A 576,716-nucleotide genomic window follows, 5' to 3' on the forward strand; every position below is an offset into this window, starting at 1 on the left:
GCTTCAGACATTCAGGGAGACCTGAGGATTTGGTGACCCAACTCTGGATGGAGCATGGGGACTGTAGTTACAACATCTGAGTGTGTAACATGAACTCCAAGTGGAGCAGAGGCTGCAGAGAGGGGAAGCTCTGAAACCATGCAGTGAGTGCGTGTGGTGAAAGGGATCTGCTGTATCCACATCAGGTTTTCCAGGAACAGCTTCCCAAGCTTCACTTAATCCAGGAGCAGAGTGTGAGGGGACCCTGACTGAACAAGGAGCTGGTCACAGAACGGTGTCACCACCTTCAACACGACCTGCAGTTTCACACGAGAGGGAGGATGGTGCTGTCAGTTGCTGTTAGCGTCACTGTTTCATTCAGTTTCTATGATCCAGAACTTTCCAGGCAGGACTAGGTGACATATCCATCATCTCCCAGTATCTCAACATCAATGTCACCATTCAGTGATGGAGGATATATATGGTGGATGAGGCAAATATATTGTTTCTCCCTCAGCAGGAAGCTGCCGGGTGTATCCAGTATAATGGGATTCCTGATGGCGTACATGGCATCTGCAGAGTACCCATGTCAATGGGGAGAAGTAGAGGAACTGAAGGAGCTCTCTCTCTTTTAATGTTACAGTGTGCCCATGCACAGTACAACATGTTGGTGAATACCCACTGTCCTGGCAGCAGTCACGGCCTCTTCATTCAGAAGCAGTCAGCCATTCCCATCGTCATAGGGTCTCCACGTCGAAAGAAATGAATATATCTTGGATAAAGGCCGTACCCTTGATGCATGTGTCACAACACCATCCCCACCACCAATCAACCACATCAAAGTATTCCATGTGTACGGATAGCAATAAGGTCACTTGGAGTGTCTGGGAGCTGACGATCAGGGATGGAGCAAAACCTCCCATTTCTGAACGGATATGAGTGAAACCCCCAGTACACAGTATCTTTAAGTCCTTTAATCCCTCTCCATTTCAGTAACATACTGCATTCCATTATTCCTGTAAATGGAATGACAGGATATATCATGTTTAATTACACCTGCCAAACTATTATCTATTGTCTTTACCTCTCTGAATCTATTTGCAGACTCTCCACCCTCTCTTGATAACTTAATCTCTTGCTTATCACAGCGACATAACAATTATTTGAAGAGGTGACAAGTAGTTTAGACCAGGAAAACCCAGTGGATGTGGTCTATCTAGACTTCCAAAAGGCCTTTGATAAGGTGAGGGCCCATGGTGTTCGAGGTGAACTACTGGTATGGATTGAGGATTGGCTGTCTGACAGAAGGCAGAGAGTTGGGATAAAAGGTTCTTTTTCGGAATGGCAGCCGGTGACAAGTGGTGTCCTGCAGGGTTCAGTTTTGGGGCCGCAGCTGTTCACGTTATATTAATGATCTGGATGAAGGGACTGGGGGCATTCTAGCGAAGTTTGCCGATGATACAAAGTTAGGTGGACAGGCAGGTAGTACTGAGGTGGGGAGGCTGTAGAAGGATCTAGACAGTTTGGGAGAGTGGTCCAGGAAATGGCTGATGGAATTCAATGTGAGCAAATGCGGGGTCCTGCACTTTGGAAAAATGAATAAAAGTATGGACTACTTTCTAAATGGCGAGAAAATTCATAAAGCCAAAGTACAAAGGGATCTGGGAGTGCTAGTCGAGGATTCTCCAAAGGTAAACATGCAGGTTGAGTTCGTGAATAAGAAAGCGAATGCAATGTTGTCATTTATCTCAAAAGGGTTGGAATATAAAAGCAGTGATGTGCTACTGAGACTTTATAAAGCTCTGGTTAGGCCCCATTTGGAGCACTTGTCCAGTTTTGGGCCCCAAACCTCAGGAAGGACATACTGGCACTGGCGCGTGTCCAGCGGAGATTCACACGGATGATCCCTGGATTGGTAGGTCTAACATACGAGGAATGGCTGAGGATCCTGGGGTTGTATTCATTAGAGTTTAGAAGGTTAAGGGGAGATCGAATAGAAATTTACAAGATAATACATGGCTTGGAAAGGGTGGACGCTAGGAACTTGTTTCTGTTCGGCGAGGAGATTAGGACCCGTGGGCACAGCCTTAACAGTAGAGGGGGTCAATTCAGAACAGAATTGCGGAGACATTTCTTCAGCCAGAGGGTGGTGGGCCTGTGGAATTCATTGCCGCGGAGTGCAGGAGAGGCCGGGACGCTAAATGTCTTCAAGGCAGAGATTGATAAACACTTGATGTCACAAGGAATTAAGGGCTGCGGGGAGAATGCGGGTAAGTGGAGTTGAAATGCCCACCAGTCATGATTAAATGGCGGAATGGACTCGATGGGCCGAATGGCCTTACTTCCACCCCTATGTCTTATGCTCTTATGGACATCACCAAACTCAGCATCTGTGTATCTGTTCCATCCTCCTGATCATTAATATAGACTGTAGATAGTTGAGAACCCAGCGGTGGTCACTGTGTTACCCTACTGGCTACGTTCTCTCTAAACGATTTATCCTGATTGTCTGCTTCCTGTATGATACCCAGTCCTCCACCATTCCTGGGCAACACAGTCGAAGAGTTGAATAAGAACAAGGAGCATCTGTGAGGTATCCAACCCCTTGATGAGGCTGTTGTTAACGTCGCCTCTGTTCCACTTTCCTGCCATCTCTCCATCATAAAATTCTCGTCTCTTGTTGTAGATTGCGCCTCATGAAAAAAAATCCACTTCATATCTATACTTTCAATTACTTTTAGCATTTTACAGACCTCAATGAGATCTCCTTTCATTCTTATAAACTCGAGAGTATAGGCCTGAAATGCTCAGTTACTCTTCATAAGACAAATACTTCAAATATGGAATCAATCTAATGAAGCTCTTTTGAATTGCCTCCAATGGAAATACCTCATTCTGCAGGACACCCAAATGTATTCCAGTTGCAGCCTCACTAATGCCTTGCATAGCTACACCAACACTCCCTAACTTTCTACTCTGTCCTTTTATAAATAAACACTGAAATTATGCTTGCATTTCTCATTACTTGCAGTACCCACAGGCAGGTTTTCTGTGATATGCAAGCAGACACCCTCTGCACCTAAGCACTTTGAACTTTCTCTCCATTTAGATCATAATTTGTCTTTCTATTATACTGGCTAACTTGAATAGCCGCATATTTATTCACTTTAATTTTCCTTGCTAAATGTTGGCCCATTCACTCAACCTATCCATATGTTTTAAAATCTCTTGCATCATCATTGCGAAGTAATTTCCCACCGATGTTAGTGTCATATGAAAATGTGTCATTGTATTTTCTATCCCATCAACCGAGTACAGTAATATCATCAATCGCAAATGGTTGAGGCATGAGTACTGAAATCAATGGTAAAAACTGCATTTGCCAAAAGAAAATGACATACTTATTCCACCTGACTATATTTTGTTGGATAACCAATCCTCCATCCAAGCTAATAAATTACTCCTAAACCCACGTTGTCTGATCTTACCATTTACTCTTTGGAGGAGCGACATATCCGATGCCTTCAGGAAGACCAGATATGTTCCATCTCCAGGATTCCCACTAACCACCTTGTTTGTGACATCTTCAAATAACTCAAGCAAACAACTCAAACACGGTTTAGTCTTTGTAAAACCATGTTGATTCTGACGAATTGTGGTTTGAGTTTGCAAATGTCCTGAACAATGGACTCTAACAATTTGCCTTAAATTACGATAGTTTATTGTTACACTTTACTCCCTAATGTATACTATTATTACAAGCTCTTCCCTTTTGCAAACCTTCACGTTTTCTTTGAATTCCTGTTTAATGGGAACAAGGCTTTAAGAGATCTGCTCCAATTGCTGAATAAGAGCCACGTGTGGCTGAATGGACGCATCATCCTGCTGGTGTACAATATCGATGGGCTGATGTCTTTCTGGTGTTCCCATGTTGCCATCTCCAAGGCCAGAATAGCCTCCTCCTGTTGATGCTTTAGAGGATTGGGAGATTATGGAATCTTCCTGTTGCTGTGTAACATTTTGAGGGGCTGATGGATCTTCTCATACTTCTCCATAACAGGTGGAAATACTGAACGGTCTCCTCATGTATCCCGGAGATGGGACCGAGGGATTGATTGGTCTTCTCTTGTTCCCATACAACAGACACGTGTCTAAATTACCTCTTCCTTCCCTTGCAATAGCCTCGGTGGGTCTGAATGGCCTCCTGTTATCCCAGTGTAACAATCTCCGGTCACTGTGTGACCTCTTCCAGTTCCTATGTTACAGACTTGAGGAGGCTGAATGGACTGATCCTGTTGCTGTTTAACAGGATATCGGTGCAGCATGGCCTACTGTTATAGGCTCGAGTGGCTGATTGGCCTCCTTCTGTAAATGTGTAGGGGTTGAATAGCCTCATTCTGTTTTGTTGTAACAGGTTCGAAGGCCTGAATATCCTCATGTTGTTCCTGTGTAACAGGCTGGAGAACGGAATAGATTCCTCCATTATCTGTGTAATTCACTTCACTTGTTAACTCCTTCTGTCATCTATGTTAAAATAAGATCATCTTTAATTTTTGTAAACTCCAATGGCTACTGGTTCAACCTGATCATCCTTTCGTTATAAGCTAATACCTTCATTGCAGGAATCAGTTGAGGGGACCATCTCTGAGCTGCTTCCAATGTAACAACATCCTATCTTCATTGAAGACATTAAATCTGTACACACTACTCCAGATGTGATCTCACTAAGACCCTGTACAGCAGCAGCAACGCTTTACCAGCCTGCTGTAAAGTTCTCACCCAGGTTAGAGCTGTCTCAGCTCTCTGGGCGAATACAGAGCATTGTTGGAATATCATTGTCCTTCTCTACTCCATCAGTATAACGGGAGATCTGGAGAAGATAAAGTTGGAGAAGATTATAAATGATGTGGCGAGATGATATCCACCATTAATCTCCCAAGAGCCCACGTTGCTCAGATTCCACAGAATCTAGTAAGGAGGAGCGCAAATACAGCAAGGAGGAGCAAACATTGATGGAAGTTATATATTAAAGTGAAAGCTGCAATAGAAATGTTGGACATTTTATAAAACAGGAAATTAGATATACACATTTGTGGGTACTTCAGTAATAATGTACTGTTTAAATTATATCTAAACTGTGTTAACCCAATTGAATGCTAATGCTGGGAAAAATGGATTTTATGACCACGTGTGAGATGGTTTACATTAATATTACGTCGAGCACTGAGCTCAAGATCAGGTTATTTAGGAATTGGTGTTGAGTGATCAGAAGAGCTAATTGAAAACTTTGATGTAAAGGACCTTTTGGGAACAGTGACCACAATGTATTGGTTTTCTTTTATGCTGTTTGAGTACAAGACAATTTTTGTTTTATTTGCAGTAACCGTTATAAATCTAAGTCATGCAAGCCATGAAGGTGTGAGGAGAAAGTGGGGACTACAGATGCTGGAGATCAGAGTCGAAGAGTGTGGTGCTGAAAAAGCACAGTCAGGCAGCATACTAAGAGTAGATAAATCGATGTTTCGGGCATAAGCCCTTCATCAGGAATGAATCTTCTGGGCCAAGGGGGCTGAGAGATAAATGGGAAGGGGGTGCAGCAGGAGGGAGTTAGCTGGGATTACGATAGGTAGATGAAGGTGGGGTTGAAAGTGATAGGCGACGAAGGGAGACAGAATGCCTCATCAACTACATCCATTAAACTCAATGTGGTTTTCTCTACATTGACGAACCAGGAGGTCAACTTGTGGATCATTTCAGAGAACACCTCTGGGACAACCACATTTAACAAATCCATCACCTTGTGGCTGAGCACTTCAATTCCTCTTCCCACTCTGCCAAGGACATGAAGGTCCTGGGCCTGCTCCATCGCCAAACCCAAGCCAGCAGAAGCCTGGAGGAAGAAAGCCTCCTCTTCTGCCTTGGGACACTCCAACCACAGGGGATCATACTGGATTTCCCCATTTACCCTAATCCCACCTTATCCTACTCCAAACTTCCAAATCAGCACCGCCCTTTTGAACGTTCCTATGTGTCCACCTTCATCCCTATAAATCTGGCCCACCCTCCTTCCTCTCTGACTATCACTTTCAACCCCACCTTCATCTTCCTATTTGATGAAAGGAGGCAGCTTAGAAAAATGCCAAGTGTTGCAGTAAGCCAGTAGATTCAGAGAAATGTAGGACCCAGCAAAGGATGACCAAGAAACTGAGAAGAAAATCAGAAAGAAAAAAAGCGTGCAAACGAAAGAAAAACATAAAGACTGCTAAAAAGCGTCTATCAATGTATGAAAAAAAAACTAAAAACAAGGTCAAATGTGGAACAGTTGGTGTGTGTTCAGGATAATTTATTGCAGAAAACAGAGAAATCACAGGGAAAATAAACAGTTTCTTTGTGTCTATCTTCATGGAAGAATGTCCAGAAATTCTTCCACAAACACCAAGTGACCATGGGACTTGTGCAAGTAAAGTCTAAGATCATTGTTATCAATGTTGAGGTCATCTTTGAAAAGAAAGCTGGATTGAGTATTTATAAATCTGACAGACTAGATGCACATCATACAAGAATTTCAGGGGAAGCAGCAATAGACATGTTGACTGCATCGCGGATTTTCACTTTATTTTCCGACACATTCCCGAAAGGCATTTAGCCAATCTGGATAAAGCAAAGGTTATAAATATTATCCAATAGTAATAGATGAATTTGGAGAATGGTGAACTACAGACCAGTTATCTTGTCTTCCGCAGTCATGTGTCTGTTGGACTCGATTATAAAGAACATGCTACTAGACATTTAGAAGGTAATAACATAACTGGGGAGTGTGAGAATGTACCGATGAAAGGAAAACCAGAAGTGGCAAACATAGTTTTGGAATGGTTTGAAGATGATTTTTGTGGACATAGGCAATGATGAACCATTGGATAACGTATAGTTGGATATTCCTGAGCTTTTTTTAAAGAACTCACACAACAAGTCCATAAGAAAAATTAAATCGTGAGGTATTGGGAAGAACATATGCAAATGGGAAAGTAAAAATTAGGTTTACATTCATGAGAATGGAATTGGAAGATAGAGGATGTCGTGCACCAGTTGCATCGAGCATTGGTGAGACTAAACTTAGAATATTGTGTATCGTTCGGAGTCCCAATCTAAGAAAGAATATATTGAGTACAGAGGAACTTTAAAAGGTATTATCCAGATTAATCTGTAAAATGGCAAGATTGTCTGATGGGGAACCTCAGCATGTAATCTCGAGTTTCAAAACATGAGAGTTGATTGTAGTGAATCTTAGAAACATCGAAAGGACTGAATAACAGATGGACATGAAAAAGTACAAATAGGTGAGATAAGGGAGAATCCCACGATATTCTACACGGACAAGTAGAACATAATAATCAGCAAGCAGCTAATGTCCATTAGAAACCAAAGGGGCAATCTGTGTGTCAAGCTGGAGAACATTGATGGATTGTTACAGGAGACCCTGACATCTATTTTACTTGGGGGAAGGAGGAGTCAGGTACAGAATTCAAGAAGATGGACTAGGAAGCTCTTGAACAGATTGATGTAAAATACGAGCAGGGATTTGAGGTTTTGTTCTATACAAATTTGGACCAATCTTCATGTCTGAATGAGTTGTATCACAGGCAGCTGTTGGGGTGAAAGGAGGAAAGACCCTGACTGAATATATTAATTTGAATCTGGCCATAGGCGAGGTGCCGGAGAACTGGAGAACTGCTAATACGATTCCACTTCACAGTAAGGGTGGGAGCGATAGACCAGGGAACTATAGACGAGCGAGTATTAGATCACAGTTAAGGAAACTACTGGATAAAATAGGGAAGGAGAAAATCGAACTCCAATCAGAGTTGCAAGGTTTGATCAGGGATAATCATCATGACTTTATCAGGAGGAAGTCACATCCAATGGATTTGATTGAGTTACTTTGAGGAGGTCGATTATTTAGTTTTGTAGGAAGGCCTTTGACAAATTTCCACCTGGGAAACTGAAAAATAAAGTAAAATCTCACAATATGATGGATAGCTTAACAAGTTACAACAAAAATTATCTTAGTAGCAGGAGACAGAGTGTGGTGGGAGAAGGAGACCAGTTTGTGTGACTGGAGACCAGTGTCCCCTGGTGTACCACAGAGATCAGTGTTGTGTCCCTTATTGTTTGTGTTATTCATAACAAAATATAGATCTGAATGTGGAGAGGGCTAGGTGGAGAATGGGGAAGGTGTGATAAGTAAGTGTATGTTTGACATAAAGATTGACTGGGTGGTTCACAGTGAGAAGGAAGGCCTTAAGTTACAGGAAGATGGAGATAGAATGGTAAGATGGGTACATCAATGCCAGATGGAATGTAACCCTGATCAATATGAGGTGATGCATTTTGGGAGATGGAACCAGGCAGGGGAGGACTCAATGAATGGCAGCACACTGGGAAACTCAGATTGTGCTTCTCCACACATCCCTGAATGTGACTGGACAGGTTAATGCTTAAAAATGTGTTGCTGGAAAAGCGCAGCAGGTCAGGCAACATCAAAGGAGCAGGGGAATCGATGTTTCGGGCAGATTACTGAAGAAGGCTTATGCCCAAAACGTTGATTCTGTTGCTCCTTTGATGCTGCCTGACCTGCTGCTCTTTTCCAGCAACACATTTTTTAAGTTCTGATCTCCAGAATCTGTATTCCTCACTTTCTCCTGGATAAGGTAATGGACTAGTTAAGAATTAGACCTTGGGTGCAGCGTTTCCTAATCAGTGCGTAGATTATAAGAGCAATACAGGGCTTTGGTTCGGCCAAAATGGAGTACTGTATGTAGCTCCGGGAACCACATTCCAGGAAGGATGTGATTGTACTGGAGAGGGTGCAGAGGTGATTCTCCAGGATGTTCCCTGGGATGGAGCATATCGGCTATGCGGAGAGGCTGGATAAGCTAGGGTTGTTTACTTTGGAGCAGAGAAAGCCGAGGAGTCAGTGATTCAGAAGGATAAGATTATAAGCAACACGGACAGGGGGGATTGACAGCAGCTGATCCTTTTAGTCAGAGGGTCAAGAACAAAGGAGCACACTTTTAAAGTGAGGAGTTTGAGGTTCAGAGATGATTTGAACATTTTTCTCACCTCGAGGTGTGGGGTTCTGGGATTACTTACTGAGAGGGGAATGATCACCTCACAATCATTAAAAAGCACATGGACGAGCAATTGGAAGTGTCATAACATTTCAGGCTATGGGCCTGGTGTAGGAAAGTGGGACTAGTATAGATCGTACTGTATTTCTATTGGCACAGAGTCTATGCCCCTGTGAGTGTATGGTGTGGAAGGTCAATTATTGAGCAGTTTAAGGCAGGAATTGATGGATTTCTGAAGAGTTATATTTATAAGGGTTATAAGAGTGAACTGTAATAGCTTGTTAAATTATGTCAATATGAGAAATATGAGAAAACAAGTGCAGTTTCTTTACAGTTTGAGACCAGAGAATGGGGAATGGGGAACAGGGAAATGGCAGAACTTGGAAGCCACTACTTCAGTTCTGTCTTCACAAAACTTTCAAACAATACAAGGAAAACCGAGTCTGGTGTGGGAAAATTATAGAGTACATGGAATAATAAACATAGTAAGTAAATGGTTTAGCAGGAATTATTGTGGCTGAAAGTAATGGTCATAGACAACACTAACATGAATTTTTGAAATGGGAATTATGTTTGAGAAACAAACTGGGAGACAAATGAAAGAGAAGCAATGCTTGCAAAACATTGTGACTTTTAGAAAAATGTTGGTAAAGCTCCAAGCCCAATTGGCAAAATCAAATCTGAGTGGATTGGGGCTAATATATAGGCATGTTTCTAGAATGGGACAGCTGGCAGGAAACAGTGAATAGAAATAAACAGACTCGTCAAGTAATAGCCTGACATTTTCTGAAAGGTATGATTTTGTGAGTATGATTATGTCCCAGACTCCCCATTACCTTCCCCAGATATCTCCTGTCTCATCAGCAGGACGGACACAGAAGAAGTGGCGGTACAGTGGGATACAGTTGGAAGGGAATTGCTCTTGGAGTCTCAACAGTGACTCCGTATCCCATGAAGTCTCATGGAATTAGTTTGCACTTGGGAAAGCAAACCTCCTGCTGATTACAATGTACCAGCCTCTCTCAACTGATGAATCAGTACTCCTCCATGCTGACCAACACTTGGAGGAAGCACTGAGGGTAGCACGTACGCAAGATGCACTCTGGGTGGGGGATTTCAATGTTCACCACCAACAGTATCTCAGCTACAGCATTACTGATCGACCTGGCCAGGTCCTAAAGGATATAACTGGCGGCGGGTGGTGAAGGAACCAACAAGAGGAAAATACGTACTTGACCATAGCCTTACTAATCTGCCAGTTGCAGTAGTATCTGTCCATGACAGTATCGGTAAGAGTAACCATTGCATAGTCATTGTGGAGACGAAATCACACCTGCATATTGAGAATAACCTCCACCATTTTGGGTGGTACTATCACGGTGCTTAATAGGGCAGACTTCAAACAGATCAAGCAGCTCAAATCTGGATGTCCATAAGGTGTTGTGGGTCATCAATAGCAGTGGAATTGTACTCCCGCATAAACTCATGGCCTGACATATCCCCCTCGCAACAATTGCCATCAATCCAGAGGATCAACATTGGTTCAATGGAGTGTGCAGGATGGCAGGAGCAGCAGCAGGCATATCTGAAAATGAGTTGTCAGCCTGTTGAAGCCATCAAAGAGGACTGCTTGTGTGCCAAACAGCATAAGCAGCAAGTGATAGACAGAGCGAAGTAATCCCATAAGCAACGGTTCAGATCTAAGCTCTGCAGTCCTTCCACATCTAGTCAAGAAACGTTGGAGACAATTAAACAATTCACTGCAGGAAGAGATTCCACAAATAACCCCTTCCTCCATGATGGAAGACCCCAGCACTTCAGTGAATAAGATAAGGCTGATGCATTCGCAACCACCTTCAGTCAGAAGTGCTGAGTGGATGATCCATTTCAGCCTCCTCCAGTGGTCTTCAGCAATTCAGTTACCAGTCATCAACAAATTTAAATCAGTCCACGCGATATCCAGAAACGATTGGAGATAATGGATACTTCATAGGGTCCATAATCTGACAACATTCTGGCAATAGTACTGAAAACTTGTGCTCCATAACTTGCCACTCCCCTAGCCAAACTGTTTCAATACAGTTACAACAATGGCTTTTCCTCATTCGGTTTAAATTTACTCCAAGTATCTCCTGTATATAAAAAGCACAACAAATCCAATCCGGCCAAATACCACTCCATCAGTCTATTCTCGATCATCAGTAAAGTGGTGGAAGGTCTCAGTGCTTTTAAGCAGCACCTGCTCAGAAATACCCTGGTCAATGACGCCCAGTTTGGGCTCCACCAGGGTCACTCAACTCCTGACTTCATTACCGTGGTTCAAACATGGACAAAAGAGCTGAAATCCAGAGGTAGGGTGAGAGTGACAGCCCTTCAAGTCAAGGCTGAATTCGACCCTGTGTGGTATCAAGGGGCCTTAGCAACACTGGAATCAATGGGCATCAGGGGCAAACACTCTGCTGGTTAGATTCATACCTGACACGTAGGAAGGTGGTCATGGTTGTTGAAGGTCAGTCAACTCAACTCCAAATCTGTAGGATCCCTCGAGCAGTCACCGAAAACTTCTTCAGGGCTGCTTCATCAATGACCTTCCTTCTATTTTAAGGTCAGAAGTGGCGATGTTCGCCAATGATTTTACAATGTTCTGCAACATTTGTGGCTCCTCAGAAACTGAATTAGTCCATGTTCAAACGCTACAAGATCTGGAGAGTATCCAGGCTGACAAGTGGCAAGTAATATTCAGCCCACACGAATGCCAGACCATGACCATCACCAATGAAATACAATCTAACCTGCCCCTTGGTATTCAATGGTGTTACGATCACTGAATCCCCCAGTATCAGATTCCTGGTGGGTAATCATTGCTCAGAAACTCACTGGTCTCACCACACGAACACAGTAACTATAAGAGCAGGACCGAAGCTAGGAATACTGCGGCGAGTAACTCACATCCTGACTTCCAAAAGTCTGTCCATCGTCTATAATGCATAAGTCAGAAGTGTCATAGGAGACTCCCAATTTGCCTGGATGAGTACAACCCCAACAACACTCAAGAAGCATTATACCATCCAGGACAAAGCAGCCAGTTTGACTGTCTCTTCATCCACAATGCTTCACCATCAACGCTCAGCAGCAGCAGCAACAGCAGTGTTTTACTATCTACATGCTGCAATGAAATGATTCACCAAAGATCCTCAGATACCATCTTCCCAACTCACGACCATGTCTATCTAGAAGGACAAGGGCTACATATGTATGGGAATACCATCATCTTGAGGTTCCCTCCAAGCCACTCACTATCCTGACTTGTAATTTATCACCGCTCCTTCACAGTCACTGGGTCAGAATCCTGGGATTCCCTTCCTAATGGCATTGGAGGTCAACCACAGCAGGTGGACTGTAGCGTTCAACAAGGCAGCTCACCACCACCTTCTCAAGGGCAACTAGGGACAGGCAATAAATGCTGGCCCAGCAGTGACTCCGAGGTTCACGAAATAACTAAATACAAATTAACAGAGGATGGTTGCTGAGGTGTCACAGGGATCGGTGCTTGGGGCCCAGCTGTTCACAATGCCCTTTAAATCCCATGGAATCAGATACAATATATCCCAGCCTGCTGACAGCACTAATGGGTGTGGGATTGTGAGTGGGTGAGGAGGATGTAAAAAAGCACCGAGAAGACTAAGACAAGTGGAGTGAATGGGTAAATACGTGACAGATGGAGAACAATGTGGATAGAGGTGACGGTGTGCCCTTTGATGGAAATGATTACTTACAGTGTGGAAACAGGCCCTTCGGCCCAACAAGTCCACACCGACCCACCGAAGCGCAACCCACCCATTCCCCAACATTTACCCCTTTACCTAACACTATGGGCAATTTAGCATGACCAACTCACCTAACCTGCACATCTTTGGACTGTGGAAGGAAACCGGACCACCCGGAGGAAACCCACGCAGACACGGGGAGAATGTGCAAACTCCACACAGTCAGTCGCCTGAGTTGGGAATTGAACCCAGGTCTCTGGCACTGTGAGGCAGCAGTGCTAACCACTGTGCCACCGTGCCGCCCCATGATAAATTGGCAGCCTACCATTTGAAAGGGATTGGTTGAAACATGTTGATCTACAAAGGTACGTATGCTCCTTTTTGTTGTTTCCTTCTTCATAAACCTCTGAGGCCCCTGCAGCGCAATGAGTTCTGCAATCAGAAGTCAATACTGGGCATGGCATTGGCACGCTGCCCAGTGTACACAGACCCACCAAGTGGGGAGCTGCAACACTGAAAAGGATCTGCATCTCCTTGTACACCAGTCGCTGAAAGAAATATTGCAGAAACAGAAAGCAGTGAGGAAGATAAATGGTGTGTTGACCTTCATTTCAGGGGGATTTGAGTCCAGGAGAAAAGATGACTTACTGCAGCTGTACAGGGCCTTGATGAGATATCATCTTGAACATGGTGCAGTATTGTGTGCAGTTTTGGTCTCCTTACCTAATAAAGGACAAACCTGACATTGATGGAGAGCAGTGAATGATGACCAGACTGATCTCTAGGATGACGGGTTTGTTGTGGGAGCAGAGTTTGGGGTGACTGGGCCAGCATTCCATGGGGTTTAGGAAAATGAGTGGAGATTTCAGTGAAATGTACAAAACTCTGACAGGCTGAGACAGATTGGAAGCAGGGATGATAATTCCCCAGGCTGGGACTTCTAAAACAAGGGGCCACAGTATTAGGTACAGGCAGTCATTCTGCATTGAGATGATAATAAATGTCTGCTCCCACTGACTGGGGAAGCTGGGGAATTCGCTCGGAGCTGGAAACCGAGACACTGATTATCAATAAGAATTTAGAACAGTAAAGGGATGGTGGGAGAGCAGGAGTACGATATGGAAATGAAGGGCCAACGATCATTATATTGAATTGGTTAGCAAACTCGATGGACCAAATGTACTACTGCACCACCTATTTTATGACTTCCCAAAGTTACTCACATTAACGGGAATTTATATCGTGTGGGGTAAGTGCATTGAGGAGATTTTTTCCATGAATTAGAATGGGGAGGCTAAATGCGTTTTCCATTCCCGATGTTTCTGAACAGTCTGTGGGAAAGCACTGTAAATTATGTCACAAGCTCTCAGATGTTAGAAAGGAGGTTTATACAGGGTCAACAGGACTGTGTTCCCAATCCCTTTTCTGACATTGATGCTGAGGCCGGGTGTTCTGTCCGGTTTCATCCTTTCAGAGTAGTTTGATACAAATGAGTGCCCTTGCTTGGTAATTTCAGAGACATTTGAAATGTTTATCACATGTCAGTGTCTTTGGAGTCACTTTTAGGCCAGCCCAGGAAATCACGGGAGATTCACTTCCTAAAAGTACATTGGAGAAGAAAATTCTGTTTACAATTGATATTGGCTTCAAGGTCACTATTACTGACCCCAGATTTTAGATCTCGATATTTTATTAATAGTCTTTAACTTCCACCCGCTGCCAGATCATTAGCCTGGTCTGGATTAGTAATCCAGTGACAATTCCACAACAGCACCATCTCCACATGGGGACCTGTCAAAAACCATACTGAACAGATTATTTCTGTGCTGCTTGACAGCTCTGTCAAAAAGAACTCCCACCCATTTGACTGTCATGATGGGACTGAGGAGGTGGTAATTGGTCAGATTGTAATTATTCCCGTTTTAGGGGACGGGACTTAGCTGAGTAATTTTCCACATTGCCAGGTAGATGTCAGAGTTGGAGCTGGAATGAAACAACTTCCCCAGTGACACGGCTTGTTGTGCAGCACAAGTCTTCAGTCCTATTGCAGGAATGGAGTCAGGACCCATTTCCTTTGTCGTATCTACTGTGTTCAACTGTTTCTTCATGTCACGGGCAGTGAATCGAATCTGTTAAAGACTGGCATCTGTGATTTTGTGGGCATCATGATGAGGGTGAGGTGTATCATCGATTCAACACTTCTGGCAGAAGATGGTGCAGATAAAACATCCTTCTCTTTTACACTGATGTGCAGGTCTGTTCCATTAGTTAGGAAGGGAATGTTTGTGGAGCCCTCTCCTCCAGTCAATTGTTTAATCGTCCATCATCATTTATGACTGAATGTGACAGGACTGCAGGGCTTCGTTCAGATCTGTTGGTCAAGTGTTATAGCTTTAATGAGTTAGCATCAGATTAAAGTTCATGTGATTCTGACTCTGACATGTTCACCCACACTCGTCACTGAGCCATAAATGGTGTTGATGGTAATGACAGACTGAGGTGTTACCCTGGCAAAAAGTTAAAGGTTGTGGTTGAATGCAGATCTGCTTCTCCTTCTGCTGTCGTCTACAGCACGACATGAATACGCAGTTTCAAGCTGCAATATCTGCAATGCAATTCTGCTGCCTGTTCCCCAATTATCACTGAGACCCATTCACCCATCAGCCCTACACTCAGTGACCGACCTGGTTTCTGATGTGGAAATATTTCCATTTTCGTACTCTCATTCTGCTGAGGGTCTCTCTCCCCGGGTCTTGCTTCCAATCTGATACATTCCGCAAAAGCATTTAACTGATCTTAATGCAAATGTTTAATTCACCTGAATCTTTTTCCTTAAGAAATAGCATCTTCTGTGTTTCAAGTGAATGTTTTTCCTCTGTTTCTTTCCCTGACCATGATACAGAGCTCTGAAGTGTCAGTGATGCCAGCGTTATATAGTTGCAGAGCCAATGAATTCTCTGGATCCCCAATCACCTTCACTACATTGTATATTTTCTCTTTTGGTTTGATGCCTTATCACTCATGGCTGACTTGGACTCCCATGAGTAGGTTTCAAGTTCTTAGGGTTGCATTTCTGGTATTATCTTCTGAATTATCCCCACAGAATCCTCCCATTGCTGCTCCATGGTCTTTCCTGCTCAGCTCCCCTTCCAATTAACTCTGGCCAGCGAAGCCCGCATGTCTTTGTAGTTACATTGCTTAATTATAACCACATTACATCTTGTAGAGAGCGTTAGATATAAAGTGAAAGAAGGGGTTTTGGGAGATGGGACACTAAGAATAATTAGTGGATTTCTTAACTAGATGCAAAGGGAGAACGAGAGAGAGGATATAGATATGGAGATGTGTAAAATGAGAAAACTACATTATCGAAAGAAGTAGATGAACATCCTCCAATGTTTTGGCAATGCCTATGTGCTGTGGTCCTTTGTACAGTGCATGTACAACAGAGTAATATGTTCAAATGCTGAGTATGATGCCAGAATATTTATCTCCAATAACGTGACTGACACTAGCTTTGGAAAGAACCCAGCAGGCCAACATATTGAAGTCCCGGTAGAAAGGGGATTAAGTGAAATATGTTGGGACACCAGAATCAAGATTTTGGAGCACACATCCTGGTAAGAATAAGAGATAAGAGTTGGGAATCCCAGAAATGGAGGGAACGTTGAGAGGATCAAATCATGTTTTAATGTTTTATCAATTTTATACATCATATGCATCATTTTTCGTTAACTGTGTCTCTGTTGTTCATTTACAATGTATTGTGCACATATGAAAAATGCGACTTATCTGCACACACACATTGATTAAACAGTATATATAAAATCATTTTTCCACCATTGAAACTGTCCTGTTGTCGTGTTACGAGGATACATGAACACCAACTAGCCACCATAAGACATGACGCACTATCACTATGTTCCATACATACATACAGACAAAGAAAGGCACCACTTTGACTGGGACAAAGCACACACACATACTAAGACACGCAAGGACCTTCTTAGAGTATTGGTATTCTAACCAGCAGTCCATCAATAAATGCATCAATTTAGATTCTGTCTACATTCTCTTGTTTAAATAACCGGAAATGACATTACTAACTTTAAGAAACCACGACCTATAAATATAGAGGTGGGACATACCACCAGCACTTCAGCAGATACTCTCACTGATGATGTCATCTAGTCATGGTGACGAAACTTCTGAAAACATACCCTCAAGCTCAGCGAGCTAACTTGCACACATATAAATTGTTATTTTTTTGTTTATTAGTGGAATTTAGGAGTTCTCTGTCGCTCACGTTTTGCAGATTATGAAGTGAGGTGAGCTTTTCTAGGTGTGTGGTTTTAATTAACAGAGGGGTTCGACATTGATGTCATAACAGTTTGGGGCCTTGCCGTGTGGCACTTGGACCGACTTGAACAGATTTGAGATATAACAGGTCCCAGCAAATTCCAACTCATTGCAATTAGTGAATTTGATCTTCAAATAAAACTAGTGGGAAAATTCGTTTAATTTTGTTACTTGTGGTTGGTTAAATGAAAAGTGAGGGAAATGGCTTTTAACATTACTAAAGAGGTTCCCAAATTTTCCAAGAAATTTTAGAAAGACAGAAGGAGGACATTTTTTAGAATTAGCAAGTAGGTTGGAATTGGGTTTAACCAGGGCGAAAAGAGAAGTTGAAATTGTAATGGAGTTGGTCAAGCACTTTGATGTATCAGAGAAATAGGCAACTGCAGTAGAGTTATAAAATCTTAAATTGCAAATGTGGCAACTGGATTTAGAAGATAAATAAAGGGACTGAAACAGAGAGAGACGAAAGAGAGGAAAAAGAAAGAGAGAGGGGATTTGAAATGCAGAAGTTGGAATATAGACAAGAAAGTTAAATTAACAGGATGGAGATGAATGGAGAACGTATGGATGTATACAACTAGGTTAGTAACTTGCCATATTTCAGTGAGTAAAATGTCAAAACCTTTTTTATTTCATTTGAAAAAAATTCTAGGCAGATGACTTGTGCAGTGAACTTGTGGGTAATGCTAGTTCAGACTAAGCTGATGGCACAGCTGGTGAGGTATGTGCAGTGCTGTCAGATGAGGGAACAGGAGATTATCAAGATGTCAAATTGGCTATTTTGATTGGTTATGAATTGGTACTAGAAGCATATAGACAGAAATTCTGAAAAATAGAGACGGAACCAGGTCAGACTTATATTGAGTTTGAAAGAATTAGCCACAGTCATTTTGATAGATGTGTGCTGGCCTTAAAAATGGATAAGACCTGTGAGGCTTGAAGGGAGATTAGTCTGCTGGAGAAGTTAAAAGACTTACTTCCAGAGTTAGTAAGAATTCATGTGAATGAATAGAACGTTCAAGAAGTGAGAAGCGCAGCAGAAATGGCAGGTAGATATGAATTGTGGCATGTGATGAAATTTAGCTTCTGGCAGGAATTTCATCCTGTGAGGGATAGAAATTGGGAGAAGGGACGATCACACATTACAAAGCGAAAAGTAGCTCACAATAGTTTTCCACAGGTGAAGGAAGACGCCCAAGGGGGTTGAAAGGTGGTGAAAGGCCTCAGGTGCTCTCACTACAAGGGAGTGGAATACATAAAATTACAGTGCTGGTGGCTTAAGAAGGGCACAGGGAAAAAGTTGTTTTCACTGCAGTAAGCTGGGATACACCGTACTGGGCGTTAAAGGAAGTCACTTTAGGGAAAGATGTGGTAGAAGACGCTAAGCCCAGAGGCATTAGTGAAACTGGTAACGTAGACCCCAAGTGGATCTGAGGAGCTGCAGGAAATTGCACAGCCTAGGCAAGGGCTGGGTATGGAGACAGTGCCTGATCTCTCCAAAGAAATCACCTCTGTAGATAAAGTTTACTCAGAAAGAACAGGGGGAGAAGGACAAGAAGCTATAATTTTGTGAGATACGGGATTTGCTCAGTCTCTAATAGTTGAGAAGTGAGGCGCCAAAAAAGCACAACAGATCAGGCAGCATCCGCAAAGCAGGACAATCGAATATCAGGCAGAAACCCATCGTCAGGAACGTGGTGGGGGACAAGGGGGCTGAAAGAATAATACGAGGGTAGTAGCTGAGCTGGTGGGAGGGTCACTGCAAGGCAATAAGAAGTTGTAGGTGGGAGTGATAGGGTGATATGTCGGAGGGTAGGGTGGAGTCGATAGGTGGAAAGGAAGATGGCTAGTTAGGGTACTCCAAGAGGGCAGTGCGAGGTTGAACCGTTGGATCTGGGAGAGGTTGTTGGATGGGAGATTTGGAATTTGGTGAAGTCAACGTTGATGCTATACAGTTTGAGGGTTCCAGGTGTCCTACCACCGATAGGAGTCCTATCACCCTCCTGTCCGACCTATCACCATCACACCCTCCCTGCATCTACCTATCGCCTTCAAAGCTCCCTTCCACCCAGCTCCACCCCCACCCTCCCATTTATTTCTCAACCTCCTTCCCCCTCCCTTACCTCCCACTTTCCTGATGAACCATTTTTGCCTGAAACGTCAACGCTCCTGCCCCTCGGATGCTGCCGACGTGCTGTGCTTTTCCAGCCCCACACTTTTCAACTCTCATCTCCAGCATCTGCAGACCTCACTTTCTCTCACCCTCTAATAGTAAGAGATGCAAGTTTTTTTTTCACTCTTTCTGGCATGTTAATCAAGAGCATGTTAATTTGTGGAATGGGGACAGAAATTAAGCATTCCCTTGTGTAACATCAGGATGGAATGCCAAATCAAGATTAGGGAAGTAACAGTGACAGTGAGTAACAGAGTGTCAGTTCCAGGAATACAGTTTGTTCTTGGGAACGATTTAGCAAGAGGCGAGGTGGGCTAGGCACCCCTTGTTGTGGAGAAGCGAAAGAAAGGCTAGGGAATTGGTGAGTTAAAAGAAAATTACCCAGGAACTTTTTCAGACTGTGTAGTAACAAGATCTCACTGCCATAAGTTACAGCAGGAAGCAAAAACGAACGAAAAAGACAAATGGGTGGATGCTCAGTGAACTGACCCCTGTTTGATGTAATGGTGCAGGAAAAACTTGAACAGGCAGAGGGTCAGGTAGAGGTGTTTAATCCAGAATGGCTAATGGGCTTACAACAGATATATACAAACACATTTACACACATATACACAAGCACACACACAGAAAAGGGTTCAGAATATATTGTTGAACGATATTAACTTAAAGATAGAATCATAAAATTAAAATGGAGACACCGATAGGTTACTGCAGAAGGGAAATGGTCCAAAGTGCACCAGATTGTGTTAGCAGTAACGTACTGTGTTATGGGTAGATCATAAACTGTTTGTCATTTTTATAAATGACCTGGAGGAAGGGTTAGAAGGTTGGGTGAGCAAGTTTGCGGATGATACGAAAGTCGGAGGAGTTGTAGACAGTGAGGAAGGATGTGGCAGGTTACAGCGGGATATAGAGAAGCTGTAGAGCTGGGCAGAAAGGTGGCAAATGGAGTTCAATGTAGCTAAGTGTGAGGTGATTCACTTTGGTAAGAGTAATAAAAAGATGGGGTACTGGGCTAATGGTCGGATACTTGGTAGTGTGGAAGAGCAGAGGGATCTTGGTGTCCATGTACACAGATCTCTGAAAGTTGCCACCCAGGTAAATAGTGCAGTGAAGAAGGCATATGGCGTACTGGCTTTTATTGGTAGAGGAATTGAGTTCCGGAGTCCTGAGGTCATGCTGCAGTTGTATAAGACTCTGGTGCGGCCGCATCTGGAATATTGTGTGCAGTCTTGGTCGCCATACTATAGGAAGGATGTGGAGGCACTGGAACGGGTGCAGAGGAAGTTTACCAGGATGTTGCCTGGTATGGTAGGAAGATCCTATGAGGAAAGGCTGAGGCACTTGGGGTTGTTTTCATTGGAGAAAAGAAGGTTTAGGGGTGACTTGATAGAGGTGTACAAGATGATTAGGGGGTTAGATAGGGTTGACAGTGAGAACCTTTTTCCACGTATGGAGTCAGCTATTACAAGGGGGCATAGCTTTAAATTAAGGGGGGGTAGATATAGGACTGATGTTAGGGGTAGGTTCTTCACTCAGCGAGTCGTAAGTTCATGGAATGCCCTGCCAGTAGCAGTAGTGGACTCTCCCTCTTTATGGGTATTTAAGCGGGCATTGGATAGGTATATGGAGGATAGTGGGTTAGTGTAGGTTAGGTGGGCTTTGATCGGCGCAACATTGAGGGCCGAAGGGCCTGTACTGCGCTGTATTCTTCTATGTTCTATGTTCTATGTAAACTAACTGCAGACGGTCACTTAAGTGTACAGAAGACTCAGGCTAAGGTACAGAAGCATTTCTAGTGGCCTGGAATGCACAAGGACGCTGTCAATTTTTGTTGTACGTGACATACATATCAAATGGTAGGTGAGTAACAGGCAGTAATAAAACCAGCACCTTTCCTGCCAATTCCTGCATTCGAAGAACCTTGCACGTGGGTTATGATTGATTGTGTAGCTCCCCTTTCTAAAGTAAAAGTGGAAACCAATATTTGCTGATCATAATGGATGTGTCTACTTGATTTCCAGAGGCAATTCCATTATTGGAGTGTCAAGGTAAAAAGGGAGGTGGAGGAGTTGGTAGCTTTCTTTACTCGCTGTGGACTGCCCAGAGAGATTCAGTCAGAGCAAGGGTCTCATTTTACCGCTCAACTGTTTAAGAAAGTCATGGATGGCTTAGGCATACAGCACTTCAAACCAAGGGCATCCCATCCTGAATCGCAGGGAGCCTTGGAAAGTTAGCATCAGACGCTGAAGACTATGTTAACAGTGTACAGTCAGGGTTGGCCAAATGATTGGGGTAAAGGTGCCCCATTAAATTAGATTAGATTCGATTACTTAGATTACTTACAGTGTGGAAACAGGCACTTCGCCCCAACAAGTCCACACCAACCAGCTGAAGCGCAACCAACCCAGGCCCATTCCCCTACATTTATCCTTCACCTCACACTACGGGCAATTTAGCATGGCCAGTTCACCTAACCTGCACATTTTTGGTCTGTGGGAGGAAACTGGAGCACCCGGAGGAAACCCACGCAGACACGGGGAGAATGTGCAAACTCTACACAGTCAGTCGCCTGAGGCGGGAATTGAACCCGGGTCTCTGGTGCCATTGTTTGCCATTAGAGATGCCCCAAATAAATCTACTCACTTTACTTCCTTTCAGTTAATATTCGTTTATGAAGTGAGAGGTCTTTTGAAATTAATTAAATATTAATTGACAGGTCCGAAGTCGGAAATGTCACATCTGGATTATGTGTATGAGGTGAAGGAGAGAGTAAATGGAGTAGGTGAGTTTGCCAAACAGTATCTGAAGAGCATAGCAGGTGTCAGATAAAAATACTGAAACTTTGAAAATTTCCAGTGGGGATGACGGATTAGTATTGCCACCAGTGGTAAGAAATCTCTTCAAAGCCAGGTTTAGTGGCCCCTTTCAAATTAAAAAAAAATGTGGAGTCTGTTAAACTATCCAGTAAAGATACCAGAGATGACAAAAAAACTTTATCGAGTATTTCATATGGATGAATAATGCACCAGCCACATTTAAGACTCAGGAACAGAGTTGTGGCCATATGAACAGATGGTGCATTTTATCTGTATGATGTAGTGATCTTTAGCAAGTGATTGAAAGCTCACATGTTACAGTTGACAGAGCGTGTTGAACAATTACAAGAAGCAAACTTGGTAATAAACTTAAAGAAAACAGAATTCGCGAAGGCAGAGGTGACGTTGTTGGGACATTATATTGGACATGGAAGGTTGACCCCATGGAACACAAAGACGAAAGGCTTTGAGGAATTCCCACGATCATCCTCGAAGAAAGACATGCTTCGATTTTTGGAACTGAGTGGATTCTATCGGAAGTTTGTTCCAAACTTCAGCAACGTATTAGCACCACTGATGGATTTATCAGAAAAAGGAAACAGAATTGTGGTGGACAGAACAATGCCAGGAGGCATTTGAGAATTTTAAAGCAGGATTAATCACCACACCAGCTTTAGCTACACCAAATATTCTGAAACCTTTGAAAATTGTCTTTGATGCGCGGGCTATAGGGGTCGGAGATGCATTGATACAGAAATAGGATGATGGAATAGAATGGCTAATTGGCTCGTTGTTGAAAAAACTCAATATCCACAATACAAAATCTCAATTATTGAACAAGAATGATTAAGTTTCACACTGGCCTGACAATATTTTAATGTGTATATGACAAACAAATTGTCGGAGATGTTTGTGGACAACAACAAATCTCTCGCATTTTTTGGAATATTTAAAAACCAGAATATGAGACTATTTAATTGGAGTCTTACCTTATCGACTTTAAACTCACAAAATGTACGTGATGTGGCTCCTACAATGTGATAGCAGATGTGTTTTCACGGATTTAAAGGAAAGCAGTGTAGATAAGATTTGACTTATTCCAGTGTTGTATTGGTGTGCAGAATTAATATGAATAATATAACTGAGATTAATACTTTAGTATTTCATATAATTGGGATTAAGAATTAGAGGAAAACAAATATAGCCATCTTTTCATTCTGCTGGTTCATTTTATTTTCTGAAGCGGGAAGATGTTATGAAGCCAAAAACAAGTATGGGCACTTTAAGACAGATCGGGTTTTGTTGAATAGAAATTTAAACCACAGATGCCAGCTAAAGGTCACACTGTTCCACATGTCAACATTAGCTGAGAAATGGATACCTGAGTTTTGGTTGCTGTTTTGACAGCCATTCAAATGCAACCAAAGAGTTTAAATAACGCTCAGGATACCAGTAACCAACAGAATTTGAATATTATTGTTTGGACACCTGGACAGCAATCAATTTATGAGAATTATTATATCATGGGGATTATATAATACGAGCATTTTGAACACTGGAGGGAGTGCTGCTGTTATCCAACAGTTGAGTAACTGTTGTAGAGCAGGAGTGCTAACTGGCTATCTCAAACACTCTCTTTAAGACACATGTTCATATAAACTATTTGTAATAAAAATAAAGCCCCAGGGAGATCAGCAGCTGAAAGAGTGAACACAGCAGAGAAGATAGAGACTGTATGATCTTGAGATTTTAATGTTTCATATATGAGGTGTTGGAACAGCATATTTTTACAGAGTTGGAGTCAGATAGTAAGTAGCTAAAAAAAGGGGCTTGTATTTGTGAATAGTTGTTGTTTAGTGTTCTCTATTAATGTTAAGTAATTAACTTGATAATTTTGTTTAAACAGTAGAACGTAGGAGATCTGTGTCGCTTATATTTTAACAGATTACAAGGTGAGGCGAGCTTTTCTGGGTGTTTGGGTTTAATTAACAGAGGGGTTCGAATCCACCTTGTAAATGTCCATCCACGCTAACCCCAATTCCCTGCAGTTGGCACATATGCTTCCAGTCCTTTCCTATCCTCATATTTATCCAAATGTTTTTGAAATGTTGTTAATGTACTCCCCTCAACCACATCTGCTGGCAGGTCATCCACGTACCAGCCCTCTGTGCAAAGAAATGGCGCCACAGGTTCCCTTTTATTCCTTCCCCATTAACCTTAAACTGATCCCGTCTAATCCTCAATTCTCTACACCTTGGAAAAAGACTGAGAGCATTAACCCTATCCATACCCTCGTGATTTTATACAGCTTTATAAGGACTCCCTCAGTCTCTTACACGCGAAAGAAAAGGTCCTAGCTTGTCCAACCTCTCCCTATAACTCAGACCATTGGGTCCTGGCAACGTCTTTGTAAATTTCTTCTGCACTCTTTCTGATTTAATAACATCCTCCCCATAACAAGGTGACAAAACTGAACACAATACTCCAAGTGCGGCCTTACCAAAGTCCTGTGTAACTGCAACATAAGGTCCTAACTTCTATACTCAATATCCTGCCTGATGAAGGTCAATGTGCAAAAAGCCTTCTTCACTGCCCTGTCTACCTGTGACTCCACTCTCAGCGAACCGTGCACCTGAACACCAAGGTCCTTCTGCCCACTGCACCCCTGAAGACCCTCCCATTTACCATGAAACTCCTACCTTGATTTGAGTTTCCAAAATGCAAGACCTTACGCTTCTATATTATTTCCATTTGCCATTTCTTGGCCTATTTCCCACCTGATTAAGGTCCTGCTGCAATTTCTGATAAACTTCCTCACTGATCATGCTCCCAATTACTTTATTGTCATCTACAAACTTACTAATCATACCTTGTACATTCTCAACTAAATCATAGATAACAAACAGCTATGGACCCAGCCTCCAGTCTGACAAACATCCTTACACTCAACCCTCTGCTTCCTACCATCAAGCCAACTGTGTATCCAATTGGCCAGTTTCCCCCGCATTCTACGAGATGTAAACTTCCTGAGCAGCCTGCTATGTGGAACCTTATCAAAGTCCTTACTGAAATCCATAGACACTATGTCTATTACTCTGCCCTCATCAAACGTCCTGGTAACTTCAACAAAGGACTCTAAGAAATTTGGGAAGCATGATCACCCACTCACATGTCTATGCTGACTGCTCCGAATCAAACCCTGTGTACGTAATGGTTGCAGTCAGTGGTATGCTGTCCTTCATTGTAAGATGATTCGAGGACATAAGTAAAGGCTGTTGTAGAGCATTGCTGAGAGAGCATTTGGGGCACTCTGTACCGATTTGATCACCTTTGTAAGGAATGATCTCCTTCCCACAGACATTGATGATGGTATCATGAGAATAAAGTGAAGAAGCTGAATGTTTAATCTGTAGAGCTGTGAGAGATGAAGAAATGGTGATGCTGAAACACGAGGAGTGGCAGCGATCACTTATTTCCAAAAGGGACATTGACAGGGAGAGAAATTCCATACTTTACCGAGGATTGATTGGTTTGATTTATTGTCACGTGCACCTCAGTACATATAAACATTTTATTTATAAGCAGTGGAGGCAGATCATAGTTAGCATGGCCAGACAGATCATAGTGTGGAAATAGACTTGGACAGAGTAAGGCATACAGCTTATACTGAACAGGATGTGCACTTGACAAGGTCAACATGAATAAGATCAGCATTATTTGAACTTAGAGAGTCCATTCATCAGTCTAACGTGACTTTCCTAATAGTTTATATGCCTTAATTAACTCTCCCCACGTTATTGTGCAGTCGGCGAGTGAACCCTGTACTGAACGTCAGGTTGCTCGCAATGCCCAACAGCAGCCACAATACCTTCCGCCTGAAACAGGTAGCCATTCCCACCAGCTTCTGCCCTACATAGAGAACACCAGGCTGGCTTCTCGGAGATGAAAGATGCCTTCTTGAGACTTCAAACAAGACATATGGCTTCCCTGCTCAACACTAGAAAACCATGTTAAAGTCCCACATGTGTATCATAAGCAACAGAGCCAAGAGGAAAAATGTGGAACAGTCTGTCTGTGCAGCCTCTGCCCCACTTGTTCATCGTGTTAGAGCATCAATTAGGAGACACTTAAGACTGCCGATGCTGGAGATCAGAGTCGAGCATCAATTGCTGGAAAAGCACAACGGGTCAGGCAGCATCCGAGGACCAGGAGAATCGACGTTTTGGGCATAAGACATTCATCAGGAATCAGCATCAATTACCACATTCTGCCCCTGTGTAAGTGCATTGAGGTGGGAATGGCATCCTACTGTTCCTGTGTAAGTGACTCAAGGGAGTGATTGGCTTCAATCTCGTCCGATTGGACAGGGCCAAGGGCCTGACTGGTTACCCCTGGTTCCTGTTTGACAGTTCATTGTACTGACTAGTGTGACAATGCTGCAGCTTTAAGAGGTTATTTTGTCCTGGTTTCTTTTAAGAGACAGATTGAACGAGCTGGCTAGTTAAGACCACCTGGGTAAGAGCTAGGGAGGCCTTAGGTTTTTTTTTAATGCAGCCTGAATGGGTGTGGCCAGCTCTCACAGATTAGGATCTCTGGGTTTTGGTTTCTCGGCAACATCAGAAACTATTGGGGTTTCCACAGAGTTGGAAGCTTCAGTGTATATCTCCTGACTGCTACCCTCTCGGAAATTTCTCTTGATGCTGTTTTTAATTCCTGGATTGGAGAAATGTTTGTGACAATCTGTGTCTAAATATTTCTTTTTGCCAAGGACTGTGTTTATGGGATTTTCCTATAGTGGAACAGTTCATTCGTAATAGTTCCTAGCTCTACTATTCTGTTAACTTGTCAAATAGAATTATGTTATTCTAAATTCCTCTTTCTTTGGTTTCATTTTCTCTTTCGTGCTTAAGTAGATGGTGTTTTGCTTCACACTGAGTAGTTTGACCAGTCACATTGCATGTGGAACAGACACTTTACATTTCCTTTAAAATAAGAAAACATTAGAATCTACGCAACCGCCTTCAAATATTTTCGAGGGCCTCTGGTGTGGCCCATCACACTAGACTCCCTCTCTTCCTGAGTGATAGGCTGGAGGCACTGAATGGGCTGTCCCTGTTCTTCTCCAATAGTGTCAATGGGCTGAACGACTTCCTCATATTCCTGTGAAACCAACATGAGGTGCTGAATGAACCCTTGTTTTACTGTGGCTATGTGCAGTGCCCGCCAGTGCTGTTACATAAATGTTACAGACACTTTAACAGCACAAGTCTCAATGGAGTCTGGATCCTGCTACACACGGTCAAAGACCAGTTCAGGAGCTGACGGGGGACAAAATGTTCTGAACATTGTGGAATCTTCAGCGACCATCCCCACTTCTGATCTTATGGTGTGGAGGGTGAGGGTGGGGAGACATTGATGAATCAGCTGAAGATGTTTGTGAAGAGGAAGCTACCCTGAGGATCTCCCAGAGAGGTGACCCAGGACTGAGATGATAAACATCTTCCTTTGTGCTATGTTTGACTCCAAACACTGGAGAGGTTACTCTGATTCCCATTAAGTCCAGTTTTGCTAAGCTCCTTGATGTCAACAGAAGTCAACCACTGCCTTGATATCAGAGCCAGTCATTTTTATCTGAACCCTTGTTACAACCTCTTTTGTTCACATCAATAGGAGCAGCACGTGTTGTCTTCAAACAGGTAGGATTGAATGTCAGGGTTTCTCTCCTCAAGGGTGTTTGGGGAGCTAGATGACTAAAAGTATTTGAAGAGGAAAAAGGTGGATATTGACCTGTCAGAGAGTTGAGGGCTATGAAGAATTGGGTATGAATGAGGATTTTAGGCCAGGAGCAGATCAGTCATGATCTTAGTGAAGGGCAAGGCAGGTTTGGGGAGTGAACGACATGCCCCTGTATCTGATGTTCTCACATTCTGTTATTGGAAAGTTAGTGGGTGTTATTTTTATGAATGTTCTGGTATTGCAGATTGCAGTCAGGGAGACCAGATGACTTTGTGAGCCATCTCTGGGTGAGGTATGTTGGCTGTATTCACAGGGAATCTGGGTCTATAACATGACCAACAAATGGAGCACAAGCTGCAGATAGGGGAAGCTTTCTAAACAGAGATGAGGGGCCTCTTTCATACCCAGCCTGGGTTTTCCAATTACATTTCCCAACTCACCTCAAAGCGTGTGGGACAGTCTTGAGGGACTGATTGGTCTCCTCTGTTTCTGTGCACCAGGTTACAGGAGTAAGTGGCCTCCAACTGTTCCTGTCTAGCAGATATGAGGGGCTGAATGGAATACAGGAACATGGGACTGAGGAGCAGGAGTGGGTCATTAGATACTTTGAGCCTTCTCCACCAGGCAGTAAGATTGTGGCTGATCAGGTTGGGGTCTCAGCCCCACTTTCCTATCTGTATCCCATTATCCATGACTCACTTCTTTGTCAAATATTTAACTAATGCAGCTTTCAATCAATGTGAACATAGAGTCATGATAAACTTCCAGAGAAGAGAAGTACAACTTGAAAGGACCTTACAGAATTTTTCATCATCCCTCTTATAGAACCAGAGCGTCATGCAGAACGGAAACAGACCCGTTAGTCTAATCTGTTCACACCGATCAGATATCAAATCTGATCCAGCCCCATTTGCCAGTATTTGGTAAATATCCCTCCTCTTTCAGATACTTTTTAAATGTGCGATTGTAACCTTCACCACTTCCTTTGACAGCACTTTCAACACATACCACTCTCTGTGTGAAACATTTACCTTCAGGTCACGGTGGCACGGTGGCACAGTAGTTAGCACTGCTGCCTCACAGCGCCAGAGATCCGGGTTCAATTCCCACCTCAGGCGACTAACTGTGTGGAGTTTGTACGTTCTCCCCGTGTCTGCGTGGGTTTCCTCCGGGTGCTCCGGTTTCCTCCCACAGTCCAAAGATGTGCAGGTTAGGTGAATTGGCCATGCTAAATTGCCCGTAGTGTTAGGTAAGGGGTAAAGGTAGGGGTATGGGTGGGTTGCGCTTCGGCAGGGCGGTGTGGACTTGTTGGGCCGAAGGGCCTGTTTCCACACTGTAAGTAATCTAATCTAAAAAAACCTTCTAAATCAATCCCCCTCATCTTCAACCTATGCTCTCTTGTTCTGGACTCCCCTGTCCTGGGGAGCAGAGCGTGGCTGTTCAGAATATCCATGCCACTGATGGTTTTATAAACCTCTATAATGTCACCCTTCAGCCTCTGACACTCCAGGGGGAAACACCTCAACCTAATCAACCTCTCCCTAGAGCTCAAACCCTCCAGTCCTGGAACATCCGTGTCAGTCATTTCTGCAGAAAACCGAGTTGTACGCAGATTTTAAAAGTGGCCTCACTAACGTCCTGTACAGACACAACATACTATCACAACTCCTATACTCAATGCTCTGACAGATTAAGGCAAATGTGCCAAATGTGTCCAGCATCACTCTGTCTACCTGCGACTCCACTTTCAAGGAACAATGCACCTGCAGTCCCATGCCCCTTTGTTTCACAACATGCCCCAGGAACTGACCATGAAGTATCTCATGTCTGCCCTGATTTGCCTTCCCAAAATGCAAAGCTTCATATTTATCTAAATTAAACTTCATCTGTACCTCCTTGCCTCTTTGTCCCATATAATTGTGATCTTGTTGTACTCTGAGATAATCTACTACACCACCTTTCTGATGTCATCTGTAAACTTACTAACTATTGCCCCTATATTCACATCTAAATCCTTTACATAATGGATGAAATGCAGTGAACTCAGTACTGATTCTTGCAGCACACTGCTGCTCCCAAGCCTCCAGGTTGAAAAATATCCCTCTTCCTTCAAGCCATTTGTGACTAGCTTCTTCAATGTCTTATGTGACTGAAACTTACTAATCTGTCTACCAATCAGAATGAAATACTAGCTATGAAGAGAGGCTGAGTAGGTTAGGTTTATTTTCACTAGATAAAAGAAGATTGAGGGGGGGACCTGATCAGGGTTTGCAAAATCACGAAGGGTATAGACAGGGTCGATAGAGACAAGCTTTTTCCCAAGTTGAAGGATTCAATAACAAGAGGTTGTGCTTTTAAAGTGAGAGGTGGAATGTTTAAAGGGGATACATGCGGTAAGTACTTCACACAGAGGGTGGTGGGCGTTTGGAACGCATTGCTAGCAGAGGTGGTAGAGGCAGGCACGGGCGATTCATTTAAGATGCGTCTGGACAGATGCATGAGTAGATGGGGAGCAGCGGAAGACAGATGCTTAGGAATTGAGCTACAGATTTAGACAGTACATTTGGATTGGCTCAGGTTTGGAGGGCGAAGGACCTGTTCCTGGGCTGTAAATTTTCTTTGGTCTTTTTTCTTTAAAAGAACACCTTGCTGAAGTCCATATAGACAATGCCTACCAAACTGCCTTTATCAATCTTCTTTGTCATCTCTTCAAACAACTCAACCAAATTAATGAGACATGATTTCCCATGCAGAAAACCACGTTGTCTACCCCGATCAGCCCTTGCATTCCCAAATGTATGTAAATCGTGTCCCTCAGAATCCCCTCCAACAACTTGCCAACCACTGACATCAGGCTCACCCGTCTATTGTTCCCCGGCTTTTTTGGTCACTGTTCCCTTTTCTAGTCCCACTCCTCCACTGCTCACAACAAATGTTAAATGTAACCAGTTTGGTGATGTGGCCGATGATATCAGTCTCAGACTGGGTCAGGGTCAGTTTTAGGAACAAGTCAGGCGAGTTTCTTTAATCTGCTAAAACAACATGTTTATGACCCAGAGCAATGTTACTCAAACTATAATGTTTGGGTATTGCAAATATATAAGCAATATTTCCCTTTCTAAAAACACTGACAGACACACACACACACACACACACACACACACACGCACACACACAAACACAATCTCTGCAATTTTAACTTGAAAGAACTTGGTCCAAATATTATTGGAACTCATGACAAAGGCAAAATTGTGAGAAAGTCCAAAACGTTATTCTGCTTCTGAAGATATTGTACTCACACAAGCTGCTAGCAATGGAATTTCAACCTGGGAGAGTTTGGATTTGGCTGACTTCTCTTTGCTTTACGCAGTGTGTAGATTCCAGTGAATTCTGGTTAGAGATCACCCAAAGGGTAGCACGTTGGTTAGCACTGCTGCCTCACAGCACCAGGGACTTGGGTTCGATTCCAGCCTTGGGTGGCTATCTGTGTGGAGTTTGTACATTTTCCCCTTGTCTGTGTGGGTGTCTAATGGGTGATGCAGTTTCCTACCACAAACTGTGTAGGTTCTGTGGATTGGTCATGCTAAATTGTCCGTAGTGTTCGGGGATTTCCAGGTTATGTGCAATAGTCAGGGGTAAATATAGGGAAATGGGTTGGGAAGGTTGGTGTGGACTTGTTGGGTCGAAGGGCATGTTTCCACACTGCAGGGATTCCATAAAAATAAGAATGGTAACGATGACTGCAGAGTTGTTTCTTTTTAGCTCGCACACATTGCTGTGATGAGGAACAATGAAGAAGAGAGAGTGCAACAGGCCATTCCTTCTCAGGCAGATTACATTTTCTGCTTCTCTGAGTTGAATCACACAGTAATGTCATCCTCTCCCAAACTGGACCATGTGAGGTCTCCTTGTACATTGTCCAAACTATGTCTCCATCACATTCCCTGTTCCATGTAGGTGCATCATTGCTGCTGTCATACACAGAGCCATACCCTTCGCAGAAAATGATCTAGGTCAATTTGAAGATATGTTTATATGTCCCTGCGTCATTAAAAAATAAAAATGTTTAATTTATTCAGTATACCTGTGTTGAACTGAATGCACTTTTTAAAGAAATACAGAAATTGCAGGAAAAGCTCGCCAGGTCTCTCAGTACCCCAATGATGTAGTTGTACCAGCCTCCACCACTTCCTCTGGCAGCTCATTCCATACGCACACCACCCTCTGTGTGAAATGGTGCCCTTTAGGCCTCCTCAAAACCTTTCCCTTCTCACTTTCCACCAACGCCCTCTCGTTTTGGATGCCCCTAAACTGGGGAAAAACCCCTGACTACTCACCCTATCTATGGCCATTTTGATCTTATAAACTTTTACTGCTGCAAAATGTAACCCCAATCAACACGAATGGCTGTACTTTCAGTCATCCTGGGCCTAAATTCTGAAAAGCAACACTGACACCTCTTCCTTCTCCATCAAGTCACAATTCTAAATCCATTTCAATCAATTTGTTCAGATGTATCCTGAGACACTTCTGTGGGCTTTACGCCTGGACACTTGTGCCTGGAGGTAGGGATAACCCATAAAGCTGTAAAAGTATTCTCCTGTGTGTTTGTCCATCAGCCTGTTCTGACATGATGTGACATACCTCTGCAACAGGCAGGACTTGAATCCTGGCCTTCTAGTTCAGAGCTAGGAGCACACAAATTGGAATCAAATCCTGAGTTCTGGCTCAGAGACAGGGACACTACGCAACAAACTACCATACCCAGATTTTGAGTCATATTTTAGTACCTACTTTCGGCTAGGTGTGGATTTATTATAATCAGGTTACCACTACTGAATTACAAACAACACTTTGTATTATTAAACAAATGCAAGATAGTTGTCTCAACAGTAGGATATTGAGTGTACGTGCTGTGCCATCGAAATTAACTATAAACATCTTTAAATGCTATTATCTGTAGTTTGCAATATTAAGGAAAGAAATCCTGCAGACACACTCTGCCCAATGAAGGGTCTCAAATAGATATTTATTACTGAACACCAGAGACGAAGGAAGAGATTAATTTCTGATCCCAAAACACCGATCACTCTTACCCAACTCTTACGTGCGACTCCCCTTTTCCTAAAACCATGAAATGACAGGAGTCCGCTGATGACTGTCCAGCCTCTCCTCCCCACTGACTGTGTCTGCAATCTGTCCCTCCTCCCCCTAACCATACAAGGCAACCCAAGCTCAGGATCTTTGTGAAAATCAAGGCCGGAGTGTGTAGGCATCCTGGAGACGGATGGGCATTTTAAAATTGAAGGGGGAGGGTGAGGTGACAGTAATATCACTCACTGGGCTGAGGGGTGGCTGATGGAGTTTAGTTTGGATTAATGCGAGGTATTGGGTTTGGTCAATCAAACAACAGCAGGACTTATACAATTAAAAGTAGAGCCTTTGGCAGTGCTGTAGTACAGAACCCTCGGCCGTCAGGTTTAATTCTTTAAAATTTGCATCTCATATAGATAGTGTGATTAAGAAGGTGTTTAACACACATGTCTTCATAGGACAGACCTTTGAGTATCGAAATTGGGATGTCATGTTGTGGTTGTACAGGACATTGGTGAGACCTCTTCTGGAATACTGTGTCCAGTCTGGTCATCCTGCCCGCTCATTCCATAGGCACACCACCCTCTGGGTGAAAAAGCTGCCCCTTAGGTCACTTTTAAATGTTTCCTCTCTCACCTTAAGCCTATGTCCTCTAGTTTTGGACTCCCCGTACTCTTAGAAAGTACCTTGACTATTCACTTTGATATTACTGACGTTTATATTATTAAGCTTTTGAGGATTGAGGAGAGATTAACTTGGATATTGCTGGGAAAGGAGGGAGTGAGCTATAAGGAGAGGCTGGATAGGCTGGGACGTTTTTCACTGAAGAATATGAGATTAAGCAGTAACTTTACAGAGGTTTATAAAATAATGAAGGTTACAGAGAAGCTGAAGGGCTGATGTCTTTTCTCTAGAGTTGAGGATTCAAAACTGAGGGATTTTTAAGGTGCGAGGAAAAACGATTTACGCAAGTCATGAGAGGTAATTATGTTAGACAGAAGCTGGCTTGTGTGTGGAATGAACTTCCAGAGGAAGTGGTGAAAGCTGGGACAGTTATAACGGTTAAAGGACATTTAGATAAGTCCATGGATAAGACATCAGCTTGGATGGTGCTGTGAGCAACTGCCCTCTCCCTCCCCATCTCTGAATGAATCCCAGTTGATTTTCACCCTCTGCAAATGCCTGTGCAGTGGCGTGTGGAGGCCAGCAGAGGGTGGCATTGCATCACTTTAAGCACCACAGAGACTGCCAGACCTGCCCCACACAGAGACACACAGATACATACACGGGGATGGTGAGGACACGACGTGAAGCTTATCTGGTAATTTAAACGAAACATAAAGAAATGCTTAATTCGCCTCGTAAACTGTTAAAATATGAGGGACAGATCTGCCAAATTCCACTGTTTAAATAAAAACATCAATTTATTTTTTCACTCTGAAAGTGAACATTTTACATCAACTATGCACAACTCTGGGACCCTCTTTCTCTTAACTGCTTATTAACCGACTCCAGCTCTATAGCAATATATTGTTTCTGGGTCTTCTATCCTCTTGTATCACAGGAGCTTGTAAGTCCTCAGTTCAGAACAGCATTCCCTCTCTTAAAGGCACAGTACACGCTTTCAACTTCATCACATTATACTCTGATGGATATCGATAAGTGGATCATATCCGGATTCCACTTGCTATGTGGTTTGTCAATATTTCATTTGCTCCGTCTGATGTGTGTCAGGACATTTGTTGCTCCATTGACAGTATGTCATTATTCGACTTTGTCCGTGGGAATGTAGCAGTATTTCACTTGCTCACACTCGTGTATGTGGGGCAGGATTTCAGTTGTTTCATGGGGACTGTGATGCTAGAAAAATCTCAGTGTTTGTAGATGGCACCGAACCTGGATGAATTCTGAAGTCTATGGAGGAGAGTGTGGAACTCTAACAGGGCAATCACACGTTGATGTAGTGTTCAGGTTTATGGCAGATGGGGATCAATGCAGAGCAGTTTCAGGTGAAACACTTTGGTAGGAAAGACAATGAAAGACAGTTTAAAACAGGCTGTGCCATTATAAAGGGGCTGCAGAAGCAGAGAGAACTGGGTGTATATGAGCACAGATTGTCAGGACAAGTGGGGAGAGCAGTAACTCTCACAGATTAGTTTCAGTATCTGAGCTGTTTATAGGGGGAGGTGTAGGAGGGAGCCTCGTTGCTCTCTTCCTGGGAGGTGGTGGTGACGATGTGTTGTGAATCCACCCTCCTGCCCACCGAGACCGTGGGGATTCCATTTGTACCAGCTCGACACAAAAGGGAGATGGCATCAGGGTCACGGCTTCTAAGTTGTGCCGGGGGGAAACGGAGCTGCCAGTGGGTTTAAAGTGAGAATTGCCCTTCACTGAACATTGCTCCTTACTCGGTCGGTGGAACGTGGATGTTTCAGAATCTCCACACGAGGCGTCCTGGTCCTCTCCGGCTCGTACCAGCGTCCTCCCCAAATAGCGGGGCGAGGGGGGAGGGAACGGATATCGGACTCTCCACCACACGGCTTGGCCCTTTCTGTCTTATTCCAGGCTGTTTATTCTGGAATGGGAGGGAGGGAGGGAGTGAGGGTGGGAGTGGGTGGCCCTACTGTTAGTGCTAGTGTAGGTGGGGAGGGGGTCATGGTGAGGTGTCCAGAGGGAGTCAGTCCACAGTGTTGTATCCATGCAGTGTTATTAGTGTGGGGGTGAAGTGGAGGGAAGGGGGGAGAGAGAGAGGGAGAGAGACAGAGAGAGACAGAGAGACAGAGACAGAGAGAGAAGGTGCAGCATGCGACAGTGAGAGTGGTGGACCATGAGCCTTGTTCGGGTTCGGTACTATAACAGATATACAGTGAGTGTTTGGGAGCAAAGAGAAAATGGTGACCCTTATCCTGACAGAGCGAGGAACATTATTGATGCTTGTCCTGTATTGCTGGGCATTTCTTCAGACTGCAGATACTGCATTGAGCTGGGTGGAGAGCTCAGACCATGCTCGGTGGGTCTGGTGGTGTTGCCCCATCTGGGAAGAGAATAGTCCCCCTCTGTACTAGCCCATCCACCAGGAACTCCGTGCCCCTGTTGACAAACCGTGGTGTAATTGTCCCTTATCTGCCATGCTCGGGGTAAACTGTGCAGGGCAGCTCCAAGCTGAGAAAGCTCAATCGTGTGCCCATTGGGCTTTTAAAGATGACACCAGTGTCAGGGATCACGGAATATCCAGGGCATTTGGGTGATGGTGTGTACCTCCAGACGTGAAGGACTCCATTTACAAAGCTGTAGAACAAATGCTCATCCAAAACTTTCCATCGTCTGACCTCTCACCAATCTCCCTTTTTCCCATTTTCCTGGGAAGACAGGCTAATGTTACAGGATGCTATCGAAGTGTCCACATTTCAGCATTCTGAAACCTGGGAACACATCCTTCCATGACACTGTCTCTCAGTCTCCCCCTCTCTGTTTATACCCCAAACTCCTCCCATGTGGTGGCATTCAAACTGATTCCCCCGCCATCTCTCTCTGGCAGTGATGTTCACACCCACAGCACCCCCTTGTCAGGGCAACAATGGAGATATGGAGATATAAATGGATGGGACCTGTACATCCTGTCACTTCCAGCCCGGGCTGCAAGTTTCCCCACGCTAGGCAGTGATCTAACACAGTGTTACTGAGCATTGCACTGGGGCAGTGTACACAGTCCTATATTCTGGGAGGGTAACTGCTCCTGGTTTACAGCTCAATGCACTGGGGTGGGGTACACAGTCCAATATGCTGGGAGGGTAACTGCTCCTGGTTTACAGAACAATGCACTGGGGTGGTGTACACAGTCCTACATGCTGGGAGGGTAACTGCTCCTGGTTTGAAAATTAATTCACGGTTGATCACTGCACAGATCGCTGAGCTGGTCAGTCATTCTGGTTGAGGTTTATAGTTACTGCAATGATGTGGTCTGTGCAGCTCTCGGTGCTGGACAGATATCTAGTCCGGGTTTATAGATCAATGCACTGCTGTGGTCTGCACAGCTCTCGGTGCTGGACAGATATCTAGTCCAGGATTAGAGATCAATGCACTGCTGTGGGCTGCACTGCTCTCGGTGCTGGACAGATATCTAACCGGGTTTTCTTGATCAATGCACTGCTGTGGTCTGGACAGCTCCCCGTGCTGGACAGATATCTAGTCCGCGATTATAGATCAATGCACTGCTGTGGGCTGCACTGCTCTCGGTGCTGGACAGATATCTCATCCGGGTTTATAGATCAATGCACTGCTGTGGTCTGCACAGCTCTCGGTGCTGGATAGATATATGGTCTGGGTTTACAGATCAATGCACTGCTGTGGTCTGTGCAGTGCTCCACTCTGGACAGATTGCTGGGTTGTATTGACCAGTGCAGTGGATGAATCTGGACAGATTGCTGGGTTGTACTGAGCAGTACACTGGCCTGGTCTACACTGTGTTCCCCAGTGAACAGATATCTCCTCTGGGTTTATGGTGTCTGGGCTGGTTCTGTGAGGTGGATTGAGAATGTGGTATATCTAACCCTTTCATCTGATCTGGAAATGCCTTTAGTTCCCATTCCTGTGGTTGGACCCTCCGTCCCTCACCCCATTAATGCTACAGTGTACCCAGGCACAGTACATCATGTTGGTGGGGTGGGTAGGGAGGAAAGGTGATGGACAGGTCAAGGAGCTCCCCGGAATGTTCGGTTCCCGACAATCTATAACTGCCATTCCCTGGAACGTTCTGTCCCTGACTTTGTTTGTGAACGGCCAGACGTCAGTGAATTGAACAAACGATAAGATCCCGAGGGAAGAGATACCATTCCAGGGAGAAGGAGACACTGTTCCGAAGGCCCCTCAGGCAGTCAAAGGGGTGAATATGTTTTTCCTGCGTTTACATTTCTCCACGACACAGGATCGACCACAATTTAGACCAAAATACAGGAATTCCCAAAATTCCATTTGTCTTCAGGAAACTGGGAGATAATCCTTCAGGACAGCAGCGTTTCCACCCTCCGTATTAGGAACTGGGAAGGTGTGACCTGTGTCTGCTCTTGAGTGATCGAGTATGTGGGAATGTTCTAGAAACCATCTGTCCTTATGGATGTGTCTCTGTGTGTTTGGGGAGGGAGGATTTCTTGTGGTTTATGTCACATTTTCGTCAATAATTCAGACCTTCCCATTTGTTATTTCAGCTCCAATTATTTTAATAAATCCCTGAATACAGGGACACATTTGAAAATCTCACTGGGTCTCCGATCAAACGGGTCCCTTTGCCTCCAGGCTGATGGATAATGGGTTTGTTTTCCTTCTTCACAGTTAACGTAGTGACCATCTACGTCCTGCTTTATAAAGATTGTGGATTATCTCCATGTGTCAGACGTTACCTGGGGGCCATGGCAGCGGCGGATCTCCTGGTCATTATCCTCGACCTGATACTGAGACACATTCCCATTGTTTATGTGGAACACTTTTATTTCCTGTACTCCGTCCACGTGTGTAATATCCACGCCATCCTGCTTTATGCAGCCACTGACTGCTCTGTCTGGTTCACCGTCACTTTCACCTTTGATCGGTGTGTGGCCATTTGTTGCCAGAAGCTGAAAAGTAAATATTGCAGTGAGAAAACGGCAGCTGTGGTTCTGGGAGCAGTGACTGTGCTGAGCTGTTTAAAGAACATTTTCTGGTATTTTATGCTCACGGCTCGGTATTTCCTGATAAACGAGCCCTGGTTTTGTGATGTAACACTCGCTGTTTATTACTCCAGTGTCTGGGTCACAATCGAGTTCCTCCACCACATTCTAACCCCATGTGTCCCATTTCTCCTGATTCTGCTGCTCAATGTTCTCACCGTCAGACACATTTTAGTGACCAGCAGAACCCGCAGGAGACTCCGCCCTCACACCAATGGGGAATCTCAGACTGACACAGAAATGAGAAACCGAAAAAAATCCATCATTTTACTGTTTGTGATCTCGGCCAATTTTATCCTGTTATGGTCAACGTTTATGCTGTATTCTATATGGGCCCGGATGTATGAGTTTGGCTATCAGTCTGTGTATCTCTATCCCTTTGTGCGGGAATTGGGCTTCATGCTGCAGCTCCTCAGTTGCTGCACAAACACCGCGATTTATGCAGTGACCCAGACTAAGTTCAGGCAGCAGCTGAAGAATGTGCTGAAATATCCCTTCACCCAAATCCATCTATCCATCAAATTCCCTCATTAATCCATCCATCCGGGATTTTCTCATTTCAGTTCAGTGTTTCAGCGATGGAGCAGCCTGTCGCTATGGTAACAGACTGAGTGTAGCGCTGGTTTGTCCATCCTTATCCCACAGGGGTGTTACAGGAAAACATTTCAATGATTCTCATAACTCAGGGGCCGGTGAGAAAAGGCACCATCCCACCGACTGCATCCATCACATCCATTTGTAAACAATAAAAATGTTCATTAAAGCGTGTCGAGCTGCAGAGTGACCAATGTTGTTGTGTGCCTTTGTGTTGGAGAATCTGAGCTGGAGAGAGACAAACTCAGCCCCAAGTCCTGGTCCTCAGAGAAGGGGAGGGCACCGCGCCCTGAGTTCAGGAGCTGGGTTTAACTGTATCTGTCCTTACTTTCCCTTCTGGGTCTCCTACTCCAACTTGGCTCTCAGCAGAATTCGCCTTGCTCCCTTTGTCCCTCTCCCACCATATATCCCTCCCACTCTCACACTGCACTGCTATTTCTCTCTCCTTTCACATTGACACACTCAATTCCACTGTCCTTGCCTTCCCCAATCTCATTCACTCTCTCTCCATCTTGCGATCATAACCTCCCAATGTTACTGTCTTCCTCGAATCCTTCGGTGCTGGGGGAACAGAGATTGGGATGGCATATCAGGCCATTTCCAGGGCAACAGTATGGAGCTTGGGCCAAACGCCATTGCTCGGGGACATAGTGGATGTGAGAACACGAGCTGTTACTAGGGGGTAACAGGTGGAGTGGCACCGTCAGCTGTGACTGAGACTGGAACAACAGGATATCACAAACAGAACACATTGTGTGGGACATACTGTCTGTTACTCAATGAATAGAATGGGGATGGGGTTAAAGACCATTTAGAGGGGATCAACTGGGTCGGTGTTCACAGGCAGGTGCTCAGTTTAAGGTGTGTGAGGACTGTGATGGTGGGAGACTGCGTTGGCGTGTGAGTGTGATGCTGGGGGAGTGTGCGAGGGAGTGAGCATGATGGTGGGGGAATGTGTGGGGGAGTGAGTGTGATGCTGGGCGACTGTGCAGGAGAGTGAACATGACGTTAGGGGAGTGTGTGGGAGAATGGGGGTTTTGTGGGGGTGAGCATGAAGGTGAGGGTGGTATGGTGCAGTGTGTGGGGGTGAGCGTGATGGTGGGGATTGTGTGGGGCAGTGTGTGTGAGAGTGGTGGAGTGTGTGGAGATGAGCGTGGCAGTGGGGGTGGTGTGGGGCAGTGAGTGTGATGGTGTTGGAGTGTGTGGGGGCGAGCGTGACGGTGGGGGTGATGTGAGGCTGCGTGTGTGATAGTGGTGGGGGGTGTGGAGGTGAGCGTGACGGAGAGGGTGCTGTGGAGCAGTGTGTGTGTGTGATGTTGGTGGAGTATGTGTGTGTGAGCGTAATGGTGGTGGTCATGTGGTGCAGTGTGTGTGAAGGTGGTGGAGTGTGTGGTTGTGAGCGTGATGGGGTGGTGTGGGGCAGTGTGTGTCATGGTTGTGGAATGTGTGGGAGTGAGCGTGACGGTGGCGATGGTGTGGGGCAGTGTGTCTGATGGTGGTGGAATGTGTGAGGTGAGTATGACGGTGAGGGTGGTGTGGGGCAGTGTATGTGATGGTGGTGGAGTGTGTGGGGGTGAGTGTGACGGTGAGGTGATGTGTGGCAGTGTGTCTGACATTGGTGGAGTGTGATCGGGTGAGCATGACGGTGGGTGTGGTGTGGGGCAGTGTGTGTGATGGTGGTGGAGAGTGTTGGGGTGAGCGTGATGGTGAGGGTGGTGGGGGCAGTGTGTGTGATGGTGGTGGAGTGTGTGGGGGTGAGAGTGACGAAAGGGGGGTGGTGTGGGGCAATGTGTGTGAGGGTGGCTGAGTGTGTGGGGGTGAGCGTGACGGTGGGGGTGGTGTGGGGCAGTATATGTGAGTTTGGTGGAGTGTGTAGTGGTGAGCATGACGGTGGGGGTGTTGTGGGGCTGTGTGTCTGATGGTGGTGGTGTGTATGGGAGTGAGCGTGACGGTGAGGGTGTGTAGGGCAGTGTGTCTGATGGTGGTGGAGTGTGTCGGTGTGAGCGTGACGATGGGGGAGGTGTGGGGCAGTGTGTGTGATGGTGGTGGAGTGTGTGGGGTGAGCATGATGGTGGAAGTCGTGCAGGGCATTGTGTGATGTAGTGAGTGTGAGGGGGTCAGGGTGTTGGTGATGGAGTGAGTGTTATGGGGTCAGGGTGACGGTGATGGAGTGAGTGTGAGGGGATCAGGGTGACGGTGATGGAGTGAATGTGAGGGGTTAAGGATGTCTGTGATGGAATGAGTGTGAGGGGGTCAGGGCGGTAGGGATGGAGTGAGTGTGGGGAGATGACTGTGATGGTGATGGAGTGAGGATGAGGGGATCAGGGTGACGGTGATGGGGTGAATGTGAGGGGGTCAGTGTGACGGTGATAGAGTGAGTGTGAGGGGGACAGGGTGAGGATGATGGAGTGAGTGTGAGGGGGTCAGGGTGAGGATGATGGAGTGAGTGTGAGGGGGTCAGTGTGACGTTGATGGAGTGAGTATGAAGTGGTCTGGGTGATGGTGAGAGAGTGTGTGTGAGGGGGACAGGGTAGGATGATGGAGTGAGTGTGAGGGGGTCAGGATGAGGATGATGGAGTGAGTCTGGGGGGTCAGGGTGACGGTGATCGAGTGAGTATGAGGCGGTCTGGGTGACGGTGCGCGAGTGTGTGTGAGGGGGTCAGAGTGACGGTGAAGGAGTGAGAGTGAGGGGACCAAGGTGACGGTGATGGAGTGATTGTGAGGGGTCAGTGTCACAGTGATGGAGTGCGTGTGAGGGGGTCAAGGTGATGGTGATGGAGTGAGTGTGAGAGGACAGAGTCACAGTGATGGACTGTGTGTGAAGGGGTCAGGGTGACAGTGATGGAGTCAGTATGAGGGGGTCAGGGTGACGTTGATGGAGTGAGTGTGAGCGGGTCAGGGTGATGGTGATGCAGTGATTGTGAGGGGATAACTATGACAGTGATGGAGTAAGTGTGAAGGGGACAGTGTGACTGTGATCACGTGAGTGTGTGGTGGTCAGGTTGACGGTGATGGTGTGAGGGTTTCATGGTGATAGTGATGGAGCGAGTGTGAGGGGGTCAGGGTGACTGTTATGAAGTGGGTGTGAGGTGGGTGTGTGGATATCAGTGTGACGATGAAGGAGTGAGTGTGAGGGGTTCACAGTGACAGTGATGGAGCGAGTGCAATAGGGTCAAGGTGATGGTGATAGAGTAAGTGTGAGGGTGTTTGGCTGATGGTGATGGAGTGAGTATGAGGCGTTCAGGGTGACTGTGATGGAGTGAGTGTGACAGGTTCATGGTGACGGTGACGGGAGGAGTGTGAGGGGTTCATGGTGACGGTGATGGAGCGAGTGTGAGGTGTAAGGGTGACGGAGATGGAGTGTGTGTGAGGGGGGTAGGGGGTGGTGATGGAGTGAGTGTGGTGGGTATCAGGGTGACGGTGATGGAGTGAGAGTGAGGAGGTCAGGGTGACAGTGATGGAGTGAGTGTGATGGGATCACTGTGACAGTGATGGAGTGAGTGTGAGGGTTTCAGGGTGACGGTGAGAGAGTGAGTCTGAGGGGATCAGGGTGACGGTGAAGGAGTGAGTGTGAGGGGGTCAGTGTGACAGTGATGGAGTGAGTGTGAGGAAGTCAGTGTGACAGTGATGGAGTGAGTGTGAGAGGTCAGCGTGACAGTGATGGAGTGAGTGTGAGGGTGTCAGGGTGACAGTGATAGAGTGTGTGTGATGTGGTAAGTGTGACTCTGATCGCGTGAGTGTCAGGGGGTCAGGGTGATGGTGATGAGTGAGTGTGAATGGGTCAGGGTGATGGTGATGGAACGAATATGAGGGGGTCACAGTGACGGTGATGGAGTGAGTATGAGGCAGTCAGGGTGAGTGTGATGGAGTGAGTGTGACGGGGTCAGGGGGATGGTGATGGAATGAGTGAGGGGGATGCCAGATGACGGTGCTCGATTGAGTGTGAGGGCGTCAGGGTGACGGAGATGGAGTGAGTGTGAGGGGATGAGTGGGACGGTGATGGAGTGAGGGTGATGGTATCAGTGTGATGGTGATGGAGTGAGTGTGAAGGGATCATGGTGACTGTGATGGAGTGAGTGTGGGGGGTTGGTGTGAAGGTGATGGAGTGAGTGTGAGGGGGACAGGGTGAGGATGTTGGAGTGAGTGTAAGAGGGCAAGGGTGTCAGAGATGGAGTGAGTGTGAGGGGGTCAGGGTGATGGAGATGGAGATAGTGTGAGATTGTCAGTGTGACGGATATGGAGTGAGTATGAGGAGGTCAGGGTGACGGTGATGGATTGAGTGTGAGGGGATGAGTGTGACGGTGATGGAGTGAGTGTGAGGGGGTCAGGGTGATGGTGATGGAGCGAGTGTGAGGGGGTCAGGGTAACGGTGATGTAGTGAGTGTGAGGGGGTCCATGTGACAGTGATGGAGTGAGTGTGACGGCGATGGAGTAAGTGTGAAGGGGAGGTGAAACTGTGATAGCGTGAGTGTGAGGGGGTCAGGGTGACACTGATGGATTGAGTGTGAGGGGATTAGTGTGAAGTTGATGGAGTGAGTGCGAGTGGGACAGGATGATGGTGATGGAGTGAGTGTGAGGCGATCATGGTGACGGTGATGGAGTGAGCGTGAAGGGGTCAGTATGATGGAGATGCAGTGAGTGTGTGATGGTCAGGGTGACTGTGATGGAGTGAGTGTGAGGCGTCATGGTGACAGTGATGGAGTGAGTGTGAAGGGATCAGTGTGACAGTGATGGAGTGAGTGTGAGGTGTTCAGGGTGGTGAGGATGGAGTCAGTGTGAGGGGATGAGTGTGACGGTGATGGAGTGAGTGTGAGAGGATCAGGGTGAGAATGATGGAGTGAGTGTGAGCGGGTCAGGGTGAGGATGTTGGAGTGAGTGTCAGGGGATGAGTGTGAGGTTGATGGAGTGATTGTGAGGTGATCAGTGTGACGGTGATGGAGTGAGTGTGAGGTGGTCAGTGTAAAGGTGATGGAGTGATTGTGAGTGTGTCAGGGTGACAGTGACAGAGTGAGTGTGAGGGGGCCATGGTGAAGGTGATGGAGGGAGTGTGAGGGGGTTATGGTGAAGGTGATGGAGCGAGTGTGAGGGGTCAGGGTGACGGTGATGGAGTGATGTGAGGGAATCAGTGTGACAGTGCTGGAGCGAATGTGAGAGGATCAGAGTGACGGTGATAGAGGGAGTCTGATTGAGTCAGGGTGAGGGTGATAGAGTGAGTGTGAGGTTGTCAGGGTGACGGTGATGGAGCGAGTGTGACGGGGTCAGTTTGATGGTGATGGAGTGAGTGTGAGCGGGCCAGGGTGATGGTGAAAGAGTGAGTGTGAGGGTATTAGTGTGACGGTGAAGGAGTGAGTGTGAGGGCGTCAGGGTAATGGTGATGGAACTAGTGTGAGGGTATCAGAGTAACGATGAAGGAGTGAGTGTGAGGGGGTCACAGGACGGTGATGGAGTGAGAGTGAGGGGGCCAGAGTGACATTGATGGAGTGAGTGAGCGGGGATCAGCATTAGAGTGATAGAGTGAGTGGGAGGGAGTCAAAAGGGTTGGTGATGGAGTGAGTGTGAGGGTGTCAGGATGAGGGAGATGGAGTGAGATTGAGGGGATGAGTGTGATGGTGAAAGAGTGAGTGTGAGGGTATCAGAGTAACGATGAAGGAGTGAGTGTGAGGGGGTCAGGGTGACGTTCATGGAGTGAGAGTGAGGGTGTCAAGGTGACGGTGATGGAGTGAGTGTGAGAGGGTCAGGGTGACTGTCATGAAGTGATGTGTGAAGGGTTCAGGGTGACATTGATGGAGTGAGTGTGAGGGGGTCAGGATGATGGTGATGGAGTGATTGTATGAGGGTCAGTTTGACGATAATGGAGGGAATGCGAGGGGGTCAGGGTGACAGTGATAGAGTGGATATGAGGAGGTCAGTGGGACTGTGATGGAGTGAGTGTGAAGGGTTCAGGGTGACGGTGATGGAATGGGTGTGAGGGGATCAGTGTGACTGTGATGGAGTGAGTGTGAGGGGATTACTTGACGTTGATGCAGCAAGTTTGAAGCAGTCAGTGTCATTGTGATCGTGTGAGTGTGAGGGGGTCAGGCTGACGTTGATGGAGTGAGTGTGGGGGGTCAGGGTGACACTGATGGAGTGATTGTGAGTTTATCAGGGTGACAGTGATGGGGTGAATGTGATGGGATCAGTGTGAAGTTGATGGAGTGAGTGCGAGAGGGTCAGGATGATGGTGATGGAGTGAGTGTGAGGGGGGTCATGATGACGATGATGGAGTGAGTGTGAGATTGTCTGGTTGACGGTGATGGAGTGAGTGTGTGGCAGTCAGGAAGACAGTGAGGGAGTGAGTGTGAATGGGTCAGTGTGACGGTGATGTAGTGAGTGTGATGAGGTCAGGGTGACAGTGATGGAGTGAGTGCGACTGGGTCAGGGTGACGGTGATGTAGTGAGTGTGAAGTGGTCAGGGTGAGGGTGAGGGAGTGAGTGTGAGGGGTTCAGTGAGATGGAAATAGAGTGAGTTTGAGAGGGTCAGGCTGACCATGATGATGTGAGTGTGAGGAGATAAGTGTGACGGTAATGGAGTGACTGTGAGGGGATCAGGGTGAATGTGATGGAGTGAGTGTGAGGGGGCAGTTCACAGTGATGGAGTGAATGTGAGAGAATCAGGGTGAAGGTGACTGAGTGAGTGTGAGGGTGTCAGGGAAACGGTGATCGAGTGAGTGTGAGGGATTCAGTGTGACTGTAATCACGTGAGTGTGAGGGGGTCAGGGAGACGGTGATGGAGTGAGTGTGTGGGGGTCAGTGTGACAATGATGTAGTGAGTGTAAGGGGTCAGTTTGATGGTGATAGAGTGAGTGTGAGGGGGTCAGGGTGACAGTGATGGAGTGAGTGTGAGTGCATCAGGATGATGGTAATCACGTGAGTGTGACCGGGTCAGGGTGACAGCGATGTAGTGAATGTGAAGTACTCAGGGTGAGGGTGATGGAGTGAGTGTGTGGGGGTCAGTGTGACGGTGATGGAGTGAGTGTGCAGGGGTCAATGTGGCAGTGATGTATTGCATCTGAGGGGGTCAGTGTGAGGGTGTTGGATTGAGTGTGAGGATGTGACTGTGACGCTGATGGGGTGAGTTTCTTGGAGTCATTGTGACGGAGATGGAGTGAGTGTGAAGGTGTCAGGGTGCTGGTGATGGAGTGACTGTGAGGGGATCAGGGTGACGTTGATGGATAGGGTGTGAACGGGTCAGGGTGACGGTGATGGAGTGATCCTGAGAGGGTCGGGGTGAAAGTGATAGAGTGAATGTGAAGCGGTCACTTTGACGATGACGGAATGAATGTGAGGGGGTCAGTTGGACGGTGATGTAGTGAGTGTGAGGGTGTCAGTGTGACGCAGACCTGATGAGTTTAATGGGGTCAGTTTGACGGAGATGGAGTGAGTGTGAAGGAGTCAGTGTGACAGTGATGGAGGGAGTGTGAGGGGGTCTGATTGACGGTGATGAAGTGAGTGTGAGGGGGTCAGGGTGACGATGAAGGAGTGAGTGTGAGCGGGTCCGGGTGATGGTGATGACGTGAGTGTTTGGGGGTCAGTGTGACAGTGATGGAGTGAGTGTGAGGAGGTCAGGTTGACAGTGATGGAAAGATTGTGAGGGGGTCAGGAGGGTGGTGATGTCGTGAGTGTTGGGGTTGTCAGGGTGACGGTGATGGAGTGAGTTAGAGGGCGTCAGGGTGATGGTGATGGTGATGGAGTGACTGTGATTGTGTCAGGTTGACAGTGATAGAGTGAGTGTGAGGGGGTCAAGATGACGGTGATAGAATGAGTGTGAGCGGGTCAGGGTGTGGGTGATGGTGTCAGTGTGTGGGAGTCAGTGTGACGGTGATGGAGTGAATGTGAGGTGGTCAATGTGACAGTGATGTAGTGTATCTGAGGGGGTCTGTTTGAGGATAATGGAGTGAGTGTGAGTGTGTCAGTGTGATGCTGATGGAGTGAGTTTAATGGAGTCAGTGTGACGGAGATGGAGTGAGTGTGAAGGTGTCAGGGTGAAGGTAAAGGAGTGAGTATGAGGGTGTCAAAGTGACGGAGAAGGTGTGAGTGTGTCGGGCCTGGGTGACGGTGATGGAGTGAGTGTGAGGTTGTCAGGGTGTGGGTGACGGAGTGGGTGTGAAGGTGTCAGTATGACTCTGATGGAGTGAGTTTAATGGAGTCAGTGTGACGGAGAAGGAGTGAGTGTGAAGGTGTCATGATGAAGGTGAAGGAGCGAGTGCGAGGGTGTCAAAGTGATGGAGAAGGAGTGAGTGTGTCGGAGTCAGGGTGAGGGTGATGGAATGAGTGTGTTGGGGTCAGGGTGAGGATGATGGAGTGAGTGTGCGGGGGTTAGTGTGACGGTGATGGATTGAGTGTGAGAAGGTCCAGGTGACGTTGATAGCGTGAGTTTAATGGAGTCAGTGTGACAGAGATGGAGTGAGTGTCAGGAGGTCGGGTTGACAGTGATGGAAAGATTGTGAGGGGGTCAGGAGGGTGGTGATGGAGTGAGTGTTGGGGTTGTCAGGGTGACGGTGATTGGAGTGAGTGTGAGGGGGTCAGGGTGATGGTGATGGTGATAGAGTGATTGTGATTGTGTCAGGTTGACAGTGATAGAGTGAGTGTGAGTGGGTCAAGATGACGGTGATGGAATGAGTGTGAGCGGGTCAGGGTGAGGGTGATGGTGTCGGTGTGTGGGAGTCAGTGTGACGTTGATGGAGTGAATGTGAGGTGGTCAATGTGACAGTGATGTAGTGTATCTGAGGGGGCCTGTGTGAGGGTAATGAAGTGAGTGTGAGTGTGTCAGTGTGATGCTGATGGAGTGAGTTTAATGGAGTCAGTGTGATGGAGATGGAGTGAGTGTGAAGGTGTCAGGGTGAAGGTAAAGGAGTGAGTGTGAGGGGGTCAAAGTGACGGAGAAGGAGTGAGTGTGTCGGTGTCAGGGTGACAGTGATGAAATGAGTGTGAGGGGATGAGTGTGACGGTGATGGAGTGAGTATGAGGTTGTCTGGGTGATGGTGACGGAGTGAGTGTGAAGGTGTCAGTATGACGCTGATGGAGTGAGTTTAATGGAGTCAGTGTGACAGAGATGGAGTGAGTGTGTTGGGGTCAGGGTGACGGTGAAGGAGTGAGTGTGCGAGCGTCAAAGTGATGGAGATGGAGTCAGTGTGAGCGGGTCAGGGTGATGGTCATGACGTGAGTGTTTGGGGGTCAGGGTGACAGTGCTGGAGTGAGTGTGAGGAGGTCAGGTTGACAGTGATAGAAATATTGTGAGGGGGTCAGGAGGATGGTGATGTCGTGAGTGTTGGGGTTGTCAGGGTGACGGTGATGGAGTGAGTGTGAGGGGGTCAGGGTGATGGTGATGGTGATGGAGTGACTGTGATTGTGCCAGGTTGACAGTGATAGAGCGAGTGTGAGGGGGTCAAGATGACGGTGATGGAATGAGTGTGAGCGGGTCAGGGTGTGGGTGATGGTGTCAGTGTGTGGGAGTCAGTGTGACGGTGATGGAGTGAATGTGAGGTGGTCAATGTGACAGTGATGTAGTGTATCTGAGGGGGTCAGTATGAGGATAATGGAGTGAGTGTGAGTGTGTCAGTGTGACGCTGATGGAGTGAGTTTAATGGAGTCAGTGTGACAGAGATGGAGTGAGTGTGAAGGTAAAGGAGTGAATGTGAGGGGGTCAAAGTGACGGAGAAGGAGTGAGTATGTTGGCGTCAGGGTGATGGTGATGGAGTGTGAGGAGATGAGTGTAACAGTGATGGAGTGAATGTGAGTGTGTCAGTGTGATGCTGACGGAGTGAGTTTAATGTGACGGAGGTGGAGTGAGTGTGAAGTTGTCATGGTGAAGATGAAGGAGTGAGTGTGAGTGGGTCAAAGTGATGGAGAAGGAGTGAGTGTGTCGGGGTCAGGGTGAGGGTGATGGAATGAGTGTGTCGGGGTCAGGGCTAGGATGATGGAGTGAGTGTGTGGGGGTCCAGGTGACATTGATGGCGTGAGTGTGATGGGGTCAGAGTGAGGGTGATGGAGTGAGTGCGAGCAGGTCAGGGTAACGGTGATGTAGTGAGTGTGAAGGGGTCAGGGTGATGGTGATGGAGTGAGTGTGAGTGGGTCAGTGTGATGAAGATATGGTGAGTGTGAGGGGGTCAGTTTGACGGTGATGGAGTGAGTGTGAGGGGGAAATGTGACAGTGATATAGTCAGTTTGATGCTGACAGAGTGAGTTTAATGGAGTCAGTGAGATGGAGATGGACTGAGTGTGAAGGTGTCAGGGAGAAGGGGAAGGAGTGATTGTGAGGGTGTCAAAGTGACGGAGAAGGAGTGAGTAGTCGAGGTCAGGGTGACGGTGATGGAGTGAGTGTGTCGGGGTCAGTTTGACGGTGATGGAGTGAGTGTGAGGGGGTCAGGGAGATGGTGATGGAGTGACTGAGAGGGGATCAGGGAGACAGTGATAGAGTGAGTGAGGGATTCAGGGTGACAGCGACCAAGTGAGTGTGAGGGGTTCAGTGTGACTGTAATCACTTGAGTGTGAGGGGGTCAGGGAGACGGTGATGAAGTGAGTTTGCAGGGGTCACGGTGACTTTGATGGAGCGAGTGTGAGGGGGTCAGTGTGAGGGTGATAGAGTGAGTGTGAGGGTGTCAGTGTGACGCTGATGGAGTGAGTTTAATGGAGTTAGTGAAACGGAGATGGAGTGAGTGTGAAGGTGTCAGGCTGAAGGTGAAGGAGTGCGTGTGAGGGGGTCAAAGTGACGGAGAAGGCGTGAGTGTGTCGGGTCAGGGTGACGGTGATGGAGTGAGTTTGGGATTGTCAGTGTGATGGTGATGGAGTGAGTGTGAGAGGTTCAGGGTGATGGTGATGGAGTGAATGTGAGGGGGTCAGTTTGACGGTGATGGAGTGAGTGTGAGAGGGGTCAGCATGACGGTGATGGAGTCAGTGTGAGGGGGGTCAGTGTGAGGGCGATGGAGTGAGTGCGAGGGGTTAAGTGAGATGGAGATAGAGTGAGTGTGAGGGGGACAGGGTGACGGTGATGGAGTGAGTCTGGGATTGTCAGTGTGATGGTGATGGAGTGAGTGTGAGGGTTTAAGGGTGAAGGTGACTGAGTGAGAGTGAGAGGGTCAAAGTGAGGGAGAATGAGTGAGTGTGTCGGGGTCAGGGTGACGGCGATGGAATGAGTGTGAGCGGGTCAAGGTGACGGTGATGGAGTTAGTGTGAGGGGTCAGTGTCATGGTGATGGAGTGGGTGTGAGGGAATCGGTGATGGTGACCGATTGAGTGTGAGGGTGTCATGGAGACGGTGATGGAATGAGTGAGGGATTCAGGGTGACGACGACCGAGTGTGAGGGGGTCAGTGTGACTGTCATCACGTGAGTGGGAGGGGGTCAGGGAGACAGTGATGGAGCGAGTGTGAGGGAGACAGGTTGATGGTAATGCAGTGAGTGTGAGGTTGTCAAGGTGATGGTGATGGAGTGAGTGTGTGGGAGTCAGTGTCACGGTGATGGAGTGTGTGTGGGGGGGTCAATGTGACAGTGATATAGTGCATCTGAGGGGCCAGTGTGAGGGTGATGGAGTGAGTGTGAGGGTGTCACTGTGACGCTGACAGAGTGGGTTTAATGGAGTCAGTGAGACCGAGATGGACTGAGTGTGAAGGTGTCAGGGAGAAGGTGAAGGAGTGAATGTGAGGGGGTCAAAGTGACAGAGAAGGAGCGAGTGGGAGGGGGTCAGGGTGACAGGGATGGAGTGAGTGTAAGGGGGCCAGAATAACGGTGATGGAGTGAGTGTGAGGGTGTCTCTTTGACGGTGATGGAGTGAGCGTGAGGGGGTCAGGGTGACGGTGAAGGAGTGAATGTGAGGGAATCAGTGTGATGGAAATGGAGTGTGTGTGAGGGAGTCAGGGTGATGGTGATGGAGTCAGTGTGAGGGGGTCAGGGTGAGCGTGATGGAGTGTGTGTGTGGGAGTCAGTGTGACGGTGATAGAGTGAGTGGGAGGAGATGAGGGGGACAGTGATGGAGTGAGTGAGGGATACAGGGTGACGGCGACTGAGTGAGTGTGAGGGATTCAGTATGACTGTAATCACGTGATTGTGAGGGGGACAGTGAGATGGTGATAGAGTAAGTGTGCAGGGGTCATGGTGACGGTGATGGAGTGAGTGTGTGGGAGTCAGTGTGACGGTGATGGAGTGAGTGAGAGGGTGTCAGTACGACACTGACGGAATGAGTTTAATGGAATAAGTGAGACGGAGATGGAGTTATTGTGAAAGTGTCAGGCTGAAGGTGAAGGAGTGAGTGTGAGGGTGTCAAAGTGACGGAGAAGGAATGAGTGTGTCGGGGTCAGGGTGACGGTGATGGAGAGAGTGTGAGAGGGTCAGAGTGACGGTGATGGAGTGAGGGTGAGAAGGTCAGTGTGACGGTGATGGCGTGCATGTGGGATTGTCAGTGTGAGGGTGATGGAGTGAGTGCGAGGGGTTAAGTGAGATGGAGATAGAGTGAGTGTGAGGGGGTCAGTGTGACACTGATGGAGTGAGTGTGAGGGGCCAGGGTGACGCTGATTGAGTGATTGTGAAGTGGTCAATTTGACGGTGATGGAGTGAGTGAGAGGGGTTCAGGGTGACAGTGATGAATTGAGTGTGAGGGGGTCAGGGAGACGGTGATGGAGTGAGTGTGAGGCGGTCAGGGTGACGTTGATGTAGTGAGTGTGAGGGGGTCAGGGTGACAGAGATCAAGTGAGCGTGAGGGGTTCAGGATGACGGTGATGGAGTGAGTGTGAGGGGTTCAGTGTGACAGAGATGAAGTGAGTTTGAGGGCATCAGGGTGACGGTGATGTAGTGAATATGAGGGCGTCCGGGTAACGGTGATGGAGTGAGTGTGAGGGGGACAGCATGACAATGATGGAGTGAGTGTGAGGGGATCAGGGTGATGGAGAATGAGTGAGTGTGAGGGGTTCAGTGTGAGGATGATGGTGTGAGTGTGAGGGGGTCAGGGTGATGAAGAAGGAATGAGTGTGAGGGGGGAAAGTGTGTCGGCGACGGAGTGAGATTGAGAGAATCAGTTTGACGGTGATGGAGTAAGTGTGAGGGGGTTAGGGTGACAGTGATGGAGTGAGTGTGAAGGGGTCAGGGTGACGGTGATGGAATGAGTGTGAGGCGTTCAGGCTGACGGTGATGGAGTGAGTGTGAGGGGTTCAGGGTGATGGTGGTTGAGCGAGAGTGAGGGGTTCAGTGTGATAGTGATGGAGTGAGTGTGTTTGTCAGGGTGTCGGTGATGGAGTGAGTGTGAGATGGTCCGGGTGCATGTGATGGGTTCAGGGTGTCGGTGATGGAGTGGGTGTGAAGTGGTCAATTTGACGGTGATGGAGTGAGTGAGACGGGTTCAGTGTGCCGGTGATGGAGTGAGTGTGGGGGGCTCAGGGTGACAGTGATGAATTGAGTGTGAGGGGGTCAGGGAGATGGTGATGCAGTGAGTGTGAGGTGGTCAGGGTGACGTTGATGGAGTGAGTGTGAGGGGGTCAGGGTGACAGAGATCAAGTGAGCGTGAGGGGTTCAGGATGACGGTGATGGAGTGAGTGTGAGGGGGTTAGGGTGACGGTGATGGAGTGAGTGTGAGGGGGTAGGGTGACAGTGATGGAGTGAGTGTGAAAGGGTCAGGGTGACGGTGATGGAATGAGTGTGAGGCGTTCAGGCTGACGGTAATGGAGTGAGTGTGAGGGGTTCAGGGTGATGGTGGTTGAGCGAGAGTGAGGGGATCAGTGTGATAGTGATGGAGTGAGTTGTTTGTCAGGGTGTCGGTGATGGAGTGAGTGTGAGATGGTCCGGGTGTATGTGATGGGTTCAGGGTTTCGGTGATGGAGTGAGTGTGAGGTGTTCAGTGTGACGGTGATGGAGTGAGTGTGAGGTTGTCAGGGTGACGGTGATGGAGTGAGTGTGAGGTGTTCAGTGTGATGGTGATGGAGTGAGTGTGAGGTTGTCAGGGTGACGGTGATGGAGTGAGTGTGAGGGGGTCAGGGTGACGGTGATGGAGTGAGTGTGAGGGGTTCAGGGTGATGGTGATGGAGTGAATGTGAGGGGGTCTTTGCAACTGTGATGGAGTGCGTTTGAGGTTGTCAGGTTGACTGTGATGGAGTGGGTGTGAGGGGGTCTGAGTGACGCTGATGGAGTGAGTGTGAGGGGTTCAGGGTGAAGGTGATTGAGCAAGTGTGAGGGGGCCAGTGTGACGGTGATGGAGTGAGTGTTTGGGGGTCAGTGTGATGGCGATGCAGTGAGTGTGAGAGAGTCAGCGTGACTGTGAGGGAGTGAGTGTGAGTGGCTCAGCTTGGCAGTGATGCAGTGAGTGTTAGGGGGTCAGGGTGACGATGATGGAGTGAGGGTGAGAGGGTCAGGGTGACGGTGATGGAGAGAGTGTGAGGGGGTCAGGGTGACGGTGATGGAGTGAGTGTGAGGGGTTCAGGGTGATGGTGATGGAGTGAATGTGAGGGGGTCTTTGCAACTGTGATGGAGTGCGTTTGAGGTTGTCAGGTTGACTGGGATGGAGTGGGTGTGAGGGGGTCAGTGTGACGGTGATGGAGTGAGTGTGAGGGGGTCTGGGCCACAGTGATGGAGTGAGTGTGAGGGGGTCTGGGTGACGCTGATGGAGTGAGTGTGAGGGGTTCAGGGTGAAGGTGATTGAGCAAGTGTGAGGGGGCCAGTGTGACGGTGATGGAGTGAGTGTTTGGGGGTCAGTGTGATGGCGATGCAGTGAGTGTGAGAGAGTCAGCGTGACTGTGAGGGAGTGAGTGTGAGTGGCTCAGCTTGGCAGTGATGCAGTGAGTGTTAGGGGGTCAGGGTGACGGTGATGGAGTGAGGGTGAGAGGGTCAGGGTGACGGTGATGGAGAGAGTGTGAGGCAGGCAGGTTGTCAGTGATGGAGTGAGTGTGAGGGGGTCAGAGTGAGGGTGATGGGGTGATTGTGAGGGGATTAGTGAAACGGTGATGCAGTGACTGTGAGGGTACCAGGGTTACAATGCTGGAGTGTGTGTGAGGCGGTCAGCGTGATGGTGCTGGAGTGAGTGTGAGGCAGTCAGGGCGACGGTGATGGATTGAGTGTGAGGGTTTATGGTGACAGTGACTTAATGAGTGTGAGGGGGTCACGGTGACGGTGATGGTGTCAGTGTGAGGGTCAGTGTGACGATGATGGAGTCAGTGTGAGGGGTCAGCGTGACGGTGATGGAGTGAGTGTGAGGGGGTCAGGGTGACAGAGATCAAGTTAGCGTGAGGGGGTCAGGATGACAGTGATGGAGTGAGGGTGAGGGGTTCAGTGTGACAGAGATGAATTGAGTTCGAGGGCATCAGGGTGACAGTGATGTAGTGAGTGTGAGGGCGTCCGGGTAATGGTGATGGAGTGAGTGTGAGGGGGACTGCATGACAATGATGGAGTGAGTGTGTGAGGGGATCAGGGTGATGGAGATGGAGTGAGTGTGAGGGGCTCAGTGTGAGGATGATGGTGTGAGTGTGAGGGGGTCAGGATGATGAAGAAGGAATGAGTGTGAGGGGGAAAGTGTGTCGGCGATGGAGTGAGATTGAGAGAATCAGTTTGACGGTGATGGAGTGAGTGTGAGGGGGTTAGGGTGAACGTGATGGAGTAAGTGTGAAGGGGTCAGGGTGACAGTGATGTAGTGTGTGCGATATGGTCTGTGTGATGGTGATGGAGTGAGTGTGAGGGGGTCAGGGTGACAGAGATGGAGTGAGTGTGAGGGGGTCAGGTTGACGGTGATGAGTGAGTGTGAGGGGGTCCGGGTGACAGTGATGGAGTGAGTGTGAGGGGCCAGTGTGACAATGATGGAGTGAGTGTGAGAGGGTCATGGTGACGGTGATGAAGTGTGTGCGAGGGAGTCAGGGTGACAGAGATGCAGTAAGCGTAATGGGGTCAGGGTGACAGTGACACAGTAAGTGTGAGGGAACCAGGGATTCTGTGATGCTGTACATGTGAGGGGGTCAGGGAGACAGTGGCACAGTTAGCGTGAGGGGGTCAGGGTGTCAGTGACGCAGTAAGTGAGAACGGGTCAAGATGACAGTGACACAGTAAGTGTTAGGGGGTCTGGGTGACAGTGACACAGGAAGCGTGAGGTGGTCAGGGTGACAGTGACGCTGTAAGTGTGAGGGGAAGAGGCTGGTAGTGACGCAGTAAGTGTGATTTTGTCAGGGTGATAATGATGCAGTAAGTGTCAGGAGCTCAGTGTGATAGTGACGCAGTGAATGTGAGGGGGTCAGGGTGACAGTGACACAGTAAGCGTGAGGGGGTTAGGGTGTCAGTGATGCAGTAAGTGTGAGTGGGTCAGGATGGCAGTGACACAGTAAGTGTGAGGGGTTCAGGATTACAGTGATGCAGTGAATGCGAGGTGATCAAGGTGACAGTGACACAGTAAGCGTGAGGGGGTGAGGGTGACAGCGGCACAATAATGGTGAGGGGGTCAGGGTGACAGTGACGCAGCGTGAGTAGAAGAGGCTGATAGTGACACAGTAAGTGTGACTATGCCAGGAGATAGTGATGCAGTAAGTGTAATGGGGTCATGGTCATAATGACTCAGTAAGTGTGAGGTGCAGAGGCTGGTAGTGATGCAGTAACTGTGAGGGGCTTAGTCTGATCATGATGCAGTAAGTGTGATTGTGTCCAGCTCATAGTGAAGCTGTATGTGTGAGGGGTTAGTATGATAGTGACACAGTAACTCTGAGGGATCAGGCTAATAATTATGCAATAATTGAGTGTCAGTCAGGACGTTAGTGATGCAGCAAGTGTGAGGAGCTCAGGGTGGTCGTGACGATGTGAATGTGAGGTGTTCATGGTGACAGGGCCTCAGTAAGCATGATGGGGTCAGCGTGACAGTGACACAGTTAGTGGGGTGAGTCAGGGTTACAGTGATGTAGTAAGTGTGAGCGTGTCAGGTGACAGTGACGTGGTAAATATGAGGGTGTCAGGGTGACAGTGACACAGTGAGCATGAGGGTGTCAGGGTGACAGTGATGCAGTAAGTGTGAGAGGAAGAGTCTGGTAGTGACGCAATAAGAGTGATTATGCCAGGGTGATAGTGATGCAGTACGTGTGTGGGGCTCAGGGTGATATGGACGCTGTGAGTGTGAGGGGGTCAGGGTGACAGTGACGCAGTAAGCGTGAGAGGGTAAGGCTGACGGTGACACAGTAAGTGTGAAGGGGACAGGGTTACAGTGACACAGTAAGTGTGAAAAGTTCAGGGTGACAGTGACACAGTCAGCGTGAGGGGTTCAGGTTTACAGTGACGTGTAAATGTGAGCAGGTCAGGGTGACAGTGACACAGTAAACGTGAGGGTGTTAGGATTACAGTGATGCAGTGAATGTGAGGGGGTCAGGGTGACAGTGACACAGGAAGCGTGAGGGGTCAGGGTGACAGTGACGCTGTAAGTGTAAGGGGAAGAGGCTAGTCGTGACGCAGTAAGTGTGAGATGTATAGATGCAGTAAGTGTGATTTTGTCAGGGTGATAATGGTGCAGTAAGTGTGAGGAGCTCAGGGTGGTAGTGACGCAGTGAATGTGAGGAGGTTACGGTGACAGTGACACAGTCAGCGTGAGGGGGTCAGGATGACAGTGACACAGTAAGTGTGAGGGGGTCAGTGACGCAGTGAATGCAAGGGGGTCAGGGTGACAGTGACACAATAATTGTGAGGGGGTCAGGGTGACAGTGATGCAGTGTGAGTAGAAGAGGCTGATAGTGACACAGTAAGTGTGATTACGCCAGGTGATAGAGATGCAGTATGTGTAAGGAGGTCAGGGTGATAGTGATGCAGTAAGTGTGATGGGTTCAGGGTGGTATTGACGCAGAAATTGTAATGGGGTTATGGTGATAATGACGCAAAAAGTGTGAGGGGGAGAGGCTGGTAGTGATGCAGTAAGTGTGAGGGGCTCAGTCTGATAGAGATGCAGTAAGTGTGAGTGTGTCCAGCTCATAGTGAAGCTGTATGTGTGAGGGGTCAGGATGATAGTGACGCTGTAACTCTGAAGGATCAGGCTAATAATTATGCAATAATTGAGTGTCAGTCAGGATGTTAGTGATGCAGCAAGTGTGAGGAGCTCAGGGTGATAGTGACCCAATGAATGTGAGTGGTTCAGGGTGCCAGTGACTCAGTAAGCATGAGGGGGTCCGCGTGACAGGGTCACAGTTAGTGGGGTGAGTCAGGGTTACGGTGACGTAGTAAGTGTGAGCGTGTCAGGTGACAGTGACGCGGTGAATATGAGGGTGTCAGTGTGACAGTGACACAGTAAGTGTGAAGGGAAAAGTCTGGTAGCGACACAATAAGTGTGATTATGCCAGGATGATAGTGATGCAATAAGTGTGAGGGGCTCAGGGTGATAGGGATGCAGTGAATGTGAGGGGGTTAGGGTGACAGTGATGCAGTAAGCAGGAGGAAGTCAGGCTGACAGTGACACAGTAACTGTGAGGGCGCCAGGGTTACAGTGACACAGTAAGTGTGAGAGGGTCAGGGTGACAGTGACACAGTCAGCGTGAGGGGGTCAGGTTTACAGTGACGCAGTAAGTGTGCGGGGGTCAGGGTGAAAGTGACACAGTAAGCGTGAGGGGGTCAGTGTGACAGTGACACAATAAGTGTGAGGGGGTCAGCGTGTCAGTGACGCAGTAGGTGTGAGGGGAAGAGACCGGTAGTGATGCAGTAAGTGTGAGGGGTAAAGACTGGTAGTGACGCAGTAAATGTGATAATGCCACGGTGATAATGATGTAATAAGTGTGAGGAGCTCAGGGTGATAATGACGCAGTGAATGTGAGGGGGTCAGGGTGTCAGTGACGCAGTGAAAGTGAGAGTGTCAGGGTGACAGTGACGCAGTATGTGTGAGTAGAAGAGGCTGGTAGTGATGAAGTAAGTGTGACTATGCCAGGGCGATAGTGATGCAGCATGTGTGAGGGGCTCAGGATGACAGGTACGCAGTAAGTGTGATGGTGCCAGGGTGATAGTGATGCAATAAGTGTGAAGGGGTCAGTATGACAGTGATGCAGTGAGTGTGAGGGAGTTAGGCTGGTAGCAACGCAGTAGATGTGAGGTGTAGAGGCTGGTAGAGATGCAGTAAGTGTGATTGTGCCAGGGTGATAGGGATGCAGTTAGTTTGATGGGGTCAGGGTGGTATTGACGCAGTAAGTGTAATGGGGTCAGGGTGATAATGACTCAGTAAGTGTGTTGGGGAGAGGCTGGTAGTAATGCAGTAAGTGTGAGTGTGTCCAACTCATAGTGAAGCTGTAAGTGCGAGGGGTCAGGATGATAGTGACGCAGTAACTCTAAGGGAGCAGGAGATAATTGTGCAATAATTGAGTGTCAGTCAGGATGTTAGTGACGCAGTCATTGTGAGGGGATCAGGGTGATAGTGACGCAGGAACTGTGAGGGGATGAGGGTGATAGTGAAGTAGGAAGTGTGAGGGGGTCAGGGTGATAGTAACGCAGTGTGTGTGAGGGGGTCAGGGGACAGTGACGCAGTAAGTGTGAGGGGGTCAGGGTGACAGTGGCTCACTAAGTGGGAGGGATAGAGGCTGGTAGCAACGCTGTAAGTGTAATTGTGCCAGGGCGATATTGATGCAGTAAGTGTGTGTGGGAGTGGCTGATAGTGATGCAGTAAGTGTGAGGGTCTCAGTCTGATATTGATGCAGTAGGTGTGGGGGGTCAGGGTGACAGTGATGCTGTCAGTGTGAAGGGGTCAGGGTGACACTGACACAGTAAGCGTGAGGGGGTCAAGGTGACAGTGACACAGTAACTACGAGCGAGTCAGGTTGACAATGATGCAGTAAGTGTGAGGGGAAGAGGCTACTAGTGATGCAGTAAGTGTGATTATGCCAGGGTGATAGTGATGCAGTATGTGTGAGGGGCTCAGAGTGATAGGGACGCAGTAAGTGTGATGGGGCCAGGATGATAGTGACGCAATAAGTGTGGGGGGTCAGGGTGACAGTGATGCAGTGAGTGCGAGGGAGTCAGGCTGGTAGCAATGCAATAAGTGGAGGAGTAGGGACTGGTAGTGACGCAGTAAGTGTGATTGTGCCAGGTTGATAGTGATGCAATAATTGTGTGTGGGAGAGGCTAGTAGTGACGCAATAATTGTGAGGAGGTCAGGGTGATAGAGACGCTGTAAGTGTGAGGGGCTCAGGATGATAGTGACACAGTCAGTGTGAGGGGGTCAGTGTGACAGTGACGCAGTAATTGTGAGGAGGTCAGGGCGATTGTAACGCAATAAGTGTGAGGGGGCAGTATGATATTGGTGCAGTAAGTGTGTGGGGGTCAGAGTGATAGTGACGCAGTAAGTGTGAGTGGGTCAGGGTGACAGTGACACAGTAAGTGTGAGGGAGCCAGGGTGATAATGACGCAGTACGTGTGTGGGGGAAAGGCTGGTAGTGATGCAGTAGGTGTGAGGGGCTCAGTCTGATAGTGACGCACTAGGTGTGCATATGTCCAGCTCGTAGTGAAGCTGTAAGTGTGAGGCAATCAGGGTGATAGTGATGCAGTAAGTGTGACGGGGTCAGGGTGACAGTGACACAGTAAGTGTGAGGGGGTCAGGGTGACAGTGACGCAGTAAGTGTGAGGGGTTCAGGGTGATAGTGACACAGTAAGTGTGAGAGGTTCAGGATTACATTGATGCAGTAATTGTGAAGGGGTCAGGATGATAGTGACACAATAAGTGTGAGGGGGTCAGGGTGGTAGTTACGCAGTGAGTGTGAGGGGGTCTCAGTGCCATTCTCCATATGTAATGCTCACGGCATCAGTGTAATTTCCCATTTTGTCTATTTCTCCATCTCCTGCAGGTACTCAGGAATTTCCCAACTCAGTAGACTTCCCAACTGCTGGTGTCTCGTCCATCATCACATTGAAGTTGGTTGGTCAGCCAGAAAGACAAATAAAGGGGGATCTGGAACCTTCAATAAATCCTGCAGTGAGGTAAGATCACTCAGTGTACAGACCAGAGAGCAATGAGAGGGGTCCAAACATCGGCCAACAAGACATGACATCGATAAAATGCTGGAGGGGGAGCACATTACAGGCAAACCCCAGGCTCAATCACCACGTTTACTTTAACTTACGTTGTACTGAGACAGCATCGGGTGTTCTCAGTTATCAATCCAGGCCTGTGCTGTCTTAGTGAGCATCAGTACGGCAGAAGGAAAAGCAGGCCCCTCAGTAGAAGGTGGGAATGCTACCTGGGATCTTTCTGTTCTGTGTTCCCTCTCCAACACTGTAGCAATGGCATGTCTCAAGGATCAGTGTCTTCAATAATTTGTAACTCATATAACAAATCCCGTCCTGTAACCTCCTCCCTTTCCAATAGTCCCTCCACATATTTGAAACGCACTGCATTCCAGGCCAACATCCCTATTGCTCTAACACACTTCAGTGTCTACAACATGCTTTATCTTGGTTGTCCCCTCCTCCAATAACTGGCGACAGAGTCATGCAGCACGGAAACAGGCTCTGGCCCGACGAGTCCATGCCAACCAGTTTTCCCAAACTGATCGAGTCACGTTTGTGTGCGTTTGGCCCATATCTGTTCAAACCTTCTCCTCTCCATGTACCTGCTCTATTTCGTTTCCATGTTGTAACTGTTCTTGTTTCTCCCATGTGCACCTGGAATTTCATTCCATCTATGCACCATCCTCTGTGGACAACATTGCCCCTCAGCTCCCTCTTTAAATCCTTGCTCTCAGACCTCACGTTTATGCCTCTAATTTTGGACCCACCTACCCTTGTCTATTCACCTTACACTGGGCCTGCATGACTTTATGAAGGTCAACGTGTAGCCTCCCCTGCCCAAGGGAACTGTGGAGGACAATGTTACAAATATGGTAAAAACAATGGCTGCAGATGCTGGAAACCAGATTCTGGATTAGTGGTGCTGGATGCTGCCTGAACTGCTGTGCTCTTCCAGCACCACTATTCCAGAAAATGTTACAAATATCTCCAACTCTTGTACTCAACGCTCTGACCAATGAGGACAAGTGTGCCAAATGCCGCATTCCCCACCCTGTCTCCCTGTGATGCCACTTCCAAGAAACAATGTAACTGCACCCCTTGCTCTCGCTCTGTTTGACAACACTGCCCAGGGCCCTAACATTAACTGTGTTCATCCTCCCTGGTTTGTCTTAACAAAATCCAATACTTGATCCAACATCTTTCATTCCGTTGTCCACTGGCCCAGTTGTTCCAGATCCCCTTTAATAGCCATATTCACTGTCCACTACAAAATTATTTTGATCATCGACAAAATTAGGAACAATGACTCCTATATTCTCAACCAAATAGTTTTTGCCGATAGTGCACATCAGAGGACACAGTCCCGATCCTTATAGCACACTGCTGGTCACAGGTCTCCAGTCTGAACAACAACCCTCTCCCATCACCCTCTGTATCCTACTGTCAAGCCAATTTTGTGTACAGACGGCTGGGTCTCCCTGATTCCATGTAATCTAACTTTACAACCTGTATATCATGCTAAATCCTGTCAAAGGCCTTGCTGACGTTAGTGCAGACAATGTATAGTCACCACTGCAACAAAAGCAATCACGTTAATGAGGCCTGCCTTTGTCTGCATAAAGCCATGCTGACTAGCTTTCATCAATCCTTGCCTTTCCAAACGCATGTAACTCCTGTTTGGAGAATCACTTTCACAACTTACCCACCACTCACATCAGGATATTGGTGTTTAGTTCCATGGCTTTCCATTGCAGACTTTCTTAATTAATGGAACAAAACCATAGTCTTGTCAGAATCGTACGGCACGGAAACTGACCCTTTGGTTGATACCAACAATAATCTCAAGCTAAACTCAACCCAGCAGCATGTTGCTGGCCCATATTCCTCCAAACCATTCCTATTCATGGACTTACCCAAATGTTTTTTAAACGTTGTAATTGTACCCCTTCCTCAGGAAGTTCACTCCACACTCAAACTACCCTCTGTGTAACAATTTGCAACGCATGTCTTTGTTTTTGGATAAAATCCCTCCTCTAACCTAAAAACGTGCCCCTTCCACTTGAGACTCCCCCATCCTGGGGAAAAGGCAACTGCCATTAACTCTATCCATATCCCTCATTTTTTTTCACAAACTTCCATAATATCATTTCTCATCCTCCCGCATGCAGTGAAAAAAGACTCAGCCTATCCAGCCATTTTTCAGAACTCACGCCTTCCATACCTAGCAACGTCCTGGTAAATCTCTTTTGAACCGCCTGCAGATTTATAATATCCTTCCTATAACAGGGCAACCAGAATTGGACAGAGTGCAAGAGAAGAGGTCTCACCAATGTCTGTAAAATCTCAACACGACGTCCCAGATCCTCCACTCAATGGACTGAGCAATAGTCAAACATGCCAAGCACTGTCTTATCCATCCTGTGATGCCAACTTCAATAATTATGTACCTGAACCCGGAGGTCCCTCTGCTCTAAAACACTAACCGAGGCCCGAACATTAATTGTAAAAGGTCTACCTTTGTTTTGCCAAATGTATTACTCGCATTTATTTAGATTGAATTTAATCCACAGGTTTTCAGCCCATTCACCCATACCATCAAGATCCCTTTGTAATCTTAGCAAACCTCCTTCACTGTCCACTATGTCACCATCCAGCTTTCCAGCACATCACACATGGCTGTCAATGGTACAAATACCTTTGCTAGGGTCTCCACAATTTCTTCCCGAACATCGCACAATGTTCTGTCATACACTTAATCAAGTATTGGGGCTTTCCATGCCTTTGTGTTTTCAATCCTCCAGCACCACCTCTTCTTTAAGATGCACTCTTTTCAAGTCATGGTGATGTACAACATGGAAACAGACCTTTCGCTCCAAATCATCCATGCTGTCTAGAAGAACTAAATAAATCGTCTAGATTTACCAGAACGTGGCTCATGTACCTCTAAACCATTACAATTCATATACCCATCCACATACCTTTTCAATGTTTTCATAGTATAATTCTCCGTTACTTTCTCTCTCAGCTCATTCCATACACGCATCACCGTGTGCGTGAAAAAGTTGTCCCATCAGTCGTTTTTTCAAATGTTTGGCTTCAAACCTTAAACCTATGCACTCCAGTTTTGGCTCCCCAACACCTGGGAAAAGACCTTGAATGTTTACCCAATCCATGCCTCTCACATTTATATAAAGCTCAGCCGGGTCACCTCTCAGTTTCCGACACTCCAGGGAAAATAACTCCAGCTTATTCAGCAACAACCATGGCAACATCTTGTTAATCTTTTCTGAGCACTTTCAAGTTTCACAATATCGTTCCTATAGCAGGGAGACTGGAATTGCAGAGAACTACAATCATGGCATAACGTATTACTTCTGTTCCCTGAGTTCAATAGACTTGGACTGTAGTAAGCTCTGGAGTGAAAACACTGTTTAGGGTCTGAGCAAATATCTTGCAGTTCCACACATCAATGGCCTTATTGATCTTTTAGGCAACCTATTTTGTCACAAGTTACTCGTTTACTCTTAATATACTTATACAATCACTTTTGGATTCTCCTTCTCCTTCTCTGCCGAGGCTATTTCATGTACCCATTCTGCATTCCTGCTTTCCACCCAAAGTGTATTCCTACAGCCCCTGTGATTCTCCAGCGATTCCCTTGTTCCTGCTGGCTATACCTGACATGTGCCCCCTTTTCCTTGACCAGACTCTCACTACACAGCCATTATTTCCGAATGCTGTCAGCATTGACCTGCACGTAAGCAGAAACATGCTGGCGCTGACAGTTCAATTTATTTCACTTTTAAGATATTCTCACTTGCCAGACTGACTTCCCTTTCCCTGCAAATAGACTCCCCAGTCACCTTTTGAAAGTTCCTGGCTAAGACTATCAAGATTGCTCTGGCCCCATTTCATACCTTGAACCTGTGGACCAGGTCAGTCCTTTTCCAGAGCTATTTTCAAACCAATAGAACTGTGGTCACCTTGGCAAAATGCTTTCCCCCTAACACCTCAGTCACTTTCCCGACCTTGTTTCCCATGGGGTGGTCAGGTTTTGCCACGTTCTCTTTGCCAAATTTCCAAATTCCTCCCTTGAAATCGCTGAACACTGGTCTAGGTTTTGAAAGTTAAAAAACCCCGACCATAACAGCCCTATTATTATGACTGATATTTCAGATCTGCCGACATATTTGTTCCTCAATCTCCCGCTGATTATTCGGGGTCAGTAGGACAATCATATCAGAGTGATGACCCATTCTTATTTCACAATTCCACTGACATAGCTTCACTGGGCGACCCCACAGGAATATATTCTCTAAGTACTGCTGTGATCATTCATGCAATCAAAACCCACCACCACGCATCCTGTCTCGCCTCCCCTTCGATATTTCAAGGTAGAGATGCTACAGGAAGAAATCAGGTGCCAGTCCAGCCCCTCCCTAAGCTTAGTATCTGTAATAGCTATAATATCCCAGTCCCATGTTCCGATCTATGCCTTGAGTTCATCTTCCTTGCATTGAAATAAATGCAGTTTAATCATCAGTTTTCCCCCATTCCCTTTTCTATTCTTGCCTTCCTTTTCTGATCAAATTGTTCTCTTTAACTTGTGCACCAGCCTCAATCTTCTTTCTAACCGGACGACTGTTTAAGGTGCAACACACTGCCAGACTAGTTTATATCCTCTCGAGCAGCTCCAGCAACTCTCCCCACCAGGATATGGGTCCCCCTCTGGCTCCCAGTTCAGTTTCTCCCCACCCTGTGCTGACACCTTCAGGGATCTATGGACTTAGAACAGAGAACATAGAACAAAACAGCACAGAACAGGCTCTTCGGCCCACGATGTTGTGCCGAACTTCTAACCTAGATTAAGCACCCATCCATGTACCTATCCAAATGCCACTTAAAGGTCGCCAATGATTCTGACTCTACCACTCCCACGGGCAGCGCATTCCATGCCCCCACCACTCTCTGGGTAAAGAACCCACCCCTGACATCTCCCCTACACCTTCCACCCTTCACCTTAAATTCATGTCCCCTTGTAACACACTGTTGTACCCGGGGAAAAAGTTTCTGACTGTCTACTCTATCTATTCCTCTGATCATCTTATAAACCTCTATCAAGTCACCCCTCATCCTTCGCCGTTCCAACGAGAAAAGGCTGAGAACTCTCAACCTATCCTCGTACGACCTACTCTCCATTCCAGGCAACATCCTGGTAAATCTTCTCTGCACCCTCTCCAAAGCTTCCACATCTTTCCTAAAGTGAGGCGACCAGAACTGCACACAGTAATCCAACTGTGGCCTAACCAAAGTCCTGTACAGCTGCAACATCACCTCACGACTCTTGAATTCAATCCCTCTGCTAATGAACGATAATACTCCATAGGCCTTCTTACAAACTCTATCCACCTGAGTGGCAACCTTCAAAGATCTATGTACATAGACCCCAAGATCCCTCTGTTCCTCCACCTGACTAAGAACCCTACCATTAACCCTGTATTCCGCATTCTTATTTGTTCTTCCAAAATGGACAACCACACACTTGGCAGGGTTGAACTCCATCTGCCACTCCTCAGCCCAGCTCTGCATCATATCTAAGTCCCTCTGCAGCCGACTACAGCCCTCCTCACTGTCCACAACTCCACCTATCTTCGTATCATCTGCAAATTTACTGACCCACCCTTCGACTCCCTCATCTAAGTCATTAATAAAAATTACAAACAGCAGAGGACCCAGAACTGATCCCTGCGGAGCTCCACTTGTAACTGGGCTCCAGGCTGAATATTTACCATCTACCACCACTCTCTGCCTTCGACCGGTTAGCCAGTTTTCTATCCAATTGGCCAAATTTCCTTCTATCCCATGCCCCCTGACTTTCTGCATAAGCCTACCATGGGGAACCTTATCAAATACCTTACTAAAATCCATGTACACTACATCCACTGCTCTACCCTCATCCACATGCTTGGTCACCTCCTCGAAGAATTCAATAAGACTTATAAGGCAAGACCTACCCTTCACAAATCCGTGCTGGCTGTCCCTAATCAAGCAGTGTCTTTCCAGATACTCGTAAATCCTATCCCTCAGTACCCTTTCCATTACTTTGCCTACCACAGAAGTAAGACTAACTGGCCTGTAATTCCCGGGGTTATCCCTATTCCCTTTTTTGAACAGGGGCACAACATTCACTACTCTCCAGTCCCCTGGTACCACCCCCGTTGCCAGTGAAGACGAGAAGATCATTGCCAACGGTACTGCAATTTCCTCTCTTGCTTCCCACATAATCCTAGGATATATCCCGTCAGGCCCGGGGGTCTGGAGAGTAGTGAATGTTGTGCCCCGGTTCAAAAAAGGGAATAGGGATAACACTGGGAAGTTGTTCAAAATGTCCAACAGATCTTCCTTCCTAACAGGTATCTCTTCTCGCTTAACAGTCCGTTTCACACTCTCCTCTTCAACAATACGGTCCCTCTCGTTCGTAAATACTGAAGAGAAGTACTTGTTCAAGACCTCTCCTATCTCTTCCGACTCAATACACAGTCTCCCACTACTGTCCTTGATCGGACCTACCCTCGTTCTCGTCATTCTCAGGTTTCTCACATACGCATAAAATGCCTTGGGGTTATCCTTGATCCTATCCGCCAAGGATTTTTCATGCCCTCTCTTAGCTCTCCTAATCCCTTTCTTCAGGTCCCTTCTGCCTATCCTGTATCCCTCCACTGCTCTGTCTGAACCCTGTTTCCTCAACCTTATTTAACCAAGGTCCCTGTGTTCCTCAATACTCCCCAAGGACCGATTATTCATTGTGTCTGTCCTTCGCTTATCATTCCCATAGGATATTACCTCACATTTCCTGTCATCTGCAAACCTACTAATGATATCTTCTGCTTTCACCTCGGAGTTATTATTCGAGAGAATAACCGGCGAAGGTTCCTGCACAGATCCCTGTGGTACACCCGCTAGTGAAAGATTTTCAAACACAAATAAGTCATCCAACAATTTTGTATCCAATTTATTAACTTGCTTCGGATAGTAATAGCTCTTCTCTTTTGGTCCAGCCTTCCATGTGGGACCTTGTTAAAAGCCTTAATGAACTCGATGTAACTCACATAATCTGCACTGCCCTCATCAATATTTTTAGACGCCATTTCAAATAACTGAAGTGAATTCCTCAGACATCTTCCTGTACCAAATCTTTGATGACTAAGCCGACTTGATCCCCACCTTTTCAAGTGTTGCTTCATCCTCAGAATTGTTCCCAATAATTTCCCTCCCCCTGTTGTCAGACTACCTGCTCTGTAATTACCTGGCCTATCCCTGCTGCTCTTCTTGAATAAAGGAACCACATTAGCTATCCTCCAGTCATTTACCTGTGGCCAGCAAAGTATTAAATATATCCACCAGGGCCCCACCAATCTCCTACCTTACTTCCCATTGTAGCCTGAGATACATTTTATTATGGGGATTTCTCCACCTTTACGCCTGTCAAACAATTTAATACCTCTCCTCCTTATTGGTCTTAACATGTTCTCGAACATCACCATCCCGACTGAAATCCCCGGCTACAATGCCTTTCTCCTGTGTGAATACAGATGAGACATAATCATTGACGACATCACCTACTTCCTCTGGCTCCATGTACAGATTGTCCGTTTGGTTTCCAACAGGCCACACTCTTTACTTTGGCATCCTCTTCCTCTAACTACACTCATAAAATACCTTGTGGCATTTCCTTCACAGTATCTGCCAAGGGTATTTCATGACCATTCTTTGCCTGTCATTTTTAAGGACCCCCTTGCAATCTCTATACTATTGAAGAGCTTCAATTGTTTTCAATGCACTGTACTTTCTTTATCAAGCTCACAATATTGCTTCACCAGTATTCGCTGGAGTTACAGCATTTGACATTCACTCTTCAGGGAACACACAGGGCCTGAATTCTCACTGTATCACTTTAAAATACCTCCTCTTGCTGAATGTGAACCCAATTGCAAACAGCTCCTCCCAGTCTGTGTTTGCTAGATCCTTTCTCATGATTGTGATAATGCCCAGTGATGGTGATATTCTAACGATGAGTGGGCTTCCCCAAATTTGGCCTCTTCACTTCTGCACTATCCTTATCTTTTTTCCAAAATGACTTTGAAACCTCGTGTTATGAGTACTATCGCCAAAAACTACAAAAATCATTATGTCTGTCATCTTGTCCAGCACCTAAAGCCCACTGTGTCTGTAACATCCAGCCCTTACTGATCTGCCCATCTGTGTAACTTCCTCCAGACTCTCCAGCACATGATGTCACTCTTCCATCCTGTCTTCCAGCGCCTCATTACTTCTAACGTTCTACCATCCATTTCACCTCCCTGTCTTTACAGAGTCCTTCAGGTCCTCCAGCGTTTCCTGTCAACCCTCCCTTTGTGTAACGTTCTGAAGCCACTTGAACCCTCCCGAGATCTATAACCTTGCCCTCTCTCTCGACAATCTTCTCTATCTCTGTGACTTCCTCTCATCACTACAATATTCGTTACCTAGATTAGATTACTTACAATGTGGAAACAGGCCCTTCGGTCCAACAAGTCCACACCGTCCCGCCAAAGCGCAACCCACCCGTACCCCTATGTTTACCCCTTACCTAACACTATGGGCAATTTAGCATGGCCAATTCACCTGACCTGCACATCTTTGGACTGTGGGAGGAAACCGGAGCACACGGAGGAAACCCACCCACGCAAACTCCACACATTTAGTCGCCTGAGGCGGGAATTGAACCCGGGTGCCTGGCGCTGTGAGGCAGCAGTGCTAACCACTGTGCCACCTTGCCGCCCATAAACCAGCTCCACCTCCCTCTGACCACCTCCAGTCAGAACTAACCTTCCCAGCTCTCGAACATCCTGCAGCCACTAAAACCATCCATGTGTCTGATAAGTCCTCTCAATTGTTATAACAACTTTCATTTCCTTCAACTGTCCCTGTCTATAACCTTAGCTAGTTCATAGATTCGTTGCTAACTCGGTAACCTCATCGAGCGTGTTCAAGTCTGAGTAATACCAACTTCATCCAGTGTCCCCAACCGTACCTACCTCTAATTGTCTTGGGACTGCACAGACCTCCCTATTGCGTTAACCTCCTCCAGTATCTCTCATGGATACCATCTATGTAACCTTTTCCTGTTCCTGACTATATTCTCTTCCTGTTTCAATAACCGCTGTCAAATTCGTGACCTGGTCCAATCTCTGCAAGGCTGTGTATAATCAGACACAGGGGTGGTACGGTGGCTCAGTCGTTAACACTGCACCCTCACAGCGTCAGGGACCTGGCTTCAATTCCAGCCTTGGGCGACTGACTGTGTGAAATTTGTATGTTCTCCCCTGCCCCCCCCCCCACCCCCCCACCCCCCCCCCCCTGCACTATGTGGGTTTCTTCCGGGTTCTCTGGTATTCTGTCACAGTTCAAAATTTGCGTGATCGGTGTATTGACTATCGTAAATTGACTATAGTATTCAGGAATTTGTGGTTTATGTGAGTTCACCATAAGAAATGCAGGATTTACTGGATAGGTAGAGGGATGGGTCTGAGCAGGATGCTCTTCAGAGGGTTGATGTGGACTTGTTGGGCTGAATGGAGATTCTATTCAGATCTTCATCCAGTCCTATCAACCATCCATGTGACTTGAACCTTTCCTCACCCCAATACTCTCCTTATCACTGTAATCCCCTCGGGTCGCTAAAACACTTCCTGCCGATGCAAGCTTCTCCAGACCGTATAAAGATCGATATGACTGTCACCTCTTCCTGCTCTTAGAACCCTCCCTGTAACTATTGCCATTTATTACAGCACTCACAATCACTGTTCCCTCTTGAAACTCCCATAAACGTTTATATCTCTGTAAACTAATCTGGACTGTCCCAACTTCACTTTAACAGTTACGTAGTGAGACTTTCTCTATATCAGTGAAGTAATTAAGTCTTGGCAACTGTCACTATTATAACTTCCCTCCAGCCTTACAGCACTGAGGATCTGTAGAAGCTGTTTTCAAACAGACAGCCATATCTGTGTCTGTAATCTCCCCCACTCCTCAGAATTCATTGTCTCTGAGCTCCTCTATAGTCCAGTGTAACCTTCTCCAAAAACACAACCTTCCCTAACTGTGTCAATTCCGACACCAGTCCCTATCCCTCTAAGCGCTGTCTAACAATACAATCCTCCATGTCTATGTATTCACTTTCAGTCCCTATATTCCTCCCTATCTGTGTAATCTTCTCCGTGAAGTTTTGCTTCTGTTTTGTCATACGTCCCAATCATTTTTTTTCTAAATCTGAAAGCTCTGTGTCTCTTTAACTTGCTCAGGACACATAGCCCTCTCTCTCTGTAACTTATTTCTATCTGAGAAACCTCCCTCTTTAAACTGCTCCAAATCTTCAACGCTCCATAAGCTCCTGCAGCCTTAAAGCTCTCCCTATCTACATAACCTCTTCCAGTCTCTAAAATGTCTTCAGTCTGTGGAGACCCTACCACCATCCGTATCTGTGTTATCCTCTCAGGTCCCTGCAAAACTCCCGATCTGTAGAATCCACTCCAAAGCTTATGCTTCTCCCGATCCAGATCCTACAAGCCCCATTTAACACCACCCCCGCCCCCGTTCACTGTGTTCCACCCTGTCAATGTAAGCTCCTCTAGTCCCTCCATTCATCTACCCATCTCCATAACCTTCTCCGGCTCTTACACCCCTATCTGTGTAAACATCACCCTCGTCTACAACCCTCCCTACCGCAGGAATTCATCCTGTATGCGCTCTGCTCTCTTATCTGTGAAACTGTCTCCAACCAAAATGTCTATCCCTACTTCTGAATAAAAATCCAGATGTCACACCCTCCATATCTAAATAGCTCCCAGACCTAAACTTTCCTATATATATAAATATCTACAGACACGACTACCCGTCATATCTCTGTTATTCTCGATACAAACAACTTTATCTCTGTAATCTGCTCAGTGCCCTAAAACACTCGCTGTCTGTGTTATACAGACCTGTCCTATAAACATTCTTATCCCTGTAAACTGCTCCATTCCCCCAAACTCACCAGCTCCCTGAAGCCCTCTAGGCTCTATGGTCCTCTCTCCCGGTGAAACCACATCCAGTCCCCGCAACCCTCTCAATATGGGTCATCTGCTCAACTCAGTAACCTCCTGCAGTCCTAACAAAACACTCAAACTGTGCAACCTCTCATGTCCCTACAATCCTCTCTCCCGCCATCCTCAAACTTCTTCATCACCATGAATTCGCACAATTACTGAAGCCTCTTTTTGGCACTGCAATCCTACTAATGACTGCAAAATCCTCTCCTCCTGATATCCCTCCCTATCTCTGAAAACCCCACCCTCCAGTGCCTTTCTGGGGAACATTGTAGCGGAAAGAAGAGTTATAGAGTCCAGGCCATGTTACGGAGGTAGGAAGGGTTGCATAACTTGGAGGATGGTATAAATGTAGGAAGAAATGGGGATCCTGCAGGAGGTTAGATATACCGGGATTCGTAGAACCTGCAGGATGAGAGTGAGAAGAGTTGTGGATCCTGAAGCATGTTATAATTTGAATCATGGATTTTTCTGATTGGGCCAAGGATTTCTTTCTTTCCATAAACAGAATGTTGTTCAATGTTTTATTGCGTTTGAAATTGATTTAGATTAGATTAGATTAGATTAGATTACTTACAGTGTGGAAACAGGCCCTTCGGCCCAACAGGTCCACACCGCCCCGCCGAAGCGCAACCCACCCATACCCCTACATCTACCCCTTACCTAACACTACGGGCAATTTAGCATGGCCAATTCACCTGACCTGCACATCTTTGGAGTGTGGGAGGAAACCGGAGCACCCGGAGGAAATCCACGCAGACACGGGGAGAATGTGCAAACTCCACACAGATTTCGTGAGGACCATGCAATACGCAACCGGTATTAGGCTATTTCGCCCATCGAGTATATTCCACCGTTCAATTAGATCATTACTGATCCAATAATCCACAACACTACTTTCCCGCATTTTCCACGTGACCCTTGTTTCCCTGATTGATTAAAATCTGATCATCTCAGCTGTAAATGCACTCACTGACCCAGCCTTGACAGCACCCCAGTAAGGAATTGCAGAAAGAGAAGTTTTCTGAAAACTTGCAAGTGCGTGTTAAAAAAAGGGCAAAGTCAGCATAGGGGAAGCTATACCTGACATTTCTGTTGGAATTCTTTGAGAAGTTAATGGGCAGGTCAGACCAAGAACACCAGTGGATGTTTTCAATCTGGACTTCCATAAAGCATTTGACAAGTTGCCTCACAGGAAGCTGCTGAGTGAGATAAGGGCACATAGTGTTATAGGCCAGATCCTACCATGGATAGAAACTTGGTTGTCTGGCAGGAGGCAGAGCGTAGAGATAAAGGACTCCTTTTCAGGGTGGAAGTTGTTGACCAGTGGTGGTTGCAAGAGTCAGTGTTGGGACAACAGCGGTTCACCTTAGATGTGGATGAAGGAACTGAGGGCAATATTGCGACCTTTGCAGATGATACAACGATAAGAGGAGGGGCAGGTAGAAGTAAGGAAGCATAAAAGCTGCAGAAAGACTTAGACAGCTTAGGAGAGTGTGCAAAGATGTAGCAGGTGGAATACAACGCGTTAAATTGTGAGGTCATGTACTTTCGTTGGTTTAATAGAGATGTGAGTTATTTTCTAAATGGGAAGAAAATTCAGAAATCTGAAGTGCAAAGGGAGTCCAGTCCAGGATTCCCTTAAGTTAAACTTGCAGATTGAGTCAATAATTAGGAAGGCAAATGCAATGTTCTCCTTCATCTTGAGAAGACTAGAATATTATCGTAGGAATGTATTTCTGAGACTTTAAACAGACGTTTGAGGACTCTCGGTCTATACGCAATGGAATTTACGAGGATGAGGTGGGATGTAATTGAATATACAGAATACTGCACGGTTTCGACAGAGTGAATTGCATTGATTGGAATGGAATGTCCCGTGTCCCAAGGCGCAGTGAAAAGCTTTGTCTTGCGAGCAAGACTGAGTTAAGTAGCATAGGAAAGTAAATAATAGGTAAACAGCGGCATAAAACAAAAACACAGCTAGAGCAGAATGTTGAGAGGTGTGAGTCCATTCAGTATCCTAGCAACAATCGGGTAGAAGTCGTTACAAAACCAGCTGGTGTATGTGTGCAGGCTTCTGTGCCTTCTCCCCGATGTAGAAAAACATTGCCAGAGTGGGATGTCTCTTTGAGAATGATGGCGGCCTTTTCTTGACAGTGGGCCTGGTAGATGGATTTTACAGATGGGAGGTTGTTCTTTGTGATTTTCCGGGCTGAGTTCACCAGTCTCTGTCACAGTCTGCGATCTTGAATGGTACATTTGCCATAACAGGTCGTGACACGTGCAAACAGAATGCTCTCGATGGCACACCAATAAAATTTGGCAAGGGTATTCACCGTCATGCCAAATTTCGTCAGCTGCCTGAGGAAGAAACAAAACGTTGGGACTTTGTGCATCCACATAAAAAGTCCAAGAAAACTTGTTGTGTATGACCACTCCCAGGAGCTTGACACTCTCCACTCATTCATTTGTGCTTTTAATGAGTAGGGGGGCAGGAGTAACATCCCGCATGAAGCCAATAATGAGTTCCTTGGTTTTGCCAGCATTGAGAGCTCGGTTGTTCTCAGTGTACCATTTTTCCACATCTTCCACATCCATCGTTCGACTGGTAATGGTGATGTCATCAGCAAACTTGTAAATGACATTCGTCTAGTATTTTTAGATGCAGTCATGGGTACACAGTGAGTACAATAGCGGCTTGAGTATGCACCCCTGGGTGGTGGGGGAGCTCCAGTGTTGAGTGTTAGTGAGGATGACATATTGTTCCCAATTTCACTGATTGTGGCCTGTGGGTCAGGAAACTGAGGATCCACTTGCAGAGAAGAAGGGCTTAGTCCGGGATCATTACATTGAGTAATCTATCGCGAGGTGATTATAGTTTTGAAGGCTGAAATGTAGTCAAAGATTAGGATTCTTATGTTGCTGTTCTTTGTGTCAAGGTGTTCTAGGGAGCAGTGAAGGGCAGGTGATATGGCATCTGACGTGAATCTGTTGGTCCGATAGGCAACTTGGAGTGAATCAAGAGTAGTGGCCAGGCTAGAGTTGATTAATGCCATGACCTGCCTTTCAAAGCAATTTTTGACCACCGACTATAGGGCCACTTGGTGGTAGTCATTGAGACATGCTACATGAGCCTTCCTAGGCACAGGGATGATGTTGGCCCTCTTAAAGCAGGCATGGACAGTGGCCTTCTGCAGGGCGAGGTTAGATGTCCGAGAAAACCTCTGCCGGTTGATCTGCGCATGCTGTGAATGCACTGTCTGGTTCTCTGTCTGGTCCCAATGTTTTCCTTGGATTAACACGAAGGAAAGCCGATCTAACCTCTGGTGAAGTGACTGTTGGCATATATTCATCAGGCTTATCGGAATAGGTGTTACCTCGCCACTGAAAGTCTACTCAAAGCGAGCAGAGGCACTGAGACAATCTGTGTCAGTTTAAAGAACTCTGCATAATTCTGGACATATGATTGACCAGGGCACTGGTCCCACCACTGTATCATCCTAGTAAAATAGCTGACTGAGTACTGGTAGCAGTGCCCACTGCATCAGACCCACATCTTCTGACGACATGGTTTGATTCTGAAAACTTGCGGCCCTCTGGTGATATCACTCTGTATCTCTCATGTGGTATCCCTCACTGTCTGGGTCTAATTGCTGCCGCTGTCAGTGCCTCTCGCCTTGCATCTACTCCAGATCCTGAGCCAACAGAATTGTCCGTTCAAGAAAGACGCAGCAGGACATGCTAGGGATTGAGACTTGTATTTTCCAGATCTCTGTGGGGCTCAGTGCGACTCTACTTGAGTTATCATCAGTCTGCATCCGTCTAATTGCCCATTCTGTCTACTTATTTGTATCATGCTTGTAATCAGGATATTCCTAACTCCTGTCTCATCCATCACCTCATTGAAGATGCTTGATCAACCAGAGAGAGATGGAGAGGGAGATCTGGAGCCTTCAGCAAATCCTACAGCCGGTAAAATCACTCACAATAAACAGCACGCGGAGGAGTTAGTGGCGTTGTATATTCAGACCCTGAAGACAGGACACAGATACACTGCAGGGCAAGGATCAGCAACATTCTAGGCTTCATTCCCACCATCTTGTGAGGGTCCTGCTCTCACCACTGCTGTACTGGTTCTCACTGAGACAGCACAGGAGGTTCCAGGCATCACTCCAGGCCCATGCTGTACTAGTGATCTCTATAACATCCTCCAGTCACAATAATTCATCTGTTTGGAATCTCCTATAGTCCACACAATGCTCCCTGTCTCTGTCAGGTTCTCCAATCCCGAACACACGAATCGCTAAACGTCTTCAGTAGATACTAAATTCCTTCATCCCAGTAAACCCCGACAGTCCTGTCTATCCCTGTAAGCTTCTCCTACCAATATCACCCTCCATGTCAATGTTTTTGCCTTTCACCTCCACATCCGTCCCTATCTGGGTAAACATCTCCAGCTCCTACAACTCTTCAGTCCATTGAGCTGCCCAGATCTGTGTAATCCCTTCCAGACCTGAAATACCTCCCTGTCTTTGTAACTATGTCAGTCTCCGACCTGAGAATTTCACTATCTGTGTAATCTCCCAAGAAACTCCAGACCTTAGGAAACCCCTCCACCAGTTAGCATCCTTCATGTCTGTGGATACCATCCAGTTCTACTGTCGCTATCATGTAATTTAGTCTCTACAATCCGAAAGATGGTGATAAATGCTTCCTCTCTAAAAGAGACTCAATCTCTGTAAACTCTGCTGGTCCCTTCTACCCTCCCTATGCATGTACTCTCCTTCAGTCACTCCAAATATTTATACCTTTGACGTGCTCCCCATATGACGACACTATTTAATTTGTTACCTTCATGAGCTGCCATAAGTTTAACTGTGAATCTCACCATTTCCCCTCCCTGCATACTTCAGTTTCTTTGAAAAGTCCTTCTTAATCTTAAAACCCTTCTTCGCACTGTCACCTGTTCCAGCCTCCACAACTCTCCTTATCTCTGTAGAAACGATACAGTCAAAGCTGCTCCAATAACCCCAAATCCTCCTGATCTTTCTAACTCCCTTTAGTTGTGAAAAACTTCGCATCTCTGTAGCGTAATATCGTCCAGTTACGAAAGCTCTCCCAATATTTGTATGCTCCTCCAATCCCAACAACTGTCCCTGTCTTTGTAACATTGTCCTGCATCTGGAAACTTCTTGATTGCTGAACCCTCTTCAGGCACTGCACTTTCTCTATTTCTGTTACTTTCCCCTGCTCTTAGAAACCTCCCTGTATGTATGATCCCCTGCAGACTCTGCAGCCATCCGTATCTCTCACCCTCACCAGCTTTCACAACCATCCCGACATCTTTTACCACTTCTAGTCCATTCAGCACCTTCTATAACTGCAAACTCCCCATTTGCCACGGCGCCTCCATTTCCTGCAATATCCGTCAGAATCTGAAGCCCACACTCTCTCCAGTCTGCAATTCTGCGTTAACATCTGCAGCTACCACTACTCTCTGTTCCTTTCTTCAGTCCTCCAGTACCAGTTAGCTTCCTATCTTGCATTAACTAAAGCCTGCATATCTTAATACTGTCCTAAAAACGTTCATGTTTCTGTAAACTGCTCCAAACCCTCCATTATCTCCATAAACTTCTGAAGCCCCTGAAGCCTGCCCTTTCTGTGTTACCTCTTCCAATACTGATCCCACCCCCAATCGATGGAACCTCTTTAATCTTCCCTTGTTGGGCAATACTTTGAAGTTCCTGGCGATTTCCTTATCTTAGCACCAACCCCAAGCTTTGTAATTCTCCTGTTCCTCTAAGACTCAGTTTCAATGCCAGCTCATCCAGTCTTGATTCCATCTGTAATTGCCTTATCCTCTCCAATTTTTCGAACATGATCGATTTAAATTTGACCCTCGTTTCCGAACCCCCCCCCCCCTCCCCACACACACACACTCCCCAACGCACTGTACATATTCTTAATGAACCAGCCTGGACAGCCCCTGCAGTCAGGAATTCCCACAGAGTCACTGCCTTGAGGGACATTGATACACAGTGCATCTTGGTGCAAGTCAGTAACTCCCTGAAAATGGCAACAGAAGTGTTTCAGATGGGAAAGGAACTAAATAGAACACTGACCTTCATCGGTCACAACGTTGAGTATAGTGGTTTGCATCTGATGTGACAAGTCTATAAAACTTCTGTTTTGTCACATTTGGAGATCTGTGTTTGATTCCTTTGCGAGAATATCAGAGGCTGACAGGCGACTGGTTACAGGTATATAACATTAGGACAGGGACAGATAATGTGGATAGTCCGAATTGCTTTGCCAATGTGTGAGTTTCAAGTACAAAAGCGCAAAGATTTAAGGTGGGAAAGAGAAAGTTTAAATGAGATGTGTGAGGCAATGTTTTTTTACAGAGAGAGTGAGGGTTACCGAGTGAGGTCCTAGAAGCAGAAATGTGAGCAAATTATTGAAGTGTCATTCAGACAGAATTATGAACAGGCAGAGAGTAGAGGGGTGTGGACCATGTACGTGCAGATGGTATTGGTTGAGAATAGCATCATGGACAGCACAGCCATGGTGGGCCGAAGGGCCTATTGCTGTGCTGTACTTTCTAATTTCTAATTTCCCAGCATCTACCTGATCAAAGCACTTCAGAGTCTTGGATATTTCATTCCATTTTGCTCTAATTTTTCGAAACATCAACTTTAATCTATCCACCTCTTCTCATCAGAAAATCCCTCCATTCCAAGATCAGCTGAGCGATCCTTCTCTTGCTTGGGACCAATATAAGAATACTTTTCCTTAGAGCACTCATACTAATTCATAGTATTCAGGGCGAGGTCTGACTCGTACGTTGTATAGTTTTAGCAAGACCTCTCTATTTTTAGACTCCATTCCCTTTGTAATAAATGACAGCATTTGATTTGTCTTCTCTATTACCTTCTGACCCTGTAAGCTACCTTTTCCAGATTGATAAACAAGAACTCCAACAACCCTTTCTGCTGCCAGTCTGAAACTAAATAGTATTAGCCTGACATTAAGTCGGAAGCATGCTGAAATATGTTAGAAAGGATATGTCAATATACAATAACTGGATCCTCAGAAACACATTTTATAAAAGAGAATGTGTTTTTGAGACTATTGGATTTTATTTGTTTGTGTGATTATAAACGGCAGAGTAGATAAGGGTGTGGGAGAAGGTGGTGTTAAAGTGGACATGGTATATTTGAATTTTCAGAAGCCTTTATGCAAGTTTTAATAAGGGCTAAAGAGTAACTTGGTAGAGAATAGGGCCCCTTAAATATCAATAAGGTCGCCTATGTGTGGAACCAGAGGAGGTGGGTGAGATATTTAATTAAAAATAACTTGTCAGTATTTACTGTCAAGAAAGACATAGAAGCTCGGGAAATTAGTGAAATAAATATCGATGCCTTGGGAAGAATACTCAACAGAGAAGAGGAAGTGCTGGGATCTTAAAACAAATAAAGGTAGATCAATCCTCAGTAGCTCATTAGTCTATCCTAGAATATTGTAGGAAGCTAGGGAAGCGATTGCTGTATCCCTAACAGAGATATTTATATTATCAACAGGCTCGGTGATGTGCTGGAAGACGGGAGGGAGTATAATGCTGGTCCATCACTTCAGGGCCACAGGGAAAAACCAGGAAATTACAGCCCAGTGAGCCCAGTGATGGGTAAGTTGTTGGAGGAGATTCTGGGAGTACGGAGTTACATATATGTGGAAAGACAAGGGCTGATTAAAGATAATCAGCATGGCTTTGTGAGTGGAAAATCATGTTCCACAAATAGGTTTGACTCTTCTAGGAGGTGGCCAAGAGAGCGAGATGAAGACAGAGCAGTCAATGTTGTCTACATGGAATTCAGCAAAACATTTGGCAAGTTTCAAAGGCATATAGAACATCAAGTCAAGAGGAAGAAGGAAACTTCCTTAAGGTTGAGGAAACATGGATCAGATAGACCTCGAGAGGGTTATATGGGATGGCACGTTGACTCAGTGGTTTGCATTGCTGCTACATAGCATCAGGGACCCGAACTCGATTCCAGCCCCAGAGGACTGTCTGTGTGGTGTTTGCACATTCTCCCCATATCTGCATGGCGTTCCTCCAGGTGCTCCGGTTTCCACCCACAGTCCAAGGGTGTGCATTTTAGGTGGCTCAACCATGCTAAATTAATCATAGTGTTCTGTGATCTGTAGGTTTGGTGCATTATTCAGGGTAGATAGGGTGGGGGTGGTGGTCCTGATGGGAATAGTCTTTGGAGGGTTAGTATGGAGTTAGTGAGCCAAATCGCCTGTTTCCACACTCTGAGATTTTCTGAAGGTAGCCAAGAAGGAACTGAAGAATGGAATTAGGACTGTTATAAGGGGGCATGAAAAAGCATTGTTGGGAAGGAATAAGGAAAACACTGAGGCATTCTCCACTATGTGAGGAAAAACAGAATGGCCAGAGTGAGGGTAGGGCCGGGCAGGGAAAGTGGAGGGAACTTGTGCCCGGAATCAGAGGAGGTAGGAGAGGTCCTTAATGAATACTATGCTTCAGTATTCACTAATGAAAGGGGCATTGTCATTTGTCAGGCTAGCGTGAAACAGGCTGATTTATGTGAACAGGTTGATGTTAAGTAGGAACATGTGCTGAAGAATTTGTTAAACATAAGCGTAGATACGTCTGCTGGACTGGACGAGATGTACCCAAAGTGACGACAGGTAACAAGTAAAGAGAGTGTTGAGACTTTAGCGATGACCTTTGCACACTCACCGTCTACTGGAGTAGTACCAGATTATTGGAGGGTGTCAAATGTTATTGCCTTGTCCAAGAAAGGGAATAGATATTCCTGGGAGTTACAGACCTGTCAGTCTTATGTCTGTGATGTGCAGATCTTTGGAGAGGACTCTGAGAGACAGGATTTATGACTCCTTGGAAAACCATCGTTTGATTACACTTCGCATGGCTTTGAATGGGGCAGGTCAGGCCTCGCAAATCTGACTGAATCCTTTGAGAATCTGACAAAAAATGTGCATAGCTCATTCAGAAAGTACAGAGGAATGGGATACAGAGAAACATGTCTGTCTGGATACAGAATTCCTCGCTCTCTCCCTCCTCTCTCTCTCTCTCCCTCCCTCCCCTCTTTTTCTCTCGCCGCTCTCTCGCACTCATCTCTCTCTCCCCCTCCCCTCCCCTCTCTCTCGCCCTCCCCTCTCCCTCGCCAGATCCTCTCTCACGCCCTTCCCTCTTTCGCCCTCCACTCTCTCGCCATCTCCTCTCTCGCCCTCCCATCTCTCTCGCCCTCCCCACTCTCTCACCCTCCCCTCACTCTCGCCCTCCCCTCTTTCTCGCCCTCCCTACTCTCTCGCCCTCCCATCTCTCTCACCCCCCTCTCTTGCTCTCCGCTCTCTCGATCTACCCTCTCTCCATTCCCTTCTCTCTCTCTCCGCCTCCTCTCTCGCCCTCCCCTGTCTCTCGCCCTCCCGTCCCTCTTTCTGCAAACACCTCCGGCTGCAGCAATTCGTAGTGGCTTTGTAACACCGTCCATACCCTGACCACTCTCTGTATAACATTCTCACCACATCCATCACCTTAGCTATTCGTATTGTGACATTAAACCCTGATAATGATTTCACTTCCTCCTGCTAGCAGACAGTTCGCAATCCATTCAAAACATACGCCTAAAAACTCTCTCACTTCATACTTTTAAGTATTTTTGGTGATCTTCTAACCCTGATAATCTAATAAGATCCATCTTGTCCTGACTGAGGGACAAATGGGAATTTCTTTCTGAGGTTTTGTCTGGTTCAATGGAATGTCGTTTTCTTGAGTGTTTTACACTGTTCCTTCAAATGCTTTCCACTGTTCATTTACAGGCACGTATTTCAGTTCGTTTAGCCTGTTTAGCTTGGTCAGTTCTCGTCTCAAACTCAGGGAATTGGCTGTTTTTGTTTCTCATTGTGACTTGTCCTTTCTGTGATTCACTTTAAAACTTTATATTTCTTTAAACTGCACTTTGTCACAGTTTTCCAGAGGATCTCTCCAGGTGACATTACTCATTCACTAAGTTTCATCACAGAACAGTTGTCCTGAGATAGTTACATCGCTAGCTAGTTGCACAAAGTGTTATTCAAACAAACACTGAAAAAAATTCTCCGAACTCCTCTTCCAGTATCCCTCTTGTCAGTGTGATTATCCCAGATTATAAAAATATTGAAGTTTCACTAAATTATAACAATGCCTTTATTAAAATTTCAATGACCTCTTGTTTAATGCTGTAATGAACAACGAAATGCTGTCACATGTCCGAAAACTGTTCTTCTGATTTTGCCGTTGGCAAGCAGAAGCCAGAATTTACATTCAAACTGACTCTACCTCATGATCTGAGGCCAAATGCTTTCTCTGTAATTCCTTTGTTATCCATTATTGTTAGCGTTGTCCATTTTGCCTATGTTTCCACAAGGTTGTGAATCATTGAATATTTACGTTCCACCATTTTTTTGCCCTGTAACCACGTCTCCCTGGTGTCTAAATCTCTTTCTATATCTGTGTTCCAAATCCACCTACCGTATTGAAGAGATTTTGTTCATTTAAAAAAATATATAATTTACTCTTTCCCACAATTTCCTGTCAAAAACTGTTTCACTGATATATTAGTAAAACTCTGTCCCTTCCTGTTTCTTTCTGCTTGTCTTCAGCCACACTCCCCAAGCTGTTCCGGTGCTTCAATATTTCCCTTTGGATTTGGAAAGCTCCTTCACCTGAACCCTGTCCCTGCATCCTTTCTCTGTCATTTAAAAGGCCTGTCCATAAACCTACTGACATGATTGGCCAGGACACTGGTCCCAGTATAGTTCCAGTGGAACCATCCCAACCGATTACATTTAAAATCAGGTATGGGTTGTGCATGTCTCTGGCTGACCAGACTTTTTTACCCAGCCATAGCTGCCCTTGAACTGAGTAACTTGCTCGGTTATTTCAGAGGGTAACTGAGAGGCAAAAACTTTGCTGTGGGTATGTCATGCAGACCATGTCTCGAAAGGAAAAGTGTTTGGGTTGTTTGTTCATTAGTAATGGTTTCATACTGGATTCATGGGGATTGCTAATTACATGTTTTAAAATTGTTGATTTCAAATTCCTCCATTTCTGATGGTGGGATTCCAACCTGTCTCTCCGGAACATTAGCTGAGGTTTCGGGTAGATGCTCTAGCAATAATACCACTGGGCCATCACTTCGCCTGCTCACTGGTTTCTCATCCCTGACCGGTTATACCAGTGCATCATGAAGCAAAACCAGTTGTTCTGTTACTATAGTGTGATCCTGAAATCATCCTGCACCCTGGTAGTATCCCTCATTTTGTAGGTCTAATTGCTGCCTCTGTCAGTGCCTCTCACTCTTAGAACTACTCCAGATCCTGAGCCAACAGAATTCTCCACTCCAGAGAGACGCAACCGCACAGGCCAGGGATGGAGACTGGGTTTTTCCGCACCTCTGTAGGACACAGTATCATTCAACATGTGTAATTCTCACTGCATAAGTACAATTACGCATGCTGTCTATTTCCCTGTGTCCTGTAGGTAGTAACGACTCTATAGACTTCCCAAGTGCTCGGTGTCTCGTCCATCAACTCACTGAAGATGGTTGGTCAGCCAGAGAGTCAAAGGGAAGGGAGATCTGGCACCTTCAATAAATTCTGCATTAAGCAAAATCACTCACAGTGAACAGAACAGAGAGCAATGAGAGGACTCCAAACATTGCGTAATAAGACATGACATAGTTACAGTGTTGGAGCAGGAGCACTGTACAGACACACCCAAGGATAAATCACCAGCTCTACTTTCTGTTATACTAAGACAGCACAGGGAGAGTCACAGATATCAATCCAGGTATGTGCTATCTTCGTGAGCATCATTACAACAGAGGGGAAAGTAGGCCTCTCATGCGAGGGTGGGAATGCTGCCTGGATCGTTCTGAACTGTTCTGTTCGTGCAACACTGTACCTACGTCATATCTTTGGGACTAGTGTCTTCGATTATTTGTAACTCCTATAACAGTTCCTACCTCTCTAACCTCCTTCCTACCGTATAGTCCCTCCACATATTTGAAATGTGCTGCATTCCAGACTACCAGCACTATCTCTGTAACTTGCTTCAGTCTCTTCACATGCCTTATCACAGTAGTCTACTCCTCCAATGACAGAGTTGTGCAGCACGGAAACAGAACCTTTGGTCCAACTACTCCATGCTGACAACGATTCCTGAACAAATCGACTTGCATGTCTTTGACCCATATTCCTTCAAACCTTCTCCTCTCCATGTACCCGCCCAAATGTCTTTTTCATGTTGTAATTGTACTTTTCTCTCCCACTTCTCTGTCAGCTCATTCAATACTAGCACCATCCTCTGTGTGAGAAATGTTATCTTCTGGTCCCTTTTAAGTATTTACTGTCACTTCATATTTGTGCTTTCTAGTTATGGACTCATCTATCCTGGGGTAGAGACCTTGGCTATTTACCTTGCGTCCACACCTCATGGTTTTATAAACCTTTATAAGGTCACCCCTCAGCGACGGACAATATATAAATATTTGTGCTCGTGTCCCTGCCACTGTTTTGACGCAATTTGCTGCGATTCACTCGTTCAAGACCGAGGGCATTCTCTATCTTTGTGTTTTAAGATCTCCAGCACCACCTCTACTGTAATGAGAACTCTTTTCAAGACAGCACTCTTTCTTTCCCTTTCTGTCTTAATGTTTGTTCACAAAAAGTTCTGACATGAAATATTCAGTTCGACATTTGCCCATCTCCTTTGGTTCGACACATGGATGGCCTTATTGATCTTTGAGGGGCTCTATTGTCTCTCCAGTTGCTTTTTTGTACTTGCATGCTGCAGAATCTCTTTAGTTTGTCCTTCACCTTACTGCCGAATCTATCTAATTTCCCCGGTTTTGCTTTCCAACTTATCCAGGTTGAGATAATTTCCTTGTGAGTCAAACCCTCCAGTATCAGTAACATTTTGTCAATCTTTGCTCCATTTCCAGTTTCAGAAAATGCCTCCTAAATCGGGATGATTAGAATTCTACGCAGTACTCCAACTGGAGACCCGGCAATGTCTTGTACAGCCATATCATGATGTACCAACTTATGTACTCAATGCTCTAACCCATGAGGGTAAGTGTGCCAAATGCTGCTTTCACCATCCTGTCCACCTGTGACGCAACGTCCAAGGAACAATGTCACTGCACCCCTTGGGCTCTTTTTGTTCGACAACACTGCCCAGGGCCCTAGCATTAACTGTGTTAGTCCTCCCAGGTTTGTCTTAATAAAATACATCACCTAATTAAAATCCATCTTTCATTCTTTGACCCTTTGGCCCACAGTTGATCAAGATCTCCTTCAATAACTGTATTCACCGCCCACTATAACACAATTTTGTTATCTACAAACTTACTAAAAATGATTCATATATCTAAATAGTGCACATGTGGACACAGCACCAATCCTTAGGGCACACTGCTGTTCAGAGACCTCTAATCTGCACAACAATCCTCTACCACATACCGCACCCTCTGCCTCCTACTGTCAAGCCAATTTTGTATTCGTTTGGCTCACTCACCCTGATCCCATGTGACCTAACCTTACCTACCAGTGCACCACGCTAAACACTGTCAAAGACCTTGATGGAAGTCAGGGTAGAGAACATCAACTGCTCTGGCTTTATCTATCTTCTTTTCACCTCTTTGACGAACTCAGTCAAGTTTGAGAGACACAAAGCTGAGCTGACTATCTCTAATCTATTCTTGCCTTTCCAAATGCATATTACTCCTGTTCCGTGGAATCGCTTCTAACAACATTCACACCAATGACATAGAACATAGAATATTACAGCGCAGAACAGGCCCTTCGGCCCTCGATGTTGCACCGACCTATGAACTAATCTAAGCCCGACCTCCCCCCCCCCCCCCCCCCCACACACACACACTATCCCATCATCATCCATGTGCTAATACAAGTATTGTTTACATCTCCCTAATGTGGCTGAGTTAACTACTTTGGCAGGCAGGACATTCCATGCCGTTACCACTCTCTGAGTAAAGAACCTGCCTCTGGTATCTATCTTAAATCTATCATCCCTCAATTTGTACTTATGCCCCCTCGTACAAGCTGACAAGCTTTCTAGGAGAAAGACTTTCATTGTCTACCCTATCTAATCCTCTGATCATCTTGTATGCCTCTATCAAATCCCCTCCCCCCCCCACCCAGCCTTCTTCTTTCCAATTAGAACAGACCCAAATCTTTCAGCCTTTCCTCATTATACCTTCCCTCCAGATCAAGCAACATCCTGGTTACTCTCCTCTGCACCTTTTCCAATGCTTCCACATCCTTCCTGTAATGGGACGACCAGAACTTTTCACAGTATTCCAAATGTCGCTCCACTAGCATTTTGTCTCGTTGCAGCACAACATTAGAGCACCGGAATTCAATCCCTGTGCCAATAAAACCTAACGTACCGGATGCCTTCTTCACAGCCCTATCGACCTGGGTGGCAACTTTCACGAATCTATGCACATGGACTCCTAGATTCCTCTGCTCATCCACCTTACCAAGAATCTTTCCATTGACACAGCATTCTGCCTTCCTGTTATTCTTCCCAAAGAAAATCACCTCACATTTAGCTGCATTGAACATCCATTTGCCACCTCTCAGCCCAGTTCTGCAGTTTACCTAAGTCCTCGTGCAACCTGCAACATTTTTCCACACAGTTCACAACTCCACTGACTTTAATGTCATCTGCAAGTGACATCAAGCTAAGTGGTCTTTAGGTCCTGGCTTTCCTTCGCAGCCTTTCCTAAATACCGGCACAACATTAGCCACCCTCCAGCTCATCGCCCATAGCTCTCAGTGATAGAAATATCTCTTTAAGGGGCCCCGCAATTTCTTCCATAACTTCCCACAATGTCCTGGGGTATACGTGATTAGTTCCCAGGGAGTTCTATAAATTTTATGTGTTTAAAAACCTCTAGCTCCTCCTGTTCTCCAATGTGGACTCTTTTGAGGACATCACTGTTCATTTCACTGACTTCCCTATTGTTTCTCCACAGTAGGTTCTGACGTAAAAATTTTGTTTACGATATCACCCATCTCCTGTGGTTCAACATATGAACGGCTTCATTGATCTTTAAGGCGTCACATTCTGTCCCGAGTTAATCTTCTGTTGTTAATATACTTGTAGAATCTCTTTGGATTTTCGTGAGCCTTATCTGCCAAAGGTCTCTCAGGCCTTTCTGATTTCCCTCTCAAGTGTATTACTCCACCCACAATATTCTTCAAGAGATTTACTTTATCCAGCTGGCTATATCTGACATGTGTCCCCTTCTGTTTTGGCCAGAACCTCAATAACTCCAGCCATCCAGTGTTTCCTATTAGGAAACTAACAGGAATATGCTGGCCCTGAACTCTAATTTTATGTCTCTTTCAAAATCTTCCCACCTGCCTAACGTCCCTTTACCGGCAAATAGCGTCCACATTTGATTGTTAAAATCTCTTGACTAATACCTTCTGGATTAAAGCAAGGCCTATTTTGATCTTTAACTTGTGGACCAGGACTGTCCTTTTCCACAGCTTTTTTTTTCAAACTAATGGAATTGTAGTCACTTTGCCAAAGTTTTGCCCCACGAACACCTTAATCCCTTTCCCTACCTTGTTTCCCAAAGGGAGGTCAGCTTTAATGCCTTCCTGTAGTTAGGCCATTTCCATATTGACTGAGACAGTTTTCTTGAACATACTGAATAAATTCCTTCCATCCAAGCTGTGAGCATTACGGAGGTCCCAGTCTCAGTTTGGAGAGTTAAAATCGCCATCCATTACAACGCTATCATTCTTACAGATATCTGAGATCAAGTTCCCTCTGACCATTGGGGGCCTGTCATACAGTCATATCAAAGTGATGACTCATTCTCATTTCTCTGTTCCACTAACGTAGTTACACTGGGTTTTCACCAGGAATATCCTCTCTCAGTCGTGCAGTAATGATTTCACTGATCAAAAGCTCCACTCCCCTTCCTCTCTTGACTCACTTCTATCCTTCCTGCAGCATCTGTCCTGGGACCTTTGAACTGCCTGTCCTGTCCCTCCCTCAGCTGTGTTTCTGTAATTGCCGTGATTTCCCAGTCCCATGTTCCCGTTCATGCCACGCGTTCATCTGCCTTACCTGTCAGGCCTTTTACATCAAAGTTCATTCAGCTTAATTAATTAGTTTTCCCTTATTGCCTGCTGTGCTCTTGCCTAGCTTATCCATCGAAATGACTCTGTTGAAATTCTGTTCTAGCCTCAACCTACAGACTGCAGCCTGATACCATCCGCCTCACTTTCATGTCATGTGTAACCTGACTGATGATATTGCCTGCTTTCACATCCGAGTTATTAATGTACATAATAAACAACGATGGTTCCTGTGCAGATTATTGTGTTGCCACCGCTGGGCAAAGGTTTTTAATCACAAAACCAACCCTTCACCAATTATGGATCCGATTTCCCAACTTGCCTTGGAACCCATGGGCTCTTCCCTTTTGGACCAGCCTTCCATGTCGGACCTTGTCAAAGGCCTTACTGAACTCCATGTAACCCATACCATGTGCCCGGCCATCATTAATATTTTTAATCATAATTTCAAAGAAAACTTCACTGAATTCATCGGACAGGATCTTCCTTTGCCAAATCCGTGATGAGTATCACTAATCAATCTCTGCCTTTCCAATTATTAATTGAAACTCTCCCTCAGAATTGTTTCCTATCATTTCCCTCACCCTGCTGTCAGATTATCTGCTCTGTAATTACCTGGCCTATCCCTGCTGCCCTTTTTGAACAAAGGAACCACATTAGCATTCTTGCAGTCATTCGGCACTTCACCTGTGGCCAGCAAAGTATTAAATATATCCACCAGTGCCCCAGTAATCTCTTCCTTTCCCTTCTATAGCAGTCTGGGATACATTTCATTGCACTGGGGATTCTCCATCTTTATGTTGGTGAAAACATTTAATATGTCCTCCTTATTGATCTTACAGTGTTCTCGAACCTTACCTTCCCAACTGAAGTCCCTGGTTACAATGTCTTTCTCCTGTGTGAATACAGATGGGAAGTATTCATTGAAGATCTCACCGACTTCCTCTGGCTCCATGCTCAGATTGTCCCTTTGGTTTCTAACAGGCACCACACTTGCCCAAGTAATCCTCTGACTCTAACTGAACTGGTAAAATTCCTTGTGGTTTTTCCTTAACAGTATCTGCCAAGGATATTTTGTGAACTCTGTTTGACCCTCATTTTAACGAATCCTTTGTCCACTCTATATTTGTGAATGTCGCCGGCTGTGTTTCTTGCACTGTGTTTTCGTTATCAAATTTCGCGATATCACATGATCAATAATCGCTAGACTTACTGTATTGGCCATTCCCTCATCATGGATTCTCATTCTATCACTTAAAAATACTCCACATTGCAATTATTGCCCCAACTGCAGGTCGTTCCTCCCAGTCTATATGTGTCACATCCTGTCTAAAGTTAGCAGTAATGATAGGAGGCTGTCTTGTGAGGTGGACAGACAGGAAACTGTGTGGATGCAGAAAGGACCCCAGGTTGGTGTGCTGCCTCCCGGGTGCCAGGGTCAAGGATGTCTTTGAGCAGTTGTAGAAAATTCTAAAAGGGAGTGTGAAAAGCCAGATGTTATTGTGCACATCCGGAAGATTTGGTAGTCTTAACCTCGAAGGTTTAAACTAGTTTGGCAGGGACTCTGAATGAGAGAGGGACCATTGAATGGTCAGGGAACAATACATCAGCCATTGAGAGCAGGTTTACTATTCAGGATATCCAGGGGCACAGTCAAGGGAGTGAAAAGACTTCTGGTTCAAATGGCATTTATTTCCACACACAAGGCCTGACTGGTAAGGCAGTCGAGTTCAGAACATGGATTTGCTTTGGGGACTGGGATATTATAGCAGGAACATGGCTGAGAGAAGTGCAGGACTGGCAGCTCAGTGTTCCAGGACACAGAAGCTCCAGGCAGGACAGAAGGACAAGTAATTGAAGAGGGGGAGTTGTCCTTTTGATAAGGGAGGACATAATAACCGAGCTTCAAGAGGATACTCTTAAGTGATCATTAAATAAGGCCACGTGTTTTGAACTTAGAAACAAATAGGGTGTGGGCACTCTTTTGCTACTGTATTATACACTCCCAAATAGCCAGCGGGCAGTAAAGGAGCAGATGTGGAGAGAGATTGGGGATAACAGTCGGAATAATAGAGTAGTATTGGTTAGAGTTTTTAATGTTTCTGTATTGACTGGGCCTCCCAGAGAGTAGGCCCTTACAGAATGCAGTTTGTCAAATATGTTCAATGAAGTTTCCTAAATTAAGATGTTGACGGTCCCCACTCTACTCCGGTGGGTGCAACACTGGGCTTCCCCTCAGAAAACGAGGTCAGGCAAGTGACTAAAGTGTCAGTTGGAGAGCACTTTGGGTACAGTGACCACAACTGTCTTTGTTTTAAAATAGCTATGGGAAAAGATCAGACAGGTTCACAGATTAAGGTGTGAAACTGGAGCAGGGCCAGGTTTTGGACTATTGGTTAGGATCGAGCAGAGGTCAATTAGCTGAATTAAAAATCACACAACATCAGGTTATTGTCCAACAAGTTTATTTCGAAACACAGGTGATCATCCTAAAAGATGAAGGGCTGAAATTAAACTTATTTGATATTATATTCGCTGTTTCTATAAATTCCGTGTCTTATGATTGTGCTGCACAACCGCCTGGTGAAGAAGCACTGCTCTGAAAGCTAGTGCCTCCAGATAAGATAAAACTGCTGGACTGTCAGCTGGTGTTGTGTGATTTTTAACATTGCCCACCCCAGTCCAACACCAGCTCCTCCAATTCATGCTACCATCAAATGGGTGAGTCTGTTTGAAAGAAAAGGAATTACTAGAAAATGGGAGGCTTTGAAAAGTGTTATCTCAAGAATCCAGGGCCAGTTTGTCCCTGTTAGAGTGAAGGGAAAAGCTGGCAGGTTTAGGGATCCCAGGCTGATGAGGGATATTGAGGCTTTGGTCTGACGATGGTATACATTGGGTTTAAGATTTCCATATCTACCTAACCTCTTCGAGCCATAAAGACACAATCAATCTGTCACGACACTAAATTCTTCTCAGTTCTCTGCCCCACTGTCGATCTGTAGAACCCACTCCAATCTCTGTGACTCTCCCGATTCAGTTCCTATAAGACTCACTATCTGTGTAACATCCTCCCGTCGCTAGCACAACCTCTGTCAATGTAAGCTCCTCCAGTCTCTCCATCCATCTACCGATCTCTATAACCTTCTCCAGCTCTTACAGTCCTGTCTGTGTAAACTGCACCCTCCCCTCCAAACCTTCCCACTTTGACCAAACTGGAGGAGGTTACTAAAGCTCCCTTATCTGTGAAAATGTCTCCGAACAAAATTGCTATCCTTATCTCCAGAACCATCTGGTCAACTCCACACCCTCCATGTCTAAATATGTCCATACCCTCCAGAACCTAAGCCTTCCTGTACCTACCAACATCTTCAGTCATGACTACCATCCGTAAATCTGTTTGTTCTTCTAGTCTATACAACTGTATTTATCTGTCATCTGCTAGGTTCCCTAAACAATCCCTGTCTGTGTAAAGCATCCCAACCTAATAACATCCTTATCCCTGTAAACTGCTCCATCCCCCCAACCTCCTATTCTCCATGAACTCCTCTATGTTGTACAGCTCTCCACATTTCTGTAAACTCCTGTGGCGCCATGGTCCTCCCTCCTTTGAAACCACCTCCAGTCCCCACAACCTTCCCAATCTGGTTCAGCTGCTCCAGACCAGACCATCGCTCTATACATTACCTCCGACACTCCTTGCAACCCTTCCTATTTGTGTCTCTTTATTCAGATCCCATCCTCTCTAGCTTTCCGAAACCTCTTCCTGCCATTGTATCCGTCCCTATTTAGAACATGGAACAGTACAGCATAGTGCAGGCCCTTCAGCCCTCGATGTTGTGCTGACCTTTTATCCTACTCTAACCTGTGAAGGTTTCCTGCAGAATCCTCCAGTCATAGACCTTCACTCTTTGGTAAATTCCTCCAGTCCCTTCAACATTCAATTGCTTACAAGTCCCTTCTTCAAGTCCCTACAATCCTCCTTGGCTCTGTGACCTCCTTTATATACATCAACTCTCAAAGCCTCTTTTTGCCACAGCTGATTGTGATGTCCTAATTCTGGAGATCTTTATCAGAATTGATGAGCACAGCTACAGATTCCCAGGCTGGGAGATGTGAACTCAGATGTGAATCTATTGGCCCATTCTGTCTGTGTGCCTGACACTGACCTGGTGCTGCTCAGATAGAAAGCACTCTCCGTGCATCTGGTAGCCTCCAGATCTACAGGACTGACTAGAGCACACCTCATAAATGCCTTCGTTTGGAATGCTCTTTGCTTTAATATTTTTAAGTGGCAGGAATTGGGGAGTTTCCAGTTTGAGAGAATGAAACTTTTATCTTTGATGCTGATCCATGCATGGAGTTTCGTGGATTCTGTTGTTAGACCATTAGACATAGGAGCGGAAGTAAGGCCATTCGGCCCATCGAGTCCACTCCGCAAACTGTCACTCAGAGAAAATCAGAGTGCAGATGGTCTTTGCTTGGAAGAGTGTGTATTTACCAGTTTAGGTCGGCTAGGACACAAAGTTTCTGGAGAATGTTTAACAGTGTAAATACCTCACTGACTGGTAAAGGAGTGAGTACACGGGCGGCCCTGAGCACCAGGACCTGGGAAACCTCATGCTGTTTGTATGTGGGGCTTGGCATCAGGCCGAGTGAGAACAGCTCCCTGAGTAAATGGCAGGTGTGGAGCTTGAGATCGTCCTGCCGTGTTTGACCTTGTGCCACATCGTTATCTCCCTCTCATAAGCAAGCGTGTCATGTTTCCCAGTCCTGACAGTGTCCACTCCCTGGAATCCCTTCTCTCTCACTCCCTCCAGTCCCTCCAATCTGGCCTTTATCTCTCCTGTAGTCCCAACTGACCTTTCTCTTTGTTATCGCATTGCATTCCTTTGAGCTCTATGGGAAATCGAAAGTAGATTTGGGCCAGTGAAAGAAATAGACAACTCCCCCTTCCTCATCTTTGTCAAACAGAGTTTCCTTGTTTGTCTCTATCCCATAAGGGGAAGGAAGCATCCTTTCAGTATCCACCCTCCCCATTCCCCTGAGGATCTGTACATTTTGATGTGGACAACTGTCCTCCTGATGACCCTCAGTGGAACAATACCGAAGTGACATGTTTATGTTCCTATATTTTTGCGACCACTACCTTTTGCTCTGTCCCTCCCTCATTCTGAAACCTCCCCCAGTCTGGACAGTGCTCCAAACTACTAATTACTAAGAATGCTCCAACCTCCCTATCTCTGTAAACTCCTCATCTCTTACAATCCTCTTTGACTGTGTGAGCCCCTCCAGCTTCTACAATCCTTCCAAATTATTGAATCTTCTACAGCACTCACCATCTCTGTATGCTCCAGTCACTACATTTCTCTATGCCTCTGTAAACCAGCCCCTTCACATCTGCCTATCTCTGCAAGATCCTGCAGTTCCACAAAACAGCCATCGACGTGGAACTTCTACCAGAAACCACTACCCACCATATCTCTGTAATCCCGTGCTGTTCTCTCTATCTCTGTTCCCAGCTTCAGTCCCGACAATCGTATTTACATGTACACATTCATCAAGCCCCTGCAATCCTCCCAAACTATGGAACCTCCATTTGAAATTACAACACTGGCATGATCTCCGACTGCCTGCAGTAATTTCAAACTTCTGTAATTCTATAACATCTGATTTCTCCATGCCCCTCCCTATCGTGATGAGCTGCTCCAAACCTTACAAACGTTCCTGCCTGTGTACACCATTAGAAGAGTTGTTACAACTCTTCTAATTTCTGTAGTGTCCTGCAGACCCTACAATCCTCGCCGTTTTTGTGAATTCTGTATATCACTGGTACTCTCTTTATCTGTGGAAATGCCTGCAATCACTACAACCCCCTATACTGTGGCGTCCGCACCAGACCTGAAAGCCATGCTAACTGCCTAACCTCCTTCAGGTCTATATGTTCCAACTTGCTGAAACCTGTTCCACTGTTGCAACCCCTTTTCTTTTACATTGTTTAGTCTCTGAAGCCATCCTTCTCCAATGATCTCCTCCAACGTGTACAACCTTACCGGTCTGTGTCATCTCTTCAAATACTTTATTTTCATTATACCTATGTCTTGGTTTCACTGCTTTGAGGCCATTATATCCTCCTTTCTATCTGTAAGCAGCTCCACTCACTGTAGCCCATTCAATGCTCATAAATTACTCAAATCTCTCACAACCCTCTCCTCCAGTTTCAACATGCCTCCTGATCCCTGTCATATCTTCGTGCATGTACAACGCTCACTCTTTCTGAAATATCTTCCAGCGCTTAAAATCAGCTCTGCCTCTAACTTACTCCAGTCCATAACTTCCTCACTATCCCTGTAATATTCTTCAATCCATACCACCACCCTGCAAACGTCTCCGGTCCATACAGTCCACCCTATCCCTGTAACATTCTCCAGTGCATACCATCCTACCTATCTGTTTAATATTCTATAGTCCATACCACGCTCCCTATCACTGTAATATTCTTTAGTCCATACTATCCTCTCTATGCCTGTAATATTATCCAGATACTACTTTGTTGTTAAATGTACCACATCCTCAAATCCTCCAAATGTATCTACACCCTGCTCAATATAATCCCTGTAAGGAGCCACAACCCAACACATATCCCTTTGTGGAATCTAATCAAAGCGGCGCTGTCTCTGTAATTTCTTCCAAAGAATAAATCTTTTGCCCTGCGAACATTCTCTAGCACCTGTAACTATCCTTAACCCTGTCGAGCCCGCAAACGTCTCTCTAACTCTGTGACCTCGATCAACCCCTCAAAGACCCAGTGAAACGAGACCTGCATTTGCAGCAAGACAGGTATATAGCATTAGGAGAGGCATGAATAGTGTGGATAGTTGGAATCCTTCTTCCAATGTGGAAATATGAAATACTCAGGCGTCTCAATTTAATTTGAGATTGTAAAATTTTAAATGAGACGAATGAGGCCAGATTTCTGTACAGAGAGGATGGAAGCTGCTCAGGAGGTGGGAGAAGTGGCAACGAGAGCAAAGTTTTGAAGTGGATTTTAGACAGCAACATGACAGGCAGAGAATAGAGGAATATAAACCATGTGCAGGCAGATGGGATTAATTTAGAAAAGCATCATGGTCAACACAGCCATGGGGGCCGAAGGGCCTATTACTGTTCTGTACTGTTCTATATTCTAACTTCACGGCATCTACCCTGTCAAAGCCCCTCAGAATGCTGGATGTATCATTCAATTTCTCTCCCATTCTTCAAAACCCCAATGGATTCAAGGTCAATATAGTCTCCCTCTTCTCATTGGAAAACCCCGCCATCTCCAGGATCAGCCGAGTGAACCTTCCCTGGCCTGCCTCCAACACAAGAATGTCTTTCCTTAAGGCACGCACACTGTTCATTATAATCTAGGTGAGGTCTGACTTGTACCTTGCATCCTTTTCGCAAGACCTCCATATTTTTAGACTCCATTCCCTCTGTAATGAATGCCAGCATTGATTTCCCTTCTCAATTACCTGCTGACTCAGTAAGCTACCTTTTTTTTCAGATTGATCCACAAGAATTCCCAAAACCGTTTGTGCAGTCAGTCTGAAACCAAACAGTGTTAGCTTGACAGTAAGTTGGAAAGGTGCAGGAGAGTAATGTAAATTATATAGCAATAAACAATATGTGGATTTTTAGAAACAATGGGCAACACATGATTTTACAAAAGGAAAATATTTTTAAACTGTTGGATTCCATATTTTGGTGTGACCATAAGTGGCAGAATAGATAACGAATGGGGGATGGGAGAGAAGGTCGGGCGATACTTGAAATTTCAGAAGCGTTTTGACATGTTTCAACAAGGGCTAAAAAATAACTAGGGAGAGAATAGGGCCCCTGAAATGTCAATGAGGCTGTCTATGTGGAATCACTGTTGATGGGGGAGATACGGTACAAATACCTTGCGTTAGAATTTAATGTAGAGAAAGACATTGAAGCTCGGGAAGTTGATAAACTAAATAGTGATGTCTTGAATAGAGTTCTCATTGGAGAACAGGAATTGCTGGATGTCTTAAAATGCTAACAAAGTTCATAAAGCCTTGGGACACGATCAGATGTATCCCAGCGCCTTGTGAGAATCGAGGGAGGAAATTGTAGTGCCATTCGCAGAGATATTTGTACCAAACTAGTGAGACTGATGGCAGAGGTGGGTAAGTTGTTGGAGAAGATTCTGAGAGAAAGGATCAGCATGCATTTTGAAAGGCAAGGAATGATTAGCGATAAACATCATGGATTTGTGCGTGGAAAATCATGTCTCACATACCTGACTGAGTGTTCGTGGCGGTAGACAAGTGACAGATCAAAGCAGAGCAGCACACGATGTCCAAATTAACTGTAGCAATGTCTTTGACAAGGTTCTGCATGGCAGACTGGTTAATAAGTTTAGATTACAGATAACCAACGAACGCTCACCAATTGGATATAAAATTGGATTAACAATAGGAGACAGAGCGTGTTCATGGAGGGTTGCTGCTCAAACAGCGGGCCTGTGACCAACGAGTGCCATGGGGTTCGATGCTGGATCACTGTTGTGCGTCATTTATATAAAAGTTTTGGATGATAATGCAGGAGTCATGGTTAGCAAATTTGTGAGTGACACTGAAATTGTTGGTAAAGTGGGCAGCGAAGAGGGTTATCCTAGAGTACAATGGAGTCGACTGCTGGGCCAGTGAGGTTAGGAATAGCAGGTGAAGAAATGCACCGTGTTGCATTCTGGTAAACAAGACAAGGACGAGACTTGACCAATTGTATGGGCCCTGGGTAGTGTTGTCAGTCAGTGACCCGGGGTGCGGGTACACTGTTCTTTGAATGTAGCGTCACAGATAGAAGGCTGGTGAAGCAGGCGTTTGGGATGGTCAACTTCATTCGGATGTCAGGTTGGACCTGTAGAGGACATTAGTGAGGGCACCGTTTAAGCATTGTTGTTTATCAAAAAAAAACTCAACTAGTTCATGTATGTCCTTTAGGGAGGGACATCTGACATTCTTCCCTGGTCTTGCTCACATGTGACTCCAGACACACAGCAATATGTCTGACTCTGAGCTGCCCTCTGGGCAATCAGCAGTGGGGTAATGTACGCTGGTCCAACCGGTGGCATCCTAAGGCCATGACTGAATAAATAAAAATACACATGCCCCTCCTTACCAATGCAAACACCTCCAGATGCAGCAATTTGTACTGGCTTTGTAACATCGTTCAGGTCCTGAGCACTCTCTGTAACACTCTCACCACCTCCAAAACCTTCACCTCTCGCTGTTCCTATCATCTGATTAAACGCTGACAATGTTTCTTCTTCCTACTGCAAACTGATTATTTTAAAATCAGGTATGGAATGTGGGTGTCTCTGGCTGACCAGCCTTTCTTGCCCAGCCCTAGCTGCCCTTGAGCTGAGTAACTTTCTTACCATTTCAGAGTGTCATTGAGGGGCAAACACTTTGCTGTGGGATGTCGTGCAGACCACGTGAGGATGGGCAGATGTCCTTCTCGAAAGGACAAGTGTTTGGGATTTTTGTACATCAGTAATTTTTGTGGATTATTAATAACATTTATTTTAAATGATTGCTTTCAAATTCCACCATATCTGATGGTGGGATTCAAACCTGTCTCCACCGAACATCAGCTCGAGTTTTGGATACATGCTCTAGCAATAATGCCACTCGGCCATCACATAGCTCCATCTCTCGACCCCCTCTCTCACCCACCATCCCCTCTTGCTCCCCCTCTCTCTCGACCCCCTCTCTCTCATCCACTCTATCTCGATGCCTCTCTCTCTCGACCCCCTCTCTCTCGCCAACCTCTCTCACGCCCCCTCTCTCGACCCCATATCTCGCCCGCCTACCCCACTCGCCCCCTCTCTCTCAACCCCTCTCTCCATCACTCTCTCACCCATTCTCTCTCGACCCCTATCTCACTCGCCCAACTCTGTCTCAACCCCTCTTTCGACCCCTCTCTCTCCCGCCACCTCCTCTCGCCCCCTCCCGCCCGGCCACCTCTCTCTCAAGACCCCCCTCTCTCTCGCCCATCTCTCTCGCTCCACTCTCTCAACCCCTGTCTCTCACCCAGTCTCATTCCATCCTCTCACCCTCTCTCTCAGCCCTCTCACTATCCCTCTTTCGCACACTTCTCTCACCCCATCTCAGTCGCCCCACCCTCTTGATAATCACCCTCTCGCTCCCTCTCTCACCCTCCACACCTTTGCTTGCCCCTGCTGTCGCCTCACTCTCTCTCTCGGCCCACGCTGTCGCCCTCCTCTCTCGCCCCACTCTCTCACAACCCTCTCTTGGCTCCCTTCTCTCATCCCGTTATCTCTCAACCCACTCTCAGTCGACCATCTCTCTCACACACATCTCTCTCGCCCCTTCTCAAAGCACCTGCAAGTCCCATTTCAAGGAACCTCTCAAGCCCCCACTCAAGCCCCTCTCTCCCTTTCTCTCGCCTCCCTCTCTTGCCCCATCTCTCACGCACGTTCTTGCTCCCCTCTCTCGCACCCCAGTCTCTCTCCACCACACTCTCCGCCACACTCTCTCCCTCACTCTCTCTCAAAACACTCTCTTGCCCCACTTTTTCTCGCCCTCTCTCGCCCATTTTTCTTCCCCAAACTCTCAAAGCCCCTCTCAACGCCGCTGTCAAGCCGCCTCTCAAGCCCCCTCACTCGCCCCTCTCTCCCCCAATCTCTCTCCCCCTCTCTCACCCCATCTCTCAGGCCCTTTCTCGCAACCCTCTCTTACACCCCTCTCTCTCCCCACACTCTCTTGACCCCTCTCTGTTTCACCCCACTCTCTCTTTTCCCCTCTCCTCACCCCACTATCTCTCACGCCATGTTCATTCACCCCCTCTCTCGCCCCCCTCACTCGCCCACTTCGCTCTCCCCCTCTCTCGCCTCTTTCTCAAGACCCTTCTCTCTCGTCCCTCTCCCACCTCCCTCTTTCTCTCACACCCTCTCTCTCACTCTCCTCTCTCTCGCCCCAAATCACTTACCCCCTCTCTCTCACCCCACTCTCTTGCCCCGCAATCCCTCTCTCGCTACCCTCCCAATCGCTCCCTCCCACTCGCACCCCCGTCTCTCGCCCCCTCTCTCTCGCCCCCTCTTTCTCGCCCCACTTCTCTCCCCTTTATCTCGCCAAGTCTCTCTCTCCACCTCTCTCCCCAACCCTCTCTCCCCCTCCGCTGTCGCCCACCTCTCTCTCGCCCACCTCTCTCTCGTTCCCCTCTCTCTCGTTCCCCTCTCTCGTCCCCCTCTCTCTCGTCCCCGCTCGCTCGTCCCCCTCTCCCTCGTCCCCCTCTCTCTTGCCCCCTCTCTCTCGCCCCCTCTCTCTCACCCCCCTCTCTCATCCCACCTCTCTCTCACCCCACCTCTCTCCCGTCTCTTGCTCTCCGTCTCTCTCTTGCCCCCCCGACCACTCTCTCTCATCTCTCTCACCCACCTCTCTCCCGCCCACCTCTCTCTAACCCCCACACTCACTCCCTTGCCCCCTCTCTCACCCACTTCACTCTCGCCCCCTGCCTCGCCAACCCTATCTCCCCCTTCTGTCTTGCCCCCTCTCTCTAGGGCCCCCCAGCCTCCCTTTCGGCCCCACTCCAGACCCACTGCCTTGCCCAACTGTCGCCCCCACCTTTGCGCCCTCTCTCGCACCCTCTCTCCCCTCTTTCACCACCCTCTCTCACACGCCTCCCTTGCCTCATCTCTCTGGCCCACCTCTCTCTCGCCCACCCCGCTCTCACCTCCCTCTCTCTCGCCCACTTTCACTTGCCCCACCTCTGTCTCACCCCACCTCTCTCTCTCTACTGTCTCTCTCCTCTCTCATTACCCTCGCTCTTGCAATAGTCTCCCTCTCCCACTCTCTCTCTCTCAGCTCTCTCTCACCCCCTCTCTCGCTCAACTCTGTCTCACTCACCTCTCTCTCACTCCCTCTCCCTCATCCACCCTCACTCGCCTGCCTCTCTCGGACCCCATCTCTCGCCTCACCTTCTCGTGCCTCCCCTAGCCCCTTCTCTCTCGCCTCCCTCTGTCTCGAACCCCCTATCTCCACATCCGTCACCACCTCTCTTGCCCCTTCTCTCGCTGCCCCTCTTTCGCACTGTCTCGTACCCCCTCACTCATCCCTTCTCTCGCCCCACCTTTCTCCCCATCTCTCTTTCTCTCCCTATCTCTCTCCCTCTTTCTCCCTCTCTCGCTTTCCCCCCTCACTGAATTTCTCTCACCTCTCTCTCCCGCCACCTCCCTCACCCGACTTTCGACTCCCATCTCACCCCACTATCTCGACCTCTCTCTCAACCCCTCTCTCTCCCCCTCTCTTGATCCCCTCTTTCGCCCCTCTCTTGCCCCCTCTCTCGCCCCATTCTCATTCGCGCCCCTCTCACTCGCCAACTGTCTGTCTCGCTCCCCTCTCGACCCTCTCTCTCATTCCACTCTCTGGACCCTACTCTCTCACCCCACTCTCTCTCGCCCCCTCACTCTCGCTACCCTCTCTCTTCCCCTCCCTCTCGGCCCCCCTCTGTCGCACTCTTCAAAGCCACTCTCATGGGCCCTTCTCAAGCATTCTTTCACCCCTCTCTCCCCCTCACATTTCCCCCTCTCTCGCTGCATCGCTCATGCCCTCTCTTGCTTCCTTGTCTCGCACCCCACCTCTCCCCGACTCACCCTCACCACTCTCCCTCTCCACTCCCCCCCCGCCCACTGTCTCTTTCCTAACCTCCTTCTCGCCTCACATCTCTCTCACCCAACCTCTCTCTCCCCGTGTCGCCCTGCACTCTCTCGCTCCCCCTCTCTCTTGCCCCCTCTCTCATGCCCACTCGGTCTCTCACCCCTCTCTCTCTCCAACGCCCACTTGCCCCTCTTTCGCCCCCCTCTCTCAACCCCTTCTTTCTCTCCCAACTCTCACTCACCCCACTCTCTCCACCTCTCTCGCCCCTCTCTCTTGCCTCCTCACTCTCGCCCACTCTCTCTCTTTCCTCTCTCTCGTCCCACATCTCTCTCACCCCAACTCTCTCCTTCCCCTATCTCTCTCGTCCCCCACTCTCTTGCCAACTCTCTCTTTCCCAACTCTCACTAGCCCCCTCTCTCTCACCCCTCTCTCTTGCAGACCTGTCTCTCATCCACACTCTCTTACCTCTCTCACATACCCTCTCTCGCCCACATGTCACTCGCCTCCTCTCTCTCACGCATTCTCACCCCTCTCTAATCACTTTGTTGGCCCAATCTCACCCCCTTTTCTCTCGCTTCCTACCTCGCCCCTCACTCGCCCCTCTCTCTCCCCCATCTAGCCCCCTCTCTCGCCTCCATTTCACCCCACTACTGTCCCCTCCCTTGCCCAACACTCGCCCACTCTCTCGCCCCACTATCTCGACTCCTCTGTCAACACATCTCTTGCCCTCTCTCTTGCTCCCTTTGCTCGCACCCTCTCTCGCCCCCCTCCTCATTCCCCTCTCTCTCACCCCCCTCTCTTGGCTGCCCTCTCCTGGCCCCTGTCTATCAGCCCCGTCTCTGTCGGCCCCCAGTCCTTGCCCCCTCTCTTGCCCCCTCTCGCCGCGCCACTCGCACACCCAAGCTTGCCCCTCGCTCGCACCCATGCTCGCCCCTCTCTCTCGCCCCCCACAGACCCCCTCTTGTCCAACTTTTTCTTGCCCCACTATCTGGAACCCTCACACCCCCATTCTCTTTCTCCCCCCCAAGCCTCTCTTTAGCCCTCTTCTCTAGAGCCTCTTTCGCACCCTCTCTCACCGCCTCCCTTGCCCGCCTCTCACCCCTCCTCACTCTCACTCCTCTCTCTCGACCCCTCTATCTCTTTCCACCTGTCTCAGTCTCCCCCTTTCTCGATCCTCTCTCTTGTCCCTCTCTCCGTCGCCTGTCTCTCTTGGACTCACCTTCTTTTGCCCCCTTCTCTCAGCCCCCATCTCATCCCCTTTCTATCACAGCCCTCTCCCTCGACCCCTCCCTCGCCCCCTCACACTCTCCTCTCTCACCCCCCTCTCTCACCCCTCTCTCTCACCCCCCTCTCTCACTCCTCTCTCTCACCCCGTCTCACTTGTCTCATCTCTCTCAGCCACTCTCTCCCACCTCTCTCGCCCACTTTCTCGTCCACTCTTTCTCTGCCACCTCTCTCTCGCCCACTCTCTGCCACCCGCTCTTGCCCCGTCTCTCTCCGCCTCTCACGCACACATGCTTGCCCCTCTCTTGCACCCTCGCTCGCCCTCTTGCTCTACCCTCTCTCTCACCCCTCTCTCTAGCTCCTCTCTCTCGTCCAACTTTCTATCGGCCCCCCACTCTCTCGCCCCTCTCACACCTCCCACCCTTCCCCCCCAAGCTTCTCTCTAGACCTCTTCTCTACAGCCTCTTTCCCCCCTCTCGCGCTGCCACGCTCACCTGCCTCTCACCCCGTCACACCCACATCCCTCTCTCTCGCCTCCCTCTCTCTCGCCACCTGTCTCTCTCACCCCTCTCTCATTCGCCCTCTCTCACCTGCTTCTCTCGGACCCCCTTCCCTCCCCCCAATTCTCTCGGCTGCCTTTTTCTCAACCCCTCTCTATAACCTCCCTCTCTCTTTAACCATCTGTCCCCGTCACACGACCCCTGTTGCCCCCCTTCTCTCGCCCCCCTCTCGCACCCCATCTAGCCCCTTCCCCAGCCCTACCTCTCTCTCACCCCACCTCTTTCTCCCCATCTCTCTGCCCTCTCTCTCTCCCCCTCTCCCTTGCCCCCTCTGTACCCACTCTCTCTCCCGTCTCTCTAGCCCTCTTTCATGTATAGTCTCTCTCTGCTACCTCTCTCTCGCCCCCTCACCATCATCCACTCTAATCCCCTCACTCGCACCCTCTCTCACCCCTTCTCTCTCAATCCCTCTCCTCACCCACCTCAATCTCTCGCCCCTTCTCTCGCACCTCTCTCTCGCACCACTCTCTCACACCCCTGTCTTGCACTCCTCTCTCGCATTCCTCTTTCTCACCCCCATATCGCCCCCTCTCTCTCATCCCTCCTCTCTCGCGCACTCTCTCACTCCCCTCCCTCTCGCCAACTCTCTCTCACCTCTCTCTCACCCTGCTCTCTCATCCCCCTCTCTCTTATGCCCTCTCTCTCGCCCACTCTCTCTTCCACCTCCCTCGCCATCTTTCTCGTCCACTCTCTCTCTGCCACGTCTGTCTCGTCCCCCTCACTGTCACCCACTCTCATCCCCTAACTCGCACCCTCTCTTGCCCCTCTCTCACTCCCTCCAGTCGCCCACCTCTATCTCTCTCCTCTCCCTCTCTCTTGCCCACTCCCATGCTCCCTCTCTCGAACCCCTTTCTCTCCCCACTCTCTGGCGCTCCTCTCTCTCGTTCCCACTCTCTCGCCACCACTCTCTCTCACCCCACCTCTCTCCCTCCCTCCCCGCGCCCTCTCTTCTCTTGCCCAGTCTCCTCGCCCCTCTTTCTCTCCCCGTCTCTCCTGACCCTCCCATGCTCTGTCTCTCACACCTTTCTCTCACCCCCATCTCACCGACTCTCCCGTCTCCCTCTCTTGCACCACTCTCTTGCACTCCTGTCTCTCGCCCCCTCTCTCTCGCCCCCTGTCTCTTGCCCTCTTTCGCGTCCACTCTCTCTGTGCCACCTCTCTCTCGCCCCGTCTCTCACCCATTCTCATCCCCTCACTCACAAACTCTCTCGCCCCCTCTCTCTCAATCCCTCCCCTCTCCCAACTCCATCTCACGACCCTCTCTCTCTTGCCCCTCCCACGATCCCTCTCTCACACCCTTCTCTCGTACCCCTCTCTCACCCACTCTCTCAGCTCCTTCTCTCACTGCCCTCTCTCGCACCACTCTCTCGCACTCCTCTCTCTCGCCCTCTCTTTTTCGCCCCCTCTCTCTCGCCCTCTCTTTTTCGCCCCCTCTCTCTAGGCCCCTCTCTCTCGCCCCTCTCTCTCTCTCCCCCTCCCTCGCCCCCTCTCTCACGTCCCTCTCTCGCCCCACTCTCACGCTCCAGTCTCGTCCCCTCTTGCCCAACTCTCTCGCCCTCTATCTTTCGCCCTCTCTCTCTAGACCCCTCTCTGTCGCCCCCTCTCTCTCTCCCCCTTCCTTGCCCCCTCTCTCACGTCCCTCTTTCGCCCCACTCTCACTCTCCCGTCTCGTCCCCTCTTGCCCACCTCTCTCGCCCTCTCTCTTGCCCCCGTCTCTAGCCCCCTCTTTCTCGCCCCCTTCCTCACCCCCCTCTCTCAACTCCATTCTCTCGGCCCCTTTATTCTGCCCCCTCTCTCACCCCAAGTCCCTTTCGACCCCATCTCCCTCGTCCCCTCTCTTGCGACCTCCCCTCAAACCTCTCTCTCGCACCATTCTCTCTCGCCTCCCTCTGTTGCCCCTTCTCTCTCGCACCTTTCCTAATGCCCCCATTATTGCCCCGTGTCTCGCACCCTCTCTCTGGCCCCCTTCTCTTGTCCTCCCTCTCTTGAACTCCTCGCTCACCTCCTCCTTCACCCTCTCCCATGCCCCCTCTCAAGACCATTGTCTCACCCCTCTCCCCTCTCTACCTCCTCTCTCGCCCCCTCTCCCCCCCACTCTCACATGGTTTTTCGCTCCCCTCCATTGTTGCCTACTTTCTCATCCCCTCTCTCTCGCCCCCACTCTCTTTGCCCCTCTCTCACACATCTGTCACCCGTCTGTTGTCCCCTTCTGTAGCCCCCCTCTCGCACCTCACTCTTTCGCCCCCTTCCCTCAACTCTCTCTCTAGACGACACTCTCCCTCACACACCTCTCTCGAAACCTCTCTCTCACCCCTTCCCTCTCACCCCATTTTCACCCCCTGTCTCGCCTCGCTCTCTCTTGCCCCCTCTCTCGTCCTCCTCTCTTGGTTCCCTCTCTTGCCGACATCCCTCACCCCCCAAGCCTCTCTCAAGCCCCTTTGCTCACTTCCCTCTCCAACTCTCTTTACTCTCTCGCACCCTCTCTTACCCCATCTCTCACGCCCTCTCTCGCTCCCTTCTCCCGTCCCCATTCTCTCTTCCCCTATCTCTCTTGCCTAGTTCTCGTACCACTCTCTCACCCCTTGTCTCGCCCCCTCACTCTCGCCCTCTCCCTCGTCCCCTCTCTCGCCCACCTCTCGCTCCCCTCTCTCGCACACCATCTGTCGCTCCGTCTGTTGCCCGCCTCTGTCGCTCCCCCTCTCTCTTGCCCATCTCTGGACACCCTATTTCTCGTACACCTCTCTCGTCCTCTCTCTCACCCCTTGTCTCGCCCCCTCTCTCTCGACCTCTCCCTCGTCCCCTCCCTCGTCTACCTCTCGCTTTCCTGTCTTGCACCCCATCTATCGCCCCGTGTGTTGCCCCCTCTGCCGTCTCCTCTCTTGCGCTTCACTCTCTCGCCCACTTCCCTCACCTCTCTCGCTAAAACACATTCTCTCTCTCACACACCTCTCTTGATCCCTCTCTGTCAACCCTTCCCACTCGCCCTCATTATCGCCCCCTGTCTCGACTCGCACTCTCTTGCCCCCCTCTCTCTTGTCCCCCTCTCTTGGTCCCCTCCCTCGCCCACCTCCCTCACCCCAAGCCTTCTCTCAAGTCCCTTCGCTCGCCTCCCTCTCCACCTCTCTTTCCTCTCTCGCACCCTCTCTTACCTCATTTCTGACGCCCTCTCTCTGTCCCCTCTCTCGCCCCCTACTCTCTCTTCCCCTCTCTCTTTTGCTCCCTCTCTGGACGTCCTATTTCTCGTACCCCTCTCTCATCCCCTCTGTCTCGCCCCTCTCTCTCGCCCCTTCTATCTTGTCCACGTCTATCGACACCTCTCTCTCACTCCCCCCTTTCTCACTCTCTCTCTCATCCCCTGTCTCTCCACCTCTCTCGCTCCATCTCACTCGACCCCTCTCTCTCTCGCTCTTCTCTCTTGCCCCGTCTCTAGTCCCCTCCCTCGCCTGCCTCTCGCCCCCACCTGTTGCCCAACTCTCTCTCCTGTCTCTCTTGTCCCCTCTCGCTTGTCCCCATTCTCATCTCCTCTCTCGTTCCCTCTCTTACCACCTCACTCGCCCCCTCTCTCTCATGCCCCTCTCCATTGAACCCTCTCTTGCCCCCTCCATCGCCTGCCTCTCGCCCCGCTCTCTCGCCCCAACCTGTTGTACACCTGTCTCGTTCCCATCTCATTTCTTCTCTCGCACCCTCTCCCACCCACCACTCTCTCATTCACTCCCCTCGCCCCCTCTATATCCACCCCCGCGCTCTTGTCCCTTCCCCGGACCCCACTATCACTCACCCATCTCTAGCACCGCTCCCTCTACCCCTTTCTCACCCACTGTCCCGCCCCCCACCCCTCTCTTGCACTCCTCTCTCTCATGCCCTCTCACTCGAGCACCCTGTATCTCACCCCCCTCTCTCTTACTACCTACCCTCGAACCCCCTCTATCTCGGTCCCTTCCCTCTCTCTTGCCCCGTCTTCTCGCCCCTCTATCTCTCATCCTTGTCTCACTCGCCCCACTCTCCCTCACCCCCTCCCTCTCGCCCCATTCTCTCTCGAACGACTCTCTCTTGCCCCACTCTCTCTCGCCCCACTCTCTCTCGCACTGTCTCTCGACCCTCTCTTTGCCCCCCTCTCTCGCCCCTCTCTCTCTCCCCCTCTCTCCACCCATTCTATCTCCCACATTCTCTCTCACACTGCCTGTCTCACACTGTCTCTCTCTCTCACACTCTCTCTCTTACACTCTCACACACTATCTTTCTCTCACACACTCTCTCTCACACGCTCTCTCTCGCCTATCTCTCTCGCCCCCTCTCTCTTGCCCCGTCTCTCCCGACCCCTCTCTCTCCCCTCTCTCTCTGGTCTCCCTCACTCCCTCTGTCTCCCCCCTCTCGCCCCACTCTCTCACCCACTCTCTCTTGCCCCCTCTCTCTCACCCCCTCGTTCGCCCTCTCTTACCCCACCCCCTCTCACTCCCTTTCTCTCGCCCCCTTCTCTCGCCCCACCGACTCGACCCCCCACCTCCCCCTCGCTCTTGTTCCCCTTTTTCTCGTCCCTCTCTCTCGCCCCCTCTCTTCACCGAACCACTCTTAACGCATTCCCCTAGCCCGACTTCTCTCTTATCCCATCTCTCATCACCTCCCTCGTTCGCCTCTCTCATCCCCTACTCTCTCATACTCTCTCTCGCCTCCCACTCTCTCTCGCCTCTCTCTTACTCACTCTCTCGCAACTTCTCTCACGCCCCACTCTCTCTGTACCTCTCTCTCTACACCCTCTCTCTCAAGCTTCTCTCTAGCACCCTCTCTAGACCCCCTTTCACCCCCTTTCCCACCCCTCTCTCCCCTTTCTCGTTCCCCTCTCTAGCCTGGCGATCTCGCCCCACCACAACCCTTCGCTTGTCCACTCTGTCGCCCCCTCTCTCGACTCTCTCTCTTATCCCTCTCTCTCGCCCCCATCTCTCGACTCCCCTCGCACTCCTCTCTCAGGCCCCCTCTCTCTCGGGCCCTCTCTTAACCCCCTCTCTCCCCCCACTCCCACATCCCCATCTGGCCCCCCTCACTCGCTGCAATCTCTATAGGCCGTTTAAGCTCATCCCCCTCTATCACCTCCTCTCTCATGGCCTCTCTATCGCGTCCCCTCTCTTGCCCCACTCCATCTCGACCCCACCTCCCTTTACCCCTCTCTCGCTCCCTCCCCTCACCCCTCTCTCTAGCCCTCCCTCTCCTACCCCTATCTCTCGTCCGCGCTCTCTCGGCTCTTCTCCATCGCGACATGTCCAGCCCTCTCTCTATCTAGACCCCCCTCTCTCGACTCAACCTCCCTTGAAACCCTCCCCTCACCCCTCTCTCTTGCCTCCCCTCTCTCGTCTCTCTCTCTCGCCCCCTCTCTCCACCCAAAGTCTCTCGGGCCAATCCCCTCGCCCGTCTCTCTAGCCCCACTCTCTCTCACCCCCTGTCTTGCCCCCTCTCTCTCACCCTTTTCCCTCTCACCCTATTCTCGCCCCCGTCTCTCCCCCTCTTTTTCAGCCCCTCTCCCTTGATCCCCTTCTCTCGACTCCCTCTCTCGACTCCTCCCTCGCCTGCTCTCAAGCTCCCTCTCTCGCTCCCTCTCTTATCCCATCTCTCATGCCCTACCTCGCGCCCCTCTCTCGCCCTCCTCTCTCTCGCCACTCTGGTGACCCCCACCGCTCGCACCTCTCTCTAGCCCCCTCTGTCTCGCTGCTTCCCTCTTGCCCCATTTTCACATCCAGTCTCGCCCCTCTTTCTCGCCCCCCTCAAGCCCCCTCTCGCGTCCCTCTCTAACCCCTCTCTCTACCCCCTCTCTCTACCCCCTCTCTAACAACTCTCTTACGCCCTCGCTCTAACCCCTCCCTCGTCCCCTGTATCGCTCCTCTCTCGCCCCCTCTTTCTCGCCTCCTCTCTATTGCGCCCCTCTCTCATTCCCTCCCTCGCCTGCCTGTCACACTAATCATTCTCTTGCCCCCTCTCTCTCGACCCCTTCCTCTCGCCCTGTCTCTCCCCCCTCTCTTTCTCCACTCTCTACCAAGCCTCTCTCTAGCCCACCTCCTTCTCTGACTCCTATCCCCTCCCTCACCCGCCCCTCACCCCCCTCTCGCCCCCCTTTGTCGTAATCCTCTCTCGCCCCCACTCTCTCCCCTCCCTCGCCCCCTCTCTCTTTTCACCTCCCTCGTCTCTTCACTCACACCCTTTCTCTTGCTCCCTCTCTCTCGCTCCCACTGTCTTCACCCTCTCTCTCGCCTCCTTTCTCGGCCCCCCCTCTCTGCGCTCTTTCTCTCGCCCCCTATCGCGCCCCCTATCTCTCCCAATCTCTCTACCCCTCTCTCGCCCCCTCTCTCACCCCCTCTCTCTCCGCCTCTCTTGCCTCCCTCTCTCGCCTCCCTCTTTCACCCTCTCTCGGGACCCATCCCTCTCCCCCTCTCTCGCCCCACCTCGAGCCCTTCCTCGTCTCTTCTCTCTCCCTCACACATTCTAACTCTCTCTCGCCCTCACACTCTCTGTCTCACCTCTCTGGCTCACCCCCTCACTCTTGTCCCCATCTCTTTCTCACACTTCTCACTCTTGCCTCTCTCTCTCTTTATCTCTCTCATCCCCGCTCTCTCTCACCGTTTCCTTTTCCCCCTCTTTCTCACTCCTCACTCTCTCTCGACCCCTTTCTCTCGACCTCCCACTTTATCCCCCTCTCTCTCATCCATCTATCTCTCCGCTCTCGCTCTCTCTCGACCCTCTCTCTCTCTCTGGACCTTCATTCTCTTGCCTCCTCTAACTCTCTCTCGCCATTCCGCCCTTTCTTGCCCCCTCTATATCTCTTAACCCATGTATATCTCTCGCCCCCTCACTCTCTCTCCTCCCTCTCTTTTTTATCTCTCTCCTCCCCTATCTATCTAGCCCCCTTCCTCTCTCTCCTCCACCCCAACTCTCTAAGTCTTGTCCCATTTCTCTCTCTCTCACTTGCTTTCTGACCACCTCTCTCTTTCTCTCTCGCCCCTCCCTCCCCATTCTCTCAATCTCACTCTTTGTCTTGCCCACTCTCACTCTCGCCCCTCTCTCTCATTATCTTCTCCAGTCTCTCACTGCTCCCTCGTCCTATCCCTCCCTTTCACCATTTCCCTCTGCCTGTTCCTTCATTCTATCTCCAACTTCTCTCACTCCCAATCCCCCTCCCTCGGTGTCTCTCTCTTTTATCTCCTCCCTCCTTTACCTCCTCCCTCCGTTGCTCTTTGACTGAATCTCTCTCGCTCCTGTCCCTCCCTCCCTCTCTCTCTGACACACTGTCTCCCTGGTTCTTCCCTCTGTGTGTGTGTGTGTGTGTGTGTGTGTGTGTGTGTGTGTGTGTGTGTGTGTGTGTGTTTGTATGTGTGTGTGTGTGTTGGGGGGGCGTGGGTGGTGGTGAGAATGCATGTGCAGGGGGGTGCGAGATGAAAAGATAGCGATAGGTGGGAGGAGGAAGGAGGGGGGAAATGTTATTGAGACGAAATTACGGGAGGGAGACAGAGATGGCTGGAGAGAGAGAGATTGGCGGAGGGTGAGAGAGAAGAATGGAGACAGTTCGGGAAACCGAGTTGGGGATGTCTGTGTGTGAGAAAGGGGTGAGGGAGAGTGAATGGTAGAGGTGGTGAGAAAGAGAGAGAGGGGGAGAAAATCGACGAGAAAATGTGGGGAAGAGGAGATGGGAGGCCAGGTTGGAATTGGCGGACAGAGGGAGTTAAACCCAGCTCCTGAGCTCAGGGCGCAGTGCCGTCACCTTCCCTGAAGACCAGGACTTGGGGCTGAGTCTGTCTCTCTCCAGCTCAGCTTCTCCAACACAAAGACACACAACAACATCGGTCACTACATTACTTGGCATGCTTTAATCAACATTTTTATTGTTTACAAACGGAGGTGATGGATACAGTCAGTGGGATGGTGCCTTTTCTCACTGGCCCCTGAGTTGTGAGAAACATTGAAATGTTGCCCTGTAACCCCCCTGTGTGATAAGGATGGACAAACCAGCGCTACCCTCAGTCTGTTACCATAGCGACAGGCTGCTCCATCGCTGAAACACTGAACTGAAATGAGAAAATCCTGGATGGATGGATTAATAAGGGAATTTGATGGATGGATGGATTTGGGTGAAGGGATATTTCAGCACATTCTTCAGCTGCTGCCTGAACTTAGTCTGGGTCACTGCATAAATCGCTGTGTTTGTGCAGCAACTGGTGAGCTGCAGCATGAAGCCCAATTCCCGCACAAAGTCATCGAGATTCACAGGGATATACACAATATGCCACATCCGGTACCATATAGAATACAGCATTAACGTTGACCATAACAGGATGAAATTGGCCGAGATCACAAACAGTAAAATGATGGACATTTTTCGGTTTCTCATTTCAGTGTCAGACTGAGCGTCCCCATTGGTGTGAGCGCGGAGTCTCCTGCGGGCTCTGCTGGTCACTAAAATGTGTCTGACGGTGAGAACATTGAGCAGCAGAATCAGGAGAAATGGGACACATGGGGTTAGAATGTGGTGGAGGAACTCGATTGTGACCCAGACACTGGAGAATAGAACAGCGCCTGTTACATCACAAAGCCAGGGGCGGTTCCCCAGCCAATACCGAGCCGTGAGTAGAAAATACCAGGAAATGTTCTTTAAACAGCTCAGCACAGTCACTGCTCCCAGAACCACAGCCGCCGTTTCCTTACTGCAATATTTACTTTTCAGCTTCTGGCAACATATGGCCACAAACCGATCAAAGGTGAAAGTGACAGTGAACCAGACAGAGCAGTCAGTGGCTGCATAAAGCAGGACGGCGTGGATATTACACACGGGGACGGAGTCCCTCAGGAAATAAAACTGTTCCCGATAAACAATGGGAATGTGTCTCAGTATCAGGTCGAGGATAATGACCAGGAGATCCGCCGCTGCCATGGCCCCCAGGTAACGTCTGACACATGGAGCCAATCCACAATCTTTATAAAGCAGGACGTAGATGGTCACTATGTTAACTGTGAGGAAGGAAAACAAACATATTATCCATCAGCCTGGAGGTAAAAGGACACGTTTGATCGGGGACCCAGTGAGATTTTCAAATGTGTTTCTGCATTCAGTGATTCATTAAAATAATTGGAGCTGGAATAACAAATGGGAAGGTCTGAATTATTGACAAAAATGGACAAAAACCACAAGAAACCCTCCCTCCCCAAACACACAGAGACACATCCATAAGGACAGATGGTTTCTAGAACATTCCCACACACTCGATCACTCGAGAGCAGATACAGGTCATTCCTTCTCAGTTCCTAATACGGAGAGTGGAAACGTTGCGGCCCTGAAGGATTATCGCCCAGTTTCCTGAAGACATACGGAGTTTGGAATTTCTGTATTTAGGTCTAAATTGTGGTTGATTCTGTGTCGTGGAGAAATGTATATGCAGGGAAAACGTATTCGCACCTTTTAATGCCTGAGGGGCCTTCGGAACTGTGTTTCCTTCTCCCTAGAAAGTGATCTCTTCCCTCGGGATCTTATCGTTTTTTCAATTCACTGACGTCGGCCGTTCACAAAAAATGTCCGGGACAGAACGTTCTGGGGAATGTCAATTATAGAATGTTGGGGAAGATCGTTCCGGGGAATGTCAGTTATAGAATGTCGGGGACAGAATGTTCCAGGGAACCCCTTGACCTGTCCATCATCTTTCCACACGATCCACCCCACCATCATGATGTACTATGCCTTTACACAATGTAACATTAATGGGGTGAGAGACGGAGCATCCAATCACAGGAATGGGAACTAAAGGCATTGCCAGATCAGCTGATATGGTTAGTTATACCACAGTCTCAATCCACCTCACAGCACCAGCCCCTGCACCATCAACACAGAGGAGATATCTGTTCACCGTGGAACACTGTTCAGACCAGGCCAGTGTACTGCTCAGTACAACCCAGCAATCTGTCCAGATTCATCCATTGCACTGGTCAATACAACCCAGCAATCTGTCCAGAGTGGAGCACTGCACAGATCAGATCAGGGCATTGATCTACAAACCCAGACCATATATCTGTCCTGCACAGGGTGCTGTGCAGTCCACAGCTGTGCATTGACCTATGAATCCGGACTAGATATCTCTCCAGCACCAGGAGAATTGCAGACCACAGCAGTGCATTCATCTATAAACCCGGACTAGATATCTGTCCAGCACGGGGAGCTGTGCAGACCACAGCAGTGCATTGACCTCCAAACCCGGACTAGATATCTGTCCAGCACGGGGAGCTGTGCAGACTACAGCAGGGCACTAATGTGTAAACGTGAAACAAATATACATCCAGCATATGGAGCTACATGAACCACATCATTGCATTATCTATAAACCTCAACTAGATAGTCTGACCAGCACAGCAACCCGTGCCGTGATCACCCATGAATTAATCTGTAAACCAGGAGCAGTTCCCCTCCCAACATGTAGGACTGTACACACCACCCCAGTGCATTGATCTATAAACCTAGACAGGGGACGAAAGGTCTGCAACACAAATTTCCAGCTCGGCGCACAGAAGCACAACAACAAGCACCCGAGCTACAAATCTTCTCACAAACTTTGAATAAATTGACGTTTTTATTTAAACAATGAAATTTGGTAGTTCTCTGTCACTCAGATATTAACAGTTTATGAGGCAAATTGAGCTTTTCTTGGTGTTTATGTTAAAGTACCAGATGAGCTTCACGCCGTGTCCTAACAATTGCTGTGTGTGTATCTGTCTGTCTCCGTGAGGGGCAGACCTGGCAGTCACTGTGGTGTTTAAAGTGATGCAATATCACCCTCTGCTGGCCTCCCCACGCCACTGCACAGGCATTGGCAGAGGGTGAAAACCAACAGGATTCATTCAGAGAGCGGGAGGGAGAGGGAGAGGGCAGCTGCTCACAGCACCATCCAAAATGATGCCTTATCCACATACTGATCTAAATGTCCTTTAAACGTTGTAACTGTCCCTGCTTTCACCACTTCCTCTGGAAGTTCATTCCATGCACAAGCCAGCTTCTGTCTAAAATAATTACCTCTCATGACTTTTGTAAATCTTTTTTCCTCGCATCTTAAAATGTCACTCAGTTTTGAATCCCCAACTCTAGGGAAAAGATATCAGCACTTCAGCATATCTGTAACCCTCATGATTTCACAAATCTCTGTAAAGTTACCCCTTAATCTCATCATCTCCAGTGAAAAAAAGTCCCAGCCTATCCAGCCTCTTCTTACAGCTCACTCCCTCCATTCCCAGCAACATCCAAGTTAATCTCTTCTGAACCTTCTCCAGCTTAATAATATCAAGGTCAATAATATCAAAGTGAATAGTTAAGGTGTTTTCTAAGGGTACGGGGAGTCCAAAACTAGAAGACATAGGTTTAAAGTAAGAGGGGAAAAATTTAAAAGTGACCTAAGAGGCAGCTTTTTCACCCAGAAGGTGGTGCCTCTATGGAATGAGCGGGCAGGATGATCAGACTGGACACAGTATTCCAGAAGAGGTCTCACCAATGTCCTGTACAACCTCAACATGACGTCCCAATTCCGATACTGAAAGGTCTGATCAATGAAGACAAGAGTGCTATACATGTTGTTAACCACACTATATATATGAGATGCAAATTTTAAGAATTGTACCTGGCTGCCTAGGTCTCTGTTCTACTACACTGCCAAAGGCCCTACTTTTAATTATACAGGTCCTGCGCTTGGTTGATTTACCATATCCAACACCTCGCATGAATTCAAACTAAACTCCATCTGCCACTCCTCAGCCCAGTGAGTCATATTACTACCACTTCACCTTCCCCATTTAATTTTGCAATTCCTTCTCCCTCTCCAGGATGCCTGCACACCTCGGCCTTGATTTTCACAAAGACCATGAGCTTGGTTTGCGTTGTGTGGTTAGGGGGAGGAGGGACAGATTGCAGAGACAGTCAGTGGGGAAGAGCGGCTGGACAATAATGAGCAGCCTGGTGTTATTCCTTGGTTTTAGGAAGAGGGTAGTCACACTTTAGAGGTGGTTAATCGTGATCGGTGTTTTCGGACCATAAATTATCATCTTTCTTTGTCTCTGGTGTTCAGTAATAAATATCTATTCGAGACCCATCATTGTGCAGAGTGTGTCTGCATGATTTATGTCCTTAATACTGCAGACTACAGATAATAGCGATTTAAAATAGAAATCACAGCCTAGCAATGAAGGATGTTCATGATTTATCTTGATGGCACAGCACATGCACTCAGCATGTTACAGTTGAGACAAATATCTTGCATTTGTTTAACAATGAAAAGTATTTTGTGTAGTACAATAATATTAAACAGGTTTTAATAAATCCACACCGAGTGAAAACTGGTAGTTAAAATGTGACCCAAAATCTGGGCATGGATTAGATTTTGCATCGTGGGTAATGCCGCTGCCTCTGAGCCAGAATTCTGGATTTGATTTCATTTGCTGAACATGTGTGATATTCTCCCTAGCTGTAGACCAGACAGTCTGGATTCAAGTCATACTTGTTGTGGAGGTATGTCACAGCATGTCAGAACAGACTGATGAACAAACACACAAGAGAATAATATTGCAGCTTTGGGGCTATTGCCCTATCTCTGGGCACAAAGTTCTCATTTCAAATCCCACAGAGGTGTTTCATGATATGTTTAATCAGACTGATAGAGAAGGAAGAAGTGTCAATATTGAATTTCAGAATTTCGGCCTAGGGTGACTGAAAGTACAGCCATTCATGTTGATTGGAGTCACATTTCCCAGCAGTCGAGGTTTATAAAATCTTAACGGTCATGTATAGGGTGAGCAGTCAGGGTTTTTTTTCCCCCCAAGGTAGGGGCATCCAAAACTATAAGTCATTGGTAAAAAGTGAGGGGGCAAAGATTTTGAAGAGGACCTCAGGGGCACCTTTTAAGGCAGAATGTAGAGCATTATGGAATTAGCTATCAGAGGAAGTGATGAAGACTGGTTTAACTACAATATTTGAAAGGCATCTGGATGCTACAGATCTGCTGAACTTTTCCAGCAATTTCTGTTTGTGTTAATAATCAGATACATTCATTTAACTCATGTATTCTGAATACATTAAACATTTTATTTTTAAATCACGCAGTGACATATGAACACATCTCCAACTCAACTTGGCCCATTTTGTGTTCAGGGTATGGCTCTGTGTCTGATAGTAGAAATGCTACACCTACATGGAACAGAGAATGTGACAGAGTCATAGTTCGGACAATGTGCAAGGAGAACTCACATGGTACAATTTGGGAAAGGATGACATTGCTGTGTATTCAACGCAGAGAGGAAGAAAATGTAATCTGCCTAAGGAGGAACGGCATGTTGAACTCTCTCGCACTCATTGATGCTCATCAGAGCAATGTTAGAATAAAAACACCTCAGTCATCTTTGCCACTCTATTTTTTAATAAAATCCCCATAGTGTGAAAATAAGGCTTTAGCCTCCCCAGACCCATTCTCCTACACTATTTATACCCCTGACAAATGCACATAAACTAGAAATCCCTGAATATTATGGGTAATTTAACATGACCAATCCACATAATCGACATATCTTTGGACTGCCCGAGGAACCTGGAGCACCCTATACAATCCCACGCAGACATGGGGAGAAGGTACAAAGTGCAATTCACACACAAAGTCACCCGAGGCTGGAACAGAACCGAACTCCCTGGCATTGTGAGGCAGCAGTGTTAACCACTGAGCCACCTTCATGTAGGACTCCTGACCAGAAATGGTTGGAATCTCCTGACTGCCTAAAAAAAGGGAATTCAGTCAAATCGAACACTTACAGAATGAAATCCCATCACAAGTACTTTGTGTGAGCAGAATCACCTGAGAAGAAGAATAACATTTTGGACATTTTCTCAACTTTTCCTTTTGTCATGAGTTACAGTGTGTGTGTAAGTGTTTTTAGAAAGAGAAATATCGAATTATATATTTGCAATATCCAAACTGTTTGCCACTCACCATTTCATCATATATTGACTAACATTGCTCTGGATTATAAACATATTGTTTTCGCAGATTAAATGGAACCAGCCTGACTTGTTCCTAAAACTGACCCTGACCCAGTCTGAGACGTATACCGTTGGCAATATCACTAATCTGGTTACATTTATCATTTATTGTGAGCCCTCGAGGAGTAGGATGGGAAAAGGAAACAGTGACCCAAAAAGTTGGGGAACTATTAACAGGTGAGCCTGACTTCTGTCATGCTTAAGTTGTTGGAAGGAATTCTAAGGGATAGGATTTAAGTACATTTGGGAAGGCAAGGGCTAATCAGAGGTAGGCAACATGGCTTTTTGCATGGGCAATCATGGGTCATTAATTTGAATGAGTTTTATTAAGAGGTGATAAAAGAGATTGTTGAAGGTGGTTTGACAGACATTGTTTATATGGACTTCAGCAAAGTGTGCATAACATTCCGATTCGTAGACACATTAGTAAGGTTCGGTCACATGGGATACAGCGGAAGCTGGTCGATTGAATTCAAAATTAGCTTCAAGGGCGAGCGTTGTTTTTCCGACTAGAAGCTTGTGACCAGCAGTGAGCTGCGAGAATCAGTACTTCGTCCACTGAATTGCGGCACTTATATAAAGTATTTGGATATGAATATGGGAGGCATTGTTAATACGTTTACAGATGACGGTTGTGTAGTGAATTATCTCAGAGAACAGCGAGACCACAATTTAATGGACCAAAGGGGCAAGGAGTGACAGATGAAGTTCAGTTTAGATAAATATGAGGTTTTGCATTTTGGGAAGGCAAATCAGGGCAGGAATTATATGCTTAATAGTAAGGTCCTGGGGAGTGTTCCGGAACAAACAGACCTAGGGCTGTGGGGGCAGAGTTCCTTGAAAGTGGAGTCGCAGGTAGAGAGTGTGGTGCAGAACCCATTTGGCACATTTGCCTTCAGCAGTCAGAGCATTGAGTATAGGAGTTGGGGTGGCATGTTGCATCTATACAGGATGTTGGCGACGCCACTTTAAGAATACTGCATACAATTGAGTTGGCAGCAGAAAAGGTTGACAGGGATGTTCCAGGACTGCAGGGTTTCAGCTTTATGGAGAGGCTGAATAAATTGAGATGTTTCCCCCGGAGTGTCACTGGCTGGCGGGTGACATTGTAGAGGTTTAAAAAACCATCAGGGGCACGGATATTCTGAATATCCACCGTCTGTTTCCCAGGATAGGGGAGTCCAAACCAAAAGGTCATAGGTTGAAGGCGAGGGGTAATGACTTAGAGGGGACCTGAGGGTAAATGTTTCACACAGAGAGTGGTGTGTGTACAGAAAGTGCTGTCAGAGGAAGGGGTGAAGGCGGTTACAACCGCACATTTAAAATGGATCTGAAAGAGGAAGGACATTGACCAAATGCTGGCAAATGGGACTAGATCAGATTTAGTTATCTGGTTAGAGTGAGCAGATTGGACAAAAGGGTCTGTTTCCATGTTGCATGACTCTCCAATTCTATACGAGGGACGAAGATGAATTCTGAAAGGACGTTTGGAGAGGCAATTCTCTTCACTCGAAGTTTATCGTACCTCTATGTTTGCATTGATTGAAAGCTAAGTTAGTTAAATATTTGACAGAGAAGTGAGTCACGGATAATGGGATACAGACAGGAAAGTGGGGCTGATACCACAAGCAGATCAGCCAAAATCTTAGTGCCTGGTGGAGAAGGGTCAAAGTGTCTAATGACTCACTCCTGTTCTTCAGTCCAATGTTTCTGTATTCCATTCAGCCCCTCAAACCTGCTAGACAGGAGCAGTTGGAGGCTACTTACTGCTATAATCTGGTGCACAGGAACAGAGGAGACCATTCAGCCTCTCAAGTCTGTCACACAGGTTTGGGGTAGTTTGGGAAATGTAATTGGAAAAACACAGGCTGAGTACGAAAGATGCCCCTCCTTTCTCTTTCCAGAGCTCCACTTCTCTCTAACTTGTGCTTCATTTGTTGGTCATGTTATAGACCCAGATTCACTGTGAATACAACCCCCATACCTCACCCAGAGATGGCTCACAAAACTCTGTGGTCTCCCTGGCTACAACATTCAATAAAAGACCTTCAAGGAAAATAACAGCCACTAATTTTCCAATAACAGATTGGGAGAACATGAGAAACAGGAGCAGGTCGTTCATCACCACCTCACCACCCCTGCCTTGGCCTTCACTAAAATCATGACGGATCTGCTCTTGGTCTCTAATCCTCATTCATATCCAATTTTTCACAGTCCTCAACTCTCTGATAGGTCAAAAGCCATTTTCTTCCTCTTTAAGTATTTAGCTCCCTTACCACTGTGGAAAAGACCATTGCCAACATTCAGAACTCTCTGTTCTACCTGTTGCTACGAATAAAAGAGGTGAACACAAGATCTCAGAAAAGAATGACTGGCCCTGATATCAAAGCAGTTTTTGACTGAGGTGACCATCAAGGAGCGAAACAAATCTGGATTAATTTGGGAATCAGTGTAACTCCCCTACTGGTTGGAGTCAATCTTAGGAAAAGAGTAGATATGTGTGGTGCGTGGATGTCCATCATCTCAATCCCGGAACGCCTCTGCAGGAGATCCTCAGGGTAGCTTGCTCAGCACAAACATCTTCAGCAGCTTCATTATTGTCATTCCTCAAAACAAGATCAGAAGTTGGGATATTTGTTGAAGATTACACAATGTTCAGAACAATGTGTCACTCCTCAGCTCCTGAACCCGTCTGTGTCCATATGCAGCAAGACCTGGACAATATTCAGCCTTGTGCCTTTAAAGTGTTTGTAGCATTCATGTGACATTACTGTGAGACGCTGCTTAATTTCACAGGGGAATGAGGAACTCATTCAGCAGCTCAACTTCACTTGACAGGAGTAGGAGGAAGCCATTCAACCCATTGAAACTACCGAACAAGAAGAGGAATGGCACATTCAGACTCAGCTGCCTATTACACAGGAAGACAAGGATCCAGTGTTACGGACCAGGCTAGAGACCCTTAAAAATATTTTGACGTGCTAGTTTAAATCCAACAATTTTGTTATTCTAAAGGCAAATGTAGCATAACTGGTTCAGATGCAATGTGATTGGTGAAACTAATCGATGTTAAGCACAACGCAGTTTATTTAAACGCTGTCATTAAAATACAATCAATGAAAGAGGAACTTAGAATAACTTAAGACGATTGGAAAACTTCACAGAATAATAGATAAAGTACATTTTACTAACTAACTGTACTGATATAGGAAGATCCCGTAATGAAAACCACTTGGCAAAAAGGCAATTTCAGACGCAAATTCAAACATACATTCTCCAGGAGAAAATCTTTTTAAAAATCCAGAAAAATTCATAGAGTAGCAGCCACGAGCCACTCACTGGACCTTCCAACTCTGTTGAGACCCCAATAGCCTCTGATGGTACTGAGAAAACAAAACTCAGAAATTCTAATCTGTGAGAGCTGGTCACACCCATTCAGACTGCATTAAAATAAACCCCACATTTCCAGAGCTGTTTACTTTCGTGTCGTAACTAGCCAGCTTGGTTTCTATTGTTCAATTTATCTCTTAAAAGAAATCAGGAGAAAATAACGAGTTACAGCATCATCACACCCGTCAACACATCGAGCTGTTCGACTGGAACCGGGGTTAACCTAATCAGGCTCTTGAACTTGTCCAATCGGACGAGGAAGAAGCCATTCAGTAATTTCGGTCACTTACACAGAAATAGAAGAAGTCAATTCCACTCCTCGAGTCACTTACACAGAGACAGAAGGAGGTAGTTGATATTCCAATATGACAAGCAAATGGAGCAGACATTGCAAGACAGACTGCACCATGGTGTTCCTTGTGCCTCCATTGCTCTTGGTACACACGTGGAACTTTAACGTGGTTTTCTAGCATTGAGGGGGAAGGCAAATGTAATGTATGAAATTTCAAGGAGGCACTTTCCATCTCCGAGAAGGCAGCCTGGAGTTCTCTATGGAGGGCAGAGGCTGGTGGGAATGGCTGGCTGTGTCAGAAGGAAGGTGTTGTGGCTGGTGTCGGGGATTGTGAACAACATGATGTCCAGTACACGGTCACACACCGACTTCACATTAATGTGGGGAGAGCTCATTGTGGCATATAAATTATTCGGAAGCCCAATTAGAATTATGAATGGACTGTCTAACATCAAATGATGCTGATCTTGCTTATGTTGATCTTGTCTCGTGCATGTTTTGCGCAGTGTAATCTGGATGCATTACTCTATCTATGTTTATTTTCACACTCTGATCTGTACGCCTTTGCTTACTATGATCTGCTTTTACCAATCACAAACAAACATTTTCACTGTCCTGAGGTAAACGTGACAATTAATCATATCAATCAATGCTGCGTGAAATATGGAATGTGTTACCCTATAAATGTCTCTCTTGGAAATAAGTGATCATCGCTAACCCTCAAGTTTCAACGCAAACATCTCTTCGTCTCTCACTGCTCTACTGACTAAATACTCAGTTTCTTCACTCTCTTCTCATGGTAACATCATCTGTGAATGTGGTAAGGGCATTATTCTTTATAAAGGAGATCAAGCCTGTGCAAAGTGCAACAAATACTTTGTCATCAAGGCTCTATAATTACAGAAAGCTGGCTTTATTTAGGACCTTCAATAATCTTACAACATCATTTTCTGCCCTCGTAACTTAGTTAGAGTTTGATTAAAACGAGACAGTGTGTTGCTGGGAAAGCACAGCAGGTCAGACAGCATCCGAGGAGCAGGAGAATCGATGTTTCAGACAGAAGCCCTTCATCAGGGTTGATTAGGAGTACTCAGCATGGCGTTGTGAGTGGAAGATCATGCCTTGCAAATTTGTTAACATTCCTTCATAACGTGACCAGGAAGGTTGACGATGGCAGGTTGGTAGATGTAATTGATCTAGATTTTAGTGAGGCCTGTGATAAGGTTCAACATGGTCAGCTGCTTTGGAAGTTTTATCTCATGGAATCCAGGACAAGCTGACAAATCGTATACACAATTGGCTTGGTGGTAGCAAGCAGAGTGTAGTAGCGGAAAGATGCTTGTTCGACTGGAGGCCTGTGATTAGTAGAGTGCCTCAGGGCTCAGTAATGGTCTCATTATTGTTTGTTATCTATATCAATGATGTGGATGAGAATGTATAAGTCACGATTTGTGAGTTTGCAAATGACACGAAATTAGGTGGTATCGTGGACAGTGAGGAAGGTTATTAGAAATTGCAGTAAGACTTTGATCAGCTGGGGAAATGGGCTGAGAAATGAAAAATGGAGGTTAATATAGGTATGTGTGAGGTCTTGAATTTTGGAACATCAAATCAGGGCGAACGATAGGACCTCAAAGAGAATAGTGGAACAGAAGTACCTTGGATATCAGATGCATGGTTCTCTGAAAGTGGAGTCACAGGTAGAAAGTAGATAGAAGGCTTTTGGCACACTGACCTTCATCAGTCAGGGCTTTGCATATAGAAATTGTGAAGTTATGTTCCGGTTGTACAAGTCTTTGGCGAGGCCATACTTGCAGAATTATGTTCATTTTTGGTCACCTTGTTAGCGGAAGGATGTTGTTAAACTGGAAAGAGCGCAGAAGGAATTTGCAAGGATGTTGCCAAGACTCAATGGTCTTAGATATATGGAGAGTTTGGACAAGCTAGGACATTTTTTTTATGAGCAACGGAGACTGAGCGGGGCGTTATGGAAGTGTATAAGAACATAAGAGGCATGGATAAGGTGAATGCCCTCATTCCTTTTCCAAGGGTTGGAGAATCGAGGGCTAAAGGGGAAGGAATAAAAGGGTACCTTAGAGGCAAGTTTTTTTTTACACAGAGGGTGGTACGCATATGGAACAAGCTAACAGCGGAAGTCGTTGAGGTGAGTACATTGTCAATATTTAAAGGGAATTTAGTTGAATATTTAGACAGGGAAGGATGGGAAGGGCATGGACCAAGCGCAAGGAAACAGGGTTAGAGTGGATGGACATTTATGATGAGCAGTCGAACAACCTGTTAATTACCTTCTGTTAATTAACCCTCTGTTAATTGAACCAAGCACCCAGAACGCATCGCCTCATCTCGTAATCTGTCAAAATATGAGCGACAAAGATTCCTAAATTCCATTATTTAAAGTAAATTAACAATTTATTTTCTTAAATCTAACTTTGAATACGAAACAACAACTGTTCATAAAATTCCAGTCCCTTTTTAACAACGTACTATCTGATTTCACTTCTATAAAATTATTCTGTTCCACTTATTAAACATTACATTGCATTACATTAACATAATCTCATAATCAAAGAAGGTCTCTGTCTTCTCTGCTGTCTTCAATCGTCCATCTGCTAATCTCCCTGGGTTGTCTTTCTTTTTGTTTTAACTGCGAGTAGCCCTTACATGAAAATATACCTTTGATTGACAGTGTTTTCTAATGTGTTTGAGACCAAGATATTGATGGGTCGTCAGCTCTCGGGCTCAACAGCAGTTGCTCTGCTGTTCGAAGGCAGTTCCTCTCCCTCTAATTTTGAAAATAACGGGTTTATTTACCCCCATGCCACACTAAGATCTTAAATACTTAATTAGTTTCCAGGTGACAAAATAATATCATTCAAATTCCATTGGCTTTTGATCTCCTGGTCATAATTTAAACTAACTGATTCCATTCCACTCCATGTCAAAGTAGCACCAAAAACTCAGGTAGCTATTTAACAGCTAATTGTTACATTTGGAACAGCCTGACCTTTAGGTGGCAGATGTGGCTGTACATTAATTCCAGAAAAAAACACTTCCTATCTTAAAGTGACCGGATATACATTCGACCTTGTAACTGGCCGGTATGAAACAGGCCAAACGGCCTGTCTCTGTGCTTGAAGATCCCATGGCTCTGTGACCACAGGATGAACTGTTATTGGTGACTCATAATGAAGGACATGCACATTCCTTCGGACAACGTCACTCCCCAACCTCACACCATTTAATGAATTAAAAATGAGATCTGAGCTATATGTTGCCAACATTCAAACCTGCCTTGTAAATTGTTGTGGTCCAAACACTAATCCATGTGATACCCTGTGACTAATGCACTTCAGTCCAGAAGTGGGTGCAGCTCTCTGTATTGTCTCCACTAACAAATTCTCAATTCACGATTTATGTCTCCCCATTACACATGGACTTTTGCTTACCTGTCAATAACCATGCCTGCAAATTCAAATACACAGCTCCCACCGGTTCTCATTTGTGAATGTCACAGTTAACACAAACTCCACAGGTTTCTCAAAGATAATTTCCCTTTCCTGGAGTTATGTTCACTCTGTAAATTCCTATCACGACTCCCCAAGTGTCTAGAAATCACATTCCTGAAAAATATTTGGATATTTTCTGTGACACTGAAACCAAATTGGCCAATATTTGGATTTTATTTGATTTCCGTCCCAGTTCCGTTTTAAATATTTAGGAATATTAAAGTGACTTTCCAGTCGGCAGAAAACAGCATTTTCAATCTCAACAATTTTGAAGAATATTCAATAGTTAATTTTTGCAGTTACAACATTTCAAAGATGCGAATAGGGAAGGTTTGGAGGGTTATGGTCCAATCACGGGCAAGGACTACTAGGTTAGTTTAGGACTATGGTAATCATAGACTGTTTTGACCACAGGGTCTGTTCTTGTGCTGTGTGACTCTATAACTCTTTCAGTAGCTCAATTGCCACCTCCCTGAATTCTCTGGAATGGGGCTCATTTTATGCAGTAACTTACCAACCTCCAATTTAAATAGTTTTTTGAGTAATCACGGTTTATTTATTCTAATATACCACAGTCTCTAACTTTTCAAATGTCACTTGGTCCATAGTGTTTCTGGATGGTTATCCGAACCTTCCTTTGTGGAGCAGACATTGCCTGTGTCAAAAAGTGAGTCCATCGGAGCAGTGCACTCAGGAGATGATGAACATGGCCCCGTCTCCTGCTCGGAAAGTTCTAGAATGAAAACAGTTCAGTGGTCACAGTCCTCTCCCTGTGTGAGGTCACAGGTTATGCTGAAAGAAGTGACACAAAACTGTGGCCGCCTGCGTTTAGAATGAAACTGGCTTCACATGTTGCACTGTTTGTGATCTTTGGTAGTCATGAATTGCTTAGAAAGGCTGGTCATTGCATTAATTAACTCCAGCCTCCCCACTAGTCTTGACCCACTCCAACGTTTTTATCGGACCAACAGATCAACATCAGATGCCCTATCACTTTCTCTTCACTCCTCCCTAGAATATCTTAACACCAAGAACAGCTATGGAAGAATCCTACTCATTGACTACAGTTCAGCCTCTAACACTATTATCCCCTCGAGAATGTTTACTAAACGTATTGATGCCGGACTAAGCCCCACTCTCTGCAACTGGACCCATAGGCCACAATCAGCGAAGATTGGGGACAATATTTCATCCTCACTAACACTCAAAACTAGAGCTGTACAGGGGTGCGTAGACAGCCCCTTCTGTACTCACTGTTTAACCATGACTGCATCGCCAAATACTAGTCCAATGCTACTTACAAGTTTGCTGATGACACCACCATAGCCGGTTGAAGCTCAGATGGTGACAAAACAGACTACAGACGGGAGGTGGAAAACTTGGAGAAATGGTGCACTTAGAACAACCCAACCCTCAATGCCAGCAAAACCAAGGATCTCAATATTAACTTTCAGCGGGATATTACTCATGCCCCCTTACACATTAACAGCACAGAGGTGGACTGAGGGGAGAGTGTCGAACTCCTGGAGTGGCCATTCACAACAATCTTTCTTGAACTCTTCATGCGGATGCACTCTTTACAAAGGTGCAACAACATCTCTTCTTCCTCAAAGCTGAGGAAATTTGGCAAGAGTGTGAATATACTCGCCAACTTTTATAGGTGCACCACTGAGAGCATTCTGTCTGGATGTATCACTACCTGTTATGGCAGCTGCACCATTCAAGATCGGAGACGGTTATAGAGTGTGGTGAACTCAGCCTTAACAAAGGTCAGCATCCCATCTTCAGCATCCATGTCCCAGGTCCGCTGTCAAGGAAAGGCCGCTCGCATTCTCAAATATCCATCCCACCCCGGCAATGCATTTCTACAACTCTACCATCGAGGAGAGGGTACAGAAGGCTGAACGAACACGCCAGCCTTTTCTACTGTTTCTACCTTACTGTTGTTAGAATACTGAATGGACTCACAAAATCTGAACATTCACCTGTGCCTATGTTTTGCATTTTGCTGCTGTTGACCCATCATTTACTTATTTATGTTACTTAAGCATGTGATCTGCCTGTATTGTTCACAAGATAAAGCTTTTCACTGTGCCTCGGTACTCGTGACAATAAACTAAACTAAATTCAATTCAATTCAATTCAAAATAGTAATTACTGGAAGAGTGACCAGAAGAGAAGTGCAACTGGAAAAGTATAGATGATGGTTTATTCAGAAACAGCACTGAGACCAAAGTGAAGACTGAGGATATTGTGGAGGGGGTTGTGCTCAGGTTTAGTGATAAATACAATATTTAGATTTCAATAAGCACTAGGGGAAATACGGCAATCGTGGTGAGGACCACGTTTATTCTTCTCCAGTTATTTGGAACTAAAGTGTAAGGAATTCCTAGAACACCAATGGAGTTTGTGTTTGAAAGTGAATACAAAAGTTGGCATCTTTCCCAAATATAGTCAACAGAAATAGCGATGGTGTTAACAATGGCTTACATATTAAATCAGTGGACAGAGATAGACTCAACAGGAACACCAACAATAGCGAGGATGGGATAGTATCCTTTTTAAATAATCATCAGTCCAGATTCCATCCGCATTGTTAACGATGCCCATTTCAGAGAAAGCCAGTAAAGACCATCGGATAGACTCCTGTCCATTGTTGTAACATTGCAAAATATTGTTCTCAGATTTTGATCCTTTGTTGGAACATTCCAGTCGAATGTTCTCAGATTCTGGTCCATTGTTGGAACATTTCAGTCTAAAGTTATGAAATTCTGATCCATTGTTGGAACATTCCAGTCTAATGTTCTCAGATTATGATCTCTTCCCTCTCTCAGGAGCTGCTGATTCGAATGATGTCGAGGATGCTGCTGCCTCTGAAACTATGTGATAACACATCGAAATAATCCCCTAATTAATAGAAGAGGGAAGCCATCCACTGACACAATTAGGATCCATGGAGACTGACATCGGTCACAGTCACTGTGTTAACTCCCTGTCTCTACAACCCTTTTAATGCAACCGCAATACCTTGTTTGGATGGGATGCTGACATCGCCTGCTATTGGTCTTATTGTCCACCTCAGATCACTCCAACAATGTTCGAGGTAAAGGAGAAAGATGATGCTTTCTGTTCACTGTCGTGATGACTCTGTTGCATTAATCTCATGTAATGCTCTATGTAACGGTATTCCTTGGAGCTAATCGAGTGGTTGTTACTACACTGAAGTCTACTCCACTTCAACAAGTATCAGTCTGAAAACTGCCTCTGGGGACATCTGCTCTGAACACAGGAAATACAGATTTCTCTGGTTATTCCTCTCTGGTCATTCATAAACCAACAGATCATCTTTAACCAATGCACTTCAATAATTAATTCTAAAGATGCAAACATATTATTACACCGTTTATATGCCTCTTCTTTTTCAGAATTTTGGCCTTAGTCCAAAAGTAACTGTTATGTTTACAATAGTTTTTTTATTGGGATTAAAGCTTCAGAGAAATTTAGATGTGCCCTTGGTTAAGAAACAGAAAAGAATAGGAGACATTGGCTGTAGAACCTGGAGAGGAGTAAGGTGATATTCCCTCCCCCCCCCCGCCAAGTCACCAATATCTTTTTTTGTAGATGGAATAAAATAGAATAGAGTAAGAAGGAGAATATATTAGGGGATAGCGAGTGACAGTGTAAACGCAACAGGATAATTTGAAATGGAAGAAAATGATGTTATGTACACTCTTTAATCAGTGTGTTTTCAGATAGATAAGATTGTTCATATTTGCAAAGCACCTTCATAATGAACAACGGAGAAAATGTTATCAGAATATGATGCAAATGATGTCGAAAATATAAAGAACATTAAAACATTATTTGATCCTCATCTGAGATGTCATGTTCCCCTTCTCTCAACGTCCCCTCCCTTTCTGGGATTCCGTCCTCAAGTCTCTCGCACATGCCAGGATGTGTGTTCTAAATTCCTGCTTCTGATCTCCCGACTTATTTCAGTTAATCCATTTTCTACCAGGAAATAAATATGTGGTCCTGCTGGGTTCTGTCAACAGCTGGTATCTGTAATATTGTTGGAGATAAATGTTCTGGCATAGACCAAGCATCTGAGCACATTACTGTGTTGTACATACACAGTACAGAGGACCACAGCCCACGGGAAATACCAAAACAAATAGGGAAGAACATCTACGGCTATCGGTAATGTAGTTTTTTCTATTTGCACATCTCATCATATATATTCTCCCTCCCTTACTCTCTTTGTATCCCGTTAATAATTCCTCCAATTATTCCCCATGTCCCATCTCTCATTTCCTTTTCTTGATATGATATGATTATAATTGAGTAACGTAACTGCAAAGACATGAGGGAGGAGCTGGCCAGAGTTAATTGGAACGGGAGATGAGCAGGGAACATGGCACATCAATGGCAACAGATTCTGGGGATAATTCGGAGGCACATCAGAAATTCATCCCAAAGAACAAGAAACGTACACGGGAATGGACAAGACAGCCGTAAGTGATAGGAGAATTTAGAGACAGCATCAAACGAAAAGTGAAAGCATACAATGTGGTGACGCGTATTGAGAATCCGAAGGATTGACAGACCTTTAATTACCAGCAGAAGATAACTACTAAAAGCAATAAGGAGATGAAGATGAAATAGGATGGTAAACATGTAAATGATATAACAGAAGATTGTAAGAGTTTTTCGATATGTCACAGTGAAGGGATGGAGGGAAGAGCAAACATTAGACTGCTAGAAAATGTGGCTGTGATAGTTTGTGGGAAAGAAAGAAATAACAGAGGAGTTGAATAGATACTTTTCATCATTCGTCAAAGTGGAAGACACCAGCAGCCTACCAGAATTTCAAGAGAGTCAGGGGCAGATGTAATGATAGTGACCACCACTAAGGAGAAGGTGCTGGAGAAGCTGAAAGCTCTGAAGAGATAAATCACCCAGGCATGATGGACCGCATCTCATTCTTCTAAGGAGATAGCGGAGGTGGTTTCAGAGGTCTTGTTGGTGATACTTCAGGAATTTCCAGGAATCAGTGGAGTTAGGGAGGGTACAAGCGGACTGGCAAATATAACCCCTGTTTAAGGAGAGAGGGATGCAGAAGACAGGAAATTACAGGTGGCCAGGAAAGTTGAAATTATTGTTAAGAAGGCTTAGTGCATCCTTGGGTTTGTGGATTATTGTATTGAATTTAAAGCACAAGGAAGGCACAGAGTTCTGTGTTTAATCTATAGCATTGCAAGAGTTGAATTTAGAAACGCTGTTGCAAAGAGCAGACTTGCACGTACGTTAGAAACAAAGCAAATTAGTTCGAAACCGACAGGAGCATATGTGGCAAACAGACTGTGATCTAGACACTGTTATTAAGATGTGAGGAACAGCTTGTGATTAATCAGACTGAAAAAAAAAACTGTCAAAAAAGCACGATTAAAGCTGTTGCTGAGGGAGTCCCAATGATGTAGTCAATTTCTCCAAATATTTGGAAAGTTGGCTGACACATGTCTCATTCCTGAGCAACCCAACATATACCTTCCAGATGAAGCAACATTTCTCTTGTACTCTTTAAACCCAGTCTCTTGTCATTGCTGCTCACAATGGTGTCTCCCTTACATTGGGAAGACCAAACAGAGATTGCACTGAGGAACATTGTCACTCTGCCTGTAGGAATAAACCTGATTTTCTCATTTTTTCCTATTCCAATAAGCTACTTTGCTGGCATCTTAACTTTTCGTTCTGGGCTACTGCAATGTTCGAAGGAAGGACAACCTAAGATCGAGTAACACCTCACTTTACACTTTGGTGCGTTCAAGCCTATAGGTGTTAATATTCAATTCCATAACTTCACAACCCAACCCTATTATGACTGTTAAAAAAATTGCATACATTCTTCCTTCAAGTCTCCCTGTGACTGTGTCTTGTTTTTATTGCACTCAAAACAGGGAGCCCATTTTTCCCATTAGCACATTAATTTACAACTATTTTAGATCTATTTCTCTTGCACCGTCATTAAAAGCACACTTACCTTTTGCACTGCATCTCCACATCCTTTGATTTCTGTCACCTCAACATTCACCTCTGCAGGGGATGGAAAAGCTCATTTCCAATCCTTATAGTTGTGAAGAAATAGCACCCTTGACTGGTAAGGTTAACTCTATTTCTCTGTCTTCGCAGATGCTGCCAGACTTGCTGAGTTTCTCCAGCACTTCAAATTTTCAATAAAAGAAGAACTATGGATAATGGAAATCTGACACAAAAACAAAAGTTGGTGAAGAAACTAGAAAATTTGAAAGGTTACTGAAATTTAAAAAAAAAACTCTGCATTGACTCCAGAGATACTGCCAGGCCTGCTTAGTTTCTTCAGCAATTTCTGTTTGTGAAAAAGTTCCACAGACGTGTATCAAAGCTGCTCAAACGCCGTGTCCAACACGGAGTGCCACATAGCGGGAAAATAATGATAACGCAAGCTGCACAAATTCCTTGGCTCTGAAACTTCGTAAGGCTGGCATCACTGACACTACAGAGCTCTTAATGATGTTCAGGGAGAGAAAAAGCGGGAAACACATTCACTTCAAACACAGGATGGCACAACTGGAAAGAAAAAGAATTCAGATGAATTGGTTTAAGGGTTTTTGAAGGATGTGACGAATTGGATCTGTGACACCATGGAGGGACCCTCAACAGAATGAGAACATTAAAATGGAAGCGATACCTCATCAGAAAGCAGAGTACCGGCATGATAAGTGAATGGGTGTCGGTGTGAATTTGGAGCAGGCAACAGAATTGCATTGCAGATTTTGAAGCTAAAAAGAGGACATTCATGTGGTGCTGCAGACCACAGCAGCAGAAGACGCTGAATTACATGCAACCACAATCTGTAATTAATGCCCGAGATAATCCCTTAGTCTGCCATTACCATGAAGCCGATCTATGTTTCAGTGACAGTGTGGGTGAACATGACAGGGTCGGAACCACGTGTACCTGAACCTGATGGTAACCCATTAAAGCAAACACACTTGACTGGTTACATTCTAAAGAGCAGAACTAACATCTGATCAAGAGGGGCCAATGACCCTCACACAAATAGATCACATCAAAGTTCTGTAGCCCTGCCACATTGAGTCATGAATAGTAATGGATGATTAGGCAATTCACTGGAAGAAGGGTTCGACAAATATTGGCATCTTAAATAACAGAACAGCCTTGTAAATTATTTTAAAAGGCAAATGTGGAGTATCTCCACCATCCTCAGCCAGAAGCGTTGAGTCTATGACCCACCACACCCTTCTCATGATCCCCACAGAATCACCGATGCCAGACTTCAACCAATTCGGTTGGCTGCACGTGACATGAAGAAAGAGCTGAACACAGTAAATACGACAAAGGCAATGGGCCCCGACAGCATTCCTGCAATAGGACTGAATACTTATGCTGCACAACAAGCCGTGTCCTGGGGAAACTGTTTAATTCCAGTTTCAAATCTGACATCTTCCTGGCAATGTGGAAAATTACTCAGCTATGTTCAGTCCACTAAGAAGCGAAAAATTACAATCTGACCAATGACCACCCCTTCAGTCCCATCACGACAGTCAAATTGGTGGGAGTTATTTTTGACAGAGCTGTCAAGCAGCAAACATATAACCTGCTCAGCGTGGTTTCTGATAGGTCCCCATGTGGAGATGGTGCTGTTATGGAAATTGTCACTGGATTACTAATCCAGACCAGGCTACTGCACTGGCAGCTGGTGGAAATTAAAAACAATTAATAAAATATCGAGATGTAAAATCTGCCGTATGTAATAATGACCTTGAAGCCAATGGCGATTGTAAATATCTATTGCCTTCCTCAATGGACTTTAAGGAAGTAAATCTCCCGTGCTATCCTGGTCTGGCCTAAACGTAACTCCAGACGCACAGACATGTGATAAACTCTTCAATGGTCTCTGAAACAGCCAAGCAAGGCACTCAATTGTATGAAACTGCACTGAGGTCTTCAAGGATAAAACCGATCAGAACACCCAGCCACAGCCTTGGTATCGGAAAAGGGAACGTGAAGCACAGTTCTGTTGACCATGCAGAGACCTGCTTCCTAACATCTGAGAGCATGTGACAACATTTGCAGAGCTTTCCTACAGACTGCACAGAAACATCGGGAAAGGAGTATGTCATACAAAACATTGAGCCCTCCCACATTCTCGTTCATGGAGAAATTCTCCTCAATGCACTTATGCCACACAATGTACACATCCCTTAATGCGATGAAACGCTGTAGTTTCTTCGGTCCATAGAGCTTTCTAACCCATCCATTATAATGATGGATGATCCTGTGTCTCCCCAGCATATGCCTGCCCTCTTCATTCTTTTAGTAGCTAGAAATCCTCATTTTGTTTTCAGTACCTTTGCTTCCACAGCCTTATGTGGGAGAGAATTCCCCAGGTTCCCAAGTCTCTGAGTGCAGACATTTATTCTCATCTCAATGCAATGTGACCTGCCTGTACCTAATACTGAGGCAACCTGTTTTAGAAGTCCCAGCCAGGGGAATTATCATTCTGCTTCCCATCTGTCTCACCTTGTCAGGGTTTTAGATATTCCACTGAGATCTCTACGTATTTTCCAAAACCCCACGGAATACAAGCCCAGTCCCCAAACTCTGCTCCCACAACAAGCCTGTCATTCCAGTTATCAGTCTGGTTATCCTTCGCTGCTGTCCCTCAATGTCAGGGTTGTTTTTATTAGGTAAGGAGACTAAAACTGCACACAATATTGCACCATATTCGAGATGGGGTCTCACCAAGGCCCTGTACAGCTGTAGTAAGACACCCTTACTCCTGGACTCAAATCCCCTTGAAATGAAGGTCAACACACCATTTATCTTCTGACCTGCTTTATTTTCCTGCAATATTACTTAAGTGACTGGTGTACAGGGAGACCATATCCTTTTCAATGTTACAGCTACCCACGTGGTGGGTCTGTGTATACTGGTCAGTGTGCCAATGCCAATCCCAGTATTGACTTCTGGATTCAGAATTCACTGATCTGCATCGGCCTCGGAGGGCTGCGCAGAAGGAAACAACAAAAGGGAGCACAATTCCCTTTGTAGATCAATATGTTTCAACTAATCCCTCTTCAATTGTTAGGCTGCCAAACTATTATTCCCACCAAAGGGCATAGCTTCATCTCTACTTAGTTTGGTCTCCATCTGCCACATATGTGCCTATTCACCCCATTGTGTCAGTCACCTTGGAGACTTTTTACAATCTCCTCACCCATTTACAATCCCACATCCTTTTGTGCTGTCAGCAGGCTGGGGTATATTGTATTTAACATCCTCAACCGAATGTTTAATTGGTATTGTGAACAGCTAGGGCCCAAGCACCGCTCCCTGCGATACCTCAGCAACCACCCTCTGTTTAAAAAATAACTGTTTTTTTAAATTTATATTTTTTTTGGATTTGGGTATCACCAGCATTTATTGCCTGTCCCTAGTTGCCATTGAGAAGGTGGTGCTGAGCTACCTTGTTGAACTGCTGCAGTCGTGAGTTGGGAAGATGGTGCCTGAGAATCTTTGGTGTATCTTTTCAGTGAAGCTTGTCGATAGTGCATATTGCTGCTGCTGAGCGTTGATTGTGCAACATTGTGGATGAAGTTACAGTCTAACTGGCTGCTTTGTCCTGGATGGTATCACGCGTCTTGAGTGTTGTTGAGGCTGCACTCATCTAGGCAAATGGGGAGTATTCGATCACACTTCTGACTTATGCATTGTAGATAATGGACAGACTTTTGGAAGTCAAGAGGTGAGTTACTCGCCGCAGAATTCCTAGCTTCTGACCTGCTTTTGTGTTTATGTAGCAAGTGCAGTGAGTTTCTGAACAATGATTACACCCCCCCCCCCCCCCGCCCCAGGATTTTGATATTGGGGGATTCACTGGTTGAATGTCAAGGGACAGTGGTTAAATTTTATTTTAGTGGGGATGTTCACGGTCTGGCATTTGTGTTGTGTGAATATTACTTGCCACTTGTCAGCCTGGATACTGTCCAGATCTTGTCACATTTGGACTCTTCAGTATCTGAAGAGCCACAAATGTTGCTGAACATTGTGCAATCATTGGCGAACATTCCCACTTCTGACCTTTTAATAGAGGGAAAGTCATTGATGGAGCAGCGCTGAAGATGTTTGGGCCTAGACCACTGCCCGAGGAACACCTACAGACTATTCCTGGAGCTGAGTTGACTGATCTTTATCAACCATGACCATCTTTCTACGTGCCAGGTATTATTATAATCAGTGGTGAGTTTGCCCCGGATACACATTGATTCCCGTTTTGCTAACACCCCTTGATGCTACACTTGGTCGAAGGCAGCGTTGTTTTAAAGGGCTGTCACTCTTACCCCACCTCTGCAATTCAGCTCTTTTGTCCATGTTTGAACCAAGGTAATAAGATCAGGAGCTGAGTGACCCTGGGGCAGCCCAACCTGGGCGGCACTGAGCAGGTTGTTGCTGAGCAGGTTGTTGCTCAGCAGTTGCTTCTTAAAAGCACTGACACCTTCCATCACTTTATGGATGGGTTGGTAATTGGCTGGATTGCATTTGTTCTGCTTTTTATGTATCGGAGATACATGGGAATTTTCCATGAAATCGGGGAATTGTCGTTGTTGTAACGGTATTGGAACAGCTTGGCTCGGGCAGTGACAAGTTCTGGAGCACATGTTTTCAGTACTATTGCCAGACTGATGTCAGCATGTGTCCCGTTTGGAGTATCCAGTGTCTCCAACCGTTTCTGGATATCACGTGGACTGAATCGAATTGGTTGATGGCTGGTTAGTGAATTGCTGAAGACCACTAGAGGAGGCTAAGATGGATCATCCACTCAGCATTTCTGACTGAAGATTGTTGCGAAGGTAAGGTAAGGCTGAATGCATCAGCCTTACCTTATGCACTGAAGTGTAGGGCTTTTCCATCATGGAGGAAGGGGTTATTTGTGGAATCTCTTCCTCCAGTGAATTGTTTAATTTTCTCCACCGTTTCTCGACTAGATGTGGAAGGATTGCAGAGCTTAGATCTGATCTGTTGCTGGTGGGATCACTTAGCTCTGTCTATCACTTATTGCTTATGCTGTTTGGTGCACAAGTAGTCATGTTTGGTGGCTTCGCCAGGCTTACACCTCATTTTCAGGTATGCCCAGTGCTGCTCCTGCCATCCTGCACACTCCATTGAACCAAGGTTGATCCTCTGGCTTGATGGCAACTGGTTCGAGGGGGATATGCCAGGCCATGAAGTTGTGCGGGAGTACAATTCTGCTGCTATTGATGACCCAATACACCTTATGTACACCCATACTTGAGCTGCTAGACCTGTTCGACGTCTGTCCTATTTAGCACCGTATTTGTACCACCCGAAATGGTGGAGGTTATTCTCAATGAGCTGGTGTGACTTTGTCTTCACAATGACTATGCGGTGGTCACTCTTACCGATACTGTCATGGACAGATATTTCTGCAACTGGCAGATTAGTTAGGATGAGGTCAGGGATGTTTGTTTTCTCTCTTGTTGGTTCCTGCACCATTTGCTGCAGACCCAGTTTAGCTGTTATATCCTTTAGTACCCGAGCAGCTCGATCAGTAATGCTGCGGCTGAGCTACTCTTGGTGGTGGACATTGAAACCCTTCACCCAGAGTACATCTTCGTCCTTGCCACCCTCAGTGCTTCCTCCAAGTGTTGTTCAGCATGGAGGCGTACTGCTTCATCAGTTGAGAGAGGTTGGTACATGGTAATCAGGAGGAGGTTTCCTTTCCCATGTGTAAACTAACGCCATGAGACTTCATGGGATTCTGAGTCACTGTTGAGGACTGCCAGAGCAATTTCGTTCCAACTATATCCCATTGTGCCGCCACTTCTGCTATGTCTGTCCTGTTCGTGAGATAGGAGACATCCGGGAAGGTGATGGGTGACTGGAACATAGTCACACTCACAGAATCATACCTCACAGACAATGTCAGGCTGTTGCTTGTCGAGTCTGTTTATTTCAATTAAATGTTTCCTGCCAGCTGTCCCATTCTAGAAACATGTCCATACATTAGCCCCAATACACTCAGATATAAGTTTGCAATCTGGGCTTGGTGCTTTATCAAAATGTTTCTAAAAATCCAAATTTTAAAATCCATTGCTTCTCTTTCATTTGTTTCTCAGTCTGTTTCTCAAACATAATTCCCATTTCATAAATCTATTTTCGTGTTGTCGATGACCTTTACTTCCTTTTCCAATAATTTCCCGTAAACGATTTACTTACTATGTGCTATGGTCCATGTACTCTATCATTTTTCCACACCGGACTTGATTTTTCTACTATTGTTAGAAACTTCCGTGAAGACAGAACTGAAGTAGTGGCTTCATAGTTCTGCCATTTCTCTTGTCCCCATTCTCTATTCTCTGGTCTCAAACTGTAAGGAAGCTGCACGTGTTTTCTCATATTTCTCGCATTGACATAATTTGACAAGCTATTACAGTTCACTCTTATAACCCTTGTGAATATAACTCTTCAGAAACCCATCAATTCCTGCTTTAAGCTGCTCAATGATTGACCTTCCACACCATACACTCACAGGAGCATAGAATCTGTGCCAACAGAAATAGAACACGATCTATATTAGTCCCACTTTCCTACACTCGCTTGTCTATAGTTCCCTTACTGTGAAGTGGAATCACATTAGCTGTTCTCCAGTACGCTGGCACCTCGCCTATGGTCATATTCCAATTAAAATTTCCAGTCAGGGTCTTTCCTCCCTTGTTTCCAACAGCAGCCTGTAATACAACTCATTTAGGCAATCAGTCCAATTTTCTACCAGCTAAAGCCTCAAATTCCTGCTAGCATTTTACATCAATGTGTTCAAGAGCTTCCCCATCCATCTTCTCGAATTCTGTCCCTGCATTCTCCTTCTGCTTAGTAAGGCAGTTGTGAGGCTCTCATGTCACAATCTTTCAATGTTCTCGAGCTTCATATACAGATTTCCCCCTTGGTTCCTGATAGACACTAAGTGTTCACTGAATATTCTGTTCTACTTGCTGACCGTGAAGATCATGGGATTCTCCCTAATTATGCCTGCGTGCACTTCTCCATGTCCCTCTGTTATTCAGTCCCCTCTATGTTTCTAAGTTTCTAAGATTCACTTACGATCACGTCTCATTATTTGAAATTCGAGATCACAGGCTCGGTTTCCCTGTCATACAATCTAGCCATCCTAGGGAATAATCTGGAGTATGCCTTTTTGCAGTTTCTCTGTACTCAGTATATTATTTCTTAGATGGGGACTCCAAAGCAGTATACAATACTCTCAGCATTGTCTCAGCAACACACTATGCAAAGGGTGCATGACATCTTCTATATTCCAATTACATTCACAAGAAATTAAACCTAATTTTTACTTTTCCATTTGCATATGCTCTTCCCAATGCCTTTTGCTTTAACTTTTCTTACGATATTAGTGCGTGAGTTCTTAAAAAAAAATCCACCGGAATATCCAACTATACGTTATCCATTGGTTCCTCATTGCGTGATGTCTACAAGAACCATCTTCAACCCATTCCAAAAAAAAATGTTTGCCACTTATGGTTTTCCTTTCATCGATGCATTATCGTACTCCAGTTAGCCATTAGCCATTAGCTTCTATATATCTAGTAGCATGTTCTTTGTAATCGGAGTCCAACAAACACCCGACTGCAGATGACAAGTTACCTAGTCTGTAGTTCACCATTCCCCATCTTCATCCGTACTTAAACTGGCGGATTTGACCTTGTTTTTATTGTTGTTACATACATTTATAGAAGCTTTTTAGCAGTCTTTACGTTGTATTTTTTGTTGGCATGCTTTTTCTCTTTTTGATTTTTTTCTCAGTTTCTTTGTCCTCCTTTGCTGGGTCCTACATTACTCTGAATCCATTGGCTTACTACAATATTTGGCATTTTTATAAGCTGCTTCCTTTGATCTAATAAGTAAATTGGGGGGGAGGGGGGATTGTGAAAGTGATAGGTTGGAGGGTCGAGTGGATAGTTGGAAAGGAAAATGAACATACAGGAATTTTCAAGAGGGCTGTGCCGAGTTGGAAGTTTGGACTGGGATATGGTGGGAGACGAGGGAATGGGAAATATGGCGAAATCCACATTGTTCCCCTTTGGTTGGAGGGTCCCATGGCGGCCGATGAGGCGTACTTCCTCCATGCATCAGTTGGTTAGGATTTGGTGATGGAGGAGGCCCAGGACCTGCATGTCCTTGGTGGTTTGGTAGGGGGAGTTAACGTGTTCAGCCACAAGGTGGTGAAGTTGGTCAGTGTGACTGTACCAGAGTGTGTCTCTGGAACGCTCCACAAGTTGATGTCCTGTCTCGTCGATGTTGAGGAGACCACATCGGGTTGAATGGATGCAGTAGATGAAGCGTTCTGTCTCCCTTCATCACCTATCACTTTCAACCCCTCCTTCACCAAACTATCACATTCCTGGTTACGTGCCCCCGACACACACCCCCACCCATTTATCTCTCAACTCCCTTGTCTCAAAAGCCTCATTACTGGTGAAGGGTTTCTGCCCAAAACGTCGATTCTCATGGTACTAATATGCTGGCTGACCGGCTGCGTTTTTCCAGCACCACATTCTTCGTATCTGATCCCCAGCATCTGCAGTCCCCACTTTCTCCTCACGCCTTCATGGTTTGCATGGCTCAGATTTATAACCGTTACTTCAAATAAAACAAAAAATGTCGTGGTTCATTGTCTAGCACTACTGCCTAACAACAACAGGGACCCCTGTTTGATTCCAGTCACGGGCGACTGTCTAGGTGGAGTTTGCACATTCTCCCCGTGTCTGCGTGGATTTCCTCCGGGTGTTCTGTAATCCTCCCACAGTCCAAAGATGTGCAGGCCAGGTGAATTGGCCGTTATAAACTGCCCACAGCGGTAGGTGCATTAATCAGAGGGAAACCGATCTGGGTGGGTATTCTTTGGAGAGTTGATGTGGACGTTTTGGCCCGAAGGGCCTGTTTCCATACTGTGGGAATCAAATCTCAAATAAAAAGTTGTGGACATGGTTCCCAAAACGTCATTTACAGCAAAGTTTTCAATTAGCTCTTCTGATCATCCAACACAAATTCCTAAATAACCTGATCTCGATCTCGGTGCTAGATATAATGTTAATTCAAACCATCTCACACGTGCTCATGAAATCCATTTTTCCCAGCATTGACATTCAGTTGGGTTAGCACAGCTTAGATATAATTTAAATAGCACATTTTTACTGCAGTACGCAGAAATGTATATATCCCATTTCCTGTTTTATAACATGCCCAACATATGTATTGCAGCTTTCACTTTGGTATATAATTCCCATGAATGTTTGCTCCTCCTTGCTGTTTCTGAACTCCACCTTACATGATTCAGTGAAATCTCAGTGAAGTAGGTTCTGGGGAGATTAATGGTAGAAACCATCTCGCCCCATCACTTCTGCTGTTCTCAAGCTTTATTGTGAGATTTTCTCCAGACCTCCCGTTATGCTGATGGAATAGAGAAAGACAGTGATCTTTCAAAAATGCTGTCTATTCCCTCCATTTTGATCAGAGTGGTGCTTGAAAAGCACAGCATGTCAGTCAGCATCCGGAGAGCAGGAAAATCGACGTTTCGGGCAAAAGCCATTCATCATCAATTCATGATGAAGGGCCTTTGCCTAAAACATCGATTTTCTTGCTTCTCTGATGCTGCCTGACCTGCTCTACTTTTCCAGCACCACTATGATCTAAAATCTGGATTCGAGCATCTGCAGTCCTCACTTTTGCCCTGCATATCCCTGCGACAGCTGAGCCTGCTATAACCTCGGGAGGAACCTTACAACAGGCTGATGAAGTATTGCTGCTCCTGTACAGGATCTTAGTGAGATCACATCTGGAGTATTGTGTACAGATTTAATCGCCTCACTGACGAAATGATATTGTTACATTGGAAGCAACTCAGAGACGGTTCCCTCAACTGATTCGTGTAATGAAGGTGCTGGCTTCTTAGGAAAGGATGATCAGGTTGATCCAATACACATTGGACTTTACAAGAATGAAACACGATTTTATTTCAACATAGATGACCAGAAGGAGTCAGCCACAGAAGCAAATTACACACATAATGGAGAAATCCATGTCATTCTGCAGCCTATTACACAGGAATACCAGAAGGATATTCAGGCCTTCAACACTGTTACTCCTGAACAGGACGAGGCTGTTTAGCCCCTGGGGCCTGATATACAGTTACAAGAGGAGATCAATCAACCCCTCGAGCTTAAAACCCTGGACCCAGAGTACGCCATAATGGACCAGTATCCTATTACACAGCAACAGGATCAGTCCATTCACGCGACGTCCATTAATACGACGCCTGGAGAAAGTGTGCCTCATCTTCCGCCCAGGATACCTCCAACCACAAGGGATGAATTCAGATTTCTCCTGCTTTCTCATTTCCCTACCTCCCCCCACCTCATCTCAATTCCAATACTTGGACGACTCCCTCATCAGGTCCCCGCCCCTGACCAACCCAACCTCCACTCCCAGCACCTTCCCCTGCAACCGCAAGAAATGCAAAACTTGCACCCACACCTCCCCTCTCACTTCCCTCCAAGGCCCCAAAGAATCCTTCCATATCCGTCACAAATTCACCTGCACCTCCACAAACATCATTTACTGCATCCGCTACACCCGATGTGGCCTCCTATGCATTGGGGAGACAACCTGTCTACTTGTGGAACGTTTCAGAGACCACCTCTGGGACACCCGCACAAATCAACCCAATCGCCCCATGGCTGAACACTTTAACTCCCCCTCCCACTCCGCCAAGGACATGCAGGTCCTTGGCCTCCTCCATCGCCAGACCATTGCAACAATACACCTGGAGGAAGACCGCCTCATCTTCCACCTAGGAACCCTCCAACCACAAGGGATGAATTCAGATTTCTCCAGCTTTCTCGTTTTCACCCCCTCCCCCGACCTCATCTCAGTCCCAACCCTCGAAATCAGCACCGCCTTCTTGACCTGCAATCATCTTCCTGACCTCTCCGCCCCCACCGCCTCTCCGGCCAAACACCCTCTCCTTAACCTCAACCTTCTTCCACCTATCGCATTCCCAACGCCTCTCCCCCTAGTCCCTCCTCCCTACCTCTTATCTTAGCCTGCTTGGCACACCCTCCTCATTCCTGAAGAAGGGCTTATGCCCGAAACGTCGATTCTCCTGCTCCTTTGATGCTGCCTGACCTGCTGCGATTTTCCAGCAACACATCTTTCAGCTCTGATCTCCAGCATCGGCAGTCCTCACTTTCTCCCAGTCCATTCAGTCCCGTCATGTCTGTTGCACGGGAACCAGAAGAGGCCACACAGTGACTGGAGATTGTTATGCTGGATAACAGGAGGCCATTCAGTCCCACTGAGCCAATTGCAAGTGAATTGGAGAAGGATATAAACGATCTGAGCCTTTTTTTTTCATGAGAAAGGAGGAGGTAATTCAGACACGTGTCTGTTGTAAGGGATAATAAAGAGACCAATCACTCCCTCGGTCCCATCTCAGGGATGCATGGGGAGACTGTTCAGTAACTCCAGCCTGTCATGGAGGATTATGAGAAGGCCCATCAGCCCCTCGAGCTGTTACACAGCAACAATCAGATTCCATAATCCCCAACCCTCTAACACATCAACAGGAGGAGGTCATTCGGTTCTTGGAGATGACAACATTGGATCACCAGAAAGACGTCAGCCCATCGAGTTTGTACACCAGCAGGATGAAAAGTCCACTTAGCCACACTTGTTTCTTACACAGATCTCTTAAAAACGTGTGCCCGTTAAACAGGAATTCAAAGAAAATATCAAGGTTTTCGAAAGGGAAGAACTTATAATAATGGTATACATTTGGGACTAAAGTGTAACAATAAACTATTGTAATTTAAGGTAAATTGTTAGAGTCCATTGTTCAGTACACTTGCAAAGTTAAACCACAAATCGTCAAAGTCAACATGGTTTTGCAAAGGTTAAATCATGATTGAATTGTTTGCTTGAGTTATTTAAAGATGTCACAAACAAGGTGGATCGTGGGAATCTTGGAAATGGAATATATCTGCTCTTCGAGAAGGGATTGGTTATGTTGCTTTTCCAAACAGTAAGTGTTGAGATTAGAAAACATGGGTTTAGGAAGAATTTATTAGCTTGGTGGAGGATTAATAAACCAACAAAATGCAGCCAGTTGAAAGAAATGTGTCATTTTCTTCTGGCAAATGTACCTTCTGGGGTGCTGCAGATTTCAGTTCTCATGCCTTAACTTTCTTTCATCAATATTATTACTCGGTTGACAGGATAGAAAATATTATAACCAATTTTTAAGATGACACTAACATCGGTGGGAAATTACTTCGGAATGAAGATGTAAGTGGTTTAAAAATCAGTATGGTTAGGTTGGGTGAATGAGTTAACACTTGGCAATGAAAAGTAAAATGGATAACTCTGAGATTATTCAATTTGGCCATCGAAATAGAAAGGCAAATTATTATCTAAAATGGAGAGACACTTCAAAGTGCTCGGGTGCAGAGGAGTCTATGTGTTCACGTGCATTTCACAGAAAACCTGCATGCAGCTACAGCAAGTAATAGAACAGAGAACAGAGAAGAATACAGCGCAGTACAGGCCCTTCGGCCCTCGATGTTGCGCTGATCAAAGCCCACCTAACCTACACTAACCCACTATCCTCCATATGCCTATCCAATGCCCGCTTAAATACCCATAAAGAGGGAGAGTCCACCACTGCTACTGGCAGGGCATTCCATGAACTTACGACTCGCTGAGTGAAGAACCTACCCCTAACATCAGACCTATATCTACCCCCCCTTAATTTAAAGCTATGCCCCCTTGTAATAGCTGACTCCATACGTGGAAAAAGGTTCTCACTGTCAACCCTATCTAACCCTCTAATCATCTTGTACACCTCTATCAAGTCACCCCTAAACCTTCCTTTCTCCAATGAAAACAACCCAAAGTGCCTCAGCCTTTCCTCGTAGGATCTTCCTACCATACCAGGCAACATTCTGGTAAACTTCCTCTGCACCCGTTCCAGTGCCTCCACATCCTTCCTATAGTATGGCGACCAAAACTGCACACAATATTCCAGATGCGGCCGCACCAGAGTCTTATACAACTGCAGCATGACCTCAGGACTTCGGAACTCAATTCCTCTACCAATAAAAGCCAGTACGCCATATGCCTTCTTCACTGCACTATTTACCTGGGTGGCAACTTTCAGAGATCTGTGTACATGGACACCAAGATCCCTCTGCTCTTCCACACTACCAAGTATCCGACCATTAGTCCAGTATTCCATCTTTTTGTTACTCTTACCAAAGTGAATCACCTCACACTTAGCTACATTGAACTCCATTTGCCACCTTTCTGCCCAGCTCTGCAGCTTCTCTATATCCCGCTGTAACCTGCCACATCCTTCCTCACTGTCTACAACTCCTCCGACTTTCGTATCATCCGCAAACTTGCTCACCCAACCTTCTAACCCTTCCTCCAGGTCATTTATAAAAATGACAAACAGCAATGGTCCCAAAACAGATCCTTGCGGAACACCGCTAGTGACGGCACTCCAAGATGAACCTTTGCCATCAACTACTACCCTCTGTCTTCTTCCAGCCAGCCAATTCCTAATCCAAACCTACAACTCACCCTCAATGCCATATCTCTGTATTTTCTGCAGTAGCCTACCATGAGGGACCTTATCAAACGCCTTTCTAAAGTCCATATATACCACATCTACCGCTTTCCCCTCATCTACCTCCTTAGTCACCTTCTCAAAGAATTCAATAAGGTTAGTGAGGCACGACCTGCCCTTCACAAAACCATGCTGACTATCCTTGATCACATTATTCTTATCCAGATTTGCATAAATCCTATCCCTTACAATTCTCTCTAAGACCTTACCCACAACAGAAGTGAGACTTACTGGCCTATCGTTACTAGGATTCTCCCTACTCCCCTTCTTGAACAAGGGAACCACGTTTGCTAGCCTCCAGTCCTCTGGCACCACTCCTTTAGACAAAGAGGACACAAAAATCAAGGCCAATAGCCCTGCAATCTCCTCCCTTGCTTGCCAGAGAATCCTAGGATAAAAGCCATCAGGCCCAGGGGACTTATCTGTTTTCACCCATGCCAGAATTTCCAACACCTCTTCTCTACATATCTCAAAGCCATCCATTCTACTTATTCGTGCCTCAGTATTCATATCGACAACAATGTCCTGTTCCTGAGTGAATACTGACGAAAAGTATTCATTCAGTGCCTCCCCAATCTCTTCAGCCTCCACACGCAACTTCCCATTACTATCCTTGATTGGACCTATTCCTACCCTAGTTATTCTTTTATTCCTAATATACCTATAGAAAGCCTTAGGGTTTTCCCTAATCCTACCAACTAAGGACCTTTCATGTCCCCTCCTTGCTGCTCTTAGCTCTCTCTTCATGTCCTTCCGGGCTACCTTATAACTCTCAATCGCCCCTATTGAACCTTCACGCCTCATCTTTACAAAGGCCGCCCTCTTCCATTTAACAAGGGATTCCAATTCCTTATTAAACCACGGCTCCCTCACACGACCCTTTCCTCCCTGCCTGATAGGTACGTACTTATCAAGGACACTCAATAGTTGCTCCTTGAACAAGTTCCACATATCAATTACGCTCTTGCCTTGGAATCTACTTTTCCAATCCACACATCCTAAGTCATGCCTCACCGCATCATAATTTCCCTGCCCTCAGCTATAACTCTTGCCCTGTAGTACACACTTATCCCTCTCCATCACTAGAGTAAAAATCACCGAATTGTGGTCACTGTCCCCAAAGTGCTCACCTACCTCTATTTCTAATACCTGGCCTGGTTCGTTACCCAGAAAAAAATCCAGTATGGCCTCACCTCTTGTTGGCTTATCTACATATTGTGTCAGGAAACTCTCCTGCACACATTGGACAAACACTGACCCATCTAACGAACTTGAGCTATAGCTTTCCCAATCAATATCAGGAAAGTTAAAGTCCCCCATAACAACCACCCTATTACTGTCACTCTTCTCCTGAATCATCTTCGCAATCCTTTCTTCAACGATTCTAGGACTATTAGGAGGCCTGTAAAAGACTCCTAACAGGGTGACCTCACCTCGCCTATTCCTAACCTCAACCCAAACTACCTCAGATGGCAAATCATCGTCCATCGTCCTTTCCATCGCTGTAATACTATTTTGACAAGCAAAGCCACACACCCCCCTTTTACTCCCACCTCTGACCCTACTAAAACATTTAAACCCTGGAACCTGCAATAGCCAATCCTGTCCCTGATCAATCCTGTCCCTGATCTAGCCACAACATCGAATTCCCAGGTACCAACCCACGCTGCAAGTTCACCTACCTTATTTCGTATACTTCTGGCATTAAAGTAAACACACTTCAAGCCACTCTTGTGTTTACAGGCACCCTCCTTTAAGATTGATGCCATATTCCTCACCTCCCTACACTCCAGGTCCTGCACCCTAAAGTTACAGTCTGTGCTCCCATGTCCCTGCAGAGTTAGTTTAAACCCCCCCCCACCCCCCCAAGAGCACGAGCAAACCTCCCCCCAAGGATATTGGTGCCCCTCAGGTTCAGGTGCAGACCATCCTGGTTATAGAGGTCCCACCTTCCCCAGAAAGAACCCCAGTTATCCAAATACTGGAATCCCTCCCTCCTGCACCATCCCTGTAGCCACGCATTTAACTGTTCTCTCTCCCTATTCCTCGACTCTCTATCACGTGGCACGGGTAACAAACCAGAGACAACATCTCTGTTCGTTCTAACTCTGAGCTTCCAACCTAGCTCCCTAAAAGCCTGTCTGACATCCTCAGCACTCCTCCTACCTATGTCATTGGTGCCAATATGGACCACGAGTTCAGGCTGCTCCCCCTCCCCCTTAAGGACCCGGAAAACACGATCAGAGACATCACGTACCCCTGCACCTGGGAGGCAACATACCAAACGTGAGTCTCTCTCGTTCCTACAAAACCGCCTATCTGTGCGATGATGAAAGAATGGGGAAGGCAAGCGTAGTTTCAATTTTATTTGTAAAAGGATAGAATAGAAAGGTAGGGAGTGTTGATGTAGCTATCCAAGACATTAGTGTGGCTGCAACTGGAGTACAGTTTGGGTGCCCTGATTTGCGGAAGGATGCATTTGCATTGGAGGTAATTCTGAAGAGGTTCATTAGATTTATTCCAGAGATGGGGGGGTTGTCTTTTGAAGAGAGATTGAACAGTTAAGGTCTATAGTCTCAAGTTTATTATAATGAAAGGAGATGTCATTGACGTCTGTAAAATGCTGAAAGTAATTGACAGTGTAGATGTGGAGTGGATATGTTATCATATGCGGCAATCTACTACAACAGACCAGAGTTTCAGGGTGCAGAGATGGCAGGCAATTTGAACAGAAGCCACGATTAGATCAGCCATGATTATATTCAGTGGCGGAGCAGGCTGGAGCGGCTGAATTACTGACTGATGTTCCTTGTTCTTATTTAGCCCTTCGAATGTGTTACACAGGAATGGGGGAGGACTGGTTATCAAACAAGAAGCAGGCACTCCGGATAGGTCAGTTTGACAGAACGTCACCAGTGGAGTCACACAATGACCAGTGCTTGATCCTGAACTATTTGCAATCTATATCAGGAAGATGGAACAGATGTACTGTAATTACGTTTGGTTATGACTCTGTGATAAGCAAGACATTATCAAGCGAGGCAGTGGACTATAACATGATATAACCTGTCATTTTATTTACCAGAAGAATGGAAGGGAGTATGTCACTGAAATGGAGAGAGAATACCGGCCTTAGTAATATTGTGTACTGGGGAGTTCATTCAGACACGTTCAGCCGTGAGAGGTTTTGCTCCATCTCTCTGATGGTCTGCTCCGTGACATTCCCAGTAGCCCAATGTTGTTGGTTGGTTGTGCGAACATGTTTTGAAACGTGGAGCAAGGGGACGGCCTTTAAGATACATTCATTTCTTGCTACATGGAGACCGATGATGAAAGAATGGTATGACTGCGTCTGAATGAAGAAGCTGTGTCTGCTGCGAGGACCGTGAATATTCACCAACATTATGTACTGTGCATGGGCGCACTGTAACATTAATGGAATGAGATTTCCTGCAGTTCCCCTCCATCTCTTCAATGACATCGGTACCCGCAGAGCTGTGTACATCATTGGGAAAATCACTGGGAAAACACTTCGCAGATGCCTGCTGTGGGAGAAAACATTTTGTTCACCTAATCCACTATATATATCCTACGTTTCTGAATAGTGACATTGAAGTTGACATACTGGGAAATGATGGATATGTCACCAGTCCTGCCTGGAAAGATCATAGAAGTCACAACTTCCCACTTGAAAAAACATGAACAATCAATATGCAAAGGTGACATCATTTTAAACTCCTTATGCTTACTGTTTCAGTAGTCTACAATACATATATATTACATTGGCACTAAGCATGCAAACATTCTCAACTCCATTTTGTTTCAGTCAGTATACTCCAGCCACAGAATGCCTCTGTCTTTCTTCATCCAAGTCTCGACAACTTGGCAGCAAGTATGGTTTCTCGTCCTGTCACCTGTATAACTTCCAAACTGAATGTCAACAGTAATGTACATCATGTCAATCTGAATAGCCCGGAAGTTTTCTCCCTAAATTTCTCAAAAAACGTTTAGGAGTTATGATCGTATGTAGATTTGTCTCGGTCACGTCAGTTACAAGTTAAATTCTGAAATGTTGGAACAACAACACCAAGTTCAAGGCCTCCTTCCCCATTGTGAATTATTTCTGTTGACGGATTAACCGGACACTCCAACCACACATAACATAATGGAGCAAATCTCATCTCTCTCATAGTCCTTCTGAATGACATGTCTCCTTATATTTGAGCTTACAAGATTTGCATGCTTCTGTACTGCTCAATGCTGAAACCTCTTTACCTGTTACCCCTGGTCTATGCCAGTAAACCTTACTTTCACAGGTATATATTTTAAGATCTCGCACATTCTTCTCTATCTCTCACAGAAGCCAAACTTTGATTTATGGACCACCTGCTAATCATTAGCAATTTCAGCTTCTAGGCTTGCCATTTTAACTCTCTGCTCTTCCACTGGGGTTCTCACGACTGCAGAAAGTGAATTTTTGAACTCCTCCCAAGTAAGAATCTCTCTAAGAGTGTTATAGGTTGCTTCGTTTTTAATACCCTTATCCACCATTCAAAATTACTTTGTTTGATTCTTTCAAACTCAATGTACATTTAACCAGGGACGCCCTTTTTCAGATTCCTAAAAGACTGTCTGTAGACTTCTGGCACAACTCATGTGCACTCCAGATGGCTTTCTTCACCCCCTCATACTGGTCAGATACCTCCTCCGAGAGGGAGGAAAATACCAGACTCCTTATACCGACCCGCTTTGTTTGGATCAACTGAATCCATATGGTCAGTGACCACTGCATCCGCTTAGCCACTTTCTCAAATAAAGTTAAAAAGGCTTCTGCATTCTTCTCATCAAATGTAGACAATTCCTGGATGTATTTAAACAGATCCCCATTAGAACTTTGGTTACTATAGAATTGCTCATCTTCACTCTCCGCCTCATCCAACCTACCGTCTGCCTTCATCTCCACCCTGCTAAGTCGAATTTCCTGTCTAATTGCTAACTTTTGAAGTTGAAACTCTCTCTTTCTGCTTTTCTTCTTTCTTTTTCAGTCTTTCTTCTTCCTCTCCTTTTCTTTTAATTATACTTTTAATAGTATTTCAAACTGTTTCATTTCATTTTTGTGTTCAATCTGCCTCTTCTGCAATTGATTTCCAGACATTTCCAAAGATGCTGATGGTGTTTCCACGAAAATGTAAATGCCAAGCTATAGCTATAATTATCTCTCATTTTCTCACAGACAAACACAAACCCAACTACAGCTTGTCTGCCAATTCTTAAAACTTTGCCTTACTCACCTTTTTTAAAATTTCTAACATCACTTCTTCCACACCCAGAGAACTCTTAGAAACAGAAAGAACCATTACTACACAAAGCACTGTTCAAACTAACTGAATTCAACACGCAGAACAGAAGACACCAACAACTATCAAACGCCGCCTTTGAGCCCAACAATCTCCCTGTGCACATTCTCCACCTCCCCAAGTGGGTTTCTTCTGGGTGCTCAGTTTTCCTCCCACAGCCCAAATATGTGCAGTTTATGTGAATTGGCCATGTTAAATTGGTCAGGGATGTGCAAGTTAGGTGCTTTAGTCAGGGGTAAATATGGAATATTAGGATAGGGGAATGGGTCTTGGTGGGTTACTCTTCGGTGGATTGGTATGGACTTTTTGGGCCAATTGGCCTGTTTCCACACTGTAGGGATTCTGAAACTGAACCCAATTTGGAATTATCGATTTCGAAACGGACAAGAGTCCCCACTTTGCTCTGGACCAAAACAGACTGCCTTAAAATGTTTTAAAATGGCAGCCTGGACGTCAATTTTGTTTTATAGTAAAAGTAGATGTGAAATGGGTGTTCCAGATGTGATGTAGCTGTTCAAACCACTCAACTTAAAGCAAAACACAATTTATTTAAACACTCTAATAAAAATACATGAAAAAAGAAGACGAATGTAGACTAACTTAACTTCTGGAAATCTTAACTGAATAATAGACATAGTAAATTCCACTAATGAACTGTTCCAATATACGATCATCGCAGAATCTCGTCCCTTGACAAAAAGACACACCCAAGGCCAGTCAGTCATGCATGCAGTTCTCCAATTCAGGAGGAAACAGCATCAGGACAGATCTCAGAGAGAATAGCAGCTCGGTATCATTTACTGAAGTATCCAACCCTACTCCCACCCCAGGCACCTGGTGATTGTTACAGCTCAGAAAAAATGTAAAGTCTGGTCTGTGCGAATTGACCATTGTTATCACTATTTGTAAAAATAAACCCTAAACGCCTCCTAAGTTATTTACTTCAACCGTTTTCAGTCGGCATTTCGGCCTTCAAGATCTCTCTTTAAAGAAAAGCAGCAAATAACCTTTATTTAAAGTGACAGCATTGTCAGAGATGTTAGATACCTGGTCCTTTACAATAATACACAAGTGGCTTCCTCGTATTACTGACCACACGATCAGCTCAAAGAGACAAACACAGAAGTCAGACATTCAGTGGACGGGCACAGATCAAGTTTCAAAGACGTGAGCCAAAGCTGCTGAAACCCCTATCCAACATGAAACACCACATGGGATACACCGGGAAGTGAACAACAGCTCAATACACACACCCCTTTCCAACATGGAACACCACATGGGATACACCAGGAAGTGAAGAACACCCCGACACACCTCCCCCTTTCCAAAATGGAGCACCACATAGGATAGTCTGGGAAGTGAACTGCAGCCTGACACACACCACCCTCCCCCGTCCATGGAGCAGCACATGGGACACACTGGGAAGTGAACAGCTGCCTGACATGCACCAATTCATTGTTTCTGAGCTTCACATTGCCAACACTCGATATACGAGGGAGCCAAAAACCAAGGTCAGGGAAAGACACAAGGGGACAGAACGATTCACATTAAAGACAGAAACAGGCAGTTAATGAACTTACATCGTGTTGTGGAAATATATCGAAAAAGACTGTGTAGTGAGATTAACTGTTGGATTGAACACTTGGAGAGCAAAATTACAAACATGTGAACATGAAAGAAAGGTATTGTCAGATCAGCTAAAGTGGTTTGTTTCATCAAATTTTGAATCGGCTTCACAGAACACTTCAAGCAACATAAACTGGGACAAGGTGATGGACTAACACGGTGAGCTCTGCAGACCATGTTAGTGTATTGCTCAGTAATCTGGATTATCTGACCAGCATGACGAGTATTACTAACATTACTATCATATGGGAACGATGCACATGTCAAATTCACACAGAAGGGGAAGATTTCTATCTCCATTGGACCTGCATAAGCGGTGTGTGTGTGTGTGTGTGTGTGTGTGTGTGTGTGTGTGGTGGGGGGGGGGGGGGAGGTGTGCAACTGGGGTGGTTGAATATGAAAGTCATTGCTTGAGAGAAAACGCACTTGAAGGAAACCAGGTTAAATATGAATTATTGACTGGGATTTGGATAGTCGAAACAGAGAGATTGAGGGAAGTTTCATGGACAGATGAGTTATAGTGCTTAAGAATATTAAAATGAAGGCATTGCCAGACACAATAGCGATATCGATCAGCGTGCACAGGAATGTCAGACGGATGGGATTTTGGGATGAATTCGAATCAGATTTGTTTCTGCAGGTTTGACCCCAAGAGTGTCAGCAGCAGATTGTTGACAGCATTAAGTCTGTATTTTACAGCTCAAAGTTCAAACAGCAGATGGTTTAAGTCAGTGACGTATGTTCTGGAGCAGTGAGTAGTTAAACTTAATAATGGGCAGGGCATGGTGTCACGAATCAGCTCATGGCCAAAGGGATCAACAAAGTTGTGATTCATCTGTGTCAAACCACACCTGCATGTTTCACCTCCCACCGCCACCACACCCCCTACACCGCCCCAGGCCACTCACCATGCGGATTTGGAAATATACTGCTCTTCCTTCACAGTCGTAGGGTCAAAATACTGGAATTCCCTCACTACTGGCATTGTGGATCAACCAACAACAAGTGGACTGCAGCGTTTGAAGAGGGCAGCTCACCCTCACCTTCTCAAATAGAAATGGGCTTTCAATGTTGGCCAGCCAGCAACATCCAAGTCCCACAAATGAATGAAAAAAAAGATGTTGGCTAGAGATGGGATGGAATCCCTGTGAGGAAATTGAATTTGTAAATACAATAGAGGACAATGACCTCCACAATCCTAATATTTAAATAACAAGGGCAGTGAGACGATGGTTCACATCTGAAAGTGAGTAGGTCAACGTAGAGACTCATGAGTAATACAGCCAGATGCAAGGAGGGAGACAGGAATTGAACTGGATTCAAAGTATCACCCGGAACACTATTGATGGCAAGAAGTGTAGACTGTATGAACGAACAGAAAAGCAGCCGTAACTGGTTTATAGAAAAAAAATATCTGGACAGTGAGACTTACGAGGGACACCAACGATAGACAGGAGAGGATAATAAATATATTGAATAATGCGAAGAGCATAATTGATCTCCCATGATAACGACAACCGATCATAATGTGTAGAAAGATGCCAAACAGAATTGTATAAAACCCTGCCCATTGTTGGAACATTCCAATCTAATTCTCTCAGGTCCTGATCTCTCTTGCCCCTCTCTCTGGAGCCACTGAATCACGGTTAGTGCTGTCGGTGAAGATCCCATTCAAACTGTGGAATAACATATTGACTCAGCCCATTTATCAGTAAAAGGTGGAAACCCTCCACTGGATTAATTACAATCCAAGGAGACTGACATTAATCATAGTCACTGAACAAACAGGTTCAGTTAACCCCTTCCTTACATCGCATTTCATATCATAATAAAAGGGAATATTTCCTCAGTCTGGATGGAATGGATGAGGGTTACTGCCGGACCGACTATAACACTTTCAATCTTTCTTTTTACCATTTCCTTGTATCTGGGATAATTTCAAGAGCTGTGCAGGTCTGTATAAGTTCCACTCTATTTATAATAGGAGACTGGGATAAAATAACTGACCAGCTGCAGAAAATGTCTGGTGGGGAAATTTCTGGATATACTAAGTCAAGGGAGAACGTGAGGATGGCAGATGCTGCAGGTCAGAGTCGAGAATGTGGTGCTGGAAAAGCACAGCCCTTCAGGCAGCATCCGAAGAGCAGAAGAATCCACATTTCATGTGTCAGCTCTTCAACAGGAATGGGGCTTGTCGCCCAAAGGTGCTGAGAAATAAATGGGAAGAGGATGGGAATGGGGAAGGGAGCTGAGAATGTCATAGGTAGATTAAGTTGGGGGAGGAGACGATATGTCGGAGAGGAGGGTGAAACAGAATGGTGGGAAGGAAGATGGGCAGGTAGGACAGGTCACAGGGGCTATGCAGAGTTGGAAGGTAAACGTGTGGGAAAGGAAAGTGAGGAAACTAGTGAAATCCACATTGATCCCATGTGGCTGCAGGGTCCCAAGGTGGAAGATGAGGCTTTCTCCCTCCAGGCATCAGGTGGTTAGGGAGTGGTGGTGGAGAAGGCCCAGGACCTTGGTGGAGTGGGAGGGTGTGCTGAAATCTTCAGCCATGGGGCAGTGGGGTTGGTTGGTGCGGGTGTCCTGGAGATGTTCTCTGAAGTGTGTTGCAAGATACTGTCCTGTCTCCCTAGTGTGGAGGAGACAACATCGGGAGCAACGGATACATTAGGTGCTGTGTCTGGAAATGCAGGTAAAATTCCAATGGATATGGAAGGATCCTGTGGAGCCTTGGGCGGATGTGAGGGGGGAGGTGAGGATGCAGGTTTTGCAATTCCTGCTTGGCAGGGAAAGGAGCTGCGATGGGAGAATGTTTTGGTGTGGTGTGTTGACCTGATGACGTAGTCACGGAGGGAACGGTCTTTATTTAACTTAGGTAGGGGTGGGGAGGGAAATATATCTCTGGTGGTGGGATCTGTTTGTAGGTGGCGCAAATGGGGGGAGAAAAGTATATTGTATCTGGAGGTTTGGTGGAGTGGAACGTGAGGAACAGTGATGTTTTTTTCCTGTTGCTTTAAGAGGGCTGGGATTCGAAGGCAGAGGTGTGGGAAGTGGAGAAGATGCGCTACAGGCATTGTCGACCATGTGGGAGGGGAAATTGCGATTTTTGAAGAAGAGGGCCATCTGAGATATACACTGGATTCAGAGTCTGGTGCTGGAAAAGCCGGCTAGATCAGACAACATCCGAGGAGCAGGAAAATCAATGTTGTGAGCTAAAGCCCTTCAGCAGGAAAAGGACTTTTGCCCGAAACATCAACTTTCCTACTCATCGGATGCTGCCTGACATGCTGTGCTTTTCCACACCACACTCTCGACTCTACTCTCCAGCATCTGCAGTGTTCACTTTTGCCTATTCACTAGGTTCAGCCACTTCTGTAATACTGCCTTGAATTTTGTTCTCCCTGCTATAGAAAAGGTGTTGTTAAACTTGAAAGGTTGCAGTAAAGATTTACAAGTATGTTGCTGATGTTGAGGTAGCGAATGATGCTGAGCTACACGGAGAATGTGAATGGGCTGCGGCTGTGTTTCCTGGAGCGTTGAGTTTGAGGAGTGACATTACTGAGGTCTATCGTGGTGAATCTCGATGCTCCAGGGTGAGCAACGTCAAAGACCAGGGCAAGAGACAGGATAGTCATTCACATTATAACTAGACAATTACTCATGGGACAAGTTCCCAAAAAAATGCAAGTAGACTGAAGAATGGGACTGGCTGGAGGATTCAGGATTTGGAGGATCCAATCACAAAAATGAGAACAAAAATAAATTCATTGCCATATCGACAGGAATGATTAGTTATATCACATTCCGAATCCACCTCAAAGAAACAGCCCTGACACCATAAATCCGGAGGAGATATCTGTTCAGCATGATGCACTGGGCAGACCAGGCTCGTGGACTGCTGAACACAACCCTGCAATCGTTGCAGCGTGGAACACTGGACAGACCATAGCAGTGTATTGATCTAAAAACCCAGATAAGAAATGTTTTCAGGAGGGAGCACTGTGCAGACCGGGCTGATGTACTGTACAATGAAAGCCACAATCTACACAGAGTGGAAAGGTATGCAGACCACAGCAGAGAATTGACCTATAAACCCAGATAAAGTATGTGACCAGGGTGTGGAACTGTGTCCACCACCCCAGTACATTGGTCAGAAACACTGTTTTAGATCACTGGCCAGAGTGGGGAAGCTTGCAGCACATGCTGGAAGTGACAGAATGTGCAGCCTCCATCCATATATAGCTCCATATCAACATCGTACCATGATAAGGGGTGCTGTGGGTGTGAACATGACTGCCAGAGAGCGATCGGTTTAAATGCCAACAAATAGGAGAAGTTTCGGGTATAGACAGAGAGGGCGAAATTGATAGACAATGCCATGGTTGGATGTGTTCCCAGGTTCCAGAATGCTGAAATGTAAGCTTTTCAACAGTATCCTGCAACATAAACTAGTGTTTCCAGGAATGATGTTTGAACGGGATATTGCTGTGAGGTCAGATGATGGAGAATATTGGATGAGCATTTGCTCTGCAGCTTTGTAACTTGGAGAAGGGTCAGCACAGACTTCGATTCATTGGGCTGAACCTAATAACTTGTCTCGGTGACATTTTCATTGAGTGTGACAGAGGGATTGTCTGCACGAGGTCGTGTTAGTTTCCTGGTGCTATCTTATTGAAATCACCTCATTAAGTACCCACCCCACTCCATGGTGTCCATATCATTCAATGCCAGCCCGATTCTCTCACACATTAGGGCTGGAGGTAATCACCATCATCCGGATATCCCTGGATAATACGTGACCCTTGACTCTGGTGCCATCTTTAAAAGGCCAATGGGCACACGGTTGAGGTTTCTCAGATCAGAGCTGACCTGCACAGTTTGCCCCGAGCATGGCAGATGAAGGGCAAATATACAACGGTTTGTCGACAGGGGCAAGGAGGCCCTGGTGAATGGGCTAGTACAGAGGAGGACCATTCTTTTTCCAGAGGGGGGGGCACACCACCAGACCCACCGAACACGGCTTGAGCTCACCACCCAGCTTACTGCAGTATCTGCGGTCTGAAGAAATATCCAGAAATACAGGACAAGCATCAATAACCTTCCCCACTCTTTCAGGATAACGATCACCGTATTCTCTCTGCTCCATTACACTCACTGTATATCTGTTATAGTACCACGTCCCGAACAAGGCTCATGCTCCACCACTCACTGCATCACCTTCTCTGTCCACCCCCCACCCAACCTCTCTATCTATCTCTCCCTCCACTACATCCCCTACACTAACAGCATTGCATGGACACAACACTGTAGACTGTCTCCGTCCGGTCACCTCACCAAGTCCACCCTCCCCACCAGCACAAGCACTAACAGCAGGGCCACCCACTCCCCCCTCACTCCCGCCCTCCCTTACCCCCATTCCAGGAGAAACAGGTTGGAATGGGACAGAAAAGGGCCTAGCCGGGTCGTGGAGTGCTCGATATCCGTTCCCTCACCTCCCCCCCCCCCCCGCCATGTGGGGAGGACCCTAATACGAACCAGAGAGGACAGGGAAGCCTCGTGTGGAGATTCTGAAACATCCACGTCCCACCGACAGAGTAAGGAGCAATGTTCAGTGAAGGGCAATTCTCACTTTAAACCCACTGGCAGTTTCGTTTTCCCCCGGCACAACTTAGAAGCCATGGCCCTGATGCCATCTCCTTTTTGTGTTAAGCTGGTACAAATGTAAGCGCCACGGTCTCGGTGGGCAGGAGGGTGGGCTCACAACACATCGTCACCACCACCTCCCCGGAAGGGAGCATGGAGACACCCTCCTACACCTCCTCCTGAAGACAACACAGATGCTGAACCTAATCTGTGATAGTTACTGCTCTCCCCACTTGTCCTAACATCTTCAATGATCTGTGTTCATACACACCCAGAAACTTCTGTTCCAGCCCCCCTTTTATAACGGTACAGCCAGTTTTATATTTTCTTACATTGTTCTTCCTACCGAAGTGCATCACCTCACACTGCTCTGCATTGATCCTCATCTGCCATAAACCTGAAAACTACACCAACGTGTGATTGTCCTGTTGGAGTTCCACACTGTCTATCACAAACTTTACAATTCTTCCCGGTTTGCTATCTGCAAACATTGAAATTGTCCTTCAGTCTCACGCCACACAGAAATACCGACTCAAGCACTATTGTGAGCAAGTGCAATACTAACAAACTCACTGAGGACAGACTTAAATACTGACACACACCAGACAGAGTAAGTATTGACAAGAAAAACATGGAGCAAGAGAATTACTGGCAGACACCCCATGTCTGTATTAGTTTCCGTGTATTAGTGAGTGTCTCTATGTCTCTGTATTAGTGTTTGTGTGTATCTGTGTGTATCAGTGTGGGGCGAGTCTGGCAGTGTGTATGGTGCTTAAAGTGATTTAATATCCCCCCGACACGAGTCCTGAGGAAGGGTCACTCTACCTGAAACGTTAACTTTCATTTGTGTCCACAGATGCTGTCAGGCTTAGAACATAGAACATAGAACATAGAACAATACAGCGCAGTACAGGCCCTTCGGCCCTCGATGTTGCGCCGATCAAAGCCCACCTAAGCTACACTAACCCACTATCCTCCATATACCTATCCAATGCCCGCTTAAATACCCATAAAGAGGGAGAGTCCACTACTGCTACTGGCAGGGCATTCCATGATCTTACGACTCGCTGAGTGAAGAACCTACCCCTAACATCAGTCCTATATCTACCCCCCCTTAATTTAAAGCTATGCCCCCTTGTAATAGCTGACTCCATACGTGGAAAAAGGTTCTCACTGTCAACCCTATCTAACCCCCTAATCATCTTGTACACCTCTATCAAATCACCCCTAAACCTTCTTTTCTCCAAAGAAAACAACCCCAAGTGCCTCAGCCTTTCCTCATAGGATCTTCCTACCATACCAGGCAACATCCTGGTAAACTTCCTCTGCACCCGTTCCAGTGCCTCCACATCCTTCCTATAGTATGGCGACCAAAACTGCACACAATATTCCAGATGCGGCCGCACCAGAGTCTTATACAACCGCAGCATGACCTCAGGACTCCGGAACTCAATTCCTCTACCAATAAAAGCCAGTACGCCATATGCCTTCTTCACTGCACTATTTACCTGGGTGGCAACTTTCAGAGATCTGTGTACATGGACACCAAGATCCCTCTGCTCTTCCACACTACCAAGTAGTCTACCATTAGCCCAGTAATCCATCTTTTTATTACTCTTACCAAAGTGAATCACTTCACACTTAGCTACATTGAACTCCATTTGCCACCTTTCTGCCCAGCTCTGCAGCTTCTCTATATCCCGCTGTAACCTGCCATATCCTTCCTCACTGTCTACAACTCCTCCGACTTTCGTATCATCCGCAAACTTGCTCACCCACCCTTCTAACCCTTCCTCCAGGTCATTTATAAAAATGACAAACAGCAATGGTCCCAAAACAGATCCTTGCGGAACACCACTAGTGACAGCACTCCAAGATGAACCTTTGCCATCAACTACTACCCTCTGTCTTCTTCCAGAGAGCCAATTCCTAATCCAAACCTCCAACTCACCCTCAATGCCATATCTCTGTATTTTCTGCAGTAGCCTACCATGGGGGACCTTATCAAACGCCTTACTAAAATCCATATATACCACATCTACCGCTTTCCCCTCATCTACCTCCTTCGTCACCTTCTCAAAGAATTCAATAAGGTTTGTGAGGCACGACCTGCCCTTCACAAAACCATGCTGACTATCCTTGATCACATCATTCTTATCCAGATGTGCATAAATCCTATCCCTTACAATTCTCTCTAAGACTTTGCCCACAACAGAAGTGAGACTCACTGGCCTATAGTTACTAGGATTATCCCTACTCCCCTTCTTGAACAACGAACCACGTTTGCTGGCCTCCAGTTCTCTGGCACTACTCCTGTAGACAAAGAGGACACAAAAATCAAGGCCAATGGCTCTGCAATCTCCTCCCTTGCTTCCCAGAGAATCCTAGGATAAATGCAATCAGGCCCAGGGGACTTATCTATTTTCACCCTTGCCAGAATTTCCAACACCTCTTCTCTACATATCTCAAAGCCATCCATTCTACTTATTCGTGCCTCAGTATTCATATCGACAACAATGTCCTGTTCCTGAGTGAATACTGACGAAAAGTATTCATTCAGCGCCTCCCCAATCTCTTCAGCCTCCACACGCAACTTCCCATTACTATCCTTGATTGGACCTATTCCTTCCCTCGTCATTCTTTTATTCCTAACATACCGATAGAAAGCCTTAGGGTTTTCCCTAATCCTACCAACTAAGGACTTTTCATGTCCCCTCCTTGCTGCTCTTAGCTCTCTCTTCATGTCCTTCCGGGCTACCTTATAACTCTCAATCGCCCCTATTGAACCTTCACGCCTCATCTTTACAAAGGCCGCCCTCTTCCATTTAACAAGGGATTCCAACTCATTATTAAACCACGGCTCCCTCACACGACCCTTTCCTCCCTGCCTGATAGGTACGTACTTATCAAGGACACTCAATAGTTGCTCCTTGTACAAGTTCCACATATCAATTACGCTCTTGCCTTGGAATCTACTTTTCCAATCCACACATCCTAAGTCATGCCTCAACGCATCATAATTTCCCTGCCCCCAGCTATAACTCTTGCCCTGTAGTACACACTTATCCCTCTCCATCACTAGACTAAAAATCACCGAATTGTGGTCACTGTCCCCAAAGTGCTCACCTACCTTTAGTTCTAATACCTGGCCTGGTTCGTTACCCAGAACCAAATCCAGTATGGCCTCACCTCTTGTTGGCTTATCTACATATTGTGTCAGGAAACTCTCCTGCACACATTGCACAAACACTGACCCATCTAAGCTTGTTGAGCTTTCTGTTGGTTTTCAGTCTGCTTCCCTCTCCACACCACTGTACAGGTGGGAGTGGAGGGTGAAAATCATCACGGATTCAGGTCAGGAGGGACACATGGAGGATGGCAGCTTACAGCACCATCAACTCACACACACAGACACAAAGACAGACTCTCTCTCTCACACACAGAAACAGACATATAACATGCACAGAGAGAGAAATACACACATGAAGCACACAGAGACGCATATAGACACACATAAAAGACATGCGTGGAAAGAAATATGCTGATACATGCTTGGACACACAAACGCACATGGTGTCATAGAGTTACACTGGGTGTTTGGAAACAGACCTGTCGGCTCATACAGTCCATGCTGATGACAATCTCAAACTAAACCAGTCCTACCTGCATGCGCTTGACACAAACCTTCTAAAATACTTGTAATTAATCAAATGTCTTTTAAACATTCTAACTTTACCCACATCCATCACTTCTCAGGTCGTTCATTCCATACACGAACCAAATGATGTGTAATCAAAATGCACTTTATGGGTCCTGATCAGGTATAAATGAGAACTCTGTGGGAAGCTCGGGAAATGAGTGCTGGGAATCTTAATGACAAGTTCTTCTCATCAATAGCCAAAGATAATGTGCGGGAAGACATGGGGCTGACTAACGTGCTGCCATCATTAAACAAACTGGGAAAGAAAAGCCAGAAAACTATAGACAATGAGCCTGACATCGGTGGTGGACAAGTTATTGGAGAGAATCCTGAGGGACAGGACGTACATGTATTTGGAAAGGCAAGGACCGATTAGAGATAGTCAACATGGCTTTGTGCATGGGAAATCATGTCTCACAAACACGATTATTTTTGTTTGAAGAAGTAGTGAAAATGATTGATGAGGGCAGAGCAGTGCATGTGATCTATATGGACTTCAGTAAGGCGTTCAACAAAGTTCCTCATGGTAGACTGGTTCGCAAGGTTAGAGCTCATGGAATACAAGGAGAACTAACCATTTGTAAACAGAACTGGCTCAAAGGTATAAGACAGGGAGTGGTGGCGGTGGGTTGTTTTTCATACTGGAATCCTGTGACCAGTGGAGTGCCACAAAGTTCGGTGCTGGGTCCACTGCTATTTGTCATTTATATAAATGATTTGGATATGAACATAGGAGGCATGATTCGTACGTTTATAGATGACACCAAAGTTGGAGGTGCAGTGGACAGAGAAAAAAGGTTACCTGAGAGAATAACGGGACCTTAATCAAATGGACTAATGGGCTGAAGAGTGGCAGTTGGAGTGTAATTTAGATAAGTGTGAGTTACTGCAATTTGGAAAGGAAAATCAAGGCTTGGCTTACACATTTGTAAGTTAAGTTCCTGGGGAGTGTTGCTCAACACAGAAATCTTGGGATGCAGGTTCATTGTATTCGGAAAGAGGAATCGTAGGTATATAGGATAATGAAGAAGGCGTTTGATATGTTTACCGTTGTTGGTCAGTGCATTGAATATAAGAGTTTGGAGGTCATATTGCGGCTGAACAGAACATTGGTGAGGCCATTTTTGAATACTTCGTGCGATGACGCTTCGATCATGGAGGAAGGATGGGTGAAGCCTGAAAGGATTCAGAAAAGATTTACAAAGACATTGCCAAGTTTGCGGGTTCTGAGGTATATGGAGAGGCTAAGTTGGCCGGGGTTATTTTCCCTGGAGCACCAGCGATTGAGAGATGATCTTAAACGTTCCAAAGTCATAAGTGAAATGGACAGCGTGAATTTCCAAGGTCTTTTTCCCAAGGCAGAACGTTCCAACGCTAGAGGGCATAGGCTGAAGGTTAGGGGTTAAAGACTTAAAACGAATCTAAGGGGCAACGGTTTGTAATAGAGGGTGCTGTGTATGCAACAAGCTGCCAGAGGAAGGTTTGGTGGCTGGTACAAATACAACATTTAAAAGGCATATGCATGGTCACATGAATAGGACGTTTTAGGGGTCATGGGCCAAATGCTAGTAAATGGAACTACATTAATTAAGGACATCTGGTCAGCAGGGACGAGTTGGACGAAAATGTCTGTTTCCATGCTGGACAGCTCTGTGACACTATGTCTTCTGTTGAACTTTCTCCTGTCATTTTAAAATTACCCCCAGTCTTGAAATCCACTACCCTAAGGAAAGGACACTTGCCATTCAACATTATGTATACCCCTCGTTGATTTATAAACCTCTATAAAGTTTGATAAGGTCTCAACCTTCTACGCTGCAGTGGAAGAGGTCCCAGTCTATCGAGCCTGTTCTTATAACCTTAACACTTCATTCCCGGCAACAGCCTGGTAAATCTTTTCTGAACTGTCTCCAGTTTAATAATATCCTCAATAAGCCTGGGTGACGGGAATTGCACACTGTACTTCAGGAGAGTCCTCACGAATGTCAAGCACAACCTCAAGATAATGTTCCACGTCCTGTACTCAAAGGTCTGAGCAATAAAGGCCAGCAAGTCAAACACCTTCATAACCACCCTGCCTACACATGATGCAAACTTCAAATGAGTATACCAGAACCCCTAGATCTCACTGTTTTACAACACTACCAATGTCATGACATTGAATTGCATATGTCCTCTCGCTGTTTGTTTTATCAAATTCTGATACCTTGCATTTATTGAAACTAAACTCCACCCGCCACTCCTCAGCCAAGTGAGTGATAGAACTAGGGAAGAAAAGCTGGAAAGTAGTACGCTGCCTTGGATCATTTCGTGGTTTTAAGAAGAGGGCAGACGCACTTTGCAGATGAAAATGTGTTGCTGGAAAAGCGCAGCAGGTCGGGCAGCATCCAAGGAACAGGAGAATCGACGTTTCGGGCATAAGCCCTTCTTCATATTCCTCTGAATCGTTCCTTTCCATATACCAAGTTGGAATACGTTAAATATTGTAACCACACCAGCCTCTATCACATACTCAGGCTGCTCATTCCATGTATCATACTTTGTGTGAACAAGTTAGCCGTTAGGTCCCTTTGATATCTTTACCCTCTCACCTTAAACATGTGCCCCCGAGTTCTGGACTCCCTTGCCCAAGGAAAAAGACCTTCTTATTTATCCTGTCCATGTCCCTCGTGATTTTATAAACATCTATCAGGTCAGCTCTCAAAGACAATACTTTATTTTAATGTGCAGTGACTGCGACAACTTTTCAACACAGCACCAACAGCCAAAAATGAAATTAATGATTAAGATTATTGGTTCTGTTGTTAAGGGGACACATGTTAATCAGGCTAATAGGAAATATCCCCTCTTCCCCAGTGTCTGGTGAAAACTGAGCACATGACTGATATTACAGAATGGTTCTATCGCTGCATCTGAAAGACCACAATTCTGACCACATTTCTGACCGGGTAGCGATCCCCCCATATCATAGTCTATATTCTGTGCTCATTTTTAAACTCTCAGGGATCAGGATCATTGACGGTACGAACTATACCTGATCATCTGACAACAAATGGCCGGAAGGAGGATCACTCAGATCAGAAACAAATCGACACTCAGCTACACAGTATAGCAGGAGGCCATGCAACCTTTCTGAGCAGGTACACAGCAACAGGGGAGCCCTGGCTAGCTACCAGGAAATGCAGAGTAGAGATAATTATTATTTTTCATGTTGGATGCTGTCACTAGCGGAATTCCTCAGGGATCAGAGTGGAGTCATCAACAGATTGCAATCTAAATTATTGATTAGGATTAAGGGACTGAATGAACTGGAGCTCAATATGCTCAGACACCAGCATAGTCATTCAATATAATGTTGAGTGGTGACATGGTGTCTCCAATGGGATATAGACAGGGAAGTCGTGAGCAAAACTTCAGCAACAAAAAATGCACAAAGTCAGTGATGGGATGTTTGTGTTTTGGAGGAAGCATAAACCCACAAACAGTCTCAAAAAAAACTGACAAACTTAAAAAAAACAGGACATCCCATGGACAAAACCAATGTCGTCGACAAAATTCCATGCAAGGACGGCCTGAAATACTACGTAGGACAAACAGGAAGAAAGTTCGCCACCAGCATTCACGAACACCAACTAGCCAGAAAAAAACACGACACTCTCACCCTCGCAGCCCTACACATGGAGCAAAAAAAAAACCATTTCGACTGGGACAACACATCTATACTGGGACAGGCTAAGCAAAGACATGCCAGAGAACTCCAAGAGGCCTTGCACTCCATCCACAACGCCTTAAACAAACACACAGATCTAGATATCATCGATCAACCCCTCAGAAAACGAACAGGAAATTACATCACCACAAGCCTCAGGAACCCCCATCCAGGACAAATATATAAATAGAAAGCAGGAGACAACAGCTTCGCGTCACTTGGAGGTCGCCACTGATGATGTTACCTAGCCAGGTAATGAAACGTCTGGACATCAAACCTACAGCTCAGCGAGCAAACTTACACCCATAAAACAACAATAAAGTATGTAACTGGAGGCAGAATGCAGAACTCGGTGGTATAAAGGGATTCCTGTGTCCTGGTACATAAATTGCATCATGCTAGTCTGCAGATGCAGCATGTGATTTTGAAAACAAATGCAATGATACTTTTTATCTTGCAAAGAGTATTGGGCCTGATCGTAAGGATGTTTTACGACATCTGTACAGGCCGTTGCTGAGACGATAACTGATGTACTGTGTGTGGTTGTAATTCCACTGAAGTGAAAAACTAAGTATTTTTGAAACTTTTCAAAGGTATCTGTCTTTACTCATTCTTGAGATGAAGGCGTTTTGTTATGTACGACCAGATGTTTAGGCCTGAGAATGAGAAATGTTTTATTGACCATATAAAATTTTAAGCTCGTGAAAACCTGATGAATATTTCATCTCGTATGGGAGAATAGACTGGGGAAGTAATTTAAGACGAAGATGTATTCATTTAAATACCGATATTATGAAGATATCAAAAGTTGTGTTTTAAGAGTATACCGGAACATGTGAACACATCTTCAAATCTAATGGGGCTAATTGTAACGAAAGTATTGTCTCTGCATACAACAGCAGCAATGATGTACCTACATGGAGAAGGGAATGCAATGGACTGTACAGTTCCAACATTGTCCAAAGAGACTTCATTTGTTCCAGCTTGGGGCTGGATAATGTTATTATGTTAATCAACACAGAGAGGCAGGAAACGTACCCTTCCTGACAAGGAACAGCCTGTTGCTCCCTCCCTCTCCGTGTTCCTCTTCGGAGCAATGTGTGTGAGATGAAAACTCCTCAGTCACCTTTGCCACTCATGGAGGATTCCTGTTGAGGATTCACTGGAATCGCCCCAGTGCCTGAAGTAGAGGGAATTCAGCAAAATCACCTATTCCAGGAAGTGATCCTATTACCAGTAACATGTAAGAACAGAATAGCTCCATAAGCTGATTGGTATTTGGAACAATCACTAATGTTTCCTTTCATCATGAGTTCAATTAATATTTTGGCACAGTTCTTTCATATTAACACGCTGCTGAGATTTTGTTGTTCTGTTGGTCCCCAAATGTGTACATGTGTCAGTACTTTTAGAAAGAGAAACAGTGGTGCTCAGATTTGTAATATCCAAACTGCTGTCAACGTAATTTGAGTAACTTTGTTTGGGTGATAAAGTTGTTGATTTTAGCTCATTAAAGAATCCTGCCTAATTTGTTCCTAAACCTGACCTAGTTTGCGACCTATATTAATTCTTCCAGGTTTGTTATCTGCAAACATTGAAATTGTTCTACAGTCACGTGCCACACAGACATACCGACTCACTCACTATTGTGAGCAAGTGCAATACTACCAAACTCCCTGAGGACAGACTTAAATACTGACACACACCAGACAGAGTAAGTATTGACAAGAAAAACATGGAGCACGAGAATTACTGACAGACACTCCATGTCTGTATTAGTTTCCGTGTATTAGTGAGTGTCTCTATATCTCTGTATTATTGTTGTGTGTACCTGTGTGTATCAGTGTGGGGCGAGTCTAGCAGTCTCTATGGTGCTTAAAGTGATGCAATATCCACTTGACAGGAGTTCTGAATAAGGGTCACTCAACCTGAAACTTTAACTTTAATTTCTGTCCACAAATGCTGTCGGACTCGCTGAGCTTTCCGTTGCTGTCAGTCTCTGCTTCCCTCTCCACACCACTTAACAGGCACTTAGTTTAGGGGGGACAAAGGGAAGGCAGCATCTCACAGCACCCTCAACACACACACACACACACACACACACACACACACACACACACACACACACACACACAGAACCATAACATGCAATGAGAGATAGATACACTCGGGGGCACACTGAGACACATATACACACATAAAAATAGACAAGCGTGGAAAGAAATATGCAAATACATGCTTGGACATCCACATACACATGGAGTCATAGAGTTACACTAGGTGTTTGGAAACAGACCTGTTGGCTCATACAGTCCAAGCCGATGATGATCTCAAACTAAACCAATCCCACCTGCATGCACTCGGACCATATTTTCCCAAACCTTCTCTTATACTTGTACTTAATCAACTGTTTTTTTAAAGGTTGTAACTTTACCCACATCCATCACTCCTCAGGAGTGATTCCATACACGAACCAAATGGTGTGTAATCAAAATGTACTTCATGTGTTCTGATCAGTTGTGCATTAGTACTCTGCAGGAAGCTCTGGAAATGAGTGCTGGGAATCTTAATGACAGGTTCGTCTCATCAATAGCCAAAGGTGAGGTGCTGGAAGACATGAGGCTGACTAACGTGGTGCTATCATTAAACAATCTGGGAAGGAAAAGCCAGTGAACAATAGCCCGATGATCCCGACATCGGTGGTGGACAAATTATTGGAAAAAATCCTGAGAGACAGGACGTACATGTATTTGGAAAGGCAAGGAACGATTAGGGATAGTCAACAAGGCTTTGTGCATGGGAAATGATGTCTCACAAACACGATTATTTTTGTTTGAAGAAGTAATGAAAAGGATTGATGAGGGCAGGACAGTGCACGTGATCTATATGGACTTCAGTAAGCCGTTTAACAAAGTTCCTCATTGTAGACGGGTTAGCAAGGTTAGAGCTCATTGAATACAGGGAGAACTAGCCATTTTGGATACAGAACTGGCTAAAGGTATAAGGCAGAGGATTGTGGTGGTGGGTTGCTTTTCATACTGGAGGACTGTGACCAGTGGAGTGCCACAAAGTTCGGTGCTGGGTCCACTGCTATTTGTCATTTATATAAATGATTTGGATATGAACATAGGAGGCATGATTAGTACATTTATAGATGACAACAATGATGGAGGTGCAGTGGACAGAGAAAAAAGTTTAACTCAGATTATAACGGGACCTTAATCAGATGAACCAATGCGCTGAGGAGTGCCAGATGCAGTTTAATTTAGATAAATGTGAAATACTGCATTTTTGAAAGAAAATCAAGGCTTGGCTTATACATTTAAAGTTAAGTTCCTGGGGAGTGTTGCTCAACACAGAAATCTTGGGATGCAGGATCATAGTATTTGGAAAGTGGAATCGTAGGTATATAGGATAGTGAAGAAGGTGTTTGATATGCTTGCCGTTGTTGGTCAGTGCATTGAATATAAGAGTTGGGAGGTCATATTGCGTCGGGACAGAACATTGGTGAGGCAACTTTTGAATACTTCGCGCAATTACGGTTGCGATCATGGAGGAAGGATGGGTGAAACCTGAAAGGATTCAGAAAAGATTTACAAAGATCCTTCTAGGGTTGCGGGTTCTGAGATTTATGGAAAGGCTAAGTAGGCCGGGTTTATTTCACCTGGAGCACTAGCGATTGAGAGGTGATCTTAGAGGTTCCAAAGTCATAAGTGGAATGTATAGCGTGAATAGCCAAGGACTTTTCCCCAAGGTAGCACGTTCCAAAGCTAAAGGGCAGAGGGTGAAGGTGATAGGGGAAAGACCTAAAACCTATCTAAGGAGCAAGGGTCTCAATTAGAGGGTGTTGTGTATGTAACGAGCTACCAGAGGAAGTTGTGGAGGCTGATACAATTATAACATTTCAAACGCATCTCATGGGCACAAGAAAAGGAAGAGTTCAGTGAATATGGGCCAAATGCTGGCAAATGGAACGACATTATTTAAGGATATCTGGTCAGTAGGGATGAGTTGGATGGAAAGGGATGTTTCCATGCTGGACAGCTCTATGACACTATGTCTTCTGTTAAACTTTCTCCTGTCATCTTAAAATTACCCCAGTCTTGAAATCCACCACCCTAAGAATAGGACACCTACCATTCAACATTATCTATACCCCTCATTGTTTTATAAATCTCTATACGTTTGATAAGGTCTACACCTTCTACGCTGCATTGGAAAAGGTCCCAGTCTATCGAGGCTGTCCTCATAACTTAAACACTCCATTCCCAGCAATGTCTTGGTAAATCATTTCTGAACTGTCTTCAGTTTAATAATATCCTCAATGTGACTGGCCGACTAGAACTGCACACAGAACTTCAGTAGAGACCCCACGAATGTCCAGCACAACCTGAAGATAATGTTCCAGCTCCTGTAATCAAAGATCTCAACAATGAAGGCCAGCCAGTAAAACGCCTTCATACCCACCCTGCCCACACATGGTGCAAACTTCAAAGAAATATACCAGAACCCCTAGATCTCTCTGTTCTACAACATGACCAATGGCCTGACATTGAATTATATATGTATTCTTGTTGTTTGTCTTACCAAATTCTGATACCTTGTATTTATCTTGGAATACTGCATCCAGTTCTGGTCGCCCTATTATTAGAAAGAAGAGGTTGCTTTGGAGAAGTTTCAGAGGAGGTTTAACAGGATGCTGCGTGGATTGGAGGGCTTATCTTATGACGAGAGGTTGACTGAGCATAGACTTTTTTCATTGGAGAAAAGGAGGAGATGAGGGGACCTAATTGAGGTATACAAGATAATGAGAGGCATAGATAGAGTCGACAGCCAGAGACTATTTCCCAGGGCAGAAATGACTACCATGAGGGGTCATAGTTTTAAGCTAGTTGGAGGAAAGTATAGAAGGGATGTCAGAGGCGGGTTCTTTACACAGAAAGTTGTGAGAGCATGGAATGCGTTGCCAACAGCAGTTGTGGAGGCAGGGTCATTGGGGACATTTAAGAGACTCCTGGATATGCATCTGACATAGAAATTTAAGGGTGCATCCATGAGGATCAGTGGTCAGCACAACACCGTGGGCTGAAGGGCCTGTTCTGTGCTGTACTGTTCTATTTCGATGTTCTGTCTAACCTAAACTCCAGCTGCCACTCCTCAGCCCAGTGAGTGATAGTACCGGGGTAGAAAGGCTGGCAAATAGTTCTCTGTTTTGGATCATTTCGTGGTTTTAAGAAGAGGGCAGTCAAATGTTACAGGCCGGAAAGAGTGATTGGTGTTTTCAATCCAGAAAGTATGCGCTTTCTATATCTCTGGTGTTCAGTGATGAGTATCTATTCCAGATCCTTTATAGTGCAGAGTGTGTCTACAGGATTTCTTTCCCTCATATTGCAGATGTCAGACAATAGCAACTTATGGTGGAAATCATAGCGAAACAATTAATGATATTCATAGTTTATCTCGAAGGCAGAGCATATAAACTCAACATCCTATATTTAAGGTGAGTACCTTTCATCTGTCAAACACTGTAACTGTGTAATTCAGTAAAAGTGAACCAAATTTTAATGAAACCACAACGAGCTGAAAGCTGACATTTAAAATTTGACCCAAAATCTGGGCATGTTTTAAGTCTTGTGTAGTGGGTAACGCCCATGCCTCTGAGCCAGAGCTCTGGGTTAGATTCCATTACCTGAACTTGCATGCCTCTCACTCTGGACCAAAAGTGTAGATTCAGGTCCTGCCTGTCAAGCAGGTATGTCACAGTATTTAACAACATTCGGATGAACAAACATACAGGAGACTAATGTTGCAGCTTTAGGGATTGCTGCCAAGTGGTTGTGGTGTCCCTACCTCTGAGCCCAAAAGTCTAGATTCAAATCCAACAGAGTTGTTTCAAAATGTGACTGAACAAGTTGATTAAAATGGTTTTAGAACAGTGACTTGATGCAGAAGGAAGAGGTGTCAGTGTTGAATTTCAAAATTTAGGCCCAGGATGACTGAAAACAAAGCCATTCGTGTTGATTGGAGTCACATTTAAACATTCTAGTGGTTTATAAAGCCATGAAGACCATGGATAGTGTGAATAGTCAGGGTCTTTATCCCAAGGTAGGAAGTCCACAACTAGAGGACGTAGATTTCAAGTGAGATGGACAGAGGGTGCTGCATGAATGCAATGAGATGCAAGAAGAAGTGGTGGAGGCTGGCGCAATTACAACATTTAAAAGTCATCTGGACAGGGACATGAATTAGAAGGGTTTCGAGCAATTAGAAGGAATTGGAGGGTTATGAAACGAATGCTGGAAAATGAAACGAAGTTAATTTACGACATCTGGTTGGCACGAATGAGTTGGACCAAACGGTATGCTGTACAACTCTTTGATTCATTGATGCAATTAATTATGATCTCTTTATAATCTAATGTGAACTTCTTCACCTTTCACGATATAACTAATCTTGGTGTCATCTATAAACGTGCTCACGATACCTTCTATTATTTACATCTAAATTACTGATATAAATGACAACCAAAATTGGATCCAGCACCAATCCCTGTGGAGCGCCGCTGGTCACAAGCTTCCAGTCCAAAAGACAATCCTCCTCCATTACCCTCTGTCACCTGCCAATAAGCAGAAACACACACACAGACATACAATGACATAGACACAGTTCTGTCTTTAAGGCAGAGATAGATATATTTCGATTGATAAGGGGATCAAGCATTACAGTGTGAAGACGGGAGAATTCCGTTGTGAAACAAGTTAGCCATGATCGAACAGCTGATTAGACTTGATGGACCAAACACTCTAGTTCTGCTTTGTGGTTTATGCTATCTGAAACGTCTGCTTAAGAGAGCAGTGAGGCTGAGCTTTATATATACTTTACTGAACAGAGTCAATGGGAATGTGGGATAGTTTTGAGGGGCTGAATGGTCCATTTCTTTCCTATTCGTTGTGCCCTCATATCTAAAAAAAGAGGTGACTTGTTTGAAATTTCATACACTTTTAAATTTAGAGGTTTCCCCATTTAAGATTGAGATATGGATGTTTCTATCTGCTGAGGGTCGTGCTGTCTGTGACATTCTCATCCCTAGGGAACAGTGAAGACTGGGTCATTGAAAATATTCAAGGCTGACCTTGACTGACCTTTGCTGAACGGGGAGTCCGTGTTACTTGGGCATAGACAGAAAAAGAGTTTTCAGCCGCAAACGGACCAGCCATGATCTTCATAAACTGAGCAGCCGGCTGGAGCTCCTATCTCATATGTTGTTCACTCACTGCACCCCTGCCTGTTACAGAGTGAGAGGAATACCTCATTCAGCCAGTCACTATCACTGCGAAGAGGTGGGGGCCATTCTGCAATTCTGAGGAGATACACAGGAATAGAATGAAGGATTCAGTCATTGTGTATTAGAGATATACATCGGGGAAACAGATTCTTTAGTCCAACTCGTCCGTGTCACCCTGATATCTTGCAATAATTTAGTATCATTTGCCAGCATTTCGCCCATATCCCTCTGAATCATTCCTTTCCATGTACCCATGTGGATGATGTTAAATATTGTAACCTCACCATCCTCCATCACTCTCTCTGGTAGCTCATTCCATACACACACCATACTCTGTGCGAACAATTTGCCCATTAGGTCGCTTTGATATCATGCCCCTCTCACCTTAAACCTATGCCCACTAGTCCTGCACTCCCTTGCCCCAGGAAAACTACATTGCCTAATTACCCTTTCCATAGCCGTCATGATTCTGAAAACATGTGTAAAGTCAGATCTCAAATACAATGCTTGATTTTAATGTGCAGTGACTGCGACAATTTTTCAACACATCACCAACAGCCAAAAATGAAATTAATGATTAAGATTATTAGTTGCGTTGTTAAGGGGACGCATGTTAATCAGGCTAATAGGAAATTTCCTCTCTTCCTCAGTGTCTGGTGAAAACTGAGCACGTGACAGATATTGCAGAACGGTTCCATTGCTGCATCTGAAAGACCACAATTCTGACCACATTTCTGACCGGGTAGTGATCCCCCCATATCTTAGTCTATATTCTGTGCTCATTTTTAAACTGTCAGGGATCAGGATCATTGATGGTACGAACTATACCTGATCATCTGGCAACAAATGGCCGGAAGGAGGATCACTCAGATCAGAAATAAATCGACACTCAGCTGCACAGCATAGCAGGAGGCCATGTAACCTTTCTGAGCAGGTACAGAGGAACAGGGGAGCCCTGGACAGCTACCAGGAAATACAGAATAGAGATAATAATTATTTTTCATGTTGAAAAGCTGTCACTAGCGGAATTCCTCAGGGATCAATGTGGGGTCATCAATAGTTTACAATCTAGATCATTGATTTGGATGAAGGAGCTGAATGGACTGGAGTTCAATTTGCTAAGACACCAGCATAGTCATTCAATGAGGTGTCAAGTGGTGACATGCTGTCTGCAATGGGATACAGACAGGGGAGGGTCATGAGCAAACCTTCAGCAAAAAACAAAATGCGCAAAGTCGGTGACGGGAAGTTTGTGTTTTGGAGGAAGCATAAACCCACCAACAGTCTCAAATAAAAACTAACAAACTTAAATCACCCAGTACATGCCATGGACAAAACCAACGTCGTCTACAAAATTCCATGCAAGGACTGCCACAAACACTACGTACGTCAAACAGGGAGAAAGTTAGCCACCAGCATACACGAACACCAGCTAGCCACAAAAAGACACGACACTCTCACCCTCGTAGCCCTACACATGGAGCAACAAATCACCATTTCGACAGGGACAATACATCTATCCTGTTACAGGCTAAGCAAAGACATGCCAGAGAACTCCTAGAGGCCTGGCACTCCAACGACAATGCCTAAAACAAACACATAGATCTAGATATCTGCGATCAACCCCGCAGAAAACGAAAAGGAAATGACATCACCACAAGCCCCAGGAACCCCCATCAAGGACAAACATAGAAATCGAAAGCAGGAGACAACAGCTTCGCGTCACTTGGAGGTCGCCACTGATGATATTACGTAGTCAGGTAATGAAACGCCTGGATATCAAACTGCAGCTCAGCGCGCAAACTTACACCCCATAAAACAACAATAAACTATGTAGCTGGAGGCAGAATGCAGAACTCAGTAGAACAAAGGGATTCCTGTGTCCTGGTACGTAAATCACATCATGTTAGTCTGTAGATGCAGCACGTGATTTGGAAAATAAATGCAATGATACTTTTTTTTCTTGCAAAGAGTATCGGATCTGATCTAAAGGATGTTTTACTGCATCTGTACAGGCCGTTGCTGAGACCATATCTGATGTACTGTGTGTGGTTGTAATTCCACTGAAGTGAAAAACAAAGTATTTTTGAAACTTTTCAAAGTCGTTTCTCTTTACTCATTCTTGGGATGAAGGCATTATGTAATGTACGATTAGATGTTTAGGCCTGAGAATGAGAAATGTCCTTATTGACCATATGAGATTTTAAGCTAGTGCATATCTAATGAATATTTCATGTTGTATGGGAGAAAAGACTGGGGAAGTACTTTAACACGAAGATGTATTCATTTAAATACAGACATTCTGAAGATATCAAAAGTTATATTTTAAAAGTATACTGGAACATGTAAACACATCTTCCAATCTAATGGGGCTATTTGTTTCGAAAGTATTGTCTCTGCATACAACAGCAGCAATGATGTACCTACATGGAGAAGGGAATGCAATGGAGTCCTACAGTTCAAATACTGACCAAAGTGACCTCATTTGGTCCAATTTGGGGCAGGATAATGGTATTGTGTGATTCAATACAGAGAGGCAGGAAATGCATCCTTCCTGAGAAGGCACAGCCTGTTGCTCCCTCCCTCTCCGTGTTCCTCTTCCCAGCAAAGTGTGTCAGCTGAAACCTCCTCAGTCATCTTTGCCACTCATGGAGGATTCCTGTTGAGCATTCACTGCAATCGCTCCACTGACCGACGTAAAGGGAATTCAGCAAAATCACCTATTCCAGGAAGTGATCCCATTGCCAGTAGCATGTAAAAACAGAATAGCTACATAAGCTGATTGGTATTTGGAACAATCACTAATGTTTCCTTTCATCATGAGTTCAATTAATATTTTGGCACAGTTCTTTCATATTAACACGCTGCTGAGAATTTGTTGTTCTGTTGGTCATCAAACGTGTGCATGTGTCAGTACTTTTAGAAAGAGAAACATTGGTGCTCAGATTTGTAATATCCAAACTGCTGTCAACGTAATTTGAGTAACTTTGTTTGTTTGAGAAATTTGTTGATTTTAGCTGATTAAAGAATCCTGCCTAATTTGGTCCGAACCCTGACCCAGTTTGCGACCTATATTGTTGGTCAAATCACCAACCAGGTTGCATTAGCATTTGTAGTGAACAGTGGAAGCATGGAACGAGGAAAGGGAATAAAGACCTGAACTACAGATCGGTGAGCCGGATGTAATTAGTGGGCACGTTGTTGGAAAGGATTGTGAGGGATAGGATTTACATGCAATTGCAGATGCAACTACTGATTAGGGATAGTCAGCATGGTGTTTTGCACGGGAAATCATTTCTAACAAAATAGATTGCGTTTTTTGAAGAGATGACAAACAAGTTTAATGAAGGCAGTGTGGTAGACGCCATCCATGCAATCTTCAGCAAGGTATTCGACAGGATTCCACATAACAGACAAGTTAGGAAGTTCGGATCATAAATGGATCGCCACTCCACTACAAAATTAGCGTGAAGGTAGGAGACAGAGGGTGGTAGACGACTGCTTTTCAGACTGGAACCCTGTGACCAATGGTGTAACACAAGGTGCTGAGTCCACTGCTTTTGTCATTTATATAAATGAATTGGATGTGAATATTTGTTTGTTTATTTTGTTTACAGACGACATCAATATTGGAGGTGCAGTGGCCAGCAAGATTTATCTTGGAGTACAATGCGACCTTGATCAGATCGGGCAATGGGCCAAGGAGTGACAGATGGAGTTAAATTTAGATAACTGTGAAGTGCTGCATTTTGGAAAGCTAAAATACGGCAGGACATATACAATTAATGGTGAGGTCCTGGGGAGTGTTGTTGAACAAAAGGATTCAGGATCATTGTTCCTTAAAAGTGGAGGCGCAGAGCGACATATATGGTGAAGGAGGGGCTTGGTATGCTTGCCTTTATTGGTCAGTATATTGAGTATGTAAGTTGGGAGACCATGTTGCAACTGGGCAGGGTGTTGGTGAGGTGACGTTTAGAATATTGTTTCTAATTTGGTTCTCATTGCTACAGGAAAAATGTTGTTAAACCTGAGAGGGTGCAGAAAAGATTTACAAGGATATTGCCGAGCATTGGAGGGATTGAGCTACAGGGAGAGGCTGGAAAGACTGGGGATTGTTTACTCTTGAGCATCAGTGGCTGAGGCGTAACGTTATAGAGGTTTATTAGATCATGAGGAACATGGATAAGCTGAATACCCAAGGTCTTTTTCCCAGGATCGCTGAGTCCAAAACTATCGCACAAAGGCTTAAGGTGAGAGGAGAAATACATTAATGGGACAGCATTTTCATGCAGATTGTGGTGTGTATATGGATTGAGCTGTCAGAGAAAGTGATGCAAGCTGCTAAAGTTACAACATTTCAAATGTATCTGGATGCGCATATTAATAGGAAGGATTTAGAAGGATATGGGCCTAATGTTGGCAAATGAGTTGAGATCGGATTGGGGTCTCTGGTTTATGTGGACAAGATTCCCTGCTGTATGACACTGTAAGAGAGATTACACATAATTCTACAACGTCCATTTGAGTGGGAATTCTCTTCCAGAGAGGTATGTGTTGCCTCTTTGTTCACATTTATTAAAACTGATTTCATTAAATATTTTACAGAGATTGTGTCATGGATAATGGGATACAGACAGGAAAATGGGGCTGAGACCACATCCTGATCAGCCGCAACCTTAGTGCCTGGTGGAGAAGGTTCATAATGTGGAACGACCTAACCATGCCCCTGAGCGTGATGCTCCATTATTCCATTCAGCCGCTCTAACCTGCTAGACACGAGCAGTTGGAGGCCACTTACTGTATCACCTGGAGCACAGAAACAGTGAAGACCATTCAGAGATCTTTCAGTGATCTAGCTCCCCTGCCTCTCCTGAATACAGAATTCCTGACATTCTTTACCCTCTGTTTGAAGAAACCATTGTCTGCTCTTAAACCATGATATATTGATATGAGCGATAGAGGTGAATATAAGGGATTAGCTAAGAGTGACTGGCCATGATATCAATGCAGTATTTAACTGAGGATGACATCAAGGAGCCAGAGCAAAATCGCACTTCACAAGAATCCATTGCAAACTCTCCCTTGCTTGGAGTCATCCACAGCACAAGGGAAGATGTTTATCATCAGTGAGCATTAATAATCTCAGCTGTGGGACATCACTGCGGGAGATGCTCAGTGGAGCTCCCCCAGTTCAGGCATCTCTAGTTTGTCAGCGGGGAATCCATGCAGTGTGAAAGCAGGCCATTCAGCCCATTGAGGTCTCATCAAACAGAAGTGGGGATAGTTACTGTAGGTTACACAATATTCAGAACACTTCCCCCAGGTCCTAAAGTAGTCTGTGTCCATGCGCAACATTTCCTGGACAGCATTCAAGTTAACGTGTCGGCAACATTCATGAAACAGCGCTGCCAGACACTGCACATTTCCACAGTAAACGAAGGAGTTCATTATGTACCTCAATCTGGCTTCACAAGAGCGTGTAAAAGTAATTCATCCCATCAAAACTATTGTGCAAAGGAGGGACAGCCCATTCAGTCCCTTTTGCCTGTCACACAGGAAGACCAACACCACATGTCACTTACACAGGATCAGAAAGAGACCATTTCACAGTTGGAGTCATTAAAAAGGAACAGGAGGATATCATTCACATTCTCAAGTCACTAACTAGGCACAGGAAGATGTCAGAGATGCTCCAAGATCACAAACAAATGCAGCAGATTCTGCAGAGATAAGACTTCTCCACCTTACTCATAGTACATAGGTGTTAATTTAACATGATATCCTGGGAGTAGGAATGAAGCCAATTATTAACCAGTTTCAAAGGCATCTTCCATCGTTGAGAAAGCAGACCCATGTTTTCTCTGGAAGTAAGCAGTCATGTTCTTTCTCGAAGTAAGCAGTGGTGGGGAATGGCTAAATGTTTCAGAATGATGGTATTATGGCATCTGACAGGATTGTGTAAAATCTAACATTGAGTGCCGGTTCACACTGTAAGTGTGCATAAAACTGTCCAGAATTCATTCAGAACCTGCGCCTCTCTGTCAATCGGAATGAGGTCTAAGCACAGGCATGTAAACTATCAGGAAACGAACATCCTATGGAAAATATGGAATTTCTCACCTTATCAATGGCTGCTTGAGGTATAATAAGGGCCCATCCATAACCATCAAATTTCAACTTGTTATTCTCTCACAAAGCTGCAGAGTAAACACGTAGTTACTGTACTCTCTCCTTATGTGAACACCATGCCAGGGTTCAGTCTGGTGAAACTACTTTGCACTGTCTCGGTGACATGGAGATTATTATTTATAAAGCAGACTCTGTCTGTACACAATACCCTAAATACTGGCTCAACAAAACACTACCATTGAGTAAGATATATTTACTCTGGTACTTCAATAACTTTCCATGATGGACCACATATCCTTACAGTTAGAATTACTTCCTGTCCCATATGAATTCTGTTAGTAACTTATAACCAAGGGCATCCAAGTCCGTTTCAACAACAGCCCTTCCCAACCTCTCACCATTTAATAAACTTAACTGTGAATGATGGCATTTGGTGTTCACATCTGAAACATTTTTTTGTCTTGTGCACAACTATTGCGCAAGAGCTGATCCTTCTGAGACCCCACAAGCCTTCCATCCATAGAGAAAAAAAAAGCTAATCTGTTCATTTTGCCCATTATCCAATTTTTAATCCATTTGGTGTATTCCACACTTACCCACCCATGGACTCTAACATTCTCCACTCACCTGCATTCAACAATGTCAAACTTCGTCCGAAAACTCAAATACGTCACTCCCGCTGATTCTCAGTTGTCATTGATACGATGGACAGAGTCCACAAACTCCAGCAGGTTTAGCAAAGATCATTTCCCTTTCCTGAATCTCGGCCAAATCCATCAAATTATATTATTGCTCTCCAGGTGTCTAGTTGTCACATTTATTATAAAAGACTGCAATGATTTTTTTCTCACAGCTGACATCAAGTTATTTAGTTTTCTGTTTTCACTCTCTGTCCTGTTTTAAATACTTAGGTTGACAATATTTATGTTTTCCAGGCTACAGGATCCTTTCCAGCCTCAAACCAGCTCTGAAGAATAATTAGTAATTGTTTCACTGGTTCTGTTGCCACCTCCTCAATACTCAGGGATGGAACTCATCAGACGTAGCACCTTACCAACCTTTAATTCGAATGGATTTTCAAAAACATACTCTTCATTAATTCTAGTTGAACGCAGTTCCGCACATTCACCAGTCGCCCTGTTCCCTTGTGTATCTGGGAGTTTGCTTCTGTACCTTCCTCAAGGAGAGGTACTCAATATCTTCCTCTTAGCTGGCAGATAGCTTCTGACAGCCAGTGAATATTTCGGAGGACTGCACTTCGGAGATGATAAATATGTTAACAACTCCTGCCTGGAAAGTTCCAGAATTAATACAGTTCATTTCATGGTGAGGGGCAGCACAGTCCTGTTTCTGGTGTGAGTTTATAGGTTATACTGATGGAGGGGACACAGCTCAGTGACCACTCATTTTTGAAATGTTCACATCTTACGTTTGGGATTGGTTCAGCTAAGAAAAATATTCCTGGAAATCCCAGGGAGGATAGTACAGTTCCCATCCCTTCCCCATGTACAGAGCTTCCCTTCTGTACAATCGCGGGTCTATTTGTTTCCCAAACACCCTATAAATGCAGAGTCCAGAGTGGGGTCACCAGACCCTCAGGTCTCTCTGAATACATGCAGCAACTGATAAGGGAGGGAAGCACCCACTGAACCTTCCCTTACTGTCTAATGACAGGCGCAAGTCAAAACCTCTCACACACACAGTGCACCCATTCCGTGTTGAAAATGCTTCTCTTCCTGGCAGAGAAAGCCGTTACATCTCTGCACAGTCCTACACTAACAGTCCCTTTTTTCTGAAGAAGTAGTTGACAATGTCACATTACGTTTCTCTGTATCCCACCAACTATAAGGACAACATCAGTATTGCCAATGGAGTTGATCATCACACTCAGTGAATATAACTCACTTTAAACAGGGGCTTATCTAGATTGACGTGATGTTCAGGAATAAGGGAAAATGGAGTTATGTTAGAAGAAGCTCTGTTTTTACTTCCTTCTACTTCATCATCAGCACCCTTTTTTGCTTTTCATTTCTTTCCCTGTGGCTCTCTCTCTCTCGTTTTCTCTCTCTTGCTGGACTTTTCTCCATTCATTTAACTAACCTCCCTTTCACTCATCCAGCCATCCCTGATAGAAATAATATTATTTCTCATTTGCTTTCAGTATTGATGTAGGGTCATTAAACTTGCAACGTTATCTGTCTTTCTCCTGATAGAGGCTGCCATACTTGCTGAGATTCTCCAATATTTTCAGACGCTGGAGAATTTTATTTCAAATCTCCAGCATCCATAGTTCCTTGGTTTATTTCACCTTTAATGTTGTTGTTTCACAGAATGTCAGCATCACCAGCAATGGCATCATTTGTTGTTCATCACGAACTGTCCTTGACTGTGAGGCCATTTGACAAGACAATATGGAGCCACCATGTGGTCGTAGTTCTGAAGTCACGCTGAGGTTTCTTTACCAAAGGCTATAAGTGAAATAATGAAAGAAATCCTGATGGTTTATGGTTGCCGTTAGTAAAATGAGATTTCATTCAAATTTTTGTCATTCGAATTTAAGTTCTGTCATTGGCTGTGATAGGATTTGAAACAATCCATTTAAGGGTTAACCTGTGCCTCTCAATTACCCGTCCAGTGACATGATTACTCTGATATGGGGTCCCTATTATGAAATAGCTGGAGAGACAAGAATAAGCATGCATTCAAAATATTTGCAATTGGAGGAGAAGGTCAGAAGAGTACTGGAGCCGTAAATCTGAAGTTAAGAAGGGGACAGATGATGGCTAATTCAACAACAGCACTGAGTCAGAGCTGGAGACTGGGGATATTACAGAGGTGGGTGTGGGCAGGTTTGATGGCAGAGAAAATATAGAGAAACTGTTGAGGGTGAAACGAAGACTAAACAGTCTAAACAATTTTGTTCCTTCTTAGATATTTATGAGTGAGGAGTCTGAGATTGGTGGAAATGAATTGGAGCTTGTGACTGAACTGAAGATAACAGTTTATGCATTTGTTAAATATTAATAACTGAATTAGCAATAACCATCACCACAGTTTATAGAAATGACAAAGGTAGGCTTACCAGGAACACCAGTAATAGCGAGGATGGGATAGTAACCTGCTTGAATAATCATCAGTACGCCTTGTATCCGCAACGCTAACCATGCCCAATCCAGTGAAAGCAAGAAAAGACCATCCGATAAACTCCTGTCCATTGTTGGAACATTCCAGTCTATTGTTCGCAGATTCTGATCCATTATTGGAGCATATCAGTCTAATGTTCTCAGATTATGCTCCATTGTTGGAACATTCCAGTCTATTGTTCTAAGACTCTCTTCCTCGCCCTCTCTCTGTAGCTGCCGATCTCAATCATCTTCAGGATGACAGTGCTGCTGATACTATGAGATAACAGGTTGAAGGAATTCCATTTTTAATAGAAGAGGAAACCCTCCAGTGACACAGTTAGGATCCATGGAGACTGATGTCAATCACAGTCACTGTACAAACAGCTCCAGTTAACCCCTTTCACAACAACTCTGACATATGACAATAATACTTGGTCTTCCTGAGATGTTGACATCGCTGACTATTGGGCTAATGGCACATCTCCAATTGTTAAGTTAGAGGTGAGGCAGAGAGATGATGCTTTCTCTTCACAAGCTCGATGATTCTCCTGCGTTTTGGCAGGGTCGGAATTGCTGTGCTCCAAAGGCCATCTGTGTCTGATCACCAGGCCTGCTGCATCCTTTGGTTTTATTTATTTATGTTTATCTTTCACATTTATCTTATCAACATTGGACGTCTCAACTGGGGTTAGGCATTTTTGAGAGGCTCTTATAGTGGCATAAGCGGTGTAAATACCGTCCATTCCTTGTGGTCCTTCCAGCCGCAGCCTGGTCCAGTGGAGTAACGGACAAAATCTCCCAGAACAAGGATTTTCAAGTTTCCCTTTCGCCAGTTTTTGCTGGGGTATCAGCAGAGTTGGAAGACTGTAAACCTATCTTTGCTGCTACACACTCTGAGATTTCTCTCAGAATTGGCTTCTGATGTTCATTCCTCCTAGATTGGAGAATTGCTTACGAACCAATATGTTTCCTGAATTTGTTTTGTGACAAGTGTGTGTTTCAAGGATGTTACCATGTTGAAGCATTTACTGTTTAGTAGTTAAATAACCGTTACGTTTTCCAATAAATTAATTATTCCAAATTCCTCTTATTTTTATTGTATTTTGTCTACAATGTTTGAATAAATTGTATTTTGCTTAATGTTGAATATTTTGACCAAACGAATTGCATCTGAAACACGTCACCTGACAATTACCTTTACAATAAACAAAGGTTCGGGTCGAGACGACCTTCTGCATATATTTGGAGGAGCGTTTGCTCGGCTCCATAGCAAGAAGGACAGGTATTCATGTTGTAATTAGATAATTATTTAATGGACAATAAGTTACAGAAACACGGGGTTTGACAACTGAATGCGCCGAGCTGGACCAGTGATACCTCTGTCAGGAATTATATCAGATACACAATCCACCTCACAGATCCAGCCCAGACAAGTAAGGGACCAGATGAGATATCTGTTCAGCACGGAGCACTGTGCAGACCAGGCTCAGTACAACTCAGCAATCTGTCCAGAATGGAATACTATGCAGCTCTCACTAATCCATCTGTCCAATATGGGGAACAGTACAGTCCACACCAGCGCATTGATTCAGAAACCTGGACAAAACGGTCTGTCCAGCATGGGGTGATATGCAGCCCACACGAGTGTCTTGCTCTATAAATGTTGACAAGGTATCTGTTCAGTACGGGGAGCTGTACAGTGAATAACATTGCATTGATCTGTAAACCAGGAGCAGTTACCGTCCCAGCATGTAGAGCTGTATACACCACCCCAGTACATTGCTCAGTAACACGGTGTTAAATCGCGGCCGAGCTTGGGGAAACTTACAGCCCATGCTGGAAGTGACAGGATGTGCAGCCCCCATCCAATTACAGTTCCATATCTCCGTTGAAACATGACAAGGGGTACTGTGGGTGTGAAACTCACTGCCACAGAGAGATGTCAGGGAAATCAGTTTAAATACCAAAAATCAAAAGAGTTTTGGGAAAAGGAGAAAGGGAGACTAAGAGACAATTTCATGGAAGATCACAGGTTTCAGAATGATTACTTACAATGTGGAAACAAATGCTGAAGTGAAGATATTTCAACGGCATTTTGCAACATGAGCCAGTATTCCCAGGAATGATGGGTGAACGGGATATCGGTGTGAGTACAGATGGCGGAGAGTTTTGCATGATGACTGGTTCTGCAGCTTTGTAACTGGGAGTGGGATCAGAAGAGTCTTCGACTCATTGGGCTCAATCTAATAATAATTTGTCTCAGTGCCATTTTCATTGAGTGTGATAGAGGGATTGTCTTCATGAGTCCGAGCCAATTTCCTGGTGCTATCTTATCGAACACACCTCATTTACTACCCACCCCACCCCATGGTGTCCCTCTCATTCAATGTCAGCCAGATATTCCCAACCATCGTGGCTGGTGGTACTCACCATCGCCCGGATGCCCTTGGATATTCCATGATCCTTGGCACTGGTATCATCTTTAAAAGGCCAAGGGGCAGACGTTTGAGCTTTCTCACTTCGGAGCTGCCCTGCACAGTTTACTCATAGCATGGCAGATAAGGGGCAATTACACTACGGTTTGTCGACAGTAGCACGAAGGGCCTGGTGGATGTGCTAGTACAGAGGAGAACCATTCTCTTCCCAGAGGGGACCACACCACCAGACCCACCGAGCATGGTCTGAGCTCGCCACCCATCTCAGTGCATCTATGATCTGAAGAAATATCCAGCAAGACAGAACAAGCATCAATAACCTTTCCCGTTCTGTCAGGATAAGGGTCACCATATTCTCTCTGCTACCTCACACTCACTATGTATCTGTTATAATACCTACCCGCAAACAAGGCTCATACTCCACCACTCTCACTGCGGCATGCAGCAGCTTCCCTCTCTGCCTCTCTCCCTCTCTCTCGCCTTTTCAATACTACCACAAGGCAATAGAATGTTCTGGAGAATGCTGATTGTGGAATGTTCCAGAATAATGCTCCAAATAATTCCAATTTTCATGAAAATGTCAGTGCCCCCGTATGAAACTCATAAGGGGAAGGAGTAGAGATGTAAGTGTTTGTAAATCACATATTATGCAAATCTATCATGAGGCCATTCAGCCCTTCAAATGTGATCTAGCATTTAATAAGATCGCGGTTGATCTGATGCTTTTCGCAACTCCCTCAGGTTAAAATTGCTCGAGTGGTATCTCTCTAATGACAGAGCAGTCCCATGGCCCTTTCGAACTATACTCTATCACTGCTACATTTTAATTTTGTTTTCTATGTTATAATTTTGTTTTGCATTATATTCCTGTATGTTTTGAATCTGTGTCATTTGGTACCACTGTCAGCATTTCCCCCATACTGCATATTCCTGCCTAATAATCCTTGACTCCATTGCTATTTATGAACCTTCCGTCTGTGTCTCAAAAAAAGAATTCCATATCTCTGTCTCCAGTACTCTGCGGGGAAGAGAGTTACAAAGACTCACAACACTGAGAAAACAAACATACAAATCATCTGAGATTATTTTCTGTATCCTTACCTGAGTAACGATATAATGACATTGGAAGCAGATCAGATATGTTATCCTTCACATATGCCAACGATGAAGGGCTTATATTATGAAGGCTTTAACGGGTTACTCTTGAAATGAGAGCTGATCTTATTGATACATACAAAACCTTGCAGAGGGCGGATCTGGTAGATGCCCACTGGGTGTTTGTATAGTCCAAACTTGTTGTCATTATCATAGAATATCGACATTGTGGATGCAGGACAGTCTGCCCATCGAATCCACATCAACTAACGAAGCAGCTGCGCACACAAACCTGCCTCCATGTAACCCTATATTTCTCATGACTAACCAAACTAACCGACACATCCCTGGCACTTTGGGCAATATAACATGGCCAATCCATTCTAAGCTGCATATCTTTTGTCTGTGGGAGGAAACTGGGGCACTGGGAGGAAAGCCCCACAGATACGTGGAGAATGTTCAAACTCCACATAGAGGTTCGCTCGAGGTTTCAATTGAACCCTTCCATTCCTGATGAAGAGCTTTTGTCCGAAATGACGATTTTACTGCACCTTGGATGCTGCCTGAGCAGCTGTACTTTTCCAGCACCACTCTAACATAGACGTTGGAATTGAAACCAGCTGTGCTATCCACAGATCCACATGCTTCTTTGTTAGATATACATGTTTCTGTGTCTGACTAAAGAAATCTGCCTGACTTCTTCCTATCACTGAATCTGACCCAGTCTGAGACCTTTATCATCATCTATTTCACGAACTTGGTTACGTTTAAAATGTGTTGTGAGCAGTAGAGGAGTGGGTCTAGAAAATGAAATAGTGACAACCCTCCATCCTCAGTCAGAACCGGAGTGAAGAGAAACTCACAAAGTGGGGATTCATTCAAGTGGGAATTCTCTTTCCCAGAAGTTTGGGATGGCTGAATCTTAATATTATATCAAGGCTGGCTTCGTCTGATTTTCCATAGGTGAATCAGGGATAATGGTGCATGTAGAGATAAGTGCAGCTGGGACCACAATGAGATGAGTCATAATATTTTTACTGGTGAAGTAGTGTCAAAGGGACGAATTCCCCTCTCGTGTCTGATGTTCCATTCAGCCCTTCAGACCTGTGACACAGGAGCAGATCGAGGCCACTCCAATGGTTATGTGTAATTTCGGAAATGATCTTGGAAAATCCAAGCCGGGTCAGGAAGTGACACTCACGCCCCCAATCTCTCTTTCCAGTCTTCCCTTCTCTGTAATTTCTGCTCGAAGTGTGAGTCATGTTACAGACCCAGATTCGCTGTGACTACAGCCCCCAATCCAACCCAGTGTTAACAGAAACAAATCCTCTGTTCTCCCAGAATGCCACATTGTACAACACGACTTCTGGGAAAAATAACCATTTTTCAACAGCATACCCTTAGAACGTAAGAAATAGGAACATGCGTAGGCCATTCGGTCCCTCAAGCCTGCACTGTCACCCAATAAGAACATGGCTGATCTATTCCACGGCTCAACTCCACTTTCCTGTGAACCCCTTGGATCCCTCAATTTGCTGATGTGTCAAAACCCAATCCACCCTGTCTGTAAATCCATTCAGTGACCCAGCCCCCACAACTGGGTTAGGGAGTTCTGGATATTCATTATCTTCTAAGAAGAGACATTTATTTATATCTCAGGTTGAAACCAATATCCCTAATTCTGCATCTGTGTCCCCGAGTGAGATAATCTGCCCAGGAATGGAACCACATTCTCAACATCTACCTTGTCAAGCCCCCTCTGTATCTTGTACGTTTCAGTAATATCGCCCTCATTAATTTCAACCACAATGAATAAACGCCTCACCATTTTAGATGTACTCAATAATTGAACCCTTTTATCGCAGGAACCCGCCGAATGAACTAAACTAGTTACTTGCTGCGTCACCATGCTGACCTTATTGTTCTTTCACAGAAACACCCCCATCCCTTGTACTGCTCTTCAGTTTGGGAGTCCTCTTCATTAAGCAAAAACCTGAGTTTTGGTTCTCAGTGTCATCCCCAAACTCGGAAGTATGTTGCACTCAGCTCCCACCATTAGGCTATCCGTGCAGATTGTCAATAACTGAAGCTACCGGACTGATATTTGTGGTACTCTAGTAGATACGTCTTTGTCAGAAAGATTGATTAATCCTGACTGTCCGATTTCTATGTGTTAACCAACCGTCATGCAATGCTAATAAATTATCCAGCATACTATGAGCTTCTGTCTTGTGTAAGAACCTTAATTTTGTGATACCATGTGGAAAATCTCTGGAAAGCCTCGTGTCCACAAGTGCCCCTTCATCACGTCCACTTGTTACATTCTGAGGGATCTCCAGAAAAACTTTGCTTGATTTTACAGACAAAATATAGTTCCCCCTTCACAAAACCATGCTGACTCTGCGTGAAGCTTTTCTAAGTGTCCTGCAATTCCTTTCTAAATAACAGACTCACGCAGATTCCCAGCAATAATGGTGAGGCTAAATGTTTCCTGCTTCCTTTCTCGCTCCTTTCTTGAAGTCTGGCGCCACATTGAAGGTTCTCCAGTTTCACTGGAACACTATTGCAATCCAGAGAGTTATGGAATATTTCACACAGTGCCACTAGTCACTCTGAAACCACTTCTATTAAAGCCAGCTATGAATTACTGCTGACTTGCCTACCGTTAATCTTATCTGTTTGTTAAAAAAAACCTTGTTCCTATTGGTTAGAGACAGTTCAAGGACTCTCCCCATTACCATTTTGGTTATATCATTGAAATGCTTACAGTGCCTTCCCCTGTCAGGAATGAATGTAAAATGCTGGTGTTAGCTGTCTGTTCCCAGTAGCCAGGTCCCCATTCACACCCTCCAAAAGTGCCCCATATACTTTCCCGACTTTATTTCTACCAAAGGTCACACACTCACTTTGAACATGTTTTCATATACACGGAAAAGCTCGAAATGCTTCCTTTTATATTTCTTGCCAATTTAATTAAACCATGTATTTTCTTCCTTTTCTCTCGCTTTCTAGATTCACACAGTCATATCGCACACAAACAGACCCTTTGTTCTAACTTGTCCACGCTGGCCAGGTTTTCCAAAACAGACGAGTTCCATCTGCTTGCACGGGTTCCATATGCCTCCAAACATTTCCTATTCATATGTTTTTCCAAATGTCTTTGAAATGTTATAGCTGTACTTGCATCTACCACATTTCCTCTGGCATCTCATTCCGGACATACACCATTCTCTGCGTGAAAACGCTGCCCATTTGTCACTTTTAAATCTTCCCCCTTTCACCTTAAATCTATGTCGTCTCTGTTGAACTCTCCTGCCCTGTGGAAAAGACCTTGGTTATTCACCCTATCTGTGCCATTCATGATATTATATACTTCTAGAATGTCACGCTTCAACCTCCTACACTCCATCTGTTACTAACATCAAGAACAAGCATTTAAAGATAAGCACTGCAAATTTGAAACAATGTCCAAAATGACAGGTAAACAAACATCATATTGTGATTTGTTTTTCTCTGTTATAATACGAAGGCAGCATGAAACGCTTACGAGCGGCAAGAAGAAATCAAACACCTGAATTCCTTTTTCAAAAGGGGCTGATGATGTCTACAGTGAAAACATTTCTCTGGCCAGATCTTTGTGAGAAACAGAATTATTATACCAGTCGCTGTTGTTTTTGGTTGATGATGCCACATTCCAGTGAGCTGCCTGTGATGTGACCTCCTTTTCCTTCAAACTAGAAACCCCCAAACTCCGGTGAACAGGGCCTTCAGCTCTCACTGTTCCATCTCCCTCACTTCTGCCCTCACACCATCCCATCCATCCCAGAAAAAGATAGCTCTCCCCTTCTCCTCACTTCATACTGGACTAGATTCCACATTCACAGAATCATCCTCCGCCATTTCCACCACCTCCAGCAGGACACCAACATCAAACACATCTTTCTCGCCCGTCCACTGTCAGCATTTCAGAGGGACAGTTCCCTCTGTGACACCCTCCTTCACCCCGAACACTTCCCCACTCCTTCCATAGTACCTTCCTATGTAATTACAGAAGCAGCAACAGATGCTCATTCACCTCTTCCCACCTCGCTGTCCAAGGCCCCAATCACACTTCTCAGGTGAAGCAGCATTTCATTTGTACTCTTTCAATCCAGTCTCCTGTCATTGCTAATCACAATACAGATTCTTTTACACTGGGGACACCAAACAAAGACTGCATTGAGGAACACTTTCACTCTGTCTGTAGGAATAACCATGACACTCTCATTGCTTCACATTTCAATAACCTACCTTGCTCTCATGCTAATGTATCAGTGCTGGGCTGCTGCAATCTTCCAATGGAGCACAACCCCAGCTCGAGTAACACCTTACTTTACACTTTGGTACGTTTCCATCGATATGAGTTAATATTCAATTCCATAACATCACAGCCTGACACCCATTATGTCTGTTCTCTATTCTTCATGCATTCTGCTTCTTGGTTTCCCTATCTTCCTGGTCTCCCAATAATCTTGTTTGTGTCTTGCTTATCTTATGCACAATACTAAACAACTGATTTCTCCCATTCACAGTTTAATGTACACCCATTTTACGTCAGTTTCTCTTTCATCGCAATCAAAACCACTCCTCTGTGGCATTGCACCTCCACATGCTCAGTTTCCCATCATGCTTTGTCCACTTTTGTTCTGAAATGTGGTCATGCTGGACTCTGTTTCTCTGTCTCCACAGATGCAGCCACACCTGCTGAGTTTCTCCAACAATTTCTGATTTTGAATAAAGTTCAAAGACGTGTGTCAAAGCTGCTCAGACGCCCTATCCAACATGTACTGCCATAAACCAAGAAGTGAACAATCATGCAGGATGCGCAAATTCAGTACTGTACTGAGGAAGACACCAAGGAACCTGACCAAATGTGTACTTAAAGAGAATTGATTGTGATCACTCCACTTTCTGGAGTCATTCACAGCACAAGCGACAATGTTCATTATCAATCATCTCAGCCGTGGGACATCACTGCAGGAGATCCACAGGGTAGCTCCTTTAGACCAGTCATCTCCAACTTATCATCAAACAAGCCCTACAGTGTGGAAGGAGGCGATTCAGACAATTAGACCATAAGACCATAAGACATAGGAGTGGAAGTAAGGCCATTCGGCCCATCGAGTCCACTCCGCCATTCAATCATGGCTGATGCGCATTTCAGCTCCACTTGCCAGCGTTCTCCCCGTAGCCCTTAATTCCTCTAGACAACAAGAACCTATCAATCTCGGCCTTGAAGACATTTAGCGTCCCGGCTTCCACTGCACTCCGTGGCAATGAATTCCACAGGCCCACCACTCTCTGGCTGAAGAAATGTCTCCGCATTTCCGTTCTGAAATGACCCCCTCTAATTCTAAGGCTGTGTCCACGGGTCCTAGTCTCCTCGCCTAACAGAAACAATTTTCTAGCATCCACCTTTTCAAAGCCATGTATTATTTTGTACGTCTCTATTAGATCTCCCCTTAATCTTCTAAACTCCAACGAATACAATCCCAGTATCCTCAGCCGTTCCTCATATGCTAGACCTGTCATTCCAGGGATCATCCGTGTGAATCTCCGCTGGACACGTTCCAGTGCCAGTATGTCCTTCCTGAGGTGTGGGGACCAAAACTGGACACAGTACTCCAAATGGGGCCTAACCAGAGCTTTATAAAGTCTTAGTAGTACACCTCTGCTTTTATATTCCAACCCTCTTGAGATAAGAGACAACATTGCATTCGCTTTCTTAATCACAGACTTAACCTGCATGTTTACCTTTAGAGAATCCTCGACTAGCACTCCCAGATCCCTTTGTGCAAACTGAGCAGAAGTGGGGATATCGCTGAAGTTTGCATAACGTTCAGAACAAATTGTCCCACTTCAGCTCCTGAAACAATCTGTGTTCATATGCAAAAAAAAACAAACCAGGACAACATTCAATATCGTGTTGTTAAAGTCTGGTTAACATTCATGTCACAGCACTGTACATTTCCAGAGAAAAAGGAGGAGCTCATTCAGCACCTCAATCTGGTTTCACAGGAATATAGGGAAGTCTTTCAGCCCATCAAAACTACTCGGCAAGACATATGATAGCTCATTCAGTCCCTTCTGCCGTTACACACGAAGAGAAGGAGTATGCTCACTCCCACACGTCACTAACACGTGATCCAAAATAGAGCATTTCACACTTGGAATCACTTACAAAGGAACAAGAAGAGGTCATTCAGCTTCTAAAGCCACTAACATAGGAACAGGGAGATCTGAGAGATGCTTCAATATCACAAACAAATAGTGCAGGAAATGCACAGATAGACTGCTCCAAATTGAACTACGTGACTTAATTACTCATAGTACTTAAATGTTACTTTAACATGGTTTTCTGACAGTAGGAATGAAGCAGACATTCTCAGCCATTTTCCAAGTTGTTTTCCATCTCCAAGAAAGCAGACCTATGTTCTCCATGGAGGTCAGAAGCTGGTGGGGAATGGCTAACTGTTTCAGAATGAGGTTATTTTAGCTGCTGACAGGATTGTGTACAAATGACAATCAATGCAGTGTCACGCAGTAACTGTGCATTAATGTGTTCAGAGTTCATTCAGAGCCTGCAACTCTCTGTCAATCGGCATGGTGGCATTGCAGATGCATGTAACCTATCGGAAAACAAACAATGAAAAGTATCGAAGTTTCATGCTATTAAGCTGATTGAGACATAAAGAGTGACTGTCCATAACCATCACGTTTCAACTTCTTATTCTCTCACAGCGCAACAGCTTTAACACACAGTTACTGCACTCTCTCCTGATGGTATTGTCATGCCAGGGTTTAGTCTGGTGAAACTCCTTTGCATTGTCTCTGTGACAAACAGATCATTATTTATAAAGCAGAACAAATATGTACACAATGCACCAAATACTCCCTGAACAAAACACTACCATTGGGAAAGACAGACTTACTCTTGTACTTCAATCATTTAGCATGAAGAGCCACGTATAATTTACTTTCTGCCCCACAAGAATTCTGTTTGTGCCTTATGACCAAGGACATCCAGGTCCTTTTCAACAACAGCACTACCCAATCTCTCACTATTTAATAAATATACATGTTAGTAATGATATTTGTTGTTCACATCTGAATCACTTTTATACCATGTGAACAGCTATTGTCCAAACAGTGATCCATCTGATACCCAGCAAGACTTCAGTCTCGTGAAAAACAATCCTCTTCTCGTATCTCCATTACAGAATTTTTAATCCATATGGCGTATATTCCACTCCAACCACCCATGGACTTTAACATTTCTCACTCACATGTATTCATCCATGTCAAAAGTCTGCTGAAAATTCGAATAGTCCACTCCCATTGGTTCTCAATTGTTGATGTTGCAATGGACAATCTCGCAAACCCCAGTAGATTTCTCAAAGATCATTTCCCTTTCCTTAATCTAGGCCGACTCTACCAAATCATATAAGTATTCTTCAAGTGTTAAGTAGTCACATTCTTATAACAGGCTACAAATATTTTTTTTTCCTCACAGCTGACATCAATCTATCCAGAATCGAGCTTTCTGTTTTTACTCTCCTATCTGTTTAAAATGTTTAGTTTCACTATAGCTGCTTTCCAGTCTGCAGGATCATTTCCAGAATCCAAGCAGCTTTGAAAAATAATCAATGCCAGAGAAAGAACTTACTCACAAATCAGCTGGAGGCAAAGCCTTGGAAACAAGAACAATTTATTACGGCCTTGCAAGTACAGAACGCCTCTGTAGTCCAGCAAAACTGCGTGTGTAACAGAGTCTGTAGGCTTTTTTTGTCCAGTTTGCAAGTTGCTGAATCACGCCTCCATTTTCTCATTGGTCATATCACAAGTCGGTTACCTCACTTGATTTTTTTTTCTCTCAAATTTCCTTATCTACGTACCAGGCTGTCCGTGTCTTTGTGTGTCTGCATTTCTTATTCCTTGCTTGTTCTCTTATCCAGTTTTTTTTGTTACCATAAGCTTTATTGTGAAACGCCCCAACTGCTTCTTTTGTGGTCAGCTGCAACACTCCATAGTTATTTCCTAGCTTAACCTATTTTCTTTACAATTATTTCTTCGCCTTAAGTATGATACATGTTACAAGAATTGCATGACTGTTAGTATAATGTCCCCTTCCCCCTCCCCTCCCATAACATCCCCCTCACCCATCTGCAAAGACTACATTTCTAACGCCATTTGCAGAAACTACATTTCTTAGTTCTCACAATTTCCCCCTTTTCTTTTTTTGTAATCTGTTGTTTCTGCACTTACTAAGTCTCCTTTCATTCATTTTCTTACGGTCTGCCCTCTTATGCCTTTTGGCGATGAGGTTCACAATCTTATACATGGTATCATTTTACATTGGTGTTTTTCCTCTCTCGAACTCTAGGAGCATTCTTTGACTTTCCCTTTGTTGCATATTACCTGCTAATGGTAAAAGCGTCTGATGATTTATCTGGGTAACTTCCTCAAGGGATGCCATCAGTCGGCTCATTGCCCATTTTAGGACATTAAACCCTAAAACCAGACCCACTAATATCAATAATCCATAGATAGCTGGATTGACTAACCACCTTCCCCTACCAGTCTATCCCCAATTATGCCATTCCCATCATTTTTCGTTCCAGTAATGATTACCGACCTCTCTTATCTTGGCGATTTTGTCTCGCATATGTTTGGAGATATCAGCAATGTTAGAGGAGACCTCAGGTGTGTACGTACAACATTCCTCTCCAATTAGTCCACAGGTGCCACCCTTCTCTGCCAAAATATAATCCAGAGTCACCCTGCTCTGAAGGGTCGTTTGTCTAGTGACAATCATTTCAGTCGTTATGGCTGTCACTTGGGATTGGGTTTCGGCCAATGAATCAGCAGTATTGTTGGCTAACTCTTTCAGGGAAGCTGCCATATTTTGTATTTCTACTCCTGCTCGAGCGGTCCCATACATACGTATCAAACTCCAGAGTAGGCGATCCCCTTCAGTTACTTTCCGAGTTCCACAACTTCGCCTCTGTTCATTCCGAAATATTTTTAGGGCTGTCTTTAACAGTCTCAAGTGGGGAATTATATCGGCGAGGTAGCAGCAGCCACTCCAGCCTTTCTGGTTTTGGGGTAGTATTCGAACTGCATTGTTCCAACACCTATTCCTGTTGCATCCGCCACTCCAAACGTACTTCTCACCGGGGATAAATGGGTAGACCTTTAAGCCCACACCCAATATGTCCCATTCAGTACTTGGGGAATGGCTGTGGGAGTAGCGTGGCTGGTGTGGACACAAGATGAATTTCCTAATTGGAAGAGTGTGGTATTATTCTGATTCAGAAACAAGTGGCATTTACTGCTCCTTTCGGTGGAGAAACTCTAAGGCCATCGATAGCACCCAGAGTTTTCGGTGCTGGTCAGTGGAACCATCCCGCAAACTTATAATTACCCCTTTCAAATCTCCATTTTGTATTGTTTGAGCCCGAGTCAAATTGTTGTACATTATACATTTCTCTTTTGGTAAATGGTATTACCGTGAGAGGAATTCAGGATTCCCCATGGTGTGGGATCTCAGCACATGCCCAACAGTCGGTATGCCCCGTTAGTTTAGCATAATTCTGACATAAAGCGGTAAAATGATTCCCCCCCACCCCCCCCCCCCACCCCCCGACCCTGAATGCAACATTGTATAACACGATTTCCAGCAAACTAACCAATTACTTTCCAAAATGTGAAATTAATAAATAGGAACAGGAGTAGATCCAGCGGCCCCTCCAGCTAACCCTGTCAATTGATAGCACATGGCTGATCTACCCCAGGTCTCAACTCCACAATCTTGCCAACTCCTTGTATCCCTCCACACCTCTCTGAGTTACGGAATTCCAGACATTCACTACCTTCAGAGAGAAGACATTACTCTGCATCTCAGATTGAAATCGATGTTCCTTATTCAGTATATATATAATCGAGTTCGATAATTTGCTCAAGAATGGAAACAACTTCTCAACATTTACCTTCTCCAACCCTTTCTGTGTCTTGGAGGTTTCAGCATTCATTTTCTCATTCATTTAAACCACAATGAATTATTGCCTCACCATCTTAGAGATTCTCAATAACTCAACCCTTTCATCCAAGGAAACTGTCTAATATACCAACCGAGTTACTTGCTGCATCAGCATGCTGACCTTATGTTTTATAGACAGGAAGACTCCAATGCCTTTGTACTGTTCCTTTTCTGAAGTCCTCTCCATTAAATAACAGCCTGCCTTTTGATTCTCAGTGTCATCCTCAAACTCGGATCTATATTGAACTCATCTCCCTCCTTAAGCCTGTCAGTATAGATTGCCAATAACGGATGCCATCAGACTGATATTTGTGGTACTCCAGCAGATACACCTTTATCATAAAGATCAATTTATCCTGACTCTCTGATTTCTGTGTTAACCGATCATCATCCCATGTTAATACAGTATCCGATGTCCTGGAGCTTCTGTTTTGTGTAAGAACATTTGTTTTGTAATACCTTGTGGAAAATCTCTGGAAAGCCTCGTGTCTACCAGATCGCCTTTATCAAGTCCGCTTGTTACATTTACAGGCATCTCCAGAAAAACTTTGCATGATTTTACAGGGCAAAATATCATTTCCCTTTCACAAAACCACACTGACACTGCTTGAAGCTTTTCTAAATGTCCATGCTTGCCAGGTTTTCCAAACTATACTAGTCCTATCAGTTTTCATTAGGTCCATGTGCCTCTAAATGTTTCCCATTTATATGTTTGCCCAAATGAGTTTTAAATGTTTTAGCTGTCCTTGCGTCTCCCACTCTTCCTCTGGAAGCTCATTTGATACCCCCACCACCCTCTGTGTAAAAACGCTGCCCTTTAGTCCCTTTTAAATCTACCCTTTCACCTCAAACCTATTCCCTCTATGTTTGGATTCCTCTATCCTGTGGAAAAGACCTTGGCTATTCACCCTTTCAATACCTCTCATGATTTTATTAGTTTCTATAATGTCACTCCTCAACATCCTACACTCCATTTGATGCTAACTTCAAGAACAAGCGTTTAAAGATAAGTACTGCAAATTTGAAGCAATATTAAAAATGACAGGTAACCAACACTCAGCCCAAACGTCATACTGTAATTTGTTTTTCTCCATATTACAATCCGAAGGCAGCATGAAACGCTTACTAGTCCCAATAAGAAGTCAAGCACCAGAATTCCTTTGTCTAAAGGGGGTAATGAAAACGACAGTGAAAACGTATCTCTGGCCACATTTATATAATACCACATGTAAACATTCTCCCTCCTTTCCTCTGTATGACTGTGTGGTCATGTCTTCTTTTTCTTGCATTCAATAGAGAGAACCCCTTTCCCCCATTCACACCTTAAATTCTACCCGTTATACAGAATCTTTTCTTTCACCACTTCTAAAAGCGTGTTTTTCTTCTGCCACACCCTGTTTTCCCTGCCATCCATCCTCCACCTCTGGCAAGGGACTAAAAGACCATTTAGCAATTGTATTCAGTTTTGAAGAATTGTCACACTGGATTGGAAACGCTAACTATGTTTCTATGTCTCTGCAGATGTTGACAGACCGCTGAGTTTCTTCAGAAATGAATAGGCAGAGAACGATTTTTCAATTAAACGAATAATTATGGATACTGGAAACAAAAAAAATAAAAAAAGACTTTATAGAAGATTCACTGGGCCTAAAGTTTAACTCTGCATTTACTCCAGAAAATTCTGCAACATCTTTCGCAATTTCTTCAGCAATTTCAGTTTTTGAACAATTTCCAGCGACATATTGTCAAACATGCCCAAACATCCAGTCCAACATGGAGCGCTGTACACTGGGAACTGAACTGTAACACATGGTGACAAGTTCCTTGACTCTGAAACTGCAAATGGCTGACATCATTGACACTGCAGAGCTCTGATTCATGGTCACGGTGAAAAACACATTCACTTCAAATACAGAAGATGGCATTACTGAAAGGAAAAGATTCAGATTACTACCTTAAATGGATGTTGTTAATGTCACAAGTTGGAGGCGTGACATCAAGGAAAGACTTCCAGCAGAATGAGAATATGAAAGTGGAAGTATTTCGGCATCAGAAACCAGAGTAGGTCACTGAATACAGGTCTGATGGGTGAATAGGTCTCGTTGCGAACTGGGGAGGCAGTCAGTAGAATTAAATTGTAGATATTGCAGCTCAGACTTGGTTATCATCGGATGCTGTAGATTTTACTGACAATCTGTAACTTTCCCCCCAGGATAGTCAATCCGTCTACCATTTCCATCAAGCCGATCCATGGGTCAGTGACGAGTGTGGGTGTACATGGTCGGGTCGGAATCACGTGCACCTAAACCTGATGACAACCCATTAAAGCTACCGCAATTGACTGGTTACACTACGAACAGCAGGACTAACATCTGATACAGAGAGAGAGATGATCCCAAGACTGATAAATCAGATATAAGCTCTGTCGTCCTGTCAAATCCATGCATAAAAGTCGATGGACCATTAAACAACTTACTGGAGGAGAGGACTCCACAAATATCCCCATCCTAAATAATAGAACAGCCCTGTTCATCCATGTAAAAGATGCAGTATCTTCACCGTCCTTAGCTAGAAGTGTTGACTCGATTATCCAGCTCAACCTCAATATGATACCCTCAGAATCACAGATGCCCGTCTTCAACCAATTCAATTCACTGCACGTGATATGAAGCAACAGCTGGACACTGTAGATACGACAAAGGCATTTGGCCCTGACACAATTCCTGCAATAGGACTGAGGACATTTGCTACACAACAAGCCGTGTACCTGAGGAAGCTGTTTCATTCCAGTTCCAACACTGACAACTCTCTGGCAATGTGGGTAATTACTCAACTATGTCCCACCCCCTAAGAAGGGTTTAATTACAATCAGACCAATTGCCACGCCCTCACTTCCATCACGATGGCCAAATTGGTTGGGGTTATTTTTGATAGAGCTATCAAACAGCGCAGAAATAACCAGCTCAGTGTGGTTTCCGATAGGCCCCCATGTGGAGATGGTGCTGTTGTGGAATTGTCATTGGATTGTTAACCCAGACCAGGACAATTCTCTGGCAACTTGTGCAAGTTAAAAAACAATTCTCCGGTGTTATTAATAGTTATCTTGTGTTCAATGCCAATTATAGACGTCGATCTCCTTCTCCAGTGTTCTTTCAGGTAGTGAATCTCTCGTGCTTTCCTGTCTGGCCTAAAAGTGACTCCAGACACACAGACATGTGATACACTCTTCAATGGTCTCTGAAACAGGCAAGCAAGACCCTCTATTGTATCAAACTGCTCCGAGGTCTTAAAGGATAAACCCGGAGAGAGCACCCGGCACCAGCCTCGTAATCAGAAAAGGGAACGGGAAGCACAATCCTGTCGACCCTGCGGAGCCCTCCTTCCTAACAGCTGAGAGCTTGTGGCAACATTTCCCGAGCTTTCCCGCACACTGCACAGAACCATCGGGAAAGGAATACGTCATACAACTCATTGAGCTTTCCCTATTCTAGTTAATGGCCGAACATCTCCTCAACGCAGTTTTCCCCATACAATATACCTATCCCTTAATATGTTTAAACATTGTGAAATATAAAATGAGAACTGCTGTAGTCCATTCAGCCCATCAGTTTTGCGCCTCCATTCTATGTACAGGCAGTTCACCAATAACACGTGTTGATTAAATACAATTCGGCTGCAATGCAATTCATTAACCTTTTTCTATAAAGTGAACTGGCGTTTAACTGTGACGCGATTCCTTGTCGTGCACCAGCTGAACAGTAAATCCTGCCTCAGGAACCCTTTGTCTACAAAAGGTGCATTCAATGTGTTCAGCTAAATCAGGAGTGCAATTGACTCTGCAGGCCTTGAAACTGAGCCTGAAACTGGGAATTGTAGACTATATGAGGATAGCGAATGTGGTCCCCTTGTTCAAGAAGGGGAATAGGGACAGCCCTAGTAACTGTAGGCCAGTGAGTCTCACTTCTGTTGTGGGCAAAGTCTTAGAGAGAATTGTAAGGGATAGGATTTATGAACATCTGGATAGGAATAATGTGATCAACGATAGTCAGCATGGTTTTGTGAAGGGCAGGTCGTGCCTCACAAACCTTATTGAGTTCTTTGAGAAGGTGACGAAGGAAGTGGACGAGTGTAAAGCAGTAGATGTGGTGTACATGGATTTTAAGGTTCCCCATGGTAGGCTACTGCAAAAATTACGGAGGTATGGCATTGAGGGTTCATTAGAGGTTTGGATTAGGAATTGGCTGGCTGGAAGGAGACAGAGGGTAGTAGTTGATGGTAAAGGTTCATCTTGGAGTGCAGTTACTAGCGGTGTTCCACAAGGATCTGTTTTGGGACCATTGCTGTTTCTCATTTTTATAAATGACCTGGAAGAGGGGCTTGAAGGCTGGGTGAGCAAGTTTGCAGATGATACGAAAGTCGGTGGAGTGGTGGACAGCGAAGAAGGATGTGGCAGGTTACAGCGGGATATCGATAAGTTGCAGAGCTGGGCAGAAAGGTGGCAAATGGAGTTCAATGTGGCTAAGTGTGAAGTCATTCACTTTGGTAGGAGTAACAAGAAAATGGATTACTGGGCTAATGGTATGCTACTTCGTAGTGTGGATGAGCAGAGGGATCTTGGTGTCCATGTACACAGATCTCTGAAAGTTGCCACCCAGGTAAATAGTGCTCTGAAGAAGGCATATGGCGTACTGGGCTTTATTGGTATAGGAATTGAGTTCCGGAGTCCTGAGGTCATGTTGCAGTTGTATAAGACTCTGGTGCGGCCTTATCTGGGGTATTGTGTACAGTTTTGCTCGCCATACTTTCGGAAGGATGTGGAGGCACTGGAACGGGTGCAGAGGAGGTTCAGCAGGATGTTGCCTGGCATGGTAGGAAGATCGTATGAGGAAAGGCTGAGGCAGTTGGGGCTGTTCTCATTGGAGAAAAGAAGGTTTAGGGGAGATTTGATAGAGGTGGACAAGATGATTAGGGGTTTAGATAGGGTTGACAGTGGCAACCTTTTTCCGCGTATGGAGTCAGCTGTTACTAGGGGACACAGCTTTAAATAAAGGGGAGGTTGGTATAGGACAGATGTTGGGGGTAGATCCTTTACTCAGCGTGTTTTGAGTTCATGGAATGCCCTGCCAGTATCAGTGATGGACTCTCCCTCTTCATGGTCATTCAAGCGGGCATTGGATAAGCATATGGAGGTTATTGGGCAAGTGTAGGTTAGGTAGGCTTCGGTCGGCGCAACATCGAGGGCCGAAGGCCCTGTACTGCGCTGCATTTTTTTATGTTCTATGTTCGATATTTAGAAAGAACATTATTTCAAACTGTGAGGAGAATCTTGGGGAGAACTGGAATTAGGTATCGGCATCACATGGTCAATCAGCCCCCCCGCGCTTCCTGGTGAAAATTGTGGTGAAAGGTACAGTGCACCAGTGAGTGACTGTCGTTTGAAAGCGTTACATTTAGAGCACTGTTCCATTACAACATGTAATTTAAAGATTTATTTCGACTGTCCTATTGTGTGTCAGACAAAATTTAATTTTTGGTTTGTACTGATATTTTAAAAGTTCGCCACTTACCCTCTTTTTTCCATAGACCCCATTATTAATATTGCACGATTTTCTAAGACACAGTGTTGCACAGGAACTCAGTTATTGTGTTATTGGAGAACAACCTTGTATCATTGCTGATCTTCTATCTTCACCCCATACTCCTGCTCTCTCCCTATCATTTTACTTTCCAGAAATCCTTATTTATATTCAGCCCCTTGTCTTCCACAGCTTGATCTGGGAGAGAGTATCCCTGGTTCGCCACTCTCGGAGTGCAGGCATTTATTCTCATCTCAATGCAAAGTGGCCTGTCTGTTCCTCATATTGTGGCCCCTTGTTTTCGACGTTCCAGCCAGTCTATTTACTGATCTGCTTCTAATCTGTCTCGCCCTGTCAGAGTGTTATATATTTCACTGTGATTTTCACTCATTTTCCTAAAGCCCATGGAAAATAGCTCCAGTCGCCCCAAACGCTGCTCCCACAACAGGTCTGTCATCCCAGAGATCAGTCTGGTCATCCTTTGCTGCTCTCCCTCAATGTCAGGTTTGTCGTCTATTAGGAAAAGAGACCAAAGCTGCACACAATGCTGCACAATCTTCAAGATGGGGTCTCACCAAGGCCCTGTACAGCTGCAGTAAATACATTTACTCCTGTACTCAAATCACCCTGAAATGAAGGAGAATACAGCATTTTCCTTCCTTCTTGCTTTCTACTCCTGCAATATTGCTTTCAGTGACTGGTGTACAGGGAGATCCAGATTCCTTTAAAAGTTTCAGTTCTCCACTTGCTGGGCCGAAATACAATTGTCAGCATGCCAATGCCATTCCCAGTATTGACTTCTGGGTTCAAAACTCACTGCACTACATGGACTCTGAGGGCAACGCAGAAATAAACAAAAATGCAGATTATGTTCATTTATTGTGCAACATTTTTCAAACACGCATTTTTCAAATGAGAGGCTGCCATTCTATTGCTCCCATCAAATTACACAACATCTCATCTCCCCATTTCTCTCCATCTGCCATGTATTGGCCCAGTCACTCCACTTGTCTCAATCACCTTGGAACTTTTTTACATTCTCCTCATCCACTCCCAAACTGACATCGTTTAGTGCTGTCAGCAGACTTGGGAATATTGCATTTGCGCCCCTCACCCAAAGATACGATGTGTATTGGGAATAGCTAGAGCCCAAGACACGATACTTAGAATATCCTCCAAGCCTTCCATTTAAAAATAAAACATTGTTTTATTCATACTCACTGTTTCCTGACAGCTCTCCCATTCTAAATCTATGACCATATATTAGCCCGAGACCCATAGGATTCGAATTTGCACAATAGGCTTGGGGCTTTATCAAAAATCTTACTGAGATTCCAAACGCATGGCATTGCTACCTCCTACATAAATTTCCTAAAAGCCACTTTCTCAAATATGATTCCCATGTCATAAATCTCTGTTGACTTTGTCTATGGCCATTAATTTCGGTCCAATACTTTGTCTAAACTGTTTAGTTGATATTTTCATTAAATTCGATTTTTCTCACAAGACTGAACTTCCCTAGTATTGCGAGGAAGCTTTCTTTTTTGTTTTGTTTTCTTCTGTGAAGGCATAACTAAAGTATTTGCTCCATTCTTCCGCTCTTTCCCGGTCCTCAGTTATCTGGTATCAAACTGTAAGAAATCTGCAAATTTTTTCTCTTAATTTTGGCATTGACATATTTCCAGAAAATAATACAAGTTCTCTCTTCACAACTTTGCTAAGATATTCTTCAGAAACCCATCAATTCCTACCTTAAGCTGCTCAATGATTGACTTTCCACAGCCATACAATCACAGAAGCACAGACTCTGTACTACCAGAAACAAAGCACGGTCTACATTAGGCCCACTTTCCGACCCAAGACCGTAGCCGTGAATCTTAAAGAATTTGATGGGGACAACCGTGTGGTTTCTAATGGTTTGAGGTTACCATGACAACTCCACTCTCAAGAAGTGCATTCCAGACCCCAATACGCTCTGGTTGAAAAAAATTCTCAAATCTTCACTGAACCGCAAATCCTTCACTTTAAAAGTGTGGCTCTTTGAGTCAAAGCAACAGCTGCTGTCTATCCACCCTGTCCATGTACCTCATAATCCTATCCCTCTGAATCACAGACCTCTCAGCCTTCTCTCCTCCAAACTAAACAGCCTCTCTCCATAGCTGATATGTTCCATCCCAGGGAACATCCTGGTGAATCTGCTCTGCACCACCTCCACTACACTCACATCATTTCTGTAATGTTGTTCCCAGACCTACACACACAGTATTCCATCTTGCCTTCACCACAGTTCCGCATAGTTCTTATAATCTATGCCTCGATGAATCAAGGCTATGTTTATATTCCCCTAGCCTTTCCCAGATTGTGTATTAACCTGTGCCATCACATTCAGCGATGTGTGTAGAAGCACCCTCTGAGCTTTCTAGTACGCTGCCATTCTAGTATGCTGTCTGGTTCCTTCTTCCAAAGTTGCATCACCTCATATTTATCAGGGTTACATTCCATCTGCCATTGATCCACCCATCTGACCATTCCATCAGTGTCTACCTGTAACATAAGGCCTTTCTCCTCACTGCCAACAACCTGGCCAATCTTTGTATCAAGTCCAAACTTATTTCTTACACACCCCACCCCTCGTCCATATTCACAGCTGCATCATTTATGAATACCACAAAGAATAAGGTTAAAAATCTCTCAACATCAGTTATATCACGTGGTTGTGCATTTTGATGAAGAAGCTGCGTTTCGAAAGCTAGTTCTGCCGAATAAACCTGTTAGACTATAGTCTGGTCCTATGCTATTTTCGATTTGTCCGCCCCAGCCCAACACTAGCACCTCCGAATCACAAATAATAAGGGACACAGCACTGATGCCCGTGGTACAGCATTGGACACTGGTCTCCAATCACACAAACAGCCTTCTACCACTCCCCTTTCTCCTACTACTAAAGTTGATTTAGATGCAACTTGGCAAGTCACTAATGAGTCCTACGTGTTCATTGGTCATTCTGTTCTACTTGACACACTTGTAGGTTATCTGGGGATTCTTCGTAATCTTGCTCTGCCTTGCCCCTATGTTAGTCAGTCCCTTCCACGCACAGAATTTCCTCCTTATTGCAGTGTTAAATGGTTTGTCCCTTATCCTGCCATTATTTGCCATGAATGTGGATTAGTCAGACTGATACATTTTCTGTTAATTTACAACTTGCCGTATGTTTTGTGAGTTTTATAAAGTTCACAGTGACCCACCGCTGATTCTTTGAACCTCGAGAGCACATAGGCCATGTTTCCACATCACGCAATCTCGCCATCTACGGGATTTGTCTGGATAATGTCCATTACATTTCCTCTGTGATCAGTATATTCTTTCTCAGATTCGGTCACCAAAACTGTGCACAATACTCCAGGTACAGTCTCACCAACACTCTGTGAAACTGCTTCAACATGCCTTTACATCTATATTCTGACTCCCTTAAAGGAAGGCAAACCAAACTTTAAGTTTCCGCTTACATATATTCCTCCAAATACCCTTCACATCATTGCATTTTTGAACTCACTGTGTGAGTTCTTATAGAAAGCCTTCTGATAATCTAAAATCTATACCAATTCTACTGGTACCCCATTATCTATGTTGTAAGGATCAACTTCAATCAATTCCAAAGTTTGTCAAGTATGATTTCCCGTTCAGAAATGCATACTGAGTCTCTTCAATGTTGCTGTTAATGTCTAAATATCCAATATCACATCCTATATAATAGATTCCAACAGTTTCCCGACAAATGCCAAGTTAATTTGTCAGCAGTTCTCCACACTATCTCTTCTTCCCTTAGTAAATGCTTGGATCCCTACCGTTCATCTATAGTGCTTGGATCACGTTTACTAATGTACATTTATCTACACCAGCTTCCAGACTCTGCAGAATGTACAGGAAAATAGAACGCAGTCATCGACAATGCAATCAATACTTCTATTTGTGATTTATTTCTTAAGAGTTTGGTATGAAGTACATCTGGTTTGTCAAACTGAGCAATGCTCAATCCAGCTGCATGTTCAATATTGCCTTGTTGATGATATGAATTGACTTTATGTCTTTACTTCTACAAGTTATGTACAATCACCTCGTATTTCTGGGTGATTTTCTGGATCTTACTCCATTAAGACAGATGTATAGTAACTGGTCATTTGCTTTGCCATTTCCCTGTTATTCACCATAAACTCGTCTCTCCCGATTGCAAATTTCCACATTTGACTATGTTTTTATTTCTTTTGAAATATAGATCATAGATTTTTGCAGTCTTTGTGTTCCTGTTTGTTTGCATGCATGTTCGCTTTTTGATTTCTTGATCAGTTTCATGGCCCTACTTTTCTGGATTGCAATTTTATGAGAATTCCTATGATTCCACAATGTCTGCAATTCTTCTGAAGTCACTTCCTGTGATTAATATATTCTTTAATTTGTTATGTTAATCATCATTAAGTCACTTCTCACTCTTTGGTGTTTTCACCTGAAATAAGTAGACATATCTTTCAGACTGCAGTATTTCTATAAATCTCCTGGTCCTGACCAGATATATTCATGAACACTGCAGGAGGACAGAGAAGTAATAGTGGCGGCCCTGGTTGGTAATTTTGTATCATCATAGCCAACGGGTGAGTTCCCGGAGGACGGGAGGGTAGCGAATGCTATGCCCTTATTCAAGAAGAGCTACAAAGAAAAACCTGGGAATTATAAACCAGTAAACCTAACATCTCTAGTAGGTAGGTTTCTTGAGAAGACTCTGAGAGAGACGATATACATGCATTTGGCAAGGCAGGGTATGATTATGAGCAGTCAGCACGTCTTTATGCATAGGGGATCATGGCTCAAACATTTGTGAGGGTGCTTTGGTGAAATGACCAGTAACTTTGACAAGGCATGATGGTATACATAGTGTATACGGATTTCAGTAAGGCCTTCAGTAAGGTTCCACATGGTAGGCTGCTCTGGAAGTTTAGATCATATGTAATTGAGGGTGAGCTGGCAAATCAGATCCAAAATTTGCTTGATTGTCAGAAACATAGAGTAATAGTGGAAACATGCTTGTTGGACTGAAGGCCTGTGATGAGTGGAATGCCTCAGGAGTCCGTTCTGGAACTATTACTGTTTGTTTTATGCATGTATATTGTATATATATATTTACAGATAAGTGTCAGTTCTTGCATTTTTGAAAGTCAAATTAAGGTAGGAGTTTCATGCTGAACGACAGGGTCTTAAGGAGTGTATTGAGACAAAGGGACCTTTGAATTCAGGTTCAAGGTTCTCTGAAAGTGGAGTCACAGGTAGATAGGGCAATGAAAAAGGCATTTGACCCAATGGCCTTCATCAGTCATAGAAATGAGTATCGAAATTTGGGAGTTATGTTGCGGTTATACTGGATGATGGTGAGGCCATTCTGGGAGTGTTATGTTCAGTGTTGTTCACTTTGCTATAGGAAGAATGTTATTAAACTGGAAATAGTGCAGAAGAAATTGACAAGGATGATGCCCGGAGTCAATGGTCTGAGATATAGTGAGAGGTTGGGCAAGCTAGGAGTTTTTACTTTAGAGTGTATGAGACTGAAGGGGATCTGATAGAAGTGTATAGGATCATGGGAAGCATGGATAGAGTTAATGCACTCAGTCTTTTTTTTCCACAGGATTGAGCAACGCACGGACTAGAGGGCATCAATTTAAGATCTGAGGGGAAAGAGTAAAAGGGAACCTGAGGGTCAATTTCTTTTACTCACAGGGTGGTATACACATGGAATGAGCTGCCAGCAGAAGTGGTTGAGGCGGGTACATTCACAAAATTTAAAATGCATTTGGACAAATGCACGGATAGGAAATAATAAGAAGGATATGGGGCAAGGGCAGGGAAATGGGGTTAATGTGAATGGACATTATGTATGGAATGGACCAGTTTGGACTGATGGGCCTTTCTCCGTGCTGTCGGACTCTGTGAATCTCACAATCATTGCTTCTCCCATTGAATGTTATATTATACTTCCCCAATTCACTGGAGTGAACTTGACCCTCCAGCCTCCGGGCTTCCATGATGTTTGACCAGAATGTTCAAACATTTGATATTGTATTCAGACGCCGTGTAAAAATGCAACATATTGGTGTCACTATTCCTCCAAAGCTGCTTCAGAGCAAGGTTATTAATTAGTCCTCCTAACAACACAACACCAAATCTGAAATAACCTGCTCTCTAGTTTGGTTCACAACATACTGTTCAACTTACCTAATACACACTTATGGAAGTTTTTCTTCACAGTATTAGTAGTCACTGCAGTTTCGGTGCAACTTAAGACCATCCATTATTACTGCAGCACCCACGATTAATTGTTACTCATTCACAGGATGAGGGCGTCGCTGGATAACCAGTTTTTATTGCCTATGCCAGAGGGCAGTTAAGATTCAGCAGCGTTGTCTTGTGTCTGGAGTCACATGCAGGCCACACCAGGTAAGGACAGCAGTATCCTTCTCTTAAGGACATCAGTGAACCAGATGAGTTTTTCCAACAATAGACAATGGATTCCTGGTCATCATAAACCCTTGATTCCAGATACATATTGAATTAAATTCCACCATGGCAGGATTTGAATTCATGTCCCCAGAATATTACCTGGGTCTCTGGGTTAAGAGCCCAGCGATAATATCACTGTGTCATTGCTCCCCCTTGCATATACTTGCATAACTAATTTCCAGAGAATATGTAGTTAATTATTTACGTGCCAGATTTGGTTTTGATATATAACACACTAATGTTTGCTTCATCTTGCTATTTGTAAGATCCACCCAAACTGATTCTGTGGGAAGTGATGGAAAGGGTCTGTGGCGTTATTACCGATAGACTTGGACAAGACATTCAGGGAGACTCACCTCAACGCTGAGATAATCTGAAGAATTGGTCAGCAATACAGGACAAGCATCAATATTCTTTCCCCCACCCCTCACTTTGCCAGGATAAGTGTCACCATATTCTTCTGCTCCCTCACACTCACTGTATATCTGTTACAACACCTACCCCCGAACAAGGCACACACTCTATCTCCAAATAAGGCTCAAGTACGACCACACTCACTGTTGCATTCAGCACCTTCCCTCCCCCAATTTTTCTGTTACTGACGCAATTGCTCCGCACACTAATACCACTGCATGGATACAACACTGTGGTCAGACTCCCTCCGGACACCTCACCCTTCCCCCTTCCCCTGTACCAGCATTAACAGCAGGGACACCCACTCCTTTGCTCACTCCGTCCCTCCTCTTCTGCCAATCCAGGAGAAATATCCTGGAATAGGACATAAAAGGCCAAGCCCGGTGTTAGAGTGCCCGATATCCGTTCCATCACCCTCTACCTCGACATGTGGGGAGGATCGTGGAAGGAGCCAGAGATCTTGGGGTGCAGGTTCACAGCTCCTTGAAAGTGGAGTCGCAGGTAGATAAGATAGTGAAGAAGGCGTTTGCTATGCTTTCCTTTATTGGTCAGTGTATTGAGTGCAGGAGTTCGGAGGTCATGTTGCGGCTGTGCAAGACATTGGATAGGCCACGATTGGAATATTGGGTGCAATTCTGGTCTCCTTCCTAACGGAAAGATGTTGTGAAACTTGAAAAGGCTCAGAAAAGATTTACAAGGATGCTGCCAGGGTTGGAAGATTTGAGCAGTAGGGAAAGGCTGAACAGGCTGGGGCTGTTTTCTCTGGAGCATTGGAGGCTGAGGGGTGACCTTATAGAGGTTTAAAAAATTATGAGGGTCATGGATAGGGTAAATCGGCAAAGTCTTATTTATCGGGTCAGGGAATCTCGAACTCGAGGGCATAGGTTTAGGGTGAGAGGGGAAAGATATAAAAGAGACCTGAGGGGTAATTTTTCACGTAGAGGGTGGTACGTGGATTGAATGAGCTGCCTGATGAAGTGGTGGAGGCTGATACGATTGCAACATTTAGGATGCATTTGGATGAATACATGAATAGGAAGGGTATGGAGGGATATGGGCCGGGTGCTGGCAGGTGGGACTAAATTGGGTTGGGATATCTGGTCGGCCTAGACATTTTGGACCGAAGGGTCAGTTTCCATGCTGTGCATCTCTATGACGTGTTGACTCTTTCTCATATTCCTCTCTATGTATTAAGCTTTCAGGATCAGAACCAGCTGACATTCGTTCTTAATTTAATCAAACAACTGATATGGAAGGTTCTTCTGAATGAGAAAAGCTAGTCCTCTACATTTGGATTTAAAGAATGATAATAACAAACTGCAAAACACTCTCTTCTGTAACTTTAAATGTTCCTTATCGGTTAGATGTCTTTTTATCTGGCACCAAGGCTACATCGACCCTTTCCTTTCTAAGGACTGAAAGCATCATTTGGTGAATGACACCCGTTTAATGATCGTGGTGCACCATTTAAACGAGCGATTAACCATAACCATCCGAAACAGCCTGTGACCCCCCTGTGAGGAAGGACCCCTTTTATTGTGCATCGAGCAAACGTGGTAAACAGTTTGATTAAACTTGAAAATACAACTGCAAAAACTACCAACTCAAAACTCCTAATTACTCCTTGTGCAATGAACCAACATATAACACAAATAAGAGGAGATTTTACCCCCTTCCCTACAGGGAGAGCTCATACTACTCACTAATCCCCCTTGGCTCCTACTAGCTGAAGCAGCTCCCCAAACCAGGACAAAACAAAGTTTAAAAAATGTACATGTGTCTTACAACAAAAAAAAATAAAATGGGCACTCAACCGTCCCATCCATATCCAAGGCTGTGCTGGTGAAAAGGAATGCAACCCTCCCCGCCCCCCCAGCAAACACTGCTCCCATTCCGTACTAAGAGAGAGAAACGAAAAGGAAATTATAGAAACATCAAAGGTTAATGGGAGGGGAGGAAGTAAGGAGAAAAGAGTGGAAGAGAAATGAATGGGTCCCCCACATATTCAAAACAACAAAACCAGGCAAATGAGGCAAATGACAGAAGAAACAAAGAGACCATGATTGTCCAAATTATGTGAGCCAGCCAATCAATTTAAAGGTGTCCTGCAAGTCCTTTGCATTTTCGAGTGAGTGAAAATTAAACACGGAACTTCCGTGGTTGAAACGTAATATTATGAGGTATCTTACAGTATACTGAATATTCAATTCCCTCAGCCCCATTTTTACCCTATCAAAGGCCTGCCTCTTGTGGACCATGGCCATAGAAAGGTCCTGGAAAAACATAATTCGTGATCCTTTGCATATAAGAGCCTGTGGATCCTTCCACAGTGTTGGAGACCCATTTGTTTCTCTCCATAGTGCTGGAGTTGCACAAGGACTGGGCAGGGGTGCTGGTCTGACCCAGGCTTGCGCACTGCGACCTGGTGGGCCTGCTCGACCTGCACCCGGCCCACTTCGAATTCCAGCTTCAATAATTACCGGAGCCATTGCTCCCAAAACTGACGTGCTGATCTTCTTCTTCCCGTCCTTCCAGGCCGGTATTCTTATGGTGGCCTCGATTTTCAAAGTCGACCTGTTCCTTCGAGGCCCGTACCCGCCATCCCAAGGCCTGGACTCGACCGAATGAGGATTCCACTGCAGTTTTAGAGGACACATTCTGCTAATCCATCTCCGTGGCATGTGTCTGAGACGCTGGATCTACTAGTCATGTTTCTGCAGCATGGCCGAGATCGGTCCCAGCCTGATCTGGGTCTCCTCATCTCTGAATCAATCTTCTCTCGGAGTTTTATGTACTAAATGACCAAGCTCTGCTCAAATTGTAAGTCCCCTGGCGGGTTCGCAGAGGCGGACGGCCGCGGGTGAATCCGTGGCTGCAGGGCAGTGCCTGCTAGTTGTGATCCACGTGATACTTTACAGTTAGTCATTTTCCTTATTCACTTCAACTGACATACAGCAATACAGGGGGTCAGTATTTTTACACAATGGGTCAGAAAGAGAAATGGAGTGCACCACTTTGTCTGGGTTCTGGTGTAGAGCTGAGCCAGGCAAAACTACTGGGTCGCCAATATCTTGGATCTCCCCCGAAAAGAAATCACCTTTAATGACATTATTAAAAAATGTTTGAAGCTGTTTCTTGTAGACAGAGACATTGGAAAACCAGTAGATGTGATGTAGTTAGATATTCAGGTTTAAGAGCTCAGACAGTAAGTAGGAACTAATATTAAACCAAAGCGTTTCAGGAGGGACATTTGGAAATGGAAAGGTAAAAGTGAAGTTGCCCTTCATTTAAAGGGAACGGGAACATAGTGTTAAAGACATTCTGCAAAGGCTGCATGGAGTGCGGGTGAGATTATACCTGTGTTCTGTACTGTTTCAAAGAATAAGACGTGATTTCAGGGAAACATAGAAAATTCACACACAGGAGGCTGACTAACACAGGCAATTGAAGAAGTGCAGCAGGCAAGGTTAGGGAAAATCCCAACATATTCTACAAAAAAAATGTAGAACAGAATAACCAGGGAACGATCAAAGCCAATTATAAATTAAGGGGTCAATCAGCATGTGAAGCTGGGGAACATTGATGGATTATTTCATGAGAGCTTCGTATCTGTATTACGTGGGAGACGGAGGATGCAGTTACAGAATTCGAGAAGATGCATTGTGAGCTCTCAAATAAGATGCAAGTTGGGGTGATGTAAAGTCAAGATGAGTTGTATCACAGGATAATGTTTCAGCCAAGAGAGGAAATGATCTAACCCAAATGTTCACGACAAATCTGACCACAAGGGAGGTTTCAGAGGACTGGAGAGCAGCTAATGTGGTCCCACATTGCAAAAAATGTGGTGGAGGATAGATCAGTGTCTTTTGGGAGTAGTGCAGTGTATCTTATTTTTTGTGGTATTCATAAATTATGTAGATTTGAATGTGATGGGGTAGTGAGAGGGGAGAATTGGGTAGTGTGATCGGTAATTTTCTGTTTGACACAAAGGTTCGCCAGGTGGTTGGCAGTTAGGAGGAAAGCCTTATTTTACAGGAAGATACAGATGGAATGCTCAGCTGTGAAGATCAATAGCAGATGGGATATAACGCTGATAAATATGAAGTGATACACTTTGGAAGAAGAAACCAGACAGGCACACTAGGAAGCTCAGAGGGTACATCTTCAAAGATCTCTGAAAGTAATTGGACAGGGTAATAAGCTAGTTAAGAAAGCACATGGGACTGTAGGCTATTTTTTTAATTCATCGAGGCGTACGTAATATGATCTAAACACACCATTGGTTAGGCCATAGATAAAATGCCGTGTGTAGTTCTGGGAGCTACATTACAGGAAGAATATGATTGCACTGGAGGGGGTACAGAGGAGATTCACCAGGATTTTCCCTGGGATGGAGCTTATCAGGGATGAAAAGACATTGGATAAGCTCGTGTTGTTTACTTTGGAGCAGATAGGGCTGAGTGGGACTTTATTTAGAAGATTAAGATTACAAGGGACATGGACATGGTGGACAGACAGCAGCTGTTTGTTTTAGTTGAAGGGCCAAGAACAAGGCATAAGACAGTTAAACTGCAGCCTTTGAGATTTAGAGAGGATTGAAAAAATGTTTTTCACCCAGAGTGTGTTGTGGTGTGGAATGTACTCTCTGCGAGGGGAGTTGTCGTGGGTCACCTCACAACCGTTAAGAAGAACATGGACCAGATTCAAACTCTCATAACATTCCCGGATATAGGCTGCATGTAGGAAAGTGGGAATAGTGTAGATCGTGATGCATTTCTGATGGTGTAGAATATCTCCTTCTCTGATTGTATGATGGTGGAAAGGTCGTTATTGAGCAGCCTAAGGCAGAAATTGCAGGGTTTCTGAAAACATGTATTAATAAAGATTATGCGACTCAACTGCAATAGCTTCCAAAAGTATGCTATTGTGAAAGTAAACGAAAAATAGCAGCTTATTACAATCTGAAACCAGAGAATGGAGAATGGAAAACAGGGAAATGGCAGAACTGTGAAGCAATTACTTCAATTCTGTCTTCACAGAACAAAACATCAACAAAACAAAAAAAAACTTCCCAGCACGACCAGGAAACCCAAGTCAGGTGATAAAAAGGAACAGAATGAAATAGTAAATACATGGTTTTGTAGAAAGTATTGGGACTGAAAGTAATGAACATAGACAACGTCAGCATAAATTTATGAAATGGGAATCATATTTGAGATACTGGCTGGTAGATTAATTATGGTGAAGCAATAGACGTAATTTATTTGAATTTTTGGAATGTTTTTCGGTAAAGTCCCAATACTAGTGTGCAGCATCATATCGTATGGAACTAGGGCTAATATATGGACATGGCCTTAGCACGGCATAGCTGGCAGGAAACAATGAGTGGAATATTTTGATATAGATTTTGAGATTACTCTCATACGTATTTTACAGCATAAATACAAGTAAGTTCTGCCTCAAACTGGCACCGTTATAAATAATTTGAATATTGCATCTTGAAAAAAAGTTGTAGCTGGAAGAAAGTCCATGGGTCCTGAGTCAGCTCCTTACTATCGGTGACACCTGGACACTAGCTGGATACCCCATCACTGGACACTAGCTTCATCACCATCGACACTAGAGGTCACCAACATTGAAGGTGCTGATCCTCAGGTGCCATCTTTTCTGCTGGGCCAATACTCTTCCATAACCGCCTAGTCACCCTCAATGCCAGACCCATAAATGTCAGAGAAATGTCTCATCGATGATTCCATGATGCCTTTTCACCGTCTACTTCAGCAGCACCAGCGCAGCACCCAAGCAACAACGAATTCCCGATCTTGCGGCATCACCTTTTGCTACTGGGCCTACCTCACACCCATTGCCTCTGCTGATGTAGAAGTCGCTAATTCAAGGTCCTGTGCTTGCTGCAGAAAAGTAAGCAGGGACACACTCTCCTCTGCACTGGGCCCAGCTCAAGGTTCTTACACTGCTCCGCTTGAGGTCTCTCGAGGGCCATGCCCTGAGTCCACTCAAAGTCTGCATGTTTGCGCTCTACTTGCTGCTGATGCTGTCCAAGCTACAAGGTCAGTAATTTACAGAGATAAAAGAGATGGGGAGAAAATAAGGGAAAAAAGCAAGTTAGAGTGTACAAGCTCTAGCAAAGGAGCCCTTGAACCATAAACACCGGAATAAAATGACTCTTTTATTGGAGACGAAGGCTCATGGTGTATCACAGACATCGGGGACTGGGCCACAGCTATCCCAAACACACATCCAACATTTGGTTGAGGGAACCAAATGCAATATGTCTGAGCCTGCTGACAGTACAAAACCATGTTGGATTGTCAGTGGGTGAGGAAGGTGTAGAAAAGCTCTAAATTGATTGAGACAAGTGGAGTGAATGGGTAAGTATTTGGCAGATGCAGATCACCTGGATAGATGTGATGTTGTGCACTTCGTTAAATATATAGAACAGCAGCCGGCCATTTAAAAAAGGATTTGTTCTAAAATGTTGATCTATAAAGGGACTTATGCTCCTTTATTTGTTTCCTTCTGCGAGGTCCATCCAGGGCAGTGAATTCTGAACCCAGACGTCAATACTGGGAATGGCATTGGCACGCTTACCAGGGTATCTAGACCCAGTAAGTGGGGAGCTGTAACATTGAAAAGGATCTGAATATCCCTTTACACCAGTCACTGAAAGCAATATTGCAGGAACACAAAGCAGTTAATAAGATAACTAATGTGTTGACCTTTATTTCAGGGGGATTTGAGTCCAGGAGTAAGGGTGTTTTACTGCAGCTGTACGGGACCTTCGTGACACCCCATATCAAACATTGTGCAGTCTTGTGTGCAGTTTTGGTCTCTTTACCTAATAAATGACAAACCTAACATTGAGGGAGAGCAGTGAAGGATGACCAGACTGATCTCTGGGATGACGGGCTTGTTGTTGGAGCAGAGTTTGATGCGACTGGGCCTGTATTCCATGGTGTTTAGGAATGTGCGCGGAGATCTCAGTGAAATAGATAAAACTCTGATAGGGTGTGACAGATTGGAAGCACAAATGATAATTATCCTGGCTGGGATGTCTAAAACCACGGGCCACAGTGTTAGGTGCAAACTGGCCACACTGCATTGAGATGAGAATAAATGTCGGCACTCAGAAACTGGCGAACCAAGGGAATTCTCTCCCAGATCAGGCTGTGGAAACCAAGGCATAAAAGGGTGACGGTAACAGACTTATAGTGAAGAGATAAAGGACCAGCTGTCATTGTAATGAATGGGGTAGGAAACTCTACAACTGCAGTTCCTATTTTATATTTTTCCGATGGTTAATCACATTACGCGATATGTATATTTTATGGGAAAACTGAATTGAGGCGATTTCCTCCATGAGCTAGAATGGGGGAAAGGCTCAGTGTGATGAATGGCCTATTCCTTTCCCTATTTTTCTGTGCAGTTTCTGGGAAAGCTCGGTAAATGTTGTCAGAAGCTCTCAGATGTTAGTAAGGAGGCCTCTGCAGGGTCATCAAGACTGTGTGTCCCATTCCCTTTTCTGATACTGACGCTGGTGTTGGGTGTTGTGTCCAGCTTCATCCTTTCAGATCTCGGAGCAGTTTGATGCTATTGAGCATCTTCCTTGGCCAATTTAGGGCCCATTGAATAGTGTTTCACATTTCTGTGTGTCTGGAGTTACTTTTAGGCAAGACCAGGAAAGCAGGGGAGATTCACTTCTTCAAAGTACATTAGGGAAGCAAATTGGTGTTTACAAATTGGCTTCAAGGTCACTACTGCTGACCAGATTTTACAACACGATGTTATATTAATTGTCTTTAACTTCCACCAGCTGCCAGAGCATTGGCCTGGTCTGGATTATTAATCCAATGACATTTCCACAACAGCATCATCTCCACATAGGGACCTATCAGAAACCACACTGAGCAGGATATTTCTGTGCTCCTTGATAGCGCTGTCGGAAATGACTCCTACTCGTATCGTGATGGGGCAGTTGGGGTGGTAATTGGTCAGATTGTAATTATTCCCCTCTTAGGGGACTGGACATACCTGAGTAATTTTATTCATTGCCAGGGAAATGTCAGAATTGGAGCTGGAATGAAACAGCTTGCCCAGGGACATGGCTTGTTGTGCAGCACAAGTCTTCAGTCCTATTGCAGGAATGGGGTCAGGGACCATTGCCTTTGTCGTAACTTGTGTGTTCAGCTGGCTCTTCATGTCACGGGAAGCGAATCGAATTGCTTGAAGACTGTCATCTGAGATTCTGAGGGCATCGTGGCGAGGATGAGGTGGATCATCAACTCCACACTTCTGGCTGAGGACGATGTAGATACTACATCCTTGTTTGTTTTTTTACACGGATATACCGGGCTGTTGCGTTATTTAGGATAGAGATATTTCAGGAGTTGTTTAATGTTCCATGGACCTTTATCCCTGGATGTTGCAGTACTGCAGAGTTTAGATATGATCTGTTTGAACTAGGATCAATTCTCCCTCTCTATCAGACGTGAGTTCTGTTGTTTGGAGTGTAACCAGTCAAGTGCGGTAGCTTTAACGAGGTATCATCAAGTTTAGGTACACATAGTTTTGACTCTGGCATGTTCACACACACTCGTCACTTAACCATGGATTGTCTTGATGGTAATGGTAGACTGAGGGATTATCCTCTGGAAAAGGTTTCAGACTATGATTGAGTAAAATTCTGCTTCTGCTGCTGCTGTTGTTTACAGCATCACGTGATATCTGAAATATCTGTGATTTAATTCTCCAGCAATGTTTGCATTTCTAGGTTCAGTATCCATAATTATTTGTTTAATTGAACGTTTGCGCTGTTCCTCTTCATTTCTGGAGAAATTCTGCAGGTTTGGCAGCATCTGCAGAGACGTAAAAACAGAGTTAGAGTTTCAAGTTCAGTATCGTGCTTCTTCCGAACTGAAAATTTTTGGAAAATGGGCTTGTAATCCCTTAACAGAGGTTGGGGATGGATGACAGGGAAGAGAGGATGTGGCAACAGATAAACGGACGTTTAGCAGTGGTGAACGAGAAGATGATATAAAACGGGTATAAATTAAGACATGAATGGGGGAAAGGGGTTTCTTCTCTTGAGTGCAAGTGAAGGAGACATAACCAGACAAGGTCATAGGGAGGTCAGGAGGGAGAATGTTAACTATGTGCTATTATATTGATCTGGCCAGAAGTAAGTTTTCACTGTCAAGGTCATCACCCCCTTCGCAAAAAGGAATTCATGTGTTTGACTACTTATTGACACGAGTAAAAGTTTCATGCTGCCTAAGTATTGTAACATAGAGAAAAGAAAATCGCAATATGAAGTTTGGACTGTGTGTTGTTTACCAGACACTTTTAGTATTTTTTTCAAATTTGCGATGTTTATTTTTAAATACTTGATCTTGAAGTTAGTATCAGATGGAGTGAAGGAGGTTGCTGGGTGACATTATACAAATCAGAAAATCATGGGAGGCGTGGATAGGGTGAATAGCCAAGGTCTTTTCCACAGGTTGGGGGAGTTCAATCATAGAAAGCATAGGTTTAAGGCAAAAGGGGGAAGATTTAAAAGGGATGAAGGAACAATATTTTTAAACGGAGGGTGGTGTAGGTATGGAATGAGCTGCCAGAGAAAGAGTGGTAGATGCATGTACAACTGTAACATTTAAAAGACATTTGGACAAACATATGGATGTGAAACATTTAGAGGCATACGGGCCAAATGCAAGCTGATGGGAATAAGTTATTTTTGAAAAGCTGGTCAGCATGGACATTTAGAAAAGCTTCACTCAGATTCAGTGTCGTTTTGTGAATGAGAAATTATATATTGCCCTTTAAAATCATGCAATGTATTTCTGGAAATCCCTGATACCCTAACAAGCGGACTTGACAAAGGGGAACTGGTGGACACGATGCTTTCCAGAGATTTTCCACAAGGTATCACAAAATAAAGGTTCTCACACAAGACAGAAGATCATAGTTTGACGGATAATGTATAAGCATGGGATGTCGATTGGTTAACACATTGAAATCGGAGATTCAGGATTAATGGATGGTTATGATAAACGTGTATCTGCTGGAGTGCCACAGATATCAGTCCGATGGCATCAGTTATTTACAATCTATACTAATAGTTGAAAAATGTGGTGCTGGAAAACACAGCAGGCCAGGCAACATCCGAGGAGCAGGAGAATCGATGTTTCGGGCATAAGCCCTTCTTCAGGCTTAACCTCGAAACGTCAATTCTCCTGCTCCTCGGATGCTACCTGGCCTGCTATGTTTTTCCAGCATCACATTTTTCAACTCTGGCACTCCAGCATCTGCAGTCCTCACTTTCTCCTTGTTAATCTATACTGATAGCCTGAAGGAGAGGTCTGAGTGCAATATACATCCGAGATGGAGGATGACGCTCAGAATCAAAAGGCAGGCTGCGATTCAATGGAGAGGACTTCCAGAAAAGGAAGAGTACAAAGGGATTGGAGTGTTCCTGTGTATGAAACATAACGTCAGCATGCTGATACAGCAAGTAACTAGGGTGGTACTTTAGGTGGTTCTTGGGATGAAAGGGTTGTGTTTTTGAGAACCCCTAAAATAGGGAGGAAATTACTCATTGCGGTTGAAATGAATGAGGAGCAATATTGCTGAAAAATACAAGATACCGAGGGGACTTCAAAAGTTAGATGTTGAGAATGTGTTTCCACTGCTGGGTGTGGTATTGAGCTTAGAGATGTAGATACCGAATATGGAATATCGATTTCAAACTGAGATGCAGAGTAATGTCTTCATTCAGAACGTAGTGAATGTCTGGAATTCTCAAACCCAGAGAGTTGTGCAGGGGTGCAAGGCGTCGGCAAGAAAGAGGAGTTGAGCTCTGGAGTAGGTCAGCTATGTTCATACTAAATGACAGGAAGAGCTTAAGGGCTGAATGGCCTGCTCCTGTTCCTATTTCTCAAGTTATGCTTTTGGAAAGTAACTGGTTATTTTGATGGAAGTCATGCAGTACAATGTTGCATTCAGGAGGAGAAAAGGCCTTGTTTAAGTTAACCCTGGGTGAGGTAGGAGGCTTTATTCACAGTGAATCAGGGTCTGTAACATGACCCACATCTGCAGCAGACGTTACTGAGAGGGGAAGCCTGTGGGTGGGGTGTCACTTCCTGACCAATCCTGGATTTTCAAAGTCCATTTCTGAAACTACACCTAACCATCCGAGTGGCCTTGATATGCTCCTGTTTAGCAGGTCTGACGGGCTGAATGGAACATCGGAACATAGGGCTGAGGGACACTAGTGAGCCCTTCGGCCCTTTGATTCTACTCCATCAGTAAATAAGATCGTGGCGCATCTTATTGTGGTCCCAACTGGACTTTTCCCTACATGCACCATTATTCCTGATGCACATGTCTAATGACAATCAGACAAAACCAAACTCGATATAATATTAAGAGTCAGCCAACCCAAGCCTCTGCGAAAGAGACTTCTCAATGAAATGAAATCCCATTTTATGAATTTCTCCTCATTCATATTCTGACTGAGGTTGGGGGGTGTCATTGTTTGCTTTCCTAGTCCCACTCCTCCACTGCTCACAACAAATTTTAAATGTTACCAGGTTGGTAATATGGCCAATGATAAGTGTATCAGACTGGGTCAAGTTCAGTGATAGGAACAAGTCAGACTGTTTTCTTTAGTGAGCCACAAGCAACTAATAGAACAAACGGAGGAGCATGTTGAATCTGTGATTACCACTGCTGCCTCACATCACCAAAGAGCTGTGTTCCAATCTCGGGCGACCCCCTATGTGTAGTTTGAACAGTCTCTCCATGTCTGTGTTGCTTTCCTGCCAGAGCTCCAGTTTCACGCAAAGTCCTACGATGTGCTGCTGAGAGTGGGTTGGACATGCTCGATTGCCTATACTGCCCAAAGATGTGTGGGTTTGACATGGGGAACGCAGGGTTACATGCATAGAGTTGGGGACAGGGCTATGTGGGATGCTGTTCGGTGGGTCAGTGTGGACTCGATGGGCAGAATGTGTTCCACTCTGGAGAGGTTCTATGACAATGACAACAAGTTTGGATTATACAAACACTCAGTGTTTGTATAATACCTGATCTTGTATGTTTCAACAAGAACACCTCTCATTATACGAGTTATCTGGTAAAGCATCCATAATATAAGCCTTTCATCCCCGGAATACATGAAGTGAAACATCTCTGAACTGTTTCCAATGGAATTATATCTTTTCTCAGGTAAGGAGCCAAAAATACCTCACACCCCTGATGCGAGTAATTTTTGTTTTCTCGAATTGTTTTGAGTCTTTGGAACTCTCTTCTCCGCAGAGAATTAGAGGCAGAAATATTGAAATATTGAATGTTTTTGAAGCACAGACAGAAGGTTTATAAATAACAACAGAGCCCAGGATTATCGTGAAATGGGCAGGAATGTGCAGTGTGGTGGAAATGCTGTCATCGGTACAAATGAAATGGCAGCAGAACATCCAGGAATATAATGCAAAACGAAATTATAACATAGATGACATTTTAAAATGTTAACAGTGATAGAATACAGTTCCAGATGACCATGGGGCTGCTCTGTCATGAGAGAGAGACCGTTCGTGGTGGATTGCCCTGAGACTTACCACACCTCGGGTGATGGGTTGAGGGTGAGAGACCATCCCCTTCATGGTATGATTTGTCGGGGGGGACTTGAACCTGCGCTGTTGGCCTCCCTCTGCATCACAATCCAGACGTACAGCCAACTGGGTGGGAGACTGTGTCACTGCTACAGACAGAAACAGTCACAGACAATGGGTAAGGGAAATATTCATAACAAGGAAAGAAGATGCAATTCAGATATCGGTCAAGATAACGGCTGAGGACAAAAATGTTTTCTGCCAGAAATTGTATTTTATAAGGAGACAAATGATTTAAAACTTTCTTTGGTTGAATATAATGAGGTGAGAGAAGTGTAAGGAACCAGAGTGACTAATTGTGATTGGATATCAACAATAATTAAATAAGAACATACTTTTGATGGGTCTGTGTAAAATGTGCTTGCCATTATGGAGAAGTATAGAGCAGATGGAATACATTGTTAGGAGAGTCTGTTCCCGCGGGAAAGGCCCTCGAACAGGCGCTTGAAGAAAACCGGGGTAGAAGTGCCGGAGTATCGTCTGGTTAGTGACGGGAACCCAGAGGGTTGAATGGCTGAACGTTCCTATAGCATGGAGCTGAGAAAACCATCAAATCACCCACGATCTTATTAAATGCTAGAGCACGTTTGATGGGCTGAATAGTCTCATGATGGATTTGAATTATATGCAATTTGAAAAACGTACATTTCTAATCCTTCGCTTTATGCGTCACATATGGGAACATCGACTTTTTTTCTGAAAATGGGAATTGTTTGGAACATTATCTGAACATTCTATAATCGGCATGATCCAGAATATTCTAACACCTTGTGGGGGTATTGCAAAGATGAGAAAGAGAGACAGACAGACAGAGGGAGACAGACAATGAGACAGAGAAAGTCAGAGAAGAAGGGAAGGTGCTGCATGCAGTAGTGCGAGTGGTAGGTGCTGTAACAGTGAGTATGACGGAACAAGAGAATATGGTGATCCATATCCTGACAGAGTGGGCAAGTTTATTAATGCTTGTCCTGTGTTGCTGCACATTTCTTCACACTGCAGATACTGCACTGATCTGGGTTGGTGAACTCATACCGGGCTTGGTGGATCTGGTGGTGTCGCCCAATCTGGGAAGAGAATGATCCCTGTCTGTAGTAGCCAATCCATCTGCCCCTGTCGACAAAACATGGTGCAATTGCCCCTTATCTGCTATGCAGGGCAGATCCAAACTGAGAAAGCTCAAACATGAGCTTGTTGGTCTTTAAAGATGGCAGCCATGCAAAGACCACAGAATATTCAGGGACATCCATGCGATGGTGATTACCTCCAGCCATGATGGGTTGGAGAATCGTGCTGGTATGGAATGATACGGACGTCATGGAGTGGAGTGGGCAGTTAATGAAGTGAGTTCAATAAGATATCACCAGGAAACTAGCTCAGCCTCGTGCACACAATCCCTCTGTTACACTCAAAAAAAGTCACTGAGACAAATTATTGCCAGATTCAGCCCAATAAGTCGAAGACTCTGCTGAGCCCACTCCCAGTTATAAAGCTGCAAAACAAATGCTCATCAAAATCTCCAACATCACAACTCCTACTGACATTCCGTTCACCCATCATGCCTGAGCATATTGGCTCATATTGCAGGATGTTGCCGAAATACCTTTATTTCATCATTCTGAAACCTCTGATCTTCCATGAATTTGTCTCTCCATCTCTTTTTCTCTTTTTCCCCAAATCCTTTTGATTATTGGTATTTAAAGTTGCCTCCCCACAACCCTCCCCCATACCATCTCTCTGTGGCAGTGATGTTTATACCCACAGCACCGGTTGTCATGGCACAATGGAGATATGGAGCTGGAAACGGATGGGAGCTGCATATGTAGTCACTTCCAGCATGGGCTGTAAGTTTCCTCACGCTGGGCAGTGATCTAACACAACGTTATGGAGCAATGCACTGGGGTGGTGTCCACAGCCCGACATGCTGGGACGGTAACTGCTCCTAGATTACAGATCAATTCACTGCTATCTACTGTACAGCTGTAATACTGAGCAGGTACCTTGTCCGCATTTGTAGAGCAAGACACTGGTGTGGGCTGCATACTGCATGTGCATACTGGACAGACCATTTCGTCCGGGTTTCTGAATCAATGCCTCGGTGTGGTCTGTACTGCTCCTCGTACTGAAGGGATAGCTTGTGGACTGGTGAAATTTGCACAGTATTCCATCCTCGACAGTTTGCTGGTTTATGCTGAGCCTGGTCTACGCAGTGCTCCATCCTGGACCGATTGCTGTGTTGTATTGAGCTTAGTCAGAACAGTATTCCATCCTGGACAGATTGCTGGTTTGTACTGATCCTGGTCTGTACAGTGTTCCATACTGGGCTTATACGTGTCTGGGCTAGGTCTGTGAGGTGGGTTAAGTATCCGGTCCATTTCCTGGTAGAGCTATCACTCCTCCAGCAAGGCACATTTTGCCATCAAACCCCATATTTCTGCAACATGTTGTCCATTAAGTAATTACCCAAGTAAAACGTAAATATCTATCCTTCTTATTATGGACCCGAGCAGATCTCCTCAATGTATATGGAAAAGATAGTCTCGACCCGAACACTTTCTTATTTTAAAGGTAAATGCGAGGTGATTTATTTCAGATGCAATTCACTTGGTCGAAATATTCGACTTTAAGCAAAACACAATCTATTCAAACACAGTCGACAAAATGAAGCAACAACAAGAGGAACTTGGAATAACTATTAGAAAATTTAACCGAATAACAGTTTATTTAACTGCTAAACAGTTACTGTACAAATTTGGTAACATCCCATAAACACACACTTTTCAAAAGCACATTCAGGAAACAGATTGTCTCACAAGCAGTTCTCCAATAAAGGAGGAAAGCACATCAAAAGACAATTCTGAGAGAAATCTCAGAGAGAGTGTGTAACATCCTGCAGCGATTTATAACCTTCCAACCCTGTTGAGACCCCAGCAATAACTGGCGAAAGGTAAAACTTTGAATCCTGGCTCTGTGAGAGTTTGACCATCGCTCCATAGGACTCGGCCGCAGCTGCAAGGACCACAAAGAATAGACTGTATCTACACTGTCTATGGCACTGTAGGAGCCTCTCAAAAATGCCTAACCCTGCCTAAGCCATTAAGTGATGGCCAGATAATTGTCGAAGTAAAACATAAATAAATGAAACGAAAGGATGCAGCCGTCCTCGTGATCAGACACAGACGGCCTCGGCAGCTCAGCAATTCCGACTCTGCCAAAACACCGTAGAGCCATCGAGCTTGTGAAGAGAAAGCATCATCTCTCTGCCTCACCCCTAACTTTGCAATTGGAGATGTGCCATTCTCCCAATAGTCAGTGATGTCAACATCCCACCCAGACCAAGTATTATTGTGGCATATGGGGGTCATAGTGAATGGAGGTTAACTGGAGCTGTTTGTTCAGTGCCTGTGATTGATGTCAGTATCCATGGAACCTAATTACGTCACTGGAGGGTTTCCTCTTCCATTAATGCGGGGCGTCCTTCAACCTGTTATCCCACTGTATCAGCAATAGCGTCATCCTCGAGATGATTTGGATCTGCAGGACAGAAAGAGGGAAAGAAAGAGAATCTTACAACAATAGACTGGAATGTTCCAAAGATGGATCATAATTTGAGAACATTAGACTGGAATGTTCTGATAATGGACAGGAGGTTATCCTTGTGTCTTTACTATCTTGTTCGAGATTGGCCATGGTTAGAGTTGGTGATGGAAGCCGTACTGCTGATTTTTCAGGCAGATTACTACCCCATCCTCACTGTTGTTGGTGTTCCTTGTAAGCCTATACCTGTCAATTCTGTAAGCAATGGTGAAAGTTATTGCTATTTCAGTTATTTATATTTAACAAATACATAAACTGTTATCCTTAGTTTCAGTCACAAACACCATTCCATCAATTTCAGACTCCTCATTCATAAACATCTAAGAAGGAGCAAGGCTATTCAGACACTTAAATCTTCCTTTACCCCTGAACTGATACGTGTCTCTGTATTCTCTCAGCCTCAGTGCTGTTGCAGAATTAGCAGTACCTGTCTCCTTGTTAATTTCGAACTTTATGGCTCCAGTTCTTTTCTGATCAGTCTTCCAGATAAAAATATCTTGACAATAAGCTTGTTCTTGTCTGAGATTGATGTCAGTAATTTCATAATACGGACCCCAAATCAGAGCAATAATGTCACCGGATAGGTCATTCAGAGGCACAAGTTCTGCCTTTAAAAACATTGTTTTAAATCCTACTAGAGCCAATGATAGAACTTAAATTCGTATGACAAACATTGGAATGAAACCTCATTTTACTTACATCAACAATAAGACATCAATATTTCCTTTGGTAAAGAATCTAAGTGTGACTGCAGACCGACAACAATATGGTTGGCTCTATATTGTCTTCACAAATGGCCTCACAGTCAAGAGCAATTATTGGTGGACAGCAAATGCTGCCCTTGTCAGTGATGGTTTATAAATAATGATCTCTATGTCACGGAGACAGTGCAAATGATTTTCACCAGACCAAACCCTGGCATGATAGTACAATCAGGAGGTAGTGCAGTAACTATGTGTTTAATCTGTAGCACTGTGAGAGAATAAGAAGTTGAAACTTGATGGGTATGGACAGACACTCATTATGATGGTTCAAACAACCATTGATAAGGTGAGAAATTCCAGATTTCCCACAGAATCCTCGATTCCCAATAGTTTACACGCCTGTGCAGAACCCTCATTTCGGTTGACAGAGATGTATGGGCTCTGAATGCACTTTAATGTGCAGTTACTGTGTGAGCCTCCACTCAACTTTACATTGTTCACAACCCTGTCAGAAGTTATAATACCTTCAGTCTGAAACAGTTAGCTATTCCTAAGCCACTTGACTTTCAGAAAGAACATCACTCAGCTGTAGAAGATGGCTTAAAACATGGCTTAATTCCCACTGCCAAACAACCACGGTAACACAACACGGATGTATTTTGGGTAATGACGGGGAATAACATGGAACAGTCCCTCTGTGCAGTTCCTGCTCTATGTGGTTATGTGTTGACACCTTCCTGTTCCTGTGTTAGTGACTTGAGAAGCTGAGTGACCTCTTCCTTTTCCTTTCTAAGTGACTCCAGGTGTAAAATGGTCACGTTCAGATACCGTGTAAGTGACGTGTGTGGCTGAGCAGAGTCCTTGTCTTTCTGTGTAACCACTGGGAGGGACTGAAAGGACTGACCCTCTTCTTGCCCAGTTTTGATGGGCTGAATGGCTTTCCCTCATTCTTGTGAAGCCAGAATTAGACTCATATCCTCTAAATCCTTCCTATTAATTTGCACATCCAGAAACTTTTTAAATGTTGAAACTGTATCAGCCTCCATCACGTTCTCTCACAGCTCATTCCATACACACACCACAATCTGCATGAAAATTTTGTCCATTTACGATCTCTCTCCTCTCACCTTAAGCCTTTATCCTGTAGTTTTGGACTCCAGGATACTGGGAAAAAGACCGTGCTATTCAGATTGTCCATGTCACTCACGATTTTATAAACCTCTGTAATGTCACATCTCGGCCTCCGTTGCTACAGAATAAACAAACCTTAGTCTGCCCACCCTTTCCCTGTAGCTCATCCCTCCATGCTCGGCAATATCATTGTAAAACTTTTCTGCACCGTCTCAAGATTAAAGGCATCCTTGCAACAGCAGGCAGAACTGGATTAAACATAGTATTCTAAATCTGGCCTCACCAGTATCCTGCCCTGTCAAAACATGATCTCCCAACTCGCATACTCAGTGCACCTACCAGTAAAGGCAAGCATCCCAAACACCTTCTTCCCCACCCTGTCTACCTGCGACTCCATCTCCAAAATTTATGAGCCTGCACCCTTTTGTTCGACAACACTCCCCAGGGGTCCACCATTAATTATGTAAATACTGCCCCGTTTTATCTTATTAAAAATGCAACACTACACATTTGTCTAAATTTAACTCCATTTATTACTCCTTGGCCCATCTGATCGAGGTTCCATTAAACTCAGAGGTAAATCTTGCTGGCCAGTGCACCTCCAATTTTGATGTCATCGATAAACATAATAAAAAGGCAAATATTCAAACCCAAATCATTGATATAAATGACAAATGCAGTGCACTCAGCACCTTGTGTTACACCATTGGTCACAGTGCTCCAATCTGAAAAGCTGTCCCCTACCACCCTCTGTCTCCTACCTTCATTCTAATTTTGTCATCGATTGGTTAGCTTATCTTGGATCCATTTGTCACCTAACGTTACTAACTTGTTTGCCATGTGCAATCCTGTTGAACACCTTGCTGAGAACTGTATGGATAGCGTCTACCAGACTGCCTTCATTTTTTCTTGCCACCTCTTCAAGAAACGTAATCAACATTGTTAGACATGATTTCCCATGCACAAAGCCATGTTGACTATCCCTAATCAGTAGTTGCATCCGGAAATGCATGTAAATCCTCTCCCTCACAATCCTCTCCAACAACGTGCCCACGTCAGGCTCACCAATCAATAGTTTAGTTCACTATTCCCTTTCTTCGTCCCATGCTTCCACTGATCACTGTAAATCTTAATATAAATAACTTGGTGATATGACCAACAATATAGGTCTCAGACTGAGTCAGAATTAGGAACAAATAAGGGAGAATTCATTAATCTGCAACAATTGACAAGTTTATGACCGAGACAAAATTACTCAAACTACGATGGTAAGATGAATGACAAACATTTTGGATATGCAAATTTGAGTACTGATGTATCCCTCTAAAAATACTGACAGATGCACATGTTTGATGACAAACTGAAAAATAAAATCACTGCAGAGTGTTAGCTTGAAATAACTTTGACCAAATATTAATTGAAGTCATGTTGACAGGAAACATGAGTGATTGTTCCAAATACCATTCAGCGTATGGAGCTATTCTGCTCTTACAAGCTACTGGTAAGAGAATAATTTCCTGGAACAAGTAGATTTAGCTGAATTCCCTTTACTTCAGGCAGTGGGGTGATTCCAGTGATTCCTCGAAAGGAATCCTCCATGAGTGGTAAAGATGACTTAGGAGTTTTCAGCTCACACACATTGCTGGAATAAGGAAGATGGAGAGAGAGGGAGCAACAGGCTGTTCCTTCTCAGGAAGGTTACATTTCCCCACTCTCTGACTTGAATCACATATTAACGTTATCCAGTCGCAAACTGGACCAGATGAGGTCTCTTTGAACAGTGTCTGAACTGTACGACTCCATCACGTTCCCTGCTCCATGTAGGTACATCTTTGCTGCTGTCAGAAACACAGCCATTTCTTTCATAACAAATCGCCCCATTAGATTTGAAGATGTGTTTCTATGTTCCCGTACACTTTTATAATACAACTTTTAATATCTTCATAATATCCATAATTAAATGAATGCATTTTATCCTTAAATTACTTCCCCAGTCTTATTCTCCCATAGAAGATAAAATATTCATCAGGTATTCACTCGCTCAAAATCGGATATGGTCGATAAGAACATTTCTCATTGTCAGGCCTAAACCTCTGATCGTTCAAAGCGTTATGGGCGGCACGGTGGCACAGGGATTAGCGCTGCTGCTTCACAGCATCAGATACCCGGGTTCAATTCCCGAATCAGGTGACTGACTGTGTGGAGTTTGCATATTCTCCCCGTGTCTGTGTGGGCTTGGTCCGGTTTCCTCCCACAGTCCAAAGATGTGCAGGTTAGGTGAATTGGACATGCTGAATTTCCCGTAGTGTTAAGTAAAGGGGTAAATGTAGGGGAATGGGTGGGCTGCGTTTCGGCGGGTCGGTGTGGACTTGTTAGGCTGAAGGGCCTGTTTCCACTCTGTAAGTAATCTAATCAAAAAAAAATCTAGTAATGCCTTCATCGCAAGAACGAGTAAAGAGAACCAAGCTTCAAAAGCAGTTTGTTTTTTTACTTTAGTGGAATTCACAACCAGCACACAGTGCATCAGATGTCGTCTCAGCAATGGCCTGTCCAGATGCAGTAAAACAATCTTAAAATCATACCCGATTCCCTTTGCAATATAAAGTATCATTCCATTTATTTTCCAAATCACGTACTGCATCAATAGACGAACTTGTTGCGAAATATGTACCAGGACATACGAATCCCGTTGTACCACCGAATTCTGCATTCTGCCTCCAGTTATATAATTTACTGTTGTTTTATGCTTCCTCCAAAACAAACTTCCCATCACTGACATTGTACATTTTTTTTTGTGCGTAAAGTTTGCTCACGACCCTGCCCTGTCTGTATCTCATTGCAGACTCTCTGCCTCCACTTCACATCTTATTGAATGTTTATCCTGGTGTATGAGCAAACTCCAATACATTCGGACCCATAATCCAAATCATTAATCTAGATTGTAAACTGTTCAGAAACTCACACTGATCCCTCAGGAGTTCCACTAGTTACAGTTTTCCAACCTGAAAACAAGTAATTAGCTCTACTCCATATTTCCTGGTACTAACCAGGGCTCCCTTCGAAAATTTTCATGGCCTCCTGCTATACTGTGCATTTGGTTGTCGATTTGTTCCTGAGCTAAGCGGTCCTCCATTCGGGCCATTTGTGGACATAAGATCAGGTGGAGTTCGTACCATCAATGATCCAGGTCCCTGCGATTTTAAAAGATGAGCACAGAATATAGACTAACGTTTGACGGGATTGCTGCCAGGTCAAAAATGTTGTCTTTTAGATGCAGTAATAGAACCATTCTGCAATATCAGTCATGTGTTCAAATTTCACCAGACAGGCATTGAGGGTGAGCGGAGGTTTCCTGTTAGCTTAATGAGCATTCATCCATTTAACAACACAAACAATAATCTTCATCATTAATTTCATTTTAGGTTGTTTATGCTACGTTGAAAAATTGCTGCAGTCACGACACCTTAAACTAAACTATTGTCTTTGAGAGGGTTCCTTATCGAGGTTTATAAAATCTTGAGCAGAACAGAGATTGTAAATATGCAAAGTCTTTTCCCTGGGATAAGGGAGTCCAGAACGAGAGACCATAGGTTTAATGTGAGAGGGGAATTATATAAAAGAGAACTAAGGGGTAATTTGTTCACACAGAGTATTATGTGTGTATGGAATGAACTGCCAGAGGAAGTGATGGAGGCTGGTGTGATTACAACATTAAAAAGTAATCCAGATGGATATATGGAAAGGAATGATTCAGAGGGATATTGGAAAAATGGTGGCAAATGAGACTGAATTACTTTAGGACATCTAATTGGCAAGGATGAGTTGGACTAGAGAGTCTGTTTTCCTAATGCATATCTCTATTACACTATGTCCAACTCCTTCATTCTATTCCTATGTATCTCATTAGAGGGGCAAAATGATCTCCTCCTGCCAAATTGCAGTGATACTGACTGGCTGAATGGGGTCTCCCTCTTCCATTCTAACAGCCTGAATGGGTGCAGTGAGAGAACATGGGATAGGCGCTCCATCCGGCTGGTCAGTTTATAAAGATCCTTGCTGGTCTGTTTGCGAGTGAAAAGCCCTTTCCTGTCTATTGTCAAGAAGCACTGACTTCCCTGTCCAACAAAGATCAGTCAAGGTCAGACTTGAATATCGTCAATGACCGAGTCTTCACTGCTCCCGGGAGATGAGAATACCACAGACAACACAATCATAAGGAGATAGGGACAGCCGTTTCTCAACTTTAAACGGTGGAACCTCTAAATTTAAAAGTGTATGAATCTCAGAGCAAGTCACCTTCTGTTTTATTTTAGAAATGAGTGCGCAACCAATTGGAAAGATGTAGACCATCCAGCCCTTCAAACCTATCCCACGTTCCCATTGACTCTGTTCATTAAAGTATTTAACAAACTCAGCCTCCTCTGCTCTATTAGGTCAACATTTCGATGGTGTAAACCATGAACTGGACTGTTTGGGCCATCGAGTCTGATCAGCTGTTCGATCATTACTGATATGTTTCTCAACAAAATGTTCCTACTTTTCATTGTAACCCTTGGTCCCCTTATAAATCAACATGGATCTACCTCTGACTGAAAAAGAAACAGAACTGTGTCTGTGTCTCTGCATGTCTGTATGCGTGCGAATGTTTCTGCTTATTGACAGTAGACAGAGGCTGGTGGAGGAGGGTTGTCTTTTGGACTGGAGGCCTGTGACCAGCGGCGTTCCACAGGGTGTAGTGCTGGATCCACTTTTGGTTTTCATTTATATCAATGATTTAATGAGTATTATACAAGGCATGGTTAGCATGTTTACGGATTACACCAAAATTAGTTATATAGTGGAAGGTGAAGAAGGTTACAAGCACATCATACTTAATTAGATCAATGAATCATAGAGACGTGCAGTGCGGAAACAGAACCTTTGGTTGAACTCATTCGTGCCAACCAGATCTTGTAAGTTAACTTAGTTTTATTTTCTAGCAATTTTTCCATATCAATCTAAATGCTTCCAATTCATGTCCGCACCCAGATCCCTCGTAAATGTTGTAATTGTACCAGCCTCCACCACTTTTTCTGGCAGTTCATTTCATATATGCACCAGCCTCTGCGTGAAAATGGTGCCCTTAGGTCCCATTTAAATCTTGTCCATCTTACCTTAATTCTATGTCCTCTAGTTGTGGACTTCCCTACCCTGTAGTAAAGGTCCTGACTATTCACCCTATCCATGGTTTTCATAATGTTATAAACCTCTAGAAGGTGCAAATGTGACTCCAACCAACACGAATGGCTGTGTTTTCAGTCATCCCAGGTCGAAATTCTGAAATTCAATTCTGACACCTCTTCCGTCTCCACCACATCTCAATTCTAAAATCATTTTATTTAACTTGTTCAGTCACATTATAAAACACATCTGTGGGATTAGAATCTAGACTTTTGGGCTTACACTATCACCACTTGGCAATAGTCCCAAAACTGCAACATTATTTTCTTGTGTGTTTGTCCATCAGCCTGCTTTGAAATACTGTGACATAACTCCATGACAAGCAGGACTTGAATCTAAACCTTCTTGTCCAGAGTGAGAGGCACTACCACGCAAGTTCAGGTATTGGAATCTAACCCAGAGCTCTGGCTCAGAGGCATGGGCGTTACCCACTACACAAGTCTTAAACCATGCCCAGATTTTGGGTCACATTTTAAATGTCAGCTTTCAGCTCGTTGTGGATTCGTTAAAATTTGGTTCACTTTTACTGAATTACACAGTTAAAAGAATTACATTGTTTAACAGACGATGGGTACTCACCTCAAATATAGGATGTTGAGTTTAGTGCTCTGCCTTCAAGACAAACAATGAAGATCTTTAATTGTTTGGCTATGATTTCCACCTTAAGTGGCTATTATCTGATATCTGCAACATGAGGGAAAGACATCCTGCAGACACACTCTGCACTATAAAGGATCAGGAACAGATACTTATCACGGAATACCAGAAATGAAGAAAGAGCATACTTTCTGGATCAAATACACCGATAACTCTTTCCCACCTGTCACGTGTGACTGCCCTCTTCTTAAAACCACGAAATTATCCAAAGCAGCGGACTACCTTCAAACCTTTCTACCCCAAAACTATCACTCACTGGACTGAGGAGTGGCAGATGGAATGTAGTTTCGATAAATACAAGCTATCAGAATTTGGTAAAACAAGCAAAGAGAGGTCATATACAATTCAATGTCAGGCCATTGGTAGTGTTGTAGAACAGAGAGATCTAGGGGTTCTGGTAGATTTCTTTGAAGTTTGCATCATGTGTAGGCAGGGTGGGTATGAAAGCGTTGGATTTGCTGGCCTTCATTACTCAGACCTTTGAGTACAGGAGGTGGAACATTACCTTCAGGTTGTGCTGGACCTTCGTGAGGTCTCTCCTGAAGTTCTGTGTCCAGTTCTGGCCACCCAGTCACATTGAGGCTATTATTAAACTGGAGACAGTTCCAAAAAGATTTACCAGGATGTTGCTGGGAATATAGTGTTTAATGGCAGGTGTCCTTTCCTTAGGGTGGTGGATTTCAAGACAAGGGTATGATTTTAAGATGAGAAGAGTAGTTTTTACAGAAGACATAGTGTCATAGAGCTGTCCAGCATGGAAACAGACCTTTCTATCCAACTCGTCTCTGCTGACCAAATGGAACAGTAATGTAGTTCCATTTGCTAGCATTTGATCAATATCCTCCTAAACGCTTCCTATTCAGGTTCCCATCCAGATGCCTTTTGAATGTTATAATTGTCTCAGCCTCCACAACTTCATCTGGAAGCTCTTCACATACACAGCACTCTCTCTTTGAAAACGTTGCCCCTTAGATAACTTTTATTTAGTTCTCCTCTCACCTTCAACCTCTGCCCTTTAGCTTTGGAACGTGCTACCCTGCGGAAAAAATTTTTAGCTATTCACACTATTCATTCCACGTATGACTTTATAATCCTCTAAGATCACCTCTCCACCGCTGGTGTTCCGGGAAAATAACACCGGCCTATTCAGCCTCTCCATAAATCGCAAAGCCTCCAACCCTTGCAACGTCTTTGTAAATCTTTTCTGAACCCTTTCAGTTTTCACACATCCTTCCTCTATGAGCAAGACGGCAATTGCATGAAGTATTCAAAATGGCGTAAACAATGTCTCGTACACCCGCAATATGATCTTCCAAATCCTATATTCAATGCAATGACGATCAAACGCAAGCATATCAAATATCTTCTTCACTATCTTATATACCTGCGACTCCACTTTCAAAGTATTATGAACCTGCACTCCAAGGTCTCTTTGTTTCGCAACACTTCCTGGGGATTTAACATTAAATGTATAAGTCAAGCCTTGATTTTCCTTTCGGAAATGCAGCATTGTCACATTTACATAAAATAAAGTCCATCTGTCACTCCTCAGGTGTAATGGTTCTGTTCGCCGAGCTGGGAATTTGTCTTGCAAACGTTTCGTCCCCTGTCCCCTAGCCAGAGAAACAAAAGCCAACCTGCTAGACAGACATAACAGACAACGGGACGTTGAACCTATCAACAAAGACGGCATAATTATACTACTGGACTTGTGCCTCACTACACACTTCACATTCAACAACCAGATATACGAACAGATCAATGGAACACACATGGGCTCACCGATCTCTGGACTCATAGCAGAAGCAGGAATGCAAAAGTTAGAACAAACAGTCTGACCGCAAATTCAACCCAAACTCTGGGTCAGATATGTGGATGACACCTTTGTAGTAATTTAAAACACAGAAATAGAGAACACCCACCAGATCATCAACGCCACACTCACAGGAATCCGATTCACTAGAGAGGAAGAAAAGGACAACCAACTCCCATTCCTAGACGTGATGGTACAGAGAACACCGAATGGAGAATTCATCACAAAGGATTACAGGAAATACACACACACAGACCAAGTCCTAAACTATGAAAGCAACCACCCCAACACACACAAACGAAGTTGCATCAAGACACTATTCAAAAGGGCCACAACGCACTGCAGCATACCAGAACTACAAAAAGAGGAAGAGGAACACCTATACAAGGTATTCGCCAAAAACGGATACCCTCACAATTTCATCAACAGATGGCTCAGGGGAAGACAACGGAACGAGGACATGCCGCAACCCAAAGGAGGAGCCACACTAGCATACATCAGGAGCATTTCTGAACTGACAGCCAGACAACTGCGACCACTAGGACTCATAACAGCACACAAACCAACAGCCACTCTAAGACAACAACTCACCAGAACGAAGGACCCGATACCCAACATGAGCAAAACCAATGTAGTGTACAAAATCCCATGCAAGGACTGCACAAAACACTACATAGGACAAACAGGAAGACAGCTAACGATCCGTATCCATGAACACCAACTAGCCACGAAACGACACGATCAGCTATCCTTAGTAGCCACACACACAGATGACAAGCAACATGAATTCAAATGAGACAACACTACCATTATAGGGCAAGCCAAACAGAGAACAGCTAGGGAATTCCTAGAGACAAGGCACTAATCCACAGACTCTATCAACAAACACATCGACATGGAACCAATATACTGGCCACCACAGCGGACAGCTGGAACTGACAATTGGAAGCGGCAGAGACAGGCCACTATAAATGCTGGAGGAAACAGCACAGAAGCGCTTCACAGGAGGCTCCCAAGCACTGAGGATGTCACCTAGACAGGGGACGAAACTTTTGCAAGACAAATTCCCAGCTCGGCGAACAGAACCACAACAACGAGCACCCGAGCTACAAATCTTCTCCCAAACTTTGAACTCCTCACGTCATTGGCCCATCTGATCAAGATCCTGTTTTAATCCAAGGTGACTTTCCTCTTTGTCCATTGCACCTCCAATTTTGGTGTCATCTATTAACGTACTAACCATTCCACCTATTTTCACATCCTATTTATTTATATAAATGGCGAACAGCAGTGAACCTAGCACCAATCTTTGTGGCACTTCACTGGTCACAAGTCTCCAGTCTGTAAAACAATCCTCCACCATCACCCTCTGCCTTTTACCTTCGAGACAGTTCTGTATCCAAATGGCTAGTTCTTCCTGCATTCCGTGAGATCTAACCTTGCTAACCAGTTTCCCATGGGGAACCTTGTCAGACGCCATACGGAAATCCATATAGATCACGTCTACCACTCTGTGCTCATCAATCCTCTTTGTTAGTTCAACTAAACAAAAATCACGTTTGTGAGACATGATTTCCCACGCACAACACCATGTTGACTGTTCCTCATCCGTCCTTGCCTTTCGAAATGCATGTACGTCCTGTCCCTCAGGATTCCCTCCAACAACTTGCACACCTCCGATGTCAGGCTCACTGGTCTATTGTTCCCTGGTTTTCCTTCCCAGTTTGTTTAATAATATCACCCCGTTGGTCATCTCGTATCGTATCTTCCAGGACCTTACCTGTGGCTATTGATGATAAGAACATGTCATCAAGATTCCCAGCAATCACTTCCCGAGCTTCCCACATAGTTCTTGTATATACCTGATCAGGATCAATGAAGTGCAATTTTATTACACGTCACTTGGTTCGTAAATGGAGTGAACGTCCTGAGAAATGATGGATGTGGGTAAAGTCACAACACTTAGAAGACTTTTTAAAGTAAAATATTACGAGAAGTTTTGGAAATATATGATCCAAGTGCAGGAACGTGAGGATAGTCAAGTTTCAGGTTATCGATAGCATTGAGTTTATGGGCAGATAGGTCTGTTTCCAAACCCCCTGTATAACTCTATGACACCGTGTGCGTTTGTGTGCCCAAGCTTCTATCTGCATACTTCTGTCTGTGCTTGACCATTTGTGTGTGTCTATATGTGTCTCCATGTGCATGTATTTCTCTGTGCATGTTGTGTGTGCTTCTACATTAATGTGTGTTTTTATGTTTGTCACTCTCTCTCTGCATCTCTGAGCAATAGGAATTCTTTTGTTTTGGGGGTGAATCATTGAAATGGGGTTCAAAGCATTTCTCCCTCCTTCCCTCTCTCTCTGACTGTCCCACTTTTGTTTAAAGTGATACAATGCCACACCCTGCTGGTCTGCTTTTGTACTTTTCAACCCTTTCTCACACATAAGATGAAATGGAAGAGTAAGTTACTAAACATTGCAATTTACAGAAAGTGTGTGTGCGCGTGTGTCAATGTATGTCTGCCTCTATGTGTGCATGTCTGTGTGTCTGTGTTTGTGTGTGTCGGTGTGCACATGTGTCTATGTATCTCTGCGTGTCTGTGTGATAATATATGTGTTTGTTTTGTGTGTGTGCGTGTGCATGTGCATATCAGTGTGTATCTGTGTGCCTGTGTGTGTGTGTTTGTGTTTGTGTCTGTGTGTGTTTCTTTGTGCATATATGTAAGTACATGTGCTTTTTGCGTGTCTGCACGTGTATTAGTTGTTTGTCTGGCTGAGTGTGACTGTCCGTGTATGAGCATACGCGTGCATTTGTGCGGAGTGTGGGAGTCTGTGTGTGTTAGTGTGTATGTTTGTTTGAGTGTGTATATCTGTCTATCTGTGCGTGTGTCTGTGTGTGAGTGTATGCGTGTGCGTGTGGGAATGTGCGTGTCTCTGTGTGTGTTAGAATGTGTTCATGTTTGAGTGTGTATACCTGGCTGTCTGTGTCTGTGTGTGAGTGTGTGCGCGTGTGTGGGCAGTGTGGGCGTCTCTGTGTGGGGAGTGTGGATATTTTCGTGTGTGGGTAGCAAGGCTGTCTTTGTGTTTGTGTGTGTGTCTGTGTCTGTGTTTCTGTGTCTGTGTGTGCGTATGTGTCTGTGTCAAAGAGTGTGGTGCTGGAAAAGCACAGAATTTCAGGCAGTATCCAAGGAGCAGGATAGTTGAAATTTCGAGCAGAATCCCATCATTAGTAATGAGGCTTGTGGACCAAGTGGGCTGAACGATAAATGGGAGGGGGTGGTGCTTGCGTCAGGTAGCTTGGAAGGCGACAATTAAATGAAGGTGGGGTGAAGGTGATAGTTCGGAGCAGAGGGTGATGGGAATAGTTGGAATGAAGATGGACAGGTAGTACGGTTTTAAAGGGAGGTGCCGAGTTGGAAATTTGGATCTGGGATAAGTTGGGGTGGGGGGGGAGAATTAGAAAATGGGTGAAATGTGTGGCTGTGTGTGTTTTGCGGGTGTGTGTGTGTCTGCGTGAGTGCATGCGTATGTGTGCGTGAAGGTATATATGTCTGCATGAGTGTAAGCATGTGTGTGCGTGTTTGTGTGTGTCATGGGTGTGTGTATGTCTGTGTCTGTGTGGTTCTCTGCATCTGCATGTGTGTGTTGCGTGTATGTCCTTATGTAAGCGCATGTGTAGGGTGACTATGATTATGTGTATCTGTGTGTGAGTGTCTGTGTGCAGCTGTATATGCTTTGTGTACGTGTCTGTGAGTGTGCGCGTTTGTAGTGTGTGTGTAAGTGTGTGTGTGGGGGGGTTGCTATGAGTATTGTGTATCTGTGTGTGTTTGTCTATGTGCAGCTCTATGTGTGTACATATCTGTGCGTGTGCGTGTTTGTAGAGTGTGTGTGTGCGTATATGTGTGTTGACGGTGCTCTCAGTTTGGATGGTGCTGTGAGCTGATACACTCCCTCTGTCCTTCCTGAACTGAATCCTATGATTTTCGCCCTCCATTACCACCGGTACACAGGTGTGGGGAGATCAGCAGAGACTGACAGCAACAGAAAGCTCAGCAAGTCTGTCAGCATCTGTGGAGAGAAATGAAAGTTAATGTTTTGGGTTGAGTACCTCTGTCTCCGAAACTCATGTCAGGGGGATAGTTCATCACATTAACACCACAGAAACTGCCAGACTCATCCACACACAGATATACACACACGAACACAGAGATATAGAGACACGCACTCATACACTGACACTAATACAGACATGGAGTGTCTGTCAGTATTTCTATTGCTCTGTTAACTTTGTCAATATATCACTTGCTCTCTGGATTGTGCCAGTTTTTTCAGTCTGTTCTTGGGGAGTGTGTTTGTATTGCGCTTGTTCACACTCGTGAGTGAGTTTGTATTTATGTGTGGAGTGTGATTGTAGAATAATTTCACTGCTTGCAGCAACCAAACCTGGAAGAATTGTAAAGTATATGGAGGACAGTGTGGAACTCCAAAAGGGCAGTGACAAATTGGTGTAGTGTTCTGTTTTATGGCAGAAGAGCATCAATGCAGGGCAGTACGGGATGATGCATTTTGGTAGGAATAACATGGACAGACAATATAAAGCATCTGTACTATTATAAAAGGGCTGCAGGAGCACAGGATGCTGGATGTATATGAGGACAGATTATTGGACATGGCAGGGCAAGTGAGGAGAACAGTAAATGTCACAGATTGTTTTCAGTATCTGAGCTTATTACAGGAGGAGGTATAGGAGGGAGCCTCCGTGCTCCCATCCTGGGAGGTAGTGATGACGATGTGATGTAAGCCTAACCTCCTGCCCAGCGAGATAGTGGGGTTTCCATTTGTACCAGCTCGACACAAAAGAAAGATGGCATCAGGGCCACGGCTTCTAAGTTGTGCCAGGGGGAAACGGAACTGCCAGTTGGTTTAAAGTAAGAATTGCCCTTCACTGAACATTGCTCCTTTCTCGGTTGGTGGGACATGGATGATTCAGAATCTCCACACGGAGCATCACAGTCCTCTCCAACTCGTACCAGGGTCCTCCCCATGTGGCAGGGGGGATGAAGGAGCGGTTATCGGGCACTCCACCACCCGGCTTGACACTTTCTGTCCTATTCAAGGTTGTTACTCCCGAAATGGGACAAAGGGAGGGAGGGATGGAGGGAGAGAAGGTTGCAGTGGGTGGCCCTGCTCTTAGTGCCGGGGTAGTTGTGCTAAGAGAAATGGTGAGGTGTCAGGAGGGAGTCAATCCATAGTGTTATGTCCATGCTGTGTTATTAGTGTGGGTGGTATAATGGAGGGAAATTGGGAGAGAGAGGGAGAGACAGTGCAATAGGGAGAGTGGTGGAGCATGAGCCAAGTTCGGTGGTTGGTGCTCTAACAAATATACAGTGAGTGTGAGGGAGCAGAGAGAATACGGTGACCCTTATTCTGACAGAGTGGGGAAGGTTATTGATGCTTGTCCTGTATTGCTGGACATTTCTTCAGACTGCAGATGCAGCACTGAGCTGGGTGGGGAGCTCAGAACACGCTCGGTGGGTCTGGTGGTGTGGTTCCCTCTTGGAAGAGAATGGACCCCCTCTGTACTAGCCCATCCACCAGGACTTCCAAACCCCTGTAAAAACCTTGGTATAATTGCCCCTTATCTGCCATGTTCAGGATAAACTTTGCAGTGCAACTTCTAACTAAGAAAGCTCAACCGTGTGCCAGTTGACCTTTTGAAAATGGCACCAGTGCCAGAGATCACGGAATATGCAGGGGCATCCGAGCGATGGTGAGTACCTTCAGGCATGATGGGTGGGAGAATCGGGCTGGTATTGAATAAGAGGGACACCATGGGGTGGGGTGGGTCGTAAATGAGTTGAGTTTGTTAAGATAGCACCAGAAAACTTGCTCAGCCTCGTACAGACAATCCGTCTGTCACATTCATTGAAAACGTCACTGAAACAAATTATTGTTTCATTCATCCCAGTGAGTCATAGATTCTGTTGAAACCACGAACTGTCACAAAGCTGCAGTTGCTTTCCAATGCTCTCCATCACAGAGAAGGATATAAACTTGACCTACCCTTGGGAGATAAGGTAGGGCAGGAAATCGAGTTATCAGTGGGGAAGCACTTTGGAACAAGTAATCATAATTCTATTAGTTTTAAAACAAAGATGGAAAAGGATGAAGTGTGTCTAAAAGATAATGTTTTAAATTGGAGGAAGGCTAATTTGATTATATTAGGCAAGAAATTGGATAGGGTAAATGGATAAAATCTTTTCCCTCGGGTCCCTCAGTCCAGAACGAGAGGGTATATGTTTAGGATGAGAGGGGAAAGATATAAAAGTGACCTAAGGGACAATGTTTCACACAGAGGGTGGTACGTGTATGGAATGAGCTGCTAGAGGAAGTGGTGGAAGCTGGTACAATTGAAACATTTAAGGGGCATTTGGATGGGTGCATGAATAGGAAGGGTTTGGAGGGAAATGGGCCGGATGCTGACAGATGGGATTAGATTGGGTTGGGATATCTAGTTGACATGGACGAGGTGGACCAAAAGGTCTGTTTACATGCTGTACATCTCTATGACACTATGACTCTAAATTCCAAACTGGATTGGAATCGATATTCACAGACAAGGAGCCAGCTGAGAAGAGGGGAGCCTTCAAAAATGAAATGTCAAGAGCCCAGAACAGTATGTCCCTGTTAGATTGAAGGGTAAGTCTGATAGGTGTAAGGAATGCTGGCGGACTGGAGAAATTGATGGCCTGGTCAGGGATAAAAGGGAAGCATATGTCATGTGGAGATATCAGGAGTCGATGTTTTTACAGTATTCATTCACAGAATGAGAGTGTAACTGGATTAGCCTGCATTTATTACACATCACTAATTGCCCAGAGGGTAGTTAACAGTTATCCATATTGTTGTGGGTCTGGACTCACATGTAACTTGGACCAGGTAAGGATGGCTCCTTGCTTCCTTCAAGGGCATCAGCGAACTAGTTGGGTTTTTCAAACAATCAAAAATAGAAATATCATCGTCATCAGCCTCTGAATTCCAGATTTAAAATGGCTGTCGAGAAGAGTCTATCGCCAGTAGGGGTACACTTAAAAGGGAAATCCAGAGGCCATAAATGGGGCTTGAGATAGCTTTGACAAATAGGGTTAAGGATAATTCAAAGGGACTGTACAAATGCATTAAGGACGAAAGAGTAACTCGGGAGCGTTTTGGGTCACTTAAATATCAGCAAGGCTGGCGATGTGCAGAATCCCAGGAGATGGAGGCGATACTAAACAAGCACCTTGCATCAGTATTTACTGTGCAGAAGGATATGGAAGCTGAAGAACTTCGGAAATAAACAGTGACATCTTAAAACGTGTCTATATTACAGACGAAGAGATGCTGGAGTTCGTAAAGCCTGTAAAGATGGAAAAATCCCTAGGACCTGATCAGGTGTACCCTAGAACTCTGTGGGAAGCTAGGAAAGTGATTGCTGGGCCGCATGCTGAGATGTTTGTGTCATTGATTGTCACAGGTGAGGTGCCAGAATATAGGAGGTTTGATAACGAGATATCGTTACTTTAAAAAATTTAAGAAGGATGGTAAGGAAAAACCGGTGAGCCTGAATTCAGTGGTGGGCAAGTTGTTGGTGTGGATTATGAGTCACAAGGTTTGCATGTATTTTGAATGGCAAGGACTGATACGGGATGGTCAACATAGCTTTAAGCATTTGAAATCGTGTCTCACTAAATTGACTGAGTTTCTTTGAAGAACTGACCAAGAGTATTCATTGAGGCAGAGGAGCACATTGCCGACATAGACTTCAGTAAGGCATTTGACAACTTTCTGCATGGTAGGCTGGTTAACAAGGTTAGTTCACATGAAATGCAGGGAAAACTAGCCATGTGGATACAAAATTGGCTGAAGGTAGAAGATAGAGGGTGGTGATGGAGGATTGCTTTTAGAAATGGAGGGTTGTAACCAGTGGTGTGCGACAAGTATCAGTGCTGGGTCCACTGTTTTTCATTATTTATATAGATCATTTGGATGTGAATACAGCAGCGATCGTTGGTTAGTTTTCAAACCACACCAAAACTGATGTTGTTGTGGACACACAGAAGGTTTACGTCAGATTACAATGAGATCTTGATCAGGTGGTAAGATCGGCTGAGGAGTAGCGAATGGTTTTTAGTTTAGATAAAGGTGAGGCACTGCATTATGGAAATACAAATCAGGGCAGGATATATTCACTTAATGGTAAGGTCCTCGAGAGTTTTGCTGCACAAAAACGTCTTGGAGTGTAGGTTCAAAATTCCTTGAAAGTTGTGTTACAGGCGTTCAACAGGCGTTCGACAAAATACTGTAGAAGCCATTTTGTATGCTTGCCTTTATTGATCAGTACTCTGACTATGAATTGGGAGGCCATTTTGCCGCTGTACAGGACATAATTCGTTTCATTTGGAGTATTGTAATCAATTCAGGCCTCCCTCCTATCAGACGGATATTTTGAAACTTGAAGTGAGTCAGAAAAGAGGGTGAGTAGGTTGGGGTGATATTTAGGAGTATGAGAGGCATATATAGGGTGAATAGCCAGGACCTTTTTCGCAAAACTAAAGGGCATGGATTTCAGGTGAGACCCAAGGATCAACTTTTTTCTAACACAGAATGGTGCATGTGTGGAATGAGCTGCCAGTGGAGGTGGTGGTGCCTGTTATGATTACAACATTTAAAAGGCATTGGGTGGATACATGAAGAGGAAGGGTTTACATTGTTATAGGCCAAATACAGGCAAATGAGACTAATTTAATTTGTGATATCCCATCGGCATGGACGAGTTAGACTGAAGTGAATGTTTCTGTGCTGGACATATCCGAGAGCCTATTATTCATGTCTGACCTCACACCAATATCCCATTTATTGACCGTTGCCGGAAATACCAGCCTATGTCAATTGATGCTATCAAAATGTCATCACTTCAGCATTTTGAAACCTGCGAACACATCCTTCCACAACACTGACTCTGAGTCTCTCTCCACCCGTCGATTTCCCAAATCCCTCCCACTTGTTGCTATTTAAACTGTTGGTATTTAAACTGAGCATCAGCTCCAACATTAAGCAGCTTAGAAATAATGTTCAAAAAGCATAGCGTGTGTTTTATTTGACTTCCCAGTGTCCTGACCTGTGCTCCATGTTGGATAGTGGAGTTTCAGCAGTTTTGATGCACACCTTTCTAACTTGCTCTGCGCCGATCAATTGAACACCTGTGGTAATCACTCTCTACTGATCAATGTGCTCAGTAACACAAGGAATCCCTTCCACTGTTACTGATCCAGACCAGGCTTCTCAATAGCACTTGAGTGACATTTGACTTAATTCTAGTTTTGGAACAATAGTGGAAAAGCTGGGGACGGTTTCCTGGAGGCTGTGATTTAAGCTGCTGTGGAAATTCAGGAAGACCAGATGCTTTGGTGACCCACTCTGGATGAGTCATGGTGACTGTGATGACAGCTTCTGGATCTGCATCATGACCATCAAAAGGATCAGAGGCTGCAGAGAGGGGATTCTCTTCAAAATGGAATGAGGGAATCGCAATCAGATAAGATAATAACTGCCTCTTTTCCTGTGTCCCAGTCTCGATCAGTTGAATGAGTGCCCCCTGTTCCAGTTGTCCCAGCCTCCACCTGCTGCTCCTGAGCAACAGGCTCCAACAGCTGTGTGCTCTCCACCTGCTGCTCATGAGTAACAGGCTCCAATAGCTGTCTGTTGTGGTCCTGCTGCCCCTGAGTAACCGGCTCCAATAGCTGTGTGCTCTCCACCTCCTGCCCCTGAGTAACAGGCACCAATAGCTGTGTGCTAACCACCTCCTTCCCTGAGTAACCGGATCCAACAGCTGTGTGCGCACACTCTGCTGCCCCTGAGTAACAGGCTCCAATAGCTGAGTGCTCTCCTCCTGCTGCCGCTGAGTAACAGGCTCCAATACCTTTGTGCTCTCCACCTGCTGCTCCTGAGTTATAGGCTCCACTAGCTGTGTGCTGTCCTCCTACTGCTCTTCAGTAACAGGCTCCAATAGCTGTGTGCTCTCCTCCTGCTGCTCCTGAGTAACAGGCTCGAATACCTGTGTGCTCTCCACCTGCTGCACCTGAGTAACAGGCTCCAATAGCTGTGTACTCTCCTCCTGCTGGTCCTGAGTAACAGGCTCCAATAGTTCTGTGCTCGCCTGCTGCTCCTGTGTAATGGAACTGAAGGACTGAATGGCCTTTTCACATTCCATTCAGTTCGTATTGACTGAAAACCTTTCTGCTGATTCTGTAAAATACCATCAAAATCAGAATGTTACATTTACATTTTATTTCTCAGTAATTGAGCAATCATGCTAACTGAATCTGCTTTTGGTATACAGGCCTGAGAAGGTGAACAAGTAACAGGTTCAAGAGGCTGATCAGTTCCTCCTGTCCCTCTCTAACTGGCCGACAGGCCTATGTCTTCTTATGTCTCTATAGCAGCACTTGAGGGACGGAATTGTTTCTCCCTGTTCCTGAGCAGCATTTTCAATGCGCTGAATGGTGCCTCGAAGTCATGAAATGGTTTGATGCCAGGTCATTTCCAACTACGAGCAGCATTACTCAAGGTGTCTAGAAACGTCCCTACGACGCATTTTATGCATCTGGTCTGTTATTCTATCCATGTCTCCTTTTATAAACCGGGTGGAACATATACAACTCAACAATGCTCCAGCAATACTCCTACATACAAGGTAGAATGATTTAAAAAGATTGAAAGATTTATGATCTATCCCTCGGTAACAGTCATCCACTCAGTCCAGACTGAGTAAATGTTCCCCTTTTTTGGGCTGTGTAAAATGATGTAAGGAACCGGTTAACTGAACCTGTTTGTTTGGTGACTGTGATTAATGTCAGTCTCCGTAAATTGTCCTTATCCCAGTGGAGGGTTTACATATTTTAATGATACAATGGACACCGTTCAATGGGTTATCCTATCGTATGAGTGGGAGTATCACCGACAGCACTAACAGGGATCAGAAGTTTCAGAGAGAGGGCAATGGGAGATCTGAATCTGAGAACATTAGACTGGAATGTAACAACAATGGACAGGAGTTTATCCTATTATGTATGGCTTCTTTCTACATATCATTTCTGGCCATTACTATGGCGGATCGAATATGTACTTTACATTATTCAATGTTTTTATTATCCCACCCTGGCTATTGTTGGTGTACCTGGTAAGTTTCACTGACCATTTATTATTTGCATTAATCATGTGTGACTGTATTATTCTCCTTTTCATTTACTCCACTCTGTAAACATTCACTCTCCAAACCACCACGAACAACTTTCCTTCTTTCATTCTGGCACTGTGCCTTGTCTGTTGACCTACTCACTTTCAGATATGGAACACAATTCATTGTATCACCCAGCCCTATTTAAATATTGAAAGCTTGCAGGTCACTGTCTTCTGTTCTGGTTACAAAAACGATTTCCTTCCTCTGACTTTATCCCATCCCTGGCCATTATCTGAGGCTGAAACAGACGAGGAACAACTCTGGTGATCCCTTTGGCCATGAGTTGATTCCTGACCCATTTCTTTACCATTCCTATTTGTAATGATTAACATCTCCTGAATATACTTCACTGGTTTATTCTATTTGAATCCTGAGCTATGAAATGTAGTCTTAATGATCCCAATAATCTGCTGCTGACACTCCCAAATTCAAACCTGAAGATCTGAGTCGATATTCCATGGCTCGGTTCTCACCTGACGCCAAAATCCCATCATTTTTGTGAGGATTGATTTATGTAGTTGCTGGCTCTGGCAATGCCTTTAATTTAATATTTTAAAGCACATCATTTTCTCTGTCTGTGGCACAACCCTCAGCTTCTCTATATTGATTACCCAAACCCTTGTCATTTGTTCTCATTTAAACTGATTTCCTCCGTGCGTGTTTTCTCTCAAACAACAATTTTCATATTTATCGCCACCAAAACTCTCTCTCTCTCTCTTGCATTATATTGATGCAGTGGAGATAAAGTGCCATATACTTTTGGAGCCCACTTACTGTCACTCACTGCATGGGTTGCAAATCTTCCCGTCTAAAGCATTTCAGTAGTGCAAGTATAGTAGCAATATACTTTGATTTGCAATGGTCCCCATACTGGACAGGTAGTCCAGTTTGTGGAGTACTCCGCTAGCATGATCTGCATTCTGGCTGGTACCCTGTCACAGCTTATGCTGTCTGTGTTGGTTCTGTGAGGCAGATTCAGATTTTGATGTAACGAAGCATTTCAACTGATCTTCCAATGTTTTCATTTGATGTTCTCAGTTACTTCTCCAGTTACTCTCACTCCCCTGTCTCCTTATCCACATTTTCTCAACATGTTATCAGTTAATTAATTGTTTGTTGTTCTGTATCGTTCCCTGGTGTTTTATTTTTGGCTTCTGAGTGTATCAAATGCTGGCATTGTGAAGCTCTGAAACAATGAAATAGTGTGTATTGGGCTGTTGTACACTTCCTGGTGTGTCCCACGTGCTTATCCATGTTGGACAGGGGGTTCCAGTAGCTTTGAGAGACATGCGTGTCCACTGAACGCCTGTGTTTGTCGCTCTCAGCTGACTGTGCAGTCAATAACATGAGGGAACTCCTCGACTATCATTATAAGGGACCAGGCATCTAACTTGTAACTGAGGAACTTCTGACTGTCTCCTCTTATTGAAACCTTACTGGATGGGCTGGGGGTGGTTTGCAGGGGGTCGTGCTGTGAGCTGATTCTCACATTCAGAGAGACCTGATGATTTGGTGACCCAAATCTGGATGGAGCATTGCGACTGTAGTTGCAGCATCTGGGTCTGTAACATGAACAACAAAAAATGAGCATGGATTCAGAGAAGGAAAACTCTGAAACCACGGAGTGAGTGTGTGTGGAAAGGGATATGCCAAATCTGGTTGTGCCTCGCGTAGGTACATACCCACTCTCACTCTACCCCGATATACAACCATGCACCTTTCCCTCTCCTCCTCGCGCACACTCACACTCCCCTCACTCATATCAATAGATCATATTTTGTCAAAAATATAAAATTTATATCCAGTCAGTCATGCGGTATTTTATAAACTCATACTTTGCAAATAAATTCAGTCTGACTCCAAGAGAAGACAAACACAGACTCAAAACAAGACCTCACGCCTCAATAACATAGTCTGTCCGGAGGGGTCCCTTCTTTTACATCGTTAGTACCTTAAGTTATCTCCAGGCAGTGACTTGAAATAAATTCTCAGGTTTGCATATTACTCAATCAAAACCCGAACCTCCATTCTAACTGATAAAAGATTTGGAAGACATTTTCGATGTGTGAATTTCATGTGCATGAGTTGTCCAACCCATTTCTAACGTGGTCCAACCCAGTACAAACCAGCACCTCCATATGATGGCTTTTATTCCTTAGCGCCTCTCCAACAAAATACGTTTTCCTTATCCCATTTGCTTTTGTTTTGCATATTAATCTTTTGTGAGGCACGTTATGCAATGCCTTCGGGAAGTCCAGAACTAAGACATCTATAGGATCCCCTTCATCCATCATGTTTGTCACATTTTTTTTTAAACGTAAGTCAAAAAACTCAAACCTGATTTATCCTTCAGTAAATCATGTTGACTGCGATGGATTGTGGTTTGGTTTGAACATTTCCTGTTCTTAATTCCTTAATTACTGATTCTAACAATTTGTCTTCAATTCCCAATAGTTTGTTCATCACTTTTCATTCCCTAGTGAAGTTGGCTATTCGAAGTTCTTCCCTTTCTATAACCTCGACATTCCCTTTCATTTCACAAGGTTGTAAACGATCTACTACAATTGCTGTGTAAGAGGCATGAGTGGCTGAATGGACTCATTCTGTTCCTGCTTTACACACTTGATGGGCTGAATGTCCGCCTAGTATTACTTCATTATAGTCTAGATGGGCTGAATATCCTCCCGGTGTTTCTTCATTATCTTGTCAAAGGCTTACATGTCTTGTCCTGATCCTGACGAAGCCGCTCAAGCTCTCAATGTCCTTCTTCTGTTGCTCAGTGACAGGTTTGGGGACTTACGGAATCTCCCTGCTGTTAAGTCACAGTCCGGGGGTTGAATTGTGCAAGCATGTTGTGTTGCCCACAATGAGTAGCTCAGTGGTTAGCACGGCTGCCTCACAGCACCAGAGATCCAGGTTCAATTTCAGTCAGGAGTCACTGTCTCACATTCTCCCCGTGCCTGCAAGGTTTCTATAGAGTACTCCAGTTTCCTCCCAGTCCCAGGATGTGCAGGTTAGGTGCATTAGTCAAAGAAATGCCAGGTTGCAGAGATTGGGTGGGGGCAGTGGGTATAGTGGGATTTAAATGTGGTGGTCTTCGAAGGATTAGTGTGCTGTCGATGGGTCAAATAGCCTGCTTCCACATTGCAGGAATTCTACGTTTAACACCGTCATTGCACAAATCTGTTGAGGGATTAATCTCTTAATTAATTCCAATTTCCCCAGTGAGGAGATTAATTCTGTACAAACTACTCCAGATGTGATCGCACCGAGATCCTGTACATCAGCAGCAGCACTTCACCAGCCTGCTGCAAGGATCCCATCCAGGTTAGAGTAGTCTCAACTGTTTGGGGGAATACACAGCATTCTTGAAAGATTATTGTCCTTCTCCACTTCACCAGCATAACGGGAGATCTGGTGAAAATGTCATAATGACACTTGAGAGAAATGGGTAGGATGTGTTGAGATGACATCAATGTTGAGATATGTCTCACCAAACATCTGCCATTAATGTCCCCAGAGCCCATGCCACTCAGATTCAACAGAATCTGGTAAGGTGGAGCTCAGAAACAGCAAGTAGAAGCAAACATTGATGGGAGTTATATCTCAAAGATAAAATTGTGATAAAAATGCTGTTTATATTACAAAACAGGAAATTACATATCCAAGTTTTGTGTGTACCACAATAAAAATGGACAGCTTCAAGTTATATCTGAACAGTGTTAACCCAAGTGAATTTAATGTTGTGGAAATGGATTTCATGAGGGTGTGTGAGATGGTTTGCTTTAACAGTATTTCGAGCACCGAAGTCGAGTTTAGACTGTTTTGCAATTGGTGGTGAGTGATCAGAAGGTAGTACTTATTGTAGAGAACAGAAAAAAATGACAGGGAAACTAACCAGTTACTTAGTGTCTGTCTTCATGGAGAAAATACCAAGTGATCATGGGACTTGTGTAACGAAACGCTAAAATCATCCATATCAGTGATGAGGTAGTATTTGAAAACATATGTGGATTGAGGATTGATAAGTCTGACAGACCAGATGTAATTCATACTGAAATTTGAGAGAAAGCAGCAGTGCACAGATTGATTGCATTGAGGATCATTGTATTTTCCATACCCAGTTTGGAAGGTAATGAATGCATTCCAAGGATTTAAGAAGGGAAGCGGAGGGAGAGTGGAGACCTACAGACCAGCTAACCTGTTATGCACAGCAGAGAATCTGTTGAAATTTATTATAAAGAATCTGATATTGGACACTTCGAGAACAATAGCAAACGTCAAGAGAATGATTGTAGATTTCTGAAAGGGTAGTCAAAATTTGGAAACTTTTTGCTTGAAGATAACCCTTGTGAATGTAAACAATGGAAAACCAGTGAATATGCCATGAATACTCATGAGGATATTCAAGAACTCATGCAGTAAGTTAACAGAGAGAAAAAAAAGTGTACTAGGAGAAATATACACAAATTGAGCAAGGTAAAAATTAGGTTTGATTTTGTTTAAAGAGTATCAGTACATAGGCGGTGTAAAGCTCCAGGCTCTCACTCCACTGATTCTGTCTGACTCACTGTGATATCTACCACGTGTGGGTTTCAGTACAGATTGCAGCTTCTACAGTAATTTATTCCGAATAGAAATAAAGACATTATGCACGAGTTACACAGAGTATTAGTGAGACTGTACCTGGAGTATTATTCAGATCTGATGAACTAATCGAATTAAAATTTCTGACAGAACAGAGTCTATGCTCCTGTGATTGCATGGTGTGAACATGAATTGTTCGGTTTCTGAAGAGATTATTAACAAGAGTTATAAGTGTGAACTGTCAAAGGAAAAGGTAAAAGAAAACAAGTGGAACTTCGTTACAGTCTGAACCCAGAGAATACAGCATTACAACAGGGAAGTGAATGAACTATGAAGCAAATACATTAGTTCTGTCTTCACAGAAGAAAAAAAAGCAAACAAGTCAAATCTTCCCAGCAAGACTGCGAAGCCTTAGTCTCGAGAGATAAAGAATGAGATAATAACTAAATGTATTGGACTCAACATATAGATGGAAGGTAAGAAGGCAAAATCCAATACCAGAGTATGGTGCTTAAATAATGGAGACGACAATAGGATGAGAGAGGAGTTGGCTAAAGTTGCATGGATGAAAAAGCTTTGAGGTGGAACCGTTGATGGAAACTGGCTGGCTTTCAATGCAATTTTTCCAAGTGCTCAGCAACAGTATATATCAGGAAAGTGGAAGGACTGAAGGAAAATGGTAATCTGTCGTGGATATCTCAGAAAACAAGGGAAGCTAACAAATTAAAATAACTGACATAAATAATGACAAGAACCACTGGGAAACTAAAAGATTTGGAAAAATATAAGCATCAAAAGAATGCAACAAAAAGCTATCAAAAACATAAGGTAGATTATGAGAGTAAACTGCCTCAGAATATAAAGACAGGTACCAAAAGATTCTATAAATGCATAAAACAAAAATAGTGGCTAAGGTAAGCAATTGTCCTTTAGAGGGTGAGAAGTGAGATTCAGTAATGGGGTATGATGAAATGGCCGAGGAGCTGAGCACATATTTTGTCGATCTTGTCTGTGTTATCATGTTACATTAATAACATGCCAGTAATTGTCAAAGCGATGAAGGTAGGTGAGGACCTGGAAACAATCATTCCCATGACAGAGATAGTGTTGATCAAGCTAATGGAGCTAAAGGTAAGTCACCTGGCTCTTATGGAATGCATCACAATTTACTAACAGAGGTAGTGAGAGAAATAACAAATGCATTTGTGGAAATTTTTCTAAATTCACTGGACTCTAGTGCAGTTCCAGCAGATTGGAAAGCAGGAAATCAGACACCACTGTTTAAACAGAGATGTGGACAAATACTGTATACAGTTCATGAAAGGCAAGTCATGCTTAACTAATTTACTGTAAATCTATGAAAACATTATGACCACGGAGACCCAGTAGATGCAGTCTACCGAGATTTACCAAAGGCATTCGACACAGTGCCGCCAAAGAAAGCTGCTGCATAAGGTAAAGATGTGTGGCATTACGGGTAATGCATTAACATAGATATAGGATTGGTTAACTAACAAGAAGCAATGAGTGGGAATACGTGAGTGCTTTTTTTCTGGTTTCTGATCATCGACTACTGGTGTGCCATTGGCGAGTGGACAAAGTTCTGGCAGATGGAGTACAATTGTAATAAATGTGAAGTCATCCATTTTGGTAGGACTAACAGTGAAAAGGACTTTTACTCGCATGCTAAAACAAATGCAGCATGTTTCTGTGCAGAGAGACTTGGGGACCTTGTGCATGAATAACAGAAATTGGTTCGCAGGTGCAACAGGTAATTACCGAGACAAATAGAATTGCTAAAGGGATTGAGTTTAAAAGCAGGGAGGTTATGCTGCAACTGTACAAGGTGCTGGTGATACCATACCAGGACTATTGTGCGCATTTTTGGTCTCGTCACTTGAGAAATTATGTCCTGGCACTGCGGTGGATGTAGTGGAGGTTCAATAGGTTGGTTCCAGAGTTGAAGGGGTTCGCATATGAGGAGAGACTGAGGAGACTGGAATTATATATTGATTGGAATTTGGAAGAATGAGGGAGGATCTGATAGAAACATACATAATTACGAAGGAAATAGATCAGATAGAAATAGAGAGGACGGTTCCAGTAGCAGGTAAAACTAGGACAAGAGGGCAAAGTCTCTAAATTAGGTAGAGCAGATTTAGGACTGAATTCAGAAGGAACGTCTTGATCAAGGAAGGTTGTGGATCAGGTGGAATTCCCTGCTGAGTGAAATAGTTGAAGCTTTGTCACTGAATATGTTTGAAGCTCAGATAGATAATTGTTTGAGTAGTAAAGGAACTAATGGTTATTGTGAGCGGACGGGCAAGTAGAGCTGAGGCCATGAACTTATCAGTCATGTTCTTATTAATTTTCATAGTTCTTATGTAATGGGCCAACATGAAATGGGAATCATATTTGAGAAACTAACTGGTCTATACATATGGTGAAGCCATGGATGCAGTGCATTTAGATTTTCAGAAAGATTTTGGTAAAGACTCTGGCCTTGTGTGCAAAGTCAACTGTTACAGGGTTGGAGCTAAAATATGAACATGTTTTTAGAATGGGAGAGCTGACAGGAAAAAGTGAACAGGAATAGAACATTCTGTTTTGAAGTGCAAGGATCTTTGGGTGTCGCAGGGATCGGGGCTTTGGCTCCAGCTATTCCCAATACATCACAAACAATTGGTTGAGAGAATGAAATGCAGTATATCCCAGTCTGTTGACAGCACTAAATGATGTCGGATAGTGAGTGGGCGAGGAGTATATATAAAAAGAGCTCCAAAGTGATTGAGACAAGTAGAGTGAATGGGCAAATACGTGGCAGATGAAGAGCAATGAGGGTGGATGTGACGGTGAGCATTTTGGTGGAAACAAGAGAACAGAAATCTATCATTTGAAAATGGATTAGGCGAACCATTTTGATGTTTAAAGGGATTTATGACTTTTTTTGTTTCTTCTCCGCAGACCTCCATGGTCAGTGCAGGGCAGTGAGTTCTGAAGCCAGAAGTCAATACTGGGAATGATATTGGCACACGATCGAGTGTACACAGACCCACCAAGTGGGTAGCTTCAACATTGCAAAGTTCAGGATCTCCTTGTACAACAGTCATGAAAGCAATATTGCAGAAACACAAAACAGGTAGAAAGGTAAAGGGTGTGTTGATCATCATTTCAGGGGGATTTGAACACAGGACTAAGGGTGACTTACTGCAACTGTACAGGCCCTTGTGGAGACGCCCATCTCGAACATTTTGCAGTATTGCGGGCAATGTTGGTCTCCTTACTTAATAAAGGACAAACCTGACATTGAGGGAGAGCAGTGAAGGATGGCCAGACTGATCTCTGGGATGACAGACTTGTTGAGGGAGCAGAGTTTGGGTGAACTGGCCCTGTATTCCTTGGGCTTTAGGAAAATGAGTGGAGATCTCAATGAAATGTTTCGAACACTGACAGGGCGCTACGAATTGGAAGCAACGATGATCATTCCCTTGGCTGGGTTTTCTCAAACAAGAGGTCACAGTATTAGGTACAGGCAGGCCGCTCTGTACTGAGATGAGAGTTGTGCCCTCAGAGAGTGGTGACCCTGGGAAATACTCTGCGGCATCAGGCTGTGGAAGCCAAAACACCGGATATAAATAAGGATGTCTAGACAATAAACGGATCAGGGGACAGCTGGGGTATGGCTGTCACAAGCTCACAGATATTAGGAAGGAGGTCTCTTCGGGGTGAACAGAACTGTGCTTCCCATTCCCTTTTCCGATACTGAGGCTGCAGCTGGGTGTTCTGTGGGTTTTATCCTTCCAAACCTCGGAGCACATCAGTACAATTTAGTGTCTTGCTTGAAGGGTTTAGAGACCATTGAAAAGTTATTCACATGTCTGTATGTCTTGAGTCACTTTTAGACTAGGTCAGGAAAGCATGGAATTCACCAGACGAGAATTCACTTCCATAAAGTACATTTGGGAAGTAAATTGAAGTTCACAATCCACATTGATTTCAGGGTCACTGTTACTGACACCAGATTTTAAATCTCGATATTTTATTAGTTGTTTTTAAATTCCACCAGCTGTCAGAAAATTAGCCTCATCTGGATTAATAATCCAGTGTCATTTCCACAACAGCACCATCTCCACATGGGGACCTATCGGAAACCACACTGAGCAGGTTATTTGTGTGCTGCTTGACAGCTCTGTCAAAAAGAGCTACCACCCAATTTATCGGTCGTGATGGCACTGAGGGCATGGTAATGGGTCAGATTGTAAGTATTCCCCCCTTAGAAGACTGGACATAGCTTAGCACTTTTCCACATTGCGAGGAAGATGTCAGAGTTGGGGCTGGAATGAAACAGCTTCCCCAGGGACACGGCTTGGGGACAGCGCAAGTCTTCAGTCTTATTGCAGGAATGGTGTCAGGGCCCATTGCCTTTGTCGTAATCTACCGTGTTCAGCCGTTTCTTCATGCCACGTGCAGTGAACCAAATTAATTGAAGACTGGCATCTATGATTCTTTTGGCATCATGATGAGGGTGAGGTGGGTCATCTACTCAACACTTCTGGCAGAGGATGGTGCAGATACTGAATCCTTGTCTTTTACATTGATGTACAGGGCTGTTCTATTATTTAGGATGGAAATATTTGTGGACCCCTCTCCGACAGTGAGCTGTTTCATGGTCCAACGGCATTTATGACTGAATGTTGCAGGACTGTTGGTCTGTTGGCCACGGGTGAATTGCAACCTGGCTATCAGATGTCAGTTCTACTGTTTGAAATACATACAGTCAGTTGTGGTGGGCTCAGCGGGTTGCCATCAGGTTTAGGCACACATGGTTCTGAAACTGGCATGTTCACTCATACAGCACTGAAACATAGATTAGCTTGGTAGTAATAGTAGTCTGATGGATTATCCCAGGCAAAAAGTTACATATTGTAGTTGAATATAATTCTGCTCCTGCTGCTGCTGTGTTCGACAGCACCACATCAATGTCAGGAATTTTCTGTTTAAGAAAGTTCAGGAAGTTAGATCATTGAAAGAAGTTACAGAGGATTTTTGACTTGGAAATGAATTGTGGAGAATGAAGAATTAATGATAAAAATGAGTTAAAGAGTCAGCGACTCTTAGAGTCATAAAAATATGCAAACAGACCCTTCCGATAATCCACACAGAATCAGCCAACATCATACAGTTTGGGAACTAAGAATATCGGCGAGCTGTACTCGGTCAGGCTTGGTTTGATGATGTTCTCCTTGAGCATGGCCTCCACCCCTTTTGAACCTGTCTGGCTTTGAGACGATTAAGCTGATATGGATGTTGTTTTATCAGAACAGTATTCCCTAAGTCTACTTCGTGTGCAATAGCATTACTCCTCCTCATATGATTCTTACATATGCCCTCATAGTGCAATAACAAACATTTCAACTGCGTTCTGTGCTCCTGAGACAGATAGTTTATGAATCTGTCCCAAAGCTCAAGGACTTCGTCATTTTTAACATATTTTGAGGCATATCAAAATCCACAATATTTGGATTTCATTCCTTACTCAGTCAGGCAGTAACTAACACCTGTTTCTCCAGTTCTCTCTCTCCTCTACTTTTCAGGAGGGGACCTACACATCCATTTATAACCCACATGAAGGGGTCTTCGAATCTGAGAATTGGCAATACAGATGCTGCTTTCATTATTGCCTGTGGTAAACCTACCATTTGGCATGTATGACCCGCATTCCAAACGTTAACCACATCATTGTGCATTGCAGGTAAATAAAAATGCTTTTGTCCCTTAGCCTGAGTCTTTCTACCCGAGATGACATCCCACTGGCAGTTCATGTGCTACCCTAACGCTTCCCTTCTCTATGTTTGCGACAAAACAATCTGGTGTACATCGGCACATTCCTCCTCTGCACTAACTTGCCATGGTCTCCATTTCCTTCTTAGAATTCTATCTTTCAGATAATAACCCTCAGGAATATCTTTGCCTTCTTTTCAGAGTACGCATCCACATATATATCTTTTATCGTCTTGTCTGTCTGTTGCAACATCCGTCGCCTTACAGGACTAAACACTTCTGTCTGACCCACTGCCTGTTCAGGTTTTCCCTGCACCATTACATCAAACAGGGTGTCCACTAACTGAACCTCAACTCCTTCATCTTTGTCTTTAGTTTGTGTGCTTCATGCTGTGACTTATGACAGTGGGATCTGGTTACTGTGCAGTCTGGGAAAATATCAGGATACTTCTGTTTTTACTCCTCAGTTTCTTGGTTTTCCTTGGGCTTTTCCACAACAGGCAGTGTCGCTCCAAACTTAGGCCCTGCTAAATCACTCCCAAGAACAAACTGGATTCCTGGAACTCACACTCTGTCAGTCATTCGCACTGTTTCCTTTAATACTTCCACTAGTGCCACTGGCTTAGCTTCTTTTCCCACATCTTTTCCCACAATGCCTTTCTTAACGACCAGCACTGTGACTTACGTATCCCACCTTATGGCAGTGATATAACTTTTCCTAGTGCTCTTCTGAAATCACCGGCACTGTCATATTCCGTGTCCCACTCTATTACAGTGAAAACACCTGAGGCCTTTCACCTTACGCCGAAACTCTTGGGCATCTTCTTTAACCTGTGGTGAACTCTTATCCTCTACTCTTTCTTTTATAGTGTAGCATCTCCACTACTCCCAAATTCGATTCCTCCTGGGTCGAAATTTTGTTTGGAAGCTTGTCTTATGCAACAAAATGTATTCATCTGCTAATTCTCCTGCCCTTCTCAATTGCTGAACTTTCCATTCCTCCACGTGAATTCTTATTATCCCTGGAAGTGGGTTTTTCAACACCTTCAGCAGAATAAACTCCATTACAGCCTCATACTTATCTTTAAAGCAAACATCCATCTATCAAAATGCCTCTGTTTAATTCTTTCAAACTCAACATAAGTCTGACCTGTTTACTTCTCATGTTTCTGAACTGCTGTCTACATTCCTCTAGTACCAATTCGTAAGCACATAAAATAGTTTGTTTGTCATCTTCAGGGTCTCTTGACCCCTCGTCTGACAGCGGAGCAAATACCTCACTTGCCCTGCCTATCAGTTTAGTCTGAACTAGCATTACCCATAATTACTTGGACCATTCCATCTACCTCGCCAAGTTTTCACAGAAACAAAGAAGGCTTCACAATCTTTCTCATCAAAATGCGGCAGAGTTTTGACATAGCTGTATGTATCACCACCTTCCCTTTTAATATCCATCCTGTTATCTTGACTTTTCCGAATAAATCGCAACTTCTCAAGTTCAAATTGTCGCTGTTTGCTCAACTAAAAACCTTCTTTCTCTTTTTTCTCCATTTCTTCTCTCTTTTCTCAGATACGAACTTTCTCCTTCCCTTCCCCCCTTCTCTCTTGTTTTCTGTTTCCTCTCTCTCTTTTTCTCTCTTCCTTTGTTTTTTCTTTAATTTCCATTTTCCTCAATTGTAATTTACGTTTTTCTCACTCTACTGCACTTGCCTGTTTCTCTGACACACTTGAGCGTTTGAGTAATTCCCTGACAATTTCAGGTTTACTTTTGTCCTTGGTTAAACGTCAATCTATATTCTTTGCTAATTCTAAAGGTTTGGCCTTTATCTTTCTTTCTAAACTTCCTTGGAACAATTGCGAATCATCTTCAAACCCATCTTAATTTTTTTAAGAGCCATTTCTCTCACGTATAATTTAACCAAGCACAAGTCATCGAAATTGAACAAGTTGTCTTAATGACGTTTTATTTAAAGATCTTGGACACAAATGTGCAAATGTTTTATTATAGCGTGCTTTTTCTTACACCTCAAATCTATTAAAATCTGCCCAAATGTCAGTTTGGATCTGCCTAAACCTGTTAAAATCGCGGACGAAAGCCCCCAAACCTTTACAACACAGGGTTAACTACTCTCCTAATTTAAACCAGCCACACGGAAACCGTTCACCTCATGCCGTAATATCTTAAGTGTCGAGAGGCAAAGATCCATTTACAGAGACAGTATTTAAAGTAAAATTAGCAATTTTGTTATTTAAGTCCAACAGAGAATAATAAAATAAACAAATATTTAGAACTCCTTTTGCTTAAACGTATCTTCAACCTCTCACTCTACAATACTGGTCTGATGAAACAAAAACCCCGATAAAGGTTTACAAAAAATATAATCCTGTTTCAAAACCAATCAGCCTTGTCGATTCTCCTTTGTAGATTTTCTCTGTAGATTTTACTCACGGTCGGCTTTGATGTTCTGCTGTGCAAACTTCTTACAGACAGGTGCCTTCAGGATGCTCTTCATCTCGCAGTCTATCTTTGTGGATGTCTTTAGCAGTTCTCCCCCTAAATGTTCAAAATGTCCGGTTTTATACCACAAACCATCGGATCATTTCATTGATATTGATGTCATCAAATACATTATATATCAATCTCGATTTGATTTCAGTGTGTTGGTGCATAATTTAAACTGTCTGGCTGAATTTGAATTTGTTTTTGTTCCATGGGAACGCAGCCTCTTGGTTTTACAGTCAATTGTTACATTTCAGAACACGTCGTGCCAGATTCCTGTCTCCCTTAATGGTTTAGTATACCTCTACACCTTCATAACAAAATCTTTTTTCTGCCCTGCATAGCTTTACATAAACTTGATCAACTTAGTAAATTCAAATAAAAGTATTTTCTGTTCCAAAAAAGACCCACTTTATCTCATATTTCTTTTACACATTTCCTTCTTTCCAGTTATCATTCCAATTACTTACAATGTTAATGGCATTCTTCGACAAAGTATTACATTGTGTGTGTGTGTGTGTGTGTGTGTGTGTGTGTATGTGTGTGTGTGTGTTTGTCTTGTGAATAATCATCTTTGATTGCACTAAGACGAAAAAATGAGATGTAATCACACGCATATGAAGGAGTAAACGTGCAACGTTTCCAAGCTTTCTGATATCAAAGAAGACGTAAAGAAAACATCTCCTTTACTCATTGATTGGGAAAGTGAACACATTAAGTTCATGGGCCAAACACCAGTAATGTATTGAAACTTTACTGTGGTCATCGAACGATCAGATATTTAGTTTCTCCTGAGAGTTTAAGTTCAGCTTTGTTTCAAGTCTGAGTTACATACATTTTTAAATTAAATTCCAATCATCATCGGTGACAAAACCAGAAGTTGCTGGAAATGCTCATTAGTTTTGGCAGTATCTGTTGTGAGAATGCAGATCCAACATAGTATAGCTGAATGGGTCTGGGTTATTTACTTTGTGCCAATAGTGTTCAGCGACGTGCCGGTTAGGTACATTGGTCATGGGTAAAAAAAGAGTATTAGAGATGGGGAATGGGTCAGGGTGAGTTACTCTTCGGAGGGTCATCATGGACGTGCTGTGTGAAATGGCCTGCTTCCCCACTGTAGGGATTCCATGATTCTGTGGTTTCTTCATAAAAAGGGCAGTCGGTGCCAGGATCAAGAATGTCTCCGAGCATGCTCAGGGCATATTGAATCGGGAGGGGAAACAGCCAGCGGTCGTCTTTCACGTTGATATCAATGACATAGATAAGAAGAATGGAAGGTTGAAAGGTCATGCAAAGAAAGTTCCGAGACTTAGGAGTGAGTATAAACGCAGGATCTCCAGGGTTGTGCTCTTGGGATTACTCCCCGTGCACCTGGAAGTGAGACAAGGAAGATGAAGACAGTTGAGTCGAGCTAAAGAACTGCTCTGGGAGGAGGGTTTCTGGTTTTTAGATGATTCGGATTTCTTCCAGGTCAGTTGGAAGTTTTTGTATCGATACAAAAATGGAAGTTTGCGCCTTAATTGTGGGGGCCGCAACATCCTGGAAGGGAGGTGTGATCGTGCAACTCAGGAGGCTGGGGACCAAAGCACCAGGTCAAAAACTGAACAGAAAGTAGAGGGTGGTCGAATAAATAGGCAGGGCCAGTACGATGACCACGCTGAGGGAAAGAATCATAACAATTTAAAAATATGAGTAGAAAGTTGGAGTAAATGATAGGCTCACTGTTGTTGGGGATCAATAAATAAGGATGGAGAGCTTGTGCACAAAAGTATTTAAAAATAAAGACATATCAATGGAACTTATGTAAAAATATACTTTTACCTAAATGCGGGCAGTATTTATAATAAAATTAATGAGCTGTCAGCTCAAACAGAGTTAAATAGATATGACATGGTGAGGATTGCTGAAACGTGATTACAGGAAGATCAGGACTGGGGTGTTAAATGTCCACGGGTCCACAATATTCAGACAAGGAGGAACAGTAGATGGAGTGTCTGTATTGGTCAAGGGTAATGTCAAGGCTGTATTAAGAAATGATATTAGCACGTTGGACAAAAATGATGAATCAGTCCGGTTCCAAATAGAACACATTAAAAGCAATCCATTGGGAGGAGCATTTCCAGCCCACAAACCCCCATCCTGGCAAACTACTTTCGAAGTAGTGAATAGCATGATCGAGGGAATAATGATTGCTTGAGACAAGGGCACACGAGTGATTATGGGTAATTTTAACATGCATATTGACTGGATTAATTAATTTGCAAGGGGAGACACAAAGAACGACTCATCAAATCTATGAGGCATTACTTCTTCGATTAACATGTCATGGAACCGACCAGAGAACCGACTTTGGAATTACGTAATGAGGAAGGAGTGATAAATCATATTGTCGTAAGGATCGTCTTCGAAAGAGTAGCACAGCATGCTGGAGGTTCACATTCAGATTGAAACAGTGAAGACAGTCACATGCAAGGAGTTTAGTGTTGGGTAATGACAACTTTACTGGCCTGAGGAAGTGATTTGCCCAAGTGGACTTGGCAAACACATCAAAGGGCAGAACAGTTGAATAACAGTGGCAACTACTTCGGGAGAGAATCAAAACACCTCAATTGGAGTGTAATCCTTAGTGGATAAGGAATTGTAAAAAGGTGAAAAGTGACCCATAACTTAACAAGGAAGTCAACAATAACATGACAGTGATGGATGATGGAATGATCGCCGACTGCTCATCCAGATGATGTTCTGGGGACTCGGGTTCCAATGCTGTCATGGCAGATGGCAGCATTTAAATTCAATATGAACCTGAAATTAAGAGTATATTGATGATCATGAAAGCATTGCTCATTTTAGAATTAGCCATATATTTCACGAGTGTCCTTTAGGGACGGAAAATAAAAAATCATTTTTACCAGGTCTCACCTATGTATGACTTAAAACCCACACAAATTTGGTTGATTCTTAACTGCCCTCTAGGGATGGACAATAAATGCTATCTAACCGAGCGACACCCTCATCCTATGAATAAATTAAAGAAAAACGCGTAAAATGCCAGCAAACTGTTACTAAAAACAACATCAAAATGGCTATAAAGTAAAATGAGTAGAAAGCATAAGAATTCATAAATATCATTTCTCCCAGAAGACAAAAAGTAAAAGAATGTTAAAATTAAATATTGGCGTCTAAGAGGATAAAAACAGCGAGATAACAATGGTAACCTCAGAAGTAGCATAGGCAAAACCAACACTTCCTGTTTTCACATGGTTTTGAAGGTTTCTTTTTCAACGCTGCGAAAGGTTGTTTATGTTTCGAAAAATTAAACTTTTTTTTTAAATAAGCAGTAGTGCCTTCATTCCGGAGAGTCCTGTCTGTTTTCAGCTCAGGAGAAGACTTTTCTTCTAGGAATATATTGAAGACGAATATTTATATTGAGTTAATTAGCTAAAGGATTGATTTTATCTATTTTTTATATGTTTGATGTGTATATGTTTTTTGTTCCTTTTTAACATTATTATCTATAGGTAATGAAAGGTAACATATAAATAAGGTGTGATGAAAAATCCTGCTTTTAGGCATAATGTTATTTATGCCAAAGAGAGGATGGCTAGAAGATTTAGAAAAAAAGTACTACCCAGCAAAGCAGTCAGATAAAAGGTGACTGACAGGAAAGAAGAGAAGGTACTTCAAACGTCTCCGGCGACTATTCCTTTATCAAAAAGATATTCACTTTTTGGAACTGTTGAAGAAGGCCGTCTTTCTGAGGAAGAGCCGTCAGTTATTGGACTGTTGAAACGATTTTTATATAAGGCAGAGTTAGAGATGATTTCGTAGAATTATTGCTAAAGTGGGCTTTCAGTCAGAGGCATCAGCAGGAGATTCTGTGGCAGTGAGCACGAGTTTAGGGTGGTTTGTGCTAGGCTTAAGAGTGGCTCGAAACGTTTCAAGCACATTGTTAAATGTGAGATTGAATAGTCACAGATTGTTGTGCATATTGGCAGGAATGACATTTTTAGAGGAAAGTTTAAAGCAGTACAGAGTGAATTTAAGAAATGAAGTAGATTAAAAAATTTAAAAGTAGTAATTAGTGGTTTACTCCCAATTCCAAGCCCAACTGGTGGAGGAACGAAAGGTTAAAGGAGAAAAATCAATGGCTGAAGAGCTGGATTGTGGTTGAGGGATTTAGATTGTTGGGAAATTGGAATATGTTTTTCGAATAGAAAATACATGTTCAAAAAGAATTGGTCTAATCTAACTGGAAATCAACCAATATCTTAGCAGGGAGGTTTGCTCACTCTATATAGGGAGAAATTATATTGACAGAGAAGGCAAGGGGTTTATTCTAATAGGCAGTGTTAATGGACGGATGGATTGGGAAGGCTATAAATGTGAGTAGAGCACGTCCATTAGAAACGAAAGATGAGAGAGTCAGAGTACACAGTAATTCTGAAGCAATAAGTTGCATTTATTGCAATGTAAGGGGTCCTATGGGGAAGGTTGATGAACTCAGGGCATGTTAAAGAACATAGGATTGGGATATCATATTTATTACTGAAAGTTGGTGGAGAGATGTTCAAGTCGAGAGTGTGTTGCTGGAAAAGCACAGCAGGTCAGGCAGCGCCCGAGGAGCAGGAACATCGACGCTTTGGGCAAAAGCCCCTCATCAGGAAAGGGCTGTTGAAGGCCTTTTGCCCAAAACGTTGATTTCTCTGGTTCTCGGGTGCTGCCTGGCCTCTGTGCTTTTCCAGCACCATACTCTCGACTCTAATCTCCACATCTGCTGTCTTCAAGTTCACCTGAGAGATATTCAAGACTGTCAATTCAATGTTCCAGGTGATAGATGTCATAGAATGGATAGAAAAAGTGGCATACCGTGGGTGGAGAGGGGGAGGCCTGCCGTTTTAGATTAAGGGCTAAATTATTGGTGAAACTGGATAAGTTATTTCTCAAAGATCATCAGGTAAAATACATGGGTAGTGTAAACAATTAGAAAGTAAAGATCACTTGGAAGAGATTGTACTATATGCTCTTTTGTGACAAATCGTCCAATGAAAATATATTGATAGAAATTAAAAATAAGAAAGGAAAGAGTACGTTGACATTATTGCGCCATATGCTCTCCGCCAGTAAGAAACAAATTGGGAAACAGACATGTAGGGAGATCTCGGATATATGCAAGCTTAATAAGATTGTAGTAATGGGGATTTAATTTTCGAAAAAAAAATGATTGGGACTACCATAGTGTTAAAGGGTTGAATCATGAAAAATTTGTCAAATGTGTCTAAGAAAATTTTCTTCATCAGTACGTGAATCATCCTAATAGAGAAGGAGGAAAACGAGACCTGGTTTTGTGAAATAGGCAGGGCAAGCGACTGAAGTAAACATGCGAGAATACTTTTGGGTCTTGCAATCATAACTATTAGTGGAAAATAATACGCCTTCCATTAATATTATCTTTTTCATTGGAGTACCATAATTTTCAATGGAATGGGACAAGGACTGTCCAAGTTTTATGGGAGTAGAATTTTCGCAGGTAAAATAATGTCTGACAAGGGGGAGGCATTCAAAAGTCTGACGATGTGAGTTGGGAGACATTATGTTCCTGTTAGACTAAAGGGTAAAGCTGGTAGGGTTAAGAAACCATGGATGACTGAAGTTATTGAGGCTCTACTCAAAAATAAAAGACAGATTTACTTTAGATACAGACAACTTTATTGAATTGATTCTCTTAATTAATATAAAGAGAGTGGGGCACCATTTAGAGTGAAATAAGGAAACCCAAAAAGAGACATGTGATAACATGGGCAGATAGGGTTAATGATAATTTAAAGATATTGTGCAACAACGTGAACAGCAAGACTTAACCAGTAGAGAGTAAGGCCTCTCAATGATTACGAAGGACATCGATGTGCTGAACCCAGGAGATGGGGAATAAAATCATGCCATTCCTGGTGCAGCAGACAGGAGCAAACACACACTGCTGCCTGCACCTCGCATTCATCCAGATTGAACTCTGTCTGCTATTTGTCAGCCGATTGACCCATTTGATAAAGATCGTTTTTGTAATCTGAGGAAGCCTCCTCAGTTGTTGGCCCAATCCTTTCTCTGTCATAGCCGATATAATATTCATTCCTTTAATTACTGGATAAATCATAACTTTTGATGAACAAGATTATTGTACAGTTTTATGGACCAGGCCCGACTCCTCAAAACATTTTAAGCAGATCGCCCAGACCGTAGATTTGCTAATTGTTGAAAGTAAGTGTATAGTGGATATCCACAGAGTGAATTAGCTGGTCAGACTGCCGACTTTTGAACGAAAAGAATTTATTTAAAACATAAGCAGTAGTGCCTTCATTCCGGAGAGTCCTGTCTGTTTTCAGCTCAGGAGAAGACTTTTCTTCTAGGAATATATTGAAGACGAATATTTATATTGAGTTAATTAGCTAAAGGATTGATTTTATCTATTTTTTATATGTTTGATGTGTATATGTTTTTTGTTCCTTTTTAACATTATTATCTATAGGTAATGAAAGGTAACATATAAATAAGGTGTGGTGAAAAATCCTGCTTTTAGGCATAATGTTATTTATGCCAAAGAGAGGATGGCTAGAAGATTTAGAAAAAAAGTACTACCCAGCAAAGCAGTCAGATAAATGGTGACTGACAGGAAAGAAGAGAAGGTACTTCAAACGTCTCCGGCGACTATTCCTTTATCAAAAAGATATTCACTTTTTGGAACTGTTGAAGAAGGCCGTCTTTCTGAGGAAGAGCCGTCAGTTATTGGACTGTTGAAACGATTTTTATATAAGGCAGAGTTAGAGATGATTTCGTAGAATTATTGCTAAATTGGGCTTTCAGTCAGAGGCATCAGCAGGAGATTCTGTGGCAGTGAGCACGAGTTTAGGGTGGTTTGTGCTAGGCTTAAGAGTGGCTCGAAACGTTTCAAGCACATTGTTAAATGTGAGATTGAATAGTCACAGATTGTTGTGCATATTGGCAGGAATGACATTTTTAGAGGAAAGTTTAAAGCAGTACAGAGTGAATTTAAGAAATGAAGTAGATTAAAAAATTTAAAAGTAGTAATTAGTGGTTTACTCCCAATTCCAAGCCCAACTGGTGGAGGAACGAAAGGTTAAAGGAGAAAAATCAATGGCTGAAGAGCTGGATTGTGGTTGAGGGATTTAGATTGTTGGGAAATTGGAATATGTTTTTCGAATAGAAAATACATGTTCAAAAAGAATTGGTCTAATCTAACTGGAAATCAACCAATATCTTAGCAGGGAGGTTTGCTCACTCTATATAGGGAGAAATTATATTGACAGAGAAGGCAAGGGGTTTATTCTAATAGGCAGTGTTAATGGACGGATGGATTGGGAAGGCTATAAATGTGAGTAGAGCACGTCCATTAGAAACGAAAGATGAGAGAGTCAGAGTACACAGTAATTCTGAAGCAATAAGTTGCATTTATTGCAATGTAAGGGGTCCTATGGGGAAGGTTGATGAACTCAGGGCATGTTAAAGAACATAGGATTGGGATATCATATTTATTACTGAAAGTTGGTGGAGAGATGTTCAAGTCGAGAGTGTGTTGCTGGAAAAGCACAGCAGGTCAGGCAGCGCCCGAGGAGCAGGAACATCGACGCTTTGGGCAAAAGCCCCTCATCAGGAAAGGGCTGTTGAAGGCCTTTTGCCCAAAACGTTGATTTCCCTGGTTCTCGGGTGCTGCCTGGCCTTCTGTGCCTTTCCAGCACCATACTCTCGACTCTAATCTCCACATCTGCTGTCTTCAAGTTCACCTGAGAGATATTCAAGACTGTCAATTCAATGTTCCAGGTGATAGATGTCATAGAATGGATAGAAAAAGTGGCATACCGTGGGTGGAGAGGGGGAGGCCTGCCGTTTTAGATTAAGGGCTAAATTATTGGTGAAACTGGATAAGTGATTTCTCAAAGATCATCAGGTAAAATACATGGGTAGTGTAAACAATTAGAAAGTAAAGATCACTTGGAAGAGATTGTACTATATGCTCTTTTGTGACAAATCGTCCAATGAAAATATATTGATAGAAATTAAAAATAAGAAAGGAAAGAGTACGTTGACATTATTGCGCCATATGCTCTCCGCCAGTAAGAAACAAATTGGGAAACAGACATGTAGGGAGATCTCGGATATATGCAAGCTTAATAAGATTGTAGTAATGGGGATTTAATTTTCGAAAAAAAAATGATTGGGACTACCATAGTGTTAAAGGGTTGAATCATGAAAAATTTGTCAAATGTGTCTAAGAAAATTTTCTTCATCAGTACGTGAATCATCCTAATAGAGAAGGAGGAAAACGAGACCTGGTTTTGTGAAATAGGCAGGGCAAGCGACTGAAGTAAACATGGGAGAATACTTTTGGGTCTTGCAATCATAACTATTAGTGGAAAATAATACGCCTTCCATTAATATTATCTTTTTCATTGGAGTACCATAATTTTCAATGGAATGGGACAAGGACTGTCCAAGTTTTATGGGAGTAGAATTTTCGCAGGTAAAATAATGTCTGACAAGGGGGAGGCATTCAAAAGTCTGACGATGTGAGTTGGGAGACATTATGTTCCTGTTAGACTAAAGGGTAAAGCTGGTAGGGTTAAGAAACCATGGATGACTGAAGTTATTGAGGCTCTACTCAAAAATAAAAGACAGATTTACTTTAGATACAGACAACTTTATTGAATTGATTCTCTTAATTAATATAAAGAGAGTGGGGCACCATTTAGAGTGAAATAAGGAAACCCAAAAAGAGACATGTGATAACATGGGCAGATAGGGTTAATGATAATTTAAAGATATTGTGCAACAACGTGAACAGCAAGACTTAACCAGTAGAGAGTAAGGCCTCTCAATGATTACGAAGGACATCGATGTGCTGAACCCAGGAGATGGGGAATAAAATCATGCCATTCCTGGTGCAGCAGACAGGAGCAAACACACACTGCTGCCTGCACCTCGCATTCATCCAGATTGAACTCTGTCTGCTATTTGTCAGCCGATTGACCCATTTGATAAAGATCTTTTTTGTAATCTGAGGAAGCCTCCTCAGTTGTTGGCCCAATCCTTTCTCTGTCATAGCCGATATAATATTCATTCCTTTAATTACTGGATAAATCATAACTTTTGATGAACAAGATTATTGTACAGTTTTATGGACCAGGCCCGACTCCTCAAAACATTTTAAGCAGATCGCCCAGACCGTAGATTTGCTAATTGTTGAAAGTAAGTGTATAGTGGATATCCACAGAGTGAATTAGCTGGTCAGACTGCCGACTTTTGAACGAAAAGAATTTATTTAAAACATTAAGTAGTGAAACACAACCTACTGAATATTGAATACCCGAATAACTCATCCGACCCGAACCTGACAGGCTTTCCCGACTGAATGATAGTGTTCCAAATTGCTTTCAACATTTCCAATAAACAAACCCTTTGGCACAAAGAGTAAAAATTACACAAAACAAGCTGACAGGTTACGAATTCAGAGGACAGAAGAACGGGGAGAGCGTCCAGTTTCAACAGTGACCCTGACTTAAATAACCATCGAACTGACTGAACTGCGCAGGTGGAGAACTGGCCACGTCCCCTTGATTATACCAGTTCTTTTAAGACGTGAAAGCCTTTTTCTTGAGGTATTACCAGTTTGTAGAAACCAAAGGACCCCAATGAGCCGTTCAAAATTGAGACATGTTGGAACCTTGGGTTGGTTAGAACCCCTCTGAGAAACAAAAATGAAGCACAACATAACCTTGTGAAGGGACCATATAAAACTGAATCATTAATATCCAGAGATGTCTTCAGTTCTCAAAATCACCGAAACTAGTGGTCAGTGCACGAAAGCACTCATATGCATTCATTTAGTATAAAAATGCAAACCTGCAGAACTACATCCAAATTCAGTGTGTGATATACCCACCACTGAATGTGTCGATCTGTCATTCAAGTTTTGACAATGCTTTGGCAATCATGTTTTCATGACCTCCCACATGCATATTTTTCAAATTGTGTGACTGAAATTACAGGCTCGAGCTAAACAGACTCGCATTTCTGTCCTTAAATTTTTCCAAAAGCTTCAATGGTTTATGATCAGTACTTACAGTTGCCTCAGATGCGTTGCTGATAATATAAAAACTGAAATGTTGTCGTGCCTACACGAAGCTCAAAGTGTCTTTCTTAGCTGTTGAATATTTCTACCAATAAACATTTAACTTGCTGGATAAATACCAATAAGTCTTTCTATCTTCTCGCCGTCTTCCTGCAGGTGGGCAGCACCGACACCCACATCACTCGCATTTATAGCCACCTTGAAAGGCTTTGCTTAATCAGATGTAGCTGATACTGGGGCAGTGGTGAACACATTTTGCATGCTGTCAAATTTCTTTTCACAGGCCATTGCACCCCAGGTTTCTTGCCTTTCTTGAGCAATTCAGTGAGAGGAGCAGCCATACTTCCAAAGTTAGGCACAAACTTTCGATAAATTCCACTCAATCCCAGGAACGATAGCATAGCTCATTTTGTCGACAGTGTAGTTAATTCCCCAATTTCCTTCACTTTTGCATCTCATGGCACCATTGACTTGGGCATTGACAAATTGACTTTTCGCTCAGTTTACCACCAAGCCTCCCTTCCAAATCGATTTTACAAGTCTGATAATTGGTTCCATGATTGACTAAAAATTACCATGTCATCAATGTACAGCACATGTTGGATAATCTGGCAATTTATTGGTTAGTCTCTGGAACGTGACTTACACGTTTTTCATACCATATGTAAGTTGCATGTCCCAACTTCCCACTAAAGCCTTCCAACTGCGGAAGTCGATATGCATCCTTTTATTTTTAACTGCATTGACCTTGCTGTAGTCCACACATAATCGTTGGGTACCGTCTGGCTTCAGTACATTGACTTTCGGTGAGTTCCAGTCACTTTAACTCAGGTCGATTATGTCATTTTGGAGCACGTGTTCAATCCCCTTCTGAACCTGTGCCAACTTTAGAGATTATGCCTATAAGAATGCTGCTTAAATTGCACAGCATGTCCTTTCTCTACATTATGCACAATTAGGTAGTATTTCCCATTTAATTTCCTCATATCTCCCATGTAATACTAACAATTCTTTCAGGTAATTTCATTTTTTTCCCTCAGTAAGGTTATTCAATAATTTATCCCTATTTTAGACAACTTCCTAATTGTCCACTTTACTTTGAGGAATGTCTAATTCAGAATCATCTGTCCTTGGTTCCTCCTTCTGTACTGTCATAATTAACACCTTCTCCTGTTGCTCTCGTTCACTGTCGAACTACCTTATGAGCATATTCACATGTGATACACTCTGTGATATTTATTTCTGTGTAGACTCCCTAACAAGTAGTGACCCTCACTCAATATTCTTTCTATTTGATAAGGTTCACCAGTCCTTCCTTTTCAAAATTCACCCATCACTGGAAGTAACATACATTCCTTATCCCCGATAGCAAAACTGCAAATTTTTCATTTCTTGTCCACTTCCTGTTTAGGTGCATTCTGCAATTCTTTTAAATGCCATCTAACCAACTCTCCAGCGCTTTTTAATTGTTCCGGAAAATTTGAGAAATAGTGTGGCCTTTTAATTCTGATTTACTAGTTAATCCTTAATCGATTTTAATTGTCCTAAATCTTAATCACCTAATTAAAACGGACAGAATTTGGTCGATTCATTTTATGCATCTCTGGTCACAAAAGGCACAAATGGAACTCCCTTACCCCAACCAGCTGGATAATCCTTACCATAAGCATTCAACATGGTCTTTAATGTTTGATGTCACCTTTCACGTGCTCTCTGCAATTTTAGATGGTTCACAGTAGCTTTGAATTGCTTTAATGCAGAGCTGCCATTAACTTCCTTGAACTGTTTGGATGTGAAGTTTGCACTTTGATCGCACTGTATCTCTATTGGTTTTCCGTATATAATTTTAAAAAATAGTATTTCCTCCACAAACCTTTTGGCTGTGATGTTGCATAATGCAATAGCGTCTGGAAATTTCGGAGATACATCCATTATTGTCAACAAATACTGCTTCTCACTTTTTTTTAGTTTGATATAGGGGACCTAACCAATCAATTAAACTCTTGTAAAAGGTTCCTCAACTGCAGGAATAGTTATTAAAGATGCATGCTTTATTAACACTGTGGTTTTCTAATTACCTGACGTGTATTTCACGTCTGGCAAAATTCAACGACATGCTGATGCAGTGCAGGCCAGTAAAAATGCCTTGTATTTTAGACGGTGTTTTTCTCACTCCTAAATGACTTCCACGTGGTAATTCATGCTTCACTTGCGGCACCTTCTTTCTGTACGCCATTTGCAATACAATTTGATTAATTTCTGCCCATTTCTCACCTCTTTCAGTATGTGATAGTTTCCATTTCCTCATGCAGACACCATTTTTAAGATAATAACACTCAGGGATACATTCAGAATCCCTAATGTATATGCCCTTTTGATACAACTACTTAAAAAATTCATATTTCTGCGGTAACTGAATTAGTTTAGCTGAACTAAACATGTTTGCATGATCACCTATTTTCTCCTGTTTTGTCTCAACTATCTGATGGAACGAAGTCTCTCCTAATGCCACTTCAGCTTACTTATCTTTACATTTTTTTATCTCTCCTGTTTGAACTCGTGACATTGGGACTTTGTTACCCCACATTCAGAAAAGATTCCAGGATAAGGCATTGCTTCAGTTGGCAGTGTCACCACTGGCTTTTAACCAGAGCAGGCAGCACTCCTACCGGTGAATCAGCTACATACTTTACAAGGAAAAACTGTATTCCTGGAGTTGAGAGTTTGTCCAGTACTCCTATCACAATTTCTTCACTCTTCACTGGGCATTCTATCCTCGCTTAACATAACGTTGTGCTTCTTTTGTCTCACAGTAAATTCCCGTTAATAATTCCTTTTCTGGAAATAGTCCCTCAGGAGTATATATCTCTTTTATCAGCATCACAGATTAAGAGGATCCTGTGTCCCTTAATATTGCATCCTCTGTTCCTGCTACTTCTGGCCTATGTGAATAAACTTTCCCTTTGAAGGTATATTTTATAAGCTGATTCGGCACTTCCTCCTTGACCAATCTTCGATCAGCTTGTACACTCTGATGCAGTTTTCTCGCCTCCACTGTGCTTTCTGTTACCACTCCAACAAAACTCCAGGGCTTATCCTGTTTTCCTGCATCTTTTATTTTTTTCTAGCGCACCAACAGAGTGATTTCCTTTTGATATCATTCATTGCCATGAAAACAGCGGAGTTTATTAACTTACTTGCCCTCTTCTCGGATTTCCTTTTTACCCCTGTGGTAAGTTATCCTTATGATCTTCACTGAGGTCTACATATCCCTTTCCACGTGAGGATTTATCTTTGTCCCAGTTTACTTCCCTCATGGACTGAAATTGAGTCTGGAAGCCAAACTGTGTTTTATGGACCAATTCATAAGCCTAGCCACTTCAGCTGCTAACCTTACAGTTTACACTCTCTGCTCTTCAACATGAGTTTGCATTACTTCAGGCAGCGATTTTTTGAATTCCTCCAAAATAGTTGCTCTCTAAGTGCATCATAGGTTTGCTTGATTTTTAAAGTTCGTGTCCATCTATCGAAATTACTTTGTTTGATCCTTTCAAACTCAATATACATTTGACCCGGGCCACTCCTTAGATTCCTGAAATGTTGTCTATCGGCTTCTGGAACAAGTTCATGTGCACTTTCTTTAGATCCTCATACTCCCCAGATCCCCAACCGTACTTTCAGCCTTCATTTCCATCCTTTTAAACTGTCTTTCCATTCTAAATGTCCATCTCTGAAATTCAAACACTCTCTCTTTTTCTTTTTCGACTGCTAAACATATGTTTTTTGTTTCTTTTTCTCTTTCCTGGAGTAAACCTATTCGTCCTCTTTCTTTCTCTTCTAATTTTAGTCGCAACGCAAACTGCTTCTTTTCTGCTTCTAACATAAGCTGCTTTATTTGCGACGGAAGTTTAATCATCTGTACAGATCATGATGGAGGTTCCAGCAAGTTTTAATGCAGAGCTACTGCTGCAATCATCTCATCTTACCTCACATTAGGAGGCAGCTTCAACTGCAGCTTGTCTACTAATTCACGCAGCTTGGACTTATGTGCATTTTGTAAAATCCCAACGTCGATTCTTCCACCTCCAAAACATCCTCGGGTCCTGCAAAAGCCATTACTATCTGAAGCTCTGTTTAACAAGCCAAATCAACATACAAAATAAGAAACACTAACACCTGCCACTCGCTGCCTAAATCCTGCAAATGGCCGCCAATCTGTTATGGACCAAGCCATAGCCCTCAAACATTTTTAAGCAAGTAGCCCAGACCGTTAGTTTATTATTTGTTGAAGGTAAGTGTATAGTGGATATTCGCAGAGTGAATTAGCTGATCAGGCTGGAGTATTTTAAGCAAACAGTATTTATTTCCCAAATTACAGCATGAAGCGCACAAACTAAAGCTATAATAGCCGAATAAATTATCCTATCAAACCGACAGGCTATCCCAACTTAAGGATGTTGCACCTAAATACTTGCAACAATCGCAATAAACAAACCCCTTAGCATAAACATTAAATCTGACACAAAATGCTTGCAGGCTATGAAGTTAGAAGTGCAGAAGAAGGGGGTGAGCATCCAATTGCAGCAGTGACCTTGAATCAACTAGCCACCAAATTTTATAGACCTGCCCAGCTACAGAGCTGGCCACATTCACTTGATTTTGCAGTTTTTTTTTAAGACTTGAAAGCGTTCTGCTTGAGGCATTATCTGTTATGTATAAAAAAGGACGCCAATAAACGTTTTTAAAAATCAGACATATTGGAATCTTGGGTCATTTAGAACACATAAAAAAAAGATCAAGAATAACATAACCCTGTAAAGGGACCAGCTTTGTGACAACATGCCTCATTTGGCTTTGAGCTGAATTCGAAAAATGACAGTGTTTGTGAGTTTATATAAAACAGTGCTGAAGGGCATTGTGTATTGTTTTATTAAAACAATTACATGAATGTCCAGACAGATTCACACTTCCTGTGTATGGTCAGGACAAAATGCCCACTGTAAATCAATTGGCTGATGCCTGTTCTAGTGGAGGAGACATCGGTACGGTTACAACATCTAGATTGTGTATTTTGGGGGTGGTGGTGATGGGAGGTTCAGGTGGTTATAACATTGCAAACGGACAACACAGCAGAATCATCTGAGTTGTGATAGGAAACTATACTCATTGTCCCTCACAACTAACGTCACGACAGCAATTGGTAATGGGAGATGTGACCAATAGCCAGTGATGCCAACATTCAATCCAGACCAGTTCTTACTGTGAACGGAAGGTACCATGCTGAAAGGAGTTAACTGGATCCGTTTGTTCAGTGGCTGTAATTGACGTCAGTCTCCATGGATCCTAACAGTGGCACTGGATGGTTTCCCTCTTCTAATAGTAAGGAGCTTCTTGCAATGTTTTATCCCATTGTAGAAGCAGATGCATCTCCTCCAACACTAACAGGGATCAGCAGCTGCAGAGACAGGGAGAGGAGAGATAAACATATGAGGATAGTCTGGAATGTTTCATTAATGGATCAGATTTTCAGAACTTTAGACTGGAATGCTGCAACAATGGACAAGAGTTTATCCTGGGGTCTTTCCTATTTTTCCTGATCTGGGTTCACATTATCAGATAGGATATCTAGGTGCACTGATGATTATTCATGCGGGCTACTATCCCTATTGTTGGTGTTCCTGGTAAGTCTCTTCGTCTCTATCCATTTATTAATCCCATAAAACATGGTGAACCTCATTGTTATTTCTGTTATCTATATTTGGCAAAGACAGAATCTATTGTCTTCAGTTTCAAACACAAATTCCATTCATTACCATAAACCTCTGAACCGCCCAACAAGCCCGTCCACACAAACATCTGAGAACAAGAATGTTAACAATCCCGAAGTACCTTCTGCACCCGAATTGATTTATTTCTCGGTATTCTCTCCATCACCAAACCTATCCTCTACCTGCTCCATAATATCAGCAGTCCCCATCTTGACGTCAGTGCGGGTACTAAATAAACCATTATCCATGCCATTATCTGATAAAATTCAGACTGTATGGATCCAGTTCTCTTACAAGAACACTTTCCATTACAAATATGTTCATCACAACCTTGTTCTTGTCTCTAAAGTAAATTCATGACAGGGATAGTGTGTCAGAGAAGTCATGTCGGTGGATATGTAATTCAGAGGTCTAGGTTACTGCACAAAATACACTGTTTTAAAACTTACCTCACATATGTCAGAACTTAAAATCACATGACAGGAATTGGAAATAAAAGATAATTTCACTAATATTACAATAACAGCACCAGCATTTGTCAATAGGTTTATCTATAGCACCAATGTCCTTTGGGAAAGAAATCCAGCATTATTACCGGACTGTCTTAAGACTGACGTCAGATCCACAACAATGTGATTGGCTCTATACTGTCTGAAGGAATGACCTCACAGTAAAGGACATTTAGTGTGGTCAATAAATGTTGCCCTTACCAACGATGCAGACATCCCATGTCATAACAATATTGAAGTTTAAATAAAGCAAAGAATGATGCAAGAGATCAGAACCAAAAAAAAAACGAACAAGAAGCTGACGCAGCAACTGATCAGATTTGGCATCCTTGGGTCGAAGGAAAAATAGAATTGACATTTCGAGTCCGCTGACTGAACTGAAAACATCTAGAAAATATTGTGATTGATGTTGGTGACAGGGATATCTATGACGAAGGGGACATGGCTTGAGTTGAATAGCCAGAGAAAAAGAGAGAAAAAAGAAAATAAGCAAACAAAGGGATTGAAGATGATCAGCTGGAATGGAAATAAAAAAACGAGATTAATCTTATTTATCTTTTCTCCTGTTCTCATATTACTGAAAATCATGCCCATGTAGGGTATACGTCAAAGTCCCTGTTTAAAGTGAGTTATGTCCCTTTTTCTGTCTTCCCTGAGTGTGATCATCCTCCTTTATTCATTAATGGGATGCTGGGCCTGTAAGTAATTCCCTTTCTTCATTGTCCTTGAGAAAGTGTTGGTGAGCTGCCTTCCTGACTCACTGCTGTCTGTGGGCTGTAAGTAGTCAGTGCTTAGTTCCGCCCGGTTTCATTTCTTTGATGTTTATAGTGAGTAATATAATTGAGTGGCTGGTTTGGCTATTTCAAAGGGCAATTCAGAGTCAAATGCATTACGGGATTCACATGTCAGGCCGACCAGCTGAATGTGGTAAATTTCATTCCCTGAAGAACATTAGAGTGTCAGGTAGGATTTTCTGATAATCGGCAATGGTTTCATAGCTTCATTTGATTTTATTGAATTTAAATGCCACAACTTGTCATAGTGGGATTCGAATCCAGGGTGGGGATCAGCACCCGGGTCCCTGGATTAATAAGCTGGACATAATGTTGTGAGGACATTGCCTTCCCGGCATCTCCAAACATCTCAACTGGCAATAGTGGTGTTGCTGTTTGTGTGACTGTGCTTGAGGCACACTAGTCGCAAGGCTAAGGAATGATTTGGCAAAACATACCATCCTTCTTAAATTTGTATAAATTAGAACATTCGTGGATCAGAAGGGCCTTTCACAAAAATGAGCTGGGTTCCTTGGTTAGGAGTCACAATCAGAATTCATACCAGACACAGTAATCAACACAGTAAATTGTATACTGTCCTTCATTGCAAAATGAATCAAGAATAGGAGTGAAACACCTTCCTGCCGTGCAGGAGTGTTGTTCATAAGGTACTTGGGACGCCTTGTACAGATTATCTCTCCTTTATAAGGGATGATCACCTTGCCACACAGAGCCAGTATAAAGGAGTTTCACCAGACTAATCCGTGTGGTGATGGTATCATGAGGAGACAGTGAAGGAAATAATCTGTATCACTACAAAAGCAAAAAAAAAAAAAATGATGATTGCATTAAAACTTGTTATGGACCAACACTCGTTAGTTTCAAAATAAAACATTGTCAGTCTAAACTAAAACATACGTTTTTTCATGATACATGTTTTCACATGTGCAAATATACAGAAAGAAAAGGATTAGAAGGATGTAAGAGAAGTGTAGGGAAATGGGGGTAGCATGGATGGACATTTTGGTCAGCATGGACCAGTTTGGGCTGAAGGGCCTGTCTTCGTTCTGTCAGACTCTACGATTCTATGATATTATACTTACCTGAGTGTGACCTCATGTTGGTTAAGTGAGAGCTGCAGGCTCGAAATGAACTGTCACTGCCTCAATGAGCAGTTGGTGTGTGATCCTGCACTGAACGTCATGTTGTTCACAAACCACACTTTGATAGAGTTTGCCATTCCCACCAACTTCTGACCTTCATTTAGAACACTAGCCTGCCTTCTGGGAGATGCTTCCTTGAGACGTGGCACAAACCGTCCGCAGTCCCTCCTCACTGTTAGGAAACCATGGTATCGTTAACATAACATGTGTGCACCAGGTAAAAAGTTTCATGGACATTATTAGGCGACCCTTGGTTCCTGCTTACCAGCGTAATGTACTGACTGAGCTCATTATCTTTCTGTGTAATAGCAGGCAGGCAGGGGCATGGAAGAACACAGCAAGTCAGGCAACATGGAGTTCTCCAATTTCAAAAAACCTGCCTTCCCATTCCCCAACTTCTTTCCCACCCCCTTCTCCTCCCTTTCATTCTAGCTACCCTTCTTTCAGATTCAACTGGATTCAGTCCTCACATCGTCCAAGCCAGTAGTACTCATTTACCTGCGTTCATCTATCCCCACCTCACCACCCTGCCTCCTCCTCTCTCGTCGTGCCTCGTTATCTGTAGCTCCCTTCCCCCACCCCAAAAATTAGTATCCAGAATGGTATATATGTTTTCCAGGAAATAGCCACAGGGGATTCCTGCACTCTCTGCCTACTCCCTTTTCCATTTCTAGTGGTTTCCCACCTAGTCTCTGCCTGGAACACGACAGGAAGCACGGAACGCCTGTTGGATTAAATAGCGTTTATTTAAAGGCAACATGGCTGCCAAGTAAGGCAGATGAACACCGGCATGGATCTTTACATGGGACTGGGATATAACAGTCATTGCAGAAACAGGCTAAGGAAGGGACTTGGGTGTGACCACCTCACTAAAGCTCTTATCTATGAAGTTCTCTGTATCTCGGATGACCCTGAGAGCAGCCAGCTACAGCTCCCGAACACTTCCCACATACGTGTATTCATCAGGGACAGTGGATGTCTCCCTGAGCACCCACATCCCGCAGGTAGAACATGTGACTGCCCTAACTGCCATCTGGAGTGCTGTCAGACGAGCATTAAATGGACTTTACCTGAGCTTACCTGCACTTTTCGCTGAGCTGCTGCTCACTGAAGCCTCTCGAACCAAAGCATTACTACCCACTTTGCTACTTACAGCATGTCAATCGACCACTCCACACATAGTTTTGATTATGGAAGGAGGGAAACACTTTCTTTACTTCAAAAATATACTTTATTCATAAAATATTTTGATGATATGTACATTTGGGGTTGCAGTTCATATGTGCACATTGCATTTCTTTAGATACAGTGATTAGAATTAATACTTCGCATATACATGTTTGTACATTTACCACCCATATATTTAGCTGAGGTGTCTACTGAGCCCACTTACTGAGTGGGCCCCCTGTTCTTCTTTGGTGGACAAACATTACCGTGCCTTGGCGGCAGCTGCACCAAAATTCAGTGCGTCCCTCAACACCTTGTCCTGGACATCGGAATGTGCAAGTCTGCAACACTCAGTCGGGCTCAACTCCCTTAGCTGGAAGATCAACAGGTTACAGACAGACCAAAGAGCGTATTTGACCGAGTTGATGGTCCTCCAGGCACAGTTGATGTTCGTCTCGGTGTGTGTCCCAGGGAACAGACCATAGACCATGGAGACCTGCGGCACGCAGCTGCTCAGAACGAACCTCCACAAACACCACTGCATTCCTCTCCAGACTTCCTTTGCATTGACACATTCCAGAAGGAGGTGTGTGACAGTCTCGTCCAATCCACAACCGTTTCGAGGGCAGCGTGCGGAGTGGCAGAGAGTCTGGGCCTGCATACAGGATCTCACAGGCAGAGCCCTTCTCAACACCAGCCAAGCCATGTCTTGGTGCTTGTTGGAAAGTTCTGGTGATGAGGCATTCTGCCAAATGGCTTTGACAGTCTGCCCAGGGAATCGGTCAACAGGGTCCACCCTCTCTTTTTCTCGAAGGGTCTCAAGGACACTATGTGCTGACCACTTCCTGATGGACTTGTGGCTATAGGTATTTTTGTTCAATCATTTCTTCACGAAGGACAGGTGATATGGAACGGTCCAATAACTTGGAGCCAGGCCTATCCTTCGCAAAACCGGGAACAGGTAGAATCTCAGTACATAGTGACATTTGCTATTTGCATATCTGGAACCATGCATAGCTTGATGCAGCCACATGCAAATGTGGCCATCAAGGTGAAGGGTGGCATTGGGCGTGTTTTCTCTCCCGTTGCCCAAATCTTTAAGCATCCAGTCCATCTTTGATCTCCATATAAAATGGAAGACCCATGGTTGACTGGGACGACACAGGTTCTTGGAATAGTCCAGATCTCTGCCACATATAACAACAATGACAGTGCATCTCATCTGAATACCAGGTATTTTTTTTCCGCGAAGGAGAGCGACTGTGGCTTCCATCTGCCCAGTTTCTGCTTCACTTTCCAGATACGCTCCTCCCAACACTTGGCACACACCCCAGCCCCTCCGAAACAAATACCCAGCACCTTCAGGTAGTCAGTCCTGATGGTGAAGGGGATGGAGGATTGGTCGGCCCAGTTCCTGAAGAGCATGCCCTCACTCTTGCGTCGGTTTACCTTGGCCCCCAAGGCCCGTTTAACTAGTCACATGTGCACATGAGTCTGTGTACGGACAACGGATCCGAGCAAGAAAACGGCGACGTCATCCATGTACAGTGAGGCCTTAACCTGAAGGCCCACACTGCCAGGAATAGACACCCCTGTCAGGCTCGCATCCTTCCTGATAGACTCGGCAAACTGCTCTATGCAGCACACAAACAAGGCAGGAGAGAGAGGGCAGCCCTACCTGAGTCCAGATCTGACTGGGAAGCTATCTGATTCCCACCCATTCATTGAGACTGCACTGACAATGTGGTGTAGAGCAGTCTGATCCAATTGCAGACTCCCTCCCTAAAGCCCATTTGGGTGAGAACATCTCTCATATACGTATGCGATATCCTGTCAAAGGCTTTCTCCTGGTCCAGGCTGATGAGGCAGGTGTCCAACCTCCTCTCCTGCACGTACGCGATCATATACCTGAGGAGTGCGAGACTCTCAGCGATCTTCCTGCCCGGTACAGCACAGGTTTGGTCAGGGTTAATTACTGATCCCGGAGCAGACCTGACCCGGTTGACGATGAACTTTGACAGAATTTTGTAACCCACATCCAATAGTGAGATTGGTCTCCAATTTCTAATTTCTTTCCTCTCCCCCTTCCGCTTGTAGATAAGGGTGATGATGCCTTTACTCATGGATTCACTTATCGTACCTTCCAGAAACAATACTGACATACACCTTCAGCAGGTCCGGACCAATCAAGTCCCACAAAGCAGAATAGAGCTCGATCAGTAAGCTGTCACTTCCGGGGGTTTTAATCTTTTCGAAGGACTCGAGATCCTTGGTCAGCTCATCCAGCGATAACGGCTGTTCCAGCCTCTCCCGTGTTCTGTTGTCTTAGACCTCCGTGATAGAGGACAGGAATGACTGGGACGCCACACTGTCTGTTGGCTTCAAGTCGTAGAGACTGGCAAAGATGGATTTGGTGATCCTCATGGAGTCAGCCTGAGATGATGTTAGTAAGCCATCTTCTTCCTTCTTTGTACACCTTCTGGAAGAGGAAACGTGAGCCCGTCTCGTCCTGCTCCACGGAGTGGACACTGGACCAGAAGATTATCTTGGAGGCCTTCAAGGCAAAGAGCGAGGCTTGCTGGCCCTTCACCTCCTGGAGATCATCCATGACATTGACCCCCATCGTCTGCAGCAGGAGCAGGTTCTGCATACGTTCCTGGAATTGGGACAGTTTTGCCCGCCTCTCTCTCACCTCCTGAACATCTTTGAGAGTCAAGAGGCTCTTGATGTTCCCTGTTACTGTTTCGCACCATTCTGGAGACTCAAAGAGGTGCTTCATGGCTCTCCATCCTGCGGTGTTCTTCTTGAGCTCCTCAACGTTTCCTGGGGTCAATAGCTTTGTGTTCAGCTTCCACGTTCCCTTAACAGCCTGCTTCTCGTCCTGTAGGTGGCAGTTGGCCAGCAGGAGACAGTGGTCAGAAATGAACACCGGCTTGACGTCGGTGGATATGACCGAGAGCATTCGGGACACAAACAGGTAATCTATCCTTGAGGGAATAAAGCTGTCTGCCCGTGACCAGGTGTATCTACGCTACGCTCCATGTGCAGGGGTGCAGAAGTCGTCATGCAGCATGGCATCTTTTACTGTGTCCATCAGGGCTCTGGACGTGGCGTCCAGTTTACTGTCTCCCTCCTGCCCAATCGTCCATCTGCATCAAGTCTCCGGCCAGAATGACTGGCCTGGACGTCGCCAGCAGCAGTGGAAGCTGCTGCAGGACGGCCAAACGTTCACTTTTACCCGCTGGGGCGTACACATTAATCAGTCTCAGGGGAGCATTCCTGTACGTGACGTCGGTGACGAGGAGGCACCCGCCCACCATCTCCTTAACATCGGAGATGGTGAAGTTGCCTCCTCGCAACAGGATATCCTAGTTGTAGACATCCAAGCTTCTCCTATCTTGTTTTCCTAAATTTCATCTTCAGTGTAACATGTTGCGTTGACACTGTCATCGATTCCATTTTGAGAATGTGACACCCGCCCCCACGCTTTCTGCTACAGTTTCACCCAGAAGGAACTGTACTGTGGCCAGATCCTGACTTACTTTTAATTCAATCTGCCTCAGTAGTCCAACAACATTTTCATTTTTGGGAGCTTTTTTTTGGTCTTTTCCTTAATTTGCTAAAAATGCATGAGTAACAGTCACTGGTCCAATAATGCATTCCCAATTCTGCCTGCAATAACTAACTGGCTTTGTTCACCACAGTGATTCACAGCACTATACCACTTATTTTTTTATCTGCTCCATGTTGATGTAAGAAGCTCTCTGGATTTTGTTTCAAGACATCTTTCCCGTTTTAAAAAGTTATCACTGCCCTAATGAATACTTGGAATTGAAATACCTAAATATAATGATCCAACTATTGTATTTACAGACCACAGAAAACTGATTTTATATCTGCTCCTGTATATTCTTTTATCTGGGGGTCTACAATATATCCCCAGCAGTATGTCTGTCATGGTTTTGATCCTGAACACTACACATTAGAAGATCCTTCCAAGTTATTGGCCCTCCTTCCTGCAGTCATTGACTCCATCATTAACAATGCAATCCCACCTCCTCTTTTATCCCTCTCCTGCCCTGCCTCTCGTTCTTGTACCACAGAATATTGAATTGTCAACCATGACCTCCCTTAGAAATGTAATACTTCCACATGTCACGTCCTTCCATATTCACATCTGTCTATCAGATAATATTCCCAACATTAAGCTAAAGACTATCCAGCCTGGAATATAACACCTGGAATACTCTGTAACTCGTAGTTCTTCAGTCGTTGACTGTTTGTTAACAAGCTGCATAATCAATGAACCAAAATTGTAACTCTGGGACTATTGAATTGCAATTTCTTGTTAAATTAATGTATTCATCAAATGCAACATTCTAGAACTGAACAGTCAGCCCCACATACAATGAATACCTGGTGATTAATTCCCTGTTCAGTGTGCAGAGGAGTCAGTCCTCAATAATGGAGAAATGAGGATTGGAGTTGCTGGAGATCAGGGTCAAAAAGTGTGGCGCTGGTAAAGCACAGCATGTCAGAAAACATCCCGAGGAGCTGGAGAGTGAAAACTATGGGCAGAAGTCCTTCATCAGTAAGGCACTGGCGCCTTCACATTTTTTCCATTCCGTGATTCACAGGACTTTATGAACTATATTTGCTCGGGAGAGCAGCCCTGAAATGGAAATCAATCAATCAGTCAATTGGTTTGGCAGGGATTAGACTAAGTGAGTTGAAGTGCAGATTGAAGTATAAACATAAGGACAGATGAATCTTCTTGGGCAGACAGCAAACACCCGAGGTTATTACAGGAAGTGGCGCCTTGGGCGATGATTTTTGCATCCTCACTGTCCATTGAAGTACTGTGAGATGATTGCGTGGCGGGGGGAACGACAATGATAATCACTTCTTTAGGAAATGGAATAGGGATAATCCTGGGAATTACAGTATTGGGTAAAGTATTGGAGATGATTCTGAGAGACAGAATTTGTGATTACTTTGCAAGCCATAGTTTGATTAGAGATAGCATGGCTTTGTCAGGGAAGATCATGCCTCACACACTTTATTGAATTCTTTCAGGATGTGACAAAATACATTGATAAATTTAGAGCAGTGGATGTGATGATCATGGATTTTAGCAAGTGTTTGACAAGGCTCCCCATGGTAGGCTCATTCAGAAAGTAAGGCGGCATATGATACAGGGAAATCTGTCTGTGTGAATACTGAATTGTCTGGCCAATAGAAGACTGCGGGTCGTAGTACATGAAAAATTTTCAGCCTGGAGCTTGATGACCGGTGGTGTTTTGCAGGGATCGGTTCTGGGACTTCTGCTTTTGTTTGTGATTTTTATAAATGACTTGAATGGTAAAGGGTAAGGGTGCTTTAGTAAGTTTTATGATGTAACAAAGATTGTTGGAGTTGTGAATAGTGTGAAGAGCTGTTGTAGGTATAATGGGACATTGATAGTATGCAGAGCTGGGCTAATAAATGGCAGATGGAGCTCAACCTGAATAACTGTGGAGTGATTCATTTTGGCAGGTCGAATTTGAATGCAGAATACAGGATTAAAGGCAGGGTTCATGGTAGTGTGGATGTCCATAGGGATGTTGTGGTCCATGTCATAGCATCCTCAAAGTTGCCATCCAAGTTGATAAAATTGTTAAGACGTATGGTGTTCTGATTAGCCGGGGGATTTAGTTTAACAGCCACGAGGTTGTGCTGTAGCTCAAAAAAGCTCTAATGAGACTAGATGCAGATTATTATGCTCAGTTCTAGTTGCTTCATTACTGGAAAGACAAGGCTTTGGAATGGGTGCTGAGGAGATTTACCAAAATGCTGCCTGCACTAGAGAGCATGTCTTATAAAGAAAAGTTGAGTGAGCTAGGTATTTTCTCATTGGAGCGAAGAAGAATGGGAGGTGACATGATAGATGTGTGCAAGATGATGCGAGGCATAAATAGAATGGATGGCCAGAGACTTTTCCCATGGTGGAAATGGCAATCTCAAGGGGGCATAATCTTAAAATGATTAAAGGAAGGATTAGGTGAGATGTCAGAGGTAAGTTATTTACACAGAGAGAGGTGGGTGCGTGTAATACACTGCCAGTAGCGGTAGTACAGCCAGCTGCATTAGGGACATTTAAGCGACGATTGGATAGGCACATGAATGATAGTACAATGAAGGGTATGCAAGTTAGGCTGATCTTCGAGTAGGATAAAACTTGGCAGGAACTCAAGGGCCGGAGGGACATTACTCTGCTGCACTGTTCCATGTTTCCTGTATCACCCATCTTGTGGATTGTCATTAATTGTTGAACTGTGAGGGAGTGATGTGTCTGAGATCAGGATGCTGGGAGGGGCGTCAGCCAAAAACATCCAGTTATGGAGCGTACTGTCACCTGAGTGCTAGTACAATATATGTGTGTGATGACATACACCAGAAAGTAGCCGCCAATTTTAGTTATTAACGTGATTGTTGACTTGCTATTTGCTGGTGATTTCTTCAAATGCAATCTGTTGGGTGACCCATGTATTAATCAGATGTTTGCCATGTTTCGTAAATTGGTCAAAAATAAGATGTGAGCTATGATTATTCAACTGAACTATAATCTCTGAAAATAATTAGGCTGTTTCTATATTAATGGAACTAAAATATAAACTCCTGTCAATATTTTCTAACACAGAAATAAAGAATGTACATTTTATTTTAAAGAGAAAAAAACAACATGGTATCTAACTATATGGGTGACCAGATTTACATATTCAATGTCAGCATTCAAAGCAATGCAATTTCACTCCAATAGTTTGAAATTGGTTTGCTTCTGAATGATTACATGTTTAGAGTGCGCAAACAATTGAACAATCAAATAGAATTTGCGTTCTTATACATTCACATATAATCAGTCAGTTTAATTTCTTACTGAAATATGCAAGCTTCATCTACTTGCCAGCAGTTCAGAAATGGTTATAATTCAGCATGCACTGTGAATATTAAACTAATTAAATTATCTGTGTTATCAAATTTTAGCGAACAATAAGTTGAAAACTTTCAATTTTTAGGAAGAATGAAATTTGATAATAAATGTGGACAGTGTAAAAAACGATGAACGTATTATCATGTGAGTGCAAAATCAGATATTTTCAAAGAGATTTGTGCAAAAATTATGGCATATTTGGTTTAGCAATTAGAATACAACATTTAAAATATTCGCGTTCTGAGTAATAATTAGATTTCATAATGAAATATGAAATTTCCAAATATATCTAGTTATCAATTGCATCTTCATCCACAACTCTCCCAGGCAGTGCATTCCAAGTCCAAACAACACTCTCAATAAATAAGTTTTTCCTTATTTCACTCCTAGCTCTATTGCTGGCAGTCTTGAAGTTAGAACTCATTAATGCTGTAGTGCCAACTATCGGATACAGAGTATTCTTGTTTTGCTCTGCAAATTTTTTTTCGTAATTTTGAGAACCGCAATAAGTTCACATCTTTATCTGTTCTTCTCCAGGAAGAATAAGCCCAATGCCTTGCAAGAACAGTAACAAACACGACATCAAAAAACAAGCAGGAATGTAGCCACCCGGATACATAATTATCAACTCGCCAAAAAAAGACATGACCCACTATCACTAGTATCCTTACATACAGATGAGAAAGTATACCACTTTGACTGTGTCTGCACATCCATCTGAGAACAAGCCAGAGATATGCAAACGAATTCTGACACGCATGTCATTCTAACTCTATCTGCATCAACAAACTTGTCGATTTTGACTCTATGTCTGAGAAAAACACGTGCCGGAAATGACATCACAAACACAGGAAATGGCATCATCAACTCAAGGAAGCCAAGCACTTAAATAGAAAGTGGGACATAACACCAGCGCTTCACCGGAGTTCACTGATGATGTTTCCTAGTATGGTTATGAACCTTTTGAAAATGAACCCTCCAATCCTGCCAGCAAACTGACATCTAGAATAAACCCGATTTCTCTCATTATTCTTTTAACTTAATCCTTCATTCCAGTTTTCATTCTGTTTGTTTATAAGGTCATTGGTATTCTTCTGCAAAGTAATGTTGTGTCTGTCTGTCTGTGTGAATGTGTGTGCACATGAGAAAGACAGAATCTCTTAACTGCTCCCTGTGCCATGTGGAAAAGAGGTAAGGATTAGGAAGACAGTATAGCTTAACATGTTGCTCAAAAACTAGGTCGGAGGTGAGCATTTCAGATATTTGGATCATTGGGATCCGTTTCAGGAAAGGTGGGACCTGTACAAAAAGGACAGAACAGAACTGGAGGAGCACCAACATCCTTGTGGGGAGGTGTACTAGTGCAAGTCGAATGGATTTAAACTGGAGAAAGGAGGATGGGAACCAAAGCAGCTAGTCAGAAACTGAGCAGAATGTAAAGATGAATAGGGCATCAGGCAGGGCCAGTCTAATGATCATGCTGAGGGATGGAATCATATCAGTTCAAAATGTGATATGGAAGTTGGAATAAACGATAGAGATGAGGCACAGATTTTTTCAGGGATTAACAAATAAGGACGGAGAGTGTGAGGAATGTGAGGGATTGAGCTGTGTGAGATCAGGAAGACGGTGCAAAAGAAAATATTAAATGGGAAAGGTTTTGGGATGGAGAAGGCTGGGGAATGCTGTGGTGAACAACTGGCATCAAAGTACACAAAAATTTGCTGTTTGTAAAAGTGAATACCTGGGAAGGAATTTATTATGCTTTAGAGAAATAGCACCCTTAGAGCAAGACATCTGTATTATATTGAAGGAAAAGCTGTGTTCATGATATTGCTGTAGTTAAAATAATGGTGGCAAACAGCTGGAATAATGTCAGTGCTGTTGTTGGGCAATACTTGTGCTGACCATTTGAATTATCCGAAATGTTCCCAGAGATGACAGGGCTGCCCTAGTTTGAGTAAGTGCTGAAGCTACATGAGATGATGCTGGTTTGTAATAGAGCCACTTATTGAGTACAGTCAAAGGAACAAACCAGAAATTGCCATTGCTTATTGCTTGAGAATATATCAGAATGTTCAAGGCTGCCACGGCAGAGAATCATGAAACGAAAAACAGGCCTATCACGTCTGTGAGATTACCTGCGTCAACCACCCTCCTAGGCAATGCATTCCAGACTCATTCCACCCTCTCAGTTCGAAACAGACTCCACAAATCCTCTCTCAATCCCCTACCTTTCAGTTTAAAAGTGTGTCCTTTTGTTTTCGATTCTTCAAGTAAGGCAAATAGCTGCTGACTGTTCATCCTGTCCATTCCCCTTATGCTCTTGTACACCTATACCAGGTTCCCTCCTCAACCTTCCCTGCTGCAAAGAAAACACGAGCAAATCTACCACTCCCCTCCCTATTTACAGCTTGAGTGCTCATTTGTCTTATTACTTCTGACGTGCATCAACCCACATTTATCAGAATTAAATTTAATCGGCCATTGACCTATATATCTGAATAATCTGTTTAATCTTCCTGTAGCCTAACAGTTTCCTCCTCACTGTTAAACCACACCGCTCATCTTTGTGTCATCCACAACATGATTTATCATTCCACTGCTCCTTTTTTCCACATTCTCACCATCGTCATTTATGAATATTGCATACAAACCATGATTTCCGTCCTGTTGTCCAGATGTTATTCAAAGGAAGATTTGAGAATTCCAGTCTCTTGCTTTTCTTGTTTTGGTGAATTTACAGAGTGATGTAGTTAAGATCTTTTATGAGGGTGCTACAAAGAGCATTTTCGACACAGAGTTGAATTAATATTTTACACTCTGCCCCTCTGCAGCGTTTTTCATAAATCGTTATCTAATTTAGGATGAACTAGGGTTTGGCACCTTGTGCTGGAACATTAGAATTTTGTGTTGTACTGTTCTTTGTAACATTCTATGCAATTGCCAGAACCGAAGATTTTTTCATCTACAGGATGAGCACGGACTCATTCATTGTTTTTTTGAAAATCAGCTAGTGTGATGAGGATAAATATTCAATTAATTTCTAAGTTATGGAGAGAGCAAATCATATTGTCATGTCTACCTTGAATTGGAAGCAAATACTTACCATTAAAAAAATTCAAAAATGTTGAAGCACCACACTAGAGGAGACAAAAAAATGTCGTCTGCACTTGGTAGAGATACCGAAATATAGATTACATATACAATCTAAACAAAAATCAAATGATAGAAAATAAAGTGAAGAAGTCTTTTCTTAATTTTCAATGGAAACCAGATCTCGATTTTCCTGAACAGTGATGCTTTCTCACCCAATCTCACTTCCCCCAAAACAAGCTTTTCCCTGTTACTAAAACTTCATCGGCCGCTCCCACTGTAAGTTACACCAATTTCCCAGTTACTCCAAATTCTTATGGCCATCACTTTCCCTTTTTGCATTCCAGCTGGCATAATGGGAGCTGCTGGCTTCTCTGCTGCTATTGGTCATCAGTGAATGATGAGATTGAGATGATCAATATCCTGTAGGAACAGACAATAGTGTGAGTCTGTAACTGTCTGATGCACCGTAAACAGGGTGGTTTTGTTCCCCATAGTAAAGATTGGAGTGTCACAGCGCTTAAACAAACAGCCTCAGCACAAATAGAACAAACCTATCCTCAGAATCAGAAGTCCATGTATCAGTTTTCCTTTAAACAGTGTGAGGAGAGTGAACACATTGTTCAAGCAAGCTGTGTTCGAACCTTTTGCTCTTTATTATTTTAACTGATTTTCCAATGTCATTTGAGTGAGACCAGAATAATGTCCCTTTCATCAAAGTACTATTTGGCTCATGTGGCATCAGGGACCCTCAGTAAACTGTGCTCAATGTGAATCGAAATAAATTCTGCGCTGTTAATTTCCTCACTCTACAATGATACATTCCCCAGAACTATTGGGAATGACAAAACAAACTTTGCCCTTGCTCGTGCCTTCCAAAACCATGGATAAATTTGTCCTGTTAATAGCATCAAGATATATTACGCTTTTACAGTTTGGTCAAAACTCTCAGAAAGGTAACTCTTGCAGGTTGAGCGCCACCCCAGTAAAATCAGTACGTTTCAATACGGTTATGATCCTAATTAATATCAATCAGTTACTTTCTGAGGACTGATCGTGCAATGTCAGTGCCACTGAGATCAACATTTTCTCTGTCCAACAGCATCGCATCACATTGGGTCAAGGCTGCAGCATTCCATTATTCTAATTTATTCCCCAGCGCATTCGCCATACTCACCAGATGTGCTAGGCCCCCAATTGGCAACAATGTAGAGATGCCCATGATACTCTGGAAGCCTGCCCTCTGACTGCATGCCCTCCCACAACCCCACCTCCTGTCAAATATTCACCATCCCTCCTGAACTTCCATTCTCTGGTACTGAATGTTCTGAACTCAGCAAAGATCTGAACCTAGCCTCTCTGTGCCACAACCTTTACGAATTTCGGGCTCGACTTGATGTTGAACTGTTCTTCTGCTGTCTTTTTCTCTGTGCCCATTGTTTTGACAAGATTCCTCTCCTTATCCCATTGACCCCGTCACCCAGCTCCAACACTCTCTCTACACCTGGACTCCTCCCTCCACCCTTTTTTCTGAACTCAATCTGTTCATTAAGAATTCTACACGTGACATTGGCTGTCTTTATTTCTCTTCTCCCCCTCTCCGAATCCAACCTATCACCCTCTGAACTAACTGCACTCCATGTGCTTAGATCCAACACTGACTATGTTATTCAGCCTGTGCTGATAGTGGTGGTGCTGCTGTAGTCTGGTGGACTGACCTGTACATTGCAGAGACTGAGCACCCACTCTCAGATACCTCCTCCTATCTTTCCATGGACCATAACCCCAATATGGCACATGGTGTGAGGATGCATATTCCAGATAGCTTTAGGCGTCGGTGGGATTATACTGAATATCAGAAGTTGTTCTAGCGACAGAAATGGAAGCATAGATGGAACCATTTTCTCAACTCTGATAATTGATCACATTTCATCTGGAGACCCCACTTGACCCCTCCCCCCTTAACTGCCCCAAGCTGATGGATGTCTGATAGCAGAGCTCGCTTCTATCTCTTCCTGAAAATCCACAAACAGAACTGCCTGAGCAGACCCATTGCTTCAGCCTGCTCCTGCCACACAGAGGGGATGCATGGATACACACGTGGCGGTGTTCTACCTGTTTCTTCATGGCGCACATAGGCCATTCCTTGTTCCAATTGTACTACAGCCCCCTTCCACAGCACTTTCTCGGATACAACGATGTTATCATCGCTGCTGCTTCTCTCTCTTGTCCAGAATTAGAAACGTTCATTCATTTCACTTTGAATTTTCACCCCTCCTTCACTTTCACCTGATCTACAGTGACTCCTCCCTTCCTTTCCTGGACATCTATGCTTCCATTTCTGTCGCTAGATCAACTTCTGATATTCAGTATAATCCCACCGACGCCTAAAGCTATCTGGAATATGCATCCTCACACCATGTTTCCTGAAAAGACTCCATTCCATTCTCCCAGTTTATCTATCTCCACTGCATTTCTTCTGATGATGCCAAATTCAACAAGGAAGCCTTTTAAATGCCCACAATGTTCCTCAAACAAAGATTCCCCAGCGCTGTTGTCAAGAGAATCCTCAACCGGGTCTTACCCATTTCCTGCATGTCCAGCCGCCCCCTGCCCTTCCCTCCTGCAGCAGAGTTCCCCTTGTCCTTACCTACGATCCCACCAGCATTCACATGCAGAAGACCATCAGCCGTATCCCCCCCAACTCAAGTGAGATGCCACCACCAGACACAAATTCGCCTCCCCTCCCTTGTTCGCCTTCTGCACAGTCCAATCCCCGCAGGACACATCTGTCTGCTCTTTATTCACTCCCAACACCTCCCTGCACCCCGCACTGCATGTCTACTTCACTTTCCCCTGCCGAAGGTGGAACACTTCTCCATTTACTGCCCCCCTCCTCATTATCCAAGGGCCCAGCTATACCTCCCAGATTAAGCAGCACCTTATCAACATTTTCCACAATCTAGACCACTATATTTGCTGCTCACAATGTGGTCGACTCTACGTTGGGGAAATGAAGAGTCGGCGAGGTGGCTACTTTGCAGAACATCTAAGTTTAATATCCCATCCTGTTTACTGGCCATTATCTGTGTGTCAGGCTTGCTGCAGTGTAGCAGGAAAGCTCTGCGCAAGCTGGAAGAACAATATATCATTTTCCACGTACCGACCCTTCAGACTCAAAAGCAAGTTCAATAATTTTAGGGCCTGAACTCCTCAATGTCCTTGCCCCCTACCCATACACTAGTCCTAGTTCTCACATTACTCACCCTCTGTTGTTAGCTACTAATAGTCTCCATTAACAGCTATCCAGCCTCTTCTGCATATCAACAACATTTTCCTCGCTACCATCAGTTCTGAAGAAGTGTCACTGGACCCAAAACCTTAACTCTGATTTCTCTGCGCCGATGCTGCCAGACCTGCTGAGCTTTTGCAGCAACTTCTACTTTTGTTTCAACATTTTCAGGCGAGTTCTCACAATGCAATACGTCAGCGATATTTAGAGCCCTGTCAAACGTAGGAACTTTGTGATTTCTCATTTAATGCCCATTACAAGTTATCCAGCATTCAACTGAAATAACGGCTTTGCTTTTATCAATCAGATCAGACAATTTCTCACAGTTCAGGAAGAAAAAGAAATAGAAAGAACTGGAGTGAAACTTTGCAGCTCTGAAACTGTCTGCGCAGAGATGCGCAGACTTAAACATTGATTCCAATGTGAGTATTCAGAACAGTGTAACATCATATTCGATATGTTAACGCTGTTTCTCTCTGCAGATACTTCCTCATCTGTTGCATTTCTCCACCATTTTCAGTTTGTACTTCATATTTCCACGTCATTATATTTCATGGTTCGTGACAGGTCTACTTGTTGAACTTGGTTATGTTTGGACAATGTGGTCCTTTCCTATTCCTATTATATTTGGTGCGTCGGTGACACTTGTGTTACAGCTGAAGTCTGTATCTTTTTGAAGCTTCAACTGAAAAAAAGTCTTTTTTTAAGAACATCCTGTAAATCTCAGGAAAGCCACTTTGTTTGAAAAGACATGTTAAAGGCAGCTGAACTTCATGAACTAATTGGAATAGATTATTGATGATGGAACACTCTGCGTCCTTCATTGATCAAGCTTATCTCCCACTCTCCAAAACCTTTCAACATATATCACCTAATTGTTATAGCAAAGATGATGGAAACTCAGTCCATCGTGTCTTCCAGCTTGGAATGAGCTGTATCTCTACTGCTGTTCTCTTGTATTGTCCCCATTGCCATTCAAATTTGTTATCAATATCTGTTTTAAATACTTCTATCCTGTCAAGATGTAAACAATATTATCAATCTCAACAAAAAGAAAGAAGTTGGAGGGAAAGCTCAGCAGGTCTGAAAGTATTTGTGAAGAGAAATCGAAATTAATATTTCAGTTCCGGCACCCTTCCTGAATCTGTATTCCCAATGATTAAATGATGTGTATAAAAAATATAATTCACTTTATCACATTTAAAATTATCCTGTTCAGTTTACATTGTCATTCAGCATTGCATCTCCCAAACGTTGGCTGCTTCCTTGTGTGTTATGATTAATTCTATCTGTCAGAAAGAGTGATCATGATTGGGGAATATCATTGTACTCCCCATGCAGTCTCCACAGCCACTGCCCCCAATTCATCCTATCTCCCAGCCAATGTCATATTCATTTAAATCTGACTCAGTAATTCATAGGTCTTAATGAATAATTTCATTGTTCTTATCACTTTTGGTTTTGGATTGAGGCCAAAAAGCGAAAAACTTACTGCTTAACAGGAAATAAAACTGCATTAAGATGCTTGCCAATTTATATAAATAAATTACTGAAGCATATTCAGGATGGAAGTTCTAAAGTTGCCTTATTTGAGTAGTGAGAGGAACATTCAGAAAAGTCCATACTTCCTAGTCCCATGCACAGTAGAAGGTTGTGTATTGCGAGCAGTATCGGCACCTGATCATAAACAAGAAAAGCGAGATCACAGGGTTCTTAGACAGAGTGAAGCATACAAGGTTACAGCACACAGGTGGCGTGCAAAGCAAGATCGACGTTAGCACGTTTATATTATTTGATGTTAGAGAGGTAGATTTATAAGTATAATAACAGAACGGAAGAAGGTGTTCCTGAAATTGATGGTGCAAGCTTTCCAGCCTCAATGTTCAGGCAGATGATAGTCAGCAATGATGTACAGAACAATGGCTGTAAAACTTCTCTGAGAGGCATTAGGTTACGTTGCACAGAGCGTGCGCTAGGCGAGATCAACATGAACAAGACCAGAATTATCTGAGATTACAGAGTCCATTCATCAGACTGACAACAGCTGGGAAGAAGCTTTTACTGAACCTGCTGCTGCATTTGTTCAAGCTTCTGTATCGTCTAGCCTGATGGAAGAGGTTGTAGGAGATCATTACTGGGGTGCGATGGGACTTTGATAATGTTAGAACAAAGAACAAAGAAAATTACAGAACAGGAACAGGCCGTTTGGCCCTCCAATCCTGTGCCAATCCAGATCCTCTGTCTAAACCAGTCGCCTATTTTCTGAGGGTCTGTACCCCTTTGCTCCCTGCCTATTCATGTATCTGTTCAGAAAGAAAAACGTAAATGACTCCATCGTACCGACCTCTCACGATTGAGTAGACTTCAATCAGGTCCTCTGTCAACTGTCGTCTTTCCAATGAAAATAATCATAATCAACTTTTATCCTTTTACAGCTAGCGTCCTTTATACCAGACAATATCCTGGTGAATGTCCTCTGCACCCTTTTCCAAAGCATCCACATCCTTTTGGTAATGTGGCGACCAGAACTGGAAGCAATATTGCAAATGTGGCTGAAACAAAGTCATTTACATCTGTCACATGATCTGCTAACTCTTGCTCTCAATACCCCGTCCAATAAATTCTTGACCACTCCACTGACCTGCGTTGTCACCTTCAGTGAACAATGGACCTGATCATCCGGATGTCTCTGCACATCAATTTTCACCAAGATGTTTCCGCATACTGTACAGTTACTCTTGAATTTGATATTCCAATTTGCATGACCTCCTGTTTGAACGGATTGAATTCTATCTGCAATTTCTCTGCCCAACTCTCCACTCTATCTATGTTCTGCTGTATTCTCTGACAGTCCTCTTTATTATCTACTTCTCCACTAATCTTAGTGTCATCTGCAAATAATCAGACCACCAGTCCCTTCCTTCAAATCATTTACATGTATCATAAACAACAGTGGTCCCAGCACCGATCCCTGTGAAACATCACTGGTTCTCCATTTTAGAACCTCCCTTCCCCTACTACTCTCTGTCTCCTGTTGCCCAGCCACTTCTTTATCCACGTAGCTAGTACACCCCGGAACCCATGCGACCTCACTTCCTCCATCACCTTAATATGGGAAATCTCATCAAACGCCTTGTTGATGTAAATGTATATGACATCTACAAAGGGTCAGTTAGACTCTAAGCGTCAGCTCTTTTCTCTCCTTACAGATGCTGCCAGACCCGCTGAGATTTTCCAGCATTTTCTCTTTTGATATCGACAGCCCTTCCCTCATCAGTCAACTTTGTCACTTTCTCAAAGAATTCTATGAAGTTGGTAAAACATTCCGTACCCCACACAAGACAATTTTGCCTATCACTGATAAGCCGATTTTCTTCCGAATGAGAATAGATCCTACCCCTCACTATCTTCTCCAGCAGTTTCCCGATACCTGACGTCACGTTCTCCGGACAATAATTAACTGGAATTTTCCTGATACCCTTCTTAAACACGGGGATTAGCAATTCTCCAGTCCTCCGAGACATCATTTGTGTTCAAGGATGCTACAAAGATATCTGTTAAAGCCCCAGCTATTTCCTCCCTCACTTCCCTCAGTAATCTGTAATAGATATCAGCAGCCTTTCTGTGGCAACGAACCTTGTAAATTGAGTCAATGGCTGGGAGGTTGTAGTTCGTGATGGCGTGGGCTGTGCACACAACCTTCTGTAGTTTCCAACGGTCCTAAGAAGAGCAGTTGACATATTAGGCCGTTATGTACCCGGACAGTAGGCTCTCAATGATGCATTTGTCGAGATAGTACATGCTGAATTTCCTGAGCCACCGGAGGAAGGAGAGTCTTTTTTGAAACCTCTTGACTGTCATACCCACGTGAGAAGTACAGGACAGGTTGTCAGTTACCGTCACCCCGAGGAACCTGACACTGTGCACTCTCTCAACCATCGGTGTAATTGGGAGTGTGTTCCCCTCGTTTCTTTCTGAATTCAATGATCACTTCTTTACTATTGCTGATTTTGAGAGAGAGGTTAATATCATTACACCAGGCCACCAAAAGTTCTATCTCCGTTATATGTTCTGACTCTTCGTTGTTTGATATCCGTTGTGCTATGGTGGTGTCAGCAGCGACACTTGTAGATGGCCGTTGTTTGAAACTTGGCAACACAGCCGTGGGTGTACAGGTAATACAATAGGGGCTGAGAACACAGCTGTGAGTGTACAGGGACGATGGTAAAGGGCTGAGGACACAGCCATGGGTGCACAGGGAATACAGTAGGGGGCTGAGGGCACAGCCGCCAGTGTACAGTGAGTACAGTAGGTGCTCAGGACACAGCCATGGGTGTACAGGGAATACAGTATGGGGCTGAGGACACAGCTGTGGGTAGACAGGAAGGATGGTAAAGGGCTGAGGACACTGTCATGGGTGTAGAGGGAGTACAGTAGGGGGCTGACGGCACAGCCTTGGGTGGATGGGGAGTACAGTAGGGGGATGAGGGCACAGCCGTGGGTTTATGGGGAGTACAGTAGGGGGATGAGGACACATAGTTATGGAACTCTTGTGTTGCATGTTATTGTGGAGGAGGTGCAGTTACCTATCTTCACTGATAGTGATGTGTGGGTCAGAAAGCTGAGGATCACGTGGCAGAGGGAGGAGATGAGATTATGGTTTTGTGGTTTTGTGATCAGTCTGTAGGGAATATTGTTGTTGAAGAGGAAGCTGTACTCAATGAGCAGCAGTCTGGTGTAGGTGCCCTATTTGTCCAGGTGTCCCAGAGATGAGTTCAGGGTTCGGGATATGATATTCATTGTGGACCCATTACATAAGTAAGCAAATTATTGGAGATCAGGGCAGGTTGGGAGACTGGAGGTGGTATGGACCATAACCAGCCTCTTGAATTATCTCATATTTATTCAGGTCGGAGCCACTGGGCGGTAATAGTTAAGGAACTTTGCATGGGCTTTCTCACTTACTTTCTTCACCTTCTTGAAGCAGGTTTGGACGTCGGCTTCAGGGGGGAGAAGCTGAAGATGTAGTTAATTACCTCTGCCAGTTGGTCCACATAGGATCTGAGTGCTCAGCCTGGAACACCAACCAGGCCTATCACTTTCCTTGATTTGACTCACAGGAAGACTTATCATGCCTGCAGCGGTGACAAAGGCCACAGGTACATCCGAGGCTGTCGGGGCAGATTGCAACCTATCAGTCACACAGACATTCATCATAGCCAATCCCTCCCCCACTTCCGTCCGTCGTCGTCAACACACAGTGACATTGGTCGGCGTGAGCACCACACAGTTAGTGTTGCGATAGAGGAACATCAATAGACTGGGTTTATGCACCATCAAGTCCTGTGTCACAATAATGGGGTAAATTCACAACAAAAGGGGCGAAGCATGTGCTCTTACTGAGTGTCGATGGCGCAGGGAGTGAAGATTTTACAGGTATAATTCCAATTAATCCACTATGTTAACCTGAATGGAGTCAACACCTAGAGTGTTGTCCTTTGTAGATGGTGGACAGTCCTTCGGGAGTCAGGAAACATCTTATACAAGAACCACCTGGACGAAGGATATGAGGGAATTTTTGCTAAGTTTGCAGATGATGCAATGATGTTTGGATGAGCAAGTAATATTGAGGAAGTGGGGAGGCTGCAGAACGACTCGGACAGTTTCGGACTGGGAGAAAACATGTGGCTGATGGAACACAATATGGAAAAGTGTGGGATTATGCACTTCAGTAGGCGGAATACAGGCAGACACTATGTTCTAATAGGATCCACTAAATCTGAAGCACAAAAGGATTTTGAAGCACTCGTCCTGTCGTATGTTTAATGTGCAGGTTCGGTTGGCAGTTAGGATAGCAAATGCAATGTTAGCATTCATTTCAAGAGAGTTTGAATATAAGCGAGGAGACATACTGCTCACAATGTAATGGGCTATGTTGGAGGTGATCCATCCTGGAGATGACAGCTTGTCATATGAGCAGCAGGTGAGGGCTCTATTATGCATACTCAATAGAATTTAGAAGAATGGGAGGCGAGGCATTTGATAGAAACTGATTGATTGCTGCAAAGATTGATATAGTCAGCGTTTAGAAGATATTTCCATGAGATATAGAGACAATGACAAAATAGCACCGTTTCAGAGTGAAGGAATAGGCTGAAAGGCCTAAATCTATTGCTATATCTATTGCCCTTATGACAATATGGTCTATTATTCAGTGCAGAATTGTAAGTATCTGACGTTCTCTTGTAACCATGGTATTTGTATGTTGTTTTGACTTCACTTTCTGGTCAATGTTAACACCTGTGTTACGGACGCTGGAAGGATTCAGTGTCGGCCAGTAGTCCATTAATATTTTGAATATAAGCTCTTATCTCTGAGTCTCATCTGGCGGGAGCACATTGTCTCTGCGATGATTGTCATTACCTATCTGGTATTTTTGAAGAATTGAACCAGTTACGCCAGTATCGTTGAATTTAACAAAACAAGTGCAATTTATCACAGCACTCAGCAACAATATGTCATCGAATACTGAACACCCTTCCAATAACAGAAAAGTGTAAAATGTTCAATAATATAAACACTGCTTTCCTGTTCGTGTTCAAATGAGATAACCTGTCCCATCGAGATGGTCGACTTGGAACTATTTAAAGAAAATCTTTTTTGGATGTGGGCATCGCTGGATGGGCCCAGCACTTCTTGCCTATCCCTAATTGCCCACTTTAGAAGGTGGTAATGAGCTGCCTTCTCGAACTGCTGCAATCGACCTGCTGTGCGTTGACCCTCTCGTGATTAAGAAGGGAATTCCAGGGTTTAGACCCAGCAACAATGAAGGAACGGCGATCGATTTCCAAATGAGGATGTTGACTGGTTTGGAGGGGAATTTGAAGGTAGTGGTGTTCCCAAAAGTCTTCTGAACTTGTCGTTCCAGATGGAAGTGTTCATGAGATTGGAAGGAGATGTCTGAGGATCTTTAGGGAATTTCTTCATTGTGTCTTGTAGATAGCACACACTGCAGCTCCTGAGCGACTGTAGTGAAGGGAGTGAATGCTTGTTGATGTGTTGCAAATCAAATGGGCTGTTTTGTCCTGGATGTTCTCAAGCTTCCTTAGTGTTGTTGAGGCTGAACTCATTCAAGCAAGTGAGGATATTGCATCTCATTCCTGACTCGTGCGTTGTAGATGATGGACAGGCTTTGGGTAGTCAGGAGGTGAGTTACTCATGCAGTATTCCTCACCTCTGATCTGCTCTTATATTCATGTGGCGAGTCAACTTAAGTTTCTGGTCAATGATATCCCCCAGGATATTGATATTTGGGGTGTTTATTAATGATAATTCTGCTGAATACAAAGTGTTTATATTGTTTCTTATTGTGATAATCATTGTCTGAATTTATGTGGCGCAAATGTTACTTGCCACTTGCCAGTCCAAGCCTGGATATTGTCCAGATCTTGTTGCTTTGGATGTGGACTGCTTCAACATCTGAGCATTTGCGAATGGTGCTGAACATTGTCCAGTCATCATCGAATATCCCCACTTATGATGGAAGGCCGGTCATTGTTGAAGCACCTGATGATGATTGGACCTAGAACATTATCTTGAGGGACGACTGCAGAGGTGTTCTGGAGCTGAGATGACTGACTTCTAACAACAATGGCCATCTTCTTATCTGTCAGGTATAACTCCAATAATGGAGTGTTGGCCCACGATACCATCTTTGCTCGGGCTCCTTGATGTCAAGGGCTGGAATTCAGTTCATTTTTCTATGTTTGCACTAAGGCTGTGACGAATTCAGGAGCTGAGTGTTCTGGCAAAACCCAAACTGGGCTTGATAGCACTGTTGATGACACCTTCCATCATTTTACTGATGATGGAGAGTAGACTGATTAGGCGGTATTTGGACGGTTTGAATTTGTCCTGCGTTTTATATACAGAACAAACTTGAACAGTTTTTTCCCCATTGTCGGTTTGTAAACATACTGGAACAGCTTGGCTCGGGGAGCGGGAAGTTCTGGAGCACAAGTCTGCAGGACTATTGTCGGCATGTTATCAGGTCCCATAGCCGTTGCAGTATCCAGTGCCTTCAACCGTTTCTGGATATCAGTAAATCGAATTTGCTGAAGGCTGCTATCTGTAATGATGGGGACCACCGGAGCAGGCCGAAATGGATCATCCACTCAAAAATGCTGACCAAAGATTTCTGCGAATGCTTCAGCCTTATCTTTTACACTGATGTGCTGGGCTCTTCCATCAATGAGGTTGGGGATATTTGTGGAGCCTCCTGCACCGGTGAGTTGTTTAATGGTCCACCACCATTCACGGTCGGATTCATAGGACTGCAGAGCTTAATTCTGATGCATTGGTTGTGGGATCGATAAGCTCTGACTGTCCCTCGCTGTTTCTGCTATCTAGCACTCAAGTATTTCTGTTTGGAAGCTTCAGCAGATGAACATTTTATCTTTATACATTCCTGAATCTGCTCCTGGCATGCCCTCCAGCATTCTCCATTGAACCAGGGTTAATCCTCTGGATTGATGGTAATGGTTGAGTGGGAGACACGCTGGGCCGTGATTTTACAGGTTGTGCTGGAGTATAGTTCTGCTGCTATTGATGGTCCGCAGTGTATTATGCACGCTCAGTCTTGAGTTGCTAGATACGTTCAAAGTCTGTGCCATTTCGCATAGTGATAGTGCCACACAACATAGTAGAGTTTATGGAAACACGAGACTTTGTCTCTACAAGGACATTGTGGTGGTCACTTTTACCGATATTGTCATGGACATATACATCCGCCGTTGGTAGATTGGTAGATTTGTGGAGCCTCTCATTCATTCCCTCACTACCTTCTGCAGACCCAATCTAGTAGCTATGTCCTTAAGAGCCGACCAGCATGATTAGTAGTACTGCTGCCAAAACCACTCTTGATTGTCGACTTAGAAATCCTAAGCCAGAATACACTATGTGTCCTTGTCACAGTCAATGCTTTCTCCAAGTGTTGTTTAACATGGAGGAGGACTGATTCAGCTGAGGGACGACATTACGTGGTACTCAGTAAGAGATTCCTTTGTCCATGTTTAATTTCTGTTATTTCTGTAAGGTATGATTCCGTGAGTATGGCTATGTCAGGCTGCTGTTTAACTGGTCTGTAAGGCAGTAGTTCCAATGTTGGCACTAGACCTCAGATGTTAATAAGGAAGACTTCTAATGTTGAATTTTCCGGTGCCCATTTAAATGCCAGGTGGTCCATCCGGTTTCATTTGTTTGAAACTTTGTAGCGATTGGAACAACTGAATGACTCATTAGACTGTTTCAGAGGGCGATTGGGAGTCAATTACATTGCTTTGGGTCTGGAGTTGCATGTCAGCCAGACCAGTTGCGGATTCCATCATTGCAGGATATTGGTGAACCAGGTGGATTTTTCTGACAATCGGCAATGATTTTTTTCTCAGCCGTAGATTCTTTATTTCAGGGATATTTTTATATTATTGAATTGAATTTCCACAGTCTGCAGTGGCGGGATTCAACCTGGATCCACAGAACAGGAGCTGATTTTTCTGGATTGATAATCTATTGGTGATACCATGAGACCTACTTGGAACCACATGTTGTACTCAGCTGCCATTTATTGTATTACCCTGTTTTTCATTCAATGCTTATGTTATTCTGGAATCTCATCCTTCATTAAATCCTGATTGAAATACACCATCATGAACGCCTTCTCGACTGCTCGAATTTCATTCAGTCTGTTTTGTTTGAACAGACATTTCAAGGCAGCTGTACACCAGAGAATAGCAGGAAAATATAATGGGTGATTGTGCACTGTACCTGTCACCGGACCAGCGTGTCTTTCCAGGAAGTATGTATTGTGGGTCAGAGAACCTCAACTATTATGGCATGGAAGGAGGTCATTCAGCCCATCGTAGAGTCGCAGGCACTCAAACTGCAAAATTGGAGATAGAGATAGTGTGTGAAGAGACATTGCATGAGAGAGAAATAAACAGAAAGCAAGTGAAGGGAGATAAACTGAGAGGATAGAAAGGGGAGCGACTGACTGAGTGCGAGAGGAAGAGGTGTAATATGAGGGTGAAGTTAGATAGATCAGAAGACTGCATTACGGTAGGTAAATATGGACAGACAGAACTTAGAACCTTTATTTAGACTTTCCTCTGGACGGCAAGCCCTTTGCCTGGGCGCCACACACTGTGAGCACTGTGCTGATACTGGCTGTCATCCCAGATTATTTATTTCCAACAATATCACAGAGCTGGGTTACTGACAGTTAAACAGGACCCATTAGGCCAATAGATTGGTTCCATGGAGAAAGCGGAGTTTTTAAATAGACTGTGCCAAGAGCAGCAGGAAATGATAACCACCACCCCTCCTCCACGATCCCTACCCCGCCCACACCGATACTGTATGAGAGACCAAGCCGGAGAATCTCAATGAGGGGACTTACTGACAGAGGTGAAATCACGATTCTACCTGTGGGTCAAATAATGATTGATAAAGTTTGCACACCACTTTCTTAGTTATGTAATTCACATTTCAATTTATATAACTCAATATCAGGAGTGTATTTTAACAATCTTATGTCTTTGTACTTTGCATATATTGGTGTGTACAGAAAATCATTTTGTTCCTGTACTTTATATTGCATAAATGCATTGCATTAATATTGTCTCCGCTAATTCCTCATTGTACATGCATTCGTGAATCTGTTCTTCATATGAGTTATAAAGAGTAACATTCCGATTCTGGTAAATGGGGAACATCACTGTCCCACCACCCAGTCTAATCAGTCATGTCCCCCAGTCCTGTCCGTTTCCTGTCTTTTCCCCAATATCATAATCACAATGTCATTGAAGTCCATTAAATGAGACTTCATGACATCGATAGCATCAACAGCATCACCCACACCTGCCCTCTCTAATCCTGGAATCTGAACTGTGTTTGCCATGTTCAATTCTCTGTTAAGGTATCCATGCCGTTTGTTTGTTGTAACCCGCGAGTTTTTGGCACAGTTTGCTATCAGATCATGGATGATAGATATTTTCTCAATGTTTTACTGATTTTGCAATGACTGATCAGTAGTTACCGGATTTATTTCTGTATTTATGAACAGAGAAGCATATTTCTGTTTCGTTAAACTTCTGGCATTCCTTCCATATGCAAGGCTGACTGAATGATTACACACAATCAATCTGCCAACTTCAATATTCCTTCCTTCAGTACACTAACATATCACGCCCATAATGCATAAACGTTCAAAGTTATTTTGAATTTTTAAAACGTAGCATTGAATTCAAAGGGGTTAAGTGGAGCTATTTGTTCAGCGACTGTAATTATGTCAGTCTCCACGGATCGTATGCGTCCCAAGAGAGTTTCTCTCTTCTATCAATAAGGGAATGTTTTCAGTGTTTTACCCCATAGTGTGAGCGGGAGCATGTCCAACAGCAGTAAGAAGGATTAGCAGCTTCAGAGATAAGTGGAGGAGAGATGGAAATCTGGGAACATTAGACTTGAATGTTTCAACAATGGATCAGAATCTGGGAACATTAGAATGGAATGTTCCAACAATGGAAATGAGTTTATTCTGTGGTCTTTACTGGCTTTCCGAGCCTTGCATATCATTAGTATCGCGGAATGAAGATGTACTGCTGGTTACTCAAGCTGGTTACTATTCTTTCCTTGCTATAGTTGGTGTTCCTGGTAAGTCACTCTGACTGTTTAGTGAAATGGTCTGAACTGAATCGATACTCATGATATGCAGATTTTGGAATGGTGCAAGCCAATGTTTTCAGCTCCAATCAAAGATTCCATTCCTTCGAAATTATAACTAGCAAACTATTATTTACAAATTACTCACCAATATGCGACAGTAAAACACATTGTTCTCAACTTCTTTGATTCATTTTCTCCTGCAAAGTGTTCATCTCCATATCCTTCCCCACATACCAATCCTGTCCGGTCCCACCATTAAGACCGTCCCAGTCTCCTCCTCAGCCTCAGTTCAATTCCTGAATATACCATGGTTTTTGCCTTTGTTAATTACAGGTACATCTGTTTCAAGTCCCTTCTAACCACATGTCCATTGCAAAATAATTGCACTTGAGATGTTTAACTTGTTCTCTGCACAATATCTGAAAGATGGGCAGACAGTATATGGTGGGTCACGACATTGGCTCGTATTCTGGAACCACGGAATGATAATCTGTTGATATCGGCTTATCTTATGCCCATTAGAGAAGGCCATCCTTCTCTGGTCAAATCTCTGTTTAACGGCGAACCCATGGCAATTTGTTTTACGATTTATTGCCCTGTGGAACAGCTGAAACAGCCACTCAGGTCAATATTGGCATAACATGCTGGCCTGATTATGGCTGCACACATGCCGTGAGGGCAGAACATAAGGAAAGGTAGCTCCCTTCCTTTGCCTGCATCCCATATTCCAACAGCTCATTTCCATTCAGGCAGGTAGCCATTCACTGTTTTAGATGTATTCTTTGTGATTGAGACTCTCACAAGAGAGTCCATTTCCATGGGCATCTCTCGTGCTGGCTTTATTGATGCTGACCTACAGATATAAGGATGTTTTTGAATTCTACGTCAGTGGCAGTGCATTGTAAATGAATGGTTTCCTGTGTTACACGAAATAAATTGAGCCAGCTAAGTGAGGGAAAGGAATTATTGTGATCAAACCTGAGAGTGTTGTTGAGGCAATATTTGGGGTATTGTGGACAGATTTTCTTTCCATTTTATGGAGTGATCTCCTTACCACAGAGAAAGTGAAGAGGAGTTCCCCCAGATTAATCCCTGGGATGATGGTACCATGAGGTGTGAGTGAAGGTTGATCTGCAGCGCTGTGAGAGAATAAGAGGTGATTGCATTGAACTCTGAGAGGGATGGACAATCACTCCTTATATTCTAAACAAACGATGTGATAAATTCCATGACTGCTATTTCACTCAGGCGGAATGATTCAGGATAGTTTAAGTGCCTGGGCGGACGTTACGCCCACCCACCCCAACCCCTTCTCCCCATTGAGAGAGACGGAGAGGTCCAAGCTTTGAATAAACTTTCTCCACATTAATACAATGCAGTTGGTGTGTGATCCTGCGCTGAATGTCATATTATTCACCACCCCGACAGCAGCCACATTACCTTCATTCTAAAACAGTTAACTATTCCCAACAGCTTCTGACCTTCATGAAGAACATGAATCTATCTTCTCAGAGATGCAAGGTACTCCCTTAAGGTTTAGACCAGAAGACTATAAGACATTGGAGCATAAATTAGGACAGTTAGCCCATCGGGTCTGCTCCGTCATTCAATCATCGCTGATAGGTTTCTTAAACCCATTCTCCGACCTTCTCCCCGTAACCCTTCATCCCCTGGATAATCAAAAACTATCTATCTCCGTGTCAAATATACTCAATGACCTGCCCCCAAAGATTCACCATTCTATGGTTAAATAACTTCCTCCTTATCACTGTTCTTAGAGGTGATCGCTTTCATCTAAGGCTGTGCTCTCGGATTCTAATCCAATGGAAACATCTTATTAGCATCCACTCTCTCCAGATCATTCAGTATTCTGTCTATTTCAATTACATTCCCTCTCATCCTTTCAAAATTCATCAAGTATAGACCTCGAGGACTCAAACATTCATCATGCAATAAGCTTTTCATTCCTATGACCATTCTCGTGAAACTCTTCTGAACACGCTCCAGGACCAGTATATCCTTCCTGAGATATGGAGCTCAAAAATGAGCACAATACTCCAAGTGTAGTCTGACCAGAGCCGTACACAGTCAGTTCTTATATTCAATTCTTCTCGTAGTAAATGCTCCCAATCAGAATTGCAATTGCCCTTCTAACTACTGCCTCAACCTGCAAGCTGACCTTGAGAGAACCCTGCACTAGAACTCTCAAGTCTCTTTGCACTTCAGATTTCTGAATTTTCTCACCATTTAGAGAATAGACCGTGCCTCTATTCATCGTGCTAAAGTGCATAACCTCTCGCTTTCCAACGTTGAAATGCATCTGATGATCTCTTTACCTGTCCAAATCCTTGTTCAGCCTCTCCGCTTCCTCAATACGACCTGTCCATCTGCCTATCTTTGTATCGTCTGCAAACCTAACCAGAGTGCCCTCAAATCCCTCATCTAGATTCGTTAACGTAACAAGTAAAAAGTTATGATTCCAACACTGAGCATTCTGGATCACCCCTTGTCACGGGCTGCCATCCTGAGAAGTACTCTTTTATCCCCACTCTTTGCTTTCTGCCAGACAGACAAGCTTCTATTCATGCCACTGCCTTGCCTCGAACACCACGGACCCTTATCATACTCAGTAATCTCCTGTGTGACACCTTGGCAAAGGCCTTCTTGAACTCCAGATGGACACCATCCATTGGCTGTGCTTGGTCGAGCTGCTCATTTCCTCTTCACAGGATTCCAATAGATTTGTCAGGCATTAACTTCCCTTGATTAAATCATGCCGAACTAGCCCTATTTTACCAAACACTTTAAAGTATTCAGAAATCTCATCCTTCACAAGGATCGTACACATGACAGAGGATAAACTATTCATAGTGGGGTTTTTTTTTGTCTTTTTCCTTACTCCCTTGTTAAAAAGGGTTAGAAGGTTTCCAGTGCTCTGGGATCGTTCCTTACTCTACTGATTCCTGAAAGATCACCCCGATTGCCTCCACTCCCTCTTCAGCTATCTCCCTTGTAATACTGGGATGTAGTCCATCTGGTCAAGATTATTTAACATCTTCGGGCCATTACATTATTTTTCTAGCATGTTCTCCATGGTGGGTGCCATCATACTCAGCTCTGGCCCCTCAGTCTTTTGAATGTTTAAGGTATTATTCGTGCCTTCCACCATGAAAGCTGATGCAAAGTAAGTATTCAGTTCCTTGGCCATTTTCTCGCGCCCCCACTGCTATCTCTCCAGTTTCATTTCCCAGCAGTCCAATGGTCAATTTTGCCGCTCTTTTATACTTTATATCTCGAAAGAAACTGTTCCAGTCTTCCTTTATCTTACTGGCGAGCTTACCCCCATATTTAATAATCTCCTCCTTATTTTATTTTGTTTGCCTTCTGTTTTGTCTTTATAAGCTTTCCAATCCTCAGGTTTCCCTCTGCACTTTCCAACATTATATCATTTCTATTTTGCATTTATGCTATACCTGACTTCCCAAGTCAGCTATGGTTGTCCCATCCTCCCTATACAAGCCTCTTTTTCCTCAGAATAAATCTCTGCTGTATCCTGACTTACTCCGAAAATCTCCTGCCATTGCTGTTGCACTGTCTGTCCTGCTGGGCCCGTCTCCCAGTCAATTCTCATATCTGTATAATTGCCTTTATTCAGCTGTAATACCATTACTTCTGATTCTAACTTCTCCATCGGAAATTTCAGAGTAAATTCAATCATATTATGATCACTGTCACGTTAAGCTCCCCTCATCTAGTCTGCTTGCACAAGCTGCTCCAAAAAGCCATCTCGTAGACATTCTACAAATTCCTTTTGCTGCCAACCACCATCAGTGTGAATTCCCAGTCCATCTCCATAATAAAATCTCACATGATCACTGTAACTGTGCCTTTCCAACAGATCTTTCTAGCGCCTGGTGTATCTTACACATCAGCTCCCTGTATATAACTCCAACTGCATTTTTTCACCTTTTTGATTCCTCAATTCTACCGATACAGATTCTACACCATCTGACCTTATTTCATTTCTTATTATTGATTATTGATTCAATTCTATTCTTAATACTGAGCCAACTCTATCCCTGTGCCCACTTGCCGATCTTTTCGACAGGATGAATATCCTTGAACATTCAGCTCCCAATCCTGATGCTCTTGCAGCGATGTCACTGTAATGCCCACTATGTCGTACCTGCCAATTTATGGATGAATCACAAGCTCATTTACCTTATTCCTTATACTACATGTATTCCGATATAATAGTTCAATCCTGTATTACCCATCGCTCTTCTCATTGTCATTTGTTTGTCCAGCCGTTGGTACCTACACAGACCCTGGCCATTGGATCATTCCCCTCCTGCTCCAAGTTCTGCAACCCAGATGATATATCCCAAACCCGAGCACCATGTAAGCAACACAACCTTCAGAACTCTTAATCCCGATCACGGAGAATAGTATCTATGCTTTTAACTATACTATCCCCAATTATCCATCATTGGGCAACGTGTTGACACAACAATGCTGCCTCACAGTGCTGAGGACATTTGGTACATTTCCAATCTCTGGACGCTGTCTGGGTGGACTTTGTACATACTTCCAGTGTCTGCATTGGGAGCATTAACTCCGTTCTCTCTCCACAGTACATTTCTGCGTTTGCTTCAAATTTATATCATCTACGGTATTTTTGCTTTTGTTCGATGGAGAAATGCAGCAAATGTGACAGTTATTTTGTAAAAGCAGCCATGGTTCGCGGGTTCCTCTGGGTGTTTAGGAATCTTGCCCGGCCACTTGTCTGAGTGCAGTGTCCTTGGATGCCCATTCCTTCTCTCTCAGTTCCCTCAGTCCATCGTCACGACATGCAGCCTTTCCTTGTGCCACCCCGGGACTCCCCACACCCCATTGCCTGGCACTGGATACTCCCTTCGCAGGACTGTATACACAACGACACTGGGAACTTTCTGACCCGCTGCGGATGCTGGGTAAAGATGCTGCCATTCAAAGGAATAGAATAACTAGAATCCAACTGAATAGCAAGGTTGAGTAAACAGGCTGAATTACATCCATCTGCTCTGACATTTTCTAATCTTCTGTTTATCCTCGGCCATCTGCAAATAGATGGCCCATATGTATGCCTTGTCAAGCAGAATTGGTGGCGGGGATAGATATCAGATCAGGTGGTCATTGGACTGATTTAGTGCTCTCACTTTCCTGATATCACACTTACGTTTTTATTATCAAGTCTATTCAGTTTAAAGAAAAGGCCTTGCTGGAGTTGTGCTGAAAGGATATTTGAACTTTGGAGAATTTGAATATGTCACGTGTCAGTGAGGTTAGGAATTGTAAAGTAGCGCAGTTAAATACACGATCAAAGTACTGGTCGGGGAGCCAATATGTGGATCATTGGGATTCCCGAGTCGGTAGGGTATATACATATAGAATGGTATGAACCTGAACTGGAAGCAATTTACGATATGTGGATCATTGGGATTCACGGGTCAGTAGGATACACACAAGAAGGACGGGATGCACATGAACTGATAACAATCTCCGATATGTGGATCATTGGGATTCCCGGGTTGGTAGGATGTACACAAGATGGACGGGATGGACTTGAACTGGCAGCAATCTCCTGGCAGGCAGGTTTGCTATTGTCCTTGACGAGGTTTTAAACTAGTGTGTGGCGGCGTTGGGGGAGGGGTGTGTGGAACCACAGCAGTAGGTCCACAGGTACAGTGACTGAGGAGGAGTTGGAGACTAATCCCAGTCCAGCTAAGACCAACAAAAAGTAAAACAGAGGCCACTGTGTTCAGTGGCCTGGCAGTCTGAAGTGTGCTGATTTAAATATGAGGAATCTGTTTTTTTGAACAGATATATCGATGTCGCTGTATATCAGAAAATAGGAAGAGATAGTAGTTAATCGTCCACTGTGTCCTTCACTGAACCAGCTTGTCTCTCCAAGCACCAACATTTGTTATTGTTTGTCAGAGAACGTCAGAATTAATACAACACAGAAGGAGGCCATTCAGCCCACCATGCGTCCATGAGCTCTTCAAATTGACAACTTGAAAATAGAGGGAATGATCTGAGATAGACTGACAGGGAGAGAAATAAACAGAGAGAAAGACAGTGAAGTGTGATAAAGAGAGTGAATAAAAAACAGTGATAGCGTGAGTGAGAGCAAGTGGTGTCAAACGAATATGAAGTTAGATCAGGAGACAGCATGAAGAGAAATGCACCGAAAGTTTTCTTAGAAACTCTCACAGACTGTAAGCCCTTTGTCTGGTGCCATACCCTGTGAGCATCATGCTGATACTGGCTGTCATCCCAGATCATTGATCGCCAATAATATCCCAGAGCTGAGTTGCTGACAGCCAGACACAATCCAATAGACCAATAGATTGGTTCCAGGGGGAAGGTGGATTAATTTAAATATTCTGAGCCAACAGAAACTTGTAGCCTCTCTAGACACTGCGTGAGAGGCAGGGTGGAATCTCAGTGAAGGGAATCACTGGCCGAGGGGAAATCAGGATCTCAGCTCTGGGTCAAATAATGATTGATAAAGTTTGCACACCACTTCCATGGTTTGGTAATTCACATTACAATTTATATAGCTCCACATAGTAAGTGTATTTTAACAATATTGTCTTTTTGTAGATTTCATATTTTGGTATGTACAGAAAAGCTTTTTTATCCTTGTATTTTGTGTTGAATAAATACATTTTATTACTGAGGAAGAAAGGAGCTGCTCCGTTGGGACAGTCGTCATCTGAACCGTGCTGGGACCAGAATCCGAGTGAATCCTAACCAGGTCTGTAGACAGAGCTTTAAACTGATTAGGGGTGTGTGTGTGTGTGCGCGCGCGCGCGTGGGGTGGGGGTGCAGTTATAGGGTTTAATTAGAAAAGCCGAATTAAAAGAGGAGGTAAGAGGACTGAACTCAGGAGAGGTAATTAAAATCTCCAGTACAGACACAAATAGGACAGAACATCTGGAAATGTTTAACATATCAAACTTCAAGTACACTGCACAAATGAATGTCAATGAGAAGAGGGACGGCTAATGCAGGACTGAAGGGGTTACAACTGAATGCATGCTGTGTAAGGAATAAGGTAAATGAGCTGGTGGTGCAGAATTAAATCGGCATGTATGAAGCGATGGGCATCACGGAGATGTGGTTGCAATGGGATCTGAATATTTATGGATATTTATCTTATAGAAAAGATTGGCAGGTGGGCAGAGGGAGTGCATTTGCATTATTAGTAAGAAATGAAATTAAATCAATCGTAAGAAAGGAAGTAAGTCAGATGGTGTAGAATCTCCGTGGGTAGAATTGAGGAACCACAAAGGTAATACAACCACAGTTGAATTCTTGTACAGGGCTCCAAAGAGTAGTCAGGAGCTGGGGCACAAGATACACCAGGAGAAAGAAAAGATGTGTAGGAATGGTAAAGTACAGTCATCATGGGTGATTTCAGTATGCAGGGGGACTGGGAACATCAGATTTTTAGTGGTTCGCAGGAAAATGAAATTTAGGATCGTTTATGAGATGGCTTTTTAGAGCAACTTCTAGTGGAGTCCACTCGGTAACAGATGATACTGGACTTAATGACGTAGGATTCGTAAGGGAGATTAGGGTGAAGGTAAACTTCGGAAGTAATGATCAGAACATGGACGAATGTATTCTGTAATTTGAGAGAGAGAAGATAGACTCAGAGGTAACAGTATTTCAGCTGAATAAAGGCAACTGCAGAGGCATAAGGGAGAAGTTGGGTAGGATTGACTGGGAGAGGGGTCAAACATGAAAGAGAGGGGAAAAACAATGGCAGCAGATTCCAAGATTAATTCAGGAGACACAGCAGAGATTCTTGCCGGGGAATAGAGGCATGGGACAGGGAGGAGGAGACAGCCAGGGCTGATGAGGGAAGTCAGGGATTGCTATAAGCAAAAGAGCAAGTATATAATCTGGTGATGGGCAGTGGGAAACTAGAGAATTGGGAAACTTAAAAAGACTAACAGAGGGCAAAAAATGACAGAGAAGATTAGATATGGAGGTAAGCTACCCAGTAATAGAAAGGAGACTGTAAGAGGTTCGTTAGATATATAAAGTGCAAAAGAGAGGCAAACGTGAATATGGACCACTGGAAAATGATGCTGGAGAAACAGTAGCGGAAAACAAAGAAATGAATGAGGAACTTTGCATCAATGTTCATGATGCAAGACACGAGGAATTTCCCAAAAATTGAAGAGAGTGAGAGGACAGAGCTGAGTATGGTGGACATCACCAAGAAGAACATGCTAGAAAACTCAATGGCCTGAATTTGGATAAATCACCTGAACCATACGGGCTACACCCCAGAATTGTAAGGGAGATTGCTGAATAAGTGGTGAAAGTGAAAGTGGTAATCTTTCAGGAATAACTAAAATCAGGAAAGGCTGGAAAATTGCGAACGTGACACTCCATTTAATAAGGGAGTTAGGCAGAAGATGGAAAACTACAAACTGATTAGCCTAGCCTTGGTTGTGGGTAACATCCTGGAATCCATCGTGAAGTATGGTATTTCTGAATACTTGGAAGTATTTAGTAAAATAGTGCAAAGTCAGCATTGTTTCATCAATGGAAGGTCATGATTGACAAACCTGCTGGAATACTTTGAGGGAGTAACGAGCAGATTTGACCAAGGTGAACCAGTAGATGTTATCCACCTGCTTCTCTAAGTTCCATTGATAAGGTGCCAGGCAGGAGGCTATTGAGAAAGATTAGGGCCCCTGGTGTTAAAGGCAAGGTGCTAGCTTGGATAGATGCATGGCTGTATGACAGAAAGCAGTAAGTGGGGATAAAAGTGTCCTTCTCAGGATGGTATCCAGTGACAAGTGGTTTTCTTCAAGACTCAGTGTTGGCACCACAAAATTCGCTTTGTGCATTAATGGCGCATGAAGGCACTGAGGGAATTCTGGCTAAGTTTTCAAACAGTGCAAAGATGGAATAGAGGGATAGGTAGCATCGAAGAAATTGTTCAGCTGCAGGAGGGTGCAGTAGCACCCCTCTGATGCTCGCCTTCCAGACCACAAACCTCAGGATATAACGCATCATCCTCCGCCACCAACAGTCAGACCACACCACCAGAGATATATTTCCCCCCAGCCCTATCAGCATTATGCAGAGACCATTCCCTTCACGACTGCCTCGTTGGAGGGACTGCCCCACTCCCACACCCCAACAAGCCACCTTCCAAACCCGGCACCTTCCATTTCCATTGCAAGAGGTATGAAATCTGTGCCAACAACTTCCTCCACACCTCCATCCAAGGCCCCAAAGGATCATTCCAATCAGGCAGAGAAGATCCTGTGAAACCAAACACCTCATCTACTCTGTCCATTGCTCCTGGTCTCCTCTGCACTGGGGAGACTGGACGTCAACTTGCAGAACGGTTCAGCGAACACTCTCCATCACACACCCAACAATCCCACTTCCCTGTGGCTGAATACTTCGCCTCCACCTACCACTCCTCCAAGGACATGAAAGTTCTTTGCCTCCTCCACTACCACATTGTAGCCACCAGACCTCTGGAGGAAGAGCCCATCATCTTCCACCTTGGGACCCTTCAACCACACGGTATCCAGCTCAATGTCACCAGTTTCCTCCTCTCCCCTCCCTCCACCTTATCCCAGATCAAACCCTCCAACTGAGCATTGCCTGTTCAGCTATCCTGCCTGTCTATCTTCCTTCCCATCTATCCACTCCACCTTTCACTCTCACCACTCACCTTCATTTAGCCATCACCTTCCAAGCTACCTTCCTCCCAGCCCCGCCCATTCATCTCTCAACCCCCTTCCGCCCACCCACTTTATTCCTGATAATGGCTTTATGAAGGAAATGCGAATATCCTGCTCCTCAGAGTCCGTCTGACTGGCTGTGTTTTTCTAGCACCACACTTTTTGACTCTGATCTCCAGCATCTGCGGTCCTCACTTTCTCCTGCTGAAGGATTTGCACAGGTTCGGGGAGTGAGCAAAGAAGTGGCAGGTGGAGTATAACGTGGGTATGTTTGAGGTCATGCAGTTTGCCAGGAAAATTAAAAGCATGGACTATTTTCTAAATAACGAGCAAGTTCAGAAGACTTGGAGGGGGGGCGGGGGGGGGGAGCAGTGGGAGAGTTCTAGTCCAAGGATCTTGAAAGGTAAACCTGCAGGGTGTCAGCAGTTTGGAAGGCAGATAAAATGATTCCATTTATTTCAAGAAGGCTTGAATATAAATGCATGGATGTACTTCTGAGGCTCTATAAGATTTTGGTCAGGCTACATTTGGATTATTGTGCTGGATCTGGAACATTTTCCGAAGAGATTCACGAAAGTGGTCCCAGGAATGAAAAGCTTAACATATGAAGAACATCTGAGGGCTCTGGGTCTATATTTGATAGAGTGCAGAAGGATGTCAGGAGGTCGACTTGAAACTTACAGAATATTGAATGACCTGGACAGGGTGGATTTTGGAAAGATATTTCCAATGGAGGGGAGACTAGGACCCGAGGGGACAGAGTAAAGAGAAGACCTTTTCAAATACAGATAAAGACGAACCTCTTCTGCCAGAGAGTGGTGAATCTAGGAAATTCACTGCTACAGAAGCCTGTTGAGGCCAGTTAATTGAGTATATTTAAGACAGATAGGTTATTGATTGTAAAAGGGATGAAAGGTTACAGACAGAAAGTGGAAGAAAGGGGTTGAGAAGCTTAACAGCCATCATTGAATGGCAGAGCAGGCTCAATGGGCTGAAAGGCCAAATTTCTGCTCCAATGTCTTTTGGTCATATGGTTAATATTGGCTCTCCTCATTCCTCATTGGAGATGTATCCTGGAATTTGATCTTCTTATGCTTTATAAAGAGTAACATTCCAATACTGATGACTGGGAAATATCATGTTCCCTCCCTTCAGTCTCTGCAGCCATGTCCCCAATATCATAATCACACTCAAATTGAAAACCAGTGCATGGTACTTAATCACAGTTGATTGACATCGACAACATTAACAGCATGACCCTCACCTGCCCTCTCTGATCCTCGACTAACCATCTGAATTGTGTGTCGCATCATATTCTCTGTTAACATATCCATGCCATTTGTCTGTTATCACTCATGTTGTCATAGGCGTATTTGCCTGTCAGATTATGGATTAGAAAAGTTCTCTCCATATTTTACTGACATCATAATCATTGATCAGTAGTCACAGACTGAATGTTTCCATTTATAAATGGAGAAACTTGTTTGTCCTGACAATCCTTTGACGTAACTCCCATATCCAAGGCAGATTGAATTATTACACTTAATCAATCTACCATCTCCAATATTCCTTCCCTCAGTCACCCCCAATATATCCTAAGCTAAATGAGTGAATTTTAAACATTCTTTTGAATTTTAATAAAATCAATATTGAACTCAAAGGGCTTAAATGAAGCTATTTGTTCAGTGACTGTAATTAATGTCCACTTCCAAGGATCCTAATTATCTCATTGGAGAGTTTCCATCGTTGAAAGATAATGGACTCTATTCAATGTGTTATCCAATAGTTTGAGTAGGAACATCACTGACAGCACTAACAGGGATCAGCAGCTCGTGAGAGAGGAGGAGGAGAGATCAGAATCTGCGAACATTAGGCAGGAGTGTTACAATAATTGTTCATACTCTGAGGACCATGGATTGGAATGTTCCAACAATGTATCAGAATCTGAGAGCATTACACTGGAATTTTCCAACAATGGATCAGAATCTGAGAACATTAGACTGGAATGTTCCAACAATGGATCAGAAACTGAGAACATTAGAATGAAATGCTCCAACAATGGACAGGAATTTATCCTTGAGTCTTTTCTGGCTTTCTCAGCCTTGGATATCATTACCATATCGGATCCAGAATAGTCTTTGGATTATTCAAGGTAGTTACTATCCAATCCTCGCAATAGTTGGTGTTCCTGGTAATTCATTATATTTGTCTACTAAACCAGGTTGAACTGAAATTCTGTGCATGATACGTACATTTTGGAAAGTGCAAGTCAGTATCTTCAGTTCCAAACCAAAATTCATTTCCTTATGTATTATAACTATCAAACTACGATTTACAAATTACTCACTGATTTGCAAGAAGGAACCAGACTCTTCTCAACCTCCATAATCCATTTTGTCCTTCACAGATTTAGATCTCCATGTCCTCGCCACTCACCAATCCTGTCCAATATCACCATCATGATATCCCAGTCTCATCCTTCGTCTCAGTGCGATATCTGAATAAACCATTTGTGCCCTTGTTCAATCCAGATGCAACAGTTTCACGTTCCTTGCGACCACATGTCCGTCACTAAATAATTGCTGTTGAGAATGTTTAACTTGTTCTCTGCACATAAGGGAAGACAGTTTATGGTGGTCAAGCCATTTACTCATAATCTAGAGCCACAGAATAATGGTCTGTTGATATCACATGAAGGAAATTGTGGAGTTTAAATGCAATCATTATCATTTGTTATAAAAACCAATTTGCTTGCCTCAAGTCCTTTAGGGAAGTCAATGTGTAATGCTTCCATCGTCAAGTTTCCATGTGACTTCTGTGATGAACACGTCGGTGTACTGTACCTTTGAGAGAATTAAAAACCAACAATAACTAACTGACAGCACCAAGAGTTCTGAAAAAGAGATATAATGTAACATTTGGTCGAAAAACCCGATAAGCTCATTGCCTGAAAACAATTTCAGCAAAATATTTTAAATTATACCCCAAAATACCCACCTACGAAGTTTCAATTTCTTATATTGACAATCTTAACAGCCAATGATACAATCCAATAGTTTGGCAGTACAATGCCATGGAAAATTTAACAGTTGAGAGGAGAACTTCCAAGCTACCAGCATCCAAAGACAGCCTGAAAAATAGCTCTCCTATAGGTACCTTTATTCATTAGTAACTGGTGAAGCAGAGTCCACAAGAAGAAAAGAAGACAGGAATATGGAGAAGAACCGAAAGCTTCCTGGTTTTGAGATAACAAGTTTTGTTTTGTAAATCTTAATCAGGAGTCTTATCGGACTAGAATTGTGGAGGGGGAAGATAAATGACAGGTTAGAGGAAGAAGTTGTAAATAGTCTTTTTGTTTATTATTCTCTGTTATATTTTAAGAAATACAATTGTTAATTTTTACTTTAAATAGATTTGGACTCTAGAATTATCAGAGATTACTGCTTGGGATAAATCTTTTCTCTGTTGCTGGTTTTAATTAAGCAGGAAGATTTATCCTGTGTTGTAACACTGCAAACCCATAGATATGCGTTTTACTATTTATGGTACTGTGGAACAGCTGAATCAGCCACTCAGTTCAAGATCTGGATAACATGCTGCCCTGACCAGGGCTTCATACATCTTGTGAGAAAAGAACAAAGGTAGAGATAGCTCCCTTTCTCTGCCTGGTTCCTGTACTGCTACATATAATTTCCATTCAGGTACGTGATCATCACCTATTTTAGGTTCAATCTCATTGAAATTCTCCCCGAGAGTGATGCACATCTCCATAGGTATCTCTGGTGCTAGCTTTATTGATGCTACGTACAGATGTAAGCGACTTATAAATTCCATGTCAGTCATAGTGCAAAGAGAAGGAATGGCTTTTTGTGGCACAGGAAAGAAATAGCGATGTCTAAGTGAGAGAAAAGATGTTTTTTGACAATCCCTGAGAGTGTTGTTGAGGCAGTATTTGGAGTACTGTGGATAGACTTTCTCTCAAGTTTCACCAGATTAATCGCTGGGATGATGGCACTATGAGCAGTGAGTGAAGCTCAGTGAGAGGATAAGAAGTGATTGCATTGAACCTTAAGGGGGTTGGACAATCACTCATGATGTTCTAAATAGACACTGATATGGTCAAAAATTCCATGGCTTGTTTTTTACTTGGGTTGTACGATTGTCGATAGTTTAAGAGCATCTGAGAATATTCCCCTCACTCCACACCAAATTCCTATGTCGCATGAGAGAGAGAGAGGGCCAGTGTTTGAATAAACTCTCCCCACATTAATACAGTGCATTTGGTGTATGGTCCTGCACTGTAAGTCTCGTTATCCACAATCCCTACAGCAGCCACAATACCTTCATGCTAAAACAGTTATTTATTCCCACCAGATTCTGATCTCTATGGAGCACATGGGTGTATCTTCTCGGTGATGGAAGGTGCCTCCTTGAGACTTGGCACAAATCATTTGGCTTCCCTCCTCACTGCTAGTAAACTATGTTAAAGCAGCACACGTTCTACTAACAATGGAACCACGATTAACATCATGGAGTCCTCTATCAGTGCAGTCTCGGTTTCATTGGTTTGTCGTGCTGGAATATCAGTGACCCCCTCTTGTTCCTGTATAACTGTCTCATGGGGATGAATAGCCTCCTCCTGGTCTCATGGAACAGGTTTAAATGTCTGATTGGGTTCTGCCTGCTCCTATTTAAAAGTTCAATGCACTGAACAGACCACTCTTCTTCCTGTGTAACAGGCAGGAGTATTGAATCTGCTGTCACTCTTCTTGTTCCTGAATGTTAGTTCATACCCGTGTTCAACCAACTTGAAATGCTGAATGAGCTCCTCTTTGAACTGTGAAAATGTGCAGTGTCTGGCCGTGCTGTTACATAAATGTTACCGACACTTTAACCGCACAAACTGGAATGCCGTCTGGGTCTTGCTGCACATGGACACAGAATGATTCAGGAGCTGATGGGGGACAAAATGTTCTGAAGATTCTGTGATCTTCAGTCATCATACCTACTTCTGATCTTATGATGGGAAAATACATTGAAGGAGCAGCTGAAGATGTTTGTGCTGAGGATTATAACCTGCGGATCTCCTGCAGAGATGTCCTGGGACTGAGAGGATTGTTGGCGACTGACCCTAAACCTCTTTATTTGTGTTCGGAAAGACCCCGTCCAGTGGGAAGGTTACACCTGATCCACATTCACATCAAATAAGTAGGCGGTCCCGATGCCATCCTCATTCAAATACTGCTTTGGTATCAAAGCCATTCGCTCTTTCCTGAGCCCCTGTGTTCACCTCTTGTTCATATCAATAGGTGACGGTGTATGTGTAGGGAGTGCTTTCCTCTCACAAAAGGTAATCACTGTCAGGAAGGATCAGGGCTGGAGACCTAGGGGAGCTATATCACTGAAAGCATTTAAGGAGGAGTTAGATGCATTTTTGACCTGTCAGAGAGCTAAGGGGTGAAGAATTAGGCATTAAAGAGGAGTTAATGACAACAGTAGATCAGCCATGATGTTATGCAATGACTTGATCATCCGAATAACCTGATCCTGTTTCTTTTGTCCTCATATTCAGTAATTGCAAAGTTAATGGCTGTAATTTTCCTGAATGTTCTTTTATTGAACTTTGCAATCAGACAGGGTAAAGTATGTTTGTGAGTCATCTCTTGTTGAGGATGGGGACTGTACTCACGGTGAATCTGGGTCTATAATATCACCGAAAAAAGAACCACAAGTTGCAGAGAGGAAACCCTCTGCAAAGAGACCAGAGGCGCCTTTCGAACCAAATGACATTTTCCAATGGACTCCAAACCATGTGTGACAGTCTTGAGGGACGGAATGAGATCCTGTGTTACTGTTGACAAGGTATTTGGAGCAAGTGGCCTCCATCTGCTCCTTGCAGGAGCTGTGGGGGGTTGGATAGAACATAGCAACACAGGACTGAGCAGCAGGAGTGGGCCTTTAGGTACTTTGTCACCGCTCCATGTGCTTTTGGTCTCAGCAGCACGTTTCTGTCTGTATACCATTTTACTGCATACAAAAACAACTTTGAATAAATGCAAACATCTAGGCACCACAATCCTCTGGGGAAGGGAATTCCCACTTGAACAGCCCTTTGAGAATTTTTCATTTGTGTTCCAACAAATGTTGAAGGGTCACGATGTCCTTTTCCAGTCCCACCCCTCCATTGGTTAAACCCATCTTAAATGCAGCCAGTTTAGTGAGGTGGCCAATGATTTAGGTCTTAGACTAGGCCATTTTCTAGAAAAATGTGAGACACAGAAAGTTGAACTCATAACAAATAGTAAAATGATAGAGTGCCCCAAATGCTATTCTGCCTTTGAAGTCATTCTGCTCACACAAGCTACTGGTAGTGAGATTTCTTTCTGGAACAGTTGGATTTGGCTGAATTCCCTTCGTTTCAGGCAGTGGAGAGATTCCAATGAATCCTCACCAGGAACCCTTAACAAGTGGTAAAGATGACGCAAGGATTTTATCGTCTCACACTTTGCTATCTGGTGGAACAAAGTAAGAGAGAGGGATCAATCGGCTGCTGCTTCTCAGACAGGGAACATATTTCTCCCTCTCCGTATTGGAACATACAATTTTGTCAACTGAATATCAAACTGGACCATGTGCGATCTCCTGGAACATTCTCTGGAAAACCTGATTATGGATTATATGCAGGTGCGTCATTGCTCTTATTGTACACAATTCCTTCCAATCGCAAAAATGTCCCCATTTTATGATTTGATGACATGCTTACATATGTCTGTGTAATTTGTAAATATTGGTAGGTGTCTTCATAGTATGTGTGTTAATATCAATGCATCTTTATCTTAAAGTTTATTCTCTAGCTTTAGTCTCCCTGACAGGAGATAATATGCATCCAGCTGATACACTTCTCAGAAAGTCATGGATGGTTCAATACTATTTCTCAGCTAAGATCAAACAGATAATCCCCCATAACAAAAGACCGGCATTCCAGGAATGAGGAAAGGGAAACCTCTTTGAACATCTCCGAAAATAATTATACCTTTTTATTTTAGTTTAGGGGATCAATCCTGCACACAGTGCATCAGGTGTGGTCTCAGCAATGCCCTGTACAGATGCAGTAAAAAATTCCTGCAATTGAACCTGATATCTTTTGCCAAAAGCAGCATCATTCCACTTACTTTCCAAATCACTTGCTGCATCTGCAGACTGACTTCATATGATTCATGTCCCAGAAACATGGAAACCTCCTGTATCACAGAGTTCGGCAATCTCTCTCCATTTAAATTGTTTACCATTATTTCATCCTTCATGCCAAAATAGGCAACTTACCGTACATTATTTCTGCTGAATGTTTGTTCACTAACCTTCCCTGCTTGTATCACATTGCCGACTCACTACCTCCATTTGACGACACGTTGAATGACCATCTTGGTATATGAGCTAATTGAACTCCAAGCCACTCGCTCCCCTTCCTCCAGATCTTTGAAACAGATTATTGATCACTGATGACCCCACAATGATCTCTGAGGCACTCCATCAGTTATAGCCTGAAAATAAACGTTTAAAACTACTCTCTATTTCCTGTGAGCGACAGCTTCCCTGTTCCTGTGCAGCGGTTCAGGTGGGTTGAATGGCCATCTCCTGGACTGTGCAGTGTACTGAACGAGCTGAATTACTACATTCTATATTCCTGTGTAATTCCTTCGAGGGGCAGAATGGTCTCCTCCTGTGTCATTGTTACGATCCGGTCGGACAGAATGGAGTGTTCCCCAACCCTGTTGGATTGAGGGAACAACACATGGGATGGGCAGAAGTTGCCCATTCGGCTGCACCATTCAGAATGTTCATGGCTGCTCCGAGTGTGTCTGACCATCCATTTCCTGTCTGTTCCCAATAAACGCTGACACTTCTGTCCAGTAAAGATAAGTCGAGCTCAGACTTGAATATCTTCAATAACTGAGTCTTCACTGCTCCCTGAAGATGAGGACACCACAGATAGCACAACACTAAAGTGAAAAGGACATCTTTGTTCATTGTGGGACAGTTATTCTAAAACTGTGTTAACTGAACAGCAAATCACCACCTCTTTTCAGACATAAGAACAGAATAATTTGGAATAATTAGGAACATAATCATGCTTTTAAAGAACAACAGAGGATTAGTAAGAAGGAAATACGCAGAGAAAAAATGAGGTACGAAGGTAAACTGGCCAAGAATATAAAGGAGGATAGTAAAAGCTTTTTTAGGTATGTCCAAGGCAAAAAAATGGTTAGGACAAAAATTGGGCCCTTGAAGACAGAAGCAGGGGAATATATTACTGGGAACGAAGAAATGGCAGAGGAATTAAATGGGTACTTCAGATCTGTGTTCACTGGGGAAGACACAAGCAATCTCCCTGAGGTAACAGTGGCTGAAGGACCTGAACTTAAGGGAATTTCTATTTGCCAGGATTTGGTGTTGGAGAGACTGTTAGGTCTGAAGGTTGATAAGTCTCCGGGACCTGATGGCCTGCATCCCAGGGTACTGAAGGAGGTGGCTCGGGAAATCGTGGATGCGCTGGTGATTATTTTCCAGAGTTCAATAGAATCGGGGTTGGTTCCTGATGATTGGAGGGCGGCTAACGTTGTGCCACTTTTTAAGAAGGGTGGGCGGGAGAAAGCAGGAAATTATAGACCAGTTAGTCTGACCTCAGTGGTGGGAAAGATGCTGGAGTCTATTATAAAGGATGAAATTACGGCACATCTGGATAATAGTAACAGGATAGGACAGAGTCAGCATGGATTTATGAAGGGGAAATCATGCTTGAATAATCTTCTTGAATTTTTTGAGGATGTAACTCGGAAGATGGACGAGGGAGATCCAGTGGATGTAGTGTACCTGGACTTTCAGAAAGCTTTTGATAAAGTCCCACACAAGAGGTTAGTGAGTAAAATTAGGGCGCACGGGATTGGGGGCAAAGTACTAGATTGGATAGAGAATTGGTTGGCTAATAGGAAACAAAGGGTAGTGATTAACGGCTCCATTTCGAAATGGCAGGCAGTGACCAGTGGGGTACCGCAGGGATCCGTGCTGGGACCGCAGCTTTTTACAATATATGTAAATGATATAGAAGATGGTATCAGCAATAACATTAGCAAATTTGCTGATGACACAAAGCTAGGTGGTAGGGTGAAATGTGATGAGGATGTTAGGGGATTACAGGGTGACCTGGACAAGTTAGGTGAGTGGGCAGATGCATGGCAGATGCAGTTTAATGTGGATAAATGTCTGGTTATCCACTTTGGTGGCAAGAACAGGAAGGCAGATTACTACCTCAACGGTATCAAATTAGGTAAAGGGGCTGTTCAGAGAGATCTGGGTGTTCTTGTCCACCAGTCAATGAAGGCAAGCATGCAGGTACAGCAGGTCGTGAAGAAGGCTAATAGCATGCTGGCCTTCATAACAAGAGGGATTGAGTATAGAAGCAAAGAGGTGCTTCTGCAGCTGTACAGGGCCCTGGTGAGACCACACCTGGAGTACTGTGTACAGTTCTGGTCTCCAAATTTGAGGAAAGACATTCTGGCTATTGAGGGAGTGTAGCGTAGGTTCACGAGGTCAATTCCTGGAATGGCAGGATTGCCTTACACGGAAAGACTGAAGCGACTGGGCTTGTATACCCTTGAGTTTAGAAGACTGAGAGGGGATCTGATTGAAACGTATAGGCTTATGAAAGGACTGGACACTCTGGCAGGAGGGAACATATTTCCGTTGATGGGGGAGTGCCGAACCAGAGGACACAACTTAAAAATACGGGGTAGACCATTTAGGACAGAGATGAGGAGAAACTACTTCACCCAGAGAGTGGTGGCTGTGTGGAATGCTCTGCCCCAGAGGGCAGTGGAGGCCCAGTCTCTGGATTCTTTTAAGAAAGAATTGGATAGAGCTCTTAAAGATAGTGGAGTCAAGGGGTATGGAGATAAGGCTGGAACAGGATACTAATTAGGAATGATCAGCCATGATCATATTGAATGGCGGTGCAGGCTCGAAGGGCAGAATGGCCTACTCCTGCATCTATTGTCTATTGTCTATTGTCTATTGTCTATCCCACATTCCCACTGTTTCTTTCCAATCAAATATGTATCGTACCCAGCCTCTGCTGCTGTCTCAGGAAGAGAATGCCTGTTAGCAGAAGACATCAGGAGCATTAAGGAAATGAGCAGATTGAGGCCATTCAGCCTATCGAGTCGGAAATTCCGGACAATAATTTCTTATATGTACCTCGACCTCATTCTTTTGCCTAGTAACTTTGATTCCCTTACAAATCGAAACACATCGATTTGTGTCTTAATGACACTATGTCTGTGATCTGTGTATCTGTATGTAAGTGTTTGTGCGTGTGTCTGTGTGTATGTGTGTCTATGCCTCTGTTTCTGTATGTCTGTATGTGTGTGTGCCTGTGTGTGTGTGTGTGTGTGTGTGTGTATGTGTGTGTGTGTGTGTGTGTGTGTGTGTGTCCATGTGCTTGTAAGCTGTGTATCTTTCTAATCTTTTACTATTCATGTATTTGTTCAAATGCCTTTAAAATATTGTCAATGTATCTGCTTCAACCACTTTCGCTCCATATGCATAACAGCCCCTGAGTTAAAAAGTTGTTCCTCAGATTCCCTTTCATTGTGTCTCCCGTGACCTTAAACTGATGATCTCTCGTCTGTGATTGCCCAACCCTGGGAAAAAAGACTGTGTGCATTCACTCTCTCCATGGCTGACATGATCTTATAAAGTTCAATATGATCCTCATCATCCTCATGCACACAAAAGTAAAAAGTCCTAGCTTGTCCAACCTCTTTATAAAACTCAGACCATTGAGACCTTGGTAACATCCTTGTAATTTATTTCTGCCCTCTTTCCAGTTTAATAATATCCTTCCTCAAGCAAAGTGAACAAAACTGAACATAACGCTACCAATATGGCCTCACCAGCATCCTGTAGAACTGCCACATAACTCCCAAATTTCGATACTCAGTGATATAAACCAATTAAGGCCACTGTGCCAGAAGCTTTCTTCAATGTCTACCTCTGAATCAACTTTCAGAGAACCATGCACCTGAATTCCAAGCTCCCTCTGTTCCACTACACTCCTTAGGACCCAACCATTCACCATGAAACTCCAAACTTGATTTGACTTTCTAAAATACAAGAACTTACACTGATCTATATTAAAAATCCATTTTCTATTTCTCAGCCAACTTCTCCAGCTGATCAAAGTACTGCTGTAATTTCTGAAATTTCTGATAACCTTCCTCACTCTCCGTGATGCCGCTTGTTTTAGTGCCGTCTTCAAACTTACAAATCATGCCTGTACATTCTCATGTAAATCATAGATATATGTAATATGTAGTGGTGCCAGCATTAACCCCTGAGGCATTCCACTATTCCAGTCTGACCAGCATGTTTCCAGTATTACTCTCTGCTTCCTACCATCAAGACAATTTTGTACCTAATTTGCCAGTTCCCCCTCAATTCCATGCGACCTAACGTTCCAGAGCGGCGTACCATGTGGAACCTTATTGAAGGCCTTCCTGGAATCCATCCAAACGACGTATACCATCCGGACCTCCTCAATGTTGCTGGTTACTTTATCAAAGAACTCCAACAAAATTGTGAGTCATGATCTCCCTTGCACAAACTCCTGTGCTGAATTTCATGAAGGGATTTTGCCCGAAATATCGATTTTCCTGCTCCTCGGATGCTGCCTGACCTGCTCTGCTTTTCCAGCACCATTCTAATCTTAGTCCAAACCACCCCCTGTCTTTCCAAATGCATGTATATCCAATCTCTCCGAATCTTCTAAAGTAACCTACCCACTAGATTTTAGGATTACTGGTCTTCAGTTCCCAGATTTATCTTTGTAGCATTTCGTGAACATGGGCTCAGCATTCGCTATGCTCCAGCCGTCCGGGACCTCACTCGTTGGCCAGCGATGATAGAAAAGAGCCAAATAGTGCTCTCGTATTTTCTTCTCTATCCTCCTATCTTCCTGCTGTGTTCCTGAATATAACTGGTCAGGACCAGTTTTTGGAAATACTGTAAAGTCTGCAACATACATCTATTTATTTCAGGTACAAGCACCAAAGAGTGAGCAAGTGACTCAATGATGGTTGACATAACAAATTAGAAACTATGTTAATCATAGGAAGTGACTTCAAAAGAATTCCAGCTATTGTGGAAACCTGAGAATTCTCAGAAATTAACGATCCAAAAAAGGAAGGCCATGAAACTGTAAAGGAAATCAAAAAGAGAACGTACATGCTAACAAACAGGACCACAAAGACTGCATCAATCTGCGATCTATATTTCAAAGGAAACAAAATAAAAGCAAGGTCAAATGTGGAGATTTGTAATTGGCAGAGGAGCGGTCATTGTTGAGAACAGGGAAATGGCCGAGAAATAACCAGTTACTTTGCATCTGTCTTCATGGAGGAAGAGCCAGAAAATCCCCCAGTAATAACAAGTGATCATATCGGACTTCTGGAGCTAAAGACAAAAAGTCAATTCATATCAGAAACAAGGTAGTACTTGAACATGGCGCTGGATTGAGCATTGCTAAGTCTGACGAAACAGATGTACGTCCTAACAAAATGTCGGAAAAAAATCACCAATAGTAGTATTAATTGCACTGTCGATGACTGTGTTTTATTTTCCCGTACATTCTGCAGAGTCCGGAAACTATTGTGGATAAATGTGATCCAAGAACGACCGACGAATGGAAAGGATCCAAACAGCTACAAAGGAAAAATACATAGTATGGCTAACTGCAGACCAGTTAACTTGACATTTGTAGGGAAACTGTTGGAATCTATCACACAGGATGACGTTTTTGCTATTTAGAAATTAACAGCAACAATGGAGAGAATCCGCATGCATTTCTGAAAGAGAAATCATACTTGATAAACTTCGGAATTGTTCGAAGTTGTTCCTTACAGCATAGATAATGGGGAATCAGTAGAAGTGGCATAGATTGAATTTTCCGAAGGGTTTCTATAAGAACTAAAAAAACGAGGTTGTAAATGCAATGAATGTGAAGGGTATTTGGAGGAATATATGTAAGTGGAAAGTTAAAGTTTGGTTCGCTTTCATATAAGAGAGTCAGAACATCGATGCAAAGATATGTAGAAGCAGTTTCACAGCGTGTTGGTGGGACTGTACCTGGAGTATTGTGTACAGTTTTGGTAACCGAATCTCAGAAAGGATATACTGACCACAGAGAAAGTGCAATGGACATTCTCCAGATTAATCCCTCAACTGGTGAGATTGCCTGATGAGGAAACTCGGCCTGTGTTCTCTAGAGTTTCAAAGAATGAGAGGTGGGTCACAGTGAAATTTAGAAAATTCACAAAACATATGACAAGTTGAAAATTAACAGAACGCTTCCGTCGCTGTCTATTCCACATTCAAGGCAAATAATGGCAGGATCTGGGACAGGACAGTTAAGGCTGCAATAAGGAGGAATTTCATCACTTGGAGGGGACTAACTAATACAGGGGCATGGAAACCTACTGGCAGGCAAGATTAGGGAGAATGTCCTGATATTCTACAAGTGTCTCCAGCAGAACAGAATAACCAGGGAACAGGTAGGACTCATTAGTGACTTGCCATGTTGCATCCAAATCAACTTTAGTGGTAGGAGACAGAGGGGAGTGGTAGAAGGCTGTTTGTGTGATTGGAGGCTAGTGTCCAATGGTTTACCACAGGGATCAGTGCTGCGTCTCTTATTATTTCTGATTCAGAGGTGTTCGTGTTGGACTGGGGTGGACAAAGCTAAAAATTGCATAACACCAGGTTATACTCCAAAAGGTTTATTTGGTGGCACGAGCTTTCGAAGCGTTTAATCAAAGCGCACAATCACCTGATGAAGATGCAGCACTTTGAAAGCTCGTGCCTCCAAATAAATCTGTTGGACTATAAGCTGATGTTTTCTGATTTTAAACCTTATTATAAATGATGCAGCTGTGAATATGGACGAGGGGTGGGGAGTGTCATAAGTACGTTTGTTATTGATACGAAGATTGGCCGGGTGGTTGACAGTGAAGAGGAACGCCTTATGTTTCTTAAAGATGCAGATGGAATGGTCAGATGGTCACATCAACACAAAGAAAATGGTCAGATGGGTGGATCAATGGCAGATGGAATATAACCCTGATAAATATGACGTGCTGCACTTTGCAAGAAGGAATCAGACAGGGGAGGACTCAATGGATGACAGCACACTAGGAAGCTCAGAGGGTGCTTCTCCACACATCCCTGAATGTGACTGGACAGGTTATTGCACAACTTGGGAACGCATAGGGGAGCGTAAACACTGCCTTTATACATCGAAGCATGGATTATAAGAGCTATGCAGAACTTTGGTTAGGCCAAGATGGAATACTGTGTGTAGTTATGGGGGCCACATTACAGGAAGGATGTGATTGTACTGGAGGGAGTGCAGAGGAGATTCACCAGGATGTTCCCTGGGATGGAATATATCAGCTATGGAGAGAGGCTGGATAAGCTCGGGTTGTTTACTTTGGAGCAGAAAAAGCCTGAGGGGGATGTGAATCAGAAGGATAAGATTCAGGGTGGATAGACAGCAGCTGTTCCTTTTAGTCAAAGGTCCGCATTTTTAAAGTGATGGGTTTGAGGTTTAGTGAGGATTTGAGGACTGTTTTTCACCCAGAGTTTGTGGGGTCTGGAATGCACTGCTTGAGAGGGGAGTTGTTATGGTAAAATCAAAATCTTTAGAAAATACATGATTGTGCAGTTGAAATGCCATAAGATTCACTGCTACGGGTCTTGTGTCGGAAAGTGGGCCGAATGTAGGTCGTGCTGTATTTCTGATGGAACAGAGACTGTGCTTCTGTTATTGTATGGATGTGGGAGGTCAATCATTGAGTAGGTTAAGATAAGAATTGATGGGTTTCTGAAGAATATCTCACCAAAGTATGTAAGAGGGAACTTGTAATATCTTCTGAAAATATGTCAATTGTAAAATTAAGAGAAAAAGTTGCAGCTTTCTTACAGTCTGATACCAGAGAATTGAGGACAGGGAAATAGCAGATCAATGGAGCAAATACTTCAGCTAGGCCTTCACAGAAGATAAAAAAACAAAAAAAAATCTTCCTAGAAATACGAGAAACTTTCGTCTGGTGAGAAAAAGGGAACAGCAAATAAATTAGCAACTAAACAGTTATACAGAAAAATATTGGAGTGTAATTAATGGGCATAGACAAACTCAACAGAGATTTATGAAATGGGAATCATATTTGAGAAAGAGACTTTTAACAAAATTTAGTGAAGGTATCAATGCAATACGATTGGAATCTGAGAAAGATTTTTGGTAAAGCCCCAAGCCTATTGTGCAAATTCGAATCCTGTGGGACTGGGGCTAATATATGGTCATGGTTTTAGAATGGGAGAGCTGGCAGGAAAGAATGAGTAAGAATAGAACCATGTCGTTTTTTTTGAATGGAACACTTCGAGGATATACCTAGGATATACCGAGATTTGGCATCCACATATTCCCAATACACATCATATCTTTGTTTGAGGGGCTCATATGCTATATTCCCCAGTCTGCTGACAGTACTAAACGATGTCAGCTTGTGAGTGGATGAGGAGGATGTCAAAAAGATTCCAAGGTGATTGAGCCAAGTGGAGAGACTGGGCAAATACGTGGTAGATGGAGAGCAATGGGAGAGATGAGATGTTGTACACTTTGATGGGAACAATAGAATGGCATCCTATCATTTGCAAAGGGAGTGGTTGAAAAATGTTGCATTATAAATGAACTTAAGCTGCATTTTTATTTTATTTCTGCGCAGCCCTCCGAGTCCATGTAAGGCAGTGAGTTCTGAAGCCAGAAGTCAACACTAGGAATAGCATTGGCACGCTGACCAGTGTATATATACCCAACAAGTGGGGAGCTGTAACATTGAAAATGATCTGTATGTCACTGTACACCAATCAGTGAATGTAATATTGTAGGAGCAGAAAGCAGGTAGGCAGATAAATGGTGTATTCACCTTCATTTCAGGGAGATTTGAATACAGGAGTAAGGGTGATTTACTGCAGCTGTATAGAGCCTTAGTGGGGCCACACCCCGAACATTGTGCAATATTGTTCGCAGTTTTGGTCTCCTTGCCTAGTAAAGGACATTGAGGGAGAGCAGTGGAGGATGACCAAACTGATCTCTGGGATGACAGGCTTGTTGAGTGACCAGCGATTTGGGGTGACTGGGCCTGTATTTTATGGGGTTTAGGAAAATGAGTGGAGATATCATTAGACAATAGACAACAGACAATAGGTGCAGGAGTAGGCTATTCTGCCTTTCGAGCCTGCACGACCATTCATTATGATCATGGCCGATCATCCTTAATCAGTATCCTGTTCCTGCCTTATCTCCATAACCCTTGATTCCACTATCCTTGAGAGCTCTATCCAACTCTTTCTTAAATGAATCCAGAGACTGGGCCTCCACTGCCCTCTTGGGGTAGAGCATTCCACACAGCCACCACTCTCTGGGTGAAGAAGTTTCTCCTCATCTCTATCCAAAATGGTCTACCCCGTATTTTTAAGCTGTGTCCTCTGGTTCGCCACTCACCCATCAGCAGAAACATTTTTCCTGCCTCCAGAGTGTCCAATCCTTTTATAAATAATCTTATGTTTCAATCAGATCCCCTCTCAGTCTTCTAAGCTCAAGGGTATACAAGCCCAGTCGCTCTAGTCTTTCCGCACAAGGTAGTCCCGCCATTCCAGGAATTGACCTCGTGAACCTACGCTGCAAACCCTCAATAGCCAGAATGTCTTTGCTCAACTTTGGAGACCCGAACTGCACACAATACTCCAGGTGTGGTCTCACCAGGACCCTGTACAGCTGCAGAAGAACCTCTTTGCGTCTATACCCAATCCCTCTTGTTATGGAGGCCACCATGATCTTCGATTTCTTCACTATCTGCTGTACCTGCATGCTTGCATTCATTGACTGGTGTACAAGAACACCCGGATTTGTCTGTACTGCCCCTTTACCTACATTTATTCCATTTAGGTCGTAATCTGCCTTCCTGTTCTTGCCACAAAAGTGGATAACCATACATTTTTCTACATTAAATTGCATTTGCCATGCATCTGACTACTCACCTAACCTGTCCAGGTCACACTGTAATCTCCTAACATCCTCCTCACATATCACCCTGCCACCCAGTTTAGTATAATCAGCAAATTTGCTAATGTTATTACTCATACCATCTTCTATATCATTTATATATATTGTAAAAAGCTGCGGTCCCAGCACTGATCCCTGCGGTACCCCACTGGTCACTGCCTGCCATTCCGAAATGGAGCCGTTTATCACTGCCGTTTGTTTCCTGTCAGCCAACGAATTTTCAACCCAATCTAGTACTTTGCCCCCAATACCATGCGCCCTAATTTTGCTCACTAACCTCCTATGTGGGACTTTATCAAAAGCTTTCTGAAAGTCCAGGTACACTACATCCATTGGATCTCCCTCGTCCATCTTCAGAGTTACATCCTCAAAAAATTCCAGAAGATTAGATTTCCCCTTCATAAATCCATGCTGACTCTGACCTATCCTGTTACTACTATCCAGATGTGTCGTAATTTCGTCCTTTATAATTGAATCCAGCATCTTTCCCAACACTGAGGTTAGACTAACTGGTCTATAATTTCCTGTTTTCTCTCTCCCACCTTAAAAAGTGGTAAACATTAGCCACCCTCCAATCCACAGGAGCTGATCCTGAATCTATGAAATTCTGGAAAATAATTACCAACACTTCCACAATTTCCCGAGCCACCTCCTTCTGTACCCTGGGATGTAGGCCATCAGGCCCCGGGGACTTATCAAACTTCAGACCTAACAGTCTCTCCAACACCAATTCCTGGCAAATATAAATTCCCTTAAGTTCAGGTCCTTCAGACATTGTTACCTCAGGGAGATTGCTTGTGTCTTCCCCAGTGAACACAGATCTAAAGTACCAATTTAATTCTTCTGCCATTTCTTTGTTCCCTGTAATATGTTCCCCTGTTTCTACTTTCAAGGGCCCAACTTTAGTCTTAACCATGTTTTTTCCTTTCACATATGCAAAAACGCTTTTACTACCCTGCTTTATATTTTTGGCCAGGTTACCTTCGTACTATTTTTTTCTCTGCGTATTTCCTTCTTAGTAATCCTCTGTTGTTCTTTAAAAGCTTCCCAGTCCTCCGTTTTCCCACTTATCTTTGCTACGTTATACTTTTTCTCTTTTAACTTTATATGTTTCTTAACTTCCCTCGTCCGCCACAGCCACCCATGCCTCCTCCTAGGATCTTTCTTCCTTTTTGGAATGAATTGATCCTGCATCTTCTGCAGTATACACTTAAATATCCGCCATTGCTACTCCACTGTCATCCCTGCTACGGTATTGCACCATTGAAATTTGGCCAGCTCCTCCCTCATAGCTCCATAGTTCCCGATCAACTGAAATATTGTCACTTCCGATTGTACCCTCTCCCTTTCAAATTGCAGATTGAAACTTATTGTATTATGGTCACTACTTCCCAATGGCTCCTTTACTTCGAGGTCCCTGATCAATTCTGGTTCATTGCACAATACCAGATCAAGAATTGCCTTCTCCCTGTTCGCCTCCACCACCAGCTGCTCTAAGAATCCATCTTGGAGGCATTCCACAAAGTCTCTTTCTTGAGGTCCAATACCATCCTGATTCTCCCAGTCGACCTGCATGTTGAAATCCCCCATAATTTGTGCTTACCACAAAACATACCCCAGTGATCCAAGAATTTACATCCTTGCTTCTTGTGCCAGTTCCCCAGCCACACTTTCAAGTCAATTATCGCCCTGTTTCTGGCCTCACCAGCCCGAGGAAATATATCAAACTCTGACAGTGTGAGACAGATTGGAAGCGGGGATGACACCATCACACAAACTGGCCAAAGAACTACAGCAGAAACTGAAACACCTGATCAGCGGATCCAGGCAATCTATACAATCGACACAGGAATTCTTGGACATCATCAGAAATATACACATAGACAAGAAAGAAACTATGGTCTCATTCGATGTAACGGCACTGTTCACCTCCATCGACAAAACCCTTGCCAAAGAAACAATAGCCAACCTGCTGGACATACAGAACAGACAACAGGACGTTGAACCTATCAACAAAGACGGCATACTTAAACTACTGACTTGTGCCTCACAACACACTTCACATTCAACAACCAAATATACGAACAAATCAATGGAACACCCATGGGCTCACCGATCTGTGGACTCATAGCAGAAGCAGTAATGCAAAGGTTAGAACAAACAGTCTTACCACAAATTCAACCCAAACTCTGGGTCAGATACGTGATTGACACCTTTGTAATAATTAAAAACACAGAAATAGAGAACACACACCAGATCATCAACGCCACACTCACAGGGATCCGATTCACTAGAGAAGAAGAAAAGGACAACCAACTCCCCTTCCTAGACGTGATGGCACAGAGAACACCGAACAGAGAATTCACCACAAAGGTTTACAGGAAAGCCACACACACAGACCAAGTCCTAAACTATGAAAGCAACCACCCGAACACACACAAACGAAGTTGCATCAGGACGCTATTCAAAAGGGCCACAACACACTGCAGCACACCGGAACTGCAAAAAGAGGAAGAGGAACACCTATAAAGGTATTCGCCAAAAACGGATACCCTCGCAATTTCATCAACAGATGCCTAAGGGAGAGACAACGGAACGAGGACATGCCGCAAGCCAAAGGACTAGCCACACTACCATACATCAGGAACATTTCTGAACTGACAGCCAGACTACTGCGACCAATAGGACTCATAACAGCACACAAACCAACAGCCACGCTCAGACAACAATTCACCACAACGAAGGACCCGATACCCAACATGACCAAAACTAATGTAGTGTACAAAATGCCATGCAAGGACTGCACAAAACACTACATCGGACAAACAGGAAGACAGCTTCCGATCCGTATACACCAACACCAACTAGCCACGAAATGACACGACCAGCTATCCTTAGTGGCCACACACACAGACGACAAGCAACATGAATTCGACTGGGACAACACTACCATTATAGGGCAAGCCAAACAGAGAACAGCCAGGGAATTTCTAGAGGCATGGCGTTCATCCACAGACTCTATCAACAAACACATCGACCTGGACCCAATATACCGGCCACTACAGCGGACAGCTCGAACTGACAACCGGAAGCGGCAGAGACAGGCCACTATAAATGCCAGAGGAAACAGCACAGAAGCGCTTCACAGGAGGCTCCCAAGCACTGAGGATGTCACCTCGACAGGGGACGAAACGTTTGCAAGACAAATTCCCAGCTCGGCGAACAGAACAACAACAACGAGCACCCGAGCTAAAAATCTTCTCCCAAACTTTAATCTCTTGCTTACCACAGTGACATGACCAAACAGCATCTGTATATCTGTTCCATCCTCCTGATCATTAATATAGACTGTAAATAGATGAGAACCCAGCGATGGTCACTGTATGACATGACTGGTTACATTCTGTTTAACTGATTGCGACTGATTAATCCTGAGTGCCTGCTTCCTGTATGATACCCAGTCCTCCCCCATTCCTGTGCAACATAGTCGAAGAGTTGAATAAGAACAAGGAGCATCTGTGAGGAATCCAACCCCTCGATGAGGCTGATGTCAACGTGCCCTCTGTTCCACTTTCCTGCCATCTCTCCATCCTAAAACTCTAGTCACTTGTTGTAGATTGTGCCACATGAAAAACAAATCCACTCCATATCTACACTTTCAATTACTTTTAGCATTTTACAGACCTCAATGAGATTGTCTTTCATTCTTATAAACTCGAGAGTATAGGCCTAAACTGCTCAATTTCTCTTCATAAGACAAACACTTCAAATATGGAATCAATCTAATGAAGCTCTTCTGAATTGCCTCCAATGCAAATACCTCATTCTGCAGGACACCCAAACTGTACTCCAGTTGCAGCCTTACTAATGCATTGCATGGCTACACCAACACTCCCTATCTTTCTACTCCATCCTTTTATAAATAAACACTGAAATTATGCTCGCATTTCTCATGACTTGCAGTACCCACAGGCAGGTTTTCTGTGATAAACAAGCAGACACCCAGATCCCTCTGCACCTAAACACGTTGATCTTTCTCTCCATTTAGATAATAATTTGTCTTTCTATTATACTGGCCAACTTGAATAGCCCCATATTTATTCACTTTAATTTTCCTTGCCAAATGTTGGCCCATTCACCCAACCTATCCATATAGTTTTAAAATCTCTTGCATCATCATTCCGAAGTAATTTCCCACCGATGTGAGAGTCATCTGAAAATGTGGCATCTTATTTTCTATCCCATCAACCGAGTACAGTAATACCATCGATCGCAAATGGTTGAGGCATGAGTACTGAAATCAATGGCACCCCACAAATTGCATTTGCCAAACTAACATAACACATTTATTCCATCTGTCTCCATTTTGTTGGCTAACCAATTCTTCATCCAAGCGAATAAGTTACTCCTAAACCCATGTCATCTGATCTTACCACTTACTCTTTGGAGAAGTGTCACATTCAATGCCTTCAGGAAAACCAGATATGTTCCATCTCCCATGATCCACCTTGTTTGTGACATCTTCAAATAACTCAAGCAAACACTTCAAACTTGATTGTCCTTTGTAAAACCATGTTGACTCTGATGGATTGTGGTTTAACTTTGTAAATGTCCTGAACAATGGACTCGAACAATTTGCCTTAAATTACAATGGTTTATTGTTACACTTTAGTCCCAAATGTATACCATTATTATAAGTTCTTCCCTTTCGAAAGCCTTTACGTTTTCTTTGAATTCCTTTTTAATGGGCACACGTTTTTAAGAGATCTGCTCCAGTGCAGTGTAAGAGTCAGGTGTGGCTGAATGGACTCATCATCATGCTGGTGTACAAACTCGATGGGCTGACGTCTTTCTGGTGTTCCCATGTTGCCACCTCCAAGGCCAGAATGACCTCCTCCTGTTGATGCTTTAGAGGATTGGGAGATTATGGAATCTTCCTGTTGCTGGGTAACATTTTGAGGGGCTGATGGGTCTTCTCGTACTTCTCCATGGAAATATTGAATGGTCTCCTCATGTATTCGGAGATGGGACTGAGGGATTGATTGGTATTCTCTTGTTCCCATACAACAGACACGTGTCTAAATTATCTCTTCCTTTCTCATGAAAGAAGTCTCAGATAGTTTTTATCCTATCCAGTTCCCATGCAATAGGCTCGGTGGGTCTGAATGGCCTCCTGTTATTCAAGTGTAACAATCTCCAGTCACTGTGTGACAGCATCCTGTTCCTATGTTACAGACTTGAGGATGCTGAATGCACTGATCCTGTTGCTGTTTAACAGGATACTGGTGCAGCATGGTCTAATGTTACAGGGTCGAGTGGCTGATTGGCCTCCTTCTGTAAATGTATATCAGGCTTCAGGGGCTGAATCGCCTCATCCTGTTTTGGTGTAACAGGGTTGAAGGCCTGAATATCCCCCTGTTGTTCCTGTGCAACAGGCTGGAGAATGGAATGGTTCCTCCACTATCTGTGTAATTCGCTTCACTTGTTAACTCCTTCTGTCATCTATGTTGAAAGAAGATCATCCTTAATTTTTGTAAACTTCAATGGATACTGGGTCAACCTGATCATCCTTTCGTTACAAGCTTGCACCTTCATTGCAGGAATCAGTTGAGGGAACCATCTCTGAGCTGTTTCCAATATAACAACATCTTTTCTTCATAGAAGAGACTAAATCTGTACACACTACTCAAGACGTGATCTCCCTGTACAGCAGCAGCAACACTTTACCAGCCTGTTGTAAGGTTCCCAGCCAGGTTAAAGATGTCTCAGCTCTATGGGGGAATACAGAGCATTGTTGGAAGATCATTGTCCTTCTCTACTCCATCAGCATAACGGGAGACCTGGACACATTAAAGTTTGAGAAGATCAGAAATGATGTGGCGAGATTATCTCTACCATTAATCTCCCCAGAGCCCACGTCGCTCAGATTCTACAGAATCTAGTAAGGTGGAGCGCAAAAACAGCAAGGAGGAGCAAACATTGATGGGAGTTATATATCAAAGTTAAAGCTGCAATACAAATGCTGGACATGTTATAAAACAGGAAATGAGATATACACATTTGTGGGTACTGCAGTCATAATATATGTTTAAATTATATCTAAACTGTGTTAACCCAATTGAATGCTAATGCTGGGAAAATGGATTTCATGACCGCATGTGAGATGGTTTACATGAACATTATGTTGAGCACTGAGCTCGAGATCAGGTTATTTAGGAATTGGTGTTGAGTGATAAGAATAGCTAATTGAAATTTTTGCTGGAAAGGACCTTTTGGGAACAGTGACCACAATGTATTGGTTTTCTTTTATGCTGTTTGATACACGACAGTTTTTCTTGTATTTGAAGTAACCGTTAGAAATCCGAGTCATGCAAACCATGAAGGTCTGAGGAGAAAGTGGGGACTACAGATGCTGTAGATCAGAGTCGAAGTATGTAATGCTGGAAAAGCACAGTCAGGCAGCATACTAAGAGCAGATAAATTGATGTTTTGGGCATAAGCCTTTCATCAGGAATGAAGCTTATGGGACAAGGGGGCTGAGAGATAAATGAGAAGAGGGTGAGGCAGGGGGGAGGTAGCTGGGATTGCGATAGGTAGATGAAGGTGTGGTTGAAAGTGATAGGTGATGAAGGGAGACAGAACGCCTCATCTACTGCATCCATTAAACCCAATGTGGTCTTCTCTACATTGGCGGGGCAGGAGGTCAACTTGTAGATCATTTTAGGGAATATCTCTGGGACAGCCACATTAAGTGACACCATCGCCTGGTGGCTGAGCATTTTAACTCCCTTTCCCACTCTGCCAAGGACATGAGAGTCCTGGGCCGGCTCCATCGCCGAACCCGAGCCACCAGAAGCCTGGAGTAAGAAAGCCTCCTCTTCTGCCTTGGGACCCTCCAACCACAGGGGATCATAGTTGATTTTCCCATTTCCCCATTTCCCCTAATCCCCCCTTATCCTACTCAAACCTTCCAAGTCATCACCGCCATTTTGAATGTTCCAATGTGTCCACCTTCCTTCCTATTATTCTGGTCCACCCTCCTCTCCAACTATCACTTTCAACCCCATCTTCATCTACCTATTAGATGAAAGGAGGCAGCTTAGAAAAATGCCAAGTGTTGCAGTAAGCCAGTGGATTCAGAGAGATGTAGGACCCAGCAAAGGATGACCAAGAAACTGAGAAGAAAATCAGAAAGAGAAAAAGCGTGCAAACGAAAGAAAAACATGAAGACTGCTAAAAAGCGTCTATCAATGTGTGGAAAAAAAAATAAAATCAAGATCAAATGTCGAACAGTGGGTGTGCGTTCAGGATAATTTATTGCAGAGAACAGAGAAATCGCAGGGAAAAGAAACAGTTTCATTGTGTCTATCTTCATGGAAGAATGTCCAGAAAATCTTCCAGAAATACCAAGTGACCATGGGACTTGTGTAAATAATGTCTAAGATCATTCTTATCAGTATTGGGGTCATCTTTGAAAAGAAAGCTGGATTGAGTATTTATCAATCAGACAGACTAGATGTACTTCATACAAGTATTTCAGGGGAAGCAGCAATAGACATGTTGATTGCATTGCGGATTTTCACTTTATTTTCCGACGCATTCCCGAAAGGGATTTAGCCAGTCTGGATAAGGAAAAGGTTATAAATATTATCCAACAGTTTAAGAAAGGATGAATTTGGAGAGTGGTGAACTACAGACCAGTTATCTTGTCATCCGCAGTCAGGTATCTGTTGGACTCGATTACAAAGAACATGCCACTAGATATTTAGAAGGTAATAACATAAATGGGGAGTGTGAGAATGTACCGATGAATGGAAAACCAGAAGTGGCAAGCACTTTTTGGAATGGTTTGAAGATGATTCTTGGAGACATAGACAATGAAGAACCAATGGATAACGTATAGTTGGATATTCATGAGCTTTTTTTTAAGAGCTCACACAGTAAGCTCATAAAAAAGTTAAAGCCAGATATATTGAGAAGAACATATGCAAATGGGAAAATAAAAATTAGGTTGACATTCATGTGAATGTAATTGGAAGATAGAGGATGTTGTACACCAGTTGCATCGAGTATACTGAACTTAGAGTATTGTGTATTGTTCGGATTCCCAGTGTAAGAAAGTGTGTACTGAGTACAGTGGAACTGCAAAAGGTATTTTACGATTTAATCCCTAACTTGGCAAGCTTGTCTGACAGGGAAACTCAGCCTGTAACCTCAAGTTTAAAAACATGAGAGATGATAGCAGTGAATCTTAGAAATATCGAAAGGACTGAATAACAGAGGGACAAGAAGAAGTACAAGTAGGCGAGATAAGGGAGAATGCCACGATATTCCACACGGACAAGTAGAACAGAATAATCAGCAAACAGTTAGGCTCCATTCGAAACCAAGTGGCAATCTGTGTTTCAAGCTGGAGAAGATTGATGGATTGTTACATGAGACCTTCACATCTATTTTACTTGGGAGAAGGAGGATGCAGGTACAGAATTCAAGAAGATGGACTGGTCAACTCTTGAACAGATTGATGTAAAATACGAGCAGGGATTTGAGGCTTTGTTCTGTATAAATTTAGTCCAATCTCCATGTCTGAATGAGTTGTATCACAGGCGGCTGTTGAGGTCAAGGGAGGAAAGACCCTGACTGAATATTGTAATTAGAATCTGACCATAGGGGAGGTGCCAGAGAATTGGAGAACTGCTAATATGATTCCACTTCACAGTAAGGGTGGGAGAGATAGACCAGGGAAATATAGACGAGTGAGTATTAGATCACTGTTAAGGAAACTACTGGATAAAATAGGGAAGGAGAAAATCGAACTCCAATCAGAGTCACAAGGTTTGATCAGGGATAATTATCATGACTTTATCAGAAGGAAGTCACATCTAATGGATTTTATTGAATTAGTTTGAGGAGGTCGGTTGTTTATTTTTGTAAGAAGGCCTTTGACAAATTTCCACCTGGGAAACTGAAAAATAAAGTAAACTCTCACAATATGAAAGATAACGTGACAAGTTACAACGAAAATTGTCTTAGTGACAGGAGGCAGAGGGTGGTGGGAGAAGGTTGCTTGAGCGACTGGAGACCAGTGTCCCCTGGTGTACCACAGGGATCAGTGCTGTGTCCCTTATTGTTCGTGTTATTCATAACAAAAAAAGATGTGAATGTGGAGGGGGCTAGGTGGAGAGTGGGGGAGGTGTTATAAGTAAGTATATGTTTGACATAAAGATTGGCCGGTTGGTTCGCAGTGAGGAGGGAGGCCTTAAGTTACACGAAGATACAGATGGAATGGTCATATGGGCAGATCAATGGCAGATGGAATGTAACCCTGATAAATATGAGGTGATGCACTTTGGGAGAAGGAACCAGGCAGGGGAGGACTCAACGAATGGCAGCACACTCGGAAGGTCAGAGGGTGCTTCTCCACGCATCGCTGAACGTGACTGGACAGGTTAATGCTTAAAAATGTGTTGCTGGAAAAGCGCAGCAGGTCAGGCAGCCTCAAAGGAGCAGGAGAATCGACATTTCGGGCAGATTCCTGAAGAAGGCCTATGCCCGAAACCTCGATTCTCCTGCTCCTTTGATGCTGCCTGACCTGCTGCAGTTTTCCAGCAACACATTTTTTAAGCTCTGATCTCCACCATCTGGTTCACTTTCTCCTGGACAGCTTAATGGTCTAGTTCAGAATTGGACCTTGGGTGCAGAGTTTCCTAATCAGGGTGTAGATTATAAGAGCAATACAGGGCTTTGGTTCAGCCAAAATGGAGTACTGTATGTAGCTCTGGGAGCTACATTCCAGGAAGGATGTGATTGTACTGGAGAGGGTGCAGAGGTGATTCACCAGGATGTTCCCTGGGATGGACCATATCAGCTATGGAGAGAGGCTGGATAAGGTCTGGTTTGTTTACTTTGGAGCAGAGAAAGCTGAGGGGTCAGTGAGTCAGAAGGATAAGATTATGAGGGACATGGACAGGGTGGATAGACAGCAACTGTTCCTTTTAGCCAGAGGGTCAAGAACAAAGGAGCACACTTTTAAAGTGAAGAGTTTGAGTTTCAGAGATGATTTAAACATTTTTTTACCTCGAGGTGTGGGGTTCTGGGATTACTTCCTGAGAGGGGAATTATCACGGGTAACCTCACAATCGTTAAAAAGCACATGGACGGGCACTTGGAAGTGTCATAACATTCCAGACTATGGGCCTGGTGAAGGAGTGTGGGACGAGTATAGATCGTGCTGCATTTCTGTTGGCACAGAGTTTATGCTCCTGTGAGTGTGTGATACGGAAGGTCAATTATTGAGCAGTTTAAGGCTGGAATTGAGGGGTTTCTGAAGAGTAATGTTCATAAGGATTATAAGAGTGAACTGTAATGGCTTGTTAAATAATGTCAATGTGAGAAATATGAGAAAGCAAGTGCAGTTTCTTTACAGTTTGAAACCAGAGAATGGAGAATGGGGAACAGGGAAATGGCAGAACTAGGAAGCCACTACTTAAGTACTGTCTTCACAAAACTTTCTTAAAATACAAGGAAAACCAAGTCTGTTGTGGGAAAATGATAGAGTACATGGAACATAGAACATAGTAAGTGGTTTCGCAGAAATTATTGGGGCTGAACGTAATGGCCATAGACCACTCTAACACAGATTTATGAAATGGGAATTATGCTTGAGAAATAGATTGGAAGACAAATGAAAGAGAAGCAATGGATGTAAAACATTTTGATTTTTCGAAAAATGTTGGCAAAGCTCCAAGTCCAGTTTGCAAAATCAAATCTCAGTGGATTGGGGCTAATATATGGGCACGTTTCTAGAATGGGACAGCTGGCAGGAAACAGTGAATAGAAATAAACAGACTCGTCAAGCAACAGCCTGACATTGTCTGTAATGTATGATTCTATGAGGATGACTATGTCCCAGACACCCCATCATCTTCCCCAGATATCTCCTGTCTCATCAGCAGGACAGACACAGCAGAAGTGGCGGTACAGTGGGACACAGTTGGAAGGAAATTGCTCTTAGAGTGCTCAACAGTGACTCCGTATTCCATGAAGTCTCATGGCATTAGTTTGCATATGGGAAAGGAAATCTCCTGCTGAGTACCACGTACCAGCCTCTCTCAACTGATGAATCAGTACTCCTCCATGCTGACCAACACTTGGAGGAAGCACTGAGGGTAGCACGGACGCAAGATGTACTCTGGGTGGCGGAATTCAATGTTCACCACCAACAGTATCTCAGCGACAGCATTACTGATCGAGCTGGCCGGGTCCTAAAGGATATAACTGGCGGCTGGTGGTGAAGGAACCAACAAGGAGAAAATACATACTTGACCACAGCCTTACTAATCTGCCAGTTGCAGAAGTATCTGTCCATGACAGTATCGGTAAGAGTGACAACCGCATAGTCATGTGGAGACAAAGTCACATCTGCACATTGAGAATAACCTCCACCATTTTGGGTGCTACTATCACGGTGCTAAATCGGGCAGACTTCGAAAAGTTCTAGCAGCTCAAATCTGGATGTCCATAAGGTGTTGTGTGTCAACAATAGCAGCGGAATTGTACTCCCGCATAACCTCATGGCCTGGCATATCCCCCTCACAACAATTGCCATCAGTTTAGAGGATCAACATTGGTTCAATGGAGTGTGCAGGATGGCAGGAGCAGCGCCAGGCATACCTGACAGTGAGGTGTCAGCCTGGTGAAGCCCCCAAACAAGGCAACTTTTGCACCAAATAGCATAAGCAGTGAGTTATAGACAGAGCTAAGTCATCCCACAAGCAAAGGATCAGATCTAAGCTCTGCAGTCCTTCCACGTCTAGTCGAGAAACGTTGGGGACAATTAAACAATTCACTGGAGGAAGAGATTCCAAAGTAACCCCTTCCTCCATGATGGAAGAGCCCAGCACTTCAGTGTATAAGATAAGGCTGATGCATTCGCAACAATCTTCAGTCAGAAATGCCTAGTGGATGATCCATGTCAGCCCCCTCCAGTTGTCCACAGCGATTCAGTTACTAGTCATCAGCCAATTTGATTCAGTCCACGACATATCCAGAAACGGTTGGAGATACTGGATATTCCAAAGGGTCCATACTCTGACAACGTTCTGGCAATAGTACTGAAAACTTGTGATCCATAACTTGCCACTCCCCTAGCCAAGCTGTTTCAATACAGTTGCAACAATGGCTTTGCACGATTATGTAGAAAATTACCCAAGTATCTTTTGTATATAAAAAGCAGAACAAATCCAATCCGGACAATTACCACTCCATCGGTCTACTCACTGTCATCGATAAAGTGGTGGAAGGTGTCAGTTATTTCAAGCAGCACCCGCTCAGCAATAACCTGGACAATGACGCCCAGTTAGGGCTCCACCAGGGCCACTCAGCTCCTGACCTCATTACCGTGGTTCAAACATCGACAAAAGAGCTGAATTCCAGAGGTGGGGTGAGAGTGACAGCCCTTTAAATCAAGGCTGCCTTCGACCAAGTGTGGTATCAAGGGGCTTTACCAACACTGGAATCAATGTGCATCAGGGGCAAACTCCCCGCTGGTTAGAATCATACCTGACACGTCGGGAGATGGTCATGGTTGATAAAGGTCAGTCAACTCAGCTCCAAATCTGTAGGAGTCCCTCGAGCAGTGGCTGAAAACTTCTTCAGGGCTGCTTCATCAATGACCTTCCCTCCATTTCATGGTCAGAAGTGGGGAGGTTCGCCAATGATTGTACAATGTTCTGCAACATTTGTGGCTCCTCAGATACTGAAGCAGTCCATGTTCAAATGCGACAAGATCTGGAGAGTATCCAGGCTGACAAGTGGCGAGTAATATTCAGGCCACACGAATAACAGACCGTGACCATCACAAATAAAATACAATCTAACCTGCCACTTGGCATTCAATGGTGTTACTATCACTGAATCACCCAGTATCAGATTCCTAGTGGGTAATCATTCCTCAAAAACTCACTGGTCTCGCCACATAAACACGGTAACTACAAGAGCAGGTCCGAGGCTCAGAATACTGCAGCGAGTAACTCACATCTTGAAATCCAAACGTCTGTCCATCATCCACAATGCATAAGTCAGAAGTGTGATAGACTACTCCCAATTTGCTTGGATGAGTGCAGCCCGAACAACACTCAAGAAGTTTTATGCCATCCAGGACAAAGCAACCAGTTTGATTATCCCTTCATCCACAATGCTCCACCATCAACGCTCAGCAGCAGCAGTGTTTTACTATCTAGATGTTGCAATGAAATGATTCACCAAAGATCCTAAGAGACCATCTTCCCAACTCACGACCATGTCTATCTAGAAGGACAAAGGCTGCAGATGTATGGGAATACCATCATCTTTATGTTCCCCTCCAAGCCATTCACCATCCTGACTTGGAATTATATCACCGCTCCTTCACAGTTGCTGGGTCAGAATCCTGGAATTCCCTCCCTAATGGCATTGGAGGTCAACCACAGCAGGTGGACTGTAGCGTTCAGCAAGGCAGATCGCCACCACCTTCTCAAGGGAAATTAGGGACAGGCAATAAATGCTGGCCCAGCCAGTGACTCCGAGACTCACGAAATAAATAAATAGAAATTAACAGAAGACGGTTGCTGTAGTGTCACAGGGATCAGTGCTTGGGGCCCAGCTGTTCACAATGTCCTTTAAACATTTGGTTGCTGGAATCAGATACAATATATCCCAGCCTGCTGACAGCACTAACGGATGTGGGATTGTGAGTGAGTGAGGAGGATGTAAATAAGCACCGAGAAGATTAAGACAAGTAGAGTGAATGGGTAAATACGTGACAGATGGAGAACAATGTGGATGGAGGTGACGGTGTGCCCTTTGGTGGAAAGGATAAATTGGCAGCCTACCATTTGGAAAGGATTGGTTGAAACATGTTGATCTACAAAGGGACGTATGCTCCTGTTTGTTGTTTCCTTCTGCATAAACCCCTGAGGTCCCTGCAGCGCAGTGAGTTCTGTAACCAAAAGTCAATACTGGGCATGGCATTGGCACGCTGAGCAGTGTACACAGACCCACCAAGTGGGGAGCTACAACACTGAAAAGGATCTGCAGCTCCTTGCACACCAGTCGCTGAAAGCAATATTGCAGGAAAGAAAGCAGTGAGGAATATAAATGGTGTGTTGACCTTCATTTCAGGGGGATTTGAGTCCAGTAGAAAGGGTGTCTTATGGCAGCTGTACAGGGTCTTGGTGAGACATCATCTCAAACATTGTGCAGTATTGTGTGCAGTTTTAAACTCCTTACCTAATAAAGGACAAACCTGACATTGATGCAGAGCAGTGAAGGATGACCAGACTGATCTCTGGGATGACGGGCTCGTTGTGGGAGCAGAGATTGGGGAGACTGGGCCTGTATTCCAAGGGATTTAGGACAATGAGTGGAGTTTTTAGTAAAATATACAAAACTCTGAGAGGGTGAGACAGATTGGAAGCAGGGATGATAATTCCCCTGGCTGGGACGTCTGGAACAAGGAGCCACATCATTAGATATAGGCAGGCCATTCAGCATTGAGATGAAAATAAATGTCTGCTCTCACTGACTGGTGAATGTGGGGAATACGGTCGCACCTGGAAACCAAGACACTGATTATAACTAAGGATTTAGAGACAGTAAAGGGATAGTGGGAGAGCAGGAGTATGGTATGGAAATGAAGGGCCAACCATCATTACATTGAGTTGGTAGCAAACTCGATGGACCAAACGTACTCTTGCACTTCCTATTTTATAGCTTCCCAAGGTTACTCAAATTAACGGATATGTACATCGTGTGGGGTTATTGCATTGAGGAGATTTTTTGCATGAACTAGAATGAGGAGGCTAAATGTGTTGTGTGACCTACTCTTTTACTGCTGTTTCTGTTCAGTCTGTGGGAAAGCACTGTAAAAGTTGTCACAAGCTCTCAGATATTAGGAAGGGGGTCTCTGCCGGGACGACAGGACTGTGTTCCCATTCCCTTTTCTGACACTGATGCTGAGGCCGGGTGATCTGTCCGGTTTCATCCTTTCAGACCTTGGAGTAGTTTGATACAAATGAGTGCTTTGCTTGACCGTTTCAGAGACTATTGAAATATTTATCACATGTCATGGGCTTTGGAGTCACTTTTAGGCCAGATCAGGAAATCACCGGAGATTCACTTCCTAAGAGTACATTGGAGAAGGAAATTCTGTTTACAATCGATATTGGCTTCAAGGTCACTGTTACTGACCCCAGATTTTAGATCTCAATATTTTATTAATTGTACTTAACTTCCACCCGCTGCCAGATCATTAGCCTGGTCTGGATTAGTAATCCAGTAACATTTCCACAACAGCACCATCTCCACATGGGGATCTATCTGAAACCACACTGAGCAGGTTATTTCTGTGCTGCTTGACAGCTCTGTCAAAAAGAACACCCACCAATTTGACTGTCGTGATGGGACTGAGGGGGTGGTAATTGGTCAGTTTGTAATTATTCCCGTTTTTGGCGACAGGACATGGCTGAGCAATTTTCCACATTGTCAGGGAGATGTCAGAGTTGGAGCTGGAATGAAACAGCTTCCCCAGGGACACGGCTTGTTGTGCAGCACAAGTCTCCAGTCCCATTGCAGGCATGGGGTCAGGGCCCATTGCGTTTGTCGTATCTACTGTGTTCACCTATTTCTTCATGTCACGGGCAGCAAATCAAATTGGTTGAAGACTGGCATCTGTGATTTGGTGGACATCATGATGAGGGTGAGGCCTATCGTCGACTCAACACTTCTGGCAGAGGATGGTGCAGATAAAACATCCTTCTGTTTTACACTGATGTGCAGGTCTGTTCCATTATTTAGGATGTTTGTGGAGCCCTCTCCTCTAGTCATTTGTTTAATCGTCCATGACCATTTATAACTGAATGTGCCAGGACTGCAGGGCTTCGATCAGATCTGTTGGTCAAGTCTGGTAACTTTAATGAGTTAGCATCAGGTTAAGGCTCATGTGATTCTGACTCTGTCATGTTCACCCACTCTCGTCACTGATGGTGTTGATGGTAATGGCAGACTGAGGTGTTATCCTGGCAAAAAGTTACAGGTTGTGGCTGAATGGTGTTCTGCTTCTCCTGCTGCTGTGGTCTACAGCACTACATGAATACGCAGTTTCGAGCTGCAATATCTGCAATGCAATTCTGCTGTCTGTTCCCAATTCTCGCTGAGACCCATTCACCCATCAGCCCTGCATGCAGTGACCTAACATGGTTTCTGATGGGGAAATGCTTCCATTTTGAAACTCTCATCCTGCTGAGGGTTTGTCTCCCGGGTCTTGCTTCCAATCTGATACAACGCGCAAAAGCATTTAACTGATCTTAATGCAAATGTTTAATTCACCTGAATCCTATTCCTTGAGAAATGCCATCTTCTGTGTTTAAAATTAATGTGTTTCCTCTGTTTCTCTCCCTGACCATGACTAAGAGCTCTATCGTGTCAGTGATGCCAGCCTTATGTAGTTTCAAGCCAATGAATTCTCTGGATTCCCAATCATCTTCACCACATTGTATGTTTTCTCTTTTGGTTTGATGCCTTTTCACTCATGGCTGCCTTGTCCTCCCATGAGTATGGTTCATCTTCTTGGAGTTGCATTTCTGGTATTATCTTCCGAATTATCCCCAGAAACTCCTCCCATTGCTGCGCCATCGTCTGCCCTGCTCAGCTCCCCTTCCAATTAACTCTGGACAGCTCCTCCCGCATGTCTTGGTAGTTGCATTGTTTAATTATAACCACATTACATCTTGAAGAGAGCATTAGATATAAACTGAAAGAAGGAGTTTTAAGAGATGGGACACGAAGAATAATTGGTGGATTTATTAACGCGATACAAAGAGAGAATGAGAGAGAGGTTATAGTTATGGAGATGTGGAAAATGAGAAAACTAGATTATCGAAAGAAATAGATGTACTTCCCTCAATATTTTGGCAATTCCTGTATGCTGTGGTCCTTTTACAGTGCACGTACATCAGAGCAATATGTTCAAATGCTGGGTCTGATGATATAACTTTGATCTCAAATAATATGACAAACACTAGTTTTGGAAAGAACCCAGCAGGCCAACATATTTAATTCCTGGTAGAAAGGGAATTAAATGAAATAAGTTGGGACACGAGAAGCAAGAATTTATAGCACACATCCTGATAAGAATGAGAGACTAGAGTTGGGAATCACAGAGAAAGGGGGAACGTTGAGAGAAAGGGAAGGTATCACTTCAGATGAGGATCAAGTAATGTTTTAAAGCTTTATGAATTTTATACATCATGTGCATCATTTTTCGTTAACTGTGTCTCCGTTGTTCATTCAGAATGCTTTGGACATATATGAAAAATGTTACTTCTCTGAACACACACATGATTAAACAGTGTATATACAATTATTTTTCCTCCATTTAAAACTCTCCTGTTGTCGTGCTAACAGGATACATGAACACCAACTGGCCACCAAAAGACATAACCCACTATCACGAGATTCCATACATACAGACAAAGAAGGACACCACGTTGACTGTGACACACACACTTCCTAGGACAAAGCCACGCACGAAACTTCTTAGAAGCATGATATTCTAGCCAGAAGTACATCAATAAACACATCAGTTCAGATCCTATCTACCTTCCCTTGAACAAAAAACTGGAAATGACATCACGCACCTTAAGAAACTAAGACCTATAAATAGAAAGACGAGACATATCACCAGTGTGTCACCAGAGACTCTCACTGATGATGTTACCTAGTCATGGTGACGAAACATCTGAAAACAAACCTTCAGGCTCAGCGAGCTAACGTACATACTTATATATGGTTATTTTTCTCTGACGAGTGGAATTTGGGACTTCTCTGTCACTCATGTTTTAACAGACTACAAGGCGAGGTGAGCTTTTCTGGGTGTAATGGTTTTAATTAACAGAAGGGTTAGACATCGACATAATAACGGTTTGAGGGCTTGTAATATGGGATTTGAATATATTTGGGGTACAAAAGGTCCCAGCAGATTCCATCACTTGTCAGTTAGTGACCTAGATCTTCAAATAAAACAGGTGACAAAATTCAATTAATTTTGTTTCCTTGTGGTTGGTTAAATTAAAAGAAATGGTTTTTAACATTACTAAAGAAGTTCTGAGGTTTGAAGATGATTCACAAATTTGCCAAGAAAGTGTAGAAAGACAAAGGAAGGGCATAATTTTAGAATTAACATGTAGATTAGAATTGGGTTTCACCAGGGACAAAAGGAAAGCTGTCATCATAATGGAGTTGGTCAAGCACTTTGGTCTATCAGAGAAGCAGGAAACTGCAGTCGAGTTAGAAAAAAACTTAAATTGCAAATGAGGCAACTGGGGTTAGAAGATAAAGAGAGAGAGAGAAAGACAGAGAGAAGATAGAGAAACAGAAAGAGAGAAAAAAGGAAGAGAGGGAGAATTTGAAATTCAGAAGTTTGGAATTAGATAGGAAAGTTAAATTAGAAGGATGAAGATGAAGGGAGAACGTAGGGATGTACACAACTATGTGCATACATTGCCATATTTCGGCGAGAAAAATGGCAAATGATTTTTTATTTCATTTGTAAAATTGGCTCGGCAGATGTCGTGTCCAGTGAACTTGTGAGTAATGCTAGTTCAGACTAAGATGGTTGGCACAGCTTGAGAGGTATGTGCAGTGCTGTCACATGAGGGAGCAAGAGATTATGCAGATGTCAAACAGGCTATTTTGAGAGCTTATGAATTGGTACGAGAAGAACATAGACAGGTTCAGAAATATTGAGAGGGAACCAGGTCAGACTTATATTGAGTTTGAAAGAATTAACCACAGTCATTTTGATAAATGTGTGCAGGCCTTAAAAATCGGTAAGACCTGTGAGGCCCGATGGGAGATTATTCTGCTGGACGAGTTTAAAGACTCACTTCCAGAGATGATAAGAATTCATGTGAATGAACAGGAAGTTCAAGAAGTGAGAATAGTGGCAGAAATGGCAGGTAAATATGCATTGGTGCATGAGATGAAATTTAGCTTCTGGGAGGATTTTCATCCTTTTGAGGGATAGAAATTGGGAGAAAGGGAGATCCTAAACTACAAAACATAGAGAAAAGCACACTGGCAATAGTTTACCACAGGTGAACAAAAAAGCCCAAAGGCGTTGAAAGGAAGTGAAAGGCCTCAGGTGTTCTCACTATAACGTAGTTGAACACATAAAATTACAGTGCTGACGGTTTAAGAAGGGCACTGGGAAAAAGGTGCTTTCACTGCAGTAAGCTGGGACACACAGTGCTCGGGGTTGAAGGAACCCCGCCTATATCTACCTGTCGCCTTCCAAGCTACCTTCCACCCAGCTCCACCCCGACATCTTATTTAATTCTCAGCCCCTTTCCCCTCCCTTACCCCCCCCCCCCACTTTCCTGATGAAGGACTCAAGGAGGTGAGTGAAGTGATTATGCCACAGTTGAAGAGGGTGACGACATGACTGCCAAGTTCAGTGTGCTACGTGCTTGATGTGGGAGGTCAACCACTCTGGTCTGTCTGGCTTGTATATGTGTGGAAAGTGTGTTCACGTTCAGCTACTGACAGAGCATATTGCAGCACAGGGGACCTTAGGCTCATCCGAGAGAACGAGATCTTTCTGGACAAGACCTTCAGCGAGGTTATTACACCGACCATACCAGAAAAGAGCAGAAGAGAGCAGACGATGAGGAAGGTGGAGACGAGACCCCGGGGTGCAAGAGACCCCGGGGGAAGTACCTGTCAGGAACAAGTTGAATCTTTTGGAAACCGTCGAGACACATGACACTGCCAGTCCGCGAGGCGGCCAGGTCTGTCAATCAAAAGTTGGCGTGGAGGCAGAGCGGAATAGTCGGACATCGCACCGAGCCGTGGCAAGAGGGGACTCCATAGTGAGAGGAACTGACGGGGATTTTTGCGGCAGCAAGCGGGACTTAAGGATGGCTTGTTGCCTTCCTGGTGCCAGGGTTAATGACATCACAGACAGAGTGCAGGAAATCCTCAAGGACGAAGGTCAAGAACCAGAGGTGGTGGTACATGTCGGTACAATTGATGTCGGGAAGAAGAGGAGGAACATACTACAGCGGGACTTCGGAGAACGAGGAAAAAGGCTGAAAAGCAAGGCGTCCAGGGTGGTTATCTCCGGTTTGCTTCCAGTTCCTCCGCAGGCTATAAACAGGGAGATAATGGGCTTGGACGTGTGGCTGGGAAACTGGTGCAGGAAGCAAGGATTTAAATTCTTGGATGACTGGGGTATGTTTTGTGGTAAGCATAAATTCTACAAAAGAGACGGTTTGCACCTTAATAGGTTGGGGACTAGCATTCTGGCAGGCAGGTTTGCTACTGCAACACAGCTACGTTTAAACTAACTAGCGGGGGGAGGGGACAAACTGGATGTTTAAGAAGGAAATTGAAGTGAAAATTAGAACAAGGTAAGTCAAGAAAGACAATTGTATCAATGAGGGAGAAAACTCTGATAGGGATCATGCTGTAAGGTTGAGTGAAATAGGAGTTGATGGGAAGGGTGAAGGCAGGAACAAATTAAAAATACTACACATGAATGCACGAAGCATAAGAAATAAGATGAATGAGCTTGAGGCTCTTTTGGAAATTGGTAAATACGATATTGTGGGGATAACTGAGACGTGGCTTCATGGGGACAGGGCCTGGGAAATAAATATACAAGGCTACACGTGCTATCGTAAGGACAGACTGATGGGCAGAGGGTGTCAGGTGGCCATGTTGGTAAGGGATGATATTCAGTCCCTTGCGTGGGGGGACTTAGAATCAGAGGATGTAGAGTCAGTGTGGATAGAGCTGAGAAATTCTAAGGATAAAAAGTCTCTCTTTGTAGTTATCGACCGGCCCCCAAACAGTAGTCTGGATGTCCGATGTAAGTTGACTCAGGAGCTGAAATTGGCCTGTCGCAAAGATGTTACTACAGATGTTATGGGGGATTTCAACATGCAAGTGGACTGGGAGAATCAGGATGGTATTGGACCTCAAGAAAGGGACTTTGTTCCTCCGAGATGGATTCTTAGAACAGCTGGTGCTGGAGCCTTCCAGGGAGAAGGCAATTCTGGATCTGGTATTGTGCAACGAACCAGAATTGGTCAGAGACCTCGAAGTGAAGGAGCCATTGGGAAGTAGTGATCATAATACAATAAGCTTCAATCTGCACTTTGAGAGGGAGAGGGTACAATCAGAAGTGACAATATTTCTGTTGAATAAAGGGAAATATGGAGCTATGAGGGAGGAGCTGGCCAAAGTTCAATGGTTTGATACCTTAGCAGGGATGACAGTGGAGGAACAATGGCGGATATTTCTGTGTATAATACAGAAGATGCAGGATCAGTTCATTCCAAAAAGGAAGAAAGTTCCTAGGAGGAGGCATGGTGGCCGTGGCTGACGAGGGAAGTTAAGAAACATATAAAGGTAAAAGAGAAAAAGCATAACATAGCAAAGATAAGTGGGAAAACGGAGGACTGGGAAGCTTTTAAAGAACAACAGAGGATTGCTAAGAAGGAAATACACAGAGAAAAAATGAGGTACGAAGGTAAACTGGCCAAAAATATAAAGGAGGGTAAGTAAAAGCTTTTTCAGGAATGTGAATGGCAAAAAAATGGTTACGACTAAAATTAGGCCCTTGAAAAGAGAAACAGGGGGATATATTACAGGGAACAAAGAAATGGCAGAAGAATTGAATTGGTACTTCAGAACTGTGTTCACTGGGGAAGACACAAGCAATCTCCCTGGGGTAGCAGTGGCTGAAGGACCTGAACGTAAGCGAATTTATATTTTCCAGAAATTGGTGTTGGAGAGACTGTTAGGTCTGAAGTTTGATAAGTCCCCGGGGCCTGGTGGTCTACATCCCAGGGTACTGAAAGAGGTGGCTCGAGAAATCGTGGATGTGCTGGTGATTATTTACCAGAATTTGATAGATTTGGGATCATTCCTATGGATTGGAGGGTAGCTAATGTCGTATCACTTTTTAAGAAAGGTGGGAGAGAGAGAAAATAGGAAATTATAGACAAGTTAGTCTGACCTCAGTGGTGGGAAAGATGCTGGAGTCTATAATAAAGGATGAAATTGCCACACATCTGGATAGTAGTAACAGGATAGGTCAGAGTCATCATGGATTTATGAAGGGGAAATCATGCTTGACTAATCTTCTGGAGTTTTTTGAGGATGTAACTCTAAAGATGGATGAGGGAGATCCAGTAAATGTAGTGTACCTGGACTTTCAGAAAGCTTTTGATAAAGTCCCACATAGGAGGTTAGTGAGCAAAATTAGGGCACATGGTATTGGGGGCAAAGTACAGACTGGGATTGAAAACTGGTTGGCTGATAGGAAACAAAGAGTAGTGATAAATGGCTCAATTTTGGAATGTCAGGCAGTGACTAGTGGGGTACCACAGGGATCAGTGATGGGACTGCAGCTTTTTACAATATATATAAATGATATAGAAGATAGTATGAGTAATAACATTAGCAAATTTGCTGATGATACTAAGCTAGGTGGCAGGATGAAATGTGAGGAGGATGTTCGATTACAGGGTGACTTGGACAGGTTAGTTGAGTGGTCAGATGCATGGCAAATGCAGTTTTATGTGGATAATTGCATGGTTAAGCACTTTGGTGGCAAGAACAGGAAGGCAGATTGCTACCTAAATGTAAGCAATTTAGGTAAAGGGGCAGTACAAAGACATCTGGGTGTTCTTGTACACCAGTCAATGAAGGTAAGCATGCAGGTACAGCAGGTAGTGAAGAAGGCTAATAGCATGCTGGCCTTCATAACAAGAGGGATTGAGTATAGAAGCAAAGAGGTTTTTCTGCAGCTGTACAGGGCCCTGGTGAGACCACACCTGGAGTACTGTGTGCAGTTCTGGCCTGCAAATTTGAGGAAACACATTCTGGTATTGAGGGAGTGCAGCGTAAGTTCTCGAGGTCAATTTTGGAATGGCGGGACTATCTTACGCTGAAAGACTGGAGCAATTGGGCTTGTATATCCTTGAGTTTAGAAGACTGAGAGGGGATCTGATTGAGACATATAAGATTATTAAAGGATTGGACAGTCTGGAGGCAGGAAACTTGTTTCCGCTGATGGGCGAGTGCCGTACCAGAGGACACAGCTCAAAAATACAGGGTAGACCATTGAGGACAGAGATGAGGAGAAACGTCTTCACCCAGAGAGTGGTGGCTGTGTGGAATGCTCTGCCCCAGAGGGCAGTGGAGGCCCAGTCTCTGGATTCATATAAGAAAGAGTTGGATACAGCTCTCAATGATAATGGAATCAAGGGTTATGGAGATAAGGCAGGAACATGATATTGATTAAGGAAGATCAGCCATGATCATATTGAATGGTGGCGCAGATTCGAAGGGCAGAATGGTCTACTCCTGCACCTATTGTCTATTGTCTATTGTCTATAACGTCAACCTTCCTGCCCCTCGGATGCTGCTGACCTGCTGTGCTTTTCCAGCCCCACACTTTTCAACTCGGATAACCAGCATCTGCAGTCATCACTTTCCCTCGGCCTCTAATCGTAAGAGATGAAAGTATTTTCACTCTTTCTGACATATTACTCAACAGCATGATAATTTATTGAATGGGGACAGAAATTAAGCATTCCCTTGTGTAACATCAGGTTGGAGTGCCACATCAAGGTTGGGGAAGTAACAGTGAGATTGAGTGACAGAGGGTCAGTTCCAGGAATACATTTTGTTCTTGGGAATGATGTGGCAGGATCCAAGGTGGGAAAGGCACCCCCTGTGGTGGAGAAGCCAAAGTAAGACCAGAGAACAGGGGAATTATAATTAAAATACCCAGGGATTTTTCCAGACTGTGTAGTAACAAGATCCCACTGTCATAAGTTACAACAGGAAGGAAAACCGAAAGAAAACTCCAAAGGAGTTGATGCACAGAAGACTCAGGCTAAAGCATTTCTAGTGGCTGGAATGAACAAGGACATGGTTAATTTTTGTTGTACATGTCATACATTCCAAATGGTAGGTAGGTCACAGGCAGTAATAAAACCAGCACCGTTGTTGCCAATTACTGTATTCGACGAACCTTTCTTAAGGGTTATGATTAATTGTGTTGCTCCCCTTTCCAAATTAAAGTGGAAACCAATATCTGCTGATCATAATGTATGTGTCTACCCGATTTCCATGGATAATTCCATTATGGAGTTTAAAGGAAAAAGGGAAGTGGAGGACTTGGTAGCTTTCTTTACTCACTGTGGGCTACGCAGTGTGATTCAGTCAGACCAAGGGTCTCATTTTACCGCGCAGCTGTTTAAGGACGTCATGGATAGCTTCGGCATGCAGCAGTTTAAGTCAAGTGCATCGCATCCCGAATCACAGGGAGTCTTGGAAAGTTGGCATCAGAAGCTGAAGACAATAGTAACAGCGTACTGTCAGAATTACCCGAATGATTGGAATAAAGGAGCCTCATTATATTCTTTGCCATTAGATATGCCCCAAATAATTCTACTCACTTTACTTCCTTTGAGTTAATATTCGTACATGAAGTGAGAGGTCCTTTGAAATTAATTAAATATAAATTGACAGGGCCGAAGTCGGAGATCTCACACTTGGATTATGTATCTGAGGTGAGGGAGAAATTAGATGGAGTAGGTGAGTTCGCTAAACAGCACCCGAAGAGGGCACAGTGTAGAGTGAAGCAGGTGGCAGATAAAAACTCTGAAACATTGATGATTTCCCGTGGGGATGACGTGTTAGTATTGCCACCAGTGGTAGGTAATCCCTTCAAAGCCAGGTTTAGTGTTCCCTTTCAAATTAAAAAAAAATTAAGTCAGTTCAACTATCTGGTAAAGATACCGGATATGACAAAAAAATGTTAGAGTACGTCATGTGAATGAATAATACACCACTACATTTAAGACTCAGGAATGGAGTTGCGGCCAGATGAACAAATTGTGCAGTTTTTGGTTTTGATGTGGTGATCTTTAGCAAGTGATTGAAAGCTCAAATGTTACAGTTGGCTGAGCATGTTGAACGATTAAAAGAAGCAAACTTGGTAATAAACTTAAAGAAAACAGAATTCGCGAAGGCAGAGGTGGCGTTCTTGGGACATTACATTGGACATGGGAGGTTGACCCCATGGAACACAAAGAAGAAGGGATTTGAGGAATTTCCACGATCATCCTCGAAGAAAGAGGTGCTTCAATTTTTGGAACTGAGTGGATTCTATCGGAAGTTTGTTGTAAACTTCAGCAGCGTATTGGCACCACTGAGGGATTTATTAAAGAAGAACACAGAATTGTGGTGGACAGAACAATGCCAGGAGGCATTTGAGAATTTCAAAGCAGGATTAATCACCACACCAGCTTTAGCTACACCAAATATTTTGAAACCCTTCGAAAATTGTGTTTGATGCTCGGGGTATAGTGGTCGAAGATGTATTGATACAGAAAGAGGATGATGGAATTATATGACCAATTGGCTACTTGTCGAAAAAAACTCAATATCCACCAGAAAAAAAAAATAAAATTTCCATTATTGAAAAAGAATGATTAAGTTTAGCACTGGACTGACAATATTTTAATGTTTATATGACAAAGGAATAATCGGAGGTGGTTGTGGAGAACGACATACCTCTCGCATTTTTTGAAATATTTAAAGACCAGAAATGAGACTATTTCATTGGAGTCTTATCTTACCAACTTTAACCTTACAAAACGTACATGTTGTAGGTCCTAAAATGTGATAGCAGATGCGTAATCGTGGATTTAAAGGAAAATGTTTAGATTAAATTTGAATTATTGCAGTGTCATATATATGTGTGCAGAATTAATATGTATGGTATAGCTGAGATTAATACTTTTGTATTTCATAATAATGGGATTAAGAATTAGAGGAAAAGAAATGAAGCCATCTTTTCATTCTGCCATTTCATGCTTTTTTTGAAGTGGGGAGGTGTTATGAAGCCGAAATCATGTCCAGTCATTTAAAGACAGAACGGGCTTTGCTGAATAGAAAGTACAGCCACAGATGCCAGCTAAAGGTCACACTGTTCCACATGTAACAACTAACTGGGAAATGGAAACCTGAGTTTTGTTTGCTGTTTTGATAACAATGCAAATACAACCAAACAGTTTAAGTAACGCTCAGGATACCAGAAGCCAAAAGAATGTGAATATTATTGTTTGGACACCTGGAAAGCAATCAAATTATGAGAATTACTATGTCATGGGGAGTATATAAACCCAGCATTTTGAACACTAGAGGGAGAGCCACTGCCAAACCAACAGCAGAGTAACTGCTGTAGAGCAGGAGTGCTAACTGGCCATTTATCACACTCTCTATCAAAGATACATGTTCATATCAAAGCTACTTGCGTAACAAAAATGACCCAGGAGATCAGCAGCTGGAAGAGTGAACGCAGCGGGGAAGATAGAGAATGTGTGGTTGTAATGTTTCATATGTGGGTTGTTGGAACAGCATATTTTTACAGAGTCGGAGTCAGATAGTAAGTAGCTAAGAGAAGGGGGGCTTAGATTCGTGAATAGTTGTTGTTTAGTGTTCACTATTAAAGTTAAGAAATTAACTTGCTAATTTTTGTTTAAATAGTGGAATGTAGGAGATCTCTGTCGCTCATATGTTAACAGATTACAAGGTGAGGCGAGCTTTTCTGGGTGTTTGTGTTTAATTAACAGAAGGGTTTGACTCCACCTTGTAAATGTCCATCCACGCTAACCCCATTTCCCTGCAGTTGGCCCATATCTTTCCAGTCATTTCCGATCCCCATATTTATCCAAATGCTATTGAAATGTTGTTCATGTACCCCCCTCAGCCACATCTGCTGCAGCTCATCCATGTACCAGCCCTCTCTGTAAAAAAGTGGCCCCTCAGGTTCCCTTTTATTCTTTCCCCTTTAACCTTCAACTGATCCCCTCTCGTCCTCGATTTTCTAGAACTTGGAAAAGACTGAGAGCTTTCACCCTATCCATATCCCTCATGATTTTATACAGCTCTATAAGGTCCCCCCTCAGTCTCCATCACTCTAAAGAAAATGTCCTAGCTTGTCCAACCTCTTCCTATAGCTCAGACCATTGGGTCCTGGCAATGTCTTTGTAAATTTCTTCTGCACTCTTTCTAATTTAATAACATCCTCCCTATAACAAGGTGACAAAACTGAACACAATACTCCAAGTGCGGCCTTACCAAAGTCCTGTGTAACAGCAACCTAAATTCCCAACTTCTATACTCAATATCCTACCTGATGAAGGCCAGTGTCGCAAATGCCCTTTTCACTGCCCTGTCGACCTGTGACTCCACTCTCAGGGAACCATGCACCTGAACGCCAAGGTCTCTCTGCACACTACACCCCATAAGGCTCTCGCATGCACCATGGAACTCCTACCTTGATTTGAGATTCCAAAATGCAAGACCTCACATTTCTATATTAAATTCAATTGCCATTTTTCGGCCCACTTGCCCACCCGATTAAGGGCCTGCTGCAATTTCTGATAATCTTCCACACTGATCATGCTCCCACTTATTTCAGTGTCATCTGCGAACTTACTAATCATGCCTTGTGCATTCTCAACCAAATCATAGATAACAAACAGCTATGGACCAAGCCTCCAGTCTGACAAGCATCCTTCCACTAAAACCTCTTCTTCCTACCAACAAGCCAACTGTGTATCTAACTGGCCAAATCCCCCAACATTCCACGTGATGGAACCTTCCAGAGCAGCCTGCCATGTGGAACCTTCTCAAAGGCCTTACTTGAAATCCAAAGAGACTACGTTTACCGCTCTGCCCTCATCAACCTTCTTGGTCACTTCACCAAAGGACTCTAAGAAATTTGGGAAGCATGATCTCCAACTCACATGTCTACGCTGACTGGTCTGAATCAAACCCTGTGGAAGTAATGGGTGCAGTCAATGGTATGCTGTCCTTCATTGTAAGATGATTCGAGTACATAAGTAAAGCCATATTCCGGCTGTTGTAGAGCCTTGCTGAGAGAGCATTTGGGGCACTCTCTACAGATTTGATCTCCTTTGTAAGGAATGATTCCCTTACCACAGACACTGATGATGGTATCATGAGAATAAAGTGGAGAAGCTGAGTGTTTAACCTGCAGAGCTGTGAGAGACCAAGAAATAGTGATGCTGAAACAAGAAGAGTGGCAGCGATCACTTATATCCAAAACAGACTTTGACAGAGAGAGAAATTCCATACATTGATTGGTTTGATTTATGGTCACGTGTACCTCAGTCCAGGGAAACACTTTGTTTATGAGCAGTGGAGGAAGATCATAGTAAGCATGGCCAGAGAGATCATAGGGTGGAAATAGACTTGGACAGAGTAAGGCATACAGGTTACACTGAACAGGACATGCACTAGACAAGACCAACATGAACAAGAACATCATTATTTGAACTTACAGAATTAATTCATCAGTCTAACGTGACTTTCCTATTAGGTTATATGCCTAAATTAACTCTCCCCACGTTATTGTGCAGTCGGTGTGTGAACCCTGTACTGAACGTCAGGTTGCTCACAATCCCCAACAGCAGCCATAATACCTTCCATCTTAAACAGGTAGCCATTCCCACCAGCTTCAGCCCTACATTGAAACAGCAGGCTTTCTTCTCGGAGATGAAAGATGCCTTCTTGAGACTTCACACAAGACATATAGTTTCTCTGCTCACCGCTAGAGAACCATGTTAAAGTCCCACATGTGTATCATAGGGACTGGAGCCAAGAGGAACAACATGGAGCAGTCTGTCTATTCAGCCTCTGCTCCACTTGTTCATCATGTTAGAGCATCAATTAGGAGACAGTGAACACTGTCGATGCTGGAGATCACAGTAGAGAGTTGATTGCTGGAAAAGCACAGCCAGTCAGGCAGTGTCCGAGAACCAGGAGAATCGACGTTTCGGGCATAATACATTCATCAGGAATCAGCATAAATTACCTCATTCTGCCACCGTGTAAGTGCATTATGGTGGGAATGGCCTCCTACTGTTCCTGCGTAAGTGGCTCAAGGGACTGACTGGCTACTTCCTCGCCCAATTGGACAGGACCAAGGGCCTGACTGGGTTCCTGTTTGACAGCTTGATGTGCTGGCAAGTGTGAGCATGCTGCAGCTTTAAGAGGTTGTTTTTTCCTGGCTTATTTTAAGAGAGAGATCGAATGATCGTTACCAAGCTGGCTAGTTAAGACCACTCGAGTAAACAGCGAGGAACGCCTTGGGTTTGTTTTAATGCAGTATGAATGGGTGTGGCCAGCTCTCACAGATTAGGATCTCTGAGTTTTGGTTTCTCAGTAACATCAGAAACTATTGGGGTCTCAACAAAGTTGGAAGCTTCAGGGAATATTTTCTGGTTGCAACCGTCTCTGAAATTTCTCTTGCTGCTGTTTTTAATTCCTGGATTGGCGAAATGTTTGTGACAATCTGTGTCTGAATATTCCTTTTTGCCAAGGGATGTGTTTATGGGATTTTCCTATATTGGAACAGTTCATTAGTAATAGTTCCTAGATCCATTATTCTGTTAACTTGTCCAATAGAATTACGTTATTCTAAATTCCTCTTTCTTTGGTTTTGTTTCATCTTTCGTGTTTAAGTAAATGGTGTTTTGCTTCACACCAAGCAGTTTGACCAGTCACATTGCATTTGGAACAGAAACTTTACATTTCCTTTAAAATAAGAAAACATTAGAATCGCGGCTACTGCCTGCAAATATTTTCGAGGGGCTCCGATGTGGTCCATCACACTCGACTCCTTCCCGTCCTGAGAAATAGTCTGGAGACACTGAGTGGGCTGTCACTGTTCTTCTCCAATAGTGTCAATGGGCTGAATGGCTTCCTCATGTCCCTGTGAAACCAGCGTGAGGTGCTGAATGAACTCTTGTTTTACTGTGGCAATGTGCAGTGTCAGGCAGTGCTGTTACATGAATGTTACTGACACTTTAACAGCACAAGTCTCAATGGGGTCTGGGTCTTGCTGCACATGGACACAGACCAGTTCAGGAGCTGAGGGGGGAAAAAATGTTCCAAACATTGTGGAATCTTCAGCGACCATCTCCACTTCTGACTTTATGGTGGGGAGGGTGGGGGCGGGGAGACATGGATGAAGCAGCTGAAGATGTTTATGAAGAGGAAGCTACCCTGAGGATCTCGCACAGAGGTGACCCAGGACTGAGATGATGAACATCTTCCTTTGTGCCATGTTTGACCCCAAACACTGGAGAGGTTACTCTGATTCCCATTAAGTCCAGTTTTGTTAAGCTCCTTGATGTAAACCGAAGTCAACCACTGCCTTGATATCAGGGTCAGTCATTTTTACCTGAACCCTTGCGTTAACCTCTTTTGTTCACATCAATAATCCATAATATAGGAGCAGCAAGTGTTTTCTTCAAACAGGTGGGATTGAATGTCAGGATTTCTCTTCTCAAGAATGTTGGGGAGCAAAATGACTGAAAGTATTTGAAGAGGGGGTAGATGGATATTGACCTGTCAGAGAGTTGAGGGCTATGAATAATTGGGTATGAAAAAGGATTTGAGGCCAGGAGCAGATCAGCCATGATTTTAGTGAAGGCCAAGGCAGGCTTGGGCAGTGAACGACCTGCCCCTGATTCTGATGTTTTCCCAAATTGTTATTTGAAAGTTAGTGGGTGTTATTTTCATGAAAGTTCTGTTATTGAATGTTGCAGTGATGGAGATCAGAGGACTTTGTGAGCCATTGCTTGGTGAGGTATGTGGGCTGTATTTACAGTGAATCTGAGTCTACAACATGACCAACAAATGAAGCACAAGTTGCAGAGAGGGGGAGCTCTGCAAAGAGAGATGAGGGGCCTCTTTCATAGCCAGCCTGGATTTTCCAAACACATTTCTCAAATCACCTCAAACCGTGTGGGACAGTCTTGAAGGGGCGAATGGTCTTCTCTGTTTCTGTGCACCAGTTTATCGGAGAAAGTGGCCTCCAACTGCTCCTGCCTAGCAGGTTTGAGGGGCTGAATGGAACACAGGAACATGGGACTGAGGAGCAGGAGTGGGTCATTAGATACTTTGGGCCTTCTCCACCAGGCACTAAGATTGTGGCTGATCAGATTGTGGTCTCAGCCTCACTTTCCCGTCTGTGTGCCATTATGCATGACTCACTTCTCTGTCAAATATTTACCTCACGCAGCTTTCAATCAACATGAGCATAGAGGCACAATAAACTTCCAGTGAAGAGAATTCTGACTTGAAAGGTCATTTCAGAATTTTTTGTCATCCCACTTGTCGAATCAGAGATTCATGCAGAACGGAAACAGACCCATGAGTGCAATCTGTTCACTCCGAGCAGATGTCAAATCTGACCCAGTACCATTTGCCAGCATTTGGCCAATATCCCTCCTCTCAGATACTTTTAAATCTGCGATCCTAACCAACTTCATCACTTCCTCTGACAGCAATTGCTATGTACACACCACTCTGTGTGTGAAACATTTACCTCATTCGCCCTCTCACCTTCAACCTATGCCCTCTTGTTCTGGTCCGCCACCCACCTCCCCCCCCCGCCCCCACCACCCTCCCATCCTGGGGAGCAGAAAGTGGCTGTTCAGAATATCCATGCCCCTGATGGTTTTATAAATGTCTATAATGTCACCCCTCAACCTCTGACACTTCTAGGGGAAACACCTCAACCTAACCAACCTCTCCATGAAGCTCAAACCTCCAGTCCTGGAACATCCGTATCAATCCTTTCTGCAGAAAACCGATTTGTATGCAGTATTCATAAAGTGTCCTCACAACATCATGTACAGATACAACATACCACCACAACTCCTGTACTGAATGCTCCGACTGATAAGGCAAATGTGCCAAATGTGTTCTGTCCCACACTGTCTACCTGAGATTCCACATCAAGGAACAATATACCTGCAGCCCTAGGTCCCTTTGTTCCACAACACTCCCCAGGACCTGATCATTAAGTGCATAATTTCTGCCTTGATTTGCCTTCACACAATACAAAGCTTCATATTTATCTACATTAAAATTCATCTGTCACTCCTTGCCCGTTTGTCCCATCTAATTGTGGTCTCGTTGTACTCTGAGATAATGTACTACACGACCTTTCTGATGTCATCTGTAAACTTACTAACTATGGCCCCAGTATTCACATCTAATTCTTTACATAAATGATGAAATGCAGTGAACTCAGTCCTGATTCTTACAGCACACTGCTGCTCACAAGCCTCCAGTCTGAAAAATATCCCTCTTCCGTCAAGCCAATTGTGACTAGCTTCCTCTGTATCCCATGTGACTGAAACTTACTAATCTGTCTACCAATCAGAATGAAATACTAGCTATGAAGAGAGGCTGAGTAGGTTAGGTTTATTTTCCCTAGAAAAAAGGAGATTGAGGGGGGACCTGATTGAGGTTTCCAAAATCACGAAGTGTATAGACAGGGTGGATAGAGACAAGCTTTTTCCCAGGGTGAAGGATTCAATAAAGAGAGGTCACGCTTTCAAGGTGAGAGGTGGAAAGTTTAAGGGGGATACACGAGGTAAGTACTTCACACAGAGGGTGGTGGGTGTTTGGAACACGTTTCCAGCAGATGTGGTAGAGGTAGGCAGGGTAGATTCATTTAAGATGCGTCTGGGCAGATGCATGAGTAGGTGGGGAGCAGAGGGATACAGATGCTTAGGAATTGACCGACAGATTTAGACAGTACATTTGGATCGGCTTAGGCTTGAAGGGCGATGGGCCTGTTTCTGGGCTGTAAATTTTCTTTGGTCTTTGTTCTTTAAATGAACACCTTGCTGAAGTTCATATAGACAATGTCTTCCAAACTGCCTTCATCAATCTTCTTTGTCACCTCTTCAAAAAACTCAACCAAATTAATGAGACATGATTTCCCATGCAGAAAGCCACGTTGTCTACCCCGATCATCCCTTGCATTCCCTAATGTATGTAAATGCTATCCCCCAAAATCCCCTCCAACAACTTACCCACCACTGACATCAGGCTCACCGGTCTATAGTTCCCTGGCCTTTTGGGGTCACTGTTTCCTTTTCTAGTCACACTCCTCCACTGCTTACAACAAATTTTAAATATGACCAGGTCGGTGATATGGCCGATGATATCGGTCTCAGACTGGGTTAGAGTCAGTTTTAGGAACAAGTCAGCCTAGTTTCTTTAATCTGCTGAAACAACACCTTTATGATCCAGGGCAATGTTACTCAAACTATGATGGAATGATGAATGGCTAACTGTTTGGGTATTGCAAATATATCATCAATATTTCCCTTTCTAAAAACACTGACACACACACACATACAAAATCTCTGCAATTTTAACTTGAAAGAACTTTGTCCAAATACTATTGGAACTCATGACAAAGGAAAAAAATGTGAGATTGTCCAAAATGCTATTATGCTTCTGAAGATATTGTACTCACACAAGCTGCTAGCAATGGGGTTTCATCCTGGGAGAGTTTGGATTTGGCTGAATTCCCTTTGCTTTAGGAAGTGAATAGATTCCAGTGAATTCTGGTTCGGGATCATCCAAAGGGTAGTACGGTGGTTAGCACTGCTGCCTCACAGCACCAGGGACTTGGGGTCGATTCCAGCCATGGGTGACTGTCTGTGTGGAGTTTGCACATTCTCCCCTTTTCTGTGTGAGCTTTTAATGGGTGATCCAGTTTGCTACCACAAACTGTGTAGGTTCGGTGGATTGGTCATGCTAAATTGTCTGTAGTGTTCAGGGATTTCTAGGTTATGTGCATTAGTCAGGGGTAAATATAGGGAAATGGTTTGGGAAGGTTGGTATGGACTTGTTGGGTCGAAGGGCATGTTTCCACACTGCAGGGATTCCATAAAAATAAGAATGGTAACGATGACTGTAGACATTTGTTTAGCTCGCACACATTGCTTTGATGAGGAACAATGAACGAGAGAGAGTGCAATAGCCCATTCCTTCTCAGGCAGATTGCATTTTCTCCCTCTCTGAGTTGAATCACACATCGTCTCCCAAACTGGACCATGTGAGCTCTCCTTGTACATTGTCCAAACTATATCTCCATCACATTACCTGTTCAATGCAGGTGCATCATTGCTGCTGTCATACACAGAGCCATACCCTTCGCAGAAAATGGTCTTGGTCATTTTGAAGATATACTTATATGTCCCTGCGTCATTAAAAAATAAAAATGTTTAATTTATTCAGAATACCTGTGTTAAACTGAATGTATTTTTAAAAGAAATACAGAAATTGCTGGAAAAGATCACCAGATCTCTCAGTACCCAGATGCTGTAGTTGTACCAGTCTCCATCACTTCCTCTGGCAGCTCATTCCATATGCTGACCACCCTCTGTGTGAAATGGTGCCCTTTAGGTCTCCTTAAAACCTTTCCCCTCTCACTGGCCACCAATGCCCTCTAGTTTTGGATGCCCCTAACCTGGGGAAAAACCCCTGTCTACTCACCCTATCTATGGCCATTTTGATTTTATAAACTTTTACTGCTGCAAAATGTGACTCCAATCAACATGAATGGATGTACTTTCACTCATTCTGGGCCTAAATTCTGAAATGCAATATTGATACCTCTTCCTTCTCCATCAAGTCACAATTTTAAATCCATTTTAATCAGTTTGTTCAGATGTATCCTGAGACACCTCTGTGGGCTTTACGCCCGGAGAAAGGGACACTAGCATCACTCAGCAATATCGATAAAGCTGTAACAGTATTCTCCTGTGTGTTTGTTCATCAGCCTGTTCTGACATGCTGGAACATACCTCTGCAACAGGCAGGATTTGAATCCAGGCCTTCTAGCCCAGAGCTAGGAACACTACCACGCAAATTCAGGAATTGGAATCAAATACAGAGCTCTGGCTCAGAGACAGGGACACTACCCGCCACACTACCATACCCAGATTTTGGGTCATATTTTAGTGCCCACTTTCAGCTCAGTGTGGATTTATTATAATCAGATTACTATTACTGAATTACAAACAACACTGTGTATTTTTAAGCAAACGCAAGATATTTGTCTCAACTGCAGGATGTTGAGTGTATGTGCTGTGCCATCGAAATTAACTATAAACATCTTTAATTGCTATTATCTGTAGTCTGCAATATTAAGGAAAGAAATCCTGCAGACACACTCTGCCCAATGAATGGTCTCAAATAGATATTTATTACTGAACACCAGAGACGAAGGAAGAGCTTAATTTCTGGTCACAAAACACCGATCACTCTTACCCAACTCTCATGTGTGACTCCCCTTTTCCTAAAACCATGAAGTTACACCAGGCCGCTGATTACTGTCCAGCCTCTCCTCCCCACTGACTGTGCCTACAATTTGTCACTCTTCCCCCTAACCACACAAGGCAAACCAAGCTCAGGGTCTTTGTGAAAATCAAGGCCGGAGTGTGTAGGCCTCCTGGAGAAGGGGAGGGCATTTTAAAATTGAAGGGGGAGGGTGAGGTGACAGTAATATCACTCACTGGGCTGAGGCGTGGTGAATGGAGTTTATTTTGTATTAATGCGAGGTATTGGATTTGGTAAATCAAAAAACAGCAGGTCCTATACAATTAAAAGTAGAGCCTTTGGCAGTGCTGTAGTACAGACACCTAGGCCGTCAGGTTTAATTCTTTAAAATTTGCATCTCATACAGATAGTGTGGTTAAGAAGGTGTTTAACACACATTTCTTCATAGGACAGACCTTTGAGTATCAGAGTGGGGATGTCATGTTGTGGTTGTACAGGACATTGGTGAGACCTCTTCTGTAATACTGTGTCTAGTCTGGTCACCCTGCCCGCTCATTCCATAGGCACACCATCCTCTGGGTGAACACGCTGTCCTGTAGGTCACTTTTAAATGTTTCCCCTCTCACCTTAAGCCTATGTCCTCTAGTTTTGGACTCCCAGTACCCTTAGAACATACCTTGACTATTCACTTTGATATTACTGACGTTGATACTATTAAGCTGGAGAGGATTGAGAAGAGATTAACCTGGATGTTGCTGGGAAAGGAGGGAGTGAGCTATAAGGATAGGCTGGATCGGCTGGGACTTCTTTCACTGAAGAATATGAGATTAAGCAGTAACTTTACACAGGTTTATAAAATAATGGGGGATACAGGGAAGCTGAAGGACTGATGTCTTTTCTCTAGAGTTGGGGATTCAAAACTGAGTGAATTTTAAGGTGCGAGGAAAAAAGATTTACGAAAGTCACGAGAGATAATTATGTTAGACAGAAGCTGGCTTGTGTGTGGAATGAACTTCCAGAGGAAGTGGTGAAAGCAGGGACACTTACAACGTTTAAAGGACATTTAGATCAGTCCATGGATCAGACATCATTTTGGATGGTGCTGTGAGCAGCTGCCCTCTCCTTCCCCCTCTCTGAATGAATCCCTGTTGGATTTCACCCTCTGCCAATGCCTCTGCAGTGGCGTGTGGAGGCCAGCAAAGGGTAGCGTTGCATCACATTAAGCACCACAGAGACTGGCAGATCTGCCCCACACAGAGACAAACAGATAGACACACGGGAATGGTTAGGACACGGCGTGAAGCTCATCTGGTAATTTAAATGAAACATAATGAAATGCTCAATTCGCCTCGTAAATTGTTAAAATATGAGGGACAGATCTGCCAAATTCCACTGTTTAAATAAAAACATCAATTTATTTTTTTTCACTCTGAAAGTGAACATTTTACATCAACTATTCACAACTCTGTGACCCTCTTTCTCTTAACTGCGTATTACCCGACTCCAGCTCTTTTTTGTTTCTGGGTCTGCCATCCCCTCATTTACACAGGAGCTTGTAAGCTCTCAGTTCAGAACAGCATTCACCCTCTCTTAAAAGTACATTCTGGTATAATAAAGGTACAGAAAGGTATATTCTGATGAATATCGATAAGTGGCACCTATCCAATTTCTCTTGCTCTGTGGTTTGTCAATATTTCATTCGCTCCGTATGGTGTGTGTCAGGACTTTTGTTGCTCCATTGACAGCATGTCATTATTCGACTCTGTCCATAGGAATATATCAGCATTTCACTTGATCACTCTCGTGTATTTGGGGCAGGATTTCAGTTGTTTCATGGGGACTGTGACACTATAACAATCTCAATGTTTGTAGGTGGCACAGAACCTGGAAGAACTCTGAAGTCTATGGAGGAGAGTGTGGAACTCTAACAGGACAATCACACATTGATATAGTGTTCAGGTTTATAGCAGATGGGGATCAATGCAGAGCAGTGTGAGGTGATGCACTTTGGTAGGAAAGACAATGAAAGACAATTTAAAACAGGCTGTGCCATTATAAAGGGGGTGCAGGAGCAGAGAGCGCTGGGTGTATATGAGCACAGATTGTTGAAGATATCAGGACAAGTGGGGAGAGCAGTAACTATCACAGATTAGTTTCAGTATTTGAGCTGTTTACAGGGGGAGGTGTAGGAGGGACTCTCGGTGCTCCCTTCCTGGGAGATGGTGGTGATGATGTGTTGTGAGCCTACCCTCCTGCCCACCGAGACCGTGGGGATTCCATTTGTACCAGCTCGACACAAAAGGGAGATGACATCAGGGCCACTGCTTCTAAGTTGTGCCGGGGTGGGGGGGGGGGGGGGACGGAGCTGCCAGTGGGTTTAAAGTGAGAATTGACCTTCACTGAACATTGCTCCTTACTCGGTCGGTGGGACGTGGATATTTCAGAATCTCCACATGAGGTGTCCCTGTCCTCCCTGGCTCATACCAGGGTCCTCCCAACATGGCAGGGGGAGGGGGTAAGGGAACGGATATCGGGCACTCCACCACCCGGATAGGCCATTTCTGTCCTCTTCCAGGCTGTTTCCTTGGGGGCAGAGGGGGCGGACTGAGAGCAGGGAAGACAGAGAGACGGAGGGGCAGAGAGAGAGGGGACCGAGAGAGGGGGACAGAGAGCGATAGAGACCGAGAGAGGTGGGGAGACAGAGAGAGTGGGGGTCACAGAGAGAGGGCGGGAGAGGTGTACAGAGAGAGGGGGACAGAGGGGGGGACAGAGAGAGGGGGACAGACAGAAGGGGACAGAGAGAGGGCGACAGAGAGGAGGGACAGAGAGGGGGGGATAGAGAGAGGGGGGACACAGAGGGAGAGGGGACAGAGGGGGGACAGACAGAGGGGGACAGAGAGACAGGAGGGACAGAGAGAGCGGGAACAGTGCGAGGGGGACAGAGTTAGGGCACAGTGAGAGTGGGGCACAGAGAGAGAGAGGGGGAGAGAGAGAGGGGGACAAAGAGTGGGGCAAGACAGGGAGGAGAGAGATGGAGGAGAGAGTGGGCAGAGAGGGGGAGACAGATGGTGGAGAGAGGGGGACAGGGGGAGAGAGAGGAGGGGAGAGAGTGGGAGAGAGGGGGAGAGAGAGAGGAGGGGAGAGAGAGGGGGAGAGAGAGGAGGGGAGAGAGTGGGGGAGATGGGAGGGGGAGATGGGAGGGGGAGATGGGAGAGGGAGAGATGGGGAGAGTGAGAGGGTGAATGAGGGAGGGATTGAGAGAGGGAAGGGGTGAGAGAGGGAGAGAGACGGGAGATAGAGAAGGGTGATAGAATGACAGGAGGGACAGAGAAGGCGGGGACAGTGCAAGACGGACAGAGTTAGGGGACAGAGAGAGTGGGGCACAGAGAGAGAGGTGGGGGGGGACAGAGAGAGGGGGCAAGAGAGCGCAAAGAGTGATGGGGAGAGAGTGGGGGAGTTAGGCGGAGACAGATGGTGGAGAGAGGGGTGGAGTGAGGAGGGGAGAGAGGGGAGGGAGGGGGAGACTGAGGGGTGAGAGAGGGGGAGAGAGGGGGAGAGAGAGAGATGGGGAGAGAGAGGAGTGGAGAGAGGATTGGAGAGAGAGAGGAGGGGAGAGAGGGGGGAGAGAGAGAGGAGGGGAGAGAGAGGAGGGGAGAGAGAGGAGGGGAGAGAGTGGGAGAGATGGGAGGCGGAGACGGGGGAGGGAGAGATGGGGAGAGTGAGAGGGCGAGTGAGGAACGGATTGAGAGAGGGAAGGGGTGAGAGAGGGAGAGAGAGGGGAGAGAGTTCTGTGACAGAGTTGGGGGAGAGATTTAGTAAAGAGAGAGTTAGGGGGAGAGAGTGAGGGGTAGAGAGATAGGGAGTGAGGGGGAAAGGGAGGGGGAGGAGGAGAGATGGGATAGAGAGAGGGGTGTGGAGAGAGGGTGGAGAGAGAAGGGGAAGAGAGAGAGGGGAAGAGAGCTAGTGGGAGAGCAGGGGAGAAGGAGGGGAGAGGGAGAGAGGGGGGAGAGAGAGGGGGAGAGAGGCAGGGAGAGGAGAGCAGAGAGAGTGGAGCAGAGAGAGGGGAGCAGAGAGAGGGGGCGAGAGAGGGGAGCAGAGAGAAGGGAGCAGAGAGAGGGAAGCAGTGGGAGGGGAGCACAGAGAGGGGAGCAGAGATAGGGGAGCAGAGGGAGGGGAGCAGAGGGAGGGGGCAGAGGGAGGGGGCAGGGGGAGGGGGCGAGAGGGAGGGGAGCAGAGAGAGGGGAGGAGAGGGAGGGGGCGAGAGAGGGAGGCGAGAGAGGGGGGCAAGAGAGTGGGTCGAGAGAGAGTAGGTCGAGAGAGAGTGGGAGGGAGAGAGAGTGGGGTGAGAGAGAGAGGGAGGGAGAGGGTGGGGCTGGGAATGGGGCAGGGAATGGGGAGGTAATGGGGGAGGGAATGGGGAGAGAAAAGGGGAGAGAGTGCGGGGAGAGTGTGGGGGAGAGAGAGGGTTAGGCAGGGAGGGAGTGAGAGAGACGGTAGAGAGAAGGGGGGAGAGGAGGGGAGGGGGGAGAAAGGGGTTAGAGGCGTGAGAGGGGTGTGGAGAGAGGGGGAGAAAGAAAGAGAGGCGGCAGACAGAGAGATAAGGAGGGGGAAGAGTGACGCCTAGGGCGAGAGAGAGCGGGAGAGAGGGGGGATGAGAGAGGGAGAGAGAGGGGGCGAGAGAGACGGGGAAAGCGACGGGGAGAGGGGGGAGAGACGGGGCGTGAGGGAGGGAGAGTGGCCTGAAGGAGGTGGACAGATGGAGGGGGACAGAGAATGGAGGGAGAGAGAGAGGGGGAGAGAGAGATGGGAGAGAGAGTGGGAGAGTGGGGGAGAGAGGGGGGAGTGGCGGGGTGGAGAGAGAGAGGAGAGAGTGGGAGACAGAGGGAGGGGGCCAGAGGGAGGGGGACAGAGAATCGAGAGAGAGCGAGAGGGGGAAATAGTGAGGGGAGAGTGGGGGAGATAGAGTGGGAGAGAGAGTGGGGGAGAGAGTGGAGGAAGGGGAAGGTTAGGGAGGGAGGGAGGGAGTGGGGGAGAGAAAGTGGGGGGGAGAAAGTGGGTGGGAGAGAAAGTGGGGGAGGGAAAGTGCGGGGGAGAGAAAGTGGGGGGAGTGAGTAGGAGGAGAGATTGGGGGAGAGATTGGGGGAGACAGTGGGGGAAGAGAGGGTGGTGGAGGGAGAGTGAGGGAGAGAGAGTGGGGGAGTGAGTAGCGAGAGAGAGTGGGGGAGAGAGAGTGTGGGAGAGAGTGGTGGAGGGAGAGGGTTAGGGAGGGAGGGAGTGAGAGAGAGTGGGACGGAGTTAGGTGACAGAGTGGGGGAGAGATTTAGTGAAGAGAGAGAGGGGAGAGAGAGAGAGAGTGAGGGGTAGAGAGAGGGGGTGCGAGAGAGAGGTGCCGAGAGAAGTGTTGAGAGAGACGTTAGTGGGAAGGAGAGAGACGGTGACAAAGAGAGGTGGCCAGAGGGAGGGGGACAGAGAATGGAGGGAGAGAGAGAGGGGCGAGAGAGGGGGAGAGAGAGGGGGACGGAGAGGAGGAGAGAGAGGGTGAGAGAGAGGTTGGAGAGAGTGTGGGGGAAGAGAGTGTGGGGGAGAGACTGATGGAGGGAGAGAGGGGGAGAGAGGGGGAGAGAGGGGGAGAGAGGGAGAGAGGGGTAAGAGATGTGGGGAGAGATTGGGAGAGATTGGGGAGAGACTGGGGGAGAACGAGAGGGTTTGAGAGAAGGGACAATAGGGAGGGCGATAGTGGGTGGCGAGAGAGTGGGGCGAGACAGGGGGGTGAGAGAGGGGCGCAAGAGAGGGGGAGGGGGAGAGAGAGGTGGAGAGAGAGGGGGCAGAGATAGAGAGTGTGGAGAGAAATGGGGAAGAGTGAGCGGGAGAGTGAGAGGGAGAAAGAGGGGAGAGATAGAGGGGGAGAGAAAGGGGAGAGAGAGGGGAGAGAGGGCGAGAGAGTGGGGGTGAGCGAGCGGGGGGGTTGAGAGAGCGGAGGGGGGAGAGCAGGGAATGAGAGAGAGGGGGAGAGACGCGGAGAGAGGGGGAGAGAGAGGAGAAGAGACAGGGGGGAGAGAGGAGGAGGGAGAGTGGGGGAGAGTGGGGGGAGAGAGCGGGGAGAGAGGGGGGAGAGAGGATGAGAGAGAGGTGGAGAAATAGGAGGAGAGAGAGGGGGAGAGGTGGGAGAGAGGGGGGAGAGAGAGGGGGATTAGAGGGGGAGAGAGAGGGGGAGAGAGAGAGGATGAGAGAGAGGGGGAGAGAGAGGGGGTGAGAGAGGAGGAGAGAGAGGGGGAGAGGGGGGGAGTGTGGGGGAGAGAAGGGGGAGAAAGGGGGACGGGGGAGAGAGGAGGGAGAGGGAGCGGGAGGGCGGAGAGAGGGGGAGAGAGGGAGGTAGAGGGGGTAGAGAGGGGGTAGAGAGAGGGGGAGAGAGAGGGCGAGAGAGTGGGGGAGAGTGAGAGGAAGAGAAAGGGGAAAAATGGGCCCGAGAGGGGGCCAGATAGGCGGGTGAGGGGGGACGAGAGGGGCAGAGAGAGAGGGGTGAGAGAGGGGGAGTGAGAGGATGCGAGAGAGAGGGGTAGGGAGAGGGAGCGAGAGAGGGTGGCGAGAGGGGCTGGGGAGAGATGGGGCGAGAGAGGGGGCGAGACAGGTTGTGAGAGGGGGAGAGAGAGGGGGAGAGAGAGGGGGAGAGCGGGAGTAGAGAGAGAGCAGGGAGAGAGAAGGGAGAGAGAGAGGGAGTGAGAGAGAGTGGGAGAGAGTTAGTTGACAGAGTTGGGGAGAGATTTAGTGAAGAGAGAGAGGCGAGAGAGAGAGAGTGAGAGGTAGAGAGGGGGATGCGAGTGACGTTAGAGAGGAGGGGGAGAGGAGGGGGGGAGGAGGGGGAGAGGAGGGGGAGAGGTGGGGTGGAGAGTAGGGGGAGAGCAGTAGGGAGAGGAGGGGGAGAGGAGGGGGGAGAGGAGGGTGGAGAGGAGGGGAGGGAGAGGAGGGGGAGAGGAGGGGTGAGAGGGGGTGAGAGAAGGGGGGAGAGGGGAAAGGAGGGGGAGAGGAGGGGGGAAAGGAGGGAGAGATAAAGGGAAGAGAGAGGTGGTAGAGAGATAGAGAGGGGGAAGAGAGACAGGAAGGGGAGAGAGGGGGAGAGAGAGTGGGAGAGAGAAGGGGGAGAGAGGCGGTGAGAGTGGGAGGGAGAATGTGGTAACAGAGTGAGGGAAGAGAGTGGGGCAGAGAGAGTGGCAGAGATAAGGGCAGAGAGATAGGGGCGAGAGAGGGTGGGCGACAGAGGGAGGGCGAGAGAGGGAAGGAGAGGAGGCAAGGGAGAAGGGCAAGGGAGAGGGGGAGAGAGAAGGGGAGAGATGGGGAGAGAGAGGCGAGAGAGAAGGGGAGAGAGAGGGAGGGGGAGCGAGAGGGGGAGAGAGGGGAGTGAGGGCGGGAGAGTGGGGGCAGAGAGCGGGGGGAGAAAGTGGGGGAAGAGAGATGGGGAGAGTGTGGGAGTGAGTGAGGGGGTGAGAGCGAGAGGGAGAGAGAGAGGGGAGGGAGTGGTGGGGAGAGAGAGGGGAGAGAGAGGGGAAGAGGAAAGGGGGAGATAGAAGGGGAAAGAGAGGGGGAGCGATCGAGGGGGAGAGAGAGGGAGAGAGAGAAAGAGAGGGGAGAGAGAGGGGAAGAGATCGAGGGGAGAGAGAGGGAGAGAGAGAAAGAGAGGGGAGAGAGAGGGGAGAGAGGGAGGTGAGAGAGGGGGGTGAGAGAGCAGTGGTGAAAGAGCAGGGTGTGAGAGAGAGGGGCAGAGAGTGGGGAGGGCGAGAGAGGGGTAGAGAGAGGGAAAGAGGGAGGGGGAGAGAGGGGGGAGAGAGGGGAGAGAGGGGGAGAGAGATGGGTAGATTGACAGGGAGAGGGGGAGAGACTGGGAGAGAGACGGGGCGAGAGAGGGCGGTGAGAGGGGGGTGAGAGAATGGGAGGGGGGGAGAGAGAGGGCAGAGAGAGAGAGGGGGAGAGATAGGGGAGAGACAGGGTCAGAGACAGTCTTAGAGAGAGCGCAGGAGAGAGAGGGGAGGGAGGTTGGTGAGAGAGTGGGGGTGAGAGAGGGGGAGAGAGTGGGTGTAGACAGAGGGAGAGTGAGGGGAGAAGGTGGGGGGAGGGAGATGGGGAGAGCGACGGGGAGGGGGAGAGACAGAGGGAGAGAGAGGGGGAGTGAGATGAAGGGAGCGAGGGAGTGGGTTAGAGAGAGGGCAGAAAGGGGGTAGAGAGATGGGGAGAGAGATGGGGAGAGAGGGAGATGGAGAGAGTGAGAGGGAGAGAGAGAGAGAGAGGAGAGAGGGGAGAGTGGGTCGCGAGAGGAGGAGAGAGAGGTGGGCGGGGTGGGAGAGGGGGTAGAGAGGGTGTACAGAGGGGGAGAGAGAGAGGGTGCGAGAGAGAGGGGTAGAGAGAGGGGGGAGAGGGAGAAGGGTAGAGGAGAGGGGGCGAGAGAGGGTGGCGAGTGAAGGGGAGGGACGGGGGGTGAGAAAGCGGGACAGAGAGAGGGAGAGAGGGGGGAGAGGGGGAGTAGAGAGAGCAGGGAGAGAGGGAAAGAGAGAGGGGGATAAAGAGGAGGGAGGGAGAGAGTGTGGAGTGAAAGGGGAAGAGAGAGCGGGAGAGTGCGCGGGGAGAGAGAGTGTGGTGGGGCGAGAGAGGGGAGAGGGGAAGAGTGAGAGCAGACGAGAGAGTGGGGGTGAGAGCGGAGGGGGCTAGATCGGTGGGTGAGAGAGGGGGCCAACAGAGTGGGGGAGAGGGAAGGGGTGTGAGAGAGAGGGTGAGACATGGGGGGAGAGAGTGGGGGAGAGACTGGAGCAGAGAATGGGGGAGTGAGTGGGGGAAGTGAGTGTGGGGAAAGAGTGTCGGAGGGGGGTAGAGAGTGAGGGAGAGAGTGGGGGATAGAGTGGGTGAGAGTGAGAGGGTGAGAGAGGGAGGGACCGAGAGAGGGAGAGAGAGGGGGGAGAAGGTTTGGTGACAGAATGGGGAGAGAGTTAGTGAAGATAGAGGGGGGAGAGAGGGGAAGAGAGAGGGGAGACGGAGAGAGGGGAGACGAAGAGAGCGGAGAGAGAAGGGGTAGAGAAGTGGAGTAGTGGAAGAGAGCGGAGAGAGAAGGGGTAGAGAAGTGGAGTAGTGAAAAGGATAATAAGAGAGGTGGAGAGAGGGGGCCAGTGGGAGTGGGAAAGAGAGAAGGGGAGAGAGGGAGGGGGAAAGGGAGGGGAGAGAGAGGGGGAGAGAGAGAGAGAGGGGGAGGGGAGAGAGAGGGGGGAGAGAGAGGGGGGAGAGAGGGGGGAGAGAGAGGGGGGAGAGAGAGGGGGAGAGAGAGGGGAAGAGAGGGGGGGAGAGAGAGGGAGAGAGAGAGGGGAAGAGAGGGGGGAAAGGGGGGGAGAGAGAGGGGAGGAGGGGAGAGGGGGGGAGAGAAGGGGGGAGAGAGAGGGGGAGAGAGAGAGAGGGGGAGAGAGGGGAGAGAGAGGGGGAGAGAGTGGGGAAGAGAGAGGGAGGAGAGAGAGGGGGGAGAAAGAGAGAGGGAGAGAGAGACGGTGGAGAGAGAAGGGAAGAGAGGGGGGAGAGAGGGGGGAGAGAAGGTGAGAGAGAGAGGGGGAGCGAGAGGCGGAGAGAGAGGGGAGAGAGGGGGATGAGGGAGGGGGTCTAGAGCGGGAAGAGAGGGAGATGGGAGACAGGGAAGAGGGGAGAGGCAATGGTGGGGGAGAGAGAGATGTAGGCGAGAGAGAGGTGGGGAGAGAGAGGTGAGTGAGAGAGAGGTGGGGAGAGTGAGAGGGGAAGAGAGAGAAGGGGAAAGAGAGAGAGAGAGGGGAAGAGAGAGAAGGGCAGAGAGAGGGAGGGGGACAAGAGAGAGGGATCAAGGGAGAGGGTGCAGAGAGGAGGAGGAGAGAGGAAGGGGAGAGAGAGAGGGGGAGAGAGAGAAGGGCAGAGAGAGGGAGGGGGACAAGAGAGAGGGATCAAGGGTGAGGGTGGAGAGAGGAGGAGGAGAGAGGAGGGGGAGAGAGAGAGGGGGAGAGAGAGGGGGGAGAGAGAGGGGGAGAGAGATAGGGAGGGGGAGAGAGAGGGGGGGAGAGAGGGGGAGAGAGGGGGAGGGGGGAGAGAGAGGGGGGAGAGAGAGGGGAGAGAGAGGGGAGAGAGAGGGAGAGAGAGGGGGAGAGAGAGGGGGAGAGAGGGGGAGAGGGAGGGGAGAGAGACGGGGGAGAGAGAGGGTGGAGAGAGAGGGGGAGAGAGAGGGGGAGATAGGGGGGAGAGGGGGAGGTGGGGAGAGAGGGGGGAGAGAGAGGGGGGAGAGAGACAGGGGGGAGAGAGAGGGTGGAGAGAGAGGGGGAGAGAGTGGGGGAGAGAGTGGGGAAGAGAGAGGGAGGAGAGAGAGGGGGAGGAGAGAGAGAGGGAGAGAGAGACGGTGGAGAGAGAGGGGGAGAGAGGGGGGAGAGAGGGGGAGAGAGGGGGAGAGAGAGGGGGAGAGAGGGGGAGAGGGAGGGGAGAGAGACGGGGGAGAGAGAGGGGGAGAGAGAGGGGGAGAGAGAGGGGGAGATAGGGGGGAGAGGGGGAGGTGGGGAGAGAGGGGGGAGAGAGAGGGGGGAGAGAGACAGGGGGGAGAGAGAGGGTGGAGAGAGAGGGGGAGAGAGTGGGGGAGAGAGTGGGGAAGAGAGAGGGAGGAGAGAGAGGGGGAGGAGAGAGAGAGGGAGAGAGAGACGGTGGAGAGAGAGGGGGAGAGAGGGGGGAGAGAGGGGGAGAGAGAGGTGAGAGAGAGAGGGGAAGCGAGAGGCGGAGAGAGAGGGGAGAGAGGGGGGATGAGGGAGGGGGTCTAGAGCGGGGAGAGAGAGAGATGGGAGACAGAGAAGCGGGGAGAGGCAATGGTGGGGGAGAGAGAGATGTAGGCGAGAGAGAGGTGGGGAGAGAGAGGTGAGTGAGAGAGAGGTGGGGAGAGTGAGATGGGGAAAGCGAGAGAGGGGAAGAGAGAGAAGGGGAAAGAGAGAGAGAGGGGAAGAGAGAGAAGGGCAGAGAGAGGGAGGGGGACAAGGGAGAGGGGTCAAGGGAGAGTGTGAACAGAGGAGGGGGAGAGAGGAGGGGGAGAGAGAGAGGGGGTGAGAGTGAGGGGGAGGGAGGGGGAGAGAAAATGGGGAGAGAGAGGGGGGAGATAGTTGTGGAGAGAGAGGGGTGGAGAGAGGGGGGAGAGAGAGGGGTGATAGAGAGGGAGGGAGAGAGAGTGGGGAGAGAGAGGGGGGCGAGAGAGGGGGGAGAGAGACGGGGAGAGAGGGGGGGAGAGAGACGGGGAGAGAGAGGAGGGAGAGAGAGGGGAGAGAGAGGGGGAGAGAGAGGGGGGAAAGAGCGCGAGAAAAGAGGGGGAGAGAGATGGGGAGAGTGAGAGTGAGAGGGAGAGAGAGGGGGTGGGAGGTGGGTGAGAGAGAGTGTGAGAGAGAGGGAGAGAGAGCGGGGAGAGAGATGGGAAGAGAGGGGGGAGAGAGCGCGGGAAGAGAGAGGCGAGAGCGATGGGGAGAGTGAGAGTGAGAGGGAGAGAGAGAGGAGAGAGTGGGGATAGTGGGGGCGCGAGTGGGGGTGCGAGATGGGTTGAGAGAGAGGGAGAGAGAGAGGGTGCGAGAGAGAGGGGTTGAGAGAGAGGGGAGAGAGAAGCGTAGAGAGAGAGGGGGAGAGACGGGGAGAGAGAGAGGGGGAGAAAAAGGGGGGAAAGTGCGCGGGAAGAGAGAGGGGAGAGAGATGGGGAGAGTGAGAGTGAGAGGGAGAGAGGGGAGAGTGGGGGCGCGAGAGGGGGTGCGAGAGGGGGTGTGAGAGGGGTTGCGAGAGGGGGTGAAAGAGAGGGAGAGAGAGAGGGTGCGAGAGAGAGGGGGTGAGAGAGAAGGGTAGAGAGTGAGGGGGAGATACAGGGGGAGAGAGAGAGGGAAGAGAGAGGGTGAATGAGAGGGGAGAGGGGAAAGATAGGGGATGGGGGGGCGAGACCAGGGAGAGAGAGAGGTGAGTGAGAGAGAGGTGGGGGTTAGAGAAGTGGGGGAGAGGGGGAGGGAGAGGGAGAGGGAGGGGGAGGGAGAGGGGGAAGGAGAGGGGGAGAGAGAGGGGGAGGGAGAGGGGGAGCGAGAAGGGGAGCAAGAGGGGGAAGAGAGAGATGGGGAGAGAGAGTGGGAGAGAGAGAGGGGTAACAGAGTAAGGGGAAAGAGAGAGGGGCAGAGAGAGAAGAGCAGAGAGAAGGTGGGCGAAAGAGGGGATTTAGGCCAACGGAGGGGGGTCAAGGGAGCGGGGGGAGAGACGGGAAAGAGAGGAGGGGGAGAGAGTGGGGAGAGGGAGAGTGGAGAGAGAGGGTGCAAGGTAGGGGGGAGACAGGGGGCAAGGTAGGGGGGAGAGAGAGAGGTGAGTGAAACGGCAGAGTGAGGGGGACAAAGAGAAGGGAAGGGAGGGGGTAGAGTGAGCAGGAAAGCGAGGGGCGAGAGAGGGGTGTGATGGAGATAGAAGAGATGGAGAGAGGTGAGAGGGAAGATGGAGAGGGGAGAGATAGAGGGGAGAGAGTGTGGAGAGAGAGGAGAGAGAGACAGGGGTAAAGAGAGGAGAGTATTGAGAAGTATAAAGAGAGAGGGTGGAGAGAGAAGAGGGCTAGAGAGGTGTACTCAGGGAGTGGGAGAGAGTGAGGGGGAAAGAGGGAGGGAGAGAGAGGTGGTGAGAGAGAGAGGTGGGGAGAGAGAGGTGGGGAGAGAGAGAGGGGGAAGAAAGAGCGAGGGGAAGAGAGCGAGGGGAAGAGAGAGAGGGAAAGGGGGGGAGAGAGAGGGGGAGGGGGGGGAGAGAGAGAGAGAGGGGGAGAGAGAGGGGGAGAGAGAGAGGGGAGAGAGAGAGGGGAGAGATAAGGGGAGAGATAAGGGGGAGAGATAAGGGGGAGAGATAAGGGGGAGAGATAAGGGGGAGAGATGAGAGGGGGAGAGATAAGGGGGTGAGATAAGGGGGAGAGATTGGGGAGAGGTTGGGGGAGAGGTTGGGGGACAGATTGGGGGAGAGATTTGGGGAGAGATACCGGGAGAGAGAGTCAGGTGAGAGAGAGGGATGAGGTGGAGAGTGAGTGAGTGGGTGAGAGAGAGAGTGAGTGAGGGGAAGAGAGATAGAGAGAAAAGGTGAGAGAGGGGCTGAGAGAGAATGAGAGAATGAGAGTGAGAGGGTGAGAGATAGAGAGTGAGGGAGTGAGAGAGGGGATCGAGAAAAAGAGACAGAGTCATAGAGAGAGAGAGAGAGAGAGAGAGAGAGAGAGAGAGAGAGAGAGAGAGAGAGCTGGCTCAGGGAGGACCTGTACAGCAGAGGTGAGAGCAGGACCCTCACAAAATGTTGGGAATGAAGCCTAGAATGTTGCTGTTCTCTGCCCAGCTCTGTGTCCATGTCCTGTCTTCCGGGTCTGAATACAGAAGGTCACTAACCCCTCCCTGTGCTGTTTATTGTGATTGATCTTACCGGCTGCAGGATTTACTGAAGGCTCCAGACCTCTCTCTCCATCTCTCTCTGGCTGACCAAGCGTCTTTGATGCGGTTATGGATGAGACAGGAGTTAGGAATTTGGCTGAGACAGGAACATCCTGATTACCTGCAGAAGACAGGGAAACAGACAGAATGGGAAATTAGACTGATGCAGTGATGTTTACACACGGAGGATGGCACTGAGTCCCACAGAGATCTGGAAAATCCCAGTCTCCATCCCTGGCCTGTGCTGCTGTGTCTCTCTGGAGTGGAGAATTCTATTGGCTCAGGATCTGGAGTAGCTGCAAGAGCAAAAGACGCTGACAGTGGCAGCAATTAGACCCACACAGTGAGGGATACCACATGGAGAGAGACAGTGATATCACCAGAGTGAACAAAGGGATCAGGATCACACAATGTTCATGATGAAAGGGTTGTGATTCGTGGTGCACGGGGATCAGTAGTCAGTGACAGGTGAGCTACGAGTGGGACAGATGATGGCCTCGTCTATTCTCACCCGACTGTTCATCCAGATATTAATGCCGGTGTCCAGTATACCCATCTAACTGCTTAATATCCTTTTCAGAAGAAAATCTATTATAGACAGCGGGTCTGGCCTACACATGAAGCAGACCCAGAGCGATGGGGTTGACTCTAAACTGCTCTCTGTCATCATCCAGCAAGGCACTCAGCTCAAGGGCATCTCTGGGTGGGCATGCGATGCTGGCCAGCCAGAGACATCAACATCCCATGAGTGAATTGAACAAAACACTGCTGGGAGCAGTGTACTGGCCAATCATGTCGGTAGGCTTATGGGCAGGACTTTAAACTGACAGAGAGATGCAGGGCCAGGGTTCAGGTGAAAGTAGCTTTCCAAATCCAAACAGAAATGGCAATGTAGCTGAAGACAAGCAGAAAGGAACAGGAAGAGACAGAGTTTAACTGAAACTGTACATCAGTGAATTGGACTGTGACAAGAAATTGTGAAAAGAGTCAATCGTAATGTTCTTTTTTCGACTGGATAAAGTCTCTGCAATAAGGTGGATGGACTGGGGCACAGAGATAAATGAGATTTAGTGGTGACACGGTGAACAAAAAGTGGAACATGAATATTTTATTGTCCACCTCCTTGAGGGGTGTCAGGGAGTGCAGGATGGGTAACCCTGACAGTAATGGGTAACAAAGGCATTACAGAGAAAGCATTTGGCCTCAGATGATGAAGCTGAATCAGTCTGAATGCAGATTCTGGGTAACACATGTCAAAAACACAAGCAGGAGGACAGTTTAGAGGCTGCCTAACAGCATTTCATTGCTCAACCCTGTTACACATTCCAATGTATTCCTCTGTAATACAAAGGCACTGTGATAATTCTGGGAGACTTCATGTCTTTGTATAATCTGGGACAGTCACATCGGCAAAAGTGATGTTCTCCGAACTCCTCTTTGAATGTTTTTGTCGGTGTTTCTTTGAAAAACACGTTGTGCAAACGGCCAGGGAGGTGACTATATCAGATCGACCGTTGGGTGATGACACTGAGGGAAGGAGTATTGTCACACTAAGATATCCCCTGGGAAACTGTAGTGTAGTGGAATTCAGCGAGATTGTGGATTTTTAAAGTGACCATAAAGCACACCCTACAATCACAACCAAAGCCATTGACATGTGTTTGAGAGGAGAACTGACCAAGGTAAACAGGGGAGACAGTGATGTGTTTGGCTGGAAATGGACAGTGCAAAACATTTACAGTCATAGAGATGTACAGCACAGAAACAGGGCCTTCGGTCCAACTCATCCACACCACCCATATATCCTAACATAATCTCATCACATTTGCCAGCACTTGGCCCAAATCTCTCTCAACTCTTCCTGTTCGTATACCCATCCAGAATGCCTTTTAATAGCAGTAATTGTACCAGTCTCCACCACTTCATCTGGCAGGTCATTCCATACACACAACACCCTCCACATCAAAACGTTGTCCCTTACGTTCCTTTCATATCTTTCCCCTCTCATCCTGAACCTCGGCCCTCCAGTTCTGGACAACCCCACCGCAGGGAAGAGACCTTGTCTGCTAACCATGCCTCTCATGGCTTTATAAACCTCCATATGGGTTACCCCTCGGCCTGAGACACTCCAGGGAAAACATCCCCAGCCCATTTAAACTCTCCCATTAGCTCAAATCCGCCAATCCTGTCAGCGTCTTTTCAAATCTTTTCTGAACCCTTTCAATTTACACAACATCATTCCGAGAGCGAGGAGACAAGAATTGCACGCAATATGCCAAAACTGGCTTATCCAATGTCCTGGACGGCCACAACAAGACTTCCCAACTCCTCAATGCACTGATCAGTAAACACAAGCATACCAAACACCTTCTTCACTATCCTATCGACCCACAATTCTCCTTTCAAGGAACAATGAACCTGCACTCCAAGGTCTCTTTGTTCAGAAACACTCCCTGGGACCATAACATTAAGTGTATCAGTCCTGCGAAGAGTTGCTGTTCCAAAATGCAGCACCTCCCATTTATCTAAATGAAGCTCCATCTGCCACTCCTCAGCCCATTGGCCCATCAGTTCACCATCCCGTTGTAATGTGAAGTAACATTCTTCGCTGTCCACTACACCTCCAATTTTGGTATCATCTGCAAACTTACTAACTATATCTTCTATGTTCACATTCAAATCATTTATATAATTAATGGAAAGTAGTGGACACAGCACTGATCCTTGTGGCACTCCACTGGTCACAGGTCTCCAGGCTGCAAAAAACACCCTCCACAACCACCCTCTGTCTTCGACCTTCGTGCCAGTTCTGTATCCAAATGGCGGGATTTCCCTGTATTCCATGAGATCTATCCTTGCTCTCCAATCTCCCATGTGGAAACATTTCGAACACCTTACTAAAGTCCATATCACTCACATCCACCCTGCTGCCCTCATGAATCCTTTTGTTACATCTTCAAAAAACTCAATATCTTAAGACATGATTTCCCAAGCAAAAAGCAATGCTGACTATCCCCAATTAGACATTGCCTTTCTAAATACATGTAACTCCTGTCCCTCATGTATCCGTCTCTCAACGTGCTCACGACTGACGACATGCGAACCAGTCTGTAGTTCCCTGGCTTGCCCTTACCAATCATTTAAACAGTGGCACCATGTGAGCCCAACCTGCAGAATTCTGGCACCTCACCTGTGTCTATCGATGATACAAATATTTCAGCAAGGGGCCCAGCAATCACTTCTCTAGCTTCCCACAGAGATCGAGAGTACACCTGATCAGGTCCTGGGGATTTATCCATCTTTAACCATTTCAAGAGATCCAACACTTCCTCCTCTGTAATATGGACATTTTGCAAGATGACATCATCTATTCCCCAATGCTATCTCCCAAACTATCATTCTATTCGATATCTTCCATGTCCTTCTTTACAGGAAATACTTGTTCAGTATTTTCCCAATCTCCTGCAGCTCCAAGTGCAGGCTGTCTTGATCTTTGAGGGCTCTATAGTCTCCCCAGTGACCCTTTGGCCTTTATGCATTTGTAAAAGATCTTTGGATTCTCCTTAACCCTAATTGTTTAAGCAATGTCATGTCCCCTTTTTGCCCTCCTGTTTTCCCTCTAACGCTACACAAGACTGTAATCTCCCCCTCCCTGACTGATCCCTACCCAACACTGCAATCTCCCCCTCCCTGACTGACCCCCACCCAACAAAGTAATCTCCCCCTCCTGACCCATCTATCCTAGATCAGGTCAGAGATGTGCAGGTATTAATAATTAATCCTGTCCTTTGTGTTTTTGACTGTGACAACATTGAGAGAACACGATGTGCTGTCAATCTCTAGGGCGTTAGATGGACGCACTTCGAGGAAGCTTTCCTCCAGATCTAAGTCCATTCTCAAACTAATCTGGGATACTTACATGAGAACCGTTTCATTGAAGATTCATTTTGAATACTTTCTGTGCCTTGCTGTAGTTAGCTGGGAACACTGATAACCTGGGCAGTACTGTTCCTGGGAATTTTGATGGGAGCCAGATTAAATAGAGATTTCTGGGTCCCATTCCTTCATATGGAAGAGATAAAGTCTCACAAGTGAACATTGTGATGCTGATGGCTTTGTCTAGTTACTTCCATAAACAAGATAAACAACCCAACCAGAATGTTCGGAGTGAGGTGACAGTGTGGAAGCACTTTGGAACCTGTGACCATAGTTCTATTAATATTGTAATCATTATGGAGAGAGACAAAATGTTCCCTAGGTGCTAGTTCTACATTGGGGCAAAGCACATTTATGGGCGGCACGGTGGCACAGTGGTTAGCAATGCTGCCTCACAGCGCCAGAGACCCGGGTTCAATTCCCGCCTCAGGCGACTCTCTGTGTTTAAACATTCTCCCCGTGTCTGCGTGGGTTTTCTCCGGGTGATCCGGTTTCCTCCCACACTCCAAAGATGTGCAGGTCAGTTGAATTGGCCATACTAAATTGCCCGTAGTGTTAGGTAAGGGGTAGATGTAGGGGTATGGGTGGGTTGGGCTTCGGCGGGGCGGTATGGGCTTGTTGGGGCGAAGGGCCTGTTTCCACACTGTAAGTAATCTAATCTAATCTAAGTAATCTAATCTCATCTAATCACATTCTGACGGAGTTAGCCAGCACCTTGCAGGGGTTGGTTTGAGGAGTTTGTTTGCAGCCAAACGGACCTCTGGCAAGTGGAAGTTCTTTAAATGTGGGATAACTATAGTTCAAGATCTGTGAATGTGAAGAGCAAGGTTGGCAGGAATAAGGAACCCTTGATGACAAGAAAAAAAGCAGACATGGCTCAGGTACAGGCAGCTGGGTCAAGGGAATCCCTGGGGATACAGAGGGGACACAAAAGTTTCCTGAAGAAGGAAATCAGGAGGGCAGATGACCTTGGCTGAGAAGATTTGGGTGAATCCAAAGAGATTCTTGAAGTATATTAAAGGAAAAAGATTAAGTAGAGAGAGAATAGGACTCTTCATGGACATGTATATGCAGAATCGCAAGTTATTTCTCCTCTGTGTTGACCGTGGAGAAGCACATGAAGGCTTGGGAACTTGGGGAAGTTAGTGATGATCTATTGGGGACAGTCCATGTCACAGAAGAGGATGTGTTGAATGTATTAGGATGTATGAACGTGGATAAATCTCCTGACCAAATATATCCAACAACACTGCAAGAGGCGAGAGAAGAAATCGTGGGGTCCCTGACTGATCTTTTTGCATCAACATTCCCCACGGGTGAGGTCCCAGATTTTGGAGGGCAGCAAATGTTGTGCCCTTGTTCGAGAAGGGCTGCAAAGGAAAACCTGGGAACTATAGATCAGTAAACCCAACATCCATGGTAAGTAAATTACTTGAGAAGATGCTCTGCATTTGTAATTTCAGCATTTGATTGGGAGTAGTCAGCATAGCCTTGTGAGTGGGAGACCATGCCTCACAAATTTTTTTAGCGTTCTTTGATGCAGTGATCAGGAAGGTTGACGAGGGCAGGCCAGTACATGTAGACTCTACAGATTTCAGGAAGGCCTTTCATAAGGTTCCACATGGTACCTTTCTCTGGAAGGTTAGATCACATGGAATCCAGGGGGCGTTGGCAAGCTGAGTACACAATTGACTTGATGGTAGGAAGCAGAGGGTAACATTCCAACTGGAGGCCTGTGACTAGTCGTGTGCCTCAGCGGTCATAGTATCATAGAATCGCTCCTCTGTGGAAACAGGCCCTTCGGCCTAACAAGTCTACTGGCCCTCTGAAGATTATTCGACCCAAACCCATTCCCGTACCCTGTTATTCTACATTAACCCCTGACTAATGCAACTTACTTACACATCCATGAAAACTAGACAATTGAGCATGGCCAATTTACCTGACCTGCACATCTTTGGACTGTGAGAGGAAACCGGAGCACACGGAGGAAACCCACGCAGACACGGGGAGAACATACAAACTCAGTTGGGTTGGCATGTTGGCTCAGTGGTTGGCACTGCTGCCTCACAGCGCCAGGGACCCGGGTTTGACCCCAGCCTCGGGTGACTGTCTGTGTGGAGTTTGCACATTCTTCCTATATCTGCGTGAGTTTCCTCTGGGTGCCCCGGTTTCCTCCCACAATCCAAAAATGTACAGGTCAGATGAATTGGCCGTGCTAAGTTGTCCATAGTGCTCGGTGCATTCGTCAAGGGTAAATGTTGGGTAGGGAGAATGGCTCTGGATGGATTACTCTTCGGCAGTTCGGTGTGGACTTGCTGGGCCATACTGTAGGAAATCTAACCCTAGCAGGATCTAACCCACACAGACCATCCTGTGAGGTTGGAATTGAACCCAGATCCATGGTGCTGTGAGGCAGCAGTACCAATCACCGAGCCATTGTGTCGCTGAGCTGGCCAGTGCGAGGCCCATGGCTGTTTGTTATCTATATCAATGATTTGGATGAGGATGTTTAAGCATGATTAGAAAGTTTGCAGATTACACTAAAATAAGTGAGGAAGGTTCTCAGCAATTGCAACAGGGCCTTGATCAGCTGGGGAATTGGGCTTAGAAATGGCAAATGGAGTTTAATACAGACAAGGGCGAGATCTTGCATTTTGGAAAGTCACATCAAGACAGGGGTTTCATGGTGAATGGTAGGGCCTGAAGGAGTGTAGTGGAACAGAGGGACCTTGGATTCCAGGACACGGCTCTCTGAACTCAGGGAGACAGGTCAGTGAAGAAGGCTTTTGGCGCACTGGGCCCTTCACCAGTCAGGGCATGGAATATCCAAGTTGGGAAGTTCTGTTGTAGTTGTGCAGGATGTTAGTGACGCCGCACTCTGAGTATTATGTTCAGTTTTGCTCACCTTGCTATCGGAAGGATGTAATTAAACTGAAAAGAGTGCAGAAGAAACTTACAAGGATGTTGCCAGAACTCAACTAGACAGATATAGAGAGAGGTTGGACAAGCAAGGACATTTTCTTTAGTGTGTAATAGACTGAGGGGTGACCTTATAGAGGTGTATAAGATCATGGGAGGCATGGATAGGGTGAATGCACTTTATCCAAGGCTTTATCCAATCGATGACGAAAGGGCATCAGTTTAAGGTCAAAGGGGAAAGAAGAAAAGGGAACCTGAGGGCGAATGCTTTTACCCAGAGGTACACATATGAAATGAACTTCCAGCGGAAGTGGTCAAGGAGGATACATTTAATAACATTTAAAAGGCACTTGGATAAATACATGGAGAGGAAAGTATTGGAAGGATATGGGTCAAGTGCAGGGAAACGGGGTTAGTGTGGATGGACCAGTGTGGACCAAAGAGCCTGCCTCCATGCTGTAGAAATCTATGACTCTCGGAACATACCCAGGTGTCCCATCATCCAGAAGCAGCTAAAGCAATAGCAACACGAGCCGGTACAAATGTGAAACAGTCCTGCAGAATTTCTCAGGAAGCCAGCTTGGCCTTGCAGCGAAGGATTCCTGGTACAGGAGCTGTGGTGAGATGCCCATAGAGAACCGGGGAAGGAAGCTTAAAAGCTCACTCCACTGCTGATAGCCTGGAGGAGCCCCGGCTGGGATAAGGCTGCTGGGATCCGGTCATCCCAGGGAAACCTACAGGCTGTGACCGAGCGAGGTGTCCGACACAATGAGCAGGACAGAACGTTGAAGGAAAATCTCACCCATATGGGACTACTCCAGTTACAATTGGGAAGAGCCCAATCCAGTGAAAGGAGGGTCTCTGGGGATGGGGAGGCAGCCTCAGGTTACATTGACAATCTGGAAGGACAGTGTAGGGAGCTCCAAGCAGCTGCATGGGTCCTGTACACCTGCAACACGGAGCAACACACATCAGGTCCCAGTAGGAGGTGCCAGGAGCAAATACAATCCCTCGGGAACTAGGACTCCTCCCAGAATGGGATAATGTGTGGCTTTGGGGTTCTGGCTTCCCAGGGAGATAACGAAAGTCCCCACACTGACACATCCACACCCTCCCACGGATGGGGACTCCCACTGCTTGTCTCCCAGGTAACTGCACATTTTGCCCCCAGTTCTGGCCCACAGCCGAACTCAGAGCCCATGAATCCTGTGGTTACCCAGTGTCAGATAGCCGATGGTCTCAGTCCATACAGAACAGCCATTCCAGCCATCCAGCTAGTGGGCAGCACCAAAAAGGGCCACTCTGATCCTGTCTCAAACACAGATACATTTTTGGTTGAGACAGACTGACAGTCTGTCATACACGGACTGGAAGCTGACAAACAAATGAAATTAATCACCCTGTGACTTTGTCCACCAGGCCATTCAGCCGTCCCTGAGGGACAACAGTGAGGGAGGGGCGTCCATGATGAAATGATTGCAGCAGTCCTCACTGCGCGAGAAAAGTCACATCCCGGATTAGTGACAAACAGTGTAAATATTTGTTCCAGGAGAACACCCACACTAACATGTCTCACTGTCAGTGACAGCAGTTCACCAAGGGCTGGGTTAATGTAAGCTGCAAGGATACTTTCGGTGGGGCACTGGGCTTGGTTCGAGGGATTCCAATTATCCCAAGTGATAATGTTAGGATGGGGATCATTGAAGTCGAAACTATCGGAATTACTTTAAAGAAGTTATTTGGATGGGTTATCATGATTCCCTCCCACATGCAGTGGAGATAATGGGGACGTTGACAGGGTCCACACTTAGGTAAATGTGAAGGAACAGGCCATACCATGGCATTCCCACCGCCTGTCATTAACGAATTCGGCTCCTCTCACATCAAGCTGTGGTCCTAACTGCACTCACCTTGATATATCTCGGGATACCGGTGGTTAGGATTCCAGGCTGCAACAGATGGGTACGATCGTGGTGAATAATGCCTGGACACACCCCCAGGGACTGGAAGGTAGATGGAACTCCCTGGGTGATCACCTTAGTTTCATTCATTTGCAGTGTTTGAGTGTTCCTGGCTGGGCCCAGTATTGATTGCCTGTCCATAGCTGCTCGGGAGCTGGTTTTGGTGGTGAGCTGCCTCCTTGAACTGTTGCAGGTGGTGGACTCACAATGTCCTTCGGGAAGGGAATTCCTGGAGTTTGAACCAGCAGGTCTCATTCACTTGCATTTATTCTGCTCACTGGATGTTGGCTATGCATCACAATTCTGTATGGATTCTCAGAACGGAATATGTTATGTCTAAACAGTTAGGAGAGCCACAGTCACTCAGTGGTTAGCACCGTTACCTCACAGCGCCAGAGACCTGGGTTTGATTCCACTCTTGAGCGACTGTCTGTGTGGTGTTTGTACATTCTCCCTGCATCTGCATGGGTTTTCTCCCACTGTTCAATGTTGCACATTTTTAACAGATTGCCCGTAGTGTCGAGGGATATTCAGGTTAGATGGATTGGTCATGGGAAATGCAGGGTTTCAGGGATATTATCAGGGGATGGATCTGAGTTGGATTCTCTTCAGAGGGTCATTGTGGACTCGATGGGCTGAAGGGACTGTTTCTGCTCTGTAGGGATTCTATAGTATCACTTATCAGCCATATGACAATCGGTTTGACCAATGTACAAAATGGCTTTCGCTCAAATAGCAGGCTACTCTGACAACAAACATAACCAGCTTTTAAAATTAGGCTTGTAATTCATTGCATAAACTTCTTTATATTCAAAAGACTGGGTGGGGGAGGGGGAATGGGTGAAATGTTCCTGCCTCCTTGCTAAAACACTGATAGACAGCCAAGAGATGCTGGGTATATTGGACAAGTTATACTCCCAAATCACAAAAGACAGACAGCAGCCAGATGGTTATCCCATCAGCATAATGTAAAAGGCATCATTCCCCTGGGCAGACATATCCCTAATAACGTCTCCACCAAACAAAGGAGGGCCTAGACAGGTCCTGCTACACAAAGAAACTAACAGGAACAAGCCATCCAAATGATTAGCAACGCTTCAAACTATTAACTGATTCTCCGAATTGGCCAGAAGTATAGAAAGTTCTGGGAAACCATCCAGAAATGAACAAAACCAGGGATCACCTGCAGACTGATCTCTTGAATTTTCTGGAGGCTTTCTGAGGTGACCAACATGGCAAGGGACAGAGACCAGCTCACCATCCAGGGAGAGGGAGAGAGAGAGGGAGAGAGAGACAAGCTGAAGGAAACCTCAGGAGCATGGGAGAGAGGGAGTGTGAAAAAATGTTCAGGAGAGAGCTGGAACCAACTGGAAAGCTGAGTATCACCCCTTCAGACTGTCCATGCTTCAACGCCTGTTTGTATCAGTCTGACTTCGCCTTCTCTCTTTGTCCTTCTCTCTCCCTGTCTGTCTCTTTCTCTCAAACTGCCTTTCTCTCACACCCTCCCTCTCACTGTCTGTCTCTGACCCTTCTTTCGCACATTCCCCTTCTCCATCCCCACTCTCTCTACTTCTCTCTCTTTTTCTCACCCTCCCTTTCTCTTTTTCTTTATTTCAGACCTGAAAGTGCTCACCCAATTTTGAACCCCCCAAAAACATTTGCCCCTCATTTTAACTCTCGTCCCAAATTTATTCCCTTCCCCATATACCTTCCCTCCCAAATACCTACCTTACCAACTGTGCCCCCCTCAAATAATTTGCTGCCCCTAACGTTGCTGTGAGCCCCACTCCCTGTGGAGAGGAAGTTGAGTGGAAAGGTGTGGAGCTGGAAAAGCCCAGCAGGTCAGGCCTGAAACAACGACTCTCCTGGCTGACCCGCTGTGCTTCCCCAGCTCCACACTTTGTAACTCTGACTCTCCAACATCTGCAGTCCTCACTTTCTCACACCAGTAAACGAATCTGGGTTGACTGACTCGCCTGGGAAGCAGGCGACTGGGAAGCAGACTGTCCAAGCAATCTCCGTGAGGTAACAGTGGCTGAAGGACCTGAACTTAAGGGAATTTCTATTTGCCAGGATTTGGTGTTGGAGAGACTGTTAGGTCTGAAGGTTGATAAGTCTCCGGGACCTGATGGCCTGCATCCCAGGGTACTGAAGGAGGTGGCTCGGGAAATCGTGGATGCGCTGGTGATTATTTTCCAGAGTTCAATAGAATCGGGGTTGGTTCCTGAGGATTGGAGGGCGGCTAACGTTGTGCCACTTTTTAAGAAGGGTGGGCGGGAGAAAGCAGGAAATTATAGACCAGTTAGTCTGACCTCAGTGGTGGGAAAGATGCTGGAGTCTATTATAAAGGATGAAATTACGGCACATCTGGTTAATAGTAACAGGATAGGACAGCGTCAGCATGGATTTATGAAGGGGAAATCATGCTTGACTAATCTTCTTGAATTTTTTGAGGATGTAACTCGGAAGATGGACGAGGGAGATCCAGTGGATGTACTGTACCTGGACTTTCAGAAAGCTTTTGATAAAGTCCCACACAAGAGGTTAGTGAGTAAAATTAGGGCGCACGGGATTGGGGGCAAAGTACTAGATTGGATAGAGAATTGGTTGGTTAATAGGAAACAAAGGGTAGTGATTAACGGCTCCATTTCGAAATGGCAGGCAGTGACCAGTGGGGTACCGCAGGGATCCGTGCTGGGACCGCAGCTTTTTACAATATATGTAAATGATATAGAAGATGGTATCAGCAATAACATTAGCAAATTTGCTGATGACACAAAGCTAGGTGGTAGGGTGAAATGTGATGAGGATGTTAGGGGATTACAGGGTGACCTGGACAAGTTAGGTGAGTGGGCAGATGCATGGCAGATGCAGTTTAATGTGGATAAATGTCTGGTTATCCACTTTGGTGGCAAGAACAGGAAGGCAGATTACTACCTCAATGGTATCAAATTAGGTAAAGGGGCTGTTCAGAGAGATCTGGGTGTTCTTGTCCACCAGTCAATGAAGGCAAGCATGCAGGTACAGCAGGTCGTGAAGAAGGCTAATAGCATGCTGGCCTTCATAACAAGAGGGATTGAGTATAGAAGCAAAGAGGTGCTTCTGCAGCTGTACAGGGCCCTGGTGAGACCACACCTGGAGTACTGTGTACAGTTCTGGTCTCCAAATTTGAGGAAAGACATTCTGGCTATTGAGGGAGTGTAGCGTAGGTTCACGAGGTCAATTCCTGGAACGGCAGGATTGCTTTACACGGAAAGACTGAAGCGACTGGGCTTGTATACCCTTGAGTTTAGAAGACTGAGAGGGGATCTGATTGAAACGTATAGGCTTATGAAAGGACTGGACACTCTGGCAGGAGGGAACATATTTCCGTTGATGGGGGAGTGCCGAACCAGAGGACACAACTTAAAAATACGGGGTAGACCATTTAGGACAGAGATGAGGAGAAACTACTTCACCCAGAGAGTGGTGGCTGTGTGGAATGCTCTGCCCCAGGGGGCAGTGGAGGCCCAGTCTCTGGATTCTTTTAAGAAAGAATTGGATAGAGCTCTTAAAGATAGTGGAGTCAAGGGGTATGGAGATAAGGCTGGAACAGGATAGTGATTAGGAATGATCAGCCATGATCATATTGAATGGCGTTGCAGGCTCGAAGGGCAGAATAGCCTACTCCTGCATCTATTGTCTATTGTCTATTGTCTATTGTCTATTTTAATGTACAGCAAGATCCCAGTCCAAGAATTACAGGTTTGTATCACAGATGGAGTCCTTTCTGCCCATCATCCCCCCTCACCCATTAAGTGATCCTGGTCCGGTTCAGGATGGCCCCTGAATGGCCTCATTGACTATCCTTCCTGTGGAGAGCTCTTCTCCACCCTGTCTCAGATATTGCATCACATGCTATCCCTCCCTCCATCTCTCTCTGACAACAGCCCCTCCTTTCTCCACCAGCCCCAAAACCCCATCAAACCCTCCCCTGTCCCTGGCTGTCACACTCTCTCCTTGTCTCCCACTCTCCCCCTTCCCATGCAGACTCACAGCCCCTGGGCTGGAGGACATAGTGCAGAGACTACCTCACCTTTTGACTGACTGCTGTAATGCACAGCAAGATCCCACTCTGAAACCATCGCCAAGTACACACACTGTCCTTCTCCCTCAATACATGCCCTTCTCACTCTCTCTCTCTCGCAGTCTCTGTCACTATGTCCTGTTCTCACTCCATTTCCTTGACTCTTACTGCCCATTTCTCTCTCTCCACTTTCTCCATCTCCACTCTCTCCATGTCTCTCTCTCTTTTTATCACTCTCCTTTTCTCTTTCTCTTTTTCTCTATTTCAGACGCACTCAGAAAAGTATTTCATGTTCCTTCCATTCACCCCCTCCCCACAGTGGGGGTACAACCTGGGAGAGACCAGGCACTGAGGCAAACTCTTCCCATTGCCCCTTCCCTAGTCACTGGGACAGAGCAGAGGGGTCCAGGGAGAAAGAGGGAGAGAAACTACAGGAGAGAAAGAGAGATGGACGGACAGACAGTGAGAGGGAGGGAGAGAACAAGAGAAAGACAGGCAGGCAGAGGGGGGTAGAGGAAGTGAGAAGAACAGAGAGAGAGCAGGGCAGAGACAGACAGAGAGAGAGAGTGAAACTCCAGGAAGAGAAATACAATGTCAGACAGATACAAGGTGAAATGTGGAGAGAAAGACAGGGAGAGAAGTGCAGGCAGACAGCAAGACAGAAATCCCAGGGAGAGATATAGAACAGAGAGAGAGAGAGGAGTTGCAACAGTAGAGAGATTGAGCTGAGAGAGTGGGGTGGTGGTGGGGGCTGTGATGTTGCTAGAGTGATGTACAGACAGGAATAGCAAGATCCCACAGAGCTGAGAGACAGATGCAGAGAGAGATGAGCAAGGTATTAGTTTTGTGAAAGACTGAATGATTAAGCATTCCTGAAAAACCTGGTGAGTTGACAAAGGGGGAAGGGAATCTACTGGGAATTGGAAACAGGACAGAGATGTGAAGGATGTTGAGAGATAGGGATTGAAGGAAAGATGTGGGAGAGAGAACTGGGAACGCAGAAATAGACATGAGAGCTGCAGAGAGAGAGGGAAGGAGTGAAATCTGAGGGATCAGATCCCTCTCTAGCATTTTGCTCCTTTGTCTCTCCCCGTTCCCACAGACGGCCTGAACCTCCTGTTCCTATTTTGGATGGTCTTATGATCTTAACACTACCTCCCAGCTCTTGGCCCCCACACTGGAGGTTATGACTCCAGAAGGGCCTGATCTGTAGAGAGCTGCACTCTTCTGTGAGTCTCGGAGGGAACCAGCCTGATTTGGATTGAAGTTGCAGCCTCTCAGTGAGAAGTGAAATCTCCTCGAGATTCCCCTCAGTCTCTCACTGTAAGGTGGAGCAGGCCAGTCTCGGGGAAGCAAACAGCAGGCCAGGTCTGCCCTGTCCTCCAGCTCCATTTCAGAAGGCCACATGGGGGGTCCTGCACTTCTGATAATCCAGCACTTCCTCAGTACTGACCCTTTGGCAGTGCAACACTCCCTCAGTACTGACACACTGACCGTGTAGCGCTCCCTTAGTAATGACCCTTTGAGTGTGCATCACTCTCTCAGTACTGACCCTCTGGCAATGCAGCAATCACTCAGTACTGACTGTCTGACACATAGTGTGGAGCTCCCTCAGTACTGACCCCCTCACAGCGCGGTGATCCCTCAGTACTGACCCCCTCACATCGCGGTGATCCCTCAGTACTAATCTCCTCAGAGTGCGGTGGTCCCTCATTTCTAACCCTTTCACAGTGCAGCGCTCCCTCAGTAGTAACCCTCTCACAGTGCGACACTCTGACAGCATGGCCATCCATTAGTAATAACCGTCAGAGAGTGTGCACTTCATCATTACTGACTCTCACTGCTCAGCAATCCCTCCATCCTGACTCACTGACAATGCAGGACTCCCTCCACACTGACCCTCTGACAATGCTGCACTCCCTCCATACTGATCCTGTCAATACAGCACTCCCTCCACACTGATCCTCTGAATAGTGATGTACTCCATCAATACTGACTCTCTGACAGTGTGGAAGTGGCCCTATACTGACCCTCCGACAGTGTGGCCCAATCTCAGGACAAAACCTCTGACAGTACAGCACTCCCTCAGTACTGACTCATTGACAATATAGCACTCCCTCAGGACTGACCCATTGACAGTGTAGCACTCCCTCAATACTAACACTCTGGCTCGGTCCAGCACCTCTGACAGTCCAGCAGTCCCTCAATACTGACCATCTGACAGTGTAGCACTCTCTCGGTACTGACCCTCTGACAGTGTGGCACTCCCTCTGTGCTGACCCTCTGACAGTATGGTGCTCCCTCAGTACTGACCCTCTGTCATTTTCAACCCATCCTTTGCTTCTTCATTACGCTGATTTCAACAGAGGTAAAGAAACAGAGTTAGTGACCATCCACCGTGACCCTGTTATAAAACTTATTTTCAAATGTGGCTTGCATGTGATTCCCACACCCTCTAATAGATTCCTGGAAGATGGGGGCGAGCTGTACTCTCCTGCTGCAGTCCTTGGGTGTCCCACAGTGATGTTAGGGAGGGAGCTCCAGGTGTTTGACCTGAACCATGTAAAGTGCTCTCTTACTGGAGTGCCTTTTTAAAGTTGGGAAGTTATTATAGACCAGGAGGACCCGAGAGCTGCTGTCTCGTCAGAGAGAGAGGCTTGGTGGGTCACACACCTCAGGTGAGGGGCGAGGTTGAGAAGCTGGGGCCTTCATGGTAATTTCAGACATGATAGAGATCGAACCAACAATGTTGGCATCACGAACCTGTTAGCTGTGGGAACTGACCCCCCTTTGTAGCAGAGGGATTCAGTTCCATGAACAGATCCAGCTGGAGAATTCAACACTAAAATAAACTTGTACGGACGCGCTGGAGTCCTGATACATCAATACAGAGATTGCTGAAGAAGCTAAGCATGTCCGGCAGCATCTCTGAAGGGAGAGGGAGAAAGAGACAGACAGAGTTCACCTTTTAATCCAGTGATTTCTGCGGCAAAGTTCCTTCAGAACAGACCGTTTTGTGGAAGGGTGCTGCAATGTCAGATTGCCAGAACTGAGGGAGTGCCACACTGTCAGAGGGTCATTACAGAGGGAGTGCTGCACTGTCAGAGGGTCATTACTGAGGGAGTGCCACACTGTCAGAGGGTCAGTACTGAGGGAGTGCTGCACTGTCAGAGGGTCATTACAGAGGGAGTGCTGCACGGTCAGAGGGTCAGTACTGAGGGAGTACCGCACTGTCAGAGGGTCAGTACTGAGGGAGTGCCACACTGTCAGAGGGTCATTACAGAGGGAGTGCTGCACTGTCCGAAGGGTCATTACTGAGGGAGTGCTGCACTGTCAGAGTGTCATTACTGAGGGAGGGCCACACTGTCAGAGGGTCAGTACTGAGGGAGTGCTGCACTGTTAGATGGTCAAATTGAGGGAGTGCCACACTGTCAGAGGGTCAGTACTGAGGGAGTGCTGCACTGTCAGAGGGTCATTACAGAGGGAGTGCTGCACTGTCCGAGGGTCATTACTGAGGGAGTGCTGCACTGTCAGAGTGTCATTACAGAGGGAGTACTGCACTGTCCGAGGGTCATTACTGAGGGAGTGCTGCACTGTCAGAGTGTCATTACTGAGGGAGTGCCACACTGTCAGAGGGTCAGTACTGAGGGAGTGCTGCACTGTCAGAGGGTCATTACAGAGGGAGTGCTGCACGGTCAGAGGGTCAGTACTGAGGGAGTACCGCACTGTCAGAGGGTCAGTACTGAGGGAGTGCCACACTGTCAGAGGGTCATTACAGAGGGAGTGCTGCACTGTCCGAGGGTCATTACTGAGGGAGTGCTGCACTGTCAGAGTGTCATTACTGAGGGAGGGCCACACTGTCAGAGGGTCAGTACTGAGGGAGTGCTGCACTGTTAGATGGTCAAATTGAGGGAGTGCCACACTGTCAGATGGTCAGTAATGAGGGAGTGCCACACTGTCAGAGGGTCAGTACTGAGGGAGTGCCACACTGTCAGAGGGTCAGTACTGAGGGAGTGCTGCACTGTCAGATGGTCAGTACTGAGGGAGGGCTGCACTGACAGAGGGTCAGTACTGAGGGAGTGCCAAACTGTCAGTGTCAGTACTGAGGGAGTGTTGCACTGTCAGAGGGTCTGTAATGAGGGAGTGCTGCAATGTCAGAGGGTCAGTACTGAGGGGATGCTGCACTGTCAGAATGTCAGTACTGAGGGAGTGCTGCACAGTCAGAGGGTCAGTACTGAGGGAGTGCTGCACTGTCAGAATGTCAGTACTGAGGGAGTGCTGCGCAGTCAGAGGGTCAGTACTGAGGGAGTGATGTATTGTCAGAGGGTCAGTACTGAGGGAGTGCCACACTTTCAGAGGGGTCAGGAGTCAGGGTGTGCTGCACCGTCAGAGGGTCAGTAACGAGGTAGTGCCACACTGTCAGAGGGGTCAGTACTGAGGGAGTGCCACACTGTCAGAGGGGGCCTTAATGAAGGAGTGCCGCACTGTCAGAGGGTCAGTACTGAGGGAGTGCTGCGCTGTCAGAGGGTCTGTACTGAGAGAGTGCAGCATTGTCAGAATGTCAGTACTGAGGGAGTGCCGCGCAGTCAGATGGGTCAGGACTGAGGGTGTCCTGCACCGTCAGAGGGTCAGTACTGAGAGAGTGCCACACTGTCTGTCGGTCAGTACAGAGGGAGTGCTGCACTGTCAGAGTGTCAGTACTGAGGGATTGACACACTGCCAGAGGGTCAAAGCTAAGGGAGCTCTACACTGCCAAAGGGTCTGTGCTGAGACAGTGCTGAGGGAGTGCCACACTGTCAGAGTGTCAGTACTGAGGGAGTGATTCGCTGTCAGATGGTCATTACTGAGGGAGTGCTGCATTGTCAGAGTGTCAGTACTGAGGGGGTGCTGCACAGTCGGAGGGTCAGTGCTGAGGGAGTGCTGCTCTGTCAGAGTGCCAGTACATAGTGAGTGCCACAATGCCAGAGGGTCAGTGCTGAGGGAATGCTGTACTGTCGGAATGTCAGAACTGAGGAAGTGCTGCAATGTCAGAGGGGTCAGCACTGAAGGAGTGCTGCACTGTCAGAGGCTCCTTACTGAGGGAGCGCTGCACTATCAGAGTGTCACTACTGAGGGAGTGCCACTCTGTCAGATGGGTCAGTACTGAGGGAGTGCTGCAATGTTAGAGGGACAGTACCACAAGGGCGCTGCACTGTCAAAGTGTAAGTCCTGAGGGAGTGCTGCACTGTCAGAGTTGTCAGTACTGAGGGAGTGGTGCACTGTATGTGTGGCAGTACTGAGGGAGTGCTGCACAGTCAGAGTGTCAGTACTGAGGGAGTACTGCACTGTCAGATGGTCAGTACTGCGGGAGTGACACACTGTCAGAGGTTCAGTTCTGCGGGAATGTCACACTATCAGAGGGTCAGCACTGAGGGAGTGCTGCACTGCCAAAGGGTCTGCACTGAGGGAGTGCTTAACTGTCAGAGGGATCAGCAGTGATGGAGTGCCAGACTGTCAGAGGGTCAGTACTGAGGGAGTGCTGCACTATCAGAGTGAAAGTACTGATGGAGTGCCACACTGTCAGAGGGTCAGTACTGAGGGAGTGCTGCACTGTCAGAGGGATCAGTACTGATGGAGTGCTGCACTGTCAGAGGGTCAGTACTGAGGGAGTGCTGCACTGTCAGTGTGTCAGTACTGAGGGAGTGCTGCATTGTCAGAGGGTCATTACAGAGGGAGCGCCGCACGGTCAGACGGTCTGTCCTGAGAGAGTGCTGCACAGTCAGAGTGCCAGGATTGAGGGGGTGCTGCACAGTCGGAGGGTCAGTGCTGAGGGAGTGCTGCTCTGTCAGAGTGCCAGTACTTAGTGAGTGCCACAATGCCAGAGGGTCAGTGCTGAGGGAATGCTGTACTCTAGGAATGTCAGTACTGAGGAAGTGCTTCAATGTCAGAGGGTCAGTACTGCGGGAGTACTGCACTGTCAGAGGGATCAGCACTGAAGGAGTGCTGCACTGTCAGAGGCTCCTTACTGAGGGAGCGCTGCACTGTCAGAGTGTCACTACTGAGGGAGTGCCACTCTGTCAGATGGTCAGTACTGAGGGAGTGCTGCAATGTTAGAGGGACAGTACCACGAGGGCGCTGCACTGTCAAAGTGTCAGTACTGAGGTAGTGCCACACTGTCAGAGGGTCAGTCCTGAGGGAGTGCTGCACTGTCAGAGTTTTCAGTACTAAGGTAGTGCTGCACTGTAAGTGTGGCAGTACTGAGGGAGTGCTGCACAGTCAGAGTGTCAGTACTGAGGGAGTACTGCACTGTCAGATGGTCAGTACTGCGGGAGTTACTCACTGTCAGAGGTTCAGTTCTGTGGGAGTGTCACACTACCAGAGGGTCAGCACTGAGGGAGTGCTGCACTGCCAAAGGGTTTGTACTGAGGGAGTGCTGCACTGTCAGAGGGTCAGTACTGAGAGAGTACTGCTCTGTCAGAGGGATCAGCACTGAAAGTGTGCTGCACTGTCAGAGGCTCCTGACTGAGGGAGCGCTGCACTGTCAGAGTGTCAGTACTGAGGGAGTGCCACTCTGTCAGATGGTCAGTACTGAGGGAGTGCTGCAATGTTAGAGGGACAGTACCACGAGGGTGCTGCACTGTCAAAGTGTCAGTACTGAGGTAGTACCACACTGTCAGAGGGTCAGTACTGATAGAGTGCTGCACTGTCAGAGTTGTCAGTACTGAGGGAGTGCTGCACTGTAAGTGTGGCAGTACTGAGGGAGTGCTGCACAGTCAGAGGGTCAGTAGTGAGAGGGCGCTGCACAGTCAGAGTGTCAATACTGAGGGAGTGCTGCACTGTCAGATGGTCAGTACTGAGGGAGTGCTGCAATGTTAGAAGGTTAGTACTGAGGGAGTGCCACATTCTCAGAAAGTCCTTACTGAGTGAGCGCTGCACTGTCAGATGGGTCCGTATGGAGGGAGTGCCACACAGTTAGAGTGTCAGTACTGACGGAGTGCCACACTATCAGATGGTCAGTACTGAGGGAGTGCTGCACAGTCAGAGGGTCAGTACTGAGGGAGTGCTGCACTATCAGATTGAAAGTACTGATGGAGTGTCTCACAGTCAGAAGGTCAGTACTGAGGGAGTGCTGCACTGTCTGAGGAATCAGCAGTGCTGGAGTGCCAGACTTTCAGAGGTCAGTACTGAGGGAGTGCTGCACTATCAGAGTGAAAGTACTGATGGAGTGCCACACTGTCAGAGGGTCAGTGCTGAGGGAGTGCTGCACTGTCAGAGGGATCAGTACTGATGGAGTGCTGCACTGTCAGAGGGTCAGTACTGAGGGAGTGCTGCACTGTCAATGTGTCAGTATTGAGGGAGAAATGCATTGTCCGAGGGTCATTACAGAGGGAGCGCCGCACGGTCAGACGGTCTGTCCTGAGGGAGAGCTGCACAGTCAGAGTGCCAGGACTGAGGGAGTGCTGCACTGTCAGAGGGATCAGTACTGAGGGATTCCTGCATAGCCAGAGAGTCAGTATAGAGGGAGTGCAGCATTGTCAGAGGGTCGGGACGTAGGAAGCACAGACATTCACAGGGTAATTAGTGAGAGAGAGCTGAACTGTGAGAGGGTCAGTACTGAGAGAGTGTGCACTGTCAGAGGGTCAGTACTGAGGGAGTGCTGCACGGTCAGAGAGTCAGCACTGAGGGAGTGCTGCGCTGTCAGAGGGTCCGTACTGAGGGAGTGCTGCACTGTCAGAGGGTCAGTACTGAGGGATTCCTGCATAGCCAGAGAGTCAGTATAGAGGGAGTGCAGCATTTGCAGAGGGTCGGGACGCAGGAAACACTGAAATGTCAGCTGATTATTACTGAGAGAGAGTTGAACTGTGAGAGGTTCAGTACTGAGAGAGTGTGCACTGTCAGTGTGTCAGTACTGAGGGAGTGCAGCAATGTCAGAGGGTCAGTACTGAGGGAGTGCTGCAGAGTCAGAGGGTCAGTACTGAGGGATTCCTGCATAGCCAGAGAGTCAGTGTAGAGGGAGTGCAGCATTGTCAGAGGGTTGGGACGCAGGAAACGGTGAAATGGCAGAGGATTATTACTGAGAAAGAGTTGAACAGTGAGAGGGTCACTACTGAGAGAGTGTGCACTGTCAGAGGGTCAGTACTGAGGGTGTGCTGCAATGTCAGAGGATCAGTACTGACAGAGTGCCTCACTGTCAGAGGGTCACTTCTGAGGGAGTGCCTCACTGTCAGAGGGTCAGTACTGGGAACGTGTTGCTCTGTCAGAGCGTCAGTACTGTGGGAGTGTACACTGTCAGAGGGTCAGTACTGAGGGAGCGGTACACTTCCAAACAGTCAGTGATGAGTGAGTGCTACACTGCAAAAGGGTCAGTACAGAGAGAGTGCTGCACTGTCAGCGGTTCAGTACTGAGGGAGTATCACACTGTCAGTGGGTCAATACTGAGGGAGTGCCACACTGCCGGAGTGTCAGTACTGAAGGTGTGTTACACTGCCAAAGGTTCAGTACTGAGGGAGTGCCACGCTGTACGATGGGTCAGCGCTGAGGGAATGCTGCACTGTCAGAGGATCAGCACTGAGGGAGTGTCACACTGTCAGAGGGTCAGCACTGAGGGAGTGTCACACTGTCAGAGGGTTCAGTTCTGAGTGAGTGCTGCAATGTCAGAGAATCAATACTGAGGGAGTGCTGCATTGTTAGAGGGTCGGGACGTAGGAAGCACAGACATTCACAGGGTAATTAGTGAGAGAGAGCTGAACTGTGAGAGGGTCAGTACTGAGAGAGTGTGCACTGTCAGAGGGTCAGTACTGAGGGAGTGCTGCACGGTCAGAGAGTCAGCACTGAGGGAGTGCTGCGCTGTCAGAGGGTCCGTACTGAGGGAGTGCTGCACTGTCAGAGCGTCAGTACTGAGGGATTCCTGCATAGCCAGAGAGTCAGTATAGAGGGAGTGCAGCTTTTTCAGAGGGTCGGGACGCAGGAAACACTGAAATGTCAGCTGATTATTACTGAGAGAGAGTTGAACTGTGAGAGGTTCAGTACTGAGAGAGTGTGCACTGTCAGTGTGTCAGTACTGAGGGAGTGCAGCAATGTCAGAGGGTCAGTACTGAGGGAGTGCTGCAGAGTCAGAGGGTCAGTACTGAGGGATTCCTGCATAGCCAGAGAGTCAGTATAGAGGGAGTGCAGCATTGTCAGAGGGTTGGGACGCAGGAAACGGTGAAATGGCAGAGGATTATTACTGAGAAAGAGTTGAACAGTGAGAGGGTCACTACTGAGAGAGTGTGCACTGTCAGAGGGTCAGTACTGAGGGAGTGCTGCAATGTCAGAGGATCAGTACTGACAGAGTGCCTCACTGTCAGAGGGTCACTTCTGAGGGAGTGCCTCACTGTCAGAGGGTCAGTACTGGGAACGTGTTGCTCTGTCAGAGCGTCAGTACTGTGGGAGTGTACACTGTCAGAGGGTCAGTACTGAGGGAGCGGTACACTTCCAAACAGTCAGTGATGAGTGAGTGCTACACTGCAAAAGGGTCAGTACAGAGAGAGTGCTGCACTGTCAGCGGTTCAGTACTGAGGGAGTATCACACTGCCAAAGGTTCAGTACTGAGGGAGTGCCACACTGTACGATGGGTCAGCGCTGAGGGAATGCTGCACTGTCAGAGGATCAGCACTGAGGGAGTGTCACACTGTCAGAGGGTCAGCACTGAGGGAGTGTCACACTGTCAGAGGGTTCAGTTCTGAGTGAGTGCTGCAATGTCAGAGAATCAATACTGAGGGAGTGCTGCATTGTTCGAGGGTCAGTACTGAGGGAGTGCTGCACTCTCAGTGTTCAGTACTGCGGGAGTGCCACACTATCAGAGGGTCAGCAATGAGGGAGTGCTGCACTGCCAAAGGGTCTGTACTGAGGGAGTGCTGCACTGTAAGAGGGTCAGTACTGAGGGAGTACTGCACTGTCAGATGGTCAGTACTGCGGGAGTGACACACTGTCAGAGGGTCAGTCCTGGGGGAGTACTGCACTGTCAGATGGTCAGCACTGCGGGAGTGTCACACTGTCAGAGGGTCAGTACTGAGTGGATGCTGCACTGTCAGGAATGCTGGACTGAGGGACTGCTGCACTATCAGAGGGTCAGTACGGAGTCAGGTTCACACTGTCATGAATCGGTCATGAGAGATCACCGCACTGTTGGACAGTCAGTACTGAGGGCCTGCTTCATTGCCAGAGAGTCAATATTGAGGGAGTACAGCATTGTCAGAGTATCGGGATGGAGGAAGCGCTGAAATGTCAGAGGATCAGGAATGAGGGAGCGCTGCAGTGTCAGGGGGTCTGTACTGAGGGATTCCTGCACTGTCAGTGTGTCAGTACTGAGGGAGTGCTGCACTGTCAGAGTGTCAGTACTGAGGGAGTGCTGCACTGTCAAAGTGTCAGGACTGAGGGATTCCTGCATTGCCGGAGAGTCAGTATAGAGGGAGATCAGCATTGTCAGAGCGTTTGGACGCACGGAGTACTGAAATGTCAGTGGGTAATTACTGAGAGAGAGCTGAAGTGTGAGAGTGTCAGCAATGAGAGAGTGCTGCACTGCCAGATGGTCAGTACTGAGGGGGTGCTGCATTATCAGAGTGAAAGTACTGATGGAGTGCCACACTGTGAGAAGGTCAGTACTGAGGGAGTGCTGCACTGTCAGAGGGATCAGTCCTGATGGAGTGGCAGACTGTCCAGGGGCCAGTACTGAGGGAGGGCTGCAATGTCACAGGGTCAGTACTGAGGGAGTGTCAAACAGTCAGAGGGTCAGTACTGAGGGAGTGCTGCACTGACAGTGTGTCAGTACTGAGGGAGTGCTGCACTGTCAGAGGATCATATTGAGGGAGCGCCACACTGTCAGACGGTCTGTACTGAGGGAGTGCTGCACCGTCAGAGTGTCAGCACTGAGGGAGTGGTACACTGTCAGAGGGATCAGTACTGATGGAGTGCCACACTGTCAGATGGTCAGTACTGAGGGATTCCTGCATAGCCAGACAGTCAGTATAGAGGGAGTGCAGCATTGTCAGAGGGTCCGGACGTAGGAAGCATTGAAATTCACAGGGTAATTAGTGAGAGAGAGCTGAAATCTGAGAGGGTCAGTACTGAGGGAGTACTGCACTGTCAGAGTGTCAGTACTGAGAGAGTGCTGCACTGTCAGACTGTCAGTACTGAGAGAGTGTGCACTGTCAGAGGGAGTACTGCACTGTCAGAGGATTAGTACTGACGGAGACGTGCACTGTCAGAGGGTCAGTACTGAGGGAGTGCTTCAATGTCAGAGGTTCAGTACTGAGGGAATGCTGCACTGTCAGACGGTCAGCACTGAGGGAGTGCTGCAATGACAGAGGGTCAGCACTGAGGAAGTGCTGCAATGTCAGAGGATCAGTACTGAGGGAGTGCTGCAATGTCAGAGGGTCAGGACTGAGGAAGTGCTGCAATGTCAGAGGGTCAGTACTGCGGGAGTGCTGCACTGTCAGAGGGGTCAGCACTGAAGGAGTGCTGCACTGTCAGAGGCTCCTTACTGAGGGAGCGTTGCACTGTCAGAGTGTCACTACTGAGGGAGTGCCACTCTGTCAGATGGTCAGTACTGAGGGAGTGCTGCAATGTTAGAGGGACAGTACCACGAGGGCGCTGCACTGTCAAAGTGTCAGTACTGAGGTAGTGCCACACTTTCAGAGGCTCCTTACTGAGGGAGTGCTGCACTGTCAGAGTTGTCAGTACTGAGGGAGTGCTGCACTGTATGTGTGGCAGTACTGAGTGAGTGCTGCACAGTCCGAGGGTCAGTACTGAGGGAGTACTGCACTGTCAGATGGTCAGTACTGCGGGAGTGACACACTGTCAGAGGTTCAATTCTGTGGGAGTGTCACACTACCAGAGGGTCAGCACTGAGGGAGTGCTGCACTGTTAAAGGGTCTGTACTGAGGGAGTGCTGCACTGTCAGAGGGTCAGTACTGAGAGAGTACTGCACTGTCAGAGGGATCAGCACTGACAGAGTGCTGCACTGTCAGAGGCTCCTTACTGAGGGAGCGCTGCACTGTCAGAGTGTCAGTACTGAGGGAGTGCCACTCTGTCAGATGGTCAGTACTGAGGGAGTGCTGCAATGATAGAGGGACAGTATCACGAGGGCGCTGCACTGTCAAAGTGTCAGTAGTGTGGTAGTGCCACACTGTCAGAGGGTCAGTACTGAGGGAGTGCTGCACTGTCAGAGTTGTCAGTACTGAGGGAGTGCTGCACTGTAAGTGTGGCAGTACTGAGGGAGTGCTGCACAGTCAGAGGGTCAGTACTGAGAGGGCGCTGCACTGTCCGAGTGTCATTACTGAGGGAGTGCTGCACTGTCAGATGGTCAGTACTGAGGGAGTGCTGCAATGTTAGAAGGTTAGTAGTGAGGGAGTGCCACATTCTCAGAAAGTCCTTACTGAGTGAGCGCTGCACTGTCAGAGGGGTCAGTATGGAGGGAGTGCCACACTGTCAGAGTGTCAGTACTGACGGAGTGCCACACTATCAGATGGTCAGTACTGAGGGGGTGCTGCACAGTCAGAGGGTCAGTACTGAGGGAGTGCTGCACAGTCAGAGTGAAAGTACTGATGGAGTGCCACACTGTCAGAGGGTCAGTACTGAGGGAGTGCTGCACTGTCAGAGGGATCAGTACTGATGGAGTGCTGCACTGTCAGAGGGTCAGTACTGAGGGAGTGATGCACTGTCAGTGTGTCAGTACTGAGGGAGTGCTGCATTGTCAGACAGTCATTACAGAGGGAGTGCCGCACGGTCAGACGGTCTGTCCTGAGGGAGTGCTGCACAGTCAGAGTGCCAGGACTGAGGGAGTGCTGCACTGTCAGAGGAATCAGTACTGAGGGATTCCTGCATAGCCAGAGAGTCAGTATAGAGGGAGTGCAGCATTGTCAGAGGGTTGGGACGCAGGAAACGGTGAAATGGCAGAGGATTATTCCTGAGAAAGAGTTGAACAGTGAGAGGGTCACTACTGAGAGAGTGTGCACTGTCAGAGGGTCAGTACTGAGGGTGTGCTGCAATGTCAGAGGATCAGTACTGACAGAGTGCCTCACTGTCAGAGGGTCACTTCTGAGGGAGTGCCTCACTGTCAGAGGGTCAGTACTGGGAACGTGTTGCTCTGTCAGAGCGTCAGTACTGTGGGAGTGTACACTGTCAGAGGGTCAGTACTGAGGGAGCGGTACACTTCCAAACAGTCAGTGATGAGTGAGTGCTACACTGCAAAAGGGTCAGTACAGAGAGAGTGCTGCACTGTCAGCGGTTCAGTACTGAGGGAGTATCACACTGTCAGGGGGTCAATACTGAGGGAGTGCCACACTGCCGGAGTGTCAGTACTGAAGGTGTGTTACACTGCCAAAGGTTCAGTACTGAGGGAGTGCCACGCTGTACGATGGGTCAGCGCTGAGGGAATGCTGCACTGTCAGAGGATCAGCACTGAGGGAGTGTCACACTGTCAGAGGGTCAGCACTGAGGGAGTGTCACACTGTCAGAGGGTTCAGTTCTGAGTGAGTGCTGCAATGTCAGAGAATCAATACTGAGGGAGTGCTGCATTGTTAGAGGGTCGGGACGTAGGAAGCACAGACATTCACAGGGTAATTAGTGAGAGAGAGCTGAACTGTGAGAGGGTCAGTACTGAGAAAGTGTGCACTGTCAGACGGTTCAGTTCTGAGTGAGTGCTGCAATGTCAGAGAATCAATACTGAGGGAGTGCTGCATTGTTAGAGGGTCGGGACGTAGGAAGCACAGACATTCACAGGGTAATTAGTGAGAGAGAGCTGAACTGTGAGAGGGTCAGTACTGAGGGAGTGCTGCGCTGTCAGAGGGTCCGTACTGAGGGAGTGCTGCACTGTCAGAGGGTCAGTACTGAGGGATTCCTGCATAGCCAGAGAGTCAGTATAGAGGGAGTGCAGCATTTGCAGAGGGTCGGGACGCAGGAAACACTGAAATGTCAGCTGATTATTACTGAGAGAGAGTTGAACTGTGAGAGGTTCAGTACTGAGAGAGTGTGCACTGTCAGTGTGTCAGTACTGAGGGAGTGCAGCAATGTCAGAGGGTCAGTACTGAGGGAGTGCTGCAGAGTCAGAGGGTCAGTACTGAGGGATTCCTGCATAGCCAGAGAGTCAGTATAGAGGGAGTGCAGCATTGTCAGAGGGTTGGGACGCAGGAAACGGTGAAATGGCAGAGGATTATTACTGAGAAAGAGTTGAACAGTGAGAGGGTCACTACTGAGAGAGTGTGCACTGTCAGAGGGTCAGTACTGAGGGAGTGCTGCAATGTCAGAGGATCAGTACTGACAGAGTGCCTCACTGTCAGAGGGTCACTTCTGAGGGAGTGCCTCACTGTCAGAGGGTCAGTACTGGGAACGTGTTGCTCTGTCAGAGCGTCAGTACTGTGGGAGTGTACACTGTCAGAGGGTCAGTACTGAGGGAGCGGTACACTTCCAAACAGTCAGTGATGAGTGAGTGCTACACTGCAAAAGGGTCAGTACAGAGAGAGTGCTGCACTGTCAGCGGTTCAGTACTGAGGGAGTATCACACTGTCAGGGGGTCAATACTGAGGGAGTGCCACACTGCCGGAGTGTCAGTACTGAAGGTGTGTTACACTGCCAAAGGTTCAGTACTGAGGGAGTGCCACGCTGTACGATGGGTCAGCGCTGAGGGAATGCTGCACTGTCAGAGGATCAGCACTGAGGGAGTGTCACACTGTCAGAGGGTCAGCACTGAGGGAGTGTCACACTGTCAGAGGGTTCAGTTCTGAGTGAGTGCTGCAATGTCAGAGAATCAATACTGAGGGAGTGCTGCATTGTTCGAGGGTCAGTACTGAGGGAGTGCTGCACTCTCAGTGTTCAGTACTGCGGGAGTGCCACTGTCAGATGGGTCAGTACTGAGGGAGTGCTGCAATGTCGGACTGTCAGTATTGAGGGAGTGTCACACTACCAGAGGGTCAGGATTGAGGGAGTGCGGCACTGCCAAAAGGTCAATAATGAGGGAGTGCTGCACTGTCAGAGGGTCAGTACTGAGGGAGTACTGCACTGTCAAATGTTCAGCACTGAGAGAGTGTCACACTGTCAGAGGATCAGCACTGAGGGAGTGCTGCACTATCATTGGGTCAGTACAGAGGGAGTGCTGCACTATCAGAGGGTCAGTACTGAGGGAGTACTGGCCTGTCAGATGGTCAGTACTGCGGGAGTGACACACTGTCAGAGGGGCAGAACTGAGGGAGTGTCACCCTGTCAAAGGATCAGCACTGAGGGAGTGCTGCACTGTCAGAGGTTCAGCACTGAGGGAGTGTCACACTATCAGAGGGTCAGCAATGAGGGAGTGCTGCACTGCCAAAGGGTCTGTACTGAGGGAGTGCTGCACTGTAAGAGGGTCAGTACTGCGGGAGTGACACACTGTCAGAGGGTCAGTCCTGGGGGAGTACTGCACTGTCAGATGGTCAGCACTGCGGGAGTGTCACACTGTCAGAGGGTCAGTACTGAGTGGATGCTGCACTGTCAGGAATGCTGGACTGAGGGACTGCTGCACTATCAGAGGGTCAGTACGGAGTCAGGTTCACACTGTCATGAATCGGTCATGAGAGATCACCGCACTGTTGGACAGTCAGTACTGAGGGCCTGCTTCATTGCCAGAGAGTCAATATTGAGGGAGTACAGCATTGTCAGAGTATCGGGATGGAGGAAGCGCTGAAATGTCAGAGGATCAGGAATGAGGGAGCGCTGCAGTGTCAGGGGGTCTGTACTGAGGGATTCCAGCACTGTCAGTGTGTCAGTACTGAGGGAGTGCTGCACTGTCAAAGTGTCAGGACTGAGGGATTCCTGCATTACCGGAGAGTCAGTATAGAGGGAGATCAGCATTGTCAGAGCGTTTGGACGCACGAAGTACTGAAATGTCAGTGGGTAATTACTGAGAGAGAGCTGAAGTGTGAGAGTGTCAGCAATGAGAGAGTGCTGCACTGCCAGATGGTCAGTACTGAGGGGGTGCTGCATTATCAGAGTGAAAGTACTGATGGAGTGCCACACTGTGAGAAGGTCAGTACTGAGGGAGTGCTGCACTGTCAGAGGGATCAGTCCTGATGGAGTGGCAGACTGTCCAGGGGCCAGTACTGAGGGAGGGCTGCAATGTCACAGGGTCAGTACTGAGGGAGTGTCAAACAGTCAGAGGGTCAGTACTGAGGGAGTGCTGCACTGACAGTGTGTCAGTACTGAGGGAGTGCTGCACTGTCAGAGGATCATATTGAGGGAGCGCCACACTGTCAGACGGTCTGTACTGAGGGAGTGCTGCACCGTCAGAGTGTCAGCACTGAGGGAGTGGTACACTGTCAGAGGGATCAGTACTGATGGAGTGCCACACTGTCAGAGGGTCAGTACTGAGGGATTCCTGCATAGCCAGACAGTCAGTATAGAGGGAGTGCAGCATTGTCAGAGGGTCCGGACGTAGGAAGCATTGAAATTCACAGGGTAATTAGTGAGAGGGAGCTGAAATCTGAGAGGGTCAGTACTGAGGGAGTACTGCACTGTCAGAGTGTCAGTACTGAGAGAGTGCTGCACTGTCAGACTGTCAGTACTGAGAGAGTGTGCACTGTCAGAGGGAGTACTGCACTGTCAGAGGATTAGTACTGACGGAGACGTGCACTGTCAGAGGGTCAGTACTGAGGGAGTGCTTCAATGTCAGAGGGTCAGTACTGAGGGAATGCTGCACTGTCAGACGGTCAGCACTGAGGGAGTGCTGCAATGACAGAGGGTCAGCACTGAGGAAGTGCTGCAATGTCAGAGGGTCAGTACTGAGGGAGTGCTGCAATGTCAGAGGGTCAGTACTGAGGAAGTGCTGCAATGACAGAGGGTCAGCACTGAGGAAGTGCTGCAATGTCAGAGGGTCAGTACTGAGGGTTTGCTGTACTGTCAGAGGGTCACTACAGAGAGAGTGCTGCACTGTCAGTGGGACAGTACTGAGGGAATGCGTCACTGCGTCATGGTCAGAACTGCGGGAGTGCTGCAATGACAAAGGGTCAGTGCTGAGGGAGTGCCGCAATGTCAGATAGTCAGTACTGAGGGATTCCTGCACTGTCAGAGTGTCAGTACTGAGGGAGTGTCACACTGTCAGAGGGTCAGTACTGAGGGAGTAATGCACGGTTTAATGGTCAGTACTGCGGGAGTGACACACTGTCCGAGGGTCAGCACTGAGGGAGTGTCACCCTGTCCAAGGTCCAGCACTGAGGGAGTGCTGCACTGTCAGAGTTTCAGCACTGAGGGAGAGTCACACTATCAGAGGGTCAACACTGAGGGAGTGATGCACTGTCAGAGGGGTCAGCACTGAAAGAGTGCTGCACTGTCAGAGGCTCCTTACTGAGGGAGCGCTGCACTGTCAGAGTGTCAGTACTGAGGAAGTGCCACACTGTCAGAGGGTCAGTACTGAGGGAGTGCTGCACTGTCAGGGTTGTCAGTACTGAGGGAGTGCTGCACTGTAAGTGTGGCAGTGCTGAGGGAGTCCTGCACAGTCAGATGGTCAGTACTGAGGGAGTGCTGCACTGTCAGAGTGTCAGGAATGAGGGATTCCTGCATTGCCTGAGAGTCAGTATAGAGGGAGATCAGAATTGTCAGAGGGTTGGGACGCAGGAAGTACTGAAATGTCAGAGGGTAATTACTGAGAGAGAGCTGAAGTGTGAGAGTGTTAGTACTGAGAGCGTGCTGCACTGCCAGATGGTCAGTACTGAGGGATTCCTGCATAGCCAGAGAGTCAGTATAAAGGGTTATGCAGCATTGTCAGAGGGTCGCGACGCAGGAAGCGCTGAAATTCAGTGGGTAATTAGTGAGAGAGTGCTGAACTGTGAGAAGGTCAGTACACTGATACACTGCCAAAAGGTCAGTACTGCGGGAGTGCTGCACTGTCAGAGTGTCAGTACTGAGTGATTTCTGCACTGTCAGAGTGTCAGTACTGAGAGAGTGTGCATTATCAGAGGGAGTACTGCACTGTCAGAGGATTAGTACTGTCGGAGTCGTGCACTGTCAGAGGGTCAGTGCTGAGGGAGTGCTGCAATGTCAGAGGGTCAGTACTGAGGGAGTGCTGCACTGTCAGACGGTCAGCACTGAGGGAGTGCTGCAATGACAGAGGGTCAGCACTAAGGAAGTGCTGCAATGTCAGTGGGTCAGTACTGAGGGTTTGCTGCACTGTCAGAAGGTCAGTACTGAGGGAGTGCTGCACTGCCAAAGGGTCAGTACTGAGGCAGTGCCGCACTGTCAGAGTGTCAGTACTGAGGGAGTGCCGCACTGTCAGAGTGTCAGTACTGAGGGAGTGTTGCACTGTCAGAGTGTCAGTACTGAGGGATTCCTACACTGTCAGAGTGTCAGTACTGAGGGAGTGTCACACTATCAGAGAGTCAGTACTGAGGGAGTACTGCACTGTCAGATGGTCAGTACTGCGGGAGTGTCACACTGTCAGAGAGTCAGTACTGAGTGGATGCTGCACTGTCAGGAAAGCTGGATTGAGGGACTGCTGCACGATCAGAGGGTCAGTACGGAGTCAGATTCACACTGTCATGAATCGGTCATGAGAGATCACTGCACTGTTGGACAGTATTGAGGGAGTGCAGCATTGTCAGGGGGTCGAGATGGAGGAAGTGCTGAAATGTCAGAGGGTCAGTACTTAAGGAGTGCTGCACTGTCAGAGGGTCAGCACTGAGGGAGTGCTGCAATGTCAGAGGGTCAGTACTGAGGGAGTGCTGCACTATCAGAGAGTCAGCACTGAGGGAGTGCTGCACTCTCAGACATTCAGCACTGTGGAAGTGCCACAGTGTCATAGTAACAGTATTGAGAGAGTGCTGCACTGCCAGCGGTTCAGTACTGAGGGAGTGCTGCACTGTCAGAGGATCAGTAATGAGGGAGTGCTGCACTATCAGAGAGTCAGCACTGAGGGAGTGCTGCACTCTCAGACATTCAGCACTGTGGAAGTGCCACAGTGTCATAGTAACAGTATTGAGAGAGTGCTGCACTGCCAGCGGTTCAGTACTGAGGGAGTGCTGCACTGTCAGAGGATCAGTAATGAGGGAGTGCTGTACGGTCAGAGTGTCAGTATTTTGGGAGTGCCACACTGTCAGAGGGTCAGTACAGAGGGAGTGCTGCACTGTCAGAAGGTTAGTAAGGAAGGAGTTCTGCACTATCAGAGTATCAGTACTGTGGGATTGCTGCACTGTCAGAGTGTCAGTACTGAGGGATTGCTGCACTGTCAGAGGGTCAGTACTGAGGGATTGCTGCACTGTCAGAGGGTCAGTACAGAGGGAGTGCTGCACTGTCAGATTGTCAGTACTGAAGGAGTGCCACAATGTCAGAGTGACAATATTGGGGGAGTGTTGAACTGTGAGAGAATCAGTACTGAGGGAATGCTGCACTGTCAGAAGGTCAGTACTGAGGGAGTGTCACACTGTCAGATGGGTTATGACTGAGGGAGTGCCACACTGTCAGAGCATCAGTTCTGAGGGAGTGTTAGACTGTCAGAGAGTCAGTACTGATGGAGTGCTGCACTGTCAGAGGGTAAGCACGGAGGGAGTGCTGCACTGTCAGAAGGTCAGTACTGAGGGATTCCCGCATTGCCAGAGAGTCAGTATAGAGGGAGTGCAGCATTGTCAGAGTGTCGGGACATAGGAAGCTCTGAAATGCAGAGGGTAATTAGTGAGAGAGAGCTGAACTGTGAGAGGGTCAGTACTGAGAGAGTGTGAACTGTCAGAGGGTCAGTACTGAGGAAGTGCTGCTCTGTCAGAGGGTCACTACAGAGAGAGTGCTGCACTGTCAGAGGGTCAGTACTTAGGGAGTGCGGCACTGCGAAATGGTCAGTACCGCAGGAGTGTTGCACTGCCAAAGGATCAGTACTGAGGGAGTGCCGCACTGTCAGAGTGTCAGTACTGAGGGAGTGCCGCACTGTCAGAGGGTCAGTACTGAGGGAGTGCCGCACTGTCAGAGGGTCAGTACTGTGGGAGTGTCACACTGTCAGAGAATCAGTACTGAGGGAGTGTCACACTGTCAGAGTGTCAGTACTGAGGGAGTACTGCACTGTCAGATGGTCAGTACTGCGGGAGTGTCACACTGTCAGCGGGTCAGTACTGAGTGGCTGCTGCACTGTCAGGAAAGCTGGATTCAGGGACTGCTGCAATGTCAGAGGGTCTGTACAGAGTCAGGTTCACACTGTCATGAATCTGTCATGAGAGATCACTGCACTGTTGGACAGTCAGTACTGAGGGCCTGCTGCTTTGCCAGAGAGTCAGTATTGAGGGAGTGCAGCATTGTCAGATTGTCGGGATTTAGGAAACGCTGAAATGTCAGAGGGTCAGTACTGAGAGAGTGCTGCACTGTCAGTTGGTCAGTACTGAAGGAGTGCTGCACTGTCGGACAGTCAGTACTAAGGGAGTGCTGCAATGTCAGAGTGTCAGTACTGAGGGAGTGCCGCACTGTCAGAGGGTCAGTACTGAGGGAGTGCCGCACTGTCAGAGGGTCAGCACTGAGGGAGTTCTGCAATGTCAGAGGGTCAGTACTGAGGGAGTGCTGCACTGTGAGTAAGTCAGCACTGAGGGCGTGCTGCACTCTCAGAGAGTCAGCACAGTGGAAGTGCCACAGTGTCAGAGTGACAGTATTGAGGGAGTGCTGCATTGTCAGAGGATCAGTATTGAGGGAGTGCTGCACTGTCAGAGGATCAGTACTGAGAAAGTGCTGTACCGTCAGAGTGTCAGTACTTTGGGAGTGCCACTCTGTCAGAGGGTCAGTACAGAGGAAGTGCTGCACTGTCAGAAGGTTAGTACTGAAGGAGTTCTGCACTATCAGAGTATCAGTAATGACGGCTTGCTGCACTGTCAGAGGGTCAGTACTGAGGGAGTGCTGCACTGTCAGAGGGTCAGTACTGAGGGATTGCTGCACTGTCAGAGGGTCAGTACTGAGGGAATGCTGCACTGTCAGATTGTCAGTACTGAAGGAGTGCAACACTGTCAGAGTGACAGTATTGAAGGAGTGTTGAACTGTGAGAGAATCAGTACTGAGGGAATGCTGCACTGTCAGAAGGTCAGTACAGAGGGAGTGTCACACTGTCAGAGTGGTTATTAATGAGGGAGTGCCACACTGTCAGAGCATCAGTACTGAGGGTGTGTTACACTGTCAGTTGGTCAGTACTGTGGGAGTGCTGCACTGTCAGAGGGTCCGTACGGAGGGAGTGATGCACTGTCAGAGGGTCAGTACTGAGGGATTCCTGCATTGCCAGAGAGTCAGTATAGAGGAAGTGCAGCTTTGGTAGAGGGTCGGGACGGAGGAAGCTCTGAAATGCAGAGTGTAATTAGTGAGAGAGAGCTGAACTGTGAGAGGGTCAGTACTGAGAGAGTGTGCACGGTCAGAGGGTCAGTACTGAGGAAGTGCTCCACGGTCTGAGAGTCAGCGCTGAGGGAGTGCTGCACTGGCTGAGGATCAGTATTGAGGGAATGCTAATCTGTCAGAGGGTCAATACTGAGGGGTTGCCACACTGTCAGAGTGACAGTATTGTGAGAGTGCTGCACTGTCAGAGAGTCAGTAATGAGGGAGTGATGCAATATCAGAGGGTCAGCACTGAGGGAGTGATGCAATGACAGAGGGTCAGCACGCAGGAAGTGCTGAAATGTCAGAGGGTCAGTACTGAGGGTTTGCTGCACTGTCAGAAGGTCACTACAGAGAGTGTGCTGCACTGTCAGTGTGTTAGTACTGAGGGAGTGCCGCACTGTCAGAGTGTCAGTACTGAGGGAGTGCCGCACTGTCAGAGTATCAGTACTGAGGGATTGCTGCACTGTCAGAGGGTCAGTACTGAGGGATTGCTGCACTGTCAGAGGGTCAGTACTGAGGGAGTGCTGCACTGTCAGATTGTCAGTACTGAAGGAGTGCCACAATGTCAGAGTGACAGTATTGGGGGAGTGTTGAACTGTGAGAGAATCAGTACTGAGGGAATGCTGCACTGTCAGAAGGTCAGTACTGAGGGAGTGTCACACTGTCAGATGGGTTATGACTGAGGGAGTGCCACACTGTCAGAGCATCAGTTCTGAGGGAGTGTTAGACTGTCAGAGAGTCAGTACTGATGGAGTGCTGCACTGTCAGAGGGTAAGCACGGAGGGAGTGCTGCACTGTCAGAAGGTCAGTACTGAGGGATTCCCGCATTGCCAGAGAGTCAGTATAGAGGGAGTGCAGCATTGTCAGAGTGTCGGGACATAGGAAGCTCTGAAATGCAGAGGGTAATTAGTGAGAGAGAGCTGAACTGTGAGAGGGTCAGTACTGAGAGAGTGTGAACTGTCAGAGGGTCAGTACTGAGGAAGTGCTGCTCTGTCAGAGGGTCACTACAGAGAGAGTGCTGCACTGTCAGAGGGTCAGTACTTAGGGAGTGCGGCACTGCGAAATGGTCAGTACCGCAGGAGTGTTGCACTGCCAAAGGATCAGTACTGAGGGAGTGCCGCACTGTCAGAGTGTCAGTACTGAGGGAGTGCCGCACTGTCAGAGGGTCAGTACTGAGGGAGTGCCGCACTGTCAGAGGGTCAGTACTGTGGGAGTGTCACACTGTCAGAGAATCAGTACTGAGGGAGTGTCACACTGTCAGAGTGTCAGTACTGAGGGAGTACTGCACTGTCAGATGGTCAGTACTGCGGGAGTGTCACACTGTCAGCGGGTCAGTACTGAGTGGCTGCTGCACTGTCAGGAAAGCTGGATTCAGGGACTGCTGCAATGTCAGAGGGTCTGTACAGAGTCAGGTTCACACTGTCATGAATCTGTCATGAGAGATCACTGCACTGTTGGACAGTCAGTACTGAGGGCCTGCTGCTTTGCCAGAGAGTCAGTATTGAGGGAGTGCAGCATTGTCAGATTGTCGGGATTTAGGAAACGCTGAAATGTCAGAGGGTCAGTACTGAGAGAGTGCTGCACTGTCAGTTGGTCAGTACTGAAGGAGTGCTGCACTGTCGGACAGTCAGTACTAAGGGAGTGCTGCAATGTCAGAGTGTCAGTACTGAGGGAGTGCCGCACTGTCAGAGGGTCAGTACTGAGGGAGTGCCGCACTGTCAGAGGGTCAGCACTGAGGGAGTTCTGCAATGTCAGAGGGTCAGTACTGAGGGAGTGCTGCACTGTGAGTGAGTCAGCACTGAGGGCGTGCTGCACTCTCAGAGAGTCAGCACAGTGGAAGTGCCACAGTGTCAGAGTGACAGTATTGAGGGAGTGCTGCATTGTCAGAGGATCAGTATTGAGGGAGTGCTGCACTGTCAGAGGATCAGTACTGAGAAAGTGCTGTACCGTCAGAGTGTCAGTACTTTGGGAGTGCCACTCTGTCAGAGGGTCAGTACAGAGGAAGTGCTGCACTGTCAGAAGGTTAGTACTGAAGGAGTTCTGCACTATCAGAGTATCAGTAATGACGGCTTGCTGCACTGTCAGAGGGTCAGTACTGAGGGAGTGCTGCACTGTCAGAGGGTCAGTACTGAGGGATTGCTGCACTGTCAGAGGGTCAGTACTGAGGGAATGCTGCACTGTCAGATTGTCAGTACTGAAGGAGTGCAACACTGTCAGAGTGACAATATTGAAGGAGTGTTGAACTGTGAGAGAATCAGTACTGAGGGAATGCTGCACTGTCAGAAGGTCAGTACAGAGGGAGTGTCACACTGTCAGAGTGGTTATTAATGAGGGAGTGCCACACTGTCAGAGCATCAGTACTGAGGGTGTGTTACACTGTCAGTTGGTCAGTACTGTGGGAGTGCTGCACTGTCAGAGGGTCCGTACGGAGGGAGTGATGCACTGTCAGAGGGTCAGTACTGAGGGATTCCTGCATTGCCAGAGAGTCAGTATAGAGGAAGTGCAGCTTTGATAGAGGGTCGGGACGGAGGAAGCTCTGAAATGCAGAGTGTAATTAGTGAGAGAGAGCTGAACTGTGAGAGGGTCAGTACTGAGAGAGTGTGCACGGTCAGAGGGTCAGTACTGAGGAAGTGCTGCACGGTCAGAGAGTCAGCGCTGAGGGAGTGCTGCACTGGCTGAGGATCAGTATTGAGGGAATGCTAATCTGTCAGAGGGTCAATACTGAGGGGTTGCCACACTGTCAGAGTGACAGTATTGTGAGAGTGCTGCAATGTCAGAGAGTCAGTAATGAGGGAGTGCTGCAATATCAGAGGGTCAGCACTGAGGGAGTGATGCAATGACAGAGGGTCAGCACGCAGGAAGTGCTGAAATGTCAGAGGGTCAGTACTGAGGGTTTGCTGCACTGTCAGAAGGTCACTACAGAGAGTGTGCTGCACTGTCAGTGTGTTAGTACTGAGGGAGTGCCGCACTGTCAGAGTGTCAGTACTGAGGGAGTGCCGCACTGTCAGAGTGTCAGTACTGAGGGAGTGCCGCACTGGCAGAGTATCAGTACTGAGGGAGTGTTGCACTGTCAGAGTGTCAGTACTGAGGGATTCCTGCACTGTCAGAGTGTCAGTACTGAGGGAGTGTCACACTGTCAGAGGGTCAGTACTGAGGGAGTACTGCACGGTCAGATGGTCAGTACTGCGGGAGTGTCACACTGTCAGAGAGTCAGTACTGAGTGGATGCTGCACTGTCAGGAAAGCTGGATTCAGGGACTGCTGCACTGTCAGAGTGTCAGTCCGGGGTCAGGTTCACACTGTCATGAATCTGTCATGAGCGATCACTGCACTGTTGGACAGTCAGTACTGAGGGCCTGCTGCATTGCCAGAGAGTCAGTATTGAGGGAGTGCAGCATTGTCAGAGGGTCGGGATGGAGGAAACGCTGAAATGTCAGAGGATCAGTACTGAGAGAGTGCTGCACTGTCAGAGGGTCAGTACTGAAGGAGTGCTGCACTCTCCGGCAGTCAGTACTAAGGGAGTGCTGCAATGTCAGAGGGTCAGTACTGAGGGAGTGGTGCACTGTCAGAGGGTCAGCACTGAGGGAGTGCTGTAATGTCAGAGGGTCAGTACTGAGGGAGTGCTGCAATGTTAGAGGGTCGGTACTGATGGAGTGCTGCACTCTCAGAGAGTCAGTACCTCGGGTTTTGTCACACTGTCAGAGGGTCAGTATAGAGGGAGTGCTGCACAGTCAGAAGGTTAGTACTGAAGGAGTTCTGCACTATCAGAATATCAGTACTGTGGGATTGCTGCACTGTCAGAGTGTCAGTACTGAGGGAGTGTCACACTGTCAGAGGGTGAGTACTGAGGGAGTACTGCACTGTCAGATGGTCAGTAGTGCGGGAGTGTCACGCTGTCAGAGGGTCAGTACTGAGTGGATGCTGCACTGTCAGGAAAGCTGGATTCAGGGACTGCTGCACTGTCAGAGTGCCAGTAGGGAATTAGGTTCACACTGTCATGAATCGGTCATGAGAGATCACTGCACTTTTGGACAGTCAGCACTGAGGGCCTGCTGCATTGCCAGAGAATCAGTATTGAGGGAGTGCAGCATTGTCAGAGGGTCGGGATGGAGGAAACGCTGAAATGTCAGAGGGTCAGTACTGAGAGAGTGCTGCACTGTCAGATGGTCAGTACTGAGGGAGTGCTGAACTGTCGGACAGTCAGTACTAAGGGAGTGCTGCACTGTCAGAGGGTCAGTACGGAGGGAGTAATGCACTGTCAGAGGGTCAGTACTGAGGGATTCCTGCATTGCCAGAGAGTCAGTGTAGAGGGAGTGCAGCATTGTCAGACGGTCGGGACGTTGGAAGCGCTGAAATGCAGAGGGTAATTAGTGAGAGAGAGCAGAACTTTGAGAGAGTCAGGACTGAGGGAGTCCTGCACTGGCTGAGGATCAGTATTGAGGGCATGCTGAACTGTCAGTGGGTCAATACTGATGGGGTGCCACACTGTCAGAGTGACAGTATTGAGGAAGTGCTGCACTGTCAGTACTGAGGGAGTGCTGCACTGTCAGAGGGGTCAGTATTGAGGGAGTGTTGCACTGTCAGAGAGTCAGTAATGAGGTAGTGCTGCACTGTCAGAGGGTCAGTACTGAGGGATTGTCACACTGCCAGAGGGTCAAGACTGAGGGATTGCTGCACTGTCAGAGGGTCAGCACTGAGGGAGTACTGCAATGACAGAGGGTCAGCACTGAAGGAGTTCTGCAATGTCAGAGTGTCAGTACCGAGGGAGTGCTGCACTCTCAGAGAGTCAGTACTAAGGGAGTGCTGCAATGTCAGAGGGTCAGTACAGAGGGAGTGCTGCAATGTCAGAGGGTCAATACTGTGGGAGTGCTGCACTGTCAGAGAATCAGTACTGAGGGAGTGCTGCACTGTTAGAGAGTCAGTACTGAGGGAGTGCTGCACTGTCAGAGAGTCAGTACTGAGCGAGTGCTGCACTGTCAGAGTCAGTACTGAGGGAGTGCTGCAATGTCAGAGGGTCAGTACCGAGGGAGTGCTACACTGCTGGAGGTTCAGTAATAAGGGAGTGCAACACTGTCAGAGGGTCAGTACTGAGAGAGTGCTGCAGTATAAAAGGGTAAGCACTGAAGGAATGCTGCACTGCGAAACGCTCTGTCCTGAGGGAGTGCTGTAATGTCACAGGGTCAGCACTGAGGGAGTGCCACACTGTCTGAGAGAGTCAGTAGTGAGATAGTGTTGCTCTCTCAGAGGGGTCATTACTGAGCGAGTGCCACACTGTCAGAGTATCACCACTTTGGAAGCGTCACACTGTGAGAGGGTCAGCACTGAGGGAGTGCTGCACTGTCAGAGGGTTAGTACTGAGGGTGTTCAACACCGCCAAAGGGTCAATGCAGAGGGAGTGCGGCACTGTCAGAGGGTCAGTGCTGAGGAAGTGCTGCACTGTCAGAGGGTCAGCACTGAGGGAGTGCTGCAATATCAGAGGGTCAGCACTGAAGGAGTGCTGCAATGTTTGAGGGTCAGTACTGAGGGGGTGCGGCACTGTCAGAGGGTTCATTGCTGAGGGAGTTCTGTACTGTCAGAGGGTCAGTACTGACGGAGTGCAGCACTGTCAGAGTGTCAGTACTGAGATAGTGTTGCTCTGTCAGACGGGTCATTTCTGAGCGAGTGCCACACTGTCAGAGCATCAGTACTAAGGGATTGTCACACTGTCAGAGATCAGGACTGAGGGAGCGCTACACTTCCAAACAGTCAGTGCTGAGTGTGTGCTACAGTTCAAAAGGGTCAGTACAGAGACAGTGTGGCACTGTCAGCGGTTCAGTACTGAGGGAGTGTCACACTGTCAGGGGGTCAACACTGAGGGAGTGCCACACTGTCGGAGGTTCAGTGCTGAGGGCGTGCTGCACTGCCAGAGGGTCAGTGCTGAGGGAGTGCTGCACGGTCAGATGGTCAGTACTGCGGGAGTGTCACACTGTCAGAGAGTCAGTACTGAGTGGATGCTGCACTGTCAGGAAAGCTGGATTCAGGGACTGCTGCACTGTCAGAGTGTCAGTCCGGGGTCAGGTTCACACTGTCATGAATCTGTCATGAGCGATCACTGCACTGTTGGACAGTCAGTACTGAGGGCCTGCTGCATTGCCAGAGAGTCAGTATTGAGGGAGTGCAGCATTGTCAGAGGGTCGGGATGGAGGAAACGCTGAAATGTCAGAGGATCAGTACTGAGAGAGTGCTGCACTGTCAGAGGGTCAGTACTGAAGGAGTGCTGCACTCTCCGGCAGTCAGTACTAAGGGAGTGCTGCAATGTCAGAGGGTCAGTACTGAGGGAGTGGTGCACTGTCAGAGGGTCAGCACTGAGGGAGTGCTGTAATGTCAGAGGGTCAGTACTGAGGGAGTGCTGCAATGTTAGAGGGTCGGTACTGATGGAGTGCTGCACTCTCAGAGAGTCAGTACCTCGGGTTTTGTCACACTGTCAGAGGGTCAGTATAGAGGGAGTGCTGCACAGTCAGAAGGTTAGTACTGAAGGAGTTCTGCACTATCAGAATATCAGTACTGTGGGATTGCTGCACTGTCAGAGTGTCAGTACTGAGGGAGTGTCACACTGTCAGAGGGTGAGTACTGAGGGAGTACTGCACTGTCAGATGGTCAGTAGTGCGGGAGTGTCACGCTGTCAGAGGGTCAGTACTGAGTGGATGCTGCACTGTCAGGAAAGCTGGATTCAGGGACTGCTGCACTGTCAGAGTGCCAGTAGGGAATTAGGTTCACACTGTCATGAATCGGTCATGAGAGATCACTGCACTTTTGGACAGTCAGCACTGAGGGCCTGCTGCATTGCCAGAGAATCAGTATTGAGGGAGTGCAGCATTGTCAGAGGGTCGGGATGGAGGAAACGCTGAAATGTCAGAGGGTCAGTACTGAGAGAGTGCTGCACTGTCAGATGGTCAGTACTGAGGGAGTGCTGAACTGTCGGACAGTCAGTACTAAGGGAGTGCTGCACTGTCAGAGGGTCAGTACGGAGGGAGTAATGCACTGTCAGAGGGTCAGTACTGAGGGATTCCTGCATTGCCAGAGAGTCAGTGTAGAGGGAGTGCAGCATTGTCAGACGGTCGGGACGTTGGAAGCGCTGAAATGCAGAGGGTAATTAGTGAGAGAGAGCAGAACTTTGAGAGAGTCAGGACTGAGGGAGTCCTGCACTGGCTGAGGATCAGTATTGAGGGCATGCTGAACTGTCAGTGGGTCAATACTGATGGGGTGCCACACTGTCAGAGTGACAGTATTGAGGAAGTGCTGCACTGTCAGTACTGAGGGAGTGCTGCACTGTCAGAGGGGTCAGTATTGAGGGAGTGTTGCACTGTCAGAGAGTCAGTAATGAGGTAGTGCTGCACTGTCAGAGGGTCAGTACTGAGGGATTGTCACACTGCCAGAGGGTCAAGACTGAGGGATTGCTGCACTGTCAGAGGGTCAGCACTGAGGGAGTACTGCAATGACAGAGGGTCAGCACTGAAGGAGTTCTGCAATGTCAGAGTGTCAGTACCGAGGGAGTGCTGCACTCTCAGAGAGTCAGTACTAAGGGAGTGCTGCAATGTCAGAGGGTCAGTACAGAGGGAGTGCTGCAATGTCAGAGGGTCAATACTGTGGGAGTGCTGCACTGTCAGAGAATCAGTACTGAGGGAGTGCTGCACTGTTAGAGAGTCAGTACTGAGGGAGTGCTGCACTGTCAGAGAGTCAGTACTGAGCGAGTGCTGCACTGTCAGAGTCAGTACTGAGGGAGTGCTGCAATGTCAGAGGGTCAGTACCGAGGGAGTGCTACACTGCTGGAGGTTCAGTAATAAGGGAGTGCAACACTGTCAGAGGGTCAGTACTGAGAGAGTGCTGCAGTATAAAAGGGTAAGCACTGAAGGAATGCTGCACTGCGAAACGCTCTGTCCTGAGGGAGTGCTGCAATGTCACAGGGTCAGCACTGAGGGAGTGCCACACTGTCTGAGAGAGTCAGTAGTGAGATAGTGTTGCTCTCTCAGAGGGGTCATTACTGAGCGAGTGCCACACTGTCAGAGTATCACCACTTTGGAAGCGTCACACTGTGAGAGGGTCAGCACTGAGGGAGTGCTGCACTGTCAGAGGGTTAGTACTGAGGGTGTTCAACACCGCCAAAGGGTCAATGCAGAGGGAGTGCGGCACTGTCAGAGGGTCAGTGCTGAGGAAGTGCTGCACTGTCAGAGGGTCAGCACTGAGGGAGTGCTGCAATATCAGAGGGTCAGCACTGAAGGAGTGCTGCAATGTTTGAGGGTCAGTACTGAGGGGGTGCGGCACTGTCAGAGGGTTCATTGCTGAGGGAGTTCTGTACTGTCAGAGGGTCAGTACTGACGGAGTGCAGCACTGTCAGAGTGTCAGTACTGAGATAGTGTTGCTCTGTCAGACGGGTCATTTCTGAGCGAGTGCCACACTGTCAGAGCATCAGTACTAAGGGATTGTCACACTGTCAGAGATCAGGACTGAGGGAGCGCTACACTTCCAAACAGTCAGTGCTGAGTGTGTGCTACAGTTCAAAAGGGTCAGTACAGAGACAGTGTGGCACTGTCAGCGGTTCAGTACTGAGGGAGTGTCACACTGTCAGGGGGTCAACACTGAGGGAGTGCCACACTGTCGGAGGTTCAGTGCTGAGGGCGTGCTGCACTGCCAGAGGGTCAGTGCTGAGGGAGTGCTGCACTGCCAGAGTGTCAGCACTGTGGGAGTACCTCAGTGTCAGAGTGACAGTATTGAGGGAGTGCTGCACTGTCAGATGGTCAGTACAGACGGAGTGCTGCAATGTCAGAGGGTCAGTACTTAGGGAGTGCCACACTTTGAGACGGTCAGCACTGTGGAAGTGTTACACTGTCAGCGGGTCAACACTGAGGGAGTGCCACACTGTCGGAGGTTCAGTGCTGACGGCGTGCTGCACTGCCAGAGGGTCAGTACTGAGGGAGTGCCACACTGTCAGAGCAGTCAGTGCTGTGGGAGTGTCACACTGTCAGAGGGTCAGCACTGAGGGAGTGCTGCACTCTCAGAGGGTCAGTACTGAGGGAGTGCTGCACTGTCAGATGGTCAGCACAGACGGAGTGCTGCAATGTCAGAGGGTCAATACTTAGGCAGTGTAACACTATCAGAGCATCAGCACTGAGGGAGTGTCACACTGTCAGCGGTTCAGTACTGAGGGAGTGTCACACTGTCAGGGGGTCAACACTGAGAGAGTGCCACACTGTCGGAGGTTCAGTGCTGAGGGCGTGCTGCACTGCCAGAGGGTCAATACTGAGGGAGTGCCACACTGTCAGAGCAGTCAGTGCTGTGGGAGTGTCACACTGTCAGAGGGTCAGCACCGAGGGAGTGCTGCACTCTCAGAGGGTCAGTACTGAGGGAGTGCTGCACTGTCAGATGGTCAGCACAGACGGAGTGCTGCAATGTCAGAGGGTCAATACTTAGGCAGTGTAACACTATCAGAGCGTCAGCACTGAGGGAGTGTCACACTGTCAGCGGGTCAATGCTGAGGGAGTGCTACACTGCGAAAGGGTCAGTAGAGAGGGAGTGCAACACTGTCAGAGGGTCAGTGCTGAGGGAGTGCTGCACTGTCAGAGTGTCAGCACTGTGGGAGTACCTCAGTGTCAGAGTGACAGTATTGAGGGAGTGCTGCACTGTCAGATGGTCAGTACAGACGGAGTGCTGCAATGTCAGAGGGTCAGTACTTAGGGAGTGCCACACTTTGAGACGGTCAGCACTGTGGGAGTGTTACACTGTCAGCGGGTCAGTGCTGAGAGAGTGCTACACTGCCAAAGGGTCAGTACAGAGGGAATGCAACACTGTCAGAGGGTCAGTGCTGAGGAAGTGCTGCACTGTCAGAGTGACAGCACTGTGTGAGTGCCTCAGTGTCAGAGTGACAGTATTGAGGGAGTACTGCACTGTCAGATTGACAGTATTGAGGGAGTGCTGCACTGTCAGAGGGTCAGTATTGAGGGAGTGCTGCACTGTCAGAGTGACAGTATTGAGGGAGTGCTGCACTGTCAGAGTGACAGTATTGAGGGAGCGCCACACTGTGAGAGAGTCAGTAATGAGGGAGTTCTGCACTGTCAGACTGTCAGTACTGAAGGAGTCCTGCACTATCAGAGGGTCAGTACTGAGGGAGTGCCACACTGTCAGAGGGTCAGTACTGAATGGAGTGCCACACTCTCAGAGTGACAGTGCTGAGGGAGTGCTGCACTGTGAGAGTGTCTGTACTGATGGAGTGCTGCCCTGTTAGAGGGTCAGTGCTGCGGGATTGTCACATTGCCAGAGGGTCAATACTGAGGTAGTGCTACACTGCCAGAGGGTCAGTACTGAGGGAGTACTGCAATGTCACAGGTTCAGCACTGTGGGAGTGCCACACTGTCAGAGGGTCAGTCCAGAGATAGTGTTGCTCTGTCAGAGGGGTCATGACTGAGCGAGTGCCACACTGTCAGAGTATCAGCACTGGGGGAGTGTCACACTGCGAGAGGGTCAGTACTGAGGGAGTGCTGCACTGTCGGAGGGTCACATTGAGGGAGTGCTGCACGGTCAGAGGGTCAGAACTGAGAGTGTGCTGCAATGTCAGACGGTCAGTACTTAGGGAGTGTCACACTCTCAGAGGGTCAGCACTGACGGAGTGTCACACTGTCAGCGGGTCAGTGCTGAGGAATTGCTACACCGCCAAAGGGTCAATACAGAGGGAGTGCGACACTCTCAGAGGGTCAGTGCTGAGGGAGTGCTACACTGCCAGAGGGTCAGCACTAAGGGAGTGCTGCACTGTCAGAAGGTCTGCACTGAGGGAGTGCTGCACTGTCAGAGGGTCAGTACTGAGGGAGTGCTGCACTGTCACAAGGTCAGTACTGAGGGAGTGCTGCGCTTTCAGAGGGTCAGTACTGAGGGAGCGTTCCACAATCAGAGGGTCAGTACTGAGGGTGCTCCGCAATGTCAGAGGGTCAGTACTGAGGGAATGCTGCAGTGTCAGAGGGCTCAGTACTGAAGGAGTGCTGCACTGTCAGTGGGTCAGTATGCAAGGAGTGCAGCATTGTCTGGGGGTCAGGACGGAGGAAGCACTGCAATGTCAGATGGTCAGTACTGAGGGAGTGTTGTAATCTCAGAGAGTCAGTACTGAGGGAGTGCCACACCGTCAGAGGGGTCAGTACTGAGGGAGTGGCACACTGTCAGAGGGGTCAGTACTGAGGGAGTGCTGCAATGTCAGTGGGTCATTACTGTGGGAACGCTGCAATGTCAGAGGGTCAGTACTGAGGGAGTGTTGTAATCACAGAGAGTCAGTACTGAGGGAGTGCCACACCGTCAGAGGGGTCAGTACTGAGGGAGTGGCACACTGTCAGAGGGGTCAGTACTGAGGGAGTGCTGCAATGTCAGTGGGTCATTCCTGTGGGAACGCTGCAATGTCAGAGGGTCAGTACTTAGGGAGTACTGCAATTTCAGAGGGTCAGAACTGAGGGAGTGCAGCACTGTCAGGGGGTTATTACTGAGGGAGTGCTGCACTGTCAGAGGGTCATTACTGAGGGAGTGCTGCACTGTCAAATGGTCATGACTGAGGGAGTGCTGGACTGTCCGGGGGTCACTACTGAGGAGTGATGCCCTGTTTGGGGGTCAGTCTGAGGGAGGGCTGCACTGTCAGAAGGTCATTACTGAGGGAGTGCTGCACTGTCAAATGGTCATTACTGAGGGAGGGCTGCACTGTCAGGGGGTCACTACTGAGGGAGTGCTGCACTGTCAGAGGGTCAGTACAGGGGGAGTGCTGCGCCGTCAGGGGGTCAGTACTGAGGGAGTGCTGCGCTGTCAGGGGTCAGTACTGAAGGAGTGCTGCACTGTCAGTGGGTCAGTATGCAAGGAGTGCAGCATTTTCTGAGGGTCAGGACGGAGGAAGCACTGCAATGTCAGATGGTCAGTACTGAGGGAGTGTTGTAATGTCAGAGAGTCAGTACTGAGGGAGTGCCACACCGTCAGAGGGGTCAGTACTGAGGGAGTGGCACACTGTCAGAGGGGTCAGTACTAAGGGAGTGCTGCAATGTCAGTGGGTCATTACTGAGGGAGCGCTGCAATGTCAGAGGGTCAGTACAGAGGGAGTGCTGCGCTGTCAGGGGGTCAGTACTGAGGGAGTGCTGCGCTGTCAGGGGGTCAGTACTGAGGGAGTGCTGCGCTGTCAGGGGGTCAGTACTGAGGGAGTGCTGCACTGTCAGCGCATCAGTCTGGGGGATACCTGCATTGTAAGAGAGTCAGTACTGACTGAGTGCCACACTATCAGATGGGCTGAAAGACCTAGTTTCTGCTTCCATGTCTTTTGGTCTAAGAGGAATATCTGAAATTGTTCAGTATATGTCTGCCCCTGCTTCCTACATACCCTGCTCATCAATGATTCCCACGTCCAGATTCCAGAGACTATGTTCAAACAGACCATCTTTAATTGGTTATTGAACCTGAAGAGGTACCACACTCTTTTTTTTCCCAGGGATCGAGTTTTTGTTTTGTCCCTCAGCTTCCATGTGCTCATCCCAAATGAATCCCACTGCCCCACATGTAGCACTCAGCAAGGGTGTGTTCCTTATTTCTGAGCTTCCCAATGCACATCCAGAATGCAATCCACATCCAGAATGACAGCCCACACTCCTCCAAATCGTATCACAGGCTAATTGCCTGGGAGAGAGGAGTGCTAAGAGGGGAAATAGAATTCTGAATGTACCTTACAGTGACATTAAGGGTGAATTGCTAATGAGAGAAACACAGTGAGAATTTGTGCATGGACCCAGAGGCTACAGTGAATGAATGTATTTTGTCAGTGCTCATTGGGACAGGTTTGATATGAAATCGTGGAGATGCACTGTGGTACAATTAAATGAATTAGCATATAGAGAGAGAGATGGTTCTGAGTGGTCTGGCCTTCTTAAAACCCGATAAATCTCCAAAGACGGTGGAAATGTATCTCAGTTTACCGAATGAGGTGATGGAGGAAGTAGCAGGTACACTTGCAAACATTTTCAAATCCCCTCTGTCCACAGGAGAGGTGTCATCGGACTGACCATGTGGTACTGTTATTCAAGAAGGAGCATGAGATGTACCAGGCAGCTACAGGCCAGTCAGGCTAATATCGTGGGTGGGACGTCTGTTGGAATCAATTTTGGGAGATAGAATTAATCAGCATTTAAAGAGACTGGAGTTCATGAAGAACAGTCAGAATGGTGGTGTTAAGGAGGGGTCAGGTCTGACCAATTGGATTGCACTTTTTAAGGAGGTGACCAGGTGTGTCAATAAGGGCAATGCTTTCCTGTCATCTGCTTGGAGGTCAGTAAGGCTTTTATCAGGATCCATGTTGGAAACTGATAGTGAACATAAAGAACTCAAGATCCAAGGAATTTGGAGCAGAATGCTGAGTGGCAGGAAGCAGACAGTGATGGCCCAATTAGAAATCTCTGTCAGTTCATGTCTCACTATCGTGGTCTTACTGATGTGGTTGACAGAAAAGATTTAGATTTGAATGGTGGTGGGTTAATCAGTGGGTTCATGAATGATATGAAGATTGGTTGGGTGATAAATACTGAGGATGATAGCCTTAGATTACAGAAGGATGGAGATGGCCTTGTCAGATGGACCGATCAGACGCAACGGGTGAGGTGCCTGAAGACTGGAGGGTGATTAATGATGGGCCATTATTGAAGTAAGGCTACAAGGAACAGCCATTGAACTATGGAGCTGTGAGCCTGATGGCAGTGGCGGGTAAGCTGTTGGAGGGCATTCTGAGAGACAACTTACATGCATTTGGAAAAGCAAGAATTGACTAGGGATAGTCAGCTTGGCTTTGTTTGGAAATGATGTGTCCAACTTGATAGAGCTTTTGAAGGGATGACCAATGAGACAGATGAGAAGGTTTCACATGGGAGACTGCTTAGTAAAAGGTTAGATGAGATGGCATCCAAGGAGAGAGGACAGCACGGTGCCTCAGTGGTTTGATTCTAACTCCCGGTGACTGTCTGTGTGGAGTTTACACATTCTCTGTGCGGGTTCCCTCCAGGTGATCCAGTTTCCTCCCACCGCCCAAAGATGCCATGGGAAATGCAGCATTACAGGGATAGAGTAGAGGATGTGAGTCTGGGTGGGATGCTGTTCAGACAGTCAGTGTGGAGCCAATGGATGGAATGGCTTGCTTCTACACTGTAGGAATTCTAGAATTAATCCAGAGAGACAAGTAATGTTCTGGGGACCTGGGCTCCAATCTTGGACAGGGGTGGATGTGGGTCCTTCCAGTCTGAAGGGGTTTGAACACAATCTGAGGGGGAAGCTGGGCTGCATTCTGAAATGTTGACGATGTGAATGTTTTGTGGAGCTACTGACTGATGGGTTTTGGATGTTTCACACAACAAAGAGGTGCTTTCTTAGGTATTGAGGGAGCACTTTCTGAGGTACTGAGGGAGAATTATCTGAGGTATTGAGGGAGCACGTTCTGACGTACTGAGGGAGAACTATCTGGCGGTAAAGAGTGCAGAGTGTAGAAAGGAACAGATGCAATTCCCCGAGGCAATCTGGTGTTGTAATTTGAAATGGAAGCCACTCCCCATTTCAGAATAGTCAGATCATTTTAAACAATCAGTGAAAAATAACAGCAGAATGTGTCTGAAACATGGTTTGGGGGAAAACTTTCCTCAATGTAATGTCACTTGTTGCTTGAAGACGTTTTAGAAAAGCAGGCACCCAAACAGACTAACGCTGTCGATGCAAGAGGTTGTGCACAGGAAGATCCAACAAGTCCATCTGTAGCTGCTGTCTCTCTCCCTGGAGCAGTCATCATGTGAGATCAGGGCTCAGTCCTCAAAGAAATCATTTCTCCAGCAATACCTCAACCATGACAGCTGTGTGTGTGTGTGTGTGTGTGTGTGTGTGTGTGTGTGTGTGTGTGTGTGTGTGTGAGAGAGAGAGAGAGAGAGAGAGAGAGAGAGAGAGAGAGAGAGAGAGAGAGAGAGAGAGAGGCACTGCCCGTGTTTTTGTGTGTGACAGAGTGGATGCATGTGTATCTCTGTGTATCTATGTGTATGTGCGTGAGAGAAAAAGTGTGTGTTTATGTGGGAGTATGTGTCTGTGTGTGCATGTGTGCTAGAGTGAGGGTGTGTGTGAGAGAGAATGTATAAGTGTGTGTGTGTGTGTGTGTGTGAGAGAGTATGTTTTTATGTGAGAGAGTGTATCTGTGTGTATGTGTGTGTGAGAGAGTGTGTCTGTGTGTCTATGTGTGTGTGTGACAATGTGTCTGTATGTGAGAAGTGTGTATGTGTGTGTGTGAGAGAGGGTGTATGTGTGTGTGAGAGAGTGTATCTGTGTGCATGTGTGTGAGAGAATGAGTATGTCTGTGTGTAAGAGACAGTGTGTGAGAGAGTGTGTGAGAGAGAATGGGTGAGAGAGAGTGTGTGTGTCTGTGTGTAAGAGACTGTGTTTGTGTGAGTGAGAGTGTGTGTGAGAGAGAGTGTCTGTGTGTGAGAGTGTGTGTGTGAGAGCCTGTGTGTCCATGTGTGTGTGAGAGAGAGAGTGTGTCTGTGTGTATGTGCATGTGAGAGAGATTGTGCCTGTGTGTGTGTGTGTGCGTGTGTGTGTGAGTGCGGCTGTGTGTGTCTGAAAGAGAGAGTGCATCTGTGTGTGAGATAGTGTGTCTGTGTGTATGTGTGAGAGACAGTGTGTGTCTGTATGTGTGTGAAAGAGACAGAGATTGTGTCTGTGTGTGTGTCTGTGTTTGTGTGTGCGAGAGAGTGCATCAGTGTATGTGAGAGAGAGAGTGTGGCCTGTGTGTGTATATGTGTGTGTGAGAGTGTTGTGCTTATGTGTATGTGAGGGAGTGTTGGTCTGTGTGTGTGTGTTTGAGGGAGAGTGTGTCTGTGTGTATGTGTGTGAGAGAGAGAGTTGTGCCTGTGTGTATGCATGTGAGAGTGTGCCTGTGTGTGTTTGAGGGAGCATGTGTCTGTCTGTGTATGTGTGTTTGAGGGAGCGTGTGTCTGTGTGTGTATGTGTGTGAGAGAGAGTTGTGCCTGTGTGTATGTTTGTGAGAGTATGCCTTTGTGTGTGTGTGTGTTTGTGAGAGTATGTCTGTGTGTGTGTTTGAGGGAGCATGTGTCTGTGTGTGTATGTGTGTTTGAGGGAGCGTGTGTCTGTGTGTATGTGTGAGAGAGAGAGTTGTGCCTGTGTGTATGTATGTGAGAGTATGCCTGTGTGTGTGTGTGTATGTGTTTGTGAGAGTGTGTCTGTGTGTGTTTGAGGGAGAGTGTGTCTGTGTGTGTATGTGTGTTTGAGGGAGCGTGTGTCTGTGTGCGTATGTGTGTGTGAGAGAGAGTTCTGCCTGTGTGTATGTATGTGTGAGAGTGTGCCTGTGTCTGTGTGTGTATGTGTTTGTGTGACAGCTTGTATAAAATAGCCAATCTTATTGGGTGCCCATGGATATAAAATCCAGCTGCTGTTTAAGGTGAATTGGTCCTTGTGTTTCCAAAGACACAAAATCTGCAAGAGTGACTTAACTGGGGGAAAGTGAGTGCTGTTCATTCCAGTGGGGATTCATCCAGTAAACCTTCCCCACACACTAACATCCCTCTGGCAATGCAGTGACTAGGCCTGCACACAGTGCCCCAGGTACAAACCAATGTAATGTCACCGTAGTCTTGCCAGAGTATGGGACAGCTCCGCATTAGAGAGCGGTGTCTGGTGGGAATTTAATCAGAGGGTCACTCTGCCCCAGCTGAGGGGAGGGGTTGGGAAGGAGAGTCCTTCAGGGTAACCCCAGCTGGTGTGGGAATTGAACACACGCTATTGGTTTTACTCTGCATTATAAACCAACTGTCCAGCCAACTGAGCTAACTGAATTAACTCCAGGGGCATGCCCTGTATAACCCAATCCTTGCCATCCTGCACCTCAATAGGAGCCAGGAGCAAGGCCATTCGGCCCCCACCCTAACCCAGAAGGGAGAGCACGAGAAGCTGATGAAGGAAACAAGCCCCTCCCATGTGACCTTCTGAACTGGAGCTGGAGGACAGGGCAAACCTGGCCTGTTGTTTGCTTCCCCGAGTCTGGTCTGCTCCACCTTACAGTGAGAGATTGAGGGGAACCTCGAGGAGATTTCACTTCTCACTGAGAGGCTGCAACTCCAATCCAAATCAGGCTGGTTCCCTCCGAGACTCACGGAAGAATGCAGCACTCTACAGATCAGGGCCTTGTGGAGTCATAACCTCCAGTGTGAGGGCCAAGAGCTGGGAGATAGTGTTAAGGACATAAGACCAACCGAAATAGGAGCAGGAGGAGACCATTCAGCCCCTCGAGCATGCTCTGGTATTCAATAGGATCGTGAATGATTTAGCATTTGATTTGGGAGCTGAAACCAGGACAGTACAGAGACAGAGAATCAAATTATTCTGCTACGAGTAATCATCAGACAGGAGCTGGAAACAGAGAGAGTGAACACACACACACACACACACACACACACACACACACACACACACACACACACACACACACACACACACACACACGGGGAGTGCTGCACTGTCAGATGGTCAGTACTGAGGGATTGCCAGACTGTCAGAGGGTCAGTACTGAGGGAGTGCTGCAATGCTAGAAGGTAATTACTGAGGGAGTGCCACATTCTCAGAAAGTCCTTACGGGGTGAGCGCTGTACTGTCAGAGGGGTCAGTATGGAGGGAGTGCCACACTGTCAGAGTGTCAGTACTGACGGAGTGCCACACAAACAGATGGTCAGTACTGAGGGAGTGCTGCACTATCAGCACGTGTGTGGGATTCAGGCTGTCTGTGGGAATTTTACCACAAGATGTGAGCTTTACACTGAGGAGAGACAAAGGCGCAAAATGCTAGAGAGTGCAGCTGCACAGTCTGATCCCACTGATCTCACTGCTTCCTACTCCCATGAGAGCTCTTATGTATATTTCTGTGTTCCCAGCTGTCTCTCCCACATTTTTCCTTCAATCTCTATCTCACAACATCCTTCATATCTCTACCCTGTTGACATTTCCCTGCAGATTCCCTTCCTCCAACACTCTGCCCCTTTCACACCCCATCATGTTTTTCAGGAATGTTTAATCATTCAATCTTCCACAAAACAACACCTTGCTCATCTCTCTCTGCATCTTTCTCTCAGCTCTGTGGGATCTTGCCTTTCTTGTCTGTAAATCATTCTCGTTGCATCACAGCAGCACCCCCTCCCCCCCACACCACTCTCTCAGCTCTCTGCTGCTGCTGCTGCAACTCCTCTCTCTCTCTCTCTACCCTATATCTCTCCCTGGATATTCTCTCTTGCTGTCTATCTGACCTTCCTTCCCTGTCTTTGCCTACCCTTTTCCCCCTTGTATCTGTCTGACATTGTATTTCTCTTCCTGGGGTTTTACTCTCTCTCTCTCCCTTTCTCTCTCTGCCTCTCTCCTGCTCTTTTTCAGTTCTTCTCACTTTCTCTCCCACCCTCTCCCTGCCCGTCTTTCTCTTATTCTCTCCCACCCTCTCACTGTCTGTCTACCCATCTCTCTTTCTCCCTTGTAGTTTCTCTCCCTCGACCCCTGTCCCAGTAACTGGGGAAGGGACATGGGAAGAGTTTGTCTCTGTGTCACTGGATGCTGTACAGTTAATGCGGTGATCAACCTTTTCCTGGTCTCTCCCAAATGTTACCTTTACTATGGGGAGGGGGTTAGTGTAAGGGACATAAAAGTACTTTTCTCATTGAGTCTAAAATGATGAAAAAGAGAAGGGGAGGGTGACAAAAAGAGAAAGAGAGACATAGAGACAGTGGGGATGGAGAAATTGAGGAGGGAGAGAGATGGGCAGTGAGAAACAGGGAGAGGAAGAAGAACACATATGGAGGGAGAAGGACAGTGTGCGTGGCTGGGGAATAGTTGCAGAGTGGGATCTTTCTGTGCATGACAGCAGTCAGTCAAAAGGTGTGTTAGTCTCTGCACTATATCCTCCAGCCCAGGAGCTGTGGGTCTACATGGGAAGGGGGAGATTGTGAGACAAGGGGGGAGTGGGGCAGCCAGAGATGGGGGGGCTGTTTAATGGGGTTTTGGGGTTGGTGGAGAAAGCAGAGGCTGCTGTGAGAGACAGAGAGATTGAGGGAGGGACAGCATGAGACACAAAGTCTGAGACAGGATGGAGAAGAGGTGTTCAAAGTTTGTGAGATTTGTAGCTCGGATGCTCGTTGTTGTGGTTCAGTTCGCCGAGCTGGGAATTTATGTTGCAGACGTTTCGTCCCCTGTCACATCGATCTGGACTCAATATACCGGCCACTGCAGCGGACAGCTGGAACTGACAACCGGAAGCAGCAGAGATAACCCACTATAAATGTTGGAGGAAACATCACAGAAACGCTTCACAGGAGGCTCCCAAACACTGAGGATGTCACCTAGACAGGGGACGAAACGTCTGTAACACAAATTCCCAGCTCAGCGAACAGAACCACAACACGGAGAAGTGGTCTCCACAGAAAGGATAGTCAGTGAGGCCATTCAGGGGACAATCCTGAGGATCCTGAACAGGACCAAGATCATTTAATAGGGGAGGGGGGTAATGGGCAGAAAGGACTCCATCTGTGATACAAGCCTTCTATAATTCTGGGACTGGGATCTTCCTGTGCATTAAAACAGCCACAGGCCAGTCCGTCAACCCAGACCCATTTACCTGCGTGAGAAAGTGAGGACTGCAGATACTGGAAAGTCAGTGTTACAAAGTGTGGAGCAGGGGAAGCACAGCGGGTCAGTCAGGAGAGTCGACGGTTCAGGCCTGACCTGCTGGGCTTTTCCAGCTCCACACTTTTCCACGCATTTCCCTCTGCCCCAGGGAGTGCGGCTCACAGCAATGTTGGGGGGACTGCAAAATATTTGAGGGGAGCTAATTTGGTGAGGCAATTATTTGGGAGGGAAGATATTTGGGAAAGGGGATAAATTTGGGAGGACAATGAAAATGAAGGGCTTAGTATTTTTGAGGGGGTACAAAATTGGGTGAGATCTTTCAGGTCTGCAATAGCGAAAAACAGAAAGGGAGGGTGAGAAAAAGAGACAGAGAGATGGAGGGAGTGGGGATGTGGAAGGGGAATGGGAGAAAGATGGGCAGAGAGAGACAGGGAGAGGGAGAGAGTGAGAGCAAGAGTGTGTATGTGAGAGAGAGACAGACAGACAGAAGGACAGAGAGAGGGGGGACAGACAGAGGGAGAGAAGGGGAAGTCAGACTAAGACTGAGGAGTTAAAACATGGACAGACTGAAGGGGTGACACTTGTTATTCCAGTTGGTTCCAACTCTCTCTCTCAATTGATTTTCACATTCCCTCTCTCCCATGCCCCCGGGTTTTGCTTCAGCCTGTCTCTCTCTCTCTCTCTCTCTCTCTCTCTCTGGTTCTGCTTCTGGGTCTGCGAAACGGTTTTCTCTCGCCCTCTCTCTCTCTGGATGGTCAGATGGTCTCTGTCTCTTGCCATGCTGGTCTCCTCAGAAGGCCTCCAGAGATTCAGGCAATCAGTCTGCAGATGAATCTTGTTTTTGTACATTTCTGGATGGTTTTCAGGAACTTTCTATCGTTCTGGCCAATTAGAAGAATCCGTTAATAGTTTGAAGCATTGCCAATCATTTGGATGGTTTGTTACTGTTAGTTTCTTTGTGTAGCAGGACCCGGTGCTTTCCTGTCTGGGCCCTCATTTGTTTGCTGGATACGTCCGTCCAGAATAACTGTTGCCTTTTACATTATGCTGTGTTTGTGCTGTGCCTGGTGTGCAGGTTTTGTGATTTGGGAGATTTCCTTGGCCAATAAACCTTGGCTGTCTATCTGTATTTTAGCCAGGAGGTTATGACATTTCCCCCAACTCATCCACTTGACTGGAAAGAAAAGAAGCTTATGCAATAAATTACAAACCTAATTTTAAAAGCTGGTTATGCTTGTTGTCAGAGTAGCCAGCTGTCTGTGCAAAAGCCATTGTGTACGTTTTCCAAACTGATGGTCTTATAGCTTCACTTGGAGGTCGCCACTGATGATGCTACCCAGCCAGGTAACGAAACGTCTGGATATCAAACCTATCAGCGAGCAAACCTACACCCTAAGTCTTATAGCTGATAAGTGATATCATAAAATCTTCACAGAACGGAATCAGACCGTTCGGCCCATTGAGTCCACAATGATCCTCTGAGGAGAATCCAGCTCAGACCCACTCCCCCAATGATATCCCTGAAACCCTGCATTTCCTATGGCTATTCCAGCGACCCCGAATATCCCTTGAAACAAAGGGCAATTTAATGTTGCCAATCTGTCGTAATGGCAACTATGGGCAGGAATTCAGTACTGGCCCAGCCAGGAACACTCAGACACTGCAAATGAATGAAACTGAGGTGATCACCCGGGGAATTCCATCTACCTTCCAGCCCCTGGGGGGGGGGGGGGGGGGTGTCCAGGCATTATTCACCATGATCGTAACCATCTGTTGCAGCCTGCAATCCTAACCACCGGTATCCCGAGATATATCAAGGTGAATGCGGTTAGGACCACAGCCGATGTGAGAGGAGCTGAATTCTTGGATAACAGGCTAAGGGAATGTCATGGTATGACCTTTCCCTTCCCATTTACTTAAGTATGGCCCCGGTCAATGTTCCCTCTATCTCCACAGTAAGTGGGAGGTAATCATGGTTGCCCATCCAAATACCTTTTTTGACACAACTCCGATAATTTGGACTTCATCCTACCTTTGGTCACTTGTGTTAAGTGGAATCCCTCATACCAAGCCCAGGTGTCCCACCGAGAGTGCCCTTACAGCTGTTATTAATCCAGCCCTTGGTGAGCTGCTGTCACTGACAGTGAGAGACGTTGGTGCGGGTGTTCTTCTGGAACAAATATTTATGCTGTTTGTCACTAACCCGGGATGGGACTTTCCCTTGGCTGGCCTGCCTGAGCTCCTCCCTCAGCTGTTCCATCATCCCATTACTGCACAGGGTGTGGTTTTACTGCTCACCGTAATCTCTGATTGGGCCCTGGATGATCTGGTTAATCGTGTTGGCGTGAGCCTCCAGTTTGGTCACGAAGTGATGGTTAGCCTGATTCTCCACGAGTTGTGCCATGGTCTCCCCTGGGTTTTCTGTGTTCAGTCTTTCTCAGGCTCATTATAGAGTTGTTGGGTCAGGATCTTGAGTTTATTCTCCAAATTAGCCAAGTCAACGTACTGACTGGTAACACTCCTACCCTGGGAATTGACTAGTATACTGTGGCTAAATCATTAAGGAGATCCCTTTTCTTTTGTCTGTTAATTACTTTTCTGGGTTCTGTGTTTTCCCTCAAATTTCCCTGTCCTTTGTCCCATTATCCTGTGGGTCTGGTGGGAACATGATTATCTTAATGGGGAAGGACACCACTCTAATGACTGTATCCCTGATATATTCATTATGACTAGTGTCAGTTTGTGATAAATGTTCGTGAACAAGGAATTCCCTGTGAGTTTCATGACTCGTTCATTGTGAGAGCCTGGTATGTGTGGGACAAGCTGGGGGAGGAGCCTTCCCTCCTGGTCACAGCCCGTTTTTAATTTTGTTTCTGAGGAATTCGCCCTGGTGGGCTTCCCGGGATATCGCTGTCTGAAAATGACCCTGAGTCCGGGCAGGGTGCTTGATATCCTACTACCATGCACCCATTCTCGGGGAAACCCTACCAATCGCTTCTGATCCCTGAGCTCCTGTAACACAATGTGGAAATCCCTAAAGTCTATTTCGTATTCAGCAATTAATTAGCAGAGAGCCCAAGCCTCATTACGGGGGCGATTGAGGGGTCGAATCCCAGGTGTCCCTCCTCCTTTCTGAGACATGGGAGACAAAGGGTCGGGCCCAGTTTCTCATCGCTAAGAGAGGTGCAGGTCATATCCCCCAAAATCCAGACAAATTGGACCCAGAGTCTCCGGGTGAAGCTGACGGGGGGAGGGGAGGAGCATTCCCCTGATTGTTGTTCTACAGTTATGTAGCGCCTCTGCAGGATCTGCCTTATCCTGCCCTCGAGCAGTGAGGATCGCTGCCTTCATCTTATCAAGGATACCCCTCCCTAGCGTTGGCCCTCAGGGCGGGCTGAATGGCCTGCTGGACTAAGGCACATGGCGATTCATTTGGTTTGCTCCTCAGCGTCCACTCTGTGTATGACAGACTGTCAGTCAGTATCTGGGCCAGAGCCGGGATCTTTTTGGTGCTGCCCACCAGCTGGGTGCCTGGAATGGCTGTTGTGTACGGAGTGAGACCATAAGCTGCTTTACACTGGGGAACCACATGATTCATGGAATCTGAGTTCGGCTGTGGCTCAGGGCTGGGGGCAAAAGGTGCAGTTACCTGGGAGACAGGCAGTGGGAGACCCCATCTGTGAGCGGGTGTGGAGGTGTCAGTGTGGGGCCTGTCATTATCTCCCTGGGAAGGAAGAACCTCAAAGCCACAAATTATCCCATTCTGGGAGGGGTCCTAGTTCCCTCGGGATTGTATTTGCTCCTGGCACTCCCACTAGGGCCTGATGTGTGTTGCTCCGTGTTGCAGGTGTACGGGACCCATGCAGCTGCTTGGAGCTCATACACTGTCCTTCCAGATTGTCAATGTAACCTGAGGCAGTCTCCCCATTCCCAGAGACCGTCCTTTCACTGGATTGGACTCTTCCCAATTGTAACTGGAGTAGTCCCATGTGCTTTAGATTTTCCTGCAACCTTCTGTCCTGCTTATTTGTTGGAGACCGAGCTCGATCACAGACTGTAGGTTTCCCTGGGGTGACCGGATCCCAGCTGCCCTATCCCAGCTGGGGGTCCTCCAGGCTATCGGCAGTGGAGTGAGTTTTCCAGCTTCCTTCCCCAGTTCTCTATGGGCTTCTCACCACAACTCCTGTGCCAGAAATCCTTCATTGCAAGGCTAGGCTGGCTTCCTGCCAAATTCTGCAGGACTGTTTCACATTTGTACCGGCTCGTGTTCCTATTGCTTTGGTCGCTTCTGTATTATGGGACACCTGGGTATATTCATAGAGTCATAGAGTTCTACAGCATGGACACAGGCTTTTTGGTCCAAACTGGTCCCTCCACACTAACCCCGTTTCCCAGCACTTGGCCCATATCCTTCCAATACGTTCCTCTCCATGTATTTGTCCAAGTGCATTTAAAATGTTATTAAATGTATCCTCCTCCACCACTTGCACTGGTAGTTCATTCCGTAAGTGTACCACCCTTTGCGTAACAGCATTGTCCCTCAGGTTCCCTTTTAAGCTTCCCCTTTCACCTTAAACTGATACCCTTTCGTCCTTGATTCCCCAAGCCTTGGATAAAGACTGAGTGCATTCACCCTATCTATGCCTCCATGATCTTATACACCTCTATAAGGACACCCCTCAGATTCCTACACACTAAAGAAAATGTCCTTGCTTGTCCAACCTCTATCTATATTTGTCTAGTTGAGTTCTGGCAACATCCTTGTAAGTATCTTCTGTACTCTTTCCAGTTTAATAACATCCTTTGTATAGCAAGGTGGGTAAAACTGACACAATATTCGAAGTGCCGCCTCACCAACATCCTGTACAACTAGAACAGAACTTCCCAACTTCGATATTCCATGCCCTGACTGGTGAAGGGCCCAGTGTGCCAAAAGCCTTCTTCACTGCCCTGTCTCCCTGAGTTCAGAGAGCCGAGCTCCTGGAATCCAAGGTCCCTCTGTTCCACTACACTCCTTCAGGACCTACCATTCACAATGAAACCCCTGTCTTGATGTGACTTTCCAAAGTGCAAGATCTCGCTCTTGTCTGTATCAAACTCCATTTGCCATTTCTCAGCCCAATTCCCCAGCTGATCAAGGCCCTGTTGCAATTGCTGAGAACCTTCCTCACTTATTTTAGTATAATCTGCAAACTTACTAATCATGCCTTAAACATCCTCATCCAAATCATTGATCAAGATAACAAACAGCAATGGGCCTCGCACTGACCAGCTCAGTGGCACAATGGCTCAGTGGTTAACACTACTGCCTTACAGCACTGTGGATCTGGGTTCAATTCCAACCTCACAGGATGCTCTGTGTGGGTTAGATCCTGTTAGGATTTGATTTCCTACAGTATGGAGACAGGCCATTTGGCCCAACAAACCACTCCGATCTGCTGAAGAGTAACCCACCCAGAGCCATTCTCCCTACCCAACACTTAACCTTAACAAATGCACCTAGCAATATGGACAATTTAGCCTGGCCAATTCTTCTGACCTGCGCATTTTTGGAATGGGGAGGAAACCGGACCACCCAAAGGAAACCCACGCAGACACAGGGAGAATGTGTAAACTCCACACAGTCACCCAAGGCTGGGGTCGAACCCACGTCCCTGGCGCTGTGAGGCAGCAGTGCCAACCACTGAGCCAACATGCCATACCAACTGAGTTTGTACGTTCTCCCCATGTCTGCGTGGGTTTCCTCTGGGTGCAACGGTTTCCTCCCACAATCCAAAGCTCTGCAAGTCAAATAAATTGGCAATGCTCCATTGCCGAGAATGTTCATAGATGTGTAAGTAAGTTTCGTTAGTCAGTGGTTAATGTAGAGTAATAAAGTAGGGGGGTGGGTTTGAGTGAAATAATATTCAGAGGGCCAGTAGACTTGTTGGGCTGAAGTGCCTGTTTCCAAAGAGGAGGGATTCTATGATTCTATGACCGCTGAGGCACACCACGAGTCACAGGCCTCCAGTCTGACTGTTACACTCTGCTTCCTACCATCAAGCCAATTGTGTACTCAGCTTGCCAACGGCCCCTGGATTCCATGCAATCTGACCTTCCAGAGCAAGGTACCATGTGGAATCTTATCAAAGGCCTTCCTGAAATTTGTAAAGTCTACATGTACTGGCTTGCCCTCGTCAAACTTCCTGATCACTTCAATAAAGAACGCTGACAAATTTGTGAGGCATGCTGACTACTCCCAATCAAATGTTGTATTTCCAAATGCATGTCTATCTAATATCTCAGCATCTTCTCAAGTAACTGACTTACCATGGATGTTAGGTTTACGGATCTATAGTTACCAGGTTTATCTTTGCAGCCATTCTTGAATAAAGGCGCAACATATGCTGTCCTCCAGTCTTCCGGGACCTCACCTGTGGCTAACAGTGAGGCAAAAAGATCACCAGGGACTCCACAAGTACTTCCAGCGCCTCTTGAAGTGCTGTTGGATATGTTTGGTCATGTCCAGGAGATTTATCCACCCTCATACATTCTAATGCATTCAACACATCCTCTCCTGTGATATGGTCTGATCCCAAGAGATCATCACTAACTTTCCCAAGTTCCCAAGCCTTCATGTCCTTCTCCAAGGTCAACACTGAGGAGAAATAATTCCTGTGATTCTGCACACCCATGTCCACTTTGGTCCTTGAAGGGTCCTATTTTCTCTTTAGTTATTCTTTTTTCCTTGTGTAGGGATCAGTCAGGGAGGGGGAGATTGCAGTGTTGGATAGGGATCAGTCAGGGAGGGGGAGATTGCAGTGTTGGATAGGGATCAGTCAGGGATGGGGTGAGTGCAGTGTTGAGTAGGGATTATTCAGAGAGGGGTAGATTGCAGTGTTGGGGCTGGATCAGTCAGGAAGGGGCGACTGCAGTGTTGAGAAACTCCCTCACTTATTTTCGTGTAATCTGCAAACGTACTAATCATGCCTAAAACATCCTGATCCAAATCATTGATCAAGATAACAAACAGCAATGGGCCTAGCACTGACCAGCTCAACAGCACAATGGCTCAGTGGTTCGCACTGTTGCCTCACAGCACCGTGGATCTGCGGACAATTGTAACCTCGCAGGATGGTCTGTGTGGGTTAGATCCTGTTAAGGTTAGATTTCCTACAGTATGGAAACAGGCCATTTGGCCCAACAAGTCCACACCGACCTGCCGAAGAGTAACCCACCCAGAGCCATTCTCCATGCCCAATATTTACCCTGGACGAATGCACCTAGCACTATGGACAATTAAGCACGGCCAATTCATCCAACCTGCACATTTTTGGATTGTGGGAGGAAACCAGAGCACCCGGAGGAAACCCACGCAGACATAGGGAGAATGAGAAAACTCCACACAGACAGTCACCGGGGGCTGGGGTCGAACCCAGGTCCCTGGCACTGTGAGGCAGTAGTGCCAACCACTGAGCCACCATGCCACACCAACTGAGTTTGTACGTTCTCCCCATGTCTGCGTGGGTTTCGTCTGGATGCATCGGATTCTTCCCACAGTCCAAAGATATGCAGGTCAGGTAAATTGCCCATGCTCAATTGCCTATAATGTTCATGGATGTGTAAGTAAGTTGCGTTAGTCAGGGGTAAATGTAGTGTAACAGGTTAGGGGAATGGGTTTGGGTGGAATAATCTTCAGAGGGCCAGTAGACCATTTGGGCCGAAGGGCCTGTTTCCACAGAGGAGGGAGTCTATGATTCTATGACCGCTGAGGCACACCACTAGCGACAGGACTCCAGTCAGACTGTTACCCTCTGCGTCCTACCATCAAGCCAATTGTGTACCCAGTTTGCCAATGCCCCCTGGATTCCAAGCGATCTAACATTCTTGTGGGGGGGGGGCGGGGAGTGGTGAGTGCAGAGTTGTGAATGTATCACTAAGGAAGGGGGAGATTGCAGTGTTGTGTAGGGATTAGTCAAGGAGGGGGAGATTGCAGTGTTGGGTAGGGATCAGTCAGGGAGGGGGTGAGTGCAGTGTTGGTTTGCGATTAGTCAGCGAGGGGCTGATTGCAGTGTTGTGTAGGGATACAGGGAAATCAGGAGGGAAAAAAGGGGACATGAGATTGTTTTGCAAATAGGTTAAGAAGAATCCAAAATGTTTTTTTTATAAATCCATAAAGGATAAAAGGGTCACTGGGGAGTGGATAAGGCCACCAAAGATCATGGCAGCCTGCAAGTGGAGCTGCAGGAGATGGGGGAGAAACTGAACAAGTATTTCCTGCAGAGAAAGACCAGGGAGTTAAAGAATAGAATAATGGTTTGGGAAATAGCATTGGACAATAGATTATGTCATCTTGAAAAATGTCCAGATATACCGAGGAGGAGGTGCTGGATATCTTGAAATGGTTAAATGTGGATAAATCCCCAGGACCTTATCAGGTGTACTCTCGATCTCTGTGGGAAGCTAGAGAAGTGATTGCTGGGCCCCATGCTGAAATATTTGTATCATCGACAGTCACAGGTGAGGTACCAGAAGACTGGAGGTTGGGCTAACATGGTGCCACTGTTTAAGAAGGGTGGTAAGGACAAGCCAGGGAACTACAGACTGGTTCGCCTGACGTCACTCGTGGGCACATTGAGAGACGGATACATGAGGGACGGGAATTACATGTGTTTAGAAAGGCAATATCTAACTGGGGATAGTCAGCATTGCTTTGGGCGTGGGAAATCATTTTTCAAGACATTGAGTTTTTTTAAGAAGTAACAAAAGGATTGATGAGGGCAGCGCGGTGGATGTGAGTGATATAGACTTCAGTAAGGTGTTCAAAATGTTTCCACATGGGAGATTTGAGAGCAAGGATAGATCTCATGGAATACAGGGAAAACCAGCCATTTGGATACAGAACTGGCAGGAAGGTAGAAGACTGAGGGTGGTTGTGGAGGGTTGTTTATTCAGACTGGAGACCTGTGACCAGTGGAGTGCCACAAGGATCGGTGCTGCGTCCACTACTTTCCATTAATGATATAAATGATTTGGATGTGAACACAGCAGGTATAGTTAGTAAGTTTGCAGATGATACCAAAATTGGAAGTGTAGTGGACAGTGAAGAATGTTACTTCACATCACAACGGGATGGTGAACTGATGGGCCAATGGGCTGAGGAGTGGGAGATGGAGTTTAATATAGATAAATGTGAGGTGCTTCATTTTGGAAAAGCAACTCTTCGCAGGACTGATACACTTAATGTTAAGGTCCCAGGGAGTGTTTCTGAACAAAGAGACCTTGGAGTGCAGGTTCATTGTTCCTTGAAAGGAGAATTGTGGATCGATAGGATGGTGAAGAAGGTGTTTGGTATGCTTGTGTTTACTGATAAGGACATTGAGTAGAGGAGTTGAGAGGTCATGTTGTGGCTGTACAGGACATTTCATCAGCCAGGTTTGGCATATTGCGTGCAATTCTTGTCTCCTCCCTATTGGAATTATGTTGTGTAAATTGAAAGGGTTCAGAAAAGATTTACAAAAATACGCTGACAGGATTGGAGGATTTGAGCTAAAGGGAGAGATTAAATGGGCTGGGGATGTTTTCCCTGGAATGTCTGATGCCGAGGGGTAAACCATATGGAGGTTTATAAAGCCATGAGAGGCATGGTTAGGTTTAAAAGACAAGGTATTTTCCCTGGGGTGGGGTAGTCCAGAACTGGAGGGCCTAGGTTCAGGATGAGAAGGGAAAGATAAAAAAGGAATGTAAGGGACAACGTTTTGATGTGGAAGGTGTTGCGTGTATGGAATGACCTGCCAGATGAAGTGGTGGAGACTGGTACAATTACTGCATTTAAAAGGCATTCTGGATGGGAATCTGAACAGAAAGGGTTGAGAGGGATTTGGGCCAAGTGCTGGCAAATGTGACGAGATTATGTTAGGATATGTGGGTGGCGTGGATGAGTTGGACCAAGGGTCTGTTTCTGTGCTGTACGTCTCTATGACTGTAAATGTTTTGTACTGTCCATTACCAGCCATACACTTTACAGTTTCCCCTGTTTACCTTGGTCAGTTCTCCTCTCAAACACATGTCAATGCCTTTGGTTGTGATTGTAGGGTGTGCTTTATGGTCATTTTAAAAATCCATCATCTCGCTGAATTCCACTACACTACAATTTCTCAGAGAATATCTTGGTGTGACAATACTCCTTCACTCAGCGTCATCACCCAACGGTCGATCTGAGATAGTCACCTCCCTGGCCGTTTGCACAACGTGTTTTTCAAAGAAACACCGACAAAAACATTCAAAGAGGAGTTCGGAGAACATCACTTTTGCCGATGTGACTGTCCCAGATTACACAAAGACTGAAGTCTCCGAAAATGATCACAGTGCCTTTGCATTACACAGGAATACATTGGAATGTGTAACAGGGCTGAACAATGAAATGCTGTTCAGCCGCCTCTAAACTGTTCTCCTGCTTGTGTTTTTGACACGTGTTACCCAGAATCTGCAGTCAGACAGATTCAGCTGTATAATCTGAGGCCAAATGCTTTCTCTGTAATGCCTTTGTTACCCATTACTGTCAGGGTTACCCATCCTGCACTCCCTGAGACCCCCCAAGGAGGTGTACAATACAATATTCATGTTCCACCTTTTGTTCACCCTGTCACCACTAAATCTCATTTATCTCTGTGCCACAGTCAATCCACCTTATTGCAGACACTTTATCCAGTCCAAAAAAAGAACATTACGATGGACTCTTTCCACAATTTCTTGTTACAGTCCAATTCACTGATGTACAGTTTCAGTTAAACTCTGTCTCTTCCTGTTTCTTTCTGCTTGTCTTCAGCTACATTGCCATTTCTGTTTGGATTTGGAAAGCTACTTTCACCTGAACCCTGGCCCTGCATCCTCTCTGTCAGTTTAAAGTCCTGCCCATAAGCCTACCGACATGATTGGCCAGGACACTGCTCCCAGCAGGGTTTTGTTTAATTCACTCATGGGATGTTGCTGTCTCTGGCTGGCCAGCATCGCATACCCACCCCGAGCTGCCCTTGAGCTGAGTGCCTTGCTGGATCATTACAGAGATCAGTTTAGAGTTAACCCAATCCCTCTGGGTCTGGATCATGTGTAGGCCAGACCCGCTGTCTATAATAGATTTCCTTCCTAAATGGATATTAAGCAGTTAGATGGGTTAGATTGGATACCGGAATTATCAACAGGATGAACAGTCAGGTGAGAATAGCACGAGGTCATCACCTGTCCCACTCGTAGCTCATCTGTCAGTGAGTACTGATCCCCGTGCACCATGAATCACAACCCTTTCATCATGACCATTGTGTGATCCTGATACCTTCCAGCACTCTGGTGATATCACGCAGTATCCCTCCATGTGATATCCCTCACTGTGTGGGTCTAATTGCTGCCTCTGTCAGCGTCTCTCACTCTTGCAGCTATTCCAGTTCCTGAGCCAATGGAATTCCCCATTCCAGAGAGACACAGCAGCACAGGCCAGGGATGGAGACTGGGATTTTCCAGATCTCTGTGGGACTGAGGGCCATTCTCCATGTGTAAACCTCACTGCATCAGTTTAATTTCCCATTCTGTCTGTTTCCCGGTCTCCTGCAGGTAATCAGGATGTTCCTGTCTCAGCCGAATACCTAACTCCTGTCTCATCCATAACCGCATCAAAGACGCTTGGTCAGCCAGAGATAGACGGAGAGGGAGATCTGGAGCCTTCAGTAAATCCTGCAGCCGGTAAGATTACTCACAGGAAACAGCACAGGGAGGGGTTAGTGACCTTCTGTATTCAGACCCGGAAGACAGGACATAGACACAGAGCTGGGCAAGGAACAGCTACATTCTCGGCTCGATTCCCACCATCTTGTAAGGGTCCTGCTCTCACCTCTGCTGTACTGGTCCTCCCTGAGACATCTCTCTCTCTCTCAGACTCTCTGCCTCTTTTTCTCGATCCCCTCTCTCACTCCCTCCCTCTCTATCTCTCACCCTCACCCTCTCACTCTCATTCTCTCTCTCAGCCCCTCTCTCACCTTCTCTTTCTATCTCTCTTCCCCTCACTCACTCTCTTACCCACTCACTCACTCTCCACCTCATAACTTTCTCACACCTGACTCTCTCTCTACCCCCCTCGCGTGACTCTTGCTCATGTCCCTTTCTCTCCAGCTCACCGTGTATCCCTCCCTATCTCGCTCCCCCCCTCTTTCTATCTTTCTCTCTCTCTCTTTCTCACTCGTTCCCTTATCGCACTCTCTCGATTTCTCAGACTCTCTCATTTCCGTCCCCTCACTCACTCACTCACACTTGCACCTCTCGCTGCCTCTCGCTCGCGCCCTCTCTCGCCCGTCTCTCTTGCTCGCACCTCGCTCACCCCATCTCTCATCGTTCACTCTCTCTCCACTCTCTCTCATTTTCTCCCCATCTCTGCCCCCTCTCTGCCCCCTCTCTCCCCACTCTCTCTCTCCACTCTCTCTCCCCTGCGCTCTCACCCCTCCCTCTCCCCCTCCCCTCACTCTCCCTCTCTCGACCCACTCTCTCGACCCCCCTCTCTCAACCCACTTCTCTCGACTCCCTCACTGTACCCCCTCTCTCAACACACCTCTCACAACCACTCCCTTCGAAAGCCCTCACTCGACTCCCCTCTCTCGACCCCCTCTCTCGACCCCTGCACTCGACCCCTTGCTCTCCAGTTCTCTCTCTCTTATCCATCTCTCTCTAATCACTCTTTCTCCCCTATCTTTTCTCTTCTCTTTCCACTTCTCTTTCCCCTTCTCTTTTCCCTTCTCTCTCCCCTATCTCTCCCGGTACCTCTCCCCTATCTCTCCCCCAGTCTCTCCCCCAATCTCTCACCCAATCTCTCCCCAATCTCTCCACCAATCTCTCCCCATTTTCACTCCCCCTTATCTCTCCCCTTATCTTTCCCCCTCTCTCTCTTCCCCTCTCTCTTCGCTGGCTCGTTCTTCCCCTCTCTCTCTCTCCCCACCTCTCTCTCACTTACCTCTCTATCTCCCCCACCTCTCTCTCTCTCACCCCCTCTCTCTCCCTCTCTCTCCTCTCTCTCCCCTCTCTCTTTCCCCCTCACTCTCTCTCCCTCACTCTCTCCCACTCCCTCTGTCCCCCTCACTCGCCCCCCCCCGCCCTTTTCTCTCTCCACCCTCTCTCTTTATCCTTCTCAATATTGCCCTCTCTCTACCCCTGTCTCTCTACCCCCGTCTCTCTCTCCTCTCTCTCCACTCTCTCTCCCCTCTTCATCTTTTCTCTCACCTCACTCCGTCTCTTCTATCTCCATCTCCCCCCTCTCTTAACCACTCTCTCCCCCGCTCTCTGTCTACCCCCTCTGTCTTTCCTCTCCCCCTTTCTCCCACCCCTCTCTCGCCACCCTCTCTCTCTCGCTGCCCCCTCGCTCTCTCCCTCTCTCTCTCTCCCTCTCTCTCTTTCCCCATCTCTTGTCCCCTCTCTTGACTCACTCTCTCACCTTTCTCTTTCTCCCCCTCTCTCTCCCCCCTCTGTCTCCCCATCTCTCTCCCCACACTCTCTCTCTGCCCCTGTCTCTCCCCCTCCCTGTCCCCTCCCACTGTCCCCCTATCTCTCTCCCCCTCCCTCTTTCCCCTTCCTCTCTCCCCCTCTCTCGCCCCCTCTTTCGACCCCCCACTCTGTCACCTCACTCTCCCCCCCTCTCACTCACTCCGTCTCTCTCTCTCCCACTCCTTACCCCCTCTCTCCCCCTCTCCCCACACTCTCTACACCCACTGTCGCCCCCCCACACAATCTCCCACTCTATCTCCCCACTCTCCCCCCTCTCTCGCCTCTCTCTCTCCCCCTCTCCCTTCCCTCTCTCACACCCTCTCTGTCTCTCCCTCTCGCTCGTCCCCCTCTCTCGCCCCTCGCTTTCCCGCTCGCTCTCCCCCCTCTCCCTTCCCCTCTCTTTCTCCCCCCCTCTGCCAATTTCACTCACCTCTCTCTCTCCACATAACTTGCCCCCTCTCTCTCCCTCTCTCTCTCCGCGCTCTATCTCCCCCTCTCTCTCCCCATCTCTCTCCCCATCTCTCTCTCCCATCTCTCCCCCATCTCTCTCTCCCCGCTCTCTATCCCCGCTCTCTCTTTCCCCGTTCTCTCTCCCCCTCTCTCTCCCAATCTCTCTCTCCCCCTCTCCCCATCTCTCTCTCCCCCTCTCTCTCCCCCTCCTCTCTCCGCGCTCTCCCTTGACTCCTCTCCGTTGGCCCTACTCCCCTCTTTCGCCCTCCTTCTCGCAGCCTTTCTCTCTCTTCCCATCTCTCTCTTTCCTCCTCTCTCTCTTCTCCTCTCTCTCTTTCCCCCACTTCTCTCGCCCCCACCTCTCTCTCACTCACCTCTCTCTCTCCCCCACCTCTCTCTCTCGCCGAGATCTCTCTCCCCGCCACCATTTTCTCTCCCCGCTTCTCTCTCTCTCCCACCTCTCTCTCTGCCCGCTCTCGCCCCCCGTCCACTCTCTCCCCCCTCCCCTCTCACTCCCTCTCTCTCACTTACTCTCTCCCCCTCTCAATCTCCCCCTCTCTCTCCCCCGCTCTTTACCCTTCTCTCTCTCCCCCTCTCTTTTTGCCCTCTTTCTCGCACCGTCTCTCTATCTCCCTCTCACACCCCCTCTCACCCCGCTCTCGCCCGCCTCTCTCGCCCCCTCTCGCGCCCCCACTCTCCCCTCTCTCTCCTCTCTCTCTCCCTCTCACTGTCTCCCTCCCCGCCTCTCTCCCCTTCTCTCTTCCCGTCCTTCTCCCCCCTCTCTCTCCGCCTCTCACTCCCCCACTCTCTTTCCCCACTCTCTTCCCCATTCTCACCCCCATCTCTCTCCCCTCTCTCTCCCCCCAGCTCTCACCCCCTCTCTGTCAGCCTCTCTCTCTCCCTCCCTCACACCTTCCTCTCCCTCCCTCCCCCTCTCTCTCCTCGTCACTGTTCCACTCTCACTCTCCTCTCTCTCTCCCCCACTCTCTCCCTATCTCTCTCCCCTCTCTCTCCTCCTGCTCTCACCCCCTTTCTGTCCCCCCTCTCTCACACTCCCTTGCAAGTTCCTCTCCCTTCCCCCCTCCCTGTCTCTCCCCCTCCCTCTGCCCTCTCTCTTTCCCCCTCTATCCTCATCTATCTCCCCCCACTCTCTCTCCCCCACTGTCTGCCCCCTCTCTCTCACCCTCGGCTCTCTCAACCCCACTCTCTCACCACCCTCCCTCCCCTCTCTCTCTCCCTCTCTCTCTCCCCCTCCATTTCTCCCCCTCTCTCTCCCTCTCACTCTCCCGCTCTCTCTTCCCCCCTTTTTATCCCCACTCCCTCTCTCTGCCCCCTCTCTCCCCTCTCCCGTCCCCTCTCTCTCTCCCCCTCTCTCCCCTGTCTCTCCCGCCTATCCCTCTCGCTCTACCCATCTCTCTCATGCCTCCCCCCTCTCTCATCCCCCCACTCTCTCCCCCACTCTCTGCCCCCTCCCTCTAACACCCCGCCCTCTTACCACCACTCTCTCACGCCCTCTCTCTCACCTCACTCTCTGCCCTCTCTCACTCTCTCTCGCCCTGTCTCTCCCCCTCTATCGCTCCCCTTCTCTCCCTCTCACTCTCCCACTCTCTCTTCCACCTTTCTCTCCACACTCTCTCTCTCTCTCTGCCCCCATCTCTCCTGCCTCTCTCCCCTCTCTCTCCCTGCTCTCTCTTTCCCCCTTTTTCTCCCCACTCTCTCTCTGCCAGCTCTCTCCCCCCTCACCCCCTGTCTCACCCCCTCTCTCGCCAACCTCTCTCGCCCCCTCTCTTGCCCCCTCTGTCGCCCACTCTCTCTCTGCCTTCTCTCTACCCCTCTCTCTCGCAGCGTCTCCCTCCCCCTCTCTCTCCCCTCTCTCTCCCCTCTCTCTCACCCCCTCTCTTTTCCCCTCGCTCGCCTCTCTCACACCCTCTGATGCCCCCTCTCTCCCCTTTCTCTCCCTCTCACTCTCGCCATCACTTTCCCCATCACTCCGCATCTCTCCCCTCTCTCTTCCTGCGCTCTCTTGCCACTTTCTCATCCCCTTTCTGTCCCACCTCTCCATCTCCCTCGCCCCCTTCGTCTCCCTCCCCATCTCTTTCCTCGTCTCTCTCCCCTCTCTCCCTGTCGCTCTCCCCGTTTCTCTCCCTCTCTCTCTCCCCCCGCTCTCCCCCTCTCTTTCCCCCTCTCTCTCCACCTCTCTCTCTTCCCCCTCCCCCTCTCTCTCCCCTCCCTCATTCCCCGCTCTCTCATGTCCGCTCTCTCACCCTTGCTCTCTCGCCCCCTCTCCCCACTCTTTCTCGCCCCCCTCTCTCCCCCACTCTCTGCCCCCCTTTCTTCTTCCCCGCGCTCTCGCCTCCACTCGCTCACCCCGCTCTCTCGCCCCCTCTCTCCCATTTCTCACTCTTACCCTCTCTCTCCCCGTCTACCTCTCCTCCTCTCTCTCCCTCTCACTCTCCCGCTCACTCTTCCCCTTTCTTTCCACATTCTCTCTCTCTTCCCCCTCTCTCTCCACCTCTCTCTTCCCCGCCCCCTCCCTCGACCCCCTCTCTCACTCCCCTGTCTCGCCCCACTCTCTCGCGACCCACTCTCGCCCTCTCTCTTGTCCCTTCTCTCGACCCCTCTCGCTCTTCCCCTGTCTCTCCCCAATCTCTCCGCGTCTCTCCCCCCTCTCCCCTTCTCTCTCCCCCTGTCTCTCCCACCCACTCTCTCCCCTCTCTCTCCTTCTCTCTCACCCCCTCACACACCCCCATACTCTCCCCATCTCTTTTCCCCTACTTTCTCTCCCCGCTCTCTGCCATTCTCTCCCCTCTCTCTCCCCTCTCTCCCTCTCTCTCTCCCACCCACACCCTCCCCCCTCTCTCTCCCTCTCTCTCTCACCCCCTCACCCCCACACTCTCCCCATCTCTCTTCCCGCACTTTCGCCCCCCGGTCTCTGCCCCCTCTCTCCCGCCCTCTCTCCCCTCTCTCCCCCCTTGCTCTCCCTCCCTCTCTCTCCCCTTCTCTCTCGCCTCTCTCTCCCCGTCTCTCTCCTTCTCTCTCCCCCTCTCCCCTGTCTCCTCTCCTTCCCAATTTCGCTATCCCTCTATCGTCCCTATCTGTCTGCCCCCTCTCTCCCCTCACTCTGTCACCTCACTCTCCCTCCCACTCTCACTCCCTCCTCCCCCCTCTCCCCCTCCCTAACTCTCTTCTCCATCTCTGTCTCTCTTCCCCCTCTCTGTCTCTCTCTACTGCCTCTCTCTCCTCCCCATTTCTACCCCCCTCCTCCTTTCTCCCCTTCTCTCTACCATCTCTCTCAGCCCCTCTCTCGGCACCTCTCTCTCGCAACCCCTCTCTCTACCCCTCACTCTCGCTGTCTCTCCCCACTCTCTTCACTAACTCTCTCCCCCAATCTGTCACCTAACTCTCTCACCTCTCTTTCACTCCCACCCCCAAACCTCTCCCTCCACCACTCTCTACACCACTCTCTCCCCCCACTCTCTCCCCCACTCTCTCTTCCTCACTTTCTCTCCCCTCTCTCTCACTCCCTTCCACCCTAACCCGCTCCATCCTCCTCTCTCTCTCCCCACTCTCTCTCCCCCACCTCTCTCCACCCTCTCTCTCCCCTCTGTCTCCCTCTCTCTCTCGATTCTCTGTCCCCCTCCGTCTGGCCCCCTCCCTCTGTCCCCCATTCTCTCCTCTTTGTCTCCACCCCGACACTCCCCTCTCTCTCCCCCACTCTCCCCCTCTCTCGCCCCTCTCTCTGTCTCTCCCCCCTCTCTCTCCCTCCATTCTCTGTCCCCCTCCCCCGTCCCCCTCCCTCTGTCCACCTCTGTCTGGCCACCACCCTCTGTCCCCCTCTCTCTCCTTCCCTCTGTCTCCCCCCGACTCTCCCCTCTCTCTCCCATACTCTCCCCCTCTAACTCCTCTCTCCCCTCCCCTTCTCTCCACCCTCCCTCTCCTCCTCTCTCCTCCCCCACTCTCACCCCACTCTCTCTCCGCACTGTCACTGCCCAGTCTCTCTCCACTCTCTCTCTCTCACACTCTCCCCACACTCTCTCTCCGCTCCCTCTCTCCCCCTCTCTCCCCCCTCTCTCTCTCGCTCCACTCTCTGTCCCCCTCCCTCTTCCCCCTCCCTCTTACCCCTCCGTCTGTCCGCCTCTCTCTCCTCTCTCCCCCCACTCTCCCCTCTCTCTGCCCCACTCTCTCACCTCCTCTCTCTATCCCGTCTCTCTCTACCCCACTCATCCTCTCTCTCCCCTCTCTATTTCGCCCCCCCTCTCTCTTTCGATTCTCTGTCCCCGTCCCTCTGGCCCCCTCCCGCTGTCCCCCACTCTCTCCTCTCTCTTTCCACCGCGACACTCCCCCTCTCTCCCCCACTCTCCCCCTCTCTCAACTCGCTCTCTCCCCCTCTCTCTCTCCCTCCATTCTCTGTCCCCCTCCCTCTGTCCCCATCCTCTGGCCACCTCCCTCTGTCCCCCTCTCTCTCCTTCTCTCTCCCCCTGACTCTACCCTCTCTCTCCCCCACTCTCCCCCCTCTAACCCCTCTCTGCCCTCCCCTTCTCACTACCCTCCGTCTCCTCCTCTCTCCCTCCCCACTCTCACCCCCACTCTCACCCCGCACTGTTTCTCCCCACTCTCTCTCCCCACTCCCTACCTTACTATCTCCCCACACTCTCTCTCCCCTCCTTCTGTCCCCTCTCTCTCTAACTCTCTCTCCCTCCACTCTCTGTCTCCTCCCTCTTTCCCCTCCCTCTATCCGCCTCTCTCTCCTCTATCTCCCCCCACTCTCCCCCTCTCTCCCCACTCTCACTCCCTCCCTCTCTCACCCTCTCACTCTCCCCGCTCTCTCTCCCCCTCTCTCACCCCCTTTCTGTCCCCCTCTCTCCACCTCCCTCACCCCCTTCCTCTCCCTCCCCTTCTCTCTCCCCGTCTCTCTCCCCTCCCCGTCGCTCTCCCCGTCTCTCTCCCCACTCCCTCTCCCCCACTCTCTTCCCCCACTCTCACCCCCATCTCTCTCCCCTCTCTCTGCCCCCGCTCTCACCACCTTTCTGTCCCCTCCTCCCCCTTCCTCGCACCTTCGTCTCCCTCCCCCCCTCTCTCCCCGTCTCTCCCCCTCTCCCCGTCGCTCTCCCTGTCTCTCTCCCCCTCTTTCTCCCTCTGTCTCCCCCCTCTCTCCCCTCTCTCTTCCCACTATCTTCCCCCACTCTCTCCCCCTCTTTCTCCCCTCTCTCCCCCCGCTCTCACTGTCTTTCTGTCCCCCCTCTCTCACCCTCCCTCGCAACTTCCTCTCCCTCCCCCTTTCGCTCCGTCACTCTCCCCCTCTCACTCTCCTCTCTCTCTCTCCCACTCTCTCCCCATCTCTCTCCCCTCTCTCTCCCCCCGCTCTCGCCCTCTTTCTGTCCCCCCCTCTCACCCTCCCTCACACCTTCCTCTCCCTCCCCGCCTCTCCCCGTCTCTCCCCTCTCTCTGTCACTCTTCCCGTCTCTCTCCCCCTCCCTCTCCCCCTCTCTCTCTCCCTCCCTCTCCCCCTCTCTCTCCCCCTCTCTCCCCCTCTCTCTTCCCCCACTCTCTCCCCCTCTCTCTCGCCCTCCCTGTCTCTCTTCCCCCTATCTCTCTCTGCCGCCTCTCTCATCCCCCTCTCTCCACACCCCTCTCACCTCTCTAACCCCTCTCTCACCCTCTCCCCTCCTCTCTCCCCTTCTCTCTACCGTCTCTCTCTCACCCCCTCTCTCTACACCTCACTCTCTCTCTCCGCCTCTCTCTTCACTAACTCTCCCCCCACTCTGTCACCTAAATCTCATCCCTCTCTCTCGCTCCCTCCCTCCCTCACCCTCTCCCTCCCCCGCTCTCTCCCCCATCTCCCCGCACTCTCTCTCCCCACTCTCTCTCCCCACACTCTCCCCCACTCTGTCCCCCTCTCTCTCTCCCTCCACTCTCTGTCCCCGTCCCTCTGTCCGCCTCTCTCTTCTGTCTGTCCACCACTCTCCCCCTCTCTCCGCCTCCCCTTCTCTCGCCATCCCTCTCCTCTCTCTCTCTACCCCACTCTCTTACCACCTCTCTACCCTCTCTCTCTCTACCCTGTTCACCCCCTCTCTCGACCTCCAATTTCTCTCTCCCCTTCTCTCTTCACTAACTCTCTCTCCCACTGTGTAGCCTAAATCTCTTCCTCTCTCTCTCTCTCACTCCCTGCCTCTCTCATGCTCTCACTCTCTCCTCTCTCTCCCCCACTCTCTTTCCCCGCTCTCTCCCCATTCTCTTCACCCACTCTCACACCATCTCTCTCCCCTCTCTCTCTCCCCTCCCTCTCGTCCCCCTCTCTCTCTCCCCTCTCTCCACCCTCTCCCCCCTCTCTCTCCACCCTCTCTCCCCTCCCTCTCTCACCATCTCACTCTCCCCCCTCTCTTTTTCCCACTCTTTCTCCACTATCTCCCCCAATCTCACTCCCCCTCTTCCTCTCCCCCTTTCTCTGCCCCCTTCTCTCCCCACACACCCCGTCTTTCCCCTTTTCTCAACCCCCACTCTCCCTCTCTCTCTACCCCTCTCTCACACCGTCCCTCTCACACCCTCTCTCACGCACTCTCTCTCTCCCAATTCTCACTACCCCCCTCTCCTCCTGTCTCTCACTCCCCTCTCACACCCTCTCTCTCACACCATCTCTTTCACACCCGCTTTCTCCCCCTCCCTCCCGCCTCATGCCAACCTCTCTCTCCCTAAACTCTCTCCCCCTTTCTCTCTCCCTCTCTCTCCCCCCTCTCTCCCCCTCTTTTTCCCCCTCTCTCTGGCCCCCGTCTTTCTTGCTCCCTCTCTCTCCCCCCCTCTCTCTCCCCCTCTCTCTGGCCCCGTCTCTCTCGCCCCCACTCTCTCTCCCCATCTCTCTCCCCCCACTCTCTCTCGCCCCCTCTCTTTCAACCCCTCTTTCTCGCCACACTCTGTCTCGCCCCCTTTCTCTCAGCCCCTCTCTCCACCCATCTCTCACCACCATCTCCCTTCACCCATCTCTCTCCTCTCTCTGTCCCCCTCTCTCCCACACTCTCACCCCTGTCTCTCCCCCCTCTCTCGCCTCTCCTACTCACCTCTCTCTATCACCCTTTATCTCTTCTCCCACTCTCTCCCCTTTCTCTCCCCCACCTCTCTTGCCCCTCTCTCTCGCCTCTCTCTCTCACCCCCTCCCTCTCCTCCACTCTCTTCCCCACTCTCTTTCTCCCCCATAGTCTCTCCCCCTCTCTCTCCTAGTCTCTCTCTCCCCCTCCTCCTCTCTCTAGCCTCTCTTCCCCCCCTCTCTCGCCCCCTCGCACCCTCTCTCGCCCATCTTTCGCCTCCTGTCTCGCCCTCCTGTCTCGCCCTCCCACTCTCGCACCTTCTCTCGTCCCCACTCTCACCCCCTCTCTTGCCTCCCAATCTTGCCCCCACTCTCGCCCCCTCCCTCGCCCCCCTTTCGCCCCTATTCTCGCCCCCACTCTCGCCCCCACTCGTCTCCACTATCTCCTGTCTTTCCCCATCCACCCCCTCTCTCACCCCCTCTCTCACACCATCTCTCTCCCCCCTCTCTCACCCCCTCTCTCTCCCACCTCCCCCTCTCGAACCTCTCTCGTCCCCCCTCTCTCCCCTCTCTTCTCTTCCACTCTCTCTACCCCCTCTGTCTCTCTCTCCTTCGCTCTATATCCCTGTTTCTCTACCCTTTCTCTCTGCCCCCTCTCTCTCCCTCTCTTTCTCCTCTCACTCTCCCTCTCCTCTCCCCTCTCTCTCAAACCCTCTCTCCCCCTCTCTCTTCCCTATCTCTGTCCCCACTCTACCCCCACTCTCTCCCCCTCCCTCTCTCGCCCTCTTTCTTTCCCCCTCTCTCCCCTCTCTCTACCCACTGTCTCCCCCTCTCCCCCTCTCTTCCCCCTCTCTCTCGCACTCTCGCTTCCTCTCTCTCTATCCCCACTCTCTCCTCTACTCTCTCTCCCCACACTCTCTCCCCCTCCCTTCGCATCTCTCTCGCCTCTCTCTCGCCTCTCTCTCTCACACCCTCACTCTCCTCTCACTCTCTCTCCCCTCTCTCACCCAATTCTCTTCCTACCTCCCTTGCCCCTCTTTCTCATCTTTCTCTCACCCCCTCTCCCCTCACTTTCCCCCCACACTCTCCCCCACTCTCCCTCCCCCCACTCTCTCCCCCCTCTCTCGCACTCTCGATCACTCCTCCCCTCTCTCTCCCGCCTCTCTCTCTCCCCCACTCTCTCCCCTCTATCTCCCCCCCCCTCTTTTCCCAACACTCTCTCTATCCCCTCTCTCCCCCTCCCTCTCTCTCCCCTCCATCCCCCCTCTGTCTTGCCCCCCTCTCACCCATCTCTCGCCCCCTGTCTCACCCTTCTGTCTCGCCCATCCTCTCTCCCCCCCTCTTTCGCCCCAACCCTCGCCCCCTCTCTCGCCCCCACTCTCGCCCCCCATCGTCTCCACTCTTGCCCCTCTCTCTCCCCCCTCTCGCTCATCCCTTCTCTCTCCTGTCTCTCTCTAACCTCTCTCTACACCTCTCTGCCCCCCTCTCTCCAGCCCTCTGTCTCCCCTTCTCTCTCCCCGTCTCTCCACCTGTCTCCACGTCTCTCTACTCTCCTCTCTCTTCCCCCTCTCTTTACCTGCCTCTGTCTCTCTACCCTCTCTTCCAATTCCTCTCCCCTCTCCAACTCCCCTCTCCATCTCCCCTCTCCCAATCTCCCCTCGCTTCCCTTCTCCCCCTCCCCTGTCACCCCCCCCTCTCTCCCATTTTCCCCCCACTCTCTCTCTCCCCGTGCTCTGTCCCCTCTCTCTCACCCCTCTCTCCCCCCTCCCCCATTCTCTCTCCCCTCACCCCTTCCCCTCTCTCGACCCCTCCCTCTGCCTCCTCTCTCGCCCCCGGTCTCTGCTTCCCTCTACCTGCCCCCTCTCCCTGCCGCGCTCTCTCTCGCCCTCTCTCTCCCACTCTCCCTTCCCCGCCCCTCCTTCTCCCCCGCTCTCCCACGAGCTCTCTAGCCCCTCTCTCTCTTCCCCTTCTCTCTCCGCCCTCTCTCTCCACGCCTCTCTCTCTACCCCATCTCTCCTCGTCCCCATCCCTTTACCCCCTCACTCCCTCTCTCTACCCCTCACTCTCTCCCCTAACTCTCTCTTCACTAACTCTCTTCTCCAACTCTGTCACCGAACTCTCTCCCCTCTCTCTCTCCCTCTCTCACCCCTTCCCTCTCTCAAAACGTCCCTCACTCACAATCTTAGTCTCCCCATCTCTCCCTCCCCCGTCTCCCACTCTCATCTCTCCCGCTCTCTCCCCTCCTCTCTCTCCTCCCTCACTTCCCCCCTCGCTCTCATCTCCTGTCTCCCCTCCTCTCTCTACCCTCCTCTCTCTCCCCGCGCTCTCCCCCTCTCTCCCTCTCTGTCTCCCCTCTGTCTCCCCTCTCTCTCCCCTCCTCTCTCTCCCATCCTCTCTCCCCCTCCACCGTCTGTCTCCGTCTGTCTCCCCCCTCTCTCCCCCACTCTCTCAACGTCTCTCTCCTCCCTCTCTTGCCCCCTCTCTCTGTCCCCCTCTCTCTCTCTCTGTGCCCCACTCTCACAGTCCCCTAAATCAGACCCCCTCGCATTGTCCCCGCTCTCTCTGTCCCTCCTGTCTCTCTGTCACCCCTCTCTCTGTGCCCCTAATCTCTTCCCCCCTGCCTTTGTCCCCCTTCTCTTTGTCCCACCTCCTCTCTGTCCCCCTCCTCTCTGTCCCCCCTCCTATCTGTCCCCCCTCTCTCTCCGTTCCACTCTCTCTGTCCCCCCTCTCTCTCTCCATTCCCCTCTCTCTGTCCCCCCTCTCTCTGTCCCCTCTTTCTCTGTCCCCTCTTTCTCTGTCCCCCTCTCAATCCCCCCTCTGCGCCCCCTCTCTCTGTCCCCCCTCTCTTTCTGTTCGACCTCTCTCTGTCCCCCTCTCCGTCCCTCCCCGTTTTTTTTCCCCCTCTCTGTCCCCCCTCTCCCTGTCACCCTTCTGTCTGACCCCCTCTCTCTGTCACCCTGCTCTCTGTCCCTATTCTCTCTGTACACCCCTCTCACTCTGTCCTCCTCTCTCTCTATCCCGCCTCTCTCTGTTTTTCTACTCTCTGTCCCCCCTCCACTCTGTCCCCCTACTCTCTGTCCCCCCTCTCTCTGAACCCTCCTCTCCTTCTGTCCCGATCTCTCTGTCCACCCCTCTCTCTGTCCCCCTCTCTCTGTCCCCTCTCTCTGTCCCCCACTCGCTGTCCGCCTCTCTGTCCACCCTCTATCTTGCCCCTCTTTGTACCCCCCTCCCTCTCCCCATCTCTCCCCTCCCTCTCTCCCCCACTCTCTTGCCCCCCCCGCTCTCTCTCTGTCGCCTCTCTCTCTGACTGCGCCTCTCGCTGTCACCCCTATCTCAATGTCCCCCCTCTCTCTGTCCATACTCTCTCTGTGCCCCCTCTCTGTAGCCCCTGCTCTGTCACCCTCCTCTCTGTCCCCACTTTCTCTGTCCCCCTCTCACTCTGTCCATCCTTCTCCCAGAGACCCCATCTCTGTGTCCCCCTCTCTCTCTCTCCGTCCCCCCTCTCTGTCTTTCTCCTGTCTCTCTGGCACTCCCTCTCTCTGTCCCCACTCTCTCTCTGGCCCCCTCTCTCTGTTCCCACTCTCTCTCGTTGTCACCCCTCTCTCCTCCCCCTCTGTCCCCCTCTGTCTGTCCCCCTCTCTCTGTCCTTCTCTCTCTGCCCCCATCTCTCTGTCCCCCCTCTCTCTCCATTCCCCTTTCTCTGTTCCCCTCCTCTCTGTTCTCCACTCCACTCTGTCCCCCACTCCACTCTGTCCCCCCTCCTCTCTATCCCCCCTCTCTCTGAACCGTCCTCTGCATCTGTCCCCACCTCTCTGTCCACCCTCTCTCTTCCCCCTCTTTTTACTCCCCTCCCTCTCCCCATCTCTCCACTCTCTCTCTCCCCCTACTCTCTTGCCCCCCTCTCTCTGTCCCCTCTATCTCTGACCGCCTCTCTCTGTCACCCAATCTCTCTCTCCCCTCTCTCTGTCTCTCCTCTCTCTGTCCCCATCTCTCAATGCCCCCACTTTCTCGTTGCCCTCTCTCTGTCCCTCTCCTCTCTGTCCCTCTCCTCTCTGTCACCCTCTCTTTGTCCTCTCTCTCTCTCTGTCTCCCCTCTCTCTCCGTTGCCTTCTCTCTGTCCACTTTCTCTGTCCCCCTGTCTCTGTCGCCCCTCTCTCTGTCCCTCTCCCCATTCACCTCTCTCTGTCTCCTCTCTCCCTGTCCCGTCTCTCTCTGCCGCCCTCTATCTGTCCCTTCCCCGTTCACCTCTCTCTGTCCCCTCTCTCTCAGTCCCCCCTCTCTCTGTCCCCCTCTCTTTCCGTTCCGCTCTCTCTGTCACCCCGCTCTCTGTCCCCCGTCTGTCTGTCCCCCTCTCTCTCCGTTCCCCTCTCACTGTCCCTCTTTCTCTGTCCCCCCATCACTGTCCCCCTTTCTCTGTCCCCCCCTCTCTCCGTTCCCCTCTCTCTGTCCCCCTCTCTCACCGTTCCCCTCTTTCTGTCCCCTCTCTCTGTCCCCCTCTGTCTCTCCGTTCACCTCTCTCTGACCCCCCTCTCTCTCTGTTCACCTCTCTCTGTCCCCTCTCTCTGTCCCCCTCTCTCTATCCCCTCTCTCTCTGTCCCCCCGTCCCCTCCTCTTTGTCCCCCATCTCTCTTCATCGCCTTCTCTCTGTCCCCCATCTCTCTGCCCCCTCACTCTATCCCCCCCTCTCTGTCCCCCTGTCTCTGTCTCCTCTCTCTTTGACGCCCCCCACTCTGTCCCCTCCTCTCTGTCCCCCTCTCTCTTTTCCCCTCTCTCTGTCCGCACTCTCTCTGTCCCACTTCTCTGCACTCTCTCTGTCCCCTCCCTCTCTGTTCACTCTCTCTGTCCCACCCTCTCTCTGTCTCCACTCTCTCTGTCCGTCCTCTCTGTCCCCCTCTCTCTTTCCTCCTCTTTTTCCCCCCCGGTCTCTTAGCCCCCTCTTTCTGTACCACCTCTCTCTGCGCCCTAATCTCTCTGTCCCCCCTCTCTCAATGCCCCCCTCTAACTGTCTCCACTCTCTCTCGGTCCCACACTCTCTGTCCCCCCTCTCTGTACCGCCCGCTCTGTCACCCTCCTCGCTGTCCCCACTCTCTCTGTCAACCTCTCATCTGTGCCTCCCTCTCTGTCTGTCCCCATTTCTCTGTTCAACCCCGTCTTTCTGTCCCCCCTCTCTCTGCACCCTTCTCTCTGCCCCCTCTCTCTCTTCCCCTAACTCTACCCCCCTCTCTATCCCCTATCTCTCCACCCTCTTTCTCCCCACACTCTCTTGTCCCCTTCTCTCTATGTCCCCCCTCTCTCTCTGACCCCCCTCTCTCTCTCTGACCGCCACCTCTCTTTCCCCACTCTGTCTGTCCCCCTCTCTCTCGGTCCCCCGCTCTCTCTGTCCTCCCTCTCTCTCTGACCTCCCCCCTCTCTCCCCACTCTCTCTCTCCGTCCCCCTCTGCCGCCCTCTCTCTGTGACCCCCACTCTCTCTGTCCCCCACCTCCCGCTGTCTGTCTATCTCTCTCGGTCCCCTCTCTCTCTGCCCCTCCTTTTCTCTGTCCCCCGCTCTCGGTCCGCTCCCTCTGTCCCCCTCTCTCTTTCCCCCTCTCTCTTTCCCTCCTCTCTCTGTCCCCCCACTCACTGTCCCCGTCTCTCTTCCCCCCTCTGTCCCCTCTCTCTCTGTTCCCCCTCTCTCAATCCCCCCTCTGCCCCCTCTCTCTGACCCCCTCTCTCTGTTCACCTTTTCTCTGTCCCCCTCTCCGTCCCACCGCTCTCTGCCCACCTCTCTCTGACCCCTCTCTCTGTCCAAACTCTCTCTGTCCCCCTCTCTCTGTCCCCCTCTCTCTGTCCCCCCCTCTCTATCACACGCTGTCTGTCCCACCTCTCTGTCCACCTCTTTCTGTTCCCCCCTCCATCCCCCCTCTCTCTGTCCCCTCTCTCTCTGTCCCACTTCTCTCTGTCCCCCCACTCACTGTCCCGTCTCTATCTTCCCCCCTCTGTCGCCCCTCTCTCTGTTCCCCTTCTCTCAATCCACCCTCTGCCCCCTCTCTCTGCTCCCCTCTCTCTCTGTTCGTCATTTTTCTGTACGCCTCTCCGTCCCTCCCCTCTCTGTCATCCCTCTCTCCGTCCCCCTCTCTCTGTCCCCCCTCTCTCTGTCCCACCTCTCTGTGCCCCACCTCTCTCTGTGCCACCTCTCTCTGTCCTCCTCTATCTGTCCCCTCTCTCTGTCCCCCCCTTTCTGTTCCCTCTCCGTCCCTCCCCTCTCTGTCCCACCTCTCTCTGTCCCACCTCTCTCTGTGCCCCCTCTCCCTGTCCTCCTCTCTCTGTCCCCTCTCTCTATCCGCCCTCAGCCCCCCGTCCCCCTCTCTCTGTTCCCCCCTCCGCCCCCTCTCTCTCTGTTCGCCCTCTGTCTCTGTCCCCCTCTCTCTGTCCCCGCTCCATCCCTCCTCTCTCTGTCCCACCCTCTCTCCCAGTCACCCTTCTGTCTATCCCCCCTCCCTCTGTCACCGTCCTCTCTGTCCCCATTCTCTCTGTCCAACCCTCTCCCTCTATAACCTCCTCTCCCTCTGTCCCCATCTCTCTGTCCACTCCTCTCTCTGTCCCCGTCTCTCTGTCCCTCCCTCTCAGTTCCCCAACTCACTGTCCTCCTCTCTCTGTCCACTCTCTGTCTCTTCCCCCTCTCTATACCCCTCTCTCTCCCGATCTTTCCCCTACCTCGCTCCCCCCACTCTTCTGTCCCCCTCTCTCTCTGTCCCCTCCCTCTCTGTCCCCCCTCTCTCTGTCAAACCCTCTCTCTGTCCCCATTCTCTCTCTCTGTCCCCCTCGGCCGCCCTCTCTCTGTGACCCCAACTCTCTCTGTCCCCCACCTCTCTCTGTCTCTCCCGCTATCTGTCCCCGTGTCTCGGTCCCCTCTCTCTCTGCCCCTCCTTCTCCCTGTCCTCCCGCTCTCAGTCTGCCCCGTCTGTACAGTCTCTCTTTACCCCTCTCTCTGACCCCCTCTCTCTGTCCCCTCTCTCTTTCCCCCTCTCTATCCCCCCTCTCTCGGTCCCTCTCTCCCTCCGTTTGCCCTATCTCTCTGTTCGCCCTCTCTCTGTCCCGCTCTCCGTCCCTCCCCTCTCTGTCCCGTCTCTCTCTGTCCCACCTCTCTCCGTCCCCCTCTCTCTGTCCCCTCTCTCTGTCCCCCCTCTCTCTGTTCCCTCTCCGTCCCTCCCCTCTCTGTCCCACCTCTCTCTGTCCTACCTCTCTCTGTGCCACCTCTCTCTGTCCCACTCTCTCTGTCCTCCTCTCTCTGTCCCCTCTCTCTATCCCCCCTCAGACCCCCGTACCCCTCTCTCTGTTCCCCCTCCTTCTCTTCTCTCTCTGTTCGCCCTCTCTCTCTGTCCCCCTCTCTCTGTCCCCCCTCCATCCCTCCTGTCTCTGTCCCACCCTCTCTCCCAGTCACCCTTCTGTCTATCCCCCCTCTCTCTGTCACCGTCCTCTCTGTCCCCATTCTCTCTGTCCAACCCTCTCCCTCTATAACCTCCTCTCCCTCTGTCCCCATCTCTCTGTCCACTCCTCTCTCTGTCCCCGTCTCTCTGTCCCTCCCTCTCAGTCCCCCAACTCACTGTCCCCTCTCTCTGTCCAATCTCTGTCTCTTCCCCCCTCTATACCCCTCTCTCTCCCCATCTTTCCCCTACCTCGCTCCACCCACTCTCTTGTCCCCCTCTCTCTCTGTCCCCTCCCTCTCTGTCCCCCCTCTCTCTCGGTCAAACCCTCTCTCTGTCCCCACTCTCTCTCTCTCTCTGTCCCCCTCTGCCGCCCTCTCCCTGTGACCCCAACTCTCTCTGTCCCCCACCTCTCTCTGTCTCTCCCGCTGTCTGTCCCCGTGTCTCCGCCCCCTCTCTCTCTGCCCCTCCTTCTCCCTGTCCCCCCGCTCTCAGTCTGTCCAGTCTGTATCCTCTCTCTTTTCCCCTCTCTCTAATCCACTCTCTCTGTCCCCCTTTCTCTTTCACCCTCTCTATCCCCCCTCTCTCTGTCCCCCTCTCTCTCCGTTTGCCCTCTCTGTCCGTTTGCCCTCTCTCTGTCCCACCTCTCTCTGCCCCCTCTCTCTGTCCCCCCCTCTCTGACCCCCTCTCTGCCCCCCTCTCTCTGTTTCCCCCCTCAGACCCCTCTCTCTCTGTCCCCTCTCTCTCTGTCCCCCTCTCTCTGTACCCCCCTCTCTGTCCCCCCTCTCTGTCCCCTTCTCTCTGTTTCCCCCCTCCGACCCGTCTCTCTCTCTGTCCCCTCTCTCTCTGTCCAACCCTCTCACTCTGTACCCTTCTCTCCCTCTGTCCCCATCTCTCTGTCCACCCCTCTCTCTCTGTCCCACCCTCTCTGTCCCCACTCTCTCTGTCTGTCCCCTCTGTCCCCCTCTTCTTTCCTCCTCTTTCTTTCCCCCGCTCTCTCTGCCCCCTCTTTCTGTCCCCCCTCTCTCTTCGCCCCCATCTCTCTGTCTCCCCTCTCTCTATGAGCCTCCTTTTTCTGTCACCACTCTCTTGGTCCCACTCTCTCTGCCCCCCTCTCTGTCATCCCCGCTCGGTGATCCTCCTCTCTATCCCCACTCTCTCTGTCCTCCTCCCTCTGTCCCCCTCTCTCTGTCCGCAATCTCTCTGTCCCCCCTCTCTCTATCCCCCCTCTCTGTCCCCCCTCTTTGTCCCCCTCTCTCTGTTTCCCCCCTCCGTCCCCTCTCTCTCTGTCCCATCTCTCTCTGTCCTCTCTCTCTCTGTCCCCTCTCTCTCTGTCCCACCTCTCTCTGTGCCACCTCTCTCTGTTCCCCTCTCCATCCCTCCGCTCTCTGTCGCCCACTCTCTCCCTGTCACCCTTCTGTCTATCCCCCTTTCTCTGTCACCCTCTCTCTGTCCCCATTCTCTCTGTCCAACCCTCTCACTCTGTACCCTCTTATCCCTCTGTCCCCATCTCTCTGTCCACCCCTCTCTATCTGTCCCACCCTCTCTGTCCCCACTCTCTCTGTCTGTCCTCTCTGTCCATCTCTCTCTTTCGTCCTCTTTCTTTACCCCGCTCTCTCTGCCCCCCTCTTTCTGTCCCCCTCTCTCTTCGCCCTCATCTCTCTGTCACCCCCCTCTCAATGTCCCTCTCTCTCTATCCCCCCTTTGTGTCACCACCGCTCTGTCACCCTCCTATCTGTCCACACTCTCTCTGTCACGCTCTCACTCTGTCCCTCCCTCTCCCTCTGTCCCCTCTCTCTTTCCTCCTCTTTCTTTCCCCCGGTCTCTTTGCCCCCCCCCCCTCTTTCTGTCCCCCCTCTCTCTGCGCCCCCATCTCTCTGTCCCCCATCTCTCAATGTCCCTCCTCTAATTGTTCCCACTGTCTTTCGGTCCCCCTCTCTCTGCCCCTCCTTTTCTCTGTCCCCCCGCTCTCAGTTTGCTCCCTCTGTCCCCCTCTCTCTTTCTCCCTCTCTCTTTCCCCCCTCTCTCTGTCCCTCCACTCTCAATGTCCCTCCTCTAACTGTCCCCAATCTCTCTCGGTCCCCCTCTCTCTGTCCCCCCTCTCCGTACCGCCCGCTCTGTCACCCTCCTCGCTGTCCCCACTCTGTCTGTCAACCTCTCACTTTGTGCCTCCCTCTCCCTCTTTCCCCATTTCTCTGTCCACCCCCCTCTTTCTGTCACCCCTCTCTCTGCACCCTTCTCTCTGTCCCCTCTCTCTCTTCCCCTATCCCTACCCCTCTCTCTATCCCCTATCTCTCCACCCTCTCTCTCCCCACACTCTCTTGTCCCCTTCTCTCTCTGTTCCCCCTCTCTCTCTGACCCCCTCCTCTCTCTCTGACCGCCCCCTCTCTTTCCCCACTCTGTCTGTCCCCCTCTCTCTCTGTCCCCCGCTCTCTCTGTCCTCTCTCTCTCTCTGACCCCCCTCTCTCTGTCCCCTCTCTCGCTCTCTGTCCCCCTCTACCGCCCTCTCTCTGTGACCCACACTCTCTCTGCCCCCACCTCTCTCTGTCTCTCCCGCTGTCTGTCCATGTCTCGCGGTCCCCTCTCTCTGCCCCTCCTTTTCTCGGTCCCCCCGCTCTCAGTTCGTTCACTCTGTCCCCCTCTCTCTGTCCCCCCACTCACTGTCCCCGTCTCTCTTCCCCCCTTCGTCCCCTCTCTCTCTGTTCTCCCTCTCTCAATCCCCCCTGCCCCCTCTCTCTGCCCCCTCTCTCTGCCCCCTCTGTCTGTCCCCTCTCTCTCTCTGTCCCCCTCTCCGTTCCTCCCCTCTCTGTCCCCCCTCTCCGTACCGCCCGCTCTGTCACCCTCCTCGCTGTCCCCACTCTGTCTGTCAACCTCTCACTTTGTGCCTCCCTCTCCCTCTTTCCCCATTTCTCTGTCCACCCCCCTCTTTCTGTCACCCCTCTCTCTGCACCCTTCTCTCTGTCCCCTCTCTCTCTTCCCCTATCCCTACCCCTCTCTCTATCCCCTATCTCTCCACCCTCTCTCTCCCCACACTCTCTTGTCCCCTTCTCTCTCTGTTCCCCCTCTCTCTCTGACCCCCTCCTCTCTCTCTGACCGCCCCCTCTCTTTCCCCACTCTGTCTGTCCCCCTCTCTCTATGTCCCCCGCTCTCTCTGTCCTCTCTCTCTCTCTGACCCCCCTCTCTCTGTCCCCTCTCTCGCTCTCTGTCCCCCTCTACCGCCCTCTCTCTGTGACCCACACTCTCTCTGCCCCCACCTCTCTCTGTCTCTCCCGCTGTCTGTCCATGTCTCGCGGTCCCCTCTCTCTGCCCCTCCTTTTCTCGGTCCCCCCGCTCTCAGTTCGTTCACTCTGTCCCCCTCTCTCTGTCCCCCCACTCACTGTCCCCGTCTCTCTTCCCCCCTTCGTCCCCTCTCTCTCTGTTCTCCCTCTCTCAATCCCCCCTGCCCCCTCTCTCTGCCCCCTCTCTCTGCCCCCTCTGTCTGTCCCCTCTCTCTCTCTGTCCCCCTCTCCGTTCCTCCCCTCTCTGTCCCCCCTCTCTCTGTCCCCCAATCTCTGTCCCCCTCTCTCTCTGTCCCCCTCTCCGTCCCTCCCCTCGCTGTCCCTCTCTCTCTGTCCCCCTCTCTCTGCCCCCCCCTCTCTGTCCCTCTCTCCATCCCTCCCCTCTTTTTCCCCCCTTTCTCTGTCCCACTCTCTCTGTCCCCCACTCTCTGTCCCCCTTTCCGTCCCTCCCCTTTCTGTTCCCCTCTCTTTGTCCCACCTCTCTCTGTCCCCTTCTCTCTCTGTCCCCCTCTCCGTCCCTACCCTCTCTGTCACCCTTTCTCTGTCCCACCTCTCTCTGTCCCACCTCTCTCTGTCCTTCCTCTCTCTGTGCCACCTCTCTCTGTCCCCCTCTCTCTGTTCCCCTCTCTCTGTCCCCCCCTCTATCCCCCTCAGCCCCCCGTCCCCTCTCCGTCCCTCCCCTTTCTGTCCCCCTCTCTCTGTCCCATCTCTCTCTGTCCCCTCTCTCTCTGTTCCCCTTCTCTCAACCCCCCCTGCCCCCCTCTCTCTGACCCCTCTCTCTCTGTTCGCCCTTTCTCTGTCCCCCTCTCCGTCCGTCCCCTCTCTGTCCCCCCTCTCTCTGTCCTCCTCTCTCTGTTCCCCCTCTCTCTGTCCCACTTCTCTCTGTCCCACCTCTCATTTGTCCCCCTCTCTCCGTCCTCCTCTCTCTGTCCCCTCTCTCTTTCCCCCCTCTCTCTGTTCCCCTCTCTTTCCCCCCTCTCTATCGCCCCTTAGCCCCCCCGTCCCCCTCTCTCTGTTCCCCCCCTCCGTCCCCTCTCTCTCAGTCACCCCACTCTCATATCGCCCTCTCTCTCTGTCCCCCTCTGTCTGTCCCCCCCTCCATCCCTCCCCTCTCTGTCCCCCCTCTCCCTGTCACCATTCTGTCTATCCCCTCTCTCACTGTCACCCTCCTCTCTGACCCCATTCTGTCTGTCCAACCCTATCACACTATACCCTCCTCTCTCTCTGTCCGCCTCTCTCTGTCCCTTCCTCTCAGTCCCCCCAATCACTGTCCTCCTCTCTCTGTCCACTCTCTCTTTCTTCACCCTCTCTATACCTCTCTCTCCCGATCTCTCCCCTACCTCGCTCCCCCCACTCTCTTGTCCCCCCTCTCTCTGTCCCCTCCTTATCTTTCTCCCCTCTCTCTGTCAAACCCTCTATCTGTCCCTACTCTCTCTGTCCGTCCCCTCTGTCCCCCTTCTCTCTCTGTCCTCTCTCTCTGTCCCCCTCTGCCGCCCTCTCTCTGTGACCCCAACTCTCTCTGTCCCCCACCTCACTCTGTCTCTCCCGCTGTCTGTCCCTCTGTCTCGGCCCCCTCTCTCTCTGCCCCTCCTTCTCTCTTTCCCCCCGCTCTCAGTCTGCCCCCTCTGTACCCTCTTTCTTTCCCCCCTCACTCTAAACCCCTCTCTCTGTCCCCCTCTCTCTTTCCCCCTCTCTCTATCCCCGCTCGCTCTCTGTTCTCCCTCTGTCCGCGTCACTCTCTTCCCCCTCTGTCCCCTCTCTCTGTCCTCCCGCTCTCAATCCCCCCCTGTGCCCCCTCTCTGTCCACCCTCTCTCTCTCCGTTTGCCCTCTATCTCTGTTCGCCCTCTCTCTGTCCCAAACTCCGTCCCTCCCCTCTCTGTCCCCCCTGTATCTGACCCCCTCTCCTTATCCCCCCTCTCTGACCCACCTCTCTGTCCCTCTCTCTCTGTTTCCCCCCACCGTCCCCTCTCTCTCTCTGTCCTGTCTTTCTCTGTCCCACCTCTCTCTCTGTTCCCCTCTCTCTGTCCCCCTCTCCATCCCTCCCCTCTCTGTCCCCCACTTTCTCCCTGTCACGCTTCTGTCTATCCCCCCACTCTCTGTCACCCTTCTCTCTGTCCCCATTCTCTCTGTCCAACCCTCTTACTCTGTACCCTCCTCTCCCTCTGTCCCCATCTCTCTGTCCACCCGTCTCTCTCTGTCCCACCCTCTCTGTCCCCACTCCCTCTGTCTGTCCCCTCTGTCCCCCTCTCTCTTTCCTCCTCTTTCTTTCCCCCACACTCTCTGCACCCCTCTTTCTGTCCCCCCTCTCTGTCCGCCTCTCTCTGCTCCCCTTTCTCTCTGCCCACTCTCTCTGTCCCCCCCCTCTCTCTCTGTTCCCCCATCTCTCTCTGTTCCCCCCACCTCTCTCTGTCTCTCCCGCTCTCTGTCCCCCTCTCTCGGTCCCCTCTCTCTCTGCCCCTCCATCTCTCTGTCCCTCTTCTCTCAGTCCGCCCCGTCTGTCCCCTTCTCTCTTTCCCCCTCTCTCTGTCTCCCCTCTCTTACTGGCCCCATTCTCTCAGCCCACTCTCTCTGTCCCCCCTTCTCCCTGTACCCCCCTCTGTTCCCCGCCTCTCTGTCTCCCTCTCTCTTTACCAGCTCTCTCTGTCCTCCCTCTCTCTCTGTCCCCTCTCTCTGTCCCCCTTTATCAGTCCCCCTCTCTGTTCCCCCCTTCTCGGTCCCAGATCTCTCCCTGTCCCTCTCTCTCTGTCCCTCTCTCGGTCCCCATCTCTCTTAGTTCCCCTCTGTCTCTGTGCCCCCTCTCTCTGTCCCCCCTCTTCCTCTGCCTCCCCGTCCCACTCTCTCTGACCGCCTCTCTCTCTTTCCCCCCCTTCGTCTGCCCCCTCTCTCTCTGTCCCCCCTCTCTGCCGCCCCTGTCCCCTCTCTCTGTATGCCACTCTCTGTCCCCTCTCTCTGACCCTCCACTCTGTCACCCCCTTATCGCTCCCAGCCCTCTGTCTGTCCCTCCCGCTCTCTGTCCCCCCCTCTCTCTCAGTTCCTCTCTCTCTCTGTCCCCCCTCTCTCTGTCCCCCCTCTTCCTCTGTTCCCATTTCTCTGACCCCTCTCTCTGTCTCCCCTCTTCCTATGTCCGCCTCTCTCTCGGTACTCCTCTCTCTGTCCCCACTCTCTGACCCCCCCACTCTGTCCCCCCTTCTCGCTCCCAGCCCTTTCTCTGACCCTCCCGCTCTCTGTCCCCTTCTCTCTGCCCCCCTTCTCTCTGTCCCTCCACTCTCAGTCCACCCCTCTCTCCCCGTCTCTCTTTACTGATCTCTCTGCTCCCTCTATCTGCCCCCCTCTCTGTCCCCCCTCTGTCTGTCCCGTTCACTCTGTCCCCCTTCTCCCTGTCCCCACTCTCTCTGTTCCCCCCTCTCTCTCCCCCCATCTCTGTCCGCCATCTCCGTCCCTACCCTCTCTGCCCCCCACTCTCTGTCCCCCCTCTCTCTGACCCCCTCTCTCTGACCCTCCCTCTCTGACCCCCCGTCCCGAATTCTCGGTCCCAGCCCTCTCTATGTATCCCCTCTCTCTGTCTCCTCACACTCTGTGTCCCCCCTCTCTCTCTGTCCCCTTCTCTCTCTGTCCCCCTCTCTGTCCCCACGCTCTCTCTGTGTCCCCCTCTCACTCCGTCCTCTCTCTGCCACATCCCTCTCTGTCCCCCCGTCCCCCTCTGTCCACCACTCTCTCCATCCCCCACTCTCTGTCCCCCACTCTCTGTTGCCCTCTCTCTGTCCCCCTCACTCTCTCCCCCTCTCTCTCCTGTTCTCTCTACCCCCTCTCTCTGTTCTCCCTTTCTCTCTATCCCTCTCTCTCTGTCCCCCTCTCTTTGTACCCCTTTCTCTGTCCCGCATCTGTCTCTGTTCCCCTCTCTCTGTCTCCACTCTCTCTGTCCCCCCCCTCTGCCCCCTCTCTCTCCCGTTTTCTCTGTACTCATCCGTCTGTCCCCCTCTTCTGCCCCCCCTCTCTCTGTGTCCCCCTCTCACTCCGTCCTCTCTCTGTCACCTCCCTCTCTGTCCCCCCAACCCCCCTCTGTCCCCCACTCTCTCCATCCCCCACTCTCTGTCCCCCTCTCTCTGTCCCACACTCTCTCCATCCCCCACTCTCTGTTCCCCTCTCTCTGTCCCCCACTCTCTGTCCCCCTCCCCGTCCCTCCCCTTTCTGTCCCTCTATCTCTTTCCCACCTCTCTCTGTCCCCTTCTCTCTCTCTCCCCCTCTCCGTCCCGACCCTCTCTCTGTTCCCCACTCTCTGTCTCCCTCTCTCTGTCCCCCTCTCTCTCTGTCCCCCTCTCTCTGTCCCCTCTCTCTCTCTGTCCCCCTCTCTCTGTTCCCCTCTCTCTCTGTCCTCCTCTCCGTACCTCCCCTCTCTGTCCCTCCTCTCTCTCTCTGTCCCCCACTCTCTGTCCCCCCTCTCTCCCCGTCTCTCTTTACTGATCTCTCTGCCCCCTCTATCTGCCCCCCTCTCTGTCCCCCCTCTGTCTGTCCCGTTCACTCTGTCCCCCTTCTCCCTGTCCCCACTCTCTCTGTTCCCCCCTCTCTCTGCCCCCATCTCTGTCCGCCATCTCCGTCCCTCCCCTCTCTGTCCCCCACTCTCTGTCTCCCCTCTCTCTGATCCCTCTCTCTGACCCCCCCTCTCTGTCCCCCCCGTCCCGAATTCTCGGTCCCAGCCCTCTCTATGTATCCCCTCTCTCTGTCTCCTCACTCTCTGTGTCCCCCCTCTCTCTCTGTCCCCTTCTCTCTCTGTCCCCCTCTCTGTCCCCACGCTCTCTCTGTGTCCCCCTCTCACTCCGTCCTCTCTCTGCCACCTCCCTCTCTGTCCCCCCGTCCCCCTCTGTTCACCACTCTCTCCATCCCCCACTCTCTGTCCCCCTCTCTCTGTTGCCCTCTCTCTGTCCCCCTCACTCTCTCCCCCCTCTCTCCTGTTCTCTCTACCCCCTCTCTCTGTTCTCCCTTTCTCTCTATCCCTCTCTCTCTGTCCCCCTCTCTTTGTACCCCTTTCTCTGTCCCGCATCTGTCTCTGTTCCCCTCTCTCTGTCTCCCCTCTCTCTGTCCCCCCCTCTCTGCCCCCTCTCTCTCCCATTTTCTCTGTACTCATCCGTCTGTCCCCCTCTTCTGTCCCCCCTCTCTCTGTATCCCCCTCTCACTCCGTCCTCTCTCTGTCACCTCCCTCTCTGTCCCCACAACCCCCCCTCTGTCCCCCACTCTCTCTATCACCCACTCTCTGCCCCCCTCTCTCTGTCCCACACTCACTCCATCCCCCATTCTCTGTTCCCCTCTCTCTGTCCCCCACTCTCTGTCCCCCTCTCCGTCCCTCCCCTTTCTGTCCCTCTATCTCTTTCCCACCTCTCTCTGTCCCCTTCTCTCTCTCTCCCCCTCTCCGTCCCGACCCTCTCTCTGTTCCCCACTCTCTGTCTCCCTCTCTCTGTCCCCCTCTCTCTCTGTCCCCCTCTCTCTGTCCCCTCTCTCTCTCTGTCCCCCTCTCTCTGTTCCCCTCTCTCTTTGTCCTCCTCTCCGTACCTCCCCTCTCTGTCCCTCCTCTCTCTCTCTGTCCCCCTCTCTCTGTCCCCCCTCTTCCTCTGTTCCCATTTCTCTGACCCCCTCTCTCTGTCTCCCCTCTTCCTATGTCCCCCTCTCTCTCGGTACTCCTCTATCTGTCCCCACTCTGACCCCCCACTCTGTCCCCCCTTCTCGCTCCCATCCCTCTCTCTGTCCCTCCCGCTCTCTGTCCCCTTCTCTCTGCCCCCCTTCTCTCTGTCCCCCCACTCTCAGTCCACCCCTCTCTCCCCGTCTCTCTTTACTGATCTCTCTGCTCCCTCTATCTGCCCCCCTCTCTGTCCCCCCTCTGTCTGCCCCGTTCACTCTGTCCCCCTTCTCCCTGTCCCCACTCTCTCTGTTCCCCCCTCTCTCTGCCCCCATCTCTGTCCGCCATCTCCGTCCCTCCCCTCTCTGTCCCCCACTCTCTGTCCCCCCTCTCTCTGACCCCCTCTCTCTGACCCCCCCTCTCTGTCCCCCCCGTCCCGAATTCTTGGTCCCAGCCCTATCCCTTTCTCTCTGTCTCCCTCTCTCTCTCTGTCCCCCTCTCTGTCCCCATGTTCTCTCTGTTTCCCCCCTCTCTCTGTGTCGCCCTCTCACTCCCTCCTCTCTCTGTCACCTCCTCCTCTGTGCCCCCGTCCCCCCGTCCCCCCGTCCCCCCCTCTGTCCCCCACTTCTCCATCCCCCACTCTCTGTCCCCCTCTCTCTGTCCCCCACTCTCTGACCCCTCTCTCATTATGTCCTCCCCTATTTCTCCCTCTCTATCCATCACCTTTCCTCTCTCTTGCCTGTCTCTCTCTCTGTCTCTCCCTGCTCCTTCACTCTCTCTCCACCTTCTCTCACTCTCGATCTCCCTACCTCAGTGTCTCTTTCTCCCCACATCCCTCTGTTTCTGTCTGACTAAATCTCTCTCCCTCCTGCGCCTCCCTCCCTCTCTGACACACTCTGTCTCCCTGACGCGTCCCTCTCCCTCTGAGCCAGAGACTGGGGAGCGGGGTAGTGGTTGGTGCTGTGACTGCATGTGGTTGGAGGGGTGGTTGTAAGATCATAGAGAGATGTGGGAGGTGGGAGGAGGAGGAAAAATGGTGTAGAGACAGAATTGCGGGAGGGAGACAGGGACGGCAGGAGAGAGAGAGAGAGTGCAGGGGAGGGGGGAGAGGAAAGAGTGGAGGCAGGTGGAGAGAGTGGAGGAGAGGAAATGCGGAGACCAGGTTGGAGTCGGGGCACAGAGGGAATTAAACCCAGCTCCTGAGCTCAGGGCGCGGTGCCCTCCCCTTCCCTGAGGACCAGGACTTTGGGCTGAGTCTGTCTCTCTCCAGCTCAGCTTCTCCAACACAAAGACACACAACAACATCAGTCACTCTGCTGCTCGGCACGCTTTAATCAACATTTTTATTGTTTACAAATGGAAGTGATGGATACAGTCAGTGGGATGGTGCCTTTTCTCACTGGCCCCTGAGTTATGAGAAACATTGAAATGTGTCCCTGTAACCCCCCTTGGGGATAAGGATGGACAAACCAGCGCTACCCTCAGTCTGTTACCATAGCGACAGGCTGTTCCATCGCTGAAACACTGAGCTGAAATGAGAAAATCCCGGATGGATTGATTAATGAGGAAATTTGATGGATGGATGGATTTGGGTGAAGGGATATTTCAGCACATTCTTCAGCTGCTGCCTGAACTTAGTCTGGGTCACGGCATAAATCGCGGTGTTTGTGCAGCAACTGAGGAGCTGCAGCATGAAGCCCAATTCCTGCACAAAGTCATTGAAATACACAAAGTAATACCCAAAATCATACATCCGTCTCCATATAGAATACAGCATAAATATTGACCATAACAGGATGAAATTTGCCGAGATCACAAACAGTAAAATGATGGATTTTTTTCGGTTTCTCATTTCAGTGTCAGACTGAGCGTTCCCATTGGTGTGAGCGCGGAGTCTCCTGCGGGCTCTGCTGGTCACTAAAATGTGTCTGACGGTGAGAACATTGAGCAGCAGAATCAGGAGAAATGGGACACACGGGGTTAGAATGTGGTGGAGGAACTCGATTGTGACCCAGACACTAGAAACTGAAACAGCGCCTGTTATCGCACAAAACCAGGGGAGGTTCCACAGCCAATACCGAGCCGTGAGCATAAAATACCAGAAAGTGTTCTTTAAACAGCTCAGCACAGTCACTGCTCCCAGAACCACAGCCGCCGTTTTCTCACTGCAATATTTACTTTTCAGCTTCTGGCAACAAATGGCCACAAACCGATCAAAGGTGAAAGTGACGGTGAACCAGACAGAGCAGTCAGTGGCTGCATAAAGCAGGACGGCGTGGATATTACACACGGGGACGGAGTACTCCAGGAAATAAAACTGTTCCCGATAAACAATGGGAATGTGTCTCAGGATCAGGTCGAGGATAATGACGAAGAGATCCGCTGCTGCCATGGCCCCCAGGTAACGTCTGACACATGGAGACAATCCACAATCTTTATAAAGCAGGACGTAGATGGTCACTACGTTAACTGTGAGGAAGGAAAACAAACCCATTATCCATCAGCCTGGAGGCAAAGGGACCCGTTTGATCGGGGACCCAGTGAGATTTTCAAATGTGTCCCTGTATTCAGGGATTTATTAAAATAATTGGAGCTGGAATAACAAATGTGAAGGTCGGAATTACTGACAAAAATATGACATAAACCACAAGAAACCCTCCCTCTCCAAACACACGGAGACACGTCCATAAGGACAGATGGTTTCCAGAACATTCCCACACACTCGATCATTCGAGAGCAGACACAGGTCACTCCTTCCCAGTTCCTAATACGGAGGGTGGGAACGTTGCTGTCCTGAAGGATTCTCTCCCAGATTCCTGAAGACAAACGGAGCTTGGGAATTCCTGTATTTTGGTCTAAATTGTGGTCGTCCTTTGTCGTGGAGAAATGTAAACGCGGGTAAACGTTTTCACCCCTTTAACTGCCTGAGAGGCCTTCGGAACAGTGTCTCCTTCTCCCTGGAACTGGATCTCTTCCCTCGGGATCTTATCGTTTGTGAATGGCCGGACGTCAGTGAATTGAACAAAAAATGTCAGGGACAGAACGTTCCGAGGAATGTCAGTTAAAGAATGTTGGGGACAGAACATTCCGAGGAATGGCAGTTATAGAATGTTGGGGAAGGAACGTTCCGGCGAATGACAGTTATAGAATGTCGGGGACAGAACGTTCCGTGCAATGTCAGGTTATAGAATGTCGGGGACAGAATGTTCCGGGGAACCCCTTGACCTGTCCATCATCTTTCCCCCCTTACCCACCCCACCAACATGATCTACTGTGCCTGGACACACTGTAACATTAACGGAGGGTCCAATCACAGGAATGGGAACTAAAGGCATTGTCAGATCAGTTGAAATGGTTAGATATACCACATTCTCAATCCAACTCACAGAACCAGCCCAGACACCATACACCCAGAGGAGATATCTGTTCACCGTGGAACACTGTACAGACCAGGTCAGTGTAAAACTCGGTACAACTGTCCAGATTCATCCATTACACTGGTCAATACAACCCAGCAATCTGTCCAGAGTGGAACAATGCATAGATCACAGCAGTGCATTGATCTATAAATTCGGTCTAGATATCTGTCCAGGACGGGGAGCTGTGCAGCCCTCAGCAGTGCATTGATCTATAAACCCAGACTATATATCTGTCCACACCGGGAGTTGTGCAGACCACAGCAGTGCATTGATCTATAAACCCGGACTTTCTATCTGTCCACACCAGGGGTTGTGCAGACCACAGCAGTGCATTGATCAATAAACCCAGACTAGATATCTGTCCAGGACGGGGAGCTGTGCAGACCACAGCAGTGCATTGATCTATTAACCCGGACTAGATATCTGTCCACACCGGGAGATGTGCAGACCACAGCAGTGAATTGATCTATATACCCGGACTAGATATCTATCCACACCGGGAGCTGTGCAGACCACAGCAGTGCATTGATCTATAAAACCAGACTAGATATCTGTCCAGGACGGGGAGCTGTGCAGACCACAGCAGTGCATTGATCTATTAACCCGGACTAGATATCTGTCCACACCGGGAGTTGTGCAGACCACAGCAGTGCATTGATCTGTAAAACCAGACTAGATATCTGTCCAGGACGGGGAGCTGTGCAGACCACAGCAGTGCATTGATCTATTAACCCGGACTAGATATCTGTCCACACCGGGAGTTGTGCAGACCACAGCAGTGAATTGATCTATAAACCCGGACTAGATATCTATCCACACCGGGAGCTGTGCAGACCACAGCAGTGCATTGATCTATAAACCCGGACTAGATATCTGTCCAGGACGGGGAGCTGTGCAGACCACAGCAGTGCATTGATCTATAAACCCAGACTAGATATCTGTCCCACACCTGGAGTTGTGCAGACCACAGCAGTGCATTGATCTATTAACCCGGACTAGATATCTGTCCCACACCGGGAGTTGTGCGGACCACAGCAGTGCACCAATGTGTGAAGCTGAAACAAATATCCATCCAGCATAACGAGCTACACAAACCACATCATTGCATTATCTATAAACCTCAAACAGATAGTCTGACCAGCACAGCGACCTGTGCAGTGATTTTCCGTGAATTAATCTGTAAACCAGGAACAGTTACCCTCCCAGCATATAAGACTGTGTACACCACCCAAGTGCATTGATTTGTAAGCCAGGAGCAGTTACCCTCCCAGCATGTAGAGCTGTGTACCCCACCCCAGTGTATTGATCTGTAAACCAGGAGCAATTATCTTCCCAGCATGTAAGACTGAGTACATCCCCCCAGTGCATTGATCTGTAAACCAGGAGCAGTTACCCTCCCAGCATGCAGGACTGTGTACACCACCCCGGTACATTGATCTGTTTACAGGAGGAGTTAAACTCCCAGCATGTAGAGCTGTGTACATCCCCCCAGTACATTGATCAGTAACCCAGGAGCAGTTATCCTCCCAGCATGTAGATCTGTGTACCCCACCCCAGTACATTGATCTGTCACCCAGGAGCAGTTACCCTCCCAGCATGTCGGACTGTATACACCACCCCAGTGCATTGATCTGTAACCCAGGAGCAGTTACCCTCCCTGTATGTAGGACTGTATGCAGCACCCCAGTGAATTGCTCAGTAACACTGTGTTAGATCCCTGCCCAGTGTGAGGAAACTTGCAGCCCGGGCTGGAAATGATAGGATGTACAGCTCCCATCCATTTACAGCTCCATATCTCCATTGTGCCGTGACAAGGGGGTGCCGTGGGTGTGAACATCACTGCCACAGAGAGATAGTGGGGGAATCAGTTTAAATATCACCACATGGGAGGGGTTTGGGAAATAGACAGAGAGGGGGAGACTGAGAGACAGTGTCATGGAAGGATGTGTTCCCAGGTTTCAGAATGCAGAAATGTAGACACTTCGATAGCATCCTGTCACATGAGCCAGTTTTCCCAGGAAAGATGGGAAAAAGGGATATTGGTGTGAGGTCAGATGAACATTTGTTCTGCATCTTTGTAACTGGAATTAGTTTCAACAGAATCTATGTCTCATTGGGTAGATTCTAACAATAATTTACCTTTGTTTGATTGTCCTTGAGTGTGACAGAGGGATTGTCCACACGAGGCTGAGCTAATTTCCTGGTGCTACCTTATCGAACTCACCTCAATAACTACCCACCCCACCCCATGGTGTTCCTCTCATTCAATATCAGTCTGATTCTCCCACCCATCATGGCCGGAGTAACTCACCATCGCCTGGGTGCCCCTGGATATTCCCTGATCCCAGACATTGGTGCCATCTTTAAAATGCCAATGAGCACATGTTTTAGCTTTCTCTGTTAGGAGATGTCCTGCACAGTTTAGCCCGAGGATGGCAGATAAGAGGTAATTACACCACAGTATGTCGACAGGGACACGGAGGTCATGCTGGCTGGGCTCGTACAGAGGGAAACCATTCTCTTTCTAGAGGGGGCCACACCACCTATCCCCTGAGCTTGGTCTGAGCTCACAAGCCAGATTAGTGCAGTATCTATGGTCTGAAGAAATGTCCCGCAATACAGGACAAGCATCAATAACCTTCCCCACACTGTCAGAATAAGGATCACCGTATTCTCTCTGCTCCCTCACACTCACTGTATGTCTGTTATAGCACCGACCCCCGAACAAGGCTCATGTCCACCACTCTCACTGCCTCATGCTGCACCTTCTCTCTCTGTCTCTGTCTCTCTGTCTCCTTCTCTCTCCTTCTCTCTCCCCCCTCCCTCCACTTCACCTCCACACTAATAACACTGCATGGATACAACACTGTGAACTGACTCCCTCCCGACACCTCACCATGACCCCCTCCCCATCTACACTAACACTAACAGCAGGACCACCCACTCCCACCCAAACTCCCTCCCTCCCCTTCTCCCATTCCAGGAGAAACATCCTGGAATAGGACAGAAAGGTCCAAGCCGGGTGGTGGAGTTCCCGATATTCCCTCACTACCCTCCCCCCCCCCCCCACCATGTGGGGAGGACCCTGGTAGGAGCCGGAGAGGACCGGGACGCCTCGTGTGGAGATTCTGAAACATCAACATCCACATCCACATGTTCACTTTCAGAGTCAAACAATAAATTGATGTGTTTATTTAAACAGTGGAATTTGGCAGATCTGTCCCACATATGTTAGCAGTTTACGAGGCGAATTGAGCATTTCTTTATGTTTCATTTAAATTACCAGATGAGCTTCACGCCGTGTCCTAACCATTCCCGTGTGTGTATCTGTGTATCTCTGTGTGGGGCAGGTCTGGAATTCTCTGTGGTGCTTAAAGTGATGCAATGCCACCCTCTGCTGGCCTCCACACGCCACTGCACAGGCATTGGCAGAGGGTGAAAACGAAATTAGATTCATTCAGAGATGGGGAGGGAGAGGGCAGCTGCTCACATCACCATCCAAACTGATGTCTTATCCATGGACAGATCTAAATGTCCTTCAAGCATTGTAACTGTCCCCGCTTTCACCACTTCCTCTGAAAGTTCATTCCACACACAAGCCAGCTTCTGTCTAAAATAATTCCCTCTCATGACTTTTGTAAATCTTTTTCCTCGCACCATAAAATATCCCTCAGTTTTGAATCCCCAACTCTAGGGAAAAGATATCAGTCCTTCAGCTTATCTGTACCCCTCATTATTTTATAAACCTCTGTGAAGTTACCCCTTAATCTCATACTCTCCAGTGAAAAAAGTCCCAGCCTATCCAGCCTCTCCTTCTCGCTCACTCCCTCCATTCCCAGCAACATCCAGGTTAATCTCTTCGGAACCCTCTCCAGCTTAATAATATCAAGGTCAATAATGTCAAAGTGAATAGTCAAGGTGTTTTCTGAGGCTATGGGGACTCCAAAAGTAGAGGACAAGCCTTAAGGTGAGAGGGGAAACATTTAAAAGTGACGTAAGGGGTAGCCTTTTCACCCAGAGGGTGGTGTGCCTATGGAATGAGCGGGCAGGGTGACCAGGCTGGACACAGTATTCAAGAAGGGGTCTCACCAATGTCCTGTACAACCACAACATGACGTTCCAATTCCGATACTCAAAGGTCTGACCAATGAAGACAAATGTGTTCACCACCTTCTTAACCACACGATCTATATGAGATGCAAATTTTAAAGAATTATACCTGACGGCCTAGGTCTCTGACCTACAACACTGACAAAGGCCCTGCTTTTAATTGTACGGGTCCTGCTCTTGTTTGATTTACCAAATCCAATACCTCGCATTAATCAAAACTAAACTCCATTTGCCACCCCTCAGCCCAGTGAGTGATATTACTGCCACCTCACCATCCCCCTTCAATGTTAAGATGTCCATCCCTCTCCAGGATGCCTGCACACTTTTTTGTAGTTCAATAATGGTAACCTGATTATAATAAATCCACACCGAGCTGAATGTGGGCACTAAAATATCCCCCCAAATCTGGGTATGGTAGTGTGGTGGGTAGTGTACCTGCCTCTGAGCCTGAGCTCTGGATTTGATTCCAATTCCTGAACTTGTGTGGTAGTGTTCCAATTCTGGACTAGAAGGCCAGGTTTCATGTCCTGCCTGTTGCAGAGGTATGTCATAACATGTCGGAATAGGCTGATGAAGAAACACACAGGAGAATACAGTTACAGCTTTATGGGTATTGCAGAGTGTTGATAGTGTCCCTACCTCCGGGCACAATGGTCGAGGTGTAAAGACCACAGAAGTGTCTCAGGATACATCTAAACAAACTGATTAAAATGGATTTAGAATTGTGGCTTGAGGGAGAATGAAGAGGTGTCAGTATTGAATTTCAGAATTTAGGCCCAGCATGACTCAAAGTACAGCCATTTGTGTTGATTGGAGTCACATTTCGCAGCAGTGACATTATTGTGTGATTCAGCTCAGAGAGGGAGAAAATACAGTCTGCTCGAGAAGGAATGGTTATTGCACTCTCTCTCCTTCATCGTTCCTCATCACAGCAATGTGTGCGAGCTAAAAAAAAAACTCTACAGTCAACATTACCATTCTTATTTTTATGGAATCCCTGCAATGTGGAATCATGCCCTTCGGCCCAACAAGTCCATAACAACCTTCCCAACCCATTCCCCTATATTAACCCCTGACGAATGCCCCTGACCTAGAAATCCCTGATCACGACAGACAACTTAGCAAGTCCAATCCACCAAACCTACACAGTTTGAGCTGTGGTAGGAAACTGGATCATCCATTAGCAGCTCACACAGAAAAGTGGAGAATGTACAAACTCCCCACAGACAGTCACCCACGGCTGGAATCGAACTCAAGTCCCCGGTGCTGTGAGGCAGCAGTGCTAACCACCGTACGACCCATTGGATGCTGATCAGAATTCATTGGAATCAACTCACTGCCTGAAGCAAATGAAATTCAGCCAAATCCAGCTCTCCCAGGATGAAATCCCATTGCTAGCAGCTTGTGTGAGTACAATATACTTTGAGATATATAGAGAAGAGGTGTTGGAAATTCTGGCAAGGGTGAAAATAGATAAGTCCCCTGGGCCTGATGGCATTTAGCCTAGGATTCTCAGGGAAGCAAGGGAGGAGATTGCAGAGCCATTGGCCTTGATTTTTGTGTCCTCTTTGTCTACAGGAGTAGTGCCAGAGGACTGGAGTCAAGCAAACGTGGTTCCCTTGTTCAAGAAGGGGAGTAGGGATAATCCTAGTAACTATAGGCCAGTGAGTCTCACTTCTGTTGTGGGTAAAGTCTTAGAGAGAATTGTAAGGGATAGGATTTATGCACATCTGGATAAGAATAATGTGAGCAAGGATAGTCAGCATGGTTTTGTGAAGGGCAGGTCGTGCCTCACAAACCTTATTGAATTCTTTGAGAAGGTGACTAAGGAGGTAGATGAGGGGAAAGCGGTAGATGTGGTATATATGGATTTTAGTAAGGCGTTTGAGAAGGTCCCCCATGGTAGGCTACTGCAGAAAATACAGAGATATGGCATTGAGTGTGAGTTGGAGGTTTGGATTAGGAATTGGATGGCTGGAAGAAGACAGAGGGTAGTAGTTGATGGCAAAGGTTCATCTTGGAGTGCCGTCACTAGCGGTGTTCCGCAAGGATCTGTTTTGGGACCATTGCTGTTTGTCATTTTTATAAATGACCTGGAGGAAGGGTTAGAAGGTTGGGTGAGCAAGTTTGCGGATGACACGAAAGTCGGAGGAGTTGTAGACAGTGAGGAAGGATGTGGCAGGTTACAGCGGGATATAGAGAAGCTGCAGAGCTGGGCAGAAAGGTGGCAAATGGAGTTCAATGAAGCTAAGTTTCGTCACTCAGCGAGTCGTAAGTTCATGGAATGCCCTGCCAGTAGCAGTGGTGAACTCTCCCTCTTTATGGGTATTTAAGCGGGCATTGGATAGGTATATGGAGGATAGTGGGTTAGTGTAGGTTAGGTGGGCTTTGATCGGCGCAACATCGAAGGCCGAAGGGCCTGTACTGCGCTGTATTCTTCTATGTTCTATGTTCTATGTTCTATGTTCTATGAATATCTTCAGAAGCAGAATAAGGTTTTGGACGATCTCACAATTTTTCCTTTTGTCATGAGTTACAATAATATCTGGACAGAGTTCTTTCAAGATAAAATTGCTGAGGTTTTGTGTGTGTGTGTGTGTGTGTGTGTGTGTGTGTGTGTGTGTGTGTGTGTGTGTGTGTGTGTGTGTGTGTGTGTGTCAGTGTTTTTAGAAAGGGAAATATTGATTATAGATTGGCAATACCCAAACAGTTTGCCATTCATCTTTCCATCATAGTTTGAGTAACATTGCTCTGGATCATAAACTTGGTGTTTTAGCAGATTAAAGAAAATAGCTTGACCCAGTCTGAGACCGATATCACCGGCCATATCACCAACCTGGTTACATTTAATATTTGTTGTGAGCAGCGGAGGACTGGAACTAGAAAGGGAAACAGTGACCCAAAAAGCCGGGGAATTATAGACCGCTGAGCCTGATGTCAGTAGTGGGTAATTATTGGAGGGGATTCTGAGGGACACGATTTACATACATTTGGGAAGGCAAGGGCTGATCGGGGTAGACAACTTGGCTTTCTGCATTGGAAATCATGTCTCATTAATTTGGTTGAGTTTTTTGAAGAGGTGACAAAGACGATTGATGAAAGCAATTTGGCATACATTGTCTATATGGACTTCAGCAAGGTGTTCATTTAAACAACAAAGAACAAAGAAAATTTACAGACGAGGAACAGGCCCTTTGCCCTCCAAGCCTAAGCCAATCCAAATGCACTGGCTAAATCTGTCGGTCAATCCCTCTGCTCCCCACCTACTCATGCATCTGTCCAGAAGCATCTTAAATGAATCTACCGTGCCTGCCTCCACCACATCTGCTGGAAACGCCTCCACCACCCTCTACGTAAGTACTTACCGCGTGTATCCCTCTTAAACCTTCCATCTCTCACTTTGAAAGCACGACCTCTCCTTATTGAATCCTTCACCCTGGGAAAAAGCTTGTCTCTATCCACCCTGTCTATACACTTGGTGATTTTGCAAATTTCAATCAGGTCCCCCCTCAATCTCCTTTTTTCTAGGGAAAATAAACCTAACATACTCAGCCTCTCTTCATAGCTAGTATTTCATTCCGATTGGTAGACAGATTAGTAAGTTTCAAACACGTGGGATACAGAAGAAGCAAGTCACATTTGGTTTGAAGGAAGAGGGATATTTTTCAGACTGGAGACTTGTGAGCAGCAGTGTGCTGTAAGAATCAGTACTGAGTTCACTGCATTTCATCATTTATGTAAAGGATTTGGATGTGAATATTGGGGCCATAATTAGTAAGTATACAGATGACATCAGAAAGATGGTGTAGTAGATTATCTCAGAGAACAACGGGGCCACAATTAGATGGGACAAAGGGGCAAGGATGGACAGATGAAGTTTAATATAGATAAATACGAGGTTTTGTATTGTGTGAAGGCAAATCAAGGCAGAAATTATACACTTAATGGTAAGGTCCTGGGACGTGTTGTGAAACAAAGGGACAGAGCGATGCAGGTACATTGTTCCTTGAAAGTGGAGTCGCAGGTATATAGTGTGGTGCAGAACACATTTGGCACATTTGCCTTAATCAGTCAGAGCATTGAGTATAGGGGTTGTGGTGGTATGTTGCATCTGTACAGGATGTTGTGAGGACACTTTAAGAATACTGCATACAACTCTGTTTTCTGCAGAAAGGATTTACACAGATATTCCAGGAATGGAGGTTCTAGCTTTATGGAGAGGTTGATTAGTTTGAGGTGCTTCCCCCAGGAGTGTCAGAGGTTGAGGGGTGACATTATCGAGATTTATAAAACCATCAGGGGCATGGATATTCTGAACAGCCATGTTCTGCTCCTCAGGATGGGGGGTCCAGAACAAGAGGGCATAGGTTGAAGGGGAGAGGGCGAATGATTTAGAAGGGACCTGAAGATAAATGTTTCACACAGAGAGTGGTGTGTGTACAGAAAGTGTTGTCAGAGGAAGTGCTGAAGGCGGTTACAATCGCACATTTAAAAAGTATCTGAAAGAGGAGGAATATTGGTCAAATGCTGGCAAATGGGACTGGATCAGTTTGGTATCTGATCAGAGTGAACAGATTGGACTAACGGGTCTGTTTCCGTTCTGCACGACTCTCTGATTCTACAAGAGGGATGGCAAAAAAATTCTGAAAGGAACTTTCAAGTCAGAATTCTCTTCACTGGAAGTTTATTTGTGTCTCTATGCTTATATTGATTGAAAGCTGCATTTAGTAAATATTTGACAGACAAGTGAGTCATGCATAATGGGATGGAGACAGGAAAGTGAGGCTGAGACCCCAATCTGATCAGCCACAATCGTAGTTCCTGGTGGAGAAGGCTCAAATTGTCTAATGACCCACTCCTGCTCCGCAGTCCCATGTTCCTGTGTTCCATTCAGCCCCTCATACCTGCTAGACAGTCGCAATTGGAGGCTACGTATTCCTATAAAACGGTGCACAGAAACAGAGGAAACCATTCGGCCCTTCAAGACTGTCCCACACGGTTTGACATGATTTGGGAAATGTAATTGGAAAGCCCAGGCTGTATATGAAAGAGGCCCCTCATGTCTCTTTGCAGAGCTCCCCCTCTCTGCAACTTGTGCTTCAAGTGTTTGTCATGTTGTAGACCCAGATTCACTGTGAATGCAACCCACATACCTCACCCAGAGATGGCTCACTAAATCCTCTGGTATCCCTCACTGCAACATTCAATAACAGAACTTTCATGAAAATAACACCCACTAACTTTCAAATAACAGAATGGGAGAACATCAGAATCAGGGAATGTCGTTCACTCCCCAAGCCTGCCTTGCCCTTTACTAAGATCATGACCGATCTGCTCTTGGTCTCAAATCCTTTTTCATACCCAATTATTCATAGCCCTCAACTCTCTGACAGATCAATATCCATCTACCCCCTCTTCAAATACTTTCAATCATCTTGCTCCCCAACACTCTTGAGAAGAGAAATCCACTCATACAATCCCACCTGTTTGAAGAAAACATTTGCTGCTCCTACATCATGGCTTATTGATATGAACAAAAGAGGTTGAGACAAGGGATCAGGCAAAAATGACTGGCCCCGATATCAAGGCAGTGGTTAATTTCAGCTGGCATCAAGAAGCTTAGCAGAACTGGACTTAATGGGAATCGGAGTAAACTCTCCAGTGTTTGGAGTCAAACATGGCACAAAGGAAGATGTTCATCATCTCTGTCCTGGGTCACCTCTTTACGAGATCCTCAGGATAGCTTCCTCTTCACAAACATCTTCACCTGCTTCATCAATGTTCCCCCGACCCACACTCCCCACTATAAGATCAGAAGTGGGGATGGTCACTGAAGATTCCACAATGTTCAGAACACTTTCTCCCCCCTCAGCTCCTGAACTGGTCGGTGTTCATGAGCAGCAAGGCCCAGACTCCATTGAGACTTATTCTGTTAAAGTGTCAGTAACATTCATTTAACAGCATTTTGCCACAATTAAACAAGGGTTCATTCAGCACCTAACGCTGGTTTCATGGGAATATGAGGAAGCCATTCGGCCCATTGACACTATTGGAGAAGAACAGGGACAGCCCACTCAGTGCCTCCAGCCTATTACTCAGGAATAGAAGGAGTCTAGTGTGATGGACCACATCAGAGCCTCTCGAAAATATTTGAAGGCAGTAGCCTAGACTCTAATATTTTCATATATTAAAGGAAATGTAAAGTGTCTGTTCCAGATGCAAAATTACTGGTCAAACTACTCGGTGTGAAGCAAGACACCATCTACTTAAACACGAAAGATAAAATGAATCCAAAGAAAGAGGAATTTAGAATAACGTAATTCTATTGGACAGCTTAACAGAATGATAGATCTAGGAACTATTACTAATGAACTATTCCAATATAGGAAATTCCCCATAAACACAGCCCTTGGCAAAAAGAAAAATTCAGACGCAGAGTTTCACAAATATATCTTCAATCCAGGAATTGAAAACAGCACCAAGAGAAAATTCAGAGAGAGTAGCAGTGAGGAGACATTCCCTGAAGCTTCCAACTCTGTGGAGACCCCAATAGTTTCTGATGTCACTGAGAAACCAAAACCCAGAGATCCTAATCTGTGAGAGCTTGCCACACCCATTAAAATGAACACAAGGCCTCCCTAGCTGTTATTCAAGTGTTCTTAACTAGCCAGCTTGGTAACGATCATTCAATCTCTCCCTTAAAATAAACCAGGACAAAATAACCTCTTAAAGCTGCAGCATTGTCAACATCTCCGAGACACCCGCACCAATCAACCAAACCGCCCCGTGGCCCAACATTTCAACTCCCCATCCCACTCTGCCGAGGACATAGAGGTCCTGGGCCTCCTTCACCGCCGCTCCCTCACCACCAGACGCCTGGAGGAAGAACGCCTCATCTTCCGCCTCGGAATACTTCAACCCCAGGGCATCAATGTGGACTTCAACAGCTTCCTCATTTCCCCTTCCCACACCTCATCCTAGTTTCAAACTTCCAGCTCAGTTACTTTCTCCTTGACTTGTCTGACCTGCCTATCTTCTTTTCCACCTATCCACTCCACCCTCTCCTCCTTGACCTATCACCTTCATCTCCTCCCCCACTCACCCATTGTACTCTATCCTACTCTCTCCCCACCCCCACACTCCTCTAGCTTATCTCTCCACGCTTCAGGCTCACTGCCTTTATTCCTGATGAAGGGCTTTTGCCCGAAACGTCGATTTCGCTGCTCGTTGGATGCTGCCTGAACTGCTGTGCTCTTCCAGCACCACTAATCCAGTATTTGGTTTCCAGCATCTGCAGTCATTGTTTTTACACTTGTCAGCACATCGAGCTGTCAAACAGGAACACAGTCAGGCTCTTGGCCCTGTCCAATCGGACGAGGAAGTAGCCAGTCAGTCCCTTGAGCCAGTTACACAGGAACAGTAGGAGGCCATTCCCACCTCAATGGACTTACACGGGGGCAGAATGAAGTAATTTATGCTGATTCCTGATGAATGTCTTATTCCCGAAACGTCGATTCTCCTGGTTCTCGGACGCTGTCTGACCTGCTGTGCTTGTCCAGTAATCAACACTCCACTGTGATCCCCAGCATCTCCTAATTGATACTCTAACATGATGAACAAGTGGAGCAGAGGCTGGACAGACAGACTGCTCCATGTTGTCCCTCTTGGCTCCATTGCTTATGATACACACGTGGGACTTTACATGGTTCTCTAGCGGTGAGCAGAGAAACCATATGTCTTGTGTGAAGTCTCAAGAAGGTATCTTTCATGTCCGAGAAGACAGTCTGGTGATCCCTATGTAGGGCGGAAGCTGATGGGAATGGCTACCTGTTTCAGACGGAAGGTATTGTGTCTGCTGTTGGGGACTGTGAGCAACCTGATGTTCAGTACAGGGTTCACACGCCGACTGCACAATAACGTGGGGAGAGTTAATTGAGGCATATAAACTATTAGGATAGTCGCGTTAGACTGATGAATGGATTCTCTAAGTTCAAATAATGCTGGTCTTGTTCATGTTGATGTTCATGTTCATGTTGATCTTGACTAGTGCACGTCCTGTTCAGTGTAACCTGTATGCCTTACTCTGTCCAAGTCTATTTCCACCCTATGATCTATCTGGCCTTGCTTACGATGATCTGCCTCCACTGCTCATAAATAAAGTGTATCCCTTTACTGTGGTGCATGTGACAATAAATCAAACCAAATAATCCTGGGTAAAGTTTGGAATTTCTCTCCCTGTCAATGTCTGTTTTGGAAATAAGTGATCGCTGCCACTCCTCGTGTTTCACAATTTCTTCGTCTCTCACAGCTCTACAGATTAAACACTCAGCTTCTTCACTTTATTCTCATGATACTATCATCCTGTCTGTGGTAAGGAGAACATTCCTTACAAAGGAGATCAAATCTGTACAGAGTGCCCCTAATGCTCTCTAGCCAGGCTCTAAAACATCAGGAAGATGGCTTTACTTATGTACTCAAATCATCTTACAATGAAGGACAGCATACCATTGACTGCACCCATTACGTACACAGGCTTTGATTCAGAGCAGTCAGCATAGACTTGTGAGTGGGAGATCATACTTCCCAAATTTCTTAGAGTCCTTTGGTGAAGTGACCAAGAAGGTTGACGAGGGCGGAGCGGTAAACGTTGTCTCTACGGAGTTCAGTAAGGCCTTTGATAATGTTCCACATGTCAGGCTGTTCTGGAAGGTTCCATCACGTGGAATGTTGGGGGATTTGGCCAATTGTATGCAGAGTTGGGTTGTTGGTAGGAAGCAGAGGGTTTAGTAGAAGGATGTTTGTCAGACCGTTGGAGGTTGGGTCCATAGCTGTCTGTTATCTATGATTTGGTTGAGAATGTACAAGGCATGATCAGTAAGTTTGTGGATGACACTAAAATAAGTGATAGCGTGATCAGTGAGGAAGATTATCAGAAATTGCAGCAGGCCCTTGAACAGGTGGGCAAGCGGGCCGAGAAATGGCAAATGGAATTTAATATAGATGTGTGAGGTCTTGCATTTTGGAACCTCAAATCAAGGTAGGAGTTCCATAGTGCATGGGAGGGTCTTAAGGGGTGTAGTGTGCTGACAGACCTTGGTGTTCAGGTGCATGGTTCCCTGAGAGTGGAGTCACAGGTCGACAGGGCAGTGAAAAGGGCATTTGCGACCCTGGCCTTCATCAGGCAGGACATTGAGTATAGAAGTTGGGAATTTAGGTTGCAGTTACACAGGACTTTGGTAAGGCCGCAGTTGGAGTATTGTGTTCAGTTTTGTCACCTTGTTATGGGGAGGATGTTATGAAATTAGAAAGAGTGCAGAAGAAATTTACAAGGATGTTGCCAGAATCCAATGGTCTGAATTATCGGGAGAGGATGGACAAGCTAGGACCTTTTCTTTAGAGTGGAGGAGACTGAGGGGGGACCTTATAGATCATGAGGGGTATTGTTAGGGTGAATGCTCTCAGTATTTTCCAAAGTTTGGAGAATCGAGGACGACAGGGAATCAGTTTAAGGTTAAAGGGAAAGGAATAAAAGGGAACCTGAGGGGCCACTTCTTTACACAGAGGGCTGGTACATGGATAAGCTGACAGCAGATGTGGCTGAGGGGGAACATTAACAGCATTTCAAAAGCATTTGGATAAATATGTGGATCGGAAAGTACTGTAAGTATATGACCCAACTGCAGGGAAATGGGGTTAGTGTAGATGGACATTTACAAAGTGGAGTCAAACCCCTCTGTTAATTAAAACCAAACACCCAGAAAAGCTCACCGCACCTCGTAATCTGTTAAAATATGAGCAACACAGATCTCCTACATTCCACTATTTAAACAAAAAATAGGAAATAAATTTCTTAACTTTAATATTGAACACTAAACAACAGCTATTCATGACTCCAAGCCCCTCTTGTCTTAGTTACTTCCTAAAAGCATTTGGATAAATATGTGGATTGGAAAGTACTGTAAGTATATGACCCAACTGCAGGGAAATGGGGTTAGTGTAGATGGACATTTACAAAGTGGAGTCAAACCCCTCTGTTAATTAAAAACAAACACCCAGAAAAGCTCACCTCACCTCGTAATCTGTTAAAATATGAGCAACACAGATCTCCTACATTCCACTATTTAAACAAAAAATAGCAAATAACTTTCTTAACTTTAATATTGAACACTAAACAACAGCTATTCATGATTCCAAGCCCCTCTTGTCTTAGTTACTTCCTATTTGATTTTCGACTCTGTAAAAATATGCTGTTCCAACAACCCACATATTAAACACTACAACCTCAAGATCACACATTCTCCAACTTCCCCGCTGTGTTCACTCTTTCAGCTATTGATCTCCCTGGGTCTTTTTTTTTTACGCTAGTAGGTTGACATGAACATGTGTCTTTGATAGAGTGTGTTTGAGATGGCCAGTTAGCACTCCTGCTCTACAGCAGTTACTCGGTTGTTGGATGGCAGTGGCCCTCCCTCCAGTGTTCAAAATGCTGGGTTTATATACTCCCCATGATATAATAATTCTCATAATTTGATTGCTTTCCAGGTATCCAAACGATAATATTCACATTCTGTTGGCTTCTGGTATCCTGAGCGTTATTTAAACTCTTTGGTTGTATTTGAATTGTTGTCAAAACAGCAACCAAAACTCAGCTATTAATTTCCCAGCTAATTGTTACAATTGGAATATTCTGACCATTAGCTGGCATCTGCGGCTGTACTTTCTATTCAGCAAAACCCGTTCTGTCTTAAAGTGACCTGACATAACACCTCCCCACTTAAAAAAAACATGAAATGGCAGAATGAAAAGATGGCTTCATTTCTTTTCCTCTAATTCTTAATCCGATTATTATGAATTACAAGAGTTTAATCTCAGCTATACCATACATAATCATTCTGCACACATATATATAACACTGCAATAAGTCAAATCTTATCGAAACGTTTTCCTTTAAATCCGCGATGACGCATCTGCTATCACATTTTAGGACCCACAGCATGTACATTTTGTAGGGTTAAAGCCGGTAAGATAAGACTCCAATGAAATAGTCTAATATTCTGGTCTTTAAATATTCCAAAAAATGCGAGAAGTTTGTTGTTGTCCACAACCATCTCCGACAATTCCTTTGTCATATAAACATTAAAATATTGTCAGTCCAGTGTGAAACGTACTTATTCCATTTCAATAATGGAGGTTTTGTATGTTTTTTTCTGGTGGATATTGAGATTTTTCGACAAGTAGCGAATTAGCCATTCAATTCAATCGTCATCTTTCTGTATCAATAGATCTCCGACCATTATATCCCAAGCATCAAACACCATTTTCAAAAGATTTTAAAAATATTTGGTGTTGCGAAAACTGGTGCGGTGATTAATCCTACTTTAAAATTCTCATATGCCTCCTGGAATTGTTCTGTCCACCACAATTCCATGTTCTACTTTAATAAATTCATCAGTGGTGTCAATACGCTGCTGAAGTTTGCAACCAACTTCCAAAAGAATCCACTCAGTTCCAAAAATCGAAACACCTCTTTCTTCGAGGATGGTCGTGGAAATTCCTCAAAGCCCTTCGTCTTTGTGTTCCACGGGTCAACCTCCCATGTCCAAAGTAATGTCCCAAGAACGTCATCTCTGCCTTCGCGAATTCTGTTTTCTTTAAGTTTATTACCAAGTTTGTTTCTTGTAATCGTTCATCATGCTCAGCCAAATGTAACATGTGAGCTTTCAATCACTTACTAAAGATCAGTACATCATACAGTCAAACTGCGCAATTTGTTCATCTGGTCACAACTCTGTTCCTGAGTCTTCAATGTGTCTGGAGCATTATTCATTCACATTACATTCTCTAACATTTATTGTCATATCCGGTAGCTTTACCAGATAGTTTAACTGTTAGACTCAACATTTTTTTAATTTCCAAGGGGCCTCTAAACCTGGCTTTGAAGGGATTACCTACCACTGGTGGCAATACTAATACGTCATCCCCACGGGAAATCGTCAAAGTTTCAGAGTTTTTATCTGCCAACTGCTTCACTCTACACTGTGCCCTCTTCAGGTGTTGTTTAGATAACTCACCTACTCCATCTAATTTCTCCCTCACCTCAGATACATAATCCAAGTGTGAGATCTCCGACTTCGGTCCTGTCAATTTGGATTTAATTAATTTCAAAGGACCTCTCACTTCTTGTACGAATATAAACTCAACAGAAGTAAAGTGAGTAGATTTATTTGGGGCATCTCTAATGGCAACAGTATAATGAGACACCTTTATTCCAATCATTCGGGTAATTCTGACAGTACGCTGTTAATATTGTCTTCAGCTTCTGATGCCAACTTTCCAAGACTCCCTGGGATTCGGGATGCGATGCACTTGATTTAAACTGCTGTGTGCCCAAGCTATCCATGACTTCCTTAAACAGCTGTGCGGAAAAATGAGAACCTTGGTCTGACTGAATCACACTGCGTAGCCCACAGTGAGTAAAGAAAGCTACCAACTCCTCCACCTCCCTTTTTCCTTTAAACTCCATAATGAAATTATCCATGGAAATCGGATTATCCATTATGATAAGCAGATATTGGTTTCCACTTTTTTTTCAGAAAGGGGAGCTCCACAATTAATCATAACCCACGTGAAAGATTCTTTGAATACAGGAATTGACAACAAAGGTGCTGATTTTATTACTGCCTGTGACTTACCGACCATTTGGCATGTTTAACATGTACAACAAAAATTAACCATGTTCTTGTGCATTCCAGCCATTAGAAATGCTTTAGCCTGAGTCTTCCGTGCATCAACTCCTTTGGCTTTTTGTTTCGGTTTTCCTTCCTGTTGTAACTTATGACAGTGGGATCTTGTTACTACACAGTCTGGGAAAATCCCTGGGTTTTTTTTTAATTGCCCAGTTCCCTGGTCTTACTTTGGCTTCTCCACCACAAGAGGTGCATCGCCCACCTTGGATCCTGCTAAAACATTCCCAAGAACAAAGTGTATTACTGGAACTGACACTCTATCTCTCACTCTCACTGTTATTTTCCCAACTTTGATTTGTTACTCCAACCTGATGTTACACAAGTAATTTCGGTCCCCATTCCACAAATTATCACGCTGTTGCGTAACAGGTCAGAATGAGTGAAACTACTTTCATCTCTTACTATTAGAGGCCAAGGGACAGTGAGGACTGCAGATGCTGGAGATCAGAGTTGAAAAGTCCAAAGGACTAGCCACACTACCATGCAACAAGAGATTTTCTGAACTGACAGCCAGATTATTGCGACCACTAGGACTCATAACAGCACACAAACCAATAGCCACTCTCAGAAAACAACTCACCAGAACGAAGGACCAGATGTCCAGCATGAGCAAAACCAATGTAGTGTACAAAATCCCATGCAAGGACTGCACAAAACACTACACAGGACAAACAGGAAGACAGGTAGCGATCCACATCCATGAACACCAACTAGCCACGAAACGACACGACCAGCTATCCTTAGTAGCCACATATGCAGATGACAAGCAACATGAATTCGACTGGAACAACACTACTATTATAGGAGAAGCCAAACAGGGAACAGCCAGAGAATTCCTAGAGGCATGGCACTCATCCAAAGATTTAATCAATAAGCACATCGACTTGGACCGAATATACCTACCACTGTAGTGGACAGCTGGAACTGACAACCGGAAGTGGCAGATTCAAACCACTATAAATGCCAGAGGAAACATCACAGAAGCGCTTCACAGGAGGCTCCCAAGCACTGACGATGCCTCCTAGACAGGGGGCTAAACGTCTGCAACACAAATTTCCAGCTCGGTGAACAGAACCACAACTCCTATTTATCTTTCAGCCCCCTTGTCCCTCCACCACATTCCTGATGATGGGTGTATACCTCAAATGTTGATTGCCCTGCTCTTCGGATGCTGCCTGATTTGTTGTGCCTTTCCAGCTCCTCACTTCTCAACTATTAGATACTGAACAGATCCCGTCTCTTGCATAATTATAACTTCTTGTCCTCCCCCACACCCCAGTTTTCCTTCGTAAGGTTTATCTACAGAGGCGAGTTCTTTATAGAGATCAGGTACTGACTCCATACACAGCCGCTGCCTCGGCTGAGCACTCTCCTACAGCTCCTCGGCTCGACTTGGGGTCTCTTTACCAGGTTCACTAATGCCACTCTTTTGTCACATCTATGGCTCAGTGACAAGTGCGGGTGTACATGTCAGAGTCAGAATCACATGAACTTTAACCTGATGCTATCTCATTAAATCTACCAGACATGACCAACAGATCTGATCGAAGTACTATAGTCCTGTCACTTTCACTCATAAATAGTGATGGACGATTAAACAAATGACTGGAGGAGAGGGCTCCACAAACATTCCCATCCTAAATAATGGAACAGACCTGCACATCAGTGAAAAAGAGAAGGATGTTTTATCTGCACCATCTTTTGTTGAGTCGATGATACACCTCACCCTCATCATGATGCCCACAAAATCACAGATGCCAGTATTTAAGCAATTTGAATCGCTGCACATGACATGACGAAACAGGTGAACACAGTAGATTCGGCAAAGGCAGTGGGCCCTGACACCATTCCTGCAATGGGACTGAAGACTTGTGCTGCACAACAAGCCGTGTCCCTGGGGAAGCTGTTTGATTCCAGCTCCAACTCTGACATCTCCCTGGCAATGTGGAAAATTACTCAGCTAAGTCCCGTCCCCTAAGACGGGAATAATTACAGTCTGACCAATTACCACCCCCTCAGTCCCATCACGACAGTCAAATTGGTGGGAATACTTTTTGACAGAGCTGTCAAGCAGCACAGAAATAACCTGCTCAGTGTGGATTTTGACAGGTCCCCATGTGGAGATGGTGCTGTTGTGGAAATGTCACTGGATTAATAATCCAGACCAGGCTAATGCTCTGGCAGCTGGTGGAAGTTAAAAACAATTAATAAAATATCGAGATCTCAAATCTGGGGTCAGTAACAGTGACCTTGAAGCCAATATGGATTGTAACAGAATTTCCTTCTCCAATATCCTTTTGGAAGTGAATCTCCCATGATTTCCTGGGCTGGCCCAAAAGTGATTCCAAAACCATGGCATGTGATAAACATTTCAATGGTCTCTGAACCCCAAGGAAGGGCACTCATTTGTATCGAACTACTCCGAGGTCTGAAAGGATGAAACCGGACAGAACACCCGGCCTCAGCATCACTGTCGGAAAAGGGAATGGGAACACAGTCCTGTCGATCCTGCAGAGACCCCCTTCCTAACATCTGAGAGCTTAGAACATAGAACATAGAACATAGAAGAATACAGCGCAGTACAGGCCCTTCAGCCCTCGATGTTGCGCCGATCAAAGCCCACCTAACCTACACTAACCCACTATCCTCCATATACCTATCCAATGCACGCTTAAATACCCATAAAGAGGGAGAGTCCACTACTGCAACTGGCAGGGCATTCCATGAACTTACGACTCGCTGAGCTTGTGACAACATTTCCCAGACACTGCACAGAAAGAGCGGGAAAGGAGTAGGTCATAGAACACATTGAGCCTCCCCCATTCTAGTTCATGGAAAAAATCCCCTCAGTGCACTTACCCCTCACGATATACATATCCGTTAATGTGAGTAACCTTGGGAAGCTATAAAATAAGAAGCGAAGTACTACGTTTGGTCCATCGAGTCTGCTACCCAACTCAATGTAATGATGGTTGGTCCTTCATTTCCACATCGGACTCCTGCTCTCCCACCAACACTTTACTGTCTCTAAATCCTTTCTTTTAATCAGTGTCTTGGTTTCCAGGTGAGAGCGAATTCCCCAGGTTCCCCAGTCAGTGAGTGCAGACATTTAGACAATAGACAATAGATGCAGGAGTAGGCCATTCTGCCCTTCGAGCCTGCACCGCCATTCAATATGATCATGGCTGATCATTCCCAATCAGTATCCTGTTCCAGCCTTATCTCCATAACCCTTGACTCCATTATCTTTAAGAGCTCTATCCAATTCTTTCTGAAAGGAATCCAGAGATTGGGCCTCCACTGCCCTCTGGGGCAGAGCATTCCACACAGCCACCACTCTCTGGGTGAAGTAGTTTCTCCTCATCTCTATCCTAAATGGTCTACCCCGTATTTTTAAGTTTTGTCCTCTGGTTCGGCAATCCCCCATCAGCAGAAATATGTTTCCTCCTGCCAGAGTGTCCAATCCTGTCATAATCCTATACGTTTCAATCAGATCCCCTCTCAGTCTTCTAAACTCAAGGGTATACAAGCCCAGTCGCTTCAGTCTTTCCGTGTAAGGCAATCCTGCCATTCCAGGAATTGACCTCGTGAACCTACGCTGCACTCCCTGAATAGCCAGAATGTCTTTCCTCAAATTTGGAGACCAGAACTGTACACAGTACTCCAGGTGTGGTCTCACCAGTGCCCTGTACAGCTGCAGAAGCACCTCTTTGCTTCGATACTCAATTCCTCTTGTTATGAAGGCCAACAAGCTATTAGCCTTCTTCACGACCTGCTGTACCTGCATGCTTGCCTTCATTGACTGGTGGACAAGAACACCCAGATCTCTCTGAACAGCCCCATTACCTAATTTGATACCATTGAGGTAGTAATCTGCCTTCCTGTTCTTGCCACCAAAGTGGATAACCAGACATTTATCCACATTAAACTGCATCTGCCATGCATCTGCCCACTCACCCAACTTGTCCAGGTCACCCTGTAATCTCCTAACATCCTCATCACATTTCACCCTACCACCCAGCTTTGTATCATCAGCAAATTTGCTAATGTTATTGCTGATACCATCTTCTATATCATTTACATATATTGTAAAAAGCTGCGGTCCCAGCACGGATCCCTGTGGTACCCCACTGGTCACTGCCTGCCATTCCGAAATGGAGCCGTTAATCACTACCCTTTGTTTCCTACTAGCCAACCAATTCTCTATCCAATCTAGTACTTTGACCCCAATACCGTGTGCCCTAATTTTACTCACTAACCTCTTGTGTGGGACTTCATCAAAAGCTTTCTGAAAGTCCAGGTACACTACATCCACTGGATCTCCCTCGTCCATCTTCCGAGTTACATCCTCAAAAAATTCAAGAAGATTAGTCACAAATGATTTCCCCTTCATAAATCCATGCTGACTCTGTCCTATCCTGTTACTATTATCCAGATGTGTCGTAATTTCATCCTTTATAATAGACTCCAGCATCTTTCCCACTACTGAGGTCAGACTAACTGGTCTATAATTTCCTGCTTTCTCCCGCCCACCCTTCTTAAAAAGTGGCACAACATTAGCCGCCCTCCAATCCTCAGGAACCGACCCCGATTCTATTGAACTCTGGAAAATAATCACCAGCGCATCCACGATTTCCCGAGCCACCTCCTTCAGTACCCTGGGATGCAGGCCATCAGGTCCCGAAGACATATCAACCTTCAGACCTAACAGTCTCTCCAACAACAAATCCTGGCAAATATAAATTCCCTTCAGTTCACGTCCTTAAGCCACTGTTACCTCAGGGAGATTGCTTGTGTCTTCCCCAGTGAACACAGATCTGAAGTACCCATTTAATTCCTCTGCCATTTCTTTGTTCCCATAATATATTCCCCTGTTTCTGTCTTCAAGGGCCCAATTTTTGTCCTAACCATTTTTTTGCCTTGGACATACCTAAAACAGCTTTTCCTATCCTCCTTTATATTCTTGGCCAGTTTATCTTCGTACCTCATTTTTTCTCTGCGTGTTTCCTTCTTACTTATCCTCTTTTGTTCTTTAAAAGCTTCCCAGTCCTCAGTTTTCCCACTTATCTTCGCTAAGTTATACTTTTTCTCTTTTAACGTTATATGTTTCTTTACTTCCCTCGTCAGCCACGTCCGCCCATGTCTCCTCCTGGGATCTTTCTTCCTTTTAGGAATGAACTTATCCTGCAACTTCTGCATTATACACAGAAATATCCGCCATTGTTCCTCCACGATCTTCCCTGTTAAGGTATTGCAACATTGAACTTTGGCCAGTTGCTCCCTCATAGCTCCATATTTCCCTTTATTCAACTGAAATATTGTCACTTCCGATTGTACCCACTCCCTCTCAAATTGCAGATTGAAGCTTATTGTATTATGGTCACTACTTCCCAATGGCTCCTTCACTTCGAGGTCACTGACCAATTCTGGTTCGTTACACAATACCAGATCCAGAATCGCCTTATCCCTGGTCGGCTCCAGCACCAGCTGCTCTAAAAATCCATCTCTGAGGCACTCCACAAAGTCTCTTTCTTGAGGCCCGATACCATCCTGATTCTCCCAGTCTACCTGCATGTTAAAATCCCCCATAACAACTGTAGTAACATCTTTGCGACAAGCCAATTTCAGCTCCTGATTCAACTTACATCCGACATCCAGACTACTGTTTGGGGGCCTGTAGATGACTCCCATGAGGGTCTTTTTACCCTTAGTGTTTCGAAGCTCTATCCACACAGACTCTACATCCCCTGACTCTAGGTCCGCCCGCGCAAGGGACTGAATATCCTCCCTTACCAACAAGGCCACCCCACCCCCTCTGCCAGTCAGTCTGTCCTTACGATAGCACGTGCAGCCTTGAATATTCATTTCCCAGGCCCTGTCCCCATGAAGCCACGTCTCAGTTATCCCCACAATATCGTATCTGCCAATTTCCAAAAGAGCCTCAAGCTCATCCACCTTGTGTCTAATGCTTCGTGCATTCATATATAGAATTTTTAATTTGTTACTGCTCTCACCCTTCCCCTCAACCCTTATTTCACTCAACTTTACAGCATGATGCCTTTTCCAGTTTTCTGCCTCCTTGATACAGTTGTCTTTCTTGACTTCTCTTGTTCTAACTACCCCTTCAATTTCCTTTTTAAACATCCAGCTTGTCCCCTCCCCCCCGCTACTTAGTTGAAATGTAGCGGTGTTGCAGCAGAAAACCTGCCTGGAGAATGCTGATCCCTGATCTATTAATGTGCAAGCCGTCTCTCTTGTAGAATTTATGCTTACCATAAAATATACTCCAGTGATCCAAGAACTTGAAACCTTGCTTCCTGCACCAGTTCCCCAACCACACGTTCAAGTCCATTATCTCCCAGTTTCTGGCCACACTATCCCGAGGAACTGGAAGCAAACTGGAGATAACCACCTTGGAAGTCCTGCTTTTTAGCCTTCTTCCTAGTTCGCCGAAGTCTCGCTGTAGTATGTTCCTCCTCTTCTTCCCGACATCATTTGTGCCGACGTGTACCACCACCTCGGGCGCTTCACCCTCGTCCTTGAGGATGTCCTGCACTCTGTCCGCGATGTCTTTCACTCTAGCACCAGGAAGGCAACACACCATCCTTAAATCCCGTCTGCTGCCACAAAAACCCCGGTCAGTTCCTCTCACGATGGAGTCCCCTATTACCACGGCTCTGTGCGATGTCCGACTCTTCCGCTCTGCTTCTGCGGCAACTTTTGATTGACAAACATGGCCGCCTTGCGAACTGGCAGTGTCATCAGACTCTACTGTTTCCAAAAGCTTCAACTTGTTCCTGACAGGTACTTCTCCCGGCGTCTCTTGCACCTGTCTCCTCTCTGCCTTCCTCATCGTCTGCACTCTTCTGCTCTCTTCTGGCATGATTGGTGTAATAACATCACTGAAGGTCTTGTCCAGAAAGATCTCGTTCTCTCGGATGAGCCTAAGGTCTTCGAGTTCTTTCGTCAGTGCTGCAATCTGCTCGGTCAATTGCTGAATGTGCGCACACTTCCGCACATATACGAGCCAGACACACCAGAGTCGTTGACCTGCCACATCAAACACGTAGCGCACTGAACCAGCTGAGCAGTCATGTCTTCACCCTCTTCAACTGTGGCATAATCTTTTTACTCAACCTCCTTATCAAGATTCCTGAGCTGAAGCCTCACTCTTCGATCTAAACTTCCTTCGACCCTCTTCCTATGGCAAGTCTGTGGACTCTTAATTAAGGTTAGAGGAGGAGGGAGGGAGGGAGACCCTACTTTGTAGGACCTGGGGTTTAGAACACACCCACTCTGATAATAATCACTTACCTTCCCGACCGGCTTTGCACTCCGTCTGAACTTCCGCCCAGCTCCTGCCGCTCTCTGCTGCGACATTTATTCCCATCTCAATGCACCTAAAACTGTGGCCCCTTGTTTTAGACGTCCCAGCCAGGGGAATTATCATCCCTGTTTCAAATCTGACTCACCCTGTCAGAGTTTTATATATCTCACTGAGATCTCCACTCATTTTCCTAAACCCCATGGAATACTGGCCCAGTCACCCCAAACTCTGCTCCCACAACAAGCCCGTCATCCCAGAGATCAGTCTGGTCATCCTTCACTGCTCTCTCTCAATGTCAGGTTTGTCCTTTATTAGCTACGGAGATCACAACTCCCCACAATATTGCACAATGTTTGAGATGATGTCCCACCAAGACCCTGTACAGCTACAGTAAGACACCCTTTCTCCTTGACTCACATCCACCTGAAATGAAGGTCAACACACCATTTATCTTCTTAACTGCTTTCTTTCCTGCAATATTGCTTTCAGTGACTGGTGTACAAGGAGAACCAGATCCTTTTCAATGTTATAGCTCCCCACTTGGTGGGTCTGTGTACACTGGTCAGCGTGGCAATATCATTCCTAGTATTGACTTCTGGTTCCAGAACTCACTGCGCTGCAGGAAGTTCAGATGTTTATGCAGAAGGAAACAACAAAAAGGAGCATACGTCCCTTTGTAAATCAACATGTTTCAACCAATCCCTTTCAAATGGTAGGCTGCCAATTTATCGTTTCCACCAAAGGACACACCGTCACCTCTATCCACATTGTTCTCCATCTGTCACGTATTTACCCATTCACTCCACTTGTCTTAGTCTTCTCGGTGCTTTTTTACATCCTCCTCAACCACTCACTATCCCACATCCGTTAGTGCTGTCAGCACGTTGGGATATATTGTATCTGATTCCAGCAAACAAATGTTTAAAGGGCAATGTGAACAGCTGGGCCCCAAGCACCGATCCCTGCAACACCTCAGCAACCGTCCTCTGTTAATTTCTATTCATTTATTTCATGAATCTGGGTGTCACTGGCTGGGCCAACATTTATTGCCTGTCCCTAGTTGCCCTTGAGAAGGTGGTGGTGAGCTGCCTTGTTGAACCGCTGCAGTCCACCTGCTGCTGTTGACCTCCAATGCCATTAGTGAGGGAATCCCAGGATTCTGACCCAGTGACTGTGAACGAGCGGTGATATATTTCTAAGTCAGGATGGTGACTGGCTTGGAGGGAACCTAAAGATGATGGTATTTCCGTACATCTGCATGCCTTCTCCTTCTAGACAGACGTAGTCGTGATTGGGAAGATGGTCTCTGAGGATCTTTGGTGAATCATTTCATTGCAGCATGTTGATAGTAAAACACTGCTGCTGCTGCTGCTGCTGCTGCTGCTGCTGAGCGTTGATTGTGGAGCATTGTGGATGAAGGGACAGTCAAACTGGCTGCTTTGTCCTGGATGGTATAAAGCTTCTTGAGTGTTGTTGGGGCTGCACTCATCCAGGCAAATTGGGAGTCTTCTATCACACTTCTGACTTACGCATTGTAGACGATGGACAGACGTTTGGAAGTCAGGATGTGAGTTACTCGCCGCAGCTTCAGACCTGCTCTTATAGTTACTGTGTTCATGTGGCGAGACCAGTGAATGTCTGAGCAATGATTACCCACCAGGAATTTGATACTGGGCTATTCAGTGATAGTAACACCATTGAATGCCAAGGGGCAGGTTAGATTGTATTTTATTGGTGATGGTCGCTGTCTGGCATTTGTGTGGCCTGAATATTACTTGCCACTTGTCAGCCTGGATACTATCCAGATCTTGTCACATTTGAACATGGACTGCTTCAGTATTTAAGGAGCCACAAATGTTGCAGAGCATTGTACAATCATTGACGAACATCCCCACCTCTGACCTTAAAATGGAGGGAATGTCATTGATGAAGCAGCCCTGAAGATGTTTTCGGCCACTGCTTGAGGGACTCCTACTGACTTGGAGCTGAGTTGACTGACCTTCATCAACCATGACCATCTTCCTACGTGTCAGGTATGATTCTAACCAGCGGGGAGTTTGCCCCTGATACCCATTGTTTCCAGCCCCCTGATACCACACTTGGTGGAAGGCAGCCTTGATATAAAGGGCTGTCACTCTCACCCTAACTCTGGAAGTCAGCTCTTTTGTCCATGTTTGAACCACGGTAATGAGATCAGGAGCTGAGTGACCCTGGGGGAACCCAAACTGGGCGTCATTGATCAGGGTATTGCTGAGCAAGTGTTGCTTAAAAGCACTGAGACCTTCCACCACTTTACTGATGATCGAGAGTAGACTGATGAGGTGGTATTTGGCCCGATCGGATTTGTTCTGCTTTTTATATGCTTGGGGCAATTTTCCACATAATCGGGGAAAGCCATTGTTGTAACTGTGTTGAAACAGTTTGTTTAGGGGACTGATAAGTTATGGAGCACAAGTTTTCAGTACTATTGCCAGAATGTTGTCAGATTAGGGACCCTATGTTTATCCAGTATCTCCAATCGTTTCTGGATATGGCGTGGACTGAATCAAATTGGTTGATGACTGGTAACTGAATTGCTGAGGACCACTGGAGGAGGCTGAAATGGAGCATCCACTCAGCATTTATGACTGAACATTGTTGCGAATGCATCAGCGTTATCTTATACACTGGCTGGGCTCTTCCATCATGGAGGGAGGGGTTATTTATGGAATCTCTTCCTCCAGTGAGTTGTTTAATTGTCTCCAATGTTTCTAGACTAGATGTGGAAGGACTGCAGAGCTTAGATCTGTTCCTTTGCTTGTGGGATGACTTAGCTCTGTCTATCACTTATTGCTTATGCTGTTTGGTGCACAAGTAGTCCTGATTGGTGCCATCGCCAGGCTGACACCTCATTGTCAGGTATGCCTGGTGCTGTTCCTGCCATCCTGCACACTCCATTGAACCAATAATGATCCTCTGGATTGATGGTAATTGTTGTGAGGGGGATATACCAGGCCATGAGGTTGTGTGGTGTACAATTCTGCTCTTATAGATGAACCACAGCACCTTATGGACACCCAGACTTGAGCTGCTAGATCTGTTTGAAGTCTGTCCTATTAAGCACCGTGATAGTACCACCCACAATGATGGAGGTTATTCTCAATATGCAGGTGTGACTTTGTCTCCACAATGACTATGCGGTGGCCACTCTTACCGATACTGTCATGGACAGCTACTTCTGCAACTGGCAGATTACTAAGTCTGTGGTCAGTATCTATTTTCCTCTTGTTGGTTCCTTCACAACTTGCCAGTCTAGCAGCTATATCCTTTAGGACCCGGCCATCTCGATCAGTATTGCTGTAGCTGAGATGTTCTTGGAGGTGGACATTGAAATCCGCTGCCCAGAGGACATCTTGCATCCGTGCTACCCTCAGTGCTTCCTCCATGTGTTGATCAACATGGAGGAGTACTGATTCATCAGTTGAGAGAAGCTGGTACATGGTGATCAGCAGGAGGTTTCCTTTCACATGTGTAAACTAATGCCATTAGACTTCATGGGATACGGAGTCACTGTTGAGGGCTCCAAGAGCAATTCCCTTTCAACTGTATACCACTGTACCGCCACTGCTGCTGTATCCATCCTGCTGATGAGACAGGAGATATCCGGGGAAGGTGATGGGGAGTCTGGGACATAGTCTTAAATAGATCATCCACTCAGGACTTCTGACTGAAGATTGTTGCGAATGAATCAGCCTTATCTTATACACTAAAATGCTGGGCTCTTTCATTATGGAGGAAGGGGTTATTTGTGGAATCTCTTCCTCCAGTAAATTGTTTAGTTGTCCCCAAAGTTTCTTGACTAGATATGGAAGGACTTATACCTTACAGAATCATACCCTACAGACAATGTCAGGCTGTTGCTTGACGAGTCTGTTTATTTCTATTCACTGTTTCCTGCCAGCTGTCCCATTCTAGTAACATCCATATATTCGCCACAATCCACTCAGATTTGATTTTGCAAACTGGGCTTGGAGCTTTATCAACATTTTTCGAAAAATCAAAATGTTTAACATCCATTGCTTCTCTTTCATTTGTCTCCCAGTCTGTTTCTCAAACATAATTCCCATTTCAAAAATTATATTAGTGTTGTCTATGACCATTACGTTCAGCCCCATTAATTTCTCGTAAACCATTTACTTACTATGTTCTATGTTCAATGTACTCTATCATTTCCCCACACCAGACTTGGTTTTCCTTGTATTGTTTGAAAGTTCTATGAAGAAAGAACAGAAGTAGTGTCTTCATAGTTCTGCCATTTCCCTGTTTCACATTCTCCATTCTCTTGTCTCAAACTGTCAGGAAACTGCACTTGTTTTCTCATATTTCTCACATTGACATGATTTATCAAGTTATTACAGTTCACTCGTATAACCCTTATGAATATACTCTTCAGAAACTCATCAATTCTTGCCTTGATAATTGTCCTTCCACACCATACATTCATAGGAGCATCGACTCTGTACTGCACGATCTATATTAGTCCTAACTTTCCTACACCAGGCCCATAGTCTGGAATGTTATGACACTTACAAGTGCTCGTCCAAGTACTTTTTAATGATTGTGAGGTTAGCTGTGATGATTTCCCTCTCAGGAGGTAATCCCAGAACACAACACCCTCGAGGTGAAAAAAATGATTAAATTCTCTCTGAACCTCACACTCTTCACTTTAAAAGTGTACTGGCTTGTTCTTGACCCACTGACTAAAAGGAACATTTGCTGTCTATCCACCCGGTCCGTGTCGCTCATAATCTTATCCTTCTGAATCATGGACCCCTCAGCTTTCTCTGGTCCAAAGTAAACAACCTGAGCTTATCCAGACTCTCTCCATAGCTGATATACTCCATCCCAGGGAATATCCTGGTGAATCACCTCTGCACCCTCTCCGGTACAATCAAATCCTTCCTGGAATGTGGCTCCCAGAGCTACATACAGTACTCCATAATGAACTAAACAAAGTCCTGTATAGCACTTATAATCAACGCCCAATTAGGAAACACAACACCCAAGGTCCACTTCTTAACTAGCCCTTTACCCTATCCAGCCATATTCAGGGACTCTGACCTTCCCAGTGTGCTGCCATTCATTGAGTCCTCCCCTGCCTGGTTCCTTCTGCCAAAGTGCATCACCTCATATTTATCAGGGTTACATTCCATCTGCCATTGATCTGCCCATCTGACCATTCCATCTGCATCTTCCTGTAACTTATGGCCTTCCTTCTCACTGCGAACCACCCAGCCAATCTTTATGTCAAACATACACTTACTTATCACACCTCTCTCACTCGCCACCTAGCCCCCTCCACATTCACATCTTTTTTATGAATAACACAAACAATAAGGGACACAGCACTGATCTCTGTGGTACACCAGGGGACACTGGTCTCCAGTCACACAAACAGCCTTCTCTCACCACACTCTGCGTCCTGCCACTAAGACAATTTTCGTTGGAACTTGTCAAGTTATCCATCATATTGTGAGGTTTTACATTATTTTTCAATTTCCCAGCTGGAAATTTGTCAAAGGCCTTCCTACAAAACTAAATAATCGACCTCCTCAAACTAATGCAATCAAACTCATTGGATGTGACTACCTTCTGATAAAGTCATGATGATTATCCCTGAAATAACCTTGCGACTCTGATTGGAATTCAAATTTCTCCTTCCCTCTTTTCTCCTGTAGTTTCCTTCACAGTGATCTAATACTCACTCATCTATAGTTCCCTGGTCTATCTCTCCCACCCTTACTGGGAAGTGTAATCGTATTAGCAGTTCTCCAGTTCTCTGGCACCTCCCCTATGGTCAGATTCTAATTAAAATATTCAGTCAGGGTCGTTCCTCCCTTGACCCCAACAGCCGACTGTGATACAACTCACTCAGACATGGAGATTGGTCCAAATTTATACAGAACAAAGCCTCAAATCCCTGCTCATAATTTACATCAATCTGTTCAAGAGTTTTCCAGTCCATCTTCTTATATTCTGTACCTGCCTCCTCCTTCTCCCAAGTCAAATAGATGTGAAGGTCTCATATAATAATCCATCAATGTTCTCCAGCTTGACACACAGATTGCCCCTTTGATTTCTAATGGACACTAACTGTTTGCTGATTATTCTGTTCTACTTGTCTGTGTGGAATATCGTGGGATTCTCCCAGATCTCACCTACTTGTACTTCTCCATGTCCCTCTGTTATTCAGTCCCCGCTATATTTCTAAGTTTCACTGCAATCACCTCTTATGTTTTGAAACTCGAGATCACAGGCTGAGTTTCCACATCAGACAATCTTGCCATTTTAGGGATTAATCTGGATCATCATTTTAGGGATTAATCTTGATGATACCTTTTGCAGTTCTTTTATCGTCAGTTCATTCTTTCTGACATTGGGAATCCAAGCGATACACAATACTCTAAGTTTAGTCTCACCAACACTTGATACAACTGGTTCACTGCATCCTCTATATTCCAATTACATTCACAAGAATGCAAAACTAATTTTTACTTTCCATTTGCATACGTTCTTCCTATAACCTCTCGCTTTAACATTTTTTATGAGCTTACACTGTGAGTTCTCAAAAAAGAGCTCCTAAATATCCAACTCCACGTTACCCATTGGTTCTTCATTGTCTAAGTCTCCAAGAATCATCTTCAAACCATTCCAGAAAATGTTTGCCACTTCTGGTTTTCCTTTCATCGATACATTCTCACACTCCCCAGTTATGTTATTACCTTCTAAATATCTAGTAGCGTGTTCTTTGTAATCGAGTCCAACAGACACCCGACTGCGGATGACAAGTTAATTGGTTTGTAGTTCACCACTCTTCATCTTCATCCTTTCATAAACTGTTGGATAATATTTATAATCTTTGCCTTATCCAGATTTCGGGAATGTGTCGGAAAATAAAGTGAAAATCTGCGATGCAATCAACATGGCTATTGCTGCTTCCTCTGAAATTCTTGTATGAAGTACATCTAGTCTGTCAGATTTATAAATACTCAATCCAGCTTTCTTTTCAAAGATGACCCCAACACTGATAAGAATGGTCTTAGACTTTACTTACACAAATCCCATGGTCACTTGGTATTTCTAGAATAATTTCTGGACATTCTTCCATGAAGATAGACACAAAGAAACTGTTCCTCTTCCCTGCGATTTCTCTGTTCTCTGAAATAGATTATCTCGAACGCGCACCAACTGCTCCACATTTGACCTTGTTTTTATTTTTTTCATACATTGATAGATGCTTTTTAGCAGTCTTTATGTTTTTCTTTCGTTTGCACGCTTTTTCTCTTTTTGATTTTCTTCTCAGTTTCTTGATCATCCTTTGCTGGGTCCTACATTCCTCTGAATCCACTGGCTTACTGCAACGCTTGGCATTTTTCTAAGCTGCCTCCATTCATCTAATAGGTAGATGAAGGTGGAGCTGAAAGTGATAGTCGGAGAGGAGGGTGGCCCAGATTGCTGGAAGGAAGGTGGACTCATAGGAACATTCAAAAAGGCGATGCAGACTTGAAAGGTTGGAGTGGGATCAGGTGGGATTAGGGGAAATTGGGAAATGGGGAAATCCACTGTGATTCCCTGTGGTTGGAGGGTCCCAAGACAGAAGATGGGGCATTCTTCCTACAGGCTTCTGGTGGCTCGGGATTGGCGATAGAGCAGGCCCAGTGCCCTCATGTCCTTGGCAGAGTGGGAAGGGGTTTTAAAGTGCTCAGCCACAAGGCGATGGAGTTGGTCAATGTGGCTGTCCAAGAGATATTCTCTGAAATGATCCACAAGTTGACCTCCTGCCTCGCCAATGTAGAGAAGACCACATTGGGTTTAATGGATGCAGTAGATGAGGCGTTCTGTCTCCCTTCATCACCTATCACTTTCAACCTCACCTTCATCTACCTATCGCAAATCCAGCTACCTCCCGCCTGCTGCACCCCCTTCTGATTTATCTCTCAGACCCCTTGGCCCATAAGCTTCATTCCTGATGAAGGACTTATGCCTGAAACATCGATTTATCTACTCTTAATATGCTGACTGACTGCGCTTTTCCAGCACCACATTCTTTGACTCTGATCTCCAGTATCTGCAGTCCCCATTATCTCCTCACACCTTCATGGCTTGCATGACTCAGATTTATAACGGTTACTTCAAATAAAACAAAAACTGTCGTGTACTCAAACAGCGTAAAAGAAAACCAATACAGTGTGGTCACTGTTCCCAAAAGGTCCTTGACAGCAAAAGTTTCAATTAGCTCTTCTGGTCACTCAACACCAATTCCTAAATAACCTGATCTCCAGCTCAGTGCTCGACATAATGTTAATGTAAACCATCTCACACCTGGTCATGAGATCCATTTTCCCCAGCATCAGCATTCAATTGGGTTAACACAGTTTAGATATAATGTAAACAGTACTCACAAATGTGTATATCTCATTTCCTGTTTAATAACATGTCCAGCATTTGTATTGCAGCTTTCACTTTGATATATAACTCCCATCAATGTTTGCTCCTCCTTGCTGGTTTTGCGCTCCACCTTACTAGATTCTGTGGAATCTGAGCAATGTGGGCTCTGGGGAGATTAAAGGTGGAGATCATCTCACCACATCATTTATGATCTTCTCAAACTTTAATTTCTCCAGATCTCCCGTTATGCTGATGGAGTAGAGAAGGACAATGATCGTTCATAAGTGCTCTGTATTTCCCCCAGAGAGCTGAGACTGCTCTAACCTGGGTGGGAACCTTACAGCAGGCTGGTAAAGTGTTGCTGCTGCTGTACAGGGTCTTAGTGAGATCACATCTGGAGTAGTGTGTACAGATCTAATCTCATCTCTGAAGAAAGGATGTTTTAAATTGGACGCAGCTCAAAGATGGTTCCCTCAACTCATTCCTGCAATGAAGGTGCTAGCTTATAATGAAAGGATGATCAGGTTGACCCAGTAGCCATTGGAGTTTACAAAAAATAAAGATGATCTTATTTGAACATAGATGACAGAAGGATTCAACAAGTGAAGTGAATTACACAGATAGTGGAGGAATCTATTCCGTTCTCCAGCCTGTTACAGAGGAACAACGGGAGGATAGCCAGGCCTTCGAACCTGTTAAACAAAACACGATGAGACTATTCAGCTCTGGAGCCTGATATACATTTACAGAAGGAGGCCAATCAGCCACTCGAGCCTATAACAGTAGGCCATGCTGCACCAGTATCCTGTTAAACAGCAACAGGATCAGTCCATTCAGCCTCCTCAGGTCTGTAACATAGGAACTGGAAGAGGTCACACAGTGACTTGATATTGTTGCACTGGGATAACAGGAGGCCATTCAGACCCACCGAGCCTATTGCAAGGGAATTGGATAAGGATAAAAACTATCTGAGACTTCTTTCATGAGAAAGGAAGAGGTAATTTCGACACGTGATTGTTTTATGGGAAGAAGAGAAGACTAATAAATCCCTCGGTCCCATCTCCGGGATACATGAGGAGACCGTTCAGTATATCCACCTGCTATGGAGAAGTATGAGAAGACCCATCAGCCCCTCAGAGTTAGACAGCAACAGTAAGATTCCATACTCTCCCAATCCTCTAAAGCATCAACAGGAGGAGGTTACTCTGGCCTTGGAGATGACAACATGGGAACACCAGAAAGACATCAGCCCATCGATTTTGTACACCAGCAGGATGATGAGTCCATTCAGCCACATGTGGCTCTTACACAGCAATTGGAGCAGATCTCTTAAAGCCTTGTGCCCCTTAAGCAGGAATTCAAAGAAAATGTAAAGGCTTTCAAAAGAGATGAACTTGTAATAATGGTATACATTAGAGACTAAAGTGCAACAATAAACTATTGTAATTTAAGGCAAATTGTTAGAGTCCATTGTTCAGGACATTTGCAAACTTAAACCACTATTCATCAGAGTCAATATGGTTTTATGAAGGCTAAATCGTGTTTCAATTGTTTGCTTGAGTTATTTGAAGATGTCACAAACAAGGTGGATCATGGGAATCGTGGAGATAGAACAAATCTGGTCTTCCTGATGGCATCGGATATGTCGCTTCTCCAAAGAGTAAGTGGTAAGATCAGATAACATGGATCTAGGAGTAATTAGTTCGCTTGGATGGAGGATTGGTTAACCAACAAAATAAAGTCAAATAGAATAAATGCATCATTTTCTTTTGGCAAATGCAATTTGTGGGGTGCCATTGATTTCAGTACTCATGCCTCAACCATTTGTGATCGATGGTATTACTGTACTCGGTTGATGGGATAGAAAATACGTTGCCACATTTTCAGATGACACTAGCATTGGTGGGAAATTACTTCAGAATGATGATGCAAGAGATTTTAAAACTATATGGATAGGTTGGGTGAATTGTCCAACATTTTGCAAGAAAAATTAAAGTGAATATACATGGAGCTATTCAAGTTGGCCAGTATAATAGAAAGATATATTATTATCTAAATGGAGAGAAAGTTCAAAGTGCTTAGGTGCAGAGGGATCTGGGTGTTTGCTTGCACATCACAGAAAACCTGCCTTAGGGTACTGTAAGTAATGAGAAATGCAAGCATAGTTTCAGTGTTTATTTATAAAAGGATAGAGTAGAAAGGTAGGGAGTGTTTGGTGTAGCTATGCAAGGCATTAGTGAGGCTGCAACTGGAGTACAGTTTGAGTGTCCTGCAGAATGAGCTATTTCCATTGGAGCCAGTTCAGAAGAGCTTCATTAGATTGATTCCATATTTAAATTGTTTGTCCTATGAAGAGAAATTGAACAGATATACAGATGCTGAGTTTGGTGATGTCGCTGTTGTGAGCAAGAGATTAAATTTTCAAGAGAGGGTGGAAAGTCTGCAAATAGATTCAGAGAGGTAAAGACAATAGATAATAGTTTGGCAGCTGCAATATAACATGATATAACCTGTCATTTCATTTACAGGAATAATGGTAGGCAGTATGTTACTGAAATGGAGAGGGATTACAGAGATTAATGATACTGTGTACTGGGGGGGTTCGCTCAGATCCGTTCAGACAGGGGAGGTTTTGCTCCATCCCTGATCGTATGCTCCCAGACGCTGCAAGAGACCCTATTGCTCTCCGTTCACATGAAATACTTTGATGTGGTTGATTGGTGGTGGGGATGGTGTCTTGAAACGTACATCAAGGCCTTTATCCAAGATGTATTCATTTTTTTCTACGTGGACACCCGATGACGATGGTAATGGCTGACTGCTTCTGAATGAAGAGGCCGTGACTGCTGCCAAGACAGTGGGTATTCGCCAACCTGATGCAGTGTGCATGGGTACAATGTAACATCAATAGAGAGCGAGCTGCTTCAGTTCCTCTACCTCTCCCCATTGACATGGGTATTCCGCAGAGGCCATGTACACCATCGGGAATCCCACTATACTGAATATACCCGGCAGCTCCCTGCTGTGGGAGAAACAATGTATTTACCTCATCCATCGTGTGGTGACACTGTTGTGGAGATACTGGGAAATGATGTACATGTCACCCAGTCCTGCCTGGAAAGTTCTGGATTATAGAATCTGAATGAAACAGTGACCCTAACAGCCACTGGCAGCACCATCCTCCCCCTGGTGTGATGCTGCAGGACGTGTTGAAGGAGGTGACACCGCTCTGTGACCAGCTCCTTGTTCAATCAGGATCCCCTCACTTCTGATCCTGGGTTAAGTGGAGCTGGGGAAACTGTTTCTGGAAAACCCGGAGTGGGTCCTGCAGATCCCTTTCCCACACACACTCACTGCGTGGTTTCAGATCTTCCCCTCTCTGCAGCCTCTGCTCCATTTGTTGTTCATGTTACAAATCCAGATGCTATAACTAAAGTCCCCATGCTCCATCCAGAGTTGGGTCACGAAATCTTCAAGTCTCCCTTAATGTGTGAGGCAACTCACAGCACAACCTCCAGCAAACCATCTCCAGCCCCTCCACTAACTTTTCAATAACAGGAGTCAGTCAGAAACCCCTCGTTTACAAGTGTTGTGGACCAGACCAGATCCCCGCAAAATATTTTAAGAAGGCCGCTTAGACTCAAACCTATTCTTATTTTAAACATAAATGTGAAGTGTGCATTCCAGATATGTTGTGACGGGTCAAACCTCTCGACATTAAGCAAAATATAATCTATTCAAATGTTTTATTTAAAATTCAATCGAAGAAAAGAACATTTTGGGATAGCTTATATGTTGGAACACTTACACAAACAACACTGCTTGGCACAAAGATATATTCAAATACAGATTCTTACATGCAATTTTCTGATCCAGGAGAAATCAACATCAACAGAGATCTCAAAGTGAAAAGCAGCTAGGGATCATGTATTGACACTTCCATCCCTTCGAGGATCCCCAACAGCTTCTGAATGCTGCAGATAAAAACAAAACGAGAAAACCTGGTCTTTGAGAAACCTAAAGGCCTCCTCAGTTATTTACTTAAACTGTTTTCAGACAGCAGTTCTTCACCTCTGCCTTGAGAACCTCTCTTCAAAAACAACCGAAGAGAACATAACCTCTTTACAGTGATAGTAAACTCTCAACTCACCTTGAATAAAATGATCCATCAGTATACAAAGATGAATTAATTTTAGACTTCCTAATCGACCTCTATTAGTAGACTGAAATGTATATATATTACACTGACTCTGAGCACACAAATGTTCACAACTCGATTCGATTTCAGTCATTTTACTCCTGCCACAGAATGCCTTTGTCTTTCTTCATCCAAGTCTCAACAAAGTGTCAAACCTTAGGTTTGCTCGCCCTGTCACCTGTATAATTTCAAACTGAATGGCAGCAATAATAAGCTCAATTGAAACAGACTGGGATTCTTCTCCCAAAACTTCTCAAAAGACTTTACTGGGTCACAATCAGTGATAAAGATTTGTCTCAGGTAAGTTACTGGTAATTTAAATGCTGGAATGTTGTAATGCCAACACCAAGCTCAAGGCCCCCTTCTCCATTGTGGAATAAATCTCTTGATGTTTCCACTGGACACTCCAACCACACATTACGTAATAGAGCACTTCTCATCTCTCCAATAGTCTCTCTGAATGACATAGTTCCTCATGTCTCAGCATAAAAGAATTTCATGCTTCTGTGCCTCTTAAAGCTGTAACCTCTTTACCTGCTACTCCTGGCCTATGCCAATAACCCTTACTCTCACAGGGATATGATTTAAGAAGATCTCGCACATTCTTCTCAATCCCTCACAGAAACCAGACTTTGATTTCTGAACCAAATAATTATCATCAGCCATTTCAGCTTCTAATCTTGTCATTTCAACTCTCTGCTCTTCCACATGAATTATCACGACTGCAGGAAGTGAATTGTTGAACTTCTCCAAATAAGAATCTCTCTAAGAGTGCTATAGCTTTGATCTGCTTTTAATACCCTTCCCCACATTTCAAAATTACTTTGTGTGATTCTTTCAAACTCAATGTGCGTTTAACCAGGGATGCTATTTTAGATTCCTGAAACACTGTTTGTCGGCTTCTGGCACAAGCTCATGTGCACTTCAGATGGCCTTCTTCACCTCCTCCTACTCCCCAGACACCGCCTCTGAAAGGGATGCAAATATCTATCAGCTTTGTTTGAATCAACCAAATCCACATGGTCACTGGGCACTGCATTTCTTCAGCCACTTTCACAAATGAAATTAAAAAGGCTCCCCCATTCTTCTCATCAAGTTTTGATAATGCCTGGGTTTATTTAAACAGAGCCCCTTCAGGCCTTCGGCTGCTATTGGGTTGCTCATCCTCACTATCCCCCTTATCCAGCCTACCGTCTACCTTCATCTCGACCTTATATGTCAACTTTCCTCACTAATTACTAACTTTTGAAGTTGAAACTCTCTGATTTTCTTCTCTCTTTTTCTCTCTTTCTTCTTCATTTCCTTTTCTTTTATTTCTAATTTTCATCATAATTCTAAATGTCTCAATTCCTTCTCATGTTCAAGGTGCCTCATTTGAAATTGAATTCTAGCCATTTCCAACGATTCTGATGGCGTTTCCACCAAATGTAATTGCCGAGCTCTAGCTGTAATTATCTCTCATTTTCTCACAGACAAACACAGCCCCAACTCCAGCTTGTCTGCCAATTCCTACAGCTTTGCCTTCATTACCTTTTGTAAAACTCCCAACTTCACTTCTTCCACACCCAGAGAACTCTCATTGACTGAAAGAATCTTTATTCACAAAACACTGTTTAAACCAAACGAATTCAACATCCGGATGAAAAGACACTAACAACTACCGTACGCGACCTTTGAACCCAATAGTCTGTCGGTGCATACTCTCTAGTGTCTGCATGAGATTATTCTGGATGCTCTGGTTTCCTCCCACAACCCAAAGATGTGCATGTCAGGTGAATTGGTCATGGTTAGTTGTTGATAGTTTTCAGGGATGTGTGGGTTGGGTGCCTTAGGCGTGGTAAATGTGTAATAATAGGGTAGCGGAATGGATCTGGGTAGGTTACTTCTTGGAGGGTCGGTCTGGACTTGTTGGGCCGCATGGCTTGTTTGTGCACTGTAGGGATTGTAATTCTAAACCAGTTTGGTATTATTGATTTAGAACCAGACAAGAGTCCCTAGTTTGTTATAGACCAACCAGACTGACTCAAACTAGTTTAAGAGGGTAGCTTGCATGCCAACCTTGCCTTATTTTAAAGGTAGATGTGAAGTGGGTGTTCCAGATGTGATGCTACTTGTCAAACCACTGAACATTAAGCAAAACAGAACATACTTGAAGACTCTAATGAAAATCCATACAAAATGAAGAGGAATTTAGAATGATTTAACTATTGCAAACCATAACTGAATAATGGATACAGTACCTTCTACAAATGAACTGTTCCAATATACCAACATCCCATAAACACATCTCTTGGAAAAATGGAACATTCAGACATACATTCTTGCATACAGTTCTCCAATTCAGGAGGAAACAACATCAAGTCCGTTTTCAGAGAGAGTCGCAGCTGGGGATAAGTTACTAGGCCGTTTTTACTGCTATTTATTATAAACCCTAAAAGTGTCGTAAGTTATTTACTTGAGCCGTTTTCAGTCGGCAGTTTGGCCTTTAAGTTCTCTTATTTAAAGAAAGGAGAAAATAATCTTTTTTAAAAAGTGACAGCATTGTCACACACTTTAGATCCCTGGCCCTTTACTTGAGGGGCTTCCTCGATCGGAAGATCACCTGAGAGGGACAAATACAGATACAGACCAAGTTACAAGGCTGTGTCTCATAACTTCTGAAACACCCCTGTCCGTGAATCATCACATGGGACATACCAGGAAGTGAACAACAGCCTGACACACACCATTTCATTGTTTCTGAGCTTCAAAATGCCAGCACTCGATACACTGGAGAGGCATAAACAAAGGCCAGGGAAAGAAACAGAGGGTCAGAAAGATTCACATTAAAGACAGAAAGAGACAGTTAATGAACTGAAAAGATGTTGTGGAAATATGGGGAAAAAGACAGGGCAGTGGGATTAACTGGAAAAGTGAGAATCTTCGAGAGTAAACTTAAAAGAATGAGAACATTGAATAATGGCATTGTCAGACCAGCTGGAATGGTTTGTTACATCAAATTTTGAATCTGCTTCACAGAACACCACAAACAACATAAACTGGGACAAGATGACAGCCCAGCATGGAGAGCTGTGCAGAGCATGCTAATGTGTTGCTCAGTAAACTGCACTATCTGCCCAGCATAGAGTATTGCAAACTTTACTATCATATGCTAACTATACTCGCATCAAATTACTGCAATGTCGACAATAAGAACATTTGCTGTGTGTGTGTTCATCAGAGACTGAGAGGGAGTGCGTGTGTGTGTGCGATTGGCGTGGTTGAATGCGAAACTCATTGTTTGAGAAGGAACGCACACGGAGGAAACTATTTTAAATAAGAACAACTGGCAGGCTTGTTGTTAATCAACAGAGAGAGAACGAGAGAAGTTTCATGGACAGATACGGTAAAGTGTTTGAGAATGCCAAAATAAAGGTATTGCCAGAAAAAACAGCAATACACATCGGCGTGCACATGAATGACAGATGGATGGGAGTTTGGTGTGAGTTCGAATCAGATTTGCTTCGGTATGTTTGAAGCCGGGAGTGTCAACAGCAGATTATTGCCTTCATTAAGACTGTACTTCATAGCTAAAGGTTCAAACAGCAGATGGACTAAACCAGTGAGATATATTCTAGGGTGGTGAGCATTTCAAGTTAGAAGTGGTCAGGATATGGTGTCATGAATCAGCTCATGGTCAAAGGGATCTCCCACAGTTGTGACTTGTCTGCTTCAGTCGCAGATATTGGCCAGGGATGGGATGGAAACAGTGGAAGGAAGTGAAGTTTGTAACCAGAACAGTAGAGAGTGACCTCCCTGCTCTTAATATTTAAATAACAAAGGCAATGATACAGTAAATTATAGTTCTCCGCTGGAACTGAGTAGGTCAACATATAGAGTAACACTGCCAAGAGCAAAGAGGGAGACAGTCATTGAACGCATGCATTGATGTAGTTTGTAGTGATCTGCAGAGCAAATATCTGGAATGAGAGTTTCAACAGTAAAATAATAGTGACAAGAAGTGTAGACGATATAAAAGAACAATAATACAGTCATAAACGGTTTATAGAACAAAACAATCTGGACGTTGACACTTACCAGGAACACCAACGATAACCAGGAAAGGATAATAAAAATATTGAATAACGAGAAGAGCGTAATAGATCCGCAATGATAATGACCACCAATAAAATGCAGAAAGATACCAAACATAATTGGATAAACTCCTGTCTATTGTTGGAACATTCCAGTCTAATGTTCCCAGATTCTGATCCATTTTTGGAACATTCCAGTCTACTGTTCTCAGATTCTGATCTCTCCTCCCACTCTCTCTAGGTCTGCTGTTCCCTGTCAGTGCTGTTGGTGATACTCCCGCTCATGTTATGGGATAACACATTGAACGGCGCCCATTTATCATTAAAAGATGGAAACCCTCCACTGAGGTAATTAGAATCCATGGAGATTGGCATTAAGCACAGTCACAGAACAAACACTGGGAAAATTAGCAAAGGCTACGACAACGGATGAATGGGCACTGCAAAACAAACAACAGACAGGATGGTGCCCTCCCAGTTGGGGAACACTTCAGTGGTCCTGGACATTCAGCCGCGGACCTTCTGGTGACCATCCTTCAAGGTGGACTTCAGGACAGGCAGCAGCGAAAAGTGGCCAAGCAGAAGCTGATTACAAATTTTGGAACCCATAGGGAGGGCCTCAACTGGGGCCTTGGGCTCATGTCACATTGCAGGCGACCACCATTGCACAACACACACACACACACACACACACACACCTATACACACACATACATATGGACACATATGTACACAGACACACACACATCCTTACTAACACACACACTCTCACAGGCATCCGCTCAGAGACTTAGACCACTCTACACTCATGCACACACATATACACTCTCTCTCACTGATACTCAAAACTCCCACCCCAGACACGCACACACACTTCCACACTCACACATGCACACCCTCACAATCTTAAGACACTCTACATCACTACACACACATATACACCCCCTCTCACACTCACAACCCCCACCCCAGACAGACAGACAGACAGACACACACACACACACACACACATACACACACACAAACAGACAAAGACCCACATGCACACATATATTTTGTGGGGTGAATTTGTACTTGCAGAGTTACATTGTACTTTACTCAAAAGCTGCGTGCATTCATGTAGAACTCTGACCTCAAAAACTGCATGAATTCATGTAAAACTCTGTTATCTCACTTTTCAGATTAGAATCAATCTAAACATTATGGTATAGACAGAGAACACAGGGGCTAACACCTTCAACAAATTGTCTAACCAATACTCGTTGTTACTGCTAATCTGACAATGCAACTTTAAAAGAAAAAGGTTTTTTAATTTACACATAAAAGAAATGAAACTATCATGATATTCGAACAGATGAAAGACTCAACAGACAATCAAGGCATTTTTCAATGGAGAATTTCAGTTACATCACACTGTAAATTTTTGCGATAAATTCTGTGCCTTAGAAGTGTGTCCTCCCCTATCACCTGATGAAGGAGCGGCGCTCTGAAGGCTAGTGTGCTTCCAATTTAACCTGTTGGATGAAAACCTGGTGTTGTGTGATTTTTAACTTTGTACACCCCAGGCCAACACCAGCATCTCCAAATCATGACTAAACAAACAGGCTCAGTTAACGAGTTCCACACATCAGTTTTCATATCACTATAAAAGGGAACATTTACCGGGTTTGGATGGAATGGATGAGGGTTGCTGAGGGATGGACCAAAAATCTTTAAATCTTTTGAATCTTTTTTAAACTAGTATATGAGAGTAATAAAAGGCACTGCAGGGTTCTATATGTGTTCCACTCTGTTTATGAAATGAGGCAGTTATAAAATAACAGATTGGTTGCATAAAAATGTCGGATGGGCAAGTTTCTAGATACCTTAACCCAAAGTATAATACTTATTGACCAGTGTGAAACTACTTCTGGTTTTAAGTGCCCTTTTATAAAATCCTTTCATAACCTTGTGACAGAGCATTGAGACTGCTGATCAGCAACAGGCCGAAGCAATTCTGTCCCTATGGGCCTCTTACATAGGGATAAGAGAAGTCCATTCAGCCCATATTAGCCTGTTGCTACTTGAAAAGGTGGAAATCTAAAATATTGGCACATTTTGCCGAGAGAATCATTCAAAATGAGGAGATATGTCGCTGTAGCTGTATGAAGTGTTACTGAGAGGGCATCTGGAGTACATTGTGTTGATTGTGTTACTGTAACTGAGAAGGGATGGACCTCCAGCAGATACAGTTTAACGGCTGCTCGTAATCCATGGGTTGCTGTCTCATTAATATCTCGGGTCTGTTACACAAGGACAGGAGGAGGCCATTCATGCATTCCAGTCTATCACAGAGGGACAGGAGGAGCCTATTCAGCCTCTCGAGCATGTTACAAAGGGGCAGGAAGTGTTTATTTAACATTCAAGTCTGTTACGCATAAATATTAGTTTTAAATTAGTTTCGGGATAGGAAAGGCCTGATGTAAACATTAAAGTTCTAACTTTGAACAAGGCCAATTTTGAAAGTGTTAGGTGAGCAATGTGAAAGGCTGATTGGAATACCCTATTCACAGATAAAGGGATGGTTGGAAAATGCAAGGCCATCAAAACGTGGTTTCAGAGAGTCTAGAGCCAACTTGTTCCCATTAGTGAGAGGGGCAAGGCTGATGGTGGATGCAGGGAGTGCTGGATGGCTAGATATATTGATGTTCTAGTCAAGGTAAGGAAGGAGGCATATGTCAGGTAAACAGAGCTGAGATTAAGTGAATCCCGAGAGGTGTGTGAGGGCAGCAAGTGTACAGTCAATGGGGAAATCGGGCCAGAAAAATGTGGACAAGGGATGGCTTTTGAAATATGGTTATCGAGACATTGAAGAAATTATGCAAATCATTTAATGGCAAAATATTTACGAGGAAGAGAATAGGGCCCCTTAAAGATCAGTCAGGCTACCTATGTGTCGAACCACAGCAGATTGGAGGGATACAAAACATGTATTTCTTCTCAGTATGTAATGTGGAGGAGGTTACAAGAGCAAGAGAATGAAGAAATATATAGTGAAACCTTGAAAGTGTCTATATAGCGAGGAGGTGGTGAACATTTGAAAACACATAAAGGTGAACTAATCCCTGGGAACTGAGCAGTTGTATCCCAGATGTTTGTGGGAAGCTAGGAAAGAGATTGCTCAGCCTTTTGCTGATATATTTGTAACATTGATTTCCAAATATATGAGGTGTCAAAAGACTGGAGGGCTGCTAACATAGTGTCATTATTTAAGAAATTAAGAAAAAACCGGTAACCATAGATCGGGTGAGTCTGACGTCAATGGTGACTAAATTGTTGGAGGGGATTTTGAGGAAAAAGATCGATATGCATTTGGAAAGACAAGGACTGAAGAGGGCTTTGTACATTGGAGATCACATCCCACTGACTTGGTGGAATTTTTTGAGGAAGTGATGAAGATGATTGATGAAGGCAGGAGAGTGGATGTTGTCTTTATGGAATTCAGTAAGAAACGAAAATGGTCTACATGGTTAGACTGGTTAACAAGGTTAGACTGCCTGGGATCCAGGGAGAGCTCGTTAATTAGATCCAAAATTTTCTTGAATATTGGAGACAGGGCGTGACAGTGGACATTTGTTCATTAAACTTGGAGACCTGTGAGCAGTGGCATGCCGCAAAGATCAATAGTGGGTCCAATGCCTTTTGTCACTTACACAAATCATTTACATTTGAGTATATGAAGTATGGTCAGTAAGTTTGTAGATAATAACAAATTTGGTGGTGTAGTCGACAGTGAAGAATGATCTCTCAGACTATAATGGGACTTTGCTTAGGTGAGCCGAGGACTAGCAGATGGAGGTTATTTTAGTTAAATGTGAGGTGTTGCATTTTGGCAAGAAAAATCAAGGCAAGACATATAGGTAGGGTCCTGCTGAAAGCTGCCATTCAAGGAGAACTCCATAGAAAGTATCAAATCCCTACAGTGAGGAAACAGGCTATTCGGCCCATCGAGGTCACACCGACCCTCTAAGCAGTATCCCACTGGACAAACCTCTACTCTCTCACTCGGAGCCTGCATTTCCCATAACTAATCCACCTCGCCTACACATCCCTGGGTACTTTACGCAATTTAGCATGGCCAACCTACCTTATTTGTATATCTTTATACTGTCAGAGGAAAACATAACATCCGGAGGAAACTCATGCAAACACAGGGAGAATGTACAAACTCCACACAGGCAGTCATTCAAGGATGGAGTTAAACCCAGATCGCTGCGCTCTGAGGTCGCAATGCTAGTCACTGAGCTACTGTCTCACATGGTGGTGCAGGTTCTCCGTTCCTTGAAAGTGCCGTCACAGGTAAACAGCGCAGTGAAGAAGGCACTTGGTGATCTTCCCTTTATTGGTGAGTGCTTTGTGTCTAAACATTTTCACGACATGTTGCATCTGTCCAGGACATTGGTCTGGCCACTTTTGTAATACTGCCTTCAATTCTGTTCTCCCTGTTGTCGGAAAGACGTTGTCAAACTTGAAAGGGTACAGAAGAGACTTAAAATAATGTTGCAGATGTTGGATGGTTAGAGTTACAGGGAGAGTTTGAATAGGCTGGGACTATTTTCAAGTGTTGAGGCTGAGGGGGGACCTTAAAGGGGTTTATACAATCATGAGGGGCATAGATAAGATAAACAGCCAACGTCTTTTAACCAGGATAGACGTGTCCAAAATTAGAAGACAAAGGTTTAAGGTGAGAGGGGAAAGATTTAAAAAGGAACATGAGGGACAACATTTTCACACAGAGACTGCTGTGTGTATGGATTGAACAGACAAATGAGGTGGTGGAGGCAGGCACAGTTACACCATTTAAAAGGCATTTGAATGGATACATGCATAGGAAGTGTTTAGAGGGAGATGGGTCAAGTGCTGGCAAGGGGGTCGAGATTTATTTAGGATGTTTGGTCAGTATGGGCGATAAGACTGAAAGATCTTTTTCCGTGCTGTACATCTCTGAGACTCTAGTGCCTCTTGAGTGTATGACACAGGAACAGGAAGAGGCAATTCAGCTTCTGAATTCTGTCAGTCAGCTTGTTTGTTCAATTGCTGAGAGTAAAATACAAAAATACATCATTCAGATTTTGATGGTGTTTTACAGAAACAGGGGAAAGGATTTTAGTCAAGAGAAGCTGTAAGGAATGTGAAGAGGCCATTCGGGCCCTCGACTCCATTCCACAGGAGCAGCAGGTGAGCATAGAGATATTGGAGCCTGTTACTCAGTAGCAGGAGGGGGACATCTACTATCGCAAACCTTGGATCAGGAGGGAATCACACAGCTGCTCAAGATTGGGAGACAGGAACAGGACGCAGTCATTCAACTGTTTGAGACTGGGACACAGGGACAGGAGGGAGTCACTCAGAGCTCGAAACTGGGGCACAGAGAAATCTGGAGGTTAGTGAGCCCGCAGCATCCTGTTATGCAAGGACAGCAGGAGGTGACTCACTCCCCACCAGTATGGGACACTGGGAGAGAAGGGGAGTTTGCTTGGAACAAACAGAAATATATGAATAGGTTGCATTACTGGTCCGTTCAATCCTGCCCCAACATTTACTAAGACCACGGCTGATCTGATGGTGATTCCCTCATTTCATTTTATGGACACTCCACTCACTGCATCCTCTGCTCCATTTGTTGGTCATGTTGCAGACCCAGATGCTGTAACAACACTCACCATGACTCATCCAGAAGGATGGGTCTAACCGGGATAAGTCAGGATTTGAGGCGTCCAATGACAAGAATGAAAACACAACATAAAGGTATTGTCAGATGTTTCGTACTCTCACATTCGCAATCCAACACACATAACCAGCCCATCCATTACATATTCAGGATGGAGCACTGTGTTGATCCGGCTGGTGTACAGCTGTATGCAACCCAGCTATGTGCAGAGTGAAACTCTATGCAGCCCACACCAATGCTTGATCTATAATCCTGGACTAAAGGTTCAGTGTGGGGAGCTGTGCAGTCCGCACTGGGTCATTCATATACAAACCCAGGCTGTTGCATTGTTCGGTAACACTGTATTAGATCACTGCCCAATGTGGTGAAAAATGTAACCAATGCTGGAAGTGACAGAATGTGCAGTTCCCATCCATTTACGGCTCCATATCTGCACTGTACCTTGACAAGGGGTGCTGCGAATATGAAAATCAATATGAGGATGAGATATAAATGCAAACAATTTAAATACCAATAGTTCTGATTAAGGCGCAGATCACTCTAGTATTTAAAGTTGAAATAACTGAGATAATATCCAATGAGGTTTTGTGAACAGTACAAAGAATTAAGAGGGGGATGATGATGGTTGCACTATAGGCCTCCAAATAATCAACGGGAATTATAGGAACAAAATTTCAGGGACACTGGCGAGACTTGCAGGAGCAATAGGATTGTCATAATAGGTGATTTTAATTTTCCTAACATAGACTGGGACTTCCAGATGGGTTAAGAACTTAGATGGAACGTAATTTGTTAACTGTGTTCAGGAAAGCTTCCACAAGCAATATTGAGAGGTTCCTATTGGGGAAGGGACAAACCCGACCTACTGTTGGGAAATAAGTTCGGATAGGTGACGGAGGTAAAGTGGGCGAGCATTTTGGGAATAATGACTAGAGCTGTATTAGTTTTAAAATAGCAATGGTAGGGACAAAATTGGTCCACAGAATCAAGTTCTAAATTTGGGCAAGGCGTATTTTGTTGGAATTAGACAGGGGATTGCAGGGGATGATTGGAGTAGTTTGTTTCGAGGTAAAACAATCCCGGGCAAATGGGAGTGCTTCAAAAGTGAGATAGCTTGAGTTTAAGGTCTATATGTTCCTGTGAGGATGAAGGGGAAGTGAGGCTGGAAGAGAGAACCCTGGATTACAAGAAATATTGAGGCTCTGACCAGAAAAAAAAGGAGGCATGGCTCAGGTACAGGCAGTTCGTATCAAGGGAATCCCTGACGGGACACAGGTGATAGAGGAGTTTACTGAAGAAGGAAATCAGCAAGGCGAAAAGGGGGTATGAGATAGCCTTGGCTGAGCAGATTAGTGCGAATCCAAATTCAATATAGAAAAGAAAAAGAACAACCAGAGAAAGAATAGGACGCCTTAAAATCGAAAATGGGCATGCATGTGTAAAACCTCAGGAAATGGGTGAGGTCCTCAATTTCCCCTCTGTGTTTATCATGAAGAGAAGCATGAAGACCTGTGACCTTTGGGAGGTTAGTTGTGATATCTTGGTACAGTCCATATCACAGTAGAGGTGCTGAAGGACATATTACAATTCATAAAGTCAGATAAATCTCTTGGTCCTAACCAGATATATCCAAGAGCACTGCAGGTGGTGAGAGAAGACAGTTCAGGGGCCAAGGACCCGGAAGACTGGGCGGCAACAAATGGAGTGCCCTTCTTCAAGGGGGGTTGCAAAGAAAAGCCTGGGAAATATAGACCAGTAAGCTTCACATCTGTTTTCGGTAAACCACTTGAGAAGGTTCTGAGATATAAGATATGCATGCATTTGGAAAAACAGAGTTTGACTTGGAGCAGTCAGCATAGCTTTGTGCGTGTCAGATCATGCCTTAGAATTTTTGTTAGAGTTTTTGAGGAAGTGACCATAAAGGTTGACATGGGCAGAGTGGTGGACACAGTCTATATGGATTTCAGTAAGGCCTTTGATAAGGTTCCACATGGTCGGCCGCTCTGGAATTTTAGATTACATGGACTCCAATGTAAACTGGCCAATTGGTGACACAATTCTCTTGACGTTATGAAGCAAATGGCTATGGTGGAGGTATGCTTGTCGGACTGGAGCCCTGTGAATAGTGGAATGCCTCAGTGTTTGGTCCTGGGCCCATTGCTGTTCGTTGTCTTATGCCAATAATTTGGACCAGAGTGCACAACGCAAAGTTCGTAAGTTTGCACATGACTCGAAATTAAGAGGCATCATTTACAATGAGAAACATTATCAGAAATTGCAACAGTACCTTGGTCAGCTGAGGAAGTGGGCTCAGAATTAGCAATTTGAGTTTAATACAGATAAGTATGACGTCTTAGATTTTGGAAAGTCAAATCCAGGTAGGAGTTTAATGATGAATGAGAGGGCCTTAAGGAGATCAGGTGCACGGTTGTCTGAAATTTGAGTCACAGATACACAGGACAGTGAAGAAGGCTGTTTGCACACAGGCCTTCATCAGAGCATTTAATATAGATGTTGGGACGTTATGTTGCAGTTGTACAGGATGTTGGTTAGGCTGCAGTTGGAGTATTGTGTTCAGTTTTGTTCATCTTGCTCTAGAAAGGATATCGTTGAACGAGAAAGAGCGTAAAACAAATTTCCAAAGATTTTTCCTGGGCTACAGGCTCTAAGTTATAGGCAGAGGTTGGACAGGTTAGAACTTATTTCTTTTCAGCGGAGGATACCGAGGGGGTTCTTATTGAAGTGTAACTCTTATAAAATTATGAGAGGTGTGCATGGGGTGAATACTTCAATTTTTTTCCCAATGTTGGGGAATCGAGGACTAGAGGACAACCATTAATGTTTGGAAAGGAAAAACAAAATATAAAAAAGAAACATGAGGGGCAACTTTTTTACATGGAGTGTGGTACGCATATGGACTGAGCTGCCAGTGGAAGTGAATGAGGTGGGTACAATAACAACATTGAAAAGGCATTTGGTCAATACACAGATAGGTAAGAATTAGAGGGATACAGAACAAGGGCAGGGGAATGGGGTGAGGGTGGATGGACATTCTGGTTGCCATGGTCCAGTCATACTGGGAGTCTCGTGCAATATGACTGTAAACGAGTGTGTTTTGGAGTGGAAACAGAGTGGGGGAGACTGAGAAAAAATGTCATTGAAGGATATGTTCACAGGTTTCAGAATGCTGAAATGAAGACATTTCGATAGTATCATGCAACACGGGTCAATACTTTGAAGAATGATGAGTGAAAGGGATATTGCTGTGAGTTCAGGCAATGGAGACTTTTGGATGAGCATGTGTTCTGCAGCTTTGTAACTAGGAGTGAGGACAGGAGAATCTTCGCCTCACTGGGCTGAATGTAACAAAAAACTGTCTCAGTGACATTTTCATTAAGTGTGACAGGGATTATCTGCACGAGGCTGAACTACTTTCCTTGTGCTATCTTACCAAACTCACCTCATTAACTACCCACCCCACTCCATTGTGTCCCTCTCATACAATGCCAGCTCGATTCTCCCACCCATCATGACTGGAGGTACTCAAAATCGCCCGGATGCCCCTGGATATTCCATGACACCTGACACTGGGGCCATCTTTAAAAGGCCAAGGGGCACATGGTTGAGCTTTCTCAGTTTGGAGCTGCCCTGCACAGTTTACCCTGAGCATGGCAGATAAGGGGAAATTACATCACGGTTTTCAACAGGGGCACGGAGGTCCTGGTGGATGGGCTCGTACAAAAGGGGACCATTCTCTTCCCAGAGGGATCACACCACCAAAACCCACCGAGCCTGGTCTGAGCTCACCACCCAGCTCAGTGCAGTATCTGGGGTCTGAATAAATGTCCAGCAAAACAGGACAAGCTTCAATAACCTTCCCCACTCTGTTAGGATAAGGGTCACCATATTCTCTCTGCTCCCTCACACTCACTGTATGTCTGTTATAGCACCGGTTCCCGAACAATCCTCATGCTCTCCCACTCTCACTACTGCATACAGCACCATCCCTCTCTTTCTCTCTGCATCTCTAATGCCCCCCACAGAGTTATAGAATATTCTGGAGAATGCCAATTATGGAATTTTCCAGATCATGTTCCAACTTATTCCCAGTTGCAGGAAAACGGTTGTGCCCCAGTGTGTAACACGTAAGAGGATGGAGTAGAGATGTACGTTTTTCAAATCACACACAGTTGAAATCCATCATGAGGCCATTCAGTACTTCAAACATGCTCCAACATTCAATACGTTTGGAGGTGAAATGATGGTTTTCTCAGCTCCACCTTACAGGAACTTTCAGTCATTCGACTCCCAGCTTCCTGTTACCGAGCAGACGATTCTCAGAAACGTTTTACCCAGTGTTTCTTCTTGCATGTGTTCCGAACGCATTTCCCATGGGGACAGACTCTCATAACAATATATTTCATCTGCTTTCTCAATTCATACAATAGTCAGCATGCTTTCCACAGACCAATCAAAAACATGCACTTAATTTACATTTATCGCTATCCAATCACAATTAGTCATTCTGGTTGTTTCACTTTTCTCACCTTATTGTATTCAGCCAAAGACAGCTTCCAAAAAGTTGTCTCAATGTAAAATACAATTTCAAGCAGAGAACGTTTTTATCCTCAGCCGTTACCATGACCGTTATCTCAAATATACCTTTTTCCTTGTCATGAATGTTTCTCTTGCCCTTTGTCTGGGACTGATTCTGTGTGTAACAGTTACACAGTCTCCTACTCAGTTGGCTGGATGGTTGGTTTGTGATGCAGAGGGATGCCACCAGCGCAGGTTCAATTCCCCACAATTCCCCAGAGGTTACCATGAAGGGGATGCTCTCTCAACCTCACCCCATCACCCAAGGTGTGGTGACCTTCAGCGTAAACCACCATGAGTGGTCTATCTAATGAGAGCTCTTTGGGACTCTATTCTATCAATGTTAGCATTTTAATTTATTAAATTTTTTTGACTGAAAAATAAATTTTTATTATTATATTAAAACAATAACAAAACAACTCAAACAACTGAACACTATTTCACCCATGTGCACGTGCATAAAAGCAAGTTAAAGTCTATAAACGGACAGAAGAAAAACAAAAATAAACAATAAATAATAAATAAATAAGACAGCTCAGAATAAGAAAGCAATAGCTCTTGTTCTTCGAGAGCATTAACTGATACACATTCATATGTTCACAATTCTTCATATTAGATTCATTAGACAATATCGTCATTGCTATATAAAAGCCATTTTTAGAGTGGCAGATAAGCCTAATCGTGGTAATCCAAAAAAGATTGCTATATCTTATATAAATCTCTTCTTTCTGGTGCACCATACAGGTGAGAACGTCCAAAGGGATATTCTCCATGATGAGCTTACGACGAGCCAACAGACCCGGGGGGGGGAGGGGGGGGGGGGGAGGCGGGGGTGTTTCAGACATCAGACACAACACAATACTTTTCCTAGCACAGGAAGTGTGGGGGAGATACTAATCGAGTATTTTGCATCAGTATTTACTGTGGAAAAGGATACGGAAGATATCACATGTAGGGAAGTAGATAGTGACACCTTGCAAAATGTCCATATTACAGAGGAGGAAGTGCTGGGTGTCTTAAAACGGTTAAAGGTGGATAAATCCCCAGGACCTGATTAGGTGTACCCTAGAACTCTGTGGGAAGCTAGAGAAGTGTTTGCTGGGCCTCTTGCTGAGATTGTTGTAATATGGGTAGTCACTGGTGAGGTGCCACAAGACTGGAGGAGGCTAACGTGGTGCCACTGTTTAAGAAGGGTGGTAAGGACAAGCCAGGGAAGTATAGACCAATGAGCCTGACGTTGGTGGTGGTCAAGTTGTTGGAGGGAATCCTGAGGGACAGGATGTGCGTGTAATTGGAAAGGCAAGGACTGATTAGGGATAGTCAACATGGCTTTGTGCATGGGCAATCATGTCTCACAAACTTGATTGAGTTTTTTGAGGAAGTATCAAAGAGGATTGATGAGGGCAGAGGGATGGATGTGATCCATATGGACTTCAGTAAGGGTTTCGACAAGGTTCCCATGGGAGACTGATTAGCCAGGTTAGGTGTCATGGAATACAGGAAGAACTAGCCATTTGGATACAGAACTGGGTCAAAGGTAGAAGACAGAGGGTGGTGGACGGTTGTTTTTTAGACTGGAGGTCTCTGACCAGTGGAGTGTCACAATGATCGGTGCTGGATTCACTACTTTTTGTCATTGACATAAATGATTTGGATGCGAGCATATGAAGTACAGTTAGTAAGTTTGCAGATGACACCAGAATTGGAGGTAGAGTGAACAGCGAAGAGGTCACCTCAGATTACAACAGGATCTTGACAAGATGGGCCAATGGGCTGAGAAGTGGCAGATGGAGTTTAATTCAGATAAATGCAAGCTACTGCATTTTGGGAAAGCAAATCATAACAGGACTTATACACTTAATTGTAAGGTCCCAGGGAGTTTTGCTGAACCAAGAGACCTTGGAGTGCAGGTTCATAGCTCCTTGAAAGTGGAGTCGCAAGTAGATACGATAGTGAAGAAGGAGTTTGGTATGCTTTCCTTTATTGGTCAGAGTATTGAGTACAGGTGTTGAGAGGTCATGTTGCAGCTGTACAGGATATTGGCTAGGTCACTGTTGGAATATTGCGTGCAATTCTGCTCTCCTTCCTATCGGAAAAACGTTGAGAAACTTGAAAGGGTTCGGAAAAGATTTATAAGGATTGGAGGATTTGACCTATAGAGAGAGGCTGAATAGACTGAGGCTGTTTGCGCTGGAGCTTCGAATGCTGAGGGATGACATTATAGAGGTTTTCAAAAGTATAAGGGGCATGTTAGGGTATATAGGGAAAGTCTTTTCCCTGGGGTCAGGGAGTCCAGAAGTGGAGGGCATAATTTTAAGGTGAGAGGAGTAAGATATAAAAGAGACCTACAGGGTAACTATTGCACACAGAGGGTGGTACATGTATGTAATGAGCTGCCAGGTGAAGTGGGGGAGGCTGGCACAAGTGCAACATTTAAGAGGCATTTGGATGAGTATATTGAATAGGAAGGGTTTGGAGGGTTATGGGCCGGGTGCTGGCAGGTGGGACTAGATTGTATTGGGATATGTGGTCGGCATGGACAGGTTGGACCAAAGGGTCTGTTTCCATGCTGTACATCTCTCTGACTCTATGACTTAAATTAATCTCTGTTTTTTGGTGCCCCATACTGGTGAGAAAGTCCAAAGGGATATTCTCCATGACGAGCTTACAAATACCCAACACATCCTGGAAGTTTCAGACATCCAACACAACAGAATATTATTTCCTAGCACAGAAAGTAAGGATATATTTTTTCCCATGTGCATCTGCGTAAGTTACTCTGGGCAGGTGCAAGAAAAGAGAAACTGCGTCCATCTCCAATTCCGCCCCCCAAGACCCACTCTACCGCACCGAACACAGTGATCCAATATATACGAAACCTGCAGCAGGACCACGTACAATGAGTAAGAGTGCCTGTAGTCATGCTGTATTAAGGACATGCTGAAGATAATCCCACATTGAATTTTGAGAGAAAATCTGGTGTTAGATAGACCCTATGAAGAATTTGCAACTGCATGGAATTGGTCCTTTTACAGATCAAAATCCTTCGAGCATTTTCACAAATATCGTCCCATGTCGCCAAAGAGATCTAAACCCCCCAACTCTCTCGCACAGACATCACGAAGCTGCACAGTCTTGTCTGAGGGGACACTCTCCAATAAATGATAAAGGGTACTGACAGAGAGTGCATTCTTAGCAGTAAGCACCCACTTCTCTGTATCGGATCTATAAGAGTCTGGTAAAAGTGTGTGTTTTTAAAATCAAATCTCTAATCTGGTTAAAAAACAGAAGAAATCTCTACTAGGTAGTTCATACTTACGAGTTATTTGATGAAATGATATCATTGTTTCTCCCTCAAGTAACACGTGGTGGCTCAGTGGTTTGCACTGCTGACTCAGCGCACCAGGGTCACGGGTTTGGTTCCAGCCTTGGGTGAGTGGCTGTGTGGAGTTAGAATGTTCTCAACTGTGACTGTGTAGGTTTCCTCGTACGGTCACAAAGATGTGCATGTTAGATGAATTGGCCAATGCTAAATCACTCAAAGTGTTCAAGAATCTGTAAGTTCAGACTTTAGTCAGGATAAATAGAGAATGGTAGGGGAATGGGTCTGGGTGGGTTACTCTTCAGAGGTTCGAAGTGGACTTGCTGGGCCCAAGGGCTTGTATCCACACTTTAGGGATTCTACTAATTCTAAATCACTCAAGCAAGTTACCGCCCTGGCTGCCCACAGTTTAAACCTGGAATCCATTATCCCCGGTTGACAACCCAGTGTCGCAATTAAAGCGGTAAGAAACATGGTTTTGGCTGTATTGCCCTCGATCTAACGCATTGTTCTTCAAGTTTTAACAGTATTGATAATCATTAGTTTTTGACAATACTCCATAAATCCCAGGCACGAACCTAGAATGATAAAAAAATCTTAATTGATAGTTTTTAATCTGGGAGATCAACTTCCCACAATCTGTGGGGCAGTTGCAATTTTTTAGCTTGATAAGGAATCGCTTATGGTGCCAAATAAAAGAGCTAAACCAGCCATTCTATTTCCAAAATATCTGTCTGGGAAACATCAAAGAAAGCATTCACACGCGGTGTAGGAAATGAGGAAGGACATTCATTTTAATAACAGCTATCCGACCTAGCCAGGTTATTTGAAATGCCTCCGATCTTTGAAGGTCTTGTTTGATTTTTTCAAACAAATGGACACAGTTCACGATAAATAAATGATCAAAGACAAATGTAATGAATATACTGAAATAGGGAAACCACCCCCGTGACCATTTAAAAGGAAACCAGGATTTGCCCTCAGTATCAGGTATTTCCCTAAGACCTCCCATAGGCATGGCCTCTAACTTTGTAAAATTAATCTTATCACCCGGAAAGGCAACAAGCGAATCAACGCATTGCATCACATGACCTACCGAAATTACGGGACTTGACAAAAAACAAGACCCTCATCTGCATACAATGTAATCTTTCGTGACTTCTATCCCACCTCTGGGGCAGATATGTTGACATCCCTATGGATGGCCTCCGCCAGTGGCACAATCCCCAACGTTAACAACAATGGTGAAAGGTGTCAACCTTGTCGGCTGCCTGGAGAAATATTAATATTACTGGTTGGCAACACCATTAGTGAGAGCTGCAGCCAGCGGTAATGACCCTCACCCACTTGATAAAAACTTTGCGTAGACCAAATCGTTCTAATGTACAGAAGAGATCCGGCCACTCAACCCAATCAAATGCCTTCCCTCATCAAAAGAGATCAATAATCCCTGGACAGATTGTTGTTAACACTCTTGGATCATATTGGTAAACTCTTCAAATTGTAGGAAGATCTGTGGCCCTTTATAAAGCCTGTTTGGTCCTCTTTGGTAACGGAAGGCAGCGAAGTTTCCAGCCTGAATGCACGGGTCTCAGACAGGATTTTGAAACCAACATTTAAATGTGAGATTGGTGTGAAAGAAGCACAATCCTCCAGGGACTTCCTTTCTGCAGCATCAGAGAGGTATGAGCCTCTCTTAAGGATGGAGGGATGGGTTCGTGACTGTATGAGTGACAGAACATGTTAAACATCAGCCCTGACAATAGGTTTATAAATTATTTATAAAATTCACGAGGAAATCTGTCAGGAACGTGCACCTTTGCATTCTAAAGCTGTTTCACACTCTCCTGCGCAGACAATGGTGCATTAAGGCACACCACTTATTCAGTGGTTACTCATAAAAAATGAAAAATGACTCCATTTTAATCCATCTATCCTCATAATGCTCAGTCTGAAATAATTCGGAGAAAAATCTTGGACAGGAGACACTAATCTTTTTGGAATTGAAGGTAAGGATCCCAATATCTTCCCTAATTGAGGTAATGGCTTAGAGGGGCGCTAGTTTTCCTGGCAAATAGACTAAATACCTGCCTGGCTTATCACCATGCTCAAGCAGCCTTTGTTTTGCAAAAGTAAGTTCCTTCTTGGCTGTCTGTGTGAGCGTGGAATTCACTGTAGATCGAAGCGTTGTGATATTCTGCAGCTTAGCTACTGAGGGTCTATCACAGTATGCCCTTTCGGCTGCCCTCAGCTGTGCCTCAAACCAGCGTTCCTGCTCCCCCTTCTGCTACATCCTAAGGAATAATTATTCCCTTGGCATAAGCCTTAACAATTTCCCATAGAATGGATGGCTTACTGGTTGAATCTGAATTAATGGCTAAGAAAGATCTGAATTCATTACAGAAATACTCAATGAACTAACTAGTCTTAACAATAAGGGGATACATTCATCAGTGTCTCGAATCTGTTATATTCCCTAAATCTTTCTCAATACGTATGGTCAGAAATGGTAATATTCCCAATTGTGCAGGATGCCACCGAATCTAAGATTGTTGCAGGAATGGGGAAGAAATCAAACCTGGTGTGGCATTTCTGCGGGTTAAAGAAGATATTAAAAGCCCTACTTGTGAGGTAGATGTGCCTCCAGACATATAACAGCTCTAGTTCTGCACACAAATCCACCAATTGCTTATATTATAACGAGGGTATTGAGGGACCTTCGGACATTCTGTCCACTGTGGGTTGCATAAGACAGTTGAAATCTCCTTCTACGATAATGTGCCATGATGCAAGAAAACGCATCTACCAGGATTTTAAGAGGGTACGCCGGGGTGGGGGTAGGGGTCGCAATTACTAAAAAAAAATATTGGATTATTTACCATAGTTCAAGGCTTGGGGGATTGTGATCCTTCCGTGAGTATCAAATACGATCTAGTAATTTAAATGGAAGATTCTTCTTACCCAGTATGGCTTCTCCCCTACTCCTAGTATTAAAAGACGAAAATAAAAACCCGTTCAAACCCGCCCTGCTGTAACGTCAAATATTCCTTGTGATCGAGGTGCATCTGCTGCAATAGGAGAAGACCAACCCTCTCCTTGTTAAGGCTAGAAAGTACCTTTTTCCTCTTAACTGCCTCCCCTTAATGCTCCAGGTACACCATTGAACATTGACATTAGCCATAACACACTGGAACAACATTTGAAATCCAGAGAGGAAGCACTTGAATGACAAATCGCTGAACATCAATGAAAAAAGACTCATCGAGCTTAAAAAAACTTACTAACAAAAACTACAACAACTAACACGCTTTCAAAATGTTCTACAACTAAATACATATAAAAACAAACAAAAAACGCCAATGACACTCAGGAGGGGCATTTACCCCCCCCCCCCCCCCACCCCACTGGGGGCAGTTGCACGTCACAAATCTTTATCTTCTGCCCCATTATCAATACTGCATCCCGGGGAATTAATCACAAACATCGGGATTGAACTGCCCTAACGTAGGCATTCAGTCTTCATGATCAGCTTCATAACTCCCTCCAGCTTGAGCCGAACCCGACACACAAACTAAGCACGAGAAAAACGAATAGCAATATTAATCAAGTTAAAATTGTGTACTCCACCCATCCCTGACTGTAATTAACATTACTTAATACCATGAAAGATTCAACAAACGTTCTTTAAAATGAGAGAAACATAATTATTGATATCTATTAAAGCATCCAGCCTGCTTTATAGTGTCCACAAAGTTTTCGCGTCCTCTGGAGTGTCAATGGATCTACTGAAAGATCCACCAGTGCGTGGAACTATTGAAAGCATATGGAGCACCGCTGCGTTCATGAAAGAATACTGAATCTCAAGTTCCCTTAATCTTCTCTTGATATCATCAAAAGATTTTCTTTCCTGAATCACTGCCGCTGAAAAGACCTGGAAGAACATAATCCTGGAGCCTTCGTTGGATCTTTTCCCTGTGTTCTGGAAGCTTCCATTAGCCTTTGCTTGTCTCTGCAACTACGTAATCGTACAAGGACAGGGTGAGGGCGTTGGTCTGAGTCTGACCTGCGCTCCATAACCAAATGAACTGTCTCACTCTTCACTCGTCCCTCTTCAGCTTCGAAGTGAAGGAACACAGCAGCCAGTTCTCGAAAAAAACTCACTGGCTGAACTCCTTATGTCTCCAGCAGACCGATCATATGAACAGTCTTCATTCTGCCCCTGTTTTCGAGGTTGTCAAATTGTTCAGTTAAGGTACGGACCTGTTTTCCAAGGGCGAGGATCCGCTCCATAGAGGAATCGATCACAGACTCTGCCCCTGTAGTTTGACGCTCGACCTCATCTGTTCTGTTTCCAAGACTTCAAATTTGCTGCTCATATTCTTTGGAGCATGGCTGAGAGTGGTTCTAGCCTCATGCTGAACGTTTCTTCAATCATAGCTTCAATAATTTCATGTAACTTGGTGAATTTGGTGACCAAGACCTGGTGACTAACTGGGTCCATCGAACGAGCAGAGGGGGTTGCAGGTGCGGCCACAGGCATGCTGACAGCTTCTGACGGGTGCCCTGTGTGTTGGGACTTAGTCGATCCTTTCCCTTGTTTTGTCATTTCCACTTGACAAATTGGCATTATTCAGTATTCTGTAGCTCTTTTAGTGTTGACCTTTAAGTAAATGACTGTGGTGGGGTGGGATAGAGCATTACTGTGATGCAGAGCTCAGCAAAGCAGACCTTTCAGATCTCTGCAATCTTGATCCCCTTTAAAACTTTATCGATCTTATCCATTTTGTTTAATTCCTGGACTTTCTGGAGCCGTGTCATCCGGAGCCACTGTCTACAATTTCTCCAACACTGCACATTGCTGCTCGATAATCCTTGACTCCTTTGTGATTCGTGAACCTTGCCTCAAATGTATCCAATATCTCCGCCTCCCATGTTCTGCGGGGAAGAGTGTTCATCAGACTCACTGCACTCTGAGAAAACAAAAATAAACCGATTCATCGGTGTGTGAGATGAGCTTTATTTTTGCATTTGTATATGAGCAAGGATATAGTAACACTGGAAGCAGTTCATGTATGTTTCACTTCATTTATTCCATGCATGAAGGGCTGATATTATGGCGACTTTAAAAGGCTACCCTTCGAATGAGAGCTGATCTTATTGAAATATACAAAGCCTTGTGGATCAGGTATATACCACCTGGGAGTTTGTATAGCCCAATCTTGACGCCGTTGTCATTGAAACCCTACAGGGGGGCAACAGGACATTCGACCCATCGAGTCCACACCAACCCACCGAACATTATCCTATCCAGACCTGTTCCCCTACCCTATCCATGTAACCCTGCATTTCCCATGACTAACCCACTTAACCTACACATTCCTGGTCACTCTGGGTAATTTAGCATGGTCAATCAAACTAAGCTGTGTATCTTTGAACTGTGGGAGGAAACTGGAGAACTGGGAAGAAAGCCACACAGACATGGGAAGAATGTTCAAACTCCACGTAGAGGGTCGGACGAAGTTGGAATTGAGTTCAGCTCCTTGTTGATATGAGGCAGCAGTACCAACCAAAAATATAACATACTGCTCCGTTAGCCCTATTAGTTACCTGCGGCTGATGCAAGAAATCTGCCTGACTTGTTCCTATCGCTAAACTTGACCCAGTCTGAGGCCTTTATCATCGGTCATATCACCAACCTGGTTACATTTAAAATTTGTTGTGAGCAGTGGAGGAGTGGGAGTAGAAAAGGAAACAGTGACACTCTTCAACCACAGTCAGAACCGGAGTGAGGAAAAATTCACAAAGTGGGATTTCATTCAAGTGGGAATTCTCTTTCTCAGAAGTTTGGGATGGCTGAATCTTTATATTAATATAATATAGTATTATATTATCTTTTTATGGCTTTGTCTGATTTTCCGTAGACAGAGGAATCAGGTATAATGATGAATGGAGAGAAAAGTGCAGCTGGGAGCACAATGAGGGGAGCCATGACCTTCTTTACTGGTTGGGTAGTGTCAAAGGGCCGATTGGCCCACTCGTGTCCCTCAGTCCTGTATTCTGATGTTCGATTCAGCCCTTCGGACCTGCTACACACAGACAGATCGAGGCCACGCCGATGATTAGGTGTAGTTTCGGAAATACACTTGGAAATTCCAGACTTGGACAGGAAGTGACCCCCAGCCGCAATCCCTTTTTCCAGGCTTCCCCACTCTGTAACTTCTGCTCTGGAATTGCTCAGAATACTGCCCCCATATCCCATCCTGGGTTAAATCAGACAATTTTTCTCCTCTCACGAATGCAACATTGTACAACACGACTTCCAGGAAAATAACTAATTAATTTCCAAAATCATAACATAAAAACTTAAGAAGTAGGAACATGAGTCGGCTATTCGGCCCCTCAGGCCTGAACTCTCATTCAATAAGAACATGGCTGATCTACTTCCGGGTTCAACTCCAATTTCCTACCAAATTCCCTGTATCCCTCCACAACTCTCTAGGTTCGGGAATTCCAGAGGTTCACTACCTTATGTGAGAGTACATCATTTCTCACCTCTGATTGAAATCGATGTTCCTTATTCGTTATCGACCGCCTCGAGTTCGAGACTCAGCTGAAACACCTTCTCAGCATCTACCTAGTCAACTCCCTCTGTATCTTGTACATTTCAGTAACATTACCCTCATTCATTTCAACCACAATGAATAATCGCCTCACCATTTTAGATGTCTTCAATAATTCAACCCTTCCATCCCAGGAAGCTGCCTCATGAACCAACCTAGTTACTTGCTGCATCAGCATGCAGACGTTACGTTTCATACTCAGGAACACTCCAATCCCTTTGTACTGCTCCTTTTTTGGGAGTCCTCTTCATTAAAAAAAACAGCCAGCATTTTTGTTCTCAGTGCCATCCACAAACTCGGATGTATATTGCACTCAGCTTCCACCTTCAGGCTATCAATATAGATTGTAAATAACTGATGCCGTTGGACTTATATTTGTGGTAATCTAGTAGATATGTCTTTATCATAAAGATCCATTAATCCTGACTCTCTGATTTCTATGTGTTAAGCAACTGTCATCCCATGCTAATATGTTATTCATCATACTACGAGTCTCTGTCTTGTGACAGAGCGTTTATTTTGTGACACCTTGTGAAAAATCTCTGGAATGCCTCATGTTGACCAGTTCCCTTTATCAAATCTGCCTGTCACATTCTCAGGTGTTCCTGATGAAGGGCTCCTGCCCGAAACATTTATTTTCCTGCTCCTTGGATGCTGCCTGCTATGCTTTTCCAGCATGACTCTAATCTTGATATTTTACAGGACAAAAATAGTTTCCCCTTCATAAAACCATGTCAACTCTGCATTAAGCTTTTCTAAGTACCCTGCAATTCCTTCCTTAATAACAGGCTCTAGCAGATTCCCACCAATAATGGTTAGGCTAAATTGTTCCTGCCTTCTGTCTTATTACTTTCTTGAAGTCAGGCGCCACATTGGAAGTTCTCCAGTTTCACTGGAACACTCCTGTAATCCAAAGAGTTATGGAATATTTCACACAGTGCCGCTAGTCACTCTGTGACCACTTCTTTTAAAATTAACTATGAATTACTGCTGACATGCCTCCCCTTATTCTTATCTGTTAGTTTAAAACCTTGTTCTTTTTGTTCGAGACAGTTCAAGATCTGCCCTCCTAGTACCATACTGTTTATACCATTGACATGCTTACAGTACTTTCTCCACGAACAGTGACTTAAAATACTAGTGTAAATTATCTGCCTGTTCCCTGTGACCGGTTCTCCAGTCACACCCTCCTAATGGCCTCAATGTACTTTCCTCACTTCACTTCTGCTTCAGCTCACACACACATCTTCAAGCTTTTCTTACGTCGATGCGAAAGCTCTTGATGCATGTTCTATATTTCTGTCCGATTTATTACATCATATATTTTCTTACATTTTCCTCACTTTCTAGATTCATACAGTCATATCGTGCACAAACAGACCATTTGGTCCAACTTGTCCATGCTGACCAGGTTTTCTTAACTAAACTAATCTCACCTGCTTGCACTTGGCCCATATGCCTTCAAACGTTTCCCATTCATATGTTGGTCCAAATGCCTTTGAAATATTGTAGCTGTACAAGCATCTACCACTGTTTCTCTGGCAGCTCATTCCATAGATACATCACCCTCTGTGTAAAAAAATGTTGTCACTTTGTCCCTTTCAAGTTTCTCCCTTCCACCTTAAAGCTATGCATTTGTGTTTGAACTCCCCAAACCTGCAGAAAAGATCTTCGCTATTCATTCTATCCATGTCTCTCATGATATTATAAACTTCTAGAATGCCACCCCTCAAACTCGTACACTCCATCTGATACTAACGTAAAGATCAAACATTTAACGATAAGCTCTACAAATTGGAAAGAATATTAAAAATGACAGGTAAAGAAAACAGCCCAAATGTCATACTGTTAATTTTGCTCTATGTTACAAAACTAAGGCAGCATGAAACTCTTACTCGTGCTAATAAGCGGTCAAGCACCTGACTTCCATAATGTGAAGGCAGTGATGATGTATACTGTCAAAACGATGTATACTATCTCGATCTACTTAATACCACATTGTCAACATTCTCCCTCCTGTTCTCCCTATGACCTTGTGTGGTTGTGTCTTCCTCATCTTACGCTCAGTTCGAGAGAACCCTTTCCCCCATTCACACCTGAATTGAAACCCATTTTGCATTATCTTCTCATTTACCACTGCTAACAGCCCGCTTATCTTTTGCCATGCCCTCTTTTCCAAGTCACCCATCCCCCATCTACAGCAAGGGATTACAAAGCCCAGTTTCCAACCTTTTTCAGTTCTGAACAAGTCACACTGGGCTTGTAACGCCAACTCTGTTTCTCTGTCTCTGCAGATTCTGTCAGGCCTGCTGAGTTTCTCCAAAAACGAATAGGCACAGCAACAAATTCAATTAAATAAATAACTATGGATACTGGAAATAAATGCAAAAATTGCTGGAGAAACAGCGAGCTTTGTACAGGGTCACTGTATCCGAAAGATTAACTCTGCATTCACTACAGAAGATGCCGCCGGACGTGCTTTATTTCTTCAGCAATTTCTGTTTTTGAACAAGTTCCAATGACGTGTGTGAAAGCTGCTCAAACGCCCTGTCCAACACGGAGTGCCCTACACTGGGTACTGAACAATAACGCAAAGTACTTATTTTCATTCGCTCAGAAACTGCATAAGGCTGGCATCACTGACACCACAGAGCTCTTAATCATGGTCAGGGAGAAAACCAGAGGGAAACATATTCAATTCAAATGCAGAAGATGGCATTATGAGAAAGGAAACGATTCAGATGAATATGTTAAAGGGTTTGAGTAATGTAACAAATTTGAAGCATGACACTAAGGAGAACTCTCAGCAGAATGAGAATATGAAAGTGTTACTGCATCAGAAACCAGGTGCGTTCACTGGGTACAAGGCTGATGGGTGAATGGGTTTCGATGTGAACTGGGGAACAGTCAGTAGAATAGAATTGCAGATATTGCAGCTCAAACTGGGCTATCACGTGATGCTGTAGAGAACAGCAGCAACAGAAGCAGGATTGTATTCAAACATACTTTGTAACATTTTCCCCAGGATATTCCATCAGTCTACCATTATCATCAAGCCGAGCAATGGTTCAGTGACGAGAGTGGGTGAACATGCCACGGTCAGAACCATGTGTACCTAAAGCTGATCACAAACCATTACAGCTACCACACTTGAATGGTTTCATTCCAAATAGCAGAACTAACATCTGATAGAGAGGACGAAATAATCCCAAGACCAACAGATCAGATCTAAGCTCTGCAGTCCTGCCACATCCAGATGGCATCTGGATCTCCAACTTACTGGAGGAGAGGACACCAGAAATATCCCCATCCTAAATAATGGAACAGCCCTGCACCTCAGTGAAAATGACAAGGATGTAGTATCTGCACCATCCTCAGCCAGAGGTGTTGAAAGGATGATCCAACTCATCCTCACCATGATGCCCACAGAATCGCAGATGGTAGTGTTCAACAAATTCGATTCGCTGCATGTGACATGAAGAAACAGCTGAACACAGTGACAAAAGCAATGGGCCCTGACCCCATTCCTGCAATAGGACTGAAGACTTGTGCTGCACAACAAGCCGTGTCCCTGGGGAAGCTGTTTCATTCCAGCTTCAACTCTGACATCTCCCTGACAATGTGGAAAATTACTCAGCTATGTCTGGTCCCCTAATAGGTGAATAATTACATTCTGACCATTTCACATCCCCTCAGTCACTTCACGATAAACAAATTGGTGGGAGTTCATCTTGACAGAGTTGTGAAGCAGTACAGAAAAAACCCGCTCAGTGTGGTTTCCGATAGATTCCTATGTGGACATGGTGCTGTTGTAGAAATGTCACTAGATTATTAATCCAATACAGGATAATGCTCTGGCAGCTGATGGAAGTTTAAAAAAATAAAATATCAAGATCTAGAATCTGGTGATGGTCACAGTGACCTTGCAGCCAATATTGATTGTAAACATCGATCTCCTTCCACAATGTACTTTCAGGAAGTAAATCTCCCGTGCTTTACTGGTCTGGTCTAGAAGTGACTCCAGACACACAGACATGTGATAAAGTCTTCAATGGTCCCTGAAACAGCCAAGCAAGACTCTCAATTGAATAACACTGCTCCAAGGTCTTAAAGGATAAAACCAGTTAGAATAACCGTCACCAGCCTCCATATCAGAAAAGGGAACGGGAATCACAGTCCTGTTGACCCTGCAGCGACCACCTTCCAAACATCTGAGAGCTTGTGACAACATTTACAGAGCTTTCCCACAGACTGCACAGAAACAGCGGGAAAGGAGTAGGTCATACAACACAGTGAGTCTTCCTCATTCTAATTCATGGAGAAAATCTCCACAATGCAGTTTTCCCGACACAGTGTTCATATCCATTAGTATGTTTAAACATTGTGAAATATAAAATAAGAACTGTGGTAGTCCCTTCAGTCCATCAATCTTGCTCCTCGATTCAATATACAGGCAGTTCTCTGATAACACGGGTTTATTAAACGTGATTTGACTGCAATGCGATTCGTGAATTGTGCACCTTCTCTCTATAAAATGATCTCCCGCTCACTGTGACACGACTCCTTGCCAGGCACCAGCTGAACAACAAAACCCAGCTTCAGGATCCTCTGTCTGCAAAATGCACCCTCTGAGTGTTCAGCAAAAGCAGGAATGCAATCCGCTCTGCAAAGCCTTGAACCTGAGCCTGAAACGGGGAAGTGTTCTCTCCAATTAGAAGGAACTTTATTTCAAACTGGGGGAGAATCTTGAGGAAAAATAGAATTCCATGTTGGCATCACGTGGTCAGTCAGCCCGGCACGCTTTCAGGTGAAGAGTTTGGTGAAAGGTACAGGGATATAGCCAGTGACTGTATTGTGAAAGTGTTGCGTTTACAGCACTATTTCATTACGCTACATTTCATTACATTTGGGCAGCACGGTGGCACAGTGGTTAGCACTGCTGCTTCACAGCACCAGAGACCCGGGTTCAATTCCCGCATCAGGCGACTGACTGTGTGGAGTTTGCATATTCTCCCCGTGTCTGTGTGGGTTTCCTCCGGGTGCTCCGGTTTCCACCCACAGTCCAAAGATGTGCAGGTCAGGTGAATTGGCCATGCTAAATTGCCCGTAGTGTTAGGTAAGGGGTAGATGTAGGGGTATGGGTGGGTTGCGCTTCGGCGGGGCAGTGTGGACTTGTTGGGCCGAAGGGCCTGTTTCCACACTGTAAGTAATCTAATCTATGTGATTTAAAGGTTTAATTAGACTGTGCTAGTGTGTGTGTTAGACGAACTTTAATTTTGGTTTTTTACTGATAGTTTGCGGTTTGCCCATTATCCTCTTTTCCCCATAGGCCACATTATTAATATTACATGATTTTCTGCAACACATGTGATGCACAGGAACACAGCTACCACGTTATTGGAGAACAACCTGTATTGGTATCTGATCCTCTATCTTCATACCATACCCTACTCTCTCCCTATCCCTTTAGTTTCCAGAAATCCATTTTTATATTCAGTGCCTTGGTTTCCACAGTCTGATCTGGGAGATAATTCCCCAGGTTCACCAGTCTCTGAGTGCAGACATTTATTCTCATCTCAATGCAGAGTGGTCTGTCTGTAGTTAATACTGTGGCCCCTTGTTTTGATGTCCCAGCCAGGGGAATTGTCACCCCTGCTTCCAATCTGTCTTGTCCTGACAGAGTTATATATATTTCACTGATATCTCCACTCATTTTCCTAAAGCCCATGGAATTCAGGCCAAGCCACCCCAGATTCTACTCCCACAACAGCGATCAGTCTGGTTTTCTTCGCTGCTCTCCCTCAATGTTAGGTTTGTCCTTTATTAAGTAAGGAGACCAAACCTATACATAATACTGCACAGTGTTCGAGATGAGGTCTCACCAACGCCCTGTACAGCTGCAGTAAAACAACCTTACTCTTGTACTCAAATCCCCCTGAAATGAAGGTGAATACACGATTTATCTGCCTATCTGCTTTCTGCTCCTGCAATATTGTTTTCAATGACTGGTGTACAGGGACATCCAGATCCTTTTGAATGTTACGGCTCCCCACTTGTTGGGTCTGTGTACACTAGTCAGCGTGCCAATGCCATTACCAGTATTGACTTCAATATTCAGATCTTATTGCCCTACACTGACCTCGGAGGGCTGCACAGAAGAAAGAAAAATGCAGTTTAAGTTCCTTTATAGATCAACATTTTTCAAACAATCCCTTTTCAAATGATAGGCTCCAGTTCTGTTTTTCCCATCAAAGGTCACAATATCACATATCCCCCGCCTCCCCTCCCCATTGCTCCTCATGTGCCACATATTTGCCCAGACACTCCACTTGTCTCAATCCTCTTGTAGCATTTTGACATCCTGCTCACCCACTCACAATCTGATATTGTTTAGTGCCATCTGCAAACTTGAAAATATTGTACTTGATCCACTCAATCATACATATGATGTATATTGGGAATAGCTGGGGCCCAAACCCCAGCCCTGCTATATCCTCCAAGCCTTCCATTCAAAAAATACATTCTTTTATTTCTACTCACTGCTTCCTGACAGCTCTCCCATTCTAAAACCATATTAGTCCCAATCCCATAGGATTTGAATTTGCATCACAGGCTTTATCAAAAATCTTTCTGAAAATGCGCATATTTCATTGATTGCTTCTCCATAATTATGCTAAAGGCACTTTCTCAAATATGATTCCCATTTGATCAATCTCTGTTGACATTGTCTGTGCTCATTACTTTCAGTTCCAATACTTCCTCGAAAACTGTTCCGGTGCTAATTTCATTCTATTCCCTTTTTCTAAACAGACTAATTTTCACTAGTTTTGTTTGGAAGTTTTCTTTTTTGATTCGTTTTCTAATGTGAAGACATAACTGAAGTATTTGGTCCACAGTTCTGCCTTTTCCCTGTCCTCAATTCTCTGGTATCAGACTGTAAGAAAGCTGCACTTTTTTCCCCGTAATTTTGCCATTGACATATTTTCAGAAGATATTACAAGTTCAATCTTAAAACCCTTGTTAATATACTCTTCAGAAACCCATCAATTCCTATCTTAAGCTACTCACTGATTGATCTTCCACAGCCATACAAACACAGAAGCACAGACTTTGTCCCATCAACAATACAGCACGGTCGAAATTAGCCCCACTTTCCGACACAAGACCGTAGCCGTGAATGTTATGGCATTTCAAGTTCACAACCGTGTATTTTCTTATGGTTGTGAAGTTACCTTGATAATTCTTCTCTCAGGAAGTGCATTCCTGACCCCAGCACCCTCTGAGTGAAAAACAATCCTCAATTCCTCTCCACATCTCAAATCCTTCACTTTATAATGTGCTCAATCGTTCTTGGCCCTTTGACTAAAAGGAACAGCTAACATCTATCCATCCTATCCATGTCCCTCGTAATCCTATCCTTCTGAATCTCGGCCCATTCAGCCTTCTCTCCTCCAAACTAAACAGCCCTAGCTTATCCAGCCTATCTCCATAGCTCATATGCTCCATCCGAGTGAACATCCTGGTGAATCTCCTCTGAGCCCTCTCCACTACAATCACATTCTTCCTGTAATGTGGCTCCCAGAACTACAATCAGTATTCCATCTTGGCAAAAGCAAACTTCCGCATAGCTCTTATAATCTATGCCTTGATGAATAAAGGTTATATCTGCGGTCCCTATGCTTTCTCAAATTGTGCATTAACCAGTTTAGTCACATTCAGGGATTTGTGGAGAAGCACCATCTGAGCTTCCTCGTGTGCTGCCATTCATTGAGTTCTCCCCTGTCCAGTTCCTTCTTCCAAAGTGCATCATTTCATATTCATCAGGGTTACATTCCATCTGCCATTGATCCACCCATCTAACCATTCCATCTGTATCTTCCTGTAACATAAGACCTTCCTCCTCACTGCCAACCACCCGGCCAATCTTTGTATCAAACGCAAACTTAGTTGTCACACTCCCGCCACCCCCGCCTACATTCACAGCTGCATCACTTATGAATACCACAAATAATCAGGTTAAAGATGACACAACACCAGGTTATAGTCAAACAGGATTATTCGGAGGCACTAGCTTCGAAGAGCTGCTTCTTGACCAAGTGGTTGTGTGCTTTGAAATCTCCTGCCTCTGAATAAATCTGCTGGACTATCACCTGGTGTTATGTGATTTTTAAGTTAGTCCACCCCAGTCCAACACCAACACCTCCGTATCATAAATAATAAGGGACACAGTACTGATCCCTGTGATACACCATTGGATACCGGCCTCAGTCACACTAACAGCCTTCAACCACTACCCTCTGTCTCCTAACAGTAAGGTGATTTGGATGCAACTTGGCAAGTCACGAATGACTCCGACCTGTTCCTTTGTTATTCTTTTCCGCTTGACACACTTGCAGAATATCTGGGAATTCTCCCTAATCTTGCCCTACCAGCAGTTTTCTATGCCCCTGTTTTAGGCAGTTCTCACCAAGTGAAGAATTTCCTCATTATTGTGGTCTTAAAAGGTCTGTCCCTTAAACTGCAATTATTTGCCTTGAATGTGGAACTGACTGCCAGGGAAACGTCCTTTTTATTTCCAACTTGGCATATGTTTTGTGAAGTTTCCAATTTTCATTGTGACCCTCCTCTCATTCTTTCAAACTCTAAAGAATACAGGCCGTGTTTCCTCATCAGGTAATCTCACCATCTGAGGGATTAATCTGGACAATGTCCATTGCACTTTTTTGTGGTCAGTATATTCTTTCTCAGATTGGGTCACCACCATTTTACACAATGGATGTAGGTTTGCTCACTACATTTCCAGACGTTTCTTTATCTTACTAGGTAACATCTTCAGTTGACCTCATGCGAAACAATGCTTAAAATTCCTGCTTTCCATTTATATGTTTGGATTTCTTTGTGTTGGTGATGCTATTTCCTGTGGTGAAGTCACTTTCTGTTCCTTTTCTCAGATTGTGGTTGATGGGGTCTAAAAACTAATAGCACATCGAGTTAGACATCTGTTAGAAATACAGACGGAGTTTCTGCATTGTTGCTGTTAATTCCTAAATATCCAATATCACAAGCTGTATAATAGATTCCAACAGTTTCCAAATTGCAGATGCCAATTTAATAGTTCGGCAGTTCTCCAAAATATGTGATCTTCCCTTTATAGATTCTTGGATTCCTTCCATTAATCTATAGTGCTTGGACCACGTTTGCTAACTTCCATTTATCCACAATGGCTTCCAGCCTCTGCAGAATGCACAGGAAAATGAAACACAGTCATCGACTGTGCAATTAATACTTCTATTGCCGATTTATGTCTGACATTTTAATATGAAGTACCTTAGGTTTGTCAGACTTAGCAATGCTCAATCCAGTTACATTCTCAAATACCACCTTGTTACTGATATAAGTTGACTTTATGTCTTCAGTTGCACAAGCCCAACATGATCACTTGGTATTTCTGAATGATTTTGTGGATCTTCCTCCATGAAGACAGATGCAAAGTTACTGATTATTTTCTTGGCCATTTCCCTGTTTTTCACAATAACCTCTCCTCTCCCGATTACCAATTTCCATATTTGACCTTGCTTTTACTTTGTTTCCTTTGAAATACAGATTGTAGATTTATGCACTGTTTTTGTTCTTGTTTGTTTGCATTCATGTTCTGTTTTTGATTTCCTTATCAATTTCATGGCCCTTGTTTCGAGATCGTGAATTTGTGAGAATTCTCAGGTTTCCACAATGACTGAAATTCTTCCGAAGCCACCTCCTATGATTAATACGTTTTCTAATTTGTTATGTTAAACATAATTGTGTCATTTTCACTTTCTTTGGTGTTTATACCTGAAATAAATAGACGTATTTATCAGACTTTGCATTATTTCTATAAATCTCTTAGTGATGACCAGATATATTCAGGAACACTGCAGGAGGACAGAGAAGGAATTGCGAGGGCCCTGGCTGATATTTGTGCATCATTGGTAGCCAACAGGTGAGGTCCCGGAGGACTGGAGGGTTGCGAATGCTGTGCCCTTACTCAAGAAGTGCTAAAAAGAAAAACTTGGGAACTATGGACCACTAAACCTAAAATCTGTTGCAGGTAATGTTCTTGAAAAGGTTCTGAGAGATAAGATATTCGTGCATTAGGAAAGACAGGGTGTGATTCGGAGCAAGATTAGAGTGTTGCTAGAATAGCACAGCAGAGCAAGCAGCATCCGAGGAACAGGAAAATCAACGTTTCGGGCAAAAGTCTATCATCAAAGTCAGCGCGGCTTTTTGCATCGGTCACCATAGCGCACAAATCTGTTCGAATTCCATGACGAAGTGACCAGCAACGTTGAGGAGGTAAGGGTGGTATGGGTAGTCTATATGGATTCAAGTAAGGCCTTTAATAAGCTTCCACATGGTGCGCTGCTCTGGAAGGTTAGATCGCTTGAAAATTGAGGACCTGCCAAATTAGATACAAAATTGGCTTAATGGTAGGAAGTAAAGAGTAATAGTAGAAGGATGCTTGTCAGACTGGAGACTTGGGACTAATAGAATGCATCGGGACGATGCTGGCACCACTATACATTACATATATCTATAATTTAGATGAGAATGTACGTGCATGATTTGTAAGTTTGAAGGTGACAATAAAATAGGCGGTTACATGGAGAATGACAACGGTAATCAGAAATTTCAGAACTTACAGCAGTACCGTGATCAGCTGGGGAAGTGGGCCGAGAAATGGTAAATGGATTTTAATGCAGATCAGTGTAAGTTTTTACATTTGAGAAACTCAAATCAATATCAGAGTTTTATGGTGAATGGCTGGGTCTTAAGGAATGTAGTGGAACAGAGGGACCTTGGAATTCAGGTACATGGTTCTCTGAAAGTTGATTCAGAGGTAGACAGGGCAATGAAGAAGACTTTTGGCACACTGGCATTCATCAGTCAGAGAACTAGGTAGCGAATTTGAGGAGCTATGCTGCAGAATACGGGGCACTGATGAGGCCATACTTATAGCGTTATGTTCAGTTTTGTTAACTTTGCTAGAGGAATGATGTTATTAAACTGGAATGAGTGCAGAAGAAATTTACAAGGGTGTTGCCAAAGACTCAAGGCTCTGAGTTATAGGGAGATGTTGGAAAAGCTAGGACATTTTACTTTTTCGTGTATGTGACTGGGGAGAGGATCTTATTGAAGGGTATAAGATCATAACAGGCATCGATAGAGTGAATGCAGTCAACCTTTACTTCCCGGGATTGGACAATCACGGACTAGAGGGCATCAGGTTAAGGTCAGAGGGGTAAGAATAAAAGGGAACCTGAGAAGCAACTTTTTTACACACAGGGTGTTACGCATATGGAATGAGCTACCAGCAGAAGTAGTTAAGGTGGGTACATTCACAACATTTAAAATGCATTTGGACAAATACAGGATAGGAAAGGATTAGAAGGATACGGGGCAATGGCTGGGACTTGGGATTAGTGTGAATTGACATTTTGGTGGAATGGATTAGTTTGAGCCGAAGGGCCTATAGGACTCTATGACTAACAATCATTGCTGATCTCCCACTGAATGTTATTTTGTATTTTCCCAATTCACTGGAACTAACTTGACCCTCTCAGCTCCATGCTTCCATCATTGACCAAAATGTACAAACATTCCATATTGTATGCAGACTCCGTATAAAATACAACATATTAATGTCACTACTCCTCCAAAGCTGCTTCAGAGCAATGACATTGATTAGTCCTCCTGACCACACAACACCAAATCCGAAAAAAAATTGATCTCTAGTTTGGTTCAATAGATAATCTTCAATACACCTGATATACATTAAGGGAATTTATTTTTCACAGTCACTTAGTTAACACAGTTGAGATGCAACTTGAGACCATCCAATAAGAATGCAGTATCCATGATATTTGCATGTCTAATTTTCAGAGCATATGACGCTCAGAATTTCTGCAACAGTTTTAGTTTCGATATATAATACACCAATGTTTGCTTCTCCTTGTTATTTGTAAGCTCCCCTTAAACTGAATCTCTGAGGGACATGGTCTGTGGCGTCATTGGTGATAGACACGGACAAGACATTCCGGAAGGGTCACCTTGACGCTGTGATACAGACCAAGCGTCAATAACCTTCTCCACTCTGGCAGGATAAGGGTCACCATATTCTATCTGCTCCTTCACACTCCCTGTATACCTGTTATAGCACTGACCCCCGAACAAGCCTCACACTCTAATTCCAAATAAGGCTCAGGCATTTCCAAACTCACTATTGAATTCAGCAACTTTCTTCCTCACTTTCTCTGTCACCTACACAATACCCCCAACACTAATAATACTAAATTGATTTACAACTGTCGACTGACTCAGTCCGGACACCTCACCATTCCCCCCCGCCCCCCATCCACCAGCACTAACAGCAGGGTCACCCATTTCCACTCTCCCTCCCTCTCTCCCTTTCTCCTGTTCCAGGAGCAACTGTCTGGAATGGGACAGAAAGGGCCAAGCCGGGTGGTGCTGTGCCTGATATCTGTTCCCTCACACTCCCTTCTCCCGCCATGTGGGAAGGAACCTGGCATAAACCGGACAGAAACGAGATGGCTCATGTGGAGCTTCTAAAACATCCACTTCCCATCAACGGAGTAAAGAGCAACATTCAGTTCTCACTTTAAACCCACTGTCAGTTCCAACGTCAGTCCATTCACTCTGATTGCAACGTTGAATAACAGAACGTTTAGGAAAATTGCAACCATTAACTTTGTAATTACAGAATATAAGGACATAAGGAATCGGATCAGCTAATTCGGACGATCAAACCATTGTCTACCATCATGGCCGATCTACTATTGGCATTAACTCCTTTTTAATGCCCAATTCTTCACATCCCTTAGCTGTCTGACAGGTCAAAAATCCATCTACCTCCTCCTTAAAGACTTTCAGTGATGTAGATCCCATAACTCGCTAGCCCAGATAATTCCTGATGTTGCTTACCCGCTGTGAGGGGAAAACATTCCCTACACATACATCGTCATCTAATTGATATGAACGAGAGGTGAACACAGGGGCTCAGCAAACAGTGAATGGCTTTGAAATCAAGTGAGTATTTGACTGAGGATGGCATCAGGACCACCCACGTATTTGAGCTGAATGGAAACCAGGTATAACCTCCCACTTGTCTGGGTCTTTCAGAGCACAAAGAAAGATGCTTCTGGTCGGTGGCCAACAGCCCTAACAGTTCCTGGACATCTCTGCAGGAGATCCTCAGGTTAGCCTCCTCAGCACAAACATCTTCAACTGCTATATCAATATCTTTCCCCATCATAAGATCTGAAGTAAGGATGATGACTGAAGATCGCACAATATTCAGAGAATTTGTGCCCCCTCAGCTCCTGAACCATCCTGTGTCCATGTGCAGCAAGACCTGGACAGCATTCCGTTTGTGCTGTTAAAGTGTCGGTAACATTCATGTAACAGCGCTGCCAGACACTGCACATTTCCACAGTTAATAGAGGAGCTCAATCAGCATCCCAGGCTGGTTGCACACTGATATGTGGAAGCCATTGAGCCCGTTGAAACTACTGAACAAGAAGAGGGACAGCCCATTCAATCCACCTGCCTATTCCATATGAAGAGAAGGGGTCTGGTCAGTACATCGAGCTGTTAAACAGGAACAGGCAGAGCGCAATCAGACCCGTAAACCTGTTCCATGAGACCAGGAGGAGGCTATTCAGCCCCACGAGATAGTTATACAGAAACAGGAGGGCGTTATTGATACTCTAACATGACAAAACAATGAAACAAAGACTGCATTGATAGGGGGCTCCATGGTGTTAATCATGGTTCCATTGTTTGTAGAACGTGTGCTACCTTAACATGGTTTGCTGGCAGTGATAAGGGAAACCAAATATTTTGTGTAAAGTCTCAAGGAGGCATCTTCTATCTCCGAGAAGACACTCCCATGTGCTCTATGTAGGTCAGAAGCTGCTGGGAAGAGTTAACTCTTTTATAATGAAGGTACTGTTGCTGCTGTCGGGATTATGGATGGCATGACGTTCATTGCAGGATCACGCACCAATTGAACTGTATTAACGTTGGGAGAGTTTTTTTTTTCAAAAGCCTGAACCTCTCTCTCTCTGTTTCTGAATCGAAATAGGGAGTGGGGCTGGTTGGGTGAAACGTTCTCAGAGGCTCTTAAATTATCGAGAATCATGTAACCCGAGTGAAAAAAAGCCATGGAATTTATCACCGTAACAGTGTCTGTTTAGAACATCATAAGTGATTGTGCATCCCCCTTAATGTTCAATGCAATCACGTTATTGTCTCACTGAGCTTCACTCACTGTTCATGTTACCATCATCCCAGGGATTAGTCTGGTGAGACTTCAGAGAAAGTCTATCCACAGTACCCCAAATACTGCCTCAACACACTCAGGGATGATCACAATAATCCTTTCCTCTCACTTAGACATCGCCGTTTCCTTCCTGTGTTATGAAACGCCATTATTTATCTATGCACTACGACTGACATGGAATTTATAAGTTCCTTATATCTGTACGTCAGCATCAATAAAGCCAGCACCAGATTTGCCTATGGAGATGTGCATCACACTCGGGGAGCATTTCAAAAAGATCGAATCCACTCAAAGATGTAATGATCACCTTCCTGAATAGAAATGAGCTGTACAAATACGGGAAACAGGTAGAGGATGGGAGCTACCTTTACTTTTGTTCTTCTCCCACAGGATGTATGCAGCCCTGGTCAGGGCAGCATGTTACACCAATATTAAATTGAGTGGCTGGTTCAGTTGTTCCACAGGACAGTAAAGAGTAAAACACATTTTACTGGGGGTTTGTAGTGTTACAATTCAGGATAAATTCTCTTGCTTAATTAAAACCAGCAACACAGAAAAGATTTATCCAACGCAGTAATCTGTGATAATTCTAGAGTCTAAGAGCTATTTAAAGTAAACATTAACAACTTTATTTCTTAAAGTTTTACAGAGAAAATAATCGAACGAATATTTACAACTTCTTCCTCTAACCCGTCTTTGACCTTCCCCTTCCACAATACGAGTCAGATAAGACTCCGAAATAAGGTTTACAAAATAACCTTATCTCAAAAGCAGAAAGCTTTTGGTTCTTCTCCATAGTCCTGTCTTCTTTTCTTCTGGGGGATTCTGCTTCACTAGTTACTAATCAATGAATATACTTTTAAGGGAACTATTTTTCAGGCAGACTTTGCATGCTGGTAGCTTGACAGCTCTGCACTCAACTGTTCAATTTTCCACGGTTTTATACCTCCAAACTATTGGATTGTGTCACTGGCTTTTAAGATTATCAATCTATCACATTCAAACTTGATTGGAAGTGGGTCATTTAGGGTATAATTTGAACTGTTTGGCTGAATTTGTTTTTGTCTCAAGACAATGAGCTAATCGAGTTGTTCGACCAAATATTAATTTACATCTATTTTTCAGAAGACTTGGTGCTGTCAGGTAGTTTAAAGGTGCAGTACACCCACATGTTCATCACTGAAGTCACACGGAAACCTGATTAGGGAAGGTTGACACATTGACTTATCTCAAGGACTTCAGGCAAGCAGATGGGCTTTTATAACAAATGATAATGGTTGCTTTTAAATTCCACCACTTTCCTTCATGAGATATCAACAGACTATTATTCTGTGGCTCTCAATTATGAGTCAATGACTTGACTACCATAAACTGTCTTCCTGTACGTGCGAGGGAACACGTAAAACATCTTCAAGAGCAATTATTTAGTGATGGACATGTGATGAGAAGGCACTTGAAACTGTTGCATCCAGATTGAACAAAGGCAAAAATCATGGTTCATTCAGAAGTTGCACTGAGCCTGCAGACGAGACTGAGATATCATGATGGTGGTTTTGGACAGGATTGGTGAGTGGGGAGGACATGGAGATGTAAATCCGTGAAGGACAAAATGGATTATGGAGTTTGAGAACATTCTGTGTCCTTCTCGCTTATCAGTGAGTAATTTATAAATAGTAGTTTGATAGTTATAATTTATAAGGAAAGGATTTTTTGTTTGGAACTGAAGATATTGACTTGCACTTTCCAAAATTTGTATATCATGAGCAGAAATTGAGTTCAACCCAGTTTAGTAGACAAATATAATGACTTACCAGGAACACCAACTATCGCAAGGATGGGATAGTAACCACCTTGAATAATCCAAAGGATATCCAGGATACGTGATGCTAATGATATCTAAGGCCAAGAAAGCCAGTAAACACCCGAGGATAAACGTCTGTCCATTGTTGGAACATTCCAGTGTAATGTTCTTAGATTCTGATCCATTGCTGTATCATTCCAGTCTAATGTTCTCAGATTCTGATCCATTGTTGGAATATTCCAATCCATGGTCCTCAGATTGTGAATCATTATTTTAACCTTCCTGTCTAATGTTCTCAGATTCAGATCTCTCCTGCCGCTCTATCTCTCAAGCTGCTGATCCCTGTTCGTGCTGTCAGTGATGCTCCTACTCACACTATGTGATAGCACATTGAACAGAGCCCATTTATATTTCAACCATGGAAACTCTCCACTGCCATAATTAGGATCCACTGAGATTGATATTAATCTCAGTCACTGGACAAATAGCTCCAGTTAACCCCTTTGAATTCAATAATGATTTTATTAAAATTCAAAAGAACTTTTAAAGTTTACACATTTGGCATGGGATATGTGTGGGGGGTGAACAGGAAGAAATATTTGAGATGGTAGATTGATTGAATGTAATCATTCAATCTGCCTTAGATATGGCAGTAATGACAAAGGATTGTCAGATCTTAAACAAGTTTCTTGGTTTATAAATCGAAATATACTGTCTGTAACTACTGATCAGTGATTATAATGTCAGGAAAATATGTAGATAACTTTTCTAGTCCATAATCTGACAGAAAATTGCTTATGACAACATGATTGATAACAGACAAATGGCATGGATATGTTAACAGAGAATATGATGTGACACACAATTCAGATGGTTATTCAAGGATCAGAGAGGGCAGGTAAGGGTCCTGCTGTTAATGATATCGATGTCAATCAACTGTATTGAAGTAAATTTCACTGGATTTCAATTGCAGTGTGATTAAGATATCGGGGCATGGCTGCTGAGAGTGGAGGGAGGGAACATGATATTTCCCAGCCATCAGTATTGGAATTTCATTCTTCATAAATCATATGAAGATCAAACTCAAGGGTACATTGCCAATGAGGAAAGAGGAGAGCCAATATTAACCACACAACCAGAAGACATTAGGAAAAGAGATTTGGGCATTAGGCCCATTGAGCATGCTCCGCCATTCAATTATGGCTGTTAAGCTTCTCAACCCCATTCTCACACTTTCTACCTGTAACCCTTGATCCCCTTTACAGTCAAGAACCTATCTGTCTCACTCCTAAATATAGTCACTGACCTGAACTCGACAGCCCTCTGTAGCAGTGAATTCCATAGATTCACCGCTGTCTGGCTGAAGAGGTTTCTCCTTATCTTTGTTCGAAAAGATCTTCCTTTTCCACTGTCCCCTCGGGTACTAGTCTCTCCTACTTTGGATACATCTTCCCAAAATCCCCTCTCTCCCAGGTCATTCAGTATTCTGTAAGTTTGAATTAGACCTCCAAACATCCTTCTGAATTCTACCAAATACAGACCCAGAGCCCACAAATATTTTTTATATTTTAAGCTTTTATTTCCTGGCACCATTCTCGTGAATCTCTTTGGAAAATGCACCAGGACCAGTGCATCCTTCCTGAGATATGGGACTCAAAACTGCGCACAAAAATCCAAATGTGGCATGACCAAAGCCTTGTAGAGCCTTAGAAGGACATCCCTGCTTTTATATTTAAGCCTTCTTGAAATAAATATCATCATTGTATTTGCCTTTCTAACTACTGACAAATGGCAAGTTTACCTTTCAAGAATCCTGGACTAAACCCCCTAGTCTTTTTGCCCTTCAGACTTCTGAATTTGCTCGCTATTTCGAAAATAGTCCATGCCTCTATTCATCATGGTAAAATGCTTTCCCACACTTTCCCACATTGTACTCCATCTACCACTTCTTTGCTCACTCTCCAAACCTGTGAAAGTCCTTCAGCAGGTGAAAGTGAGGACCGCAGATGCTGGAGATCAGAGTCAAAAAGTGGGGTCATAGAAAAGTACAGTCTGTCAGGCAGCATCCGAGGAGCAGGAGATTCGACGTTTCAGACATAAAGCCTTCATCAGGAATGTGGGTTGGGCGGAAGGGGGGAAGAGAGATAAATGGGTGGGGGGGGGGGGGTGGAAGCTGGCGCTGGGAGAAAGGTAGCTTGGAAGGCGACAGCTAGATGAAGGTGGGTGATGATACTGATAGGTCAGAGTGGAAGGTGGATTTGATACTTGGGAAGGTAGATGGACAGGTAGGACAGTTCAAGAGGGCGGTGCTGAGTTGGAGGGTTGGATCTGGAATATGGTGGAGGGAGGGGAGATAAGGAAACTGGTGAAACTGTCCTTGATACCGTGTGTTTGGAGGGTCCCAAGACAGAAGATGATGCGTTCTTCCTCCAGAAGTCAGGTGGCTAGAATTTGGCAGTGGAGGAGGCCAAAAGCTTGCAGGGCTTTGGCGGAGTGGGAGGGGGAGTTGAAGTATTCGGCCACAGGGAAGTGGGGTTGTTGGGTTTCTGGGTCCAAGAGTGTTCCTTGAACCGTTCTGTAAGTTGACATCCTGTCTCGCTAATGTATAGGAGACAGGAGCAATGGACTGACTAGAATAGGTGTTTGGATCCACAGGACGTCCTCTGCCTGATGTGGTAGGATCCTTTGGGGACTTGGGTGGAGGTGAGGAGGGATGCGTTGGCACAGGTTTCATATCGCTTGCAGTGTCAAGGGATAGTGTTGGGAGTGGAAGGTGGCTTGGTGGGGGCGTGTAGACCTAACGAGGGAGTTGTGAGGGAATGGTCTCAGCCGTATGATGATAGGGGTAGGGAGTGAAGTATATCTCTGGTATTGGGGTCTGACTGTTGGTGGCAGAAATGGCGGAGGATGATGCGTTATATCCTGAGGTTGGTGGGATGGAAGGCGAGCACCAGAGAGGTTCTAACTTGTTGTCGTTGGAAGGGTGGAGTGCACGGACGGAGGTGTGGGAAGTTGAGGAGATGCACGAGACCACCCTCATGCAGCCGAACCACCTCTTCAATGCTACCTGTCCCTCTGTCTATCTTTGCACTGTTTGAAAGCTTAGCCAGAATGCCCTCAGTTCCTTCATATAGATAATGAATGCACAAAGTAAAAAGTTGTGGTCCCAACACTGACTTTTGAGGAACACCACTTGTCACTGGTTGCCATCCTGTGAAGAACACTTTTATCCCCACTCTATGCTTTCTCTCAGGCAGCCAAACTGCTATCCATGCTAGCACCTTGCCTCGAATACCATGGGCCCATACCTTTCTCAATAGCCTCATGCATGGCACTTTGTCAAAGGATTCTTGAGTGCAGATTGTTAACATCTATTGGTTCTCCTTGATCTAATCTGCTCATTACTCCCTCACTGTTTTCTTGCCGGTTTGGCAGGACTCATCTCCCCTTGATGAAACCACGCTGACTCTGTCCTATTTTACCAAACACCTTCAATAATCAGAAATCCCATCCTTCATGATGGATTCCAGGATGTTACCCACAACCAACGTTAGGCAAATCAGTCTGCAGTTTTCCATCTTCTACCTAACTCCCTTATTAAACGGGGTGTCATATTAGCAATTATACAGCCACTTTGCCGTTTCCTGATTTTAGTCATTCCTTAAAGATTACCACTTACGCTTGCACTAACTCTTCAGCTATCTCCCTTACAAGGCTGGGGTGTAGTCCAACTGGTCCAGATGAGCAATCCACATTCAGGCCATTCAGTTTTCTAACATGCTCTTCTTGGTGATGACCACCATATTAAGGACTGCACTCTCAGTCTCATCAATTCTTGAGAAATTACTCGTGTCTTCCACCGTGAAGACTGATGCAAAGTTCCTCAGCCATTTCTTTGTTTCCCACTACCGTCTCTCCAGCATCATTTTTCAGTGGTCCATGTTCACTTTTACCTCTCTTTTGCACTTTATATATCTAAAGAATCTCTTAATGTTTCCTTTATATTAATGGTTAGCTTACCCCCATAATTAATCTTCTCCCTCCTTATTTATTTTTCCTTGCCTTCTGTTGGCCCCATTCTCCAGTTTCCCTTTGCCCTTCACATTGCTTGCGCTTTTACTTATACGAAATCCCTGACTTCTCTCTTCAGCCCTGGTTGCCTCATCCTCCCTGTACCATGCATTTATTGCTCAGCATGTATGAATTAATCTTGGAATTTTCTGCCATTACTGTTCCGCTGCCTTTCCTGCTGAACCCCTGTCCCGGTCAATTCTACCCAGTTTCTCCCTTGTGCCTCTCCAGTTGCCTTTATTCAACTGAAATACTGTTAACTCTGATTCTACGTTCTCTCTCTCAAATTGCAGAATAAATTCAACAATGTTCTAATCACCACTTCTGAAATGTTCTTTCACCTTAAGCTCCCTTATCTAGCCTGCGTCATTAAATCCAGTGTCATCTGTTCCAGATTGGGCTCCACCACATGATGCTCCAAAAAGGCATCCCATAGACATTCCTCAAATTCCTTTTCTTGCGGTCCACTCCCAACCTGGTTTCCCATTCCACTTGCATATTGAAATCCCCCTATGATCTCTGTAACTTTGTCTTTCCAACAGATCTTTTCTATCTCCTGGTTTATCTTGTACCCCAGCTCCTGACTACTCTTTGGAGGCCTGTGCAAGTCTCCAACTGTGGTTGTCTTACCTTTGTGATTCCTCAATTCTACCCACGCAGATTCTACACCATCTGACTTTACTTCCTTTCTTACAATTGATTTAATTTCATTTCTCATTAATAATGTAAACCCATTCCCTCTGCTATCTATTTTTTCCATAGGATATATGTCCTTGAATATCCTGATCCCCTTGCAACCACTTCTCTGTGATGCCCATCACCTCATACCTACCAATTCCAATCTGTGCCACAAGCTCATTTACTGTATTCCTTATACTGCTCGCATTCAGATATAACCCCTTCAATCTTGTATTAACGGTTCCTTTTCTCATTGTTATTTGTTTGTCCGGTGTGCTTGAAGTCTGATTGCTTACGCTTTCCATACACTCTGTCTTATTTGCGTCTGTGCTGGAGATTTTAATAACTTCTCCGGAGCGCTGTGCATTTACCTCCTCTTTTCTAATTAAACCCTATACCGGACGCCCCACTCTGCCAACACACACACAAACTCCTAATCAGTTTAGAGCTCTGAGTACAGCCTTAGTTAGGATTCAATCGGACTCTGGTCCCAACACAAAATAAAGGGACAAAAAAAACAAGCTTTTCTGTACATACCAAAACATGAAAACTACAAAGATGCAAGATTGTTAAAATACACTTACGATGTGGAGTTATATGAATTGAAATGTGAATTTAAAAACCACGGACGAGGTTTTCAACCTTTATCAGTCATTATTTGACCCACAGCTGAGATGCTGATCTCCCCCCGTCAGTGATCCCCCTCATTGAGAATCTCTCGCCCTGTCTCTCACACCGTGTCTAGAGGGACTACAAGTTCCTGTTGGCCCAGAATATTTAAATTAATTCACCTTCTCCCTGGAACTAATCTATTGTTCTTTTGTATCCTGTTCAGCGTCAGCAACCCGGCTCTGTGATATTATTGGCGATAAATGATCTGGGATGACACCATAGTGCTCGCAGGGTACGGACCAGACAAAGGGCTTGCAGTCTGTGGGAGTTTCTAAATGAAATATCTGTGTATTTCTCCTCATCCTGTCTTCTGATATAACTTCACACTCGTCTGACACTCCTTGTTCTCACTCACTCTGTCGCTCCATTTTCTCTCCATTCCTTTTATCTCTCTTCACTTCCTTTTTTCTCTTTAAATCTTTCTCTATCTCACGCACACACACACAGACACACACACATTCTGTTCTCTCTGTTGACAAATTGTGCTGTTGGAGAGCTCGTTGGTGTACAATGGGCTAAATGGCCTCCTTCAGTGCTCTATCAATTCTGAAGTTCTCTGACCTACAATAAAGACTTCAGGTGCCTGGAGAGACAAACTGATACTGAGAAGGACACAGTGCAGATTCATCCTTTATCTCTCCCTGTTGTCTGATATGCAGCGGCCTTGAAATGTCAGTTCAAAAAAAGATAGAAATTCGAGCAGTTGGGAGAACGTTCACGAGATGATTTTGCTGTCAGGATTTAACAAGCAGTTCCCTCTTACAAAATTGGATTTGCCTGATAGCAGCTCCTCCCAATCCTAGCTCTGTCTGACGCTGACGTAATTTGCCATCCGCCAATTCAGTAGATTCCCACAAGGTCCTGACATATCGGTGTTCATAGCTATCTTAAATCTGAAGGAACTGTGACTACTGTTTCTAAAATTATGTCCCACTGAAAGGTCAGTCACCTGGCCAGGCTCATGAGCCAATACGAGGTCCAGTATGGTTCTTCGTCTCGTTGGACTATCCACATACTGCTGCAGTTAACAAATTCTGTCCCGTCTAAGCCCCTTGCTCTAATGGACGTCCAGTCATTATTGGGGATACTAAAGTCACTCACTATGACCACTCTGGTTTTAATACATGTTTCCTTAATCGACATACATATCTGTTCCTCAATCCTGTCGTGGCTGTTGGAGAGATTATAGTAACGCAGTTCTTGCATCCATCTTACTTTTGAGCTTGACCCATATTGCTACAGTGGATGGTCCCTCCTGTATGTCCTGTTCATGTGCAAATGTAGCATTCTCCCTGATCAGTAAAACAACTTGGCCACCTCTATTAGCTTCTTCTCTATCTCGCCTAAACCAATGAAACCCTGGATACTTTGAACGGCCAGTCCTTTCCCTCTCTCAACCAAGTCTCTGCAAAGCCGCAACATCATAGTCCCATGTATGGATTCAGGCTCCCATTTCATCGTCCTTACCCAAAACAATTCTTGCATTGAAATAAATACACTTCAGCCAAACTCCATCAGATATTTGAGTTTCCCTGATGTAAATTCCTCCTCTTCTATTGTCTGGTAAAAGGAGATTACAAAGGACTGTCAGTAAAGCGGAAAACATTGTAAACAGACAATTTCAGTTTCCTCCCTTGTCCCTTCAATCTGTACATTGCATCCCACACTGTCCAATTCCAATAAACTGCTGGGTAATTATTTTGCTTCAAACAACCGTCTCCAGCCTCTCACGGCACATTCTTCAACTCGCTCTGGACCCATTGGATTGATAGTTTTCTGATCCCTCTCTCAACCAAATCTCTCTAATAGTTGTCTCATGGTTATATATATTCATCTGTCTTGCCTGTCACACTGCTCACATTAAAATCAGCATACTTCAGACTTCCAGTCCCATTGTGTTCACTCATCTCTGCCAGCTTGTTGCTGGTCTTTGTTGTACTGGGATTAGTCTCCAACTGCTTTTCAGTCACTGTGTTTGTGGACGTACTGCTCTGGCTCCCCACTCCCCCTCACCCCACCACCACACTAGTTTAAACCCTCCTGAGTGACAATAGCAAACCTTCCTGCCAGGAGATTGCTGACAGTTCAGGTCCATCCCGTCCTTCTTGTGTATTTCATACTGACCCAGGATTCCCAATGGTCCACATTTCGGAGATTGCTGCCAGTTCAGCTGCATCCCGTCCTTCTTGTGTCTATCCTACTGACCCGGGAATCCCAATGATCCACATATTGGAAGTGCTGCCTACCCTACCAGCTCTTTGGCCATGTTTTTAACTTTACTACCTTCCTATTCCGAACCTCACTGGCACATGGCATAATCTAGTCTCCCCAATATTCAAATATGCTTTCAGCACAACTCCAGCAAGACCTTTACTTTAAAATGGATCGACTTGACAATAAAAACTTAAGTGTGATCTCATTAAACAGGAACGTGGAGCCCAACGAATCAGTTGTAATGATCATAAGATCTGATATCTGTCACCTCCACCAAACCTGTGTGACAAGATATACTTATGAAGCATCTATTTGTACATGGACGAGGATAAACAGAAATTAGTCCAAAAGACCTGAAAATGTCATAACAGATGGGTGCCAGTCAGCCTGTTTAGTCTGCTTTGCTGTTCAATTGGATTTTAGCTATTCTGTTCCTTTTAATGGCTGGGTCTTTACCCCGGATCCTTAGCGCGTCAGAAAGTGCCCAGTGTCTTTCTGAGCTCACTGCGTAGGGAGCATCCAGTGCCAGGCGATGAGGTGTGGGGAATCCCAGGGTGGCTCAATGAAAGGCTGCATGCAGTGACGGATGGACTCAGGGATTGAGAGAAACAGAGTAGGTAATCAGGGACATGCACTCACATAAGTAGCTGCGCAAGATTCCCAAGCACTCAGGAAGCCTGAGGACCAGAGCCAGTTTTACAATAATCCCGTCATATTTGCAGCAATTCTCCATCAAACACAAGCAAATGTACTGTAGATGGCAGAAACCTGAAACAAACACAGGAACATACTGTGGAGAGAAAAACGAGGCAGTTCTCCCAATGCAGAGATTGCAAAATCTCCAGAAAGATGGGGTCCAGAGATTGGAATTGAACCCGAGTCCCTGGCAGCAGTGTTGTGTCACCACGCTATCCAATGATGGACAACAGGATTAGGACAGTTACATTAGTATATTTTCGACAGTTAGTTAACAGGAATGCTCTCACGCAGCCTATCTCAGATTGGGAAGCATTTATAATGCAGCAAAGGACAATTCAAGAAGCAATAAAGTGATGAACATGACACATGTAAGCTAGCTTGCTTTAGAAAAGGAAATTGCAGGAGTTTTGTTAGGATATATAAAAGAGGAGAGTGAACATTGGACAACCAGAAATTGAGGATGGCTGCAGAGAAATGGAAAACAAAGAATTGGAGAATGATCGGAATAGGTACTTTCTGTCAATCCTCACAATGGTAGATACTATGAACATTCCAGAACTTAAAGCGAGTCAAGGGTGAGGAATGGATGTAGTGATCAGCGCTGAGAAGAAGGGACTGGGGAAACTGCAATGTTTGAAAATGGATAAATCACACAGACTTGAAGGATAACAGCTAAAGTTCTGAAGGAATTAGTGGAGGAGATTGTGAAACCATTGGTCGTGACTGTTCAGGAATAACTATCATCAGACAGAGTCCCAGAGAACTGGAAAATGGACAATTTAAAATCTCTGTGAAAGAAGGAAGAAAGGCAAAATACAGGAAATCATAGGGCAGTATAGCCTGGCATCGGCAGTTATTAGGGATTTAGAGTGCATTGCTAGCAATGACATTGCAGAGTACTTGAAGGTGCATGGTAAAATAGGGCTGAGTCAGCATGGCTTCATCAAGGAGTGGTCCCGCTGACAAGTCTGGCAGAATTCTATCAGAAGATAATGAACAGGTTTGACAAAGGGAGGTTGTGATCTCATTTGCTAATAGGCAGTGTGTTAACTTTGAATCTGTGTTACATTGAATCATGTTAATTTATTGGTTACAACTTGCATAAGCAGATGTACATAAACAAATAAAATTGCAGAGGAACAATTCAATAGTAGATAAATAAAATAAGGATGGAGGGTCGGGTGGTGTGTTGTTTCTACATGATTTGGGAGTGATCGACCCCACTGTGGTTCCCAGTGACCATGTCTGGAGTAAATATCGCATGCAAGAACAACTCTGGCTCTGAGTCGAGGAGCTGGAGTTTGAGCTTCAAACATTGCGAGGCATCAGGGAGGGGGAAAGTTCCCTGGATGCTGTGATTCAAGAGACAGTTACACTCCTTAGATCAACTGACTCAAATTCAGCCAGTGGTTAGAAAGCAGGGAGATTATCTATGAGTGAGGCAGATAAAGGGATCCAGGACATAGAATTGCTGGAGCCTCAGCCCCTGTCCATGTCTAACAGGTTCAAGAGTTTTGTTCCCTGTGTGGATGGGATGGGGACTGCAGGGAGGATGAGCTGATTGGCCACAGCACCGAGTTGAGGAAAGCTTTTAAGTGGGGCAAGAGAAGAGAAATGTTCATGTAACTGGGGATAGTATAGTTAGCGGCATAGACACTGTTTTCTGTGACCCGGATTGAGAGCTCTGAATGCGGCGTTACCGACTGGTGTTTGGGTAAGGGATATCTCATCTGAGCTGCAGGGGAACTTCGAGTGTGAAGGTAAAGTTCCATTGGTCATGGTCTGTGTAGGTACCAACGACAGAGATAAAACTAGGACAGAGGTTCTGCTAAGGGATACGAAGACCTCGGAGCTAAATTAGAAAACAGAATCAAAAAGGAAATAATCTCTGGATTACGGCCTGAGCCATGAGCTAATTAGCACAGGGTCAGCAGGAAAATGCGTGGTTCAAAGTTTGGTGTGGGAGAAATGGGTTTGTATCGTGGGACATTTAACCAGACACTGGGGAAGGAGCGCACTGTTCTGACGGATGGTCTTCATCTGAACCGTGTTGGGCCCAGAGTCCAAGCAAATCGCATAACTAGGGCTGTAGACTGGGCATGAAGCTAAATGGATGTGGGGTGGTGTCAGTTATAGGGAAAATTATAAAACCCGAATTAAAGGAGCGGGTAAGTCTGTAGATCTCAAGAAGAAGGCGTTTGGAACGCTTTCCTTTGTTGGTCACAGTATTGAGTACAGGAGTTGGGAGGTCATGTTGCGGCTGTACAGGACATTGGTTCGGTCACTGTTGGAATTTTGCATGCAATTCTGATCTCCTTCGTATCAGAAAGATGTTGTGAAACTTGAAAGGGTTCAGAAGAAAATTACAAGGATGTTGCCATGTTCAGAGGATTTGAGCTATGGGGAGAGGCTGAGCAGGCTGAGGCTGCTTTCCCTGGAGCGTCGGAGGCTGAGGAGTGTCCTTTCAGAAATTTTTCAAAATTATGAGGGGTATGGATATGATAAACAGACAAAGTCTTTTCCCTGGAATCAGGGAGTCCAGAACTAGAGGGCACAGGTTTAGGGTGAGAGGGGAAAGATATAAAAGAGAACTAAGGGTCAACCTTTTCACGCAGAGGGTGGTACGTGTATGGCATGAGCTGTCAGAGGATGTGGTGGAGGGTAGTACAATTGCAACGTTTAAGAGGCATTTAGATGGGTATATGAAGAGGAAGGTTTCGGAGGTATATGGACCGGGTACTGGCAGGTGGGACTGGATTGGTGATATCTGATCAGCATGGACAGGTTGGACCGAATGGTCTGTTTCCATTCTGTACATCTCGATGACTCTAAAACTCTAAGTTATTCAAATCTTCAGCACAGACGCAGAGTATGGAAAGTGTTAGCAATCAAACTGCAAACACTCAGAACAAACAAATGACGATGAGAAGAGGGACGGTTACTACAGGGCTGAACTGTTATATCGGAATGCATGCAGTATAGGGAATAAGGTAAATAAGCTTGTGGCTCATACACAAATTGGCAGATCGCCATCACGGAGACGTTGCTGCAAGAGGATCAGGATTGAGAGCTGAATATTCAAGGATATGCATCCTATCAAAAAGATAGGCAGTTGGGCAGAGGGGATGGGGCTGTCTTATTAGTAAGAAATGCAATTAAATCAATAATAAGAAATGATGTAAGGTAAAATGGTGTAGAATCTGTGTCGGTAGAATTGAAGAATCAAAAAGGTTAAAAACAAGTAGTTGGAGTTCTGTTCAGGCCTCCAAACAGTACTCAGGAGCTGGGGTGCAAGATACACCAGGAGCTAGAAAGATGTGTAGGAAATACAAAGTTACAGTGATCATGTGGGATTTCATTACGGAGGTGGGCTGTGAATTCATATTGATGGTGGTTTGCAAGGAAAGGAATTTGTGGAATGTCTATGAGATAGCTTTTTGGAGCAGCTTGTGCAGGCAGATTAGATGAGGGAGCTTAAGGTGAAGAAAATAATGGGAGGCATTACCGTAATATGATTGAATTTACTCTGCAATTTCAGATGGAGAAGTTATATTCAGAAGTAACGGTATTAAAGCTGAATAAAGGCAACTACAGAAACATGAGAGAGGAGCTTGGTAGAATTGACTGGTAGAAGGGCCCAGCAGGAGAGACAGTGGAGCAGCAATGGCAGGAGACTTTTTGAGTAATTCTGGATGCAGCAGAGATTTACCCCGAGTAAAATGAAGCAGAGTACATGGAGAATGAGGTAACCATGACTGATGAGGGAAGTCAGCTATAGCAGGGAGTAAGGAAAAATTACTTTTAAAACCGCAATGAATAGCTTAACCTCTGTCGTGGGTAAGATCCTGGAATCCATTGTGAAGGATGAGATTTCTGAATACTTGGAAGAGTTTGGTAAAATAGGGCAAAGTCAGCATGGTTCCATCAAGGGAAGGTCATGCCTGACAAATTTGTTGGAAATCTTTGAAGAAGAAATGAACAGGCTCAATCAAGTACAGCCAATGGATGTTATCCACCTGGACGCCAAGAAGGCCTTTGACAAGGTGTCACACAGGAGATGATTGCGTATGATAAGGGTCCGTGGTGTTAGAAGCAAGGTCGAGGCATGAATAGGAACTTGCCTGTCTGACAGAAAGCAGAGAGTGGGGATAAAATGGTCCTTCCCAGAATGGCAGCCGGTGGCAAGAGGTGATCCACAAGGCTCAGTGTTGGAATCGTAACTTTTTACTTGTTACGTTAACAATATACATGATCGAACTGAGGGCACTCTGGCTAAGTTTGCAGATGATACAAAGGTAGGCAGATGGACTGGTCGCATAGAGAAGTTGAAGAAGGAATTGACCTGGTAAAAGTATTGGCAGATGGATTCCAACGTCAAAAGTGTGAGGTCATGCACTTTGTCACGAAGAATCGAGGCATGGTCTATTTCCTAAATGGGGAGAAAATTCAGAACTGTGAAGTGCAAAGGGACTTGGGAGTTCTAGTGCAGGGTTCTCTTAAGGTAAGCTTGTAGGTTAAGGCAGTAGTTAAGAGGGCAATTGCATTTATTTTTGATGGCATTTATTACGGGAGGAATTGAATATAATAACAGGCTGTATACAGTTTTAGTCAGACTACATTTGGAGTTTTGAGCGCAATGTTGAGCTCCATATCTCAGGAAAGGTATACTGCCTCCTGGAGTGTGTTCAGAAGATTTTCACGAGAATAATCATAGGAGTGAAAAGTTTGTTGTATGGCGACTGTTTGAGTCTTTGGGTCTATACTTGATAAAGTTTAGAAGGAAGAGTGGAAATGTAATTGAAACATACAGAATACTGAATTACCTGAACAGGGTGGATGTGCATAAGATGTTTCCATTGGTAGGAGAGACGAGGACCCAAGGACACAGCCTAAGCTTAAAGGGAACATCTTTTCGAACGTTGCTAAGGAAAAACTTCTTTAACCAGGGAATGGTGAATCTTTGAAATTTATTTGCAGAGAAGGCTGTGGGGCCAGGTTATTGAGTATATGTGAGACGGGGATAGCTTTTCAGATTATTCAGGGGATCAAGGGTTACGGGGAGAAGGTTGGAGAATGGGTTTGAGAAACTTATCAGCGATGACCAAATGGCGGAGCAGACTCGATGGGCTAACTGGCCTAGTTTCGGCCCCTATGTCTTACAGTATTATGATTTAAACTTTAAGGAGTCTTTTTGCATCTCTGAGAATATGGATTCGTGTTCTTCATGAAGGTCAGAAGCTGGTGGAAATAGACAATAGACAATAGACAATAGGTGCAGGAGTCGGCCATTCTGCACTTCGAGCCTGCACCACCATTCAATATGATCATGGATGATCATGCTTAATCAGTATCCTGTTCCTGCCTTATCTCCATAACCCTTGATTCCACAATCCTTGAGAGCTCTATCCAAAACTTTCTTAAATTAATCCAGAGACTGGGCCTACGCTGCCCTCTGGGGCAGAGCATTCCACACAGCCACTACTCCTTGGTTGAAGAAGTTTCTCCTCATCTCTGTCCTAAATGGCTTACCCCGTATTTTTAAGCTGTGTCCTCTGGTTCGGCACTCACCCATCAGTGGAAACATGTTTCCTGATGCCAAAGTATCCTATCCTTTAATTATCTTATATGTCTCAATCCGATCCCCTCTCAGTCTTCTAAACTCAAGGGTATACAAGCCCAGTTTCTCCAGTCTTTCAGTGTAAGGTAATCCCGCCAATCCAGAATTGACCTCATGAACCTACGCTGCACTCCCTCAATAGCCAGAATGTATTTCCTGAAATTTGGAGACCAGAACTGCACACTGTACTCCAGGTGTGGTTTCACCAGGGCCAAAAATAGTTGACTGTTTTTGAATGAAGATATTTTGGCTGCTATCAGGGTGGTGGATAATATGACATTCAGTGCAGGATCACACACTAACTGCACTGTATTGATGTGGTGATAGTTTATTCAAAACCTGGTCGTCTCTGTCTCTGTCAATCGCCGTGGGGAGTGGGGGTTGAGGTGGGTATGCGTAACGTCCTCAGAGGCACTTAAACTATCCAGAACCATGCATCCTGAATGAATCAACAGTCATGGAATTTATCACCTTCTCATTGTCTGTTTCGAATATAAGGAGTGATTTTCCATCCCCCTCAAGGTTCAATGCAATCACCTCTTATTATCTCACAGCGCTACAGATCAACCTTTACTCACTCCTCCTGGTGCCATCATCCCAGGGATTCATCCGGTGGGACTCTTGTTCATTATCTCTGTGGTAAGCAGATCACTCCATATAAAGGAGATAAAATCTGTCCACAGTACGCCAAACCCTGCCTCAACAACGCTCTAGCAGTTGATCACAATAACTCCTTTCCCTCACTTAGCTGGCTCCATTTCCTTCATGTGACACAGGATACCATTCATTTACAATGCACAGCCACTGACGTGGAATTTAAACCATCCTTCCATCTGTGGGTGGCAGGTCAGGTGAATTGGCCATGCTAAATTGCCCGTAGTGTTAGGTAAGGGGTAGATGTAGGGGTATGGGTGGGTTGCGCTTCGGCGGGGCGGTGTGGACTTGTTGGGCCGAAGGGCCTGTTTCCACACTGTAAGTAATCTAATCTAATCTAGCTTTATTGATTAGATTAGATTAGTAATCTAATCTAATCTAATCAATAAAGCTAGCACCAGAGGTGCCTATCGAGATGGAAAACACTCTCGAAGACAGACTCAATCACAAAGAATATGTCTAAAAGTGTGAGTGGCCACCTACCTGAATGTAATTCAGCTGCAGAAATATGGGATACAGGCAGAGGAAGGGGGTTATCTTTCCTTTTCATCTGCCCTCACGGGATGTATTCAGCCCTGGTCAGGCCAGCATGTTACGTTCACCTTGAACTGAGTGGCTGCTTAGCTGTTCCACAGGACAGTAAAGATTAAAACGCAGTTGAGTGGGTTTGCAGTCACACAGAGACCTGACCAGAGAAGAATGACCCATTGCCTTATCTAATGGGCATGAAGCAAGCCGATATCAACAGATTATTATTTTGTGGCTGGAGATTATGAGCCAGTGACGTAACCACCATACACCGTCTTCCCATCTTTCTAATTCTGTGCAGAGAACAACGTAAACATCTCAAGTGCAATTATCTTGCAATGGACACGTGGTATGAATGGGCTTGAAACAGCTGTATGCGGAGATTAACAAATGCACAAATGATAGTTTATTCAGGAATTGTACTGAGGTTGAGGAGAAGACTGGAATGTCATGTTGGTGGGACTGGACAGAAATGGTGAGTGGGGAGGATATGGAAATATAAACTTGTGCAGGACAAAAAGGAATCAAGGAGAACAGTTTGTTTCATCCTCACATATTGGCGTGTAATTTTAAAGTAACCATTTGCTAGTTATAATATGTTAGGAATGGAATCTTTGATTGGAACTGAAAACATTGACTTGCACCTTTCCAAAATTGACATATCATGGCCATCAATTCAGTTCAGACCGTTTCACTAGACAGCTCGAGTGACTTAGCAGGAACACCAACGATCGCAAGGATAGGATAGTAACCAGCTTGAATAACCATCAGTACATCTTCAATCCGCGATGGTAATGTTATCCAAGGCTGGGAAAGCCAGAAAAGACCCGAGAATAAACTCCTGTCCATTGTTGGAAATTTCCATTTGAATGTTCTCAGATTGTTGGAACACTCCAGTCTACTCTTCCCAGATTCTGATCTCTCCTCCCTCTCTCCTTGAAGCTGCTGATCCCTGTTACTGGTGTGGATGATGCTCCCACTCATACTATGGGATTACACATTGAACACATTCCATTATTGATAGAAGACTGAAACTCTCTGGGGACCCATAGGATCCATGGAGACTTGTATAATCACAATCGCTGAACAAACAGCTCCAGCTAACCTCTCTCAATGGGATACTGTTTCACTAAAAATCAAAATAACTTTGAACACATGCATGCTGGATGTGAGATGTGAGTGTGACTGAAGGAGGAATGTTGGAGATGACATATTATTTGTGTACAATCATTCAGTCTGCCTTGGATATAGAGGTAATGCCAGAGGTTTAACTGAACATAAACATGCATCTCTGCTCATAAATGGAGAAATAAATCCAATAATTACTGATCAGTCATTGCAAATCACTAAAACATTGAGAGTACATCTTCCATCCGTGATCTGATGCCAACATGTGCCTAAGACAATGTGGGTTTATAACAATCAAACAGCATGCATATGTTAACAGAGAATTGTACGAGACAAATACAATTCAGATTGTTATTGCAGAATCAGAGAGGGCAAGCGTGGGTGTTGATGTTTTCAATGTTAAGGAACTGTGATGAAGTGTCATTTACTGACTTCAATTACATTGTGATTATGACATGGGGGAAAAGACAGAAGATTGAGAGGACTGGGGGACATGGCTGTTCAAACTGGGAAGAGGAACATTACTGTTCCCTCGTTATCAGTATTGGAACGTTACACTTTATAACTCATATGAAGAACAGATTCAAGGATACATCGACAATGAGAAATTAGCAGAGACAATATTAATGAAATATAATTAGCAATGCAAAATACAGGAACAAAATGATTTTCTATACAGAACAAAATATGCAAAGTATAAAGAGATAAGTTTGTTAAAATGCACTCCTGATATTGAGTTATATAAATTGAAATGTGGATGTGAAAACTGGAAAAGTGATGTGCAAACAGTATCAATCATTATTTGATCCATAGCGGAGATGCTGATTTCCTTTCTGTCAGTGATCCCCCTCACTGAGATTCTCTGGACCGGTCTGTCACACAGTATCTGGAGGTGGGGTGGGAGTGTTGGGTGGGTTTATCATTTCCTGCTGCTCATGGCACAGTTTATTATTTTTTTAAATCCACCTTCGCTATATAACTAATCTACGGTCTTTTGGGTTCGGTTTAGCTGTCAGTAACATAGCTCTGTGTTATTATTGGAAAAGAATGATCTGGGATGACAGCCAGTATCGGCAGAGTGGTCACAGGAAATGGCACCCAGACAAATGGATTACAGTTCAGAGGAATTTCTAAATAAAACTTGCAACTTTTGTCTGTCCGTATTTATCTACTCTCATGCTGCCTTCTGATCTATCTGACTTCACTCTCATCTAACACCTCTTCCTCTACCACTCAGTCAGTCGCTCCACATTCTATTCTCTCTCAGTTTATCTCCATTCACTTTCTGTTCCCCGGTTTATTTCTCTCTCACACCATCTATCTCCACATGCTCTCTCGATCTCCAGTTGTGCAGTTGAAGAGCTTGTGACCCCACAATGGGTTGACTGACCTCCATCGGTGTTATAATAATTCGGCAGTTCTCTGATCCACAATAAATACTTTCGGTGCCTGGTCAGACAAGCTGGTGCGGTGACAGGTACAGTGCACAATCACCCATTATCTCTTCCTGTTCTTCTCTGATGTACAGCTGCCTTGAAATGTCTGTGCAAACAAAATAGACTGAATGAAATTCGAGCAGTCCAGAAGACGTTCATGACGGTGGATTTGAATTAGGATTTAATGAAGGATGAGATTCTTGAAAAACCTAAGCAATGAAAGAAAAACAGGGCAACACAAGAAATAGCACATGACTACAACATGTGGCACCAAGTAGGCCTCATGGTATTATCGCTAGATTATCAATCCCGAAAATCAGCTCTTGTTCTGTGGACCCAGGTTCGACACCCGCCACTGCAGAAGGTGGAAATTCAACTCAATAATGTTTTAAAAAGCTGGAATTAAGAATCTACTGATGAGAATGAAATCTTTGCCGATTGTCAGAAAAGAAAAACCATTTGGCTTACTAATATCCTCCAATGAAGTAATCTTGCATCCTCACTCCAGACCCAAAGTAATGTGATGACTCTCAGTCGCGCTCTGAAATGGACTAGCGTGTCATTCAGTTATACCAATACCTACAAATTCTCAAAGAAATGAAACCAGGTGGACCATCAGTTATCGATCTGACCACCAAAAACGTCAGTTGGAAACATCACTGTCGGACCTGCAAAGTCCTCCTTATTAACACCTGAGGGCTAGTGCCAATATTGGAACAACTGCCTTACAGACTAGTTAAGCAACAGCCTGACATAGTCATGCTCATGAAATTATAACTGACAGAAATACCCCAGAAACCACCATCACTATGACTGGATATGTCCTGGCCCAAGGTCAGGACCAATCCAGCAGAGGGGGCAGCTCAGTGCAATACATTCTGGAGATAGTTGCTCTGCGAGTCCCCAAAATTAACACCGAACCCAATGAAGTCCCATGGCTTTAGATTAAACGTGGGCAAAGCAGTCTTACTGATTAACATGTAACGTCATTGCTCAGCTGGATCAGTACTCCTCCATGTTGAACAACACTTGGAGAAAGCACTGACTGTGAAAAGGGCACAAAGTTTATTCTCGCTGAAGAATTTCAAAGTCAACCACCAAGAGTGGTTTGGCAGCAGCACTACCGATCACGCTGGTCGGATACTAAAGGACATATCTACTTGATTGGGTCTGCAGAAGGTAGTAAGGGAATGAACGAGAGGGAATAAAAAATATACCTGACCTCATCCTTACCAATCTCCCAACTGCAGATGCATCTGTCCATTACAGCATCGGTAAAACTGACAACCGCACTGTTGTTGAGGAGACAAAGTCTCACGGTCACATTGAGAATAAACACTATAGTGTGTGGCGCTATCAATATGCTAAATGGCACAGACTTCAAACACATCTAGCAACTCAAGACTAAGTATCCATAAGACGCTGTGGTCCAACAATAGCAGAAGAACAATACCCCAGCACAATCTGTAATCTCATGGTGCAGTATATAATCCACTCAATCATTACCATCAAACCAGAGGATTAACCCTCGTGCAATAGAGAGTGAAACAATGAGAAAATACTGCTCAAGTATGTTCTGTACATAAAACTCAGGACAAATTCAAACCAGCCAAATACTGCCTCATCGGTCTACTCTCCATCATCAATAAAGTGATGGAAGCACTCACCAACAGTGCTATCAAGCAGCACCTGCTCAGCAATTAACCTGCTCAGTGACACCCAGTTTGGGTTCCACCGGGGACACTCAGCTCCCGAACTCACCACAGTCTTTGTTCAAACATAGAAAAAGGAACTGAATTCCAGCACTTGAAAATCAAGGCTGCATTCTTTCTAATGTGGCATCAAGGAACCCAAGCAAAAAGGAGATTTCGAGCAAGTATTTCATTATTGGAGTTATATCTGACAGATAGAAAAACGGTTATTGTTGTTGGAGGTCGGTCATCACACTTCCAGAATATCTCTGCAGTAGACCCGCAGGATAATGTGGACGTAGGTTTGCTCCATGAGCTGGAATGGTCATTTTCAGATGTTTCGTCACCATACTAGGCAATATCTTCTGTTGCCCTCCGGATGAAACCTAGGTCTAAACACCTTCTTTTGCTTCATCAATGGCCTTCTCTCCATCATAAGGTCAGAAGTGGGGATATTCGACGATGACTGCACAATGTTCAGCACCATTTGCAAATGCTCAGTTATGGAAGCAGTCCATGCCTAAAGGCAACAGGATCTGGACAATATCCAGGCTTGGGCTAATAAGTGACAAGTAACACTGGCACCACACAAATGCCAGACAATGACTATCACCAGTAAGAAACAATATAACCACTTGGTATTCAGCAGCATATTTGTCACTAAATTCCCCTCCCCACCACACTATCAATACACTTCAGGTTACCAATGACCAGAAACTCAACTAGACTCGCCACATAAATATAAGAGCAGATCAAAGGCTAGGAATATTATGCGTTTAACTCACCTCCTGTCTTCCCAAAGCATGCTCACCATCTACAAGACACAAGTCAGGAGTGAGATGGAATACTCCCCAATTGCCTGAATGAGTGCAGCCACAACGACACTGAAGAAGCTTGACACCATCCAGGACAAAACAGCCCAATTGATTGGCACCACATCCACAAGCATTCACTCCATTCACCACCTCTGCTCAGTAGCAGCAGTATGTTCTATCGACAAGACAGCACGTTTCAATCCTACAATCACTTCCATCTTGAATGACAACGGCAGCAGGTTTTGGCGAACACCACCACCTTCAAACTCCCTTCCAAACCAGTCAACATCCTGAGTTGGAAATATATCACCATTCTTTCACTGTTGCTGGGTCAAAACCCTGGAATTCCCTCCCTCGTAGCATTGTGGATCAACTCACAGCAGGTGGACTGCAGCAGTATAAGAAGGCAACTCAGCACCATCTTCTCAAGGGGTAACTAGGGACGGAAAAGAAATGGTGGGTCCATCCAGCGATTCCCATAACCAAAAAAATCAGTTTAAAAAGTTCCAAGTTGAACACCTCGAGGTAACAGGTTTTCTGATTTGAACATGAACAGGAAAGCAGTGTTTCTGATACTGAACATTTTCGACCTTTCTGTTATTAGAAAAGTGTTCAGTGTTCCATGGCATATTGTTGCTGAGTGCTGTGATAAATTGCACCTGTTTTATTAAATGCAATATTAGTGTAAGTGGATCGATCCTTCAAAAATACCAGACTGAAAATGACAATCATCGTCGAGACAATGTACTCCCGCCAGATGAGACTCACACATAGCAGCTTATATTCAACATCTTACTGCCACTACTGCTTAACACTGAATCCTTCCACCGTCCATATTACAGGGGTTACCACTGACCAGAAGGTGAATTCAAATCAAAACACAGATACAACGGTTACAAGAGCAGGTCTGAGATTTACAATTCTGCAGTGAATGACAATACAGGCATGCTATATAGCAATAGATATAGGCCATTCAGCCTATCTCTTCACTCTGAAACTGTCTCATTTTGTCATAGTCTCTAAGACTTGTGGAAATATCTTCTATACTGTAACTGTATCAAGCTTTGCTGTAATCGCTCAGTTTCAATCAGTTGCCCACCTCTATTGTTCGAAATTCCATTGAGTACAGACATAGAGCCCTCAACTGACGCTCATATGACAAGCCATCATTCCCAGGATAGATCGTGTCCAACACCCGTAGATCCTTCCCCGGAACAGCTCACAATACTCCAAATCCCGTCTGTCCAAAGCCCATTACATTCTCAGCAGTATGTCTCCTCTCTTGTATTCTCACACTCCCTTGAAATGAATATTAACATTGCATTTGCTTTCCTAAATGCCAACTGCACCTGCGCATTAACCGTAAGAGAGGACGATGACGCCAAACTCCTTTTGTGCTTCAGATTTCATGAAGCCTTTTAGAACATAGTGTCTGCCTGTATTCTGCCTACTGAAGTGCATAATCTCACATGTTCCCATATTGTGTTCCATCAGCCATGTGTTCTCCCAGTGTCCTAAACTGTCCAAGTCTTTCTGCAGCCTCCCCACTTCCTCAATATCACCTGCCCATCCAATCATCATTGTATCATCTTCAAACTTAGTAAAACTGCCATCAGATCAAATGGTTCGTGTAATTGGCACTTCCTAAGGACTATCCATCATTGAAAAGGCACAACACTCAAGATGTTTGACTCCATTTAGTTTAAAGCAGCATGACTGGAATTACACCTGCAATGCCTTCACTCCTTGCACCACTGGCACTGACACCCTGCTCACTATTTTATTATGAATTTACCCCATTATGGTGACACAGAACTTGATGGCGCACGATCCCAGTTTATTAATGGCAATCTGTCTCAATGCTGACTGTGTGGTGCTCACACCAACGAATATCATTTTGTATTGAAGACGACAGAGGGAGGTGTGGGGTGGGGATGTCGATCATAAATGACTGTGTGACGGTCACTGAGGGCTGACACAGGCCGGGAAAGCCCCAGATGTACTTGTGTCTGTTGTCACCGCTGTAGGCATGGTCAGTCTTTCAGTGAGTCAAATCAAAGAAAGGGATGGGCCTGGACAGTGTTTCTGGCTCAGCATTCAGATCCTGTTTGTACCAAGCAGCAGAGGTATTCACATACAACTTCAGCCTCTCCCTCCTGAAGCCGAAGTCCCAACCTGATTCAAGAAGGCCGTCATCATCCTCGTGAGAAAGCACATGGAACATGCCCTTATAGACGACCACCCAGTGGCTCTGACCTCAATAATCTAATCATGAAGTGCTTTGAGAGGCTGGTTATGGCCTACACCAACTCCAGTCTCCCAGCCTGACCTGCTGCATTATAATTTGCCGACTGAAGTAACGGGCGCACAACAGATGCCATACCCGAGCCTGCACGCATCACTGGAAGATCTGGACAACAAGGACACTTACACCAGACTCCTGCTCATTGACGAAAGCTCCACCTTCAAAATCATTATCCTTTACAGACTAATCAAAAACTCTGTGATCTTGGTCTCAGTTCCATCCTCTGCAACTGGCTCCTCAGATTTCTGACCCACAATCGTGAAATAGGTTAAAACCACCTCCTCCACAATAACAATGAAAACTAGAGCTGCTGAAGGATGTGTTCTCAACACCCGACAATACTCCCTGTACACCCACGGCTGTACCCTCAGCACCTTACTGTACTCCCTGTACACCCATGGCTGTGTCCTTAGCCCACTACTGTCCTCCCTATACACCCATGGCTGTGCCCTCAGCACCTTACTGTACGCCCTGTATACCCACGGATGTGCCCTTAACCCCCTACTGCATTCCCTGCACACCAACGGCTGTGTCCTCAGCCCCCCACTGTCCTCCATGCACATCCAAGTCTGTGCCCTCAGCCTCTTACTGTATGCAATGTACTCCCATGTCTGTGCCCTCAGCCCATTATGGTACTCCAGGTACACCCACGGATGTGACCTCAGCCCCTTAGTGTGTTCCCTGAACACCCACGGCTGTGCCCTAAACCAACTATTATACTCTTTGTAAACCCACGGTTGTTTCTGCAGCCCCCTAATGTCCTCCCTGTAAAAACCACGGCTGTGTCCTCAGCCCCTTCTGTACTCCCTGTACACCCACAGCTGAGTTTCCAAATTCCAAACAACGCCAGCTACAAGTTCGCTGATGACATCACTATAGCAGTACAGATATTTAACAACAACGCGTCAGAATCTAGAAAGGCCTTAGAGAGCTTGGTGGCATGGTGTATTGATAATGACCTCTCTCTCTAATCCGGCAAATGTAAAGAACTGATCACTGACTTTATGAAGAAAGGAGGGGAACACACCCCATCTACATCAACCGTTTGAGGGAATGCAGAGCATCAAGTCCCTCGGAGTGATGATAACTCACAACCTGTCCTGAACTTCTCACATAGGTCCGACGATCGGGAAGGTTCAACAATGCCTCTCCTTCCTCAGGTGATACAGGAAAATCAGCATGCTCTACATCTACAGATGCACCATTGAGAGCGTATTGTCCCGGTGGATAACAGCCTGGTACAGCAACTGCTCTACTCAGGATTGTTAGAAACTACAGAAGGTTGGGTGCACAGCTCTGACCAACACGGACTCGAACATCCCAACCATTGATTCCATTTACATGGCTCGTTGCCGCAGAAAGGCTTCCAACATCTACCCCAGATTACTGAGGGAAGGGAGACAGGAAATATCTGGGGCATTAACAGATATCTTTGTAGCATCCTTGAACACGGCTGAGGTCGTGGAAGACTGGAAAATTGTTAAACCCCTTGTTTAAGAAAGTTAGTAGGGATAATCCAGTAGGGACTGGTGAGACTGATGTCAGAGGTAGGGAATCTGCCAGAGGAGATGCTGAGGGATAGGATCTACTCTCATTTGGATGAAAATAGTCTTATCGGTGATGGACAACATGGTTTTGTGCAGAGAAGGTCACGTCTTAACAACTCAATAGAATTCTTTGAGGAAGTGACAAAGTTGATTGATGAGGGAGATACTGTAGATGTCATGTACATGGACTTCAGGAAGGCGTTTGGTATGTTTCCCCTCGGTCAGGTTATGGAGAAAGTGAAAGTCACATGGTGCACTAGCTACGTGGAGAAAGAACTGGCTGGGCAACAGGAGGCAGAGAATAGTAGGGGAAGGGAGTTTCTCAAAATGGAGAACTGTGACCAGTGGTTCCATTTAAGATGTTTCTGGAAAGGTACATGAATGGACAGGGAACAAAGGGATACAGATCCTGAGAAAATAGGCGACAGGTTTAGATAGAGGATTTGGATCGGCGCAGGCTCGGACCACCGAATGGCCTGTTTCTGTGCTGGAATGTTTTGTTCTAAAATTATCAAAGACCCATCACACCGCGGTAATGGTCTCCCACAACCTCTTCCATCAGGCTAAAAGATATGGAAGCTTGAAAACACTGAGAAGCTGGCTCATTAAAAGTTTCTTCTTGACTGTTATTAGACTGACGAATGTACTCTCTAATCTCAGATAATACTGATCTGGTTCATGTTGATCTCGCCTCACGCACGCCGTGTGCAGCGTAACCTGCATGCCTCTCAGACATGTTTTACAGTAATTGTTCTGCACATCCTTGCTTACTATGATCAGCCTGTACTCCTTGGTACAGATCAAAGTGAATCCTCATCTTCCTCCCCCCAGCTCACTCCGATCTCTCTCTGGTCCTCACCCCCAGCACCTCCCATTCCCCATCCCCAGCTCACTGTGACCCCATCCCCAGCTCACTGTGACCCCATCCCCAGCTCACTGTGACCCCATCCCCAGCTCACTGTGACCCCATCCCCAGCTCACTGTGACCCTATCCCCAGCTCACTGTGACCCCATCCTCAGCTCACTGTGACCCCATCCCCAGCTCACTGTGACCCCATCCCCAGCTCACTGTGACCCCATCCCCAGCTCACTGTGACCCTATCCCCAGCTCACTGTGACCCCATCCCCAGCTCACTGTGACCCCATCCCCAGCTCACTGTGACCCTATCCCCAGCTCACTGTGACCCTATCCCCAGCTCACTGTGACCCCACCCCCAGCTCACTGTGACCCCATCCTCAGCTCACTGTGACCCCACCCCCAGCTCACTGTGTGCTTTGTCTCTCACTATTTCTCTCTCACTGTCTGTTTCCTTGTATTTTCCTTTTCTCTGTATTCTGTTTCTTTCCCTGAACTCACGATCTCCCCTTCTCCCTGTCCATGTGACTGTTTGTTTCTTGTTTTGTTTCCTTTCTCTGTTTTACTGACTGTCATTCTGTTTCCCTCGCTGTGGTCCCTCTCTCTCCTTATACGTGTCTGTCTATTTCTCCCTCGTTGTGATGGTGATGGCTTCTCTATTGTTTTGAAGAATGTGATGGCTCTTTGGTTGGATGTTGGCAACATTGGTTAAATTTCAATTGTTGTCAAAACGGCAACAAGAACTTGGATATCCATTTAATAGCCCATTGCTAAATCTAAATATTTTGGAACTGCCTTCTCCCAGTGCTCTGCATACTGGCAACTGAAAGCATTCTATTCATGTGCATAATAGTGTGACGGTAACAGCTCTTCCCAGGACCAGAAGAAACTACAGACGGTTGTGTGCACAGCCCAGACTATCATGGAAGTCAACCTTCCATCCATTCCTACTTCTCATTGTGAGCTAAAGGCGGGCAACATCAAATATCTCTCCAAAACCGGTAATGATCTCCAATAAACTCTTCCAAAAGGGAGAAGATACAGAGGCTTGAAAACATGGACCGGCATGCACAGGAACACCATCTTCCTTACCTTAATTACACTGACGAATTAACATCTCTAACTTTTCAAATAATATTAATCATGCGAAAGTCGATCTTGCTTTGCACACCTCCTGTGCAGCTGGAACCTTGAGTGCCTTACTCTGTGTAAGTGCCATTGAGGCTCAAGGTCTTCTCAAGGGCAATCAAATGAGTGAACTAATGCTGGCCCAGCCATCGATACCTGTTACACATTAATAAATTTAAGAAGATGACGACACTCAGCGAAGACAGACAAGTGGGATCAAATCACTTTAAACGTGATCTTAGATATATACAGGTTTCCCTCGGTATCTGAAAGTAGAGTATTCCTACAAAACCTTTCATAATCTGATATGGCATAAAGCAAAGCAGCATTAATTTATGTGGGAAAAAATCACCTTTCTTTGGTAGAAGTGAAAATCCTCTTCGGATTTCTTTTGGTTAGCGAAAACAGGACGTAATGGAGGTTTTTCGGAAAGGGAAGTGGCAAAAAGTGAATATTTGAAAAGCAGGGTATACATGTACCGGCATGGGCAAGATATTCAGGAAGATTGGAAAAGTCAAAAATAAATTAGGTGAATTTCACATTTTATTTCATTCCTAGCTGATCACCATTCCCTTTGTTTGCTCTTTTTCTTCTATCTCTTTCTTTCTCTATCGATTTAGCTCACTCCTCCTCCCTTTCAAAGCAGACTTCCCTGTCCCCAGCATTATTCACACTATTTTCCAACTGTTTTCAGTTCAGGAAATCTCCCAGCACTTTCTGTTCTTTGCTTTGCATTTCTTATGCAATTTCAGATCTCCAGCATTTTCTTTTATTTGGTATAAGCTTCAAATTTGTTATCCCATGGGAAGTCGGCATCTCTGCCAAGGGCAGCATTTGTTAATAATCACTAATTGCCCTGACTGTGAGGCCATTCCACAAGCCAATATAAAATCAAGCACATTGATATGGGTCTGAAGTCACACTTAACCCAGACTGGGTAGTAACATTAGACTTCTTTAAAGTCATCAGTGAAACAGCAAGATTTTCAGACAAAATCTGGGTTTTATGGTTGTTTTTCGTGAAATGCACTTTATTCGAATTCTTATCATTTTTATTTAAGTTCTGCCATCAGCTGTGGTAGAACTTGAAACAAATCGCTTGAAACAATTTCTTTCGTTTAATAAGCTTTGCTCCTGAATTACATCAAGCGACATTCCTACTCTGATACATTGTCCTAATCATGAAGTAACGTCCGAGACAAGAACAATTTTGTGATTGAAATACTTGTAACTGGAAAAGTGGCCAGAAGAGAGCTTGAAACATAAAGTCTGAATTTTACCAACGTGCAGACAATGGTTTGTTCAGACACAGAACTGACGCAGAGATGGAGACTGGGGATATTCTGAGCTGGTAGTGGACAGGGTTCGTGATAGAGAGAACACGAGACATAAATCAATTCAGGGCCAAAAGGGATCTCGAGGTTGTCCACAGTTTTGTTCTCAGATGTTTGTAAGGGAGTGGGCTGCATTTCAGATTAATGGAGACTGCAATTTGAATTGAATATAACATTTTCTTTCTTTGACAAATGTAGATGACAGCAATTGCAATGAAGTTCAAACTTGTTTATGGGATTAATGAATGGAAAGAGGTAGAAAACACCAACAAATAGCGAGAATATGTTAGTAACACACCCTCCACCCCGCCCAAAATAATGATCAGCACCGCTAATATCCGATATGGTAGAAATTCCCAACAGAGAAAAATGTTGAAAAGTCCCAAGGAAAGCCTCCTCTCCATTGGTTTAATTATCCAGTCCATTATTCTCAGATTCAGATCTGTCCTCTCCACGTCTGTGCAGCTGTTGATCTCTGTTACTGTTGGAGCTGATACATCTGCTCCCACACTGGGATAGCGCACTGAGTGAAGCCCCTCACCAATAGGAGAGGGAAACCCTCCAGTAACACAATGCATGAAGACTGACATCACAGTCACTGAGGAAACAGTTCTCGCTTTCAATACAGCACATTCAGTTCACAATATAACTGGACTGGACTGGATGCTGACATCGCTGGCTATTGGTCACATCTCCCAACACTAATTGCTCTAGTGAAGTCATTGTGTGGGAGAATGATCGATGTTTTCTTATCGCAGGCTAGATGATTCTGCTCGGTTGTACGTTTGCAATGCTGTAACCATCTTACCCCAAATTTTCACCGATGATAATATGGAAAATGTTGGTTTATATGCAGAAAAGACTGGATGGTGGGATTGGATGAGAAACCATTACTATTCAAGAAAATCGGGATCTGGAATTCATTCAAAATTAAGAAAGGATGTCTTGTACTCTCTCTTCTATCGCTTGATCCTTGTTCAGGATGTACATGTACTATATATTTCCATATTTCTATTAAGTGCAGGCGGCATGTGTTTTTTTCCTTCCCTACTGTGGTGTTTCAATATTTTTGATTATTTTCCAGTATGTATTTACTTCCAATTCAAGGTGGATATGAGAACATGGCTTGACCTTCTGCAGTTTGCCCATAATATAGAAATTAATTGAATATTTATCCCCATCACACCCGTTGATGTATACAAACAATGAGTCCACGTCCCTCCTGCAGATGAAACATTTCATCAGCTCTGGCTATTGCAGGGAATGTTACAAAGAACAGTGCCACACAAAATGTGATGTTCCAGCGCAAGATGCCAAACCCAGTTTATCCTAATTTATTTACAAGGTTTATAAATAAAACATGCAGAGGGCCGGAGTGTAAAAAGTGAATTCAACTCTGTGTCGAAAATGCTATTTGTGGCTCCCTCATAAAATGTGTTAATTACATCAGTCATAAATTCACCAAAATGGGGAAAGCAAGAAACTGGAATTGTCAAAT

Source organism: Chiloscyllium punctatum, chromosome 4 (assembly GCF_047496795.1).
Source record: "Chiloscyllium punctatum isolate Juve2018m chromosome 4, sChiPun1.3, whole genome shotgun sequence".
Classification (NCBI taxonomy): Eukaryota; Metazoa; Chordata; class Chondrichthyes; order Orectolobiformes; family Hemiscylliidae; genus Chiloscyllium; species Chiloscyllium punctatum.